At 41.8% G+C, this 576716-nt stretch overlaps 1 protein-coding gene and 2 long non-coding RNA genes across 3 annotated transcripts; 1 reads left to right on the top strand and 2 right to left on the bottom strand.

Moving 5' to 3' along the window:
* Positions 1-106358: 106358 nt before the first annotated feature.
* LOC131818435 (uncharacterized) lies at positions 106359-556621 on the bottom strand. Its single transcript, XR_009348818.1, has 6 exons — positions 556486-556621; positions 546664-546826; positions 330215-330331; positions 268790-268876; positions 181375-181437; positions 106359-106415 (listed from the first exon to the last, which is right to left on the bottom strand). It is a non-coding gene; the product is annotated as an uncharacterized LOC131818435 (long non-coding RNA).
* Positions 556622-556689: 68 nt separating this feature from the next.
* DYNLRB2 (dynein light chain roadblock-type 2) lies at positions 556690-565775 on the top strand. Its single transcript, XM_059152907.1, has 4 exons — positions 556690-556822; positions 558957-559032; positions 564477-564644; positions 565534-565775. Exons 1-4 carry the CDS (start codon positions 556820-556822, stop codon positions 565575-565577), a joined length of 291 nt encoding a protein of 96 aa, XP_059008890.1. The 5' UTR covers positions 556690-556819; the 3' UTR covers positions 565578-565775.
* Positions 565776-568963: 3188 nt separating this feature from the next.
* Positions 568964-573330, bottom strand: LOC131818767 (uncharacterized). The gene is made up of 3 exons (XR_009348932.1): positions 573217-573330; positions 570346-570429; positions 568964-569174 (listed from the first exon to the last, which is right to left on the bottom strand). It is a non-coding gene; the product is annotated as an uncharacterized LOC131818767 (long non-coding RNA).
* Between the last annotated feature and the right edge of the window lie 3386 nt (positions 573331-576716).

Here is a 576716-nt window from a genome sequence, read left to right as displayed (position 1 = left end):
GGGGACCATTCACACATGCAAATACTGGAAGCTTCTCTGCACCACCTGACCATCTGTAGGGGCAGACCTCTCGCCTAACTGGAGAGGTCACAGCTGTGCTCAGGTGCAGAGGGTGACTAAGAGTTACCTAGGTAGGGAAGGGAAGAGAGTCCTGCAAGCAAAGAAAATGGTTTTTCCGAAGGAACCAAAGGCCAGAAGGCATGAAGAGTCTGGGGGTCACCAGCAGTCAGGGATGACCAGAAGTCAGTAGTGTGGACGGAGGGGGGTGGAGAAGAGAAGCAGGTGGAAGCAGGACTCTGCAGGGCTCTGTGGAGAAGTCGGAGCTTTTCCCAAAGGCCCTGGGGGGACGTTAAAGGGTGTGAAGCAAGGGAGTGACTCATTCGCCCCAGAAGAAGAGATGATTCTGGAATCTACTTCCAGGACTTTACGTCCTCCTGTAGCCCATGCTGGAGAGGAGAATGATTTTTTGTTGCCTAAAGAAAGCCCATTTGCTCCCAACCTTCCTCTGGGGCTGGCCTTAGCAGGCAACCCCGGTGCTCCGCTGGCTGCTTTCCAACTCACTGCTGCTTGCCTTTCACGGGGCTCCCCAGCCCCGCACAGAGGGCTCACAGCGGCTGCAGCAAAGGCGGCTGGCTTTCTCATTACCTTGTGATCTGTGGGCGAGGGCTGCAACCTTCTGGAAGCAGCTCACAATCAGGGCACCCTGCCAGGGAATGATGTGGCCTCCATGCTCTTCCTTGGTTTTTGGATACCCTGGGCTCTGACCTCTATCTGGGGAGCTCAGGCTCCAACATGGAGTTCTTCAATGTCCACAATAGCCAAACTATGGAAAGAACCTAGATGTCCATCAACAGAGGAATGGATAAAGAAGACGTGGTATGTATATATATACAACGGAATACTATGCGGCCATCAACCGCCCCCCCCTCAAAATTTTGCCATTTGCAATGACACGGATGGAACTAGAGCGTATCATGCTAAAGAGAAATAAGTCAATCAGAGAAAGACAATCGTATGATCTCCCCGGTTTGAGGAATTTGAGAGGCAGGGCAGAGGTTTCTGGGGGGAGGGGAGGGAAAATGGAACAAGATGGGACCAGGGAAGGAGACGAACCATAAGAGACTCTTATTCTCAGAAAACAAACGGAGGGCTGCTGGTGGTGGGGGGAGTGGGTGATGGACACTGGGGAGGGTACGTGCTGCGGTGAGTGCTGTGAAGTGTGTAAACCTGGCGATTCACAGACCTGTACCCCTGGGGATAAAAATATATGTTTATAAAAAATTAAAAATTAAAAAAAAATGTACATGGTGGAGAGCAAAAAAAAAAAAAAAAAAAAAAAAAATGGAGCTCTTACTTACAATATAGGGAGCCATGGGTTTGAAAATCTCCTGGCCCGTGTCTATCAGGACCGGGATCCTCAGGGGACCAGTTTGCGTCTGAAGGACTGGATCCGTGGCTTGGTCCGCGGGGACCCAGCCCTTAGTTCTGTTCTCAGGCAAGCGCCCCCGAGGTAGAGAGTATGGAAAATGGAACTCTGGGTAGGCCCTGCGCCGCCCAAGGGAAGAGGGCCGGCCTCCACAGTTCCCCAGATCCGTGTGGGCAGCTACAAAGGAGCTTTTGAGGATAAACAAATACAGAATTGAGAAAATAAGGAAGGCGCTGGCATGTGAAGAATGTGAATATTTTGAAAATGCTGGGGGGGTGGGGGAGGTGGGGGTGCAGACAGAGCAGGCCGTTCTGTTGTAGGTTACATGTCTGACGGCCCGGGACAGCGGAGCCGCCAAAAAGGGGGAAAAAGAAAAAAAAAAGGAGGAGAGAAAAACATCTTGGTGGAGACAAGGTTCCTCCGGGGTGGGTTGTTTCCCACAGGCAAAAATGATGTGAAAGCAAATGACTTTGAGGGAACAGCGTGGAGGCCGCACCGTTTCACATCCCGGTCAGCGCAGTGGCAGGAAGACGCCACCGTCCACGGCTCTCACGGCATCCGGGTTAATTTCAATTGTTTATTATTGCGACTCTTGTTATTATTGTTTTTATTGTTTATTTCTTGGCAGAGAGATTCGAGGGGGCTGGAACCCGTCCGTTTCTGGAGAAAGCCAGCATGGTAGCACAGAGATGCTGGCTGAACATTCCAGAGACGCATTAGTGGGGAAACTCAGGGGGGACATCAAAGAAGGGCCGGGTCATCGCACTTCCAGCTCCTGCAGAGAATGGCGAACGGCGAGGAGCTAATTGTTTCTGCACTCAGCCTTAAACTGGCAAGTAGCCCGATCCTTCGCTGGAACGTGTCTTAGGCCCCCTTTCTTGCATCTGGCCTCAAACCACTTTCTTCTTTTATCTACTTATGCATTCAACAAACACCTTCGTACACCTAAGAATCAGTAAGCTTTACTGTTGTGGCCCGGTTTTCTTCCATGAAATTTTCAGGTGCTATCTCATTAGTTTTCATTTTGTAAGATAGATGCGGTCAACACTACCCTCATTTTAAAGATGGTAAAATGGACAGGATGCCAGCTTTCTAATGGCATGATAGTAAATTACCATGGACTTGGTTTAAAGCAGCACAGATTTCTTATCTTGTGGTTCTGGAGGTCAGAAGTCCAACATGGGTCTCACTGGGCTAAAATGAAGGTATGGACAGGACATTTTGGGGGAGAATCTATTTTCTTGATTGTTCCAGCCTCTAGACTTCTGTCTCCCTCATCCTCAAAGCCTGCAACAGCAGGTTCAAATCTTCATCATGGAGCATCGCTGTCACACTGACTTCTTTTCTTCCTCTCATTTCTAATTGTAAGGACCCTTGTGATGGTGGTACTGAGCCCACCTGGAGAATCTAGGATAAATCCTAATGTAAAGTCAGCCAGTTAGCAACCTTAATTCATTCTGCAACCTGGATCCCCTTATGCAATTTATTTTGTTATTGTTTAAAGATTTTATTTATTTATTTGGCAGACAGAGATCACAAGTAGGCAGAGAGACAGGCAGAGAGAGAGGAAGGGAAGCAGGGTCCCGGCCAAGCAGAGAACCGGATGTAGGACTCGATCCCAGGACCCTGGGATCATGACCTGAGCCGAAGGCAGAGGCTTTAACCTCCTGAGCCACCCAGGCACCCCCCTCTTGCAATTTAAAGTAACCTATTTGCAGGTTCTGGGGATTGGGTTGTGGCCACAATTTAAGGGGATCATTCATGGTCCCAGGGTGAGTGAGTGGCAGGCCTTGCTCTGCAGCCTTGGCGGTATGGCTCAGTCTGCTTTTTACCTCTCCTCACTTCTTGTGTGCCAGTGACTCTGCTGGGGCTGGGGACACATCACTATAAACTATTCTCACTTTCTGACCTCGTGGCTCTTGTGTTCCTTTGGTTTTCTTGGAGCCGAGTCTCATGCACTGTGGACAAGAAAAGTCTGAGGCACTAAAGGATGGAGATAAGCTATGAGCTACAGGGACCCTAGGAAGAAGTCAGACTGAGCAAACTGAGTGAACACTTGGAGATACAAGAGGGGTGGGTGAGGAGGTGGGCCCTGAAGGCAGATTGGAAAAAAGAATTGAAGACATAATTAGACATAATTAGGCACTGGGGACTCCTCCAGGGCCAGTCCCTCTCCCTTACTTTGATTATGCGTTGACCTGTGCAGTTTGATTTGTGGCATTCTTGTTTTTACGCACTCTGTCCATGTCCACCTTTACCCACACGTGTTTGAGCTGCCGTGGGCCATGTGGCATTGCAGACACACATGTTCCCAGGGCTCTGGATATGTCCAGGCCTGAGTGGCTGCCTGACCAACCACTTGACTGCTGCTATCTGGCACACTTTACCTGGGGATACTGGGGGCTCCATTACCATGCTGGTAACAGGCCGAAGGGGAAGAGATGAAGTTGGCCTCTGAAGCCTCTCCTGACCAGCACCCATCACTAACGCACCTTTTGGAATTACAGGACCTGAACTGGAGCCCGATCTCTGCCAAGCATCAATCAAATGACCTCGCCCTCCCTGAGCACGGGTTTCCACAAATGTGAAAATGGGTCTCATAATAATACCTCTAAGGAGCTGTTGCAGAGATGAGTTAAGATGAACATGAATGCACTTGGTGACTGTAAGACATATGTGAGCAGGTAGCAAGTGGCCTTCTTAAATCCACGCTCGCCAGTGCGGTAAGGGGCTCTCCCGGGCACCTGTGAGAGGTCCAGCTAATCTACGGAGATTGGACTCCAGGAACAAGAGGAACTACGTTTTAACAAACCATTCTGAGGTCACTTATTTAAATGAAATTTGTCGACTTGGGACACCAAACCTGTATTTGAGCATAATTGAAAAGTCTTCATTTAATTTGTCTTTGGAACCTGTGATATAATATCTGGAAGTTCTCAGTCAGGACAAATCTCCATCGTGGAAAGGAGATTTCTTGATATTTTTCTTTAAACAACAACAACAACAAAAAAAAGCTAAAAGACATCCACTGCCAAGTCTTGTTAATAAGGAGGAGATAATAGTTTGGGGCCAAATGTCAGATTTTTCCTGAATGCTGTGAACTGGCCGAGGGAGACATTCCCAAGGAATAGCTTTTAGATCATTTGTGCACAGGCAACATTGCTGGAATCACAGGAGAGCTTTTGGAGAGAAAACATGCAGCTGGAAATGTCAGACGTGGCCAGGTTGCAGGTCGGCTAATTATGCTCACTCATCATGGCAGAATTTTTGCACAAAGGCTCCCCCTCCCCCTACTCAAACTCAAGAAAATGCAGAGCCTTCTATATCTTATATTCTGAGTCTAGGCCATAATCTAGCTTTTGTGTGTAAGAATGAGGTGTTGAGAATCCGCCTCCTGATTTCTAACCTAGCTCCAAAACCTTTTAGCTGGATGACCCTGGATGTTCCTGAACTTCATTACTTCATTTGATTCATTTACCCAGCTGTTCTCAAGTGGAAGTGATTTTGACACCCCCCCCCCCCTCATCAGACAATGCCTGGGGACATTGCTGGCTGTTACATTTTAGGTGGGAGACGTGGAAGGTGCTCCTGGCATGTGGCCGGTAGAGGCCAGGGATACGGCTACAAATCTTACAATGCACCAGGAAGCATCCATGACAGAGAATTATCTGACCCCTAATGTCCACAGCGTCTAAACTGAAACACCAGGTACTAAATAAACGCAATAGTCCTGAACTCCCAGGGCTGCTATGAAGACTGAACGAGGTGAAGTATGGAAAATATTTACCATGTTGCCTGGTGTGAGTTGGGATGCAATCAATGCTAATAATATTCACGAATGGAAGCGGTATATTGACCAGCATCTTCAACCTGTTGGAATGCCCACCTTCCTCCTCCTGTGTTCTTTGCACCCTTACCCTGACTCGGAAAAGCACTACTTTGATGGCCACATCTGGTGTGCATTTTCACAGACGCCTTGGGAGATAGAAAAGTGGTCATTTGTGCAGGTCAGGGGATGGAAGGATTCTCTATGTCCTTGAAAACTCATTCCTGTCCCACCACTCAAATTCTCCATTCCGGGATGAAGGCCAAACACCATTAGGAGTATTACTACCTCAATTAAAACAATAGTTACCATGTAGCTGGCACTTTATATACATTATTTTAATTTAATATTTCTTATAACCCAGAAATGGTATTACTATTGTCCAGATGGCTGAGGCTCAGAAAATATTAAGTAACTTGGCCAAAATTAAATGGCTAAAAAGAGGCACCGGCCAGATTTAATCCCACATTCATTTCACTCGTGTCGAACACGCTGTGATTCCCTCAGCCTGGGAAGAGACACACTGAGGAAACTGTGGCACTTTGGTCACTGGACAAGCATTCTGAGCTAAAAGTACCTGCTCCTTTCCTGAAGAAATTCTCTGTGCATCTCTCTAGCTCTCTACCATTAAGGAGAGCTGTTAGCTGCCTAATTAAACATATTTGTTTCGGGCATGAAGATGGTCTTAGAGAGTGAAAACCTCTAAGTATTTGTAATGTGTCTTTCAAATGGTATTAAACATTCATTTTCTAGAACACTGATAGATCTCTGTTTTCCCTCTTCCCAAGCAACAGAATCTATGTTTTCACAATCCATAATTCAAACCCAATCTTGGAAGAAATGTTAAAATGATAAACATGTTACTTGTGATGTGTGGCTGTTTAATGATGATGTTATTGAGCAAGGAAATTAGACCCATGTCAGATGTGGTTTTGAAGGAGAGGCTGGCAGGGGGGAGAGACTTGCAAAGAGATTTTTCTTCCCGGGAAGAGCGTGCTGCTTGTGTACCTCTCTTCCTGAAGTTTCTTAAAAACACATTGGCCTTTTAGCCTCCTCTCTGACTCATGTTTCATGTTGATCTGTTTGTTTTAAGATTTCTCTTGCTAAATGGAATCATAATGGGTTATTCCTTGAATTTAAGCTTTTGTTATCATCGTTAACTTTCCATTGTGTTTATGACGGAAGTGTTGGTGGGGGGGAAAGGGGGTTGGTTTTCTTAATATCTGCTTTCTGAACATTCTCTCAGATCTCATATTCTAAAAGGCAATATGAATGAATCAGAAAAGGAATAGATGAATGGCTGGCCTAAATTTGTCCTTGTGTCCATAAAAATAAATTCACGGACTCATCTTCATACCAACAGCTAGGCTTCCCAGATTTGCCCTTCAGTATTTTATTTTTGTCTTTAAGTGTAGTCAGCAGACCAACATCATCAGCATTACCTGGGAGCTACTCAGATAGGCAGAATCTATGCTCCACCCCAAACTAGTGGATCAGGACTCTGGGAAGAGCTGCTGGTGATTCATGCACATGAGCACTGAAAGAGCACAGAGTACAGTCCCTTGTTCAAGGATATGTCACCAGTCGCAGTATCAGCCTTAGACTTCCTCCCTGTTGAAAAGGGCGTAGGGCAGTAAGGTTCATTCAAGTCCTAAGATTATTGACTGAAATAACCACCGACTACCTTTTCTGTACCAGGATCCATACAAGGCATTTAGGAGAATCCTTCATGCACCGTCCCTGTCCCTAGGTGCTCTTCCATACACAGGAGACAGACAGGGAGCAGTGCTCCTGAGTACGATGGTCGACAATGTTCTATAGCTATATACCGCAACCACTAGCCACACTGGAAATGTGGCTGGTGCAATCAAGGAGCTGCATTTTAATTTTACTCCATTTTCATTAATTTACATTTAACTAAGCATGTGTGGCTCATGGCTGCGTGTCGGATAATGCAGCTATAGAAGATGCCAGTGTGCTAATGGGAGTGGGAAGAGAATCTGTGGGAGCCGTGAGGTGAGGGATTTCCCAGCCTGGGAGGGAGAAAGGGCACTTGGAGGAAGACGGCCCAAAGCCGTCCTGGCATATATTGGTTCATGTTGGATTGGCCCCTAAATTTGAGATGACACAGAGAAGACTCAGGGACCAGTCTTTTGGGTGGTTTAAAGCCCATCATATTCCTCCCACCTGCCTTCTGCCTGGCTTCCAGCCCATCCTTACTCAGAGTTGGGAGTCATCTCTGCTTTGCATCACCCAAGCTTCCTAAAATCCTGTCTTCTTCTTCTGCCGAATTCCTTTTCATCCTTTAAGAGAACAGTCAAAGCCCATCCAGAGATTCCTGGCCAACGGCACATCTAGGGGGCTCCCTGCTCCCACCCGACCTTCTTGAACCCAACCTGGGAAGGAGGGAGGAGGCCCAAGAGGCCTGGCTCCGGTCAGTGTCCTGCAGAGCTGGGCTGCAATCCCAGTTTAGCTTTGTAACCTTGGGCAAGTACTCTAACTTCTCTAAACTTCTGTTTCTATATCTGTTCTACAGAGGTAAAAAGAAAAAAGAAAGCTTAAGTTCCCAAGGTGATTGTGGTTTAAAGGACTGTCTACATGTAATTCTCTTGGCACAGTGCCGGGTATGCTGTGAGCCTTCAAAAAATATTTGCTATTGGTACTAGGTTTTTATCAGTATATCCTTGATATTGCTCTATCAATAATGCCTAGTTACAAAACTGTGTGGTATAACGCCCCCCAAAAATCTTTTCATGACTCCTTTCTATGCAACAAAGTGCCTGGCCCCATGTAGCTGTTTCGAGAACACTCACTGAATGCACGTGTCAACTAATGAGGGAATGGGCACGTGGACGCATGGATGGTGAGGGGGACGAATGCCTGGCTGGCCCATGCACATGTCCAATGACAATAGAGATTTCCCTCAAGGCCAAGAGCATTTGACTGTGACCATTACTAGAGGAGGTGGTCCCAGGCTTACTCTTCTTCATTCGAAAGCCCCACACTAAAATGCCTTCCCCTTGCCTGAGACCTGATGAGAAGTAGTTCCAAGAATAAATACTTCTTCATTCTGGAGAATGAGATAATGTCAGGGGAAAACATGACAGAACGATTTTCAAGGAACATAACTCCACAATCCACACAGAGCTACCGTTGCTGGAGTACTTCCTTCCAGGATTTTTTTCTGTATACATTTTTTACTAATCTGTGATTACAATGTATTTTTAATGTTGGCTCCATGTTTTTAACATTAAAAAAAAAAAAAAAAAAGTCTGACACACAACACCCGGCTGGCAACTATCTGAAGCACTTTGGAGCCATCACACACTGCTAGGAGAAGTAGAAATTGGAACAATCACATAGAAAATTGCTCAGTGGTCTCTGTAAAAGCTGGGTAAATGCATCTCCAATGGTCCAAGCTACTTCTCGGTACATACCCAACAGAAATGTGTACATATGATCACTGAAAGAAGCCTTTTCAAGAATAATCATAGCCACACCTATCCATAATGGATAAAATTGGAAACACCCCAAAAGGTCATCAGCAGTGGAATGAACAAGTAAGAAGTATAGTGACACAACGGAATGGGGGCCAGGAAACTACAAGTCTGCACAACAATGTGGATGAAGGCTACAAACAAAACAGGAAAGAAAAGGACAAACAAAGAAACTACTTCTCCGTTTATTGAGTTTAAAGACAGGCAAAACTGAGTGAAAGTCTTAGAAGGCATTACCCTGGCGGGGGAGCAGTAATGACAGGAACGGGTTACAGGCAGGGCTTCTGGAGTGCCAGGATGTCTTTTTCTCCACCCAGGTACACGTTATATGGGTGTGTTCATTTTGTGAAAATTCAGTGAACTATATGGTTGTGATTCGTGCACTTGTCTGTGTATTTGTTATACTTCGATACAGCTTACTTTTAAAAAATCTGCCATAGTTGGGCGCCTGGGTGGCTCAGTGGGTTAAGCCGCTGCCTTCGGCTCAGGTGATGATCTCAGGGTCCTGGGATCGAGTCCCGCATCGGGCTCTCTGCTCAGCAGGGAGCCTGCTTCCTCCTCTCTCTCTGCCTGCCTCTCTGCCTACTTGTGATCTCTCTCTGTCAAATAAATAAATAAAATCTTTAAAAAAAAAAAAAAATCTGCCATAGTATTTTTTTGTCAACTCCTTTTGTAAACTCATGTTAATGGCTGCCAAATATTCCATCTAGTGGGGGCGCCTGGGTGGCTCAGTGGGTTAAGCCGCTGCCTTCGGCTCAGGTCATGATCTCAGGGTCCTGGGATCGAGTCCCATATCGGGTTCTCTGCTCAGCGGGGAGCCTGCTTCCCTCTCTCTCTCTCTCTGTCTGCCTTTCCATCTACTTGTGATTTCTCTCTGTCAAATAAATAAATAAAATCTTTAAAAAAAAATATTCCATCTAGTGGATGTACTGTGATTTCTCTCTTCTCCAGATTGTCACCCTGTTTGGTAATGCTTTGATGACTATCTTTGTATGTGCTCGGGAATGCGGGTGAAGGCTTATGTCCTCAGGCCCGATCCCAGTAAGTGAGAGGAGAGGGTTTTGAGGCTCTCGATGCTATTCCACATCGCACACAGAGGGTAGCTTTGGTTGTCAATCTCGTTGCTGGTTGATTTGTTTGCATGAAATAAGTTCACACCGTCAGGGCTCTGAGCAATTTGGACTTTCGAAGTATTGGCTGGGCATGAAGATTTGATCATATCCCCACTAACTAACTGTGGGCTTTCTCAAGGGAAAAAAAAAAAATATTTTTTCAAGGAAAAACGTTCGAAGTGAGAATTCATGGTTCTCACTTTGAATTCTGTTTCCTCGGGGATGGCTTTTCCAGCATCGGGTAAGAAGACGCCTATTCTCCGGGACCCAATTTCCCAACCCAAGGAAAAGCCAAACGCAGCCTGCTACGTGCGCAGGGTGCTGAGAAGCAGAGATTCCCGCGCAGAACACAGGCAATTTCATGCACAGAATGGGTATTTTGCTCCGTTTGCTGAGCTGAAATCAAGGTGCACGCCGGAGACCTGACAGCTCTTTGCTCTCACAGCACAAACGTGCTGTTACAAGACTTGAAAACTGTTTTGAAAGATCTGCTTAGTTTTCCAAAAAGAATTGTCAGCTCCCAGCTAGTGGAAGGCTGGCTGCTGAGGTGGGGAAGTAACCAAAGAGATAAGTAAGCATCCAAATCCAAATCCACTCTTCACGTTAATGCCAGGCTGATCCAGGCGCGTGGGGCCGGAGCAACACCGCGGCTGCAATGCGCCGAGAGCCAATCTGACAAGGCGAGGCCTAAAACCAGAAATAGCAGGAACTGATTTAAGACACTCCCTCTCACATCCCGCTCACCCTAAGATGAGCTTGGGACCCTAATGATCAGTGCTGGAGGATGGAGACAAATGTCTCAATCATTCTTCTTAAACGGAGAGAAAATCTGAGCAAAAATCTTTGGGATTCTCGAGGCAACTGGATTTCACTTCTGGTCTTAGGAAGGAGACAAAGATTCTTTCTGAGCACCTCTGAGGTTTTGCAAGAGGTGGAAGAGGGGAACTTCTCTTGGAGTGACTTCCCTAGGTAAATGTGGTTAATGTCTGACCTGCATCGCACATCCATGTGCACAGGGTGCTGTCCATAAAGTCAATATGGACTCCTGGGCTGTGGCACTTATAGCAAAGAACAGTGAATCGCGCTAAAATATGTTTTTGTTATTGTTATAAATCAGTTCTTACTGTGAAGAAGAGGGTAGAGCTAACTCTCAAAAGAGCTGATTCAAAAGACAGAGCTAGGGGCATCTGGGTGGCTCAGTGGGTTAAGGCCTCTGCCTTCGGCTCGGGTCATGATCCCAGGGTCCTGGGATTGAGCCCCGCGTTGGGCTCTCTGCTCAGCGGGGAGCCTGCTTCCTCCTCTCTCTTTCTCTGCCTGTCTCTCTGCCTACTTGTGATTTCTGTCTGTCAAATAAATAAATAAAATCTTAAAAAAAAACAAAAAAGACAAAAGACAGAGCTAGTGATCTGGCTATTGCCTGGCTGGTCTAGCTAGATAAAAAGGCAGGGGTCTGCAGGAGGCATGCTGGAGTCTGGGGTGGGGGTGTGTGGCAGGGGAAGCAGTCCCGGGACCCAGAGGGTGGTGTGGCAATCCCTTTCCTGGAGGAGATCTTCAGGGTCTGGTGAAACTCCCTCCCTCTTTCCCCCATGTGTGGAAAGGACACACCATTCAACATCTCTCAGTGGTTTCTCCCATAAGTCAAGTTCAGTGTTGGCATTTAATCTCATTTAAATCAATTTACAGAAAGCAAGTGTACAAAAATATACATGTAAATAGAATGTAAGTGCAGTTTTGCATCTGCAGTAACTAAAGCTAGCAGGACGCAAGCCACAGGCCCATCAGCGGGGGGACGGAGGACTGGGTGCTAGCGCTTCCCCGTGACACGGCTGCTGAGGCCGACAGAAAGAACGAAGGAGTCTCTCACACTCTAACACAAGACGACCCCCACAATCTGTTACTGAGGACGACAGGCAAGTGCCAGACCCAGATTACACGGACATGCTAAAAGTCTCTCCTGCACAGGAGAGCAGAAACTTTCTGTTTTACACATTTAGTGCCATCTTCATTTTTTTAAAAAAATCAAGTCAATATTTTTCCAAAGAAAGAAAAACATGTAAAGAAAGTAATCTCTTGGATTGTTGTGAGGAGTTTATTTTTCTAATATGAAAGTAGCTATTTTGGTGAGAAATTTAGAATGGATACCTTTCGTATTAACCTGTGGCCCTAAACTCCCAGGGGAGGAGGTGCTGAGTCCTCTTCAGAAGCAGGGCTTTTGTTTGCTTTCTGTGGGTCTACCAATATATGGACAACTACAGTTAAGATTATCCTTTTCCTACATTTGCTCACAGAGAGAACATTTGCAGCTCTGCCTAGAAGGCCCACAGGGGTCTTGCCCAAGATCACATTACTGGACGTAGCAGAACCAATCCTCCAGTTAATACTGTCTGACCTTAAATCCCAAGACTGGCAATTGCCCAGAGTTAGTCCCATCCATTTATATGTCCAAAATGGAGGTTATAGAATCTTACTCTGATTTGTTAGAAAAATTGGTTAACTGTTCATTTTGTCTTAGGAGTGCAAGTTGCCAAATCATACTTTGTGATTTTAAACTGCTCCCTAGCTGTTCAACTTTGTAAAAGTTGCTCAACATCTCTGTGCTTCAGTTTTCTCAACTATAAAATAGGGATAACAATCACGTTCACCACTCAGTGTTATTGTGGAATTAAATGAACTAATATTTGAAACGTGATAGAGGCAGTTTCTGGTACATGGTAAGAACCTAGTAAATGCTAACTGCGTTTATCAATAATAAGCTCATTTTATAACCTTTGGCAAATCAGATACCTCAGTTTTCTCATCTATAAAATGGGGGTGATAACATTAATTTTTGTTTCTTTTTAAGATTTTATTAATTTATTTGAGAGAGAGAGAGAAAACACAAGCAGTAGGGAGGGACAGAGGAAGAGGGAGAGGGAGAAGGAGATCCCCCACTCAGCAGGGAGTAGAGTGCGGGGCTCAATCCCAGGACTCTGGGATCATGACCTGAGCTGAAGGCAGATGCTAAACCAGCTAAGACATCCAGGCACCCCAGTACCATCAGTTTCTCAGGGTTCTCATGACAGTCAAATGAGATGGTATACATAAAGTGCTTGACATCAGGTAGAAGATTAAAACATGTCAGGTGATTTTCCTCTCTGATTTAACTTAGTGGACGACCCTCATCATGGAGGAGTAATGACACTTCTGTGAACTAGTTGTTGGCATTTATGAGGAAAGGATGCTCACATTGGCTAAGGGTGACCCGGAGAATTATTTATGAGTCTGATAAACAGAGCAGCAAGGAAAAAGGCCCAACATTCCTACAGCCAAATAGTCCTGTGCCCTGAAGCATAAAGGATGAAGTGGAATAGGGCATTCAGAGAGCATTCTGGAAGCCCCTGGGAGAGCGTGAGGGCAGACAGATGGGGGGAAGCAAGTCCGCATGTCACAGCCTGAAGAAAATCCTCCCAGACCAGGGGGAAGAAACTTTGCTAATCCAAAATATAACCACACAGAAAATCCAGACACGTTGTATTGTAGGAGACAACGAACACAGGTCCTTCACTGCTAGGGATGGCGTTCTTGGGTAAGAAATACAGAAGGGAAAATTAAAAGTTCCTTAACCATAACTATAAAAAGTTCAGCTTTCAGCATGTACTTCCCTGGGCGTTTTATATCTCAGGGAAGGAAATAATAACAGTGTATGTGAAAGGGTCAAAATGTATTCAACTCCCACGTAAAAATACCATCTGGGGTGATTGTTTCTCATTTAAGCCATATTTTCATTGACTGGTGTAAGGAAAAACAGTGATATTTTGATATTTCTAGAATTCTTGATTTCATTGTTCTCTGCTGTCTCACTTTTTGCCCTCCACCCTTCTGGCATTTTTCGACATACCATATAAATTCATATTTTAGGGGACATACACTTAGCCATGCTGAACTCTATCTTTTCTTCTTGGAAAGGCAATATAGCATAGATAGCATACAGCAGTTGCGAGTGTAGGGCTAGTGCTGTCCTTGGCTGGGCTTGATCCCCGGCCCGATCATGGAGTAGCTGCGTAACCCTGGACAGGTTGTTGGCCCTCTCTGTGCTTTTTTCTCACCTGGAAAATGAAGATAATAATAGTATATCCCTCCTGGGTTTGTTGTGAGGATCAAGTAGGATAATGTCTGAAATGTGCTCGGCACACTACTTGATATACTGCATCTGCTCAAGATGTGATAATTATTATTTTTGTCACTGTGATTGGATCATTATTATATGACCCTAACAATCCTCTTGTGATGAAGTGGGGGGCGGAGTATCTTACCTGTGATATCAGCTCTGCAATTAATTTGGCTATTTCTTGGCTGCCTGGTTATGGGTCTTAGTGAGATGTTGTTACTCTTTCAGTTCCCCAGCTGTAAAATAGAGATGATAACACCTTGCAAGTGTCTCAAGGGGATTAAATGAGATCATGTCTGTGGAATGCCTGGCCCAGAGTAAGTACTCAGCAAATGATAGTGTTGTTATGGCTTCTTTCTAAGATACTCAGCATTTTACTCCCAGGTAAGAACATCCAATTTAGAAGTGCTTTTATTTTAGTTTGTTTTTATTTACTTTATAACTAGTGAATTCAAAAAAACTTGATTGCTTCAATGCTGCAAAAAGCATGTTGGGTGATCAAGATGAATTCTGAAGCAAACGTACATCCTGATGCCTTCCTCTGTAACGCATGTCTACGGGTACTTAACGTTTTTATTATTTAAAATAGTATTTGCCTCATTTTACTTATAAGCTCAAATTTGTCTCTAGTATAGCTACTTGAAAGTAAGAAAATAAACACACACACACACACACACACACACACAAGCAAGCCTTTAGTATACCTGTTTCTCACTGCTAAAACTGCAGCACTCAACTGTGCTTTATATATATTAGATGCACAATGAAAGTCTGTTGAATAAACAAAATAACCTATGAAAGTCCCTTGTATTATATCAAGTTTTTCTGTCTCTCCACTCTTCTGGCCTTCGTAGCTCCATGCTATTGAGGAGTGGTGAATTTCTTGCTACTGTCTGGAGGGGACGCAGATGGAGCCAAGTGTGTTTTATCTCTACCAAGGGCATGAGGCCCACAGTCCACAACTGGGGGGCGTAGTGATAGCCCTGCTGTGTGACCTTGGGCAAGTCACATTCCCTCTCTGAACTTCTGCCTCCTTGTCTGAAAAATGAAGGACTGGATTCAATGAACTCCTTGGACCTCCTCCTTTTTCTGCTGATGGAGAACAGGCGGCTTGACATGATGGGGACTCAGAGGCAGCCTTCATTTTGGAATTTGGGGATGCTGGGAGGGTCAGACAGACCTATGTATGAAATCTGCTTTTGCAATTAGTTACCAGCTGTGCAAATGCAGACAAACTTCCTAACATTTTCAAGCCTCAGTTGTCCTCATCTGTAGAACAGGAATAATCAGACTGTCTTCCAAGAGCTGCTGCTAGGATGAAGGGAGACAGCGGCCCTCAGGAACTTAGCTCAGGACCTTGCATGGACAGAGCACTCAATAAATGGTGTCCATCATTATGTGGGTCTGCTTTTCTCCTGGCCAGATCCTTCTGTATTGAAGCTAACAGTCCCAGTTCTTTTCTTCAATCCTCTCCTGGACTAATTAAGAGCAACCTCCAGGAGGGACAATGCTGATGAAGCCAATAATATGAATTCGGTGTTTTTGGAATGTGCAATTAGGTCACTCGCTGCACACTGGCCCTTCTTCCCGTGCTGCGGAGATAGGGCATTTGATACCGGCCTGAAGATCAGTTCCTTCCTCTCTCAAAGCTGCTTTTATTGATCCCCTGATTCTAATGGGGGCAGGGGAGGAAGGAGCAGTGGGGAAATGTTAGCAAAGGAGGCGGCTGGGTCCACTTGTCTTCGCCCATTGAAGCAGTGGCTGCAAAAAAGATGGGAAGGAATCCAGGATTAACTGGAGCTCCTGGCGTTTTGATCCCTCTCTTCCAATCAGTCCTAGCAGGTAGCGATTGTTTATTCTCCTCTTATCTTCCTTGATCAGAGGTCAGGCCTGTTTGCAGGGCAAAGATTAGAGAAGTGGCAGATAAGTGGCTGATATAGCTGGTAATAAATGAATATGAGCTTCAGACCTGGTATAATTAAAAATGTATAAACTCACATTGTATTCTCCCTTAAAAGTTTACAATCAGCCATTGGAATCCTTCTTGAACTGCCATCCAACTTGCTTTTTAGTCATCTCTGCTGATAAGAAAAGGGAAGGAAACTTATGATCCAACAGAAGACACCGGGATCCCCATGAAATCAAACTGCCTGTTTCAGGGAGGGCAGCCTGTAACGATTTCCTTGGCGTCTGCAGGGCCTCCAGGAAGAAGAAGACGGCAAAGTCAACTTCGTATCTACCTCTGCAGTTCCCAAGCTGTGAATCAGGGTCCTGCTAACTCCAACATCGCAGGCCTCATGCAGGAAGTAGGTTAAACCCACGAAACAAGTCCAGGCAGCTTCAAATGGGGAGTTATCAGTGCCTGGGCCAGGCTGCCATCAGTGGTGTGGAACCAGCATTTGCCCCGGTGCCAGAGGAGGTTGGGCTCAGCTGGGGACTTTCAGCACACTGGCCTGCAAATGCCACCCCTGTGTGCTCTTTGGGGTCTGAACTCTGCCACACAAGGAGATACGCTGAGTGTGGCCAGGTCTTCCCCAAACTGAAGGACTGTCAGAAATCCAGCAAAGGGAAAGCTTCTAATTCCAGGGGTAGGGCAGGGGTGGGTAGATCATGAAGACAGTGCTACCCTGGATGCCTTGTTGAGCTCAAGCTTTGCGGCCATGCTGTGGCCAAGACTATGGGGTCATTTTCTGGACGAAGAACAAATGGAGTCATTTTCTGGATGCAAAAACTGAGGCTCCTGGAAGTGTCTGGCTCTAGGTGTTGCTCGTAACTGGAGGAGCCCAGCCCCGCTCCGGCTTCTGCTCAGCCTCCACCCCCGCTCCCCTTGCAAGCAGTGGAGCAGGGGCAAGTGGGCTGGGGCTGCTGCCGGGGTTGCCTGGTCTGAGCCAGCTGAACAACTCTCCTCATGGCAGAGTTTCCCAAGGAGATGACAATCTTGGGCCGTGGCTCTGGCCTCACAAGGAAATCCCCTGCCTCGCCTTTCCAAGAAATTATATTGGAAAGAGTGATAAAGTAGCTTCTTCCTGGTGGTAAGAGTGCTCGGCACTGAAGTGGTTACCAACCATTTTGTTCAACCAGACTATTTACAAGTAGTAACAGAGTATCTGTTTCCTGTCATCTCCATCATATATCTTAAAGCGGAGAGATTGGAAGCCCATTACGGTCTGATATCTAATCAATACACACCGTATTCCTACAGCAGGAAGTAAAAGAATAGGCCCTTGGGAACCAGAGTTCAAATTACTCTACTGTCGATTCCAGATAGCAGCTAATGATAGGCTGTGTTGGGGATGGGGGATGGGCAGGGTGGGGGAGAAGTGGCCATAGTTCAACGGGACAGTTAATTCGAAGATCACGTACATATTCACATTTGCCTCAGAAGAAGGAACGACGGGCATGTTGGTGTCATGTGCTTCCTTTCCGGCTTCAAAAGCATTTGCTTTCCTTTGTGCAGTGCTAAAATATATTTTAGACACAGCCAGGCATTGCACATAAGTTAGATATGTTTGGGTATCAAATTATACATCTGGCTACCCGTTCCTATTATACTAAAGGAAGGCTAACCTGCATGCAACTTCCATCAAGTTCTCCACAGCGCTGACTTCACAGGCTTCCTCATCATGAGGAAGATGTCACTGTTCGGTCGGTGTTCCAGGTAGGTAAGCATGGCCACAGAGAGTGTAGAGGGAGTTGCCATTTAGTGAGTGGGAAAGAAGGTTGGAGTCACTGAGTTCTGCGTCTTCCACCTACTAGCTCTGTGACCCTTTGGGAGTTGCATAAACTCTCTGAGCTTCAAATACTCCACTTGCAAAATGGAAATACTACTCATCTCCCGGGTTATTGTAAAAATAAAATACAGTGAGAATGTGAATGTTTTCATCTCAGCACAGAGCCTAGAGTCATTCCTCAAAAAAGGCCAGCTGCCTTTCGATTTCTTGAAGCCAGGGAGCACCCACATGCTGTGCCAGCCTTTGTGAGACCCTGAAAAGGAATCTGGTTATGAGGCTGCCTGTGTCAAGTTACAAACCCCTTCCCTACTGCCTGCTCTGTGAGGCTGGGGCTGGGTGCTGGGCAGTTCCTCCTGAAGCCGGTTCCACACTGGGACTTGCCAACAGGGGGCGCTGGAGGCAGCCTGCCGTGAGGAGAAGGGGTCTGCTACCTTCTCTTGGTTGGCGGTTCCTTGCAGCCTGGTTTCACCTTGGCAGTGGGACTTCACCCCTGTAGCCACTGTTGACTCTGGCACTTTGAGAACTCCCACAATCCCACAGGCAGCCTCACTGAGCCCCTTTGGAGGGATGGACACCAAGAGACTTCTGGAGCTTGGCTCTGAGGTCCCTCGCCTGAGCTACATTTGGGAATCAGCTGCTCCTCCACTAGGCCAGACATCCCTGACATCTACCATTTGCTCCCCAGCCCTGGGTGTGGTCACCACCTCCCGCAGGCTTTACTGCTGTGTGACCTCAGCGTGCCTGTTTCCGCCTGTTGAGTTTTCCAATGCCCATGCAACCAAGCTGTTTCTTCAGCTGAAACAGTGCAGTTGGTGTTTTCCTGACTGGACCTCTCCTGATTCAAGGGGGTGAGGGCCAAAGGTGGTCATTTCCTTTCAAAGGAACTTCATGGTTTCTCTTACTCAGTCTGAGAGCAGCTTGCTTCTTCCCCAAGGACTTGAACACAAAAGCAAACATACACACACACACACAAACACAAACCCGCAACATGTCTGTCTCAGGCTCTCGGTCTTCTAACCACAGGCTTTCAAACTCAGATTAGAAACTTCGTCCAGTCTGCTGCCTTCGTTGCCATTTCAATAAATCCAAACTCCTAGTTAGAGTAACTGACAAAACAAAATGTCTGTGTATAATTGTGGGCCCAGGTCAGGTACCTTTCTATTAGAAATTCCAAGCCTTAGCTCTGCTGCCCCAGAATGCCTTGTCACAGTAAAACAGGATAAAATAATGAAAACTAGATTTGAACTCACAACTATTCCTTCCTGTATGTGAGCTTTTGCACTGTCTTTAAAATGGAACAAAATGCCTTAACACATATGAGAGAGGTTGGTGCCTCGCACGCCCTAAAGTATGAAACTTCATGTAGCCCTATTAAAGCCTCAGGGTGTTGGGTATTGTGTTTCTTTACTTAATTCCTTTGATTTAGCCAAGATAGGATTGGGACTGAGAGCTTGCGGGCTTATTGTCAGTGCTTCCACACCATGACATTTAGGACTCCTGTGTGACTTGAATGGAATGATCGCTCATTGAAGAGTCAGTGTGTTTATTTCCATACCCATTCCACTCCTCCACAGGCAAACTCAGCACCTAACCTTCCCAAGCCATCTACAATGCCCTCATCTCCCTCTCTACATTACTCTGTGTTGTGCATTTCCCCTAGAATGCCTTTCCCTCCCCAGTGCTTATCCATACTCACCCATCCATTAAGACCCAAAGGTCACCCTTTAACTGGAATCTTTCAGGCTTTGACTTTAAGTTAAGATCAATCATACGCTGTCTTGTTTCAGTCTCAAATGATTCCAGGTTTATATACGTGTCTTCCATACTCTCTGGGAACCCAGTCCCATTAAGGAAAGGGTCTATGCCTGGCATTCTCTTTTGTCCTAAAAAAGCTGAGCACAACATTTCTATCCATGGAGGGTTTCTTTGTTCTAATTTATGTGAAAATGTTCTTTCAGAAATAAGAAGTGGAATATAGAAAATTGAAAAGGTAATCTCTAGACAAAACCACTTTTTTAAATTCTGAGAGTCCAAATCCTACTGTTTCCTTCTTTGTTTTGGCTGCCAGTAAGCTCCCAGAGAAGTTTTGTGCTCAGTTTCTAAAGCAATCCCCAGTCCAAACCTTAGCAGGTTTGCTACTAAAATTACAAGTGCCTCCTTTCTATTCCACACCCACCATTCTCCACTCAACCCATATATTGTGCACTCATTTCATTTCCTGTATCTTGAACTTTACCTCCATTTGACACTTTTATTATTTTATTGTATCTATATTTATTATAAGCCTAATTATATTTTGAAAATGAGGGAAATATGAGGGCAAAATGCCAAGCCCAGGATAGGATATATAAGATAATCTGCATGTGCATATTAATTCATGTACATAAAACTTTTGTGTAGATAAGACCTTTCTACTCTAGCATTACTTCCTCAGTGTGTAACTACTTAAGTATTTTTAAAACAAAGGTTATTTTTTTCAACATAAAATCAATTTCTCAATTTTTATTAAATAGGAAAATCCAAGAAAGAGTGAGAAGAAAGAAAAAAATATGTTGTATAGTCTTACCATTTAAAGACATCCACAGTGAGGACCCAGAATATCTTTTCATGCTATTCTTGTACAGATGGCATAAAAAAAGTATGTAATGTGCATGTGTATATATATTCTTTTTGTCCCTATTAAAACATACATTCCTATATTTTTGTAAAACATTCACAATTTATCATTAAATTATTAATTGTCAGAAAATACCAGAATAAAATGTAACTCCAGATTTCCATTTCTGACTGTTAATTAACAAATATCAGATTTATCCTCTTAACTTAAACAATTAGAAATATGTGTGTATGCATGTGTCTGTGTGTTATGTATACGATAGCTTTTAGACACTGGAAATAGGCACTATAGGACTATGATTCCTGAAAAAAAGTAAATGGATAAAGTAAACTCTATGATTTTAATAAGTTACAGACAAGTTAGTTATCAGGACAGAACACAGAGAACAATATCCTAACAGACTCAACTCAGTCCTGCTGATTAAGGAGATAGAAGTCAGAGTTCAGGAAACCCTAGGTAACTAGAATTTGTGGGACAGAGTAAGATGACAAGAAAGGTGCACAGAGAAATAACTTGAGAAATCTGCATCAGGATGCCCTGTAGTCTTTGGCTGAGTATTAATTTGTACATAAGTGAGAGCAAGTTACCTATGAGAGTAGTAGACAGAAAAATTCCTGGAGCTTACATAGAACCGAGAATAGTTTGTCTTCCCACCAGCCAGAGAGAAAAGATCATAATAAAATACAAGATATTAAGTAGAATTCTCAGAAGGCAATTGCCTTAGTAGTAGGGATAATTTAGACTAAATGCTAATCATCATACAAAGCTTAAAAGTAAGCCTCAAAAAGATCCAACTAATTCTAAACAACTGAGAGTCAAAAATACAACAAAATTCAGCAATCAACAAAATATTACAATGCTTTACATTCAATAAAAATTGTCCAGACATACAAAAAAGCTGAAAATAGGACCAAAAATCAGAAGGAAAAAAAAATCAGTCAATAGAATCAGAACTAGAAATAACAGTTATTCTAAGACACTTCTAGATACATCCTACATGTTCAAGAAGATAAAGGGAAATAAGAGCATGATGAGTAGAGAAATGATACATATTTTTATGAGACCCAAATGGAACTTGTAAACATGAAAAAATACAATATCTGAAATGATAAAAACTACATTAAGTAGGATTAGAAGATTGACACTATAGAAGATAAAATCAATGATCTTACAGATAGAATGATAGAAAGTTAAAAAAAAAAAGACAATGAGAAAAAACACTGAGGAAATAAACAGAAGGTCAGTAGTGTCTGGTAAAAATAGAAAGTACTCTAACATACAAGTAATTGGATTCTAAGAAGGATGTGGAAGAAGCAGAAAAAAAATTGATACAATAAGGTTTGAAAACCCTACAAATCTGATGAAAACTAGAAGCTGACAGACTAAAGGAGCAAAATGAGCCACAAACAGAATAAATCCAAAGAAAATCTCACCAAGCACATCAAAATCACACTGGTGAAATTCAAAGATAAAAAGAAAATCTCAAGAACATCCAGAGAAATATTACATATTATGTACAGAAGAACAAGGATAAAAATGACAGACGAATCCTATTGATAATTATGTAAAATAAAATAGGAGATAATAATTTGGATTTAAACAGATCAACGAAGAGTGATGGAAACAGTAAACATACAAGTAAACATAAATTACTTTTTTCTTTTGTTTCAAAATTCTTTAAGATATAATTGACTACTTAAAGCAAAATAACAATTTATTGTGGGATTGAGTATCTCTAAAAAGGTAAAATATATGACACAAATATCAAAAATGTTAGGAGGGGGGGATAGATGTATACTGCTGTAAGGGTCTTCTATTATATACAAAGTAATACACTATTTGGAGACAGGCTGTAATATTTACATATATATGTTACATATATATATAACTTATATAAACTGAACTATGCACACACACACACACACACACACACACACACACACACAGAACAATTTTTTTTAAAAAGAGCTAGAACAGTAAGCCATAACAAAGATAAAATAACATTTTAAAATACTCAATTGGTCCAAAAGAAGGATGAAAAAGAAGGGAAAAAAGAAGAAAGAACAGAATTATTAAATATAAAATAAATAACAAGATGATAGATTAAAACTCAAACATATCAATTATTACATTAAATGTAAATGGTCTAAACACTTCCAGTTAAAGTCAGAGATTGTCATATTGTATCAAAACAAACAAACAAAAAAGACCAGGGGTACCTGGATGGCTCAGTGGGTTAAAGCCTCTGCCTTCGGCTTGGGTCATGATCTCAGGGTCCTGAGATCGAGCCCTGCATCAGGTTCTCTGCTAAGTGGGGAGCCTGCTTCCCTCTCTCTCTCTGTCTGCCTACTTGTGATATCTGCCTACTTGTGATTTCTGTCTGTCAAATAAATAAATAAAATCTGGAAAAAAAAAAAAGACCAATGTATTAACCAGGGTTCTTCAGAGAAACAGAACCAATAGTGTATATATATAGAGAGATTTACTTTAAAGAATTGACTCATATGAGTATGGGGCTGGCAAGTCTAAAATCTTCAGGGCAGGCCGAAATTCTGGAGAGACAAGGAGAAAATGATGTTGCAATCCTGAGTCTGAAGGCAAGATGGAAGCAGAATTACTTTGCCCCAGGGAGCCTCAGTCTATTAAGGCCTTCAGCTGCTTAATTGAGGCTCACTCACATTAGATAAATAAATCTGCTTTACACATAGTCTACTGATTTAAATGTTAATCTCAACTAAAAATTACCTCTACAGGGGCACATGAGTGGTGAGCCAATTAAGCATTTGACTCTTTGTTTTGGCTCTGGTCATGATCTCAGGGTCATGAGATAGAGCCCTTTGTTGGGCTCAGTGCTCAGCAGGGAATCTGTTTCTCTCCTTCTCCCTCTGCCCTCCCAGTCCATGCTCTTTTTCTCTCTCTAATAAATAATAAATATTTTCTAAAAATAAAAAATAGGGGTACCTGGGTGGCTCAGTGGGTTAAAGCCTCTGTCTTTGGCTCAGGTCGTGATCCCAGGGTCCTGGGATCAAGCCCCTCATCAGGCTCTCTGCTCAGCAGGGACCCTGCTTCCCTTCCTCCCTCTCTGCCTGCCTCTCTGCCTACCTGTGATCTCTGTCTGTCAAATAAATAAATAAAATCTAAATGAAAAAAAAAATAAAAAATAAATAAAAGTTACTTTTAAACAACATCTAGACTAGTGTTTGACCAAACAACTTACACCTTAGCCTAGTTTAGAAGACATATAAAATTAACCACCATGCTCAATTTTATGCCTCTGTAAGAATCCTGCTCTAAACGTGAAAACATAGATAGGTTTAAGTGAAAATATGGTAAAAGATATTCCAAGCAAACACCAATCAAAAGAACACAGAAAAGATTATACTGATATCAAAACAAGTAATATTATCAGGTATAAAGAAGGATGTTTCATATGCTCAAGGGGTCAATTCATCAAAAGGAATAATAATCCTAAATGCATGTGTACCTAATAGAGAGCTTCACATCCCATGAAGCAAAATATGATAAGACTGAAATGAGGAACTGACAAAACCACAATTATATTTGGAGACTTCAAGACTCCTCTTTCAGTAAACGATAGAGTTGACAGAAAATCAGTAGGAATGTGGAAGACTCAAACAATGCTATCAGCTAATCTGACCTACTGAACACTCCATCTATTAACAGCATAATATACATTCTTTTTCAGTGCATGTGGAATAGTCAACAAGATAAATTATATTCTGGACCATGAAACAGAATTCAGTTAATTTACCATAGTTGAAATCATGTAAAATATATTCTTTGTAACAATGGAATTAAATTACTAATTGATAACAGAAGCATATGTGGAAAAATCCCAAGACATTTGAAAATTAAACTAAAAACTATTAAATAATTCATTGGCCAAAGAAGAAATCACATGAGAAATTAGGTAATATTTTGAAATGAATGAAAATGAAAACACAGATGTCAAAATCTGTGAGATGCAGCTTAAGCAGCACCTAGAGGGAAAATTATACTGTTAAATAATTACATCAGATGAAAAGAAAGGTCTCAAATCATTGATCTTAGCTTCCACTGTAATAAAGTAGAAGAAAAGTGAATTAAAACAAAGGAAGCTGAAGCAAGGAAATAATTAAGAAAAGAGCAATCATCAACGAAAACGGATCAAGAAGATAAATGAAACAAGAAGCAGGCTCTTCGAAAGAGGTATGGGTTGGTAAGTCTTCAGACGGACCACACACAAACGTGCACACACATACACACAAGAGACAGAAGAGTGGGGAGAAAAAGGACACACATGACTAATACCAAGTATTAAAAAAAAAGATCACAATAGATTTTGCAGACATTTAAAGGACAATGAGGGAATATTATGAACAACTTCATTTCAATACATTTGATTACAGATAAAATTTGCAAATTACTTGAAAGAGAGCAAAACAACCAAGGTTCCTTCAAGATGAAACAGATAACCAATATGGTTTATATCTATTAAAGAAAATTAATTCATAGTTAAGAATATCAAAATCATGAAAATATAAGGAATATAGTGATAAACTGAATTTTTTGAGAAGATTTTATTTATTTATTTAACAGAAAGAGAGCATGTGAGAGCGCACAAACAGGAGGAGCGCTGGCAGAGGGAGATGGAAAAGCAGGTGTGGGGAGCCAGATGTGTGTTTCAATCCCAGGACTTTGGGGCCATGACCTGAGCCAAACGCAGACATTTAACTGACAGAGCCACACAGGTGCCCTGATAAATTGAATTTTATCAAAGTTAAGACTTTTGCTATTAAAAAAAAAACTACTAAGACTGGGAGAAAATATTTGTAAAACATCTTATAAAAGAATTATATTCAGAATATCAAACTAAGTCTTGCAATTCAACAATAGAAAACCAAACAACTCTGTAAAAAATTCACTTCCACAAAGAAGAGAGGCACTTGGCAAATATGCACATAAAAATTTACTCAATATCATGTTACTACAGAAATGCAAATTAAAACCACAAGAGCTACAACTGTACACACACTAGAATGGCTGAAACTTAAAAGCCAAATTATACCAAATATTGGTGAGAATGTGGAGCAGGTGGGGGTCTCCCACGTTTCTGGTGGGAATGAGAAATGGTAAAGATACTTTGGAAAACCATAAAGCAGTTTTTTTTTTTTTAAATAATTAAATACGCACTTGTCATACCACCCTGGAACTCTAGTCCTCGGTATTTACCAAAGTTAGGTATTTACCAAATGAAAGCTTGTTTGCACAAAGATAGTACTCTAATGCTCATAAGAGCTTTATTTATTATAGCCCGTAACTAGGCACAACTCATGATTGTCTACATGAATAGATTGTGATCAATTCAGACAATGGAATATTACTCAGCAATAAAAAAAAACCAGATTACTGTTACATTCAGTAACATGGTTAGAGCTCCTAAGCATGCTAAGTCAAGGAGGTAGGGCTAAAGTCTGCTCACAGTGGGATTCCATTTATATCAATTCCAGACACCGCACAAGTAAAGGCATGGAAAGTAAAGCATGGTTTTCAGGGGCTGGGATAGGAGGACGGAACTGACTGCAAAGGTGCATGAGATAATTTTGGAGGATGCTGGAAAGGTACTATACCTTGATTGTAAAGGTGGTTCTATACCTTGGATACATTTATCAAGACTCATTAATTACATTCTCAAAATTGGTGGATTTTTACTGTATGTAAATTTTGCCTCAAGAAAGCTGATTATAAAAATAATAGTTGTCTTTGACACAGAAATAAGTAAAGAAGAAAAATTAAGTCCCATTATCTGCAAATATTTAATCATTAGAGAATATGTACAATGTACAATTAATGTCTCTATCCCATGCCTAGTTATGGGTTTTCTAGCAAAAATAGCATATTTTATATATGTGTACACATATATATTGTGCATCTGTACACATAGTCACATGTGCATAAAATAAGTGATGATTTAATATTTCATCAAGTTTATGGGCCACATTTTGTTTAATTGTATCCCAGTTATGGGAAATTTAAGTTGCCTACCATATTTCTCCATCGTAAAAGATGTGATACACAGATTTGCACATAAAAGACTTTTTTTTTTTTTTTGATATATCAGGACTTCAATTTATTTTAACATTAGCCAAAAGAGAAATAAGTCTTTAGAGGAGTTTGGATAAAATAACCCCTTTTTCTTTCCAGAAGGATAATTGTCCAAACTATGTGGTTGCCTGAAACACAGAACTGATCAGTAACAGATTAGGGAAACAGTTGAAGTTTCCCTCTCATTTACGGGCGGTCTCCTGTCATCTATATGAAAACGAGACCAGCTAACAGTTGGGAAGTACTTGTGTGTGTCAGAAACACTTCTAATTAAATCTCTATATTAATTCACTTGGTGTTTACATCAGCCTATGAGGCAGGTACCTTCATTTTGCCTGTTTTGTAGATGAGGCAACTGACACAAAGAGGCTAAGTGTCTTGTTCCAGGTAGCAGAGCTACTGATTGACAGAGCTGGGATTTGGGCCCATTCTAAGAAGCTTCCACTAAACTGCCTCTTGAAATATGCTAGTAGTTCCACTAAGAAAACTTCCACATGGTGGCATTTTTAGAGGAAAATTATCCTCCTACCAAATTTTTCCTTCTTGTTTTTCTTTCCCTCTTACTGGGCACTGAAGAAAGTTTCCACATTACCCGGAAGACTTCGTGACAATGGGTTAAAATATAACAAGAGCTTAAATAATTAAAAGAATAATGAGCTACAGTCAAAAGTTTAAGAAAGAAAAGAATGATCAAGCACCAGCATCTAATAAATCCCTTCTGTCCTGGATTTTAAAAACGGGGAGTGTTGGAGTGAAGACATAAATCCTTTGTGGGTTGAATACTGACACTGTCTTCCATTGTGACGCATCGGGATACGAATAGTGTAAATCCTCTGTTTGGAATTGGTGCCCTGTTTTGTGTGCACAGCTTACTTTTTGAGTTCTGCTCTATGATACTCAAAACTTGTTTCAGAGACCTCCTCCCCAGGCAGGATATCTAACCAATTGCTATGCTTTGAAAAGAACAGAGATGTTCTCAAGTGGCTGTGTGTTCATAAATCTTTTCCCCTTACCTCTCTCTCTGGAGCTAATCTCATCCTTTCTGTGGCTTTCCATATTTTATCTCCCAAATCTCCAGCCCACGTCCTCCCTGAGATGGTCAGACCTATACATCTTCTACCTTTTCATATCTCCTGATGGAAGCCTAGAATCATCTTAAATTTTATGTAAGTCAGAAAGACCTCTTCATTTCCTTTTTATGCCCTATCCTGGGTCCCTCCTATCATTTCTATCTCCTCTGTGTCACTTTGGCTCAGGCAACACGGAAAAAAGTGTAGTTGGACCTGGCGTTTCCCCCTCCTCACATCCAAACGTAAACCGCACTGACTATGCCTACCTCTATCTTCCTTGGCTTTCATCACCCTCCCCTCTTGCCTGGACCTCTGCAATAGCCAACTGACTGACAGGCCACATCCATTGTCGGCTCTCTACAAATCCATTCTCCCCTGGCAGCCCAGGAGATCTTTTCGAAACACAAACCTGACCCTGCCATTCCATGGCTGGAACATGTCAATGGACTCCCGTTGTTTGGAGGATAAAGTAAAAATCCATGGCATAGCCTGCATGAGCCTATTTGCTCTGGCTTCTAACCTGCCTGGTAGCCTCACCTCACTCCCCTCTGCAGCCACAGTGACCCATCTCCGCTTCTGTGGACACTCCAAATTCCTTTCTTTTCCAGGGGACATGTTTTCCTTGTCTCTCCAATTTCCCAATCCATACTCACCTTTTTGTGTGCTCAGTTGAAATGCCCTTTCTTCAAAGGAGTTTCCCCCTACCCACCCACATCCAGGCTAAGTGTCTCCATTCTCTCGTGCCTTCCTATACTCGGCATATCGGCACCTGCCACACCGGCAATAGAAAAGTCATTTCCCTACCTTCTTACTGAATGCCTAACTCTGTCAGTAGAATGTAAGGTTCACGGGGGAAGGATCTATGTCTTACTTGCTCATTACTATGTGTCCCGAGCTAAACCAGAGCCTGGCCACACAGAATGGTGGTCAGAAAATGCACATGGAATCAACAAAATCATAAAAGCCTTTCTCTATACAGACAGAAGTTAGAAATGGCCCTAAAACTCGTAGCACAGAAGTCAGCATGGCCTTGTCAAATCCATGCAGGACAGGACATCAGTTCACCATTATCGGCAGAGTCACCTCCTTCAAAGACCCTGACAGCCTGCTGATGACATGCTCCCATGCCCACCTTAGTTTCAACTCCCTCAGTGCCTGAGGGAGCTGGGCAAGAGTCCTTGAGCCCACCCCTCCTGGAAAAACTTAATCCAGAAAGAAAAAAAAAAAAAAAAAATAAAGAGAAACCAGAACAAGAAGCCTGCCTTTATTACAGCTAAAACTGTTGGCTTAACTTCCCAAAATACCGTTGAATTTTCTTTCTGCATACAGCTGTGTTTATAGAAGGCAATATCATGTATGTAAATAAATTCAGATGCCGCTTGAGTTATTTTAAAACAATCAGTCTAACACTAATCAGCTTACTCAGAGACGTAATCTTACCCTAAAAAAGTGACAAATCAGTACACAGTGTGCAGAGTAAAATACACGGGGAATAAGTGGAATATAAATGTTCGGATGACGCCAGGGTCAGAACGTGGGGCTGGTCCTTCCAGATGCATCAAAGGAACAGCCTTCAGTTTCATCAACCTCAGCCCAGCTTCCTGGAGGTAGAAGGTAGGCTTTGACATTATTGCTAATTTTGTTCCCAAGTCTCTAGGAAAGCCACATCTTTCCTACCTCCATGTTTATGCTTGTTTCCTTTGCTGGGAATTTGTGGGACCTCTTAGCCTTCCAGAAAAATAGCCTCTGCTTCAAGGCCCACCTCAAGTGGCCTCTCTTCTACAGATTATCTTGTTTTGCCTCATACTTGTTTTTAGACCACCTCTCATGATATAGATCATCCTGCTAATTCCTAAAAATTATTGTGCATTCACTGTGTACCAGAAACTCCTCAACACACCATCTGTGTTCTCACTCAGTGAGTCCCAGCCCTGTGAGAGCCGATCACTGTCACCTCATTCGACAGGTAGGGAAACTGAAGCTCACACAGCAGGTAAACGGCTAAGCCAGGGACCCAACACTTCCTCCTCCGCCCATCGCCGCTACCTGTCACTTGCCAAGCACCATGTTACATGTACGCTTCAGTATTTCTAAGAGTCTAAATTCAAAGAGAGAAATTTGGTTGTTTGAGAAATGTGAAAATTGAGGCTCGGGAAGACAAGGTAATTTGCTTTTCTTCTATTTCTCAGTTAAGAAGGAATGCGGCTGGATCTAAACTCCCTCTGTCTGCTTTCTTTCTAGCCAAAAATCCGGCAAAGCACTAGTTCAGTTTCCCTCTGGTCATTTGTACAAATAACTCTGTCTTGAGGGCAATTGCCAGCACATGATAATTGAGCAACAAAGTGGTTCTTTCTGTTTTTATTGTTGTTGTTGTTTAATGGGCACCATGTGTGATGCAAAGAACCTCCTCGGGTTTCTCTTGAAGACTTTACAATCTAGCTGAGGACAGATTCATGCCCAGCGTCAGCAAGGGAACAAGTGAACGCCGAGCCTTTTGTGCTTCATAACCCAATATGGCCTTCGGAATAGGGAGACAGGAGGGCTTGAGGAGGCGGGTCGCTCCCTGGTGAGACAAAAAGACTTGGATCGCAATCCCAGCTCTCCTCAGACCAGCTGTGTGACCTTGACCAAGTTTCTACACACCCCTGAGCCTTTGTTCCCTCATTTATAACATGAGAACAACCTTCCCCTTAACGTTCTGCACAGGAGTAAACGGGCTGAGGGAATGGCTGGTGCTCAGTGGACACAAATCAGTGCCAGGCCCTCCTTTTTCTTTCACTAAGCTTTTCACTGCTGCCAAGGGTAAGGGATGAAATAGGGCGTTCACCGTCTCTCACATGTGTTCCCTGTGTGTCTGGCAGGAAGCCCACCACTGCCTCCATGGTAGACTTCGGCATTATCTCCTAGAACCTCTTGAAAGTCACTTCATTTTTTTTTAATAGGACACATTCATCTGTTTTTCTGAACTTTACAACATATCGAGGATTCTTCGAAATGAAGAATACTTAGTACAGTACTTAGTACAAATCAATCCAGGGAGTTCTGAAAGCATGGGCTCGGGAGAACGGGAAGAACATTTATCAAAATGATTCTTCTATTACTGTTACTATTATTGCTGTTATTATGATTATTGTTAAAGCTAGTATCTGAGACCATTGTGATTTCTGAAAGTACTACTATGTCTCTTCCTGTCACGGCTAATACTATGACTCCTACCAACCCCACCATCACATCTGGGAATCTGGGACTCTGCTGGCACCCCTCACTGCTCCTAGAACGGCCACCACTGCAGCTCTGTTAAAACTCCATCTTACTACAATTATCATCAATGCTGCCCTATTACACGTCCCCCACCGCTGCTTACTATGTATAGTACAACTCCCACCTCTACTCTTTCACAGCTCCCCCTCCTCCCACTACTCTTACCACCACTCCACCACTACCCTGCTAGTAATGCTACGGCAAGAAGCTATTCATTTTTTCCTATTGCGTACTAGGTAGCAAGCATTGTGCTAAACACCTTGTATGTATGTATTTTTCACTTAGCCATCATAGAAGTTCTGTATTGGAGGTATATCTGTTGTTCTCATCTGACAGATGAGTAAATCGAGGCTTGGAGATTAAATGAGTATCCCATAGCCCCACCTCTGTACATGGCAGGACTCAGACTCGTGCTATGTCTCTCTGATCCTCCGTCATGAGCTCTTTCTATGTCTCCATGTTGCTTGTAAGTATCTCATCTTGGACAATATGTTTTTGATTTTTCCCTTTTTCCATGTTCTTGTGCAGGGAGATGGGAAGTCCACCCAGTAGGGAGGGACAATGACTGGACACAGAACTTCAAGGTAAACAGGAAGCTCACACAAAGCAGCCAGCCAGCCGGGCAGCTTGTCTGCTGACCTTGGACTTTGTCATCCTCCCCACATCCCTCTGAATGAGCAGTTCCATACCTGAGATGATATTTGCAATGACATTTCCAGGTAGGTTTTTGCTGCCACTTGGATGACCAGCAAGAGAACCACAGGTAGGCTCACACAGACACATAGATCAAAGATGGTGGATAATAAACATCTCATATTCACACAAAATCTTTGCTGGCTAGGTCCTCTTTGTCTGCTTTCACTCCCACCCATGTCCTGTAGTTGAATAGCATATCCTGTTCATCCATGAAAAAAAATGGACATTACTGACCACCCCTAATTCTGTGGTACTTTATAAAAGCATGGGAGGGGCAAAGCTACTGGAGGATGCATCCATTCACGTGTCCAGTTAAACAATCATTCCCTCAATAAATATCTAGAAAGGGCATAATTCATACCAAGACAGCAATGCCAAAGAAGATGGAGCTTTTGCTTCTCTTAAAGCTACCCTTGCTTTGGGAGACTGCTTTCTAGTGGGTAGATGATGAGAAAAATAGAAAAAAACCCATCATACACTGTGGTAAAAGTTAAATACGAAGGAAACAAACAATGACTGCAGAAAGAAAAAGGATGGTCAGACCAACTATAGATACAGTGGTAGGAAAGGCCTCAGAAAGGATTAACCATTTAAAATGAGATTCACAGTATGGTAAAGGAACCAGCTAGAATACATTTTCAGTACCATATTGGGGAAAGCATGTTGCAAAGCCTTCAAATTGGGAAAGAGGTTGCTAAATTCAGGAGCTGAGAAAATCCAGGATTCTAAAGCATAGAAAATGAGGGGACAGTGGTATAAGATGGGGTGGTAAGGTGAAATATGTTTGTATGCTGGGAGGCATGGTCAAGAAAGAATACACAATGATGCAGGAAAGAGAAAGGATATGTCGATGAAGATGAATCATGGTGACTTTCTGGCCTCTGCATCAGATTCTTATCTCCTTGTTTGGAAACTACTTCTGCTGCTCCATGAGCTTTGAATGATGAAACCTGGAGATAGCACTGGCTAAATAAGGAACTATCTGACTTGGAAGTCAATGATGCTACAGCTCCTCAAAGACCTTCTTTTAAAGTTGGCCAACAGACAAGCATATGCTAAGTGAGATTCTCAAGACTTTTTTCTTCACTTTGCCGGTAATCAAACTCAAGACTTTGATGTAGAAAAATCCAGTGAACCTCCTGGCACACAACAGATGCATAGTTGATATTTGTAAATGAATACTGAATAAGTAAACAAATGAATAAAGGTAGCCCCATCTGGAAGGGAGACTCAGGATGGGTATCATCGTTCTAAATGGTAGGGAGTTTTTGATATAAAGATATAAAAGTTTGGGATAGGCTCTTTGAAGAGAGGTGGGTTAGAGACCATGCCCTAATGGTCAGCTAAGTCAAGAAGGGTCAAAGAGGTACCAAGTCATATACAAAAGTTCTAGAATGTTGCATCATTCTAGGAGCTAGGATCTAGGAGATCCCTAAGATGTTGTTGGTCATTTCATAATGAGCCTTTCAACCTCACTGTCCAATATGAGCTCACCAGGACCTGAAGTCAGAAGAGAGTCAGAGTTGGCCTGTGATAGAGATGGGGAGCCATCTATGCCCTTGGATCACATCTGTAACACTAGCCAAACCAAGACTTGTACTTTTGCAAGGCAAAGAGCCCCCTCCATAATAAGGGTTCTCTTTGCCTTCATCTCGAGTCAGTATCACAGCTCCCTAGACATGTTGGGGCGGAGCCCTCTATATGCCTGAAAAACTCCCCCTTCCACATTCTATTTATGTCCTCATTGCCCACCTGTTCCTTGTTCAAAACACTTAAGGATAAGATTATTATTCTCCTTCTCTCTATAGCTACCACATATCCTAGTTGAGAAACAGAAAAAACAAAAACAAAAAACTTCAACAAATGTGGAATATTTAATTCTGTAGGAAAAACCCTGTAAATTAATTTGGATTAATGGAAAATTATGTTGATATTAGATGAAGTGAGTAAGGGCTTAGAGGGCTGGGGGAAAAGTTTTCTAAGAACTCAAAAGTTAAAAGTCTGACAACTCCTTCCATACGGTTTCTTATTCTGAAGGAGGGTAGGTATGAATAAGTGGAAGCTAATGTCTTAGAGAGATAGGAGTGGGTTCTGGCCACAGTAGTGCGCTGAGGTCCCTGGGTGGGAAAGGTATTCAGGAATCAGTTATGGATTCTTCCAGGAATAAACCATGACTGTCACCATAGACAACAGGCATCTCTCAACCAATGAGATATCCTATCATGTGATTTTTCCTTCAAGCCAAAAAAGATGCCCTTCAGTGGCTCAGTTTAGGGTGCCATCGCTTCACACAGCTAATGGTCAAAGTATGGGAGTTGGCCTAACCCTGGTCCATCCCTCCTACACTTTCTCCTTTCCTTATTCCTTCCCTCTTTCCCTTTCTTCCTCACTTCTTTCTTTTAATTGAGGTGGTACCTGTTAGGATACCAAACAATGTGTACCCCAGTCCTAACAGCCCTGGATCCATGTGGTATGTAATTCTTGTCTTTTCAATTTAAGGGGTCATGCAGAATGCTGGCTCACTCCATGAGGAGTCCAGCATAATGATGAGGAGTGTCACCGTAGGTCCTGGAGCCAAGTGTTAATCCTGGCTCTGCAACCTCAAGCCTATCATTCCACCTCTTTGAGCCACCATCTCTTTACCTAAAGCACATCAAAAATTGTTGCTTCATGTGCACCTGGGTGACTCAGTTGGTTAAGCATCTCTCTTCAGCTCAGGTCATGATCCCAGGTTCCTGGGATCCCTGCTCATTGGGGAGTCTACTTCTCCATCTCTCTCTGCCTCTCCCCCCAACTCATGCTGTCTTGCTCTTTCTCCCAAACAAATAAATAAAATCTTGAAAAAATTACTGCATCTACTTTGCAGGATTGTGAGGGGGATGATTAGACAACAATCCCATAAAGCATCAGAATAGTGTCAGGCTCACCATATTAATGCTGATGAAGCTTAAGCTTTGAGGCCTTTCTCTCCCATAGGCCCCTCCTGAGACCCTGGAAATATTTAATGTTCATAGTATTTGAAAGCTTGTTAAAATTTATAATTTGTAACCTCTTTCTAAATAAATATGCAGTTTCATACTAAATTTTGTATTTATAATATTGTATTATTTTTTTATATAAATAAGCTTCTTTTTTTTAAATTTTTTATTTTTTATAAACATATATTTTTATCCCCAGGGGTACAGGTCTGTGAATCGCCAGATTTACACACTTAACAGTACTCACCAAAGCACATACCCTCCCCAATGTCCATAACCCCACCCTCTTCTCCCAATGTATTATTATTTTTAAAGATTTTATTTACTTGAGAGAGAGAGTGAGAGAGAGAGCATGAAAGGGGAGAGGGTCAGAGGGAGAAGCAGACTCCTTGCTGAGTAGGGAGCTGGATGCGGGACTCAATCCTGGGACTCCAGGATCATGACCTGAGTCGAAGGCAGTCACCCAACCAACTGAGCCACCCAGGAGTCCCTGTATTATTTTTCTTAAGGAGAGTCCCCAAATTACATAAGCCTCAGGCCCCACAGCACCCATGCAGTGTCCAGAGCTCCCCAGCTGGCATTTAGGCAGCATTCACTAAATGGTAGATGGCAGATGTTCCATTTAATTTCTTTAGAGCTTTTTAAGATTTTTCATATTGTGGGTCCTGGGTGGCTCAGTCAGTTAAGCCTCTGACTCCTGATTTCAGTTCAGGTCATGATCTCAGGGTCCTGAGGTAGAACCCTGAGCTGAGCTCTGCACTCAGCAGAAAGTCTGCTTGAGAGTCTCTCTCTCCCTCTGCCCCTTCTGCTTGTGTTCTCCATCCCTCTCTCTCTCTAAAAAATAAATCTTAAAAAAAGAATTTTTGTATTAATAAGTTATAAATCATGGTGGCAATTAAAATGAAAAAACATATCCTGATAATGAGGGTGGTGAACAGTGATGGTATTTATAAATACGCTCACGACTTCTACAGGAAGCTAAATAACTGGTATAATTTTCATGTCAGGCTCTCTCCAGTGCCTTATGGCTAGAGTCACAGAATTTCTCCAAAGCCCCTAAAATAAAGATAGATAATTCATGAATTGGCAGAGGGAGCAAGAGAAAGGCTTCCTAACCATCCATGTCCAGTGAGTTATTTTTCCATAGATCAATCTATCTGGACTTTTCCATTAATAATACATGGCCTTTGACCACAGTTTCCTAGGGGCCCCAGAGCACCCCTCACCCACGCAGAGAACAGTCAGCTACTTGCGATCTCTCCATTGTTTTCCACAACTGGAGTCTGAGAGGCTGTCATCTGTCCCACTCTCCTCTATACTGTGGTCTCATTTTTCTGCAGTGTCCAACTCTGGAGATAACATTGGTAAAAAATGTGAATACTTCAGTGCACATTAGAATGCTCTTTGTTTGAATTCACTCCCACCCCATTTCTGTGCAACGAGCCGGGTGAGGAGGAAGGCATGAGCAAAGGGAATGGCCAAGTTGCATATTTAAAATGCCATCAGTTTGATTTCTCTAATGCAATATGGTCATTTTTAATCTCGCCCTGTTTGATAAATACCTGCATTTCAAGTAATTGTTCAGATTGTGTCTGTTTTTATTAGAACTTATTTGTCATTATTTGACAGTCGTTTCTAATCACATTTGTCATGTGTTCAGTCTCCTTTCTGAATACTGATTGCTTCTGGAAAAGAAGTTTAGGAAGCACCATTCATTCCCCGAACACACACAGTGTGCCCACCACCCGGGATGCCATTTTCTCATCATTCAAAAACGAGGAAATGGATAGCACAAATGAGTGGGAGCTTTATCTTTAGACACAGCAACTAGAATAGTCTGCAAGGTTTTGGAATCTCGAGGACAGATTTCTAGGCAGTCAGTTCCATCCATTGTGTAGTGGGGGAGTTTAGGTATTTGAGCAGTTTGAACACAACACATTGACAAGCTTAGATGCAAAGTTGTCTACTGTATTGGTGCAGCCTGAATTCCTAGCACTGTGGGAAACTTGACATAGCCAAGTCATGTCATTCAACAAATAACCATCCGTCTGTTCATTCAGCAAATATTTAGTTATTTACAGTATCCATTCACTCAGATATTTATTCATTCAATAGATGTCTATTCAGCCATTTATTTAACAAATAATTGTGTTTTCAATGGACATTTGTTAAACTTCTGCAGTATGTAAGACACAGGAATAGCCCATGTTGGCAGCTGCATTGTTCTCACCATGAGCCAACAAATCCCAGGAAAGGCCTCCTGTCTTCATGTCACCATCACAGAAAGGCCACAATCTTTGTAGCTTATGCCACAAGGTCTGGCAGCCTCTGTGAGGTGGAAGAATGGGTATTTGCTGTAGACTATGATCAGTCCCTCTGTCACTTGTTTTGTCTTCCACTGAAGACGCAACAAGGGTCTTCTACGTATACAAAGCTGGATACTAGGTGCTCAAATTTAAAAGACAAAGAAGATGTCAGCTCTATAAAATCTTGTAGTCCAGAGCATACAGGACCATTTGGGAACCCAAACTTGAATGTAGGAGCGAGGTGGATATGGACACGAATGAAGCTGAGTCTTGGGAACAGACCTCTGTGCCTGCTCCGGGAAGTAACACAAGCAGAAAAGAACTCCAAGAACAAGTCGAATCAGCAAGCAGCCCACTCTGGCTACAGATATTCTATCCCCCGCCCCTCAACACGCACACAATATAGAACTAAATTATCAAAAAAAGTGAGGTGAGCACTTTCCAAACCTTCCTGTAAGTAGCCTGGGTTGAGTTTGGACTCGTGGAAGCCCCCCCTATCATCCCTGCAAGGCCTGGCTGGCCGCATGTCAGACCCTGGGTCGGGAGGAGAGCACCATGTCCATCTGATGCTGGAGTGTCTGAAGCAAAGAGAGACGACTGCTGGGTTGGGCTGTGTTTCACAGGCATCAATTATAATAGACCCAGACCGCTTCACACACTTTCCCTCTCCCAAGCAGCTTATAATTAGGGAAGGATAATCATGAGCTTAGCAACTCCCAAAAGAGCACCTTCACAAAGTGCTCATGCCCAGCAACATCTGTTAACCCTTTCAGATGGAGCGTCAGGATGTGGTCTGTTCTCACTGGTTGCTTTTAAGGTGAGCAGTAATAAAACCAGAAGATAGACTTAAAGGCCTGCAACTGAATTTCCCATGCTACATGAGGAACAACAGTAGGACATAGCAGAACGTATGTGGTTGGCTGGGGGCGGGGGGTTGAAGTCAGAGAGTAAAGACAAGATCTTCAGTCTCAGTTTTGCCATCAATAACTATAAAGCCTCAGCAACTTCCTCAAGATCTTCAACTCTCAGTTTCGTCACCTATAGAATGGGGAGGGGGGATCAAAACTACCTGGTGAGGTTATTAAAAAGTTTGTGTAATGCTTATAATGTATGAGGGGTGGTGTCCACACATAGCAAATAAAAAATGACAATTATTATCACTTATATTAATAAAATACACTATCACTTCACAAAAAAAGACAAATTCTAAAATCTGTATTGTTGCAAAATTAGCCTGGCCTCTACAATTATCCAGTTCTTGATGAAACCTCTTATTTTACTCTAAGGTTTCTTAACACTAAAGTAAAAAAGGACATAGGAACTCTGGTTTGGAAGAAAACTCTTCATTAAGATAATTTAGCATTTCAAAAGAACATAAAATCATTTTCCACTTTGATTTGGAGTTTAGCATCAGTTAATTTCTCTTTGTTCTTCTCCTCTGGTTGTGCTAATGTACCCTTTGTCTGCATACATTTGTCCAATGCAATCTAAGAAACAATCACCTTAATTGATCGGGCGTTAACCTCTAACAGCTTAAGACATGGGCTCTTTATCTATCGCTCAATCCTCGCTGCAGATGTAATTCCCTATAGTGCTTACATCTTTGTCACTATCACCAGTTGTTCCTTCTCAGAAAAGCATTTCAGTAAATAAATGCTACTGCAAACAAAACAGACCACTTGCTGGAGAGGCCCCGCCATCACAGAAAAGCCTAGTTATGGTCTTGTGCTGTGCCTGGTGGTGTATATAATGATAAATTTCATACAGGTGTCACCCTTTTCAAGACCTCGGCAAGGATGGATGGTTTACAGTAGGCTGATCCATCATCGGGGCAGGTGGCACCCTATTGGAATTTCAGAAATCTGTTCCCAATCACATTCACTGTTGGGTGACTCAGTAACGACCCTATTTGCGGTGCGTTACTGAAAATCAATGTGCCGCATTCAAGGTCAATGTACTGTTGGAAAACTCTTTAAGCACTGATGGATGGATTGTCCTCATTCAGAATAAATGTGAGAAAAAAGTGACAGCTGAGCATCCCACAGTCACGCCAACTTTCAAAGACAGACTTCCTTCTTTAGCAGGCAGTGGGATTCCCAGAGGGGTGACCTCACACATTCCCTCTTATTCTCTGTTTTGGGGGATGTGTCTGCGTTTGTTAGTGTGCCTTTTCTCACAAAATTAAAGCACCAACATCTCAAATCTCTGTGGATATTTTATCATCCCAATGCTTTAAAATCCTTAGGTCGATTTGGAATCAAAGGACTCAGTAGGAGCAAAAACTAAGCCCAGCCCAATGTGGACTACTTAAAACATGTATCTTTGGAGAAATAATGTGGAAAATAATCGAAAGGTAAGAAATTCACTCATACGGGCGCCTGGGTGGCTCAGTTGGTTAAGCAACTGCCTTCGGCTCATGTCATGATCCTGGAGTCCTGGGATCAAGTCCCACCTCAGGCACCCTGTGCAGCTGGGAGTCGGTTTCTCCCTCTGACCTGTCCACTCCCATGCTCTCATTCACTCTCTATCTCAAATAAATAAACAAATAAATCTTAAATTAAAAAAAAGAAATTCACTCATTCAGTTTATCTCACAAACATGTAATCCTTAAAATGTGCCCTCCAATGAACCTGGACTCACGAATGTAAAGACGAACGGCCCTACTCTCTCTACTCCACAGGTTTACAGCCAAAGAAGAGACATAGATGCACAACCAAATTATTAAATGCAATGCAATGTATGCCTCCTGCACAGCTGAGCGGGGTGAGAGGTGAGTGCACAGTGATATGTACAAATTGAGTACACAGGAGGACACTGCCAATTCTCCCCAGGACCATTACCAATCTGAATAGTTGTGATTAACATTTAGGAAAGTGGAAAAACAAGTAAGCTGGTGTTTGTTCAGTGAATTCTGGTCTCCAGTATATTTAAATGTTTTTTAAAAAGATGTCTCCAAAGTGGCAAAGTAACTTTCGGCAGTAATAGACACTAAGGTTATAAAACAGATCACATTTTATCACCATCATGCTTTCCTCCTTATGACCTATTTATCAACCAAGCAGAGATAATCCTCGACTAAGCTTCTCAATGTTTCCCAATGGCAAGTTAGAAGACTTTCCTGGGAACACTGGGTGTGGTGCCTAAACAATGAATTTTGGAACACTGAAAAAAAATTAAATTAAATTAAATTAAATTAAAAAACAAAAAAAAGAAGACTTCCCTGGGAAAAATGAGAAAAAATATATTTTGTAGATAGAGACTTTCACTTAAATTTTCTCTTTTTTATTTTTGCTTATTATAATTATTAGCTTCCAAGAGAAAAGGAAATATGATTTATTGCCTACATAATACATATAGGCAAGAACTTGACAACTACTAAAATAATACAATTGACTTAGGAATTATTTAGAAATTTCATATCAACAACATGGTGATACCAAAGACACCAAAACTAGTTGAAATGGTAGAGACATTTCCTGGTTCTCAATAATCAAGTTGGATACACCTAATGATACATTTGCAGGTTTTTCTTCCCTTTACAGGCAGTGACTAAGTCACCTGTGATCTCCAGCACATAGAGTTATAGCTCAATAAAGAGCTGTGAATGAATGAATGAATGGATGACTGAATGTATGAATTAGATGAATAGCCATGGGGGAGAAAACTATATCTTTCTATTGCATGGAAATTGCCTTAAATGTTAATTTACTTAAAAGGTCTTTTTTTATATGCTCAAAGATTTCTTTATCCAACACTCTAACCTGCATCAATAATTATTCTGTCTAGTTATACCGTTTTCCTGGAATGTTCCAAAAATCCCATCTCTTGGTTGGGTTGATCATGTAAGAGTTGATAATAGTTTTGCTGTCTCAACAAACTGCAGGTTCCTAGATTCCCTTCTTTATATGACAATCTAATTTTCCTGCATTCCAAGTCACATTTATTCCAGAATGTACTCATGCATCCATTATTTAAGCATTTATTAGCACACAGGGCATGCCAGGAGGTATGCCAGGCACTTGGGAGTTAAAGAATAGGTGAGACACCTCCAAGGACACTATTCACAGTCTAGAGCTCATAGACTTTGTGAGGTAGGTCAACAGACATGTAAATGTATCATTTGAATACAACATGATAAGAAATATAGAACGGAACTGAACAACACAGGAGATGGAATATGAGAGTAGCGAGAGCAATTTGGGATGATTTCTTGCTAATATAACATCACAGCTGAACTGGTTTCTGCTAAGAAGAGGCAGTCCACGTGGGGAAGAAAAATGGTATATTCCAGGTAAGAAAACCACATGTAAAGACTCAAGAAGACAGAAAACAGTATGGTGCCCTTGACAAAAAGGGGCTAGTTCAGTTGGATAAGTTTGGGCAGGAAGGGAAAGGAGGAAGGCTGAAGGGGTGGATTAGAACTTGATCCTAAGAGTTTCAATCTTCATTCACAAGGCCTTAGGGTGAAACTTGCATACAACAGAAAGCCGCTAACCATCTTATCTTTCTGCAATATGGTATAGCATACATACAGAAAAATGAACAGAGAAACAAGGACACCAATGTTACAACTCCTAGATCCAAAGGCGGACCAGGACCTTTGCTCCCAGAAGCCCCTCCTCCAAGCCCATTTCCAGTTATTTCATCACGAAGAGTAACACGACCCTTTTTTCTAACAGCACACATTAGCTTTCTTGGTTTTTACTTCATGTAAATACAGTTATTATATTGTGTGTGTTTTTACTCAATATTATGCTGGTTAGATTCATCATGTTGCTCTGGAGAGCTGCTATCAGAGCTATGACAAACAGTGCTGCTGCGAACATTCTAATGCATGTCTTTTGGTGAATATATGTACAGATTTCAGTTGGGCACATACTCAAGAGTGTTTAGTTTTAGTGGATACTATCAAATTGTTAAGTGTGTTTGTTCTAACATACCCTTCCAGTTGTTCCAACATCCTCAACCCAGCTACATTTTTTTGTCTGTTTATCCAATTAATGTTTATCTTTCCAACTAGACTGTAAATTTTATGAGGATGAGAGAACCACAGGCACCTCTTCTTTTTTTAACCATTGCATCTCTTGTGGTGAGTACGATGCTTGGTGCATTGTAGGAGATACATTCAGAATCAATGAAATAATCTATATTTTGAACTACTGACTCTATCATGGATGAAAATGAAGACCTAACAGGTGAGATAATATATTAATCTCCATGTTGCACCAAACTACTCAGTGAATCTGGCAAGTCAATCCAAAAGCAGTTAATGTGATAAGGAAGAAGCTGTTGGTTTTTTTTTTTTTTTTTTAATTCCAGAAACTTGTTAGTAGAAAACGATTCTTTGTGTTCATCTCCTTTAGAGATATTTTTGCATTGTCTTAAATAGAACCTATGTCTGCTCTTGTGAATTAGTGGTAGGTAAAATATCAGAGGAAAAATGTAAAAGCAATGCAGCTATGTGCCTTACCAGGACTTTATCCCAAGTTCATATTCGCCGTCATCAATTAAAGAGCTGGTTCTCTCTCCACTGATTAATTTCTACTTGGCCATTGTTAATAATGAGGTTAGAAAAATGTGTTTACACAGGGCAAAATGAAATGAAAGCCACAATGTACATACATAAGTCATCATTTAAAGAGCATCAGAGGTGAGAAGGTGGCTATATTAAGCCTAAGACCCTGCTTCCTCCCTCAACCCTGCTTGCCCATAGAGGGACCTTCAGTCGCATTAGGTTAGTCATAATGAATGATGACAATGCAAGTGCAGACTTGGAATTAGAAGTGGCTTAGTGATGTATCAGTTTGCATCTTCCCCGTTGTGTAAATCAGATTAGTCATCTGTTATGGTGCAGAAGATCACCCTAAAAGTTAGCAGCTTAAAAACACAACACTCATTATCTCTTATGGTTTCTATTGGTTGGGAATTCAGGTGTGGTTAGGCACTTTTGGTTTGGGGTCTCCCAGCAGTTGTGAGAGGGTGCTGCTGACTCGGGTTGGAATAATCTCAAAGGCTTCTTGATTCTCATGTCTGGTGCTGGGCTGGGAAGACCTGATCAGAGGAGGCCTGGAGCAGATGGGGCTCCCTGGGCACCTCTCTCCATCTCCATGTGGCATCTCCATGCATGGTGAGTTCGAGGTAGCTGGACTTAACATGTTGGCTCAGGGCTCCCAAGGTTCATGTCCCATGAGAGAGACCCAGGCAGGGCTATTTTGTTTTTCATTACCTATTTTTAAAAGTCATGCAAATCAGGGGCACCTGGCTGGCTCAGTGGGTTAAAGCCTCTACCTTTGGCTCAGGTCATGATCCCAGGGTCCTGGGATTGAGTCCCGCATTGGGCTCTCTGCTCAGTAAGCAGCCTGCTTTCCTTCCTCTCTCTCTGCCTGCCTCTCTGACTACTTGTGATCTCTCTCTGTCGAATAAATAAATAAAATCTTAAAAAAAAAAAGTCATGCAGATCAAATCAATGCCCTCAGCACCACTGATATCTTACAATGCTAGAGCAGCCATTGTTTTGTCCAGGAGTAGTTGGCAGACTCTGGCAGAATAAAAACTCGGCTATCACTTTCCTGCCTTTGAAATTCCATTTATTATAAAATAGTCTACTAAAGTTGCCTATGCTCTGTTTCTTATTACCTTTCATGAAACCTCAATTGTCCTTAAATGTACCAGTGTTTTTATTATTATACTCTGTAGCCTTTATAATCATTATGTGAAATCTTTACTGGTATACCCATTATACAGATATAGAAACTGAGGACAGAAGAGTTTAGGAGAGACATGCACCTAATGATAATGCCTGAAAATGCATCTAAAATGACATGCAGCACTTTTCATTTGTCTTGTGTAGTTTTCAAGGTCTACATAAGGACAGCACTGTGGCCTTTCCCTGAGCAAGCAAGTAAGGTCAGAGGGGCCTTTTAATGCTTCCCTGATTGCATTTCCTTACCTTTTCTTCGCATCATTTAAACACATTTATGTGCACATTTGTTATATAAATTCTGATCATAAAAATAATGCATGCCTATTTTCCATAATTTAGAAGGTGTAAATAAGTTTAAATCTAAAAATAAAAACCATTATCCCACCAACATAAAATGATAGCTTAGATATTCCTTTTTTCTTTCATATATATATTCACACACACACACACTCACACACACTCACATGCACAAATGTTTTACACACATAATATATGCCTATATTTCAATATCATAAAACATTCTCCATAAAGTTGATTTTTAATGGTTGCTAAATAATTCCACTGTGTATATGTACCCAATTTATGCAACAATTAACCTTCTTTTTTAAAAGGACAGAAGATCACAATGTAATTCTCATGATATCATTAATTACAGTTTCTTGCTAAAACACTCATTCCATTTCTTGGTAAAAACCAACTAATTCCGTCAGCTTAGAATATGATCTCTTAGCCTAATGAGGTTATCTATACTCTATCCAAAGGCCATAGGACGTTGTAGCTAGAAGGGCTTGTGGAAATTATGAACCGCAACCTCTTATCACATATGCAGAGAATTAAGGCCTAGAGAGAAGAAAGGGGTCTTGACAAGGTCAACAGCAAAATCTGAGACCTCTAGAGCACAGATCATTACTACAGACTTCTAGAAGGAGGTATCTTTGCCATTCCTTCAGATCTTCAACAAACATTTATCACATGCCCCATAGGACCAGGCACTACATATAAGGCAAGGAATGACACAGATGTGCCTCCTGCCCAGGGAACCTTGTCACCACATCCCTTTCTTACACTGCAGAGGTCTCCACAGTTTTCTGGGCACATGGCCTCCATCCCTCTGCCTGAGGCCATTTTCCAGCTTCAGGAATGTGGTGAACCTTCTTGCTGTACAGGCTAATGTGTCTGAGAATTAACATTCCAGAACTGACGCTCAGTCAAGGATAGTATGAGTTGGTGAATGGATGCCCCAGCTTTCTTACATCCCCTACAGGCAGTGGGGTCATTGTGAGGCATGTTCCACACAGTCTCTAGTGGGTCCCCAGTGGGATGGAGCCTCAGTGGCCCCCAAAGAACCTAAGCTTGTCTTGCTCACAGGGCCTCCTGGGATCAACTCCCCAGATGATGACAGAAACAAGGCAAATGGAACTACAAACTGCTCTGCTCTTAAGTTATTCTAACAGATTTACACTGAAACCTTTATTGGATGCAGAAAAGGAAATACAGACTTAATTTAGGAAGTAATATATTTTTCTTTGACCTAGGAGCCACTTGCACTGAAATCCTTATAAGGCTCTGCTTCTGAGGGAAATCCAAATCCAGACAAGCTCATTATATATATAATACATATATATATAATGATAGCATCAAATAGTAGAGCAGGGAAATTCTTCCAGTTATCTGTTGCTATATAACAAACAAAATTTAGTGTCTAATAATCATAATTATTATCACCTCTTAAGGGTCTAGGGTGGATGGACTCAGCTGGGGGGGTTCTCTCTTAGAGTACTTCTGTAGATACAGTGAGATGGTAGCTGAGATTGAAGTCACTTCTTTACTCAACTCTCTGGCATGGGAACAAGTGTCTAAATGGAACTTTTCCACATGGCTAGTTTGGGCTCCCTCCCAGCATGGATGTTTCTGGCCAGTTGGACTTTTTGCATGGTAGACACCTTCTCATAGCACCTAATCCAAGAGGCCCCAATGTAAGTGGTCAATATTAAAGGCTGAGCCTAGATACTGCCACAAGTCTCCTTTCCACCGTATCCTATTGAGAAAGCAGTCACTAAGAGTACCCAGATTCAAGGGAGTGGGCACAGACCCCACCTTCCAATGGAAGGAGTGTGAAATAATTTTATCATCACGGGTTAGTGGTAGGAGGGTGTGGCCGCATCTTCCTGCCTAGGAGATACCGTAGGTGAGCCTTGAAGAATGTAGGAGAAAACCAGGCTGATGCGTTATGGAAGAGCATTCCAGAGACAGAGAAGTATACAGAAATTCAACATTTTAAGGACTTGAAAGACAGCCAGGATGGCTGATGGTGGCAAGCCCGGAGGACTAGCAGAGGGCCTGCTGAGGCTGGGCCATATAAGGGATTATTATTATTTAGTTTGTATTTTAAGAGAAATCAGAATTGAGGGGAGGGGAGTTGTGATATGATCTATATATTTTTTTAAATCTCTCTAGTTCAGTGACACTCAAAATGTGAGCCTCAGATCAGTGCCAGACTGCAAAGTCTGTTTCCAGACCATGAGATGAGCACAAAAACGAAGCATAGGCATTTAAAAACTTCCATGACATTTGATTGCCACAATATCTGAGCACGTTTTTATTGTATTTTTGTGGAATTTGCAAGAATGTTGGTCCATAATACAGTGTGGGGGGTAATACCTGTCTTTTATCACAGATGGTTTGTACAACTTCTCTGGCTACTGTGCAGAAGGCCACTGGCAGACGGGAGATGAGTGAGGACACTATTATGTTGGGGACAGTGATGTGGGCAACTGTCGTGGAGGGGCGGAAAAGGGACAGACTTAAATGAAGTTTTGATGATGAAACCAACAGACTTGGCAAAGAAAGAGAGGTGGGTTTCCAGGATGGCTCCCTGGTCTGTGCTTAGAGACACGTTTATGCAAGGTGCCATGCAGTGAGAGCTGAGTGACAGGGGAAAGAGAAGAGAACTCAGCTCTGAGTTGCTGTGCCTCGGCCATCACAACTTTTTTATGGTAACTTCTAATGGTCATTGAAAAGAAAGTACGTTCTTAAGGCTAAGACACATTATCTCTTATTTTAATTAGAAGCCACCTACGATACTGAAACAAATCAACATAATTCACTTTTTTAATCAAAGAGAATTCTTTGAGAGCAGAAGAGATATAGCATCCAAATAAATGAGTTGTAATTTTCTTAATGAACTAAGTCATCATGAATCATTGTGTGGAATCACCCCTGTGCTGTAAAGCCTGTGACATTTCCAACAATGCGACACTATTTGGTAAATATTAAAGACTGTTAGAGAAAGAGGGGGAGAAATGACCTTTCAATCTATATGGAGCATGTTAATTACTAAAAAGGCAGCAATCAGTTGTAAAGAGTTGTCCTGCTGTCGTCACCACTGGAGCACGCACCCGCCTTTTGGTTATGAATTATCCTTACAAGAAATACGAACACATGACATTTACATTTGCAGTGTCGTTTAGCATAAGTATGCATTCTTATTAAGGCCTTTGGGTCCTACACAGTCTTCAATATGGGTATGTTTCTAAGCTCAAATGTATTTTCAAGCTTTCTCTGGGAATCCACCAAAGAGGCAGATAATGCTGTAGGAAGAAAACTGAAGTGGAGTCCTATGTGTCTTATCTTGAATCTTGAAGTGCCACTTACCATCACTGTGATGTAATTGAATTGTACCTAACTCAAACCCAGAATGTCCCACACTTATTTGATCAAAGAGGAATTTTTTATTGCATTACACCTCTTGATGTTCCAGTTTTGTGGAATTCATGGGTGCGGGGGTTCATAGAATACCAATTTGGAGTCTTGAGCCTGCTCCACCATTTACTAAATATAGACATGGAACCTCTGTGACCATCACTTGCTTTCTTTACTAGGTGGGAATGAAACCCTTTACTTAGCAGGCTTGTTGCTGAAAAGAATAAAGACAGTGAGGAAAAGGCACGCAGAGTAGTTGGCACGGAACTAGGCAAATAGTACATCTTAGTAGATAGCAACCATGTTTTAGTTTTTTGTACCCTCTGTGCCTGGCACATAACAAATGCTCATGGCCTGTCCAACTACTTCTAGGAAGACAGTACGGATGTTAAGGACCCAAGATCATGGCCAAAAAGAACCCTAGTCTCCTGAGGCCCCTTTCTGAGGTCCTTTCATTCTAGAGCATGATTTCTCCAGGCTGGAAGAGTCTCCTGTGTGGTTTAAAGAGGTAAAAGGAGAATGGAGTAAAATGAATATTAAAGCAAAACCAAGGTAGTAAAACTAAAGAAGACAAGAGAAGGAGAGAAAGAAGGGAAAGGAGGAGAGGGATTAATGACAGAAAGAGAGCGAGAAAGAAGGGAGGAAGGATGGAGAGGGGGAAGGAGGAAGAGTGAAGGAAGGTAGGGAAGGGTCCCATGTAGGTAGGAATCATGTCTCCAAGGTAAAGTCCAAGACATAGGAAACTGCCCTTAGACTCACAACAACTGAAACATAATTTAGCAGCTTGGAACTGTTCCCTGTGGAACTGGATTTGCTCAATCTTGACTCTAGCCCTTATGTATGAGGTGCCCACAGATGTGTTTATCTAAATTTCATAAGCCTCAGTGTCCTTATTTAAAAAGGGGGAAATAATTCTTTTCTTTTAGAGTAGTTACAATGAGGAAACAAAACAACACACATAAAACACTTAGTCATGTGCTTCTTGGCCCATGATAACATGTCATTGATAAGGGTCAATCCATGAATCTCATAGCCAGGCTATAATCTTTGGTACTTCTAGAACCGAAAATCTTGGGGTCAACTCAGTACCAAGAAATTTAAGACTGTGTAGAGGGGTGAATGAATGAGGGAACTAAATTCTTGTGGAGTGGGAACTGGTTTATGAATATGGAAACCTAGAATGAACACCTAGAATGAGAGATTTTACAAAGTGTGTGGATTACTTGGGTACAGTAAAATAGGATAGTATTCGGTGTGTTTCCTAACAGCAAATTGTATAAAGATTGGAGGGAAAAATAAACACATCATTAAACCACTATCTAAGACCAAGTACATAGGCCAGAAGCAGGTGTAATTTAATAGACCTATTAGCCATCTGAAATGCATTTAAAAAAAAAATGAACGTGGATCTCTATGCAAGAAAAACTAGAGGGTGTAGCCTGCAGAGGGAGAGAGGCTCCCCTTGGCAATCAACTCAATGAACAAAGTCAAAAATGATTTCTCAAGATTTGAAAATGTGACAGAAATGAGCAAACTCCTGTGTATGAACTCAGGAATTTCAGATAAAGGGTGATTAGGGAAGAAACTCTGCTTACCTTTAAAATTTTCAGGAGTGTTGGGACAAGCTAAATATGTGCAGAAAAATGTTCATAGGTGGGTTTCAGGAAAAAGTATGGGTTTAATCATGAAAAAGAAGATGGTACATGGTATGAAGGGGAACAAGCTGGAAAACAGAAAAGAGATGTGAGAACCTTCTGGAAATAGTGTATATCCATAGTAAGCAGCAGCATTCCAACCAAAGGTGGCAATACTGGTAAAAAAGATGCAAGTTACAATGATTTTTAGTGATGAAATGAGCCCACTTTGAGAGGTAGCGAGCTCTGCATCACTTGAGCTATCAAAAGAGATGATCTCTCAGGAGTGTTGAAGAGGGAATGACTTTGCTGAACAGAAGTGTTAGATTCAATCACCATGCCCCATTGTGCCCATCAAAATATTGTTACAGGATATTCATAGTTATTAGAGGAAAAAGTAAAAAGAGGACAATTTGCTGGTTAGGTAATTAGGGGAACCACTAAATTAACCTAAGTTAAACGTGTCACACATCTTTAGCCCTGATCATCTCCAAGAAGGATGTGAGAATACACCGCTTCTGATAGTACAGTAGAAACCTTCCAAGAGGACGGATATCATGCTGGAGCAGAGGGAGAGAAGAGTGATGAAATGACCTTTACATAATCTCCAAATTATTTTCACTTTAAGATTCCATGAGTCCATATGAGAAATCACATTAATGTTCCTAGCTGCGGTCAAATTTAAAGAAAAACCAAGAGTACAAATGTCGTAGCAAAGTTAAGGACCACTGTCTTCGAGATGAGAGGTAAGAATGAGGGGAAATAAAGGTACTGACCTTGTAGGGATGTCTCTGAGTAACTGAGAAGCAAACAGAGTGGTGGGCACAAGATTTAAGGTCCGATAACAGTTAACTTATATGTGGCTAATAGAAACACACACACACACACACACACACACACACACACACACACAACTGGACAATGGCAGAATTAAACAAAAACGAGAGCCAGAAATAATGGGAAGGACATGAAGTAGTGGTGGATGTGGGTGTGTCTTTTATTTTTAAGGATGAGATGTACCTGGCCTGAGGCCAGACCAATGTGGATATAGTCAACTTCCTTCCCGATGGGAAGAGCTCCTCAGGAAATCCATCCAGAAGGCTTTACAGGAAACATGGACTCAGACAGAGACTGTCTCTAGCACATGGGCCTCATGAAGTTGCTGCCCTCTCCCCTCATGCGGGTATGGCTATTTGGAGAACTGAGATCAGTATACGTCTCCCTGGACTAAAACACTTGTGAAGAGCACATTTGGTCTTGACGTCTCTGTTCCCTCAGTCTTGGGAAAAGTCAGGACACTTTCCTAATGTCAAGTACCACTTCCTAATCCCCCCACCCCCTCCTGGGGGTCATAAGCTCCCTTTGCTAGGAGTTGCCCTGTTACTGCATTTCCAACTGTGAACCAATATCCCTAGAATTTGAGCTCCAGCAGCCCTTTCTCAGCCACATCCCACTCAAATCTTGCCTTCTTCCTCTTCTGAGTTTTGAGTTCTCAGGGCAGCTTTCCAGCTAGTCCCTGATGAGCAGAAAGTCTGCTCCTGCCCTTGGTTTTAGAAGCTGCAAAGTGAAATGTGAAGGAGTATAGCAGAGATGTGGCTCTTTTCAATGAGATATACCTATCCCCTCCTGTTGCGACCCCGCCAGATGCCTGCTCAGCCACCTCTCAACAGCCTTCATCTAGAACAGCCTCATATTTCTCACCAAATCCACAGCATAAGAAGTCACTTTATAGCCCTTCAGCATATCTGGAAAGATTAGAGCCTATTAAAAAAAAAAAAAAAAAAAAAAGAAAAGAAAAAAAAAAGCCTTGGGCACAAGCAATTTAAAGCTCAAAGCTCTAATCTGGAATTGGTATATTTATCCTAGTCTTTAATTATTAATGTTGCTTTATTGATCTGATACCTAAAATGCAAACAACAAAAACTGTTCAAACTAATTATTGTGGACTTTCTACTTTTTGGAGCTTTTCTTCTAGTCTTCGAATCTAAACCTTTTCTTCCACCAATCAATGGGGTTTAATTCATTAACAAGTTCTAGTGCTTTGTTTAGATGGCTTAGCAATCCCCCCTCCTCACCCCTGAGGAGCAGGAAGTGCACTATATCTCATCCCTGGCAGTAGTTACATGGCCTATATAAATGTATTTCCTCTGGAATTTTAAAAACACATTTATCAAGCACACTTTCTGGTATTCTGTGCCCAGCAGCCACCCTATACTTCACAAAAAGTCTGCACATTTCTTGATCTTGTTACAAAGACATGATGTTATTAATGAATTTTATATACTGGAGCCCGGCTGGATTGTCATGGAGACATGAGGTCACTGTGCCATCTGCTTATACCTTTCCACTGGGTCAGCCAACCATGTCAGTTTGGTAGAGATGTACTCTAGGTAATACTAACGGATGGGGAACCTGATGGTTTAAAGCAGGGTGCTACTTGTGAGGGTCATTTCCTTTTGGAGAACTGGCCTGACTTCCGATTCATGAACATGGCTCTAGACCCTGCCCAAGGCAGCTAACCCCTTGCCATCTTGTGCTCTTGGCTAAAAAGGAAGGAGGAGATGAAAGTATGCCAAGGTCTTCACCACCACTAGAAAAACAACTCTAACTCCTTTGAATGGATTCTAGGAAATAAAGAAGTTAGGTAGGCATTTATTTACTTAGATCAGTGCAAGACACAGCAAGTACTTCATAAATATGTGTTGAATGAATAAATGAATGCTAACTGTCAGATTCTTTGCAATTGAGAAACTTGAAACCCAATAGGGATGCAAACAAAGATACTAATAACCCATCCTTCCTCTTGCATATGTGATCCCGAAGGATAATATATGACATTACCTGGCTCCATACATTCCTCCAAACTCTTTCGAATATAATTCTGTGTTCTGTTTGTATCATCTTTTGTGTAACAAGGACCATTTGTTAAAATTCTCAGTGGAAAGGAGAAGGACTAACATTTATTCTGTTGGTTAAATTATCTGCATGCCCTGAGGAAATCATTCATTTAACATACTCAAGGTGCTACATGCAGGTCCACACTAACAGGGTAGAGACAGATCTTTCTTTGGCTTCAGGATCTTACCAGGAGTTCAGAAAAACAAGGCAAGCTGATACGAACCACATGTAAAATATGATACAGCTTTTAATTTAACATGATCCTACTCTTTGGACATAGTACACACAAAATCCATAATTCTTCAATGCCCACATTTCTAATGACACTATTCAGATTGTCTGAAATTACACTTTAGTGATTTTCAAAAAATACTTCTAACTCTCTGGTCAATTGTATCACCCTCCTTTCAACAATTCAGTTTGGATCTGAAGAGTGAAGGCTGTGGTTATAAAGCAACAAAATGCTAACAGAGGACTGAAAAATTCAGCTATTTTCCTAAGTATATATACCAAGGGAACATCCAGAAGACTGGCAGACTTTTAGATGTCTGGCATGATGAGGTAAAGGCAGAAGTTGACAATATTATTTATATGTTTGATATTGTGCTTATACATATATTTAAAAAGTCTTCCAAATATTAAAATCTTCTAAAATGACACAAGGAAACATGACTAAAATTGATTATGTGTCAGTTTTAATCAGGAAAAAACAATACTTTAAAATTTACACATTTATATGAAAGAGATAATATTCTTTAAATATTGTTCTGTAATTATTTTGCAATTATAAACACATAGTAATGTTTCAGAGGATATACTTCCTTTGTGGTGCCTGGCAAACTAAACAGAATTTTACATGGTTATATGGGGAATGGCTAAGTCTTTCCTTCAAGATATACGACAGCCATAAAAAAATCCCAGGAGCCCAGATGATGTCATATATAAGACTAATTAACACACCTACAGGATAATGTATGTTATATGGTCTTTAAATTTTTATTAAGGTCACTGTGAAGTATAGCTTAAAACTAATGATGGCAAAGACTTTGGGCTCAAACACCACCTGTGGGAGTGACGAATAGCAGTGGAATGGCTTTGTGAAAGTGAAGGGATATCCCTCAACTCTTTGTCACAAAAGTTCATCATCCCTGAAAAAAGCGTCCTCTGAGGGAATGAGACATCAGAACCATGGGAGGATGTCAGGTGGATGAGTAGAGAGATGGAGTCCAGTCATAAGGAAGAGCATGTCAAAGGCACGGATGTGTGATAGTTCATGACACACCTGGAGAATTATCAGTATTTCAAAGCAGAGGGTGGCAAATGGTGGGAGATAAGGCAGCAGGGAGATAGCAAAATAGAAGCCACGGTGTTTGGATTCAGATCGTGAAGAAGGTTGTGGCAGAGAGAGTGGCCATCGCTTCTGGTTTTATGAACTCCCCCTTATTTCTACACTCTTGCATTTAGGGGCAGCCCTGTTATCAGATCTGGCCAGTAGGCTATGGGCAGATGTGATAGCTGTCACTCCCAGGCTGAAATTAACAATAGGTGGACCTGAATCCCCTCTCTCCCTTCCTTGTCTACCTCTCCCTTCCCAGTAAAGACCCACAGAGCCTCTTCTAGTAGAGAGGGCAAAGCCGTGAACACCCAGTAACCACAGGGAAGTAAATTATCCTGGAGAGTTGGCTGCACCCACAGCTGACTTAATAATACTTGAGTAATAAATAAACCTCTGTTAGGTCAAGTCACCAGGGTTTTCGTACACTCTAGCCTACTTCATCCTGACTAACACAGGGAGACTCTTAAACATTACAAAATAGGATTGACAAGGTTAGAAAGTCTTATTAGGAAGATGTTGTGGCTGACTTGAAACAATTGAATTATTCCGAGGAGCTGTCAACCTAATTTTTACTGGCATTTTCAGGGGACCAGTTCTTTATGAGGATAGATTTTTCTCATTTGATCCTCATAACACTTTGAGTTTGGTGGTACTGTTCTTACTGCCATAATTTGCACAAGATCAAGAGATCATGGTGGCACTGAAATTCAAACTCAATAACCCTTCAGTATAACCAGAGTTGATTTCCTATCAGACTTGGCTGTCACTGATGTCCCAGAATGCCTTATGGTCACGCATGTCAGAATGAGAACATAGGCTCTCCTCAGTTGGCGCAGTCCTTGAGAATAGATACAGCATCACACACACACACACACACACACACACACACACACACACACACACTCCAGGAGACCTTCTTTGGAGTGATGGCCTTGTCTCATCCTCCCGCATGCCCAAATGACTCATGCCAAAGCCACTCATGGTGGATTGGGTGCAGCTGCCACACACTATGCATCTTCTTTCACAAGGACTAAGGGGATTGGTACAAATAAGTCAGAGTGTCAGGCACAAAGGAGGAGACAGAGGAGGCTGAACCCTGAGGGACTGTTTTAATGACCCCACTGAAGTTTCAATGTTACCAAAATTTGCTAGCAAGGCACGGGCTACCGATCTTTTCACTGGAATATACCGATAGGCATCTATTAGGACAGTTGATTTGACTCAACCCTCAACAATTTTTCAGTTTTCCTATGGCTCAATGTCACATGGAGTCTACATGGACAGACTCCTCATTCTCTCTGGGTTCTGTGTCCCATCCAAGGACCCTTCCTCCTGTTCTGCCTGCCTGCATCTCCGCTGTGTCTTCCAATCATCCTAAAGTTCTATAAAATCAAAGGGGGCACAATTTCACCAGCTGTCTCCCCATCCTCCATGGTTGAATCATTACGATAAGTGGTTATTCTGATGAAGCATAAGACTTACCTAGGAACTTCATTAAAAGGAACGTTCCAGTCCTCTCCAATCCCTAGAGATTCCAATTCATAGGTCTAGGGTGAGAGTCACAAATCAGCAGGTTTTGGTTTTTTTTGTGTGTGTGTTTTTTTTAAAGATTTTATTTGTTTGTTAGTTTGTTTGTTTATTTAGAGAGACTATGAGCAGGGGAAGGGGACAGAAGGAGAGGCAGGAGAGAATCTTAAGCAGACTCTGCCCTGAGTCTGAAGCCTTATTTGTGGCTCCATCTCATGACCATGATGAGATCATGACCTGAGCTGAAATCAAGAGTCAGACACTTAACCAACTGAGCCACCCTGGTGCCCTTACAAATCAGTGTTTTTAAGATGAAACAAGTAAATTCCACGTGGATAGATCATCCTTTGTGGTATAAATTACCGTGTGTCAGACCCCTATGCTGGAGACTAGCAGTATCCTATGTACCTGGCCTCAGAAAGTTTATCATCTCCTGGGAATATAGACACGAGATCCAATAAATTGCAACACAGCAATAGTTGATATTTAATAAAAGTACCCCCTACCAATTCATTCTACTGTCCGCCAGATTAAGAATCACTAACAGTAGAAGCTCATCCTTGCTCCTCTTTAGCTAGCACTGTGGATAGAGAAGAGATCTCTGGCATCTGAAGAAGTAGGTTTTATCCCATATTATTATCTCTAAGCTGTGACTCAAAACAGCCACTCTCACCTAATGTCACCAGGCAAAGAGTTTGTCCTTCCCGAAGCCTGTATATTATGAGGTCAACCTCTAGTGGCAGCCCTCAGAATCCCATGGCTCACCTCCCTCTGCATAATGCAAACTCCTTGGGATGGGTGATGCTTTTCAAAGTAACCATCTTTGAGGAAGAAGCAAAGTACTGTTGGATGAGAATAAAACTAATGAACAAATCATACAAAGTAACAAGGAAGGACTAAAATTGAAGATTGTCAAGGGGTTGCCAACCCCAGTGGCTTATGGCCCTTGGGGGGCAATGGGAAGAAAGATAAGGCATTTGAATCCATATTTTTGTCCTTACACTTTAATTTTCTTCAGGCAACTACTAATCCCTCCCCAGCTCAGGAGGCACCTCCTCTGGGGAGCATTCTTTTATCCCACCCACTTTCCAGACTAGGTTTCAGAGCTTCCTTGGGCCATTGTTGTATCTCCACTCACTGTCCTCTAATTCCCTGTCCTTTTGATGTCATGTTTGCTTAACTGTCTCGCTTCCCTGATTGTCTCTGAATCACGAGAGGGCAGGGGCTGCATCTATGTCGTTGCAGGTTCTCAATTTGGGTCTGTTGTTTGAATCAATGGATTTCTGGAGACAATGAGGTTAAAATAGAATTTTTGCATAGAGTTTTATTTATTATTTTTTTAATATACTCACAATGGTGGGATAGATATTTTGCCCACTTGACTTATCTGAATGCTAAAGCTCAGAAGTTTGAAGGGGTTTTCATGAAGTCACCTTACTAAATAAAGACAGGCTTGAAATCAGATTGGTCTTACTTCAAAGTCCACGATCATCCTGCCCTGCCCCTCTATCCCAGGTAGTAGACTCTGTCTCCAGGGGCCTGGGGGATCCACAATGGCCCACTTCTGAGCAAGCTTGGTTAAGTAAATGATGCAAAAGACAACCCATGACCTGAAGAAGGAAAATCAAGTACTGTGACAATAACCCAGCTCCAGGCAAAAATAAATTGATGTCACCTGTAGGAGCTCATTGGGCTTCGAATTTGTTTTAACCACATTCTTAGATTATTAGATTTGTCTCTGAAAGTTTCCATTCATACTATGGTAGTGTGCTAAATAAGGTATTTTCCTTTACTACTTCCTTGAAGATGTTCAAGAAGAATGGCTTCTCTGAAGATACCAATGGTCACTTGGAATTGGAATTCTGATTTAACTCAGTAGGTTCCTCAGCCATTTGTCTAGTGTAAAGTCTTCTTTCAATTCCTCTTTTAACATGTGTTTTTGGTTATGTATAACTTTTGAACTTTTCATATGAGAAGTGCTTAGCAATCTATAGGTTTTCTATTTTACCCCAGTTCCATTACTACCATTGTCCTTTAGGGACAAATTCTGTGAAACACCATCATGTTGGCTTGGCATTCCCACCTGCCTAAGTGGCAGGTTTGGTCAGCCCTTTGAACCTCCAAGTTAAGGTCATCACATGTCACTAGGTCAGGGTCTATAGGAAGAATCAATAGGCATGAGAATGCTGTGTGATGGCGAAGGAGCATGAGCAGACTCTAAGAAGTGTAGAAAACCCTCATCTTCTACACAAGTGAGTACAGAGAACACTGCGGGTAAAATGAGGTTGGCAACAGTACTAGGTAGGGAATTGGTGCCAAGAAGATACTTAGGAGTTCATATTAGGCCTCCTGCCCAAATGGCCAATGGATCTGAAATTGCGCACATAAAGCAAGAACTTGGCACAGGATTTGAGGTGATGAGTGTGCATGATGCCTCGGTTTGTACGAGGGAGGGAGGCTGATGGGAAAAGTTTCAAGTCATAGATCTAGACGATGTCTGGGTAAGTCTCATGGAGCCAGAGAGTGTTCCAGCCTAGGACTGCAGTGGTTTTCTTGCAGAGAGTAAATAAATATGCTGCCAATATTGTATTGAGAGAGAGGGATAGAGATCCATATGAAAGAAAAGCACTTAGAAACATCTCACAGTTGGCTAGACCAATGTTCTAGGGCTTTGGAGGGTTGATGAGTTGTACACAGCATTGATAAGTACTTGATGAGTGGAAGGCACATTTTGGTCTATCCCTCATCTTACCCCATCTTGGGAAGACTGATTAAAGACATCAAAGATGGGAAGTTAGGGGAGAGAAATATCTTAAGTGGGTATAAGTCACTATGTAAGATTCTTTAATTGAATTATCAAAATGTATTTTCATAACAGACTTATCATGTAATGTGATTAGGCCAATTAGAGCCAGGGCTAGGAGGAATGAGGGAGGCACCTAGCTTCAGGTACAAAATTTAAGGGGGCACCTCACATTTGTACAACTCAGTCTCTCACCCTGTCCTAACCCTGATCCTGTCAGATCCTGTCTTTATGTAAAATTTTGATTTTTTTTTTCATCATGGATTTTCTGCATTAATTTTGAGTTTTAGAAATAACTGCATTAAGGCATTTTTTATCTTGATTACAGACTTTTTGATGCCCCCTTAAATTTTGCACCTGAAGGGAATGCCTCACTCACCTCACTATAATCTTGGCCCTGAGGTCTATTCTGCAAATCAGGAAAGTAAGGCTCAGGTATTATTTGACCTTTGCCCAAGACCCTGTGCCTATTCAACACAAGAGATTCCAAACTCAGAAAGCCCTAACTCTGAAGCCCCACTCTTTCAACCCTTTGTTGTCTCTGCCAAATAAGCTTATCTACTACCACCTGGGCAGGTGGGAGCACCAGGCAACACAATGGTATTGCCAACAGAGATGTCCCTAAAGGACAATGCTAGTAATGGAGATGAGGAGAAAAAGAAGACAGATGGATTGCTAAACCCTTTTCAATGGTTATAATATAATAAAGATCTAATGTTAAAATAGGAATTGATCCCACCCCCTTCTCCCCAACCCCCTCCCCCCGGCAACCCTCAGTTTGTTTTGTGAGATTAAGAGTGGGATTATGGACATTGGGGAGGGTATGTGATTTGGTGAGTGCTGTGAAGTGTGTAAACCTGGTGATTCACAGACCTGGGGATAAAAATATATGTATATAAAAAATATATGTTTATAAAAAATAAAAAATTAAAAAAAAAAAAAGAATTGTTAAAATAGGAATTGAAATAAGATGTTTTGGACAGATGGCTGAAGAACCTACTAAGTTAAATGAGAATTTCAGAATGCAAGAGTTCATTGGCATTGTCAGAGAAGCCATTTTTCTTGAAGTTAAGGAAGTAGGGAGGGAAAACATTGTGGTTAGGACTGTAGCGTGGTATGAATGGGAACTTCCAGGGACAACATCTAACAAATGATATGTAACAGTGATTAATGACAATTAGGCATGTAGTTAAAATAAATTCCAAGACCAAGGAGCTCCTTGCAGACGGCATTATTAATTTTTATAGAGTATAACCATTCACTGCCTTAGTGGGAAAGAGTTATGTTAAGAGGTTGGACTTTACCACCTGCAAATGTAATGCTCAAACAGCATTAGGCTGCCAAATATCTATTGTGCTAGTTAAACGATTAAACTTTTTAAAAATGTTTCTGTCTCCTCTATTGGCTATAAACTCAATGAGGGCAGATGTTATGTCGACTTTCTTTACTCTTTTATCTTTCACACACAGTAAAATGCTTAATAAATATTTTTGAATGAATAATGAAATCCCATGAGATGTTTCTATTAGAAGTTAGGCTGGATATTAGACCCAGCCTCCTTAATTCACATTCACATTTACACTCTCTGAGCTCAAGCACGCAGGCTTTTATATGGTCTTGGAAGAATGCACAGTTAACTCCTGTCTCATATTACTGGAATATCCTCTACTTTCTGTAATTTCTGATTTTCTTGTGTCTGGCTTGTTACAGCTCTCTAGACTTAACTGTAGTGTCACTTCCTAAGAGACCTTCTCTGACCAACCAGTTTGAGGAAGGGTTTTTTCAGCCTCTTCTCCTCACTACTGATTATCCAATTCCATTTCTTCACATTTCTTCCTTTCTGAAAATATTCCATTCTTCTATCTGCATTTTTGTTTATTTTCTGATTTTCCCACTAGAGAATCTTATCTCCTTGAAGGTACAAAAATCATTGGTCTTTCTCAGAGCTGACAAGGTGTGATGGCTTTAGAAGCACTTGATAAATATTTGTTGAATGATTAAATGAGTTGATGGCTGAATGAAAATTATGCAGTCTTACTACTGTGTCTTACTAAAGAATGAGGGAGAGCTGCATGTGTGAACATGAACAAATCTCCAAGACACATTAGGCAAACAAAAAGAAGAAGATACATAGAATAACCCAACTTATTTTCAAGTTTGATGATATATGTATTTATCTATACAGAATCACATTCTTGAGCTGACCTGGACAAGTTCATACAGAAAGCAGTATAGAACAGATGATTACGCTTAATGGAAACACACATTTTTATTGGATCAGGCCAACAAGTGACTCTTCCCAAACTAGGGAAGGGAATGAAATGTAGATCATGGTATAGAGTCTAGAGATGGAGCTATCTTCTCTTTTAGCAAGTCTAGCACAGTGCTGCACACATAGGAGACACTCAGTATTTGTTCATGGATGAGCAAAACAAGCAAATCAGAAACAAGTGGTGAAGAATTATATGCATCACATTGGAAAGAAGCACTGTCTCTGAGAAATCATATGATGGAGCTTATATGGGATGTGAAGTTTGGGCATTTGCATCTCTAAAGAATAAAAATTTCCACCAGTAGTAATAAAAGGTCACTATTGGAGGTCAGTGGGAAGCAGATTCTGAAACAGAAATTTATGTGCAGAAACCTTATTAGGGAAAGCTCTCAGGATCAACACATACATTGGGAATGAAGGAAGCAGGGCCAGACAAAGGGAGAAGTGGAGCTGAGATGCAATAGTATTGGAGGCGTCAACCAGCTTCTCAGGATCCAGGATTACTTTTTAGAGTTGTCTTGAATTGGGACAAGTGAACCAGACTTTTATAACAATGCATCTACAAGTTATTGGATGTGAGTTGTCTGTAGGCAGGAGTTGTGGCCTTGGACAAGGCAAACCTTATCAGCCAAGGGCAATTCCCAAAGAGGCAATGTTCCTGGCAAGTAGACAAATGAATGCCTGCATGCTTCAGTACTGAAAGTGGGTCTAATGGTACACCACAGTGTTAAATATCCCACCAATCCCAATGCATAAAACATATATAATAATTATCCCACAAATATGGATGTTAATAGAAGTTATTATAGGAGCTTTCAGGTTAATGCTTGAGTTTAATAACTCTGAACTAAGTATTATATTGCTACCATAAAGTGCCATCAATGTAATAACAATAATATTCATTAACCCATTCAATATTTATTGAGTCTCTACTAAGTGCTAGGCATTGTTCTAGATGTTGCAGATAGAGCAGTGGAAAAAAAACAAAAACAAAAACAAAACAACAGATGGACATGTCTGCCCTATTTAAACTTATATCCTAGAAGGAAGATACAAGATGAATATAGCTAGCTAGAGGGATGGATGGATGAATACTAGATAGTATGATGGATGGATGGATGGATGGAAGGAAGGAAGGATAGATGGATGGATAAAGGATGAATAGATAGATGATGGATGGATGGATAGACACAATTAATCTGAGATTGCAAACAGCACCATAGGGAAAAATATAGCAGAGAAAAGAGTGAAGAAACACTGGAACAAGGGTGAAATTTCAGTGTTTTATGAGTGAGGATAAAAGACCTCCCTTAGGGATGCCTGGGTGGCTCAGTTGGTTAAGCAGCTGCCTTCGGCTCAGGTCACAATTCCCCCGTCCTGGGATAGAGTCCCACATCAGACTCCTTGCTCGGCAGGGTGCCTGCTTCTTCCTCTGCCTCTGTCTGCCATTCTGTCTGCCTGTGCTCGCTCTCTCTCCCTCTCTCTCTGATAAATATATAAAATCTTTAAAAAAAAAAAAAAAAGACCTCCTTCAAAAAATACCTTTTGACAAAAGGAAGGAAGTGATCAGCCATGTGTATACCTGGGGGAAGATATTCCCAGCCAAGAGAACAATAATAGCTAGCAGAACAACAACAATAACAACAAACAACAACAATAGCTTTATTGAAAGCTCACCATGTAAAGTATTTACAAATTATATCTTATTTAATTCTCCAACAGGTAGTATTAGTTATCTTTGAGAAAACTGAGAACTACAGAGATTAAGGGATTTTTACCCCACCCCCACCCCCGCCAAAGCCACTCAGCAAGGAAATGTAGGTGCCAGGATTCAAATCCAGCGTGAAACTGTGAAACTTTAAAGCCTTGAAAGTCTCCTTCAGAGGAAGAAGAGAGAAGGGGAAACCAGTAAACTTGATCATAGAAATGCATCCCATCACTGTTTCTATGAAGCCCATTGTGAATGGCCACATCCAGACCCAGTAGAGGAGGAGCAGAAATGTTGACCTGGTCAGCCTGATTCCGCAGCCTGAGTGGTTAACCACTCTGCTACACAGCCTCCCAAAGCGTCCAGAATGGATTTTAATATCCCGACAGGCAGGCTGGGTCAAGGCAAGCCCTTTATGCAGGGCTGTCTTAACCAGGTTTCCTGTGTCCAATTTCACAAAATAACTAATCAACTAGCCAACCAACAACAACAAACCAAAGGAAAAAATAAAAAAGGAAGACTCCAGGGCCTGGTGAGGAAAAGCCACAGAACAAGCAGGGCAGGTGATAGTTTAGCTGTCCTTGTTCTGAGGGAGGCCTGAGGTTGGCTCTGTGCCCTCAGGCCCCATTGTATCTCCTCAAACCCCTGACAGAATTATTGGCTTCTTTGGCACCTGTCCCCCCAGGCATCCTCCCCAGTCCCCAGGCCATCATACCCACAGGATGCAGCCTCGGTGAAGAAGGACGGATGGATTTGACTGTGGACCATTTGGCCCTCACCCAATGCCTCACATTTGCCTTTTCCCACACAAATCAAGCTGATTCTGAACCTTCAGCTTTTCTAGAAGATCCTGAACTGACAGATATTGAAAAAGAGGCTAAAAATTGTTGCTGCTTTACCTAAGTTAGGTGTCACCACAGCCTTATTTCTCCCAACAGGCTTATCAGGTAGGTCTGATATTTCCATTTTGTATAAAAGGAATCTAAGGCCAAGAGAAGGGAACAATAGGTTAAAGCTATTCCTTTTGGTGCCCATTCCACAGACATCCAGGTCCAAGAATTTATGGAACTATGAGCAAGGCTCTAAGGGAGATAGCCAGGTGATCACTTCTTGTCTTTCAGGCAGTGTGTTAAGTCCTGGAGTTATGGGGATTTAGATTAGAAACAGAAAAACCCTGTCCTCAAGGAATTCAGGATTTAAAAGTGTGCTCTCAAGTCCTGTTACTTGCACATTACTCCTAGAAAAAACCAGGTCAAACTCTCAGAGATGCTATTGAGAGACACGATCATTGTTAATAACGTCCTGAATACTGCCCCCAACTGATCCCTTCTTAGAGCTCAGAGTTGGAAATGGCCCTGTCTTAACTCTCTCTCCTTTTCTATTCTGACTGTAAAGTTTCATTTGGGTCAATTTCATGTGCATTTCCCTACCTACCCTCAACTGGTGGTTCATTTGTTTTTACCTAATGATTGACAGTTTGAGCTTTCTGGACTTTGGGGAAAATTCACAATTGAAACTTTCCTTTTTTAAGGGGGGGTGTGTGTGATTTATTTATTTATTTACTTATTTAAATTTTATTTTTTCAGTGTTCCAAGATTCACACAATTGAAACTTCCAAAAGGTACAAGCTACTAAGATATTCCTATTTTTGCACATTTCAAGCCTTCTCTTTTCTGTCTTTTTAGACTTCTTCTTCATTTTTATTTCTTCCCCACCCCACCCCTTAGCCACTCCTAAATGAATGCATGAGGCATAATACAGTTTGGGGGGCTGTTGAGGGAGTAGGGAGAAGTGCAGTCAGGGATGAATCAAATTAGTAGGAGATACAAACCTCCCCAGATAGGGGCTTCTGGCTCCTGACTTATTAAATTGCCTTTGATGCCTCCCTGATATTTCCCTGCTTCCCATGTACTTGAAAGCATCCAAATCACCTCATCACTAATCTCCATTTTGCTTCTCTGACTTTGAATTGTTTAATCCTTTTTTAAAGTCTCTTATCTGACTCAGCAATCTTTAAAATATTTTGAGGAAGATGTTTTCCTTCCTACTGGAAAGTAGCCATTAAGTATAACCACAGGCCATATGTTAATTAGACTTCTAATCTGCCACTTCCCAAGGGGGGACCTGATAATAGTTTTGTAGAAGTTAAATTTGAGATATCTCTTCCAGAAGACTTTGGTTGTCTTCTTTCTCTGGCCTTTCCCTGGAAGTGTGTTCTCCTGAGTCTTCTATCTCAGCATTCGTAATATACCTGATGCAAAACTTTTTGAAGTAAAAATTTAAAAATAAGGCTGTTTGCTACAAATTAGGAGGGGGAAAGAAAAGAACTCAGGTAATTAGATATTTTTCTTTTATTTTTCTTCAATTATATCTCCTCTCTCGAAAGTTAAAATTTCTTCATATTTTTGGATCTCATCCTACCATCACCACAGATCTGCCTATGTTCAAATCCCATCCGTTTCCTGCCTAAGCCAGATGTTTCCTGGCCATCACTATGACACTCACCCAATGTCTTCTGGTGCGTCCTCTGGCCAGGACGAAAGCTATTTCCAGTCACCATTTTCTCACACAGAATGAGTACCTTCAATGTGGCCTTCCTCAACCTTCCTTTCCTTTCTCACCATGGCTGCCAAGAGGGACTCTGGGCACCTCCACCCATTCCAAAGCAGGGACTTATTCCACAGTGAGTTCTCTAGAGCCCAACCAGGTCAGTAGCATCCATGAAACAGCCTCACTTACTATCCCCACTCTTTCATTTCTCTTTCTCCCTGAGTGGATTATCCTTTGGGTGCCATGCTGTGAACCCTGAATTTCTTCCCAAGTTTCTTGATATGAAGCATCAGTAAAATATCCTATAGGCTATCTCTCACCCACCGTAAAATAACCTCACTCATGGGACTCTATGATGTCACAGACTACATTTCCTTTCCACAGAGCATTAATGTGTTCTACTCAGCACTCCATTTAAAATATGTGATCAAGCCATTAAAAATGGTGTTACTTATCCTAGACAGTGGAAAAGAAGAGAAGGCAGCAAAATAAGCATAACTAATTCTTTGGTCATGAATGTCCCATATTCCAACACAAAGAGCTAAGCCCCCAAAGGGTCAGTAATTGAATTGATATACTTTATTTGAATCAAGTTGATGGTGTTGAAATGGAGACTAGTATCTCTATTAATTTTATCAACAAAAAAGTCTCCTTTCCTATCATTTATATGTATTTGCATTCACATCACTCATATGTACACACCCCTGGTCCATAGTATGAAGGCTAATACACTTCAGACTAAAACAATAGACAATAAAAACGCTCAAAAATTCAATAATGCAGGCATTTCCTAATAAGAGGTTTTAAATAACAAATCTAGCCAACCAGAAGAATGATAAATGTTATCAAGCAAAGTAAACAATCCATTTGTAATTGTTATTAAAGACAGATTTATATGAAACTCTCAAAATGGCAGACTCCTAGAGTGAGATTCAGTGGGCTAGAGAAAGAATGCAGAACTATGTTATGAGTGTAACTCTAATATGGTATTGGCAATTCTGCAAAGGAATGGAAATACCAATTTGAGAATTCTTACGAAGAGTTATTGCCTACTTGCTATGTTTTTTTAGACTACTTCCTAAATTGGAATGTGGTAAGAAAGAAAGAAATCACTTGATTTTTCTTGGATACCCACATTCCAGCCATCTTTTAAGCCCCTTCCCAATTCCACCGTCTTCCATGCAGATTTCTTTGTTGCCCAGAGTTCATTTCTCCATTATTTCCATCGATTCCAGTTGGGCTTCTTGCCAGGATATATGGCTTGGGACAGTCTTGAGCAAGTCACCATTATTATTCAACTAGACTACAGAAGAGTCTCCACTGGTCATCCTGTGTCCGTTACTGTCCCCAACCCTGTTCTCCCTGGGGCATACAGCTGGTGCAATCCTTTGAAAATATGAATGCATTCATATCACTTCCCTTACTTTAAACCTTTCTTTTGTTTTAATAAGTGGAATGAAGTCCAGACATCTTCCACAGCTCATCAGATCCTGTGTGACATGTAGTGGGCACCTCCCTGACCTCCCTTTGTCCTCTTTGCGCCAGCACCACTGAACACCTCTTTGCCTCATGACTAAGCTAAGTTCTTTCCTGCCTTAGAATCTCTTATGTGCTATTCCAGATGCACAAAGAGCTCTTCTCTCAGCACTGTGATATTTTAACAATTTCTCCAGGTGATTTTTTTTCCTGAGCACTAATATGTTTCAGAACAGAAAGCAGCAAGCTTGTTCTATAAAGAGCCAAATAATAAATATTTTTGGTTTTGTGGGCCAGACGGTGTCTGTTAGGACTGCTCAACTCTGCCCATTGTAGCTTAAAAGCAGCCAAAGATAATACCTAAATAAGTAGGCATGGTTATGGGCCAATAAAACTTTATTTATAAAAGCAGAGTTGAGAAAAAAAGAGAGAAAAGAAAAAAAGAAGAAACCGTATTTGACCTACTGGCCATCATTTGCCAACCTACTTATATAAAAAGTTCTTAAGTAAGGCCATTTTTAACAGAACAGGTATCTGGACTTCTAAAGGTATGCATATTTGCATGTTTTGAAAAGTTCCATGAATATTTCTGAAAGGCATTGCCGAGTGGAAAGAAGTTAGAAATATACACACACATATACACACATTTACTTATATACTATATATGTAAATTTATGTATTAAAATGAAGAAGAATTTTTGGGGTGCCTCAGTGGGTTAAAACCTCTGCCTTTGGTTCAGGTCATGATCCCAGGGTTCTGGGATCAAGCCCTGCATTGGGCTCTCTGCTCAGTGGGGAGCCTGCTTCCTCCTCTCTCTCTCTCTCTCTGCCTCTCTGCCTACTTGTGATGTCTGTCAAATAAATAAATAAAATTTAAAAAAAAAATAAAATTAAGAAGAATTTTTAAAGTTCCTTCCATCATCCAGTAAATTATCTTGGGTTACCTTGAGAAGTAGTGAGCTTCCTGTTCCCAGAATATTTAAAGAGAAAATCATTGAGTCTCTGAAAGAATCAATGTATAGGAATTCCTTTGAAAGCTGAATGAATGAAATAATGCTATTGTTTCCAGAACACTCTATGGCTTGATGGTGTAATAGAGCTTGAACTTTTGTATCAAATATAACTGAGTTCAATCCTAGCTTTCCCACTTCTAGGTATTTAATTCTGAGAAAACTTCTTAACTTCTCTGACATCTGTTTTTTTTTTTTTTTTTTTTTTTATCTTTAAAATGGAGAGACTAATTAATACTTGATTGGCATGGTGTCAGTTGGGATACATGATACATACATAAAGTAGCTGGCACTAGCCCTGACCCTAAGATAGGTTCTTAATAAATTGTATGCGTTTTTAGTGTTAATATTGGTATTTACTTAGTCCTACATCTCCCTACTTTGCTCCTATATGAGAAATTCTAAGTTGTAGTCTAGAATATCTAAAAACATGTTGCATCAACACTGGGCTCACACTTCCCCATCTAGTCCTTTTTCAGTCCTTTGATAAACTAAGAAATTTTTCCAATATCATAATCACTGGTGAATCTCCATTTTCTTCAACCTCATTTTTGTGGCACCCCACATGTCATTCAAAGGGCCCTGTCTATTTAGTTCATGGAAGGTCTGTACGGAGCACTAAAGCTGTCCTTACAGAAGGTTCTAGATAGAGCTTCCTTATCTAGATGACTGCCCCCAGAAACTCACAGGCCATAAACAAAACTTTGGCCAGATGCCTATGGCTAAATGTTTACATTTTGTGCTCTTTTTGTGCTAGACCGTGAGCTCCACCTTCCCTGAATTTCCCCTAACTGTAGGGACCATGTGAATCTCTGAGCTAAGAAATTGCCTTTTCTGACTCTGGGACGTGCTGTCCCTGCTCATTCTCAGCCGAGGCCAACAGTCCAGAAACTACCCTACAAAACATTTTGCAATACTGGCCTGGTTACAAGAAGTTATCAGTGTGAGCTTCCTACATATCCAAATGATACTTCTCAGTATTCCACTTTTGGAGGAAACACTGGCCCAAATCATTAGTTTCCAGAGCACAGATGGTACAGATAAATCTCCAATCAATATGTGCACTGATAAGTTCTTATCAGGGGGAATGGATCCTAGGAAGTATTCTTCAGTTGATGTTATCACACTAAGTAAGCCACTAATAACCCTGCCTTCTGTGTAATTCTGCATCCTAGAGACTCAATCCCATACCTTAAAACCCATACTGGGCCTGCACACTGCAAATTTCACACATGTCAGTGTTAGAGTATAGGGGGAGATAAATATGTCTGGTGTTTGGACTCTTCTTTTCTGATCCTATTATACACTATCATCCTTTGTTATGGAGAAAGCTTTGCAACAGCAGCAATTGAGACAAGGGTTTCAGTTGAAGAGTGCTCTCCATGCCCATCATGAGGAACATGCTGAATCACCCAGCAGTTTGCTGATTCATCAGGACAGTTCAGGAGCCATGATGGCAATGAGCCAGCTCTCATCAAATTACATCCCCCAGGTTAATTACAGCTGAAAATAAAATTTTCTTAGAAAATAAAATTTAAGTCCATTTACTATGAGGAGAATCTACTCTCAAACCTTAGGTTTTCAAAGAAGTAAAGACATGGGCTAATATCCCATATATGGGTGGAATGCCTATCTGTCACATGAGCGCCACTATTCCCATGGGGTGATCAATGATTTCCTAGGGCTAGGCTTATTCACCTCATTTCTTGGAGAATTTTAAAAGACTCTATATCTACATATATGGCTAAAATATAAAGCATGACTTCTGGCAGAATTAACTGGTGCAAAGTGAGTATCACAGTAGAATTTTAAATGTTCAGTGATAATTGTAGATTATACCCATATGTATGTGTGAATTCTATATGTTTGTTAGGTATATTTTTGGTGTCAAGTTCACTACCAGCCAGAAGGAATATAGCAATGAAAAAGACAGACACATACTAGGCCCACAGAAAATAGAAGTGTGTGTGTGGGGGGGGGATATCATATAAGTAATTAACTGATTGAATAAAAATAGGATCTGGTATTAGTCATAATTCTCTAGAGAAACAGAATCAATTGTGTGTGTGTGTGTGTGTGTGTGTGTGTGTGTGGAGAGAGAGAGAGAGAGAGAGAGATTGATTTACTTTAAGGAATTGGCTCTCAAGATGTGGGGCTGGCAAATCCAACACCAGTGGGGCAAGCTGACAGGCTGGAGACTCAGGAAAGAGCTGATGTTGTAGTTGGAGTGCAAAGGCCCTCTGGAAGCCAAATTCCCTCTTCCTTGGGGGACCTCAGCCTTTTTTCTCTAAGATCTTCCAATGGTTGCAAAAGGTTCACTTACATTATAGAAGGTTATATGCTTTACTTGAAGTCTTCTGACTTGAATAATCATCTCGTCTAAACAAACTTTCACAGTGACATTTAGATTGGTGTTTGCCCAAATATCTAAGCCCTATGGTTTAGTCAAGTTGATGCATAAAATTAATCATCACAGGGTTTACAGTCATTAAGTATGGCATGCTATAAGAACATATAGGAAAGAGGGCTAACCTACTCTGCGGACACAGTAGGCAGAATTCCCATATGGCCTTCAAGGATCCCTGCCTCTGACATTCACACTTTTCTCTGCTTGCATGTGGACTGAACCAACAAAATAAGATAGGTGATGAGATGTCACTCCTGTGATTCCATTACAGAAGTCTGTAACTTCCATCTTGCTGGCAGACACTCTATTGATGAAGCAAGCTGCCATGTGGGAGAGGCCCACAGGACAAGCAACAGAGTATGAACTATAGTCAACAATCAGAGGAGAACTGAGGTCCTCAGCCCAACCACCCACGAGAAACTGAATGCTGCCAACAGTCAGCAAAGAAGCTTTAAATCAGATACTTGCCTAACTGAGTCTTCAGATGAGCCTACACACCCTTGACTAACATCTTGATTATAGCCAGGTGAGACACGAGTTAGAGGGCTCCACTAAGCTATCTGCAGATTCCTATTCCAAACGAACTCTGAAATAATATGTGCTATTTTAAGATGAGAAGTTTTGGGGCAATTTGTTATGCAGTAATAATTACTAATACAATGAACTGATGGGAGCTTCACCAAAGCAGTGATGATTAATACGTGACACAAAAGATGTGTGCATGTGAGAGTATGTGTGTCTGTATCTTGAGAACACAGCAGTAGGCAGGAACTTCAGGTATTGGTCAGATGGTGTATGCAGAGGCCTAAGAGCAGAGAAAATGCTTCGCTTCCTATAAAGAACAGAATACCAGAAAGAGGGCAGCTGAGTTTCTGGTCACATTTCAGACATCAGAGAACTTGCCTAGATCTAAACCTTATGGGATTTGGAGCAGATTCTGAGTGTCTTCATCACTGTATTTTAGGTGCCAGCGCATAGTAGGCACAATAAGTACTTACTAATTAATTAATCATTGAATAAAGAGAATCCGTAATTGATCCAAGTTGAGTATATATAAGTATATTTAGAGAAGGTGAAGATTTTCAGGGGAAGCACTGTCCCGGTTGTCTGGAGACATCCACTCTACCTTGGGCTAGTGAGGAGTCTGGAACATGCTGAGGTCTTGACCATGATGAATGATAACACAGGCCAGTCACAAGTCAGGGATGTCCCAACCTAACTCCTCTGTGAAGAGCGACTGAGTCAGCATTTTAAATCAGGAGTTACTGTTGTGAAGAGGAATGAGGACGGGATAAAGAAGCTCCCAGCTGGGCAGGTCACTTGACAATAAGCTAGTCTGGTGCCAGGTCTTTCCTGCTGATGTGGAATTCTGCAATTTCAAAGGGCCCCTGGATGGGAATGTGTTGCTGCTGCATGACCCGCATGCTTCTGGAATCTCCAGCGGGCTCCATCTCTCCAATGGCTCTGGAAATGCAGAGTGAAAACCACCCAGCCACAGAGTTCTGAACCCCAAAGCTGTGGACCCCAGCACATCAGCATCACCTGGTAGAAATGCAAATCCTCAGGCCCCACTCCTAACCCACACCATCAGAAAATGGGAAGGGACAGAGAGGCAGCCATCTGTTTTAAAAGTCCTGGGGGAATTCTGATGCATGCTCAAGTTTTGGTTTATAGTGAGAGGAAACTACAATAGAGGGCCCTTCAACACTCAAGAGGGGAACACTGAGGATATAAGCCATGGAGGGGGCAGTAAGAATGGAGGTGATGATCTTTAAAAGTTAGCATTATTGGATTTGGTGATTGATCAGGTGCAGAAAGCAGATGCAAATGAAGCCTCCAGGCTGGCTAAGGATTCTGGCATGGGCGTTATGTTGGATGGATTTAGTAGGGACAGCAGCAGAGGTTTCCCAGGATGCAGGACTTTAAGTGTGACACCAGGAACACCCTGGGAAAGCAAGACAGTTGTTCACCCCAGCAGCAGAGTTTTGGAAATGGGTAATGATGATGCTGGTTGCTCTGAGCTCAACTCTGTCCCCCCAGAATGCATGTTAAATCCTGAACCCCCAGTGTGACTGCCTGGAGATAGGGCCTTTAGGAAGCAATTAAGGTTAAGTGAGGTCAGAGGGTTGGGGTATAATTCTACAGGGCTGTGGTCTTTTAAGAAGAGAAAGGAAAAGTAATCTCCACCATGTGAGGACATCTGTACGCCAGGAAGAGAGCTCTGACCAGAACCCAACTGTGATCTTGGACTCCCAGCCTCTAGGACTGTGAGAAAATAAATTTCTGTTGTTTAAGCCACCAGTCTGTGGTATTTTGTTATGATAGTCCGAGCTGACTAAGATAATGATAGTTGTATTTATGGAGCATTTATTATGTGCTTAACACGGTGAAGAACTTCACATAAATCATCTCATATAATCCTTGTAACACTCTCTGAAATAGGCAGGATGATCAGAGCCAATTTAAAGATTAGTAGACTGAGGCTTAGTCAAGTTAAACTACTCACCAAGATTACACAACTAGTAAGTGGCAGGGCACTGGTTCTCCATTTTGACTATATAGTTGAATCTCTTCAGAGCTTTAAAAAATACTTGTGTTTGGGGCGCCTGGGTGGCTCAGTGGGTTAAAGCCTCTGCTTTCGGCTCAGGTCATGATCCCAGGGTCCTGGGATGGAGCCCCACATCGGGCTCTCTGCTCAGCGGGGAGCCTGCTTCCTCTTCTCTCTCTGCCTGCCTCTCTGCCTACTTGTGATCTCTGTCTGTCAAATAAATAAAAATATTTTAAAAAAATATTTGTGTTTGAATCACTACCACAGGTTCTGAGATATTTAAAATAGGAAAAGGTGTCATCTAGGAAACATGTAAAGAAACATGTCCAGCCTCATCCTAAACTAATTAAATCAACAACTGAGGTGCTCTCATTTGCAACCACAGTTGTAAACATCCAGGCTAGATTTGAAACCCAGACCCACCTGTTTCCAGATAACAGAAAAGCTACTTCTTCTTAATTTTAAATTTTAAATGCTTAAAGAATATACAAGAGGAGTTATTGAGGACATGTATCCTGACATCCAGATCTTTATAGCAGGTTGAAAGTGGGACTAGAAATAAAGACCTAAAATGATCAGCATGAGGATGGAAATTGAAATCATGATTCTATGAGAACTAACCAAGGTAGTTAGCGTGGAAATGGAAAATTCTAAGGAACATGATTGACTTTTAGATGTTGAAATATTTTGCTTCTTTGTTATGAAACAGTCTTATTTACAATACACTTTAGTTAGGATCTTGCCCAGGGCGTAAAGATCGACCTCATGGTCTTCTTTGGCATATACAGCCCAATGGAACCAGAGACTATATATATCAAAGCTCAATCTGTTGAAGAACGAGAAAGTAGTTCAGGCTTGGGACTTGCTGTTCTCCACAACAGGTCTGAGATGTCATGTAGACCTTGTGTTTTAACACCATTGACTCAAAAGAGTTAAGCCAATTAAGAAGTGTGATGTGGATATAACATCATGGAGGAAACCTCTAGACTGAAGTAAAACAAATAAAAATTCTCTGCTTTTAGGGGCGCCTGGGTGGCTCAGTGGATTAAAGCCTCTGCCTTCGGCTCAGGTCATAATCCCAGGGTCCTGGGATCGAGCCCCACATCAGGCTCTCTGCTCAGTAGTGAGCCTGCTTCCCCCTCTCACTCTCTGCCTGCCTCTCTGCTTACTTGTGATCTCTGTCTGTCAAATAAATAAATAAAATCTTTAAAAAAAATTATCTGCTTTTATTATACAGGTTTATTTCTATGTTGTGAAAATAACAAGTAAAAAGTAGGAGAGTCAGAAATTTATCTTTCCATTATTTTATTTTAATTTTAATTGCTCTCTATTGTGCTCAAGTCTAGGTGGAGAATTACATTGAGTGGTACAATATGTTGTCCATTTTTGTAGCCTTCAGTTCCATTTCGGTTCTTGGAACGTTGTAAATGCTCAATAGTGTTTGCTAGATGAATTGTCTTTCTAAGTTAAAGGATCATAGGACAAGTGTGCTGATGAAATGATTCACATTGGTCAAAATTACTCAAGGAAATCCTCCAGAAGCGATGTTTTGGCTCCATTTTGGATAAGATAAAAGGACCCAGATCTGACCACATTTCCAATCTTCTTCATGTATTTAACCTTCTGGGAGGGTACACATTGCTGGCTCATTCACTTGCAGCCATGAGATATGATAATGTGCAAGAAAGAGGGACCATAAAAGGAAGTTACTTGCTAGTGGTGGACAATGTGGGGAAGGGAAAGGAAAGAACTCTGAAACAGAGTTAGTCTTCTTTGTTATGCCAAGAATCAGAGATCCCCAAATGTGATGTTTTCTCTCTATGCTCAGTGGTATCTATCTACTTACCTGTCTATTTATCTAACTACCTACCTACCTATCTACCTACCTAGCTATCCTCTATCAATCTACTGCCTATTTATCAATCATCTACTGCTTTCTAATAATGAGAGAATATATTCTATATATTCTATATGCTCTTTCATAAATGTTCAAGATATACTTATAAAACATTCTGATCAAAGTGCTTAGAAAAATTCTCTTCAGAGAACTGGGATCAGGGGATAAGAAATCTAAACTGTTTGACAAATGGTTTCCATGTAGTAATTATCTAGGTGAAAATGGCTCTAGATTTTCTTCATGCTCATAGTCAAATTTTGTTAAGTGTCAAAAGTTTCTTTTCTATCAAAATCAATAAACTGGCAAGAAACTTCTGCAAGCCTGCCAGCCTTTAGGGGGCTTTTCTCAGACTGGCAAAAGAACTCAACTGAAGAAACCACTTATTTGATGAAATTGGAGAATCCCCAAATTCATAAATCAATTTCCAAATTGCAGGAAAAAATATTACTTTTTAAATGCCTGTAATTGTTATTCATTACTCTAGGTCTGTGAAACTTCACCAGAGTGGTTTATTGATGAGGCAGACTTCAAAGAACATTATTCAGGCACAGAGGAGTGAAATGCTTCAAACCACACCAAAATTATTGATTGCTAGATAGGGCCCCTGATTTGATGTTGTGTGCTTTGGGCTAAGTAGAAAAATATAAAGTTGGGTGGGTTTTCTTTCTCTTGCATTTTTTTCTTTGCGTTTCTTTTCTTTTCTAAGCCAGAAGAAAAAGAAAATTATAGAGGGGTGGGTGGGAATTAAGGCAAGCTGTTAGAAAAAACACAGGCATCAAGTCAGATTTTTCTCCTAAAAGCCATCTATGTGAGCCACTGTTTGTATCTGTGAACTAAAAACTGGAACCTCAGGTCTGATAACTATGACAGGATTTCTCAGAACCTGGCCTGCTACGCAAGGAAAGTACCAGGCCTCCCTGGGAAGTACTTTCATAGATCCACCTGGATCATCCAGGAAACACCTGGACATATCCCCAGTCCTGAAAGGAAAATTTAATGGCTGTTTTTCCATGAGGGCATTTGAGAAATGAACCGTGTCTTAGATAAGCGAATGCCAAACAATTAATTCATTGTGTGGAGGCTGTGAGGCTAGAAGACTGTTTGTCCGGCGTACACAGCTTCAGGCACCTAGTTTTGGGCTTCACCTAAAGGCTTCAACAGTTGGCTCACGCATTCATTTATTCATTCGCTCATTCACTTACTCATTCATTCATTCATTCATTCACTCATGGCCCATCTTAAACACAACGATAAAAGACCTTCCACGATGCCCTTGAGCCACAGCCAAATCTCTCTACCCCTTTGAACATTAAAACTCCTCCAGAGTCACCCATTCTCTTGCTCTCCACTTCCTCAACATTCTCTCCATGACACCTCAGTAGCTGCTAGGAAGATCACCATCTTGGGAAGCTCAGTGGTCAATTATCCGAATTCCTTTCGGTCAATGGCTCAGCTTCCCTTGACGTGGTTGACTGCTCACTTTTGAAATCACTCCAGCTTTCAGATGCAGTCTGTGTACTGATGCTTCTCTCAGTTATGTCTCCAACCCTGTCTTCTCCTATGAGCTCCACAAGTGGCAACCTAACTTCTCTCCTAACTTCTTCCCACGGACATCTGCCAGGAAACTCCAACACAGTGTGTCCAAAACAGAACTCTTAATCCCCCCCAACTTCAAATCATTCCTCTGATAAACTTCTATCTGTGTCCATGACATCTATCACCCTGTTGCCAGACCCCAAATCCTAAAAGTCACTCTTGATTTCCATATTTCCTTTCATTGCCCCACTATGATGGTTCTATGTCCAGAATATACCTGGTGCACAGTTTTCTGTAACATCTTCCCTCCCTGACTCTAGTTCACCTCCTCTCAGCCTCCTGGATTCCTTCCTGCAATAGTGTCTGCTCTTAGTCCCTCCCTATTATTTCTGCAGACAGGATATTTTAAAAGTGTAAATCAAATCTGATTACCCAAGACACTACACCAATGACTTCTCACTGTAATCAAAATAAAACTCAGATTCCTTAACTTGACCTCCTGTGAACTTGCCTGTGCTCAGTTCTGACCTCTGACCTCCGACCTCTGGTACTGACCTCCATCATTCTTACTGCTCTCATTGCCGTCTAGCTTCTCAGTCCTGGAGGCATCATAAATTTTAACTGAACGTTAGAATCGAATGAAGAATTAAATATAAAATGCCTGGGATTCTACCCAGACCAATTTTAACTGAACGTTAGAATCGAATGAAGAATTAAATATAAAATGCCTGGGATTCTACCCAGACCAGTTAAACCGGAATCTCTGTGGGAGTACACTGAGGATATGTCTCTTAAAGCTCCTCACATGTAAAGGTTAGCATGCAGCACAGAAAACACTTGGCCCGAAATCTATACAAGGTTGTTCCCTTCTCATCATCCAAACCTCACATACTGTCATCCTGTCATCTTTCCAGAGATGGTCTCTCTGGTCCTCTTGGCTAAGGGTTCCCCCTGTTCTCTGCCACCCTCTTGACTTGTAACCCATCACTGTGTGTTTCCTTACAGCACGTATCATTACGTGAGATTAACTTACCTGTCTCCTTGCTTATTGACTATCTTCCCTTACAGAAGAAGAAGGTCTACCTTCTGTTTCCTGCTCTATTCCCGATGCTTACCACTTTGTCCATTAGCCAGAACTCCAATGCATGGCCCACCAAATTCCTAGGGAGCCTGGGAGACTTAGGCTAGCTGTGATCCTAGGAGAAGACAACACAGCTGGGGGGCCTTCTAGCATCTTTGCCACAGAGCATGGGAAGGAGATGGTTTTTCAAACAGCCAAAGAAAGAGTTTCTGATCCTGATTCCCCAGTGGAAGTATCATCTAAGGAGAGACCTTCAAAGCAGGTAACAGGTACGTGAAGGAGAAGATGAGGGGGGGATGAAATCTCCAAGTAGAAGCGCCACCATGGTGGACACAGCATTTGAGGATTTGGTATGACAGCATGGCCATTTTCCAAAAATTGGAAATAATTTCAGTTTGACCGGGTCTCTGGGGGAATGGAGTTTGAGAAGTGGCACTGAGAGATGAGGCTGGAGAGAAATAAGGACACAGACTCTGGGGTGCCTTGCAACCCACAAGAAAAACTCTGCCCTCCCTCTGGAGATCATTTCAGAGAAAGGGAGAGCTGCCTGCTCTGATTTGCATATTAAAACATTCATTTGGTTAACATATGGATGCAGGAGGTGGGGGAGGGTAGGTGGGTAAGATCTGATGCCCGGGAGACCAGCTACAAATTACAATAATCCAGGAGAGAAATCTTGAATATAATTTTTAAATGCCAAAAAGAGAGAATCATACACTGTGCCCATCCATTTGACAGATTATTCTGTGTAATTAATTTTTGAATCTTGGATTAGCCGGTTGATAGTTCCTTAGAACACCAGCCAAAGGCCCTATAGCCCTGAGTGGGTCTGCCTTGAGCTCATGGAACTTGTTGTTCTGCTCTACAAAGCTTTCTGTGGAACCTGGCATTGTATGAGGATCCTTTAGGTGGTAATTAAGGAAAACCCCAAATTCAACTAGCTTAAGCAAAGAGGGAAGTTTATTATTTCTTATAAGCAAACTCAGGATAGACAAAGCTGAGTTAAACTGTCCTCAGAGCTGTCTCTCTTTTTTGCATTCTGGCTTTGCAGATGGGCTTCCTAGATATGACATCTCCTGCTTCTCTTCCCATTGCTATCTCTGGCTCTGGCTCTGTCTCAGGACCAGCTGTCCCTAGTGCCTGGGAGTTCACAGCAGAGCCAAGGGCACCCACGGTTTCCTGCCGTTGGACATGTTGGACCCGGAGCCTGCAAGGTCTGCCCTCTTTTCTGCCTGATTCATTCCCATGAGAACTTTCCTGCTCTGGCAATGATCACATCACCTGCTCTGAGGAGTGCTTCCTTCTGAGAAGATCAGTACCTTCTGTGGTGTTCCTCAGCATCTCGTGCACCCCCCCATCATGTCTGATTAAAATTTTTGCTTGTTTTTATTGTTAGCCTGTGACCTCTCTTAACCTTCTGACATTTCTTTATACCCGTCACTAGAGACTGGGTTTGGCAAACGCTGGGTGCTTAGGAAGGCCGACCTAACTCCGTGGATTTTTGCTCTATGTAACATTTGACTCTGAGAAGAAAATGTAAGCCAGGCAACATCGTATGTTCCACCATCTTTCCTATGAATTAAATAGTCCTACTGATTGGATGACAGTGTATGTACGTCATGTTGAGCACACACGAGGAGCCATACTACGGTCTTCGTGGACTTCTGTCAGAAGGGTATGACTGTTTTCCCATTTTAGAGACAAGCAAAGTAATGCTTGGGAACTTGTAGCAACTTATTTATTGGCACACGGATAAGAAGTGAATGACGGAACTAGAATTCAGACTGAGGGACATGTGTCAAGCAGAGTCCAGTGGGACAGTTCACCCCTCAGCTGCCTTGGCCCCACCCCCCTGCAATCTCACCTCCCTCATTCCCTACTCATTAACACACTGAAACCTCAGTCCCCCTCCCTCCATGCCTTGAGCAGCCAGACTCACAGAGATTCCCCTCCCCCTAATGCTCTCCCTAGGACTCACTGGCTCAGGATGCTTCTCATCCCTGGGGCCTGAGGTCAAAGTCACCTCTACTAGGAGGGCTTCTGGGGCTCCAAATGACATAGGCCGTCCCCGCTGTGAGTCTCCTCCCAACCCACGCTTGCTTTCTCAACACTGGCTGTCATCTGTCCTCGAGTGCATGATCTCTCTCACTGTAGAATGTCTGCTCCAAGAGGGCAAGGCAATTACACCTTTTAAAAGGGTAAATTATGGGCTGATCTTAAACACACCCAATTATAGTTTTACAACCAGTAAGGCCAGTAAAGCTGTTTGTTTAAAATGGATATACTTTTAGGATTGGGGGAATGTTGTGGAGTTTTGCAAACTTGCTTCCTCCAAGTAGGACATAAATGTAGCAGCCTCTGACATTTTCTCACATTCCAGAGTTACCGCCTTCTAACTTTCTTGACCTTTAGCCAAAAAATAGCATGGGTTAAGAAACTGAGGTCTAGTCTATGCTCCATATCCTGAACAAGAACGTGAATAAAAAGAAAGAGAAAATTTTTAATGAGTATTAAATGGACGTTAAATAAAATAGCTAATTTTATACAAAAATGAAGGCATCATAACAATCATTTTGTTAGAAGCCCACTTTAATCAGAAGTAGCACCAAAATGCATCTAATTCAAATCTTATTTATTTCATGCAGAATTCAGGTTGTTCCCCATACGGCCTGATTGAACACAGTATGCCAAAGTTAGTTGTTCTGTGACTTTTTGTGAGGGGAAAAAAATTTTTTTAATGTCTATTTGACTCTTTAGAAGAGAAAAAAAAATGTAAATCAGAAAATAATAGATCAAATCAATCAACACCATCATTTAAAAAATGAGAGAGAGAGAATGGGCAGGGACTTAGCCAGCACCTGTCTGCGCTCTCGTGTCATTCAGAAGATGCATGACCAATATTTGTCAAATGAATAAGCAAGCGCTGTTTGTCCCTGGAAGCTCAGCTGTCCCTCAGAAATTCAGCATCGGGGATTTGGGCAGACCCGGAGACCCATCTCACCACAGACGCACAGGGGCCTGAGACTGGCCACCCACCCGCCGACCCCTGTCGAACGGTGGAGAGAAGCCAGGGGACGCGATATATTTTCGTGCACAGAAGGGAGACGGGTACAATCAGCTTGCACCTCCACCTCTTTAATATCCATCCGAGTTTAGCACAATCGCGTGGGGGCGCGTCTAAGGAACTAAGGCACAACAGGCCTCTCCATTACCACACGGGGCCTAGAAGGGGGCTGCGAGGGCCTCTCTCTCGCTCCTTTTCTCTTCTTCCACAAGTTTCTGAGCAATCTAAACAGAACTAATTCTAACGTGCCAGTTTTCACTGCCCGGCAAACAAAAGCAGCATTGGAGCCCGGCGATGTGGTCATGCCACCCCGCTCCCCCTCTGCTGGGCTCTGTGCTGGGGCCGCCACCATCAATAGCCTCCTTGTTGGCCGTCGCGGCCCCCGTGGGGTTACCAGGGGACTCTCTCATCTCAATGGACTCCCTCTCTGCCATTGTCTTCTCCTATCAGTTTATAGTCTCGAGGATATAGACTGCATTACAATTAGTCATCATATCCAGAAGCCCCTGAAACTTATTGGCCACACAGAGTTTATTGGCCTTTGTGACAGGGACAAAGGGAGGCTTGTTGGAACCCGGACACAAAAGGCAAACACAATGTATGGATTTCTGAATAATACAAAGGCGGGGGAATAATAGCAGCCACACAGATGACTACGTTATTAAGCAGAGAGAGGGCCCTTCCCCCGAGTCTTTCCAGCTTTTCAGTGAATTTGTCTGACCCGGTTCTTCAAGATTTTTCTAGGAGGAAGGAATCAACCTGAAGTAGGCAGGTGGGCTGACGGCCAACAGGAATCCTTCCGTGAGAGACCAGTGGGTTGTGTTCGTGGGGAAAGTCGTGCCAGTTCTGTGTGGGGCTGCAAAATGAGTCCTGCGGTTTGAGAATAAATAGCCTGTTTAGATGTGCACGTGTGTGTATCTAAGTGTGTCTGGGTGTGAGCATGTGTGTGTGACTTTGTATGTATCACTGTAAGTGTGTGACCACGTGTGAGCATGGGCGTGTGCGTAAGGGTGTGTGGAAGTGAGTGTGCCTGTGTGTGAGTGTGTGGGAGTGCATATGTGAGTGTGCATGTGTGTTGTGCATGTGAGCATGTGTCAATCTATGTGAGTATATGGAGTGAGTGTGTCCATGTATGGGAGTATGTCAGAGTGGGTGCCGTGTGTGTGAGCGTGTGTGAACGTGCGTGAGCTCACAATAACTGAGAGGTCAGCATCAATGCTGTGACAAGCTACAGGTCCTCTCCCCACCCTGACAGCCCAGTTGCCTGACCCACAGTCCCAGGGACCACAGATATACCCCCAGCAGGATCACAGGGAGTCACAATACCTTCGGTGACTGCAAAGGGTTCTGATCTCTAACATGACCGAGTACATTCTCTTTCATATGTAACTGCCATTTCAGCTCCCAAGAACATTTCTTCAGATTTTCCAGAATCTTCTATCTCCTTCTAGCTCAGCACTATAGAAGTTCTATATAAATTTCATAAGTACATTCCCTTTTTGACAAGAAAACCAAGATGAAAAAAGTCTCAGAAATCAGACATTTCTCTGGCTGCTTCCATATTTTTATTGGTATACCTATCCACCAGCTCAAATCAACAATTCTTCCTTCCTCCCTGTCTCTCCCTCCCCTTTCTCCTTCCTTTCTTCCCTCTTCTACTCCTTTCCCCTCTGAATACTCAACTCAGACAGAACTTCCTGCAGACAGCCTTACTAAGCCTGTTCCTCTGCCACACCAACAAACCACCACTGTGCCCTTGCACTAATCCTAACAGCAAATATTTATGAAGTGCTTCTTACATGGGTTGCTTTGCTTAAACTACATTAAGAAAACATGATGTGGTTTAGAAAATACCATTGCTTTGTCTTGATCATGGGACTAAGTACTTCGCTTTGCAGTCAGATATGTCCATGAGAGTAGAAATCGGGCTTCCATAAGTTGTGTACTCTTTTTTTTCACAGAGCTCACTATAAATCCAGAGATGCCCACCGTCCTCTTCATTTCCCATTCACTCCCGACTTCCAGTAATTCTGCACACTTCCTTCCATGTTCTTAGCAGGAGCTAAGGGTTGTTAATGAGATGTGGACACTTGGCCACCCCTGTGCCCGTATCTATTCATTGCGCACAGTGGGAAAACTCACTTCTCCATCCATTCATTTATTCACTCTTGAACTCACTCAGCATTTCACAATTATTTTAAGTATCTACTTATGAACCAGGCGCTATTCTAAATTCTGGGAATGCAGCAGCAACCCAGAAGAAAATCCTTTCCCTGTGAAGCTTGCATTCTCAAGAAGAGAGATGATGGTCAACAAGATGAGGAATAAATACAAGTTAATTAAAGAGTGCTAAATAAATTTCTTAACCTCTCTGAGCCTTGGTTTCCTACCTGCAAAACTTGCCTCCAGGCCGCCATTTTGCAAACGATACAGAGAGGCTCTTGGCATAGACCCCTGCAAAGAAGAGGTGTCCAAGCATACTGACTGCCACCAAGTTTATATAAGGTGTCCCTTACCATTGCAAGGTCTTGTGAGTTAAATTTCCATAGAGTTAAAACAAAACAAAATAAAACAAAACAACAACACCTAAAAAGCACTCAGTTACTTTCTATGATGAGTGGGTTGGTTGTATCTTTGTCAATTTATAGTTTTAATTCTGATTCCTGTCTCTGCCATTATCAGCTGTACAGGATGGACATTTCCTCTTAATTTCTGATTTTCTCAATTACATTGGGATAATGAGTTACAATATAGAAAGTACTGAGCCCAGGACCAGGTCAAGAACAGTTAAGATCCTCACGTGTTGAGGTAGAATAAGAACAGGCTCTGGGATGTAGAGAAAGGGGAACCCTCTTACACTGTTGGTGGGAATGCAAGTTGGTGCAGCCACTTTGGAAAACAGTGTGGAGATTCCTTAAGAAATTAAAAATAGAGCTTCCTTATGACCCTGCAATTGCACTACTAGGTATTTACCCCAAAGATACAGATGTAGTGAAAAGAAGGGCCTTCTGTACCCCAATGTTCATAGCAGCAATGGCCACGGTCGCCAAACTGTGGAAAGAACCAAGATGCCCTTCAACAGACGAATGGATAAGGAAGATGTGGTCCATATACACTATGGAGTATGATGCCTCCATCAGAAAGGACGAATACCCAACTTTTGTAGCAACATGGACGGGACTGGAAGAGTTACGCTGAATGAAATAAGTCAAGCAGAGAGAGTCAATTATCATATGGTTTAACTTATTTGTGGAGCATAAGAAATAACACGAGGACATGGGGAGATGGAGAGGAGAAGGGGGTTGACAGAAATTGGAGGGGGAGATGAACCACGAGAGACTATGGACTCTGAAAAACAATCTGAGGGTTTTGAAGGGGCGGGGGGTGGGAAGTTGGGTGAGCCTGGTGGTGGGTATTATGGAGGGCACGTGTTGCATGGAGCACTGTTTATGTGGTGCATAAACAATGAATTCTGAAAAGAAATTTAAAAAATAAAAAATTTTAAAAAAAGAAAAAGAAAATAATAATAATAAAAAAAAGAACAGGCCCCAGGAGCCTAAAGGCCTGCACTCAGCTCCAGGCACCCGTTGTCATTCTTGGTGCTGTCAGGTGAGACACTTTGCCCTTTCTGTATCAGGTGCCTCAGTTTTGAAACTGAAATCATGCTTGCCTTGTAGGGAGATGAGATGCAAGGATGACCTGTCCCCTAACCCGCTAACACTGATTGATCAAATGCTAATTCCCTCCCTCCACTTGTCACTTAATCAGGGCCATGCATAGGAAGAACAGACAGAAGAATGAATGAGCTATAAAATGGAATGGTACACATTTTTAATGGCTGTGAGAAAAAAATTCACCTGAATCTATTTTCCATTTTTCTAACACCCTCAGAATTTCTACATCTTTGTTTATCGTCTGTGTCGGGGTCCACAAACTTTGGCCTGCAGACCCCACAGAACCCACCACACACTTCCGTGTAACTCCTGAGCAGACAATGGCTTCGTAATTTTTAAATGGTTAGGAAAAACTGAACAAAAGAATGATATTTTGTGATGTGAAAATTGCGAACACTTCAGTGTTCACAAATACAATTTTATTGGAATACAGCCACACTCATCCAATTATGTGTGGTCTATGGGTACATTCAAGATACAAGGGCAGAGCTGAACAGTTGTGACAGAGGCTTTGTGACCCACAGAAGGGAAAATATTTACTCCCCAGCCCTTTAAGAAAAAGTTTGCCAGCCCTTGCTCTAGTTGGCCAGTTTGACCTCTAATTGTGTTTTTTTCTGCCAGTCATCCCCTTAATGAACTGCAATTTTTATTTTCAAGAACTCAAATTTTTAACAACTGAGTTGTCCTTGTATTAATGTTATGATGTCCTGCTGAATCAGCCAAGGGATATTAGATAAGTTTCAACTTATCTGTTTCCTCTGTTAAATCTACTTCCTTGTACATTACCTTTTCCATTTGAATTTTTTTCTCCTTTCCAAAGGCCAGTTCCCTTTCAATGTTGTTATTTCTTGATTTTCTAAGCCTATGTGTGGTTGGGATATTTGGGAGTCAAGACTAAACAGTGTTTCCCACAGGCCGAATGAGCATCCCTGACCATCTGTTGATGGAGGCATGTCCGGAATATAAGAACTTCCTCCCTCGCACGAAGAGAAAGGGCTGGGCTGAGTCTGAAATTAACTTATCTTCCTACAGGGGAAGATATCTGCTTATCACTCCTAGGGCTCCTAAGTCATCTGAGATCATCTGCTTCTCCATTTCCTGTACCCAGCTCTGGAAATCTCCTTAGTCCAGCCCTCTGAGCCATGGGTCCTTAACTGAAGAGACACTGATGGCCAACATAGGATTCTGGATACATCTAGACTCTCCTGCAAAATGTATGTCATTTTCTGGAAGAGACTGCATGGCCTGTATCAGCTCCCTAAAACAATCTATGTCTGCCCCCACCCCACCTCCCAAAAAAGGTTAAGAATCACTATACTCACTGTGGAAACGAAGAGTGATCATGAATTGAGAGTATCTCATTCAGTTGCAGATGGTGAGTAGCTTGGGGGGTCAAGAACAAGGAATGCCCTCCTTATTTCTGAATCATAAGAGCCAATTTAGTTACATCAAAGGAAACTGAACAAATAGACAGGAGTTGTTCTCCTAATATTATGAAAGTCAGCAGTGTACCAGAAATGGTTCAGGTCCTTCAGAATACTTGGTCTCATTTCCTCCATATAAAGCCATAAAAATAGTGACGTTCAAATGTTACAGATGAAGAAATCGAGTCTCAGAAGAGTTGGGTGCATGTCCCATCCCCGGCAGGCAATCCTGAGACAAATCGGGTAAGAAGCCTCCGACTGTAGGACTTGTTTATCCAATGGAACTTCAAGCACTTATAACTGCTTTATTTCCCCTGGTTTAAAAACCAGGGGAAATTGAACCCAGAGGGAATGAGCTTCCTGCCATAGTTCAAGCGGCAGCAGGGACAGCCAATCAGACCAGGACACTCTGGTCCCGGACCTGCATTTTAATCCCCAAATGCTACTCTTTCCCCATTACTAGAGTCACCTTCCCCTTAATTAAAATTCTGTTACAAATGTAGACATTCTACTTTTACTAATAATTACTTGGAGAGGATTTTTAGCCATCAGCACTGCATAAATATCTGTACCTCCTCTAAGACCGTAAGAATTGCAACGCTCTCCCTTCCCCTAGTTTATTATTTATATACTGCCGCAGATAGACATAGCTCTTTGTGGCAATTAAGATGGGCCTTCCAGTCTCCTCTTGCGGAATGAGGCTGGAGACGATCATTACCACTTCGATCACAATTACTATTAATTGGAGAGCTCTCCCTTCTCTATAAAATATGTACTACTCCAAAGTGCGATAAACCGCCCAAGGAATATGAACTACATGTATTGTGAGGGCTCCGGATTTAACAAGTCATTTACCCTGTAATTAGTGGGGGGGAATCCTCTTAATGGGGCAGAGGTTGACATGCTCCCATCAGCCGGGGCTCGGGCTCCAAGCTGAAGTCACTTCCCCATGATAGTTACCCTGATAAAAGAAACCATGGGGCTGACAGCAAATGACTCCACAGATCACACTGGTGTTTTTGTTTTTAATACAGTCAGAGGAGCAGCAGGTAATCCTTGGTTCATGAAATCCCTAGGCCTAGCTCGAAGAACCAAACTTCCCATTGATTTATCATTTATTCTTTTTTTTTTTTTTTTTTTAAGTCATGGGCCTACTATATGCCAGACTTAGTTCTTGAATCCAGACCCTGGGATACCAAGAGGAATATGACATAGTTCCAGCACTAGAGAAGTTGACTCATTTGTGGGGGTGATGCCAGGTCAATAGACCTTTGGGTTACAGTCATTCCGAAGGTGACTTGTTGGCCATGAAAAAAACAAAAACAAAATCAGGATTCCGCCCTCTGCCTGCAGACGTTAAAACTTAGACTCCCGCAAGGGAAGTAACAGTTGCTCAAGAGAAATGGTCAGTGGGGAGATGGCATTCTCAAAGGCTGGGGAATCAAAGCATATTAAGAATTTTGAGAGGGCAATGTCCACGTGCATGGACAGGGTGCTTACTTGGTGTGCAGAAAGTGTGACTCAGTGGGCTGGTCCTCTCAAACCCCCCAACTAAGAGGACTGGCTTCTCTCATTCTTGCTGATTATCATCACCTCTATTCTGCGGTTCTATGCAATTAAGAAGCTGGCCTCTGCATCAGAATTTTCAGAGCTGAATATGAGGGAACTTAGTTAGCTGCTCTCCCCATGACCAATGTCACTGGCCCCTGGGTTAAGAAATTTGTGACACGATGTCACCTTAGAGAAATTCATCATCTGCTTTACCATCAGGCAGTAACAGAACTCAGATGGTCCTGACCAGAATTGTGCCTGAGCCACCCTAAGAGGAACCAGCAGAACAATGGGAGCCAACCTCTCCGCAGAAGGCTTGGTATGCAGACAGAGGCTCAAGTTTTTTTTTTTTTTAAAGATTTTATTTATTTTATTTGACAGACAGAGATTACAAGTAGGCAGAGAGGCAGGCAGAGAGAGAGAGAGGAGGAAGCAGGCTCCCTGCTGAGCAGAGAGCCTGATGTGGGGCTCGATCCCAGGACCCTGAGATCATGACCTGAGCCAAAGGCAGAGGCTTTAACCCACTGAGCCACCCAGGCGCCCCAGAGGCTCAAATTTTAACTTCACTGCTTTCTAATGGTGTGAATTTGGGCAACATTTTTCATTTATCTGAGACTTGTTTCCATATCTGAGAAATGGAGAGAATGCTAATTATCTCACCATCACTTTGCAAAGCCGCATAAGCCTTGGAAAATTCTAGAATCCTTTCTGCCAGCTGCACCCTCAAGACAGTAAGAATTACCATTATGGGTCTTTGATCAAGTTTTTTTTCCAGACAAGTGTTTCTCAACTTGGCTGCCTACTGGAATCACTTCAGGGTCATCAGAAAACACATGTGCCTGGCCCCACTCCAGGAACTGTGGTTTATCAGTTCTGGGTGCAGTGAACTGGACACAGAGAAGGCTGAAAACCACAGCTTTCAGAAGAGCACTGTAAGCATAGATGTTGATTATTTCAACTGAAATCTCACTTTTTCCTCAAGAAACCTCCACTGACGCATACTTTTTTTTTTTTAAATTAAGAGGGGTTTCCTTTAAATACATTGTTATAAAATCTTCCTTCTTTGAATGTAATAAGTGATGGCATTCTCTTAAAATAGAACCTAAAGTCCATCCCCAAAACCAACCATATAGCAAAACCAACCTGCACTATGTGGAGAACAAAACCTGGAAACCAAATCCATAGAGATGCTTCCCGGAGAAAAATCTTACTACTTAGGGAGTCCATGGAAGTCCATAAAAAAATTCTGAATTACCTGGGAGAGAAGCTCATCCCAGTGATCAAAGGTATCAGCCTTCTTGATAAAGTAAGAGAAGGCCAGTCATCAAATGACTCTGCCAAGCTCTGTGTTTACTGAGGGACGGAGCTCCCGTCCACATTACATTCCTCGTTAGGGTTCTCAGCAGCTCTGTGAGACAGCTGCTATTATCCTATGTTACATGTGAGCAAACTGAGGTGCTGAGCTTCCGGGGAATCTGCCCAGGGCCATAGAGCTGGGGTGTATTAAAATCCAGCATTTCTTACTCCTGGGCCCTGCCACAGAGCCACTGAATTAGACGTCAACGCATTTGCTCCAAGCTGTGAGGATATGAGTGAGAGGAGAAGATAGTCTCAGAGAGTGGACTTCATTTAAAAGAGCTTCCTGCCAGGGTCAATGATGCTATCTTCACAGATCCTTCAGCATCCCCTTTAACTCTGTTGTGAACAACCCCCAGGGTTACTAAGACTGGATGGGATTTTCTGAAATCACAAATGAAGTCCAGTATCTCAGCATAGCACAAGTCAAGTTTGCATACAACGTCTAATGGGGACCGGGGGCTCCCCTCTGTTGTGTTCCTGTGCTGTGGAGCACATGTGGCAGGAAAAAGGAGATTGTAACAGAGATTTGGAAGGGCTGGGCCTGGCAGCCTACCTGTCAGGGGTCCTGGGGGGAACCGGTGGAGCACACACAGTCGGGGTCCTGGGGGGCAACCGGTGGAGCACACACAGTCAGGGGTCCTGGGGGCAACTGGTGGAGCACACACAGCATTCCATCTTAGCAGCTGTGCTAGGTCTTTCGCACCCTTGTGTCCCATATGTCTCAAACTTTTATGTCTTATATCCTCTGGTCTGTGTATCCCAAACCAAACCAAACCAAACCAACCAAGAGAAATAGCGCCAGTACTCACACATGGACAGGATCAAGGATGTCACCACAGGAGCGTCCTAGGGCTGCTACAACTAAGGACCACACACTGGAGGGCTTAAAGTGGAAATGTGTTTGCTCCCCGTTCTGAAGGCACAAGTGCCAGATCAATCTGTGTGTGGGCAGGGCCCTGGACCCCGAGCTGCTGGGTGGGATCCTGCCGTGAGTCTTCCCAGCTCCTGGTGGTGACCCTCAATCCTTGCTGTTCCCTGGCCTGCGCTGCGTTTCCTCCCATCTGTGCTTCCTGTTCCACGGCTGTCCTCACGGGCCTTCTCCTCTGGTGTGTCTGTCCAGATTGCCCCTTTTCAAAAGGACATACTGGATTAAGGCCCACCCTAAGGACCTCAACTTAACTTGGTTAAATCTATAAAGACCCTGTTTCCAAATAAAATCACATTCTAGGTCCTGGGGGGTGAGGACTCCAACACGTCTGGTAGGGGGAAAGGGTCTGATTCAATGCACAACAGCAACTTTTTTTAAGATCGGTGTCTGTGGGTGTCAAGCATGTTAGTTATCACTGAGTGTGACCGTAAAACCACAACAGTCCCAGTGGTGTCGGGGAATGACCTACATGTGATCAATTCCATGGCCTCATTGTCAGCTGTGGGCCTCAGACCTCCTCCATCTCTAGACTGATCTTACTATACGAGCAGGAGAATGCACTGAAGGAAATATGGGGTACATTTGTGGGAAGTAAAATAAACAATCTGAAACTCCCTTCTGTATACATTCTGGCATTTCTACAATAGAAAAGCACTGTTTGCGAATTTAAAAATCACTACCTGTCATTTGCCTGCACCAAACTATTTCCCATACCCGACATTCACACGACTGACGTTTGCAGATCGAATCTGGTTTTTGGCCCTCTACTCTCTTGACTCATCGTCCGTTATGGATGGCCATTCCATGTCACCCGGCAGTTGGCCACAGTTTACAAGATTAATCTGTTACTGGATATTTTTGCCTGTCACCTTTAGGCTCTCTGTTCTCCTTGAGTTACTCAAGGAGTGGCCTTAGGCATGTCACTGGACCCCGAGTTCAGTGTCTTTCTGGGTAAAACAAAAAGGCTTTTCACGCTCCAGACCCACTGCAAACATTCCAGAGCTGCTTTTGGATCGCTTGATGCTATAAGAGAGGTTGTGCGTTTCTAATTCGGATGGGGACTTTTGAGAAATATGAAGCTTTTATAAAGATTTAAACAAGATGAACAGGGACGGGGGACAGAAACAAGGGTATAACACTGTAAGGGCCTATTCAGCCAGAGCGGCCCCACCCCGGTTGAACTGCCATTTTGTTGTAAAAACTGAAATTGACTCCCTCCCACCCCCCAGGGGAACTTACTTAAAACCAAGTCAGGGAAACCAGTCCCAGGTAACAAAGTCCAAATACAAGGGTGGGTCAGGCCAGGTGGAGGTATTCAATCAGTGGGGGCGCATACTGTCTCTGAGCTACCAAGGAGTATGGGCCCCGCCCTTTGGGCACCTTTTGGGCGCTAATTCTGAACGAGGTGATAGGCTGGTTCAAATGTCTACTAGGGTAAATTGTAATTCAACTGGTCGCCTAGCATCACTGTGGAGTTTCCTGTGTGTGTTATAATCTCATTGGCCACCTGTGTGTGGCCAGGCCCAACCACATGGCCTTTGCTCTATAAAAGTTAGTCTGGAAAACCGGGAGGGGTCGTCCTCTCTGGAGGGGCAGCCCCTACCGGTCTGCTTGACGGTGGGTCTGATTCCTGATGCCTGGTGCGAAATAAAGCTTTGCTTGACCTTTGCTTTGTAACAGTCTTGCTCCTTTAATCATAGACCCATTATTGGGGTACCCAGTTTGGGGGGGGGACCCAACAAGATGTATACATTTACTAGTATCATTGAGGGCACCGCTAATACCATTAACCTGCAAATCTGCATACAATAAAGTGAAACAAAACAAAACAAAACAAACTCTGAGAGTAACTCACTTCCTGACAGCAAAGAACCAGAGCTAACTCAAGTTTCTGTGCTCTGAACCAGGGGCTGGAAGCAGTGATGGGAGCTTCCAGAAAGCCCGCTTCGCTTTGAACTGTCAATGGTTTGTGTTTATAAGACAAACAGCAGCTTCTCCACCTTGTCAGCAGCCTTCAAGGCATCCCCACCTTTAATAGGATTGAACAGGCCATTCTACGGTCCCACCTCCTACCTGGAGAGTTCCAGTCTCAGGGGACGCCGCCCAAGGCCGGGGTAACACAAAATGCCCCTTGGCACTCTCCTTGGACAACGTTGGAGTTACCCTGACAGTAAAATTTGCATACATCACCAGGCTGCTCCAGCCACACCCACACCTGCCTCTGGGCCCTGCAGTCTGCAGTGGGCTCCTGCAGCCTGGGAGTTACCCGGCTTACAAAGACTGCCTGCTGGCTGGGAGGTGATTGTGTCAAGTGCCTGAGATTAAAAATGACAGGGTGCATTTAAATGTAAATTTACCAGTGCAGAGCAAGTCTTTACTGGTGGAAGTTTACCTCCTAATCTGCAGCTCTCTGCAGCACTGCTTGGGGGAAGTCCAGAATCCCCACCCAAGCCAACACAAGCCTCTACTTACTGCACTCTTGTTTCAGAGTGGACAAGGCCGGAGGGAGCTGGGGCCGGGGCCTGGCAACCTCAGGAAACCTCTCACTGTACTAATATTGGCCCTATTAGGACCTTGATGCTTTTTCTGGGTTCGGAGAGAAACCTACATACACAGTACACACATACACGGACATTCTAATGTGATCAGACAAAATCAGATACCCACGGCTCCTACCTACCTGTTTGCACGCAAGCTCCTAAACACATCCAATTCCATGCATTCATCCACACACACGTGTATATTCACAATTGTGAGTGTGCTTACACACTTGTAGCAGTAAGAAGCAGTGTTGAGTGTGTATGGACACCTGGAGTGGGGCTCCTAGGGCTCTAGACCTGGTATGGATCTTGGGTGAGATACTCCATGCCACAAAATGAGAATAAAGTCCTTCAGGCCCGTGTTACACAAATGAAATTAGCCAAACACCGAAGACAAATTCTGTATGGTCTCCTTTGTATGTGGGATTTAAAACTGTCAAATTCACAGAAGCAAAGAGCAGAATGGCAGGTACCAGTGAACAGGGGAAGGTTATTATGTAAGTTTATACAATGTAAATCATTTCTGGAAATCTGCTGCACAGCACAGGGCTACAGTCAGCAATACTGTGGTACATAGGAAACATTATCTAAGAAGGCAGATCTTAGGTTAAGTGCTCATATCATACAGTAATAACAATAATAATAACAATAATGAGAGTTGGAAGAAGCTTTGATAGGTGGGTCTGTCCAGGGCCTTCATGGAGGTATTGGGATCACAGGTGAATACTTACTCACAAAGTCAAAGAACTGTAAACATTAAATATGGACACATTTTGTATGTTGATAATACCGCAATAAAGTGTTGTTTCTTTTAAAAGAAAGGAAAAATGAGAATAATAATCATACCTACCCTCTGTTTTTCTTCTGTGGTATAGGCAGGAAAAGAAATGGAAGTTCTTAGCACAGGAGAGACACCAAGTTTCCCATATCATCATCATCATCACCACCCAGAACATCATCACCATCATCATCCCTGTATTTCCATCTGAGGACACCAGTGAGTGAGCAAATCTCTGAGCTATTCCTTCCTTCCTAGAAAGCTCTCCAACTGGAACTGCACATCACCTCTGACATACAGACAAACAGCTCAGACAGGTGGAATGGCCGAAGAATCACAGTGAGGCTTCTGTTTGTACGTCTGGCTTAAGTTCACAACAACAACACCATAACTATACAAGGAGAAAGGACTCAGCCCGTATCTGCAAGTAACCTTACTGAGGCCAAAGCTGCTTTGCCAGCCCCAGAGGTCAGAAGAAAGGCTCTTACCACTTAGACGTTACAAAGTCATCTGATGTGCAGAACATAGCAGATAAAGAAGTGAGAAGATCTAGTCCCTGCCTTCCTGTGGGCATGCTAGCGAGGGGGCAGGTCTACATACAGACCGGGTGCCTGGGACAGGGTCAGTGGTTGCAGGAAGGAAACACATGGAATCACGAGGACCCAAGAAAGAGGGCATGTACACAGTGAGTGATCAGAGCAGGTGGGTGGGGGGGGGTCTCTGAGGAGGGCTGTACAGAGCGGTGAGATGCTGACTGGGTTTGAGGAGTTAGATGGTCCCACCATGAGCGAGGTGGGGAGGGTTTCCCCGGCACACTTAGGTGTGGCTGCAGCTCAGGGCCTGCAGATGGGGGCCTCAACACAAAACAGGGAGGCAGACAAGAGAGAGCCTTGTCCTTTCAACTGCTCATGCTGGGTGATCGGGGGCTACATGCAGGTCAAACTATCCCTAGTGTCTTTATCATGACCACGGCCACACTATTTTCTTTTTCTTTAACTTTTTTTTTTTAGATTTTATTTATTTACTTATTTGACAGAGATCACAAGTAGGCAGACAGGCAGGCAGAGAGAGAGGGGGAAGCAGACTCCCGCAGAGCAGAGAGCCCGATGTGGGGCTCGATTCCAGGACCCTGAGATCATGACTTGAGCTGAAGGCAGAGGCTTTAACCCATTGAGCCACCCAGGTGCCCCAGCCACACTATTTTCAAAGCTCACCTCTTCCAAGAAGCTTTCCCTGACTCCCTGCTATGGTGACTTTGTGCTATGACTTTCTGCAAATTCATGTCCATGTGCCTTGACACAGCTGTGGAACACGGGACTCATAGTCCCAAGGTGCTATCCAGAGAACACTGTTCAATTTCAAGAAATATGCATTGAATGGAAAGAATCAGGTCATTTCCAAAAGTGGTGGGGGAAGATATCTCATTGCCGTTTCTTAGTTATAAACATCCAAAAGTGCGGCTCAACCCAGAGCTGCTAAGCACCTTGGGGGTCAGGAGTAATTCAGCCCTCCTCTCCTGCTGCTAGGGCACCTGGGTAGGAGCACAGCAGCCTGCTATCCTCCCACCATGGAGCAGGAGGACAGGCCTTCTACAATCGTGGCCTTCACAATTGTGAATTCAAATAACCCAGTTACATAACATGGCATTTGTGACGGCCCATTGTTCTGGCCAGCCCTCTCGGCTTTTGTCCCTTGCTCTCTGCGCCAGACCCTGAATGCACACCCATGCAAGGACCACGCGGCACTCTGCATTCTTCTTCTCCCCTCAGCTGAAACAGATCTTTGCATCCACCAGTTATTTACACATATTCCAGTTTCCTCCTCCACAGCATGCCATGATGTTGTCCAACTTGCTAAAATTAGAGAAGAGTGATCTAGGGGAAGAAAGGTAGAAAGAGGCACTTGCTCCAGAGCTCTGCAAATAATAGATAACATGTGTGTGTGTGTGGGGGGGGGGGCTTGCAAGGGAGACTCTAGTCACTGTCTGAGTGTGGATGGAACCACCTCTCTCCCCCTACATGGCTGATCTGATGATCTCATCTTGTACCCAGCTCTAATGAAAAGATCTGGTTGCCACTGTGTGCCAGGGTACCCTTTGATCTTGAATATTTCTGTATTCAGTTTTCAGTGACAAATTATTTTCTGTTAAGAGACATATTTCCCTGAAAAAGCACAGTGGAATTTAAAAAAAAAAAAGGCTATAAATGTATTGGCCAAAATATATGTCCTTTGGAAAAATTTAAAAGAAAGGACTAATATGCACTCGATTAAAATAGGATCATGTTCATAGATTTCTACATTTGGCTCCTTGGCAAGCCTTGAAATGAACAGATGCTGGGAACAAGGCTATTGTTAAGTCTGGCTTTGTCTACCTAGAGCTGCTGGCTCAACTGTTTGGATTGAAGAGATAGTCTTGTTCCTCAGCAGGCCCTTGCAAGCGGCCTGCACCGAGTCAGCAATATGGATGACCGAATTGGCGGTACTTCGGACACCTGCGGAAACATCCCAGCTGAGCCCCATGGTCCTCCCAGTTTCCAAGCAGAGTCTCCAGCTGGGTTGTCCAGCCATTTCCTTCAGGATATGGTTCTGCATTACAGGATCTTTGGTGGGAGTCACCCATCAGGTGCCCAGAGCCAGGAATGTGTTGACCTGATCTAGTACACAATGTGGCCTGAGCAGCAAAACCCGAGAGCTGTGTTCATGTGATGACATCTTAGCTCCTTCGTGTTGGAGTTCATTCATTCATTAACCCACCCAGGTGAAGATCCTGTGTACCGGGAATACTTACTGAGTGATACTGTGTGCCAGCCAGTGAATTCAATGTTTTATGAGTATTATATCACTCAATCCTCCCTACAGCTCCATTATTATCCCAACTTTATGGATAAACACAGTGAAGCCTGGAGAGGCTTATTGAAAAACTTAAGACCAAACAACTACCAAGGGAGGAAGTTGGATATTGAACCTGGGAAGCCTGATGCCAGGGCTCCACAGTCAAAAGGAGACAAAACCTATGTCTCATCCAGTCTTTCCTTCAGGAGACATATTTTGGGCACTTGCATGTTTACTTGTTTGATGGAAAAGTAAAACAATGTCCTTTGTTTTCACAGCTAAAAAAGTGGATCAGCAAAACCCCGACAGTGTAAGGTCCTGTGATGGTTTCACAGAGATTGTTTTAGTTTACTATTGCCATGTGACAAATTACCAGAACACGTCAGAAGTCCAGATGGGATTAGCAAGGCTCTCTGCCTAGGGTCTCACAAGGCCAAACTCAAGGTGTCATCCAGGTAGGACTCTGTTATGAGGTTCTAGGAAGGAATCTGCTTCCAAACTCAGTCAGGTTGTAGGCGAAATCTAGCTCCTTGCTGTTGTAGGACTGCGGTGTTAACTTCCTTCCCAGCTGTCAGTGGGGTCACTCTCAGTTTCTCAAGTCCCCTCTGCGGTCCTCATCACGTGGCTTCCTCCAATTTCAAAGCCAGCAATGGCATATCAACTCCTCCTGCCGCTTTAAATCTCTGAATTCCCATTTGCCACCAGCTGAAGAATATTCTCTGCTTTGTAAGGGCTTATCTGATGGGGCCAGGCCCAACTGGATAATTCTGGATAATTTCCTTCTGTAATGGGGACTTGGGACTCTACTTACATCTGCAAAACCCCTTCACAGAACCTAGATTCTCATGTGATAAAATAATCACGGGATAAGACTCTTGGTGGAGGGCACTTTAGACTTTCACTTACTATAAAGATAAAATGGGCACTGAAGGATGGACATTTGAGTTGTGGATGGAGAGGAGTTGGGGAGGGGCTGTGCCTTTGGTGGGCCTCTCCTATGTATGCCTTTGTTGCCTCCTGCCTATGCCTCCAACATAGGATTTAGCGTCAACAGATGTATTTCTTGCCTGTCTGCAGAGACTCAATTTTCCTATATGTGGAAAGGAGGGTAAAATCACTCAAAACCTGTGAGGATTTGAGAAAGTTAAGTTTTGATAATGCTTGTAAAAGGTTTTACTTGGTACCTGCAGGTAACAGATGTTCAATAAACACTGGCTATTATTGTTGGTATTATCTATAATTAATTGCTTACTTAGATATAATGCTGCTAATGCTAAAAAAAAGTCAGAATAAATAAATGGATGATTTTAAGAGGCAGTGATTCTTTGGTTCCTTTTTAAAGACAATTTGGGAAGTATTTTAGAAAGTGCTAGGTGTTTGCAACTGCCCAGGCACTTGCACTTTTCCTATCTTTTACACCAATTGCTCGTTCCTCAAGGGGGACAATGTGTCCCCCACACCTAGTCCTCACAGCAGCTATGTCATAGAAATCATCCTGATGACAGCCAGTATACTTTGGACTTGCTCTCTGCCAAGTACTTGGCTGTGCACTTTAAATATATTGACTCTTAATCTTTGCTACAACCTGTGAGACAGATATCAATCTTATTTCCCTTTTACAGAACAGGAAACTGAGGCTAGGTAAGATCTTACAGCTAGTAAAATGCAGGGGTGCACCTCCTCTAGACCAGCTTCTTGGATTTCTCTCCCCCTTTATCCTCTCCGGTTCTGGTTTATTGCTCACTTTTCTTCAATGTGCTGGTGTCTTGCACACAGCCTGACCACTTCTGGGATTGCCAGTTCCCAATTTCCATTTTCTTTTCTATTGGTCTCTTCTCAAATGGCCCAGAGACCAGGTTCACATGAACACTTGGATTCACGGAGTCTGAGGTGGGGCCTGACACTTCAGGGACACTGCTCCATGGACTGCATTTTCAGTAGACACACGCAGGTGCATCATGGGTTCCATGAGGATAGAGATTATGACTATTATTTCTATAGTTCTGACGCCTGATAGCCTGCTGGTGAGCTCCTCATGGCAAACCACAAGTAAGTACAGAGTGAATGGGTGAAGGAATAAGTAAAGGTATCCCATTCCTCTAACTGGACCTTCTTTGTGGTCAATTTTAAATGAATGACTGACTCCATCCTCGAAGTCGGAGAAAACTTGATTGAAATCATATTTCCACTCAAGACCCACGTGGCCTTAAACAACTTAACAGCTGAGTCCCAGTTTTCTCTTCTATAACAAGGGCATAGTAGCATAGAATCTTACCCACAGTTGGCTTTGAACAAATGGCAGAAAATGAGATCCCTGAATTCTCATCCCAAACTCAAGTTCAATAACATCTCCACTGAAACCAGAGTGGCCACTGGAGTCCCATCAGTGGTTGGTGGATTGGTCCAAGGGTATGGACATTCGTGTTCCTCACCAGTCCATTTTCAGTTGATCCATTCACCTTTCATATAGCGAGGTTTTGTGCCAAAGATGGCAGTGGTAATGAGTCAGGAAAGGATCTGGGGCAGGCAAGAATAGGTGTTGAAGGCTCTGGGTGTTGTTTAGGAGGTGAGGGTTCAGCTGGGGTTATAGTTACCCTGGCGGGCATCAAGGTAAATACCTTGATTGGAGGCCAAGAACATCAATTTCAGTAATAGTCTGCACTGACAGAATGAGTCTCCTCTTCTACCCTCCTCTTCCAAACCCACCTATGATTTCTCCAGGGAAATAATCTTGGCTTTAGTGTGTGTGCATGCACACACACACACACACACACACACACACACACACAATGTAAGAAATAAGTAGAACAAACCACTGGATCTCCAAGTCTAATACAAAGTCTTCAGTATATCTCTTTGTTGTATATCCCATCTGAGAAACAACATATTATTCAAGATTGGCTGTAGTACCTGTTAGGCAGCTTAGTTTCTCGTATTTCCAGGTTTACTATGAAAGTTTATTCCCCCCTTTGGAAATTTTTCTTTCTTCCATCCTTTCTTCTTCCCTCCCTTCCTTCCTTCCTCCCAAGCTTGCTTGCTTGCTTGCTTGCTTGCTTCCTTCCTTCCTTCCTTCCTTCCTCTCTCTCTTTATTATCATTCCCAGGGCTTCCCAAAGAACAGGAGGAGAAAACAAGGAAAAGAAATTGCCTTTCCCAGACAAAAATCCAAAGTGTCCAACAGTACAGATGGTATAACTTATGGTAAGTTTTTATACTATCTCCTCAATAAAAATATATTTTTGTAAGTTTTCCTCATATGGAGAAAAAATAAAGAGGAAAATAGCTTAAAACATAGACTGAGATACTAAGTGAGAAGCCCATTCAAGCACAGGAAAATATTGAAATGATAATGGTTGACATGGGTTTAGGGGAGAGAGCCCCTGGCCCTAGAGGATGTAAAGTGAGAGCCAGTTGGGAGCCCCCTGATGTGACTTCCACACACACTCTCCTTGAAGAGTGAGTATCCGGTTAAAAACCATGACTGTCAGCCAATGGATTGCCAACAATCTCCCCAGCCCCCTTCCCCTGCCCTGGTCAAGAACATGATGTTCTGGTGGCTTTGCTCTGGGCATGACTGAAGTGTCCCCACCTCTGACTGGCTTCGTATTCTTCTCTGGCAACCCATGGACCTTTCCTTACCCCCACTGCACTCATTTGGGCCCTTTCATGATTCCTAACTAGTGGTTATTCAGTCATGATTGAGGCAGGAATCACTTCAGAGCCTTATAATCAGAGCCGGCCAGTTATCATGGGGCTCAGCAAGTTGATTCAATGCCACAGGGAAAATATATCATTCTGGGGTTTGGTTTAGACATTTGTCTTCCCTGATTTCTTTCTTCTTCCAACTTAGGCCATTACCCAAAATTCTGCAGGGCTCTGAGGTAAAGCAGACCTATGTCTGAACCCAGCATCCACTGGTTTTAGACTGGAGAGACTTGGGCAACTTTTTTGAGATCAGAATGTCATCATTGTTATAAAAAAGGGAAGATTGAAAATACCAAATCCTAGGTTTGTAAGAAATAAGGGAAATAGGACCCTACTATCTACCTGAAAAGGGCAAACATCTTGGTACATAGGTGGTAATCACTCAGTTGTTTGTGAGTCTTTTTATTGTTTTGGTTCCAATTACTTTTAGAAAGAGTAAGACATTAGAGTAAGGAGCCCAAATTCAGTGGGTTCCATTTTGACATGAAATAAGTCATTTTGGATAGACACATTCAAATCAGAGTGCTTATATAACATAAAATACACATAATTTTTGCACTTCAGAATGGTGACCATTGTCAGGACTGAATCAGGCTGACTGTGACCAAGCGGGATGCTGCTGTGAGCCCCCCAGGCACATAGCTACCCTCCACTCCTCCATTCCAACACACAATTTTGTTCATTTCTTCAGATTACATGCTTTCTGCCTCAGGATCTTTGCATGTGCCATTTCTTTTACTTAGAATACTTTTCCTTCACTCAGTAATTTTCAATGCCCACTAATGTATCCCCTTTTCTAGGGGATACATTGGTGGCCAAGACTATGATCTTATGAGGTCTATGTTTCATGGGTATGTGAGGCTAATTGTGGGAAGGTTGAAGAAAATAATCTAATAAAGGCATAATTTTGGAGTGATAAGTACTATGAAAATAATTAAATACAATCATGGAAAAGAAAGTGACTGGATACCAAGGTCAAAGTTCATGAAAACCTCCTTGAGAAAGATCTTTTGAATCAAGGAGATATTCTGAACTGAGATCTAATTGGTGCGGGTCATGTGACTCTTTCAGGGAGGATCATTCCAGGCTGAACAGCAAGAGCAAAAGCCACATGGAGTAACTTGTTTCTCAGCTGACTGCCCATGAGTTCCTCACTCCATGCAGGGGAGTGAAGGTGTGCCTTCCCACCACTGAGAAGTGGAATCTGTTTCTCCCTTATTCTTGAATCTGAGCTGGCATTGGCAGCTCACTTGACAATTAGAATAGGAAAGACATGATATTCTGGGATTGCTGAGGCTAGGTTGTAAGAGATCCTATAGGATATACTTTGGCCCACTGGAGCATGCTCATGGGGTTCTCCCCCTCAAATCCTGGTTGCCATGCTGTCAGAAGCCCAAGATCCACAGAGAGGCCATATACAGATGCCCCATTGGCAGACCAGGCTGAACTCCTAGCCCACAGTCAGCATCGACTGTCACACAGGGGAGCCATCTTGGGAGTCCAATCTAGTGGAGTCCCAGTCAACAAGTGACCGAAACGCCAAGCAAAAATCACTGAACTGAGTGCAGTCAACCACAGAACTAGGAGATGTATTGTTAAAAGTCACCAAGTTTTGTCAAAAGTGTTGTTAAAAGTCACCATGTTTGGGAGTGATTCAATATCTTACAGGAGATAACCAGAATATCCTATGACTTTTCCCTATCTGCCTCCAGACCCTTCAGCCTTGTTAATTCCTTCTTATTTTTCAACTCCAGCATTGTTCTTACAGAGGGACCTTCCTATAACCCTCACCTCAGATGCACAGGCAGCTTCCTCAACATCCTCATAAGACCTTGTGTTTTACCTTCATAACACTTACAATAATCTATAATTCACACATATTTTTATGATTATTTGTAATTGCCCCCCCCACACTAGATTCTATGTTCTGTGATAGTTCTTTGTGTGTTTTGCTGACCATAACATCCTCAACACTTAGCAAAGAGCTTGGCATGTAGAAGGCTATTGATAAATACTTTTTGGATAAAGTAATAAAGAAACAATGGGATGAATGCATTGGCTTCAGAAAAGATAGCTAGTTGTCAAAGTTAGCATACTTGATAAAAGACATTGTCTCCAAACACTAATTCATGTCTGGTGGCCATATCTGGTTTGACTTTTTATCAAAGAAAGCTTATGAATTAAAATATTAAGTGTCCAGGACATGTGGAGCCCAGAAGAATTGATGAAAAGATGGTCCTGTGGTGTTTCAGAGGATGAGGTGTCCCTTCGTGGGCATATATACTAACAGAATATGAGTGGGATCCTTGGATCATCTGGTTCTCAAGCTACTCCCATAAATGTCAGCAACTTGAAGCTCCTCTAATATCCCCAGCATCTCAGGTACTCTGCCCAGTGCATTAGATGTATTATCTTATTTAATCCTCTCAGAAGCTGATGAGGTAGAGCATCTCCCAATTACAGATGAGTAAATTAAGGCACAAAGAGGTTAAGAAATTTGCCCAAAACCATGGAGCTAACAAGAAGCAGACCTGGGTCTCAAAAACAAAATAAACAACAAAGACTCAAGCAAACCAACGAAAAAAGATTCCAGTATTTCCAAAACACAGGTTTTTATCCATTCGGTTTCAATGTCTCATAAGAGAACACATTCTCCTGATTTTGCCCCATCCTGTCTTAGAAATCTGGCTGGAAAACTAGTTGATGTGGCTCTGAGTTGGACACACCATTAGGAGGTGGCCCATATGATTATTACCAAGTTTTAAACTGTGAAACTTCTGACACTGAGGTCGGATGCCCCTTCCCCACCAGGGCACTCCAGCCTGGAAACACATCTGGATGGAGCGCTCAGCCAGCAGCCAGTAGCAGGCCGGCAGAGCAGATCACCGCACGGTATTCTCAGGACCCAGGAGACAGGAGCTGCGTACACTGTCAAGCGGACAGCTGGGGAAGGAGCTTGGATCTCAGGAGAATCTCCCGAATAACACAGCCAAAGTGAAGCATCAGGTGCGTCGCAGCTTTATTCTGGGTGGGCCAGTTTTGAAACTCAAAACTGATAAACATGTCTGGGAATCTGAAAGACTGACTCAGAAATCCCCAGGCCCTTGGCTGTACCATTACGTTAAGGCTATAGAGCCCACAAGTGAGCTTGCTCTAATCTTTGCGCTTCCCTGACTCTCCCCTCCTCCCCATCCCCACCCTGTGTGATAGCTGCCTCATCAAGTGTGAATCATGAAACCACATAAACTGCAGCAAGGCCATCCTCCTGCCGACTTCTGGGAACATAAACAATAATAATGTAAATTCAACATACTAAAGGCTTAAGCAAAGCGCTTAAAGGAAATCTATATTTTTTATGTAAACAGTCTTCTGTTTACCAATGTGGTAACAGTTGTTCTGCTCAACTCTGGAAGATCTGAAACCAGCTTGCCATGGAAGCAAAGGGTATAACCTATGACCAGGAGATTGCAAAGGAAAGAGAAGGCAAAAACCTCATTTTTAAATGTCCCTTCCCCCTTCTGCGGTCCTGGCTGGTGATACTCTTGTTGGGTGATTAGATACCCACATTTTTCCTTTGTGTGGCTCTGAAAGAACCCTGTGTAGGGCAAAAGGTGTGTGTGTGTGTGTGTGTGTGTGTGTGTGTGTGTGTGTGCAGATGAACGAAAGAGAAAGAGAGGGACAAAGAGAGTTGAAGGTGTTAAGGAGTTGAAACTCAGACACTGCACAAACCATGAAAAACTTTCCCACAATCTATGTCTCCCTTTGTCTCAGAGCTGAATATTGATCCTAGGTGGTGATCTACATGGCTAGAAAATGTCAGATGACTTGAAAATTCCTTATTGTTGCTAACCACAAATATTCGGGATTTGTGTTATCTAGGTTATAATGAGAACCTGCCAGGGAAAAATTCAGACACACAAATCTTTGTGTAAACTACCTTAAGAGCCTTAAGCTGACAAAAGCCAGAGCAAAGTCTGAAATTTTGTCCTCATAGTACCCATAATTGAGCCTCCAGCTCTTCATATATTGTAACAGGATTCCAGCAGAGCTTGGGTTTTCCATGTATGCCATTCTACGTTTGGGCCAGAAAAGTCTTACTTTGTTCTGTGACCTCCCTCGTCTAAATATCAGGGAACAGTAAGGGTTACTGGGTAAGATGGATTTCAAGGCTTCTGGGCACTGACGGGGGAAGGGGTAAGAACAGTCTTAACACGACCTTCCTCTTTGTTGCTGGTGTTCTTGTCTGTCCAGAGTCCAACCCCTTCTTCTAAGAGCTTAGGCCAATCACACCTTCACTTCCAGAAATTTAAACGTTAAATTAGTCAAAGAACAATGGCGGCTAACACTAGCTCTCTATCTCACAGAAGCCAATCACATGAATGATAAGAGGATGGCTGGCGGTAATAGGAGAAAAAGTAGAACCAGTGCTGTTTGCCCCTGCCTCTCATCCTGGAAAGCAAACCTGCCATAGAATAACTTAACCGTATGCTGAGATTAACTGGTTGAGTTAGGCTGTCTGACCCCATGGGTTTAGGTACATCTTTGCAGCTCACAGGCACAAATCTTTTTCATCTGTTTCTTCTTCTTTTGAGGGTGTTTTCTGGGCAATATATATTTTTTTAAATCTTTGTTATCTTTTTAAATTTTATTTTATTCAAATTTAATTAATTAGCATATAGTGTATTATCGGTTTCAGACATAGAGTTCAGGGATTCATTGTATTATATAATACTCAGTGCTCATTCCATCGGGTGCCTCCTTAATGCCCATCACCCAACTACACTACCCCCCACTCCCGCCCCCTCCAGCAACCATCAATTTGTTTCTTATAGTTAAGAGTCTCTTATGGTTTGTCTCCCTGTCTGGTTATATCTTATTTTTCCCCCTTCATTCCCCTATGATCCTGTGTTTTGTTTCTTAAATTCCACATATGAGTGAGACTATATGATCATTGTCTTTCTCTGATCAATTATTTCGCTTAGCATAATACCCTGTAGTTCTATCCATGTCATTGCAAATGGTAAGATTTCATTTTTTGATGGCTCAGTAATATTCAATTATATATATATATATACCACATCTTCTTTGCCCATTCAACTATCGATAGACATCTGGGCTCTTTCCATTGTGGACATTGTGGACATTGCTTCTATAAACGTTGGGGTGCAGGTGCCCCTTCAGATCACTACATTTGTATGCTACGCAGAGCAATCTACACATTCAATGCAATCCCTATCAAGATACCATCAATGTCTTTCACAGAGCTGGAACAAGGAATCTTAAAATTTATATGGAACAAGAAAAGACCCTGAATAGCCATGTATCACTTTAATTTAAAATATATGTAACAGAATTTACCATTCTAATCATTTTTAATAATTAAATTAAGTATACAATTTGGTGTCCTAAAGTACATTCACTGTATTGTGAAGCCATCACCACTATCAATTGCCAAAACTTATTCATCAGCCCAAACAGAAGTTCCCATTAAATAGTAACTGCCCATCCTCCTCCCTCAAGCCCTTGGTAATCTCTGACCTACATTCTGTCTCTGAATATGAATGGTCACACAACATGAATGGATCATACAGTAACTGTCCTTCAGTGTCTGGCTCATTTCATTTAGCATAATGTTCATCTATATTATAGCACATGTCAGAATTCAATTACAATTACTACGTTGAAGAATATTTCATTATATAGATACATCAGATTTTGTTTATCCATTCATCTGCTGATGGACATTTGAGTTGTTTCCACCTTTTTTGGTATTCTGAACAATGGTGCTATAAAACATTGGTGTAAAAGCATCTGTTTGAGTCCCTGCTTTCAGTTCTTTTGGAGAAGGACCTGGGAGTGGATGTGATCATATGCCAGTGATGGGGTGATGGACCATATGTGGTTTTAAGCATGACTACACTGTTTTCCTAAAGTCTTCAGTGGACCAAGTGAATGGGCCCATTTGATACCTAAGCCATATCCTCATATGGTCTGATGCACCTTAGCTAGAGAGGGAGATTAAGGAATTAACAAAACAAAGAAGAATTATTAACTTATATAAGACACTTAGTAGGTACCAATCAGGTAATGATTCTTTCACATTATTTCTTTTAATTCTTACATTAACCAAATGAAGCAAGTGTTTTTAATTTTATATACTCTCCTCATTATCTTTAGCAGATAAAGCAGAATTTTAAAGTATAGGAAACTTCCCAACGTCACCAGACAATAAGTCTGTTTGGATCCAAGCCCCATGCTCATTTCACTCTCCACCACAGCTCCTTTTAGTTAATCAGAACACATATGAGGTAAATGATCCTAAGCAGGGAAATCAGCCAGCCAGCTCAGCTAGAAGTCTAAACTGGTCTCCTAGGTGAAGTTCCAAATTTCAAGGCAAAGCATGGGTCAGTTCCCAGAAGGCTCTGCCTTCTGGCCCTAGGTCATCCCTGCCTGGGCCAGAGTAGTGAGAAAGAAACAAGGAAGGAAGTTGCGGGGGGGGGGGGGGGGGGAGGAAAGAAAGAAAGAAAGAGGAAAAGCAGAAAATAGCAAGGTCATCTGGTCAACAGTGGGTCTATAACTTCCAGCAGTCATGCACTCTGTGCTCACTAGACTTTCACATGAAGCTGTATCTGCTGAGGTTATGTCCCTCCTCTCTGTGGCCTCAAGGAACCCAAGAAACACACTCATTGCTTCTTTGGTTATTTTATAAACAGTGCTTGGTAACCACGAGTCATTATCACTCTTCTGGCCAGCCAGTCAGACTTTCCATGCCCTTGTGTGCCATGCCCTTAATCTTCTCAAAGCCAGCAGCATCATTCCCTTAAACCAAGAGGATTGTTTACTTTGGCCATAATCAGGGCAGAGTTTAAGTATCAGCCTGTCTTCTCTCAGTGCCCAACAAGCTTTAGGGCTACAATCCAAACATTCATCCGACCATCCATTCTTTTATTCACACAATCATCCACTCACTCCTAAATCCTCTAAGTTTTACCCAGGCAACTACACACCCTTATAACTACCTATCCATTCATCTATTCATCCATTTACCCACCCACCCATTCATCTGCTGATGCAAGTATCCACCCATATACTCCCTTTTAATCATTCATCTACTTACCATTTTTTTCATTTATCGACCCACTTACCCAATAACCAATAGAGTAATTTATCTACTTATTCATGCATAGATGTACTCATCCATTCATCACCTACTCAATTACTTAGCACTTCTTCACTCAGTCACCCAATCACTTACGTATTCAATCACCTAACCACCTATTCACTAAATCTGTAATCACCTATTATGAGCCAGGCACTGGTGCTAATAACGTTAGAGGAACAAATGTGAACAGTATGGTCACCCATTCCCCCATCTACCCACAATCTTCCATTGATTAGCATCTATTCATTTATCTACCCTTGTAGACTTCCACCTCTGTGGGCACAGAAATGGTCACTGGGAGGCTTCCAATGAGGTTCAAAGAGAGAAGTAGAGATAAACTCTGATTCAAGTCCACACAGCAAGTGTAACCAAAATGTAGATGAGAACTGGCTAAGAGACAAAAACTAGTCAAGAGACAAAAGACTTAGAACTCCAGTTATCAATAAAAAGAAAGAAAATTTGCAGTAGTGCATATTAATATGGAATCTGAAGAGATTCATTCGGGTACCACCATTAGTCATAGAGATATTAATAAGTCATTCTGAGCCTTCCTGAAGGTCAGAAGGAAGCTCAAAAAGGCACTAAGATAATGAAGACACTTCTGTTCATCCATCTGCCCATCAAGTCACTCATTTACCCACCTGTCCACATGTCCGTGCATTTACCCCTCTAAGCCTCTGCATTTGTATTGTTCAACAACTGCAGCAGCAGAAGCTCTTAGCCAGGGTTCCCTGAATAGGTACATTCACACAATGTAGTCCATCCTTGTGCTTCTAGTGTCTTCCATTGCAGTGGACACACAGAAGTGCAAATTAAATATTTGTTAAATAAATTAATGAGTACTCTCAGTTATGACTAGATAAACCCAAACCAGAAAGGTGGCATCTTGATCAGATAATCTGGCTGGCTCTAAAGCTGATTTGAATAAGTTTACTTTTTATATGATTGCTTAATGGAAACATGCAGATTCATCCTATCTGCATTTGAGAAATGAATATGCTCAGACAAGGCCTTGACTAGTTTAGGCATGCCTCAAAGACTGGGCTTTAGTTGTTTGACAAAGTGAATTCATCTCCTTCAGATTCTAACACACCACTGGAAAGGGCTAAGGTCAGATTCATGCATTAGGAGCTAATCAGCTAGATCTCAAGATTCAGTAGATCCAATTATTTTTGCTTAACACCACTTCACAAGGTCACCACAGAGACCCTTAATCAAACTGACTGTTTGGGATAACTACATTTATGTAAACAGAACTCAGACTTGCTCAATTGAGGAAGACCATCATGGATTTGGCCAGTATAGTCAAGCTATCTGGGCAACTCAGATTGAAATCTCACTTTATTTTTTAAATTTCTAAAATGCAAAACAAATTAAGCCCTTTCAGTTCAAACCTGGAGACAACATAGCATATCACCAGCAGCATAGCAGATATGGAAGATAGAACCAGAGAAAGGTAGATTTTCATCTGGCATCACTTACCAGATCTGTCATCTTCAGCAAGTTACACTGAGTGTTGCTAAACCTCAGTTTCCCCATCTGCAAAATGTGGGAAAAAATCCTTTACTTCACCAAAGTGAATTCTAGTCGATACCCTATAGGCAGTATCTATAATCTCAATGCCTGATACAAAGGAGGCACTCAATAAATAGTAGCTCCCAGTACCCTGGTTCTCTAAATAGTTGCTCTGTCTGCATAGCTCACCTTTCTTGAGACAATTTATTTAAAATAAAACAAACAAATGTCTTCTAAGGTCCATTTGGACCACTGGAACTCTGGAAAAGGCTTCTCTGTCTCTTGCCTCATTTACATTTCATTGTCACCATCATTGCCATTATACCTCAAATTAGAAATGTTTCCATTCTACAGATAAGAACATTGAGGACCAAGTTGAATGAGTAACTTACCCACTTTATGTCAGACTCAGAACTTAAACCTATCATTTTCAAGCCCTGAGCCCAGTTCTCTTGGTAGCAGCAGGATTATAAATAAAAGATACAAGAAAATGAGCAGGATAAAGGAGACAAAAGGCCATCAAATCCCCTGAGACCCATCCAGCGTGGCCTTGCTTAAGTAACAAGCATGTACGTTGCTAAGAAGACCCAAACTGACATAGGCACTCGTGGGTCTGGGCTTCTCTCACATGCAAGCAGCATCATTAAGTATCACTGTGACCTTCTGATTGGCCTCCAACATATATAGATGATCTTATAACCTGAAAAGCTGTCCTATTTGCCTAGATTCCTACAAGGAGTCTGTGTTTTATTTCACTATTTTCTTTGGTGTGCTTCTATTTTCTTATTTATTTATTTGAACCACTAAATTATCTAATTAGTGACATATACCGTTGACACATGGGCCACTATGAATATTTACTGCACACTTGTTCACACATTTATCTAAATAGGTGGCATGCCAGAGCTATGTAATAAGGAATAATGATTCTTTAGAAGAGTTACAGGAAATTATAGAAGGGGGAAAAAGTTTTGCACAGTGGGTTGCAGCTTCCAACCACATCTATCAATTCTTCCTGAGATAGAGCAATTGCATAGTAATGACAAAAAATTTATAGTAATGAATAAATCAATACTCAGCTCTGCGGCAGTTTCAGATGTTACTTTTATAGGTCTTCCCGCGTCTATTATATATCCCTTAGCTCTGGAGCTGAGAGAGTGTGGTGAATGCCAACAGCTAGAGGAGAAAGGGAATAGCTTAGACTCCTGAGAACATGGTGATCCATCACCATCCCCTTTCAGAGAGACCCATTTATATCTCTGAGCCCTAAAACGGAGCAGCTTACAGTGATCAACTACTCGTTAGACATGTGTTTGTTTTAAGAATGGAGCTGTCATTTCATGTTGAGCAAAATGGAAATGCAAAAACAAACAAACAAACAGACAGACATGGGTAGGATGGAGTAGAAAGAAGGAGGTGCTGGTGGAGAGGGAAGACAGAGAGCAGTGTCTCCCAGGGCTTTATTCATTCAACAAATATCAGCACATAGTAGGCCGAGTACCTACTATGTACCAAGTGTAATTCTAGGCAACGGTCAGCAAAGATTTTCTGTTAAGGACAAAATCATAAATATTTTAGGTTTTGTGAGCTAAATGGTCTCTGCTTTCCCAAAGCAACTGCGTCTGTGGTGCAAAAGCAGCCATACATGATATGTAAAAGAATGGGTGTGGCTATGTTCTCCCCAAATTAATTAACAAAGCAGGTGATGGGCTAGTTTTGGCCCATGGCATACAGATCACCCACCTAGCCCATAAAGCCACACTTCCCAAAGGATGGGCTTTGCACCAGTGGATTGTGGGATGATTTGATAGGGACATGGACATGGTATAAATGACTTAGAGTCACACAAAGGGGTTTAATTCCAAATATAAATCTCTTAACAATCCTCTGATTGCACCCAAGGAGAGAGTTTCTATCCTCTACTATCTAACATTTTGCCAATCTCTTTTCAACAACAACAAAAAAAGAGCTCCTGAGACTCCCAGTCTGGCAAGCAACAGCTTCTAGAGATTCTTCAGTGTTGTTCATTTCCCCCCCTGAATTCCCATTAATGGCAAGCAATACTTGTATCTGTTTACCATTTAGAAAGTCAGAAACAGGGTTTCTTAACCTTGGCACTATGGACAGTTGTGCTGAATCATTCTCTGATTGAGATGGGAGGCTGTGCTGTGTACTGTAGGATGTTTGGTGGCATCTCTGGTCTCTACTCACCCCTCTCAGTTGCCAATAGCACAACCATGCCTCAACCACCTACTTCTTTGGTGACATCAAGCAACGATTTAATCTCCCCTACCTCATGTTTCTCATCTTTCCAATGGGGGATTATGATGACAATAGCTCTAACCTGACTGAATTGCTGTGAGGAATAAATCAATTCATTCATGCAAAGCAACTAGAAGAGAGTTCACCTGGGGAAAGCATTCAGTATTCATTCCAGTAACAAAATGTTTCTGCTTTAAATATATTTCTTTGTCTAGTAACTTATTCAAGTGATTCAGTTTAAAGAAAATATTATTAAATATGGAATATTTCAGACAGCATAAAGATATGTCAATTTATGGAGCTGTTTCATAAGTGCATTGAAGTTCTGAAATTAATGTATTTAAAGAGTGGGATTTGGGTGTGTTTTAATCTGTGGTCTATTATTTGTTAGATAAAATCAGATGATTTTGGACCAGTTACTGAGCTTCTTTGACTTCCAGTCTTCTCCCTGGGAATAAAATGATGCCTCCTTGGAGAAGTGTTGTAAAGCCAAATCAAGATAATTTTCTCAGGAATTGCTTAACACAATGTAGGTACTCAATAAATGTTACTTCTTTATCTCCCTATCCTGGTTGTTAGTAACTCTTACTGGTTGCATCAACTATCTATTGTTTAAAAAATAACCCCAAAACTTAGTGGTGTAAAGCTACAGTCACTCATTAGCTCACAGTTCCATAGGTTTGTAATTTGGGCTTAGTTCAGCAGGTTGGTTCTTCTGCTGTTCTTAATTAGGGTCATGTATATGGCAGCAGTCAGCTAGTGACTTAATAGGGGCTGGCCTCATTCACATGTGTGTCTGCAGGGTCTCCTGCTGCTATAGCTCTCATCCCCCAAAAGGCTGACCTGGACCTCTTTGTGGAGGCAGCTCTGTTCCAGAAAAGCAAGAGCAGAAGCATAAGGCCTCTTGTGGCCTAGCTTCAGAAATCACACCAAGTCACTTCTACCACCACATTTCATTAGTCATAACAAGCCACTAGGTCATCTCAGATCAAAGCATGGAGAAATATACTCCACTTCTGGATGAAAGGAGGAACAAAGCCACCTTGTGGGGAGTGTGATTTACTGAGGTCATTTCTATAACAGTTGCCCTAGTTTCTGCCTAGAGCTTCAGTACACATCTTCCTCCCCTATTTTTCCATAAAGACATCAGATGCCATTCATGTGACTTATATGGGGGTGTCATGATACTTGTGGGGGTACCCAGATGTTCACAAAACCTTCCAAATTACATGGAAAGTACAAGACAGCACAAAAAATCATGATCACTGCAACTAAGAATGGTACATTAGTTCAAGGTCACTCACTGCAGTTTACATTATTGCCCAGAGAGGCTGTGGCATCCACAGCATTTCTCACTCTATTCTAAATCTAGTTCTTCTCTTACATTCAAGAAAAAATGGTCAGTGTAACCATACACTGTGCGATTACTACAAAGATTAAACTTAAGTCTGTCTCCCTAAAAAAAAAGTCATTTATATCAAATGTTAACACCAAAATATTAGGAACAAATTGCATTAGCAGGTCTTAAAACTGCTTTTGGAAGGATTCATTAGTCCACATAACTTATTAAACTTAGGAACTCATTCCCACCCACTTTTTTTCAGTAGCCACAATCTAAAAATAATGTCCATGTTTTCTCATTACATTTCTTCTCTCTGGAAAGTGATTTTATGGTGATTTTCCTCCAGTACACATCACCTCTCCTCTTCCAAAGATATACTTTAAATCTGTATATTATTAATAGCTGGACCACCTCCTATATGTAGGTCTCAAACATCAGAGTTTTTGGCCACAAACAGATGACTTTTAATCTACACACTCCAACAAACAGTGCTCATACCCATCAGAGACTCCAGGCCTGGCTTCAAATGCTGTCACCATCTTTTTCCAATTTGGGTTCCATCACTATAACAACCTTGTCACCTCAGTTCTTTCTCTCCCTCCCTCACCGCTGTGATAAACCTTATCTCTGCTTAAACTCATCTCTCTTCTTACTCTGTGCCTGGATCTGAGAACCAGAATGTGGTGAGAGAAAAATTCACAACAATGCTTACTAAACTCACATTAGAGTCCTGGCCACATATCTCAAGTGGGCCTTTGGCACCAGGTGAAAAGCCAACCACAATTCCCCAGTCAAAACCTCCTCCTGCTTATCCAGTTAACTACTGATACCATCTCACTTGTCCACCATCCAACACTCACTGTCAATAGATGACCCTGATTTTTATTTTATTGAGAAAATAGGAGCAATCAGAAGAGTGCTTTCTCTTTTCCACCTGTGTCTCTGTTGTTCTGTCTCTTCTCTTCTGTTATGATGACCTCTTATCTCCCGTTATGATGATCAAACATCTCTACTGCTCTCTAAACCCATTGTCCTTCATCCATTCAGGAGTTTTCTCTTAAAGTTGCTCCTCCATCCTCTGCATCATCAATCTACCCAATTATTCCCATCAGCATTTGGACATGCCCAAAGATGGAGCATCTACAGATAAAGACCTCAAAACTCTTATTAGTAACTCAGAACACTTTCAGAATATGTCAAAGCTTCCTCTGTATGATTCCATTAAGACATCTCTTATTAAATTCCCCAGTGGTCTTCATTTCCTTCGATCCAGTTCCCATATTTTCGACTGCATTGTCCTTGAATTCTCTGGGAGACTGGCTACAGGTCATTCCTATTAAAACTACCCCTTGCCTTAGCTTCCAGTCACCATACTCCCCTGGTCTTCCTCCCTCATCACTGGCCAATCCAATTCCTTTGTTTTTTTTCCCCAGTCTTCAATGTTGGTTCACCCAAGTACTTTGGCATTCCTCCTCTTCTCTTCTATAGCTACAACTCATTGTCAAGTTGACCTCACTTGAACTCTTGGCTTTAAATATCATCTCTTTGTTGATGACTTCCAAATTTATACCTTGATATATCTAGCTCTGATATCTCCCTGGAATGCCATTTTTCCATTCAACCCATCAGCAAGTCCTATTTCACTCTATCCTTAAGATATATCAAAATTTGACTCTTCCAACTACCTGGATGCTCACCACAATTTCTAACTCAGAAGTGTTAAATATTGTACCTGGTTTCCCAGTTTCCAGTCTTGTCTTCTCAGTTGATTCTTCCCACACAACAGCCAGAGTGGGCTTATTCAAGATACATATAAATCAGATCATCTCACTCCTCTTTTCACAAAACTCCAATGACTCTGTATCACATATTGAATACAATCCAGATTCTGTACCTTGGCCTTCATGATTTTACCTCTGCCTACCTCTCTGGGCTTGCCTCCTATACTCTGACTCACTCACTCAGCTCCATTATGTTTACCTTAGAGCTTATAGACACACAGGATTCATTCCCACATCAGAACCCCTGCCTGTATCTCTCTCCCCCCAAACCTTTCAATGATTCACTCATTCACTTTGTTCATTTCTTGGCCCAAATATTACCTATTCAGAAAAGTATCTATGACTACTTTCCCTCAAGCAAATCTGTCAATCATCTTCCTCATTCTTTGCTTTTTCTTTGAAAGTCTTATTACCTGAAATACATGTATTTTATTCCTCACTCATTGTCCATGTCTCCACAAAAATATAATTTCCAACAATCAAAGACCTTGTCCATCTCATTAACTGTTTAATGCACAGCACACTGGAGACACTAAATAAATATTTTTAAAATAAATGGTTGATAGTATTGGCAGAAATAACAATTGTGAAATGTTCTTAGAATTTTTACTTCATGCATTCATATTAGACATGATCACTTGGCTTAAGCAAGAAAGGAAGCAAGAGAAAACATAAGCTTGTCTTGGCATATAGATTTTATTTAAATTCTTTACCCACTGCTTCATATTCTCCAGATTTAGATGAAGTTTGTGAAAATGGAGGGGTAGAACTATTTAATGTAAAAAAAAAAAAACAATTTAAAGTCACAATACATACTAAATCATTAGCTTTGTCTTCTTCTTGTATCCTGGTATTGCCTATAAACTATACTCCTATAAGACACATGAGAATTTGTAAGAACTCATTAACATCATCATTTACACAGAGACATGTAAACTACCTATAAGAAGATTTAACTGATTTGATATGAACATCAGATGTCATCAATTTATAGTATGCAACTCATCCCAGTAACTGATATCTAGCCAAATCAAGATTTCAGAATGTTTATTTGGTTTTCATAATTCAGAGAGGGATTCTGGAATGGTATTTTGACAAGTTTCCCTACAGAATAATCACTGACTTTCACAGAGGATTATTTGGATGCAATGTCAAGTTATTCTCAATTATTCAAGAAGGACTTCTCTCTGGGCCAAGGCCCACTTGGGGCAAAAGACCAAGGGAAAGATATGATTTAGCTATAGGGAGAGATGCTGGAAAGCAAACTCCCCTTGCCAACGGGAGTCTAGCCTCTTGTCACAATAGCAGCACTCAGTAATAGAATCGCACTAAGATGTGGCCTCATGATTTCTTTGGTTTTTAGAGTTTGATTTGTTCAGCCTCTTGCCCTATTGAATTAGCCTTCCATGAAGTTATGCGTTTGGTGGAGCCATGTCTAATGGTCCAGAGGTAACCAAGCATTCCTCTTCAATATGTGGAAAAGCCGAGAACATCAGTGGTGCAATCATCAAACATTTCTTGTGCTGCGTCTTCCAGGCACATAGTAAGACTTTATTTTCCCACCTTATTCTAAGGTAGCTATAGCCATGTGACAGTTTGGCCAATGAAATATCAGCAAAGGTATCGCTTGCCAGTTCTTGGTGGAAGCATTAATAACCAGTGCACAATGTGACATGTTTGCTCCCTAGGTTGAGGTGATTGTAGAAGCACATGTTGAAAGGATGCCCACTTCAGCCAGGTGCCTTGTGTGACTGTGATGAGCAAAGCCTTCTGATGACATCTCTTTGCGCTAGACATGTAGCTTGTCAGAGACAGACAGAAAGACAGACTCAGAGAGGAACTAATTATGTTAAGCCACTGAGACTTTTGGAGTGTTTTCCCAGCATGAACTTGTCCATCCTGACTTCTATCCCCTTCTGAGGGCTCAGGTTCTGGAGAAGAGCTGGCAGCTCTGCAATCTTTGATAGTAACAATTAAGTCATGGGAGACTTCTTGAGAAAACAGGGTCTGTGGTATGGTAGAGTGAACAGGTACTGACACAGTCAGTACAAGAAACCCCAGTAGAGACTGAGTCATCTCTAAAACACTTCAAGAATTTTGTCTGGCCTCCTCCTTCATTAGAAGCCAAGTCTTCGGGCGCCTGGGTGGCTCAGTGGGTTAAGCCGCTGCCTTCGGCTCAGGTCATGATCTCAGGGTCCTGGGATCGAGTCCCGCATCGGGCTCTCTGCTCAGCGGGGAGTCCGCTTCCTCCTCTCTCTCTCTCTCTGCCTGCCTCTCTGCCTACTTGTGATCTCTGTCTGTCAAATAAATAAAATCTTTCAAAAAAAAAAAAAAAAAAAAAAAAAAGAAGCCAAGTCTTCAGCTGCATGTCCCCTAGCTCCTTGCAATTCTAGCAAAGCAGACTACTGGGATACCTACAATCATACTGGCTTCAGGGCACAGAACACCAATGTCATTTCACAGAGTAGAAAAGCCCCAGTTAGGCTCACCCAGGCCACGGTGCCTTCAATGGCCCCATAAGCTCCCATACAGAGAGAATACAACTGCATGTCAATCATAGCCAGCTTTTATTTTATTTTAAAGATTTTATTCATTTATTTGACAGAGAGAGGCATAGTGAGAGAAGGAACACAGGCAGGGGGAGTGGGAGAGGCAGAAGCAGGCTTCCTACTGAGCAGGGAGCCCAATGAGAGGCTGAATCTCAGGACCCTGGGATTGTGACCTGATCCAAAGGCAGATGCTTAATGACTGAGCCACCCATGCGCCCCTATCACCACCAGATTTTGACAACAATTAGACAAGTCTGTGTCTTGGTTCCTCTAGTTGTGTGGCTTTGGGCAATTTGCATCACCTTCCTGAGTCTTCATTTCTTCAGCTATGGAATGAAGAACTTAATAGTACATACCTTAACTAGGAGGGGGACCCTTTGTGGGATAGTAAATATTAAGAGCTCTATACTGTCCCTGTAACATAGCCAAACCATAGGAAACCACCATTTTTACAGGGCAAATCATAAGCTTTTGGCAGTTTCATATGGTTTGACTTAGAAATGTCAATTAACAGAAGCTGGTTTCACTTCTGAAAAAGTTCTGATAATTCAGCAAAAGCTATTCATGTCTGTCATTTGTTCTCCCTCAGGATTCACAAACCAGGGAATGTTCAGATGCTTCCCATTCAGCCGGATTCTCCAAATGGACTACATATACTAGATTACCATTAGGCCAGCGCTGTCACTGCATCTGTAAACCACCTGTGCACAGGTGACTGGCCTTGGTCAATGGTCTTCTCTCCATACCAAATCATCAGTACCTATCCCTGGCTTTGCTTCCCTTACCTCCGCCCCACAGCATTAATTATTCCTCCCGACAGACTAAAATATATTGGCTATACAGAACCGAAGATCTGTCTCTGAAAAATTTGCACCAAGAATCCTAAAATTCATTGTCTTTCTTGCCTGGGATATAGAAACAGCACATGGAAGAATCACAAGAGCAAGATTCGAAGTTGTCTATACTGCCTATGGGACAACCCAATGGCATAGCCCTCTCCATTGTTATTTCTCCCCACTTCCAGATTCAGGTGACTGTGAGGTAATAATGGACACAGTGTAGCTGTGGAAAGCAGCAGGCTACTTCCTGTTTCTCTATGTTTGCTTTTGCTGTTCCCTCTGCCTGGAGCACCTTTCTTCCCCTCTGTTCTCCTCTTTTCACATCTCAAGTCATGCTTTACGTGCTTCATGAGAGAAGGGACCTTGTCTGCATTGTCCGTGACTCATACTCTTAAAAATACTTGCATTCAATAGATACTGATTGAATTAATGAGTAAATAAACAAATGAGCGAAAAGGCCTCCTTGAGCATCAAGTGCTTCAGAAAGGTTGGCCTGGACACACGTCTTGCTGGTGAGGATCCCCTCGGATGTTCTCCTGAGGCACCTCTGTACCTGGCTTAACCTTTACTTTCACAGCAATAAATGTGGGGCATTACTCTATGGCCCAAAGCCAAAGACTTCTTTTTTTCATGTTAGAGATTCCTTGAGTGAGACCTTAGGATCTGGCCTAGAAGGTCCTCATAAATGTATCTGACTCTTCCTTTCTTCGCTCTTCCTTGGCTCTTTGTGAAGAGCCTGGCTACCTCCAGCCTTAGGCTGGGGGAGTAGGGCTCTCAGCCCCTAATGTGAAGATAAGTTCAGTTTAGGGAGCTACCTAGTTGGGGAAAGTGGGGACAGGGGAGAGGAGGGACTTGTGCTTTTCACAGTCTCTGTAGAGGACTGAATTCTCCCCTTCTAAGCAAAACAGCAAAAGGGAAATATAGGTCTTCCAACAAGTGATTTATTCTGTATCAGAAACGCATTTACCTGGCCTATTTTGTTGAACAGAAAAACCTCAGGTTCACTTAGTAAAACTCAATCTGAATATTTCTATCCTTTATTTCCATACAGATTAGCTTCATATGGCCTCGAGTATAAACACCACAGATTGGCTTGCGGGTTCTACGGGGGGAAAGAGGGAGCGTGGAAGGGAGATCATCGCTATTTTAAGTTTCTTCATGGTTCAGTAGGCGGCTGCTAAGAGTTCTAAAGGAGCAAACAAAATAAGAAAAGTTTATTGATTAGTTTACAAATAACTGTTGTATAAGAAAAGGTACTGAATGGCAGGCTGGCTTACTGATGGCTTACTTTTGCGGCCCTTTTCATTCTGTGGCCTTGGGAGCAGCCTCCAGGGGGAAATAAAAGAAGCAAAGCAAATGTGTTGTCTGGATAAATACGAGTTTGCACCAGGTTAAAAAAATTAAATAAACAGGACCCTTTATTTGTTGCTGATTTGGAAGGAGACCAATGTATGCCTACTCTTCTTCATCTCTTCATGAAAAAAATCTTTTAAAATGTCTTTGTCCTCCTCTGGCCAACACAATAAAGCTTGAGATGCTGGACTCCAGGGCACAGGTGACAAACTTCGATATGGTCTTCTCTAGTCCCCAACCAGTCACTGAGTGATTTGAGAAAAAAAAGTGAAAGCAGCAAATCCATGCTTGTTCCTGGGGTTACAATGGAGAGATAGTGACCTAGAGAGAGAAGTCATTTCAGTGGCGGGGAGGAGGAGGGTTGTGGCCCTGGAAAAAAGAATAGGAAACAACACCAGGATTTCAACCTGCTCTACCCTGCTTCATCTTTGGGAGACCTTGGCAAGGTGTTGGCGGGTTGGGAGGATTAACTGAAATCAGGCGCTTGAAAGCCTTAGGCCCTGGAAGCTCTCAGGCAACGCAACAGTCAGTGCTGTGATGAGATTTCGTCCATGTGAAACTTCTAGTGAGATCTGGAAGTAGCTCACAAGAGATGTAGCTACCATGTAAGCCAGGTAGAGAGGCAGGGATCTTCTGGGTCCCACCAAGGAGGTTGGTTCTAGGTCCACAGACTGGTGTTGCCAAATGTGGACGTTGTATAATGTGTCAGATTCTCCACAAAACGCTGACCCAGCACTAAGGAAACCTGGGTCACAGAGACAGTGCTATTGCCATTTCAATCTCCCTTCAAACCTTCTGTTTATGCTACAAAGAAAGCCCCCATGATATTGGTTGATTGTCAACACTTACTAAGCATTTGTTAATTTCTCTTTTTTTTTTTACAGGAGTCCCAGGACCCGAGGTACAGCTCCTACACAGCCAGTTGTTACTGGTTATAATATAACTTTACTTTTTGTTGGCATTTATTTTCCAGATCACTTTCCTTTTTCTGGGCAGTGATTGTTTTCCATCATGTTAGTGATAAAAGAAGTCTTTGTAAATTTTTAGAAACGGAACTGCCTTAGGCACTCTCATACATTGCTGTTGGAAATGTGAATGGGTACAAACAAGTCTTGTAGAGAGTGATTTTATAGCATCTGACAAAATAACATTTGCAGCTAGCTTTTGACCCAGGAATTTCCCTTCTAGGAATTTACCCTGAAGATATAGCTCCAACAATAAGAAAATAATGTGCAAAAGTTTATTCATTGCGGCATTATTGGCAACTGCAAACACTGGAAATAACTTAAATGCTCACACACAGGAGATGGTTGAACCAAGCCCGGTACATCCACAGAGAGTTGAGGAAGATGTCACAGTAAAAAAATAATGAGGATAAGTTTTATTGACTGACAGGGAGTGATTTCCAGGAATTATTTTTAAGTGAAAAAACTTAAAGTACAAAGAATACCTATAATATGTCACCTTTGTGTAATAACCAAGGAAAAGAAAATGAGAAAATATACATGTATTCTCCTAAATACAGGAAGAATAAATCACCATCCAATGACCCTGGTTAAGTGCAGAGGTAGGTGGAAAAGGACCGGGAAGGATAGAAAGGTTAGACAGGTGGGATAAGGAAGGGGTATTTCTCTGAGGGCATCTTGTTGTAGAGGAGGAACACTTGTAAGCATGTTAATGCTTCACATAAAAAAAATCAATAGGGATAATGGAAAAACACTAAAATGGAATACAAACAGTAACAGGTGAACTAACTCTATATTGAGTGAATAACATGACAATACAGAAAGGAGAATAAAGAACGAATCCAAATAACTTAAATGCGCTATCTGGATAATATCCCACAGACTAAAGACAAAAAAAGCTGTACGCAAATATTGACATCTAGTTAGTAGGTTTATTCTTCACGGTAATATGGATTAGCAATTCTGAAACCACTCTTTTGCATTCTAAGGTTGATGAAATAAGTAAATATGTTGTGGATAATAGGATCGCAGTTTCTCATGGTCAAAAAAGAGAAAGAAATGTGGAAAGGGGCCAGATAAGCATCAATGCTGGATTTTAGATTGGAATTCAAGTATTAATGTGAACTCATGATCTATTATACAGATGGATAGATAGACATAAATGTATATAGATAATGAGCTATAGATGTGTAGGTTTATGAGTCTGTTTCTGTGGGTATACATACATACACATATCATACTTTTGTTTTGAAGCTCTCTTCACTGAAAGGGCCTAGAAGCTATGACATCCCCATAACAATGAGCTACTTGTTATCCAGATCTTAGTTTCCAAAGTTATTATCCTCCAAAAGAATCTAGTGTTCCTTGGAAAAAGGGCTGATTTCAGAGCTAGACCTGGAAAAGCTTAATTATGTGAGTACAGAATAGCCCATCAAGTCAGAAAGTAAGGATGTGCTAGAAGAAATATGGGTACATAGCAAAAGGACATAGGAGCCAGCGTGAAGGGGGTCTCCCTAGCCAAATCTGGGGCAATTTCATTATCAGAATAAATAGGGTTAGCAACACAGTGTAACTCAGTGAATGATACAGAAACATATGAATCCACACTGATATAAGTAAATACATAAATATATAAATAATATTTTGGAATGGATGGTAGAGTGGGTATAAAGGGAGAACTTGTAATTCCCTCTAAAAGAATGTCAGCTAACAAAGAAAGAAAAAAAAAATAAAGGAATTAGAAAATCACCATTTGTTAATCCTTATAGTAAAAATTGATTCAAGATTCATCAATCAGCTTGAAACTAGTAGATGAAACTTTGATAAGAAATTATATTTAATGAGTCACAAAGTACCTCCAACAGGATATTTACTAATGAAAGAGAACAAGGATAATTTTACAGTGGGGAAGCCCAGCAAACCCCACCTTAAATGGTGGTGAATTTAGCATCACCAGTAATGGGACCAATTATCATTGTATGCTTCTTGATATTATGTTCTGCCCAAAATGCATTAACTGAATCAACCCAAACTGAGGGACATTCTACAAAATAACTGGCCCAGACTCTAAACTATTTTAAGGTCAAGAATGACAAAGACCAAGGTATTGTTACAGATCGAAGATTAAAGAGACATGACAAGTAAAGGCAATATTGTATCTTAGACTGATCCTAAAGCAGAAAGTATGCATACAAAGATATACAGACACAACACATCAATAATACTAAATTCTTAATTTTGACACTTGCTGTGTGGTTATGTTAGAATTCCCTTAATTTTAAGAAACACAAACCTATGTCTACAATGTATTCGCAATATCTCAGAAAAGTATGCCTATACATATATACACATGCATACATACATGTGTATGTGCAAACAGATTAGAAATGAAATTTTATATAAGAAAATAATAAATGCAGCGAAATGCTAACATTCACAGTATCTATATGAAGTGTATATGAGAATTTCTGTAAACTTTTTGTAACTATTTCAAAATAACAAGTTAAAAAAAAAAGTGAGCCTATTAAGTAAGTAAAGCAAAACTCATAAAGAGATTGGTAACATGACCAAAGTCTGGAAAAGACTATGGCTGATGATGGACACCCAATAAAGGGCCCATGATCTACTTGGGCAGCAAGGCCACAATGATGTATGAAATCCCCACACTCATCCCTGCACCAAACATCTAATTCAAGAACCTAGTGAAGCTTGAGCAGTCATCTGAATATCATGAGAAAAGCAGGAGAAGCCCAGACTTCTTTTCTGAAGGGGTGGCCTCATGCCTCCCAGTTGGGAGGGTAGAGGATGGATAGGTGGTGTTTTAAGGCCTTCCGTAGGCAGTAGTTATATAGGAATGTTCCCGCACAAAAACCAGGTTCTTCAGCCCAAAGCCAGACACTGGCTTTAGGGGATTACAGGTAAACTTTAATTTGAGTTGTTCAGTAACACAAAGCAGCCAGGATCAGGGCACCCTGAGCAGAGCAGAACAGAGGACTCTGTTCTGTTCACATATGCAGTGATTTGTCCTATGTAGTTTAGCAGAAGAAAGCCGTAACGTTTGAATGAAGGGAACATAATGTAGTGGGATGTCAGAAAGTCCTGAATTCTAAATTCAGTTCTACTTAGTGGATTTTCCCTTCTTCCTGAACTTTTAATTCATTTTTAAAATGGTGATTTAAAAAAAAAATCCTGTTTCACAGGGTTGTTTTGATGACTAAAGGTCATTTACGTAATACATATTTATTGAGTGCTTATTATGTGCCAGAAACCATTCCAGGGAATATGATGTCACCAAGACCAGGTCCATACCTCTGTGAAGTTTATATACTAGGGCCATGTTGGAGCTCAATGTGAGAAAGAAGAGAAAGGCTGGGTGGTTGGACCCAAACGAGTATGTGGGGGAGTTGGAGAGTGCAGGCCATGTTGGCAGGGACTCCAGGCTTCAGGAGCAAGGTAGGGAGTATGGGTATTAGATAAGAGCTCTTATAAGCTATTGAAGGTGCTAAGCAAGTGAAAATCACACTTTGACAGGCACCTTGGCTGCTGTGAGCAGAAACAAATGTGGGGAGAGGTCAGAGTGGAATAGGGATACCAATAAGAAGCCTGGCAGTACTTCCATCAAGAAATAATAGCTGGGGTGATGAGGATAGAAACAGTCAGGAAATGCTTCCTTAAAGACCCAGAAAGTGAATATTTTAGGCAAAATCAAGGCCAAAATCCCTATTAAAATACCATCAACTTTTTTCAAGGAAATGGAACAAAAAATCCTAAAATTTATATGGGACCAGAAAAGACCCCGAATAGTCAGAGGAATGTTGAAAAAGAAAACCAAAGTTGGCAGCATCACAATTCCAGACTTCAAGCTCTATTACAAAGCTGTCATCATCAAGACAGCATGGTACCAGCACAAAAACAGACATATAGATCAATGGAACAGAATAGAGAGCTCAGAAATGGACCCTCAACTCTATGGTCAACTAATCTTTGACAAAGCAGGAAAGAATATCCAATGGTAAAAAGATAGTCTCTTCAACAAATGGTGTTGGGAAAACTGGAGAGCCACTAAAGAAGAATGAAACTGGACCATTTCCTTATACCACACACAAAAATAGGCTCAAAATGGATGAAAGACCTCAATGTGAGACAGGAATCCATCAAAATCCTTGAGGAGAACACAGGCAGCAACCTCTTTGACCTCAGCCACAGCAACTTCTTTCTGGAAACATCACCAAAGGGAAGCAAAGACAAAAATGAACTATTGGGACTTCATCAAGCTCAAAAGCTTTTGCACAGCAAAGAAAACAGTCAACAAAATCAAAAGACAACCAACTGAATGGGAGCAGATATTTGCAAACGACATATCAGATAAGTATCCAAAATCTATAAAGAACATATCAAACTCAACAACCAAAGAACAAATAATCCAATCAAGAAATGGGCAGAAGACATGAACAAACAGTTTGGCAAAGAAGACATCTAAATGGCCAACAGACACATGAAAAAGTGGTCCACATCACTCAGCATCAGGGCAATACAAATCTAAACCACAGAGAGATACCATCTCTTACCAGTCAGAATGGCTAAAGTTAACAAGTCAGGAAATGCCAGATGTTGGTGAAGATGTGAAGAAAGGGAAACCCTCCTACAATGTTGGTGGGAATGCAAGCTGGTGCAGCCACTCTGGAAATCAGTATGGAGGTTCCTCAAAAAGTTTAAAATAGAGCTACCCTATGACCCAGCAATAACACTACTGGGTATTTACTCTAAAGATTCAAATGTAGGGACCTGAAAGGGCACATGTGCTTGAATGTTTATAGCAGCAATGTCTACAATAGCCAAACTTTGGAAGAAACTTAGATGTCCATCAACAGATGGACACAATTATATATATAAATACACAATTGTGTATATGCTGTATGTATATATATATATATATATATATACATATATATATATATATACATATATACATATATATACATACAGCATATACACAATTGTGTATTTATATATATAATTGTGTCTATATATAATTGTGTGTATATATATATATATATACACAATTGTATGTATATGTGTGTGTGTGTGTGTGTGTGTGTGCGCGCGCGCGCGCGCGCCCTGGAATACTATGCAGCCATAAAAAACTGAAATCTTGTCATTTGCAACAACATGGATGGAATTAGAAGGCATTACACTAAGCGAAATTAGTCAATCAGAGAAAGACAATTATCTTAACTCTCTGATATGAGGAATTTGAGAGGCGGGGTGGGGGGTGGTAGGCATAGGGAAGGAAGAAATGAAACAAGTTGGGACTGGAGAGGGAGATAAACCATAAGAGACTCTTAATCTCAGGAAAGAAACTTAGCGTTGCTGGGGGTGGAGGGAGGGATAGGGTGGTGGGGTTATGGACATTGAGGATGGAATGTGCTATGGTGAGTTCTGTGAACTGTGTAAGACTGATGATTCACAGACCTGTACCCCTGAAGCAAATAATGCATTATATGTTAATTTAAAAAATAAACAAGGCAAAAAGGCAGACTTGAGAAAAATAGGCATGTATTTATATAAACATTTAAATCCATTGCGTTAAAATAAATAAGTAAAAGTCACTCTTAGCTCAAGGGCCATGAAACAAAACAAAGCAAAAACCAGGCAGCTAGCTGGACCTTCCAGACTTGGTTTGTAAAGCCCTGGTAGCCCACAATAGGGGAAAATACGGCCTTTAAGAGACCGTGATGACATGTGTGCTTGCACGGTGGGTCAGGGCTTGGGAAGAACTTCACGCCTCTCCAGTAGTGCGGAATGTGTTTACACGTCTCTGCTGCCTAGCCTGATCAGAGGAGGTCCTAGAGGGGTGTACCAGGATACACATATCTGGTTCAGCTCATTTTCTTCATTTCATAGAACGGATTTCTGGAGATTGCATGGGAGGTGAGAGGCTCTTTCTGTATTTTTGGGCTTAGGACCACAGCCCTATTGACATTCAGATAGATTTGGAGTTCCACTACTGTATTTACACTGGGGATGCCTGTGAACTTGCTCCCTGCCCCTGACATAGATATTCTATGGCCTAGAAAAACCCAACTTATTGACAATTATTAAAAGAGTGAGGGAAAGGATAAGTGGGGCCAACCCATTTGCCTCCTGATTTATCAATTGTGAAGCTGAAAGACCTGTAATTACAATAACTTAGAGATGGTCCCTGGCTCAGCCAGCAGTGGGAAGTCCACTGGAATTCTCCATACAGAAATATCTAATCCGCAGTGATTAATATAGCACATAATTCAAACCCATATAGCTTTCTTCTAAAGTCTCCTGGACTAAAGTTGAAAATAGGATACTTTTTGTCTGCTGGGCACTATTTGCACATAAATATAAAGGAGAATATGATAAAGAACAAGACTTGAGTAACTATAATGCACCAGATAAAAAGACTTCTTCCGTCCAGTTAAATCTTACAGTTACTGCATATTATATCACATATTATATGTGTTATATATACTATATACTGCTTTTATACTATATATTCATATATATTCTATGTAAACATATATTCATTCATTTGTATATATACACACATCCAGATTAATTACAGAAAGTTCTGAAAATTTACATTAAGAGGGAGAAATGTTCACTGAATCTTGATAATTACTAGTAACTTTTCAGTGTTTTATTTGAGTCTTTCAAATTTCGATTTTTTAAAAAATTTCAGAGTGGGACAACCTTCTGTGCTTATTAATGTACCTTCATCCTCAAAGGTTTAAAAAAAAGAAATCTTGTTTTCTCCTTATTGCTTTACCTAATATTTTAGCAGTAGCATTTTCCATGGTATTGAGGACTTTTCAAAAGATACCTGCAATGGCCAGTAGGTTTAATATTTATCAACAAAACCAAACTGCAAAGGTGGGTTGAAAAGGGGCTTTCAGCATTCTCTTATTGTATATAATGTTTCTCCTTGTGGTTTCCTACCATGTCTTTAGCATAAACCTAGAGAGTCAAATGTCCCAAGGCTTCCCAAGGCCAGCTACCCATCAGAAATCTCTGAATTTTGGCCTCACAGAGGGAGCCTGGGTGTTAGCTTTTCTCTACCTTCAGGGCTCCTGAATGTTCATATTCTGGGGAAGAGCTTTATTAAATTAATTGGTGTAAAAGCTTTATTCCTTTGCTAGATAAATGTATTCCCTTTACTGAGTTGTCTTTTAATTTAACTCTGAATTTTTTTTTTTTTTTTTACAGAGCTCTTCAGAAGGAGTTACTGCTTTTTCATATCCCCTGTCTTTGGGTACTTATTAATCTATCACTTTAAGTTATCTACAGCTCTTCACTTGTTCTGAAAAGTAACTTAGCTGTCTCTTTCAACAGTGATGATGTTGGTGACAGTGATGATATAGTCCTTGGGGGATATATGAAAGACAGAACCTCTCAGGAGTGGGGCCAAATTGTTCTGGAGATTCCAGGACGTGTCTCCAGGCATGTCTCCCCCTAACACCCCCCTCCCCAGTCTGTGGGGACAGATTTGGGCTTGTGTGGCATTTGAATGCTCTTGATCTGCCCTTATGTAATAAGTATGACTCATGGTACAGTATGAGTCACCCAAACCCGCACCTGGGGCACCTCCGCCAGGCCTGTGGAGCTTCCCACCTGCCTTGATCCCTGTCTGAATAGAGATAGCATGACTCAGCGTCAGGGAAGGGTGGTTCTCCACAACTGGCCAGTGTCCTCAGCTCCAGGAAGCTTTAGGCTGGTGACGTGGCGGCTGAGAGGAAGACTGTGCTCCCCACGTCAGCAGTGCCTCTCCAAGGGAACCCCACACAGGAAGGGACAGCCCTGGCCAGCTGGCCTGCACCAGCCCAGTATGGTGTGGAGAGGAAACACAAGGGCACGACGTCTGTCTGGATCTTTAGTGAGCTCTGCTTTTCCTCCTGGCCTCTGTGTGGTCAAGAAGGCACGGCTAATAATAAGATGCTAACGCTTTTTAAATCTTACTGTATGCCAGGCCAGTATCACACAAGGCATCTCACATCTGTTAACACATTGAATCTTCACAAGACAACCGTGAGGTAACTACCACCGATGTGGGAAACAAAGGCAGAAGGAAATGTAGATAAAATTAAACGTCCTTATAACCAGCATATATTGAAAAATACTTGAGATGGGCAGATTATAACATTCCTCCAGGATCCTGAGTCTTCTCTAGCATATGTAAGTCTTTTTAGAACTTTCCTTATCTTTACCTCCCCTAACCCCAAGGTATATAATCAGTTGTCCTTCACAATCCTGGGCCAGCAGCAAGTACCACAGAACAGAGAGCAGCAGCAGCTCTTTCTGCCCACGGGTCCTGTCTCCATGCTTTAATAAAACTTCTTTTTAGCACTGAAGATGTCTCAGGAATTCTTTCTTGGGGCTCCGGATGGCTCCGGGCCCAACCAACAAACCAACACTACTCTAAAAAACGTCATCACTACCCATGTGTCCATTTGACAAATGTGGGAACTAAGGCCCGGCAGGAAAAAGTGATTTGTTCATTCACACAGCTGGATAAGAGGTCAACCTGGAATCTGAATCCCCTCTCCAGAGCTTTCCCTCTTAACTACTAGACTGGTCTTCTTAACCTGTAAAGTGCACATGAATCACCCAGGGATCTTGTTAAAATGAAGGTTTTGATTCAGCAGCTTTGGGGTGGGGCCTGAGACCCAGCATTTCCAACAAGCTTGCAGGTGAGAGAGATATTGCTGATCCCTGGACCACATTTTGAGTAACAAGGCTATATATTATAGTATTTTCATTATGCCTTGAGCAATTCTCAATTGGAAAATATTTTCTTCTTCATGCCTTCATTTGTTTATGCATATATCGTACATCCATACATCCAGCCCACATCCACTGAATCCTTCCAGTGAATCCGGCACGGGAATATGAAGATGGACATAACTTCACGGCCAACATAGAGAAAATCAGTTCAACAGAGACGAATTATAATAGAACATGGTAAGGTCTAAAACAGAAGGATGATGTTCTGTAGCATGGAACACAAAAGAAGGACTAACTCTAACAGTGAGTCAGGAAAAGCACCCCAAAACATGTCATGAGGGAATCCAGGATGAGCCAGATGTGATGTGTTCAGGGGCTGGAAAGGACCAGGATTCTGAGGACGGCGAGCCATTGTCTGTATTTCCAGCCAATCACGAGTGGTAGGTAGAAAGGCAGAAGAGACCCAAAGAATGAATAGGCAACAAACAGATCTTCTCTTTGCCAGAAACCCATCCCTGTACCCCTTGGCTGTTTCTGTGTCTTTGTTTATCCCATCCTTTCCACCAAGACTGTTCTCATTCAAACAACTCATCTCAACAAGTGGTCATGTCAAGTTCTGGTCCAAATGTCACACCTCCATTCTTTCCCCATTGCTCATGACCTTCTTGTAAATGAGATAGAACTCTTCCTCATGGTAGCTCACTTAGCTCTTATTTTGGGCCAGACAACTTGGTAAGACCTTTGTGTGCAATATACCATTTAATTTCAAAACAACTGAAATACACAACAGTTATTTTATTTTGTAAATGAAGGAACTGGGGCTCTGAGTAGTTAAGTTCTACAAGATCATCCAGTTGCAAAGTACAATAGCTATATTAGAAAGCAGGCAGCTTCTTACCTGCTAGGCAGCAGGGCCCCATAGCGGCTAAACCTGTCTATCACCATTATGTTCATTCACCCTCTTGATGGTAAGACAGCTTTGCAGAATGCAAGCATTCCCCTAACTAAGTTGGAAGAGCCTTGCAGAAAATGCCCTAGAAAGACAGAACAGGTTTGTGAAACAGGAACTTTGTGGGGAAGGGAAATAAGAATGGAAAACTAGGCTCTAGTGGCAGGTGGGGCCAGGACAAGAGCAAAGATTCACAAGTTTCCTGTGACTGAACTTGAGACCTCTTCAGGAAAGGGCCTAATGGACCCAACACTGTGGCCGTGAGGGGTGCTAAAGAATTTATCATCAAAATGGCTCATAAACAGAGACCATCTGACTTGCTGCAAGCGGAAGCTGCCCACCTCTGGCAAAGCAACAGATAAGACCCTGAATGCATTCCAGGCCCAGGAGGCAGGTCTAGTCTCTTGATGATGGAAGTTACCAGAGAAGAGCCACTCCACTAGTAAAAGAAATCAAAGCCATGGGTCATTTTATCTACACCCTACACAACAGGGTCTCCCCAACACCAGAAAGAACCACTGAGATTAGCTTGCGTACCTGAGGGGAACAAATCATATTACTGTTTCCCTAAAATAATGCACTCTAGTGCACCTTTTCTGCATGTGTGACCCCTAAACACACAACATTAGCATCACCTGGGAATTTATTAAAATTTAAATTCTTGGGCCCTCCTCCAGACCTTCTGAGTCAGAAACTTGAGGGGTAGGGCTCAGCAATGTGTTTTAACAAGCCCTCCAGATGATTCTGATAGAGGCTCAAATTTGAGAAGCACTGTTTCCTTAATTAGGTAGGGGGGGCCTGGTGTCAGCCATCTGAGACTGCTGCTTAGTGGCTGTTACTTTGCTTCTTGCTACTTAGACTTTCTGAACCTGAGTTTCTACACCTGTATGAAGGAATAATACATAATAATAATCTCAAAGTTCTAGGGCAGTGACTGTAGTAACCCAGGTAAAGCATCTAGCATGATGCTTTGCATATTACAAGTGGTGAAAATTAGTGGTGGTTTTAATGGCAGTGGTTTTATAATAAGGTGGAGAGCTTTTGGGGGGGATGATTATTTTTACCTTTCTGTAATTTGGCAGTTTGGAAAACTTCTCAGGGATCTCTGCTGTACTTCTAATAGCTTGTAAATTCTTCTTCAAATTCTTTTGAAAATTACTATCTTAGGGGTGCCTGGGTGGCTCAGTCAATTAAGTGTCTGACTTTGGCTCAGGCCATGACCTCAGGGTCCTGATCTCCAAGTCTGGCTCCATGCTAAGTGGGAATTCTACTTCTTCCTCTCCGACTGCCTGTCCCCTACTCATTCTCTCTCTCGCAAATAAATAAATAAAATATTTTAAAAAATCACTATCCTGTGGTAGTGAAGATAATTTTTTAAAATTATTTTTTAAATAGTATTAGGCAAGAAATGCCATAAGCAAATATAACAGCATTTAAAAGGAACTATAATATGACAAGATGGGGAGTGCAAAGGGTAGATGGACCTTTGTACAATAACTTAGAAATTCTGATTTGTTCTGTAGGGGTGGGCATATTTTTTTTTCATGGTTGTGACTCCTTGTACATGCCTATTTTTTTTTTTTTTCATTATGGAACTACCCAAACACTCTGACACAGAATAATATAATGAACCACCACATATCCGTAACTCAGCTTTAACAAATACCAACATATGGCAAATCTCCTCGTCCCACTGAAACTCCTTACTGGGTTATTTTAAAGCAAATTTTAGATACTTGTCATTTTTTTTCAGTTTTACTGAAAAATAGTTGACATGCATCCCTGTTATAAGTTTAAGGCACATAGCATGATATTCAATTTACACATATTGTGCAACAGCTATCACAATAACCATCTTTTCACATAGATACAATTAAAAAAAGAAGGAAAGAAAGGGGAACAGAGTTTCCTTGTGAGGAAGAGGCATTCATCACTTAATCTCTAAATATTTCAGGGTGAATCTTTAGTGGATAAGGACTATATATTTTAAAACATTACTACAAACTATTACTTCATACAGTGTAACACTGATACTCTGGTCTAAAGCTTTAGGGTCTTTTTGGAAAACAGGCTTGAGGTGGAGAGACTGATAAGTAGGACATGATAAGGACCTGAGGATGTATCTCCTCAGAATTAGAAGTAAAGGAAGGCTCTCTAAACACTCTCTGCAGGATCACTAATTTTACCTGGTGAGTCCTCTCACATTTACAGTACAGAGTCCAAAGTAGCCCTGGGGAGTCTCTGCTTGCAGTGATAGCAGACTAACCTGTAGTAAACAGACCTCTCCCCAGGAACAACTAGAAAACCTAAATACCATTAAAGAGCTATCAAAGCTGCCAAAACAACTGGGGCCAAGGTCCAAAGAGAAGAAAAACTCACTGAAGCTAGCATAACACTCTATATACATGTTCATTTGGGACATTTACCAATTTGTAAGAATCCTGGGCAGAGAGTAAGAATCCAAATTCTAAGGAGCAAAGGTGCTGAACAAAGTTTTTGACAGTCTTATGGGGTGAGAGAGAGAGAAAGTGAAGATTAGATTTCTCAGGTAGCCAGCACTTGAGGGGCCAAGACTTAGAACAAGAAGCAGAAAGGAAAAGCCTAAAGGTCTGAGCTATGACTCCCCAGAAGTTTTTCACCAATTCTTAAATGAGAAAGGCCAAGAAACAGCAAGTAGTCAGCTGAAGAGACAGAGCTTTCAGGTAATTTGCAGTCCTGGGGAGATGAAATTTGGAGTTCAGCTTCCAACGAAGAGGCTGAGCAGAGGTAACTCACCACCAGGCTCTCTGTCAGGACTCTGAGGGAACTACACTCTATTAACACAAAGAGCACAGACTAGATCAGACCAGGCTGAATCCGAAGCTTGGAACAACTCAGTGCTACTCTAACTACCTACCAGAAGCTGAAGGTTCATCTAGACTTTCTACAAATTTTCATATAAAATGTCTGTATCTAATGCCCAATAAAAAATTATCAGTGTGAACAAGAGATAGGACTAAACAATGAGTCCAAAAAAATGAGCAAAAGGAACATAATAAAGAAGGAGTAAACACTGAAGTTGTCAGATTTTTAAGATGACCATGGCAAGAGAGAAAATTTCACAGAGCAAAAGATTTTAGAAAGAATACAATGGAAATGCTAAAACTAAACAATATGATTGCTGAAATTAAGAACTCAGGAAATAAGTTTATCAGTGGTTTAGACATGGAGGAAGAGAATAACTGGAAGAGAAATAACTGGTTTCTAAAAGAAACCAGAAGTTAGCTAAAACCATCTTGGCTGAAATGTGCAGAGTATAAAGGATGAAAACTCCCTAAAAAGCAAAAGAGAACTATGAGGCATGGGAAATAGGTCTAATATATGTGCAATTGGAGACCAAAAGGGAAGGGGAAGACAGAAAGAGGAAGAAGAAATATAGGAAAAGACAAGAGCTGTGACTTTTCCAAAAGTGAGGAAAGATTCAAGCCATAATTTAAAAATAATAAATAAATAAATAAATAAATAACCCAAGGAAGAGAAACACACACACACACACACACACACACACACATGATTCAACAAGGCATAATTAGCAAAACTACTTTAAAAATCCAAATATAAAGAGATCTCAACAAAATACTAAAATCAAATCCAGCAGCATATTAAAAGGATTATACACCATGACCAAGTGGGATTTATCCCAAGAATGCAAGGATGATTTGACAATGGAAATCAATGAAAGAAACACACTATATTTACAGAGTAAGGGGGGAAAAAAGCCCATGATCATCTCATTTGATACAGAAAAAGTATTTGACAAAATTGAATACCCATTCATTATAAAAACACTAAACAATCTAAGAAGAAAAAATGAATTCCTTCAACCTAAGAAAGGGGTCTATGACAAACTTACAGCTAGCATCATATGTAACAGTGAGAGACTGAAAGCTTCCCCTCTAAGACCAGGAAGAACACAAGGATGTCTGTGCTCACCACTTCTATTCAACATTGTACTAGAAGTTCTAACCAGGGAAAATAGGTAAGAAAAGAAAAAGGCAACCAAATTGGAAATAAAGAAGTAGGAGTAAAAAGAAATATCTCTATTTGTAGATGATATCATCTTATATATAGAAAATCCTAAAGAAGCCACAAAGAAACTATTAGAACAAACAAATCCAGCAAAATTATAGGATACAAGATCAATATAAAGAACTGGTAGTACTCTTATATGCTAGCAATAAGCAATCCAAAAATGAAATTAAGAGGAAAGTTTCATTTATGACATCAACAAAGAAAAAATTCTTAAAAGCTTGCAGAGCAAAAGAGACATTATCTTCACACCACAGTAAGTATCATGACTGATTTCTCAACTAAGAAGATAGAATCTGAAAGACAGTGAGATGACACTATTTAAAAAACAGCAAGAAGTGGAACCTGGATGACTCTGTTGGTGTAGTATCTGACTGTTGGTTTTGGATCAGATTATGATCTTGGGGTCATGGGATTGAGCCCCCCAATGAGCTCCATACTCAGGGTGGAGTCTGCTTGAGACTCTCCCCCTCCTTCTGCCCCTCCCTACCACTCTCTCTCTCAAATAAATAAATAAATAAATAAATCTTTTTTTTTTTTTAAATAGAAAGAAAATAATGACTAACTTCGACTCCTTTCCCAAGCAAGAATATTTTTAAAATATGAAGTAAAAAATAAAGACATTTCCCGAAAACACATACTGAGAAAATTCACCAGCAGCTAAACAGTTGCAAAAGTGTTTCAGGTAGAAGAAATATAAACCTAAATGGAAGATCAGAAATGCACATAGGAGTGAAAACCAATGGAAAGGGTAAGCACACAGATCATTCTCAAATAATATTAACCATATAAAATGACAGTAATATCTTGTGTCAATTAACATAAATGACAATAACACACCAAGTATGAGAGAATAAATGGAGTTAAGGTGTTCTAACTTCTTCATGCTCTCTTAGAATTGATACACTATACTTATTTATATTAGACTCCAATCACTAAATGATGTATGCTTTAATCTCCTGTGTAATGTCTAAAGTAAAAATAATGTATAATTTACAAGCCTATAGGAATAGATAATTAAGAAATGTCTGATGAATCCTAAAGAAGGGAAGAAAGAAAAAAGAGCATATAAAGGTGAGAAGAATGAAAAAACAATCACAAAAAAAAATAAAACTCAAATATACATGTAATTACATATCAATAATTCCATTAAATATAAGTGGAATGGACTTTCAAGCATCTAAATCAAAATATAAAGATTGTCAAGCCAGAAAAATATTTCATACTATTTATAAGAGATAGAAATATTGAAAGTAAAAGGATGAAAACTATGTTGGTAAAATATTAATTTTCCCCAAACAGACCTATAGATTCAATGTAATCCCAGTCAAAATCCCAACAGATCATGGAGATTGACAAGCTGACTCTGTAACTTATATGGAAGTAGAAAGGGTCCAGAACAGCCAGAATAATCCTAAAAAAGAACAAAGTTAAAAGATTTACTCTGTAAGACAGCAAGACTAATCCTAAATGTATAGAAATTAAAACTACATAGCTATTGATACAAAGGATAAGAAAATAGATCAATGAATTATAATAAGGAGTTAGAAACAGAGTCACATATATATGGTCATTTGATTTATTGTATAAATATTATGTTATATAAAATAATAGTGTAGTGGCACAAATTATAGTTTGTTAATAAATGGCACTGGATCAATTAATTGAAAAAAGTCTAATTTTGACTCGCACTTCACACCATATATAAATATTAATTCCAGGTGAATTGTCTGACTACATGTAAAAAAAAAACAGTCAAGTTTCTAAAATATAACAAAAAGACATATCTTTATGATCTTAAGACATTAGTAAACTGGATTCACATACCAATATCCTTAGAGAAAAAAATTGATAAACTGGCTTTCTTTAAATTAAAGAATGTCTGGGGCAGCTGGCTGGCTCAATCAGTAGAGCATGGGACTCTTGATGTCCGGGTTGTGAGTTCAAGCCCCACATTGGGCATGGAGCCTACTTAAGAAATAATAATAAAATTTAAAAATGTCTGTTCACCTAAAGACACCATTAACTTAATGAAAGGATAAGACATGGAGTAACATAATAGCAGATAGATAGACAAATGATAGATAGATGAAATAGGAGAAAGACATAGACAGATGATAGGTATATAGCCATCAAAAAGCTCTTATGCAGAATACATCATGAAATTCTATGAATCAAAAAACACTGACCATCACCCCCCAAAAAAAGTGGCCAAAAGGCATGAACAGGCATTTCACAAAGAGGATAACTAAATGGATAATATGCATATGAAAAGATGTTCAAGTCCATTAGTCATCAGAGAAATGCAAACTAAAATCACAATGATATATCACTACATGCCAACCAGAATGGTTAAAATGAAGAAAAAAAAAAAAAAGAAAGAAAGTAATGGACAGCATCAAAGTCTGCAAAGATGTCATGCTATTAGAACTCACTGCACTGTTCATGGAAAATTCAGCTAATAGAGCCACTTTGGGAAACTGGCAGCAGCTCTTCAAGATAAATACCTGTAACTATGATGGAGCAATTCTGTTCCCTTTATAAACCCAAGGGAATGTACATGTACCAAGAGACAGTGATGAGAGTGTCCATGGGATCATTACACAAAAGCTAACCCTGGGAAAAAATCCAAATACCCATTAAGAATAAAACAGAAAAATACATCATGGCATATACTTTCAAGTTAATCACAGATAATAGTGAAAAGAAACAAATTTCTGCTATGCCTATCAGCAGAGTTGAATTTCAAATATTTAGCAAAAAAAAAAAAAAAAAAAAAAAAAAAAGAAGGCAACTATGAAAATGTGCATCCCATATAATATCAGTTAGATAAATTTCAAAAACATGTGACACTAATCTATCATTATAGAAATCAGGACTTTGGTGCCCTTTGGGAGGAGGTCACTGACAGACATAAGGAGGCTTCTAGGGAGCTAACGACTATCTTTTTTTTTGATCTGGGTTATGAGCCACATGGTTATATTCTCTTGTTTAAAAGTCTTCAAGCTGTGCACATGCAATCTGTATACTTTTCCAGAATATATTCCAGAAAATAAAATGTAAAATATAAAATATGTTTTCCAGAATATAAAATATGTTTCAATAAAACATCTTTTCCATGGCTCTGAGGTACCAGTGATATGTATCTGGTGAACCTACATGAAAAAAAAAAAGGGGGTTTAAAAAATTGTTCTGATGTGTTCACAACAAGTGTCTGGTGAGCATAATGTGAATCCTAAAATCTTGCTCATTCCCTCTGTGTAGGAGGTGGTATGTGTCTGCTGCTAATGGATTACCAGTGCTGAGAGAGTGGTTAGGTCTGTGATGGGTCAGCAGCACCATACTCAAAGAGTTCTGAGGCTGAGGCATGGTCCATCATTGTCAAGAGTCCAGGGGTGTCATATGTTTACCCTGCCCTTTTGCTAAGTGACTCACAGTTTAGAAATGGAAACTCTCAGATGCAAGCTTAAGTCTGCACGAAAGGTTTTCACAGCTACAGGAAATTAAATTCACTTTTCCTCCCAAGTTTGGAGTTGGTAAAATATATCAAAAGGGTAACCAAGGTTCCCAAGGCAATGACCAGAAAGACAAGAAGAGGGGAGTGGAAATAGCCTTGTACAGAGAACTGGGGTCAACTGCAGTTATTCTGGGAGAGAATAAAAGTGATGTGATAGTTCTAACAACCAAACAACAAGAACATCTCCTGTTTATCACACCCCCACCTGTGGGATGGTACAGGCTAGTAAAACATCTCCATTTTCTTTTTTTTTTTAATTTTTAATTTTTAAATTAACATATAATGTATTATTAGCCCCAGGGGTACAGGTCTGTGAATTGCCAGGTTTACAGACTTCACAGCACTCACCATAGCATATACCTTCCCCAATGTCCATAACTCCAACACCCTCTCCATTATCCCCTTCCCCTCAGCAACCCTCAGTTTGTTTTGTGAAATTAAGAGCCTCTTATGGTTTGTCTCCTTCCTGATCCCATCTTGTTTCATTTATTCTTTTCTTACCCCCAAACCCCCAACGTTGCATCTCCACTTCCTCATATCAGGGAGATCATATGATAGTTGTCTTTCTCCGATTGACTTATTTCACTGAGCATAACACTCTTTAGTTCCCATCCATGTCAATGCAAATGGCAAGATTTAATTTCTTTTGATAGCATCTCCATTTTCTGACAGGATTCTCACACTGCCCCCTCTGAGGTAGTGTTATCACACCGAGAGAGGAAAAAAGATGGAGGCATGCCTGAGGAACTCTCATTTACATTATGTGGTTCTTCTATGCCAGCCAGAGTCAGAGAACTGAAAAGACATGTATTTGGTTTGAAGATATGCTATGGAATGTGTGAGTTACAGCCAGATTTTTAGGGAGACCTCAAAATTCCAGGAAGGATGTTGGTACCACACTAGAGCAAGGTTTCTCAACCTCAGCACTGATTTTGGGGGCCAGATAATCCTCTGTTGCAGGGCTGACCTGTGCATTTTAAGATATTCAGTGGCATCCCTAACCTCTACCCAACAGAGGCCACTAGCACATCCACTTCCCTTCCCCCAGTGGTGACTGGGGGAAACAAAAACGTCTCCAGACATTACCAAATGTGCCGTGAAGGGCAAAATCACCCTGGTTGCAAATTATTGTTCTACAGCAAGGGCAAAGACTAAGCTGGTGGATAGGTTTCAGGAAAAATGAAGTTTCACAACAAATGAGAAATTATGACTTGCAGCCAGCTAGGAAGCTATACACACGAAATGGGTTGGAATGTTTAGAGTGGAGAAATCTTTAAGATAAGGGTCTGGGTGCTGAGGCACTGAGAAAGAACATGAGTTGAGAATGGAAATCTGCAAAGCGTCTCTCCGTGTTTTGGCTGGAGGTAGAGGGCTTACAGCCTGACACTGAAGGCAGAATCTAGGCATCATACACAGAGAACTTTGTTTTCTAAATTTTCAAAGGGACCAGGAGAAAATCTGTCATCTCACACTGGCATGCTTGGAAATAAAGATGAATGGGGAAAGGAGATGGGAGCCACTTCTAAAGAGTCTTCATTTTCTCTATCCCAGTAACTTCATCACTATGCTGCACCTTCTGGTAATCCAGACTCAGTCACACACCAGTGATGTCCTCATGACTGAGGAAGGTGCTGGGTCAAGAGCAGGGCTTGGCACAAGAACAATGCTGAGCAGATACTTATAGAGACATCAGTTTTCTCCAACCCTTGGAGCAAGGGCTTGTAAAGGCCCACTGTGACCACTGCAGGTATCTACTAGAAATATCTGCTTCTCTGCTTGAAGCAGGGATAAGGGTCAAAATTGTCTAGTGATATCTATTATGGGCAAGTGAACAGATGTAGAAGCACTGTGCCTAGTATTCACCACCTAGATTTATGGCTCCTTAGACTATAAACAATTACAACTTTGACCGATTAAATGAATGAGTGAATGAATGAATGAATGAATTACAAACTCATAAGTTTATTTTTGCCAGCTAGGATATACTGAACTATTATTTCTGGTATACACAAATATAATTTCAATAATTTATTTTCAGAACTGTTTGTGGGTATATTCATTAATTCAATAATCCATTCATTTTTTTCCTTTTGTACCATTTGTAATGTGTTCGGGATAGGTCATAGGTAAATATATATTATGTGGAACTCATGGCTTTCTGGTAGAAGACACACAAGTATACATACAGATATATCAATAGGTAATTATGAAGTCTGGGACAAGCGCTCTGAAGAAATAGAATGGGACACTGTAAGAATGGATGATGAGAATGAAGAAGTAATAGGGATAGCCATGTGAAGAGTAAGAGGAGGAAAAGCAGCCCAGATGGTATCTCTGTGGTGGTCATGGCACAGAGGAAGGGTGAGCAGGAGTGAGCAGGGTATGCTCACCCAGGTTCCAGAACAAGCTCGTGCAGGGCTCTCTAGTTCCTGACTCGAGGCAGTGGGGGATGGACAGCATGTCCCCTGAGGTTAGGGATACAGTGCATTCTGTCAATTTCTCTGTCCCTCCAATGTAATATATTTTCTGGGACATAGTGGATACCCGGTACATATGGAATGAATGGAATTGAATGCATGAATGAGAAGAAGGAAGGTCCTTACATTTGCTGAATGCCTACTATACTGGATCCTTTTTAAATAACCTTACCTAAGTTTCCAGTTACCCTGTGAGAAAGATATTACATAAGAGAAGAAGCTGATGACCCAGAGAGATTAAGGAAATTTTCCAGAGTCAGCCAGTGAGTGGAAGAGCCAGGATTCAAATCCAGGCTCTGAGTCTGATTCTCTCCTCTTTGCCATTATGCACTATTATTTACTTGGAATTGAAGATCAGAGGAATCTGCCCCCACTACAGGGGATTTGACCCTTAGCATAATGTTTGTTTCCTTCACACCTCTGTAAAATAGGGATCATCCCTGCCCTGCCTATCTCACTGGATTAGCTTCAAGAACAAATAGAAAGAATTTGTGAGAAAGCTTCTTGACTTAATGGTAATCCTTAAAATTTGTTCAGGTTTTGTAGTTTGTCATAATCTCACTTAGGTCAGTTTTGTTTTCAGTGTGCCAGGAGGTGAACAAAATCTGAAATGGTTTTCCATCTCTTGGAAAGTGGTTCTTCTTTTACTTGAGTTTGTTGTTTTCTGTTTTTTGTTTTTTATTTATTTATTTATTTTTAATTGCTGTACTTTCTTGGCACTTTAGTTGACTTTTTATTTTATTTTTTATTATTTTTAAATTTTTAATTTAATTTAATTTTTTCAGTGTTCCAAGATTCATTGTTTATGCACCACACCCAGTGCTCCATGCAATGCGTGCCCTCCTTAATACCAACCACCAGGCTCACCCAAAGCCCCACCCCACACCCCTCCAAAACCCTCAGTTTGTTTCTCAGAGTCCACAGTCTCTTATGGTTTGTCTCCCCCTCTGATTTACTTGAGTTCTGAAAGTCTATGGTGACACCAAGTGTAGTGACTCACTTGGCAAGCTCTACTGTATTCAGGGAAGCTCCTAATTCAGACACAAAACCCAGCTCCAGACATCAGTTCAGACCCTGTCTTGGAGTCTCTGGCACGTCTCAGGTGACGACTGAAGATACTGCCTTCCACAAAGAACAAAAGAGGGGGGCTTTCCTCTGTGGTTGGAACCCATGACAAATCCCAGCCTAAGATTTGGAAGCAGGTTACTGGTGAGGAGGAGGTAGTGAATATTGATGCACGCAATCCCCAAACAGTTTCACCAGCTGCCGCCAGTGACTCATCCCTGTTCAGCCACCCAAACATTGGTGAGAACCTGGTCTCAGAGAGGTATGTGGTTTACTGGCTACATAAACAAGGAAAACAGATATATGGCCCAAACCAGCATATCTGAGACTAGTCACGTCCATTTGAAGAATGTCTCTTCTCATAGTGATAATTTTTCCTAGCTTCATTTAGCAGTTCTCATGACTGAAGAGAAAAGAAGAAATGAAAACTGCTTTCCAATAATGCAGTGAAGAGACTCACAGTAGAACTGAATGCCAAAACATGACATCATAGCCAAAGGAGAGGATTTCAGCCAGTTATTTTCAAACTTTAGTGGATATAGTATTACCTCGGAGCTTGTTCATGTGAACCTTTCTCAGTCCTGGCCCTTGAGTTTCTGATTTGCTAAGTAATTCTGCTTCAGGCAGTTGCAAAATCCAACTTGGAGAGACACTCTTTAAAAATACTTCCTAGTCATCACCTACTTACAGTTTGTTTCTCCTTTAGAATAGACTTATTCACTGTGTAAGCCCACTTCAAGAGACTCTGAGGAGTTTACAGAAGAAGACAAGGGTCTGACTAACACCTTCAGTCCAGCAAATCACTAAGATGCTAGTACAGTTGAAGCTCTTTTCTCCACATCGGCTTCCTCAATTCTTACCCTTTTGTCCCTTTGTTCTTATAAGTAGTTTGCTTTATTATCCTGTCCCAGAAGCACTATTGTGGGACATACTTTTTCTTCTTCTCATGCTTTAAATCTGACTGCAGTTGCAAAAATCTACTACTTCATAAAGGAATCATCTCTGTGAGGATCCCTTTCTACTAGGGCACCTGTTTCCTAGATCAGGAAACATGGTCAGTGTGGTCACTGGGACAGAAAGTCCATCTGTTTCAGGTATGCCTCCTTTGCAAGACATGTGGAGATTCTTTGAACTTGGGTATCTGAGAGCTCATCTGTCTACAGAAAAAAATTAATTTTGGGATTTTCATGGCATAACTTCACAAAGATCTCCAATGCAGGTCAGCGAGCAGCTCTGTTCCACATTGTCACTCAAGGATCCAGGCTAACAGAAATTCCATTATTTTGCAGCTGAGTCATCAGAAATTTATGGTTTCCAAGGCCACATCAGCAGGAGAAGAGAGCAAGGAAATGTACATATTGGCTTTCAACTGCTTTTATCCGGAAGTGACACATTGAACTCACCCGTATCCAGTTCTCTTCTTCCTCAGCACTGAAGATTACTTTTCAGCCCCTTGCAATTAGGTCACCACCATGTGACCTGTTTTGACCAATGAGTCATAAGCAACAGTAATCTCTCCAAGAAACCAAAGATGATCAGTTGGCCTACTTCATAGAATGAAACGCTGTACAGTTTACTAAGATGGAACATAGGTATCAATATGCCTCGTTTGGACACCCTGAGGGTTTTAACTGAAATGCCTCTACCATCATACTATTAAAGGATGACATTTAAAGGTTTTTGTGGGTTTTTTTTGTTGTTGTTTTAAGTAATCTCTACCCCTGATGTGGGGCTAGAACTCATGACCCTGAGATCAAGAGTCGCATACTCTACTGACTGAGACAGCCAGATGCCAACAATGTTGATTTTTGGTGGACAAGATCTGTCAGGTTAAAAAAGGTTTCTGTACTTCTTTTTTGAGGCAAACAAGTAATAGCTTTGCCATAAAAAATATACAACCAAAAAATTAAAGATAGTAAAACATTGCAACCTAGAAAAGTACAATGCAGCCCTGCTTTTAGCTACCGAAGCCTTCACTTGTTGGTTGAACATTTTGCCAAGGTGTGGCTAGAGATGTGTCTTCTCTCATCCACATGAGATCTTTTTTCACTTTCATCAGCAAGCTTCTGTGTCATGTAATGATATTTTTCTAGTGCTCACACTGATCCATTTTAGAATGGCCATTTCCTGGGGCACCTGCCTGGCTCAGTTGGTGGGGTGATCCCAGGGTCATGAGTCAGATCCCTATGCTGGGGGTAGAGCTTTTTAACAAAAAATACACTCTTATAATGGTCATTCCCTGGTCTCAGAGGTAATGTTCTAATTACAGAAAATGGCCAGCTTCCCCCAATTCCTATTCAGTCTGTAAAGACCAGACAACATCTGCCTCTACCTCTTCATGTTTCTCCTAACATACTGGTAATTGTGTCCTGCATGCATTTAAGTAATGCCAAAGGAAAGGATCAAGGTGTGACTTTTTTCTACTCTTAGTTGAGGATCTGTGGATCCCTTCTGCAAAATACCTACTACAACTGCAAGGAAAAGATGCTTTCTTCCCCTTATGTTGGAAGAGAAAAGTATTTCTCAGGTCAAGTTTTGTCTAGAATGCTCCCCATAAAGTCCCGTTCACCTTGTTTCTCCAGCTGCAGGAGTTGGGGCTGAAAGCCCAGGGTTTGCAGCAGACACACTGGCCTTGGGTGTGAACCACACAGCCACATGCAAACCAGGACAGCTGTTGCTGTGGTTCCCCATGTTCTGCTTGCCAGTGTTCTAACTCGTCTCCACCTTGGGGCTGGGCTGCCAGGTGCCATGCTTGGCCCTGACACAAGAGGGAACCTGGGTGAGTGGAGTTGAAGGAGAAAAGCAGGCTTCCTGGTACAGTGGGAAGAACACTGGATTCAAATCCAGACATGCATTTACTAGCTGGATGACACACAATAAGTGAATTAATCTTTCTGGGCCTCAGTCTCCTCCCATGTGCAAACTGGAATTAGGACTCTGCTGTGAGAATTAAATAAGGTATTGTGCAAAATTTCTAGGCCAGGGCCTGGCTCATCTGAGGACCTCAAGAATGGATGTTCCCTTATTGATTCAGCTGGTATACTGTACATTGTTTCCCAGCCCACCAGCTACAATGAAGGGGTTAGAGCAAGCAAAGAAGCAGCACGTCTAGTGATTAAATAATGAGCCAATAATGGGCAAGAAGAAATGTAAAGTTAGGACTTAGCTAAGGAAAAACAATAGATATGATGACATATATTTACCTTTTCAGATAAGCATCCCCCCCTTTCCCAATCGGCCCAGAAGGCTTTTTATTTGCTAATGGAGCAGCTCCAAAGCATGTGCCTTGGGAAATCACGATGTGCCTAATCATTTTAGCAATAATCTCTGAAAAATTGGCCATTACTGGAAGTGACCAACCATTTGGTTGTAACAGCCTGAAGCAAGATTATTAACAGCAAATGTGAAGATGATTATTTTAGCAAATTGGTAAATTCAGAACACAAAGGCCTCATGCCTGGCTGGAGTCTCCAGGAAATCATTTTATGGCCATAATAAATGTCTACTGCTCGAGATATAGAAGCCATTTAAGTCAGTTTTCTCCGTGTTTGGGGCAGGGAAGGGCCTAGTTGTGAGCAGGGATGGGTAGAGATATGTAGGGGGGGGTGAGGTGAGGGGCTCTAATTTGGGAAGCCCATTTCTCCTATTTGCTGAATCCAAAAAGAAGCCCTATGAATTATAAGAGTCAACATAGGCATAACATGGTAATGACCCTCAGCAAAATCTTCTATCCATAAATTAGATATTTTTTGTTTGCAAGAGATAGGAGGTCCAACTCAAATTTATTAAAATAAAAAAGGAATATCTGAGCTAATTCAGATGAAAATTCCTGGAATACAATTAGCTTCAGGCCTAGCTTGACCAAGGGGATCACATAGTGACTTCCAGACTCAATTCTTATTTGTCAATTTCCTTACTTTCCTTCTTTTGCCTAGAACCACTGTGGAACAAGGTTGGGTAAATCTGCCCCCTCCAGAGTCACGGGTGGCCAGCAATGGCCCAGAGGTCTATAATTTGGATCCTGTTCTCACCCCCAAACAAATCACAATGACTGGGAAAAGCCAGGCCTTAGTTAGCCAGAACCACAGCACAGGGCCATTCCTGGAGCTAAAGACATATACAGAGAGTAGGGGAGAAACTAGATTCTCTGAAAGACATTGGAGTATGCTAACCAAAGGAACAGTTTAGAAGAGAGACAGATGATCCCTAAAAAAGAAAAGTCTGCCAAAGTATGAGAATTAAGAAATTTAATCAATCAATTAATTAATTAATTTAAGAATTTCAAGAAGAAAAAGACACTGACCCTGAAAAAAAACTAGAATCTTGAGGTGATGGACTGATGGCATGTGAGTGGGGATGAAATCTTCAGCAGAAAATGACATATCAGATAAAGGGTTAGTATCCAAAATCTATAAAGAACATATCAACTCAACACCCAAATAACAAATTATCCAATCAAGAAATGGGCAGAAGACAGGAACAGACATTTTGGCAAAGAAGACATCCAGATGTCCAACAGACACGTGAAAAAGTGCTCCACATCACTCGGCATCAGGGAAATACAAATCAAAACCACAATGAGATACCACGTCACGCCGGTCAGAATGGCTAAAATTAACAAGTCAGGAACCGAGAGATGTTGGCGAGGATGTGGAGAAAGGGGAACCCTCCTACACTGTTGGTGGGAATGCAAGCTGGTGCAGCCACTCTGGAAAACAGCATGGAGGTTCCTCCAAAAGTTGAAAATAGAGCTATCCTACAACCCAGCAATCGCACTACTGGGTATTTACCCTAAGGATACAAACGTAGTGATCCGAAGGGGCACATGCACGCAAATGTTTACAGCAGCAATGTCCACAATAGCCAAACTATGGAAAGAACCTAGATGTCCATTAACAGAAGAATGGATAAAGAAGATGTGGTGGGGCACCTGGGTGGCACAGTGGGTTAAAGCCTCTGCCTTCGGCTCAGGTCATGATCCCGGGGTCCTGGGTTCAAGCCCCGCATTGGGATCTCTGTTCAGCCTGGAGCCTGCTTCCTCCTCTCTCTCTGCCTACTTGTGGTCTCTGTCTGTCTGTCAAATAAATAAATAAAATCTTTAAAAAAAAAAGAAGTGGTATATATATATATATATATATATATATATATATATATATACACACACACACACACACACACACACAATGGAATACTTCGCAGCCACCAAAAGAAAAGAAAACTTGCCATTTGCGATGATGTGGATGGAACTAGAGGGTATTATGTTGAGTGAAATAAGTCAATCAGAGAAGGACAATTATCATATGATCTCCCTGATATGAGGAATTTCAGAGGCAATGTGGTGGGTTTGGGAGGTAGGGAAGGAAAAAATGAAACAAGGTGGGATTGAGAGGGAGACAAACCATAAGAGACTCTTGATCTCACAAAACAAACTGAGGGCTTGCCGAGGTGGGAGGGAAGGGGGTCTGGAGAGCGTGGTTGGGCTGTGGATATTGGGGAGGGTATGTACTATGGTGAGTGCTGTGAAGTGTGTAAACCTGGCGATTCACAGACCTTTACCCCTGGGGCTAATAATACATTATATGTTAATAAAAAATAAAAAATTAAAATTAAAATAAATAAGTTAAGGGATATCAGAAAATTAAAAAAAAAAAGAAGAAGAAAGAAAAAATCTTCAGTAAAAATTCCAGCAGTTGTTCTTAATGTCTTCAGTCACAAAAGGAGGCAAAATAGGAAAAAGTGACTTATCCAAAGAGCATTTTTATCAACACTGGCCCTCAGAGTTTCTGAGTTGCTGTTCAACCCTGTGCCACCTTACTACTCCTTACTCTGAGAGTCACAGTGTAGTCCCATACACGGTCCCGGTCTCCCTTTGGCAGGCTTCCTCACAGAAATGGATTCAAGTACAGACACGCAGAGAAGGAGCACCAAGGGCCAAGAAGCAAATACCACATTCGCTCCTCTTCCCTCCCTTGGGCACACAGACAGCACTGCACACTCTGTCCAGATGTCACTCTTATGGGTCTCAAACTCACCCTCCAGGAAGCTTCCAGGGAGCCCCACTGATCACTCACAGATGACCCCTGAGGCAAAACCCATTTGCCACTTCTCTAGTGGGTTCCTCTATCCCACTGCCACCCTGTCCCAGTGAAACCCTTCACGAGCAGTCTCCACAGCATGGCACCACATGAAGGTGTAGGTTGCTCAGTCAGATTGATCTCTGTGCAACTGTCAGAGGCAGTCCCTGAGACAAGGATTTGGTGCAAGTACTGGGGGTAATCTCTGGACAGGCTGGAAGGAGACTGGGCAGGGAAGGAAAGGGAGCATGTAAAGTAATACAGATCAGTTGTCAAGGGAGGGCCCACTGGAGGTAACTGGAGGTCACCCTCCCGGGGACCCTGGGAGCTTGTGCAGAACAGAAAGCAGCATTGGCGTTCTCCTGCCCGGAGTCTGAGGCAAAGGAGCCTCCCCTGTAGGCGCTGGTTGAGGGAGGCTGGTGCCAGCAGCTGATGGTCAGGTTAGTGCACATTCAGAACGTACAGGGGCAGAGCCCTGAGGGCCTCTGTCATTCCCCACAATACTCTGGGGTTGTGAAATGAGCCCTATATCTCTGAGCTTCCTTATTCCTACTTACCAGACGAGGAAAGCAACACCTGTCCCGTAGGGTTACTGTACAGCTTCGCTGGCTAATGGTCGCGAGCATTGGCATTTGGGAGACACCTAGACAGCGCTAGTTATCTCCCCCTTGCCACGTACTTTGGCGAGTCCAGAGGAGAAACTGGATTTACAGGACCCCTAACGGAGAGGCAGAACACATTCCCCAACCCAGGACAGAGGAGCCACGTAGGGTGAATTCACTGCTCGCGGTTTCCTCACTTCAAACACAAACACAAGCGGATGACGCTGTCTTGGTCAAAGTCAACACAAGGTGCTTCATTTATTTAATTGGATTTAATCTTTCTGTTTAATAAATACTAGAAGGAGACAATTAAGCAAAAATGGTGAAAGCATTTATCAAACTGAAGGAAGAACCAAGCTCAGGGCTGAAGCCGGATTCTGGAGCTGTGGGGAAGGGGACAGGTGAGGTGAGAGCCAAGAAGAATAATCACGTTTGCTGCCCCTGGCCACTGAGAGCTGTCAGCATCTCTTCACAGTGTCCTCTATCATCCCTGTCGCTTCTCACACTTCCATAATGCCGTACAATCATTTCCCTCTGCCTCAAGTTCCTTCTACTTTTCTACATGCCAAACTTCAGCCAGTCTTTCAAGGGGCAGACTTCTCTTCCTGCTACAGCCCTGTAGGTCTCCTGGGCTTCTCGAACCACAGCACCCTTGGCAGATCACTGTGAAAGAGAAGTCAACAGACAGTGGCAGTGCCATGTGATCACCCCGGTCTCCTCCCGTGCACTGGCCATGAGGAGGGACAGGAATTCACGAACACGGAGCACGGACCGAGCACCACCTACGGCGTGGGCTCGAGGAGCTGCCGAGGGGCTGATGTCTCTGTGGGTTCACGTTGCAAAGGCCATTTCTGGGAGACGATGGACTAGGGAGGGGACTTGAGAAGTATGTAGGGTCAGGCAGGCTGTGGATAGGAAGGAAGGTGAGCTGAGTGCCAGAGGTGGAAGCGGAGAGGCACGTGGAGGGAGCAGTTGCGGAGTGGGGGTTGGGGGGGTGCAGTAGGAAGTTAATGGGGAAAATGGGGCACACACAGTCCATGGACAAACAGTCAAGCTTTTCCCCCCACAGCAATGTTATCAAATGACCTGAAAAGGAGGGATTTTGGAGACATTAACCTTTCCAGGCTGTGCCAGGGTGACCTTATGAAGACAAATGAGCTGGAGCACCATTGCAGCGAATCACAGGTATGAGCTACAGGCATTTTTGGGCAGCAGAAGGCACCCGGGCATTGAAATCAAAGTGGCCCATGTGCATCCAGGAAGTTCTATCAGCTAGAACGCTATTCTGTGTTCTTCTCGTGTAATAACTCACTTAATCCTGGAAACAGCCCTATTAGATAACTTGATGACTACTACTGTAGTCTCCAGGTTTTTCGTTTGTTTGTTTGTTTTACAGATGAAAGAAAGGAGATGATGAGAGCTGAAGTCCTTTGCTCAAGGTCACACCATCACTGCAGGGCAGCATCAGGATTCCAAAGTGGACAGTGTGTCCCCAAACCCAGGCCTCCACCACAACCCTGAGCCATAAAGACCTGGCTTCAAACCCCAGCCCTTCAGCACACCGGTTTTGTGAGTTTGGAGACTGACTTCTGAATCTTAGTGACCTTATCTGTCCAGTGGGGGCAATGCAACCTGTCTCATGCCAGTGGCATCTAAATGACATAATTCTGAGTGCAGAGCTAAGCACCTTAAGGCTTTAATCAATGCTAATTTCCCTTGTTTCAGTTGGTCACCCTTTTAACTGAAACCTATCATTAAGAAAGCAGAAGTCCTCTTACCCCTAGCCAGGGAGGAGGGTGTCAAATCAGGGCAGAGCAGTCTTCTCTCCTGTGTTCACCCTGCAGCCCCTCCCTCCAAGCCCACCCACTTCTGAGATAGGGCTGATTTCTCCCTTAACTCAGTTCATTTCAGGTCTCCACCCATGGAAGAAACACAGGAATCTGTGGCAGTGAACTCAGCAACATTTGTTCCCCAGCCCAAGAATAAACAGAGAAAGCAAGCTCCTGCATCTTCAGAAGTGCATTTACTGTACTCGAAACAGATGAATTCTCTCTGTTTGCATTAATCGCATGACTATTTGGTCCAATTATTCTTACCACTTCAGCAATCATGGTGTGCTTGTTCAAGAAGAAAGAAATAACAACAGCTTATCTTGTTGAGAGCAAAGAACAAACAGTGAAAAATCAGGGTCCGCTCCTAAATGCTACACTTGCTGTCATCGTGCTAAAGAGATGATTCATGTTCTCATAGCAACTAGGGTGAACAAAAAAAAAAAAAAAAAAAAAAAGTGGGGGGGATGGTTCTGAAAAGGATTCAGTTGCAATGGTTAAAAACCTTTTCAAAATCAGTCCAAATGCAGATAAAACTCTATTTTTATCACCCTGCTCCACTCTGCTCACCCCCTCCCCAATCACGTCTTCCTACTTTGACCAGTTCACACAGGCTTAAGTAATTCTTTCAAATAACGCATTTCATTAAAATAGGGTCCCCTGTCTATAGAACCCCTGGGGACTGATCCTGTTTTCCGGGGACAAACAGGTTGGTGCAGAAAGAACTGTAGAAAAGGAAGTGCAAGGCTGCTGAAGGTAACGGATGGTGGACACTGCCCTTCCCATCACAGGCAATCAGAGGGGCCTGTGTGTGCAGACAGTGTCCCTCGCATCCTGCACTGTGCCTTTTTCCTCTATGAACTTTCCTCCAGTAAGCTCCAGCAACCAGTAAGTACCTAAGGGAAATGATTATTTTTTCACAGTTGTCGTCTTGAACCAACATGGACTCCATTTCCTGACCTATTACTGGAATCCTTGGCTCTTGACTTCCTCCATCACCTCTTGGTGAACCTCTGAGACAATCAGTGTTTGTCTTGGAACCAACCCTTGTTCTTCTTCTTTGGAACCAACCAGAGCAGAGCTGTGTCTGCTACTGACATCTTTAGTAACATAAAGCTTAATGCAGTCTGGTTGCTAAGAGTGTACCCTGGTACCAGCCAACGAAATTTGGCTGTGGTGCCACAACCCAGAATAATAAGTCAAGGGGTTTACTCTCAATGAACCATCATTGTCTGTTGGGACCAGGGCAGGAGAACAATGGTATCCACATCTATAAAGGAGTAGGAGGGTCTAGCCCTCTTCTACCTTGTCAATACAAGTAGGTTGCAGAATAACTTGAATGGGTATCTTTTTTTTTTTTCAGATTTTATTTATTTATTTGACAGAGATTACAAGTAGTCAGAGAAGCAGACAGAGAGAGAGGAGGAAGCAGGTTCCTTGCTGAGCAGAGAGCCCGATGTGGAGCTCGATCCCAAGACCCTGAGACCATGACCTGAGCTGAAGGCAGAGGCTTTAACCCACTGAGCCACCTGGGAGCCCCTTGAATGGGTATCTTATTTGCAGGCAAACAGAGAAAGAAATTTGGACTCCCAACACATGTGCACTGAGAGAGAATAAGAAGTAATTGGGTGACAGTTGGTAAGTTGTGTGGACAAATCTCGAAGAATCATTGAGAATTTGTAAAAAGAACTAAATTAACTTTAGCAAGTCAGGGGTTTAACAGATAGAGTTTTGTTTTTTTGTTGTTGTGTTTTGTTATTTTTTTTTTTAATGGCACTGTAGGACTTTAAGATTCACAAGGTCTCTGTTCTGCAAAAGATTCAGCTCACCAAAATAAGCATTTTTTGATGTACTCCAAACTAAACCTTCTGGTTAGAAGTATGGTGAATAAGACAGTTTCTTCCCACCATTGATGTATATTTAAAAGTGAATACAGAAGGGCATATACTAAATTATAACAAAATCAACAACAGACATAGATACAAAGCATAGATATGACATAAAATATGGATATCATGCTGTTGGGCAGGAAGTGACATCCCAAGAAGACATCTCTGAGGAGATGATGCCTAAGAAGGGTTTTGAAGGATGAAGAGGAGTTTGCCAAATGTGCAAGGGGAGTGGAAGTATAGTCTAGGTAGAGGAAACGAGATCTTCAAAGGAGACAAATTCTGTAAACATATACACGTGACCTGGCAGATTTGGATGAGCCTGTTGACCATGGTGAGAGGACTGGCCTTCTCCCTGCCTCAGTCTGCCAACGGGAGGAATGAGGGCAAAAGAGTAGTTGGTTGCTGATTTTTCTAATCCCTCTTCCCCCACCAGACTGAGAGGACTTTGAGAAAAGACCTCCGATCTTTATGAAGAAAAGAAAGAGGGAAAGAGAAGTGGAGAGAGAAAGAGAAAAAAAAAAAAAAAGGAAGAGAGAGGGAGACAGGGACAGAGCAACACAGAAGGACACGGAAAGAGAGAGGAAAATCATTTTTAGAAAAGAAAGAAAAGGAGAATGAGAAAAAGAGAGAGTAAAAAGGGAGGGAGGGAGAGAGGAAAGAAGGAGAAAAAGAAGGGAGGGCAGGCAGGCAGGCAGGCAGGGAAAGAGAAGGAACACACTGCTGGGGACCTGAGCGAGGAGACAAAGCGTGGTGGGGGCAGCAGAACCCAGGCCGTCCCCCTTACCCCTGCACAGCCTCTCCTGCTGCCTCTAAGCCTGGCCCTCATCCTGCCTTCCACCCAGTCTCTCACAGGGCCCAAAGGCCCTCACGGCAGTCTCAGGGAGAGGTTCCCCTTTTTCTGGAGCCTTGGCGTGGAGCCTCCGTGAACAAGCTCAGAACCCACAGGCAACAAGCTGGGGCCTGCCAAAAGGCTCAGCTTCCTCGTCTGCGTGGCTTTGTTGTCAAAGGAGGCTTTCCTGGGACTTCAGAGAGCGTGTGCTGTTCCACGGCCCTGCACACACCCACCGGCGTTAAATCCAGGCACTGTCTTAGGGACAAGGGGGCTAAGGTCAGGGCTGGTGTGCACATTAGCATTTGACAGAGGAGGGAGAAAGACCAGAGAAGGCCATGGGCATTGCTTACCCCACCATAAAGATTCAGGATTTGGTAGAGTGTATGGATAAGGCTCTAAGAGTGCCTGCAGTGAATCCTGACCCTAGCTTTTGAGAGCGGGAACAGTCTTATGCAAGTTACTGAACCACCTGTGCCTCCGTTTCCCCATCCAACAAATGGGAGATACTTAACAGTACTAACTAATTTTGGTTCTTTTGAGGATTAAATGAAACTGCTTACCCATTTAACGTATATTAATTGAATATCTACTATGACCTCAGGACACTTCTCTTGGAGCTGACTCAGGGGGAAGAGTAACCATAAACGTAATAGTAAAAGCAGCATGTATGTTGTTGAGCACAGTGCCTGGCACACACCGCTGTGAGAAATGTGTGCTGTGACTAACTGGGTGCGGATCTGTCACAGAACTTCACTTCTATTCCCACCACTTTGAAGCTTCAAGACAGGATCACCCAGTAGGTAATGCTCTTGTCCTTTTACAAATGAAGACACTGAACTCAGAGGGTCGAGGTGGGCTTATCTCAGGTAAAATAATCCGCAAATAAGGGAGCCAAGTCTGAACACAGAGCCGTCAGACTAAACCCCACGCTCTCGCTACGGTGTCGCTGCGTCGACACAACTATCGGGGACACAGAGCCGTCAGACTAAACCCCACGCTCTCGCTACGGTGTCGCTGCGTCGACACAACTATCGGGGACACAGAGCCGTCAGACTAAACCCCACGCTCTCGCTACGGTGTCGCTGCGTCGACACAACTATCGGGGACACAGAGCCGTCAGACTAAACCCCACGCTCTCGCTACGGTGTCGCTGCGTCGACACAACTATCGGGGACACAGAGCCGTCAGACTAAAACCCACGCTCTCGCTACGGTGTCGCTGCGTCGACACAACTGTCTATCGGGGGTAATGCTGGCTTCAGTGGAGCACAGGAAGCCCTTGTTGCTCGGGCTCAGACTTCTGGTAGAGTCACGGGCTGGGATGTTAGTTATCTTTTCCCCTCAGAGCTCCCAAGACATCCCTTGCAGTATTGAAGAAAAACACCTGTTTCTCTCTTTGACCAGGAAATATCATGGGCCAAGATCCATCAGAGAGAGAGAGAAAGGTAAGAGGAGAGGAAGGAAAATCCAGATTCTAACTACCTGAATTTCTATGCGAGGCATTCAGTGCTCCTTTCACAAAGAAGTAAAGAAACACAATGTGATGGATACTGAGAGGGAGTGGGGCTCAATTTACAGCGAGTGTGTCAGGCCCCATATACTGGAGGTTACCTGGAGCCATGCTTGGCTCGAGCCTATTGAGAGGAAGCTGGTTGGAGCCGACAGGTGGGGGCACTGGATGTGGAGGAGAGGGAGACATGAGGTATCTGCAGAACACACCAGTTGGAGCTGGCGTCTCCGGGGTGTCGCTGAAATCCCAAATCAGCTCATGTCCGATCTGGGCATAAACGACACTATATAAAATAGTTATCACTAAATTAGCATTTATTAAAAGCCTGTAATCCATATCCTTGCTCAGGAAGAGTGTGTGTCTGTATGTGTGTGTGTGTGTCCTGTAAGCCCTTTTTCTAAACACCCTCCTAATTTATTTTTGATCAGACTGAACATGGGCCAAACCTCTTTAGCTAATATTGACATTGGCTGGGTGTCAGAGGTCCAGGATTTGGAGAAACCGGAAGCGCTTGCTGTTGTTTAGTTTCTTTCTTTCTCCTCCTCCTCCTCTTCCTCCTTCTCCTTTTTCTTTTTTTTTTTTTTAATTTAACGTAACTATGTTTGAAGCACCCCCACAGTTAAAACCTGACTTTTGAACTCTCCCCTTCCTTTATCCTTTCTCTCAATTCTGAGTATGGTGTCCTGTTCTAACTTGCTTATTTCTTCAAATGATTTCGCTGACACCAAATGTGCTTCTAATCCTTGTCCCTGGTGGATCTGAGACAGTTTCAAAAAAGTGGGTAAAGCACAAAATAATAAAATAAATAAAGAAATTGGTTAAAATGAGGAAACAAGGGTAGAGGCATACATAAATCAATAAAATTGACATACAAATAGTTACTCCTATGATCCTGTGCAATTTCCAGAAGTGAGGTACAAATATGACTGAGTTATCTAGCTCTCAAGGCAAGAGATACATCTTCGCGACAAAGTTTGCACTGCCCCTAAGATACACCAAACTAAGCAAAGCACAGCATTTCCTTATACTGAGACCAAAGGAAATTTCTACTATGATAGACTGAAAATCATCTTCAGCAGTACCGGTTCAGTCAATGCAAAGTTTTCCATGTGATCATATTACAGCCCCCAAATCAAGCCTCGGGGGCCTCTGCTCCATAAGCCTGGTGGCGGCCTTCCTGTTCCCTTCAGCCTGGGATGGGCACCTGCTGGTACTCCACAGTAACACTTACCACCCTTACAAAATCACCGAGGACCCTGACTTCCCGCTGCACATTTTCCTCCCTGTTTATCATTAGACTGTAAGGTCCAGAAGGGTGGGCACATGGCCCTAGTGTTCATGTCCTATCTCCAGACTTTCCCATGGCCCCCCACAATACCACAGCAATTACTCAATAAACAACATGTTGAATGAATGCATGAAAAGACAAACAGAAGAAAGAACTAATGCAAGAGAACTATTTTGGAGGAGAATCAACATGTAATAATGGCTAACCTTTTGGGCAGCAAATATTTGTATTGTGAAGGTTATGCTTCTGATATAGACCCCACCCCTCCCCAAAATGGTCTGATCCAACTCAGCTTCTCTCCTATTTGGCATCTCATCCAATCTCCAGTCAACATCCCATTTTTATCTCTATTTTCCCATGAACAAGTAACACGGGTGCGTTTTCGCTGCCGTGCTCCCACCCTAGTGTACCAAGAGGTACCTGCCTTCTTGGTGGAAATCTTTTTCTTAAAAACATTTGATGTGAAAACATTGACTTTAATCCTTTACGTAGCAGATCTCTGGCCAAGAGTTGTTGAAAATAACCATCAGCTGGCAACTTGCTTCCTTCAAGGCCTTTGAGGCTTCCAGGAAAACTCAACACCAAGCATAAGTTGGAAGAAGGAGCCCAGCCTGCATTTCTAGCCTCACTTCCAAGCTACCAGCATTTTTAATGAGAAATGAAGCCAGTGTCAGACAAGGAGGAGAAGAAGGGGACATTTTGAAACTGAGAAGAGATATATATAAACCAGCAGCCTGACCGCATTATCTAAACTGCTATTTTATAGCCATATTATGCACTCAATTAAAAAAAATGTTGAATGTAAAAATTTATAAAGATAAGGCACTGGTAAGGGGGTGAAACTCCAGAGGGGCTTTTCTTTCCCCCTCCTATTAGATACTTTCCTTGATTCTAAGACTGAAAACGCTACAGTCAGCACCAACTTAATTCCACATTGCAATTAGGGTCATGCATTAAACCAGGCCTCTGAACACGACTACCCAAAGGAACTCAGAGACTAAATGAAAACCAGACGTGTGGCCAGAGTAGTTGGCACCAGCCGGGATCCCAATATATAGTAACAGTATAGATTTAAAATGAAAATTAAAAGCAGTCATTACAGTTAAATTGATGTCATATTCGCCAGCTGTTTATTCAAAAGGAAAAGAAAGGGAGTGATGTGGGCATTCTGAAAGCTGCTTCGCCAACTGTGCCTCTAGTTTAAAGAAGGCATGTGAGCTATTTGTTTAGTAGAGAGAGAGCTTCACAGCACACCTTTTATTTCTGGCTCAAGCTCGTGCTTTTTAAAGTCGAGCTTGGGGCTTCTTAATCTGGAACTTAGATCGGAATCACCCCACTTTCTTTCAACGCCTGCATGCGGATTGCCTAGACCCACACTGCAGATTCTGCTCCTCCAGGTGGGAGGTGGGACTCGGGAATCTGGATCGTGAGAGCTCTCTGCGGATGCTTCTAAAACTACTCTGGGCTGAAGACAGTTGAGGTCCCAACTTCGGTCTCAGGGTAGCTGGCCCGACCCGTGAACTTGGGGTTCGCTCCTGCTAAAACCCCTTTCCCTTTCTCTTCACACCTTATCAGCAATTTAACCCATTGGAATACAAATGCTTAGGAGGCCAGGACCTTGTCTGCTGCGTTCAGACAGCATCCACAGCCGGGTCCTCACTTTGCATGCTGTTGGCCCTCGAGAGACGAATTTAAGAATGAACAGCTAGGTCGTGTAACACACCCTGTCTTTAGGAGGCAACAGGAGAAAAACTCTGCGGGCAGCCAGTGCTCAGATTTGGGGTACTTGAGCAACTGCCAGGCAGAAGAATCTTCTAAGTTGTGTGATCCCACTACTCACAAATGTAGTCTTCTAACACGGATGCCTTATTCTAAGAGCACCCAGGGAGAGGTGAAAATGTGCCAGTCTCAGAGCCCCATTCCCAGAAACTGTTTCAGTGAACTGACCTGGGCTGGGTGTCAGGCATCAGTACTGCTTAGAAGCCTCTAGGGAAGTTTTCATTTATAGCAAATCTGAGAATCAGTCCTCTGCTCTTTGTATAAAACTCTAAGGTTGAGGTGCTTTGGGGGAAAGCAGAAAACAGACACCTTAGAGCTCTCACTCCTCAACCACCAGACCAACAGAAGAGCCACTTGTGAGCAGTGCAGATGCTCAGCCCTCTCCCCGGGGCCTTGGCATGAACATGCACTATGATGAGGTCCTAGGTGACGGGTGCGGGTCCTGAGGTTCCCGGAGAGCTGATCTCAGAGGTGAGCTAGCTAACACGCTCACGTAGCAGCTGTGCCTTGAGACCCAGTCACCGGCTATCTTGAGTTGGACGGGCCACAGTCAGGAACACAATAGCACATGCCCAGACACATCTTTCTTCTATCTGGCTAAAGCAAAGTTCATCTTCGGAGCTCCCAGCCTCCCAGCTGTGTGTGGGTCCCCCTTTCTTGGCAGAGGCCCTCAGAGGCTTTTTTCCGTCAGTTACTCTGAAGAGCTTTCTTTCACACTAAAGTGAACATCACTGCCAGAAGCACAGGGAGTTTCCACTTTGGGCAATGAGGGTTTGAGCCTCGGCCTTGCCACGCACTGGCTGTGAAAACTTGAGCAAGTCACTGAAGCTCGACCTGATCCTCAGCTTCCTTGTCCATAAAAAAAGAACAATGGTCCCTGCAAGGCCCATCCTGCAGGGCTGCTTCCAGGATCAAATCAGGTAATTTACATAAACAAAGGGAGGTGTAATTATCATCACTGCATTTGTATGACTCACAGCGTTCCAAGTCCATAAAAGCCTTGTTTGGGGAGGACGGAGAGGTGCAGGTGTATGTGCAATCTCAAGATTGCACCGTGAAATTGTCCTTTGAGAATTCAGGGCCAGGAGAAAGCTTTCCTTTTCCAACGAACTTATATGAATCCTCGACATTTTAAAAAAGACCCATATGATCCAAATATGTGTTCTTTTTCTGCCTTAACGACCAGGGAACTTGGAGTTAAATTAAGTAGTTTATGGCAATCACTAGCTCTTTTCGATTCTTCCATAGCAAACCACCTAAAGTATTTTTTCTAAAGTAGGTTAAGTATAAATCAATGATAATAATAGTATTAACACCAGGAACACATATTTACATAATGTTTTGGTCAGCGTTCATCTGTTTAAACAGCACTGTCCAATAAAGTTATAATGTAAGTCTTTTGTGTAATGTTAAATATTCTAGTAGTCACAATGAAAAAAGTAAAAAGGAGCAGGTGGGATTTATTTTAGTATATGTAAGCCAATACAGGCAAAATATTATCACTGCAAAATGTAATCAATATAAAACATCACTGATGTATTTTACATTATTTTTTGTACTTTGTCTTCAAAGTACAAAAACTGATACGTTGGATTTACAGTCCTTCTCCACTGGGACCGGGCATGTTTCAAGAGCTCTACATCCACATGTGACAGCGACTGCCATATTGGACAGCAAAGGCTCTGGACAGTAATCTTCAGGCAAGAGAGCTGTAATCACATCTATTTCTCACACGCATGTTTTGTGCTTCATAAACATTGTTAATTACCTTAAGAATACTTTGAGTTAGAGACCACCTTTCCTTTACAGATGAGAAAACAGTTATTCTGAGAAAGTAGGACAATACGTCCAAAATTGAAAGGCAGAGCTGGAACCCAAACCCAGACCGCCAAACCAGGACCCATAATCACCATTCTCCAGTGTCTTCTGATGTACAGATCTAAGAGCATAACTGATATCAGGGGACTTTAAGATGTAGCCCCAGTGGGGTCTAGCTCTCTGCCTGAGCTCAACCCTACCTCCCTCCATATGATCCAGCGACTCTCTGGGAAGACGGGAACGAGGCCTCCACCCAGCCTAACAGTAGGCATCTTTCCACCCAACTACTGACTTCAACCTGTACTGCTCAGATGAGAAGTTTGGAAGAAGCAATTATGATTTTACTGCACCCACTGTGCTGACGATTAATGCTGAGTGCGGGTGGAAAATGCACCCTCTCATTTGCTAACACGCACTATAATTATGCATGCCTCTCCAGGTACTATAATTTAGGACTTAAAAAAGCCCCATTTCGAACAAGTAGTGCTGCACTTGTAAAACATTACAGATGTGTTATCATATAAATGAGATAGCTGTGACATGATAGTGCGATAATAAATCCCCAACTTAGATTTGGAGACAAGATATGTCAAAAGCAAATCCACACTGCCACTTAATCTTCTACATAAACTGTTTATTTTTTCTGAGTCCTACAATAATACATGTCAGACGGCTTTGATAGTTTCCAGATTAATGTGTTTTTCCCCTTCAGGTCATCACAAGACTACTCATTTCATTAAATTAACTCTGCTAGTTGCAGGGTGGAAACGTGCTTCAAAACGTAACTGTTCACACCAAATTGGGAGCTGGCAAGATGGAATTAATAAATAAAACTGATTTCCCCCCATTTCCGGGGACAGTTGGAAATGTCATCTTGAGCCGCATCTTGATTTCCCCAGCTCCCATTGGGAGCAATGAGCCCCACGATTATGTGTGTGCTGGCTGCAGGATGCGCTCACCCAAAGCCATTTGTTTGATGTCTGATGGATTCCGCCCCTTCCCGTGATGTCTCTGGGGTGGAGCTGGGCCTCACCAGCCCACACCCTAATTAAAAAGAACGGCACCTGCAAAAGCAAAAGGCCTCTCCATTAAAGCTTCCCTCCAGTTTCCTCCCCAAGGTGAAAGCTACCGCGGACAGAAGTTCTTTCACACCTGCGTGAGCTCCGGGAGCTTCAGGCAAGGCGTGCGCCTGACCCCACGCCCTGCCCAGAGTCCAATTTTCAACTTGGAAAACCCTCAAAACTACCTCATCCCTCCCAATAATTTACAAAGTAGCCACACCGAGGCTATGTCAGTCCAGGAAGTCGATTTGACAGAGTGAGAATGTGTTACTGTCAGCCTCCAGTCTCTAGACTCAATAGACCCTTTCAAGGGTTGGCAACCTTTCTTCTGGAAAAGGCCAGAGAGGAACCATTTTAGACTTTGTAGGCCATAGAAATCTCTATCTCAACCAGTCAACTCTGCCACGGCCTCTGCAAGTGCAGCCACAGACAATATGTAAATGGAGGGCATGGCTGGTTGAGTTCCAGTAAAACTTCTACATGGACACAGGAATTCGAATTGAATTTAACTTTTCATTATCTGTTGTTTTCATTATATTTTTTTCATGTGTCATTAATTTTCTTCTTTTGAATTGTCTTCTACCATTGCAAATGTAAAAACCATTCTTAGCATGTGAGTTGTACAAAAATGGATGGTGGACCCAATTTAGCCCATAGGCTCTAGTTTGCTGACGCGGGTATAGAGGGCACTGGGTTGAGGAGGCTCGAATGCATCTCCCAGCACCAAAATCTGAGGATGCTCCAGTGAACCCAGAACTGCTGTTTGATGTTGTAGTAGGCATTAAGTCCTGCTTCTCTCCTATGCACCTTCTTCCTGGGCCACTAAGGCTCTGAGAAGACAACAAGAAATTCCCACAGGAGACTCCTGGCTTGAATCCCAAGGTGCCTCAGAGAGAAGCCCAAGACACGTGAAGACATTTTCATCATGCAGGTAGAGTAGAAACTACAAGGGCTCAGAGAAGGCAAGCAAGTCCCCATCAGAACAGGGCTGGCAGTAAGTAGCAATGCCAAGTGGCACTTTCTCTCACAGTGTTACGACAAAGCCTCAGAATCTTTCTCAACCCACTGAGTTACACAGTCACTAGTAACAGCATGATGCAAGCACACAAACCAGTTTGCCATCATCTAAATGTTTCATAATTTTTTTTCTACATAGAGGAACACAGGACATTTGGCTGGAGGCACCTGACTAGCTCCCATGCAGATGCTTATTCTGAGGGGCAGCTATAGTTAAGGGGGTTAGGGGTGGCAAACAGAAAACAGGAAAGTGAGAGGAGATATTTTTCTCAGTTTTTATTCTGCAGGACTTCCTCCCAGTGAAGGTATCACTACGGCCACTTCTTAATCTGACTCTAGAACATCAGATCAAACAAGGAAAGAAACTGATCTTTAAAAATACGTCATCAGGAATCAGGTTGTCTAGTGAGCCAGATGGGTTGCTTTTGGTCTGTTCTCTACTCCATAGGAGGTCAAGGATCTAATTCTATTTCTATTCTCTTGTGACCACCTAGAAGTTGTAGTAACCACCTAGAAGTAACTCTGAACTGGTCATTGTAGACCAGGTTAACTGTTGTAACACACAGTAAATACCACAGCAGCTCAACCAGAGAAGGAGTTACTACTTCCCAGTCAGCTTGCTTTCTTGAGTGGCTCTCCTCCCAGTGGTGACTCGGCGATCCAAGCCCTGGAATTTGGGATGAAATCTTGAACGACAATGCTTCTCAGTTTTTGTGTACAAAATATTCACATGGACAGTGACTCACCACCAGAGATTCTGATTCACTTGGGGCAAGGTGGAGCCATGAGTCTGCATTTTGAGTACACTTCCAGGCGATGCTGATGCTGTTAGCCCACAGACTGAGATTTGAGAAAATCTGAGAAAGCAATAGCTTTCTACGTGGACATCTGGGCATATTGTCAAGAAATAAAATGTGAGTTGAACGTTGGTATGGGCAGTATGATACAGTTTATGTAAGCATTCACTTGCACTGCACACAGACACGCACAGAAGGACCCTTACTACTTCCCAGAACAACAGCCTCAGAGATTCACACCAAGCTAATACCCACGGTTACAGCGGGCTTGGGGATGGAGGTAGGGTGGCTTAGGGGTCTTCCAGGGGTCTTCTTATCTCTAAACTTCTCATTTTTTATATGTGGTATTTAATTGTTATGTTATCTGAATGACCAATATTTAATAATTTTTTAAGAAGCCCTCATGCTCTCAAGTGCTATGTCTCCCTGGCGGAATCCACTCCTTCGTCATCGATATGCTTCTGATGACTTTGAATGTTCCGTCTTGCAGTTATCTGTTTGACCATGAGCTCCCTGAGAGGTGAGGCATTTCATGCACAGTTGCTTCATGCACGGAAGGCACTTTAGCACATGTGAACGATGCAGAGAGGCTCATCAGGAACTTTCTGGGTGGACTGGTGATTCTGCTATAACACCTGGGGTTAACCCCCTCTCCATACAGTTGTCTATCCCAGTCTGCAGAGGGCTGGCACGAAGTGGTCCAGCTGGTAAACAGCCCATGGTTGTCGCACAGTCTGGGTGTCCCTGTGCAGCCGTTCCAGTTGCTATAATATGGAAACAGTTCAGTGCCACCCTGTGTGCTCATCCTCCCCCAACATAGCTTTCTCATTTAGGCCTTCAATCCAGCAACTAAAGGGTTAAAGCCTGACCAGGCAGGAAGGAGTCCACAACCTTGCTTCAGAGCTAAGCTGGTGCTGACTAGTTATCATATATTGTGAGGGTCACTCCTGAGCGTTCCTAATATGCAACAGGGCTAAGTCCTCTTATCTATGTGTCATTCTCATGGAACCCTCAGCATGACCCTCTACTCTGAAGGCTGAGGCCCCAAGTGCTTGTCTGGACCAGAGTCCTTGGGGACAGAGCTGGGACTTAATCACTCTTCTGTCTAACAAAGAGCCCCTATCTTTCCCACAAGCTCTGCTGCCATTGGTAAAGACCACTGGCTCAGCACACCAGCTAGAACCTCCAGTGGACCACATAAGCACTCAAACTCCAGTCCTGCAAAAAAATAGTCCTCACCAGGTCACCTGGGTGTCCTGGCTTCATGGGGCGACATGCTCTCTTCCCATCGGACTTTGAGCCCTGCCTGGCCCACCTGACTCCGGGAGGCCCTGCATTTTCTGCAGAGCTGTTCCTTCCCCTTCCAGAAGTCCGTCATGTCTCATGTGCACAAGGAGACTGCTGGTTGAATGAACGGTTCACCGTATCAAGTTAAACAAAAACCTCTCTAGGATTGTGCAAGAGGCTCTGGAGTACCAAATGAGATGCCACATCTGCCCACTCCAGGGACTTGCAAGTTCAGGTGCTTCTCCTTTCCTGCTGCTCAGTTTACACAACACAGGAATGAAAGGAATATAGATAAATGTTATTTATCCACAAGACACTCTAATCAAATTCTCCAAATAGGGGGGAAAAAAAAGTTTATTAATGTAGTCAGCATCCCAGAAATGACAAGTGACGCTTGTAATTGAACCTAAATGCTTCAGGCTCCTGGGTGCGCTGGAGGAGGAGGCGTGGAGGTGACGGGCACTGGCTGTGACAATGCAGCACGACCGGCTGGGAGAGCAGATTTCTGCTCTCGCAGCAGCCCAGACAGGAGGAGCCTCCAGCTCCCCTTAATCAGAAATCAAGCTGAGTGACATCTGAAATGGTAATAATTTCCCCATGACTTGCAGCTGCCCCTCTGCATTTCAGAGCCCATTCCCAATCCGAGTGCCTTACCCACTGCAAGCAGCAGCGGAACTTCATGCAAAAGTCATCAGCAACAGGGCTGCAATTAATCCAGGAGGGAAATGAGTAGTCCTCTGTTGAAGAATGTATTTAAAAAAAAAAAAAAGAAAAATATAGCATGGAGGATACACTTTTTTTTTAAATGAAGATATTAGTCCTAAATCCCTATAGAAACACATTCATACATTTCTCTGCCAGATAATCCAGAACAGGGGAAGGCAGAGTTTTCTCTCTAAACCAACCTGCACCCCAGCGCCTCGGTTTACCCTAGGGCACTATTCTCAATAGCAATGACTTAAAAATATCAAAAGCTGAGTCCCAATGCGGTCTCTCAAATGGGGAAGGGCGGTGTGGACATTGCTCTGGGCAGGTCTGTATCTCTAAATGGCTCCAATGCTAACACTAGAAACAAGAGTCTTGTCCCCAGCCTAGCGACTTGAGTGTGTCATTTGGTAGCAAGGAAGGCAAGCCTCCATAAGCATGGAAGGCATCTTGACAGTGTCTCCCCAAATCTCATAGCAATGTCAGGCATTTACACCTTTGATGGGGATCTCAGGCATGCAATGTGTGCTGGGAGAGAAAACCCCGTCCTTTAACTCACGTGTGAGGTTTGCCTGCCTGTATTAGAACTTTGTTCTGTAGTTTTGCAGTTTTGAGTATTTGTTTGCTTTTGTTTTGTTTCACCATGTCTACATACAAACTCCTCCTTTAGAGGTAAAACTTGAGGTTGTTTGTAGCCACTTAGGCTCTGAAAAAGCTAGAATGACAGGAATAACAGAAGGACAAGGGGGCATTAAAGCATCACAGGACAGAGAAAGAGAAAGGAGAACAGAACTTGTCAGGTGGCAGAAGGGAGGTCTATAGATGGAGCAGGAAATAAATGTGGAAGTGACTGTGCCCACTGTGTGATGTGTACAGAACGCCCAGCACGTGCCACTGCAAGCGCGCTCTGAGGACCATCAGCAGCAAGTGGGAGCTTCTTAGGAACTCAGAGTCTTGGGCCCCGGCCCAGCCCTTTGGAGTGAATTTGCATTTGCAATCTGTAATCTGCACCTTAATATGGTCTCCAGGTGATGCGTGTGCATGGGAAGTCTGAGAAGCACTGCACAGGCCTTCAGTAACAGGCAGAGCGTGTTCTGGGACCAGGGTTAACGCCTGGTCTCTCCCTTTCTCTTTCTTTCCCTGGCAGCCGATCACAAACACACAACCAGCTTCTGACTCATTCCAAATGGGCACAGAAACTGCTTGGTTTTCTCAAGCCCAGGATGATTTGGGAACATAAATACGTAATTTGTGAAAATAATTATTTCAGAAGAGAAAAGAATCTGAGTCCTTTCAACTGTTTGCTACGATCCACCATTACTCCATGCATTGGGGTTTTTTCGTTTTGTTCTGTTTTTTCAGCACGTGTTGGTCGAGCCCATGAACAGACATACCATCATGGTGCAGAGGATGGGTTTTTGTGTCAGAAGCCGAAGGCCAAGTGCCTTAAAAGGAGTTCTCAGTTATGTATAAATCACTGATGGCCTTAATTACAATTCCACGAAAACCCATCACACAGGGCACAAGAATTGAGAAAAGAACTAATATATATTCATGCCTTCCTTCTGTGTCCCAAATGTCTTTACAGACATTTACTTGAATCTTCAAATAACAATGGATGTAGATTCAATCACCCCCATTTTACAAACAAGGAAACATAGGATCAGAGACATTGGGTGACCTCGACAAGGTCACAGAGAGAGTGAGCAGCAAGTCAGGGTCTGACGCGGGTGACCTACGGTCTTTTTACCCCTTCCTACCACATTGATCAACCTCTGTCATTAAAAAAAAAAAAAAAAAAGGAACAAAAAATTAGCCTTCCGAATACACAAAAAGGCAGTGTTATTTCAGCAGCAAAGAAAGCATGTGAATGTTAATAAGACCTTTATCCTCTTTGTTAATAGATTATTAAACAAGGTTAATATTACTGTGATGGAGGGGGAGAAAACATCCATCAAAATGCCCACAGAGGCCATTGTGTTTACAGTGCCAAAATACGGGGATAAAAGGAGAGAATGATGCTGGCGTCTACCTGTGCGGCTCACCTGATGCCGGATAGGGTGATGGGTGTGCCGCACTAACTGAGTGGCAAACCGTTCCCAAAACCAAGTGTGTCGACAGTCTCCACTGGAACAGGGCTTGGCCAAACCACTAAAGCAGGACCTGGAGTTCCTGTTCTTTCAAGACGCACTGGGCATGATAACTTGTGATCGCATGTGAAGCCTCTTGCGTAGCTCACTGCTTATCATGGCAGGGTAGACAGCTCAGCAGCCAACTGGGGACGTCGCTGAAGAGAGGCAGAGGGAAAGACTGGAGAGTGAGCTACGTACCAGTAGCAGGTAGCCAGGCAACAGGGGAGGGCGTGAGGAAGTAAGGCAGGCTCCCAGCTTGTGTAAAGAGCGTGGAACTTGAGTCAGAAGCCTCCGACGAGCATCCTACTCCACCACCTTCCAGTCCTGTGCTCCTGAGCAAGGGCCGCACTTGCCTGCGTTTTAATACATGACTCCGCAAGTCTGGAGTCAAGACTTTTTTGTTTGTTTATGGTTGCATTTGTTTCGCTTTGATGGGTGGTAGGAGTTAACTGGTGAAATTACCTCTCTAGGCCTGTTTCTACATCTATAAAGTGGGGATAATATCGTCTACCTCTTTCTTACAAGTACTGAAGATAGGAGTAAGTAATTAGCATTGAATGAGGTGCAAAATATGGGATCCAAAATAGATAGTACAATAGATATTGTACTATTTTTCAATAAAAACAACTACTTAGCACTGAATTTGAAGACTGTATAATTTAAGGAATATCAACACCCACCATGGAAGGTACTGATAATAAGCCTTTAATGAAAGACGCAGAAATGGAACATCATGGTCCTTTTTTGTTGTTTACTGATGCCCCTTCCCATAACAGCCAAGAAAAAGCCTACTACTTTCATGTATCTGCGAAGGCATTTTGACCAGAAGCTATACTAACAGGGTCCTGATATGTCCCTGATATGTTCCCCCTGATATGGGGGAGATTCCTTAGATCTGCCCAAACAAAGAAACAAAGCACAGAGTATCTAAATGACTCTTTTGAGAGTGGGGTCTGTGAGACACAGTTATCAGAGTGGTAACTGGAGTCCTGGGGAAAAAATGCAGACTTCCATCCTAATGAGTCATGCTTTAAAGGGAGCCTAGAAATCTCAGTCTGTAAGAAGCCATCCAGGTGGTTCCCCAGCACACAAAAGTTTAGAAATACCCATCTAAATCACGGTCTTCAAAAAGATAGTGACCCAAGACAGTATACAAGGAAAATATTAAAGTTTCTGTTAATAGTTATTTTTATTTCTCTACTTTTCAGATCAATTGCTCACATGTTTTATAATGTCCACAATAGATAAGAATAATATTATAAAAGTATTATTTATAAAAAAATTGGTGTGTACATGTAAAATGTCTATGTATCTATACACACACACACACACACACACACACACACACATACACACACACATATAGTTTGAAGGCTACCAATCTATACTCCTGAATCCTTGGGGATACACCTCTCTGGACTATCTCCCAGGAAATTCTGGCAGAAGAACAACATCACATCCTTCATGGGGAGGGCTCCAGCAAGTGCCTCAACTCTGGGTTTTCCATGGGGTTGCTGGAAGGGGAGCTACACACTGGTGGTGCCGGGAGCAGGGGATCCAGCCGAAGCTATCAGTTTCATTTTCAGAGGCTGATGTATATTCTCTGTCACAGAGCAAACCACATTCCCTTTGCCTAAAGATGTGCTATGTGAAGTGAGGGCCAAAACTTCTCCAACACCTCCTATTCTTTACAGATTCATACATTTAAGCAAGCTGATAAATTCATTAATCCCATTATTCAACAAATATTTATGGAGTGTTTACTGGATGTGTTATTGTTCTGGACACCCGGGCTGAGCAGTAAGCAAAGCTGATGAGGTCCCACCACTCATGCCTTACTTTCTTACGGGGACGACGAAAAGTAAAGTAGGCTGAGAAGTATGAAAATCGTCAGTTCACACAAAGGCTAGGCAGAGGAGTAAAAAAGGCGATGCTCTAGGGAGAAACCGGGGTAAGATTACTTAAATGGTACTCGTAGGGAAGTCTTCTCTAACCAGGTGAGTTCCCAAAGTTCTAATTCCCATGAACTCCTCCTTTGGAAGTTACTAGAAGATATGGTCTATAAAACATGGGGAGGAACCAGAGGAGGGAATAGGACTCAGGTAATGGGGACTCAGTGTGTGAGAGAGGGGAAGGCTACCGGGATGGCAGTGGGAAGAAACCCCAAGAGCACAGCTGTCAGTGGCCAAGGGAGCCACCAAACCAGGCTGGAGCAGTTCAGAGGGCACAGAGAGTTCTAGAAGATGGTACTGACAGAATGTCCTCGTTGGAGAAGATTTGCACAAATGGTAAGCAGGACTGAGGGCAGAATGAATACTTTGTCAGGAACTCTGCAAACAGTGATGATAATAATAATAGCAACAAAGGAATCTATCAAAGAGAAAAGGCATCATACAATATACTACATGTCTCAGCTGTGAAGAGTATTTACATAATCCTTACAACATAAACACCAAATACCTAGCTTAGTGAAATCACCAAATAAGCAGCACATCGAGAGGAGGGGGTCCAGGACACATGAATACATGTATGTAGTAGGGCTTGGAGGTTGGGCAGGATTGTGTGGTTGCTATGAACAAAAGCACGATTCTCATCTTACATAGCTGGAAGAAGAGAAACTAGTTAATGCTTGACCCTGAACATGTGGTGCCCAGAACCGAACTTCTGAAGTGACTTGGCGGTGGAACCAAGACCCCTCTGTTCTGAACATAGTCATTAAAGCACTCATTAGTGGGTAAAAGTTGAATCACTGTTTTATTTCCATGTCCCTATATTCCATGCTTATAGGGATGGCTACTTCCTGATTGAGCTGTGTTTTAAAAAAAAAATAGACAAGACCACGATATATCCAATAAGAAGCTTGAAGACACAGTAGCAGGACCATATTTGGCAAAGAAAATTAAATGCCCCACTTAGCTTCCCACTTATTCACCCTCCACTCCCACCCCAAAGAGAGGAGAGCGACTTGCAGAAAAACCCGTCGTGGCTTAGACAGAAATGCTCAGATCACAAACGTTTTCACACTAGCCGGGCCCATCTTTTAATTACATGGTTTGGCTGTGCAAATGTTCTCAGACATTTTTTTAGTAAGGCGCTGGACTTTTATTTAAATGTGCGATATAAAGAGCTCTATTGCGTTGCTGATCAGCGCTTCTTTCTTATTTATTGCCTTCCTTTCTCTCTTGCTCGGGCCTTGCCCCAACAATAAAATCCCACTTAGCACTTGCTTTTTCCAAAAAAACATCATTTTTCACCATCTTAGGAGTAAAGCAAAGAGGAGGTGGAAAAAAAATTGTCTTTTCTTTCCTTCTTTCTTTTTTTATTTTCTTCTTCTTTTTTTTCCTCTTTTCTTTCATTTTCTTTAAGAGACTAAATATTCTTCTCTGCTCCCAAATATTTAATCATAATTATATTAAGAAACATTTATAAAAAGTTAAGTAATAAAATTAAATAGGTTGGAGAAAAACAGAGAAGCAGACAGCAAGGATTAAGTGTAGTAATATAAAGAATAGATTATATTTAATGAAAATTTCTTCAGTGTTCAACATTTTTATTATACTTAATAGTGCTGGGCTTCATTTTTGTCTCTAGTAATTGTGTGTCCGTAATGAATGGCCATTCTTATTCCCCCATTGAGCCCTGACAGAAATTAATAAACCTAATTCTGTAGGTTTAAGTTTAATTTTGTTGAAATATATAAAGTAGTTACATAATCACTTAGCAGCCAACTGAAACGCAGTGGCCTTAAGCTTCTCGGCAACTTTGTAGCAAGCAAATTGTTTTCTGGATCTTTCTCCCGCACTTCCTGCTCCTTTCCTTTCTGATTTTAGCCAGGATCCTCATTTCTGAGGCTTCCAGCTACAGAGGACATGCACGGCCATGGAGGTGGAACAGTGGCCAGGGTGAACATTGTAAAGTGTACAATTATGTGATCTAGTCTTTTTCCAAGAACAGCTGTTAATGATTGCTCAGCATTCTCTTGCTGGTTTACAGTTTGATCAAGAAAGTATGTAATAAAAGAATGGGGGATGGGCATTGTACAAGCCAGCAGTCCTCTGGCAATAAATAATGTGTGCGGTCTGGTTGCCAGAGCTCAGAGAGAATGGAATCTCCCCTCTGGGCTTCAAGCACCAGAGGGGGGCTTCCATGAGGATTCAGCCTTGGGGAATTAGGAGGAATTCAAAGGGGCCATATTGACTAGAGATCACATCTGACTGGTCCACCCATTAGGAACCGACTATAAATGTCTTCTCAGAGAAAAGAAGAAAAGATGATCTGGGGATCATCCTCCCCCCCTCTTTCATTCTCCCTTCTTCAGTCTCTCCCCCACATACTTCCTCACCCCTTCCTTCTTAATATCCTATCATTCATTCATTCAGCAAATGTTTGACTTTATCACACATTCTCAGCATAGGGAAACAACAGAAAGCATAGACTAACAAGATCCCAAACCTCATGGAGTTTATCATTATGGGTTTTTTAAAAAGGGGAACCCACAAATAAAAGTATGATCTCAAGAGTTATGTGGGAGAGAAGACATACAACAGACAGTGACATGCACACAAGGATCAAAATGCTTTCCTGAGGAAATTACAAAAGGGATGAGATCAGAGATGAGAAACTGGGCAGGAAGAGGAGTGGGTGGGGCTCCAGGTACAGTGTCCCTGCAGAGGAGACCGCGTGACAAATCTGAAGACCCGAGGAAGGGATGGGGAGGAAAAGGGATAGAGATGAGGTCTCTTGGAAGACACCCCACAGGCTACTACTCTAAGAAGTCCAGGTTTTATCACAGCAACAATGGAAACCATCCAAGGGGACTATCAAAAGGCCCAAGAGAGGCAGGAGACTTTTTCAGATCTGCTCGTACGGGTATCTTGTGGAAAAGCACTACAGGAAACCTTGTTCACCTCATCTTCGTCTGTTTTCAAAATGAGGAAACTGACAACCAGGAAGTGTGGTCAATCCTTGAGCACAAACCAAGAATTCTGCCTTTGGATGTCTTTTCTCTATGCCTTACCAGCCACCTTCCCTGGATTCCCTATCAGCCCTATTGACCAAACTTGATAATGAGAGCTGAAAGTACATTCCCATGAACTCCCTTATGGAGTGATAGGTCATTGCTTATGTTTTACATCTATCAAATGCTTTCTCTAAAGTCTTCAAAATATTCTGCCCATAGATGAAAAGGAAGAAGTACTGAGGACTGGTGTGAACATGGCATACCAAAACAATCCCATTCTACAGATCAGCTGTGTAAAGGCAGAGGTCAGACACTCATGTCCTCATATCCCCCATCCCATTCGCCTTTGTGACTTCCTTCTGGGACCTGACTATCCACAGTAATGGGACTGACGTCACAGGAGACTCAAAGTGTCCCCAAAACAGCCGCCCTGACAGTGATTCAAGAAACTACACATCTAGTCCCAGCAGTCGCCTCGAACTGTGGGATCCTGAACAAGACCTGGCCTCTCACGGGTCTCAGGCGCCAGGCAGTAAGTTCTAAAGTCTGGCAGTTCCACTGCCATTCAGAATTCCATGCCATTCTGGGTTTCAGAATAAAGACATGGCCCAGGAAGGAGGCCTTAGCTGGTGCTTAAGTGTGAGGTGCTGTCCTGATGACCAGTAGAGCCTCACTGAGCCAAGCTAATGGGCTGCCTGATCATAGCAGGGATGAAACTGAAGGCAGCCTGCAGGAGTCACATCTACATCTACTGTGCTTCCATTCCAGGTGCTGTGTGACCTTCAGCACACTCATGAACTTGGCTGGGCCTCAGATTCCTCAGCTATTACACAGAGGGCAACAAGCCAGCCTTGTCAGATTGCTGGGGATATTAGAGAAAATATATGTCTCCGTCTCTGACTTAAGTAGATACTCAATAAACATATACCAACCCTTCCTCTCCTTCTACACATTCTGTTTACTCACCCTCCTCCCCTTCCTCCTTCCACGCTTTCCATTTATCCTGTCTCTTCTTCCTTTACAGAATAATTGCAGTAGCACTTGGTGGGTCACCCCCATACCCTACTTTGTTGAAGAATCTGTTAACTTAAGATACGAACTTCATTTCTTTGGCCAAGTAGAAATGGGAGCTTCACATGGCAGGTGTAAGTCTCAGTGCTGGTACAGCTGAGAGCTTTCTCAGTTCTTAACACCTCCACAGGTCTGTGTTTATCTGTTTCGAGAATGTGTTTAGAAGGGGGAGTGGAATGGGCATGAAGAGAGCCCCCTGATGAGATCTGCAAGGAGGAAGAGCATGACAGGAGTAAAAGGACATCAGAAGGAGACAGTGTGGCCTCTGAGACCCACTCCAAGTTTGACCTCTGGTCAAGCCAATTCAAGAACCAGAACCAGAATCTGCTTCCCTTGGGGCCCAACAGATTGAAGCTGCTGTTCTGCTTTCCAAGGTTATAGGTTCAAGTACATTAAGTATGTGTGTTGGGGAAACGTGCCGTTGATAAGAACGGGAGATTATCTTGAGAGCATTCCACTGGCCCTGCCCTTCCTCACGTCTCTCTGAACCCTGATCTCCCCACTGGGACCCTGTCACAGCCAAGCCACAGACTCCAGCATTGCTCTGCCTTCTGAACCAACCACCCCCCGATACACACTGCAATGAAAGACTACCTTCTGATAAGCAGAGCAATTAGCAGCCTGGCTATTGGACCCCCTCCTTCCTATCAACACCAAAAAAAAAAAAAAAAAAAAAAAAAAAAAAAGTGGGAGGGGAGTCTAAGATTTCAGAAATCATAAGCAGCCCCTTTTCCTGAGCAGAGAGCAGCTTGTGATAATGAGTGACAGAGTTAGGCATCTACTCTTACCAAACAGATTTTTTTTTTTTTTTTCCTTCCTGGAAGCTTGTGAAGATGGAGAAGTCTTTGGAAATGCTTGTGTTTATTTGTGGATGTCAGCCCTTATCTGCTTGGGCAGGGCCAGCCTTTGGAGCTGCTTCTACATCTCTCAGGATGGCAAAGTCATGGACTTAATGGTAAGCAGGAGGACAGTGTTCCTGAAAGCCCCAGTGTGTACACATGTGATACAGAATGTTATAAATGAAGATTAACTAAAGTTGACTATCAATATATCAAATGACCCATCCAGTTCACCCAGCCATCCGTCCATCCACTCATCCGTCCATCCATCCATCCGTCCATCCGTCCATCCGTCCCTTCCCCCTCCCTCCTCCCACTCACCAGTCCACTGACCCATTCATCAATACAGCCATCAACAGGTGCCTATTGAGTGCTGTAGCATTTTAGACTCTCTGTTAATACCTGGGACTCCACAGGGAACTAAACAGACACATTTCCTGGCACATCAAGTCCTCAGCTGAGGAAAGATACATGACAAACAATCTGCAAAGATACATGACAAACAATCTGCATTAAGACAACTTAACACAATGTGTTAAGTACTAAGAAAGAGTTCAAGGTGCAGGGAAAGAACACATAGCTCAAGTTTGAAGTCACCCTCACAGCTTCTCTAGGAAACCTCCTGAGCAGAAAGAATCAGCCTGTAAGAGAACTGTGTCTAGCTGGGCAGCTGGAGAGAGTAGCGAGAAGTAAAAATGGGCTCTACCATTTATTGGCTGTGTTCTGTGTACCAGACACCGGGCTTGGCATTCATAGGTATTTCTTTGCTAAGTCTTCGGAGTAACTAGACAAAATGGGGTCTCTAAGCAGTTGCCTGCCCAAGAGCTAAGATTAAATACCAGACTTCACAAATGACCTGGTTTTCTCTTGCTCCCATGATGTTAGTCTCTGGCTTCCCCAGTGAGCTCTCCTCCCCAGCACCTCTTTTAGGTATGATCAGGAAGGCAGAGAACCAGAGGCTTTGAATATTCTCCAGCCAAGATGGATTTAGAGTCTGGGCTCCGGATTTAAAGGAACTAGATTTAAATTCCTCCCTGATGTCTACCAGCAGTATGGCTTTGGGCAATTTACCTAACCTCCTCTGCCCCAATGCCCTCACCTGTAAAATGGAAATTATAATAGCATCTAGGTCAGAGCTTTTTAAGAAATTAAATATGCAAAATGCTAAGTTCAGTGCGTGTATTTGTATTGTTATTTTGTACAGAAACAATACAAAAGCAGTCTCTGTGGAAGTAGCCTTGAGTTGTAGGAAGGGGGAGATACAAGAGATGTAAAAACTTCTCAACATTCGAGGTGAAAGTTACACAACAAGGCCTTTGTGTGTTCTTGTGGTTCAGCCAAAGGATAACATAGAGAAACAGCCAGTCCACTGGTGGTTCAGAGGGTGTCACGGGCCCCCACACTGGATCCCACCTGCACTGTGACAAACATCTCACCCTATTTTTCCAGGCTTGACTTCCTGAGGCACAGACATCCGTGACTCTAGGGCAGTCTCTGGGAGCAGCTCTGGGTTCTAAGCCTCTCCCAGCCTCTTGGGTCCCTCAGACCAGGAAAGTGATGTCTGCGAGTTCCCCATCCTCCAGAACTACTCAGTCTTGAGGATTAAAGTCCCTGGGAGCACTGGAAGCCCTTGTGCTGGGGGGTCCTGCCATCCCTGAGCTCCCTCTCCCACTGCCCCCTTGGGAATGTCTGGAGTCAGGGTGCAGGCACAGTGGAAGGCACTTTGGGCAGACCTGCAGGGGGCTTTCCCTGAGGCCGTCTCCTTGCTGGGCCTCTTTTCACACTATTTGTACCCATGTAAATGTGCTTCTCAGATTCCTGCCAACACACTTGGTTTTGTAATGTTGTTTAATAGCTTGAACCACCTTAATGAAATATTCATGTTCCCTTCTCTGTTGGAGCAGTCACCCAGGTTCCCAGAAATTTCTCTTTCTGTTATTTTCAAGGACAGCCCCGCAGGAGGAGGACCCTCCCTGCTTGAGTCATGGGACCCCCCGGGTGCACCCAGCAGAGGGGTTGTGGGAGTGGTCCCACAGGGACTGAAGGACACCAGTCCTGGGCTCCTCCTGGGATCCCAGAAGCCCCAAGTAGAATGACCTGGAGCAGAGTATGTGAGCTGGGACTCGGAGTATAGCAGACCTAATCCGCGGATGGAGAGACCTGCCCCTGGAGATTAGCGTCCTGGCTAACACTGCGGGATACAAGCTGCCCCGCTGCGCCAGGAACTCGCCGAGGCTGAGGGAAGACTGCCACCTGTTGAATGCTCTGGATAGCTTTCTCCTTCCCAGAGATCAGGCGCCTACTTCCAGCACAGTGCTTTGCTCCGTCCAAGCTCAGGGCTGGGGAAATCCAGGCAGTGCCCATTGAATGGACTCTCTGGGATCATCTGGAAAATGAGGTTATTGCCCTGAGTGACCACTCAGAGAGGGGAGGTGACTTGCTGCAGTCACAGAGCCAGTCTGGAGCCCCTGCCCTCTAGCTGGAAATCCCTCAGGAACACTTCCCACCCTACCCTACCACTCTCTTTTGATACTCTTTGAACGTGTGTGTGTTTGTGTGTGTGTGTGTGTATAAAAATCATATATATTAATAAATTCAATAGTTAATTTAATAAATTAAATAAATTAAATAATTTAATAATTTAAATTATATATATATATGATTTAATTTTTTATTTGACACAGAGAGAGATTACAAGTAGGCAGAGAGGCAGGCAGAGACAGAGAGGGGGAAGCAGGCTCCCTGCTGAGCAGTACTTTTAGCCATAAAGGACCCAAATTCATGAGTGTACAGGTGAACAAAGTGCCACAGGTGAACATGCCCGTGGGATCAGCACTCAGATCCAGACCCAGGACACAACCAAACCCTTGGAAGCATCCTCCTGCTCTCTCCCAGTCACCCCCGTACCAAGGGCAACCAGCATCCTGACAGAATTCTGACTTCCCAGGTTACTGTTTTTGAACTGCATGTACACAGAACACGGCTTCTCTCACTCTGTTCCAGATGTGTAATTCAACCTGCCTCTGTGTTACAAGGAAACTTATTTTTTTTTAAGTGGGAAGTAGAATCATGTGTGAGAATGGAGAGATTATGGAAATCACTGAATTTAGCCTCACCATGGTTTAGTGGGAGAAGGAGCCCCAGAGGGAGGAAGGGACTGGCCCACCGTCACACAGCTTGCTCAGAGGTCTCTCCCCTGAGATAAAGGCTCACACACTAATCACCCCGGAGAGTGGAGGACTTGGCGCCAGGCTGAGACTAGGGACTCTGGTTCCCCCCCACACCTCCGTCCCCGCCTCACACACTGCAGAGCCCAGGAACCCATTATGGCTTCCATTCCAGGAGCATCCCTGCGCACGGACACCCCCAGCCCCAGCACAGCATCTGGCACATTGAGCTCGTTCCACAGATGCTCCGGTACTGGTTGAGAGAACGGAGGGACCGATCTCAGTAACTCGACGCTGCCATTCAGAAAACGGAGATCATGCTGGGGTCCTGCTTCTCTCCCAGATGCAACAAGGACAGGTGAGACACCAGGAGGGGAGGCACAGTGCTCCTGGTCACAAAGGAAGACCCATGCGGTGGAAAGTGTCCACTGCTTACACTCACAGACTCTGGAGCTGCACTGGCCTGGAACCAGTTACGCCTCTACCGCTTAGGCATCGCCTTGGGGGAGCTCGCCAAGCCTCAGTTTTCCAATCAGTAAGAACCTCAGTTTATAATAGGATGATAGGGCTCTGGAAGGTGTGGATGGGACCAGGCAGGTAAAGTGCTAGGCAAGTGCTCGGGACTTGGCAGTTACAATCATGCCACCAAGGAGCCACTGGTTCAGTCTAGCTCACTTCCCACAAAGAGGCCTCAACATTTAGATAAGACACCAGTGGGTGGCAGATCTTCAAGAAAGGGTTTACTGATTAAAGAGCTAGAAAAGACAAGTGGTTTCAGGTGAAGCTTCCTTCCTCTTACGCATCTAAACCTTTATACACTTCGAGGGCCAGCTTGGGTCCTGCCCTCTGTAAGAAGCTTTTCCCTTACTCTGGCCATGCTGATCTCTCCCCCTAGAACTCTTACAGCATCTGTGAAGATGATGCAGGCTCACTCTTACTGTGTGCAGTTAGTTGTGGGATACTGGCCCACCCACCTGCCCACAGAGGCTTATCTCTCAGCTCTACTGTGAACCCCAGAGGCACGGCACAGTGTCCCTCAGCTTGAGGAAGCATGTCACGAACAAGGCAGCTTTGAAGAGGCTTGATCTGCTGTTTTCTGCATTGGGGCGCAAGAACCCAATCGCCCCCCTTTCTTCCCTGCTTGGAATAAATACAGAAAAGAAAACCTCCTCTCCCCGCAAATAACAATTTTAAACTTTCAAAACACCTGCCTTCTCACCTTCCAGCTAAAGCACCTTTTGTAACAGAGTTCAGTTTCTCTTTTAGAGCCCCTTTTTATTTCTAGACTTTGTTCACTTGATGCTACATTTTTTGCATTTTCCCCAACTATTCAATCCGTTCTTTAATAACAATCTGAATATGTTACCTAATGGAATCAGAGAGACATATCAAAGTTTATTTCACAATTCCTCTTGATTCAGATTTTTTTCTACTGTTTTGATATAAACAATTCTGCTTTATGAGGATAGACTCCCCGAATTGGAATCAGTTGTTTAAAGAGCTTTTAATTTTTTTCTCTGAGTTATAATTGACATTATACCATTCCATCAGTTCTGAGTACAACATAATGTTTCAATATCTATATATGTTGCAAAATGATCACCACGGTAAGTCTAGTTAACACCTGTCACCATACGGTTATAAAATGTTTTCCTTATGATGAGAACTTTTAAGATTTCCTCTCCTAGCAACTTTGAAATATGCATTACACTATCAATTACAGTTAATTATTTTAATTTACATTTCTTAAAAAAACAATAGCTATGTTCCTATTGTAAACAGGTTTAATCCAAATTTTGAAAAAAGAAAAGTAATCATTTTTTCAAGCTCAAGCTCACTCTTCCCCTCTCATCTTCCCATTTTTGTCTCTGACCACACACACACACACACACACACACACACACCCTCATGACGCAGTCATGCTAAAATATTTGCAGCTATCTCAATATGCATGGATATTCATGTCAAGGCTTTTGCACATATTTCTCTGACCAGAGGGATATGTTTTCCCTCTCCTGAACACGGCCACATTCTTATCTTTTCAAGACAAGTATTACCTTCTCTCTGTGAGCTTCCTCTGAGCTTCCGGGCAAAATGAGCCAGTACCCCCCTCCACTACCACCCCAGTCTAACACACATACTCCTCGATGTTCCCACTGCAACCTGCCTGTTTAATAATAATAATTATATCGATCATAATAGTAATCAAGATGTATTGAGCCCTTATCATGTGCTCAGACAGTATTCTAAGCACTTTTCATGGATTATCCCAGCATTCACTGTTTTGTGGCTTAATGATCAGTTAGTATGTACATCTGTTCCCCCGCCCAGACCATGAGTGATTTCAGGGAGGGGGCAGCCCCGTCTTCTTCTTTGTACTCCCAGTAGCTAGCACAATGCCTGGCACGGCAAATATTTTAGAAATGAATATGCGAACCCACCCTCTTCTTATGACTCAGCCAATTTAGGGCTGTGTTAAAAATGACGGCAGAGCTAGAAAAGACTGGCTATATGCAAATCCCATGGTGCATTTCCCCCTGGGTATCACATCCCTGGAGAAAAGCAGGAAGGTAAAAACCATCCAAGAAGTCTTGATGATCATCACAGTGCAAATAGCCCCTCCCTGTCCTCCAGAGCCCTCCTGTTTATACCCAGGTTTTCATAAACATCATTTACTTTATTCCTCTGTTTTGCATCTTGGGAGCCTCCAGAAGATACCACTCTTCCCTTGCAGATTGCTTGAAATAGAAGAAAACAGATACTCAACAACAGATTCTGCCTTTAAGAAACTCAGGACATTACTCCTGAGTACATATTTAGCTCCAAATTTGATTTTCTGAGCCCATGAACCCCAGACATGGACTAACTTAGTTCTTGTTGAGGAACATGAAGCTTGAACTCAAGTTCACACCAAAAGTTCAAGCCAAGGAGGCAGGAGATTAGGGAAGGGATGTCACGTTATTGGACTCCTCAAATTTCTCTGATCTTCTCACATCCTCACTTCACACACGTAACCTTGCAGAAAGCAAGCAACCTGCCTGCGTGCCCTGCAAAGACAGCCCCTCTTTCACAATTACACCTGCCTCTGGCCTGGGAGAATTCAGGCCACTATGTATTGAGGGTCTGTTAGGTGCCTGGTGTTTTACAGACCTTAGCTCCGGAATTTGGGTCTGGGGTGTTTGACCAGAGTCCCAGCTCTTTCTGCCGCAGTACAACTCAGACTGATCTTCTGCAGCATGTGGTTCTGCAGAATGCACACACTGTGACGCCCAAAATGTGTTCCGTGCTCAAAGGAGTTAGTTCCACAAAACTAAATGTCTTTATTAACTGCAATACTTGCCAGAGCTTTAAATATGCCAATGCCCATTACACATTTCCAAGAGCGGGTAGAGTATGCTACCATGAAGTTGCAAAACTATTTGATTGCAAATCCTTGGTTTTGGAAAGCATCATATGGGACTAGAAGGTAGATGAAAACATTTAGAGAAAGGCTTTATCACACTTGGATTCTCATTCCTCAGAATTTAACTCCAGTCTTGTTACCTCTTTCTTCCTTTTTCTAGTTTCTGTGGACTGTGATTTCAATCCCGACCCAAAGTTATTCATCTTCCCTTAAAAGAACTGTGAACAGTGAGCCCTTCATCTTCCTACTTGGTCCTCTTATGATCACACTGCATGAATCTGTCTCTTCCCTTGCTCTCTCTGCCCACGTGCACTAGAAGATGAACTCAGACCATCCCAGGGCCAGCTGATACCACTCCTGCTCTTAAATCAACTTTCTGAATATGAGGCCCAGCACAAATGGCTTAGAATAACCCCTACCACAAACAGAACCATTGCCCTGCATCTACCCAAATTCTCTCTCCTGGTTTGTAGATTGCAGAAACATACATCCTAATGGAAACAGCACCTCAAAACCCTGGCCCCAAACTTTTGCTTGATTTACAAGCATCCAGAGTATTCTACCCACAAAATGACGGCCTAGGTCCATTAATATGCTCAGAGGAAGCTAGGTTTAAAAAGGAGAGAGGGTGGGGGAAGAGAGGGGGAGAGAAAGCACGAAAATTTAATCTAAGCCATTGCTTATTTAAAAATTGATAGGAACTAATTAAATTAATAAAATTTTATTGAACTGTAAAACAAAAATCAATTCTTTAAAAATCCCCCTTTCAGTGAATCCAAGACCAATGAAATTCTTTCTTAAATTAAATGGGTGTTAGTAATTTTACTCCTTTGGGATTTGAAATATAAGTTCTAAGTTGAGATATTTCTATAGCTTCAAGTACATTAATCATGTTTGCCTATTTAAAGAAAAAAATCTTATATGTAATATAGTTTCTTTGCCTTTTAATGAAGCTGTTTAAAGTTTCATTCTATTTTCTGTCCAGTGATGTCCTAGTAGATATTTAGTAACTAGCCTTGACCCAGCGGAGGGCATACATACTGACTTGTGACTTCTGCCAGTTTCCGTGATGTAAATACTCCAGCATGGCCCATGATTCTACGTTACTAAAGTGAAGCATGACAAGGAATGAAGAGTTAGGAAGACATTGCACAATCTGCTCTCATGAGCTGGTTTGAGCTGGGTCAGGCACACCACTGAGCCTTCCTCTGTAAGTCTGAATCTGCAAGTATTGTCCATCTAGAATGTTACCAACAAAATGGCAACCACAGGCACCTAATTCCAAGCTGGGCTGCAGGCATACTGAGATATAACAAGTGCTTCTTGACAATGACAGTGGTGATCACTGTATTGAACCAAACAATATACTTAGGTATAGAGTATTATTAGATTAAAAACAAAACAAAACAAAACCCCAAACCTCTAACTTCCAGTTTATCAAGGTCTATTAAAATATGTATTTATTTGGCTATATGTGGAATCAATCCACCCACTTTTCCTTTATGTTTTTCTTTGTTTTCAAAATCAAATGAGTGCTTACAATTGCTACTAGTCAAATGAAGTGAGCTCCTTTTCCTCCCTTCCACTACCTTCCCCACTCATAATTACTAAATAACTCAAAATACCTTCCACGTTTACTTAATCCCATGAGAAGATGGTGGAACTTCAGTGAGTCTCCCTTTATGCATTTTACGTCATTTCTAGACAAAATCCTCATGCATGATCTTAGCTCTCTATGCCAGGCCAGAGTTTGGAACGGAAGGATGGATATAAGCAACAGCAAGAGTGGAAGTGACTCGTATTTTCAGAGACCTCTGTGGCTGCCACTATACTAGGGGTATTGCCTATGTGATTTCACTTAATCCTCAAAAATGCTCTTTGGTAGCTATTCTTATCTTTAATTTTTTAATGGACAGACTGAGGCGTGACTTCATCACAGGTCCACCAGCGCACAGCTAATGGAGGCTGGAGGTTAAGATTCAATTGCAGTTTTTTCATACTGCCCTGCTGCTGATTTCTCTATGATGCCACACTGACCTGGGAAAGTAATATAGAGAATATTTCATCCAAGTTGGTGAGTTTCCCCCTAGAAATTCCATCTCTGGAGCTCCTGTTTTCTAGTATCTGTGACCTACTTCATTCTTTTGTCTTTTCCCCAGTCTCTGAGAGGACAGAAAGTAGGCGCAGTGTCTCCCTTCACTCACCTTATCCAAAGACTCCATCTACCTCTGTGTAGGGAGTAGGAAACCTCTCCAAAGCAAGAGGGGAAGAACTTATGAGTCAAGACACATTCCAACAGATCTTCCCTCGATGGAGCAGCTGTCTCTCTGGACAGTCTGGGTCCACACAGGAAGCCACCAGCCTGAGAAAACTGTCTCTTCTCCCTTCCCTGGCACGTGCAGATGCCTGTGTGTATGGAACTGCTGAGGCTCTTAGGCAAATCTGCCCAGGTCTGGGAACTGGACAGGACCACACCAAAATCCAAAGGATCCTAACATTTAATGATATTCTCTAATTTGCTAGCACTCAAATTTCATAGGGTCACAGATATATATGCAGTTACCCATGTGTTTTAGTCCTGGGACAAAATCATACCTGTGGTATCAAAGCCCACATAAAAATGTAAGGTAAAATAAGAAGGCAAAATACATCCCATGTCAGGTCAAGTCACCATTCTGCTCAAATCCCTATAGTAAAAGAGCAACTCCAGGAAGCAGAACATGGTCTATGTGGCAGATTTCATTTTCTAACGAGGCCACAAAAACATTTCTTGCCCCACATGCTCTTCTGGAACCTTGCTGTGTCTCCTCTTGAAACTGGTGGCACTTTATGACTACCTGGGTCAACACGGTGTGGTCCCAGCAACACTGTGTGATGTTGGAGCTAGGTCATAACAAACACCATGCACTTCTACCCTGTAGAAGACCCTTTCTCTGGGGGCCCAGTTGCCACTCCAGAAGAGAGTCCAAGCTGTGCAAAGGGAGGCATATACTTTTGTTGAGCTCTCAGCCAACACCCAGCACCAACTTAGCTGCCATGTATCAGAGTCACCTTGAAATTTCCCGGCACCCTGTCCAGCCACTCCAGCTGATACAACATGGAGGAGAGACGAGCTATCCTTGCTGAGTCCTGCCCAAACTGCAGATCTACAAGCAACTGAATGTTGTTTTAAGTTACAAAGTGTGGGGTGGTTTGTTACACAGCAGATGATAACTAAGACTACACAGGTGTACATGAGCTGGTCTCCCGTTTCTTCTGTGATTCCCTCCTGGTCACTCAACTCCCAGGACACTATGTACTCTGTACTTCCACAAACATGGAAAGCATGGGGACGGGGGGTTGGAGGGAAGACCACATTCTTTAATTTCCTTCAGTGATGTTTTACACTTTGTTGAGTAGAAGTCTTGTACATCTTTTGTTAGATTCCCCCCCCCTAATATTTAATGTATGTGATGCTATTGCAAGTGCATTCTGGTGCATTCTAGAAAATCTGGAAATCTAGAAAATTCTGGTGCATTTTGGTGCATTCTAGAAAATCCTCATTTTCTAATATTTGTTGCTGGTATGTAGAAGCACAACCAGTTTTTGCATATTGGCTTTATATTTGGCAACTTTGTTTAATTCACTTATTAGCTCCTATAGTTTGTTTGTAGACTCTTTTAGATTTTTACTTTCCAATAAGTTGTCTGCTAATGATAGTTGTATTCTTCCTTTCTTATCCTTATATTTTAAGGATATAAGGAACTTTTCCTTTCCTTTTTTTTTTCCTTATTGAACTGGTTGGGACATGTAACGTGATGGTAAAAGATCTGACAATAGTAGGTATTCTTGTTTGGTTCTCAGTCTCAAGGGAAAGCTTTAAATATTTCACCACTAATTGTGATATTTGATGTAGATTATTTTTATAAGATATTCTGTATCCAAATAAAGAAGGGTCTTCCTCAGGTCAACTTAACAAACATTTGCTGATAACCTATTATGTCTTAGTCACTATCCTAGGCAAAAGGAGAATTTTAAATTCTCATTTTGAATGAGACACTATCCTTGCTTTGAAAAATTCACCATGTAGGATATAAAATAGGTCAATACCATACAGAGTGGAGGCAGTAGGCAGGGGTGGGGAGAATCAGAAAAACAACTCATTCTGTCCAGGGGAGCTAGTGAAGGCTCTCAGAACACAGAACATTACAGGAAGGGCTCAACAGAGGAGATAAGCAAGATAGTTAGTAAGAATGATGTACAAGGGCTACTCCCTTACAAACTCTCTTTTGGGTATCTATCTATACATGTGGACTTCCTTTCATGGAGCCAAAAGATTACCCTAAATTACTGTGTACATGACATTTAGATAAATCTAATATTATTAAGTATTCTTTTTTTTAAGGAAGTTATAATTGCGGAATATAGATCTCATTGTAAATATTTTTAGGGACAATTCCTGAGTTCTATGTACATAGGTTTTCTAAGAATGTTCCATGAGGCAATATGCTGAAAATGGATTATGCTTTCTATCCCACAAACCCATTGTTACCTCTCTGTCCATCTCTTTACTGGCTGTATTTGCAAATAATACCACAGACAAAGAAGAAAAATTGACTTAGAGCAAGTTACACAGTATGTGGTTTACAAGTACTTACCTTATGTCATCATGATACACATTAAGTGTTAAACAAACAAATGTTGATTTGGCTTGGCCTGGCTATGTGAGTAGCCTACCAAAGAAAATAGTCTGGCCAGAATTATACTACCTTGGGCCACAGGCTGGCCAAAAAGACCAGCTACAGTGGAATCTTTTGAGTTTTAAAGTTTTAATTTTTTTTTTCTTTTTAAAAGAAAGAAAGGTATCTGAGAACAAAAACAGGTAACATTACAGAATTACTTTTATAAGAAGGCTCATAAAACTAATATAATATATCATTTGGCTATTTTATATGAAATGTCTCTAACACCTGGAGTTTTGCAAATAGACTGAAAAGTCATGTACATGTCTGCTGGTGACTTACATTCTCCAGAAGAAAAGCAAGGCGAAGGCTCATCAAGATCATGTCCAAATATCTGGAATTGTTCTGAAAGCAGAGAAAAGAAGAAAGGTGGAACCAGCTCTGGAATGGCAAAAATTGAGGTCTTTTGGCTTGGTAAGGACTGGAAGTATATAGTTGGTGCCCTATACATATCCCTGTGGGATCTATCTTTGCAGTGTCTGCTGGCCACAATTCTAAGCTAACATTTACCCCTCTTTGTTCGATGGCTTTCCCTGCAAGTTGGAGCTCAATCTGTCCCAAGTGCTGAAGAGTTAATGCTCTTAGTTAAGGTGCTGAACAATGACTGTTAGGAGTCTGTGTATCTAACCTCAGATGGGAATTCTAAGCAGAGTTCTAATTGGTTCTCAGTTTTGCCCTGTAGGACTAAGCTCGTTACCCGCAGAGGTAATTTGTAGTCTTATTTTCCAACCCCTCTACCAATGGTTCCTGGAATCACTTCTAGGATAAACCATTTCATTTGGGTTCTTGTCTCGGGGACAGCTTCTGGGCAAATCCCAACTAACACAAATTATGTTTGATTTAAACAAAGGAGATCAGTATCCTTTCCCCACTTTTTCATAAGAAGTTGGTGGCTCTTTCCTCTGCAAATCACACACTCTCTAAAGGAGCTCACACATTCTGTTGGAGGGTCATGGAGGACTTGAAGCAATTATCAGGACAAGTCAAGTCAAAGCAACTGTCAACTAAAATTGTGGCTCATTGGAGCACGAGCATCATTTTTTTGCTTGACTTAATTGCATAATTGCCTTGGTTCTCAGCTTAGAATGTGCAGACCTGGAGAAGAACAATTAATGATCTAATGTGAGGGGGGACCCATCTCTGTGGCTTCTGGCCAAGAGGGAGATGCATCAATGTCAAAGGCATCTAGCCTCAGAGACCCTCTCAGGGAGAGAAATTTCTCTTTCAATTATGACCACCTAAATATCATCATGAAAATTGCTTTTTATGAAATCAATCCATGGAAATTAAACTTTTGGAAATCTCAGCCTTGGATCCCTCCATCTGCTACATTGGAAATTTTTCCAGACCATGTCAGACATAGCTACTGGATTCCATAACAGGTTTGCTTTTGACATTTCAGTATACTCAGTGAACATTTCTATGGATGAGCCAGTGGCATGGCTTTCAGAAGAGAGTTGTGTTTAAATTCCATATTTTTTCCTGTTATAGAGGAATCATTGTAATAAATGAGACTTTTAGTCTTAAGCTTTTGTTCAAATGAGAATATTAGGCAGAAAAAAATCCCAAATAATTATAGTGAATATAAGTTTCAGCATAATCCCTTAATCCAGGAGCAGAGTAGCTTGCCCCTAAGGATGAGATTCAAGCACATCACAGGAAGAGTAAGAGACCAACAAATAGCCAAATGGAAAGTCAGCATTGCATTGAGTTTGTTTCTTTTTGAAAGTAATTGCTGGACCTCTTTGACAAGCTGAAGAATGAACTTAATGCCTTTATTTTCTCTACTTTAAAGCATATCTAACTGGACTTCACAGGAAAACAAAAACAAAAACACCTTTCCCTCATAGTCACCATAAATCTATCTGAATATGACTGAGATCAATCAATATACATTGAGGATTGTGGCTTAATTCTAATGACACCAATATTAATTCTAGTAAATTCTCTTCACTGAAAGACATAGGCAAACATAATGCTCCTCAGAACCAGAACATGATGGTATCAGATGGCTAGCATTAAGAATATCTGGGTTTTTAAAATTTGTTTGGTTTTGTTTTGTTCTAAGCATGAGCCAGAACAATGAATTAGCACCTCTTCCTGTGTGTAAGAGGTTTTAGCTCAATACATGGGGCTCAAAAGCCCCAGTAAAGACTTTATTTTGGGGATGACCAGGGAGGTGGTCTTACCCAGTGTGAGGTCAGGTTCAGAAAATGTCCAAACTTGGGAGGAAGGAGCAGATGGCAGAAGAGTACCTAAGGTCCCAGGAGTTCAGCTAGATATCAAACCATTATGAATACCTACAAACTCAACAGAAGAGAAGATAGAAGAATTCTAGGAAAAGAAAATTGACCACTTTCTGGAAGGTAGGGTGTGCAGAGAAGTGAATCTGAGTCAACAAATGGGAAGAAAGACTGTGGGGAGAGGGGCCAGCTTCCTCAAGTGATAGAGCAGTGGAGCACAAAATCAGAACTTTTAGAAGTCTGCTTCACTGAGGGACGTCACTCTAGAGGCTAAGTGAGGGATGGAGCCCTTGTGGAGTCAGTGTGGTCTCAGGACCCGTGGGCTCACAAAAAAGCCAGGGGTGTCTGATGTGGCAGAGGTCCCAGGTATCAGACTAGGGAAGCCAACTGTGGAGACAGAACCAAGGACCAGCTCTCAGCTTGGGGTTACCTTAAACTATGATCCAAGGCACATTCAGGCCCCTGTTCTTTGAGCAGGGACCCTACAAGCGGTAGATCCAGGGAAACTCAACTTCCTCCTCTGGGAGAAGCAGCGTGGGAGTGTAGGGAATCTGCTAGGTTTGGGCACAGCCCAAACAGGGTTGTGCACCAGAGATAGAAACACTTGATCACAGGCTGGGTGAGCTCTGAGGGGGGCCAGAGACCAAGGAGATGGGAGGTATTTACTGCTTTTCTCTGAGGGTGGACTGAGGAGTGGGCCCCAAGCTCTCAGCCTCTCTGGGTGAGAGACTGGGAGGCTATCATTTTCATTCCCATCCTCCAAGCTGTACAGAAATGGTTCAGGGAACAAAAGCTCCCAAGAGGGAACCTGAGCAGATTACTTAGCCTGGCCCCTGGCAAGGATGGGGCAATTCTGCCTCAGGCAAAGACATTTGAGAATCCCAGCAACAGGCTTCTTCCCCCAGAAGATCAGCAAGAACATCCAGACAAGACCAAGTTCATCGATTACTGAGAAATGTGGAACTCCAGAGCTGGGTGAAAGCAACACATAGAATTCATGGCTTTTTTCCCATGATCCTTTAGTCTTTCAAAGTTAAATGTTTTAAATTTTTTTCCTTATTCTATTTAAAAATTTTTTTCCACTTTCTTATGTTAATTTTATAAAAACTATTTTATCTTATCAATGCCTTTTCTAAAATCTTTTAAAATTTTCATTGTTATAGTCATATTGTGCCTCCTCATTGTATTTAACCTTATTTTTTGTAAAAATATTTTTTTTCTTTAAAATTTTGGGGTCCTGTTTCTTCTAATACATCAAAATATAGCCAAACTAGAGCACATGGCTTTGTTCTAGTCTCCAGCCTGATCACATTCTTTCTTTCTTTTTTTTTCTTTTTTCAACCAGCTTCTTATCAATTCCTTTTTAAGGATCTTTTAAAATTCATTTTTACAGTCATATTCCATACTTTCATCATTTTTACCCTTACTTTTACAAACCGAAATACATCCCAAAATCAAGTGTGTGGCTCTGTTCTGTTCATCAATTGAATATATATATTTCTTTTTTTCCCTCTTTCTTCTCCCCCTGGTTCTGGGTCTCTTATGATTTAGTTAGTGTATATTTTTCTGGGGTTGCTGCTACCCTTTTAATATTTTATTCTCTCATTAATCTATTCTTATCTGGATAAAATGACAAGGCAGAAAAACTAACCACAAAAAAAAAAAAAAAAGAACAAGGGGCAGTACTGATGAGTACTGATGGCTAGGGACCTAATCAATATGGACACTAGTAAATGTCAGAACTAGAGTTCGTAATGACAATCAAGGTGCTAGCTGGGCTTGAAAAAAGCATGGAAGATACTAGGGAATTGCTTTCTGGAGAAATAAGAGAACTAAAACCTAACCAAGTTGAAATAAAAAAAGCTATTAATGAGGTGCAATCAAAAATAGAGGCTCTTACTGCTAGGATAAATGAGGCAGAAGAAAGAATTAATGATATAGAGGACCAAATAATGGAGAATATAGAAGTTGAGCAAAAGAGAGACAAACAAGTACTGGACAACAAGGAGAGAATTCGAGAGAAGGTGCAACCATAAGATGAAACAATATTAGAATAATTGGGATCCCAGAAGAAGAAGAGGGGAAGGGGGCAGAAAGTGTATTGGAGCAAATTATAGCAGTGAATTTCCCCAATTTGGCAAAGGGAACAAGCATCAAAATCCAGGAGGCACAGAGAACCCTGCTCAAAATCAATAAAAATAGGCCCGTACCCCATCATCTAATAGTAAAACTTACAAGTCTCAGTGACAAAGAAAAAATCCTGAAAGCAGCTAGGGATGAGAGGTCTGTAACATAAAATGGTACAAATATTAGATTGGCAGCAGAACTTATCCACAGGGATCTGGCAGGCCAGAAAGGACTGGCATGATATATTCAGAGCACTAATGAGAAAAATATGGAGTCAAGAATAAAATATCCAGCTAGGGTGTCACTGAAAATAGAAGGAGAGATAAAAAGCTTCCAGGATAAACAAAAACTAAAAGAATTTGCAAACAACAAACGAGCTCTACAGGAAATATTGAAAGGGGTCCTCTAAGCAAAGAGGAAACATAAAAGTAACAGACCAGAAAGGAACAGAGACAGTATACAGTAACAGTCATCTTACAGGCAATACAATGGCATTAAATTCATATCTTTCAATAGTTACTCTGAATGTAAATGGTCTAAATGTCCCAGTCAAAAGACACAGGGTAGCAGAATGGATAAAAAACAAAAACAAAAACAAGCAAACAAAATTTATTATATAAAAAAAATTATAATAACAAAATCAAAGAAACACATCAACAATAATACAATAATAGTAGGGGACTTTAACCCCCCCCTCACTGAAATGGACAGATCATCTAGCAAAAGATCAACAAGGAAATAAAAGCTTTAAATGACACACTGGACGAGATGGACATCACAGATACATTCAGAACATTCCATCACAAAACAACAGAATACACTAGTGTACTCCCATTCCCATCCCATCACAAAATAACAGAATACACTAGAATACTATAGTGCACATGGAACATTCTCCAGAATAGATCGCATCCTGGGTCACAAATCAGGTCTCAACCATTACCAAAAGACTGGGACAATTCCCTGCATATTTTCAGACCATAATGCTTTGAAACTGGAACTCAATCACAACAGGAAACTTGGAAAGAACTCATATGCATGGAGGCTAAGGAGCATCTTCCTAAAGAATGAACAGGTCAACCAGGAACTTAAAGAAGTATTGAAAAAATTCATGGAAATAAATGAAAATGAAAACACAACTATTCAAAATCTTTGGGACAAAGCAAAGAGGTGCTGAGAGGCAAGTATATAGAAGCCTTTCTCAAGAAACAAGAAAGAGCTCAAGTACACAACCTAACCCTACACTTAAAGGAGCTGGAGAAAGAACAGCAAAGAAAGCCTAAACCCAGCAGGAGAAGAGAAATAGTAAAGATGAGAGAAGAAATCAATGAAACAGAAACCAAAGGAACAGTAGAATAAATCAATGAAAGTAGGAGCTGGTTCTTTGAAAGAATTAATAAGATTGATTAAACCCCTGGCCAGACTTATCAAAAAGAAAAGAGAAAGGACCCCAATTAATAAAATCATGAATGAAAGAGGAGAGATCACAACCAACATCAAAGAAATATAAACAATCATAAGAACATATTATGAGCAAATTTGACAATCTGGAAAAAATGGATGCATTCCTAGAGACATATAAGCTACCAAAACTGAACCAGGAAGAAATAGAAAACCTGAACAGACACATAACCAGTAAGGAGATTGAAGCAGTCATCAAAAATCTCTCAAAAGACAAGAGCCCAGGGCCAGATGGCTTCCCAGGGGAATTCTACAAAACATTTAAAGAAGAATTAATACCTATTCTCAGAAACTGTTTCAAAAAATAGAGATGGAAGGAAAACTTCCAAACTCATTTTATGAGGCCAGCATTACCTTGATCCCAAAACCAGACAAAGACTCTATCAAAAAGGAGAACTACAGACCAACATCCTTGATGAACACAGATGTGAAAATTCTCACCAAAACACTAGCCAATAGGATCCAAAAGTACATTAAAAGGATTATTCACTATGACCAAGTGGGATTTATTCCTGGGCTGCAAGGTTGGTTCAACGTCTGCAAATCAATCAATGTAATGCAATACATTAATAAAAGAAGAAACATATGATACTCACAATAGATGCTGAAAAAGCATTTGACAAAGTACAGCATCTTTTCTTAATCAAAACTCTTCACACGGTAGAGATAGAGGGTATAAACCTCAATATCATAAAAGCCATCTATGAAAAACCCACTGTAAATATCACTCTCAATGGGGAAAAACTGAGAGCTTTCCCCGTAAGATCAGGAACATGGCAGGGATGTTCACTATCACCACAGCTATTCAACATAGTACTACAAGTCCTAGCCTCAGCAATCAGACAACAAAAGGAAATAAAAGGCACCTGAATTGGCAATGAAGAAGTCAAACTCTCACTCTTTGCAGATGATATGATACTTTATGTTCAAAAGAATCCACTCCAAAACTGCTAGAACTCATACAGGAATTCAGTAAAGTGTGAGGATATAAAATCAATGCACAGAAATCAGTTGCATTTCTATATACCAACAGTAAGACAGAAGAAAGAGAAATTAAGGAGTATATCCCATTTACAATTGTACCCAAAACTGTAAGATACCTAGGAATAAACCTAACCAAAGAGGCAGAGAATCTGTACTCAGAAAACTATAAAGTACTCATGAAAGAAATTGAAGAAGACACAATGAAATGGAAATACATTCTATGCTCATGGATTGGAAGAACAAATATTATGAAAATGTCTATGCTACTAAACCAATCTACACATTTAATGCAATCCCTATCAAAATACCATCCATTTTTTTCAAAGAAATGGAACAAATAATCCTAAAATTTATATGGAACCAGAAAACACCCCGAATAGCCAGAGGAAGGTTTAAAAGGAAACCAAAGTTGGTGGCATCACAATTCCAGACTTCAAGCTCTATTACAAAGCTGTAATCATCAAGACAGTATAGTACTGACACAAAAACAGACACACAGATCAATGGAACAGAATAGAGAGACCCGACATGGACCCTCAACTCTATGGTCAACTAATCTTTGACAAAGCAGGAAAGAATGTCCAATGGAAAAAAAGTCTCTTCAACAAATAGTGTTGAGAAAATGGTCAGCCACATAAAGAAGAATGAAACTGGACCATTTCCTTACACCACACACAAAAATAGACTCAAAATAGATGAAAGACCTCAATGTGAGACAGGAATCCATCAAAATCCTTGAGGAGAACAAAGGCAGCAACCTCTTCAACCTCAGCAACAGCTACATATTCCTAGAAATACTGCCAAAGGCAAGAAAGCAAGGGCAAAAATGAACTATTGGGATGTCATTAAGATCAAAAGCTTTTGCACAGCAAAGGAAACAAAGGAAACAAAACCAAAAGACAACTGACAGAATGGGAGAAAATATTCGAAAATGACATATCAGATAAAGTGCTAGTATCCAAAATCTATAAAGAACTTATCAAATGCAACACCCAAAAAACAAATAACCCAATCAAGAAATGGGCAGAAGACATGAACAGACATTTCTGCAAAGAAGACATCCAGATGGCCGGCAGACATATGAAAAAGTGCTCAACACCACTCAGCATCAGGGAAATAGAAATCAAAACCACAGTGAAATACCATCTCACACCAGTCAGAATGGCTAAAATTAACAAGTCAGGAAAGGCCAGATGTTGACGAGGATGCAGAGAAAGGGGAACCCTCCTACACTGTTGGTGGGAATGTAAGCTGATGCAGCCACTCTGGAAAACAGCAGGGAGGTTCCTCAAAAAGTTGAAAATAGAGCTACCCCATGACCCAGCAATCACACTACTGGGTATTTACCCTAAAGATACAAATCTAGGGGTCCTAAAGGGCACATGCACCTGAATGTTTATAACAGCAGTGTCCACAATAGTTGAACTATTGAAAGAACCTACATGTCCACTAACAGATGAATGAATAAAGAGGATGTGGTATATATACACAATGGAATACTATGCAGCCATCAAAAACAAAATCTTGCCATTTTCAATGACATGAATGGAACTAAGGGGTATTATCCTAAGTGAAATCAGAGAAAGACAATTATCATATGAACTCTCTGATATGAAGAATTTGAGAGGCAGGGCGGGGGGTCCTGGTGGGCAGGGAGGGAAAAAAAAATGAAACAAGATAGGATTGGGAGGGAGATAAACCATGAGAGACTCTTAATCTCACAAAACAGAGGGTTGTTGGAAGGTGCGGGGGAGAGGGATAGGGTGGTTGGGTTATGGACCCTGGGGAGAGTATGCGCTATGGTGAGTGTTGTGAAATGTGTAATGATTCACAGACCTGTACTCCTGGGGCAAAATAATATATGTTAATAAAAATTTATTGCTATGCAAAAATAAATAAATAAAATGTGCAAAGTGGACAATCCACATTGAATTTCTTATAGTTTATTAGTAGCTTCATGCCCTTGCTGGCTTTGGGTTTTGTATCTGTTCTACTCCTTGCCTGTAACATTCACTGGCCCACAGTCCCCCAACATCCCTACCACCCCTCCAAACACTCATTTTCATTCTGCTGAAATTGGCATTTCAGGTTTTTAGAAATGGAGTTTTCTGGAGGGAGATACAGTTTATGTGCTTTTTGAACCTTTGCTACATAATTCTTCACCCCACTTCTCGTTGGTTTTCTGCCCATCAGCTCAGGGCTTGAGCTCCTGCCTCCTGCCTGGTGCATAGTGAACTCCTCTTCAGCTGGCCTTGGACAGTCTCTGCTAATCACCAAAGGGCAGCTTCTACGTCCACAGCTTGCTGCTCGGGGCCTCTGCCTATACTGGTTCCTTGGCTCCACTTGTCTTTCTGGTGCAGCGTGTTCTAGATGTTCCCAGTGCCCCTTCGAGCTCAGAGGATCAGGGAAGTGGGAGTCCTATGATTGCTCTGCATACATTTGCTGTGTAATCATGGGGAATTAACTTCCCCTGCCTGGGTGTTATTTCACTCATTTACAACAAAATAAAACAAAACAAAAACCCTAAAAGGATGAGCAAACTTATTCTTAAAGGGCCAGGGAGTCAATATTTTAGACATTGCAGAGCCACATGGTCCCTGTCATAACTACTGAACTTTGCCATTGTAGCACAAATGTTGTCATAAATACATAAGTAATTGGGACTGTCTTTGTTCCACTAAAAGTTCATTTACAAAAGCAAGTGGCAAGCTGCAGGTGGCCTATGAGCTCTAGTTTACTGGTCCCTGATCCAGATGATTTGCATGATTCCTCCTCCAAAATGCCCTGAAGTCATCTTGCTCCTACCAGTATAACTGAATAGTTTCTTCTTAGCCCCTTGTTCTTTTCCTCCCACAGTTGAAGCAAATACAAAAGTAAACAAACATCTTTCCCAGCGGACTATAAATCCCAAGTGCATGGTGATGATGGTTTTTTTTTTTTTCCACCAGAGTATACCAAGACTGTTGCAATGTGTGCTGCACAGAGTCATCTCTGAAAACAAACAAAAACTAAATAAATGAATGTGAAGACCTGCTCAACCATTATGAAAACAACCAACTTTCTCTGAGAGAGGAGGACCAGAGGTACCCCCCCCACACACACACCCCTAAATACATGTTCCCTGTGACTCTCTCCTGATACATAGTATTTTTCCGTCTTTTTCCTGGAGGTTGGAATAGATTTGTACTGAAGGATTCACAACTGGATTCTCCTGGGCCCTGGGTGGGAAGGACTTCGTGGCAGTGCTTCTCAAGTTGCAATGAGTGCACCAAACACCTGGGACCTTGTTCAAGTGCAGGTTTTGGTTCCAGGTGAGTCAGGGGAAGTCCTGAGACTCTTCATTTTTACCAGGCTCCCCAGTGAGGTGGATGCTGCTGGTTCGTGGACCATAGTTTGAGTTGTAAGGTTTTAGGGAACTTCTGCCCTGAGCAATTTTCCTTTGTACCTAATAAGGAGAATTTCGGTCTTGCTGCAGAGAGCCTTCCCAGACTAGTTTATTCTGCTTTTCTTTATAAAACCTGAAAATGGCTGTTTAAGTTTTCTCTGCCTATGGCACAGAGATTAAAGGCACCGTAAGAAGTGGAAGTTACTTTCTATGCAGGAAGGTTAAGGGTCACTCTCCGGGTGTATCTTGTTCACAGGGAATAAAAGTAAAAGGAAGGGAAGGTGTCAGAGCACACTCAGCTTTCATATTTGTTCCAAATGGATCCCTGGACACTACTGGGAACCAAGGAAGGATGGATGGGCAGATGGCACATCACAGCACAAAAGACAATGCCCTTCTCCTGTCGAAGAGTCCAGGAAAAGGGACAGGCTTGTAACAGAATTATGTTTATTTTGAGAAGAAATGCTTTTTCTTAATTCACAATATTTCCTTCCACTTGGAATGAATTTGGTTAACATATCACTTATTCCTCTTTCTGCTCCAGACAAGAAGAGAGTGGCTTATAAGATGCTAAAGTTGGGGAGAATAACCTGAGTAGGGTGACCCCACTCCTTTTTGTTCCTCTTGGGCTCAGGGTCCTTCTGGAAGCAGGAGATCTGCTTCACGTCTTCATCCCTGGCAAGTCCCACAAGTGGGAAGCCATCTCCCTTAGCACAGCCTGTACCTGAATGAATGTCATTCTTGGTGCAGTCTTCAGATCCACCTGGCTTTCAAACCAGACACTAGAATAAAGGTGCATTGGTGGTTCTTATCTGCTACTCCATCTTCTTTTTCAATTTGTTAAGACTCAGTCTCAGGAATACAAATCAATCCTTCATTAGGGTTCTTCCAAACCAAGTGTAACACTTTGGCTGGTTCGAATTTTTTTTTGTGGAGAAATGCTTATAGACTTGTTCTGTAGCACTGACAGTCTTCTCATGGGCAGCCATTTCTAGGCCAATGCAAGAGGCTCATCATACACAAACCCAAATGTGAGTGTGTGGAACAGAGATGTGCAGGTACATGCAGAAGAACCACACTCACTGAATATTCTGAAAAATGTCAAGGAGTGTGGAAGACAGGGAGGGTCCACGGAGCTGGGCTCTCTCAGCTTTTGTCTTGGCTCTGCTACTTACCAGTTCTGTGACCCTGAGAAAGTCACTTCACCTCTCTGAACCAGTTACTTCTTCCATGAGATATGGAGAGCAATGCTCACAGGGTAATTAAAGCAAAGAGTTTCATACCCATGAAAGATCTTTGGGTACCATGAAACTATGAAGGACAATTGTCACATTAATGAGTATAAAAAATGATTTTGACTCTCAGATGTTCACATACAGAGTTCAGTATCCATTCGAGAATTTGACTGCAGGTATGCATCTGGGGAGTCATGCATACCACACAGTGTTAGCCGGTCTTCAAGAACTCTGCCAGTTCTAATCCAAACCCCAATTTTATAAGTAAAAGAAGAGAAGTGGGATGCCTGGGTGGCTCAGTGGGTTAAAGCCTCTGCCTTCGGCTCAGGTCATGATCCCAGGGTCCTGGGATCGAGCCTCACATCAGGCTCTCTGCTCAGCAGGGAGCGTGCTTCCCTTCCTCTCCCTCTGCCTTCCTCTCTGCCTACTTATGATCTCTGTCTGTCAAATAAATAAATAAAATCTTAAAAAAAAATAAAAGAAGAGAAGCAACTAGCCCAACGTCACATGCAAGTTAGTGGCAGATACATGAGTACCTCCTGACCAGCAGATGAGGGCTCTGTGTGTCCATTCCACTATATCTGGTATGGTTTTAGGGATTCAACCTATTATGTAAGACTAGCCCAACCTCAGAGAATGGTATGGGGCTCAAACTTCCTTCATTTTAACATGAATACTAGTTGGGACTTATTTTTAGTTGCACATTGTAGAAGCCAAATTTAAAGCAATTAAAGCAAAATTAAAGGGGGTTCATGTAACAGAAAAATTTCAATGTAGTTCTGGCTTCTTGTATAACTAGAGATCATGGTTTTCTGTTCCTTCTCCATCTATCAGTTTTGTTTTCCTCTGTGATTACTTCATTCCCAGGTAGACTTTCTCCAGCTACCAGGAAAGAAGCTCGCCTAGTCTTACTGACTCGTGAGTTCTTAAGTCTTTCCGATAATTTTTGTTTGCCCTACTTTTGTCATAAACTTACTCCTGACCCTATCAGCATCACCAGGAGGGTGGAATCCTGTTGTTAGCAAGACTTGTATCTAGTACTTACTTCTGGGGTGGAGTAGAGGCATGCAGCAAATTTTTAAAAAACCATACAGACTAGCCAGGATTATTATGGAAAGGGTGAGTGTTAGTTTACTAATGTGGTAATGCTATAAAAACACTATTATATGCCCTCCTTAATACTTCTCATTAAATTATTAGCCATCTTGATGCTTTGCTAACTAACATAGTCTTCTATTGCTGTGTAATGAATGACTAGAATCATAGCTGCTTAAACAAAATACATCTAGTAGCTCACAGTTCTGAAGGTCAGAGGTCCAGTATGGCACAGCTAGGGTATCTACTCAGAATCTCACAAGGCTGAAATTGAAGCATGAGCCAGGCTGAATTCTTATCTAGAGGCTCTAGGGTAGAACATGCTTCTGGGCTCATTCAGGTTGCTGGCAGAATTTAGTTCCTTGTGGTTGTTGGTCTGAAGCTCCCATTTCCTTGCTGGTTGCCAGCAGAGGTTGCTTACAGCCTCTAGTGGTTGTTCTTCTGTCTTGCCTCCATCTTCAAAGCCAGAGACAGTGCAGCAAACCTTCTTGTGCCTTGAATCTTTCTCACTTCCTTACTGCCACCAGCTGAAGAAAATGGCTAATCTCCCTACTTTAAGGCCAACTGATTAGTAACCCTAATTACATCTTAATTATAAAATCCCTCTGCCATGTAATGTAACATAGTCATAGCAGTAACATTATGTTCACTTTCCTGGGATTAGGCAATTGGGAGGAGTAGGGAAAATATTCTTTTATAATTTTGCCTGCTACACTTTCATTGGGCTCTGTGCACCAATTCTTGACTTTAACCTGATCCTTTAGACCTAAGGTTATTTGTCTGGCTCTGGAAATGCCCTCCTCCAGTGTCTGTGGCTGGAAGCTATCTGTTGACTACTTGCCCCTAACTTGGTGAAGAAGCAAACATCCGCACACCCTACCTGCAATACCCTACATTCTGCTCTCTTCCTCAGGCTTTATTTATGAGAAGGAAAGAAGTGGCAAGACTGGAAGTGATCTTTCAGTCCATTTCTACTTTTATGGCACTCTCCAAGTGCTAAGGTATAATCTGAGTCTTCTCTTCCAAACTGGCACCCACCCCTGTCTTCTAGAATATGAAGGATATCTCCCCTGCTGTAGCTTCCCCAGTTTTTCTCAGGACCTTAGGGGAAACGTACACCTGCTAGGACTTCTCAATACCACCATGACCCTTCCTTCAGGTTAAGGTGATCTTCAAGGCATCCCAGCTTAATCTCAGCTTCAACAATGCCTCAGAAAAATAAACCACAAGTCAAAATGAGTTTCCTTTGCCATGAGTCACATGAGGCAAGAGTGGAAACCCCATGGATAGAAAACCAGTCTAACTTGTTTTACAATTAGTGGTGACTTGGGCTTTACACATCATTGCTCCTAGAAAGAGAAACAGCTCATTGGAGTGGAGAAGAATCCCTGTCCTCATGCCTGAATAGAGGGATATTTTCAAAGAGGCTGAGAGAGGATCTGGGCTTAGCCACATTAGTCTAGCCAGAAGACAGAAGGCCACAATGGTGACCAAATAGAAATCAGGCAGAGAAGAACTTCAGAGCTAGGCATTTTATCAAGGGGCAATAGTCTATAAGTCAATTCATAAAAATGTGTCGGAAGGGGAATCAAATACCTTTGGGGAAAAAAAATGAGGTAAAGAAATTAACTAAATTTTCCAAATGCAGAATTTTTCAGACTTTTGAATTTATAATGAGCATTCAGAATCTCCAGTATTGGATCAGAGCAGGAACCAACAAACTTCTTCTATATGGGCCAGATAGAAAATATTTTAGGCATCGTGGGCCACTTGGTTTCTATTGTGCAACAACTCAACTCTGAGGTTGTAGCAGCAAAGCAGGCATGGATAATATGCAAGTGAATGGATGTGGCCATGTTCCAATAAAACTTTATTTACAAAAACAAGCAAGTATTTGGCCTTTGAGCCATAGTTTGCCAATCCTGAGATAGGATTAACAAATTTACTGGACCACAGAATCCTTCATTCACTTTTCAACATGTTGGTTATAATTATGGGACAAAACTAAGAGTCTTGCATGAAGGACGCTCTGGTTCACTACTACTTCCCTGACGTCCATAAGGCAGCCAAAACTTGTTGAATAGGAAATATTGAATTAAATGGTAAAATAAAACAATCATTCCAGGACAAAGAGGGCTTCCCAAGGAACAGACTGATGACAGCTGAACTATTTAAAATAATTTTTTAAAGCAATAAGAAGCAACTGTGTTTTGGAATAGAAGCAAAGAGGGGAGTGGTAGGCTGAGGGTGAAGAGGAAGAGGAGGAGATAGAGAACAGGAAAAAACAAAATATAATAAGACGGTGAAGGAGAGGGAAAGGAAGAGGTGGGGTATCAAAAGATCTGTTTTCACCCACAAGAAAATGGCTTTCTGTGCCCCTGGCTGTGCACAAGTGTTGGTGTCCTGAAAGGGAAAACCTTTAATGAGGTGCTGAAAAACCCACTTTGGCATTAATTAACAAGATCACTAGGCTGTCATAATTGCAGAGAGAAAGATAAATCATCAAGAGACATTTCCTAACAGAAATGCAGGTCATTACAAAATATTATTTAAAGTCACATTTACATATAAAAAGGATCAAATGGATGTTGTCCCACTTGGCCCCTGCCCCCCCCCTTCTGCCTGATGCAATGTACAGGAATCTTTACAGGGCTCTGGGTAAGCAAGGAGATTTGGAATCTTTGCAAAGCATGTTTCCAGAGGGGCTCAATGGATGCAGAACTGTGAGAACTGAAGGGAAACTTTACAGACAAAATCTCCAGTGGTGACATGGTATTGCCACCTGATTCAGTGTCACTTATGCTACTAAATGCCTGAATTCCTCACTTAACTGGGGTCTTCATGAGATCAGTAATCTTATCTGGGGTTTTCTCACCTCCATTCTGTTCTCAACATCCAGCCTGTACTAGGACACTCACTAGATGCATTTAAAAATATTGATAAATTCTTCAGGACTCAGCTAAAGAGCTGCCTATTTTGAAAAGTTTTCCCACATAGTCCAACCTAAATGAAGGTGCTCTACTCAAAGATACTAAGCATACCATGCTCCTTTGTTTGGTACACTTAGAGAAGTAAACCAACAATGGCAAAGTAGAATAAGGGCCAAGCCCCCTCCTTCACCATTCAAAAAAAGAGCTCTCAGAAACAGGACCCTGTTACATTAATTTCCATATCCTTATCTTTAGCACAGACCTAGGTATACAGTGCATGCTCTCAGAAAGTGTTTCTTGGATGGACATTAGTAACTCAACTATGACCCAGAAAGGCAGTGGCAGAGTGCTCAAAAGACAAAACTATGTGGATATCTCAGAGGAACACAGAAACCAACTGAAATAGCTCCCAATAACTACAGATGGAACAATTTGAACAAGAAAAAATAAGTAACATAGTTTTGGGTTCAAACCTATATTATAACATAAATATCTTGGGCAATCTCTGGAGTGGCTGCTTATGGGAGCTAAACCATGAACTGGAAGGACAGACCAAGAAAAGAAACATAGCCCAGGGCACTCACTGTGTCCCCAGGGCAGTAGTCCTAGAAAGGAGTTTCTTCAAGCCAGAGTGCCCCAAAGTATGCTGCAGGTAACAGACATTGCTTTGGTGGTAAAAGAACATTACATAAAGACAAGGCCCCTGTTAAGGTTCAGGTTAATTCTGAAACTAATATATATCCAACTGAGGTTAAACAAATAAATAAATTGGTGGCAGATGGTGAAAGCCAAGTGTCTCACTATTGGTTAGCAAGGGGGTAAGGCCAGAATAATCCCCATGGTAATGGATTAGAATTAAAGACATCAGTATGAACTCATGTTTAGTTTCATACAGACATAAATAGATGTTAACTGTAGGTATATAGTTATGGATATATAGATACAGACACAGGTACATATATAGATGGAGGTAGGTATGTATACAGAGATATATTAACATACATGTATCTATTTCCTAGTTTTGTCTAGTTCTGGGAGGGCCTAGAAGCAATAATACCCCAATAGTAATGAGCACATACAACATCCAGATCTTGGTTTCTAAATACCATTCTCTGATAAAAGAGACCAAGGCTCCTTGGAGAAATGGCTGATTCTAGGATTGGGACAGGGAATATACAAGATTAACCTTGAGCATCTTCTAGTGCCAGAAGTTAAGGAAGTTCTTAAAAGACAAAACTTTGTGCATATGTGTTCCAGAGGAGCCCAGAAACCAACTTTCAGGGCTCCCAATAACTACACCTGGAACAACTTGAGTGAGAAAAATAATGTAGTATTCAGGGTTAAAACGCACAGTATAACATAAGTATCCATAAGTTTATACTGACATAATAAATGTTTAAGTAAATCCATGAATGAGTGAGTAAATGAATTAATAAGGGAGAATATACAAATCTCCCATATCAAGGACTGGAAATAATTTATGTGTATACTCATGCTCAAGGAAGTGGAGAATATTTCCCACTGCTTAAGTCTGGGCTGCACACGGTGACCTCCTTCTAAAGGGTACAGTGTGGGAAGGGAGGGAGAAAGTAAATTTACACTGGGAAGCCTCACAGACATACTCAGCCAGGTAATCGGGGTCAACATCAACAAGGATAAGACCTATTGATACCATATACTTTTCATAGGATGTGACGTGATGAAAGTAGTGCTTTACTTCTGGCTCCTTCCCCCCCAAAACCCACAGTTTAATACAGTGCAATCATGAGAAAAAACATTAGTCAAATCCCAGTTGAGGGTCATGCGACAAAATATTTGAAGGACATACCTCCAAACCTTCGAGGTCATAAAAAACAGAATCTGAAAAACTGTAACAGCCAGGAGGAGCCTAAAGAGACATGATGATCAAGTGTAATGTGGAATTCTGGATGGGAACAGGAGATTAAGTAGAAAACTATAGAAATTAGGTTCAAATGTGGAAATTAGTGAATAATAATGCATCAGTATTGGTTCGGGAATTGTGACCAATACCCAGGTAGTACCACACTAACTTAAGATGTTACTACTAGGGGAAACTAGGTGTGAGGTACACAGAGACTCCCCGTACTCTCTTCGTGGGACTCTTCCAAAGTTAAAATCATTCTGAAGCTAAAGGTTTAATACAGTCAACAAATGAAGCCATGAAGAAAATAACAACAGTAAACACACAACAAAGACTCCCATGTACCCTGCCAGGCAAGACCACTGTTACAATGACAGTTTGCCTTTGCAGTCTTGCAAACACACCTCCACATGCTACCCCACCTCTGTAGCTCTAAGCCAGCTCTCAATGCAGACCCTGGATATGCCCCTCACTGATATTTTCCAGGTTTGTTATCTGCACCATTGATGCTGACATTTATTTCATGATCATCCATGAATGATGCCTGATGCTTTCAGGGGTAAGTGGCAAGTTAACACTTGGAAACCTCAAAATACTCAAGAATCACCAGGGGAGGGATGCCCGGGTGGCTCAGTTGGTTAACCATCTGCCTTTGGCTCTGGTCATGATTCCAGAGTCTTTGGGAGTGAGTCCCGAGTCGGGCTGCCTACTCTGCAGGGAGCCTGCTTCTCCCACTACCTGCTTCTCCCTCTGCCTGCCTGCTGCTCCCCCTGCTTGTGTTCTATCTTGCTGACAGTAAATAAATAAGATCTTTAAAAAAGAAAGAAAGAAAGAAAGAGAATCTCCTGGGGAAGCATGAAAGAATGCAGATTCCTGGGCTCTATCATCTTAGTAATTCTGATTTACTGTGTGTGAGGTGAGTCCAATTAATCTGCATTTTAAATAACCTGAGGTTTTTCTGGTTCACAGATTCACATCAGCCCTGAGCTAGAGGGCAAAGACTAAGCACCATTTTGGCTAAGTGTCATTCTTCTGCTTCTCCTTCCATATCCAGCACCACGATGCTTCCTAGTACTACAAGCTTGGCAGAGAGTTGACACTGAATAAATATTTAATAAAAGACTAAATGCAGGGGTGCCTGGGTGGCTTGGTGGGTTAAAGCCTCTGCCTTCGGCTCAGGTCATGATCCCAGGGTCCTGGGATCAAGCCCCACATCAGGCTCTCTGCTCGGCGGGGACCCTGCTTCCTCCTCTCTCTCTGCCTACTTGTAATCTCTGTCTGTCAAATAAATAAATAAAAATCTTAAAAAAAAAAAAAAGACTAAATGTATGGTTGAACTGTGAAGATCAACATTTAAAAAATAATCTTTTTCTGTTTAAGAACTTTGACATTGGGCATCATGCCAAGGGATCCGTCACTGTAAGGGGGCCACAAGCTATGAGAAATTAGACAAAAAACAGCATCCACTGATATTCAAGGCCATTCACTGTGCAGAACATGACTAATGTCCAACATGGCAAAAAAGATTTTCCTTCTCAAATGCAAGATGGATTCTTGCTATTTGTTGTTCTGAGCTACTACCATTTTCAGAGGGTTGGGTTTTTTTTGTTTTGTTTTGTTTTTCTGTTTTGCAGGCTCAATTAGATGGGCCTGGCTTCTGAATCAGCAGCTCAATAATTAGTTTAGTTGCATTTGCAGGTAGGAAACTGGAGTAACTTTTCCCCCCATAGGCGGAAAGACGCATGTGCAATTAACTAATTGCAGACTGGTGCTCATCTGGTATAAATGCTAGAAACACTGTCACAGACACACACACCCCCACCCCTTGATACCCAAAATACAGTCTCTGACCTGGGGACAGGAGAGAGACACAGAGAGAATGATGTGCTCTGAAGAGATGAGGCCTTTGGGTAGAGAACACCTCCCCTTTCCACAGAGGCTTCTGCACAGGCCACTCTTCTGGTGCCCCCAGGAGCAGAAGGACACGTGGGAAGGTGGGATGTTCCCTGTTCCCAGAATTCTGTGAGAATGGCTGTCATTGTTCGAGTTAGAATATTGCCAGTTAATTGTTGGCTCCAAAAGAAAAATTATGAGCAGGGGAAAGGGTTCTGCATGGATTTAGTGTATTTGAATAATTTAGACCCCCGCAGTTCATTTGACAGGATTGTTTTTCTCTCGCAGGAGCCTGCTGTTACAAGAATTAAAACTGTCGGGAGTACCAGGGGCTGTGCGAGAGCTTAGTAATGAGGTTTATCAGTCAATAAATGATTTTATACAGCAAATTAAACTGTAAATTTCATTTGGGTGGTAAATATTTAGAGAATAAAGATATCTGGTTAATGAGGAGGGCTGGATGCTTACAAAAAAAAGGAGAGAAAGAAAAAAGGAATGTCAACCTTTTAAATCTTGAATGTGGCTGGGACTTGACAATTTGCTCACTTACAGGTCTCTCTCTCTCTCTCTTTTTGTAAATAACAGAGGACGGCTTCATTGTTTATGTATTTAAGGAGTGCAATGGAAAATCCTCCCATCGTTGACTTGTGCCGACTGCCTGAATGTGGTAATACCTCCTGCACGGGCTTCTTAGGAACACATAAAGGGAAAAAATATGCAAACTGCTTATACAGTATCTAGCCCAAGGTTCATCCCTTCTGCCACGATTTATTTTTAAGTGCAGACACCCTAGAGTTTTGCTGTCCAATATGGCAGCCACTCACCACATGTGGCTATTCAAATTTAAGCTTATATCCATTTAATTAATTCACTAAACAAACTAAAAATTCAGTTTCATAGTCACATTTACTACACATCAAGTACTCGGTTGTCACGTGACTACTGCCTGCTGTACTGCATAGCACCGACATAGATGGTCCCATCATCGGCACTATTCCAGAATCTGTCAGACATTTCATGTTTCCTGAGCTGGGGAACCATAGATCTGGTGGTCCCTGGGATGGTTTAACTGGCATATGATTTTTTGACTATCATGATTAGGCATCCATGTGTATGTATAAAAAGAATATTACAACTCTGGTCAAATCTGCAGTTTTGCACATGTCAATGCCTAGGACAAGGCAGTTACAGTTAAAAAAAAAGAGTGAGTCAGTTTAAGAAAATACTGAATAAATCAATATCGGCTGTGATTATTTGCCAAAAATCTTGAAGTAGCATACAAAGAGATGACTGGTGTTTGAAAAATACTGAGCCAATAGACCCCAAGGTTTAGGAAGTTTGAGAAGTGAAAGATGAGAAAAAAGAAAAAAAAAAAAAAAACAGTGGAAGGAAGATGTAAGAATGTCTGAGTCGAATTTCTCTAACCTTTCAGTTTTGCTCTGGGCTGACTCAGACCATATCACATGGCCACCCACCTGAGTCATAGAATCAAAACATGCTCCATAGCTCTATCAGCTTAGTTTTCATAGTGTTTCTGGAAAGTTCATTCAAAATGAACACCCCTTATATGTGGAATCTTTGGAACTGGGTTCTAGAAACAGTATGTGTATCCTAAAAAGGCCCAATACGAGTGTGATTTACAGATGACCTTGTAGGTCACAAGTCAAGAGGGAAGATTAGGACATTCTGACCTGCACTCCTGGCTTTCCACATCAACAGTCAAAACCAAGTCACTATCAGCTGGGAGGGTCTCTCTTCCTGCCTCATGTGCCTCATCCCTTAAACCAACTCCTTTCACCTTCCTGCCCTAGTCCACCAGTCACACCATTACTCTCTGATCACTGGACACTCTCCATACTGGAATCTGGTAGTCCATGATCTTACTAAACTTGTTCCATAACCGGGTCAAAGAAAATCATGGGAGACACAGAAGCACTGTGGTATCAGAGTCCCTAAAGAAAAAGGTACCACAGTCAACCTGGATCAATGGCAGAGAATTTAATAAAGACTCCTGGTAAATGGTATGGGCAAGTATAAGTAAACCATCAAGTTTAGAATTGTGGGGCTAGTAGCAAGAGGGAACCATGGCTACTGCTCGACCTGACTGGACAAGGGAGAAATGGAGAGGTACGGTAGCTGGAAGGAGAGGACCACCTGACAGGAACTGTGATCTCAGGTTGAAGGACACTGCCACACCTCCAGATGACCTACAGGGAGGAAGCAGGGTATAGAAGTCTTGCAGTGTGTACACTGTCTTGCAGGGGCCAAGGGAAGCAACCAGAACAATGGTTCTGCCTGTCCAGGTTGACTAAGCCTCCTCTTCTCCTTCTAGTGTTGCTGGAGAGGTGTGGAAGGCCAGGAGGCAATGTGTATTTGACCCACAGTCCCACTCCTGGAGCTGATCCTCTTAAATGTTCTTCCACCTCTAAGACATCACTGACAGTTCAACTTTTTGGAAATATTTTCATATCCCATCTCGGAGAGGTGGCCTGCCCAGCTCCTTCAGAGCTTGGCCACCAGACTTGGGAGATTAAGGCTTTCTCGTCTCATTCTGGTCTAAACAGCCACCCCTCAGAGTACCTCCTTCCCTACACTCTCTGGAAGTAAGATTTCAGAGCCATGTACAAGTTTAAATTATTTCAATAGCAAGTAAGAGGAAACCTCATCTTAAATTTGCTTGAACACTAAAGATATCCAGTAGGTCACATAACTAGAAACACAGAGATCCTTTGAACCGCATGTTCCGGCTCTGTCCTCACTCTGACCCTTTCCCTGTGTTGACTATACCTATAAGCTACATGGCTATAACACTTCCTGGCCCATCTGCATATAACAATGTCCAGAAGACTAAAGGCAGTCACTTTAAAGTAGCTCTTTCCAGTAGAAAGCAAGCCATATTTCTAATTTAAAATTGTCTAATGGTCACATTAAAAACATAAAAAGATCCAGTAATTCCACCTACTAGGTATTTACCTAACGGAAACAAAAACACTAATTTGAAAAGATATATGCACCTCTATGTTTATTGCAGCATTATTTACAAAAGCCAAGATACAGAAGCAGCCTGAGTATCCATTGGGTGATGAAAGGATAAAGAAGATGTGATACACACACACACACACACACAATGGAATATTACTTAGTGATAAAAAGAATGAAATCTTGTCATTTGCAACAACATGGATGGATCTAGAGGGTATAATGCTGAGTGAAATAAGTCAGTCAGAGAAAGTCAAATACCATATGATTTCACTCATGAGTGAAATTTAAGATATAAAACAAATGAACAAAGAGAAAAGGGACAAACACACACAAAAAGAACAGACTCTTAACTCTAGAGAACACACTAATGGTTGCCAGAGGGGAGGTGGGTGGGGGGATGGAGGAAATCAGGGAGGGGAATTAAAGAGTGCACTTATCATGATGATCGCTGAGTAAAGTATAGAATTGTTGAATCATTATATTGTACACCAGAAAGTAATATAACACTATATTAATTATACTTGAATTTAAAAAATGCATTTTTAGCAGCAATGGCCACAGTCGCCAAACTGTGGAAAGAACCAAGATGCCCTTCAACAGACGAATGGATAAGGAAGATGTGGTCCATATACACTACGGAGTATTATGCCTCCATCAGAAAGGACAAATACCCAACTTCTGTAGCAACATGGACGGGACTGGAAGAGATTTTGCTGAGTGAAATAAGTCGAGCAGAGAGAGTCAATTATCATATGGTTTCACTTATTTGTGGAGCATAACAAATAGCATGGAGGATAAGGGGTGTTAGAGAGGAGAAGGAAGTTGGGGGAAATTGGAAGGGGAGGTGAACCATGAGAGACTATGGACTCTGAAAAACAATCTGAGGGTTTTGAAGGGGCGGGGGGTAGAAGGTCGGGGTACCAGGTGGTGGGTATTATAGAGGGCACGGATTGCATGGAGCAGTGGGTGTGGTGCAAAAATAATGAATACTGTTATGCTGAAAATAAATAAAAAATAAATTTTAAAAAACCCAACTTTACAACCTAAATATTTTTCAAATAAAATATTTTATATTTTAAAAAATGCATTTTAAAAAAAGAGTAAAAAGAAACAGGTGAAATTAAATTTATCAAAATATATTTTCTTTAACCCAATATATGTAAAATATCAGCTTTCAATGTGAAGTCAATAGTAAAAATATCAATAAGAGATTTTGCATTCTTTTTTTCATACTAAGTCTTAGAGATCTGATATCTATTTGGACTCAGCTTATGTCAGGTTCTCAGTAACCACATGTGGCTGGTGGCTATCATATTGCACATCATAGTTACAGAAATTTCTCCTAGAAGAGTGAGGAATCTTCCAGAAAACTGCTTCTTGTATCCATTGGCCCAGTGGGATACTACACCCTTCATGGAACAATCACTGACAGAGGAGATAATTTCCTTCAGCTAACCCAGCTCATATCTGATGCTGTGGATGGAGTAACTTCCCTCTGAGGCACATGGCCCAATTAACAAAGATGACAAATATAAAACATAAATTAAAAAATCTAAAAAAAAAAATAAGTTTCCTATTGGCAGGAGGTATATTGGATCCTGGATAATTCACCAAGAATGTCTACAACAGACTGGCTCCTCTGCTGGGGTGCTTCCCTGACCCCTGGCTTGAGGGTCCATTCCATCCTTGACTTAAACTCCTTTCCTCTGAAGAGAGAGATCTGGGAGGACTGGGGGAAGGTTTTCCCCTTGGTGGGTGCTAGGAAGCTGGCAGGGATGTAACAGATCTTGCCATCCAACTCCATAGAGATCAATTTAAGAGTCGTTTGCTTCATGGGACTGACTGGGCCTTTCTGGGTGGAAAACTATTTTGTTAAATAAATCTTAATCACTGTTTAATCAAGTTCTGTGCCCTTCGTATGCAAAGGATACTCCAAATGGAAACTCAAGTGCTTTCTTCTGGGAATGAGAGAGGCTGAAAAGTACTAAGAGTCTAAGCACGAGGTCATAATAGTGACGGTTACCAATAATTAAACACGCCCTAGATACTTTGTGTGTGTCACTTCATTTAATTTCCTAAAGAAAGTAAGGAGTAAAGAATAAAAATGGGTTTGTGTTGTTCATCAGATCAATTAAGCCACTAAATTTCATTTTCTTACTTTCACCTCCATGAGACAGAGTCACGGCAGCAGGTCGTGGAGTTTGGGATGGTTCCCTAAGTACAGCTCGGGCAAGGACTTCAGGCTCATGAAATAGGAATTAGGCATCAACTCTCTGAGCCTAAGTCCAGGGCAGTGCTGAGTTTCAGTTAAAATCATGAACCTGAAATCCTATGATTCCTAAGGTGGAGACTGTCCTTCTGTGTTCCCTGGGTCTAACCAAGGAAGAACAGGCACAAATTAAATATGTCTTGAGTGGAACTGAAGCTCAGGTTCTCATCCTGTGCATTTTAAATGCAAGACATCTACTTGCAGCAAGACTGGATTCCAGTTAGCGCTCCACCACTTTCTGATTATGCGACCTTGGACAAAGGGCACAGTGTCTCTAGACCTCAGGGTTCTCATCTGCAGAATGTGGATAATGGCTATCTGATGATGTCAGGGTTTGGAGTAAGAGAGGCATGTTGGTCAAGCTGTCATCTAGCAACAGCTCAATAACCATCTACTATTACCAAAAGTGATCTCCACCATTGTTGCCCTAAGAACAATGGCAATGAAGCAACAGCCATTGCACTGGATACAAAATTCTTTACTCCAAAACCAACATGTGTGCCATGAACCATTCATTCCTTTGCTGAACATGGCATCTGTTAAACAGCTTTGAATATTTTTTTTAAATCATATTTTGTCTAAGAACATCTGTGTCCATCTGGACGTGCTCCTCTCCAGCATTTCACTTTTAAGTCTAAAGTAACTATCAGATGTTCTTTCACAGATTCTAGGACAGATCTGAATATTATTGAACAGACATCAATTCTACTGATGGCATGAGGCTTGTCAATCTCAGCAGGAAAAGTGACAGCTTCCTTATCACGAAACCAGCAAGCTTCCTGATTAATTTGCTGGTATTGTCAATAACAATTCATGGCAGACTTGGATATGAGCATATTGTTCCCAATTCATTCTTCCCTGTTGAGTCTCTTCCCCCTCAAAAGGACTGAATCCCTGCCCTTTCGACAGCAATTCCCCACATTTTAGGTGTTATTTGTCCTATGTGCCCCAATAGATATATTCTTCCTGTAAGCCTGACTTCAGGCAGAGGGCTGCCTCTTTGCTGGAGCTTGTGCAGTGTTTATGTTTATTCAGGAAAAATTGAACTCAGAATGTCTCGCCTTTTTAGCAGGTCCTGGGAAACTGCTTTAGGGATTATGTGCAAATGGATAAGTATTCAAGACCAGGCTTTCTATAGGTAGTTGAGTAGAGAGAGCCTATATTAACCTGCTTGCTAGGATGTGTTATGTCTTTTTCTGTTGCTTTTAAATGGTTTGGTTATAGCTTTTGACACAATCCCATCTTCTCTCTGCTTCAGGGTTTCCTGTTACATTTTTTTTTTTTTTGAAAATGGGTTAGATCCATGATAAATCTCTATTCCATGTTCCCACACAATTAGAGTATTGGTTTTGCTTTGTTTTGTTTTGGTTTTTTCTTGGTTTTTCTTTCTTTTTGTTTTACAATAGACACTATTTAAGTTTCTCATTGAAGATTTAAGTTATTTGATAGACTTAGGTGAACTAGAATGGGCTCTGTCATACGTTTTCTAAATGAAGTAAAACTTTAAAAACCACCCTGTGACACATTATTGTTTAAACCAAGAACGACTCTTTTGGCTCTTGATAATGAAACTCTCCTTTGCCAGTAATTTCAGGTCTACTACCTATTCAAAAGCTATCAATCACCTATTCAAAAAAAAAAAAAATTACTTTTTTTCCCAGTGACTCTATCCTTACAGATTTCTGCTCACAAAACTGGAGGTTAACCATATCCCCTCCAGCATTTTTAGGGAGTGCCTTTTCTTTTGTTACATACTAGACATGCCATTGACCTGTCAACCCGAAGTAAATAGGCTATGGTCTGTGTCATAATGATGGTCCCCTCTGTGATTAAGAAAGAAAGGCACGCATGCGTGCACATGCAGACATACACACACCACACACACACACACACACACACACACACAAAGAAAGAAAAGGAAAAAAGACAGTCAGAAAGGCTGGTATTTGGAGCTGACCAGATTATTCCAAACTTGGGCTGAAGGAGTTACTACGTGTGGTCCACAAAGATAGCCTCCCTGTTAAATGACAAAGAGTCTGTCTCTCCAAAAACTAAGTTTCCGAAATTCCATTTTCTTGTCTACAAGATAAGAATTATGTCTTAATAAGCATTATCAGATCTCTTCCCAACTACCTCCCAAGACGTTATCTGAGAACATCTCCCCCACAACATACATGACAGAGCTTCTAAAACCACTGGGTAGAAAGTGAAGTCCCCACTCCCCAACACAGTAGCCATGTCTGTTTGAACCAAAAGTGATCACTTTTCTCAGAAATGCTTGGCTGGTGGGATCAATCAGATTCCCCCCCTTGACATAAAAACACCGGGTCTTCAGATGTGCCTGTGGAGAGCATGAAGGTCACTTGGGGTGGCTAGTTTGGACCGCACACAGATATGAAGAAACCTGGTTTGCAGTAAGTGAAAGAGAGGGCGAGAGCAAGGCAAGAAACTGTATAGAATCAGTCACAAAAGCTAATAGGACCGGAGAAGGGACTTCTTATTTCTGTGGACAATGTTCCCATTGCTAGTGAGGTTTGCTTACACTTCCTCTCCTTGGCTTCCACAAGACCCCACTCTGTATCTTGTTGCTTTTTTTTTTTTTCATTTTTAACTGTCTTCACTTTTGCTTAAGCTGTTCTTCATCGCCAAATATCTTAAGACATAAGAGTAAAGGAGATAGGCATCTAACCTGCCTAGTACAGTGAATGACTCAAATTTAACCAAAACTATGTTTGCCTTTCCATGACAGGCTGACACGTGACATGCATATGACAGATAGTGTTTATCTTCTGAAAAATATTATGGCAATATGACTTTATGTGCTGTGATATTATCAATAGGTTTCCAGGTTTCAGTGCAGTTTAGACAGGAAAAAATAAGTTCTGACTCAGCTTCTGTCATTTTAACTTCAGTGTGTGTGTGTGTGTGTGTGTGTGTGTGTGTGCTGACACATTAAAAACCATGTTTTTATAATCTATGCCCATCCAGCCGTTGGCTCAAACTGTTGGGCTTTCCCTCTGTGATTCATACAAATAAATCTTCTTCCTCCTCTTTTCTCTCCTCCTCCTCCTCCACCTCTGGAGGAGCTCCTTTCCACGGTCCTATAAGAGCTCAGGGGAAATAATGACTCATTCTGGCTCTGCTAGCTACAGACGGTAGGGGACCACTGGGGCTGGATCATCCAGGATAGCTAGAGGATCACATGGGGATGAGGAAATTGAAGAAAATAAGCGCTTCACAGACATAATTTCATATATTGGGAAAGCGTGGTGAATTGTCACCTGACAAACTGAGGCTAGACTGTGTGAGGCCTTGAGAGTTAAACTAAAGGGTGTAGGTTTTAATTCAAAAGCAAAAAGTCACTTTTGACGTGATAAAATAGAAAATCCTTCTCACAGGAGCAAATTCTTTCATCTGGATTATAGCGAGTGCTCTTGTGATAGCCAGACTCCAAAGACAGCCTCCAGTGAAGCTTGCCTCCCATGCTGAATTTGGACTACTCCTATCTCTCTCCTTCACCAATAGAATGTGGCGGGAGTGGCTCTCTGCTTGGCAGCTTTCACTTTGGGGCTTTTGCGAGCTCCAAGCCACCATGTAAGATCAGGGTATGAAAGGACTTCGTGAACAGAAGTATGGTTAAATTGGGATTTGTTTGGGTCTGTGAACTGCAACATTAAAGTGACAGCATTGCTTGAGTCAAGAGATGGCTAGGGACACGTGTGCCTGGACTGGTGCCCCTATGCCCTACAGAGGGAGCTGGTGGCACAAACATGGCCTGTCATCTGATTGGTTGTGACTGAGGCCCTGGAACTATGTGGAAAGGGATTGTGAGGTGCAGCTGGTTGAGTGTTAAAGCACTGAGATTGATTAGTGATGTCTGCCACAGGCAGAGAATGAGAAGTTTCTGTTCCTATGTGACTTGTCATCTCAGAGATAAGGGTACTTCTACTGGGCCTCCTTGACCTATAAAAGGCAAACTATGGGGGGTGGGGAGAAGAGTTCTGATGGACCAGCTGACATTACCTCAACCGAGCGAATTGCTAAGTGAGAAGAGTGAGCAGCCATCTGAAAGTTTAAGGACTGTACCTCAATCTCAACACAAGGGAGCCCAGTGCTCCCAACAGCCAACTGGCTCTGGTCCATAAGGTGTGAGAGATGTTCACGCTGCATTTTGTCCCCCAAACAGCTCTGTCAAGTGTGATATTAAAGGGCTGACAATGAGCCAGCCCAGAAACTGATCAGCCCCCATAGCTCAGGAAACTCCCCCAACTGCCTCAGCCCCTTTGGAGACACTGGAGCTGCCACAGCTAACAAGATGTGACACAAAGTGGCCAGCCCAGCCATTCACTGCAAACAGCACAGGCTCTTTCCTGGGGCTCATTGGCCCTTCCTGCCCACCATTTGCTTTCCAACACCAAGATGAAAAATGCATGCACGTGGCTCCAGAAGAGCTCAAATGATCCAACGCGTGTACATGGCTCCAGGTGAAGAGCTCAAATGATCCAACACATGCGCTAAACACATTGGCCTGAGCAGTTTTTTGTTATTTGGTTTGGTTTTGTTGTTTTGCATTTTCTTCACAAAGCCTTCAACAAGGTGTAAAACAAGACATTTGTAAAGCAACCAAACCCGAGTGGCACGGCTGTCTGCCTTCATTATTTCAACTCTGAGATTGACAGTAAAAGGCAGAACGTTTCAATAAAATAAAAGTACTGTCAGCAAAAAAAAAAAAAAAGAAAAAGAAAAAAAAGTATGATGACATACCAAGAAAGCAGCGCTATGATAAACTAGTTAAAAAAAAAAAAATGACGAAAAGCAGAAACACATAAGACTGCAATTTAATTTTTTTATTTGAAATATAAATATTGTTACTATCAAGCTTGACAGTATAGAAAATGTGTGCCCTGCAGCCTTCTGACAAAACAAAATTTATATTTAAAACTTCCTGAAATAATACCTTTCATCCATAGGGTTTTGTCACATTGCAATGGCTCTGAGCCTATTGTATGGCCCTGCACCTTTAATTATTTTATGCCTAGAAGACACATTTTAAATAGAAGAGGCGGGTTACAAGAGTTTTGACAGCTGAAGCTGATTAAAATACTGACAACATGCGCTCTATAGAATTCCCTGAGGTTTTTGTCAAAGACCCACAGGAAAGTTAAAGACGAGAATCTAAAAAAAAAAAAAAGGTATTTTTACCCACCAGCGTGAAACATTCAGGCCAGGCTAGTGTCATTTGCTGCCTGGCCCTTGCCAGAGAAACTTTTAACAAAAATTCCCCTTTTTAAACTGTTGCAAGGCCACAGACTGAAAAAAACGGACAGCCGATTGAGTCGGCTAATCTGTTTCCAGTTAACAAAGCACAGGGCCTCTTTCCAAGGCCAGCTGCTTCATTTCATTTGCTGAGGAGAAGAAAAGCTGGATGGCTAGCTTATTTATTTATCAGTCTTTTTTACAAGGGTGTTACCAACTGGGCTGGTTTCCTGGATCTAGTCCCCACGTTGTTTCTCATTAGGGAATGTGACTTTTACAACCCCAATCCAATCACTCCTGTTGCTAGCTGTCTGGGGTAGAGAGCCAGAAGCCACTGCAGTGAAGGAGTCATCAGTCTAGAGATGGTCTCTAAAAGCAAAAAGTTTCTTGGTATCTGAAGTCTGAATTTTAAGGCTGGATCTTCATGAGCTGGTTGAGCCCAAAACCCATTCATTTATTCATTGCACTAACCCAGATGGAGTACCTATTCAGGGCAAGAATCTTGTTATCATTACCCTTGAGGAGGGGACCCATTTAAAAACGATGGCCAAATAATATAGACCTGGCAAAATCATCCTTCACAAGTGATGGAGAAATAAAAGACATTCCCAGACAAACAAAAACTGGAGTTCATCACCACTAGACTTGCCTTATAAGAAATGCTAAAGGAGGGGCGCCTGGGTGGCTCAGTGGGTTAAGCCTCTGCCGTCGGCTAGGGTCATGATCCCAGGGTCCTGGAATCGAGCCCCACATTGGGTTCTCTGCTCTGCAGGGAGCCTGCTTTTTCCTCTCTCTCTGCCTGCCTCTCTGCCTACTTGTGATCTCTATCTGTCAAATAAATAAATAAAATCTTAAAAAAAGAAAGAAATGCTAAAGGGATGAAAGGACACCAAGTGACAACATGAAAACATATCAAAGTATAAAACTCACTGGTAAAGGCAGACATACAGCCAAATTAAAAAAAAAAAAAAACCTGAAGACTCTAATGGTAATATATAAATCACTTTTATCTCTAGTACAAAAGTTTATAAATAATTAGAGTCACAAAAATTTGTTAATGGATGCACAATACAAAAAAGATGTAAAGTGTGACACCAATAGTGTAAAATGTGGGCGAAAGAGAAGCTAAAGTGTTTTTGTATCCAAAGGTAAGCTATTATTGGTCCAACATAGACTATTACAGCTATAAAATGTTTTATGTATGTCTCATAGAAACCACAAAACAAAAACCTACAGTACATACACAAAAGATAAAGGAAAAGAAATTAAAATATACTCTTACAGAAAATAAATCACAGAAGAGGAAGGGAAAAATGACTAAAAAAAGTGACAAAACAAATAACAAAATGTCAATGGTAAGGCCTTACCTGTCAGTAATTATTTTAACCATAAATGGACTAAATTCCCCAAATGAAAAACACAGGGTGGCTGAATGCATAAAGGAAAAACAAAAGGAAACAAGATCCAACAATGTGCTGCCTATAAGAGACCCACTTTAACTTCAAAAACATACCTAGTTTGAAAGATATGAAAAAAGGAGTATTCCATGCAAATGGTAACCAGAAGAGAGCAAGCATGGCTACGGTTATATTGCATAAAATAGTCAAAATGAGACACAAGAGACAAAAGATGTCTCTACAGAGTGATAAAGGGGTCAGTTTGCCAAGAGGGCATAATAATTGCAAATATATATGCACCCAGCATTGGAAGAACTAAATATTCAACACAAGCATGAAGAAGTCTCAAAGGAGAAACAGAGAACAATACAGTAATATTTAGGAACTTCGATACTGCACCTTCTAAATTGGATAATCCAGATAGAAAACTAATAAGGAAACAACAGACCCAGATAACACTATAGGAAAAAGTGAACCTAATAGACATATAGAATATTCTATATTCAACAGCACCAGAATGTACAGAATGTACAACAGCACCAGAAGAATCTACATTCTTCTCAAGCACTCTCAAAACATTCCTCAGGATAGAACACATATTGGGCCACAAAGCCAGCCTTCACAAATTTAAGAAGATTTAAATCATATCAAGTATCTTTTCTCACTACATTATATGAAACCAGAAACCCAAAAACAGGATGAAAAAGGAAAAATTCACCAATATGTGGAAATTAAACAAGTCCACCAACAACCAATGGGTCAAAGAAATCAAAAGGGGAATCAGAAAATATCTTGAGGCAAATGAAAATGAAAACACGAGGACATGGGGAGATGGAGGGGAGAAGGGAGTTGAGTGAAATTGGAAGGGGAGATGAATCACGAGAGGCTATGGACTCTGAAAAACAATCTGACGGTTTTGAAGGGGTAGGGAGTGGGAGGTTTGGGGAGCCAGGTGGTGGGTTTTATGGAGGGCACGTATTGCATGGAGCACTGGGTGTGGTGCATAAACAATGAATTCTGTTACACTGATTAAATAAAAAAATAAATTAAATTAAATTTTAAAAAAATAAAATGAAAACACGACATGCAAGAACTTATTGGTGTGCTACAAGAGAGGGTCAAGAGAAAAGTTGATTGCAGTAAGTGCCTTCATTAAGGGAAAATAAATTACTCAAATAAATAACCTAGCTTTATATCTCAACGAATTAGAAAAATAACTAGTCAAGCCAAAACTTAGCAGAAAGTTCAAAATAATAAAGATTACAGCAGAAATAAATGAAATAGATCTATAAAAGCAATAGAAAAAAAACAAGAGTTGTTGTTTTGAAAAGAGAAATGGAACCAAAAAACCACTAGCTAAACTAACCAAGAAAAACAAGAGGACTCAAATAAAATTATAAATGACAGGGGAGACACTACAACTGACACCACAGTAATACAAAGGATCAAAAAGGTTACTATGAACAATTATATGCCAACAAACTGGATAATCTCTAAAAAATGGACAAATTCCTACAAACATACAACCCACCAAGACTGTACAACCTATCAAGACTGAAGCAAAAAGAAACAGAACATCTGAACAAAAAAGTGTAAAGGCTGAACAGATTGCATAAAACTTCCCGACAAAGAAAAGCTGGGACAAGATGGCTTTACTGGTGAATTCTACCAGACATTTAAAGAGGAATTAATGCCCATCATCCCAAACTCATTTTATGAGGCCAGCATGAATCACCCTGATGTCAAAGCCATCTATAGATTCAAGACGATCCCTATCAAGATTCCAATGGCATTTTTCACAGAAATAGAAAAACAACCTACAATTTGTATGGAATCACAAAGACCCCCAATACCCAAAGCAATCTTGATAAAGAACAAAGGTGGAGGTATCATATGTACTAATTTCAAACAACATGACAAAGCTGTAGTAACCAAAATAGTATGGTACTGGCCAAAACAGACACATAGACCAATAGAACAGAACCAAGAGCCTAGAAATAAACCCAAGCACAGATGGTCAACTAATATTTGACAAGGGAGCCAAGAATATACAGTGAGAAAAGAATAGTCTTTTCAATAAATGGTGCTGGGAAAACGGAATATCCACATGCAAGAGAATGAAATTGGACTTCTGTTTTATACCATTCACAAAAACTAACTCAAAGTAGATTAAAGACTTGAATGTAAGGCCTGAAACTATAAAGCTTCTGGAAGAAAACAGGGAAAATGCTCCTTGATACTGGTCTTGGCAAAGATTATTTGAGATATGAAACTAAAAGTACAACCAATAAAAGCAAGAAGAGACAAGTGGGACCACATCAAACTTAAAAGCTTCTCTACAGCAAAAGAAATGTCAACAAAATGAAGGGGCAGCCTATGGAGTTGCAGAAAATATACACAAGCTATATATCAGGCAAGGATTTCATATCCAAAATATATAGGGAACTCATATAACTCAATAGCAATAAAACAAATATCATGATTAACCAATAGGCAGAAGATTGGAATAGACATTTTCCTAAAGAAGACATATATACGTTCAAATGGCGCATGAGGAGATGCTGAATATCACTAACCATCAGTGAAATGCAAATCAAGACCACAATGAGATACCACCTTATACCTGTTAGAATGGCTACTATCCGAAAGATAAGAGATAAGTGTTGGCCAGAGTGTGAAGAGAAGGGAACCCCTGTGCACTGCTGGTAGGAAAGTAAATTGGTACAGCCACTATGAAAAACAGTACGGAGATTCCTCAAAAAATTTAAAATAGAATTACCATATGATCTAAAAATCCCATCTCTGGGTATATACCCAACGGAAATGAAATCAGTTTCTTGATGTCTGCAACCAGTCATTGCAGCATTACTCACAATAGCCAAGATATACATGGAAACAACTTAAGTGTCCATCAAACAGACGAATAAAGAAAATGTGACACACTCTCTCTCTCTCTCTCTCTCTCTCTCTCTCTCACACACACACACACACACACACACACACACACACAATGGAATGTTATTCAGACATTAAAAAAAAACCAACAACAACAACAAAGAAGAAGGAAATCCTGCCATTTGCCAAACATGAATGGACCACAACGGCATGATTTCATTTACATGTGGAACCTAAAATAGCTGAACTCAAAGAAACAAAGTAGAATGGCAGCTTCCAGGGACTAAGGGGTGGGGGAAATGAGTAAAAGGCTACCCAGGGCCAGTTATGAGATGAGTAAGTTCTGGGCATCAAATGTACAGCATGGTGACTATAGATAACAACACTGCACTATATAATTGAAAGTTGCTCAGAGAACAGATCTGAAATGTTGTCAATGCACAAAAATAAATTGTATTCATGTGATGTGATGAAGGTGTTAACTAACTTTATTGTGATAATCAGTTTGCAATATATGTGGATATCAAATCATCACATTATACTAAACCTTAAAATTACAGTGTTGTATGTCAATCATATCTCAATAAAGCTGGGGAGAAAGAATGAGTGTGAATGTTTCTAAAAGGAAGACCCTGTGGAAAGGGGAATCTGGGTGGAATGAATCACAGGAGGGAATAGCTAGAGGCAGGAAGGAATCGCTGATCCAGGAGAGCTAGGAAAAAAACCCTTGGAGGTGAAACCTGGAGGAAAGATAAGGCTAGAAAGGGGTCAGCAAAATAAATTTTCTGTAGAGGACAAGAGGGTAAATACTTTAGGGCTTGTTAGCTATACTGTCTATGTCCCAAATCCTCCACTGCTACAGAAGTACAAAAGCAGCCATATATAATACATAAACAGATGAACACTGCCCGTTTCTAATAAAACTTTCTTTACAAAAACAGATGGCAGGTCAACTTTGGCCAGCAGGCCATAGCTGGCCAATGGCTGATCTAGTGGAGAAAAAAAATTAACAAATCATGTTGGGATCGAAATGGCTTAATAAATCATTAATTCTATAAGCATTGGGGAGCCATTGAAAATACGAAGGGAACAGATATTCATCATTTTACATTTTGAGGCAATACCAAGAAGCAAGATGTTTTCATTATATCCTGTTCTTCTCTTTTAAAAGCTAATAAAAAGCAATTATCAGTACTTATCAAATGGTTACTTGATGCCCAGGCCTTCCTTTACAACATCTCATTGAATGCAGCAGCCCCAGAGCAAGATCTAATATTTACCCTCCATTGTATTCTCCATGGGCTTGGTGTGGAAAAATCAGCCTTTCCTATTTCTTGCACAACCAGAGTTGGCTTCGGCAGTGCACCAGTTGATCAATGGCTCAAAGGCTTGTGAATATCAGGCTTCCTAATAGTCACAAGGCATTTGGGTAGATGCAACGAGCACCCACGAACACCCTAGGAATGGTGCAACTGGAGAGGACATGGCAATTCGTTGGAAATCACCTGAAATGAGGCAAGGGAAGGGAGATACACTGAGCACTGGTTCACCACTTGCCTGAGCCCTCCAGTGGCATAGTCTACTGTTGATGGCACTCATGTAGTTTCTAGATTTGGGCTATTACAAAAAGTACCCCAATGAGCACTGTACTCTATGTCTCTCAGTGTGTTCACTGAGAGAAACACTGAAGTGTTTCTTCATATTTGTTTTATCCCAGAAAGTCTGCATGTCTATGCCAGACACTTGCCCAGTTATTAATAAAATAGATATATTATGTTTCATCTGGCTGTATACATCCTTAAACAGAACTCTTGAGGGCACAAGTAGTGAATCATGGACCCAAATGTCAATGAGGCAGAAGTAGAGGGGAAGTTCAGAATGGCACAGCCTTGCACATTAATAAGGAAGTGGGCAAGATTTAGGGAAAATTTACCTCTGACCTGGGTCAGAACCAACTCATTATTACTTTATTGTGCTTTGATTAACACTTAATATCATTCTGAATCACTCCCATTAAGCTATTCTTCTATGTTTCCCCTGCATAATGCCTTAAGTAGAAATAAATTGCAACATTAGTTAACAGCATTACATCATGTGAATTTTAAACACCACAACTTGGGGGAAATAAAGCTTTATTAGGAGTGGAGTTATAAATCTACATTAGACAAAGCTGCAGATATTTTTGGAAAGAATTGGCTATTTGAGCTACTGAAAGCAAATTGGTTTCTTTGAATTCCCCTAATGCTGCTGTGGCTTTCCCTGATGCTACTGCCAATATTTCAGGGCATTTTCTATGACATAAAGCAAGGGCACTGTTGAACTTGGCTCCTGAAGGTAGGAAGAGGGGAGATGGTGGGAGCAGGAGGTGGTTTTGGAGCTTGATTAAGTTGAATTTCAAGTAAACCACAACATTCAGAAGTAAAGAGAATCTTGATCAAAGGCAATCAGAGCTGAATTTGGAGAAAGCAGCTAAATGTATTTTGTTCCATCCATTCTTTAAAATCTTCAGTATTACAGTCTGGATCACTGAATATTCTCAGTGTAAGGACAGCAAGAGTTTTATTCATTTACCACTAAGTAGTTTCTTTATTTTTAATTAATTAATTTATTTTCAGCATAACAGTATTCATTATTTTTTGCACCACACCCAGTGCTCCATGCAATCCGTGCCCTCTATAATACCTACCACCTGGTACCCCAACCTCCCACACCCCCGCCACTTCAAACCCCTCCATGCTATTTGTTATGCTCCACAAATAAGTGAAACCATATAATAATTGAGCTGTGTCTTCCAGAGGTTTCATTTACACAAAGTCACTCTATAAACCTGTGGTGGCCCTAACACTGAGCCTCAGTTTCCCCACCTCTAAAATAGAGACAAGATATTGAACTTCACAGAATTACTGTAGGAATTTTTCAAAATATCACAAGAGTGAACAGTGCAGCACACTGCCTGTTCACACACACACACACACACACACACACACACACACACACTTTGGATAGTTTTTGCCTTCCTGTGTAAGTACCTATTGTATGCAGTTCTTATCCTGAGTTCCAGGACATAGAGTAGAAGACAAAGGAAGGGGGGGGTAATTATGTAGGAAGCTTTTCTCTTTACAGATCCATTCATAAACATTCATAACATTCTTGGGTTGTTGTTTTCGTTATAAAATCAATACAGTGGCTATCACAGGAATTTTAGGAACTAGAAAAGTATCACTCAGCACACTGCCCATTATTATTATTATCTGTGGATGTGATGATTTCTGTCATATGACAATACTTAACAGAAAATTCATGTAAATCAGGACACAGATGATCACGGAAAGTGGTCTTGTGATCCTACTGAGAAAGATAATGCTTAAAAATAAGAACTGAGTCTGGCTCTCACCAAAAGATGAAATTGACTGTTTTAGGTCAATTTCTATTCAATGGATTGGGTCCTAAATATTCAATCTGATCCCATTATGATCACTGAACCATTACAACCACTGATGATGAAACAACCATTTCAGCTCAACTATTCAAGCTACTAATCTATTTTTTGCCACTTGACAATTGGACTAACTAATGTGATTAAAATATGGTTGAGTTAGTGGCAGCATAGAGATACCATCTATGATGGAGCAAAGAGGAAAAACAATCTAGAATGTGGATATGCCAGACAGGACAAAAATGGACTGTGCCTGAGGCTTGAGTCTAGGCGGAAGCTTTGCTTTATATTAGCACAGGAAAAAACTGTGTAGGGGAGCAATTCACTAACCAATAAGGGAGTCCCCAAAGGTCCATCAAAAAGGTGCCCTTACTGGTTCAGTCTGGAATGGCCCCCATACTAAAACAAGAGAGATGGTCAGGACCTGGAAAATGGAGCTCAGATCTGAAACCAGAAATATGGGAACTCTGTGCATTTAGTCACAGATACTAGGTGAAAGATGTCATGAAGACTAGCTTAGACACAAAGACCAAGAGAAAGCACAGGGGACTAGCATATCAGCAAGGAGTGATTTGTTTCTATTGTAAGTCTGCATCTGTTGAGTGTCTGTTCATAACATCTGCCCTAAGATTGATTTTGTGATCACCCATGATTGATGGGGGAAAGTTTAGATGAGAAGGTTTAAAGGGAATGAAATAAGCCATTTAAAATGAGTAACATAACACAACACAGACAGAATTGAGGTGTGAGTGAGTATAGTAGATGGGAATAGAAAATAATTTATAAATAAGCTCAGTGAACACAGACACATGTTTGTGTGTCACACAATGTCATAACAATGGCATTATCACCTACTTTACACCAAGATTTTCCACATATTTAAATGTGTGGGGATTTAAATGATTCAAACTTGTTTAATTTCACTCATTTTATAATTAAAGAGTTGAGCTTTTCAGATAAAATTCCAACATTAGAAACCATTACTTCTTTAGAAGAACACATATGAACTGATAAACAAGGTTCCCCTCTGGGGGAGAAAAGTGAGATTGGCAGTTTTATCAAGGTGGCAAAGGAACTCTACCTGCCATCTTTAGTATTTTCATTTTTGCAATGAGAATTTATTCAGGAAATACATTTCTAATAACAATTAAAAAAAAACTGTTGTATTTGTTTCTAAAATTCTTTTATATTAACATATAGTAAAATTGTATGTGTGTGTTTGTGTGTTTGCATGCATGTGTGTAATTCTATCATTTTTAACCCATGTATAGATTCACATAACTCCTACTACAATCAAGATATAGAACAGGTCCATCATCCCTCAAAATACTTCTTGTGCTCTCACTTTGTAGCCACCCCCATCCTTAATACCTGCCAACCACTATAGTTTTGTCTTTTTGGAAATGAAATATGAATGAGCTATACTATAACCTTTTAGGCTGGCTTTTTGACCTAGTACAATGTCTTTGAGATTCATCTAAATTATTGTATGTATTAATAATTCATTCTTTTTTACTGATGAGAATATGGTTTTGGGTGGATGGGTGGATGCCCCACACTGAGTTTATGCATTCATCCCCTGAAAACCATGTACACTGTTTCCCATATTTCCCAGTTATGCTCATAAGTATTCATGAGCATGTTTCTGTGTGAACATAAGTTTTCACTTCTCTAGAGTAAATACCCAGGAGTAGGATTGCTGTATCATATGATAAGTGTGTATTAACTTTATGAACAACTACCAAATTGTTTTCCAAAGAGGATGTGCCACATAGACTCCTACCAACAACACAAGAGCGTTCCAGTTGCTCCACATCCTCACCATCACTTGCTATTGTTGGTATCTTTTTTTTGACACTCTAATAAGTATGTAACAGTATCTCAACATAGTTTAGTTTGCATTTAATTAATGGTTAATCATTGAACATCTTTTCATGTGCTAATTTGCTTTCTCTTTAGTGAAATATCTATTTAAATCTTTGGACTTTTCTAAACAAAAATTAGGTTATTTGCTTTATTACTAGTGAGTACAGAGTTCCTTATATACACCATGGATGTAGGTCCTCTGTTGGAAATGCAATTTACAAATAACCTTCCCTAGACTGTACCTTATCTATTTCTTTTTTAACAGTGTCTCCCACAGAGCAAACATTTAAAATTTTGATTTTATTAAATAACTAACTTTTTTTAGTGAACTATGCTTTTGAAATATCGAAGAGCTCTTTTCATAGTCCCAGGTGATAAATATTTTCTCCTAAGAATTACTGTTTCATACTTTACATGTATTATATGAGTTAATTTTTTATACAGTGTTAAGTTTAGGTTGATGTTCTTTTATATACATACATAAAAGTCCATTTTTCCAGTACCACTTATTATAAAGAATATTCTTGTTCCATTGAATTCTTTTTTCCTCTTTCAAAACTCAAATCTCCATGTTGCTGTAGGTCCACTTCCCAAATCTCCCTTTGGTTCCTTCAGGTCTGGATGCCTCTCTATTAAACTAACACCACATGCCTTGAAGACTGCAGAAACAGTAACTCATACTATTGGGTAGAGTGATTTCTCCACCTTTATTTTTCTTTGATAAAACCATTTTGTTTATTCCAGTTCATTTGTCTTTCAATACAATTTTTAGAATATGTTTTTCTGGATATTAAAAAAATGAATACTGTTATGCTGAAAATAAATGAAAAATAAATTTTTAAAAAATGAGATGTTGATGGGAACTGCATTAAATCTATTGATCAATTTGGGGAGCATGGACATTTTACCACATTGAGTCTCCCCATGTGTGATCATGGCATATCACTCCATTTATTTAGGTCTTCTTTTATTTCTTATATAGCGTATTGTCCTATAGGTGACTTTTAGGTATATGTCTAAGTATTTCTTCTTTGGATCTGTTACAGAAGGTATTTTGTTTTTGTTTTTGTTTCAAGTCTTCATCACCAGTATACAGAAATACAACTGATTTTGTTTTGTGAACTCTGTATCCCTTAATTTTCCTAAACTAACTCATCAGTACTACAATTGTTGTTGCTGTTAATTGTAGATTCATTAAGATTTTCAAAAAATTTAATCCTAGTTTCAGTGAATTAGGACAGTTTTATTTCTTCCTTTCTACCCCATGTAAATTCTATTTCCTTTGCTTGCCTTATTATCCTTGCTAGAACTCCCACAAAAATGTTAAATAACAGTGCTAAGAGTATATTTCTTTTCCTTATTCCAAATCTCAGGGGGAGGACATTCAGCCTTTCATCATTGTGATGCTATTAGACAGCATGAAACTTCACTAGACTATAGAATACTTCTGCTTTCAACCATTAAGCACATTTTCAAAACTTAGAGGGGAAGGAGTCACGATTTTATTTACTCAGCTATTTATCATTTTAATTTCCCTTTCTTTGTTTCTTGGATGATCCAGCTTTCTGCCTGGTATTGCTTTCCTCTGACCAGAGCAGTTACTTTAAGCCACTCTTTGAGAGCAGGTGTTAACAGCAATAAATTCTGATTTTCTTTAATCTCGGAATGTGCGGGTGGCCAACTGTCCTTGTTTGCCTGGTTTTAGCACTAGAAGTCCTACATACTGAGAAGCCCCTCAGTCCTAGAGAAACCAGGATTCTTTTTTTCCCCCTGAGGTATCTAAATTTTACCTTTAATCCTAGAGGACATCTTCATTGGCTATAGAATTCAGAGGAGACACTTCATTTTTTTCAATGCTTGAAAAGCACTGTACCATTTCTTCTGGCCTCTCTGATTTCTAGACAGAAAACCACATCATTCAAATTGCTATTTGTCTCTAAATAATGTGCTGTTTTCAAGATTTTGTTCTTTGTCTCTAGATTTAAATAGTTTGATCATAATGCATCTGAGAGTCTTTCACTTGGCTTATTCTGTCTGAAATTCACTGAGATTCATGAATTACAGATTGATGTCTTCTCCCAAGTTTGGGAAGTTTTCAGTTGTATTGCTTATAATATATATATATATATATATATATATATATATATATGTATATTATATGGTATATAATATATAAAATATATATAAATATTTTGCAATTTTATATTTCATATATATATATATATATCCCCCCCCACGCAGCACACTATATCCTCTCCTCTGGGACTCTCTAACACAAATATTAAACCTTTTGGTATTGTCCTTATAGGTGCCTCAGGCTTCTCCCAATTTCTTTCCTTCTTTCTCTGTCCATTGTTCAGGTTGAATAATTTCTATTGATCTATCTTCAGGTTCATCTAGTGAATCTTTCCTCTTTTTAATCTCCAATCTGTTATGGACGACATTCAGTGAGGAGTTGTTTGGTTTGTTTTGCCACTCATTTATGTTTCCAAAATTTCCACTTTTTATATCTCTTCTCTGTACTTGGTGCACTGTCCTATTATTCTATTCTTTTCAAAAGTGTAAACTTTTGCTTCTTGGATCATGTTAATAACAGCTGTTTTAAAGACTTCATCAGATGAGTCCAATATCTGTGTCATTTTGGCACTGATATTTTACTGATCATTTTTTTCCCTCGTAAGTTGATATTTTCCTGGTTCTTTGTATGCCAGGTAATGTTGGATTGTGTCCTGAATATTTTGAGTCTTAGGTTAGGAGACACTGGATCTTATTTAAATGTTATGGGGGAATATTCACTTTTTTTTAAAAAGGCAATCAACCCTGTGGGGTCAGGGTGCAAATTCTCCCCAGCCTTTTGTGGCTGTGGTTTTAATTTCAGTCCCATTTTCAAAGCCCTGCAGGTCTCTGTGGATTTCTCCTACATGGGTCCCACCCTGTAGGCTGTCTGAAATCCAGGTGGTGGTCTGTTAGCTCAGTTCTTGTCTGGTATGCTCTTTGGGAACAAAAACACACATGCTCAGTGTGGAAGGAGCTCAGGTCATACACAGCTTAGTGAGTTTACTTTAGAGGGCCAACCTCCTCTCTCTCCATAATCTCCCTGATACTTTCCACTTTCCTGAGGTTTCCTATTCTGCACCCCCTCCCACCAGAAAGCTAGGTTCTCTGTTACTCTGCTCAGCTGCAGCTTTCCCACACCTGCACGTTCATCTGGAGTCAAGTGGTGGGAAGACAGCAGCAGAGAATAGTGGTAGGGATATACCACACCCTCATGTGATCAATTAAAGAGGAGGGTTCACCTTCCCCAAAGAGTTAGTGCCCCTGGTCCATTTTCATCATTAACACTACACTGTCACCAATATGCAATGATTACCTGGGTATTGGGGCTCGGGATAGTTGAGATATTTTTCAAAACAGAGAATCTCCCCACTCTCTATGAGCTTTGGGAGTCTGCCCCTGCTCCTCAAGCCACAGATAGGTGGCTTCTATTGGAGCACTTTTTGCATGTACTGATCCCCACTTGTCTGTTCTGAGCTGACTTGAGTTCAGCTTGGAGTAGAGGAAGAAAAAATAGTAATAAACTCACCACAGGTTCAGTAACACTTTGAATTTTGATTTCTGTCCCATGTCTGCCAGCTACTGTTACTTTGAGAGTCTTCAAATAGCTTCTCCATGCAATTCTACTGAGCTTCTGTAGCTTCATTCAGTGGAGGAGACAGGATGGAGTATGTATGTATCGTTTTACCTGGAATTGAAACCTACTGCACCTGTGCTTTCAGGTTTAGTCTTGGAGAGGGTTATTGTCATGGACAGAACTTGAGTACTGAAGTCTGATTGGAGTCAGAATTTTTCTCTGATGCTTACTACTAGATGTGTGAACTTTGACCTGTCATTTGGGTTCCATAAGCCTCAAGTCCCCTCCTTGGTAAGCAAGGAGATGAATGCATGCCACTAAGGGGGTTGTCTCACTCAGACAGGGAATGTGCAAAGTGCCTGACACAGAGCAGGGGCTTAATTACTATTCATATATTACTTCCTTTACCCTGTCTGCCTCCCTGATTCTGCTCTCCTGGAGCAAGGTTGGAAGTGGTATTTGGAGTGTAAGAAGCCATGTTCAAACTAATTTTGCAACACCCTGTGACTTGCAACACACCGTGTGTGTGTGTGTGTGTGTGTGTGTGTGTGTGTGTGTGTGTGTGTGTTTTCCATAAGTGGTAGGGAGAGGAGAGGAAAGGTTAGGGACTGCTTAAGATTTAGGCGACTTTGAACACGAGAACCTGAGAACCAGGTACAAAGAGTTTTAAAATCAGCACAGAAGTATCAAGGGAGAATGGCAGGATGCTTGTGTTCTGTTAATATATCATTAGGAAGATTCCTATTAATATACAACCATAGCTATCGACATTTTATTATAAATGCTGAAGATATGACAGCAAGAAATTGCAATATACATATTTAAATGCCCAGTCTTATATTTTTAGCATTGGAAATAAAGTGGAATATAGTAGGAACTGATCAATCATTGAGTTGACGTAGAAAAAGCAACTGCTTTTGGGGTGGGGAGCACAGGGAGTGGCATATACAGTAACAAATGAAAATGTCCAAGTCCTGAAAATAGATTCGGCAGGGTTGAGAGGGAGTGCTAACCACTGGCAAGGCCTCCTCGGTTCAAGACCATTCAGGAAGCAATGCTATGGACACTCCTGTGTCTCCTGTTGAGGTAAACATCCAGCATTTTGTAAGGGGTCCTTACTTTGAGAGTCAAAGGAGGGATTTGCTCTCTGCTTTCAAAAACAGCCAGGGCTGGACAACTCACTGGCCATTTACTTTCATTTTATAGCCTCCATAAATCAAGTGCCCTTTTTGTGTTGGCTCCCAGAGCACTCAGATACAAATTGGTGGCCCACCTCTATCCAGGAGATGAGGACACATGACAGGTACTTATAGACTTTGTGCACCATGTGTGTGTGTGTGTGTGTGTGTGTGTTTTCCATAAGCATACTTGTCACTCATCCTATTTGAGAGGAAAGACTTTGGAAAGAACTAATGTCCTGACCTCTGGTTTCACTGCTCTGCGATCATTGCTCCTCTCAGCTGCCGAGATGGCTATGCTACAAAATCTGTCTGAGGCTGTCTTGCTTCTGCTTGGAAAGTTTTCATTATCTCCCTGCTGTTCAAGGCACTGGGAGACAGTAGGGTGTAGCAACTTTGAGTGTGGAAGATGCCTCCCCCAAGCTTCCAGTTCCAGAACACTGCTGTAAGCCTCAGAGAAGGGACTCAACCTCCCTGTGTCCCTTCCCTGTCTTTAAGTGAGTAGGAGCCAGTACCAACAAGCTTCTCACTTCTTCCTCCACGTGCCCTTCTAGCTCATGTCTCCCTGTGACAGTTCTCCACCACAGCCCAGCTACTCCTATTTTCCTGCGTCTCCTTCCCAACTTTGTTCGAACCATTTCTCCCACCAGAAACTCCTCTTCCACTCTACTCAAAACAATTCCACACATTCTTCAGTCTGAAATGATCTCCGAGTCTGAAATTCTTCCTTCCTCATTTTTCCTGTAGTATTTATCTTATTTATTGGATAAATAGTTGGTTAGTACCTACTATATACATAAGACTTTGAGTAAACTTTTGGAGAAATATTAAAAAATGAACACAGAAAGTTTCCTTGCTCCTAATACAGTTTATAGTCCAGGGGGAAAAAGACACAAAACTGTTTAAGGTTTAGAGACCGTGAAAGAGCTGAAGTGCCATAATGACGTACAGAGTGCTGTAGGAGCACAGGATGGCTCTTCTCATGCTTCTTATGAACTAGTTGACATTCCTAAATTCCTTGTTATTGTGTGTGTTTCTTATTTCCTTTGAAGAAGATGGGGGGTGGGGGATGATCTTGATGATAGTACATTTAGTGGCACTTTGTGCTTTAAAGCTGGTATTCTCCACCTTAGTGCATATTAGAAACACTTGTGGGAGCCTTTAAACATCCTAGTCCTCACCCCAACCAACTAAAGCAGAATCTCTTGGCAGAGCCCAGGCATCTGTATTTTTAAAGCTCCTCAACTAACGACAATATGCAACTAAGGTGAGAACCACTGCCTCCCATGCATCAGATCAATGTTTCCCTGATTATTCTGTTGGCAACCATCACCAGCAAAGACATTGACAACATAAATTAAGGTCCTGGGCTCCAAAGACACTGCATCAGAATTTCCCAGGGAGAGGCACGGAAAGCTGCATTTTTAGTAAGCATCCCAGGTAAACTTTATCATTAAGAAGCTTGGAGAAAAAAAAAAAAAACTGGGATGTGTCACTTTATTTCTATAGCAGTGTTTTATTTATGGACTACTATGTACTAATACTCTCACTGCTTTATAGGTGAGGAAAGTCAGGGGCAGAAAAGTTAAGGCACTAGCCCAAGATCCTACAGAGCCAGGACTCGAACGCAGGCAGTCAGGTATCGCAATCCACATCCTTCTGGATTGGGCTGGGATACGCTGAGAAGGGTAGAGTTCAAGTGGAAAGGATTGGCACCTTTCAGGAGCAGGAGCCACCTCTTCTGCATTCCAGCCTTCCTCATGCCTAACAGAGCATCTGAGACTTATTTAATGTTGGCTGAATAAACTAAAGAAGAAGTTAGTGAAGTATGAGCCAGTGAACCTTTTCTGGAAATACTGACCCAGCTGCAGGTCAAATCATTTATCATTTGGACAGAAGGACATGGTATATGGTTTCTCCATTCAGGCCTCTGAAGCGTCCATCATCTTGCTGTGTGACTTGAGGCCACCATTTAGCTTGTCTCAGCCTGGAATCTATAGAATCGGAGAAATGCCATTCATCCATTTCTTTGGGTAACATTTTGGAAATCTCGAGTTGTATGCAGACACCAAACAATGACACAAATGTGTGCCAAAGGCAGGCTGTGCTTCAGACTCCCCCACACATGTGCACCACTCATTGCTAAATGGCTCATTAGGAGCATTGTTGCAAAACCAGCGCGGCTCTCCCACCCTATGATTTCCGCAAGTTCTAGAGAACATCTTGTAACCGATCATTGAGTTTCATTTGCCGTCTATCTGCACCGTCTGGGAGGCTTCTTGGGAGGAGGTGCAGATGAGCAGAACTTTGAAATGTGCTGAGAAGCAAAGGTCCAGAGATTCAGACTCAAATCTCCAGTGGGTTAATGTTGGGCGGGCACTTCCTCTCACAGATCTGAGGGTGTTCATCTGTAAAATCCAGAGGCCAGTGATCTCCTGAGTTTCTGTGAGAATCGAATATGATGATATTTGTAAAGCACCTAACAATGCTGATGGATAGTAAAAGTGAGATAAGCAGTCACCATTGTCATGTATCAGGACCACTTTATTGTTGATACAAAAAGAATCTGGACCATCTGGATTTTTCTCAGGGAAATCAATATTTTCTGTGTTGCTGGGAGAGGACCTTCTACCAATTCTAGACCACCACCACCACCACCACTACCACATCTTTTCACACAGAACTCAAAAGAACGGGACTTCCCAGCTTCTGTGTATGTGGGATTGTGGTTGTGTTGGGTGGGACAATGGTTGTGTTGAGTGACTGTCAGCAAAAAAATAACCCAAGAATGAAATACAAGGAATGGAAGCTATTTCCATCTTCCATGTTTCAAACTCTTCAGTGGTATTCCACCACACGCAGAGTAAAATTTGAACCTAAAGTGCCCCACCATTTAGCTCCTGCCTGCCTTTCTCCCCTTGACTCATCAGGATATGAGGTATATGGGGCTTCCTCATGTTTTTCATTCCTACTCTCACTCCCATCACAGATCGTGTTTTTGTTCCTCTCTCTTCCATCCACACAAATGATGGACTTTTTCACATCCTCCAACTTTTCTGAAAGTTTCTGTAAGCTACAGCTGTTAATCACTATCCCAAAGTTTTATCTTACCTTTCTCCTGGTTTGACCAAACACTCTAACTTGAAGCTTTGTTCTTCACAACACATATTGTTTTATACTATTATCTTCTGTGGATGAGTTTACAATTTTCTCCTCTTACTAGAATATAATGACTATGAGGCAGGAACTACTCATGGCTTATTTACTATGATATCTCCAGAACACAGTGGGCTTTCTAGCCTTTCATAAGTACTCAATAATATTTTCTCAATGAATGAATAAGTGTTAATGCCTCTGGCACACATGACATATGTTTTCCCAATCTTTTTAAAAAATAAATACTTGCTTCAGATAGGCACAATTAAAGAAATAGAAAGCCCCATTCATTACTCATTTATTGCATTTTCACTAGCAGCCACATTAATATCATAGCATCTCAGGAGCATAGTGATGGAGACACCACCAGTCCTTCCCTCAGATACTCATAGAATAGAGGAGGAGGCAGGTACGAATCAGTGTTACTGAACCTATGTCTCAGGCAGTGCCCTGAATGGCTTACATGGATTAACTCTGTAAAGTATTTCAAATAGCCTATGAAAAGAGTACCATATAATCTTCATTTTGCTAAGGGTAACACTACAGCTCAAAGACATTTAGCAATTTGATGGAGATGTGACAGTGAGCCAGCAGAACAGCCAGCTTTAGAATCCAGCAATCCAACCTTAAATCCCTCCCTCTGAAACTCTCCACACTGTACTGCTGCTCAATCAGAGGGGTGCACAGGCTACTGGGAGAGTAGGGATGACTCCTCAAGTGAATCAATAAAAGCATCAGAGAGTTCCTGATGCTGGGTGTGCAGGTGTCCATAAAGATGGCCCCTTAAGGGCTCCTCCCAAACCCATGAACACATCCACTGTTTACATCAAGGGGTAGATGTGTCTCCCCTTCCCTAGAATCTGGGCTGGCCAGCATCTTGCTGTGATCAATGCAGTGTGATAGAGTGATGTGTGAATTTTGGAATCTAGTCCTCAAGAAGCCTGGGAGTTTCCATGATCCTTTTCTTAGGATCCAGCTGCCACATAAAAAAGCTCACACTTAGACTCCCAGATAACTCCCAGATGAGTAAGTCTCATGATAGCAACATCAGCAACATCAACAAAGATCAGCCACCCAACCCAACCTTGCTGAAACTACACAAGCATGAGCCAAGGCATGGGCTTGTATCAAGTCACTGTATTTTAGGATGGTTTATTATATGGGAACAGGTAACTGAAACTTTGAGAAAGTTTCTGACTCACCCAAACTCTGTTAAAACTGAGACCTTAGAGGGGTGCTAGGGTGGCTCAGTTGATTTTGCATCTGTCTTTGGCTCAGGTCATGATCTCAGGTTCCTGGGATCAGCCTAGTGTCAGGCTCTCCTCCCTCTTCACTTGTGCTCTCTCTCTCTCTCTCTCTTTCTCCCTCTCTCTCAAATAAACAAACAAAATCTTAAAAAAAAAAAAAAAGAAAAGAAAAGAAAAGAGAACAGAGACCTTGTGCTTTGGAATAAGGGTTGGTAATGCAACTATGGAATGTAACATCTGGTACCTACATTTCACTGGAGATTGTCTTGGAGGCAAGAGTTGTCTTAGAGGTGAGTGTAGTCTAGAGTGTGGTTCTTTTTTTTTTTCCCCCCTTTTTAAGCTCCTCTCCTTCCTCCCACATGCATGTTACTTGGACGGGTTTGTGCTGAGGAATATAGCCATGCTGGTCTATGAAATTGAATAATGTTCATACAGAACTGGTTGTGCCCATAGAACTAGTGATGGTTGGTTGGACCAACCAAGGTGATTAAGAGGCTTTTAGAACGAAGACATATTCTTTCTTTCTTTTAGATTATGTAACTCTCAGATCAAATTCTGATCATTCTCCAGGTAAGGAAAAACAGCTGATACCCTAGTTATACAGTCACTGTACTATACTATATGATAACTAATATATAATGCACATTACTGTGAGGACTATATTAATGCTCATTTCAGGGAGGAATAGAATGTACATTAGACTTCTCAACCAGAAGTAGAGCTCCTAGTATTTACAAGACTTTAAATATCAGCCCTAACAGCTGCCTCACTTAATCTTCCTATAAAAACCAAATGGTTCAAAAATTGTGCTAAATTATCCTTATTGGTTAAACTAATTCAGAATTATAAACCAGAATTTGGAAATCTTTAGCATGTGGATTTGGCAAATTCATATCAAGTTCAGTGTAATCTCCATTACACAGAAATACCAATCGGGTAAACTGAAATTTACATTTAATTCATATATGAAACTACATCCATAGCCTCCCCTCTCCCTGGTTACTTCCCAGTTCAGGTGGCTAAGTGATACTTCTGATCAATGAAACGAAAGTGGAAAAATCTGCAGGATGGGACTTCAGAGGAGCTGTGATTTTGGTGATACCAAGGACACACTCTGGGAGTGTGACTCTCACTGCTTTGCCCTTCACTTTTTTTTTTTTTTTTTTTTCCATTCTGGAAAATTTACAGGATCCTAGTGAGGAGAGAGAGAAAGGGTGCTAAGTAGTTCTTGGCACATTCTACCCTGAAAGGCTTACCACTAGACTTCTGTTATGTTGGACAGATAAACTTGTCATCATTTCAAGTCCAGAAAGAATGTTTTCTAATGATATACATGCTTTCTTTCTTTTTTTTTTTTTTAAACTTCTTTTCAGTGTAACAGTATTCATTGTTTTTGCACCACACCCAGTGCTCCATGCGATATGTTCCCTCCCCAATACCCACCACCTGGTTCCCCCAACCTCCCATGCTTTCTTGATTTCCTAACCTGCAAAATGGTAATGGAGGGTCCTGCTCCACAGAGATTTTTGTGATGCCTGAATGTGATGATAGCAAAAAAAAAAAAATAAATAGCTAAAAGAAATGCAGGCTGTTGGCATTATGCTCCTAGATAGAATATTAAGGACTGCTCTCATTTTTATGTTTTGTTTCAGCCCCTTGTTATTCTGACTACCTTCCCAAATATTTGGCACTTATTTCAACTTAATTCAGAGAAGGAGTGTAGAAAGCATGTTTTGATGAAGAAAGGGAAGAAAAGATCTGTTATCAATTTTTTAAATCTAATGTGACTTCTGATTTTTCCAATATTTTGTTAATACCTAGCTTTTATTGTTGATATGTGTTTGTGTACACACATATGTATATTTGCACATATAGGCATATATGTGTGTATATTTATATTTACATACACACTGTGAGGAAACAGCACGTATTATGTAGCTCGAGTCACCAACAGCAATTCTAAAATGTGTGCTCTTTCAGCTTCTTTGGGAATGGACTGAAGCCTGTTGTCAAATTCACATTCTATGGTCACTTCATTGAACGTCAGTAATAATCTTTATTTCTAAAACATTATAAGTAACTGAAGTCCTACGGCTTGGGTGTCTGAAGCACAGTTTGACAGTATGTGAACTGAGTGATGAGCTGACCAAAGAAGACATTTGTTTGTTTTATTTTTAACAGCAAATGGGAAATCAGCTTATGCCATAAACTTGGCTTTAGGGAGATTATTTCATTAGATTTCAGGGTAACGTTATTAGCAGGCAGAAAATTCCTTTCTGCTTCTGAACAGTCTTAATCCAACTCTGGGACTGTAATACATTCCTAAGGTATTTTTCATTGTTCTCAATACACTGAGAACGTTGACTTCAGCTTGTAAAGCCATAAAATATTTGCAGTTATTTTCAAGTAACAATACCAGAAAGCCTGCATCATGCTGGGTTAATTCTTGTTTTATTTTATTTGGTTTCATTTTATTTTTCCCAGAAAGTGGAGATAAATCCAACCTTCAGCTCCAGGAGATGATACACAACATGCCCTCATATTCATTTAGCACTGTATGTGGAAGATTCAAGGGAGGTCTTCTGAGAAATCGAGCCACACGCCCTTCAAGGACCCAGTAAAACATCCAACAGAGCAGTCTACAAGCCAGCTGCCTCCCTGGAGATCATTAGCCTCAACCATTTCCAAGGGAAACCAAGAGCCCAGTGTCACTTGGACAAGTTCCCTGTCCCTGAATTCAATTACTGCCCTGGCCAACCAGAAAGACAATTATTGGTCACATTTTGTATTCCCAGAGTTCAAGGCATTTTGATAATTCTCAAAGGAAAAATCAGACTTTTTTTTTTTTTCAAAATACAAATATCCTTGGTGGAATTTCTGAGACCAACTGTATTTTGGGTCACAATGTCAGAATGCCCCCTTGGACCCACTGTTATCGTTTTCTTTTGGTTTCCTATTCCCAGAAGCCTGCTCCCTAGATTGTTTTGATTAAGCCCAGTTTGGGGAACCAGATTCTTAGCACATTTTCCGCCATATTTTATGATAAATCTCGTTCAATTTCCCATGTAGGGTAGCAAGCTTTATTGCTTAACAAACATTGCATCTACTCGGCCATAATTTATATCTGAATGGGTTTATTATAGGCGTTGCATTTCATTCATTGTGCAGCTAATTCCATAACATGCTGCCTGCTCTCTGTATGGCTGTTTGGCCATTATCAGCTTCCAAGACAATTGAATCTTTCCCTTGCAGTTTCACGAAATGGTTTATGAATATGTAATACAAACTGTGTTAACAAGGCAAATATACTTCATTTCTTTTATGGCTATTTCCAGGCTGTGGCTGGGAAGAAGAGGCATAACAATGTGTCTCACTTAGAGGATGTTGTGCCCTTAATATAGAAATGCACTCCCCTTAGCGGTTCTCTTTGAAGGCCTGTATCGTCTTTGAGCGAGCCATGTGCTGTTGTGCGGTTCTGTGTGAAATGAGCCCCAGTCGACCTCCCATGGATTCAATTATCTTCTCTACACGGATGGCACGCTCTTCTCCTTGCTTCCCCCAAGCTCGCTCTCCTAGTGTGGTCCTACGTGGTATTCTGACTACAAAATAGCTCCATTTGGGCGCCCTGCCGTCATGGTGGGAACAGAATGGCTCATTTTATGCATATGGCTCTTTCCTTTCTGTACCTTTCCCCTTGACCTTCACACCCAAGGACAGCTCTAGAGGAAGAGCTTGTCCATCTGAATGGAAGATACTCTGATCAGGCTCCACTCAAGAGAGAGATAGCTCACCTGGCCAGCAGGTGTTTATAGTTCCAAAGTGACTCTACCTGGATCGTAACAACATCCAAAGACCATTTCAATTTGGAAATTTATAAAAGGTATGACATGTACCCTCTATTGAACACTCACTATGCCAGACATGATATGTTACAATATCCCTTTTGTAGTAGGTATGACTCCTACTCACAGAAGTGAGGAATCTGAAGCTCCATGAATTTAAGCAACTTATTTAGGTTATGCTTCTAATGAAGGGTCAAAATGAGGTAGAAACTTCCCAATATCTGAGTTCTAAAATCCATGGTTACATCCTATATAGACGTCCAATCTGTCCATCCATGCCCATGTCCACTGCCGCCATCTTTAGATGAACTACCATCAAATCCCACCCAGAAAACTGGGAAGTTTCTTCCTACCTGCTCCCTCACCTATACTCTTGCCTCCCTCCCTATTTCAAGCGCTCCTCTGCAGTTGTGGTGTTTCTTCTAAGCAGCACTGTCCAACAGAACTTTTTGCAATGTTGGAAGTGTTCTAGATCTATTCTGTCTGATCTGGTAGCTACCAGCCACATGTGGCTACTGAGTACTTACAATGTTCCAGTGTGGCATAGAAACTGAATTTCAAAAATTATGTTTTATTTATTTAAATTCACATAACCATACATAGCTAGTGGCTACTGAACTAGACAGGCCAGATCTAAAATATAAATCTAAAAAAAAAATAAATTAAAAAAAAAAGAAAATAAAAAAAAAATAAATAAAATATAAATCTGACCAAATCTCCCACAACTTAACACCATTTAAAACAATCCCATTTGCCTTAGCTTAAGAACCCAAAACCCAGACTCAGTTTACAAAGACTCACATAGCTCAGCTCCTATAGAAGGTTTCCACCCTGAGTTTGCATCATTTCCAACTCGTGCTCTGTATAGCAGGCCTAGAGCTGTAGAGCTCTGTAGAGCTGCCTAAAGTCAAGGTGTCAGCAGGATCACATTCCTTCCTGGAAGTTCCAGGGAAGAGTCTAACTTCTAGAGCCCACCTGTATCCTTTGCCTCATGGCCCCTTTTTCCACCTTCAAAGCCTTCTGATTCATCTGCCTCCCTCCTCCATATGAAGGACATTTATGATTACACTGGGCCCACCTAGATAATCCAGGCTAATTTCATCTCAAGACCCTTCACATCTACTAAGTCCCTTCTGCCATGTGAGGTATTCATAGGTTCCAGGAATAGGACGTGGACGTCTTTGGGAGTGGGCACTTTTCTGTCCACCACCCTCCCCAACTAGATTGTAAGCTCTGTGAATAGCAAGGAGTGCTCATCATTGTCAAGAACAGTATTGGTGGAGTACGTGTGTGTGTGTGTGTGTGTGTGTGTTGAATGAGCAAATAATGTAATTCCTCTATCAGAAAAAAGTTATCTTGTAGAAAAATCTGTGAGACACTTATTAAGTATTTGTTCAGACTGTATATTTTTGGAAACCACAGTTGTGACTCATGTCACACCAGGTAGAAGCAGGGATGGAACTGCTGATACCACCTAGCCTTCCTGCTTCTTTAGGTATTGTCAATGTGTCTGTCCTGCTTGTGGCCTGTCTTCTCCCATTCCACCAGGCTTGTTAGGCATCACCTCCTGCCCCCTATGACCGATAGCTTTTCATGCTGACCTGATTGTCTCCTTGAATTAGAGAAGAGATGTCAATTGAACAGAAATCCAGGTAAATCAAGACAAACATGTTGACAGAACCTACAGTATTTGCTCTGATTCCAGAGCAGCACTGTCAGCAAGCTGCTTACTTTTTCCCTGAAGAGTTGAGTGGGGACGACACTCTAAAAGGCAGCCATGAGCCACAGCTGCCATTGGTCAACTCATGGGCTTGCATACACTGAATGTGCGCGCACACACACACACACACACACCCTTCTGTGTAATCTATTTTTAAGGTATACAACAAAAATCTCATATTGCTAGTTGGGGCCTCAGTCACTGAATTTAAAATACATGTTTTTCCACAAATTGTACATAAATCCAGAATATTTTTGAAGCTAGAGGGGTACCGAAATCACTGAATCCATTTTGCAAATGTCTCCGGCCCTTCACTGAAGATGAGGAAACTGAGGTTCAGAGCTGGGAATTGATTTGTCTCAGGCCTGCCAGTGCCTTGACACCTAGTTTAATGCTTTTAACAATCACACTTTCTAGAAACATTTATTAAGATTTTTTCCCTATCGTTTCTTATATCCTCACCTTGCTGTGAATTTGGATCTGGAGTCCAAAAAAAATCTGAATTAAAATCCTGGCTCTGTCCACTTCCTATGGATGTGATGCCTCTTCATGTGTGGAAGAGGAAAAAGGACAGGCGCTTCCTCACATGGTTGTTGTAGAGATCAAACAGAAAATGTTTGTAAAAGAACCTTTCATGGTACTTGCCATCATAGTGACCAGAGCACTCTGTTTCCCCTCCCTCCCACTCCCCCTTTTATGTCTACTTTATGGAGGTGTGTTGTTCTTCAGTGAAGTTTCTACTGATTTGACTGGTACTTATCAAGTACTGCCATGAGCCAAATGCTGTACCAGGGCCTGGGAGAGAAGGGTGACTCAGGAGGCACAGAGGAGGGAGCGCCACACCAGAGTGAAAGCCAGCAGGTGAACAGCATGGCACCCAGGAGAGCCGCAGAGGCTAACTGGCTGACTCTCTGTGCAGGGTGTAGCTGAGGGGTGAGATGGGAGAAGGGGTCAAGAGAATAGGAGGACTCCAGAGGGCCAGGCCTGGAAAAGGGAAGGGTGTCCTTTAAGGCTTATTCACTCACACACCTTGAACCAGGTTGGGCCTTGAGGATCCAACAGGGGACAGACCAGACCAGTTCCCTGCTTCCACAGTCTTGTGCTCTAGCAGGGAGCTAGGTATGAAGCATGGGCAGGCACAGAGGGTCTACAGAGCTCTGAGCAGATAAGAGTCACCAGACAATGAAGTGTGGGGCTCTGGGCCTGTGAATGCTCAGAGACATCACAGATTTCCAGCTGAGTCCAGCCCACCAGGCCACTCTGGGACTTTACAAGGGTTTTCTCGATCCGGCCTCACTGAGCCCTTACATCAGTGCTCACGAAGTCAGGAATGTAAGGTTTTCAATAAAAGTGCAGGCAATGGGCCCAGAGGGAGCCCAGCTCAAATGAGCTTTTATATTTTTATGTGGAATGTAATCACGTTTGGTCATGATCGAGGTTGCCCCGTTACTGCTATTAGAGCATTTATGGTTCTAAGGGGGATACGCGTCTTTGGCGATACATGCTTACAACTAAAAGCAACAGGGTATGCTGATTCTAGAAGTCACTGCAAAGTCCTAGGGAAAGGGCTTACGAGCATTGCCTCTGGGAGCTTGGTTGAGAGGGCTGGTATCGTCCACAGGCCCAAGAGTGGCCAGACCTCTGGAGGGACAATCCGGCCTGGCAATTTCACAGCCAGTGGCCCTGGCATGGCATCATGGAAGTTAGAACCGCCTGCCAACAGGTGTAGGTTCTACACATGCTCTGTCAGTGTCAAAATTCTACCAGGTGGTTTTTTCACCACCAGCCCCACTTTCCAGGTGTGTAAGCAAAGCTCTGAGAGGTTACTGGCTCCCCAGGAGCACACGGTCTGTAAGTGAATGAACTTTCCGGGGCCCCATAGCAGATCACCCAGGACTGGTAGCTGAAAACAACAGAAATGTATTCACTCATCGTTCAGGTGGCCAGAAGTCTCAGATCAAAGTGTAGGCAGAGCTGGCCTTTCCGGAGGCTCTGAGGGAGACATGGCCTCATGACATTGTCCTCGCTTCTGGTGGCCACTGGAAGTGTGGGATGTTCCACAGCTTGGAGCGACTACATTTGTTCCTATCTCTGCCTCCACCTCCACAGGGCCTCTTCTTCAGGTGTCTTGTGCCCTTGCCCCTCCTGAAAAAGATACCTGCCATCGGGTTTAAAGCCCACCCTAAAGCCAGGGTGATATCGTCTCAAGATCCTCAACTATTTACATCTGGACTCTCTTTCCAAAAAAGACCACATTTTGAGTTTTTGTGTGGACATAAACGTTTTGAGAATACCGTTCGGCCCAGCAATGTATGTAGTGGGGACAGTGGGGACAGGAACTGAACCAAGCCTCTCTGAGCGCAAAGCCACTCCCGCAAAAGATGTGAGGCTGTGTGTGCTCGTTCGCTCACATCACCTCTGGCTTCCTGGCTTCCCACTGAGTTCTCTTCAGCTTTGGTTCTTTCCTTACTTTTCACAAGTGTAGACCAGGCCTGTGTAAAACTCTCCTTAACAAGGAACACAGAAAACCCGTGAAGAATCACAGAGGACCAAAGACTCTGGAGGGAAACACGAGGATGCTGGAAAGGAGAGAAACAGGCTTCTCTGGGAATGAGACGTGACACAGTCTTATCCCTGCTGCTCCTAAGATGCTGGTCTTAAGTAAGTTGTTTTATCTCTCTGAATCTCAATTTCCCTAGCGGTAAAGTGGGCAGGAGATCCCTCAGGTTTAAAATAATGGAGTCAACGGGCACAAAGTTTCTAAAGGTTCCTGGCAGAGAGTAGTCGATTAACACATGTTTGTTTAATCTGAATCTGCTGGCGTATCCTCAGTGATAGAGAAGGACAGCCAGACCCTAAAAGAAGAAAGGTGATTCTAACCCGATCAAGTAGAAGGGAAATGGGGGTAAATGCAGATATAACTGAACACATATGAGGTACCAACACATGCATACCCAGAGCTGTGGCTGTGACCACTCATCTGTGGGAATGTCCACACCTCTCTGTCCGTCCACCTGCCCATCGTCTCTTTTGTTTGCTGCCGATACTGTGTGCAGGTCCCGTCTGAATGCTGGCATACGTCTTCCACCTTCACACCACATCTGTGAGGTCTCCACTGTTACTGCCCTCATCATACGGAGGAATAAACACAACCTGCCATGAGTATCCATGACCTGAGGGACAGAGCTGACACTCAAACCACGTCTGGGTGGTTTCGTGTGACCACGAAGCCGGTCTCTTTACTACTTGCAAAACTACCCATGATGGTGGCCCTAGGGATAACCCCTCCAGGCCGGGTCAGGAAAGGGTTGGCACAGAGGTAGCATCTGGGTGCGGCTACACCGCGCACGGATCACCAGGGGCTCGCAGTGTGATGACGAGCACGTGGACCCTGGAGCCCCACAAATCCAAGTTCAGCTGCTCACTGGCTCTGTGACCTTGAGGAATAGAGAGCATCTTTCTGAGTCTCTGTTTCCTCATCTGCCAAAGGGGATGAAATCTCTACATCAAAAGGTTGACATGAGAACTCAAAGGATAAACATACAGAAAAGGTGTGAGGGATAGAAAGCTGTTCGGTAGGAGCTGACAGAAACGTGTGTGCAGATGTGTGACGACACGGCTACTGGGACATGGAGTGCAGCACTATTCACGATAACCTCAAACCACCCAAACCTCCCTCCTCAATAAGGCCGCCAGACGGCTCTCTATTCGCATACGGAACTACGAGGTTCATGTGCAAGAACAGATGCGGGCAACCATGGAACGGGGTCTCCCAGAGGATAACACTGAGCCAAAGAAGCCCAGACCCACGTGGGTCTGTTTACAAAAGGTTCAAACACAGGCAAACACTGGACTATGGGGTTAGAATCTGGGCTGCTAGTTACCCTTGGCGGGGGTAGGGGACAGCAGAAGGGGCTCTGAGGATATCCCTTGAGTACTGGCTACATTCTTTCCTGATCTGGTGCCGTTCACAAGGAGTTCAGTTTACAAAATCCATCAACCTGTATACTTAACAATCTGTGAACTTCAATACGAATCTATACTTTGATACAAAGTTTTTTTAATTACATGGAACAGCACATGGCATACAGAACATTTTCAGTAAGTGCTAGTTTTCTGTCCTCATATGATTTGGTCGTGACCTGTGCAGGAAAAGAAAAACCTCTATGTGTAAATGATGTCCTTAACGACATCAACCCACTGGGGTGACAATAATATGGGGAAAGCGTATAGAGGGAGAGTCAGAACGTTGGATAAAGGTGGTGAGAGGACATATTTGTTTAAAGCCTCTGTGGATTCCCTGAGCAAAGACTCCTGATCCATGCTAAAGTGGGCATTGATTTATGGCCCCAGCCGTTTCTTCCAAAGCTTTGACCCATCAAATGGGACTCTCAATCAGGTCCTCCAAATCCCTGCTGATCTAGCCACTGCCTACCACCCAGCTCCGCCCCCTTTGTCTCACCCACTGACAACCCGCCACACTGACCAGTTTCTGCCTTCTGTATCCCTGATTCTCAGCTTACATGGCAACCCTTCAGCCTGAAGTAGCTTCCTCCTAAATGGCTCTTTTTCATTAAAAAAAAAAACTGTTTTTCTGTGACATTACGGTTCTGTCAGATTAATTTCATTAACATTAACTTGGTTCTTTGCTTATTTATTTTCTCTCTTCTTGTCACCAAATTTATGTCCCGACTTTTATCGCCAGTTAAATGCCAGCATATGCTTTTCACATAGTAGGTTTTCAAAATAAAGTTACTGAGTAAGTTGAGTCAAAACATCTTCGGTGTGTTAGTAGAAGGATACTAGATTTTTCTCACTAAGGTATTTCCTCAGCAACAGCACTTTTACTCAGATCATTCCAGAGATCACATGAATCCTCAGAATCCTGTCATTCATGTAGAAGAGTGTTTGCAACACAGGGATTTCAAAGTATAACACCGAGGACAGAACACGTATGAATGAGCGACAGGGGCCAGATGGCACTCATAGGGAGTGGTGGGGACTGGCAAACTGAAAGGCCAGTCTATGACCAAGCAACATGTGGTAATGTGCTAACTACCAACCAGCCCTACCCACCTGCTGCCAGTTTAGAATGCAAAGCTTGTTGCCTAGTTCCCCTGCTCTCTAGAAGAGGCCAAAGGTGCACATGTGTGTAGGTGAACACTGGCAGTATTTTAGTACTGGCAATAAATTTAACGTGTCCTAAAAGTGGGTAGCCAGGGTGCAGAAAACTCTCTCTACAGTTGCCTGCAGCTGGCCTCCTCCATGCTGACCTTCACCTGCTATTTTATAAGAGGGGATTGGAGCTGCAGAGAAAGATGACTCGTTACAGATCTCATGGTTAGTATGTGGCCAGGTGTGGTCTGGGGCCTATTGCCCTTCCGTTCATGAGGAGAAAGACCTCTGTGCACACCTCTGGCTTAACTGAGATAAACCAGCCATCATAAAAGTAAATTATGTCTTGGATTAAGCATACTGTGTTGAGGTCTGGTGTGACTCTCCTCATGAGCTTTAAACGAAAGCCCACAGCCCAGTTGTGAGGGCTCATCACAGCAATCTTAAGAAAGGGGCACTAGGCTGTTTTAATGTTTGATATTAATTTAGAGCCAGCCTGGAGTCAGAGATCCACACGAGGTGCCGTGTGTGAAAATTCCTTCTTTGTGAAGACCTGAGACTTCTCTCTCATAGCAGCCCCTTTTTAATTCTGTCTCAGCAGCGTGGGCCTAACCCTGTTATAGAAAGAGTAATCGTAAATCTGCATGAAGTTTCTGATGATTAGTTTTCCTTGGAATCAGGCCAAAGAGTCAGACTTTCGCCAATTCCATATGTACGTGTAAGTTCTTTCAAGAAAGAATGCATTAATCCTTCCCACTGGGCTGGCGATGAGGAGTTTAGGGGCCCACGGAGAAGAGAGCCTCCCGACCTCAGTTATACGTGGAAAGGCTGTGCCAGGACCACTTACAAGGGCACTTTAATAAGTGCACTCACTTTACCCATGGCGGCACCGAGAGGCACAGATGATGAATTTTTTAGACAGATGAGAAAACTGAGACTCATTTTAAGTAACTTGCCCTAGGGAATATAGCTAATAAAATGTCAGCTAGCGTGGGACCCTGTCTGGTGATGGCAGAAGCCCTGCTGTGTGGACACACAACCCACACAGCTCACTCCACCCCAAGGGATGCCTTTAGCCAATGGGCTGGTGGAGGACAATCCATGTCCTTGGTTATCCATCTCTCTGGCTTCCTTTCTCCTTCTTCTTAAAACTCAGTGATATGGGGGGTGTGATAGGAGTTGTCGCAGAAAGGAAAGGGGAACAAATTAGAGATTTGAGAGGACACTAGCCGATGGTAAAAGTGCTTACTGTAATATTTAAAAAGAAAGAAGAAAATGGCAGCATAAGAGCTCAACACCCTGGGTATAAAGAAGACTTTAATCCATTTAATTATTCAGTGCTCAGTCCTGGCAAAGAAGAGTTGGTTTTTGATAGGTTGTAATGACCATGGTAATTTGAAGGTAGTAAGAAAGCAAAATGCTAAAAAGAAGAAGAAGAAGAAGAAGAAGAAGAAGAAGAAAGCAAGCAGAATGCTGAAGTCAGAGGGTCAGAGGTCAAGAGACTTGGTGGCAGGCAATCTGCATTTATACCTCTTCTCATGTCTCACTAGAAGGGCGCCACTGAGGAAGTTAACGTGTGTGTGTCTCTCTCTCGGCCTCGGGTTCTGTGCCCATGACAAGGATAGCACTGTCTAGGACCAGACTAATTTCCTGGTCCGGCCTCCAGCAGGAACACAGAAGCCAGCAGAAGAGAATCTCCACATGCTGGAAGTCAACCCCGATATGTGTGTCAGTTGCCACGTACTCCACTCCGTCCTGTTAGCCGGGCTCTGAACACATCTGTCTGAACACATCTGACCCCCCAGGCACAGGGGTGGGAACTGGAAGAGATGACTGTATTGTGGTACGGATTTTGCCGTGGCAAAAGGGAGAGCACTTGCCATTCTGAAGCTGAGACAGCCGGGATTTCAGGGCATTTGAGTTCCCTTCTGCCAGGCGGGAGCCCCAGAGCTGGCACCTCTGAGAGGAGGTGTGTGCACGTGTGTGCACGCATGTATGTGTGCATGTGTGTGTGTGTTTCTCTGTGTTTGCCTGCGCACGTGCATGTGTGTGTGTGTGTGTGTGTGTGTGTGTTGGAATCTTAAGCAGGGAAGACTCTTGTTTGAAATCATCTCCTGCATAAGTCCATTTGGGTGACAATAATTTAAAAGATAGTGTCAGACAACAAAACATTCAGACTTGATTCTGACTTACACTACAAGGGCGAAGGCAGGGTGCATGGAGGCAACCACAGGTGGGAAAGCAGACGTAAAGCCTGTGGAAACTCTCTCCCCCTGGCTTGTGTTTTATCACTCAAGACTGGAATGAGAAATTAAATTGTGGCCAGAGCCGGAATGGGGGAGAAGGGAGGCGAGTGGTTTCAGAGCACAGAGTTGTTCTTTCCAAGGTATTGTGTCCCTACCCAGGGAAAAACAGAGAAGTGACTGTCATTAAGCAGTTTTATAAACCAGTATTTGGAAAGTTATATAGATTAAAGTAGCTGCTTTCCACGAGGGGCTATCCGGGGCTAATCTGATCCTCAGAAAAGACTTGGCGATATTTGGAAACATTTTGGTTGTCACAACTGTTAGGGAGGGAGTAAATACTGCTGCCAGTGTCTGGTGAATAGGATACGAGGATGCTGCTAAACAGCCTACAACACAGAAGACAGCCCCACAGTAAAGAAGATCCAGCCCCAAATGTCAAGCGTTTTCAGGCTGGGAACCCTGAAGATAAGGTAAGATTTGACTTCTACAGAACCGTATTACCCTCTCAAAATAGCCTGGGCTTGTGGTCCACTAAAAATCCTTGAATGGCCTCCGCCTCTAATTGTGTTCTCCACACCTCTCAGAAAATGAACTTCTCTGGACCTCGGTATGTGAATTATATTTCATCTGATTAAGGTTAGCCTCTTGGTTCCTATTTTGGAGAGTTAAGTAACTAATATTTGGAAACACTTGGGTATAATAATTTCTGGAGAGAGGTTTGTGGTTGAATCAGGAAACAACAAAAGTCGATTTCCAACGGAGAGAACCCCTAAAAAAAAAAAGAAGCTAACAGAAAAAATTGGATATTCAAGGGTGTGTTATGAGTTTAAATGAACTGTGAGCTAAAATAAACTAACTTGATCACCCAACACAAATGGCAATTGTGGGTTGAATATGCTTTAGGTATACTGCAGTTGTAGGTAAATACACTGCATGCTAATGGTTTTATAATGGTCTTATTAATTCACCCTTCGTAGTTAATGTTTAAGATAAACTCTGTGTCTTTAGAGTAATTTATGCATTCCACTTTTAGAGAATTCCAATTGAATGAATATGAACATAATCATTTTACACAAATGTTCTCTGAGGAGGAAGCAGGAAGTATGAAGCGGGGCAGAGACTCCCCACTGCTTTATTCATAATGGATCAGCCGATTCATTCCTTATTAATTTAATGGAGTACAAGTAAGCAGCGTAACAGCTTGAGTTTAGGAGTGTTTCACAAATGGGGCTTTTTGTCTGTAATCGCTTAATCCTGCCGGCTAGGCCTCATAAATTGAATAAAAGAGGGAACTGGGTTTTAATTAAGTCCAAGGAATGAGGCTGCGTCAAAGACACAAACACCCTGACAAACACGGGGGTGAAGTGTGTTTGGTTAATATCCCAGGCTAACAGCATCCTGGCCCAGGGAGCCCCTGACTGGAACCTTTTGATGTCAGACTGGACAGGAAATCCTTTTTTCTCAATTGCCTTGTTTCTCAAAGGGCAGTGAGAAGAGAGCTGATGACTCCGAGCTCTTGCCAGCCCAGACCTCCCCAGTGGAGCTGCTGTTCCAACACAGAAGGTAGCACTGCCCCCTCATTTTGCAGCTGTCCACATCTGGCTGGGAAACAGAGATTGCTGACCAGTAGCTCAGTCCATGGAAAAAGTAAGGAATTCTTTTGCAGGAACTGGTAGGTCTTATGGGAAAAAACTGGGTCTTTAAGGTCAGACTACATGAATTCAAATCTCAGCTGCACAGTACAATAGCTACAGGGCCTTGAACAGAATGGAGATGATGCTTTGCTGGGTTATTATAAAGACTAAATAAGTTTCTGTGGTCAGGCACTTTGCAAAATGAGTGACTCCTTGAGGACATTCCGTCAAGGGCAATTAGCATCATGATTACCACCTTCTACCTAAAATGGAAATGTTCTTTTGTGAAAAGTGTGATAATAAACCCAAGCAGAAAACTGTTTCTCCATGTTTCCTTGTAAATATGCCCAGAAAGCCCCCTTTGCCAAAGCCTTTGGTAGATCACTCTGCATTTCTGTAAATCGCCACTCAAGGTCCCTTGGGGGAGATCTTGTCTTTTCCATGGAATGTGTGGCAGACAGAAAAAATGGCCCCCAAAGATGGCTGCATATCCATTCCTGGAATGGGGAGTATGTTACCTGACATGGCAGAAAGGATCTTGTGAATGTGACTGAGTTAAGAACCTTGAGATAGGAAGATTATCCTGGATGGTCTGAGATGGCCTAATATCAACACATAGGTCCCCATCAATGAGGAGGGGAGACAGGTTCAGAGTCAGATTTGAAGATAATGTACTCCTGGCTTTTTGAGTTGGAGCACGAGGCCAGGAGCCAAGGAATGCAGGTGGCTTCCAAGAACTAGAAAAGACAAGGAAATAGAATCTCCCCAAGAGCCTCTAGAAGGAGTGCAGCCCAGCTGCCACCTTGATTTTAGTGCAATAAGACCCCTATCAGACTTCAGCCTCTAGAACTATAAAATAATGCATGTGCCTAGTTTTAAGCCAGCAAGTCTGTGGTCATTTTTTATAGCAGCAGAGTAACTACTAGAGTAGCCAGGCTGGACATGTGAATGCCCTTCAAACATGTTCCTTACTGTTTCTTTGAACAAAGACACAGTCTGATGAGTTCGGTCTGGTTCTTTGACAACGCACTCGGTGTGAGTTCTTGTTCCCTAATTGAGGATCATGACCTTCTTCATGCCAGCACAGGGAGTGGTACCAATCTCTGTTCAGAGAAGGGTACAGCACTTGTTTAATAAGTGTTGTTGACTAGAGAGATGGATTAAGCTACAAATTTTCTGGGACCTTGTATTCCTTAAAAAACAAAATGTGTAGAGGTAGAAGGCATTCTGCTCTTAAGACAAACAACAGAAACCACAACAGCAACCCTGAGGGTGACGAGAACAGGACCGTCATTTACTGCTTACACAGACCACACGTTCCCATCATTTATTTCTAATTCACACAAGAGCCTCACAGACTAGGTGATCCAAATGCCTATTTTTCTAGTGAGTACACTCATATATTAGCAATTTGCTGAACCAAGATTCAAACCCAGTGTCTCTTGGTTACAAAGCTCCAGATCTTTGTATTGCCCAGAAAAAATGTGAAAATCAATTCTAGTTTTGCAAGCAGTTACGATTTAACTTGTTTTTATGTGGTTATGCCATTCTCATTGTTCGAATTTAAGGAAAGATTTTAAGAAAAACAGAAAATGAACATGACTTTAAATTCTGCCTAAGACAGAAAGACACCAAAGACAACACCCTCATTTCCTTCCATCCTTCTTTCTTTAGTTTTTTCCTCCGACTGGTATTTATTCCTGCTACTCAACGGTCAAGCCATCGAAGACTGAATGGCTAATGGGCTGGTCTTGGCAGTCAAGGGGCTTCTAGAGCATTGGGAACATAGACCCAGGAAGGGTAGATGCCACGCAGTGCTATGAGGGAGATGTACATAGTGAGGCCTAGCCTGGAGATTAGGATTTGGACTCTGGAACCAGACCTCTTGAATTTTAACCTCAGCTCTGCCACCTCAGAGGCATACTTTCTCTCTCATTTTCACCATCTTCACGGATTAGATGAGAGGGTGCACATGAAGTGATTAGCAGCGTCTGGCATGCAGAATGGCTAGGCTATGAGACCACAATGCCAATACAAGAGATGATAGGGGCGGGGTGAAGAGAAAATTCTCTCCTATGCCACACTGGTTGAATTTTTGCCTCTTGCACACCTGGTGAGTCAGTCTTCAACTATTAGTAATAGTATTTATTACACATGCATTATTTGTCATGCACAGTACTAGATCTTTTGCATCTGATTTAATCCTCAGATCATCACCATGATGGGTCTCAAAGAGGGAAATGAAAGTTCGGAGAGGCCAAGTTATTTTCCTGAGGCCATACAGCTATGAAGGGGTGGGTTTTTGGTAGGACCCAGGTAGGGGACTCGCGTCTCCATGGTGAGCCATGTCACTGAATGTGGCATCATAGATGAATGAGCTGGAGAGGTAGGACTCTGGCCTGGCAAATTTGAAGGTCAAGGGAGTTAAAGAGAATCGCCCTCACCCAGTGCAGACCCAGGCCGTGCCACCCCAGATGGAATGAAGAAGGCTTCTCTCCTGGTCATGCCAGCAGGAAAGCGAGGGCAAGCAGTGCCTGGTGACAATGTAGCATGCCTTCATCTTCTCTAGCCACATACTGCTGCGGAATTCGCAAAGACAGCTAGCTGTCCTTATGGTGTTCCCACAGACTGGTATCTGGGAACCTCATGCTCTTCCCAGACTTTCTTAGGCTGTGCCTGCTCTGGAGGCTTGGTACTCATGCCCCCACTCAACCCTGGGCGCTAGACAGAATAATCTCTTCTACTTTCATGTGTCCCCCACCATGGCCCCTGCCGGTGCTTTCAGGACTGAGGCTTCGAGTGGTTCTCCAGGACAGGGAGAGTGGAGAGTGACTTAGAAGACACAGAACCAGAAAAACCATGAGACCTAATTCCAGGAGCAGTGCTCGGTTGGTAATTAAATGTGCTCTGTTTATACCCTTGGTTGTCTAATCGGAGCTCTTTTATTACAGTTTATGTAATGCTTCCTAGTCATTAAAGCAGCATTTGGTAAATGGGCTTACATTGGAGGCTCAGACACCCAGAGGCATTGAGGCACCTGTCTGGGGTAGAGACAGCTGAGGCATTATTTACAGATTTATGTATTAAGCAAACAAACCTAACATTCCTTTCCTATTTAACAAAGCAACCCTTTTTATTCATCAGCTTGGGAGAGGGACCACTTTTGTGCATAAAATTACAGCGCCGTGATCACTCTAGGAAAGAAGGAAGGAATGATGGGAAAGAAGCTTTATTTGATGCATTCCATGGGCCCCTTGCACTGCTGAGCTTCAAGTCCCTGAAACAAAACAGGCAAGAATCATCTGTGATGGGCTTCCTACTAACACAGATGACGGCACTAATACCAGTACCGACCAACACTGAACAATTACCCAGCATTCCGCATGCCAGATGCTGCTCATCATTTCACACGCATACCCTCATCTAATCCTGACAACATCCCTGAGGGGTGTGAAACCCTTTCTAGACGAGGAGACTGAGGGACAGAGAAGTCAAGGGAACTGTCCAAGGCTATACAGGGCTCATTTTGTACTTGAGTAGCCTGTCTTCCAGAGCCCATGTGTTTAACTGTGATACCTGCTTCCCATTACTCAGGCAGATTAGTTGAGATAATACAGTAAAAAGGCACAGTGCTGCCTTCGCATTCCAAAGCAGTACAGTAAGTGGAGACTAAAAGTTCATCTAACTGGCAAGGGCAAGGAAGGCTTCCCGGAGGAGATGACTCCTCCAGTATTTTGCTTGCTTTGCCAGCATCCCTATAAGCCCTGCTCCAGGTGGGCATATATGGGACAGACAGAAAAGATGATTCTGTCTCCTTCAGTGAAGAGAGCAGAATGATTCCAGGTAACAAACATACACCAGCAAGTCCAAAGCTTCAAGTTTTCAGCATCTCCAGGCTGAGCTCAAAGCACCGGGGAGATCCAAGAGCACACCATTAGAGGCTGTGGCTAGAGAACGGTGGACCTCTTACAGTCTCTTTTAGAGCCAGTCTGAGAAGATGGCAATGGTCTAGTCAAAATGGTTTTCACACAGTGATATCCCAGAGGCAGGTCTCTGTATCCATGAGGGCCAAGGAGTTTAGGTCTCCCAGATGATATGTCACAGGGAGCTGTTTCACGGCCTATCAGTAGGAGGTGTATGTTGGAAAATACCAGGTCTGAGAATGTATCTCTTTCTAATAACTGTTGAAAAAGCCCCTTTCTTTAATAGCAAATCCCTTTTTCCCTGCCCTACCCCCCCATCACAATCATAATCATAAATTAAAAAGAAAACAAGGAAACCTGTTAGCTTCATTCAAAAGCAATTAAAAAAAAAAAAAAAAAAACTAGGCCACCTTTCTTATCCAACTACTGACTTTCAGACAGATTACTGGACCTTGTATGAAATTAAGCAAAAGATTAGGAGAATGGGGGCGCACTCTGAAAACATGCATGGCCTCTTTAATATCTCAGGTTTTCTTTAAACATAAAATTATAGCACAATGCACGGACAGACGACGGCATTATCCTTTATCACAATACCCAGCCAACTTTAACTCGTCTCAAGTGTTATTATAAGAAATAGAATTTACTGCTATGGACTTCTCTTCAATACTACTCCTTCCCTGTTTAATGAAATGTCATTATTCCAATACAAACCCTTTCTTTTTGCAGCCGGCTCCCCCCCCCCACCCAGCCACTATATTTCATTTCCTGCAGTTACGTGATATTATTGCCTTTTTTCCACAGCTATTGATTTAGGTGTGTATGGTTATTACAATGCAAAATAAAACAGCTCCCCCATCCATTCTACCTTGTACCATTGAACATTAACTTAATTTGTTTCAAATCTGCATTTGATTTGGCAAGGAAACCATTTATCTTTATGAAGAAAGCCCTCATAAAGTAGAGAGTTTAGGAGATCACGGCTTTAAAAATTTAATAGCCTTGTGTCTTATACACTAGAAAAATGAATTAAACCTTCAAATAGTATATGTCTCAATGTAACCTTTTTGCATTTCATACTATGTTTAATTTATTATATTCTTTCTGGAGGAGGAAAAAAAAAAATCAGAGGACAGATCGCAGGATGTGGCTTGCTCTTGCGATGCATGAATAAATCCAGGGTCTGTGGCTCATGAGCCGTGTGCTTCGCTGCAAAACCCCATCCAGCTCACACTGAAATCAGCCTTGCCATTTCAAGGGGTGGCAAGCGCAAGTTTCGTCCAGAGCTCTCTGCAGCAGGACATGGGGCTCCATGCCTGGGGCACCTGGCCTGAAGCCTGCGGGAGAGCAGAGGAGTGGGAAGAGAGCTATTGGAGGTCTGACGGCACTTTCAAAAGATTAAAAAAACAAGCAAATGCTTTCCCTCAAAGGTAACAGGGCACCTTCTAGAGGGTGTGAAACAATGCCTGAGCTCAGGTCTCAGCCAGGACCGGAAGACACTGATACCAATGCTACAAATCCTTTGTTATAAAAGGGAGGGCTGACACGTCAACCTTCGCTCTCTCTCTCTCTCTCTCTTTATCATGAATCTCCTGCTTTCATTTCTTGCCACCTCAGCCTGTGCGTGGGGGGACAACACAGAACCCCCAGTCAGTGGAAGAGAACACCTAAAGGGTAGAAAATGATCAACTTCCCTATCCTCAGATGGATGAAAATATATGGAACATGAAGGCTTGGGGAAAATAACAATAATCATGCAATAATAATAATCAATTGGTTAACTGCTATATGCCAGACACCGTTCTAAGCTTTGATACCCAACATCTTAGCCAATCTTCACATTCGCCTTATGAAACAGGTCCCATCTTTATCTCACACTTACAGATGAGGACATGAGGCATGGAGCAGTACTCTTCCCAAGATCACACAGCTAATAAGATATCCAAAACCCAGAAATTTAATTCTGGGCATTTCACAGGTAGTTATTATATATATTGTCAGCTTGGGATATGGAGTGTGAGATCTTTTCCTTTGAATATTTGAAGGGCTGCCAAACAGAGGAGGTTGAGAACTGTTCTATGTGGCTTCAAGGGCACTGAGACAACCCTTCACATTTGCATAATACACTCCCATAATTCACACATTTTATCATCAAAACAACCCCAGGTGGCTGCCATAGAGACAGGAATCTATGACTCGGAGAGGAGAATTGCCTTGCCCAATCCACAGGGTTCAGAAGCAACGTGGGCAAACTTCAAACCCAATTCTCTACTGAATGTCCTGGGCTCAGTCCATTATGCTCAATTACTGATAGTGTTAATCCAACCCAATTTGACTCTGCCTATGCTATAAATCTGGCACTCTGCAAAGCTTTGTGTCTCAAAGATAAAGCTAAAACAAATCTGCTTTCAAGAAGTTTATAGCCTAATAGAAGACATATTAAATAGAAGACATATAAAATCTGACATCACAGGAACCATAGAAATCATGTGCAAGAGAAGACAGCATGGGAGAGCAGACATATGTCTGTCATGAGAAGTCCACAGGAGGTGATTTCTGACACAGAGAACACAGGGAAGGACAGGCACCATAGGGAGAGAATTTTGGCTCAGTGTAAGAAAGAACTTCCCACCAAATTTGCCAAAGATAGAAAACTCATTTATTCTGACATCATCCTAGAAGGATTTCAATGGCTTATTTTTAGACCACATGGTCAGAAAAATTCTAAATATTGGATAAAAGGTTAAATTTGATGGCTCTTTAACCCTCTCATAGCCCAAAACATGTATGAGATCTTGGCTTTTCCCCGAACTATTTGGTTATTCACACAATTCTATTCCACAGTATTTGGTGGCCACCAGCCAGCTTCAGGCCCCGAAGGCTGTATCCCCGTGTTTGACAATTTCTCAGCCCAAGGGAAGAGAGGCACATGAACCACCACAATATTATCTTATAAGTGAGTCCCAGGAGATACATGCTCACTGCTATGTGCTGCTCTTCTGCTGGTTACAAAGAATTTTCTCCAAGGCATCCCTTGTCTTTAGAAATGATCCTGGAAGGTAGGCTGATGCCTTTTCGACACTGCTTTACTCAGCATTCCACAAATACTTACTGAATGCCAAATCCTCTCTTCGTTGCTGAGAGAATCTTCTTCAACCCAACAACATGCCCTAGTAACTCCAAACATAAGTGAGATAAATCACCATTAACTGAGGCCTAAATGGACATGGTTGGTGTCTAGCCTCCTTGGACCACTGCCATGGAGGCAAAAAACAAATCTAGAAGTTGTCTGTCACTTGTTAGGAGAGCCTTCGACAGAAGCTTTCAAACAGGTAATAAAAAGAAGTGTTAGTACTAAGTCAGGTGGGTTTTATTACATAACATAAACTTGTGGGAGACAGAATAATGGCACTTCCAAAGATGTCCATGTTACATGGCCAAAGGGCACTTTGCAAATGTGATTAGGCCAAGGATTTTGATACAGATTTTCCTGGACTACCTGGTGGACCCCATGTAATACAAGGGTCCTCAAAACAGGGAGGCAGGGATGGCAGATGCAGAGGCAGATACAGCTGACTTTGGAGATGGAGGAAGGGGTCATGAGCCAGGGAGTGTAAGCAGCTTCCAGAAGATGGAAAAGGCAAGGAACAGATTCACCCTAGAGCTTCTAGGCAAAGTGCAACCTCTGACATGTTGATTTTAGGACTTCTGACTTTTGGGACAGTGAGATAATAAATCTGTGTTTGTTTTAAGCCATGAAGTTTGTGATAATTTATTAGAGTTTCAATAGCAAACTAATACAATACTATTTGTTGAGTCATGCATAAGATCAAGTAATTTACATCTATTTGTTCAAAAAAAAAAAAAAAAAAGATATTCACTGAGTAAATACGATGCTCCAGGAATTGTGCCAGGCTCTCAGGACAAAGCAGTGGCCTGAAGAGTCAGGAACTTACTTATAGGCCAGAGAGTAATGAATGAGAAAAAAAGGTTGGTATTGCTACACCAATTCCAAAGGTTAGTATTGCTACACCCATTCAAATGATAAGAAACGGAAAGCACTAAGGAGTAAAGTAACTTCTCCAAGGTCTTTTGAGTTAAAAATGGCCCACCCAGGATCCAAAATCACCTGTCTCACAAATAAACAGATGCCTTTTTCGCTATCTTCCATAGGGACAGCTTGGTGATACAGATCTAAAATTCCTTCATATGCGTAACTCTCCCATTTTCCTCTAAATTCCCAGAAGCTACACATATCCCTTCCTCACATGGGACAGTGGCCATTTCCAATGCTGCTTTCAACCATGGTACGCCTCAACTTTCTTCTCTTTGGGATCACATATATGATCTTGTTAGATGCAGCCCCTAATATTTTGATTATTTTGATGCAAATCCATCGCCCATAATAAATTCCTCTGCTTTCCAAATGCAATCGATTTTAGAAGCATGAAAGCAAAAACAAAGTAAGCTCTGACAGTCTTTGAGAGTGTCCGTGACAGGAGAGGCCTAAGTGGCTGAAAGCTATTTTCCTCACCGTCAATCTGCCAGATGATTTTCCTTGCACAAACACATACCCCTACGGTCTGGCTAATGCTTGCCTTTTTGGACATATGTGAGCAAATAAATGTAATTACGAGCGAGATGTAATCACAATTGCCTTGCTATTAAAGCTGTTGTACGCTCTTGTGGCTTGGTTAACGATATACGCAGAAGGGTGGAACTGCTTGCTCCTCTCCCAGAAAGAAAAACATTCCAGAAGTATGGCCTCTTTAAAATTATATCTGCGAAAATACAACATTTAAATGCAGAATTTGACTTTATAAGAATCGCACCAGAAAACCTTTTAACAGAAACAGCAGGGAGAGAAAGCTTTTTAAATCAAGATACTCCATGAAGGATTATGAAAATGGGGGTCATCGCATGAGACAGAATTGCAAATACAATGAGGAAAATCTTCTCCTCTGTGTAAATACACGAGGACAATTTATTCTCCTCTGTTGAGATATCAGGGGATATTTTCAGCTTCTGGAAAAAGGAAAGGAAAGAAGCCACCATGTCCAAATGAATCTGTTCAGAGTGATGTGCTGGGCTGGTACCTTATAGTAATGGTCAGCTTCTCACATACTCAACCAAGCTGCCTGAGAAGAGCTGCCCTAAGACTTTCTCATTGGTTGTTAAGCAGCAGACATATAAAAGCTCACTGAAGATTCTCACTTGCATTCAGTCCTTGAGAGAAGAGTAAGAAAGGACAGATCCACCCATGTCAGAATGCCCAAACGCCAGCATCCCTAGTCAGTGATGCATTCAATATGCCCTGGCATTGACTATCTCCCTGCTCATCCTCATCTCTCAGAAACAGCCAACCTGACCAGTGAGGTTATTCAGGCAACACTGAGTGCTGCTCTCTGGTGAGCTTTTCAGGACCAAAGAGGTTACTCAACAATATATCTGATTTCTAAGTTATAATAAAAGCTCTGTAAAAATAGTATCTTTATGTTGCCATCTGCATGTGAGTTTCTACCTGTGTGGTACGCACCTGGTTAGTATAGATATGATAAGCTTTCTTTAGGAACTTTGAAAGATAGATAGATAGATATGGAAAGAGATTTTTGTTCACTTGACATTTCTTGGTTACTCACAATGAAATAGATAACTAACTCAACACTGAGAATACAAAGGGTAATAAGACATGCCAGTGTTCTACCCTCAAGTGTACTGTTATCTAGTTAGGAGAGACAAATGAATGAACACACTCACCAATAAAAGATAGTAAGTGTTCTGTGAGATTAGGTGAAAGAGGGCTGCTTCTTGGGTTTGCCTGCATGAGCTCTCAAGATCTGGACTCAGACTATGAAGTTTTGTTTAACAGGATTTTGCAATAAAATATTAAACATTTTAAGTGAATGATCAATACACAAAACAAACTACATGGTATTTCCTATATAATAAACTTCAATGATGCTCTATTTCTTCAATGTTAAAGGTCAGGGTTTTTCACATTTGAGCATGGCTAAGAATAGGATGTGTCCTCTATCAGTGGAATCTCTAAATTACAATTGATAGCATTTTTTTCTTTCTTAGATTATACATAAAATTATGTTGTGTCTTACTCTTAGATGCAAGGAATTATAACCCACATGAATATATTAATATATCAATAATATTATACACCCACTACTGATTATGCAGTGGTGTGCTGATAAGTGCTAATTACATAGTGGTGGACTGATACACGTTTAACAACCAGGTCTCGAGGGGAAAAAAAATCATGGTTTGTAACAACTGCCAAATTTTCATGGTGTAAATACTCCTACCATGGTCAATTCCAAGCTACCAAGGAGACATCATTGAATGTAATTTGGGAAGAATTGAGCAAAATTGGCTAAGAGAACCTATACGAGCTGGCCCCAGTACGCCACTGTACCAGAGTCAATTCGGAGCTATTTTCAAACTCCTTCCCATACAGTATGTTTCTGGCCTCAGACCAACACTGGCTGTAACAACCTGTAAAGCCTCATCAGTGTTTTTACTCAATGTCACACAGACAATACCAAGTTATAAATCATCTAAAGTGTAGTTCTTATGTCAACATGCAATTCCTTCTCATCAGGCTCCTAGCCTCGGTTTGTGAGAGGAATATTTCTGTCCTTACCCTATTTAAATGCTGTTTTCACCTGGTTTACTGTCAGCTGCTGATTCTAATTTTTCTGTAATGATATTCCATATTCTACAGCAATCTTCATTAGAACTGGGCAAATGTACACATTTGGGGCTTTATAAAAATTACAGAGTACAGTTGGTCTCTGCATATGTTCTGAGTTCATACTTGAAGGCTAAATATTTTCCCTCTATGATCAAGGAAAAGACAAAAGATATCGACTCTTACTACCTGTATTCAGTGTTGCACTGGATGTTCTAGGCAGTGCAATAAGGCAAGTAAAAATGAATAAATAAATAAAAGTGGTCCCAAATGGAAAGAAGTAATTAAAATTATTCTTACCCATATATAATATGATCTTCTATGGAGAAGACCTGGTGGAATCCCCAAAAATGATAGCAGAACTTATAAGTGAGTTTAATAAGGCTGTAGTATACAAAGTCAATACACAAAAATCAGTTCAATTTCTATGTACTACCAACAACTGGAAATCAAAACTTTAAAAATATCATTTATAATATCTTTAAAAATATGAACCAAAGATGTGAAAGACCTGTACTTTGAAATCTATAAAACATTGCTAGAGAAATTAAAGACCTAAATAAATGGAGACTATACCATGTTAAGGGATCAAAAGGCTCAGTATGGTTAAGATGTCAATTCTCACTAATCAATATCCTACCAGGCTTCTTATGGCAGAAACTTATCATATTCCAAAAGTCATATGGAAATGCAAAGAAATTGAAAGAACTAAAGCAGCCTAAACAACTTAAAAAAAATTAAGGATGGACAGATAACACAGATTTCAAGATTTCTAATAAAGCTCCAATGATAAATGTACAGACAGCTGCTTTTCTACATGGCACAAAGGCAATTCTGTGGATGAAGGGTAGCCTTTACAAGTAGTGCTGGAATAGATGAGTATCCATATAAAAATATTACCTTTGATCCATAAATTGCTAATATATAATATTAACTCAAAATGGATTGTAGCCCTAAATATAAAACCTGAAACTTCAGAACTTCAAGAAGAAAATATAGGAAAAAACCTTTTGACATTGGTCTAGGCAATGATTTCTCAAACATGACATCAAAAGCACAATCCATAAAGGAACAAATTGATAAATTGGACTTCATAAAAATTTAAAATGTCTACTCTTCAAAAGACACAGTTAAGAGAACAAAAAGACAAGGCACAGACTGAGAGTATATATTCACAAGTCATATACTTGGCAAAGAATTCCTACTGAAAATATATAAAGAACTCTTGAAAGTCAATAATGAGCAGACAACCCAGTAAATAAAAAGATAGATGGATAGCAAGTAAGTACATGAAAATTTCCCCAATATCATTAGTAATTAGGGAAATTAAGATTAAAACTATGAGATACCACTTTATACCTATTCAAATGGTTAAAGTTAAAATGGCTGATCTCACCAAGACTTGGAAAGGATGAGAAAGGACTAGAATTCTCTCCTGTACACTGTAGGAAAGGAAAATGGTACCACTACTTTAGGAAGCAGCTTGGCAGTTTCTCAAAATGTTAAAACATCCACCTGTGATCCAACCATTCCACTCCTAGGTATCTGCACAAAAGAAATGAAATATTTGTGTATACGTTCTTTTACATGAATGTTCATAGAAGCCTCGTCTGTGATGGCTAGAAACTGAACACTCCCCAAATAGGAATGGCTAAATAGAGGTATATTCTTTCAATGGGGTAGTTCTCAGCAGAAAAAAGAATAAACTTCTGATATATACCCCAATAGGGATTAGCCTCAAAACAACTGTGATAAGTGAAAGAAGCCAAAATAACAATGAGAATGCACTATAAAATTCCATTGGTATGAAATTCTAGAAAATACAAACTAATGCACAGTGACAAAAAGTAGATCCGTGGTTGCCTAATGGGAAGTGGTTACGAAGGGATGCAAGGAAACTTGTCTACCTATATCATACCAGTGTTTACATATATCAAAAGTTATCAAACTGTGCATTTTAAGTAGGTGTAGTTTATTCTAAGTCAATTTTACATCAATAGAGCTTTTTTTAAAAAATAGCAAATACTGGAATGATTTTAGTATCAGAATTCTTAAAATATGCTTGTGCATATTTTAGACAAAGTAGATTGATGATTCAGAATAAAGAGGTAGATTTACAAAATTTAACAAGCATTTCCAGTACCGTTTATTTGTTCTGAGTCGTAGAGTTTGAGTGCAGAGGTTTAAACACTTTCTTTCCTTTTCAATTAGTTGTTACGGCTTATGCGTATTCATTCATCATTCACTCCTTCAGTAAGCAATGACTGAGCACGGATTATCAAAACCAGCACTCTTCTAATATGGTGTTTTCTTTTTTAAAAAAATGGAGTCTCTATCTAACAGATTTTGCAATCTAGTGAGGAAGACAGACAATTAAAATGCAACATTAAAAGGGGCTCCTGGCTTGCTCAGTTGGAAGAGGGTGTGACTCTTGATCTCAGGGTTGTGAGTTCAAGCCCCATGCTGGGTGTAGTGATTACTTAAACCATTTTTTAAAAATTAAACAATAAAATAAACTGCAACACTAATGGGCTGATAGCTTTTATTAGAAATTTTCTTGTGTACCTACTCTGTGCCAGATAATTAATTGTAGAAGTGAGCAAGCAACTAGATTTCTTATCCCCTAGGAATGCATAAAGTCCACGTTAAGAGATGAATATCTAAGGAGAGACCATGACAAAGTGGATGCCATGAGGCTGCATTCTGGGGAAGCGACACAGAGACGGGTCAGCCCAGATTCCCAGAGAAAACGATGTTGATTGTGTGATTTTATTTCTAACTATTCCATGCCTGAGTAGCTGATTTGCAGCTTTGTTTCCTACATTTTAAGAGCTGCATTCTAGGAAAGGCATCTGCATGGCCTGATGTGATCAACATCATAACCTTTTCAGAAGGAGCAAAATGGAAGATACGGGTAATACAGAAATAATCAGGTCCCAACAATATAGGAGATAATCCGCTGTGGCCAAGAGATGGTCCAACTGTAAATGGGGCACATTTCAGTTAGCCCTAAATAGATATCTATTCCCTAAAACTTTCCATTGTCATATCTTTGGAACAGTTCCACGTGTGGCTATTTTGAGCTACATCACCATAGTAAAGACCAGTCAGCTGAGGTATTAAATACTGAGTCATGCCAATGTCTACTTAATATGAAAGAACACATTCTTTAAATATGGCAAAAATAGAACATATAGTATTTACTTCAGTGGTGCTGAACAGGGGGGGTAATTCCCAAAGGTGCTTAAGTTCCAAATCAGATCACCTTCCAGAAGCCAGCAAGAAACATTTATTCAATATCAGATTTTCTGTGCTCAGATCGTCTTTCTTCGAGTCCTTACTCAAGAAAAAACATGAAGTTTTGTTTGTTTGTTTTTTTAACATGAACAGTGCATCAATAGTGTTTCATGAGATAACATAAAAGAATAAAGCAATTTTTTTCTACAGTTTAAAGTGGTCTTACAGGAAATTTGCTGTCAGTAGCGTCCTCTGAGACCAAGTGTTCACCAGAGAAGTCAAGTAAAGCCAGCGACAGCAGCAAATAAACATTCTTCTCACTACCCGGCTTCTGGGATCAGAGTGATTTTAATGGGGCCAGGGTAGTGATGAGGGTGTCTTCTCTCAGAAATCTTTTTTCCCTTGTCCTTCGACCGTGTAAGGTACCAAACCAGATTTCTCTATATTTAGCACACCATGCCATTGGTCAGTATAAGCCTCAAAATAGGTAGGTGTCAGGGAACTATAAATCATTTAAGGTGGAAAGAAATCCAAAGCGTCCAGCCCAACCTTCTCATTTTACAGATGAGAAGACCATGAAGTCAGGGTTTTCTTCAGTGTCATTTTTCCATTCATTCAATGAATATCTGTATATGCTATGCATATGTCATTAAAGCAAAGCCCCACAACATCTTAGGTTGCAGGAGCTATGCTAAACTCTTAGATGAAAAAGAAAAATGGCACTACAATGTCCCGTAAATTGTCTAAGTTTTAAGTGACATAACTGGACCTCAAATCTGTATCCGGGGACTCCAAATCCAGTGTGTCTTCAAAATAATGCTGGTGGTATCAGAATGCTACAACTCATAACCCAGGCTCTTAAATTTCTTCTATCAATAAAGCAGAAGGACCTGACAATAAAGCCACTTAAATCACTTTGCCAAGGCAAATCCAAAGTTGTCCCCTGCCTATGAGTGGCCTCTGGTGAGGGTCTTGGGCCATGAGTGTTTATGCTCTTGTCATGCCTTTAACTCTTCCTCTGAACCCCATTAAATGGGTTCCTTCTGCAACTCTATTCTGTTACATGCAGAAATAGAATAAACGGAATACAGAGGGTGTCCTTGGCGGGGGAGGGGTGATCAAAATCAAAGGGGGAGGCTGGTTAGAGGTTACTGCTGTGGAGAGGGATGATACATATGAGATCTTATCAGGCTTAAGAATACATCAGACTGGGGCACCTGGGTTAAGTCTCTGCCTTTGGCTCAGGTCATGATCCCAGGGTCCCGGGATGGAGCGCCACATCGGGCTCTCTGCTCGGCGGGGAGCCTGCTTCCCTCCTCTCTCTCTCTGCCTGCCTCTCTGTCTACTTGTGATCTCTGTCTGTCAAATAAATAAATAAAATCTTAAAAAAAAAAAAAAAAAAAGAATGCATCAGACACCCCCCCCCCCCAAGAACCAGTCATCTACTGTGGGTAAATGTTTCTCAATGGTACATCTGCTCACATTTCTCCTCTCTACTCCTTTGCCCTCGGGATAAAGTACATGCTCATTAGTAGGCTGACAAAGTTCCCTGTGATACAATCTCCGTCTTCTTCCTCCTGCATCTCTTCTTGACCACCTGACCCACTGCTCTGCTCTCTTCATACATGCATACCTACTTTCCATCCTCACCATCCCTGAACTTCCGTCACCACTGGACCCTTGTACAAACTGTTCTTTCAGCCAGTGACACTCTTCTCAACCTTTAGGATCAGCTCTGATGTAATTCTTTATGAGGAGACTTGCCTGTGCCCTCGACCCTGTAATAAATGTACCCAGGTTGGGCCTCCTATTCTCTCCATTTTATGACTGTTACTGCATTTCAGTGAAATCTGTTTAATTTTTGTCCATCTACCACTATACTGTAAGCTTCCAACTCACTATTTTATCTACGCCAGGCTCAATGTCTTACACATAGTTGATACACAATAGTTATATCAAATGAATGAATGAATGAATGAACGAATGAGGGTATGAATGGATTAATAATGCTATGACTTGTTCTATAAGGAGTTATACTAGGTTGCTTCCATTGAAGGCAACACAGAGTGACTAGCAGTTTAGACCGGTCTTTCCAAGTGATTTTTTTTTTTTTTTTTTTTTTTTTTGGAGAGTTCATGGGGTCAGCCCAGCACAGTGATCTGTGTTGAAAAGACTGCCCAGGGGGCATACAGAATGCATATTTGCTACATACGTCTGAGAGGATCCAGGAGAATACAGCCTGCTCCAAAAAAATCATCGGCCAACAAAGGAGGTGACTCTAAAAGCAAACACGTGATGTCTTTAGTGCTACAGAATTTATTCCTCCTTGATACTTAAATGGAACCTGAGACAGACAGAAGCTTAATGAACAAAGACTCTAGAAGGGGCAACCTGTCTATGGGTAAAATGAAATCACTCCCGATTACCTCCAATGGACAGCAGTTATGAGCTCCTGTACACAATTTAAAGGTAATCTTGTAATTTAAAAAGGGAAAAACAAATGCCAATTGAACCTAATGGTAAGTGACATTCTGGCTCAGCTGTTATTAGAATCAAGCAACTTTCTTCTGGTGCTTTAGTGGCAGTGGCTTCCCTGGGTTCAGAGAGGGTTAATTCTATGATCCTTGGGGATGCCTTAATGGCCCTGGTTATCCAAAGCTTGATTCAGAGCAGAGACTGCAGATTATGTTTTCTCTGCACATCCACAGACATATTAGGACATGAAGTGAAGATGACAGGAGGAGAATATCTCCTTTCTCTTCGGAAATGCCCCAGGAGAGTTTCCTACTGCGACCTCCTCAGACCCTGGCTTTGCATTATAGTTATTGTCCTGAGAGCAGATTCAGTTAGAGCCTCTGATTCATTTCTTATAGTGCTCTCTTGTTTATTCTTGGTGGCAGCTAACTTGTAAAATTTTATTATGATTTTTTTCTTGGTTTGTGTCATGGAAGGGATAAAACACACACACACACACACACACACACACACACACACACACACAATGATTCTATCATCAGTCCTAAATGTAGTTGTATAAATCCACACCAAGGCCATGTGTCTACAGGGGAAATGCAGGATAACAGGTTGTTCTATTCCTAGTGGCCGTTCTCTGGGCTTAGATTTCATGTTTCTAATGGCACAGAAGACTGAGGGAGGAAAGAATAAGGCTTGTGGGTAACATTGGTATAGTGGTCACGCTAAGTTGGATTTCACATTTCATCCTCTCACCATACTGGTATTGGGGTGATCCTTATTGAGGATACTATGATCAAATCACCACCAGCAGCAATTGGTGATTCACCAAAATTACCACATTGCTCTGTAATTGCAAGACTGAGCACTTCCCAGATTCCACAGCCCCCAGTTTCAAGATGTCTACTCCAATTACACTAAAACAAAGTATCCATTGTAGGGCTACTGTTTTATGACTCTGTGCCCACTTATGCCATCCCTTCTCTTAGAACATCTTCTACTTTCTACCTCCCTGCTTTTTCCTCTAACTGCTACTCATTTGCCCAGAATTAACTCCCAGGCATCATCTCCATCAAGCTGGGCCTCAAACACCATGTTCAACTTCATTAATCTATCGAAAGAGTCCATTTGATTATCTTTATCCCTTGTCAACTACCACTCTACCTCCTTATTCAAGCCAGGCTCTAAACATCCTCAGATTTTCAAAGCCGAGCAGAGTGATTGGTATGGGGGGTGGAGCATCTAATATAGCTTCACTGCACTCATCATGTTTCAGCCATGTCATGACCTCCAAGAAGTGATCTTATTCCTCAAGGATTGGTGGCCATGTCTCCTATTTGCTCTTATAGTACACTATTTAGTCCCATTGGTACTTCTTAAAATTTCTCCCATTTGTCTATTTTCCCTCTGATTAGGAGCTTCTCAAGGGCAGGAAGCACATCTTCTCTGTCCATTAGTTCATGCCCAGAGCCATGCATAGCACCAAAAACAAAACGGGTGCTTAGTAAAAAAAAAAAAAAAAAAAAAAAAAAAAAAGAGTGCCAAATAAATGAATAAGCAAAACATGCAGATAAAGAGTTCCATTGACTAAGAATCTAACAGGTCTTTAGAGGGAGCTCTGGTGACTCCCACTAGATCTCTGAAAACCATGATCCCACAAGCACCACTTCTAAGATAGAAACAGATGGGACAGAAGTCCTTCCCAGTAGGAGTATCATACTTATGCCCTGAACCTTCTGAAAAGCCTAGAACACCATGCTGTTATAACATGATGACAGATGAAAACTGCAAAATTAAATTCAAGCTCATCTTGCAAGTTTGTGTTTCGCCTTCTGTTGCCAACCTAGGAGGTGCTTATAAAACAGCTTGAGGATTTACCGCTAATACCTTTCCTAAGACAACATTGTCTTTTGGCGGTCAGGGCTCCACCAAATTGCTGTTTTGGTGTTGGGTGTGGGGGAGGGGGAGGGAAGGGGCAGAGAACAGCATGGGATTAATCTTTCAGCTGTCAGTTCATGTCAGTTGGGCAGGAAAAACGGTTTTTGAGTTTTGTGAGTTTCATTTTCCAAATGAAATGGACAGAAACATCTCTAGCCACAATATATATTACTGTATTTTCTTGCTTTGGGGTTCATTTTAATATAGGTTTCATTCTCTCCTCTATACTTGACTATATTCTTTATGCTAGCATAAGAAGAAAGCAGATTCCATTGTCTTTCCCTTCATCCTCTGGAAACCCCAGGTTTACATGTGATTTCAGGGAAGAAAACTATCTTACTGAAGTCAATGTTGGAGTGAATTGTAGTTGACTTTGACAATTCTCTCAAATTTGCCGCAGGTTTCTATCTAAAACATTATCCTAAGGAACTGTTTAATGGAGGGGCTGTCTGTGTCAATGGAGTAGAAATAAAGCTGAACTGTTTAAGGGTAGAAGTGAACTTTGTTTTAATGTGGTTGGAGAAGAAATGAATGCTACATGATAACAGACAGGGCTCTAGACTCAGTTTGATTTGAATCTATGATTTATACTTTTGCAAGTTATCTTTTTCCAAGCAGACTTAGATTAAAGCATAACACATGCAGAGCAATATGCAAAGGTATAATTGTGTAGATATATGAATTTCCAAACTAAACAGACCCATGTCACTAGCATCCAGATAAATGAACATTACAAGAAAAACAGAAGCTCTACGCATGTACCTTCTTTATGACTACCAAATTCCAAGGTCATCATTATCCTGACTTCTATCACTGTAGATTAATTTCATTTGCTTTTGAGTAATATGGAATGGAATCATACAGTATGAATTCTTTTTTTATCTGACTTCTTTCATTCGATGAGATATTTGTGAGATTTATCCATGTTTGCATGAAATTACCATTTATTGGTTCTCAATACTGTATAATATTCCATTGCGTTTATATATCACAATGTATCCTACTGATCGTGAATGGTGGTTTGTTTCCACTTTGGGGCTATTAGGAAGAATGCTCATGCAAACATGCTACAAACATGTCTTTTGGTGAAAATATGTGTATATTTCTGGAAAACTACTTAAAAGTAGAACTTCTGGGCCACAGAGTATTTTATGTTCAGCCTTAGCTTGACCTAAACCAATTTGTGGTTGAGTTACATAAGTCACTTAAGACTTCTGAGTCTGTTCTCCATCGGCAAACGGGGAGAATTTACATTGTTAAGTTGTTTTAAAGATAAAATCAGGCAGTGTGAAGTATCTGGCATAGTTCTGACATTTAAGCAATATTTTCCTCAAAACTGTTCAGCGCTCTGTATATTTTCCATGTGCTCCCCCATTTTCCAATTTTGTTGTAGGTTCATTGGAACTACTCGATTTAAGTTCTGTCCAATAGGGTGTGAGTGGAAGCGAGATGTGCTGCTTCTGGGCCCCAGGGCCACCTGCCAGCACTCTCTCCCCTAGCTGGAAAACCCTGGGAAGAATGAGTGGTGGGATCACAAGAGGATAGAGCTCCCTAGGGTCTCTGAGAGACAGCCGGGTGTATAAACACCACTGACTGACACCAGACACTCAGCATGAGCAAGAAAGAAAATTCTGCAGTGTTAAGTCACTGGTGTTTCTAAGGTATGTTGTCACTGCAGCCTGCTGTAAGTAATCGGATAAATACAGAACTCAAATGATGGAATACGGCTCCACCCCAATGAAACCATCAGAATTACCCTTGGTAGAGTTATATGACTCAGTCTCAACAGAGATATTACATATTTCTTCACTTTTCAATGGCAAGGAAATCTTTTCTTGCTGTGACTAAAGAGAGAAAATTGAAAGTGATCTTTTGCTGGAATATGTTAATTGAAGAATCTCTCTTCTAGGCTGAGAACCAGATTGTAATTCCAAAATTGTGTCTGATGTACCCCAAACACAGCATTGCCTTCACAAAGAGAAGGCCCTTGGTGATTATTAGTTTAAAAACATAAAACCCTCTCCCACCAGGTTCAAAGCCAACCTCATTCTTTTGTTCCTATAAAGACTTTCTTTCTTCGTGTTCCCTGGTGTCTACATGGCCTATGAGCTTTCTCCTAATGATTAAACTCCTAAAAATACTACAAAGAATGCTTAATAAGGCTTTTGTGTTTTACTGGTTGCTATAGAGACTGTTTAGTGTAGGATTTTAAGTACGTGTAAATATGTATTTTGGACAGTGTTTAAAAACACGTATAATTTACCCAGCCATAACAGCTACTTCAGAGCACTAGCAGTTCAGTGCGATAAGGCATATGTAAAGCATTTTATAGTGTGTTATTTATAGTTATTTACTTAATAGCCTATAACCGTTCCTTCTATTGTGTAAAGGAAATAGGCATTTACCCTGTTTTAACAATGAATATCATTTACTCCATTGTAGCAATTGATAGTCTTGAGGCCCGTGCAGGCTAGTGAATATGCAATTGGTATAATGTTGATGCCAGAGCGGAAACCATGTTGACAGAGAGTTAGTAGGAAAACAAAAGGTCCTGCTGATGGAGTCTTGAGCTCATTAGGGAAGTTGTTGACTGAGCTACTCTGGCACGATAGGAAACCCCTGGAAAGAGGCCACTATCTGCTTTGAAGTTACCCCCAGGGATGTACCCAAGGGCGAAATAGCACAGATAATAATAGCAACAACAACTAATAGTTATTGAGCAAATGCGACATGGCCACAGGCGTGGTATAAGTGTTGTACATTTGTGGTCTAATTTCATCTTCACAACACAATGACCCTATGAGACAGATATGGTTATTTGTTTCTCAGACAAGGAAACTGAGAGAGAGAGGTTTATACAACTTGACCAAATTTATCACACAGCCAGTAGATGGTGGATCCAGGAGTCAAATCTAGGTCTGTCTCACTCCAAAGTGTGTCCTCTATTGTTGTTGTTGATCTATATTTCTCTGTTGTTGTAATATTACTCGGGGTCTGCCAGGGAGTTCTAGAGCCAGGCAGAGGTTAGTTCTTTCTCAGCAATATATCCCTGTCCTATAGCACATGGATGTGCAAGTGCACACACACATAAACACACACACACACACACACTTTCCAAGCACATGAAGTTCTCGGCAATGATCCATTCCATTATCCAAGGAAAAAGGTACGATCATAGCCATTGAGCTTCTCCACTTTCAGGTCCTTTACCCACGTCCTCTTTTAAGCCTCACCTCAATGCCAGGTTCTACATTTCATTACCTACTTTGTGTAGATGAGGAAGCTGCCTCGCAGGCCAGGCCTGTCCGATGGCACATAGACGGTATGCAGCAGAACCAACACTTAATACCAGATTAGGTACAACTCAAAAAACCCTGTCATTATAGAAAAGCACAAATGCATGTATACAGTGTTTCTCAACTGTGGGACAGTTTTTCTCCTAAGGGACACCTGGTAATTGCTTTGAGACACTGGGATGATTGCAACTGGCATCTAGCAGGTAGAAGTCACAAACACTGCTAAATAACCTAGGATGTACAGAACAGCCACTCACAGCAAAGGATCAGCTGGCCCCCAATGTCAATAGTGCCAAGGTTGAGAAAACCTGACTTAATGTAACTAAAGACAGTCCAAGATGGGCTGGGCAACACTATGTCAGTTGAATTTAAACTCAAATAATGATGGTTGCTCATTTATCAGCTTAGTTTAAAAAATGGATTTCAAGATTTATGAATTAATCTGCCTAGTTGTTTTAGAAAGGCACCTTAAAAGTTCTCACACTCCAAAATATGTTCAATAAAGCCTGTGATCAGGATGGACCTTCTAGCATCTGAGATAATATAGTAAGAGGCTCTGAGTTCATTCAGATATAGGGATAATCAGGAAAGAATGTTTAGTTGAATAGTGAGTATGATGAAGGCAGGAATTAATCTGTCTTGTTTACTGTAATTTTTGACTTTCCAATTTTAACAGCTAGCACATGGTCAAAGTTCAAACCACTCTCATTCTTTAGTTGACTGTGAAATGCATGTTCTTGGCCATCCCATAATTGAGTGAGTGGCTCCCAGGAAAAACTGGAACGGGTCTTTGTGAATCCACCAAAATCCATCTCTTCTTTCCCATCTTTTTTTTTTTTTTTAAACCTCACAAGTATATATTCATTGATTCAGTTAGGAGACAAGTATCTGCTGTGCATACATTCCTTCTGGGACCTCTTTGCTAGAGTCTTTGCTAGGCTGGGACTCTTCCTAGTCACCATCTTGCTTCCTGACTAAGTGAAAAATCTATACCACTTTTGCAAAATACATTTAACCTCTGCAAGGATAGCACATTGCTCTGGCTTGTTTAGCACTGTATCCCTGGATAGGCCCTATCCTAGGATAGTGCTAAATATCTGTTGATTAACTAAATTACCATGTTCTATGATGTTGAAAAATCTTAGAAGACAAATAAAACTCAAGGTAATCCAGCCTGCTTAGAAAATACAAACATCAGAAAGAAGGCAATTCTGGGTAAGTGTTGGGTAGCATACATAGGTACAAGCTATACTCACAGCAAGGAGACTAGAAAGGCAGTAGAGAAGAGGAAAGATTGTAGGGGAGCCCTAGGAGTTGAGGCACCTGAAAGCTACTCTGCCGGTAGACGTATGCCCCACTTACTCTCACCAAAGGGGCTCTGCATGGCACGCCAGTCCTGTGTTGTCACTAATTTAGCTATTTATACCTTGTTCCTGACTGTATCCAAACTGCTCTCTTCCGTGATGAGCTGTTAAAGAAATGAGCCAAGATTCACTGGAACCTTCCTCTTAGGGAAGGTTCCTAGACTTTACGATTCATTGTTTAGAAGTAAAAATGAAAAGAACTATCCTTTATGGAGCACTTGCCATGTGTCAGATCTTGAGCTAAGCAATTTATGATATCACAACTTAATCTTAATTAAAACTCCATAGGAGGGTGCAGCTACTCCCATTTTGCAGTTGAGGAAGCTGAGGATTAGGTAGTTTGCATAATGGTTAATTGCTTTTGGCTTTTTTATAAATGGATCCTGAGGAGAGAGTGCCAAGTTTCTGGGTGGGAACTCAAGCTAAGAGCCTGGTGATCATCTTTTATTTCAAAGTTAGTCCTTCATGTCATCGCTGGCTTAGCTCCAGCTCCAACCATGCAGCTTTGCTGGGATTTCCAAGTAAGGAAGCAGGAAGGTGCTAAAAGATCTGGGGAAAATTAACCAAGGCAGAAGAGCTGTAATAGGAAGAAGTCAACAGTGTCAATCAGCGAGTCTAAGATGATGTAAGGAGCTCCAGTGAAATATTCTGCTAGAATCAATATCTAACTGGTCTGTCTGTGGACATAGAAGCAGTAAGACAGGCAGTGGAAGGACTGCCTCAGATCAGACATGTGCTCTAGCAATAGAATGAGCTTTCTTCGAATCTATGAGAAAGATGAAGGTCACATGGCCCAGCCATGAGCCACCAGGCTGTCTTGAACTAAGTGATGGATCAAGACAGTGGCCCGAGATAGATGCAGATCCAGGCTGCATTCACAGGATCAAATGAAAGCATCAGGTAAACCTCCACGCATACCTACCCATGAGAAAAGAGGGGGACCAGGAGGCATTTATTTGACAAATATTTATTGAGATTTTTCTATGTGCCTGGCCCTGGATATAGAGTTGCAGGCAAGAAAAAGGTGCGATCTCCACTGAGTTTATAGCCTAGAAAGATAGACTGTTGAGACACAGCTAAGCCTCTGTTTAGCCCTGCTATAATATCCACCAGTGCAGAAAGTACTGCTGATCTTTTTACAGTCTTCCTACTGAAAATGTGGTCCACAGACCAGTAGCAGTAGCAGCAGCAGCAGCAGTTGGGAACTTGTTAGAAAAACAGAATCTCCAACTTCAACCCAGAACTCCTGGATCAGAATCTGCACTTTGACAAGATTCCCAGGGGATGCATATGCTCATTAAAATTTGAGAAGCCGTGGTCTGCAAACCTTCCTTGCAGACCAGGGTCTTTGGTGTATCCCACCAGGCACACAGGGGCTATCACTTCCTGCCACAGACATCCTCACAGATATGAAGGTTACACCAGAATCAGCAGAGATCAGGCAAAGTGTATTCTCAGGAGCTCCTGGAAATAATTACCGTTCTCTTAATAATAAATGAATAGGCTGCAGTCCCAGAACACATTGAGAACAAAGCAAAACATGTCAATATAAAATCCAGCAAATAAAACAATCAATTTAAAATAGATTTCTCTAAATGGTTTGCCTGCTTGGGCTAAGTGCCCTGCCTCTGGACTCCCATGGTATGCTGTGCTTATTCCTACCTCAGTCTTTATTCTTTGATCTTGAAATTTTCTATTTCTGTGTCTGCCTCTTATTCTAGACTGTAAGTTCTTTGAGGATCCTCTTTTCTGAAAAGACAAAAGGGGCAAAACAGAAGGATTAGAGGCAGTTGTGAAACACTGGGGGAAAACAAACAAACAAACAAACAAAAACAGTTCTCTGTGTGAAATACTTTTAACAGAAGAATAACAATACATACAATTCTAAATTCTTCCCTGAGGATGCACTGGTAAGTCTCTTGCCCCTTCCATCCCTCTGTAAAGTTCTCCATTTTTGGTGTCTCACGTCAGCAATGATCATTTGTTAGCCCAGTGAGGAGAGGATTCTCTTCTAAGACTTGCCAGATATTCACTAAAGACAACAGAAGATACTCAGGTGTCTACACCCTTCAGTGACATCTACCCACACTGACTCTGGGCTTGGCCACCTAACTTACTTCAGCGGATGGAACAGAAGAAAACTTAATATAAGCAGATGCTTAAAGAGTCCTTTCCATTTATTCTCTCTCATTTCTGTTGTCTTTAGCATGGAACAAGTCTGGACTTGTCTACTGGGAGATAAGAAGACACATAGAAGCAGAGTCCAGAACATGTAGGAAAAGTCCATCAAGTTCAGCAAAGCTGCCTAACCAGCTCACACCTGACCTTGCAGAAATCAGTGAGCTCTATCAAGCCCAGCTCAAGCCAGTAGAATCACATAACCAAATGCAAAGTCAGAGCTAAATAAATGCTCCTCACATTGAGTTAGTCGGCTTGGGGTTGTTGGTTACACAGCAATAGCTAACTGCTACAAGTCACCAAGTAGAAGAACTTCCACTCAGAGAGCATCTAATTCCTTTCACACAGGAACCCTCTTTGTATTTGAATTCCTTGCTCACACTGAGTGTACTTTAAATTTGGTTCAAGCAAAATAAATAAATAAATAAATAAATAAAGATCCATACAAACACACCCTGCCTTTAAACATGCTCACATTTTGGTGATAACCTGGATAGTTACTTGGAAGTTGCTTTGAGTCAAGAAATGATCCCCAGAGGCTACTAACAGCAGGAACATTTTTAGGAGCAGTCTTGTTTATCATTGTCAATAGAGAATAACTGTGTAAATTATAGCCTGTGTGGGTAGGAGGAGTAGAAAACAAAGGCACCTACAATTAAAAGGGAGAATTTCTTAAAGACGCATTTATCAGAACCCTCTAGTTGTCAAGGGCAGAAACCAAATTCAGACCAATGTAAGCCAAACATTAAGCTTGTGTTGGCTCCCTTGACAGAGACAGCTTCTATGGATGTTGAGACACACTGATGCTGGGGCTCTAACGTTGTCTGTTGTTTGTAGTTTTGCCATGAGCAGACATCCCCTTCGAGCATCTGGGGAAGAGGTCCACAAGCAGCAATGCCTCATCTCATCCCTGTGTAACCTGGAGGCCCTGAGAAAGAATAGTTTTCCCAGCAAGGCCCAGGGAGGTCTCTGATCTGCTGGATTTGGCCCTGTTGAACCACAAGTCAAGCACAGTTGAACTAATCATGCTGGATGGAAAGGTGCTGCAGTCTGATTGGCCAGATGTGGTCATGAGGTCAAGTGACAAGGTCAGCCCTTCCTGAATGACATGGAGTGGGAGAGGAGTGGTTTTCCAAGTAGGGGTTCTGGGTAAACTAAACAGCCTGATGACTGATGTAGGTGGGGGAATATCACAGGATTCAAGGAGTAGGTGGATAGGCAGGCTCATGTTTGCAGTGGATACCACGGCAGACCTGAAGCCAGCAGCCCCAGAGGGATGCTGTGGGCATACCCTGGCTCCTAGAGCCCAGGCTGTGAGTCTCTGGTTTCAAATTTTTAAATATTCCTTGAAAGGAAACCTGGTGATCTACTCCAGGTCAGATAATGCACTCCCGATTCCACCTTCTGTCATATGGTGGGGATTGGAAACATTGTGCAGACACCCAAAAAGCTACTGTCAAAGGTCTCTGCCTTCTTTTTTCTCTTCCTTCCTGTCACTTCTTCTTCTTCCCTGCTGTTCCTGAGGATCCATTCCTTATACCCAGGAGTAGGTGAAAATATTTGCAAACTGAAGATTTGTTTTTTAAAAAAAATCATGGTACCCCTGAAATTTATTTTTCCTCTTATATCTGTTTTGCTTTCAAATCAATACACTTATCTTGTGGAATGAGTGGGAGGGAAAGACAGGCGGAATGGAAATACCCACAGAGAGACAGAGAGACAGCGAATAAACCAGAACTTCTGTTCCTGACCAGCCAGGGGAGTGTCTCAAAATGATTTGACTTCTCAGAGCATTGTTTTTCTCAGCTCTTGAACCATCAGCAGAGGTTGTAAAGTCTACCTCAGATAGTTGTGCAGGAATCTGCACAGCTTTCTATAACAGCATGTTCTAGTTCCACCATGACAATGATTACTACCTCTATTGTTACTACCCAAAAACCCCAGCAACAGACAAGGGGGCTCGGCTTTCGAGGCTCACTGTGGTGGGCAATTGAACATATTGTGAAAGCCAAGTGTCTTTCAGTGAATCTGAACCCAGGTCAGTGGTCTGAAGACTGAGAAGCTGGCTGTGCCCTCCCACTTTTGTCTTAGTGCTTCTTTGAGTGCATGTGCACAGCTCTGATTTCTGACTTTCTCTCTGCCTCTCTCTGTATCTCTTTGTTGTGTTGTCTGTGTTTTATTGTCTCTTCATTTCCTCTCCCAGATCATTTCCTTGGGTCCCCTGCCCTACTCCCTTCCCTTAGTGGCCTTGGCATTCCCCAAATAGCACCCCTCCCCTCTTGCTTCTACACACAAGCTGGTCCATCCTATGCTTCCTTTCCCTGTCACAAACAGCTGTTTCCTGTCTTGACAGCTTAAACAAACACATTTTAAAAGGTGGCTTGTGCCAACCTCTGGATACTCGAATGAATGTAGCTGGCTGATACTCTGCAAGAGTGAGGGGTCACCCAGCTTGCTAAACCTGAGGCCCCTATGTGGGCACGAAGGCCCCAAAGGGGCCACCTGGCTGCTGTCATGCAGCCAGAGGTCTTGTCCACACCTGCCCTGGGAAACATGGGGAGCAGCTGGGCCAAAGTAGGCACCCTGCTAGTTGTTCGCAGTGGGCCTTCAGGGAGTTTCCAAGATCAGCTTTGATGAAACTGAAAAGGTTGAATCATTAAATGTTTGGAGAATGTGAAGCTGGCACCCGGCCCTGTGTTTTCTGTAATATCAATTATTCCCGGAGCCCGCTGCTGCTCCCTGGGCTGGGAGGTGCTCGGAAGGAGGGCATTATCACCAGCTTACCTTTAAGCCGCAGGAGTAACACCCTGGGTGAGGGACTGTGTGGGTGGTCTGAAGACAGACTCGAAGGGCACCGGAGGGGCCACCCAGCCAGGAGGGGCCGAAGTGGGAAGAAGAGAGATGGAGAGTGAGCAGGTAACCCCCATCATTGCCGCTAGTTGTTCCTCTGCAACTGGTTATACAGACATCCAACAGGTACCCATTATGTGGATGGTGCTTGCAAATAAATGATGGGCCTCTGCTCACATGTCTGGGGGGAGGGCATAATTACTACTTCTGTCCCAGGAAATTTCATCCCTGGGTACACTCTCAATTTCTATCTGCATATATAGCTCCCAGCCGTGGTCAGACTTCAAATTCCAGAATTCTACCTCTGACCGTGTTCTTGTTATCTCCTCTGGGATGTATTAAATGGACCCGGACTCAGTGTGTGTGAGGTTACACCCAAGTTCTCCCTGCCACACACCTGTCCCTGGTCTTTCTCAGGAACTGACTCCACCCGCCTGTTGCACAAACCAGTTCCTCGACAGAATCCTCACCCCCTCTGTTTCACTTACCTCCATACTCATTCCCTCCTAGGACAGATCAGTTCACCTCTTAACAACATCACCAACACAACCTATGACTTCTTTGTCTTAGCTACCCCCAGTTCTGATGCAACTCGCTGGGCTCTCAAAGGCAGACTCTCCTCCTGGATCTCTTTCCAACCAGCCTGCCATGTGCCCAGAGTAATCCTTCTGAGATGCAGGTGTGATTGAAACACCTCCCCCCCCAGCCTACTCAGAACCCTTCTGAGGATAATGAGCCAGAAATCTTCAGAAAGTCCCAGAAGCCATGCTCTAGCCCCTCTGTCCTCTCTGTTCTGGCCTTTCTCCTTCTCTCAGTTCCGTGAAAGCACCAGGCTCCTGTTTGCCTGTGTCAGAAAGGAGTACCTTTCTCCACACTTCTGCCACAATTTTTGTATAGGTAATACCATTGATCTGTAAAGCAAAAGGCTAAAAGTTTATACAGAATTCTCCAACCCACTCTGTCCCTGTCTATCCAGTTCCTCCCCATACTCAATCCCCACCTCCAAATGCTTTAAGAGATTTTTAAAGCATAGCCAAGCACATTCACATATGTATTATATTCTTTCCAGTTTTACACAAAGGGGAGCATAATTTATACGCAGATCTGTCTTGCTTCCTCTTTTCACTAAACAATTTACCTTAGAGATAATTCCATCTCAGTGTACAAGCTGATGTCTCTTTTTCATAGCTGCATAGTATTCTACTCTATAGCTGTTCCATAATTTATGTAAACCATGCCCCCATTCCCAAAGCTATATGTCATCTCTTTTTTTTTCTACTTTAAATAACATAGCAGCAAATAATAATGTGCATATAGCACTAGGAGGAAAGTTTAGCTAAGAATTAAAATCCTACAAGAGGAACAGTGGGATCTAAAAGATCATGCACTCACAATTCAGATAAATGTAGCTAAATTGCCCTCCATGGGGGTCTTAAATGACATTCTCACTCATAAGAGCCTGTTTTCCACAACTTTGTTAGAAAAATTTTTTTTTGGGGGGGGATATCACTCTGGTAGACAAAAATAGATTCTCCAATTTCTTCTTTAATGCCATAAAGACTGAACAATTAACCAGTACGACCTTTGCACATATGGTATCTGAGCAGGACCCCAGAGTATATAAATGAAGCTGCTCACAGTCTGAAGCAACTAGACTCAGGACACCTGGACCCAGGGACCCGGTAGCCTAGGGCATCAATTTCTCAGCAATCTATATGTAACACCAGTTGGAAACTATGATATTAAAAAAAAAAAAAAGAAGAATGTTATTGGTCCACTTTTATCAGCAAAGGACCCGTTATCATTAATTGGGTCTTTCGTCCAATTAACACACAGGTAGGTGTATTTGGGGGCAGATGAATTAGCTGGAGTAACCAAGGAACTAAGGATGGAAAAGAGGAAGATGGAAAGGATACATAGCGAAGGCTCATTAACAAACAAACAAACAAACAAACAAAAAACCTTTCCCATCCGTGCATGCTCAAGTACAACCTAAGACTCATGTGCTTTACAAAACAACAGCATAGGTACCAGACCAGATAGGCTCGCTTGAGGGTTTGGAAGGTCACAGTGAGTAAGAGCACAGACTAAGGATCAATGGTCTTGGCACAAATCCTACCTCCAGCACTGGTTGTGTTGCCTTACAGAACATCCTTGGCCTCTCTCTGTGCTCAGTTGCTTCATTTGTCATATAGGGATTAATAATTTCATAGGACCATTAGGATTAAATCAGACAAGCTATATAGAGAGTATAGCATTGTGCCTGGCACCCTAGATAAAGCATATCAATTCTTCCATCATGACAATGATGGTAGTTCTTATTTGTGGCAGTAAAGTGTGACTACAGCTTGCCCATCAGTGTGAGCTATGTAGGCCTGGGGTCAGATGGACCAGTGCTCTTCCCAGGATCTGGCTTCACTAGTTCCCTATCATGGTTAATTTCAACTGTCAGTTTCCTCCCCTTTCAAATGGGGGTGATAAGAGGAAACCCAAAGGGCTTTTATCAGGATGGCAGGAGGGAATATAAATTGAGTGCTGAGCCCCTAAGAGACTGCTCAGGAGGCAGGAGCACCTTCCAAAACTTCAGCATCCAGTGGACAGCCAGGCACAAAGGAAGTGCTAGGAAATGTTTGTAGGGCTTTGTTTGCTCAAATGTTTCCTTGCTATGAGAATTTGATCTGCTTTTCTCCGCAGCTTGGATACAAGAGCACACCCCTCCCAAAAAATAAGACCTGCATCTTTGTCCTTTCCAACAGGTCGATGCTCTGGGCCAGATGGAGTCCATGATTGTGGGCACCCAGCCCTTCCCATCCAGCTCCAGAAGTCAAGGCTCTAATTCACTCTGAAAGGGCTTCAGCACCACCCCTGTGAGGTCCTTAAATGTTTTATGAGCTCCCTGAAATGCTCAGATAATTAAAAACACTTTCTTAATTTAATAGCTTGGCTTAATGAAACCAGGACTTTATGTTTTATTTGGAAAGCGGTGAACATCCCAGTCACACTTATTAATATTTTTAAGAGTATGCCCAATTGTGTCCAGGGATTGAGGGAAATCATTGCTTCAAGGGGGAAAATGGGCTTTCCTGAGTCTGTGACAAGTCTTGTGCTTATTAGAGCTCATTACATCCAGGAAGCCTGAAAACCTAAATTAGCAATCATCACATATGACGTGGCAGGCTATTATTAAGGAGGCCGCTTATTATAGAAACATGGAATTATCAATTAAAAAGTAGTCCACCCAGTCCCCAAAGGTCCAATAGGATTACCTGTGCCATCTAGGCAGTCATTTCAAAGGTTAACGTGGAGAAAATAAGCCTCTGAGAACAAATGTTCTGTCAAGCCAAATAAGCACGATACCCGCAGGAGGAAAATACCATCATTCAAACAGGTCGACTATAAACCCAACTGGTTTGAGGAGACAGAGGTAACAGAAAGGGCCAGTGATCACAGAGTGTGGTCTGGGACAGTGGGGATTCTTCAGAGGGGTCTTCTTGCTTTTTCTCAGGAGTGGCCATGTGATACAGTGGGCTGGGCTGGGACCTCAAGGTCAGATGCAGTGGTTTGCTGGCAACTGCACAGCTTGGAGGAGGAAACTGTATGCATCTCTTTCCAACTCCAACGTCTATGACATCATGTTGGTCACTTGAAATCAGCCACAGTGGGAGTATTTGGCGGACATGGCAAGCCAGCGTTTTATCTTTTCTTCAGAAAGCCAATTGTTAGATACTAACAGCACCACGCTGGATATAGGTTCAAATCCTGGCTGGTCCATTGTGAATATGATCATGGGCAGTTTATTTAAATTCCTGAGCCTCTGTTTCCCTGACTATTAAAAATGGTGATCAAACACTTTCCATGTAATGTGGCTCCCATTTTTTTTTTCTCCGTGGCAATTATCACTACATGACATCGCAAATCTGTATCTGTTTCTATTGTTGTTGTTGTGAGGTTGTTGTTATATCTTTCTTCATAAAGCTCCTTGCTTCAGCCAACAACATTTATCAAGCACCTGCTATATCCAAGCATTATCCCAGCCACTGGGATGCTGCAGGGAACCAGAACAGACAAAAGCCTGTACCTCTGTGGAATATACAAACAAGAAACAAATGTGTAAAGGGTATGTGCCTGAGATGGTGATAAACACTAAGGGGGAAATAAGGTGGCGCGCAGGGCAAGGTGAGATTAGAGGTGGCATTGCAATGTTAACCAAGGCAGCCACAAGGGCATCACTGAGAAGGTGACATACGAGGAAAGAATTGCAAGAGGTAAGGGAATGATCCAGGTAGCCATGGTGGGGGGAGAGCATGCCAGACAGAGGAAAGAGCGGGAAGATAGACAAGACTGGGTCTAGAGTATGGGAAAACAACATGGAGGGCACGGGGGATGGAGCACAGGGACTGAAAGCAAGAGCAAGAGAAGAGAAGAGAAGCAAAGCAAAGAGACGCCAGATTGCACAGGGTATTACATGCCCAGTGGTACTTTCTGCAGGGACAGAAATGTTCTCCACTGGCGCAGGCCACTAGAGGAGCCCCTGGCCACATGTGCCTGTGGAGCACTGGAAATCTGGCTTGTTCCCTGTGCAGTATAGATTTTTAATTTTATTTAATTTTAAATCATTTTAATTTAAAAAGCCACATGTGGCCAGTGACTGGATTCAGGATAGCTCAGTTACAGATCACTGTACATGATTTTGGCTATTTCTCTGCATGAGGTGAAAAACCATTGGGGAACCAAACGAAGCAGTGCTATGATCTGCCCGAGCTTGTAAAGGTTCACTCTGGCTTCTCTACAGAGAATAAATCGTAGGAAAGGCCAGGAAGAAAGGAGCTGCAGTCACCCAGGAAGACATGTGGATGGCTTCACAATGGAAGGAACTGTGTTTTGCTCTCTCCTGCTCCCAGCACCAAAAATATTAACTAGAATCTAATAGGTGCTTAATGATTAGGGTGCTGGGAGGAGGTGAGATCAAACTGAATTAAAATAAGCTCGGTATTGGCTCACCTAATGCCAAAATAGTTAAGAAAACTTAACTATTAAATCTGTTAACATTCAAGCATTAGTCTTCAAGTTGGTAATAGAGTGGGCTCTGGAAAATTCTAAGGCACAGGATGTGAAAATGGAAACAGGATCTCTCAGATGTCAAAGTGGTAATGTGTTGGTCATTGAAACTCTCTTGATTGTAGATTTGTGTGTCTGACTCTCCAGGATGGTGCAACTAACCTCCAAGTCTCCATACAAATGTGAGTCATTTTAATGAAGGAAAACCTAAAGATCCCCCCTGGCATCATTTCTGTGATGCTCCAGTCCACACTACAAGAAGGTGTGTTTCCTCCAAGCTACTAATCATTTCTATGTTTCTTAATGTCCCCAAGAACCGGCCCATATTTAGAAAAAATAGTGTCTAGGATTCTATAACAGACTACATGTAAATGTTGCTCATATCATAAGTTTATCTTCTCTCGTGGCTTCACATGATTTCAAGAAGAATGCATGTTCCAAGAGAGAAGCCATCAAGCACTTCTGTCGTTTGAGTGTTGCAGAAAACAATGCTTAGCAAGAAACCACTCTGGGAAGATGAGATTGAAGAGACCAATTTGTATGGGACAATGGGACATAGGCAGCAAAATAATCATTAAGTCATAATCAGTTTCTTTAGAGCAACTGACAAGTCAAAACAAGAAGCATCACTGGTTGCTCTACCAGAGCTCTCAGCATAGACCCATACTGGTGAAATTCAAATCTTTTTCTTTTATTCTTGAGAGATTCCTTTAGCCAGATATTATCCCATAACCTAGTCTTGTGCATTGTCATTTGCAACCAAACAAAATATAGCCCAAACATAAATATTTACTTTGTTGGGGCCAACTGGTGACCACATCAATGCTTATCACCACTGCTTACTCACAACCCCCTTCCCCCCATCATTTCCTACAAATGTAATCAGTTCTGCTACTTCACTGTCCTCTAAGGCTTGAGTATCAATTCAAAAATTCTAATGCTCTTCCACTGTACCGCATGTTCTATAAGTCCTTATGCCCAACCAAGAGTCCAAAAAAAAAAAAAAAATTTATCGAGCAGATACTCTATGCAAGTCAATCCCTCAGAGACGCAAAGATACGAGGCAAGGTTCATGATTTCAAGAAGCTCAGTATATTAAATCACATATATCCTCCATTGACTCAACTGGAGAATAAATGTCTTATTAAATGATTTGAAAACAGAGTTGAATTCACTGAATACCCATTTCCACTGTGATGCCTCAGGATGATGAGTATCTTCCACTTCTCCTTTTCCACTTGTCCAATTCCCCGTCACCTTTCAAGAAGGGGCTCACATGTCAGGGTGCCTGGGTGGCTCAGTGGGTTAAGCCTCGGCCTTCACCTCAGGTCATGAACTCAGGGTCCTGGGATTGAGCCCCTCATTGGGCTCCCTGCTCAGCGGGGAGCCTGCTTCCCCTCCCTCTCTGCCTGTCTCTCTGCCTACTTGTGAACTCTCTCTCTGTCAAATAAATAAAATATTTTAAAAAAAAAAGAAAAAGAAGGAGCTCACATGTTTTACTCAGCTTGGGTAAGTCAGGAAAGTCTTACTTAAATATTAACTCCCTCTTTTATGTCACTGCCTTGCTGAGTATGTGTTTCTCTTATGGCCTTAATCACTCCATAGTAAATTGTATTATTGATGTTTCAGCCTTCTTCAGGAGATTCAGGCTCCACAAGTGATAGCCCTTGACTTTTTCATTTCTACACTTGGCATCTACTTCAGTTCCTGGCCCAGCACATGCTTGTCACCTGAGTATGATGAACATGTGAGATTGTTTTTATACTATGTTTATGCTCCTCTGCATGGAAACATACATTTAGTCTGTTTTCTGATTCAATCTCCACTCTCTATTCAAGTCCAGCTTAAAACACACCGTTTAGACGATACCTTGACCCAACTCACTTATTTTGGTATTTACCCAGAATTCCCGTGAGATACAAAGGAAGACAGCACATAAGCCAAAGCATTCCATTTAGGTTTAAAAGTCTGCATGTGTCTGGAGTTGGCACATAGATCTACCCTATCTCTACAAAACAGTATTCACCTCACTACATGACAAAACATTCCCATAGTTATTATCATCCTTCTGGCCAAGGAACCCATATTTTAAACTTTCCTTTGTTTGTTTGTTTGGCTTGTTTGAATCTCAGACTGCATTAATAAGACTTCCTTTACCTTGCTAGAATTCTAATCAGCATGGATAACCAGAATTGCTGTTCTTGGTTAATAAAATTCCAGCCCAAACCAAGAAAATTAAGATACTTTCTTAGACTCTGCCACCATTTCACTGGGAAATGCATAAATAATTTATGTGTTTGAAATATGAAAACTGATTTTAGGAACCAGGAATACTTTCATGGGTTTCCAGAAGTATACAGACCATGGATACCCAAACACAGCATGGGACAAGATTAGTAATCATGAGTAGCCTGATTGTAAACAACATGCCAGACACTCCTTGCTTGGGGTCTGCCACTTACTACAGAACCTTGGAAAAGTCATATGATCTCTCCAAGCTTCAGATTCCTCTATATATAAAACAGGGAGATTTGGAATAAGTCAACCGGGTAGACAGCAGCTTCTTCTCCCAAAGGCTTCCATAAACCTGGATTGGTGGAGTATTAATTTGTTGGCTTTTTAAATTTCTCCTTTTCTTTCCCAGTGTGAGCTCTCCTCCCTTTCAAGGGGGGGCTGGATTACAGAGATCTGTAGGATTTAACAACATAATGAACATGCTTCTTACTAAAGTCTCCACTGCAATTTTTTGGAACATGGTACTGCCCACTAGGTAGTAAGAAACTATTACTATTTTTCACACTTCCTTTCGCCCATTCTTTTTTCCAACTTTTTTTGCACACAACAACCCAGGCTACTTCAGAGTAGGGAGCACTAGATTTTAAGGAAGAAATTTAATAGGATTGTGTGGGCAGGAGAAGGAAGAATTAAGGCAAGTGAGCTTGTGGGTTTCCATAAATCATGTAGAATTTAATTGGAAGTGGCGGTGTTTTCTATGGCTGGAAGACAAGAGAACGGAGGCCGTTCATTACATTGATATGTCAGTCCCCATCAGGAGAGATTGAGAACTGGAGAGAAGGCCAGCGGAGACTGATCATTCATTACTTCAACTTAAGCAAATCAATTAGTTGTTGATGAAGGCTCATGAGGAATCTACACTGTGCTATGTTCATAAGCAGTATTATTGGTTGAAGTAGAGCTACTAAGATGGGTTTGGAGTGATTTTCCCTGTGAAATGTGATATTCCAACTCCCTCTTGGGCTCACACTGGAAGAGAAAAGAAGAAATTTAAAAAGTCAACAAATTAATACTCCACCAATCCAGGTTTATGGAAGCCTTTGGGAGAAGAAGCTGCTGTCTACCCGGTTGACTTATTCCAAGTCTCCCGGTTCCATCATAAACAGAGTTCATAGTTGGCTCTAAGAAGTGATGAAACCCCATCCCTTCTGATTTTCACCTTCACAATACTGTAGTTGCTTCTCACTAGCCTTTTCCAGCCTTCTGCCTTACTCCTTCTAGGAGATAGGGAGGTGCCGATCACTGTTTTAGCACTCTGTATTGGATCGTTTTCAATCATCTCATGGTCTGTGAATTGCCCAGGTGAAAAGCTGTAGGCTACACTGGTCAACAGTTTATGAAAGGAGCAAAGACTTGAGAAAAACCTTTCCTCATGCACTATTTGTTGGAACTTTATTTTTTTTTTAAGATTTTATTTATTTATTTGACAGAGAGAGATCACAAGTAGACAGAGAGGCAGGCAGAGAGAGAGAGAGGGAAGCAGGCTCCCTGCTGAGCAGAGAGCCCGATGCGGGACTTGATCCCAGGATTCTGAGGTCATGACCTGAGCGGAAGGCAGCGTAACCCACTGAGCCACCCAGGTGCCCTTGTTGGAACTTTAGACCATGATCTTTGCATGATTCTAAAATGAGAATGTGATATAATGACATGTCAATATGCACATTTACTCATTACTGAGAACTATGAATCTCCTGGGGTGATCCACCCCATTGAGAATAAAGATTTCTGTCCCGAGCTGCTTTGTCATTAGATTGCTAAGCTGCAACACTTCAAAATTTTGAGTTGGCTTTAATTCCATTTTGTGAGAATACAGTCAGAACCTCTAGTATATTAAATATCTTATTAATTATTAATGTAATAAAATCCTTAGTAATGTTTTAACATGCAGCTTATTGCAACCACATCTGAATCCTTAGGAGTCACTGCTTACAAGTTATCCCACAGGTCTGAGAACACAGAAGCTTTTTTTTTTTTAAAGCCATACATCTTCATAGCAGACATGTATTATACTCATATAATAAAGTGGTTGTCTGACTAGCTATGTAACAACTCAGGTGTTTTTAAATAAGTAGAAAAGATGTAACATGGAAACTTAATTCTGCTCCTGGAACAGGTTGATAAATCTAGCCAAACATCTTTATTTTTTTAAAGTACATTAAGGGAACATTTTTATTTAGTAGAGTCATACATCTTCACATTATTGGGAAGTGTGTTCTTATATTGTGTTTTTGTCTTCAGAATTGCCTTAGGAAGACATCCTTTCACTGGGAGTCCTATTGATGTTATTCTGGGGAGGAAACTGCTCAAACTTGATTTGAATTAATTGGGCACTGCAGAATGGTGTCTTTATGCCCCTCACCACCAAAGGCTTTGTCTACAGAAGAGTTTTGCTTTTAAAAGAATGGACAAGATTTTTGAAACTGGATGATGAATACATAGTTTGCCAAACGATTCTCTCAACTTCTGTGTACTTTGAAAATTTCCATAATAAGTAGTTCTTTAAAAGGAACTGGCAATAAAAGGGGAAAGAGATATCTATGAGAAAACTATTAAAATTCACTTCCCATAGAGACATTAACACTCTGAGCTAGGGATAGTCCTAGACTCTGAGCTGAGGGATAGTGTGGAAACAAGACAGTCCTCAAGGGAACTCATTCCCTGGTTGAAGTGAGAGATACTTGCTATGGACTGAATGTGTCCCTCTCAAAATTCATATGTTGAAATCTAAATCCTAATGTGACCGTTTTGGAAGTGAAGCTTTTGGGAGATAATTAGGTCAAGAGGGTGGAGCCCTTATGAATTGGATTAGTGTCCTTATAAAAAAAAAAAAAAAGAGGAAGTGAGAAAGATGATCTTTCTCTCTTTTGCTATATCAGATGAAAATGCAATGAAAAACTGGCCACCTGCAAACGAGGAAGAGAGCTCTCATGAGACACCAAATCTGCTGGCATCCTGACCTTGGACTTCCTAGGCTCCAGAACTGTGTGGAAGGAGTATTTGTTGCTTAGGCTCCTCAGTCAATGGTATTGTGAAAGCTGCCTGACCTGACTGAGACACCACTCTTAAGTATAGCTCTGGAAACCACACAAAAGCTATGATGGGCTGAACGGTACCACAGTCAAACTGCCCTGGGAGCAAAGTGGAAGGGAAATTTATTTTAACTGTAGGACTCCAGGAAAATTTCCTAGAGAAGGTGATAAAAGAAGGTGATCATGACTTCAAAATTCCAAGGACGGTATACATAAAAGAGCGCAAATACAGATTAAGAAGGATGAAGAGACAGGCAGTGTTCCATGTTCCCTGTCCCTGAGAAAGGATCAAGGGGGATGTCAGAGTTGGTGTTAGTAAGATTCAGAGGGAAATGAGGCTATAAAGCGGAGTTAAAGGTACATTATATTCAGAGCATTAAATCTCAGGATGAAGCATGTGAAATTTAACTGGGGGAATTAGAAGCTCATTCAAGGGATGGGATAAAGGAGTATAATGCTCCCGATTTGCTTATAAAAAAATAATGTTGGTAGCAATGTGAAGGATTTCAGGGTTGAAACTGAATTTTAGCCAGAAGTTAGCTCATTAGCCAGAGTGCCTTCAGCAATTTCAGAGCAAAGCAGCGAGCCTGCATGAGGTTGGGCGGCAGTGGATGAGAGAGGGTTAGCTGTATGCAGGACGCAGGGAAAGGTTTAGACAAAACTCAGCACACTAATTGGGTGCGATGATGCAGAGCATGCTGCTACATCACTAGTTGCCGGACTCCCAAACTGTACCCACCCACCTATGATTTAGAAGGGTTTTCTTGTTCTAATCAATCCCAGCTGGAAACGGGCACCTCGCTCAACTGGAAGATCAAAGAAGGGGCAGAAAAAGTCAGACAGAAAGAGAGAGAGAAACAGAAAGAGAGAATGAATGGACCATGTGGGATGAGGAGAGGAAGATTCCAGAGAAAAGGAACCACTGATGGACAACACAAGGACAGTCCATTCAAGACCTTTGTCAGGGAATACGCACAGCTGAAGAGACCAGATAGATCTTGTTGCCATAGCAACACAGCCTCTTTCCGGCTGGCTTTCTCATTTAGGTACCATGACTCCTGCAAGCTGAGAGTCACCCACGGTCTGGAACTTCTTCCTGGGCCTCACTTGGACCTGTTTCACTGCCTATTAACTAATGATTGAGGAAGAAGTCAAGGCTAGAACATGAATCAAAGAGAATCACTAACACCCAAATGGTGCCTCTAAGTGAAGTAGAAGCTTTCAGAGCCACTGGTTATTTATTCTTATCAACATCCCTAAGATTTTTCTCACATTTATAAACGATGGAATTGGGGTACAAAGAGGTTACATTTTGTGTTTCGTTTTGTTCGATTTTGTGTTTTTGTTTCGTTTGATTTTGTGTTTTTGTTTCTCCCCAAGGGTGCCGTGGGAGCTGGAATTTGACTCAGGTGTGCAATCTTCAATGCGGTACTTAAGGGGATACTGTGACACTGCCCCACAGGCATAGGCCTTGAATCCCAAGCCCCAGTGTCTTCCATTCATTCACTCGGTAATCATATGTTGAATGTCAACTAAATGTCAGGCACTGTGCTAGGCACTGGATAAATGGTGTCTATATGTAGAAGAAATTACTGCTCTCACAGAAATTACAGTCTGGTGAGACAGAGAAACCTTTCTCAAATAATAATACCAAAGAAAGAAAGCTAAGACCAGCACTCTAGGGAGAGAAGCACTGTCTGATTACCATTTACAGTGATCTAGGGATATTTACTAAGCACCTATTCCAAGAAAAACCCTCTTCTAAAACCTGAAGATACAGAGAGAATGTGGTGTGTCCTCCAGGAACTCGCCGTCCAGAACAAGAAGGAGCATGTAGACAGAGCAAAGCAGTGTGATGGGTGTCAATAACATGAGGCCCAGCAGAGTAATTTGCCATTTGGAGACACAGACCTAGGACCAGAGAAAGGTTCTCAGAGGCTTTTACCTTTGAAATGGCTGACAAAGAAAGAATAGAGGTTCCTTAGGCCCATGTAGAAAAATGCCTTCGATATGGTGCACAGAGTGAGTGTTTGAATGGCAGATCTTATAAATAAAGAGGGTCTCTGAGTTTACAGCCCTACTGCAGCATGTTGGTGGAAACTTTGGTTTTTTGTTTTTGTTTTATTGTGGCTGAGGGCTATTTTCATTGCCACAGACCAGCTGTGTATATCTAAACCAATGAGTATCAATCTCTCCTTAAATTAAAAAAAAAAAAAAAAAAAACATAAATGCTGTAATTAAGGAAAAGTGAATTGGGGGAAATTGGAGGGGGAGACAAACCATGAGAGACTGTGGACTCTGAGAAACAAACTGAGGGTTTTGGAGGGGAAGACGTGGGGGGTTAGGTGAGCCTGGTGGTGGGTATTCAGGAGGGCATGGACCGCATGGAGCACTGGGTGCCATGCATTAACAATGAATTTTGGAACACTGAAAAAATAAAATAATTTTTTTAAATGCTGTAATTAAAGAAAGTCTCAGTTTTGACCAGGAAAGTGTATTCAAATTTGAGAACTGAACCTCTGTCTTGATCCATGAGGGGAGAAACTCAGCACCATCTCCCTCACTGTCTCCTGGTGGCCAACAGGAAGCACTAAGTCTGACTATAGATGACAGAGGACCTCAGATTTGCAGCCAGGACACTCAGTCACGTTGTGTGGTGAGGATCAAGTTCAAGAACTCCTCCATGGCTGGAAAGAGTTTATTTTAACCAAAGAAGCTAGGGGTCGATGGCCTCTCAAATGAAACAGATAAGGCAAACAGAGGGTTCTTGTCAGAAACAAATGTTATGTCTCTCACTCCCGAAAAGCTTACAGATATTATCAGTAGGAGTCTAGTTGGGCCTAAAATGAGTCCCTGAGAAGTAATATTAACCAGACGCTTGGCAGATCGTTTATTTATCTCCCCCTAAATTCAATAAAGAGACCCATATATAAATAAGGGAAAATAATGCAACTGTTAGTAATTTATCACTGGATAGAAGGCCATTGTTGCCCTTATCTCTTCAATGATGTTCTATTTCCACTGGTAATGAATTACAGGGTTGCCACATCCTTCCCTTGTGACAGTGGAGACAAGCTAGGTGCTACAGCTCAGACCCTGTGTTCCAGAGACCTAGGGACAGTCATCTTGGGCCCATGTCCTCTGCCCTTGGGTCAGAACTAGAATGCTCCACCCACTCTGCTTAGGAAAAAAAGACATTATTTCTAAAAAAAGAAAAAAAAATATATATATATATAGATAAATAGACAGATAGATAGATATAGATATATCTATATATATATTTATTTTTTTAGGTGCCTCTGAGGAAGGCATGGTTAAGGGCTCATTAATGAGGCAGCATTTTATTCATTATACCCAGAGTTCCCAGCTTCCTTTTGGCCATACTAAAAGAATATATTCAACTTGGATTCAGAAAAATGAGTGAGAGAGCAGCATTTGGAATTTATGAGAGCTAGAGGTCTAGGAATCAAAGGGTGGCTTATTTGTTTGACCAAGCTGTTAATTTCATTGGCGACGCTAATGATGACGATCATAGGTAGTATTTACTACATCCTTATCATATTTCAGGCATAATTTAAAGCACTTTATGTGGGCTTTTTCATTTAATTCTTCCCACAAACTTATGGGTATTATATTTAATTTTTATTTTAAAAAGCAGGAAACTAAGTACTTCATCCTCTGTTTCAGAGCCAGTTAGCTGTGAGGAAGAACCTGAATCCAGCAGTCTGACTCTATCACCCTTCCTGTTAGCTGAGTTTGAGGATTTACCTTCTGGTTGATGTACATGATGAGGAAGTGAGGCCAAAACCACTGGTTCATATCTTATAGAGAAAACCAAATAGACTTCTTAGGGCTACTAGAGCGTCAACATTTTCAAGACAAATGGTGACATAGCCAGGCTTGAATTTTAGGAATCCCAACCTCTGAAAGCACTGTAGGAAACAGAGAAGAGTGATAATAGAGAGTCTGTGAGGTGGGAATCTAAACAGTTAGGCCACTGGGTAGTTGAAGTAGAAGAAGGTGAGGACTTCAAAGAAGGTAATGACCATGAGGATGGACAGAAGGGCATATTCCAAGGGACTAACCGATGGAATGTTCTTACACTATGCATGAATTGTTCATGTCAGAAGGCCACCTCCAAGCCCCCTATCTTAGTAGCATCTTTCATTAGTCTCTTAAGAAGTGTATCCTAGATATTTTGTTTGGCTACTTTAGATCCTTTCTCAATCCTTTCTGACATTCCTAGGGAAGAGAAGGACCATCTTGAAGCATTAGTATTGCAGAAGAAAAAGCCACCAATTGGGCTATATGCTTAGTATCTCTGTTGGGAGTTGTCCTACCCCATATACTATCTATTTGGCAACGGAATTGGGTCCCTGGCTAAGATGGACTAAAATACATAAGGCATATGACCCAAAAGGGTTAAAGTCTCTTTCCTGGGAGTAGAGAATGGATACAAAGAAACCCCAGCTTCGGTTTGCCTGGTCTCCAGACTGAACATGTAGGTGGGCATTTCCAGTAAAGTGAACTATAAAAGAAAGGCTACAGCATGAAAGAGGGGAAGACTAGATTCGTAGAGAGAAGCCAAGATGAGACATGGGAGAGTCCTGATAACATGTTTGGATTCAAACCCAAGCCCAATGGTGGTTCCTTCCCTGCCCTAGAAGATCATGTTCTACCCCCAAAGTCTTATAATACAAACTTCTCCCTCCTGAGTTCTAGGTAAAGCTGATTTCAGTTGTTTGGAACCAAAAGACTCCTAACTGAGAAGACCCCAGTGTCTAACTTGTTCTACAATGCCATCGAGATGTTTATGATTTCCTTTTTCTCAGCTTCTTCCTCGGGGCCTCACCAATTAATCATCATCTTGGAAAGGGAATGAGAGAAATAACAGAAAATTCCCTCTGGGGCAGTAGTATGTCCTGTGGGTAAAGTTCAAGGGGTTGCTCAATTACTGAGCTCCTCCTACATTTAGGTACAGTACTACACATAGATAAGTCTGAGTTACATGCCTGATGGGCTTTAAGAAGGATAATGAGAAAGCATAAGAGAGTTACTTGTACGTTTGTGCACCCATCTGTGAATGTGCATCCCTCTCAGTAAATGTATGACTGCATTAAGTCCAGACCATCAAAGGAAAATTCCTCATGCCCTCTCTCTGGGCCATGCCATTGTAGCTGCACATACTGTTTACTGCAGGCTGAACTGATGACCCTCCTCACACCAGATGAGTAGAATCCAGCATGTCTCAGTGACCCTGAGGCTGCCAGGACACAACACACTCCCACCTTCAATGGCATGTTCTTCATTCCCCTGCCCAGAATGCTGAGAATGTAGCTCTCACTCATCGCTGAGCCACAGACCCTCTTCTTTACAGCCCTCTTTCTGGTGAGAGCTGTAACAACTTTGCTTTGGTTTCTGGATATCCACTGAGTCCTTTTGTTTTTTCAAAGAGGCCTACTCAGAGACAAGGTACCTGCTCATAATTCCATTTTCAGAGTCCGCAAAAATGTCATTACACAGATATAAACAAAGAATACTCTACAAATAGCACACCCCCTGCCCCTGCAAGGGCAAGGAAGCCAACTGAGAACACTCAGCCTCTGGTTTGATACTGGGCTTTCCCCCACAGATGTTACTTATCTTCATGTTTAACACCACATGATTTCAAGAGACTGTGTCACAGACCCCACGAAAATAATAAGGAAGAATAGAGTGTGATTTATCCTGACCCAGAGTTGAGGACATGAGAAATGTTCATTATTCAGTTGTCACTTGGGCTAAGTAGGATGACCTTGGTGTTGTTCTGGGTTCCAAGAAGCATGTGCTTCAGCATCTAATTAACACTGGGAACACAAAGAGTATGGTGTTGAAGAGTTGAGGCATCTCTGTGACTCTGAAGTCCTAAGCACTATTTCCTCTATCCCATAGTGGGATGCTATTTAACATCTGAAGATGGTCCCTCTTCAGAAAGCATATCATAGCTAACATCTCTTGAGTACTTACTGTATGCTCTGCCACTGTGCCACGCATGTTACATAGATTATGTTGCAACAACCTTATGGGTTAAATCAGTATTTTGCATATAAAGGAACTAAAGCACTGAGAAATTAAATAAAACGTGTTCAGATTACTCAGGGAGTGTGTAACTTCAATCCAAATGGCCCAATTCCACAATCTATGCCCTAATCACTACTTCCTAAAGTTTTGTACACCAGCCTGGAGATAGCAACATTTGTGCCTGGATAAAGAAGATGAGGAAAGGGAACAGATAGCTGAGTACCAGTGATGTGACAGACACCATACTATGTGCTAGCCACTTTATGTTATTATTTTGTGCAATAAGTAAAATAATCCTGTGAAGCTCTGAGGTAGAATGTCTTGTTCAGGCTACTAAAAGAGGAGCCCATCCTTAAACCCTTGTCTGCCTGGCTCCAAAGCAGGGTTCTTTGTACTACTCAGCACTGTTTCCCCATTCTTTTCAAACAATTCACTATTATATACATCCTATAAAGGAAGAAAAAAAATGGGTTAAAAGAAAAAAAAAAAAAAAAGGAAGGAATAAAGTAACAAAATCCAGGCTCTTATTTGAAAAGTTAGTTAAAGTTGTCTGGGTGGCTCAGTCAGTTAAGTGTCTGCCTTCACCTCAGGTCATGATCTCAGGATCCTGGGATGGAGTCCTGTGTCAGGCTCCCTGCTCAGTGGGGAGTCTGCCTCTTGCTTTCCCTCTGCCTACCTCTCTCTCTCTCTCTCTCTCTCTCTGTGTCAAATAAATAAATAAAATCTTAAAAAAAAAAAAAACCTGAAAGATTAGGGAAGAAATTTAACACAACTAATGAATTATTGAACACTACATCAAAAACTAATGATACACTTTATGCTGGCTGACTGAACATAATTAAAAAAAAAAAAGAAGAAATTTAAAATAACTTGGGACAGATACACTTAACTCTGGGTACTCCTCAAACCTGTGCCCCCACCCCCACTGAAAAGTCTTTGCCTACCTCAAAGTCATGAAGATACTCTCCTGTGTTTCATTCAAGGTTTCGATTTCACACTTAAGTCTAAGACTCATCTCGAATTCATTTTTAACTATGGAGTGAGGTAGGGGTCAAGAGTTAATTTTTCTATATGTTTCCTTATGTTCCACAAAAACCAGCTGACTGAATATATGTGAATCTATTTCTGCACATCATTTTGTTCCATCAAGTCAGTTGCCTATTCCATATCACAAAGTCAAGAGGAAAATAAAGGGACCCCTCATCATATCATAAAAGGATTGCCTACCATTCAGTGACTATTGCCAATATTTTGGTCTACTTTCTTTTGTGCATACACACACACACATTTTTAACATAAATCTTATGATACTATATACATAAATATTTATGTTGCTCTCTTTTTTTAACTTAACGTTCTAAGACACAAATTTTCCATGTCATTAAATATCTTTTGAAAACATTATTTTGTTATGGCTGCATATGTCCCATCATTTCTATTTAACATAATTTATTTAACTATTTGGCATGCATTCCATTCCCACATTTTTGCTATTTATAAATAATGTTGCAATGAACATATTTGTGTATAAATATTCATATGCATTTCTGACTTTTCCCCAAGAAGAAAAATGACTGTGTCAAAGAGCATGACCTTTGCTTAGGCTCTCTCTACATCCTGCCAAATTATTTTTCCCTCTAGCACTTTATATAAATGCTTATCTTTCTGCATTCTTGCCAAACCTGAATATTACCATTTGTAAATCTTTGCTAATTTTATAGCTAACAAGGCTCTTTATTCATATCCTAATTTGCTTTAACTTACTTTCCAGGGAAACGGAATATTTTGCATTTTTTAGTTACTTACATTTCTTTTTCTGTGTTTTGTCTTGCTTCTACCTTTAGCCCAAGGTACTGCTATTAAAGATTTAATGGGTTTTTTCTTAATGATTCCTATGTATAAGACCTCTTAAAAATTAACTTTTAAAAACCACCTGTCAGTTAAAGAGTTCTGATATTTCTTCAGTAAGTTTTTTATATACATCTATAATGCTCTTCTTCTCAGGGAGCTCACAGTGAAACAGGACAGCAGACTCTGCCTGCTAAAACTACAGTAACCACAAAAAATAAATGAGGGCCTACAGATGAAGTGCTATGGATATTCAGATAAGGGAGAGGACATGGCCAGCTAAGAGGAGAAGAAAGGATGCTGCTAGGTAGCTGTGACTCACTGTATGAATTGTAAGAAAGGATCTGAAATTTAAAGGCCCATCAGAATCACTTGAAGAGCTTATCAACACCAAGACTGCTAATCTGAGGTGGGGCCTGAGAATCTGCATGTATAACCTGCCCCCAACTCAATCAGATCTACACTTAGAGGACTACTGAACTAAGAAAAGTTGGGAAGAAAGTATAAGTAACCAAAGAGGAAAAAAATCCCAAATGAGATAATAGTCTGAACAAAAGTTTGAATCTCTACTCTTAGGAGTCTAGTCTCATCGAGTCTTGAGATAACCAAAAAAAAAAGGGGGGGGAGCAATTTGTGGTTTTTTTTTTTTTTTTTTTTTTTTTTTTCAGAATTCACAGAGAGTGCTGGGATTCCTCAAATTTGCACCAAGTATTGTATTTTATCCAAGATTTACATACAATATAATTTTAACTACAGTGAAAGGTAGCAGCAAGTTCCTTTTGGACCATCCTTAGTCATTCTGGTTCACACTCAAATTCACTCTATACTAACATGTTTTAATCTATTTCTGCTTTCATTTTTACTTAAATTTCTTTTAAGATTAACTTTAAATGATCTACTGTAAATACATAACTGGAGTTATTTTTCCTAAGTTAAAAGGTACATGTAAAAGTACATGTAAAAATAAATATTGTGAAAAACAATCTTATTAAATTTTAGTTAGACATCATTGCCAGGCACAGTTTTCAAGCCTGAATTCTTTGCTTAAAAGGGGCTATTAGTATAAATCAGAAAGAGCTGAAATTACCTGATTAAAATACAGGATATATTGAATGGCAGATAAACAATAGGTATATTCTTTGTATAAATATGTCTCATGCAGTATTTGGGACATACTTATACTAAAAATATATTTGTTGTTTTGACATTTAAATTTTACTAGGTGTCCTACATTTTTATATATATTTGCTAAAATTGGCAAGCCTAGAAAGGGACTATCAATTTATACCAGCACCACAATGACCTTTTCTCTGAGACATCTTCAGAAATACTGAAAGAAAATTAAAAAGGAAATAATTGTCTTACAATGTGTGATGGCATTATTTAATGCCTTGTCTACCATGGACCAGCTAAAACAAAGTTACCAAAGTGATAAGGGTCCTTCCAGGAATAAGGGTCCCTAACTTTGTAAATTGCTCCCTTAAAACAGATGAAAACAATGAGAAGAGAGATTTTCAGACCATCTTGGGCTCTCGGTAGCCAAGACTGGCATCTGTGTTTTTGAAGATATCAACTGATCTAACATTTGCATACCAGCAGAGCATCTAAATCCTTGTGAGGATCATAAAGGGGGCTTTGGGCAAGAAGAAAATGATGGATTAGTGGACAAACCCAGGAGGAATTAGCATGACTAACGGGGAACGTTTACACACGGATGGCTCGGCTTTTCCAAAAAGTTCTCCTTAAGAAAACCATCAAATCCCTAGATGTCAATTGAAGTTAATAAAAAATTCTGAGGCATTTCTGCTTGCCTGCAAAACATACTCCTTTCTGGGTAAAAATTAATTCCTTATAATCTTAATGCCTGCTAATACATACTTTCCCATAAACGAGATACAATCAGAGAGAGTCATAAGATTTTGCTCCATTTTACATCAGATGTTGTTAGATCTGAGTGGTGGTGCCTCTCTAAGTAGATACTAAGGTTTTCTCTTAGATTTGTGTGGGTTTTCCCCCACAAAATGGGACTGAAGGAATGCACAACACCTACTAAACTGGACAGCAGCAGTGGAGAACGCAAGGTATCTTCTGAGTCGCTAGGTACGCAGAATGTTGACTCTTCCTAGAGACAATAATCCAAGTTTGGGTATCTTTACCTCTTCTCCTGGAATATCCCATCATCCAACCTCCCCAACAGATCTGAGAAGTCCGAGTGGGACTTAGGATCAGGAACCAAATGGGGCAGTCATGGACACAGACTCTCGGCAACGACTTTTAGTTGAAGGCTGAGGACCATTTTAATGGGGCAGAAGAGCCCCTGATCAAAGCCTGAACTTAGAGTAACCTAACAGGTCACACTACTATGTGTAAACAACAACAACAAAAGAAAGAAAGAAATGAAGAAAATGGTGTTGGCAACAGCAATGTAGCATGCCAGGTGGCTTACATAGGCCAGCTTATGTGGCTACGCCATCATTCCCACTGTACAGATGGTAAAACTGAGGCAAGGAAAACACAAGGGACCTCCCAGGTCTACTTTCTCCAAATCTTGCAACACTGGAAGCAGGAAAGACAGGAAAGAACATGTCTTCAACACATAGACTTCCTGGCCACCCTCTCCTCAGGCAGAAATGAAAGGCTAAGTTGCGGGCACCAGCAGATTCCATGGCTCACTTGCTTTTTTCTCGTGGCACAGTCACCAAGCAATCTTCTGATTGCTATTTGGCTTCTCCTGCAACTCCTCAAAGGCTAGAAATTGGGCCAGTTGTGCCAACATGAACCTTTCCATTGGCAAAGTGTTGCCAATTCTGGGATTGCAAAAAGGAAGTCAGACGTTGAATCTTGATGATTTTACCAAAACATTACCAGTGGGTGGCTGGTGGGCCAGTGTCTCCTCCCCGCTGCTGGCTTTGCAAACATGTGGGAGCTCTGACTTTCCTCTCTCACTCTCTTTTCTCCTCCTCTCTCTGAGCAGATTAGGAAGCTCAGGGAGTAGATCTGTGAGTGGGACAAAGCCTTACTCTGTGCGGGCACACCAAGGTCTACTTTTGTCTTCACTATTGTCCATTCCCTCGGGAAGGCAAGCAATTTGGAATAGGATCTAAACGTTCCTCACAGATTCCTTTCAGATTCTGGAATATGCCATTCCTGTGGGTATGGGGGGGGGGGCGGGTAGGGGGTAGCATAGGCCACTGATATTCTGTGTCTTTCTGAAAACTTTATTCAGAAGAGGTCAGAACAGCTCTTTCCTTTTCATAATTCAAAGCAAGTGCCCCAAATGTTACATGTGAATTTTTGAAGCAACCAAATCTAGATGGTTTAACCACTTAGCATTTCAGAGTTCTTTATTTTTTTCTATTACTTTATAAGAGAATTGGAGGTGAATTAAGAATATCATGTTATATCTTATGTTTATGGAAGGTAGGATTTGTTATTTTTTTTTTATTTTAGCTTATTCATATTTTCTAAACTGGCTTCAATCACCAAGTATTGCACTTATAATGTTCTGAAGTATTTTAAAACATAAATAAGAATAAAAAGAAGCCCCAGGCAGCTTCTTGCATTACATCTGGACAACTGCTGACATTCTAGGATCAAAAATTGAAACCAATATGTCTACTTAGTCCGGTGAGAGACAAGGCAGCCTTCATTCTGACAGGAAAGGGGAGTTTACTCTTGGTCTGAACAGACCACTCTGAGATCAAATTGATCCCCAGCCGGCTCCACGTTGAGACTGCTGAGTGTGAGGGCAAGGGAGTCAACCTTAAGGTCAGTCTAGGTGGTGACAAACAAGTGAGCTGCTCTGGGGACATAAAACAAATACATGTTCCTCCCCACAACCCAGGGGCCCTGGCCAGACTTTTGCTGGGGCCCAGAAGGCCTGTTCCGGAGGGCCAGGGCACTCCAAACTTGGGTCTCTCTCCCCTTCTCCCCACCTTCACCACCTCCCTTCATCTCCCTCCCTGTCTCTCTTCCTCTCCCTTTCTCCCTCTGTCTCTCTCCTTCTCTCCTTTTCTCTCTCCCCCTCTTTCCCCCCCCCCCCAAATCTCTCTATCTCTCTCTTTCTCTCTCTCTCTCTCTTGGGTTAAAGTTTGTGGGATCCCAGCCAGGAAGAAATCCCTGACTGGGTTTAGGGCTTATCACAGGACTAACCTTGGGGACAGACAGGCTCCAGGCTTTGAGGGATTTTCCTGTAAATCACCATGATAACAAACTCACAAAAACATCCAGCTTTGGGCTGAGATAATAATAACAACACATTTTTACCCCTGCTTTGTCACAAATTTTGCTAGAAGGGCTGTGTGTGCTAGCTTATTAAATGTGTATGATGATGTCTTGAGCGAATATTATAAAGGCCATTTTACAGGAGGGTAGACAAAGTCTTAGGCTGAATGGCTTACCAGGGTCATGAAGCTAGAATTTGACAGAGTGAGGAGTTGCTTTAGACAGGACCCCACAAAGTCCCTTCTGCTCTCGTGCTCTGTGATCCTGAAGATGCATCCCACATGGGTGTGAGGGGCAGCAGCTCACCATACAGAATGGTCACATCCTTGTGTGTTGACTTCGGTTTCAGTTCTTTATCTCCTTCCAGTCCTTTCTTTCATTCCAAGTGTGATCTGTGTGATCGTGGGGAAGTCTCTTAACTGGTTAGAGTTTTCCCTCCCGTATCAACACAACCACAATCAGTATCTGTGTCACAGGAATTTAAAGAAGAAATGCCCATGCCCAGTCACAAGAGGCTGCCTCACTTGTGTTGTTAAGAATTTGGCCCCTGGGGGCAGACTGGCCACACTAGAATCCCATCTCTGTGACTCTGGGCAAGTGTCTTAATTCTGCTCCTCAGTGGGGAATTGCATGGAGCACTGGGTGTGGTGAAAAAATAATGAATACTGTTATGCTGAAAATAAATAAATTTAATTAAAAACAAAAAACAAAGGTATGCCCTTCAACAGAAAAAAAAAAAAAAAAGAACACATACCTCGTGGAAGTGTTCCATGTTTTTAGTGAGTGACTGTACACAAAGGGTTTTGAAACAGTACCTCATATGCTCCTCTTGTGCTGAGGTGCTATGATTATGGTTTAAATAAAACTACTTTAGCATAATAAAAGACACATAGTAAAAGCTTAATAATGGAGGATCCCTAAGCCCTTTATTTGCAAGAAAAGTAGACCGCTGGTTTCATAGGCTGTATATGCATCTGAATCCCATACCAAACACCACAGCCTGACTTTGAGAAGCCAAATGCAACAGCAACTCTGGATGGTATTTCAGTGTCTTGCAGTAATCCCTCCCATCCTGCCCCGAGCCTCTGAGGGAAGCTCAGGGGACCTGTAGGCAGAGGCAGCCATGACCCGAAGCAGTAGGAAATGCCTGTGTAACCCAGGGGAGGCACCGCCAGGGATTCCATGAGTCAGCCTGAGCTTCTCGAGAAGCCACTTTCTCCCTCCCCGGCAATCCCCGGCAAACGTAAAGAAACTTTACACCAACAAAAGCAATTTACTTAGCCAGTCATTTTTTCTAGATTTGCTCAGCAATTATTTCAGCTATTTGTGTTTAAATGAGTGTTTTCTCTGTCCCTGTCCGGTATCTTTCTGCTTCATCAGGTAGGGAAGCCTCGGCAGCATTTTCCCTCCCCATAGCTGAGCCTTCACAGGCACAGAGGCTGGGGGATGTGACAGTTGGAGCAGGGAGAGTGGCTTAGAGAAAGCAAAAGTTGCAGGTCCAGAAAGTTTCTGAGGTGTTCAGGCAGTGATTTCAAAATGCAGACCACAGAGCAGAGCCACCGGATGGCATGCACTCAAAGCATGGATATTTGGGTCCTTTTAGAATTTTTCCTCATGAGGGTTGGGGTAGGGGCAGTTGGTGTACTGGTAATTTTGCAACCAGCTTTGCTGATGAAAAAAAAGAGAAAGAAAGAAAAGTAAACAAAGAAAGCACTGCTTGGTGGCATTTGCTGATTCCTGGTAAAAATATTCTCTCTGTGGCAAATTTCAGCTACATATGTGATTTCACTGAACAGAACTGGGAAAAGATGTGCCCAACAAGCTCTTGTGAGCTGGTAAGAGCCGGTTCCAGGAGACCATGGGGACAAGGCCAGCCCGGAATCTGCATGTGTATTAGATTCTCCTCAATGATTCTGACATAGTGGACACTGTAGTAGGCTTTTCAGGAGGAGCAGAAATAAAAAAGCACCACCTTTCTGAATGTGGAACCAAGATTAATTGGTTTTTTTTTTTGGAAGTCAACACTCCAATCTATAAATATTCATGTACCACCATCATCATTTTTGCCATATCCACTTACATTCTGTACTATTTGTTAGTTATTTTTAATCTACTACTTTATTCTTTCCCTTAATCATTTTATAGAAGAAGCTTTAATCACCACTTTATGTGTAAAAACTACTACTATTTGCTATACATAAAAAGGAAACATAAAGAAATGAAAATAAGAGCCATAGTGTTAAATTCTAGTTATACAGCAACCCCATCTACAGTTCTGAGCCTAAGGCCTGCTTTCTCTTTGTAACTAGCATTAGAGAGGCATTAAAGCCCTATTAGCACCTAATGGTGACACTCTCCTTCAGATAATTAGGATTGAAAAATAGTTAAAAAGGAAGTGACTTCCTCTCTCTGAGAAGTAATATGTGAAGCAGAGTGTCAGCAGAACATAAAATCATTTTCCATACCATATAACACTAAGCCTCACCTCACTGAGCCTTCTAGAAAATGACATAATCAAAGCGTCTAGTAGCAATGATGATGGTGGTGGTAATGACAGTGATGACCATGAAGATCTCTTCCTACATAACAGACTTTAGGTCAAGGGCTCCGCTTTCATCACCTCTTACTGCAGGGGAGGAAACAGAAGCTTGGTGAACTAGTGTACTTGACCTTAAGCACATATTGATCATGGAGCCATGATCTGACCCTAAATCATGCTAATTCCAGAGCCCTTATTAAGAACATACTTGTCAAATGCTGCAGTTAGTTTCTTTCTTTTCCTTGTAGCTTTGTGGAAGGATTAAGTCACAAATTGCTTGTGCAAAGCCCTGACCCATGGCCAGCCCACAGTAGGCTTGTGCAAGATGTTGGCTTCCATATTTCATACCATGATGTGTTTGTGACATGTTCCAGCCCTCTATATTCCCTGGACAGAGCCCATTGGTGATTCTTCTCTTCACATTCCCAAAGCAGAGACCTCTTTAGCTGCAAAACAAAGTAAGCCTCCTCTGTGACATGCCACGTGCTGTATACTAAGGCTTTATCATTACTCATGTACCCCTTAATCCTCTGATCACCCATCTACAGCTAAAATAAATGGAGAAATATTAACTTGGTTTCCAGCTGATAAGATGTTGTTTGCCTTCTCATTGACCTCCTCAAGATAACAGTTTTGAACTTTGATAAGGCATTTCTTCACAGCCAGCCAGAGGAAGTTCTACAATAAGAGTTAACAAGAAGTCATTGGAATCAAATTCTAAAATTAGAAAAGTAGTCAGAGAATACCTAAAGGCATTTGGGGTTTTCAGCACAACTCATTTTACCATGGGAAAGTAAGACAGAAAGAGCATGCCAAACCCCACAGACCCATGGCCTACAACTAAAAGTACTGCCTGACAATGTCTAACTCCCTCTATCTCCCTCACATGCCTCATTATAAGACTGGCACAGACTACAGAGATGAGGCTGGATGGTGAGACAACCATCTAACAGCACCAGAGGTCATGAAAGCTGTTCCTAGTCATGCGAAACTCAGTCTTAGGGAGTCTACTATGGGAGAGAGAGACAGACATATTTCCCTACTTGTCAAGTTAGTGCAATGGTGGTACTAGTAATAACATCTGTATTAATAGTAACCACACAAGTTTTTAAATGAAATGAACTATATCTGAAAAATGTCTTTATAATCTCTAAATAATTCTATAAATGTTTGCAATTAATGTTACCCAACCCAGGGGGACTGTTACAGAGAGGCTGAAACAAGGAATGGCTGTCCACCCATAGCCAATGCACACAAAGTGCCTGCTATATGCACATTTCACATCATCTCACCCCCCAACATACTGCCAGCTAAGTGTGGCTTTTAACTCTCATTCTGAAAATAAGGAGACTGAGGCTCAGGAACATTATACATCTTACTTAAAGTCATATGACCAATAGGTAAAAAAGCAAGCACCCAAACCCAAGTGATATGGACTAAATTGTGCCTCTCTCATTCCAAATTCATATGTTGAAGACCTAACCCAAGTACCTCAGAAGGTGACTGTATTTGGAGATGGGGTCTGTGAGAGGTGATTAGGGCAAGGTAAGGTCATTAGAGGGGTATAAATAAATCAATACGACTGGTGTCCTTATAAGAAGAGATTAGGACACAGAGACCATCTCAGACCAAAGCGGGGCTATCTGCAAGCCAAGAAGAGAAGACTCAGAAGATACCAACATTGCCAACACCTTGATCTCAGACTCCCAGCCTCCAGGACTGTGAGAAAATAAATATCTATTATTTAAACCATCCAGTCTGTGGTATGTTGTCATGGCTGCCCTAGCACACCAAGTCTCTCATTTCGTGCCTAATGTATATTTCACTATGCCACCCTATCATGATGTATGTGTGTGGGGTTAGAGTCAAATATAAAATCCATTTCAACTACCATACTTCATAGTTTCTCTGAATCCAAAGAGTACACACATTCCCAATTTCACTGACTTAAACTGTGGGTAAATCTTACACTCCCTGAGCTTTGCTCCCAACATTCATAGCTGTAATTTACTGAAACTTTTGCAGGCACTTTCCAGAGCTGATGGTTCTTTTTGAGTTCAGTAGCTCAATGAGTCATGTATAGTTTGCATCAGAACCAGTGGTCACTGGTTGAGGCCCGGCCTCCGGCCACAGGGAGCACAAAGTGTAGCACTAACTACTCCTAGCTATGTCAAACATCACACATCACTAGTAACACTCTTTCCCTCTGACCCCATCGCTAGCATCAGGACTCTTCTCAATTCTAGACTGCAGGAACCTGCTACAGGATGACTGATGTGCACAACACTGAGCCCACATCCCCTTTTAGTACAGGGTAGAACTCTCTTGGCCAGGCCTGCCTCATTCATCTCTCTGACCTCATAATCATATAGATTTGTCCAGTAAAACCCAGCAAAGATGCAACTCCAAAGTTGAAGCACCTGAGCCTCAACATCTCTGCTTTTGCATTGTCGAAAGCCAGTTGGAAGCTAACAAAAATATCCAGGTAGAACACCAAATTGGGAAATTAGTTAATCCCCCTGTCTGGACCATAAGAAATGAAGAGGTAGGTGAAGATCAGGTGGCAAAGAAATTGTAAACAGGTAGCACAGAGCACTCTAGTCCTTTTCCTTCTGATTCAGTGCACTGATCCTTCTCAGTAGTACCTGATAGTCCTAAGAACTCTGATCTCTGTCCATTGAGTGTTCTAGTCACCTATTGCCACATACCAAAGTACCTCAACACTTCAAATAAAATTTCTCACAAATTTGTGGGTGAAAACTTCAGGATGGATTTAGCTGGGTGGCTCATCTCTTATCTGGAGTGGTACCTGCGAGGGCTGGTGGGTCTGTTCCAAGGCAGTCCCTTTCCTCACAGCATGGAGCCTGGGCTGGGAAGGCTGGCTGTTGATGCTAGCTGCTGACCTGGGGGCTGTTAAACAGAACACCTGCATATGCTCTCTCCTTAGGACTTGGTACCTGAGTTACCAGAGGATGTACATATCCCTAGAGCGAGTATTTGAAGAGGTCCAGGCTGAAGCTGCAAGGCTTTTTTATGACCTGGCCTTTGGTGTCTCTGAATGTCACTTCTGTTGCTTTCTATTGGTTAAGCAAGTCATAAGGCCACTCACATTAACAGAGATGGGAACAGGATTCCAGCTCTTCACGGGAGGAATAGCAAAACAAACGTAGTCATCGTTAACCTACCTACCACACACCCAAGTGTGCTTAGGAAAAAGGCTGCCAAATCAAAGGAGTGAAGGACATGACCCCAAAGTCCCATGAACCAGATCCAATGTGAGTTTTAAAGTTTCTAATCAGCATATAAACACTTGGTCAGTTGCTTTAGCAACTGCACAGAGCCACGACTGGAAGGTTTATTCAGAAAGTTTCCGGAGGATTAAATCCAAGAGATAGGAAGGCCCCCAGACATCCTGGGTTATTTGAAGGCAGAATCTCACCCCAAACAACCATAGGATTGTCTTTTATTCCTCTGCCCCAACCCAATTCCTTAGTTGGAGGAAAAGGGATGGTTCTGATGATAACCTGTCCAGGTTACCAAACCTGGACACTCACCAAAGAGAGGCACAGAAGATTGGGCTTTGTAGGAGCCATTAGTAGACAGAAAACTAGAAGATTCTGGGCACAATATGGGCCTTGAACCCAGAGCACATGTTCACACTTGTCTGAAATCCCTAAGATTTGAAGATTAAGAGCTCTTGGTAAAAAAAACAAAAAACAAAAACACCAAAAGACCTTGCCATGTGGCTAAGCGTTACAAAGCTCTGAGAGATGTCTCTAAAATGCTGTCTGAGGAAATAAGACATAAGGGCAATATGTTCAAAAGTCCTAATAGTACTGAGCGTGGCGAATGGAAATACCTGGGGCCTTCCAGGTTCTCTGCGGCATCTGTAGATAACAGGCCCATTAGCCATGCTCAGCAACTCTGTTGATTGTCCTCAAATCCTCAAAGAACTTACTGTTGAGTAAACACACACCACTGACAGTTACCACACCCAGGCCCTTGCCTCCTTCTGGCAGTTCAGGAAGGGGGAGCATGCTGGAATTGTTAAGCAGCCCCTGTTTGTGGACTTGGCACAGGACCCTCTCTGACATGAGTGAGGCCTCAGGGCCCAGGAGCTCTGACCTCACCCCGTCACCCTGGCAGGGGAAGGGATGGATTCTGGGTCAGCACAGAAGCAGAAGAGAAGGGGGAGGGGGCTAATAAGCCATGCCCTGGAAACATAAAGTCAGATTCGAGGTGACATGTGGGCCACAGGGAGAGCTCCAGGCCTTGGCAGAAGCGTGGCACCAAGCTGACAGGTTGAAAGACTGAATAATGTTGACACTTGGTGAGTCTCCTCTTCTCCCTTGACCTACACACCCTCCCCTCCCTCCCTGCAACCACATCCAGAGGCTTGAAGTAAAATTAACAACATCAACCAAACACTTGCCAACAGTTCGCAACCCTACCTCAGTATCCTATGGCATCAAATGACAAGACAAAGAAGTGATTTTTCTTCTCTTTTTTCATTAACCTGAATCCTAATTCTCCCCAGTGTCTTCTACCACTAATCGTTAAAGGAAAAGGCGAATCCAATAATTCAATGATCAACTCTAGAAACTTAAGTCTTTTTTCTTTCTTTCTCTTTCCTTCCCTCCCCGCCCCGCCCTCCTTCTAAGAAAGTTCTCATTACGATCTTCTGATCTGTGCCCATTGATTTATTCATAGCCCTTCTCAGCCATTAACCCAGACCTAGTTCTAAGAAGAAGCTGCTTTCAGGCATCGGCAACACCTTGATGCTGCCGCAAAACCTGAAGCTGAACGTGCCGTGTAACGGGACCCGTGGCTCTCCCCGCCATCACCACTCCTGGAGCAAAGGCGCTGCCAGGGGTATGGAAAAGAGAGCATTTCTCAGGAAAGGCAAAATCCTAACAATAGACACAAAGGGAGGGGGAGCAAAAGAAACCCAACACCCAGAATGCCCATGATTCCAAGAAGGAAGTGTATCTCTGTGTAACTTTGGGGAGGTTTTGCTTGGCTTAACAAATATGACAGAAAAGCATAGGTTCCAGAGTCATGTGGAACTGTGTTCAAATCCTGTATTTGTCACTTAAAAGCATGAACCGAAGCCAGTTATTTAACCTCTAAAATGGAGACCATAGCGCCTAATATAGTGCTTGACATACAGTTGGGTCTCAAGAAACACTGGTTTCCATGACCAGCAATTTACACCAATTTCCTAATCTACAACCATCTCCCTCTCCAAAAATGGTACCAACAGGCAGCAAGCTCCCCATTCTGCTGTTCCTGCAACTTCATTTTTTCATTCATCCCACCTTGCCAGCACCCCTCCTTCCCTTCATTTGTCAGCACTTAACCGAACACATTCCCCACACCAAGTCTACTGGGAGAGGCCAATAGAGATCTCAGTGAGAACAAATGCTTGTTTTGTTCTCCAGGAATCTCCATCTTCTAAAACGAGTAGCTGAAACGTGAGTGAGTTTTCCTATGACCTCATTCTTCCTTTATTATCATTGGCAGCATTTGCTATGTTTTAATCATTACCTAACGGAGTTCTATAGTGTTTCACAGCCCATAATCTACTTTCACATTTCATAAAAGCACGGTAAGCCAGAGATTAAAGGGCTAACAAAGGGTATATCACAAGCTCATCTTGCTTTGTTTCTGACCAGTGACCTGCACCAGGGGCAGCACAATAGGGGCACCAGGGGGAGTTGGTAGAGGCATTCTTTTTGCTGAGAGCAGGGTGGAGCTTGGTCTATTTTCTGAAAAGTGCATCTGGGACTATTTTGAAAACCAAGTTTCAGACTCTGCAGCCTTTCCCAGCCAGGCCCATTGATTTAGCCATGCAGGTTACACGCTGCACCACTCCAGGGTGGGGATGTAAATGGTGATCCTTGACATTGTATGGTGCACAGCCTACACAACTGTACATGGCATTTGTTCCACCTCTGTTCTCAGTAGATATGAATACAGTTTGTTTGACTCTAAAACTGCTGGGCCATATTGCCTCTCGCTGAATAGAAGAAGTGTCAGACACTGGTTGGTCTGGTTTTTCTTGCAGCAGTTAAGCTATCCACGACTCAAATTCTTCATCTATAAAGTGGTAAATAAATCCTGAGGGCTTCTGGAGGAATTACTAGAGAATGCAAACAAGGAGCTCGACATGGTGCCTAGGACACAGTGAGCATGCACTACCTGCTGTCTTGAAGTCTCAGCTGAGCAGAGGCACATCAAGAAAAAAAAAATAATCTACTCTTTGGGATTGAAACCTGGCTCTACCCTTCTGCACTGGGTAACCTGTGTGTCCTGGTTTTTTCTTCTATAAAATGTCTCCAATCACACTTCCTCAAAGGGTTTTTGTGAGGCCTCAGTATGCACATATTTAGGACACAGATCCCTGTGGTCAATCAGTTTCTTCTTATCCTTCCCCTCCCCAACAGCAGAAGTTAGGGCTTAGTGTAGGTGCTTGAATCACATTCGAACCTCAGGACAGTATAACCAGTATTCATGGAGGCTCTGCTGTGTTTTCATTTTGTAATGGATTCTGTGGATAGAGAAAGTTCTATCCATTAAAACCTGCACTTTTTCAAATCACCTGATGAAAAACCCAGTTTCCTTTTTTCCTTCTCTCCTCAATTCGCTGTACTTCCAATTAATAAAAATCAATTACTAGAAAGTGATATAACTAAAACAGTGAAATAAAAGCTAGAATTCTAAATTTGTATGTCTGTTACTATTAGATTCCACAGACGTAAGCTGACAGTGTCGAATTGCTATCAATGTAATCAAACTCCCATTCTCGATTTCTGTACTTTCCTTACCATAGGTGGTAAGTAACCGGCAGTTTGCAGACTGGCAAAGCAGACAACCGACCACACTTTGAGTAAAATATGATCTAAACCAAGGAGCTGGCAAGTGTCTGTTGTGTATGCCCATGTGCAGAAGTGGATGTAACTTCTATCAAAGCCTGCTGCATACTTTAAAATTTCCACCACTTCTCTCCCAGGTTCTAGGTGTCTTGGCAGAGACTGCCTGTACCATCCCTGGCCCAGGAGAAGCTCTTACTAGGTAGCTGCCAGTAAACACCCTGAATTTCTGGGTATAACGTGGGAATTTCAGAAACTCCTCCCCAAGCCCAGGCCCTCCATGCTCTCACACTGCAGGGTTAACTCCCTGTGAATGACGAGCGCTGAATCCCTCAAAATTATCAAATGCCCACCTCCAATTCTATATACTCCCAATCCTACACACACTTTCACAGCAGAGTGTAACTTTGCTACTCCTAAAAGTTCAAGTTCACCATAGGGGAGCAGCTAAACATCAGGGAGTTCAGAGCAAAGGCTGGCTCATGAAAACCAATCCTAATGTCACCGACCCTCCACCCCAGTTAGGAGTGTTTCTTTTAAAAAGAAATAATTGCACTCTTCTGACTAAGATGATTAAAAAAAATATCTACCTCCTTCTGAAAGGAAGCCAGTCACTGCTTTTAATAAACTCTTTGGCTACAAAGATGAAACAGGCAGACAACAACAACAAAGAAGATATTATTAACGTAATTTTATGTAATTGGATAGAAGGGTAATATTTATTTTAATATTACAGAGGAAACATCCCACAATGCAGACCTTGGATTAATTCTTTATATCTTTGGACTGTACTTATCAAATAAAATTGTACTTATGGAAAAAGCAAACACATAAATCTTGCCCCATTGTCAGCTGGCAACTCCCAGCAAGGGCTAATTGTATTATATATCTTCTGCAGCCATGCCTAGTGGTTGTCAGGCCCAAATGCATTATTATTTATTACATGAACAAATGCAATTTCCTTCTTGGAATCTGAGTTTGGAATTCCATGAAGGCCTACAATGTGCCCCTCTTCTATTCAGGTGGGAAAAGTAAGATCCCAATGAGTATAATCTGTTGTAGAATTCTCCCGTGAAGATAAAATCTAAGTTTCCCTTGAGAGATATCAAATCAAATCTACAAGGAGTGGCCTCTGAAGGGCCATTAGGATGGAGGTGAACTTCTAATGCTCCTCTTTGAAATGCTTCTCTCTCCCAAGAGGAAAATTTGCTATGGATTTGCCAGAACTGGAACCAATGTTTGACTCAGCCCTATTGGTTTGTACCCAGGGTCACCGTGCACTCAAGTGCCAAATTATAGGTTTGGTTCCCTCTCATTCTTACTTTGGCTCTCCCTCGTCCTCTCTCTATCCTCTTGGGGGACCAGGGTAGTCCCCATGCTGGAGGCTGCCGGTGGCCCCTTGCCTGTCTGATTCACTTGTCAACCATAGCCAAGGCTACTCATCAACAGCAGGCTGGAGCAGTGAGATTCTTTCTTGTTCTTGGTTTTCCTTCTCCCAGGACTAGTGGGTATGTTACACTGGCCTGGAACATGTTAGCAAGGTATATTTCTGCTTGCTCTACCCCACTATATTCACCTGCATTGAGGTTTGGGCACAAATACCAGTTATAGTAATTTGGAGTTTCTTTGTCACAATCTTTTATGTATACATATGTGTGTATGCATATATATACATATGTATATATATATATGTGTGTGTGTATATAGGTGTATGTATATACATGAGTGTGTGTGTGTGTGTGTGTGTGTGTGTGTATCACAGAACACAGAACATATAGATAGGCAAATGATGAAGCAGATTTTGAACAACCCAGTTTCCTGCCAAAGGGACATTTAGTAACAATAGAAACACTAATACAGAGCTATTCCTCTGCTCTGGTCCAGCTAAATACAATATGAGTAACTTATACACACCATATTCTGGAACCACCACAGCCACTATCATACATAAAATTCACCCACCCCTTCTTAAATGTGGGGAGGATGAGTGGAAGTTTGACAATGACTCACACAGCTGGGACTGAAACCTGATGTCCTACTTCCCTTTCCAAGGCTCCTTCCTTCCCCAGTCTAACCCTTCAGTTTCCTAGAAAGGGTGGTGCTGACCGGTTAGGATAGACAGTCCAGGCTAGCACGGTTATTTATTTAAAAAAAATGAAATTTTACATTCATTTTTCCACCAAACCAAGAACTGGACAAAAGAAACAAAGAAATAAAAACAATCCTGTCCAGAATTCTACAGACGAAATAGGAATTCTGTAGTGAGGCATTCTGCTGGAGAGAGACCACTTCTCTTCCCTTCATGAATTCAGTTATAATCTCAGCACACACAAAAGAAAGTCAAAGCAGAGTCAGAGGGAGAGAGATCTTGGGTTATGCCTCCAGGACAGAGAGTCCGCTAGTCAATTCTTTCCTCCACCCTGTCTGCCCATTCTTAAATGTACCCAACAGGCCAGAACGCCACGTGGGTCACGCTTCTCAAAGAAAGTGTAACTTACCTTCTCCAGTTCTAGAAAAAATGTCCTCACCAGCACCTGGAGTTAGGGACTTCTCTAGAAGAACAAATTTATAACAGAATGACATGTGTTTGGAACAGCAGGCTGTGGGGGGGGGGGGCTTGTTGTTTGTTTCCAGTAGGCAATGGAGACCCAACTCAAGGCCTGAGACAAAGATTCAGCAGAGGTGAGAGGAGAACACGTTCTCTTGGCTTCCCGAACATAGCACATCGCATGAGAAGCAATGGTACATTCTTTGGTTGGAATCCAGAGATCATTTCTGCAAAGTTTTGGAGAACTCTGCAGAAGTCCTGGGAGAAAGAACAACCAAAAAACAGCTACTGTTTGCATAAGGAAAGTAGGACATGGGACTCCCTGTCACACCTGAAGTGATGTGACCTTCCAGGATCCCAGGGCCACAGAATTCATAGAGCTTCCCAGATAAGCCATGACTGATTTCCACAGTACTGCTAAGTACCTTGGACCTTGCTCCCTTCCATTCATAAAAACATTACTATCAGTGAACGACCTCACCACCCAATATAATTGTAAATTCCTTGGCAGTTAAGCCAAATCACTGTTGAACTCAATTTTCCCCTTTGAACCCTGGGCAATGTTAACGTGTTGTTCCAGGCCCAGGGAGGTACATAGATGTCCCTAGCCCTCCCAAGATGAAGAGGATAGAAACTCCCACTTATTGGTGAACAACATTGACTGAATTGATGATATACAAAGAGGAATGGTCAGAATCCTGCACAGACCATCACAACTAGCTTCATTATTGTGGTACCCAGTGAAAAAAATCAAAACATGGAAACTCTTGTTCAAAGACTATTAAGAATTTTTAAGATAGCAACAGCAGAGCATTCAACCAAGTGTGGGGCCCCTCTGAGCATGGGGACCAGGTCACAGGTCCATAGACCTTGTCCTACTGCAAATAACCCATTATCATGGGTGCCTGAGAATGATCTAAAGAGAGGACGTATCGAGAAAAATGTATGTTCTTTGTGATCAGATGGCCTTCGGGGTGGGGGGGGGGGCTTCCTAATGTGGAAGGGCCACTAGGATGGTTTTTATCCCTTTGGCCTAATGAGCAAACTAAAGCAGATCTCCACAGGCACCACATCTTGGCCCTGGAAGTCTTTCTCTTCTGAGGTTATAAGGAAAAAGTACTGATGAGTATAAAGCAATTGATAGAACAAAAGCAAGAGGAAATATATTGCTGAGGCTTGGAAGGAACTGGCATGACCACCCCCCCAACCCCACCCCGATTCAGCAGGGTGAGTGGGCAGTGAGTAGGGCAGACAAAACATTAACCATTCTATCCTAGAGATACTAGAGAGGAGCAGTACAAAGAGAATGATTTTTTTAAAGAGGACAAGACACAGAATTAAAAATATCTAGGACATCCGCAAGTCACACTATGCATGGAAGCAGTGCAATTTAGCCAGCACAGGGCTGTAGCAGGGATCAAACTCTTAAGGAAAAAAATAAAAAGTATGAGAGAACTCCTAATACTGAGACCCTTAAGTCTATTTTTACTCTGCGCATTTGGAAATGACAACCGTTCTTCTAGTTGAGGAGCAGATATATATCAGGCTGAAGAATCAAGAGTATTAGCCTATTTATATTTTTGTGGCGTATATTTTTAGTACATATATTTTTACATGAGTGCATGGTAGACTTTATTCAATAAAAATGCTCATTGTAAAAAGGATCCACTATCTCTGAACCTTTAGCACCCAAACAAATAGAACCAGAACATATACATATGGACACATCAAAGAGTTAAAAAAAAAAAAATCCAGACACAAATATAAGGGGAAAATATCAAAATATTAGGGAAACAAAAAGATGGGGGTTCAAATCAATGAGCCAATAGCTAAGTCGAAGTCCTTCTTTCTTCTTTAGAGGCCAGGTGGTAAAGGCAATATTTTTCCAGTGGGTTTTCTCAACTATCCCTTAGCTTTAGCTCTAAACTCAGATGTGCTGACATATTACTGTCTCTTCTCCCAAGAGGGACATTTAACTAAGGTATCGTCCATTCAATTTTAAGCAGACGCTGAATATGATCGCCTCTGCATTTGTTTGAGAATAACATCTCACCCCTTGATATTTAAAAGGTTTGGGGGTGGAAGTTGTTTTGCAGGAACTTCTTTTTTACCCCCCAAAAAATGTATACTTTGACATTTAACCAAATTAACAAACATTAATTGCACATAAAAGCCACTTTGCTGAATTGCAATGAGCCATTTAACCCTATGGACCAACCCACCCGAGAGTTTAGGAGGAGAAGCAAAGTTGGCAATTCTCAAACATTAAGATACTTAGCTGCCTACACCCTCGCGCCTTCGAGGTCACAGAAAGCTATGTTGCAGAAAAAGAACCTAAGTCCCAATTAGCAATTTGGCAGCATTCTTCAAAAAGAAAAATGTAACCTCAGGACTTTCCCAGTGCTCTCGGTTGAGTCTGCCAGGGTGTGTGGACGGATTGTAGTCTTATTTGTACCCAGGGCAAAGGAAGTCACTCCCCACAAAGTCCCCCTTCCTTATCATATATATAAAAATTAAGGAACTTTTTTTTCCATATTCAATTTTCTTGAGGGGGGGCCAAGTCTCTTTCCAACTAATTGCTGATTTTCTCTTAGCCCAAGGCTATGACACTTTCTGTCACATCACTTTCCTCCCCAGCAGTTCATCACAAAAATCACCTCTCCATACTGTCTTCTCCAAAATGCAAGGGAGTCATAGCAGCCCGCGTCTCCCTCCTCTCCCTACCAAGATGTGATTCTTGGAAACAGGTGACCTCTACCCACAGCGTTACTTGTTTTATCTTGCAGAGGAACAAGCTTTCCATCCCGTGAGGGAGTGCCTGGGCCATGTCTGCTTTATTCATCTTTATGTTTTCAGGGCTCATCTCCCTCCCAGAGCCACAGGAGCTGCTCAATCAAAGTTGGTTGAATGAATAATGAGTGGCACGATGGCATGACTTGTTCTTATTGTTTTTCTCCCCAAAACAGAGTGGATTCCAAAGAAATCACATATGGCCGCCAGACTCCGCGTGCGCACAGATATTACCAGTACGTTATGTGTTTGTCCTGATAGGGAAGTTTTGGCGGCACACACCCCAAAGTGCTGAAGAGGAATGCTAGTCTATGGAATCCAGGGCGTGGGAACCCAGGCTGTAGAAGAGTAGCCTTTGGGATCCCCCATCTCACCAACAGCTTCTTCCAAAAGAATGTGGCAGCAAACGAGCAATCCGTCTTATAAAACCTGGAAATGATCTTTGAGTTTTGTCCTGTTCTCCTCTATTAGAAAGTTTCGGACCTTCTCACATTGCCTCCTCTATGCACCTGCATGTAACATGCACGTGCACACACGCGCACAGACTGTGGCGAAATGTTAGCAGAAGGTACCACGGCTGCACCTCCAGGAGGGAAGGCAGGTATGCAGGAAGCAACGAGAACGCAGTGGGAAATAAAGGGAGAAAATTAATGTTAGGTAGACAAGGTAGGATTTTCAAAAATGCACTAAAGAGTACTGGCAATAGTCTCATTCTAGATAGACAGAAATTATCTAAATTTAATATAATACTCATGCAGCTCTGTGGACAAAATAATAGACTCAAAACATAAAACCAAAATTATCATAAAACAAAGTTAACCCAAAAAAATGGGGAGATATGAACCGACTACTATCGGTATTGTCTGCAACTGTAAATGCCTCCTTGATGGAGACTTGGAGACACTAACCAACTTAGGGTCTAAGTAAGCTTAACTTACAGTCAGCTAACTGAAACAAGATAGAGCAACACTCTCTGGAAGTTTGGAGGGACGAAAATTTAAGTAAGATTCTCTATATAATAATTTTATACCTTACTTACCCAGAGTACTTTTTTATTTTCCCCAAATATCTTTGGCATATCTACACAAATTGATCATCTAAAGTTCTAAAACCATAAGCCCTGAAAACACCATGGTCTAAACAGAAAGCTCTAAGATGAGAAATGTGAAGCAAAAAATTAATAGAGGAATTGCAATTATTTTGAGTAAGCACACCTTTAAATAACTCATGGGTCAGAAAAAAAAATCAAAATTAAAATTTGTACCTATACTTATAAATAAATAAAGATCACATAATATATATAAAATGCCAATACCTGACAAATAAATCCATATGAGATATGTTAAATGCCACAGTCAGAAACAGATTCAGAATGTAAATGTTTATATATTTATACATATATATGGAACAAGTTTAAATCCCAGATATGTGAAAAATATTTTAAACTCTGAATGTTATATGTGTATATTACATGTTAGGTCATGTGTGTATGATGTACATGCATATATGTTAACTTTTTTCACTAAGGTTGAAAAATAAAGGGAAATCTGTAATCATGATCACTTAGTAAAGTAAGAAACGGAAAAAGCAGGTAGCTAACCACAATGTCTATGAGTTGATACATTGGTGTGGCAGGGAAGAAAATAAAATGAACTCTGAGAAGTCAAGTAATGGGGGGGAAAGAGAGGAAACAGAAAAGTACAATGTTTCCACAAGAAGCAAGGCAGGGTATTCTATGCAATCATGAGTCACTAATTTCTAGCCCTGAAACCAATTTAAAAATATGTGAAAAAAAGAATCAAGGCAAGAGTTTTCGAAACAGAGCAGTATATGATATTCTACTAATTAATTAGAAAAAATCACACTTAAATATTAAAACATTTTCTAGGAAGCGAACAAACTGGATCCATTTATTTAGATCAAAATATATTTGAACACAAATGAAAAAAGAAGTTTCCTACTATCACTTACTTAAAATAGCTTTGGGTCCTAAACTAACAGACAAAATACTTCAAAGATTAACTGATTTTTCCAATATGGAATCTTATCCAGAACGTACAAAAAAATCAGACAATTCCCCTATTTTTTAGGTTAGAATGACTCTGTAAGTTGAAATACCCCAAAGAGCAAACTGTACATTTGCCCCCATTTAGGAATATGGTTGTAAAACGTCTAAATAATATATTTTCAAACTGAATCGAGCAACATGTTTAAATACTACTACCTACTACATGCATTTAACCAGTACCTAGCTCTGAGCTAAAGAGAACTTGATACCATCATTAAAGTATAATTTAATAAGGAGTCATTAATAGGTTGATCCTCTTCAATCTTACCAAAGAGGAAAGATTTCTTTACATCAAAGATAGCCAAAAATATTTTATAAAATTAAGCACCAAATGCTGATAGCATTTTATCAAAATACTTCTTAAATTCCATAAACAATATCCATCTATAATGAGCTGAATAATATCTCCCAAAAAGTTTATGTCCATCAGAACATCATAATGTGACCTTATTTGGAGATAGGGTGTTTCCGTAGATGTAACTAAGGGCAAGATCAAGATGAGATCACAATGGATTAGGGTAGGGTCTAAATCCAAGGAGAGTGTCCTCATAAGACACAGCAACGAACACACAGAGGCACAGGGAAGATGATGGACAAACATGCAGAAGCTGGAGTGACACAGCAACAGGACAAGGAACCCCAAGATTTGCTGACAGCCACCAGAAGCTGGAAGAGGGCATGGGACAGTGTCTCTCTCACATACCCCAAATCAACCCTGCCAACACCTTGATTTCAGACTTCGGACCTCCAGAATTAGGACAGAATGAATTTCTGTTGTTTTAAGCCACCCAGCTTGTGGTAATTTGTTACAGCGGCCGTAGGAAATAAAACACACAATCTTGAACCACAAGCCAACATCATACTTAACTGTGAAACATCAAAGCCATTCCCTTTCAATTGAGCAACAAGACAGTAATTCTTGAGGAGTACTAGCAACTGAAAGTGGGGACCTGCTGAAGAGAAGGGCCCTCTCCCTCTTGCACAGGACAACCTTGATTCCATCTACCCAGCACCTGCAGAGCCTGAGCTGATGCTCTGCAAACCAGGAGAGAAGGAGCCCTACTCCTGAAGTAGCCTAAGTCTCTCACTGGTTTGCTCCTATATTGGCTCCTGCAGGAGGCAAACATAAGCTTGAGCTTCTGAACCCTGCTATTCACACTTCTTGAATCATCCTGCAAGAAGTGCTTCATTTCTCTAAGCTACATGCCAAAGATGATAATATTTTTGCTACAGGAAAGATCAAGATGAAAGGAGCATGGATCAAAAAGACACTTGGCTCAATATCTGGCACACAGTAGGTGCTCAATAAAAGTGGGTTTCTTTCCTTTCTGAAGTATTGACATAGCATGGGTGAACCTCAGAGATGAGAATTATATTTGGTCAATTACGTTATTCATATTCTCCCAACTGCGGTTAAAATTATAGATTTAAGAATTTCTCTGTAGATCAATTTCTCTGAGTCTATTGAATCACAGAGAGGCAAATCATATACGGAAGCAAGAGGGAAGAACAAATGTGGTGGGTGGGAGTTTTTTTAATTGGCCCACGAGGAAAAATCATTGAGATACAGGTAATGTTTTATCACCACTTTCTCTCTGTTCACAAAGACAGTGGTGGCCAAATGGTCTAAACCCATACACACCAACTGGGGAAATTGAGCTTCATGTACCAAGAGTGGTTGATTTTGCAGGTTGTTTAATGCACAGTTTTTAATTTAATATTTTCCCAGAGGCCTTTAAAAGTATTGGGTGCATTTAGAAAAGTCCAATAAATATTTGTCATTTTATATAGGGCCATCATTTTTGGTTTGTTTGTGGTTTTTCCCCCCTCTCAAACACAAATCAAGTGAAATATTTAAGGTCTGAGCCAAGCGCCTAGGAGCTTATTAAAAATGAACCCAAATGAATTTGTTGGCAAATGCTGGAAGTATGGAAATGAGGAAACATTTAAGAATCCCTGAGTGGGCTGGAAAGGAATGCAATGCATGATGCCCTTTGGGGTAAGCCAGGACTAGAAACCTGAGTAGCTGAGAATTAGCCCAGAGAGAGGTGTAGGGCAAGAAAGGGCCAGAAGACAGGCACCTCAAAGGTCAAAGGGCAGGGAACATAGAAGAGCTAGTGTATGGAAATCATGAGGGAAGGACTCCTGCACCCCCAAGCTCTCCCCCACAACACACATGCACACTCACATGTGCTCTAAGTCAGTTATCTGATAGCTGAAGGATGTCCAGTTAAAACTCACCTCTGAGCAGTTTACCCCATGTTGCCTAACCAGCTGCAGCACATTTATCTGTGCACATCACCCAGCTCCACCAACCTTAATTTTTTTTTTTTAACATCACAACAACTACTTCTGTCACTTATTCAGCAGGTATAGGATCACTGAATGCCCGCCGACCCTTTATAGGGTCTGGGGTAAATGTTGAGCAGAAATTGATGTGGTCACTCCCTCATTCACTGTCGTGTTTGATAGGGAGCTCTGCCTCTCCATCTGGGTTTTTGCGGCCTTAACTCAGAACACGAGTGTTCCTCTTGTGAATCATTTCCATCTGGCCGCTTTCACGATGCCTTCTTCTCTTTTACCTTTCACACTCCAGCCTCCAGAGACGTAAACCTGATCACATCACTCAACTTGGAAATCCACTATGGCTCCCTGGTGCCTACAGAACAAGGCCCCAACTCCTTAGTAGGATATAGGAGAGACTGATACAGATTTTCATTTTTCCCTTCAGTCTCATCTTGGTGTTTGGGTCCTACTTGAATTTTATGTTCCAGCAACTCCAACACATTGTTACTGCCCCAAGACACTACGTTGGAGCGGACCCCCTTGCCTTGGCATTTCCACACAAACTTTTAAATTAGGCTGGATATTTGAAATCTCCCCAAATTTCTACCTGCCCTCTGTCTGGTTGGTCCTAATATTGGACAGTCAACAAATTATCTTGTAATGGATTGCCCCATCTTGGAAATATTTAAAATGCAATCTACACATTACAAAGTGTATCCTTCAGTTTAGATGAACACTTGCTGAAATCCAGGCTGTGCCAGACTCAGCTCAGTGTGGGGGTTACAGAGGTGAGTAAGACACGACCCTTTTCCCCAAGGATCTCACCATCTAGTTGGGATATAAATATCCCATTTTATGGGCATTGCAGCATGTTGTATTCAATAATACAATATCATATGGAAAAACTAAAATTATGTGTTTCATATGAATGAGCACTTGTTTCCAGCTGCTTTTGACCCAAGAGTAAAAGAAGGCCTCATAGAATAGCTCATTCCTAGACAAGGCTTCAACAGAATGTGGTAGATAATCTATGAACTTCCTAGAACCTGTGAATATGTTTACCCTGCTTGGAAAAAGATATTTTTATGATGCAGTTAAGGATTTGGAGATGGGGAGAGTATTCTGGAATACCCAGACAGGCATAAGATAATGACAAGGGTTCACATAAGAGGGAAGCAGGATGGTCAGAGTCAGAGAGATAGATCTGAAGATGTTATACTGCTGGCTTTGAAAATGAAAGAAAAGGCCACAAGCCAAGGAATACAGGCAGCATCTAGAAACTAGGAAAGGTAAGGAAACAGATTCTTTCCTAAAAAATCCAGGAGGAATGCTGCTGTGCCAACCCCTTGATTTTGACCCAGTGAAACCCATTTTTGGTTCCTGATCTCCAAAACTGTAAGAACATAAATCTGTGTTTTCAGCCACTAAGTTTGCGGCCATTTCTTATAGGAACCATAGGGAACTAATACACAGATATACAGGAGTTTAGTGGGAATTCCTTAGGAAAATAACATGTATAAACCAAGAATCCTATATGACTTTGCAATCTAAGAAAAGTTCTACAGGATCATCGGGAATCTTCAAGCCAAAGTTACCAGTCAAAGGAGTCCTAAGTCTCTAGACTGGGCCGCTCTACTCAGACATTGGCTGGAAGTGGACCACAGGAAGAGCTCCCCTTAGCACAAACACAGCAAAGGACTCAGAGCACAGCAGGTGGGGCTTGGAACATTTCCCTCCCTGGAGTTGGGAAGCTTTGGAACAGTCCCGTGGCCACCACAGTAACTGTCCCCTGCTGCCACTGCAGCTGATAGAAACTGCACTTCCGGGCTACCTCCCACCCACTCAAGGTAGACCAGCCCTTGGGGCTGTTCTCAGGGCTGGGATGAGACAGAATCCACCCTCCTTCTTTGTCAATACTCCTGGGAGGGAGAGAATGGCGCCCTTATTCTCTGAAGGAGTCAAAACTCTCCTTTCCCTCCCTGTCTTGCTTTGGTTCTATTCACACTTGGCAGGTGTGTCCATGTTCTCTCTGTTAAGTTGCATTCAGTTTGAGGAAAAGAATCATTTTAGTGCTCTAAAAAATCTAGGAAATTAGTCTTTAATTAGATTAAAAGTTTTTATTTTGTGGTTCCTCTCTATCTTTCTAGTTCTTTGAAGTTGGAGCTCCTGATGCTACTACCCGTCCTTCCTGCCCTTGGAGCAGAGATTAACCAATACTGGGGGACTTGGGGCTCAATCACCAAAGTGACATCTATTGCTTCTGGCCGCTCCACATTAATCTCTTCACTTTTGGTAACTAAACACGTCTTTCCTGCAAGGAACCCATTATATAGGGTCAAAGTGGATGGAATTGAGTCATGACCCTACCCCCCACCCCCACAAAAGACAGGATTAAGCAATTGACCCAGACTGCCAATCATTTTACTCCACTCTCTTAACAGAAGTGAGGGGCTTATGGTGGTCCAAAAATGAAACCTTGATCAATCCAATGTTCCAGTCACGCATTAAAATAAGTTATATTTTAAAATACAGCACAAAGTAACTGTTCTCCAGGTATAATTTCCCTCTCGTCTATCTTCTTTACAATGTAGTCAGATCCCCTGATATAGACGCCCATCCAACCTGACTTGGGGATTTACTTGCTGCCCTCTAGATTTAGTTCCTGGGCAAAACTCACCCTAAATTTCCCCCATCATTTGTGCACAGCACTCCGGTCTGCTTGACCGAACTTTCTCAGGCCAATTACAAGACCATCCAATCCCTTCCCAACATCAACCCTGTCCTAGCCTCCTTCTTCTCCTCCCTGGATCTCCCAAAAGGTCTTCGCAAGCCCACTGCTCTCACCCACAATGAGACTGTTCGTACCATAGAATACTAAATGCAGAATCCACTCAGCACTCTGAGCATCATTTATCTAGGAAAAACAGCAAAGACAGCCTTGAGGCAGAATCTGTCATTCAAACTGTGTTAAGGAAATTCTACCTTTGTGGCCTCCCTGCAAAGAGCACATGACCAGCCCCCTCCCCACATGGTAAGCAAAACCCAAAGGCTTTAGGAGACAAGGGTATTATGTGTGGAAAAGTAAAAATTGTTGAAATTAGTCATGAAAGAGCCAAACATCTCCTGTTGTTGAATGTGAGGCATGTATATGTGCAGTGGGAATAAAGTTATTAAAAACATTTTTTCACTATTTATGTATGTCCTATCATCTTGCTTGGCTCTTGGAGAAATGGAAAGATAAGCCAATCAGGTCCTTATGGGAGGGAAGCAGACAAAGAAAATGGCCATGAGTTAAACATCTGCTGGTGACCCCAAAGAACCCTGGGCTGGAGACCTCAAGTTACATCTGATGTGCGCATGGGTTAAGTCTCTCTTTACCAGTAAGAGGTCTGCAAGTTTCCTTGAGAGGAACTTAGTAGCAGCATGGAAATACAACCTCTAAGTGATCTGTTTATCAAGAAGTTATTTTTTTTCCCTAATAAAATTGCATCATCCCATCAGTTTCTGGTAGATGGGATACTGATAGAGTGCAAGTTCATCAGACCTGGAATTGAGTCTCTATTCTGTCATGAACTAGCTATGTGATCTGGGGCAATTTTCCTAATTTCTCCGAGTCCAGGAATCCTCAACTTTAAAGTGAAAACCGTAAGTGTGGCTGTGAGGATTAGATGAGATATTGCATGTAAAACGCTCATGGTCAACATGACACTGGATCATGGTGGGGGCTCTGTGAATGTCTGCAATGATGGTGACAGAAGTGAAGAAAGTGGTAACCATTCTTCACTCTGTTTATACAGGAGAACTTTAATAAAAGTGTCTCTGGTTAGGCTTTTTCGATAAAGGCTACCTAGACCCAAGAAGAGGCATCAGAAGGGCTCTTCGGTGGCAGAGCAGATCATAAGAAAAAATCAATTTCCCAGGAAATGGTGACAAATGGTAACATGTGACCCTCTCAAGAGTCAGTGGCTCTCTTTAGTTCGATGAGCAGGCAAAAAGTTCAGCCAGTGACAGCAAGTCCTGCAAATGTTCCTCTCTCTCGGGACTGCAGACTCAGACAGAAATCTCTGGAGATAAGGCTCTCAGGAGAGCTCAGGTTCTTCCTATTTTGGGTGAGGCCAGAAATACCCCAGGTAGGGCTGACTTCTAAGGGAACATCCCCACAGCTAATCACATGGTGATGAGGAAGGGAAAGCAGAAGCAAGTAAGACCAATGGGGAGAATTTTGGTGAACTCCTTTAAAGTTCAAACATTTAATTTTGGTCCAATTTTGTTCAAGACCAAGGGGCAAAGTCACTTCTTATTTTATCCAAATGAGCTCAGCATCCTCTAGAGAGAAGAAAAGGGTGCTGCTACAGTATTTCCAAAGCCCTCGAAAGAATGTCTTTACTCTGCCGTGAGACACCACAAATGCCACTGGAAGGGATAACCTTACATGGCTGAAAACAAGAGTGTTAGCCCATGTTCGGCAATAAACACATGGGATGTGAGATTTCAGTATTGTGTAATGCACATGTCAGTTAGTCTCTTTTTAGTTGTTCTATGGGAAGACTGGGTTTGATTTATTGTAAAAGTTTCCATGGGACCTAGGACTCAAGCCAAGAGCAATTTCAACAGAAAGGGTCCAGGTCAAAAGACTGCTTCAAGGTTGTGCGTACATCACCCAAGTCTCTGTATCCTGCTCAAGGGTTCTCATTGGTAGTCATAGCCAAAATTTCTCTGTGGGTACTCTCATGAAACAATGTAAAAGACTGGATATGCCTCTCAAGCTCTCAGAAGGCTTTTCATCTGGGACAAAGGTCCAGTGGAAGCTTCTGAGGAAGTGACATTTGAAAGGAGATGTAAGTATAAGTGGGCATTAATGAGGCAGAGGGGTGAAGAGCATATCTGGGAACCCAAGAGGAGGCCTGGTGGGGGGCTGCCAACCAAACTATACCAGTTCGCAAGAGCCAACTGTATGCAACTCATACCAACTTTGTGTTCAATAACATCACATTTGTAGGTTGAAATTGGCTATGGTGGAAGTATTTACACCAGGGACATGGGCAGATGTTACACATAAGGGCTCTTCCCCCCACATCTCTTAGGTTAAGGACCTCATCTTGTTTCCTATATTCTTGTTGCTAGCAGTCTGCATGTAGATTATAGATGCTCATTTAATATGAATTTTCTGGAAAGCAAGTTGGAGAGAGTTACAGAATTCAGTCACTGACTTTCCCAACTGTCTAACCTATACAGTAGTCGAAAATCAACAAGGAGGAATGGGGAAAAACTGGAATGACAGCCCAAACATCCCCTGACTAATCTCAGAAAGAAGGTTCCCATCTACCTTGAGAAGTAACTCTTTATCTCATTGAGAAAATGGACAACAAAACTTTTAAGTCTCACTTATTTTCATAGCTTTGACAGTTGTCCTCAGTTATAATTTTCTACTGAAAGTACTGGGATTGTTTGTGTTGCTCTTTTTCTTGTCCTGATGCTATCTAGGGACTCAGAGAGACTCAATAAGTCATTGCTGTGCCATCTGCATTAGAGAAAAAGGATGGAATGGATGTCCAGCCTTTTCTACAAAAGTGATAACATACGTGGATATGTATTGTTAACAAGGGCTTAATTTTAAGAGTGTTAAGAGTGCCTGGGGTGCCTGGGTGGCTCAGTGGGTTAAAGCCTCTGTCTTTGGCTCAGATCATGCATGGTCCCAGGGTCCTGGGATCAAGCCCCCATTGGGCTCTCTGCTTGGCAGGGAGCCTGCTTCCCCCGCACCCGACCCCCCGCCTGCCTTTCTGCGTACTTGTGATCTCTGTCAAGTAAAAAAATAAAATCTTTAAAAGAGTGGGAGTTCTGGAGACAGTGATATTTAGATTCAAATATTGACTTGCTAGTTTTTTTTTAACAGGGAGAGTTTATTTATCTTCTCTGTGCCTAGGTGTCCTTATCTATAAGGATTTGATAGGACTTACCTCCTAAAGTTGTGATGAAGATTTAATGAGATAATGTAAGTATAATCTTTGGCATAGAGCCTACTATGTAATAAGTTGCCCATAAACAGCAGTCAAAGGTTTTGAAAAACTAAAATTATAGACATGCAGAGGATCTAGAGATTACTTAGTCAAACAGCTCTCATTGTAGAGCTACCACTTACTGGGAACTCCTATGTGCCAACTTGCTTTCTGGGTGTTTATAATTTATTATTTTTAATTCTTAAAGAGCCCTACTCACCACATATCATTATCTTCATTTTCCTAATGAAGGACCTGAGGGTAAGTGAGGTTAAGTGACTTCCTAAGGCCACAGTTAACAGCTGGCTGAACCAGAATTTTAATCGAGATTTGCTGTCTTCAAATCTATGCTATTTTTCCACATTGCACTCTCTCAACAGGTAAGAAAGTCCAGAGAGAAGACTTTTCAAAATTTTAATGTGCCCAAGATAAAAAATAATACTAATAGCCCAAGTACAATCCTAGTCTTTGAATCCTATGCTGGTATAGTTTGCATCAACACTTGGTGTCTTATCCAGCACTACACAAATGATTTAAAGCAACTTTATTCAGGACATTTGCATGTCCAAATAAACTACATGTTATGCATTATGCATTGGTCAATAATGGAATTTGAAAACTCCTGTTTGTAAGTGGAAACAGGGGACACTAAGTACCTTTTGATTACCCAATGATATGAATTACAACTTTTTTTTTGCCCTCAATGTTAAAAAAAGAGACAAGAAGCCAAAAATGGAGTCATCTGACGCCAAAACAGCAAACCAAGAGTGAATTACAGTTTTAGCCTTTCCCAGAAATGCAACTATTTGACTAACAGTCCATCTGAAATTTCCTATCAGCACTCGGGAGGTAATCAACATGACAAAAATCCTATAGGTCCCTTCCTGCAAAAAGATGTCCTGACCTGAAGCAATCCTTTCTTTTCCTCTGCTAACCACTTCCATGCCCTTCCCTCCTTCCCATATAAACCTTCCATTTTGTACGACCCTAAGAGCATCCCTTTACTTGCTAGAAGGGATGCTGTCCAATTCATGAATTGCTTAATAAAGACAATGAGATCTTCAAATTTACTCAGTTGAATTTTGTTTTTTAACCCCATTGACCCCTTACTCTAAGCATAAAATAACACTTCATAATGCAGTTGTGAGAATTAAGTGATCTGAAAGCACAGGTCTAATTCTGTGTAGACAACGGGTGCCCAACCACATGTAGTTTCCTTTCCTCCCTGAGAAACAGCCCTGTCATATAGCTGTGTCCTAACCTCAGCACTGGGGAGGACATGATATTCTATAGGATATGCCCTGAACTGTGCATAACCCCAGCCTCTGTTTACACCAAGAAAGATTCTTCTATCAGGACTCGCTTTCAATGATGGGTGGTGGTGATGAGGAATCAAAGTGCAGTCTTGGGACATTCAGCAAACATTAACCACTTCATTAGTGATTATTTCACACTGAGCTCTATTGTATGCCAATTAATCACTGGCACAGGATCTTGAGTACAGACAAACTAGTCACAAGTGATGAATGAGCACCACACTCAGGTGACTGCAGAAATAAGGCACACAGAGGAGGCAGGAGAACCAGATCTGGTTCTCACTGCTCTTGAGAAAATGGGATTTGGAGCATAAGGACCACATGTAAGCCTTGCTCTTCTGGTAACCAGCTGTGGACCTGAGTGAGTTGCTACACAAGTCATATTTATAAAGAAAGAGAGTGGACGTGGTCAGAAAAACCTGATTTTGGATTCCAGGACCTATACTTCCTAGCTGTGTTGCCTTGACCTCACTGGCTGGCTTCCCAATCTGTTGCTACTCTGAATGTTTATAGTCCTCTGCAGGAGAGCTATTTGAATATTTATGATGATGCTGTGCAGTTGGGCTTTTTGTTTTGTTTTTTTGTTTGTTTGTTTTGCCATTGACAATTATTCAATTTGACCCTTTGTGTTAGTTTCCTATAGCTGCTATAACAAATTATCACAAACTCAGGAGCTTAAAACAACTCAAGGTCAGTGAATTTAAACCCAGTGCCTTATAGTTCTTGAGGTGAGAAGTCCAAAATGGGTCTAACTGGACTATAAGCACAATAACATCAGAACAGGATGCATTCTCAAAGTTCTAGAGGAGAATTAATCTCCTTGCCTTTCCAGCTGCTATGGGCTGCTTGTATCCCTTGGCACTGACCTCTTTCTTATTCCTCCTTTAAAATATACCACTCCAGCCTTTGCTTTGTCATCATCTCTCCTTCTCTGCCTTTTGGATTACACTGGACCTTTCTGATTACACTGGGCCCATCCACATATTTAGGATAATCTTTCCACCTCAAGGGCCTTGCCTCAATCATATAGGCAAAGCCCTTTTACCATGTCAGGTAACATATCTGTAGGTCCTGAAATAGAATGTGGACATCTTTGGGGGAGGGCAGGGATGTGTTCTGTCTACTACACTACCACACAGTCAATCCTATTAAAAATACATGACAGTCATCTAGGAGAAAGACTTAAACCTCTAATGGCAAACCACTTTGATAATAACAAGGAAATGGAAGGGCAAAAGAAGGTGTAACAAAAGAGATGATCATTTAACTGGGCTAACTGGAGCAAATTGCCCCAAATGGTGCACAATTTCCAACTGTGAAGGGAGGATTATAATACTACCAAACACACAGATGTGTTTACGTGGGATAATATCGACAGAGCACTTGGCACAGTGCCCAGCACATTGTGGAAATACTGAGAGTTCCAACCTTGTTGCCCTATCTTCTTTGCAACTATGACATCATTCCCACAAGAAGAGCTGGTTGTTGAGTGTTCAAGGATAAGTGCCATCTCCAGTTAACTCTCTCAGAGAAGACCTCACAGACTTCTTTTTGTCAGACTTAATTATACTCTTGTAGATTTTGAAAGTAGTAAGTAACACAGAAGGCATTTTAGAGTCTACAGGGCATTCTCTCCCTTCATATTCACCACAGCTCTTTTCCCAGAAGTGTTAATTCTCTCCACCCAGAGGAAGCAAACAAGGGTCAGAGTGGCTAAGCCCAAAGCTACATCACAGAGAAATGGAAAGCCAGGCTCTGGTCCCACTTTTCCAACTTCACACCCCATGCTGTCTGTGTATTTTCTCATGTTTGTATCACATTCATGTATTACAGCTGGGAAAACAAGGATAAAAGACTCAAACAGAAATTAACAGGTGAGCCAACTTCAAAACAGTTGGGAACCATATAAATGAGATGACTGATCATTATTTTTATTGCAACATTTTCCTTTGAGTATGTTCCTTGGGCTCAAAATACTGGCGGTGGAGTGACATGGCCTTGAATCCTGGTCCTGACATTTAGAATTTAGCAACATTCTGCAAGTCACTTACCCACTCTGCGTCTCAGTGACAGCTCCTGCTCCAGTAAAGCCCTCTCTTACTGCCATTGGATGTAAATGTAAGAGAGAAGGTAATTGTTGTGTGACAGATTAGTGGGGTCAGACTGTACTTATGGAACTGTTCCAAGGAAGGTTTGATTGAATTAATGCTTCTAGAACCCTCACAATTAAGTAGATACAATGATAAAGGTTAACTGACAGGCTTGGCCCAGGTGAGCCACTTTTCCTGCCATCGGTCTTGTCCATATTTTCTAGGGGCACTTGTTTGGAGAGATAAATATTTAGGTTTCAAGAAATCATGCTGTTTTCGCTGGGGCCTTCTCGCTTCAGCTGGGTATGAAGAGAGCTACAATTTGGAAGGCGCACCATAAATCCAGTGACGGCTATTCTGGAACTGATTGGAGACACTTTCAAACCTAATTAAAGTGGTTTCCCTTTTTGAATTTGCTCCAGGTATGCATTTATTGCCTGGGCTAGAAACAAATTTGTAGCTGGGTTTGGGATCCAGGCCCTTATACTGGGAGGTTTGTTATATGTAATTAAGCTAAACTATTTAGTTTAAATACCAGAGAAGTAATTTGAAATAAAAGAAATTGCATTCCATATTCAAGAAATAAAATACCCTTCTAAGTATAAACAGAATTAAATTGCATAAAAATATTTTTTTCTGAAACCAAGTACCTGTTTCAGGAGCTTTCTAAAGGTGCTCAGAAATATCTGCCTCAGAATTATTTCTTCAACCACAATCCCAGTTCCCTCATACAGAAACTCAGTGCCTTTTTTCCCCATTGCCTTCTTTTTTTTTTTTTTTTTTTTTAATTTCCTTTCAGCGTAACAGTATTCATTGTTTTTGTACCACACCCAGTGCTCCATGCAATCCGTGCCCTCTCTAATACCCACTACCTGGTTCCCCCAACCTCCCACTGCCCCGCCCCTTCAAAGCCCTCAGGTTGTTTTTCAGAGTCCATAGTCTCTCATGGTTCACCTCCCCTTCTAATTTCCCTCAACTCCCTTCTCCTCTCTATCTCCCCTTGTCCTCCATGTTATTTGTTATGCTCCACAAATAAGTGAAACCATACGATAATTGACTCTCTCTGCTTGACTTATTTCACTCAGCATAATCTCTTCCAGTCCCATCCATGTTGCTACAAAAGTTGGGTATTCATCCTTTCTGATGGAGGCATCATACTCCATAGTGTATATGGACCACATCTTTCTTATCCATTTGTCCGTTGAAGGGCATCTTGGTTCTTTCCACAGTTTGGCGACTATGGCCATTGCTGCTATGAACATTGGGGTACAGAAGGCCCTTCTTTTCACTACATCTGTATCTTTTGGGTAAATACCCAGTAATGCAATTGCAGGGCATAGGGAAGCTCTATTTTTAATTTCTTGAGGAATCTCCACACTGTTCTCCAAAGTGGCTGCACCAACTTGCATTCCCACCAAAAGTGTAAGAGGGTTCCCCTTTCTCCACATCCCCTCCAACACATGTTGTTTCCTGTCTTGCTAATTTTGGCCATTCTAACTGGTGTAAGGTGGTATCTCAATGTGGTTTTAATTTGAATCTCCCTGATGGCTAGTGATGATGAACATTTTTTCATGTGTCTGATAGCCATTTGTATGTCTTCATTGGAGAAGTGTCTGTTTATGTCTTCTGCCCATTTTTTGACATGATTATCTGTTCTGTGTGTGTTGAGTTTGATGAGTTCTTTATAAATCCTGGATATCAACCTTTTGTCTGTACTGTCATTTGCAAATATCTTCTCCCATTCCATGGGTTGCCTCTTTGTTTTGTTAAATGTTTCCTTTGCTGTGCAGAAGCTTTTGATCTTGATGAAGTCCCAAAAGTTGATTTTCGCTTTTGTTTCCTTTGCCTTTGGAGACATATCTTGAAAGAAGTTGCTGTGGGATATATCCCATTGCTTTCTTTATCTTCTCCCTCTTTCTAATCTCATGCTGACCCCCTTCCATTGCAGTGTCGTCACGAGGAATGAATAAGATGTGGTAAATTTTTTAGCACAGTACCTAGCACACAGAAGGCACTCACCAAATCCTAGCTTACTTCAACATCTTCAGCATCATCTTCACCATTATCTGTCTAGAGACCACTCTTCTAGAGTGTGAGTGATGGTGGAAGATTACAAGTGGAAACCAGAGACTCACTAATCGAGGGAATTTATCTGTGACTGACACTGGCTTGCACTGAGCCCCCAAACCACTCTAACTCTGTATCGCACAGGAAGAAGAGAGGCACAGATACATTCACACTATTGCTCACAGTCAAATATCCACATAATAAACATTTACCTTGTACCTTTCAGCCCTGTCACTGCCTCCTCAGGGAAACCATCCTTAAACCCCTGGGTAAAGTCTGGTCTCACTGGTATGCAATCTCAGAGCATCGTGCACTGCCCCCACCTTGTAATTCTTCACAAAATTGCATGTTGTTTTATTTATATTATCCTACAATTACAGTTTTTCTCTGTGAAAACATCATAAGCTTCTTGTGTGATTTTCTCATTGTTTTGCCATAGTCTCTAGCAGACATAGGTACCCAGTAACTAACTGTTGAGAAAATAAATGAAAGAATAAATGAATGTATCAAAAAGACCAACAATAACAAGTCTTGGTGAAATCTGGAGAAATTGGAACCCTTATATATTGCTGGTAAAATAATAACATGGCCCAGCCACTTTGAAAAACAGCTTGGCAGTTCCTCAAAATGTTAAACATACAGCCACATGATCCACCAATTTCACTCCTAGGCATATTTCCATGAGAATTTCCAAGAGAAATATGTGTCCATACAGAAACCTTTACATACATGTTCACAGTATCATTACTTTTAATAACCAAAAAAATGGAAGACAGTCCAAATGTCTACCAACCAATGAATGAATGAACAAAACATGTGACACTGCCATAGAATATATGTGACAATCCCAAAGAATAAAGAACTGACACATGCTACAACATGACAAGTCTTGAAAACATTAAACTAAGTAAAAGAAGCCAGTCATATAAAGCCATATATTACATGTTTCCATTTACATGAAATATCCAGAACAGGAAAATCCACAGAGACAGAAAGATTAGTGACTGCCAGGGGCTCATGGAGGAGGGTTGGAGAGTGGCTGCTGAGGGCTAAGGAGTATCTATTTAGAGGCTATGATAATATTCTGGAATTAGATGGTGGTGATGGTTGCATAAGCATATTCATATACTAAAAAAACACTGAATTCTATACTTTAAAATGGTGAATTTGAGCACAGAGCACAGCTCAAATGGTGAATTTGAGCACATGATACTATTAGGGTAGACATATGTCATTATTCATTTGTCTAAGCACATAGAATGTACATCAAGAGTGAACCCTAGTGTGGACTATTATCGGCTTTGGGTGATAACAACGTGTCAGTGCAGGTTCATGAAAGATAGCTAATGTACCACTCTGGAGCATGACACTGCTAGTGGAGGAGTCTCTGCATGTGTGGGAGCAGGGGACATATGGGAAATCTCTGTACCTTCCACCTAATTTTACTGTGTCCCTAAAACTGCTCTCAAATATAACATCCAGTTACAGATATAGTGAAAATAAGGACCATATGTATCCCAATGTTCATAGCAGCAATATCTACAATCATCAAACTGTGGAAAGAGCTGAGATGCCCTTCAACAGACGAATGGGTAAGGATGATGTGGTCCATATACACAATGGAATATTATGCAGCCATCAGAAAGGATGAGTACCCAACTTTTGTATCAACATGGACAGGACTGGAGGAAATTATGCTGAGTGAAATAAGTCAAGCAGAGAAAGTCAACTTTCTCTTTTCACTTACTTTGGAGCATAAGGAATAACATGGAGGACATTAGGAGAAGGAAAGGAAAAGTGAATTGGGAGAAATCAGAGGAGGAGATGAAGCATGAGAGACTGTGAACTCTGAGAAACAAACTGAGGGTTTGGGAAAGGAATGGGGTGGGGGGATGGGTGAGCCTGGTGGTGAGTATTAAGGAGGGCACGTATTGCATGGAGTACTGGGTGTGGTGCATAAACAATTAATCTTAGAACACTGGAAATAAATGAAATTAAGATGTTAAAAAATGGTAAATTTTATGGTATGTGAGTAATATTTCAACAAAGCTATTATTTAAGAGAAGAAATGCACAATGTGCAGGAGCTTCTCTCTGACTCTAATACCAGCCTTCCTCCCCACACGAGGCTGCCTCTCTTGGACAATGGGACCTTCTTGGGGCCTGTCAGCCCTTGCCTCTCACCCAAGTCTCCTCTCCAGGAGCTGAGAAATTGATGAAGGACCAAATACCCTCCACCAATTCCTGCCACAAATTCATCAGAAAGGTTTCATCATTGGAAGTTCGCTCTGAATGCCTGAGTCATGAATTGGTATGGGCTCTGGCCCCAGAAATAATAAGAATGCACTTTCAGCCAAATCTGTTTTGCAGCTTGAGTTGCTCCAATCCATAGCTGCTGTGTAGTATATACTTTTTAAAATAATAAAACCAAACATGGTCCAAACTCATCTTTGATTACTTCTTGTCTAGACCAAAACTCACAGTTTTCCCATTATAAAAATGCATCACAAACTTGATCCAAGTGCCACCTCCTTCACCTGCCATTCCCATTCAGTTTTGTCAACATGTTGGCACACTTAGAATATCTATCAGTTATAAGAGAGGGACACGTGGATACTGCACAGGATACCTGCACAAGATCCTATCAGAGAAGAAGAAACCAGTGTTTGTTGAGAACTTAAGGGGAGTTTTTACAGCCACATTTTTATGTAATCTATAAAAATGTGGGTTCCCTCATGTCTCTTTCTGTAGAATTTGCCACTGGAAAAAGCCACAAATCTGACCTGAAAGCTTGTATAAATAAACTAGCAATCACCTAGATTTTTTTAAGTGGAAGACAGATTTTTTTTTCCACAAACACTTCATTTTAAAAAAATTGTTTAGATGTTTCTACTCTTCCTCCCCAAACGTTCATAGCGGTTAAAATATTCTTGGGCCCATCTCTTCACAATTACATGCTTGCTCAAGTCTCCCACTCCACCCAAACTCAACCCCTGGAGACTTGGTCGTCTCTTTCCCGAACCTCCTCAGGGCTCAGTTCTCATTCTGTATATTCATTCTTTCATCTACACAAAAGCTTTCTAATGCACATATTACTACACTTGGATTTTACTGATTAGGGAACTAAGGCTCAAGGTAGTAAAGTGAGATGCTGAAGGTTAACAGGCAGTAAGAGGTGAAGGGGCTGTAAATGTTGTTGGATGGATCTCTAACATGTCTTTGGGCAACTATATGTTTCCTTCTCACCAATTTCCTTTGAATTGAGTTCCTTGTTTTACAGTTTGGGATAATGGATGCTTGTTCAGATTGCCGAGATTAGAACCCAGAGTATAGTCCTCATCTATAACACATCATCCTGCTACCTCCATCGAGGTGAGATGGATCCAAAACAATAAACACCTTCCCTGTAACAAATTATAAGTAAGAGACCTGGCAACCTTACTTCTATTGGGTGGACCCTCCCCCCCAAAAAAGACCCAAAAATGTCTGTTAAAATGACTAGAAAACACAAAATGATCTTTAGCCAAATATTAAAAGATTTCAGAGGGAAATTATATGAAACAGGTAGCCAGAAAACACTTTCCGGAGAAAGGCTGCTAATCTGAGTCCTGGATAATGTATAATAATTTATAATAATATATAATAATATTATATATATATAATATAATATAATTATAAAGTATAATAATACTTGGGATAGTATGTTACCAAGGGATAAACCAAACATTATAGCCCTGAACTCTACCATGTGCATTTTCTTCTTCCTTATCTGAACTGTGGTGGAAAGAGATTGACTTTTTGCTTTTCTTCACAGGAAATTAGAAAGAGGGGTTGTCCCAGAGAGCAGTGTGCAGCAAGAATCTCAGACCCTGGGTCCATTCCTTTTCCAAATTGTTCACCATCAGAAGAGGACTTTCTAAGCTGGTTGTCCAGAGATAGAGGATATTCACTGGTATATGTGTAACTAATTTCTGTTTCTCAAATGCAGAAGCCAGGCCACTCTTGCAGGGACCCCAGAGCAGTGGTTCTCAGGTTAAGGGATGGGAGACATATTTGGCAATGTCTATAGGCAATTTTTATTGTTGTCACTTAGAGAAAGAAGGGTCCTACTAGTATCTACTGGGTTAAGATCAGAGTTGCTCCTAAACATCCTATACCATAGAGGACGGCCCCGCCACAGCAAAGAATGATACAGCCCAAAATGTCAATAGTGTTGAGACTGAGAAACATTGTCCAGAAGGACATATTCTTTGTTCTTTTTCCTGTACTATCTCTCATATGGGAGGGGAATAAGCCTTCTCATCTCCATTTTACCTTCCCCCTTCTCCAATTATTGACCAAGTTACTTGGACCATCAAGGATTGGGCTGCCCATGTGAGTAACCTGCTAGTATCTGAGGCCAACTGTGTCTAGTTACCCTATTTGAACAGTTGATTTGGCTTTTTCTTGAATTATAGTCATGATATCCTCTTATTTGCAGGTAAAACAAACAGAGATTCAAGAAGGAGAAGTAGATAGCTTTCCTGAAGTCTTGGCTTAATCCCTGCTTATCACAGGAATCCCACATTTCTTGGTTCATCAGTTTCTGTTCAAGCCTTTTGTGGTTTCCATTTAGCTTTTGCCCTTGTTCACACAGCTCCTTTGAGTAGGGAGACTAGAGATCAAGAGGGTGAATGGCCAAATTTAGACACTACAATCAGACACAGAACTCCAAAGTGCTAGCATCACATTTAAGTCTGTCTTTCCAGAAAACCCATCACCTGTGAAGTGGGAACTGGGTGTCAGAGGAAATAGGCCAGAGACATTTCACTTGCAGTGGAAATTCCATATCATCCCAAACCCAATGGCAAGACACATTTTCAAGAGGAACAGATGGGTGCCTATGAGCTTACGGGCTTCAGACATTCAGAAAAAGAAGATGTTTTAGCCAAACCTCCTGAGGGAATCCATCTGGTCCAGGCCAAGACAACTTACCCCATGAGGAGGCTAGATGAGGCCTGAAAATGCCTGTAGCTCTGCGGAGACGGGCTTATGGAAGGGCTGACATTCTCATTGGCTACCGGTCCATTTGGGCCAACTTATGGGTCATCTCTGAGAAAGAAGAAGAGGCAACACTGAAAAAGCAACCCCCAGAATCCCATCCACCATGACAAATGCCCTTTCAAGGAATAATCTACACATGGCCCAGCCTGGCTCCCGCTTAATGGAGAGATCATAGTTATAGGTCTACAAGTTCGAGGTGAAAGATTGACACATCCAAGGACAACTCTCTGTGGGCATTCGATTCCCACCAGCTGTTTGGTATTATTTTTCACAGCATGGCTTTCCATGCTGCAGGTCATTAAGCCTCCGAACTCCCAAACTCCTTAGCCTTGTGAAACTGCAGCCGATAATGTAACGTGATCACTCTCTGAAATGCAATGATCTCTGGGGTTTTAACATTTACAGGTTAAAAACAAGAGGAGCACATCACTCTGAGCACACAGATCAAAGAGGTGACAGTGCTGAAGGTCTAAGATGACAATACTCAAACTCTTGGTCCCAGGGACCTATTTACACAGTGACAATCTATTAAGGTCCCCAAAGAGTTTTTGTTTATATGAGTTGTGTCTATTGATATTCAAGCTGATGACATTTAAAAATATTCATTCATTTAAAATAACAATACTAAATCGATTACATGTCAACATAAATAATAATGTTTATTTTAAAGAACCATAGTTTTCAGGGAAAAAAACAATTTAGGGAGAAGAGTGGCATTGTTTAACTTTTTTTTTTTTTTTTTTTGAAAATCCCTTAATAAAAGAGAGCTTGATTGTTATAATTTACTTTTTGGTTGAAGTAGATGAAGTAAATCCAGACTACATAGATATATAGTTAGGAAAGAGAAGAATGTTTTAACAGTCTTTTCAGATAATTGTGGGTAGTCTTATTTGATACTACACCAAAGCTCAACAAGGAGTATTTCTTGAAGGTTAGTTTCAATGTAGAATCTGAAACAATATCAATATTTTTTTGTAATCTGTCCAATTAAAATTCATCAATTATCTTGCACTTTGAAAAACTGATAATGCATGATGACTCATTTAGAAAATATGGATGCCCCAAGATATGCAGATCTTTCTCAAATATTTTCACATTTCATTTATATGATACTAAAAAAAAAAAAAAAAACCTAAACCCACCTTTGTTAACACCACCAACCATTCAGACGTATTTAAGTACTGGGAAGTTGTCAAGCTCACAGTTTTCCAAAATTCTAATTTTCACTTGAAAGCCTGAATTTTAACATTGGCAACAAATACTATCATTGTTTTTCTTGAAGTGACAAGCTCACATCATCCCGTTGTCAAGGAAATGTCTCCCAATTACCAACTTCGAATAATTATAATTTGTCTGCCAGTTATTCTTCCATGTAATGGTGTTGCATGGAAAAAGGAGCTAGTTGAGCTCGCAACTCAATCACACAAGGGCTTTTCCTTGGGCAGCCACCACAGTTTGCCAGGCAACAGCAGTGTTTTCCGTGTACTCCTCATTTCATCATACAAAGTTCTAAAAGATGTCGAGCCAAAGCTTGAGATTTCATGAAACTAACAATATTTACTGCTTTATCAAGGACATTCTTAAGAAAAATTAGCTTTATTTATTTCCTTGCTGTTACTGTGTGTGTGTGTGTGTGTGTGTGTGTGTGTGTGTGTACATGTGTTTTAATGTGAGAGCCTGGTAGTAAAGAAGACCATGCCAGCCTGTATATGTTGAATTGCGTAACTGCCTCTTTGACTCCTACAAGGCACCAACATTATCATCCGCTACAGCTTTTGTACCAGCAGGCCCACTGTCCACAGTGAAAAAGACAAATAGTGTCTCAATGTTATGAAAATAGTTCTGACCTCTCAAACCTCCTGCAAGTCTTGGGGACCTACCAGGGTCCATGGATCATGCTCAGAGGACCATGGATCCTAGGAAGTTTAACTGACCACAGCAATGAAGGGCATTAGACAACTTCCCCCACGCTCAAGAGATCAGATGTTCTTCTGAGAAACCTCCTATCGGCCCCAGTATGGAGATGGTCTGGGGGGAAGGCTGACAGAGTAAACTCAGAAAAACCACTGAGGAACCCACTGCATTCATCTGGATGAAAAATCATGAGGGTGTAAGTATGGCAGGGGATTTGGGGTGGAGGAAAAACTCTGGAGAGCTGTGCAAGGGTCGTTGCGTTATGAATCCTACATCCAGATCTCAACTCCATCACCAGGCAGGTCATTAAAGCTATAAATTACAAATTAATCTTTAAAAAAAAAAAAGTAAAGGAGGAAAGAGTGGCACTTGAATTCTTCTTCTGCCCTCTCTGTGTGTATTTGATGACTCCGGGTTTCCTCTGCAAAAGTCAATGAAACAATTAAGTCTCTGCCCATTTTTCCTCATCCTGATCTCAAACAGTGTTAAAAAGGCTTGCGCTACACTTTTCACACCCAGCCCTGTTAATAATTCATGCCTTTGCCTTCTTCAGTTCTTTTTTGTATTTGCTACTTAAATCCGGCAGATACATGCACATTCTCCCTTGGTTTCTGAATGCCCAGTCCTTACAGACATTCAAACAGCTACTTCTTTAACATCAGTAATTCAGGGCTGGTGAAATCCTCCCCACCTTCCACCAAAACCCCCAACAATGGACAAAGACTGGCCTTTCCTAATTTTCGTCAGCTCACCTTGAGATAAATTCTCAGTTTCACTTATATAGCTTAGCCCAGAGTCACTGTGGCTAAGCCAGAGGAGACTCTGTTGCCATTCGGGATGTGGACTGTGGACCAGCAGCATCAGCTTCACTGGGAAAAGGATTTCTCAACCTCAGTAGTATTGATATTGGAGGCCAGAAAATTCTTGCATTGTAGGATGTTTAGCAGCTTCCCTGGCCTACACCCACTAGATGGTAATAGCACCCTCAACTCCCAATTGTGACAACCAAACACATCTCTGACTTTGCCAAATGTCCACTGGGGACAAAATCACCCCACCTGAGAACGACCACCCAAGCCTCATTAGAAGTGTAAATACACTAGCCCCATCCCAGAGCTAATGAGTCAGAATCTGCATATTCCAAGATTCCAGGTGACTCATAGGCACATTAAAGTATGAGAAGCACTGGACTAGAGGGCTGGTTCCCAAACTGGACTGCACATTGGAATCACCTAAGAATCTCTCAGAAAATTTTAGTGTCTGGGTCCTACCCTGGGGACCCTGACTGCACTGGTGTGGGTACAATCTGGTCACTGGGACTTCTAAGATTTGCCCAGGGGATTCTGGTGCAGCAAAGTTAAAAACCACCATTTCTTGAGTGGTTGAGCCCTAAATCCTTGCATTTTGAAAATGAGGAAACTGAGGCATAGAAGGGTCCAGAAACTTCCACATGTGATAATCAATAAAGCCAAGGTTTGAACTGTAAACTTCCATTGCAGGGAGGGAGCCCTGGTGATGCTCTACGGGTTCTCTAGCTCCTCCGAATATTGTGGCCATTACTCCTCTACTTCTTTATTTACTTTCTCTCTTACTGATTATATGGCAAGGATGGATCAATCATGGGTGTCTGGCTCACCATGTGTCTCCCTGGGGCTGAGAACATCCTTGTGCACAACAGGGACGCAGTGCTGGAGTGAGAGAAGAGGTGAACAAAATGAGCAGACAACAGAAGAGAGCCAAATCTGCATCTGTTTGGTGCCAAAGGCTTCTTCTCTACTGAAAGAGTCAGGAAAAACTACCAGTGTTCTGTCTGTAGCTGAGTGCAGCTAGATGCCCCTTCTGCCTGCTCAGTGACCAGCCTTTCAGGCTCCATGTGTGCCAACTGAGGCCAGAGGGGGCGAAATCCAACAGCCACAGCATCAGCATCTCCAAGGAAGCCTTGATCACATGGAAACCGTCAACAATGGCGCTTTACCTCCAATCCTCCCTCTTTGTGTGTAGTAAGGTCTTCTTAGAGAAAGACAATAAGGTCCAGAGTAGTAGTGACTTGCTCATAAGTACTGGGGAAGCTAGAACTCAGAGGAGCTTGTGATTCCAGCTGTCCCAACACTTCCGCACAGAGGTGACTCTCTCTGGGTCCCCTGGGGTCAGGGAGACATTTGAGAGGCCGGGCTCAGCTACTTTCTCCAGCCTCGTTTCTCACTTTTTTCCTCCCTCCCTATTCTTCCCAACCCAGCAGAGCTCTCCATCCACTCCAGCCACCACACTGATCCCCCTTTCACTTCTTTGAATGCACCACACGGTCACTCACCTCCAAGCCTTTGCACAGGCCGTTCTACTGTCCTGTAAAATTCCCTCCACAGGTCATTCTCCATTCTTCAGGTTTCATCCCACAGGTTAACACCTACAGAAGCCTTCCCAAACTACTCCTCACCAGGGAGATGCCTGTTTTTTGTTCCTATACACACTCTGATTTCTACCATTGAACTCACAACACGGTCTGATGGTAATTCCTTATTTGTCATCCCCACCAAGTGGTAATCTTGGGGAGGCCTGTGAACATGTTCATGGGCTTCCCCTCTTACTCCAAGACCTAGCATTATTCCTGGCACAGAGTATGTACCAAATAAACATTTATTCAAGGAATCAATAAGCCAAACACTGTCCGTGGGATCTCAGCCAAGACATGGGCCTGTATATTCCCTTTCAGGAGGGTCTAAGATAAAATCCTAATAAAGGGATGGATGGGAGGAGGGAAGAGTTTGGTGTCTGTTTGGATGCTTGGAAAGTCACATCATCTGTCAAGTGATCACAAAAGCATCAACGGTCAGTTTCCTGCCTCTCTGCAGGTCTCCTTCCTTATCAGCCTTCCTGGATACAACCTGAATGACAGGAGGAAAAGGAGACTGCACAGCAGCCACCAACCTCTGGGCCATGTACAAGAAGCAGGTCATCCCAGGGCAGGGAGTCGGAGGCTGGATCAGCCACACTCACCACATATGGCATTTAAAAGGAATGCCCCACCCAACACTGGCATTATAACTAGAGAGTAAAGTTTGGTAGGACATGTTAATGCAAATATTTGCATGGTTAAAATTTAGCGAACCAGGATGTGACTTTTCCTGAGCCAATTTGGGGATGCATGGCTGCATGCGTGGCTGTGAATTTCTGTTGGATGCTCAGTAGCCAGGGCAAGGCAAAGATCTGGGGGCCTCTGCCTCTCTCTCCCAATGGTCACCTGAGACAGTTTGAGTCTGAGAAACCTTTGGAAAAATAGCCACAGTCTTCTCAGACCTTCCCTGCGGGGAACTGTGCTAGAGATTCTGCAGGTAGCCTGACTTTGAGGAAAGGAAGGGAGTTGTAGGCAGAGAACTGTCTACCTCGGGTCTGGAGGCAAGGATACATGGGACATGCTCAGGGGTGGTGAAACTGACCTAACACATGGCTTGAAAGTAACGAGTCACAGCATTAGGCCATACTGAAGAGGACTGTAAAAAATGGTGATGATGGTGATAATAACAGTACACCAAACATATACAGGGCCTTAGATTGAATGTAATCTTCTATGATTTGAGAAAATTCAAATGATGTCCTTAGTCCAGAGTCTGCCAGGGCAAATGCTCAGTCACTCTCAGCCACAATAACCTCACTTGATTCTCCCCAAGCCCCATGATGGACTGTTATTACCCTCATGTAACAAAAGGAAAACACAAAGGAAAAATAAAATGAGCCTGTGTAAATTAACACACTCACAGGGGGTGGCCAAGATGAAACCCTAGTCAATGTCTGAATCAGGATGCCCTAGAGCTTCTGAATCCAGACCCATGGTCCTTTTCAGGGTAGTGAACTAGAACTCTCTACCAAGAGTAAGGGAGCCAGAACAGATATGGGGCCCAGCAGAATGCGACTGTGCCAGAGGTGTGCTGTGGAGATTTCTCCAGCCCAGGACTGGGGGAAGCCTGGAAGTGCAGAAAGTGGAGGTAGGGAGAAAGGACATCTCCTGCTCTGGGGAAGTGAAGGACCCAGACGAAGGGGGTAATAGCAAGACAAGAGAGGAACAGCTGGATTTTGGAATTATGGGAGGAAATCAGTGGCATGGGGTGGCAAGACGGAGAGAGCAAATATAAGCAGAAGGATTAATACAGCCACCGACATACAGGACAGTTCTACCCAGGGGATGGCTGAAGATGGCTCTTAGAATCCCACAAAGCATACCCTTCAAGGGCCATGTCCTTCTTCCTCCTCTTCTTCCTCGAACTCCTCCTCCTATCTCTTTTTAGAGTAATTTACTGAGGCAAAGTTCATAAAGCATAAAACTACCCGTTTTTAAATCAACAATTCAGTGGTATTTAGTACCTTCACAATATTGTACAACTACCACCTCTACCTAGTTCCAAAATATCTCCATAGTGTCAAATTAAACCCCAGCCCCATTAAGCGCTCACTCCCCAGTCACAACTCCCTCTAGGCTTGGCGGACGCTAACCTGATCTTTGTCTCTGTGGATTTGTCTATTCTGGACATTTCATATAAGTGGAATCCTATAATCTGTGGTCTTTTGTGACTTTTTTCTTTCACATAGTATAGTGTTTTTGAGGAGTATCCACCCTGTAGCACGATCTGTCCAATTCTCTCCCTCCCCAAAGCTCTTATCACCCCTCACAACATTCTTAGTCCCCACAACTGCCCAGCACTGGAAGAGCTCTACATTGAGGGCAGTGCTTATGACAAACAATTGCCTAAGTTCTTCCGGATGGAAGAAAAAATTGAAGGTAACACTTCCAATAGCTATCTCATTTCCAGATGTGGTCCCTGTGCCCTGATGGGGCAGATGAAGAGAGTGTTCCCGGGGGAGCAGATCTGAGGGCACGTGCTGCACTTTATTTCTTGATGCTCCCAGCATCATAGACAAAGGTAACACACTGGTACAGAGAGTGAGTAGCTAGATCTTATTGCCTCCTAATTTTGTCCTGATGCAGAACTGTCAAGACCTCACATTTCAAAGGCAATGGTTGTTTTGAACACCAACCCTAAGTTCTTGCTCTTTGACTCAGTCTGTGAACCCTACAGGGTTTTTGTTTGTTTGTTTGTTTGTTTGTTTTTCCTACAGGGGTTTAGATTATTTTTTTCAATTTTTGGGTTTAGATCTTTTTAAAGCCAGCACTGCACAAAGCAGAAGCGTGCGAGTAAATTCCCCTGATCAGAGCTCTGCACACTGCCAGGGATGAGCCTGAGAGGGGCTGATCTGACGATATCTGTGTGGGACCCAGCAGCTCATGGTCAAGTGCAGACTATAACTGCCAGGGGTGTTCTCTTTGCACTTCTACCAGGAGCAGAGTTGAGTGTGCTGAGAAGTTGAGCAAGCAGGAAAGGTAGGCATCTGAAAATTTGTGCTCTCCTCTCCACCCCGTCCGGGTTCAATCTTACCATCCCACCTTTGGGGGCCATTGCTACAAAGGTTTCCCCACCACAGTCCCAAGCTTTGCACACCACAGCACAACCAGAGTCATTGCCCCCAAAGGGGGACTGATAGCTTTACTGTCACCCTTAATATCCTCCAGTGGCTCTCAAACCTCTCCAACAAGGGTTAATCCTAGGTTTAGGCACCCATAGGCCCTCACAGTTCTCTAAACTTGAGAAAACAGTTTTCTTCTGTGAAGGGCCCAAGGGTACATCTGAGGCTTTGTAGGCCCATCACACTCTCTACTTCAACCATGCAACTCAACCCTTGGGTAAGAAAAGCAGCTGCAGATGATATGCAAATGAGTGATTTGGCTGTGTTCCAATAAAACTTTACTGACAAACATGCCACTGGCCAGATTTAACCAAAGGGCTGTAGTTTCATCACTCTTGTTCTAACCTTCGAATCTATATGCTACATGATGTGCGATTGTGCATTTCTGTGGGGAGCAGATCATAGCTTTCAGCAGACCCTGAACAGGTCAACGGCCGTCCAAACGCAAACGCTCTCAGATGGTCTCACCCCAGCCTCTGACTGTGCACTGGCCATGCTGTGAACATACCAGGCTCTCTCCTCATCTCTGTCTTCGCATATGTAGAGCCTGACTACCTGTTCCTGTCCAGCACATTTCTTTATTCAATAAACACTTGAAGGCCCGCTATGTGCAAGCCACTGTACAGCTTGTGTACTCATGATATCTACTGCCTAATGGGGGGAAATAGATACAAGAAAATGAAGGGGATAAAGAAACTACACACCTTGTAACTAACCACTGTACTCAGATGTGCTAAGGTCAGTGAGAGGAAAGGGGAGGGTGCCATGGCGGTCAGGGGACCAACCTTCCAGGTGGGTTCCCAGGAACTGAAACTTTCAGTGCTCAAACCAGAATTTCCTGATGAAACAGCCATGTCACCCTATGTGAGAGTATACTTGGGAGACTCTAACCACAGTGGGGCTCAGGGAGGTCTCCTGGAGGGTGCGGCACTTCAGTGAAGACATCTCATTCTGTGACCATTGTTCCCTTCCTTCTAGCATCCTCCCAGCTCACCACAAGGCTGTTCCATCCCTTTCCCGCACCCTCTCCACCACCCCCCCTACATTCCTTCTGTAGACATGCTATCAGCAAATCCCACTCTTTCTTCCCCAAAAGACAGAATGACTTCCTTTTCACATCAATATTTTTGTTCTGCCATATTTAAATTGTTTTTTGAAGAGGTTTCTTTCATTTGTGATGATTTGACTTGTCTTCTTACACAAAGTAATATAAGACAGAGGACAGTTAGACAGTATATGGAAGTGGGGGAGAGCAGAGAGAAAATAAAATAGACTCAGCTTCATCTCACTGGCAGTCCCTAAGAAGCCCTCATGTATCCTCAGGTTCAACCCTCTTGTATCGGCTGAGATCAAGCACCTATTGTGACTCTTGCTGCAGTTAAATTCTTTACATAGAAATCGTCTTAGTTTTTGTAGTTGTAGCAGTAAAGATCTTTTTGAAATGCAGCTACCTGAGTAACATAAGAGTACTTCACCGAAGAAGTACCATCCCTATTTGTGGAAAGACAGTGGGTTCATGGTCGGGTGCAGAAAAGAGAGGTCACGACAGATGTTTAGCAAGGAGTAATGACCACGCCTACTGGGAATGCTGTCACTTCCTGGTACTGCACCATTTGTGCTAGAATACTGACACCAGAGGAGTTCTTCAATAATTGTATTTGCCTGACCCCAAACCGAGTAAAATAACCTGGCAAGGGGCTATTTTATGTACTGATTGAAGCACAAGGAATTGACATTTTTGTAGCACAAAATACCATCAAGTATTGTCATTTCATATAGTCCAACCTATTTCTGCCCTGTGTTGCTAGGTTTTAAAACTATTTATTTCTGGTATACATTTTTCTTGAAAGAAAACTCACGTGCAGGCATTAAATGTCCGAGTTCCAATCCGGGCTCTAGTACTGTGAAGCAGAGAGTGTGAGTCAGCTCTTCCCAGCCCCCGCAGTGAAACATGGATGTCAGCACCTACAGCACTGAGCTACCGAGTGCCTGATGGGAGGATGTGCAGGCAAAGTGCCCCCTCCAGTGCATGGTACAGAAAGAGGTGTCTCTTCAAAGAAGCTCACGTGATAACAGACTCGGGCTGAGAACCCTCAGTCACATGACCGCACACTTGGGATGACTGATCACAACTCTTACCGGCCCCTCACCCTGCTCAGGAATGCGGTAAATGGCCCACACTGACTCGCATTGAGAGGTAAGAGGGCCTGAGACCCAAGACATGAAGTTCCTTCCCCATCATCAAGGTAACTGGTGTCTTTGTTTGCAGGTGTGCCATGCTTTACCTTATGTGGAAATGTGTGCCTCACATTGTACAGACACTGTTGCCAGGCCTAAGATGTGGGTTTCCAGTCATAGAAGCCAGTGGATGTGAATTTACAGCCCAGGGAAGAGGATGGTTCTTCAACAGCAAGAGGAGTTAGCACACTTGGACCCTGTGAAGCCACATATCCGCGCTGATGATAAAGATCTGAGGTGCAGGTACTCAGCGTTATTTTTTAAATGAAGTTTTCATTCACAGCAGAAAAGCCATTGAATATGCCTTCTGGGAGTCTCAGGACATGTGCAAAGACACGTGCAATGATATGTTCCACCAAGTTGGATTAAAAATAGATATTGAAAGTTAAAATGCTCTCTACCAGCATCACCAGTTACTTCTAAATGGGTGAATCCTTCCCCCCTGACATAATAGATAGGTTTCTGCTGCCTCAGCCTTTTGGGAAAATAAGCACCCCAGAAGCCCCTGTGCAGATTTTATTGTGAATCAGGTGTAAAAATCAGATGGCTCTCTCCGTACTGCCTCCTGAAAACCTGCTGATTTATGGAAGCTGGGAGAGATTGCATTGCAAGGTTGAAATCAGTACTCTCCCTTTCTTCTGTTCCCCATAACACTTTGCAGAACTCAGAGGAAGGTCCTGGAGCTAAAAATGGGAAAATAAGTAGCATGAGAGGGTGTTTGAGAAAAACTAGCCATTTTCTCAACTGTGAAGACAATAGAAGAGTTGAGAATAAGAGAGGCAGAAAGTAAGAGAACAAATAATAGTAAAAGTTAAGTCTCAGCCCTACCCATCTTTTTTAAGTTATATGGTCATGGGCAAGTAAAGTAGGCACACTGGGACTGAGGCAAGGTTGCTAGATAATTGCTAATATCCATAGCCTCTTTTTCCCTTAGCAAATGCCACTTAACTGTTTTCCCAGACTCTCGAAGCTAGGTGTAGACATACAACAATGAGCTACGTACAATATGGCAGAAAATTGTCCTTTAAGGAGAAGACCTTCCATTTCTACTTTCTTGTGGCCCGGAATGTAATATAATAGTTAGAGCATGAGCAGCCATTTTGGACCATGAGGCAGCATGCTAAAAGTAGCAGAGCAGCAAGGCAGAAGGGACCCAACCATGTCCCTTAATGATTTCATGAAGCTGCCATGCCAGCCTTGGATTGCCTAGTTCCACTTACTCGTTCACATGTGAAAATAGAGCTTGTATATTTAAACCACTGTTTAATGGAGATTTTTCCATTATGTGAAACCAAATTTAATCATAATGACTCAAGTACCAACTCCATAAGGTTTCTGTGTAACTTACAAAGCCAAGGTGAGTGCAAAGTGCCTGGAAGAAATACAAGATTCTCTCTCTTGTGGAATAGGTGATGGGGATTAGGGAGTGCAGTTGTCATAATGAGCACTGGATGATGTATGGAAGTGTTGAGTCACTATATTATACACCTGAAACTAATATAACTGTATTAAACTAATACAACTGTAATATAACTGTATGTTAACTAACTTGAATTAAAATAAAAACTTTAAAAAAACAAAGTTTACCCATCTCTCTCCCACTTTCTCTCTCTTACCCTACTTCAAGGTGAAAGAGTTCATCAAAAGTTCGTTGGAGGTATAGGAGTAAAATGCAGAATTTTGTCATAGTCTGGCCAAAGACTCAAAGAACAAAGATTATTATTACACAAGTGAGGATTTGGATCATGTCAAGCTAAAGTCATTTTGACTAGTTTGAGTATTAAATTTTGACCTTTAAACTCTAAGAATAGCAAATAGTGTAGAATAGTATATAGAACTCCCCATATGACTTCTCCACTGATGTCTATAAACCAAGACTAAAACAAAACTCTTGATGGGACGCCTGGGTGGCTCAGTTGGTTGGACGACTGCCTTCGGCTCAGGTCATGATCCTGGAGTCCCGGGATCGAGTCCCGCATCGGGCTCCCAGCTCCATGGGGAGTCGGCTTCTCTCTCTGACCTTCTCCTCGTTCATGCTCTCTCTCTCACTGTCTCTCTCTCAAGTAAATAAATTAAAAAAAAAATCTTTAAAACAAAACTCTTGATTAATTTTTTAAGCCAACTTCTCTCTGAGTGATCTTGATTCCAGAAAATGACACCACCCTGTCATTCTTATTTCCTCTTCTTCCCTCCTATTATCTGATTCATCAGCAAGTCCTGTTGACTTACATGCAAAACCCCTCCCAAATCCATTCACCACTCCCTCCATATTCCCTACTGCCTAATGCCAGACACCAGTGCTCCCCATCAGCTGCCACAACTCCTTTGCTGGTGCTCCTGCTTCTGGTCTTGCTCTCCTAAAGAAGCCAGAATGATCTTTTAAAAAATGAGTACCTAATCATGTCATGGGTCTGATGCAAACCATTGAGGGTTTCCCAACACAATATGGTAAAAATTCACCCTGCCTACCACCTCAACATCGCCTTCTGTTTCTCTCCTCTTCAATCACGTGCCTTGATTTATGTTCTTGAAATGCACTAAGTTTACTCCTGCCTTGGGGCATTCAAATCTATACTTCCCCTTTACTGATAAGCTCTTCTTTCACATCTTTGCATGGTGTCATCCTTGACATTCAGATCTCAGCCAAAGGTCACCTCCTCAGGATGCCTTCCCTGAGCGCCCTGAGGATCCCAGGCCCCCGGTGTCTATAACTTCACTGGGTTTTAGCTCATCAAAACACGTGTGCATATCCAGTGTGTGGGGATTTATTTGTTTGTAGGAAACCCCCCCTAGACTGAAGCTCCATGGGATTACAGACCTTCTATGTTGTGGTCAAGACTATATTAGCTGTGTTTAGCAAATGGTGTAGGTGCTCAACAATTCTTAAATGAGTGAGTTGATAGGGCATGTCAATCAAAATATTAAAATCAGCTGGGCTGATTCAACTACTAAAGTAATATTATTAATATCAAATTCAAAGTGAATTCAAACACAATTGCTAATATAACTCCAGCAAGTATTCCAGACTTCAATGGACTCCTCACCTCCCCCACCACTCCACCCCTCATTTCATCACTCCAGTCAAAGTCTTGCCTTGGAGCAAGTGGCCATTTCTTTAGCTAAACAAGCTAAGAAGGAACTAAATTGCTTATCAATAGTAGGTAGGGGTTTAGAGAGTAATAAACATATTCCTCTGTTTACACTCACACCTCTTCCTTCTCTTTCTATTGGCAAATGATAAGGGTTGTTAAGAGATTATTGAACTGTTTTAACTATCTACAGTTGATGGGCAAAGCTTTTCTCTAATTAAGCAAATCCTAGAGAAACAAGTCAGCTGAGGGAAGATTTTCATTTCTAATGTTAGGCAGCCAGAACTGAGATAAGCATTTTCCAACCTCTTATGGTCTCCAGGAAGACCTCGAGTACAGAGTACAGTCAACCACCACCACTGTAGGGTATACACTGCCCACATGCACACACCCAGTTATTGAGCTTTCTAGGCATGAAAAATGAAAGTAGATCAGAGACTCAGGATGCCTGGGTGGCTCAGTCACTAAAGTGTCCAACTCTTGATTTCAGATCAGGTCTTGATCTCAGGGTCATGGGGTCAGGCTTCTTGCTCAGGAGGAAGTCTACTGGTGATTCTCTCTCTCCCTATACCACTTCCACTCATGCTGGCTCTTTCTCTTTAAAACAAATACATAACTCTTTTTGTTTTTTTAGTAGATTACAGACTCAAAGCTTGATAAGATAGCATGATCAAAATGTGGTAATAATATTTCTGGAGAGGAGGCAAGATGGTGCAGGAGGAGTAGACTGAAATACTAGGTCCCAGGAGTTCAGCTAGGTAGTTATCAAATGATTCCAAACACCTACAAACTCAACAAGAGATAGAAGAGAAGGAGAAGAGCAATTCTAGGAACACAAAATCGACCACTTTCTGGAAGGTAGGATGTGCACAGAAGTGAATCTGGGAAGATAGACTGTGGGGGGAGAAGTAGAGAATTTCCCTAACATGGCAAAGGGAACAAGCATCAAAATCCAGGAGACACAGAGAATCCCCCTCAAAATCTATAAAAATAGTCCACACCCTATCATCTAAAAGTAAAACTTACAAGTCTTAGTGACAAAGAGAAAATCCTGAAAGCAGCTGAGGACACAAAGTCTGTAACATAGAATGGTAGAAATATTAGACTGGCAGCAGACTTATCCACTGAGACCTGGCAGACCAGAAAGAACTGGCATGATATATTCAGAGCACTAATAAGAAAAATATGCAGCCAAGAATACTATATCCACCTAGGCTATCACTGAAAATAGAAGGAGAGATAAAAAGCTTCCAGGACAAACAAAAATTAAAAGAATTTGCAAACACCAAACCAGCCCTATAGGAAATATCAAAAGGGGTCGCCTAAGCAAAGAGAGAATGTAAAAGTAGTAGAACAGAAAGGAACAGAGACAATATACAGTAACAGTCACCTTACAGGCAATACAATGGCACTAAATTCAAATTTTTTGATAGTTATCCTGAATGTAAGTTGTCTAAATGCCCCAATAAAAAGACACAGGGTATCAGAATGGATAAAAAACAAGACCTATTGATATGCTGTCTACAAAGAACTCATTTTAGACCCAAAGATATCCCTAGATTTAAATTGAGGGGATGAAAACAATGTACCATGCTAATGGACATCAGAAGAAAGCTGGGGTGGCAATCCTTATATCTGATAAATTATTTTTTAAGCCAAAGACTATAATAAGAGATAAGGAAGGACACTATATCATTCTTAAAAGGTTTGTCCAACAAGATCTAACAATTTTAAATATTTATAACCCGAACATGGGAGCAGCCAATTATATAAACCAATTAATAACAAAATCAAAGAAACACATCAACAGTAATATAATAATAGTAAGGGACTTTAACACCCTCATCACTGAAATGGACAGATCATCTAAGCAAAAGATCAACAAGGAAATAAAGGCTTTAAATGACACATAGGACCAGATGGACATCACAGCTATATTTCGAACATTCCATCCCAAAGCAGCAGAATACACACTCTTCTCTAGTGCTCATGGAACATTCTCCAAAATAGACCACATCCTGGGTCACAAGTCAGGTCTCAACCAGTACCAAAAGATTAGGATCATTCCCTGCATATCTTCAAACCACAATGCTCTGAAGCTAGAACTAAATGACAAGAGGAAAGTTGGAAAGAATGCAAATACATGGAGGCTAAAGAGCATCCTACTAAAGAATAAATAGGTCAACCAAGAAATTAAAGAATTGAGAAAATTCATGGAAACAAATGAAAATGAAAACACAACTGTTCAAAATCTTTGGGATGCAGCAAATGCGGTTCTGAGAGGAAAGTATATAGTGATACAAGCCTTTCTCAAAGAAGAAGAAAGATCTCAAGTACACAACCTAACCCTACACCTAAAGGAGCTAGAGAAAGAACAACAAAGAAAGCCTAAACCCAGAAGGAGAAGAGAAATAATAAAGATCAGAGCAGAAATCAATAAAATAGAAACCAAAAGAACAGCAAAACAAATCAACAAAACTAGGAGCTGGTTCTTTGAAAGAATTAATAAGATTGATAAACCCCTGGCCAGACTTATCAAAAAGAAAAGAGAAAGGACCCAAATTAATAATATCATGAATGAAAGAGGAGCGATCACAACCAACACCAAAGAAATACAAACAATCATAAGAACATATTATGAGCAACTATATGCCAGCAAATTTGACAATCTGGAAGAAATGGATGCATTCCTAGAGACACATAAGCTACCAAAACTGAATCAGGAAAAAATAGAAAACCTGAACAGGCCCATAACCAGTAAGGAGATTGAAGCAGTCATCAAAAATCTCCCAACAAATAAGAGCCCAGGGCCAGACAGCTTCCCAGGGGAATTCTACCAAACATTTAAAGAAGAGTTAATACCTATTCTCCTGAAATTGTTCCAAAAAAATAGAAATGGAAAGAAAACTTCCAAACTCATTTTATGAGGCCAGCATTACCTTGATCCCAAAACCAGACAAAGACCCCATCAAAAAGGGAATTACAGACCAACATCCTTGATGAACACAGATGTGAAAATTCTCATGAAAATACTAGCCAATAGGATCCAACAGTACATTAAAAGGATTATTTATGGGGTGCGTGGGTAGCTCAGTGGGTTAAAGCCTCTGCCTTCAGCCCAGGTCATGATCCCAGTGTCCTGGGATCAAGCCCCGCACTGGGCTCACTGCTCAGCAGGGAGCCTGCTCCCTCCTCTCTCTCTGCCTGCCTCTCTGCCTACTTGAGCTCCATCTGTCAAATGAATAAATGGAATCTTAAAAAAAAAAAAAAAAAGGATTATTCATCACAACCAAGTGGGATTCATTCCTGGGCTGCAAGGTTGGTACAACATCTGCAAATCAATCAATGGGATACAATACATTAATAAAAGAAAGAACAAGAACCATATGATACTCTCAATAGATGCTGAGAAAACATTAGACAAAGTACATCTTTTCTTGACCAAAACTCTTCACACTGTAAGGATAGAGGGTATATACCTCAATATCATAAAAGCCATCTACGAAAAACCCACAGCAAATATCATTGTCAATGGGGAAAAACTGAGAGCTTTTCCCCTAAGGTCATGAACATGGCAGGGATGTCCACTATCACCACTGCTATTCAACATAGTACTACAAGTCCTAGCCTCAGCAATTGGACAACAAAAGGAAATAAAAGGCATCCAAATAGACATAGAAAAAGTCAAATTCTCACTCTTTGCAGATGATATGATACTTTATGTTCAAAAGACTCCACTCCAAAACTGCTAAAACTCTTACAGGAATTCAGTCAAGTGTCAGGATATAAAATCAATGCACAGAAATCAGTTGCATTTCTATATACCAACAGCAAGGCAGGAGAAAGAGAAATTATGGAGTCAATCCCATTTACAATTGCACCCAAAACCATAAGATACCTAGAAATAAACCTAACCAAAGAGGCAAAGAATCTATACTCAGAAAACTATAAAGTAATCATGAAGGAAACAGGAAGACACAAAGAAATGGAAACACGTTCCATGAAAGAAAGAACAAATATGAAAATGTCTATGCTACCTAAACCAATCTACACATTTAATGCAGTCCATATCAAAATACCATCCATTTTTTTCAAAGAAATGGAACAAATAATCCTAAAATTTATATGGAACCAGAAAAGACCCCAAATAGCCAGAGGAATGTTGAATAAGAAAACCAAAGTTGGTGGCATCACAATTCCAGACTTCAAGCTCTATTACAAAGCTGTAATTATGAAGACAGTATGGTACTACCACAAAAACAGACACATAGGTCAATGGAAGAGAATAGAGAGACCAGACATAGACCCTCAACTCTATGGTCAACTAATCTTTGATAAAGCAGGAAAGAATGTCCAGTGGAAAAAAGACAGTTCTCTTCAACAAATGGTATTTGGAAAATTGGACAGTCACATGAATAAGAATGAAACTGAACCATTTCCTTACACCACACATAAAAATAGACTCAAAATGGATGAAAGACCTCAATGTGAGACAGGAATCTATCAAAATCCTTGGGGAGAACACGGGCAACAACCTCTTCGACCTCAGCCACAGCAACTTCTTCCTACAAACATCACCAAAAGCAAGGGAAGCAAGGGCAAAAATGGACTATTGGGCCTTCATCAAGATCAAAAGCTTTTGCACAGCAGAGGAAACAGTCAACAAAACCAAAAGACAATTGACAGAATGGGGGAAGATATTAGCAAATGACATAACAGATAAAGGCCTAGTACCCAAAATCTATAAAAAGCTTATCAAATAACACCCAAATAATCTAATCAAGAAATGGGCAGAAGACATGAACAGACATTTTGTCAAAGAAGACATACAGATGGCCAACAAACACATGATAAAGTGCTCAACATCACTCAACATCAGGGAAATACAAATCAAAACCACAATGAGATACCACCTCACATTAGTCAGAATGGCTAAAATTAACAAGTCAGGAAATCCCAGATTTTGGCAAGGATGTGGAGAAAGGGAAAGCCTCCTACAGCATTGATTGGAATGCAAGCTGGTGCAGCTACTCTGGAAAACAGGATGGAGGTTCCTCAAAAAGTTGAGAGTAAAGCTATCCTATGACCAGCAATCACACTACAGGTACTCACCCTAAAGATACAAATGTAGTGATCCAAAGGGGCACGTGCACCTGAACATTTATAGCAGCAATGTCCACAATAGTCAAACTATGGAAAGAAGCAAGATGTCCATCAACAGATGAATGAATAAAGAAAATGTGGTGTATATATACAATGGAATACTATGCAGCCATCAAAAGAAACGAAATCTTGCCATTTGCAATGACATGGATTGAACTAGAGGGTCTTATGTTGAGCGAAATTAGTCAATCAGAGAAAGACAATTATCATATGATCTCTCTGATATGAGGAATTGCAGAGGCAGTGTTGGGGGGTCATGTGGGGTAGGAAAGGAAAAAATGAAACAAGATGGGATCAGGAAAGAAACAAACACAAAAGACTCTTAATCTCATAAAACAAACTGAGGGTTGTTAGGGGGTAGGGATAGGATGGCTGGGTTATGGACATTGGGGAGGGTATGTGCTATGAGGAGGGTAGCATTTCTGTGAAATGTGTAAGCCTGATGATTCACAGACCTGTACCCCTGGGGCAAATAATACATTATATGTTAACAATAATGATTTTTTTAAAATGTGGTAATACTTTCACCAAATAGGAAACATGCGAGTTAAATAGCAAATGGGTAAAAATATCATTATTTACTTCACTGAATCAAAAGATCTCATACTACTTTTCTTATTGGAAACTCCCTGACTATTAATTATTTTAAACAGTTATTTCTGATAAAGCAAGTATGGCAGTCTTTTAATAATTGGTATACTATTTGTTCAGGACCTGGAGAGATCTGGGTTCAGATCTCACTTAGCTTTGGGTAAGTTACCCAAACTCCCTGATTTTCAGTTTCTCATGGAGTGGACAGGGATGAGACACAACTAGCACCAACTTCACAGGTTGCTGAAAGCATTAAAGTGAGATGTAACCAGGCACAAAGCACTCTGCCTTAAGAAAGTTCACAGCAAATACTACTTGCTTTTCTTTTACCCCCATCTTTATTATGGTTTAGCCCTGAATCCAGCCTTTATCAGCAATGGTGATCATTTGGTCTAATATTTTTTTCAGGTGTCAGGTTTGCTTTAAGAGCTCCAGTTTTTTCACATTTTCTTACGTACTTGTTCTCCCTTAAAATAAAATATCTTAACATAGCCCATCGTGGCTGGACAATTTGGGCATTACCTGTGTTTTCTGATTTGATTCTTCTATTAATCCCCATCATTCTCTTGTGCTCAAGGCTACAAACTCAGCAAACTCCCTGATATTCCTTGAACACCTCAATGCTGCTCTAGTCTTTGTATGTCTGGCTCCTTCTCATCCACCAGGCTTCAGGTCACCAGCTCACAGGAGGACAGTTCATGATTGTGCTTTGGTAATATTCTCCCCTCATTCTCCCATTACCCTGTTCATTTCCAGCAGGACACTCTGGTACAATCCAAAACTATCCTTTCTATGTCTTTTTGTCTGTTTGATATCTATCTTCTCACCAGGGCCTATGCTCCTCCAGTGAGAGATCTTACCTAGTTCCCAGCTACCTGCCCTGAACAGGCTCCTGACAAGTGTTTAATGAATAAGCAAGTGAACTAATTTGTAGGTATAATGATTGCTTTGATTTGGATTTCCCCAAAATGACAAGACCAGGGTGTGGGTATAGGTAGTTCAACTTCAGGAAAAACCAGGAAGGAAGTAGATGAATGAGACAGAGAAGGGACAGAAACTGGGAAAAAGTTAGATTTTCATGCCTGTTACCACTATGAGCAATGGGGGCTCTCACTAGGGAACACTAGACACAGAGTAGAATAGCCATGAGGCCATCCATACCCCACCCTGGTTAAAGTAGGTTTCCATCTCCCACCAAATCACATGAGTTGTTTACTGAGGGCTATTAATTCCTCAACATTTCCAGCTTAATTCAAAACAGGCAGACTGGGCTACAGAGGCCAGTGAAAGCATTCCAAAAAAATCACAGGGACTGGCAGGGGGAAATTAGGCAGGGTGTGCCCCAAAGTGCCAAGTTCCAAGGACACATACGATGGGGCCCTTAATTGTTAAAACAAAATTCAAGGCACACAATCCAGCACTGAAAATCACAGCTACTCCCTCAGGTCTATGAACCATGCCGCCAACACACACGGACACCTATATGATACAGAGGGGAGCATATACACGTATATGTATATGTATATGTATATGTATATGTATATGTATATACATATACAGCAACAGCAGCTAACTCTTCTGCTTCCTTCCCAAAGGCATCTTGAACAAAGCATGGTCAAATTCAATAAAGCCATCGTGGTCACCACTAACAAGTGAGAGGCATAGCAATGCGTGGTTAAATGCAGCTCCTAGGATATCCATTCAAATATACTGGGGCACCGCAATGTTGTCTAGCAACAGGCTCTGGCCTGGCTTCCTGATTCTGAAATAACCAATATCACATTAACAAGGTTTATGCTGCAAATTACTCTGTACAAAATGCTATTAAAAGTCAGTGATGAGTGAAAATAGCCTTCAAAATTCCACGTCAACATTCAAATCCTAGATTGGGTTTCTCCTCTCCAGTTTCATTCAAATAATTATCTTCCCTGGCTTAAATTATATTTTTAAATTTGATTGCATCCCATAGCCATACGTTTATTTTATTTGGATGAGGGAGAAAGGTATCTTAATTTCTCATAATAAGAGCTCTCATGAAAACTGGAACTTCAGTGACATGACAGTAATCAAAACTGAATTCTATACAAGAGGTAAATTATATTGCCTTCGAAATTAATTTGCAAATGGTCACAATATTAATAAAATGCAGGCAAGACTGAGATTTCCCTATTGCAGAAGTCTAGGTCCTCGATAACCAGAAGCCAATCCACTGAGGAGCACAGTTACCAGCAGCAGGTCACATGTTAGAAAGCCTGCAGTTAGCCCCAGATGTGCAGTGCAAAGTGTAGAGACTAAAGCATGACATATTTGGAGGAATAGTGCCTCTGATTCTTGTCTTCAGCCTCCTTACGCTCTGTGGCAGCCCTGGAAGATGTCAGGATCCAGCCCCAGAAACCAGAATGTAAATAGTACCTCCTCTAGGACACTGCGGTATGGTAAGCCCTCTAGCCCTTCTTCAGGAAGGCCTCTGAGGTGGATTCCTTCCCCAGTAAACTGCTTGGTTTTATTCTTAATAAAATGCAGCTTAGATTTTCCTTTGAGATCTACTTCAGTTGATGGCTGAGTCTCTTATGAGACTGAACAGCTTGAGGCAAGGACTTGGTGGGTGTTTCCTATGGCTGCTGTAACAAATTACCCACACTTAGTATCTTAAAGCAACACAAATTTATCCTCTTGCATTTGTGAAGGTCAGAGAAGAACCCACTGCTTTGTATTTTTTTTACCTTTAGAGGCAGCCTGCATTTCCTGGCTCATGGGGCCCAACACTCCAACCTCTGCTTCTATCCTCCTGTCTCTTTCTTTTTCTTTGACCTCCTTGGTCCATCTCGTAAGTATCTTGTCCTCAGGCCCATCTGGATAATCCAGAACCATCTTCTCATTTCAAGATCCTTAATCAGATCTGCAAAGACCCTTTGGCCATGGAAGGTCACATAGTCACAGTTCTGGGAATTAGGATGAGGACATCTTGGGGGGACCACTATCCTGACCACCACAGAGGTAATCATCCTGGTATTTTAAGTGTCTGGCCTAGAAAAGCCACGCCCAGGTAATGTGGAATTACAGTGAAATGCCAACAAAGTGAGGGAATTCAGAGCTTGTGCTTTGAGAGTGAAATCAGACAGGCTTGGTCATGAATCCTTGCTCTGCTGTGTTAGCCAGACCAGCTTCTTGAACTTCTCTGAACCTTGGCTTCTTCACTTGTATAATAACTACTATGTATGGAAAACCCAAAAGACTCCACCCCCGAATTACTAGAAATCATACAGCAATTCACCAATGTGACAGGATACAAAACCAATGCACAGAAATAAGTTGCTTTTCTAGATGCTAACAATGTAACTGTAGAAAGAGAATTTAAGGTATTGATTCCATGCACAAAAGCAACAAAAATCATAAGATACCTAGGAATAAACCTAACCAAAGAGATCAAAGATCTGTACTCTAAAAACTACAGAACACTTACAAAAGAAATTAAGGAAGACGCAAAAAGATGGGAAAACATTCCATGCTCATGGATCAGAAGAATAAACATTGTTAAAAATGTCTATCCCAGGGGCGCCTGGTTGGCTCAGTGGGTTAAAGCCTCTGCCTTCGGCTCAGGTCATGATACCAGAGTCCTGGGATCAAGCCCCTAATAGTGCTCTCTGCTCGGCAGGGAGCCTGCTTCTTCCTCTCTCTCTGCCTGCTTCTCTGCCTACTTGTAATCTCTGTCTGTCAAATAAATAAATAAAATCTTTAAAAAAAACAAAAAAAAAAGATAAATAGGGCACCTGGGTGGCTCAGTGTGTTAAAACCTCTGCCTTTGGCTCAGGTGATGATTCCAGGGTCCTGGGATCGAGCCCCACATGGGGCTCTCTGCTCAGCAGGAAGCCTGCTTCCTCCTCTCTCTCTGCCGGCTTCTCTGCCTACTTGTAAACTCTGTCTATCAAATAAATAAATAAAATCTTAAAAAAAAAAAAAAACTCTATCCTGCCCAGAGCAATTTACACTTTCAATGCTATCCCTATTAAAATACCATCAGCATTTTTCAAAGAGCTTAACAAACAATCCTAAAATTTGTATGGAACCAGAAAAGACCCAGAATTTCCAAGGGAATGTTGAAAAAGAAAATGAAAAAGAAAAAAAAAAAGCTGGGGGTATAACCATGCCTGACTTCAAGCTGTATTACAAAACTGTGATCACCAAGACAGTATGGTATTAACACAAAAACAGACACCTAGACCAAGGAACAGAATAGTGACTCCAGAAATGGTCCCTCAATTCTATGGTCAACTAATCTTTGACAAATCAGGAAAAAAGATCCAATAGAAAAAAGACAGTCTCTTCAATAAACGGTGGGAAATTGGACAGCTATATATAGAAGAATGAAGCTGGACTATTTTCTTATACCATACACAAAGATAAACTCAAAATGGATGAAAGACCTCAATATGAGACAGGAATCCATCAAAATCCTAGAGGAGAACATAGGCAGTAACCTCTTCAACGTCGGAAACAGTAACTTTTTTCAAGTCACATCTTCAAAGGCAAGTGAAACAAAAGCAAAAATGAACTCCTGGGGCTTCATCAAGATAAAAAGCTCCTGCACAGCAAAGGAAACAGTCAACAAATCTAAGAGGCAGCCCACGGAATGGGAGAAGATATTTATGAACGACACTACAGATAAAGGGCTGATACCTAAGATCTATAAAGAACTTCTCAAACTCAACACTAAAAACCAAACAAACAAAAACAACAACAACAACAAATAATCTAGTAAAAAAAAAAAAAAAATGGGTGGAAGATATGAACAGACACTCCTCTAAAGAAGACATACAAATGACTAACAGACACATGAAAAAATGCCCCACATCACTTGCCATCAGGGAAGCACACATAAAAACCAGTGAAATACTACCTTATACCAGTTAGAATGGCAAAAATTAACAAGTCAGGAAACAACAAATGTTGGTGAGGATGTGGAGAAAGCGGAACCCTCTTACACTGTTGGTGGGAATGCAAGCTGGTAGAGCCACTCTGGGAAGCGATATGGAGGTTCCTCAAGATGTTAAATATAGAGTTACGCTATGACCCAGCAATCACACTACTAAGTATTTATCCCAAAGATACAGATGCAGTGAAAAGAAGGGGCATATGGACCCCAATGTTCCTAGCAGCAATGTTCACAATAGCCAAACTGTGGAAGGAGCTGAGATGCCTTTCAACAGATGAATGGATAAAGAAGATGTGGCCCATATATACCATGGAATATTACTCAGCAACTAGAAAGGATGAATACCCACCACTTTCATCAACATGGATGGAACTGGAGGGGATTATGCTAAGTGGAGTAAGTCAAGCAGAGAAAGACAATTATCATATGGTTTCACTCATGTGTGGAACATAAGCAATAGCACGGAGGACCAGGGGGGACAGGAGGGAAAGCTGAAGGGGGAGAAATCACATGGGGAGATGAACCATGAGAGACTATGGACGCTGGGAAACAAATGGAGGGTTTCAGAGGGGAGGGGGATGGGAGAAGGGCATAACAGCGTGATGGGTATTAAGGAGAGCACAGGTTGTGATGAGCACTGGGTGTTATATGTAACTAATGAATCACTGAACACTACATCAAAAACTAATGATGTACTATACAGTGGTTAACTGAACACAAGAAAAAAATTAAAAATAAAAATAATGAAGCAATCCACTAAAATATAAGTACTTCCTAGTACCCACTTTGGGTAGTTAGGAGAAACTAGATAATGCCTGTTGAGAGTTCTGCCAGTGCCAGTTACACTCAGAGCTCAATACACTCTCACTGAGACACAGAAGGAAACCAGGAATCAGCAAATGTTTTCTATAAAGGGCCACACAGTACATGTTTTCAGCTTTGAAGGCCATATGGCCTCTGTCACCACTCTGGCCTTAGAGCACAAAAAGCACCCATAGATGATATATAAATGAATGAGACTGTATTTCAATAAAACTTCACTTATGGGCATTTCAAATTTGAACTTCAACTAGCTTTCTCAAGTCACAAAATACTTTTCTATTTTCTTCCAGCCACATACACATGTAAAAGCATCCCTAGCTTGTGAGCCATTCAGATACAGGTAGCAGCTGGATTCAGCCTATAGGTTGCTAAACCCTCAACAAGATGATCTCCAAATCCCTTCCATCTAAAAGTGCATGCTCTGATTAACCATAAAATAGTGTTGAGGGGAAAGACAGAGACCGTCAAACCCAGGTTCAAATCCAAATTGCACTTAGATAGCTGGTTACCTCCAGTAACTGATTTAACTCCTCAGGTTAAGTTTTCTCATCCAAATGAGAAACATCCACAGAAATTGGGAAGATTAAGGTAAGCAAATCATACAATACAGTGTCCAGCTTGGCCTCTCTCACATAGTAGGTGCCCACTAAATACGAGTTTTCATCCACTTGAAGGAATGATGTTTCTTCATTGGAAGAACCTGGATTTAAGCCAATCTGCTTTTTAAAAGGCAATTTCTAATAACAAGATGGAAATGCCAGAGAAGACTCTTAAGACTCTCCCCTCTTAATAGCATGTCAGGCCCAGTGATTTACCCAAAGTCATGATGAATAAGGAATAGCAGTGACTCTAGAGGATTCTGCACACGGCAATTGCCGGGCCAACACCGGGCTTGATGCGGGGATGACACACATGCTGCCGAATCCTTCAGATGCAGCCCTTCCAACTCAAGGCTGGGGTTTAGAGAAAAGTCCTTGGGCTGAGTCCAAGGTTAACTTCATTTGGAATTTCTCAACTCCGTGAGAGTGAAAGCACGAAGAAGGCAAATGTGTTGTACCCAGTGCATCCTCTTCAATCTCCCCATCCCCACACAGCCAAACCCTCTCCCGGCAGCATCCAGCACGGCTAACGGAAGCACACAGTGATAAAACACCAGCTAAGCGCTTACATCATTTTACAATCAAACATCTCCAAATCTGTTTATCTGATCAGCCCCAAATTCTGTCAGAGCGTTGACATGTGCATTTCTAAATAATTTCAGGATGTCAACCTGAATAGACCCGCAGAATCGGAAAGTTAATTATCTTTGACAACTTTGCCAGCTAATTTCCTATTTATATGTACCAAACCGGGGGCCTCTTTCATCCCCTCTTGTCACAAAGGATTTATCAATCAAATCAAGGCCTAAAATTGTCTGCCAAGGCATTCCGGCTTCCCAAAGGGGCATTTATCTGTTTGAAATCTCGCCGACTATCCAATGACAGCGAGGTTGACATGAAACAGAAGAGGAGCTGCTTCCCTTCTGGGTGAGGCCCCAGTTGCAGAGGGCCCCCTGGCCAGTCCCTGCACCCCAGGGCAGCACCCCACCCTCGCTTCCCCCTTCTGTCTTTATCTGGCGGCACTTGTCATGCCCCAATTTCCAAAGTGATGCTAGTTTCGCCTCTGGATTTCAGTAGACTCGCCCCACCAAACACAGGGGCCTGCCTGTCTCAGCCATTGCGCTGACCATCAGAAAGGTGCGCCTGGGAAAACCCAACCGGCCGGCGCTGACAGGCAGTTTGATGGTGGCCAACGGGGCTCCTGTTGTCACTCCTTCCCTCTGACAGGCAGTCATGTTTAACTTTAATAGCCACTTCCGCTGCCACCTTCCCTGAAACAGGGCTGCTGCTTTACAAGCTCGTAGCAGGCTGTCACAGCTGGCCGTGGGGTGGGTGTGGGGTGGAGAAAGGCCTGCCTGTAATTCTGTTATTGGTTCCTCATGTGAAAGTCCCCCTGCCCAGGAGGCAGCTGCAATTGTGCCAGGATAATAAGTCTGGCCTGGACCCACCAGGTTCCTGCACCACCACCACCCCCAGCCCCAGCAGAGTCCCTGACCGGGAGAAGGTGTTTCCATCTTCCATTCATTCAGTCTGTCCATTTTCCCCTAACATGTTCCCTGAGCTGATCACCATGTGCAGGGAGACCTGCCCTTCAGGAACTTCCCCTTTAACAGATGACATTCATTCATTTCTCCTATTTAACAAATCTATGTCAAGTACCTTCTATGTGCAAGGTACTGTTCTGAGCACCAAGAAGATGACAGTGAAAAAAATAAAAAGAAAAAAAGACCTGTTCTCATGAAGTTTATATTCCATTTCAGGGGTCAGCAAAATGTGGCTAGTAGACAAAACACACACACACACACACAACACAATCCCATTTTTATAAATAAAGTTTTATTAGAACACAGACACACCCATCTGTTTGCATATTGTCTCTGGTTCCTTTTGTGCTACAACAGCAGAACTGAATAGTTGGAATAAAGGCTATATGTCCCTCAAAGTCTAAAAAGCATTTACTGTCTGACCCTTTACAGAAAACATCTGCTGGCAAATAAAAGTAATTTTAACACAAGAGATGTGTAAGTAGAAATACAGAGTCCAGAGGGAGCCTGCATTACAGTTAGCTTATGAGATCTGTTTTGTTCACTATTGATACAATGCCTAGAACATAGCTTGGCACAGAACAGGTCCTCACTGGAAAGTTATCATTGGCCAGATAATGGGAAGAATAGATGGTTAGATGGGTAGAGAACTGGGAAGATGGAAAAGTTCCGGAAGGTTTGATGATGAGATAATAAGCTGGATTTTGAAGAATAGGAAGTATTCACCATGAGAGCAGGAGGAAAGAAGGTTTTCTGAGAAATGGAAATTCACTTGTAGTATCTGCTATCCAGGCACAGGACAGGAAATTGCATTGAGAGAACAAAGAGCTGGTGGAACACAGTAACTCAAGAGGTGGGTCAAAAAGAAGAACATCAGGAGATTAGGGAGAAGTGATACCATGTGAAGACTTGTATTCATAATCTTTTTTAAAAAATTATTTATTTATTTATTCGAGAAACCAGGCATGTAGGAATAGAGGGTAAGGGAGAAGCAAACTCTGGGCTGAGCACGGAGCCTGATGCAGAGCTTTATCTTAGAACCCTGAGATCATGACCTGAGCCAAAACCAAGAGTCTGACACAACCAACTGAGGCACTCCAGCACCCCTGTATTCATGATTTTACTGACGACAGACAGTATGTCTTCACACTCAGACTAGTGGGGCTCCCTATCCTGGCTCCACACCTTAAGGATCCCATGCTTTGGAATATCTTCCTGGAGACATTGGTTCCATTCTTCCCTTTTAGGGTATCCTTTGGCCTTTTGGCCCATATGTGGAGTTAAACATGTCCCCTAAAGCTCCAGAATTCAAACCATGGGGTCATCCTAAGGCCCCATGGCCCAGTTCTAGTCCCTGGAGTATGGCCTGGCCAGGTCATGCTGGGAGAGACAGAGATCTTCTTTGCAGAAGTGAACTACTCTCATTTCTCCATTCCTGGGCCGTTTGCCTGTCCTCCTGTATGCATCCCACTGGGTGGAAGGTAGGGTACCATCAACATCAACAGAGATCACATGCCAGGCACACAGTAATTATGTCACAAGATTTCTGAAGAAGACACTGCTGAAGTGTGTGTTATTCTATGTGGACACAAAAATATTTCTGAATGGTAGATTAACATGACCAAAAACTGAATCATCATTCCCATTTTCCAGCACATTCTTTGTAAGACTGCATTTGTGGTCACCATCAACAAAGCATAACCTCGGAGAGAATCAACAGAAACTAGTAATAGTCACAGGCAACATGAAGGTTTGTGCAGCATTGTGAGGATAGAACTAGTGCTAAATAAATGCTATTGGGACCTGAAAACAGAAAAATACCTGTATTGTTTGAATATAAACAAGTTATGAAAAGCCATGGCATTATGAGCTATATGATAGTGTTGCTACTTTTTGCTCAGGGTAGAAGATACGGAATTAGCCAGGAATGGCATACTAACAATAAATAACACATAGAAGTGGTCCCCAGACCTAAATTAATGGTACCCAGACTTTCACATGCACCAACTGGTCAATAAATAAATTTATGTTCTCTGCCCTCTGTTCTGTATCTTCTTCAGTAAATCACTATCCTATAGGCCCATAAATTTTGAATACAATTTATAATCAAATTGCTTTTTTAGACAAGGGCCCCCCAAAATATACCCAGGGTCCCACACATGCCATAAGAGGTCCTGAAGGCACAATGCATCCATTTCTGTCTCAGGGAAGTAATATGTTTAAAAAAAGAAGAAGCCAACAATAAAAGAGCCAACAAATGACTTGGAGGACTCCTACTCTTCATTCATTTCCCTTGAAGGACACCTTGCATGGCCCAAGAGTCTTGAGTCCCCTCATTTTACTCCTAGTTTTCACCTCCCCTATTCTCCAGATGCTTCCATCTAACAAAACGCCCACCAAATCCACCTCTCCCTTCCTGGCCTGCTCAGTTTTTACTTTCTCTCCTCCTGGCTGTGTTAGGTATCCAAGGAGCTCAGGGTGACTTTCTCCTCCAGGTCTTACACCATCCAGTCACCTATACTTGAATCATTACCTGATTCTGCACGTCAAAATGCTAAAAATGGTCTAGCAGAGACAACCTCTCCCTACTTCCAACCACAGCTTCCTCCACAGTGCACTTTGGGGGAGAGAAGCCTATGAGCACACTCATCTCACTAAGGCCATACTTAACCTACTACTTTGTCAGACCAAGTTTTTGGATTTTTCCCAAAAGGCAGAAGAGCAGACTAAGAATCAAAATATATACCATGGTGCTGGCTTCCGGATGAAATAAAGATTTGAGTAGCTAGATAAAAATCATACAAAAGGCTATGTCGTGGAGATCTTGAAATTGCACAAGAGGCTGAGTTTCCTCCATCAAAGCTAAGGTTGAATGTGGCAGAAATGATCCCCCAGGATTCAGGCAGGACATTATGTAATTTGTTACTGGTTCTACCCTGACTCATTGGTACCTAACCTTCTGCATATAAAAATGTGCCTAAGGAATTAATATGGGTAAAACCTCTTGCTGTGGGTCCTTCAAATAGTGGGTGGAGTGATGCAAGCAAAAACTCCTTCTCATACCCCCTTTTATAGCCAACTCCATATAAAGTACTTAATTGTGTGGGGTGTGCATGTGTGTGTGTGAGAGAGAGAGACAGAGAGACAGAGATGTTGATAGTAATCCTGGAAAGGAAGTGCAAATCTCCAGAAAATAAGGAAATGGGTTTTTTGTATTTAGATTTTTTTTTAATTTATAGACTTTATTTTTCAGAGTACTCTAAGGTTTGCAGAAAAAGAGAGGAGAAAGTGGAGTGAGTTCGATACAGTCTGCCTCCATTCCTCCCCCACCCCATCTTGCCCAGTACTAATACCATGCATCACTGTGGCCTTTGTCACAACTGATGTAGCAATGCACACACTATTATTAACCAAAGTCCACATTCACATCAGGGTTTACACTCTTTCTATGGGTGTGAGTTGTTTTGTTTTAGATTGCTTGATTCCTACACTTTTCTGCACGTAAGGACTTACTAAAATTTTAAGGCATGAAAACAGCCATATTTATAAACAATAACTAGGCTCTCTAATTAATTATCAAAGGATCTATCACTACAAGGATATGTAACACCAATCAACTCAATCCAATTACACATACATTATGGGGTGCTTTACTGTGTTTCAGGAACCAGGCCAGGCACTGAGAACAGAATGGTGAAAAAGAGCGAAACAATGTTTTCCTTCATAAAATCTAGAGTTTAATAGAAAAGATAACAATTCAGTAAGTAATTACAAGCAGGAACCCCTTCTGAAGAGGAGGTAGAGAAGCTGCAGTAATCTGCGTGAAGGGGACAGAAAGTTGGCTCTGACTGCATGGACTTTAGAGAAGCAGAGTCCTGCTTTTCTGCTTCACTTGAGGCCATGTCTTGATGGGGCTAACTGGCGATTCCCAGGAGACCTGGTCTAAGCTAGAAGCTGACTCACATCTCTGCTCCTAGTTGCCTGGATCCCAAGTATCCCAGAGTCACAGACCAGGAGGCCCCACGCAGGTCCTGCACAACTTGGCCCATGGCTCCCAGGGCTGCCTCCTGTCACATCCCTGTCTTTGTGGAGTGAAAAATTCGCTGTCTTGCCTCTCTGACCCTTTGTCTGGCAATGCTGAATTGGCCAGTTCATGCCAGGTTTATTTCAGGGGTGAACTTCCTGAGCTTTGAGGACAGGCTGAAGGATCTGGAGCATTCTGAGACCATTTGCCTTGTGTCTGGCTTCCCGACACTGCTGGAACAAAGGACCACAAACCGGGTACCTTAAGGCAACAGAAATTTATTCTCAGTTTGGAGACTACAAGTCTGCAAGACCACACTTCCTCTAAAGATTCTAGGAGAGAATCTGCCTCATGCCCTTGTCACGGCTGCTGGCAGTCCTTGGCATTCCTTGGCCCATAGACACATCACCCCAATCTCTGCCTGCATCTCTCTGCGTGACTTCCTATCTCTCTGTCCAAATTTCCTCTTACCACAAAGACACTAGTCATTGGATGTAGGGCCCATCTTAAACCAGTATGACTTCACCTTAACTTGTTCACATCTACCAAGACCCATTTCTCCAAATAAGGCCACATTCACAGGTACCAGAGCTTAAGATCTGAATGTAACTTTTAGGGGAACATGATTCAAACCAGAACATTTTGAATTCCCAAAGTTGGTTCAGAACTGATGTCGCCCCGAATGAAGCTAAGTGGAAGCAAAGCTGAGGCCAGGAGAAGAAACAGACTCACATGTCCAATGAGGCCTCCTGCCTTCAGAAATTTAAATTAAACATTTACCATCCCATGTTCATTCCAAAACTTATTTTCGAAGTGCCTACCGTGCCCGTACTGTTCCAGGCACTAGAGATAGGACCGTGGGGTAGAAGCACCTTAACATGGAAGCTCATATTCCAGTAAAAGGAGACCAGCAATAAAATAAGAACAAAGATGACGGTGCAGTGGGCACAGAGTGAAAGGGGAGTGCCTCAGTGAGGTGAGTGAGGCCACTCTTGGAAGGTGGCCCTTGCTGGGAACACCAGAGACCAGGAATACAGAACGGGGAACAAAGCAAATAAGGTTTCTCTGACATGGAACTGGCTGGCCTGTGGTCAGGTACAGAGATGAAGATTTGTTGGAGAATGGTTAAAATGCAGGAAAAAGAGGGCACTGCTGCTGGCTGGAGGCCTTGGGGGCTGGGGCAGAGGAGGTGATGGCTGGCACTGAGGGAGACCGGGGCCGGGGCGGGAGAGAAGAATGGAGAAGAGCACTGGCGGACATAGCAGAGGGTGGGAAAACACTCAGTCCTCTTTGCAAAATCCAAGCCAGCTCACTGTCTTCCGGCTTGGGGGGGGGGGGGAGGGGTAGGGTCTGGGGCATCATGAAGTTCTACAACTATATGAGTGGAAATGAATTGGGGACTTTACAGAGAGAAGGGGACGAGGTCGGGGGGCAGAGCCAGCCTGGAGGAGGCATCAGTGAAACATGGAATGCCTTACAAAATGCTGGTTTCCTGTCAAGAAGGCAGGCTCTGGACCTAGCCTCCAGGTGTATCATCCTGGCTCCAACACTCCAGGCTCTGGCACCTTGGGCAGGTCACTCAAACGCTGTGGGCTTCAGTCTCCTACTGTTGGCTGCTGTGAGGACCCAGTGACTGATTACATGGAAAGTACTTAGAACAGTGCCTGCTACATAATAAGACTTACTAAATATCCCTGATAACAGAGGGTCCTGTCCCCCCTGTTAGTTGGGTTACTCCTACAAATTCTGGCATGTACTACACACACCAGGCATTATTCCAGTTGTTGCTAAAATGTGACACGGTCCGTGCCCTCAAAGACACCATGGTCAACGTGGAGAGACTGGCATATGCCAGTTCTGCTCAGAGACAGAACCTTTGGGCATTTCTGAGGTGAAGGAAACGTGAAAGATACTCACTAATGAAAGGCCTCATGCCCATCCCTGGAAAGGTTCTCAGCCTCACTTTTAGCTGGACTAGCTAGAAAAAGGACATCACTTCCAGGAAGCAAAAGGTGCCCGGACAACCTTCTGTTGTTTCCACATCCTGTTCCAGGCCTGAATGCATGGAGCTCTGTGTCTGACAGCTCTGTGCTGTCAGGACCCACTGTGGCCACCCCCGTCACTGCCTCTGCCCATCCGAGGGTCGTCTCTGAAGGCTGCAGGCATCAGGCAAATGCCCCCCATGACAGATGCTGGGACTGGGTTAACAAGACGTCTGGATGCTCTGAGGAAGACACCCTCTGACAATGTCCACCAAAAATGCCTCCTCCTGCACTGGTTTGTGGGGATACCTGGTGTGGAGGGACGCTTCTGTGACACCTGCCTGACTCTGCAGGTCTTGTTAACTTTTCCCGCTTCAGAAGAGTGTCTCCCAGATCCACCGTTCTCTCGGATGAACACGTTTAGCACTGACTGTGTTTTACGGCAATTACCTGATACAAATGCACGGGGGCAATGAAACTTCACCTGAGCTTCTACTCCCCGGAAATGTGGTGGGGAGCACTGGCTGTATCAAGTCTGGCACAAGCATCTCTACCACTTCCCAGCACTGTGAATTGGTGCTAATTCTCTGCTTACCTGCCTGAAAGGTACAGTGAACGCTCCACATCTCTTTTGGCAAAACTAAAGGACACAGTGAGAAAATGCTTCTGGGAAGACTGTCAACTTAGCAGTTTTGTCAAAAGCTATTGGGAGACTCTAAAGTGCTGAACAACGATGGGAAAACCAAATGCTCATCAGAGGGTCAGCTGTCTAAAATCCCTTCTAGAACAAGGCAGAAAATTCATGCAATCATGAAGAGTCTTCAAACTTGCAAGTGTAAAGACCTTTAGAGACAATGGAATGAAATGCTCTCATTTTACAGGTAAAGAAAACCAGCTCCAAGGCCACACCACAGAACAAAGATTCTAACCCCGGTCATTGGTCTCCAGGTCACTGCCCTTCTCCTCTCCACAGCATAGCCAAATCCTGCCAGTCTGGGGGATGGCCTTGCTGTTGCCAGGTCCGTTGCAAAAACTCCAGGGTCTGTCACAGTGGGATTCACATACCAGAACTAGAAACTTAGATCCTGTGTCACCTGCTCTTACTTGGAGACCTAAGTTCTTAGCTAGGCTCTGCTGACTTTCTCTGTGACTCTGCTTCCTCTCACTGACAACCTCTCTGTGGTTGTGCCATTCACCTCCACTCATCTTCACGAACACCCCATTGTGCCCAAGTGGGAGCCTTACAGCAACTCCAAATGGTCTCACTAGACAAGGGCTTCCCACTCGGCACAGAATTTTTTGTGGTGGACGAGGCTGTCCTATGCTCCGTGGGATATTCAGCAGCAGCCCTGGCCTCCACCCACTAGATGCCAGTAGCATCTCCTTTCCAGGTTTGATGACCAACGATGGGTCCAAGCATTGCCATATGTCCCCTAAGGATCAAAGTCTCCCCTTGTTAAAACCTGCTACTAGACTGTAGGTCAGAACACAAGATAAAGGGCTCTTCCAAGCAAAGTCACCTTCTCTGGAGCCCACTCTGCCCAGACTGTCCCTCCTTAGGACAGGGGTCCAGACACAAGGTCTGACCACAATAGAATCTTGGTCCCAGCCCAGCTTCTGTTCTTTAAACCCTCACCCACTACTGCCTTCCAGAGTTGACCTTTCTGGCTTCAAACAAAAAATAAACTAGCCTGAATGGGGCTCTGAAAAGGAAATGATTATATGCTCTTCTTCATAAAAGCACCATTCCCGTCTGCAATATACACAATGGATTTCTTTTTTTTCTTCTGACTCATCAAAAAAAGTTAATCAAAGTCCAGAATATTTTCTGGTATCTTCTCTGAACAATTTTAAAGTCATTATTCTATCTTTGAACATTCTTCAGTGGAAAAACTGATTGTTTTTAAGATAGGAGTATGGGGGATGAGAAAAGTATATCAAATAACATTAAATAATGATTGATTAGAAATATTCCTAATTATTACTGTCATTAGCACCATCATTTCATTTTTTTAGCTTCATCAAGAATGACAATTCTCAAAAGCAAAAATTGCATCTAATGAGATATAACCAGGATGCGGACATCTTCCTGGGATTTCATTTTTTACCGTCAATCCAGTTCAAACTCCAAGATACCACTGAATGAAGGATCCTCAACTCAACACTGAAGAGTGAATCAAGATTTCCATTAAAAAAAGAAAAAAAAAACATGTTCCCGGCTTTTATTCATTTGTATACCTATAAGAAGCAGCTGCAACTTTGCATACAAGTGATTTCTTTTTACATAAATAAAATGTTTTTGCCATTTTTAGTCACTGAAGCATTAAAAAAATAAAGTGGAAGCAGTTGAAAGGGCCTGCTTTAAAAAATAACTTTGTTGGCTTACTGAATGATTAGTTCTTGAATTTTTTTTTAAAGTTTGTCGTACATCCTATTCCCAATTCAATTTACACGTCCCCCCATAGACCTCTATGCCTTTTAAGTGCTCCTCTGATTTTCCCCCCAGTTTTATTGAGAAATATTGCTACTCTGATTTTTGATGCAAATATTTCTTTCTCCCCAAGATGTACTACTGCCTGAGATAAATGATTTTCAGGGATTTTGAAAGTACTTTTAAACATGGTATTAAGAAATCTAAACATGAAGACTACGAACATCAAAGGCCAAAGTGTCAGCAAGTAGCCTGCCTTAGAAAGAGATTTGTCAATCCACAGATTACCCAGACGGGACAAAAACATAGGAAGACGCACCATCCTCTGACTCATTCCCAAGCTGGGCTCAGTATTCCATATATGGACTGTTGAGTTAGTTTAAGAAGGGCCACCAAAGAAATTCAGTCATTTCAGTGTCTGTATGCCCCCCAGGCTAGCATCTTTCTCTCCACCACCCAATCTGCTTCCCCCCATCTCATGGTCCTGACATAACAGGGCTATGATGTGCCTTATGGAGGAAATGCTGGTGTTAGATAAGCTCCATTTAGGCAGGAGCTATAGTCCTACTCACCATGAGTACTAGGTTAATGAATCAACACCACATATTAAATAAGGTGTTTTTATTTTATCTAAAAGATTTCTTTATTTATTTGAAAAAGAGCATGCATGTGTGTGCAGTCAGAGGGAGGGTGGTGAAGGGGCAGAGGGAGAGACAGTCTCAAGCAGATTCCATGCTGAGCACAGAGCCCAACTAGTGGCTTGATCTCACAACCCTGAGATCACAACCTGAGCCAAAACAAAGAGTCAGACACTTAACTAACTACGCTACTCAGGGGCCCCTAAATAAGGTGTTTTCAAAAAGAAACTCACATAAAACAAGATTATGTTGATCAGCATTTGATGACAATGCTGTGACCAGAGGCTGAGTGTTTCAGTGATGGCTACTTCAGTGTTCCCTGTAATGTTCTGTAACATAACTACCATGGATAATAAGAATCAACTATGTCTGATGAGTTTAATGAGCTTGGCACTTTTTTGTGCCACTTCTTTGTGCCAAGCACTATACCTAGAGTTGGATATTTAATGAGCTCCCTGCTTTCAAGGACCTGAAGGTCTAGCCATACATGAATCAGTGATATTAATGAATATTACAGTTTTAGGTACATCAGGGAAGGTGCTGTAAAGTGTGAGCCAAGACCTGAAGGATGAATAGGAACATTGCAGTTCAGGTCCCCAGGAAAGAAACTGACAAGCAGATCAGCAGGGAATCTGCTGGGGAAAACTCTCAGGAACAATGAATACAAGGACGTGGGGAAGCTACATCAAGCAGAGGGAAGAGTAGCAATGCTAACTTCAGCCAAGCCCACAGAAAGCTCAGGAGCTGAGAAGATTATCAGGAATGTCCCTAGTTGAGGCAAGAGGTCTGGACTTTGTAAACCACCCCCTCCAACCACTTTGGAGAAGGCAACTCCCTTCAATTGAGGATAATACCTGGGGCAAAACTCAGCTGCCAGCCAATGACGATCCTGGTAGTTGAGGGGGTGAATGCTTACATAGGAATGGTAAGCGAAGTACCCCATCTTCCATATCCCTAAAAGGATCTAGAGACCAATGAGAAAGGGAACTATACCAAATAGTGGGAACGTATATGTTGGAAAGAGCATGATCAATGCTGGGTAGGTTCCTATAGGGCTGGGGCATGGAAAACAAGTATGGATGTGGAATGAGATGAAGCTGGAGAGCAGGCCAGGATGAGATCATGCGGGGCTTTGTGGGCCATGGGAAGTTTCAGTCCTCATTCTAAGAGTAAGGTGAAGCCATGAAGGTTTTTATGCAAAGGAAGCAATCTGCTACCGTGAAGAGAAAAGAACTGAGCAGAGAGGGAAAGAGTTGAGGTGGATTTGGTGTGGCAAGATCAGCTGGTGGGAGCTCAGGAGATGGTGAGAGTTTATGGGGTCCAGAGAAGTTGGCTGCTTCACAGATGTTCTTTGGTCCCTGGTTTGCCTGAATGAACAAAGAGAGGTACCAGTGCCGGGACTAAGAACAAAGGGGTCAGAACCAACCATCCTGTACGTCTCTGTACCTGGCACTATGGTTTGGGATGAAGATTTCAACTCAGGAGCCATGGCAGAGAGGCTCATTACGGAGCCCCTGTGAGGTTGAGACTGTCCAGGGTACATAGAGGAGGAGAAGACCTAAAACCAAGTCTTAGGAATGGCCCACATTCAAAGCCAGGTGGGAAGAGACAGAGGCAATGAAGGACCTCAAAGAGCAGCTAGAGTAGTGAAAGGTAATGGGGGAAGACAAGGTCACGGACCCCAAAGGAAGACACTGTTTCAAAGAGAGAGTGATCCAGGGTAAAGTGCTGCTGTGGGTCCAGTAGGATGAAAACAAAATTTTCACTGGATTCAGGACAGACAAGAGAGCTGAGTTCTCAGAGCAGACGTGAGAAAAGAAATAATAAAGTAGATTTTTTTTCTCCCATTTGGAGAAAGACAACCCTGGATTATCACATAACCAGACAATGCAGTCCCTATTTTTTGTTGTTTTGTTCATGGAAGGAGAAGTTATAGGAGTTCTTAGCACTTAGAGAAATAACAGTGTATGCCTTGAAGCCAAGTAAACACTGCCTTTGATGAGCTCGGGAATGGCCAGGTATCTTTTGCTAGAAAGATCAAAAGCTTGGAGAGAAATCAAGAACATGAAAATTAAGCAAATATGAGATACTTTCTCAAACCTAAATTTTACAAACTGTAACACCAAATCCTATTGAGCTTTTAGCCAGCCCTATAATCATTCATTCATTCACTGGAATGGACACAGCCATGTTGGACAGCATTATGAAAGCACAGAACAAGATTCAGGAAAACAGGCCTATTTTTTTTTATTATTTTTTAAATTTTTTATTTTTTATAAGCATATAATATATTTTTAATCCCCAGGGGTACAGGTCTGTGAATCACCAGGTTTACACACTTCACGGCACTCAGCATAGCACATACCCTCCCCAATGTCCATAACCCCACTCCCCTCTCCCAAACCCTCTCCCCCGGTGTGGATGGGACTAGAGGGTATCATGCTTAGCGAAATAAGTCAATCGGAGAAAGACAACTATCATATGATCTCCCTGATGAGGAACTGGAGAGGCAACATGGGGGGTTAAGGGGGTAGGAGAAGAATAAATGAAACAAGATGGGACTGGGAGGGAGACAAACCACAAGTGACTCTTAATCTCACAGGCCTATTTCTTAAGGTACAATCCTACTTCCACGGATTTTACCCAAGGTTGTAATTCAGCAGAAACAGAGGAAATAAAATAATATGCATGCAGATACTTAATGCAGATTTCCTCTGAAAGTTAATCTTTGAAAACAATAGAAGTGTTCAATATTGATGGACAACTTTAATAAATATTTGTAAAGCAACAAGATGGAATACTAAAAGATCATTAAAATGAGTTTGTGGAACCACAGAGGAAAATGTTGAAGTGCAAATAAAACACGCAAGAGTCGGTTTTGTGTTATCTCTGTAAATTACATAGGAATATGAAGATAAACAAAAATGAAATCATGATGAATTGGAGGGATCACAGATTTCCCATTTTTAAAGTCATTAATATGTCTGTGTTGCTTACTTATTTAAAATATGCAGGAGTAATATCTGGGAAAGAAACACCAAAGGAAGGAAACGGTCTTCTGAAAGAGCTTTGATGTAAAACTGAACACGCAACTGTGCTCAGAATAAGACTATCTTCACTCCACACTGAAGTAATCAAGATGATTTAAAAGGGAATGTATTACTTCACTGTTTACTTCAGCCCCCACTGATAGAAAAAAAAAAAAAATGAACTCTCTGATTGCCTAAGTGTTTGATGATTTCAAAACTGAGTTCCATTTCTCGTATCATCCCCACAAAAGGAATCATTTGGGGTTAGTAGAGAATCCTACATAATGAAGAGGCAGAACTTACTTCTCAGGTAATTATACCTGGAGGGATCTGAAGGTCCCACTTATGAGAACAATAAAAAAGGTTACAACTTGTAGGCTGTCTGATAGACCTACTCCCCAGCTGAGAGTGCTAGATCTGGATGTATTCAACAGCATCCCAAGCACCTGGCCACACTGCCCTGTGGCCAAGAGACGTATGGGGACAAACCCATACTTAAGTGGCTTCTTGGCCTTCTGATCCCTGGTCCCTGCTGAAGAAGCAAGAGCTGGGTTGCAGATGCCTCCCTAGCCAAGAGGGTCTGGCTCTCCTATCCTTTGAAAGGGGACAGAGCTGGCATTCACTGGAGTGGAGATTGAGTGCTTGGATTCCCAGCAGCCACAAGGCACTCGTCCACTAAAATTAAAATGTCTCCCTTCGTTCATACCTCACTGAATCATGGGCTCATTCTAGCTGCTGTAGCTGTCTTCTTGAGAAACAGGTGATCATTAAGCCCTGGCACAGACACTCCATCTTAGCTCTGGGTGTCTAGAAAAGAATAGCACCTTTTCTGTTCAGGGAAGGAAAGGTTTTGCTGTTGGTCATGAAATAAGAGGAGGAAAGACATCCCATGAAGTGATAACTAGGGGCCACTTCTGATTGTTGATCACTGCTCCCAGGCATAGCAAATATCCATTATATTTAAGACAGTGCTTGCAATGGACATCCACAGGGGATACAGAAAGAAAACTTGCACCAGACAGTGCCACAATGTCATTAATACTCTCTGCCTCTTGCAGAGAAATGATCTGATACATAAGACTTCCCATGTACAACACAAATGACCAACGGCCCTCAGAGATTCTTACTTTTGAGGTTAAAGAATGTACTTCAAGGATCCAGAGTTCTTTGAGAAGACCAGGGTGCCTATCAACTATCATTTTCAGAGCATCTTGAAATTATCTTCTTCCCAAGCCATTAAGCCTCACCCCTTCCCCAATGATGAACCTATTTCCCAACAGTGGGTGGCAACATCGGCATCTTAAATCATGGTGGCAGACCAGCCAAGAGAAGCAGAGTTTGTTTGCCAAAGTGTAGGCCTTGTTAAATAAATCCTTCCTTGACAGCAGAGAAAGGCCTGGCTCAGAAAATGGCTTCTTAAACATTTTAATTTAATTCAACAAGGATTTATTGTGCATCTGCTATCAGGAGCCAAACTCTGGCAGCTGAAACTTTCAAAGACAGAGAAAGGTGGATTCTCACGCATTTGGCTGGGGAAGGGGTGGCAGATTCTGGACCCTCCAAAAGCAAGTTAGCACAATCCAGGAATTCTCTTGATGACTTACTTCTTTATCCTACCCTGTTCCTAAAACTTGTCCCTTTCCTCTCATGGGCACAGATTTTGGTCTCCCATCAGCTCTACCTCTTGCAGATGAGTTTGACCTTCCTTGATTATGTCTCCAGTGTCTCACCCTTCCCATAGCCCAGTGCACCCCTTCTCTCTGACCCCCTGCCTTACTCACCCCCTCAAAGACTACTGATTCTCTAGTACTCCACTGATTTTCTAATTTGAATGCCTACTCTACCCCAACCAGTTCACAGCAGACCTGCCTCTCCACACCCGTAAGAACAGGCCCATAATATGGGCAGTGTGAGGCTCTGGGCCTATGGAGGTTGCCCAGGCAGGAAATGTCCAGCTCATGCACTCTGGGAGCTTATGGTCTATCCAGATAGAATCACACCATAAAGGATAGCATAAGGCAGGAAGAGTTGAATGAAAGCCCAAGCACACTGTTGGTCCAGGGCATGAGTTCTATCATCCCGGGTTCTACTACCTGGGTCTGATTGTTGGCTCTGTTGTCAGATGCCTGATCTCAAGCACACTGCTCATCCTTCACACATCCTTCATATGCCTCTTCTGTGAGACAGGACATGAATCATATCTGAGTCAGAGGGTTTTCATAAAGATACAATGACATAAGTACCTAAAGTGTTTACTATCTAGGCATCCCACAAAAACAGAGTTAGCTAACTCTGTGAAATTTATAATAATAACAGGATTCCTTTTCCCCACCCACCTGCAAATATTCATACAATTTCAGAAAATCTGTGGCATTTAGCACAGCTTACCTTTCTAAAATTTGCTCTGTAATCTGATACACAAAGTCCCTCTGTGTCACTCCTTACAGCCCATGATTGGATGTGTCTAATAACTCAGAATTCAGAGGCTTTTAGAGGTTCGACTTCCAGGCCTAACTGAATAGAGTAACTCTCAATCAAAAAGATTCCTCTTGCAGAAAACAACTGAAAATGCCAAACAAAATATTTAAAACAACCTGTGGGCATTTGGAGAATGGTCCCGTGCAGACAGAATCTGGAGGGACATTAGAACTTGGAAGATGGCAGTACAGAGGGTCTGCATGACAAGACATAGGCTAAAGGGAAATGAGAGTAGATGGAAAATCTGGATTTTCATGAAGAAATGAAGAGTTCATATGTGGAATATCTGGGAATCTACAAAAGACTTTTCTCCTCTTCTTATTTCCTTTATAATATGCATTATTCATTGAAGCAGGGCTCAGCAAACTTTTTCTGGACAGGGCTGCAAGATATTTTAGGCTTTGTAGCTTATCAGGTCTCTGCTACAGCTACATGCAGTCACAGACAATATGTAAACAGTTTGGCATGGCTGTGTTCCAATAAAACTTTATTTACAAAAGTAGGTGCTAGGTCAGTTTTGGCCAGCATGTCATAGCTTGACAACCCCAGGTTTAAAACAAATATTAGAAAATTATATTTTGAGGTTTGAAACATTGGTGGAAGTAATGGACCCACACAATACTGACTCTCGGTAGACTGAACATACTTAAGAATATATATGCAAGTACCTATAGAAACTACTAAAAACAGGCTTACCTAAAAAGCTGATAAATTCCTATGGAATCCTAACATGTATTCTAATCCAACACAAAAAGAAAGCAGGAAAGGGGAGAATTGAAGAATGAAAATAAAAGCAGGACAAATAGTAAACCAGCTGAAATCCAATCACATGAATAATTACACTAAATACTGATGGAATAAACACTCTAATTCAAAAGGCAGAAATTGTCAGAATAGATTTAAAAAAAAAAAAAAAAGACCCAACCACATGTTGTCTACAAGAGATGTGTCTTAAATATAAAGACACAGATACATTGAAAGTAAGTTAGATACAAAAAAGGAGAGGAGGCAGTTAGCAAACTCCATAGCGAAAGTAATACTGGCAAAGGAGACCTGAAGACAAAACGTGTTACTAGAGATGGAGCTGAGAAGACAGCCAGGGCATTGGGTGGGGAGGAGAAGGCCACTGAGAAAACACTCTGTCCGTCTGAAACACCTGGATGGGACCTACACTGGCAGTTGTCCTTTGATTCCCAGTTCCACTCTCTTCAGAGAAGAGAGTGAAATGCATATTCTAATACATATTCTTGTTGAGAGTTGTGGAATATCAATGCTTCTAAATCCCCTGACTCTAGGAAGCATGAGGAGAGTCCAGGAGGTAGAGACCGGGGTTTTGGGGAGAGGCTGCAGAGGGTGAGTGGCCCAGGCCAGACATGGTGTCACAGAATGGGATAGGGGAAGATGACGGTGTCACCCCAAGCAATACCCGAGTCTGCAGCTGGCAGCAAAGCAGTCAGGGCAGTGTTTTGAGATATGTCTTTGTGCATTTGGCGTGCTCCATGCAACCTGGGGCATCCCAGCTGACAAAGGTCACAGGACTGAAGAGCTGCCAGGAAAGACAGGAAAGCAAATTCAGACAGGAGTCTTTTCTGCCTATCTGGGGTTTTGTTTCTGGACACAACGCAGTGTTGAGGAGAACCATCACCCAATCTGGAGGAGGAAATAGGGAATAATCATTATATAAGAGGATAAAGGGGGTCATACTCACAGAACAAAGGAAGCCCTAGGCAAATGTCCCTGAACAGGCACCCAATTATGCCCTGGACTCTCATTCTACAATCTTTTTTTTTTTTTCTTAAGATTTTATTTATTTATTTGACAGAGAGAGATCACATGTAGGCAGATTGGCAGGCAGAGAGAGAAAGAGAGGAGGAAGCAGGCTCCCTGCTGAGCAGAGAGCCCGATGCGGGACTCGATCCCAGGACCCTGAGACCATGACCTGAGCTGAAGGCAGAGGCTTTAACCCACTGAGCCACCCAGGCGCCCCTCATTCTACAGTCTTAAGCGATCTTAGACGGCATTCCCCCAAGATCATGAGACACAGGGGTACTTGGTCCCCCAGACTCCTATAGACGGGGTGGAGAGGAGAGGGCACAAGAAGAAAGAGAGAAGAATACAGATTGCAAAATGCCTGTAAGCAGGAAAATCCCAGAGCTTATTCATTTATTCATGGAGTTAGACCCGTAGTCGTGAAGTATTTTTCTGTACCAAGCAGCGGATAAGGAACATGCTGGGTACTCTGGTCTATTATTTCCTTGGCCTTCTTTGAAAACAGAACCCTTTCCTTTTGGAATGTAAAACAACTATTAGGGAAAACATCATGCGGACGGTCCCCTTCTTTTAAACTTTAGACCAGAGTAGACTCCTTATGAAGCAAGAGCCTTGCAGTTCCTACAATGAGCCCTTCCCCAAGAACGAGCAATCCTGCCCCATCCCCTTCTCAACACCTGATGCTACCCCTGTCCCGTCACCCAGCTCCCTTGGTGCTTTTCCTTCATGCTTTAAAAAAAAAAGACAATAAAAGACAACAAATTATCCATTATGTCATCATACGGCATCACACAACATGCTCAATCCTGGGTGCACCTCGGTGAACTTAATCCTCGTAACACCCTGATGAGACATGTGCCATAGCGGCCGTATTTACCAGAGGAAGCACCCACTGCTCAGAGAGGGCAAAGGGCTGGCGAAGTGGTAATAAATCCAGCTCCAGATGTAGATACACCACTCTACAGTGACAAAACCAATCAACCAGGAGTGTCTATTGCTTGCCATAGCTTCAAGAAGGGTCCACACATATCCCTGCCAGGGTTTCTTATCTTAAAAGGGAAGAAAGCCTTCCATGGAGCTTTGATGACAAAACCCTGAGCCTCAGTAGTTTGTAGAATATTTCAAGAAAGGGGGTTCCCCAGTATAACAGGAAATGGAGAGTGTTGCTTCATAAATATCCATTGAACATCCCTCGCTCTCAGCTTGCATGCCTGTAAAATGGGGTGATAAAAATCCACACATCCTGTAATGATGAGGCAATTCAATGAGATGTCCCTGTGATACAGGGTACCCTCAGCACTTATTTTTAGAGACCCACGCCAACAGGGACAAGGAATCATTCACTACATAGAATTATTCATGGCACAGCATTTGTTGTAACCAAATCAATAAGCTAGTGATCCCGATGGTCTGCCTACCACGAAGAACCTCCCTGTGTCTGTTTCCTTCTGTCCTGTGATTTTTAGCTGAAGCTGTAAAGACAGCACGGTCAGCTGTGCTGAGTGGAGGGTCCCAGCCAAAGGAATCACTAGCCGCTCTCTCAGAAAAGTGGCCTACCAGCCAAAAGTTCTGGGACATAAATGTTCCATGTAGCCTTGGTGCCTCTGTTGATGGTTGCAGCTGATGGGGTGATGTGGGAAGGATGATCTCCCTGGTGGCACCTCTAAAACTTCCTGAAAGCCCATCTGAGCACCCCAAAAATCTTGATCCTCATTACCATCACCATGTAGAAGTCAAGTGCTGACAGTGGTCAGGCACGGGGCTAAATACTTTACTCACAGGACCTCACAGAGGCCTCACTTCAGTCTATCAAATCCAAACTACTAATGGGGAAACTGAGTCAGGGCTTCGCTGTTCTGTCCAAGGTCATCGACTTGGAAGTGGCAAAGCCTGGATTGGCAAATATGTTGAGCCCACGCTCTTAATACCACTACCTATTCTCTCGCCTTCCCGAGGTCCTCCTGAGTTTCAGGTGCTGAGGTCCCCCTTTGTCGGCACCGACCAACTCATCCTGCAACCTCTGATCCTGGCTGGGAGCGTCCACTCTCAGGAAGGGCCAGAGAGAAGCCCAGGGACCAATAGAAAGAATAGCCCCCTTCCTGGTGGCTTCAAGTTTTTCCCCCCATCATAATATTTGTAATTTTGCAGTGAGTGAGTATGTGTATGTGTGTGTGTGTGTGTGTGTGACTTTCGAGTCTGAACAGAGGTAAATAAGAAAAAGTTGAAATTCACAGTAAAATCCTCCAGAAGTGGGTCACCTTAAGGTGGGTAGCCAAACCAGCTCCTTGCAAAGCACTGTCATCACCTTTTGCAGATCAGCAACAGAGCCTGCACATGTTCCTCCAATCTGTTCCAATCTCTGTGTTTTTAAATAAACTCTCTAAGTCAGGCCTTTTATGCCCTTCCTCTCCCAAATGCTTCCTCTTCACGAGCTCACAGGTGTTTGGCAGCTTCTACTCATTTTCATTTCTCTTGCCTCTGCCAACGGCAGCGCTGGAAATTATCATCACACCGGCTCCCATTAGGGCTGTTTACCATGTACTAAGCACCGAGCTAAGGGCTTTACATGGACTACCCCATGAATATCTCCCACTGCTGCATAAGTTAAGTGTTATTCCTCTCATTTTACAGATTAAAAAAATGAGTTTAGAGAAGCTAAATAACTTGCCCAAAACCACAGAGCTACTGAAATGGTAAAGCTGGAACTCTGAACCTTTACCTGTCCAAATGCAAAGCCCATATCCCCCTTCCTCTGCAAACACAAGAAGACTTAAGAATTAAATGTCACTGTCCCTTCTTGTGTGCAGAGATAAGAACCTCAAAGAACCAGACTTCACTCACCCCCTTAACACAGGAGTCCAACTAGTTAAATACCTCCAACTTTTCTCTGGAAAGAAATAATCCTAATACGAAGGCTCTTCAATTACTCTGTGCAATTAAGTCTTGAGTGCTTGTTTGAACAATTAACCGAAATAATTATAAATGTATCTCTGTTACTACAATTGCATATTAACAAAGGCTCAGGGCCAATTAATCATTACTCCATCAATATCTAATTTGCATAAACCTATTCTCTTTAAAGACTCCATGTTTGGGGTGACAGGGCTCCCTCATCGATTATGGAAATATCCCCATCAAACTTCCCTGAGGCCGTCAAAAGGAATAAAAGGGGTTGTCTGTTGCAGGCTGCTTAGCACCCCTGCCCAGTTCTCCCAGGGACAGGCAAGGAGAGAGAACAAAAGAGAAGAGATGCAGTGAATGTGTGGTTCTCCACAAGAAGAAAAGACTGACAGGGCCCAGGTCACAGAGGTGATGGGAAGAGAGGGACATCTGGCCGAGGTCAGGGGCAAACGCGCATTTGAGTCTCCTTTGGGGTTATACATTCATTCATTCAACAGATACATCCACAAATCTTCTCTGCTGTGCCATAGGTCCTGGAGAGACAATAGTGAACGACTCTCCCTGTCCTCAGTGAAGCAGGTAGGTAGATAATCAACTAGATGTCATAGGGTGAGTTTTCCAGAAGCAGAGTGAGATGGAATTTGATGTGCAGGTGTTTATTAGGGTTCAACATCTATAAAAGGAGGGAAAGGAGCAGGCCTGGGCAAATGCAGAGTGTGGGCTGGGTGGCAGGGCTGGGTGGCAGGGCTGGGAGGGCCTCGGCTCACTGAATATGGACTTGGGGGCAGGAATCACTCGATGGGATTGTCCTGAGCCAGGACTAGATGGCCCGCTCCTTACCTCCCCACCTTGCTCAGTCACTGGACAGGAGCTGTACCAGCTAACACAGACCCCTACATCTGAGGGCAAGCCTTAAACAGCCCAACATTGGGCCATCTAGACTTCCCGATGCTGGACACCCAGTCCTTCCTCACGGAGGAGCTAGGCGGAGCACCTCCACATCCACCATGCGGAAAATTGCTGCAGAGGATAATAACACACTGAGGGAAGGGAGGAACGGATGTCATGGTAATACAGAGAAGAGGCCCCTCGTGCTATCCCAAGGGGCAGCGAGGCCAGAACTGTCTGGCTGAAGGAGGTAACATAGAAACTGAGATATGAAAAATCAGCGGACCTTACTCAGGCAAAGGGAAGAAGTGAACAGTGCTTCAGGGAGAAGGATGTGCTAAAACTTAGGAGGAAAAGGGTAGTTCAAGAAAAAAGAAAAAAAAAAGAAAAAATTGGACTACAGACAGCACACAGGTGATTATTCAGTACGGACTATGGGACTATTACTGGAACCTCTCTTCTCTTTCTTCTTGATCATGTTTCTGCTCAAATGGGTTCCTCCATTTCTCCAGAGGAAGGCAGGGTATGCATTGTCACCAAGGAGACCTGTGTGGGGTAAGGCTCTGATGTATTTACCAACCTGTTTTCTGGACAGAAGAGCAAGTCATACCACTTAGTTGCTTGCATCTAACTATAAATGGATAACACACAAACAATCCCATTAAAAATATATAGACAGATCTATCTATATATTTTTATATTTGAATACTGATGTAAGTGTCAAAAAAGTTGTAAAACACCATAGATCAAATGTTCACATTGGTTCCCTAATGTAGAGGCTGGAGAAAGGTGGGGAGGGGAGTGATCATTAATGTTTTAATGGGGGGGTGGTCCTGGGTGGCTCAGTCGTTAAGCATCTGCCTTCGGCTCAGGTCCTAATCCCGGGGTCCCGGGATCGAGCCCTGCATCGGGCTCCCTGCTTGGCAGAAAGCCTGCTTCTCCCTCTCCCACTCCCCATGCTTGTGATTGCTCTCTTGCTGCATCTCTCTCTGTGTCAAATAAATAAAATTTTTTTAAGTTTTTTTTTTTTTTACCTGTTAAAACAAGCATTTTATAATTTTTTAGACATTAGAAATTATATTCCACATGTTTTCAAAAACAAACCATTAGAATTTTGGTTTTTAGTGTTTTACTTTGCTATGCATTAATGGCTATGTCTTCAAAAATCTGGAGCCTAACATTTCATTCAGCAAGCAACCACCAAGCTCTCCTGGGTGCTGCAAAAAATGGGGGAGACAGACTCCTGATTTCAGAGTCTAACAGTCTTACTTTAAGGGAGAGAATATTACATGATAAAAGCTGAATTACTGATATTAGTCAGAAAATACTTAGAGTTTAAAGGGAGCTGATAAGAGAAGAAAGTGACCAATGCAGAAAAAGCTGGTGGCCAGAAATTTACAAAGCCACATTTTCCCTTTTCATCAGTTGTCAAGCAGCAGTGCATGCCTGCATTGTTATGAGTGAAGAGAAAGAGGAATGGGAAAGTCACCCCAATGTATCCAGTTAATGCTACAAGGTAGCCGCATGGAGACAGCAATCTTCATCCCTGCAAAGAGAACCACTACCATAGCAAGGCCTCATCTTAAACAGCCCCGACATCTCAAACACAAGGATAAAAATAGAAGCCCCAGAAGGATTTAGTGAAAATAAAATGAAAGGTGAGAGCCCCAGAGGCAACCCTGAATTTGCTAGAGAGGCAAAGTGAAGTGCACGCTGATGGACCCCAAGGTCAAGGGCAGGAAGCTTTATTGGAGGGGAGAGCTTAGGAAGGGGGCAGCTTGACCTGGCCCCAGGGTGGACAGGAGGATATGAGAACCAGATGACAATATAGACTGTAACAAGGATCTGGCTTCACTTACAGATGCTTCAAAAAAATGTGTCTTGCAAAACAAGACAAACCTGCCTGACTCAGGAAAGGCAGAGGGAATGTTTTGCACAAAATACTACTCCAGCTCTACTGCCAAGAAATACCTTCAAATGATTCCTTACGATCATGCCCTGCTGCAGACATGGCAAGCAGTCTTCAAAAAGCCTGGTTCCACACAAATACTTCTGAACAAGCATTACGGGAGGCCTGCTGTATACACAGCTTCAGTACTATTCAACTCAATTTTACTACTACTCCATTCTAGGCACACAAGAATTTCTGTCATTGGAAAAATTCATGAACTAGTTGGCAAAGACCACAATCTAAACCAATGATTCTTGAACCTGGTTGTTCATGTGAATTAGCTGGGGATCAATCCCAGGGCCCCATCCCCAGGTCCCCAAACTTATTGACTCTGACTCTCTGGGGGGAGGAGACTATGAATCGTTTAAGAGAAAGTTCTCCAGGTGGTGTTATTGATTGGCTGGTTTTAGGAGAAAATGCGGTATTTTTCCAGACAGAACATCTCCCCAGTTAATATTTTTCTAGCAGAACACCTTCAGTTTTTAATACTCAAACTTCAAGAATGCAACTATTTCTCAATATTATTCCACCAGTGTTTATCAAGGAAAAGGTATTTTTACATCCCCAATACTCTGCGCAATATATTTTTTTTAAAAAAACAATGTGCAAATAAAGAATTGAATGACCTTCCAAATAAGAACGGTAGAACGTCAGAATGACACCTAGATATTTTAAAGAGCTGGTGGAGAGCCAACAAACAGGACACATGTCTCAGATGTGGGTGGCATTAAACACATCACAGCCTCACTGTAGACAACTGATCACATCTCTATGATTGGCTGGTGTGCAAATGCAAAATTTTAAGCATTCTACACTCTCACATGATAGCTTATTACATATGTAGGTGTTTTACTGAGTCTTAGCTATGATTCAAGAAATTTGGTTAAGAGTGTGGGGTTGATATACAATGTCTTGTAGTTTTTCCTGTTGAAAAATCACAGGATACAGATCCCTGGTGAATGTGTTGAGAGTGTCTAAGGCTTGGGTATGGATTATGGCTGTGAAATGGAAGGTGATTCTCACTCAAATCGAGGGTGGGTGGGGCTCGCAGCCATTAGGAGCCACAGGCAGCCCAGGGAGAGGTAAAACTCGCTGTGGGCACCTGGGAAGCCACCACAAAGTTCATGACAATGGTGCTAGGCCTTGAGACGTGGAGGTGTTTTTGAGGCTGAGAAAGGGAAATAAGGAAGAAGACAAAACTCCAGGAGGAGGGAGCATACCATGAGAAAGCAGAGATTTTTGAAAAGGTTTGGCGTAATCCAGGGAACAGGATTCTATCTGGAGCCTGCAGTGTATGTGGAGGACTGGAGTGGGAAGGTGTGCTGTGGACCGGTCCACGCGTTCACACAGGCATGGAGCTCCGGTCTGATGAGCACCTACTACATGCTAGGCACAGAAAATAGAGAAGGGAGGAAAGCAGGCTGGCAAAAAAAAAAAGCCAAAATAATCATGATTTCATCCCTAAAATAATTTATGTCCAATGGAGGAGAAAGACATTGAATAAACACATGTGTATTTAATCACAGTGGAGATCCAGACTACAAGTACATGTTTTGAAGGATGTGGCAGGCAGAGAGACCCAAACTGGTGGAAGTCGAGGGGGAGCCACAGGTGAGTTCTGTGAAAATTTAGTTTTCTTTTTTTAAAATATTTTATTTATTTATTTGAGAGAGAGAGAGAATGAGAGCATGAGAAGGGAGAGATCAGAGGGAGAAGCAGACTTCCCGCCGAGCAGGGAGCCCGATGTGGGACTTGATCCCAAGACTCCAGGATCATGACCCAAGCCAAAGGCAGTTGCTTAACCAACTGAGCCACCCAGGTGCCCCGAAAATTTAATTTTCAAGCTGGAGGGATAGGTCCCAGCTTTTTTTTTTTTTTTAATAGGATATGGAAATAGAACAATTAAAATAAATTATGGTTTGGGTGGGCATGAAATAGGAAATACCTCCTAGTTATCTATTTTGGCAGGTTTTACAGCCCAGAAGTTAAGAGTGGATTGCCAAGGAACACAGGGATGTGCTTAAGACAGAGTAGAGAGTGGGTGAGAGGCATGGGCAGGGGGCACTGTTAATGCAAAACCAGACACACAAAGAGGCAGTTTCTGCATCGGCTGTGGCTCAGCCCACTTAGATTACTGCTCTCTGGCCATCGCCAGCAAAGTCCTCCAGCAGCAAGAGGTCTGGATTCAGGGATGCGTAATATGGAATACTATATGCTGGTGATAAATATTCTCTCCGGAGATAATGAAGATCACATCTTAGCAGCTCAAAGCAGTGCAGTCTGCTCCGCCTCCTGGAAAGCACAGGTGGTTTCGATTTGACCTTGGAGATTAGAAACACACCAAGTAGGTGGCACTTGCACACCTTGGTGCCTCAGAAAGTCCACTTTAGATTCTGCCGACTCCAGAAAGATAGTAGGACTGCCTTGTTCACTCAAGCATTTATCCCGCAGCTATGTTGTGAATTCTTCCACGTGCGAGGGACTGCTGGGAAAGGGTGGCAGGAAAGATGCAGGAGGAAGCGAATATCACACGTGAAAAGGGCCTGAGGCTGCAGAGAGTACAGCAAGTAGGAGGCCTAAAGAAGGCCCTTGTGGCTCAAGGGCAGACAGCCAAGGAGAGTGAGCCCTGAGGAGAGGGGAGAACGAAAAGGGGCAGGCCTGGTAGACTATCCCACAAAAGATTATAATGAAAGGTTTTTAGCAGTAACAAGCTCAGTGAGTTTTGTTTCTGAAAGATCATTCTAGCTATGCCATGAACAGATCACAAGTAAACTGAGTAGGTATAGTATAACCAGTGAGTTAAGAGACAAATTTACCCATCACTCTATGAGATGACTGACGTTAGACTGAGGCAGAACTACTCGTGTAAAGCCTGGCTTTTGGCCAGCAGCACCCCACACCTCGGAGCTCTGGAAATGCAGGTTCCCAGGCCTGGCCTATTCCTACTGAACCCGAATTGTTGGGCGTGGAGCCCAGGAATCTGCATTTTTATCAGCTCTCCAGGTGATTCTTCTATGCTTTCAAGTTTGAGAGGCACGGGATCCGGATAGCAGTGACAGGGAGAGAGAAGGACACAGGAAAATATATTTTGGGAAGTAAATGAATGGATCAATAGGGGATGGTGAATACATTTTGATAAATCCATATTATAGAACATTGTGGAACAATTCTTCTGAATTAGATGATGCATACACATAAAGAAAGGTACTTTGGATGTACTATTAAATAAAAAGGCAAAGGGCTGAGTAGAGAGGATAATATCCCTTAAATAAGTATAGATATACGTGGTGATCATTTATGTATTTGTATGCTAATATAATTAAAAAAAAAACTAGAAAATACCATACATGAAATGTTAACTAAGTTCCTTAGTGAACAGAGACCCAAGCAGGGCAGGGAGTGATTACATTTTAACATATACATTTTATTTACTTGGTTAAAACAAGCACTTTCATAAATGCTTATACAACTTAAAAAGAAAAGGAAGTCTTACCATCACACCAGCATGCAAAATGCTCCCTGAGAATTCTAATGACACTCATGTAGCATCTGTGCGCAAACCAGGGTGAGGCGCACAGAGCCCCGGGGACCCAACCCATCCCTCATCACCATCGGGACTCTACTTCTCAAGGTCTTCAGGTGCATGCTTCCTAGGCTTAGAGAGATATCACCACACCAAGCCCATTTATTTGTTCAGGCCCTCTATTCTAATTAAATGTAAAAATTTCTATTAAGCTTTTTCAGTTATCAGAATTGACCCCGAGTCCCCCTTTTTGGGTTTCAAAGAACAGGAGGATATCTAGGTCCTTCTCAGCTGACCAAACGTCTGGTTGTGACACTGAGATTTTTCTTAGAACTTTCCATGAGGAGCAAAGCCACTGGCGACAGGGGAGATGGACCATTGCCGGGCCCCGGGCTCTGTGCTCACTGGGGCATGACCAATATGACAAAGGCCCACAGAGGCCCTTAGCTGTCCCCGAAGCATCACTGTCGGGGTTGAGGGGGTTTGAGTACAGGCAGCATTCTCAGCTCAAAAGAGCCAACTGTGCTGATTCAAAAAAAAAAAAAAAAAAAAAAATTTTTTTTTTTTTTTTCCAAAAACGCCTGTGGGTAAATTTGAGCTGCCCACAGCTCCCCAGGGGCATCTCGAACTTGCTGTCGAGCCATTTCTGTGGATTTCAGTCAAATTCTAATTTTAGTGTTCATTAAACACGGGTAATTCCCCAGCCGGTCCCTGCCTCACCTCATATACAGAGTGCGTTGGCAATATAGGTCACCAAGGCTTCGAAAACACTCCGACATCAAAGACAAACCTTTTCATTATGAGTATTAATTTTATAAATAATGATGAACTTGAAAAGTTTTCCAAAGCTGCAGGGTGGGTGTGAAGAGAGCTGGCATCTTCCTTGTGAACATTTTCATGAGTGTGTCTTGTTATGGGGATGACCGTTCATAAGGTTTTGTGTTCGGGGAAGTGGTACGGGATGGAGGTATTTGGACTGACATTTATTGAGACCAATAATGCAAGGACACAATTGGAGCATGTAATATTGGAAAATACACTCTAGTGCATACTCATGTACACACACACACACACATACACATCCATCATGGGCACGACGTGACTAAGGAAAACCGACTTACACAACCTGTTAGGTCTTCCCACTGTCATAAAGTAAAGGCCAAATTTCTTATGATAGCTGTATGAGTTAATACCTTTCAAGCTGAAATTAACAACAACAAAACAGGATGGCTTAGATCCTAAGGATATTTTAATACCTTAAAAAACATCCCAAAAGAGCTGGCTTCAATCCTCAGGCCCACAGCCTCAGGATCACAAGATGGCTGCTGCAGTGCCAAACATCACTTCTCACACACAAGTACCCATTTGATTGACAAGTTTTAATCCTATAATCACCTGTCACATTGGGCAATATTCAGAAATGTTTTCTCCCTTGTTTGTACCTTTGCATACACTGTTCCTTACACCTGAACAGTCTATATTTTCCTCTGCACAGATAAACCCCGTCTATCTCAGGACACAGTGCAGGGTCAGCTCCTAAGATACTACCCTGCAATAGGCTACCTGTCTCTCCCACATTTTTTTGCTACTATCAAAGCATATTTCCATCTTTGATGTAATTGCCCATTTATCTATATTCTCTCCACGAGAATTTGAGCTCAATGAGGCAGTAACTGTGGCAGTTAACTTGTCTCTGGTTTCCCTATATTTTGCACAGGGCCTGGCTTATCTATATCTGTTGATGGAATGGACAAGAAGCAAAAGAAAATTGTCCAGTGCCTTTCTGATCTCAGAAAATCAGCTCACTCTCTGTAAAGGGCACTTAAGGGGTAACTTAAGGGATGTGCCTTTACCAAGGCACCATCCAGAAAAGCTGATCCTACAGACCTTCAGTCTAGTTACCTTGTCTGCAGTCTACAGAATGACCCCAAGAGATTAGCACACCCCTTATTCCCCAGAGGATAATGATGGGACTTCAGAGGAGCTGTTAAAAGAACATAGGGATTTTTGCCCTAAACTCTGGCATTATGGCAGGGGGCACATAGCAATCAAGGTGGATACAGCAAGAGGTTTAAGCTCTTTCTCCACTGGCATCTCCCTATCAGTTTCCAAAAAGGGGCCTGGTTGTGCTACTAGGAGCAGGGCAAATCTGTAGGGGGTGGCAGGCCCAGGTGGCTGGTTCTGAGCCTGGTGGCTCTGAGCAGAAGAGGAGGACCAAGAGAGGGAGGTGTTTCTCCCTTCTCACTCCTGGCCTCAGGATGCTGCCAGGGCCAACGCCAGGCAAACAGACAGATTTCGGCTCTCTGCCAGTGCACAGGGCTAGTGTGAGAGAAGGCAGAAGTCCCTGGAGTATGAGAAATGTGGCTTCTAACCTGGAGCAGAGATGGGCAAGAGTGGGGACACCACAGAATGATCAAATCTCTCAACCCTCAGTCCAACTGGGAAAATTACAGTCACTGCCACACAGGACTGTTATGAAGATCAACTGAATTAGTACCTTTAAGTGCTTAAAAGAATGCCTGGCACACTGTACATGCTAGAGAAATAAAATGTAACAGTGAAGCAAGAGAGCCCCAGGGAGAAGAAAAGCACAGATGTCCAGTTTACCCGGCCTTTGGGTGTTAGGCTCTGTCCACACAGCACAAGGTGAAGGGGAGAGCTCAAAGTCATTCCTAACAAACTTGGTTAATTAAACCAGGCAAGGGATGCTAAAAGAAACAGCAAGCAGGCCAAGTTAGTATCTAATCCTTGTTACCTTTCCCACTCTCAAAAGTCATTTGAAATAAATTAATCTAGATTTTTTTGCATGAGCTGGATATCCAAGTGTTTGCTATTTGAATTTTATTTAATGGGCAAGGTAGAAGGGAATCGGAATTCTAGTGTAAAGAGTCATAGGATCAAGACTATGAGCTCAATCAAACCTGAGACCATCAGTGGGGAGGCTCTAGATACAGTGTCCAGAGGCCTCCTGGATATCTGCACGTGTTCAGGGCTAACCTCGGGAGAGAAGACACATCTCCAAGATGAGATACGTGGAAATAGAGGAAAGAACATGGTCCTCCCCTCAACATATAAAACTAAACCATTACCATCCTGATCTTTTGATCAGCATCTGTTACTAATACAGAAAACACATTTCACCTTGGGGGTTGGTCCAGCATTCAAGTGCACATTGCTCCAATATTCTCCTACCCTGTGTATTCTAGGAGTCCTGGAGTTAATATTGTTTATGGGCTGCTGGTTTCCTTTGATTATTTTTATTGACATTCAGTGCTTATGAATCAGCAGACTGAAGGCACCTCTGGAGCCAGAAGAGCTGCCAGCAGCGACTGACCCGCTTCCCCTTCTCTGCTGAGAGGACCCAGATCTCAACCCAGTGCACCTGGAGCAAGCCCACAGGTGCCTCAGTGGAGAAGCATAGAGGCCAGGTGTTCTGGGAAGAACCTGGAGAGCACGGGCGGGTAGAGGAGAAGCACCTGCCCAGCCACACCTGTCCTAATCCTCTGTCCATACATAGCGCTGCTGCAGCTGCTACCTGTGCCCCCTCAGACCTACCCTGCACTCCTCTGCGTCCCTCCCATGGCAGTGCACATGCTGTTCCCACTGCCTAGGGCAGCCATATCCCATCTCTCCCTAGGTAATTAAATAAATAAATAATTAATTTAAAAAAAAGAAAACAGTTTTAAGACTCTGCTCCAGTTGCATCTTGACCTCTTCTGAGCCCTCCCTCTCTACTCATGAAGGATCTCAGCCTGTCTCTATTCTAACCCACAGTCAAAGCCTTCTAATTTTCCATGCTCTTGCTCCCAGCTCCGAGGTCTGTCCTGGCAGGAGCTGGTCTTTATCCCTGCCTGTCCTTCCTACTAGCGTTCTTTGAATGAAAAATGAATAAACAATTTCTAAATGCCTAAAGCACACATAGGGCTGTGCAAATCACTTACCATTACAAAGTGTATCAGTTTCCTATGGCTAGTGTAACAAATTACTACAAACTTAATAACTTAAAGTGAGGTAAATGTATTGAGTTTACAGTTCTAGAAGCTGGAAGTCTGAAATTACAGGGCTAAAATAATCAAGGTGGCAGCAGACGTGCATTCCTTTGGGAGGTTCCTTGGGGAGAAGGCTTTTCTTCCCTTTTCTAGTTTCTAGAAACCCCAGAACTCCTTGGCTCAGGGCCCCTTCAGCCATTGCAAAGCCAGCAACACAACTGCTTCAAACCTCTCTCCCTGTCATGGTCTCCTCTCTTACTCCCCCATCTCCCTGCATTGGCAGTTCCCCACCTGCTTCCCGATCAGATCTTCTCTGACTCTGTCCCTCTTGCCCCATCCCTCACAATGACCCTTAGGATTCAATTAGGCCCATGCAAATAATCCAGGCTAATCTTACTCCATCTAAAATACTTCATCACATCTGCAACCTTCCTTTTGCCATTAAGATAACATTCACATGTCCAGGGCATTAGGAAGTGGGCCTCTTTGGGCACCACTGTCTGACTGCCACACAAAGTGAGCAAGAGCCTGTGATACAGCATTGGAACAGAAGTCAGGGAGCTCTGGTTCTGTGGCTTCCCTCTGTGTGACCTTGGATAAATTGCCTAACCTCTCTAAGCATACTTCTTCATCCAGGAAACCTCACAAAGCTACACCTGGAAAAAGATCCACATTTAAGAAGAAAGTTTTTAAACATCGAAACACAAAACAATACAAAGTCTTGTTGCTTCAGTTTTTTGTTTGTTCCTGTCTGGCAACTGGGCAACTCTTTAAAATGGTCTTGGGTTGGGGCGCCTGGGTGGCTCAGTTGGTTGGGCGACTGCCTTCATTCAACTCAGGTCATGGTCCCGGAGTCCCGGGATCAAGTTCCGCATCGGGCTCCCAGGTCCATAGGGAGTCTGCTTCTCCCTCTGACCTTCTTCCCTCTCATGCTCTCTCTCACTGTCACTCTGTTAAATAAATAAATAAAATCTTTAAGAAAAAATAAATAAATAAAATAAAATAAAATGGTCTTGGGTTGCCTGAATAGTTTAGTCAGTTATGAATCCAACTCTTGGTTTGGGTTCAGGTCATGGTCTCAGAGTCATGGGATCAAGCTTCGGACTCTGCACTCAGCATGAAATCTGCTTGTCCCTCTCCCTCTGCTCCTTCACTGCTGGTGCTCATGCTCCCTCTCTCACACCCTCTCTCCCTCTCCCCACCCTCCTTAAATAAATAGTCTTTAAAAAAACTTAAAATTAAAAAATGGTCTGAAGTGAGGTAAGGAACATACACACACACACACACACACACACACATCACATTATTTAAAAGTTTGCAAAAAAATACATCAAAAAATTAAGAGATATGGCCACCATAAAATATGTCATTAGTTTTTGATGTGGTGTTCCAAGATTCATTGTTTATGTACAACAAACATCCAGTTCTCCATGCAATGCATGCCCTCAATAATACCCATCACAGGGCTCCCCCACCTAACACAATAAAAAAATTAAAAAATGTTTTAAATCTAAATAATAAAAGATATGGCCAAAGCCACAATCAAAGGTAAAGCCACAGCTAATTTTTTTTTAAATAAAGACTTGTATATTTGAGTACTTATTAGATACCAGGCAAATCATATTTGGCCCTGAAAGCTACCCTATAATGATGCTTAATTTATCCAGGAGGAAATGAAGTCTTCGAGATGTGAGACACAGCCAAGAAGCAGCAGAAGTGAGCTGAATTTAAAGTGTACTTATATCCTCGTCATCCGGGCTTTATCGGGACCAGTTTTGTTGATTTTCTTCTTATCTGATGTGGCCAAAAGTAACACTCTTCCCATAGTGCCTCAAACCTCCTTGCACACAAGTCTCATTTACAAGGGCCAGTACCTGCATCCTTTTTGGCGGTCTGCCTTCCAGCTGCCTGAACTCAATCTGCCTGTAGGCATATTGAGCTGTGGTCCCTGGGAACTTAACATCCCCCTGCAGATAGCCCTTAAGCCTGGCTAGCAAGCGTGAGGTATAAATACCCCAGATTCCTCACACGGGGGGCATAATTTGGGAGCACACATTTCATACCATCTCCCAGAGCTTCCATTTGAGATTTGGTTTTAGTTGCTTCTGTGTCAGCTAGCTGAATATCTTACCCCTTACTAGTTCCCATCTCTTAAATGTACATGCATTTCTGCTTTCTGGGTGGGAAACTCAAGTAAGACAGATAAATAAGGGAAGCTAGAGATAGAACGGTTCCTGACATATGTAAAGGAAACCAAAACAACCCCATAACTGATTAAAGAAAGCAGCATTAAAAACTATGACAACTCAAATCGATATTGGCGGGGGGAAGGTGGAGAACAAGGATAGTGTGCTTTTCACTTTCCACAGAACACCAAGTAAAAGAGCAAACAGAAGTGGAGAAAGAAGTTGAGAGGTAAGAAAAGCAAATGGCTAAGTTCTTTATAGATTCTGGACACTAGTCCTTTATCTGATATGTCGTTTGCAAATATCTTCTCCCATTCTGTCAGTTGTCTTTTGATTTTGTTAACTGTTTCCTTTGCTGTGCAAAAGCTTTTGATCTTGATGAAATCCCAGTAGTTCATTTTTTCCCTTGCTTCCCTTGCCTTTTGCGTTGTTCCTAGGAAGATGTTGCAGCGGCAGAGGTCGAAGAGGTTGCTGCCCGTGTTCTCCTCAAGGATTTTGATGGATTCCTTTCGTACATTGAGGTCCTTCATCCATTTTGAGTCTATTTTTGTGTGTGGTGTAAGGAAATGGTCCAATTTCATTTTTCTGCATGTGGCTGTCCAATTTTCCCAGCACCATTTATTGAAAAGGCTGTCTTTTTTCCATTGGACATTCTTTCCTGCTTTGTCGAAGATTAGTTGACCATAGAGTTGAGGGTCTATTTCTGGGCTCTCTATTCTGTTCCATTGATCTATGTGTCTGTTTTTGTGCCAGTACCATGCTGTCTTGATGATGACAGCTTTGTAATAGAGCTTGAAGTCCGGAATTGTGATGCCACCAACGTTGGCTTTCTTTTTCAATATCCCTTTGGCTATTCGAGGTCTTTTCTGGTTCCAGAATCTATAAAGAACTTAGCAAACTCAACACCCAAAGAACAAATAATCCAATCAAGAAATGGGCAGAAGACATGAACAGACATTTCTGCAAAGAAGACATCCAGATGGCCAACAGACACATGAAAAAGTGCTCCATATCACTTGGCATCAGGGAAATACAAATCAAAACCACAATGAGATATCACCTCACACCAGTCAGAATGGCTAAAATCAACAAGTCAGGAAATGACAGATGCTGGCGAGGATGCGGAGAAAGGGGAACCCTCCTACACTGTTGGTGGGAATGCAAGCTGGTGCAGCCACTCTGGAAAACAGCATGGAGGTTCCTCAAAATGTTGAAAATAGAACTGCCCTATGACCCAGCAATTGCACTATTGGGTATTTACCCTAAAGATACAAATGTAGTGATCCAAAGGGACACATGCACCCGAATGTTTATAGCAGCAATGTCCACAATAGCCAAACTATGGAAAGAACCTAGATGTCCATCAACAGATGAATGGATCAAGAAGATGTGGTATATATACACAATGGAATACTATGCAGCCATCAAAAGAAATGAAATCTTGCCATTTGCAACAACATGGATGGAACTAGAGCGTATCATGCTTAGCGAAATAAGTCAAGCAGAGAAAGACAACTATCATATGATCTCCCTGATATGAGGAAGTGGTGATGCAACATGGAGGCTTAAGTGGGTAGAAGAATAAATGAAACAAGATGGGATTGGGAGGGAGACAAACCATAAGTGACTCTTAATCTCACAAAACAAACTGAGGGTTGCCGGGGGGAGGGGGTTGGGGAGAAGGGGGTGGGATTATGGACATTGGGGAGGGTATGTGATTTGGTGAGTGCTGTGAAGTGTGTAAACCTGGTGATTCACAGACCTGGGGATAAAAATATATGTATATAAAAAATATATGTTTATAAAAAATAAAAAAAAAATAAAAAAAAAAAAAGAAAAGCAAATGGCAAAGCTCCAGCTCCAACATATGGATAATCAATGTTGCAGAAAACCAAAACAAAGGAAACAGAAGTAAAATGCAAAGCTACAATGAAACTGAATAAGTTAATATGTAAGTGAGAAGGCAGACAAAATCAACATAAAGGAACCAATAGCTAGACAAAACCAATTTTCCGGTGGTTGCTTGTTTGTTTTGTCTTTTAAATTCAAGAATAGAAGACAATTGAGAGAACTCAAGTAGAAATTCTGGTTAACTATAAAGGAAGAAAAACCATGCTGGCCTTCCAAAAGTATGCCAGAAGAAAACTGAACAGGCCCATGAAAACAGTATTTTGAATTGGGGAAAACAGGTAACCTGGGAGTATTATACCCAGCCAAACAGACAGGGGTACCTGAAGATAATTACATGACATTTTCAGATAAGTAGTGACACATAAATTTTAACTTTCATTTATGATTTTAGGGAATAAAATTATAAAACACCAGGAAAATAGAAAACTATAACTTCCACATTTTGCATTTAGCCTTGATTAAAATCATATATAAAAATGAGGTCCCAGATAAAACCTTAAGATTATGAAATTTTGATTATTAATATAAAGCTACAAGAATAGGATACACAGCACAAACCACTACATCCTGCAATATAAAGGTCAAAGTTGGAGAAGAATCAGATGCTTTAAATATACTTAGAAAACAAATACTGTGAGTGTGGAAATGAGTTTGGAACCAAAGTCCTTTCTTGTTAGAATGATGTTTTTATCATAAAGAAAACTGAATTCTTGCTAGTTTGTTTGTTTGAAGGTCTGAGGTAAGATTCTACTTCACTTAAACTTGAGAGAATCAGGATTTTTTTTAGATAGGGAATTTTTATTTACCCTTTGTGTTGTTTTAGGGAAATGAATTTTAGTTTATTCATCAAATATAAAAACTATGAATGTTCTGAAGTTGTTGTAATGATCTCATCTGATATAAAAGCAGTCCCTCTTCTCCTGGAGTTATGAAACAAATGAAACAAACCAAAAGAAAACTTCTCTCTTTCTTGTACAAATTCTGGAAGAAGTGATAATAAATGGTAACTAAAACAGAAACATTTTAAAATAGTGCTGCATCTTCACTTTTTCCTCATCAGCATGCAGAAAAACAGAACAAGAAATAAATCAAAACAAAGAACTCAAACATTAGCACGTTGTATAAAATGATTGGTGGTGAATATTGCAAACTTCCATATTGTTATAGGATATAAATAAAATTAAAATAACCATGAAAAAATATAATACATATAGAATCACAATCATCCACATAGTAAATGAAATTCCCAACTCTACATGACCTTGTTTCCTTTAAAAAAAAAAAAAGTGTTGTTACATAACAATGATTCCAATATGTAGTGGTTTTAAAACAACCACTGTGTATGGGGCGCCTGGGTGGCTCAGTGGGTTAAGCCCCTGCCTTTGGCTCAGGTCATGATCTCAGGGTCCTGGGATCAAGTCTTGCAGTAGGCTCTCTGCTCAGTGGGGAGCCTGCTTCCCCCTCTCTCTCTGCCTATTTGTGGTCTCTGCCTGTCAAATAAATAAATAAAATCTTAAAAAAAAAAAAAAACCACTATGTATGATTATTAACAATTTCAGGAAATAGCTGGATGGCTCTTCTTCCGGACTGTCTGGGATGATCTTGACCTGATTGATTCATGGATCTTTGGTTAGCTGGCAGGTCATCTAGGTCTGGTGGTCAATGACAACCTCATTTGCCAAGCTGGCAGTGGGCTTCTTCTCTGCTAAGGTAATAACATGACTGGGCCATATCTCTCATCATCCAGCTGGCCAACCTCAGGCTTATTAACACGACGGTGGCATAATTCCAAGACAGAGAGCATGTCATGGCACACTATCACTTCCACCCCATTTGGTTAGCCCATGAAAGTCTCAGAGGCAAGCATGCATTCAAGAATCCATCTCTACCTCTTGTTCTTTTTTTTTGTGGTGAATTTTTACGTCTTGTCATTTTGTCCAGATAAGAGTAAATGAAGGGGCAAGTAAAATACTAAAAGGGTGGCAACAACCCCAGGAAAATATGCTTTAGCCAAATTAGAAGAGATCCAAAATCGTGAGTGGGGAGAAAGGGGATAAAAAGAGGTTCAAAAAGGAAGAAAGAAAAAAGAAAAAAAAAAAAAAAAAAAAAAAAAGAAAAGAATTTTTTTTTAAAAAAGAAAACACCTAAGAAAAATGTAAAAATATATATATATATATTAGATAAACTAGTAAAAAATCGTTAAAAAAGAAAAAGGTAACAGTTAAAAAAAAAAAAATTTTACCCGAAGGCGAGAAAAAAAAAAAAAATGAAAAAGAAAAAATTAAATTAACTGCAAGACTAAAAAAAATCACAGGAAAAAAGCCATGAGTTCCGTGCTTGGCTTTCTCCTCCTCTTGCCATTTGCAACAACATGGATGGAACTAGAGCGTATCATGCTTAGCGAAATAAGTCAAGCAGAGAAAGACAACTATCATATGATCTCCCTGATATGAGGAAGTGGTGATGCAACATGGAGGCTTAAGTGGGTAGAAGAATAAATGAAACAAGATGGGATTGGGAGGGAGACAAACCATAAGTGACTCTTAATCTCACAAAACAAACTGAGGGTTGCCGGGGGGAGGGGGTTGGGGAGAAGGGGGTGGGATTATGGACATTGGGGAGGGTATGTGATTTGGTGAGTGCTGTGAAGTGTGTAAACCTGGTGATTCACAGACCTGGGGATAAAAATATATGTATATAAAAAATATATGTTTATAAAAAATAAAAAATAAAAATAAAAAAAAAAAAAAAAAAAAGAATCCATCTCTAGATGGGAGGCACTGCAAAGTCATGTTGCAGAGGGCACAGATAAGAGGAAGAGTGGAGAAGTAGGAACTTTCTGGTTGATTTTTACAATAAATCTACCATAGTGGGGGAAGAATAATGGGATCAGATAAAATGAGGCCATCTTCTTAATATTAGTATAAAAATTTACTATTTACATGGAATTATATTCACTACATGGTCTAAATTGAGAAAGACAGGTCGCAGGTTGCAGGGAGCACTGGATAATATATGCAAACAATGAATCATGGAACACTACATCAAAAACTAATGCTGTACTGTATGGTGATTAAAATAACATAATAAATTAATAAATTAATTAATTAAGAAAGGCACACTATGAGATATAGTAGTCTTATATCTGTAAATATATAAAGAACCCCCAAGTCTAATACAACACTGTGTGTTAGCTATAGTGGAATTAAAATATAATTTAAAAACCCTTAAGTAAATATGAAAAAGATCAATACTTATTTAAAAATTGGGCAAGTGACATGATGAAGCCACTCATAAAAGAAGAAATGTAATTACCTGAACTGAAAAATGTCTAATTTTATTAGTAACTACATAATTGCAACTTAAAATTTCATATATATATATATATATATATACATGCATACACATATCCAAGTATATATATATATGCACATACACATATACTTGCATTTTACTTCTTAAGAAAATATGTAAAATTATGAATATATTCTAAATATATTGAAAGGATACAATTTTGCCTCCAAAAGTTGCAGGGATTTTCTTAAAACGGTAATACCTGCTGTTCTAAAGGTAAAGTTACTCTTTTTTTTAAATAAAGATTTTATTTATTTATTTGACAGAGATAGAGAGAAAAGCACATGCACAAGCAGGGGGAGTGGGAAAGGGAGAAGCAGGCTCCCCACTGAGAAAGGGGATCAATGTGGGGCTCCATCCCAGACCTTGGGATCATGACCAGAGCCAAAGGCAGGCGCTTAATGGACTGAGCCACCCAGGCGCCCCATAAAGTTACTCTTTTATACCACCAATGAAAATGTAAATTGGAATAAGTTTTCTGGAGGCCATTTTGTCAACAGGTATCAAAAGTCAGTAATCAGCATGCTCTCTCACAAAGCATGCTAGGAAATGAGTAAGACATACATAACAATTTAGCTCTGGGTTTTTTTTTTTTTTTTTTTTCAGAATAGGCAATATAAAAACATAGAACCAAACAAAGCAATGAACCCAAGTGGCCAAAGGAAGTAAATAATATAAATTACAGTATATCCATAAAATAGAATGCTTTTCAATCATTAAGATTCTGATGAAGATGAAATAACCATGAGAGGTTCATGATATAATCACTGAAAAAATGCTTTATGCCAGGCAAGCTTTTTGTGTAAATATGTTTATATATTTATTCAGACCAAGAAAAGCACAAATACTAAAATTTAAATGAAATTGTACTTTTATGTTTTTTCTATCGTGGTAATATTTCCATCTTTCCTAAATGATTTTGTATTCCTATTATAAGAAAATAAAAATAAAATATAAAAATATTTATATATTTATTTATTTATATATTTAAAAATATTTATAAAAGTATAAAAATTTAAAAATTCCTATTATAAGAAAATAAAAGAAAACAAAAGCAAGGGTAATTCACTCAGTTAAGCATCTGACTCTTGATTTTAGCCCAGGTCATGAGATTGAGTCCTGGTCCAGTTCTGCGTTGAGCACAGAGCCTGGCCTGCTTAAGATTTTTCTCTCTCCCTCTCCTGCCCCTCCCCCACTCACACTTTCTCACTAAAAAAGGGAAAGAGGAAGGAAGAAAAGAAAGAAGTCATTTAATACCCAAACAACATACTGGTGAAGTATTTGCAGTAAATATGATAAACAAAAGCTTGGTATCTTGTGTGTAGAGACTTCATAAGAAGTACTTTGCAAATCACATAAACTCATAAAACAAGATAAACAACTAATTATGAAACACCTTTAACGAAGGGAAAATATATGTGAATTTTAACACTAGCTTAAGATGTGATTAAAAATACTAATACTTTTCTCGTGGAATAATAAATGTGTATAATTCTTCTAGAAAGCAATTTCACATGAGTCAGGAGCCGTTACATGTAAGCCACAGAGCTGTAAAAATACTAGAGGAAAATATAAGGGAATTTGATATGATATCAGGATGGAAAAAGTCTCTCTAAACAAGATAAAAAAACACAGAATATTGACACATGTCACACTAAAATTAAAATTTTCATATGACAATAGACCTCACAGCTAAGGTGAAAGCAATCAAGAGACTGAGAAGAAGGGTGAGCCTTCCAGCTATGGCTGAATTAGGAGTCTGGCAAATCATTACCCCAAAAACAACTCTAAATCTGGGGAAAAAAAATTGACAAAAACAACCATTTCAGTGCCCTGGAAATCACCAAAGGCACACAACAATGTGAAAAGTTTTTATTCTTGTAAAACTGTTGGACTTTAGACAAGAACAGAGGAACTCTGCAGTATTCTGGCCTTGGACTATAACCATAACTCACCACTACCACCATCACAACCGCTATCACCAGCACCACCACAACCAGGACAACCATCATCACCATCATCATCACCACCACTTGCCTCATCACCAAAGGGTTACTGCCCCAATGCCAGCTAGGCTGGCAGAGATTCTGCCAGGGTGGACAGCTTTTAGGAGTGACAGCTTCAAACCCACCCTGAGGCAACACCCAAACCTAGGGGTGTTATCAGTGAATATGACTATCTTGGAGGGAAGGGAGGGCCAATGGTTCTACTTGTTTGAAGTTGTATCTTGGCTGGGGATGGCATATTCCTGGCTGGGGATGCACAAACACAACCAGCATCGACTGGATAGGACACAAACATGGCATATCCCTCCAATGGAATACCATCCAACAAGAGAAAGAAATTAAATCCTGACACATGATAAAACATGGACAAATCTAAAAACCACCGTGCTAAGTGAAAGAAGTCAGATGGAAGAGACTATATATTTCATGTTCCCATTTAGTCTAGAAAAGACAAATTTATTGAGACAGAAAACAGACCAGCAGTTGCCTAGGGCTGGGAGATGGGAGCATGGATTAACTGCACATAGGCACCAGGGAAATTTCTGGGTTGACAGAAGTCTAGGAGCATATCATGGTGATGGTTGCACAACTCTATAAATGTAACTTGTAGAGTTGCAATGGTTGAATTGTATGGTATGTGAATTATTTGTCAATACAGCTGTTTGAAAAAAAGAGATGGGGAGACAATATTTGCACAATATCTGACAAAAAGATGAATATCCATAACACACAGTTCAACAACTCAAAAGAAAACTAAACTAAGCAGGTAAACAGGAAGTTTAGAACTAGCAATAGCCACAAAAGGTGCTCAATTCACCCAGAAATCAGGAAAAAGCAATTTAAAACAAGACACTCTGACTTCTTTTCATCTTTTCAACAAAAAGTCTTGTTCCCATTTACGGATTAGAAAGAGGAAGTCGGATGATATGATAATTTATGTGGAAAACCCAAAAGACTCCACCCCCAAATTACTAGAATTGATATAGCAATTCAGCCATGTGGCAGGATACAAAACCAATGCACAGAAATCAGTTGCTTTCCTATACACTAACAATGTAACTGTAAAAAGAAAGAGAAATTTCTAAAGAGAAAATAAAGAATTGATTCCATTTACAACAGCACCAAAAACCGTAAGATACCTTGGAATAAACATAACCAAAGAGGTAAAAGATCTGTACTCTAAAAACTACAGAACACTTATGAAAGAAATTCAGGAAGACACAAAAAAATGTAAAAACTTTCCATGCTCATGGATTGGAAGAATAAATATTGTAAAAATATCTATGCTGTGTATATGTATATAGATATGTATATATCTATACTTTCAATGCCATCCTGATCAAAATACTGATGGCATTTTTCAAAGTGCTAGAACAAAAAATCCTAAAATTTGGAATCAGAAAAATTGCCAAGGGAATTTTGAAAAAGAAAAAAACTAGGGCATCATGTTGCTTAACTTCAAGCTATGTTACAAAGCTGTGATCACCAAGACAGCATGGTACTTGCACAGAAACAGACACATAGGTCAATGAAACAGAATAAAGATCCCAGCAACTCAATAATCAATTCATTGATCAATTCAACTCAAATGATCAACTCAACTCTATGATCAATTAATCTTTGGCAAATCAGGAAAAAAATATCCAATGGAAAAAAGACAGTCTCTTCAATAAATGGTGCTGGAAAAATTGGACAGCTATATACAGAAGAATGAAACTCAGCCATTCCCTTTGACCATATACGAAGATAAACTCAAAATGAATGAGTCCTCAATGTGAGACCTGAATCCATCAGAATCCTAGAGAACATAGGACGTAACCTCATTGACAACCAACTACAGCAACTTCTTTCAAGACATGCCTCCAAAAGCAAGGGAAACAAAAGCAAAAATGGACTTCTGGGACCTCATCAAGATAAAAAGCTTCTGCAAGGCCAAGGAAATAAAGGGGCAACCCACAGAATGGGAGAGGATATTTACAAATGACACTACAGACAACGGGCTGGTATCCAAGATCTATAAAGAACTTCTCAAACTCAACACTCAAAAAACAAATAAACAATGAATTCTGGTACACTGAAAAGAAATTTAAAAAATATTTTTTTTAAAAAGTGCTACAAAAAAAGAAAACAAATAAGTCAAAAAATGGGCAGATGATATGAACAGACACTTCTACAAAGATATCATATAAATGGTAACAGACACATGAAAAAATGTTCAGCATCATTAGCCACAGGGAAATTCAAATCAAAACCACATTGAGTACCACCTTACATCAGTTAGTATGGCAAAAATCGACAAAGCAAGAAACAACAAATGTTGGAGAGGATGTGGAGAAAGGGGAACCCTCTTACACTGTTGGTGGGAATGCAAGCTGGTAGAGCCACTTTGGAAAACTGTGTGGAGATTCCCCAAAAAGTTAAAAATAGAGCTACTCTATGACCTAGCAATTGCACTACTGGGTATTTACAACGAAGATACAGATGTAGTGAAAAGAAAGGCCACATGCACCCCAATGTTTATAGCAGCAATGTCCACAACAGCCAAACTGTGGAAGGAGCCAAGATGCCCTTCAACAGACAAATGGATAAAGATATGGCCAATATATACAATGGAATATTACTCAGCCATCAGAAAGGATGAATATTTAACATTTGCATCAACATGGATGGAACTGGAGATTATGCTGAGTGAAATAAGTCAAGCAGAGAAAGACAATTATCATATGGTTTCACTTATTTGTGGAACCTAAGGAATAGTATGGAGGACATTAGGAGAAGGAAGGGGGGAAATGAATGAGTTGGAAATCAGAGGGAAAGATGAACCATGAGAGACTGTGGACTCTGGGAAACAAACCGAGGGGCTTGGAGTGAGGGGGGTTGGGGGGATGGGTGAGCCCGGTGATGGATATTAAGGAGGGCACGTAGTGCATAGAGCATTGGCTGTTATACACAAACAATGAAACATGGAACACTACGTCAAAAACTAATAATGTACAGTATGGTGACTAATGCAACATAATAAAAAAAAAATTTTAACCTTAGAAAAAGAAGGTCAGAGAATTTCAACACCTTGTCCAAACCCATCATCCCTTCAGTTGGTGAGTGAGAGTTCTCCACCATTAACTTCCATGTCCACACCCATGCAATCTTGGTCCTCATCATCCCCAATTCAATATATATGTATACATTGAAGATATTGAGACATTACAGATTGTGAGGGGCTGGGTAAGGATCCCTGAGCTAGGGAACACACTCCGCCGGGCATTTATATTATTGCTATTAACATCTAATGGTCCATCAGGGCCCAGTATGGATTTTTGTTTTTCTCTTTGTGGGAAGATTATTGAGATTTTATTAATGCCAATTTACCACCAGAGCCCTAAGTCTAGCTATTGTCGCAATGGTTTGTGGTAGAAGCTGCAATTGGTAATGCTGTTTTGGAGATCTCCCCAACCCACCTTCAGCTCCAGATGTCAAGGCCCCTTAGCTGTCATGGGAGCCAGCGCGCAGAGGTTGGCAAGCCTCGTCAAACACCACCTGGGAGACAGAAGTCCTTGGTTCTTGCCCCAGCTCCTTGAACCCCTACTAGCCCCTTTTCTTCTCCTGTGCTTCAGTTTCCTTTTTTGTAAAAAGTGCCCCTCCAATCTTGCTGAACTTGGGAAGAACCAGAAGAGAGGCTGGGTGTGAACAGGCTTAGGAAAATGTAATACAGAAACAGGTCTCATTAGAGACAGGATCTTCCTTAACCATGTAGAACAGAAATCAGCCTCAGGCTCTAAAAGTTTTATGAAACCACATCTTATCTGGGTTTCAAAAAACAGACCCAACCCAAAAGCCACCTAGAGCAAAAATACTGTATTCAAAATAAAAAGCAAAGATCTCCTTAACAGAAGCCTCTATTCCCAGGGTTTTGTACTGAGAATGCTGGGTGCCTCCAGATCTTGCCATAGGAGATTGCAGAATTTGGGAGGGATGAGGAAGCTGGAGTATTTAGGACTCAGGAAAAGTGACCAACCTAATGCCTCTCCCCGACTGCAGGTGTGAAAGAGCTGAGAATGAAGCCCAAGGCATGATTCTGAATCAGAGTCACCCAAGTATCAGCTCATTGGACATGAAATGCTCCTCCAGTTCCTTCTAAGTGCAGGGACCACTTGAGGACTAAAGTGTCCTCAAGTACAGGGACCACTGCTAAATGTGTATCAAAATCACCTGGAAAGCTACTAACACCCCAAGCCCAGGATCCTTGAAATAGGACACCACCTAGGCCTTTGTATTTTTGCCAGACTCTTCCAAGTGATCCTGCCATGAGTTTGGAAACCAGTGGCTTAGCAGATCGGCCATGTCTGGTGGGTCAAGTAATCCAACCATCTGGCAAAGGAGCCCCTTTGAGCTAAATGGCAGACAGTGCATTACCTGTGCAGTGCCTGCCTGGCATGTAGCAGGTGTGAAGTACATGGTAAGTGCATCTTATTTACCTGGTATAAGGTACAAGAGAAGAGGGTGCTGGCCATTTAGAACTTCAGGAAAGAGCCACAGATACTCTCTCAACGCATCTGGTTTGTAAACTCTCATTAGTCCCCTCTATCTTGCCTCAGCCCCACACAAGAAAAAACCACGGACAACAATTTAGCAATGTACAGTATGAAAACAGTTATGCTAGCGGTGGGGGAAGGGGAAAGATGGGCTATTCCCCAGGAAATCTCCCCCTTGCAAAACTCTCTGTACAGTTCCTGTCTCAAGGTGTTTGTGATGAAATCTTCAGAAGCCAGGGATGAGTCAAAAAGGGTTTGTGTTAACAGAGATGAAAGCTTCCCTGTCACACTAAGGGTTTCTCCAACATGGCATGCACTAATTATTCAAGGATAAAATGGAATGGGGTGACATAAAATCATTCATTCACTCACTCATTCACTCATTCATCCATTCCTTCATTCATTCACTGAGGGCAGGATGTTTAAAGATCTGGATTCCTGGAGCAGGCTATCTGGTTCTGCTACTTCTGGCTATGTGTTTGCATTGTTTTATATCTTTGTGTCTCAGCCGTCTCTCCCATAAAGTAGGACTAATAACAGTATCTACCTCCTGGGGCACTTGGGGAAGTCTTCATGCATTCTGTAAGCATCAGGACACTTCCAAACACATAGTAAGCACCATATAAGTGCTGGCTATTATAATTCACTTAGCTTCTTGTGAAGAAAGGCCCTGTGCAGCATTCTAGGGATGCAGACATAAAAATCCCAGCCCTGGAGTACCTGGGTGGTTCAGTGGGTTAAAGCCTCTGCCTTTGGCTCAGGTCACGATCCCAGAGTCCCAGGATTGAGCCGTGCATCAGGCTCTCTGCTCAGCAGGGAGCCCGCTTCCTCCTCTCTCTCTGCCTGCCTCTCTGCCTACTTGTGATCTGTCAAATAAATAAATTTTTTAAAAATCTTAAAAAAAAATCCTAGCCCTGCACTCTAGGACCCTCCAGAGAGGTAAAGGAGATGGGCAGGTGAACCAGTTACCACAGTCTAGTGTGTCTGGACTACAGAACAGTGATGGCAAATAATGACGGAGGGAATGTGAAGGGGCCAGCATTTAGGCCAAACTGTTCAAGAGAGTTATTTAGTGGACAAAGTGGGGGAATCTCAGAAGCTCTCCTGGATGGTTGGGGCCCCCAGACCTGAGCTAACCCAAGAATTTGAGGGTTAATTTTCAAAATGCACATTCCCTGGATCCATCTCTGGAGACTCATCTCTGGAGTCCCTAATTTTTGTGAAGGGTCCCAGGCTGCACATTTGTAATCTCCCTAGTAGGTGTCTGTCTTTAGCCAGTCTGGATAAGCACTGGCCTAGGAGTGAGAGAAGGAGCTCCTGGGTGAAGAGAGGAGCAGACAAATGTTGGGGACCCTACAACATGGCCTGGTCAGACTTCAGCTTGAACCCCAATCTAAGTCAGAACCCTATACCCCTACTAAGCCTTATACCCCTAAGTGGCCTGGATACCCTCACTTCCAGTCTGAGTCAGAGACCTACACCCCTGCTGCCAGTCTCCCACTTCTCTGCACTCTTCCTTCAGAGATACCCCCAACCTGGGAAATGGATTGTTAGTGAGTTGGGTTGTTATCTTGCCCATTAGACATTAACCTCCATAGGACTAGACATAAGTGCCATTTTCTATTTCTACATCACTGGGTGGCAAGCACTTAGCACAATGACTAGCACATGGGAGTGGCTCAGTAAATTTGCTACATAATAAATGAATTGATCCTCTGCACTAGCTGAGTGTGGACAGGCCAGACACTTCTGAATGTGTTTATTTACAGTCACGGACTTCTGCTCCCAATCATTGTCAAGCTCGGGCTTCATATTTCTTTGCCTCCTTAAGACTTTTTCACCATTTTTTATTTCCCTGAGGCTGGTGTTTCTTCAAAATAAATTCTCTGTGTGTCTAGAAAGATCTTACATGCTTGATCTTAGGCAAGCCCACTGGAGGACTCCAACTTCCAAGATGGCACTAGGGGTACAGTTCAAATTTAAGTTTGATTAGCTAATTCTTCTGCAACATTTGAGGCAAGAACACACAGGTCTCCTGTATACAAATTTCATTTCCTAGATCATGAAAAATGTAGACTATACATGAAAAACCTCAGGAAAAAAACCATAAATTGATATAGGGCCTCAAGATACTCATTTCCAAACCCAATGAGATCCATATTTCAACTGGACTATGAATAATCCCAAGAGTATGTTAAATATTGCCATGAACTCAGAGCCTTGACAGAAAATTGGGGAATCAGAATGTGGAATGTTACAAGGAATTCCAGGCCAGGAACTGTGGGCCCAGATGTTACTGTCATTTGCCTTAAATAGGAAGGACAGGTAAAAATAATTACGATGAAAACAGAGCAGTATTACTAAACTCTAACCAAGTACTATCACCTACCAAAGACAGAAAGCATCTCTCCCATTCACCCATTCAAAAAAATTTTAATGAGCATTTTCTATGAGCCAGGCACATTCTAAATCCTGGGAGTATGGCAGTGAACCAAATTGACAAAAGAAATCCTGTATTTATGTAGCTTACCTGCTCGTGGAAGAGACACACAATAAAGAAATAAGTTCCTCTATAACGTGATGAGTAGCGAAAAGCGGAAAAGCACTCTGAAAATAAAACAAAGCAGAGCCAGGAGAGAGAGAGAATGCCAGAGATGGGGTTCCATTTGGAACAGGGTGGACAGAGCTAGCTTCACAGAAAGCCCAGCAATTGGTCAAAGATCATAGGAGGTAAGGGACTGAGTCACGTGGATTTCTGGGGACAAACATTCCAGAAAAGAAGAAACAAGGGTTGCTAAGTTTCCCAGGTGGGACCGTGTTTGGCGTGCAAACACAAGGTACCTGGAGCAGCATGAAGAGGAGGAGGGAAAGGCGGGGATGAGAAAGGTAGTGAGCAGGGAGGCAGAGGATGGCAGGAGGTAGAGAACCTGAGTCTCGAGTGCTCTGTGAAACAGAAAAGTTAACAAGAGTTTGGGAAGCTAAAGACAAAGACCAAACTGAAACCTGCATCTCATATAGCCAGGAAGATGGTTTGAAGATGGCTAATGAATGAGCGGGGTACTAAACGCCCCCAGACACAATTTAATGCCACTTAAGTTATTCAGTCTACTAGCAAGGGTGCCCCCAAACTTTGGAAATATGGTACCACTTTCTCCCTTGAATTCAGAAACGGTTACTAGTCCACTGGAGACTATACTTCACCAGAAATGAGAGAAATTGACATTTCCAGATATTAAATGGGTTCCTTGCTATTTTTAGGGCTTGGACAGCTGAAGCCACTGAACTCAAATGTGCTCCCTTGATCAAAGAGGCCTAAAAGGATTCCCCAGCCCTGAGAGCTGTGTCTCTAATAGGATTATGCCTGAATTAAAAGACAGAACCATTTATAACTTAGGGCACTCTCTGGCTTTGAAGTTTGCTTCAACAAATGATCCATTTTTATATAAACCAGAGCTGGAGAATAACAAGGAAACCTGCAACTATTCCCAAATGGAGAGCTTTGTACAGATAATCAAGGGAGAAGCAACATCTGAACTAACACTCTGGATCTGCTTTTGAGCAAATGATGGCATAAAGAGATTTTTTTTTTCTCTCCTGAAGCACTTGACAAGGCTGAGGTCATTTTTTTATTCAAAAGCAAAATTATCCAACATCTTCCAATCATGTGGGGGGGGGGGGTGTCCATGCCTGAGCACATAGGTTTACATGAGATCAGTGCAAACCCCCTCATAGAGTTTGGTAAGTCAACATGTTATCAGGTAACTATAAGACGGTCAAGCAGAGAGAGGTGAATTAAAAAAACATGGGGTTTTCCCCCTCAAATTACTCAAGAGAGAAGAAGAAGGAGACATAGAAGGAGAAGGGGAAGAGGAGGAAGAGGGAGTGAGGGGAAACGAGGAAGGATGGAGGAACAAAGCCCCCTACTTCTTCTGTGGCTTGGCCATACAATTTGCTTTGCCCGGTGAAATGTGAGCAGGAGTGACAAAAGGCTTGCCAAGGACCTGAGTGTTTGGGCTCCCCAGCTTGCCCCTCTGCCATCACCATGAGAAGAGCACGCTTCAGCTAGCCTGCAGTTCCAAGGAGCATGAGGGACATGTGGAGCTGAGCCACCCCCTACCCTCCAGTCCCAGCTGACCCTCTGGCATATAGCCACGTCCAGCCAAGTTGACAGAGCCACCCAATTAAGTGCAGAGGACTTTATCTGGTACACAAGTGCTTAAGAAATTTTTTTTTTTTAATGGTTGTTTTAAGCCCCTGAATTTTGGGAGGTTTTTGTATAGCAATGGTCGAACAACACAAGCATCGTCTCCATTTCATGGATGCAGAAACAGAGGCTAGAGGAGGCAAACAATTTGTTCAAGGTCATACAGCCATTCTGTGGTAGGATTAACAAACAAATCTGTCTGTACTCTAAAGCCACTCTCTTAACTGTTATGAAATTCTGTTACTGAATCGATTCTTAAATGTTAAGTCATTCTCTCTACAGCTTCAGCTTATTTCCTTTACATTAGAGAGTGACATCCTAGTGACTAACAGATTCACAGCAAAAGTCAATAGGACCTTTCTGACTAGGAAAATAGATATACATAAAACAGTGTCACATAGCTCAAGTCCCTCTGACAAAGCCCTGTGGGTCTGACAGAGCAAACACAGAAAAGATTTAAATTTTAATTTAAATGTAAGGGTTTCTTTTGGCCTTGGAACAACTCATCTCTCTTTAATTTATCAGGAGCCCCAGTAATAAAATAAGATCAAACTCTTCCCAAGTATCAGATGTATCTATTCTCAGAAGGTTTGCAAATTGCATATTAGTTTGCACTGATTTTTTTTTTCCTGGTTAGATTGCCTTTTAGCCACACCAGAGCTAGACGGACGGGATGCCAGAACCACCCGACAATTTCTTGAAGAAACCCATCAGCCCAAAGGCAAAGCCTGTCCACTCCCTCACTCCACAGCTCCTAGAGCTCTGTGGGAAGAGATGTTGACTGAGCTCCAGCAACCAAGCAAAGTGGGTGTTTTTACGGAGTGGTTGAGGCTGCGCTTCCCTGGGGAGGTCAGAGGAGACTGACCTGGCTGAGCAGTGCACCTGCTGTATGGCATACCGGCTGGACTTGCACTTGTTTGTGGATCTTATCTAATTTTCACAGGACTTCTGTGAAATACTGGACAATATGCATTGAAGTTACTCAACTAGAAAGGAAGTTACTCAACTAGAAAGGAAGAGAACCAATATTCGAGAACTTTTCCAGCCCTGTATCTTTCATGGTGTTTCATTAAAACAAATTCCTATGTGTAGAAAAAAATCACAATTTATGAGTCAAAAAACAAGTTTCTGTTGAAGTTTTGAGTTGGTGAATAAGAGATTATATAGGATATTTTCAGCTTCATGTAGGAAAAATCAATTACGGATGGCTTAAATTATGTGTTTATCTTAACATAACAGAGAGCCTCAAGGTATGGGGACTCAGAACCAGGGAGTGAACACAGCATAGGTACCATCACTCTTGTACTCTTGGCAGACATTACCCATCAACCACAATATTCTTCCTGTGGAGGCCAGACATCCTCAGAATCTTTCTTAACTTGGGACTCCAAGAAGCGATTATCAGTCAGTCAACTGGAGTTGGCAAGTCATATAAAACTTACTCTTCTCTGAATCTGACTCTTTCTTGACCAGTTAATAAATAATGTTAAAGGACCTGCCATGTCCCCAGCAATCCTGACAACCAAAGTACCAGGAAATAGAAGAGAAACAGAACAAAGCGTGCTTGCCCTCAACAGTCTGAAATTTTGCTGAAGAGACAAAATACAGGTAACATGAAACAATGAAGGAACTTATTTTAAAGCTGCATTCGTGCAGGTAGTAAAGAAGGAACTGTCTTCATCATTGGTAAAGAAGATACTCTGTAAAGGGGTAACTTGAGGAGTTCTCTGGTTTTTCCTTTTGACCTGGGTCTTGCAACATTCTTACTAGCAGAACCTCTACATCAATCAGAATAATGGATTGATTTCACTTTTTTAAAAACTTCATTTTATTCAACTTGTTTAAAATAATTCCTGCTCCCTCCTTTCAGGTGCTTCATAACTTCAATAAAACCTTATTCACCATATTGATTTCAGATTTTAGGTTTTGTATGTTGCATCAAATTTCATTAAAGAAAGAACTTCTTATTTTGGAATTTGCTGAAATTCCAACTGTGCCGCATTATTGTAAAATGAGGTTTGCATCCATTGGTGTTTAACAAGAAAAAAAATCTCACTGAAGGATAACTGGGAATGACAATCACATCTTTGCGTATCTGGGACAGCCCATTTTCAGCCAAGGGGCCCAGACAGAACTCCAGCAACAATTAGAGATGGGACAGATTACCAGGAAAAAGGAGGACTGAATCTGGAATTATGCACAGATTGGGCAAAAATCTAAACTTAAGACTCAGTGAAAATTTGTCAGGTAACAAATTCTTAGACTTGATTGGCCACAGATCACTTCAGTGGCCACAACACAGCCTTGTATAGACAGTGCCTGCACCTGCCAACACTGAAAAAGGATTATTTCCATTTCTAGCTATTGCTACCCTGCTCTGTGCCCCCACCTCTGCTTCACACCAGCACTGCTCCCCTCCCGGTGATACCTGGTTTCAGTTTATAATATAATCCAGAAAATACGCATGTATGTTCCTTAGCCGGGAACCTGCTTCTCCCTCTCCATCTGCCCTTCTCCTCTGTGGTGCTCTCTCTCTCAAATAAAAATTTTTAAAATAAATAAATAAACAAATAAATAAATTTATTTCTTTGGAGATTTTGTTTCCCAAATCTAATTTTCTTCTGATAGTATTCTGCCTTAATTTGGCCAATAAGGGCTAGTAACAAATCATATCAAGGGCTTTAGGAAATCTTGATAAAATTATATTACAATAAATAAAATAGGGCAGGTCTTAATTAAATTTTAAAAAGGTTGTATTTCTTATTCAAGACAAAGACATTCTCATTACAATACATTCAGACACTTTCCAAAAGTATAAGAAAGAATTGAAGTCACATTCCATCTCCTGGAATAATCATGGTTTGGATGTTGGGGTGTATCAATAAAGACTCACTCTCACATGCCCATACCCAAGTTGTGCACATTTTCCATAAAATGGGATCCTGCACACTTGGTTGCCTGCTTTTTTTCACTCAATAATACATTGTAGGCATTTTCCCCAAGTCAATAAACATAGATTTTAATAATCATATTAAATGTTGCAGAGGAGTCCACCTACTGACATACCAAAATGCATTTTGCTAACCCTATGTTGCTGATCACAGAGGGCAATTCCTGTATTTCAACGTTGTAAACCACCTTGCTCTGAGCATGCACCAGCATCCTTCCCCAATGATAACCTCGCTGATTTCTGTAAAACAGAATAATGGTCCTGCTATTCTGCAGCTTCCAAACGTTTTGTGCTCTACATCCTCTGCAAATATCACAGAGGAGAGGACCCAGAGCCTGTGAATGCAGGGCCAGTGACTAAACAGGGGTCCCCACAGACCTTCTGCCAAGAACAGGAGGACAGAGATCTCTACAGACCTCTGTACACGTTTGCACAAGCTATTCTCTGGGCTCCAGAAGGAAATGTGAGACTCAAAGGTGGATAGCTGGAAAGCTTAACCAGTGCAGAGAGGGACAGCTCAGGGAGAGACGATTACCATTCCTGCTACTGGGGCTGGACGCTGAGTGCCAGGAAGGAAACCTGTGTTATTAGAAGAACAAATGAACAGTCATGGTAGGAAGGTGCCACCACCATCAGGGCTAGTATCTCTTCAGTTCTCCCCAGAAACAAAACAGACGATGAAGTCTCAGCAGCTTCACTCTCAGAAGTCAGCCCGGAGACTCTGGGGAGAACCTTCACTGACCCCAAACAATTCCCAGGACTGCAGTTCTGGAGACACCAGACCAGGAAAGGCCAGGGCCGGGAGTAGTTTTATCCATTATCCAATGCTGCCTCCTTCAGCCGGCCTCCTGCAGGTGTACCTTGCCCCCCCAAGGAACAGAGTTGCGAACTTTCATTTTTTTTGTAGCCGGGCTTTAAGAGTGTGTTGCAGGAGGCTCAGCAGCCCCTGACCACTCCTTGTTAGACAACTTCGAAGTCTCGTTGCAGATTCTTTCCCTTGTGACGAAAGGGCAACATGGCAGTATGTTTTCTTATGCCTCTGCCACCATAAACGGTTCATAATTGCCAGAATCTCTCTGAAATCAGTTGTTTCAACAATTAATGACTGATTTCACAGGGCATTAACCATCACCGGTAACAGTTCATTAACTGCTGGCAAATGGGAATAGGCCGCTATTCAAAGGTACTTATGCTGCCTTCAGAAGACCTGTACCCACAGGGAAATAACAAGGAAGATGGCCTTTCTGGGCACCTGGTGCCACACTGCAGAGGGGAAGACCTCCACAAGACACTTTTCGTGTCTCAGCTCCAGCCTCCAGATGCACGAGAATGGAGCCGGGACCACACTAGGAACCAACCCCGGCCCATTACAGGGATGGGTATTCCAGTCCATTGCAAATGGTCTAGAGTCTGGCCTATCTGCAAGCTCCTGTGACTAGTGAGGGCAGATGGTAACAACCCACGGAGGGTGAGAGCAGGAGGCGTGGACAATGGGCAAAGGAGAAAGTGAGAACCGCTGGTGGAAGGTCCAAGGTCTTGCCCGCCCCCACACACTGGACTGGAAGCTTCTCTAGAGCAGGGAGCACACCAGCACAATATCCCCAGTGCCTAGCCCAGTACCTGGCACATAATAAGTGCTCAATAAATAACTTACTGAGAAAATGAACAAACTAGAGACAGAGAGGAGTTCCAGGCCAAAGCAAGACTTGCTAAGTTCAGAATGGAGATCTAGATCTGCAGGGAAAGAGAAGTAAACCCTTACACATGGACTATGCCAAATGGGGATTTACACTGGACTTGACAGGTATGCTCTCCAGACTCTGTTCCAGGCTGGCATTGAGCTGAGTTTCATTACACACTACAAGCACCTGTCTTTGAGAGTCAATTTTCTAATGGTCCTGCCTTGGCAGGGTTGGTGTGGTAACTAGACAAGCTTGGGGAGCCCACAGGCAAAGGTCCATACCACTGCACCTCCAGGAGCAAGTGGCAAGGAAGGTAAATCTTCCCCAAATAGGGTGTACCCTACTATGGCCAACAAGACCTCCATTTTGGCCTTCTTCAGCCTCATCCCGAACTCTCCTCTTTCCTCCGTTCTCTACGACACTGGCTTTCTCTTGGTTCCTCCCACATGTCAAGCCGTATTTTTTTCTCCACTTTTGGGCCTCTGAACACACTATTGCCTCTGAATCTAATGTGTTCCCTTTACTCTGGTTTGATGTATCCATGGGTATCTCCTGATTTGAGTGCTCGACGTCTCCAGCAAGAGAAATCTCCACTGGAAAGGCTCCCAGTATTAAGTATCCCTGTGTAGCAATGTGCTATAATTTGTCAGTGCTGTGTCACTGTGTAGCTAATGTTGTTATCCCAACTCAAATCCAAACTCCAGAGAACCTATATGCATTGCGTTAAGTACCATTCCCGCAGTGCCTAGCACCATCCCTGGAATGCAGAGGTTTTTGAAACATTTTTGCTAAATGAATGAAGGCACATGAATGGGGTCCTTTATTTTCCAGTGGGTGACAAGATTGGAATAAATGAACCGGAGGAAATCTGCCAAGTGCTTCAGCAATGGGCTGTCTTCACAACATACACTTTTGACCATCTTAGGGAATATAAGGATTTTACCGGAAAAAAAATCATTAAAAGACAAAGCAGATCAGGGCCAGAAAGGTTTGTTTTCATCCTGTGTGTTGTCCTTTGCCTATTCAGTCTAAAACAGCACATTTCCTGGGAGGCTGGGTATCTATCTTTACAGATGAATTCACCACTTTTAAGCATTTGACAAAGGTTGACTTGTTCCCATCTAAGTTGACACCCTTTGCTGGGTCTCATGGGTCTCTGGCCTGACAAATACATCAAAAACATCTCAAACCCTTAGTAAAATTAAATTGGAATCCATTAACTTCATCCTTTGGTGAGCACTGCAAATCCTTAAGATAAGTGCATTTTGGGTTTTGTTTTTATTTGTGTTTGTGCCTCTTAAAAATGGAAACCAGAAGAAATATGCCCCAGGGGAGGCCCATGGCTGGCTGGGACTGTTGGAGTTTTGTCATCTGAAGCTCCACTGAGGGCAGAAGGGGCCAGGATTAGGGGGAAACCCAGCAAATGAGCTCAGAAAGGCAGGAACAAAAGCTGAAAGAGATGACCTCACCTCACAGAGCCAAAGGAACAAAGCTCCCACCCAGCCCTCTGCCACGTTGCTTCAGCTTGGTCCCAGTCTTTGTAACCACAGCTTAACAGTTTACGTGGGTGACGTGCACAGTGCTTTCATGTTCATTAACTCATTTGATCCTCACAACCCTGGGGAGGAGACCAGGGCAGAACTTTGTCGCCTCCTTTTGCCAAAGAAGAAAAACAGAAACTCAGCTTGCAAGTGACAGTGAGCTAGCCAGGACTTGACACCCACACTTTTAACCCCCTCAATCAGTTTTCATTGTTCTATGTAAATTGTCCTCCAAACTTGAAAACATAATTATCAAGTTAATACTTATTGAGAGTTTGCTACACAACACCAAGGACTATGCACAATGTTTTACATGCATTATCCCATTTAATCCTCTCAGTAATACCATGAAAGTGTTTATTAGTTTCATGTGGCCACTGGGACACATCACCACAAATTTCTTTAAAGAACACCAATGTATTTTCTCATACCTCTGGAAACTGGAAGTCCAAAATCAATCTGCTGGCTAAAATCGAAGTGTCAGTAGGGCTGGTTCCTTTTGGAGGTTTCCTTTGGCTGTTGACATTCCTTGGCTTTTGGCCGCATCATTCCAATTTCCAATGCCAATGCATTCAAATATTTCTCTCTCTTCCATCTCCATCTTCATATTTCTTTCTCTGCTGTGCCTCTGTGAAGTCTACCCCTGCCTCCATGAGGATCCTTATGATGGCATTAATGACCCACCCAGATCATCCAGGATCATCTCCCCCTCTCAAGATCCTTAATGTAATCACATCTGCAAAGTCTCTTTTTCCAAATAAGCTAAAACTTGCAGGTTCCAGGGATTAGGACATGGATAACTTTGGAGGGTCCTTTTTCAGCCTGTCACAGGCAGGTAATGTTATTCTCACCGTGCAGGCAGAGCAAACTGAGGTATGAGAGATGGAATCACATGCGTAAGGTCAGGTAACTAGTACAAGTAAAACGAAGGCTTGATCCAGTTGTTCTGTCATGGGAGCCTGCTAAGCCATATTGCTTTCCCAACTTGCCCACCACTTGGTTAATCTTCTTAAAGAAACAAAATAAAAGACAACTCCAAAGAGAATCTGATGATTTTCCCCCAGGCATTAAGTCTGAGGTTAGCAGCATCTATGGCCCAGTGAAGCACGGTGTCCAGGAAATGGGCCTCAATCCCTGGACATGCTCCCCTTCCACAGGCACTCACAAAGGATGACTCATCCTACTCAGTGAAGAAGTTAGTTGCTTCAGAGAGCTTCTCATCTTGAGAATCACATCGTGTTTTCCATAAAAGACTACTAGGATATAGCTCCCTCACCCAACCTTATCCTCCCACACCAGCTGTCCTCTAGAAGAGGTTTAGGGAACAGTTTCCATTCTGGTGGAACAAACCCCAGAAAAGACCAGGGGATTTGTGATTTCTGGGTAAAGGGAAGTAAGTTTCTTTTGGAGTCACTTTCCTACAGAAATGTATTACTGAGTATAATAAGGTCTCCACACTTTCTAATAAAATTATTACCATTTTAGGTCCAAGCTGGTAAAGAGAATCCATGGGTGATCCAATTTTACAATAGCTTCCAGAACTCTGTATCATACTAGCAATTATATATGTGCGGATAGAGGTGAGAACACACACATACACACACACACACACACACACACACACACACACACCACACTGTATTAGCCTCAGACTGCTATCTTTGGAACTATCTAAGAAAATAGGTCCCCTTGCCACTTCTCCATCACAGAAGCACAACAGGCACAGAAGAGACAGGCCCTGAGAAAAATGGAATGAACACACACACATTGACTCAACCTTGGGGCCTCAAAGATCCCACAGGACTGAACTCAACTGGCAACAACTCTTCTTGGGTTTCCAAGTACACAGCCCAGCCATCGCAAGCCCGGCCTGCATGCCATGGTACAGCATTTGAGAAGGGTGACCAGAGAACAGAAACACGGGGTGAGAACAAGAAATAAGGCCACATACAAGGAAGAGCTCAAAAACAAGTCATGGGAAAATGTGATTAAGAGGAGAAAAGGGGATGTCAGAGCACTTCTCTCTGTGTGGACAGAGAGGAGAGGACTGATGGTTGAAATGACTATGATACCACCCAGGAATCAAAACAGCTAACTTCCAAAGTCTTAAGGAGCCTCTTTGAGGCCATATAGAGTTACTACAGGTGACTTCAAAGGATAAAACTAAATGGTGGCAAAACACTTAACTCTGCCATTTGATCACCAAAGGGCAGGATCTCCAGCTGATAACTTTTGAGAGTTCGAACATGTGTCAAGCCAGGGGGAGGACCCCACATGCCACCCTGTAGGACAGAAGGCAGTGTCTTGCTGTGGGTGCAATCACAGAGCCACCTCAGAGCTATCGGGACCCAAACCATACATTTGCTTCAATATACAAACGTGTCCTCTGACACCAAAACTCCCTAATGAAGCCTTTCGGGCAAGGCACCCGATCACATTTTTACCTCGGGATTTGAGATCAGAGTTCATTCAAATCCCTAGAGGGCCTAGGCCAGACCCTGAGAGCCACCCCATAATTCCTGGCGAACCACACTAGCTAAAATCAGTCACCGGCCACCTCAAGTCCCGGATCTCTCTGACTTTGTCCTCTCACCTGTGTAATGGGCTTAAGACTCTCTGCCCCTGCCCATCAGGAAGTTCCTGTGAAGAATCACAGATGAGAACGCTAGGTAAACTCCAATGCACTTAGGCTGAGAACAGAATTAGAGATTTTTCACTGAGGGAAGAGTAGTAAAAAAAATTATTTTGTAAAGCGACTTCACATGTCATTCATAAAAACTGCTTAATGTTATTCAACTAGATTTCTACTGCAGATGAATAAGAGGATCTTTTAAAATTAAGGCTTTCCAGATGGCGAACAGACACATGAAAAAGTGCTCCATATCACTCGGCATCAGGGAAATACAAATCAAAACCACAATGAGATATCACCTCACACCAGTCAGAATGGCTAAAATCAACAAGTCAGGAAATGACAGATGCTGGCGAGGATGCGGAGAAAGGGGAACCCTCCTACACTGTTGGTGGGAATGCAAGCTGGTGCAGCCACTCTGGAAAACAGCATGGAGGTTCCTCAAAATGTTGAAAATAGAACTGCCCTATGACCCAGCAATTGCACTATTGGGTATTTACCCTAAAGATACAAATGTAGTGATCCAAAGGGACACATGCACCCGAATGTTTATAGCAGCAATGTCCACAATAGCCAAACTATGGAAAGAACCTAGATGTCCATCAACAGATGAATGGATCAAGAAGATGTGGTATATATACACAATGGAATACTATGCAGCCATCAAAAGAAATGAAATCTTGCCATTTGCAACAACGTGGATGGAACTAGAGCATATCATGCTTAGCGAAATAAGTCAAGCAGAGAAAGACAACTATCATATGATCTCCCTGATATGAGGAAGTGGTGATGCAACATGGAGGCTTAAGTGGGTAGAAGAATAAATGAAACAAGATGGGATTGGGAGGGAGACAAACCATAAGTGACTCTTAATCTCACAAAACAAACTGAGGGTTGCCGGGGGGAGGGGGTTGGGGAGAAGGGAGTGGGATTATGGACATTGGGGAGGGTATGTGATTTGGTGAGTGCTGTGAAGTGTGTAAACCTGGTGATTCACAGACCTGGGGATAAAAATATATGTTTATAAAAAATATATGTTTATAAAAAATAAAAAATTAAAAAAAAAAATAAATAGAAGAAAATCTCAAAAAAAAATAAAATAAAATAAAATTAAGGCTTAGGGTTGCCCCACCCTTAGGAGGATAGCTCTATTTAGGAAAGCAGAACACCCTCCTCAGCTAGAAACTGATCTCCGGGACAGGATTCATCTTACAAGTGTTCAATTTGCCCCTGACCGATACTGTCCTAAAGAAGACGTCTCCAGGGTAATGACTTGCAATCGCATCCATTTTTGCCAACCCAGAGCAGGGCCTGCACGACTTGCTCTCGTCAGCCTCGCTCCTGCCAGGCACAGACAGCAGCCTCTCTGCCAAAGAACCTTTGGGCTGCTTGTCTAGATAGGCCAGTAAGGCAAAGTCAGCTCCACAGCAAAGACAAGATAGGAAGAAATTGCTTCTCTCCCGCCCTACAAGGAGTTCTGCCCCTTCCTTGAGGGATGCAACAAGCCAGGTCCCATGATTTCACAAGATAGTGAATAATACACAAGATATTTCTGAGAATTAGGAAAAGAGCTTCTGTCTGGATGGAACAATTTTTTTTTTTTTTAGGATTTTATTTCTTTTTTTTTTAAGATTTTTATTTATTTGACAGATCACAAGTAGGCAGAGAGGCAGGCAGAGAGAGAGGAGGAGGCAGGCGCCCTGCTGAGCAGAGAGCCCGATGTGGGGCTCGATCCCAGGACCCCAGGACCATGACCTGAGCCAAAGGCAGAGGCTATAACCACTAAGCCACCCAGGTGCTCCAAGATTTTATTTCTTTATTTGACAGAGATCACAAGTAGACAGAGAGACAGCCAGAGAGAGAGAGAGAGAGAGGAGGAAACAGGCTTCCTGCCCAGCAGAGAGCCCGATGCAGGGCTCCATCCCACGTCCTGGGATCTTGACCAGAGGCTTTACCCACTGAGCCACCCAGGTGCCCCAGGTGGAACAATTTTTAAAACATTCTTCTTTCTCTGAGTGGCATGGTCCTGGAACCAGAGTCTCCAGCTTGATGAAGATCCAAAGTGTTTTCCTTTGTCTACAAGGTTCTTGCCTGTCACATAACCATGTCCCTGGGGAAACCACTCATGGGGTTTCTGCCTATTCCTTACTCATGGAGGTCCATGCTACTTGCAAACATTTGTCCTTGACTTCTCTGCCAGGAATGTGCACTCTACAATCTACATCTACTTTTTTTTTTTTTTTTAACCTAGAAAACTCCTATTCATCCTTTGAGATCCAACAAATTAAAATATTCATCCTTTGAGATCCAACAAATTAAGCCCCTTCAGTGGAGGCTTCTCCACACTCTCGCCCTTGCTTCATCCTTGATCCCCCGGGGCTAGCCCAAAGCCTAGCACATAGTGGGTGCCTGTACCTGCTGCATGAATGAACGAATCCGTTTTTTAAGCACCCCCCAGCAGCGTGTGTCTATTTTGATAAGGCTCCCAATGCCCCAAGTTTGAGTGTCTATCACTCTGTACTATAAATGTGAGTTCTTGAAGGGGAGAATCTGTGCCTTTCCAGTTCTGCAACCCCCAAATCCAGCAGAGAGTGCTCAAAACATGCTTCTTAAACTAAAAGTATCCAAATCGAGGATCTGTAAGAGCAATCTGCTTCAAAATGTTTATTTCTGGCAAACTGTTCCCTGTCCAGCTCTCCAGAGTGAGACTCGTGAGATGAAAATTCTGTGCCACTCACTAGGGCTGATGGCCTTCCTTAGGAGAAGAGCCTACTCAGAAGGTCTGCATTAGCCTGCTCGGAGCTGTGCCATTGACCTTACTCTGAAGGATAGACAAGGCAGGCCGTAGGACACAGAAGGCACTGCAGACAGGATTAGATTTCCTAACTTCCCTGTCTTTAAACTTTGTTGACTGTAGCTTTAAATATTTATAACTCAAGCAGGAAGTTTGGCTGGAATGGAGAAAGGGGGGTGGTGGAGGGATCCCTTTCCCTCTGCCTCCATGATGCTGGCCCAGTGCGCCCTCAGCACTGTTCTGCCAGAGCCTGGGCGCTGGCTCCCAAATGTCAGCCCCTCCACGGTGGGTGGGGGCGACTGTGGGGATTTTAAATGATGGTTTTGTTTCCATCCACAGTTATTTTTCCGAGTCTCAGGGATGTACTGTTGACCCAGTCACAGAGCACAGACACAATGCAGAAAATTGTCACCCGACCCATCCGGGTGCAGAGGGGCTGGGCCATTATGTAAAAAGGCACAAAAGCTTCGATTGGGGCCAAAAATTCCAACTCAGTGCTGAGTGGGCTGGGAAGTTAGAAGTGGGATGCCTCTGAGAGATGATGGGTTTTCTTTTTCCTTTTTCTGGTTTTTTTTTTTTTTTTTTTTTTTTTTTTTTTTTTTTTTTTTAGGAGCGAGATAGAATCTTCCAGATAGGGTCTGCTCAATAGTTCTTAGCAGAAGTAAATACTGCAAGAAAGATAAGTCCTGACAATCACCACTGTTTATGTAGAATCTCTGGCAAACAGCTTCCAACTCAGCGAGTTTTCAAATACGCATCACCCTGCCACAATATTCTCTCTCCACACTATTTCCAGCCAGAGGATTTTGTTTAGGACCGTCTTCATGATTTGCACTCGTTTTGTAAGCAACATGAGGACCAACTCCGAAAGAAAAGCTAATCAGGGCTCTACCCAGAGACCCTGCAATCGAAATCAGATGTGCTGAAGGAAAAATTAATGGAAACACAGAAAGGGAAGGGCGCGATGCTGATTTCATAGCAGAGAGGAGGAGCTGACAGGAGGGAATCTTCGCTGAGCAGAGGGTCTGCGGGAATTCCAGCTGTGCAATCGCGCATTGTGTTTATCATGCATGAGGCAACATCTGTATAAAACATTCAGCATTCCTGGGCTGCAACATCAGGGGTGAAGAAAGGGTGTGTGGGGAAGGGGGTGAAGAGCAGAATGGTTTGCACGGCCGACAAATATCTGTAACTACTCAAACGGGTGAAAGGCGACCCTTGCGCTCAGCTTTGTGTCTTTCAAGCAGTTCCGTGGAGCGTAGCAGGTTTAGTGAGAACCAGCGAAGTCATGTGGTCGTGAAAACAAAACAACACATGCCAGGCAGGGCCATCGGACTATCCCCCTGGAGGTCACCTTCAGTTCTGGCTCAGATTGTGAGGTACCATGTAGGTGAAAGTGTGACTTGGAATATAAATTAATCAGAGTCTCGTGAGTTATAAAATCATGGAAGAAACAAGATCTCCTACAACCGTTCAGGTTGTGCTCGCAACACAAATGAATGGAAAGAGCCAACACGTCTTTGAGCTCACGATGGCACCAGTCTACTTATCAAGATGATATACTTGATACTAATATCAAGATGATAGTAGTTCTACTTATTCATTCTAACTATTAGAAAGGAGTTTTTTAATCCTAAAAAAAAAAAATGGAGAAACTCCATTCAAGCCCACCCATAAATTATGTGATTGTAGCAGTGTCAAGTTAAACATTCTCTCATTACAGATAAAAATGGGGCACCTGGGTGGCTCAGCGGTTAAGCCTCTGCCTTCAGCTCAGGTCATGATCCCAGGGTCCTGGGATTGAGCCCTACCTCAGGCTCTGTGTCCAGCAGGGAGCCTGCTTCCCCCCACTTCTCTCTCTCTACCTGCCTCTCTGCCTACTTGTGATCTCTCTCTGTCAAATAAATAAATATTTTTTTTAAAAAAAAGATAAAAATGCCTTCAAAGGCATCAATGCCTAAACCATCCGCCAATGAAAGTTCTGATATTGGTGATCTTTCCCCCCCTGATTTTTTGGGTAATCTCTTTCCATTTCAGGACCAGTTAAAATGGCACATTTACTGATCAGAAAGTCTCAAGAGGTTAGCACTGGCCTTCCCCTGGCTTTACCTTACATCTCTTTTCATGTTTCTACATGTACTCTTTTGATGTTTAAGGACACAGATGGGTGTGTGGATAAAATGCACATTATGGCCCGCGTACAGACATACGACAGTTATCATATCCACTCACCCAAATCAGACTAGAGAGAATTAGCACACTTAGCAGTTTTCATTCAAAGGAACAAGATGCCTCATAAAGGTGGCCTAATAAAGAATTCATTTGGGGCGCCTGGGTGGCTCAGTGGGTTAAGCCTCTGCCTTTGGCTCAGGTCATGGTCTCAGGGTCCTGGGATTGAGCCCTGCATCGGGCTCTCTGCTCAGCAGGGAGCCTGCTTCCCTTCCGCTCTCTCTCTCTCTCTGCCTGCCTCTCTGCCTACTTGTGATCTCTGTCAAATAAATAAATAAAATCTTTAAAAAAAAATAAATTAAAAAAAAAAAGAATTCATTTAAAAACAATCTCCAACAACGTACACATGGACTGTATCATCAGCTAAAGGTCTCTTGCTTTATCCCATCCCTCTGCCTTCCACCTTTAAAAATATAAATAGAAAGCTGTTCGATTTAAAAATTCAATGTATAAAGTGCTCCGCTATGCTCTGCAACCACCATTAATAAATGATAATTGACTTTACTGTTCTGTGGCCACCTTTGTTTCACTCGGGATACATAGTCAATTACCTAGCAATAATGGCGGCCGTAGGCTCTTACTGCTTGATTTCACAGGCCTGGGGACGTTTCTGGATAGAGAGAACACAGACAAAATGGCAAGTTTCTCCCTTTACTTCACAGAGCTCGCTAGTCCCATCCGAGGGGTGGGAGGTGGTCAGAGAAGGGGGCTGTTCCTGCGTGCACGCATCCTTCCGCAGGAGGCACTGCGGGGATGGCAGCTAGGAGCAACCTGCCCGAACGACATTCACCCCCAGCAGAACAGAACCTGTTCAGTGATAGCGCAGCAGCATCCTTTATCCCGCGCTTGTAAACCGGCCTCCCTGACCTCTGCCGACAAGGGAAATCAGACGTTGGCTCTGCGCGGGGAGAACTTCTGAGACTCTGTTTTATGTAGAATTCCAATCCCGCCCCCAGGAGCTGCTTTTTCATTTCACCAATGCCCTCCTCTCGTCACCCCGACCTGCCTCTGCGCTCCCCCACCAGGCCGCTTTTATCTTCCCTACCAAGGGCAGAGCCTGCCTCTTCCAGTTCTGCTCTAAAGGAGGATTTCTCCTAAAGGCTCTTAGGAGATGTGGTGGCTGCGTCCTCACTGAGTGTGGCTCTGCGGCACATATTGAAATGTTTGCTAGAGGAGATGGTGCAAACCTGAGAGAGTCCCGAGGTCACTGACCCCAGATTTTTTTCCTCCAACCTGACTTATCATCGGCCATTTCAGGACGTGCCAGGGACAGAACTGTGAGCACCGTCCCTCCCTCAGATTCGTATGCTGAAGCCCCACTGCCCAGGGTGATGGTATTTGGAGACGAGGCCCTTGGGAGGTGAGCAGGTTTTGATGAGGTCATGGTATGTCTCCCTGATGGGATTACTGCTCTTAAAAGAGGAGACACCAGAGGGTTTGTATGCTCTCTCCACCTGTGAGTGCTCGGCTGGAAAGTGGCCATCTGCAAGCCAGGAAGAGGTTCTCACCAAAACCGGGTCATGCTTAGCACCCTGATCTCTGACCTCCAGCCTCTAGAACTGTAAGAAATAAGGATCTATTATTTGAGCCACCCAGTCTGGGGTGATTTGTTGTAGCAGCCCAAGCAGACTAAGTCAGGAGGTTAAAAACAAAAGCTCAAAATAAAAATTCAGTGAAACATGTCAGACATCTGTGTACTCTACCAAGTCAGAATTCCCAATACATCCCGTACTTACGCTGTTACCTCGGCAAGTGACTACATCTCTGGATCTCAGTTTCCTCATCTGTTAAACACAAATGGCTCCCCAACTGGTGTCTCCACCAACAGAGGGTTGTAATGAGAAATCAGAGATCATCAAAACAAGGCATATCAATACTTAGGACAGTGCTGGGTACAGACTAAACTTGATAAATAAAATCAAGATCCCCAATAAGCTTGGAAATAAGAGTGTCTCAAGAAAAAACACAGTCAGAAGCAGCACCTTGAGAAAAAATAAACCACCTGGAAATGGTAGGGACGTGCGCCTCTCTGCAGTTCATCTCTACCCCCAAGCGCAGCATCTGCTCTCCACCAAACAGCGGTCAGAGACAGACGCCACAGCCCATACCTGTAGATGAAGTCCCTTTGGCTCTCTTAAGTCCAAGTCCAAGCTCATCGCCTTTCTGACCTCATACCCCCAAACCCTGCTATCCACCTGTGACTCTGTTTTCATATCAGTATCAACATCTGGTGCCTCTAATTCTATCAACACCCAAACATATGGAAGGAACAACAAGACCCAGCAACGTGAACCATTATTTTTAAAAAACAAACCGGGTCCTAAATACCAATTGATTGCTAAAAGGGCACTTATGGAGTTTTATTAAGTATATAGAACATAAATCTGTTTGGCATGTAATTAATTCAAAATTACAGGAACACTAAATGTGTAATTAAATCTACACGGAATGTTTAGGCCTTTAGCTGGCATTTACAAAGGAAGCTACGGAAAATTTATTAGCTAGCAATTTATTGTTCAAAATACTGGCAAATCATGAGTATGTTGACTGAAATCTAGCTTGCTGCCACTCTGCTGTTCTAAGCCATTGAGAGGTTTGATGCCTCGCAAACCAGTCGCCAAACAAAAGTCTGTGGCTCAGAATGCTAAAGGATAGCATTTGACTGTTATGGCTAAGTTTGTTCTTTCTATGCAACATCAACAGGTGTCTTTATTTCCCTATATGGAAAGCACACCACGCAGCATTCTTTCAATGGACTTAAGTACTTAACTAATACATTCAAATGCTACACACAGGAGATCTGGGTGAGATAAATACAATGTTATATTTGGAACCCTTGTCCACTGACAAACTTCATTGTGTTTAGCCAGAACAAGAGATTTTCTCTAGTTTGCTTGAAGTCAAAAGTGTATTATGAGAAATGTATAAAGTGAGGGACTCCAAAGTCATTCCAGAACCTTCTCTGCTCATTTCCAGGCTTCACAGCAGGCTGGGATACGAGAAGACTGCCCAGTGCCCAGAGCTGGCTTGGCCCTCAGTTGATGGTGTGTTGTACAGGTCTCATTGGTCGGCGTGGGTTCAGATGCTCTGGGGCAGCCCTCAGGAAACAACCCCAGTGATACCACCTGGAAGACCTAGTAGAGCACCACACTCCACACCTGGGGAGGACTGCATTCCAGTGCTTCCAGTGAGCCCAGCCTCTAATTCTTTATTTGACAATCTGGTAAGAAATTTTACCTTCAGCTGCTGGCTGGAGGTCCTAAGCACTAAGCTCTGGAGAAGAATCCCCTTACCTTTGATTAGGAGGATTGGAGTTTCTACTCATTTCATCTGTATCATTAGGATTGCAACTGACTGCAAGAAATATAAAATCCAACCACAATATCTGCAAAACCAAGCATGTACTTTTTCCTCACACAAGAAGAAACCTGGAGAATGTGGTCCAGTGCTGTGTAGAGACCACAGAGCATTATGCTCCACCTTTCCCTATCATCTGCTCTATCTTTGCAGTATGCTCACTCATCACCTCATGGCCACAAAATGGCTACTGCAGCGCCACCCATCATACCTGTACTCCAGTAGAGATGAAAAAGAGTGACACCTTATCATCTGGCATAAAAGGTCTTTGTGACTACAACAGTATTAGAAAAGCAGAAAAACAAAAACAAAACCTCCAGGAACTCCACAGAAGACTTATACCTAGATTTCCCAATGGCCACTGTATCCTGTTGCTACCTCTGGCTAGCAGGTGTCACTTGAGAGGGTTTTGTACTAGAGACTGAGCTAATCAATTAACACTGACTACCAGACCATCCCTTTTTCATTCAGTCCCAGTGAAGAAACATTCAGTGTTTGCTGTGGAATGGGAACTCCATATATGTCAAGCGAGTCTCTGAAAAACTCCAGAAACCACTTTCCCAGTTTATTCAACCAAACACTATGTCAGACACAGACAATGCAAAGGTGAACAGGTCAAATACTTAATGTTTTAAACCAAGAACAACACAAACCAAAAACCTGCTTTTTGGATGATGACAGAACTCCAGATTTGAAAGAGATAACACACTAGACTATGCTTCCAATAGAACTATTTATGATGACGGACGAGTTTTCTACACTGTCCATCACAGTAGCCACCAGCCATGGTGGTGCTTAAAACAAGGCTTGTGTGACTGAGGAAATGAATTTATTTTAATTTAAATTTATATTTAAATAGTCAAATGTGGCTACTGTCTACCATATTAGATACTTCAGCTCTAGACCTCATGCACATATACACTAAAAAATCAGAGAATCTCATTTTAATAGAGGGATGTCCACATGTTATGAAATCCTAGAAGTAGAAGTCAATTTCTAGTCATAGTGAGTGGAAAAATAAAAAGATGGATTACTTAATCTGGGTTTTGTAAGATGTATAGGAGTTAGCCAAAACTGATGAAAGAAAGCTAAGGGAAAGCACTATAAGCAGAAATAAAACTATGTACAAAGAAAAGGGAAGGAAGATGAAGATCAGGAGAGACTCTGATGCACAACCACCTAGTTAAGTCACTCCCAAATTGCTGACCACCAGACTAAGATAAAAAGTTTGCTATTTGAAGTCACTATATTCTGGGGTAATTTCTGATACAATAGGTAACAAATGCAGGATGAAACACCATATTGTGTGTGCACTGACTTCATCCTGTGCACAGCGATCGGGAATCAGAAAACATGAAAGGTGATGCTGTGACTCAGAAGATAAGGGAGAAAGCCCTGTGAACAAGTACAAAGCCAAGGGGACCTCTCCACCACACCAGCATTGGCTTCTAGGAAAGCCCCAAAGGCTCTAAACAGCTGGGGCTTCTGAGCCCTCTCAGCACTGACTAGCCCATGGCCTTCTGTACCTGGAAGACCATTTAACTTCCAAAGCAACATTTTAAAGGACATAAAGTTAGCCTCCCTAACTGTGGTCCCTGCAAACAATTGCCTTTTCTGCTGGATAATAATGCCAACAAGAATTTTAAGGGCAGAACTCATATTTTTAACTTCCATATGCCAAGCTGAGAAAAGGGCTTTATGCAAATATAGCAAAAAAGTATATATACCCCCCAAAAGTCATCATCATTAGGCTTATTTCAAAATCAGATCTAATATTAATTCCCAGGCAATAACACCATTTGGAATGAAAAGATTTGATTACTCTATAGGAATTCTAATGAATAGCACCGCCACTCCTCTACCCACACCCACCCCCATGCTTCTAAGCATTTTGAAGAATTTTTCTTTTTTTAAAATAACATTAGATACAGTTCAGAAACACTAGTTAGAAAACATTCTGGCTTTGGAATTGGAAGATCACAAGCATCAGGAGGCCTGGTGACAGGAGCCAGAGAGGATTGTGGGAAGAGTAGAATGAGTTAATGCTTGTCTGCGGACTTGGGGCCAGTACCCGTCCCACCATAAGCAGGGTCTCTAGAGCAAATATATCCACATGGGTCACAAAGACCAGTCCAGGTCCAAACAGTGGGGAGGCAGAAAGCCTGAAATAGCTCTTTGAATTCAGGGTTGTTGTGTTTTTTTAATGCTTTTTAAATTTTTAACATTTTTAAATGTTTTTAAAACATTTTTAAATGTTGTTTCTTGAAATGAAACAAATATTTAAGCCAAAAACTGGTATAAACAGATACAACCAGCAAGTGTCAGCAGTACCATCTTGGTATCCAGGGGCTCGAAGACTCTCCTGCACCTCTTCTCTGTTAACTTCTCATTAAGTTGCATAAAACTGTAGGATATCAGAACCCAAGGTTCCCAGCAGGGACAGGGAGCAACCCTCCCTCTTGCAAATAAGGAAATCAAGGTTGAGGGACAGGGACTCACCCCAAGCTGCATGCACGTTGACCCAGGCGGGGCAAAAGCTCAGTCTTTTCCAGTGATTTAGAAGAGTAAACCCAGGGACGCCTGGGTGGCTCAGTGGGTTAGGCCTCTGCCTTCAGATCGGGTCATGATCTCAGGGTCCTGGGATCAAGTCCCGCATCGGGCTCTCTGCTCGGAAGCAGGGAGCCTGCTTTCCCCTCTGTCTCTCTGCCTGCCTCTCTGCCTACTTGTCATCCCTCTCTCTCTGTGTCAAATAAATAAAAAAAAAAAAAGATCTTAAAAAAAAAAAAGAAGAGTAAACCCAGTGCTCCCTCGATCCAGCTACAGAGGGACGGTAACACAACGATGGATTACTACTCATGCAAGCTGCCTGTGAACTGCTCCTTTCTTCTGATTAACAACACTTTAGAAGAGATGCTTCTCGGTTCTCACTGACTGGACCCTTTTAGGAAATCCACTTTCTTCTACCCCAAACTACTCTGGTTCTAGGAGCAAAAGAGATGCATACAAATTTCATTCACATGAAGCTCTGTCAACCCTCCTGTGGGACAACACAATCCTGGGAAACCAGCAATGAGGTGTTTCTACCAATTACAAGATGTGACAAGGTATGGGATCTTTGAGAAAAGGTTTGGAAGGACTCAGGCTGCAGGATCATGGATGTGACCCTCCCCACTGCCGCCAGGCATGCAGCCTGCTCTCCTGGACAGGCTTCTCTGTGCCTCACTACAGAGGACAGATTTCTTTCTCTGCTCTTCCCTTTCTTTGACTGAAAAATTAATGTGCACATACGGGAAAAAAAACAGAAGCATTCCAACAGCCTATACAAAGAAGTTAAATCTCCTTCAAACTCCCAAACCCAGGCCCTGCCTTTAAACGCAAGCATTATTCACCCTATAGTATTTCTTGCCTGTGTATATATGTCCTTTTTTCCCCAGCAAGGGGAGCAAGCCAAACTCATACTGCCTTTGGTATTTTTCACTCAACAAAAGAGCTTTGAGATCTTTCCCTGTAACTGTATAGACATATGCTTTATTCTTTTTTCATGAGTTCATAATATCCCATTGTTTGTACCATCATTTATTTACCATTCTCTTATTAACGCACATCCTGGTTCTTTGTAATCTTTTGTTTCTCAAATCTATGCCAAGGGCACAGAGTCAGTACAGGTCTGTAGGACAAGTCCCTGGTAGTACATGGCAGGTTTGCGCATGGTGGACATTTTTAAATCAGGGACAGGATGTTAGGGCAGCCCAGAAATCGCAGTTCCTCTGTACAGAACTGGTAGAAACCTTCTGTCCCAGTTTCCAGCTCAGTCTGGCTCCTTGTGCCTTCTTCCTCCTCCCCCGGCCCACATCCCTCCTGCCCTCGGAGCATTCATGTACTGTCTGTCTCCTCCAGGAGGGCCAAAAGCTCCACTGAGGACCAAACCCCCACACCACTCAGAGGCCCACTGTATGAACCTTCTTTCCTTTGCAGAGAAAAGCAATTCACTAAACCTCTCCTAAAGAATCCACGAATGCCCGAACAATTGGAGTGACTAGCAAGCACTTAACAAGGGTCTCACAGTTTTCAGTGGGTTTTACTCTCAACCCTTCTAATAGGAGATACAAGATCTCTCCTTTCTTGAGTGTGGAGGAAGATGTCTTCACTCAGGTCACACCAGTGTTCTTCAAGGTGACCCCACAGAAGGGGCAGAAGGACCAAACAGCCCACCTGGACCCTCCCAGGCCAGGGGCCGTGGTATGTGTGTGTGCACGTGCCCATGTGCATGCATGGGTACCTGAGCACAAAGCAGGCCATTCCATCAACAACAAAAACAACAAAAGCAGACTGCCTGTGACCTTCAGAAGACCCGGCGTCCCCCCAGCAAAGGCTGTCGGCAGGACTGCCTGGTGCTCTTTTGTTTGGGGCTGATTGGAGCTGTCACGGACAAAGTGCATCTCCCAGTGGCAGCTTGCTGTAAGCCAGGCAAGCTCAGTATAGATGCCCTGCCTGGAATTCACTCTGGCAAGGAACTGGGGTCTTATTCCTCCAACAAGGGAGAGTATACAAGAGATAAGGAATCACAGCAGCTGAAAACCGCAACCGCTCATGCTGATGACTAATTAAGTGCCAGGCATGCTTTGTATACAATAGCACACCTGTATGTAATAGATTGCCACCCAGTGCTGTCAGCACTGCCATTATCCCATTTACAGAGCAGGAAACCAAGGCACAGAGGTTTAGTTCCTTGTTCAGAGTCCCACAGCCAATAAGTGGTAGATGCAGAGTAGAATTTAGGCCCATGGCTATTTCCCACTAGGCTGGGAGTTGGAGGTAGTGGTTAGGGGGTAGGTCTGTCCACACTGTGGGCACTGCTTTGAGTAATCCAAACATATCTTAGGCAGTCTTTCCAGCAGCCCCGAGAAGCAGGAACCATGAATAACTCCATTTGCCAAGAAGGACACGGGAGGTCATCTCAATAAGCCTGTGGAAGATCCCGCTGCTAATAATTAAACTCGAGAACCCAGATTCCTTGAGGTCCAGAGCTCGTGCTCAGAACCACTGCGCTGCGTCACTTCTGATCCCACCGGCACCCCACCTGCAACAGCTGCCCTCGTGTTTTGCATTTAAACCACAAGTGGCATCTTGTACCTGATCTTGGGACTTTAGAAAACAATAGCCACCCTTGAAGTTGTGAAACCTTTTGGTTTTAAAAATATTCAATGTCTAACACTGAGATAGAGACAAACAGGCAATCAGAAACACAATAAACTTGGAAATAGAACAGAAGCCACCAACTCGCTCCCAGTTCCAGGGAGATAATATTAATAGGTATCACTTTATGAGTGCTTATTGCCAGATACTGTTCTAGATCTTTGACCTGTTAAAAATCATTTAATTCTGGGATGCCTGGGTGGCTCAGTGGGTTAAGCCTCTGCCTTTGGCTCAAGTCATAGTCTCAGGGTCCTGGAATCAAGCCCCGCAATGGGCTATCTGCTCTGCCTGCCTTTCTGCCTACTTGTGATTTCTCTCCCTGTATCAAATAAATAAATAAAATCTTTTTTAAAAAAATCATTTAATTCTCCCAACAAATTTCTAAAGTCTGTAGCAATGTCTTCATTTTATAGGGGAGACAAGGCATAGAGAGGTTTGATAAGCTGCCCAGAGTCACACAACTTAAAAGAGCAGGACCAGGATTCAAGGCCAGGCAGTCTGGCTCTGGAGTTGGGTTGCCTGACTTAGCAAATTAACAAAAACACATAAATGACAAGTAATTGTGTTAGCCCAAGAATGTCATATGTAATATCCCTGCTCCTCCACAGCCTACATAAGTCACACACAGTGTGCTTCCCTGTAAGTGGGATCAGTGCAGTGTCTCAGTGTCTGACAGACCCACATTTCCTGAGGATTCTAAGTGGGAGAGATGTCCACAGCCTGTCCCAACCCTTCTGACACTCTCTCCCCCGCCCTCCCCCATTTTCCCATCTGCCAGCACAAGGTACAAACACATGTTACTGTCCCCACATAGAGTACCCTCCCAGCCCCCATGTAGCTTGTGATGCTAAAGAGAGGGCTCTTTATTCACCTCTGGACCACGGAGCTGGTCTACGCAGTCAGCAGCGTCTTTCTACTGAGGTTTGGAATAGAGCTGTAGCCATTTTGTTTCACGTGTTTGCGAAGCAGGTGAGGCGGCCGCTCCCCTTGAGCTTGGAAATGAGTGAGAAGCACTAAAGGGCCCTCCTGCCCCGCTACAGGGCGTCCTGACCTCAGCCGGGCTTCCGTCTGGGGTGTGGACACCGAAACAGGTGAGGCTCCTCTGAAAGCAACGAAATCAAAAGGGCCTGTGGGGCTGTGCACCAGGGAGAGGGCCGGCAGAGGTTTGGGGCCAGAGGCGGAGCATGGATAAACCTCAAAAGAAGTGAAAGCCAAAGTTAAAAGTAAAGAGCAGCTCAGAAACCGGGCCAACTCTCTGGATATTTACAAGGCCTGCTGTAGCATGTGTGCATGAATCCAGATGTGCATTTCAAGATTGCCATTTCGGGTGCTTCTTGGGGCTAAGAACCATGAAGACACATGTCCCCCCTGCGGTTTTATGACCACGTTTAGCAATGAGTGATGCTGAACGGAAGGGAGCCATTCTGCAGCTCTGCCCCAGCCTCACAGACGCTGCCTCCCCCCTCCCCAGAGCTGCGGGGCTGGCTGAGGCACAGACCTCCTCTCTGCCCCCTAAAGCTTTCTGTTTCCACAAAAGGGATTCTCAGCAAAACAGCATCCTGGCCACAGGTAATCACAGGCCTCTTTCTCTTTAAATAGCTTCTTTGTAACCACAAACATGTATGTTTTTCATAAAGCTCTGAAAATTGTACTAGGCCCTGGGGAGGTACCAAGTGGAAACGCGGGTGCCGGGAGATTAGAACTCGGCTACTCCAGAGGTACACTGTGCTGTTTGTAACAATTATAATAATACACCTGTACCACCATTGTCAGTGTGGACCAGCCACACGGGGGCTCATTAGTATTGTATTAGGGCTGCATGGGGAAACAGATAATGGCCCATAATGAAAAATGCCAAATTTTCTATATAATAAAAATGAACTTGATTAATGAAAATCACTTTCAGGGAAAGAGTTACAGCGTTGTTAGAAATAAAAAATGATGTATTAATCCGACATTCTTACAGATGGTCCCAACCTCCTGACAACTGCTATTCATTTGAGATGCTATTAGCATGCATAATTATGCTAATTAAGTTGTAATTAAGCACCAATTCTTCAGAGGGCTTTTTTTGTCTATCATTTAATACAACTCAGTTGCAAAGAGTGCTTAAAGCTTTGTACAGTGTTTCATTCAAAAGGGGTTCCCAAATTTCTTAGCAAAGATTTAGCAGCTGAGCCATGGATAGGAGCTATAATCCTTGTTTTGGTTAAAGAAAAGTCAGTAAATACCAGCGGGGTCTGCCAGTTGTTGATAAAATAATGAACGCTTTCTGCTAAAATAAGCACAGTTCAAACCAGGGCAATTACAATGAGAACAAAATGTATAATTATCAGTAGTGATAGAACCATTGTCCTATTACATGGTCGGTTTTATTCTTTTTATTTGAAAAAAGGGGACTTAAGGAGTACATTCAATAAGAAATAATTAGAAAAAATGGCATTCAATATTTTATTAAAAGTAAAATAAATCACAAAGCTGAGATATCTCCTGGGGAAGGGGATATGCGTAGAGAAGGAATTGGTGATTTTGTTTCCAGTTCCAAGGCTATCGGAGATAAACATTTTAAAAAGAACATCATAAAATGATAAAGTGCACGTAAATGGTTTTTTCAACTCCACTGTCTACAGAGGCAAAAGCAGGTTTTTTAGCAGAGAAGTTAGTTAAACTGGCAATTTTAAAGAAACATGTTTACCTGCCAATTTGACTGAATTCTACCACTTTTGTTCCCAAATATTTATTGTGTATGAGTATGCAGGATGCTGATTTAAGTTTTGTCCGTTTTCTCACTAGTTCAGCTGTGACAAAGCCAGAAACAGCCAAGAGCTTAGAACAAAGGAGGATAAAGGGCTTGAGACCAGTGTTTGAAGGAGGGGCTGGCAGGGTCTGTTTTCCTGGGACACCAGCACCCTGTTACCTTCCTTCCAAAGCAGAGAAAGAAATCTGTTTCCCATGAGCTGTTTTGTCATCTTTATTCTTCCCTGAGCTAAAGGGGCAGAGTCAATAAACAGACCTTCAGGAGCCCTGATTCTCCCTGAATTTAAGTTTAAGTGAGTGATTTAAAAGAAAACCAAGAGTCTACACAATTGCAGCCCCATCTCCCAGTAGCTACATAACAAATGACCAGAATTTACAAAAAAAAAAAAAAAAAAAAAGCTCCAGGAGGGAACATGTAAAATACCACTGTGCCCAATCTTGGCAAATCATCTCCCTCCTACTTCTAACTGTGGCATTACAAAAATAAATATATACTCTTTATTTGAAGTGAGCTTTGCCTTTCTTTTTTGTTGCAATCTCTTTTTGGACATAGTCTTTGCATTTGATTTTACTTTGAGCCTCTGGAAAATTTACTCCTTGGGTAGTATGCTCTGCAGAAGCCACTCATTTTGTCTAGTCTCCACTTTCTATGCCTGCAGTCCGGAGCACAAGGGACGGAACTTACAGAAAACCACTGCACTGGAAGATGGGAGCAGCTGGTGGCCTGCTTCAGTCACAGTGTAACATTCAACAAAGGGTTCAGCAAAGTGTCTTCATCTGTGAAATGAAATGCTCATTAGCTGCTCTGAACAACTCACTTGTGAGGATCAGACAAGGCAGTGAGTGAACAGAATGGACAGTTACATCCAATGTGTGGGATTTCCACTCAAGAAAGATGTCAAGTATTACTGAGATCCTCTGATGCTGAATGTCCAGGTGCCTCCATGTCATAGACACAACTACACTTTTCATTTGTTCATTCAACAGATATTTACTATATATCTAAAATGTGCTCTGTGTAGTTGCAGATACTGGGAATATGGTCCAGAACAGGTCGACATATTTAAATAAGATGCCAGATATAAGTGTTATGAAGAAAATAAAACTAAGACCCATGTTAGAGTTATTGGACAGGGAGTTGCTTATGATAATATGGTCAGGAAAGTCTTCTCTGAGATACTGACATTTAAGCAAAACAGAATAACACAGAGTTGGCAACAAAAGTATACTACATGAAATTAAAGAATAAGATTCCATAAACTAAAAAGCTTTTCCATAGTAAAGGATACCATCAACAAAACAAAAAGGCAGCCTAGTGAATGGGAAAAGATATTTGTAAATGACAATACAGGGTTAATACCCAAAATATATGAAGAACTCCAAAAAATCTTAATTAAAAATGGACAGAAGCCCTGAATAGTCATATTTCCAAAGAAGACATACAGATGACCAACAGACACATGAAAAGATGCTCAACATTACTGATCTTCAAAAAAATGCAAATCAAAAACACAACTGAGATACCACCTCACACCTGTCAGAAAGGCCATTATTAAAAAGACAAGAAATAACAAGTGTTGGTGAGGCTATCGAGAAAAGGGTGCCCCCATGCACTGTTGGTGGGAATGTAAATGGGTGCAGCCACTGTGGAAAACAGTATGGAGTTGCTTCATTTAAAACAATGAACTACCATATGATCCAGCAATTCCACCTTTGTATATTTAACAGAAGGAAATGGAAACACTAATTTAAAAATATATATATGTGCCCCTATGTCCACTGCAGCATTATTTACAATAGCCAAGATAGGGAAGCAGCCCAAGTGTCACTGACAGATAAATGGATGAAGAAGATGTAGTACACACACACACACACACACACACACACACACACACACCCTGGAACATTACTCAGCCATAAAAAAGAATGGAATCTTACCATAAGCAACACCATGAATGGACCTACAGAGTATCATGCTAAATAAAATTAAATCAGATAGAGGAAGACAAATACCATATGATCTCAGTTACATATAGAATCTAAAAAACAAATATACAAACAAAACAGAAATAGGCTCACAGATGTAGAAAACATACTGGTTTTTGTGTCGGGGATGACCAGACTAGGTGAAGGGGATTCAGAGGTACAAACTTCCAGTTATAAAATAAGTAAGTCACTAGGGTATAAAATATGACATAGGGAATATAGTCAATAATATTGTAGTAACTTAGTATGGTGACAGATGGTAACTAGACTTCTGCCATCACTTCATAGTGTTTACAAATATCAGATCACCGTGTTATACACCTGCAACTAATATGGTATATTTTTAAACTGAAGTATTAAAAAAGAAAGAGAGTATGTTCCATGATGACCAATCTCAGCAGAGTGAACTGCTGGTGCAAAGGCCCCAAAGCAGGAATGCATGTGGCTGGTGTGAGGGATGAGAGGAAGGACAGGATGACAGGAGACACCAAACAAGTTGGAGATTAGAAGCCCCTGGGCTCAGAGAAGAGATCAGATCATACGAATCCTTGCAGATGCAATAAGGAGTCTGGGTATCTTTCTAAGTGCAACGAGAAGACACTCAGTCATTTCCAATCAGGCAGTGAGAGATTCAAATGAGCTTCTGGAGAAGACTGGGTGGCAGCTGAGTGAGAGGAAAACAGAGTTAAAAAACCTCTTGCTGGAACACAGATAGGAGGCAGTAGCCTGGACAGAGGAGGTGGCACAGCAGTGGGGAAAAGCAATCAGAGAGGGAACATATTTTGGATACAGAACTAATGCGACTAGCCACGTATACACAGAACATATGGACTTGGTCACTCCTTGCAAAATATCCCCAAGAATATTTGCTTTCTGTTTTACTATTTTTATTACTTACATGTCCCAGTATTAAAACTGAAGGCAAATTTGGACAATCAGCTGGCAAAATTGGACAATCAGATTAAGCACAATATCTAAGATGTGGAGGAAACTTTGGATGATGGGACCATCAGATCTCCTGGCAACAGCCTCCAAGGAAGGCATGCGGGCATTCACAACTTATGTAAGCTACTTGTGACTCACATAAGAAATATCAAGGCCTGGCAGCTGGTGGGCAGAGTTCCACGGGAGTCTGAGAACTGGTGGAAAGTTAAAGGCTTCAAATAAGGAAACCAGCAACTTGCTTGCTGGAAAGAATCACAGGCATTGAAGAAGAAATGAATTGGTTGCCCTTAAAGAGTAGAAAAAACAATGGCCAGAAAAGGAAAATCTAAAATTCTGACACCCAAATTGCAGAAAAGAGGCTTATTCACTTTCATTAATCAAACGAGGCCAACTAAATGCACGGGTCCGTTACATCTGCTACCACTTTACCTGACGATGTCACCTATGAAGGAAGTACAACAGTCTCAAGAATGGTAAGGTCAGTCTGGATGTGACAAAGCTGGATTCAAACCTGTAACTTCAGGATTCTTGAAGCACTGTTCTTTCCACACCCAGACAATTCCTGTGACTTGGATTCTCCAGAGCACCCTCCCAAATAGTCATGAGAAAGTAGGTTTGTTCCTGGACCTGCAGACCTTCATCACAAAGAGCCCCTCTCCTGAAGGCAACCACAGCTCTCGGAAAGGATGGACATTTCTTTGCTTTTTCTAGAATTCAGCATTTAAAATATATCCCTTTGCTGGAAATTGTTGAGGTCAGAAGGGTGGAATAAGAGAATGATTATGGGAATAATTTTAGAACAGGTGGCAAAATATTTTTTTCAATGTGTGAAAAAAAAAGCAAAAGGGAAAAATGTTTTCAACCTATATCACAATAATGTCAACAAACCCAATATATTAAAAGTTTCTGTGAATAGAGAAAGAAAGCCCCACAATCCTATATCAAAACAAAACAAAAAGATAAAGGAGTCAAAGAAAAAGAAACACAACAACTCAAATGTGTGAAAAAGTGCTCACTCTTACTAATAAAAGAAAAATGAAAAGTAAAACCACAGCTAAATAGAATTTCACACCTTCACAAGATGATTGCATACATATATACACACACTAACATGTGTGTGCACACACACACACACACAGTGTTGGTGAGGGGAAAAATGGGGGCTTTACTATTTATTGGTAGAATTTTTAGATGGTACAACCCCTATGGCAAGGAATTTTAAACTGTCTAGCAAAGTTATACACGCATTTAACCTTTACTCAGAAATCCCAAAGACATGCTGGCAAAAAAATAAGGTGATAGAAAACAACTAGCAAAAAACTACAAATACAAATGTCTACCAATAGATGACTAGTTGGATAAACTACCAGGCATTATACAAAGGAATAAAAGAGATCTACATATAGCTATGGAGTGATCATCAGAAAATGTCATTAATTTTAAAAATGCAAGGAACAGAAAAGCATGTAGAGTACATTTCCTCTTATTTACGGAAGAATAAGTGTGTATAAGTGAACCTGCTTCTAATTTTAAAAACGCAGGAACAGAAGTGCCTGTATTTTTTTTTAAGGTGCCACATAGGGATAAGTGAAAGAATAGGGTGGAGAGTTGGGGGTAAAAGCTAGATTTCTCTGAATATCTCTTGCTTTTCAGACACGCCTCTAGAGCTACATAAATAGTTTACCAAGCAGTATTGAAAAAACCAAATCAGAATAAGAAAAAGTACTTCAAAATTGAAAACCAAAGGAAACAAAGAACCTAACTATGTATGCCATGATCAAAAGACATTATTCCAAGTGACTTTAAAATATAATTTGACCATGAGTCTCAAATGGGTGTATCCTAAGGTCAAAAAGAACTGCAAAGAAATATTAGTTTTGAGCATTTGTACTGTCAGTATTAACTCAATGTAGTTATTCATAAAAATGTGTTTTTCTTAGAGCCGTCTGCAGAAAAGTCCTGTGCATAATGACAAACCGAATACAAAGAGCCCAGTGTCCAGACTCTGGTCTCAAAATACCTTTTCTCACTGATAGAAAGTATTTGCTCCTTGAAGAAATGGTTGATTGCAGATCTAAGCACAGGAAATGAGCAAGATGAGCCAGAGACAAAGAGGAAAGCATGAGTCACCAAGACTTTTGGGATCACATCAAAGGACACAGAAGCCAACTTGAAGGAAATTCCATTGGCCAATGATGGGGCAATTTGAGCATAAAAAGAATACTACCTGTCATTGATTTAAACATATCAATCGTGTTAAAATTCATGTGTCATTTTAAAATTTGTCATTCCAGGGTTTAAACATTTATATCCAACCTACAATTCATATATTGAAATAATGCTCAATCTGATAGAGTTTGAAGGTGGAGTCTTTGGGAGGTACTTATATCATGAGAACAAACACCCTCATGAATGGGATTGGTGTTCTCATGAAAGAGACCCCACAGAGCTCCCTAGTCCCTTCCACCACATGAAGATATAACAAGAAGTCTGAGACCCAGTAGATGGCCTTCAGATGACCATGCTGGCACCCTGATCTCAGATTTCTAGCCTCCCAAGCTATGAGGAATAAATTTCTGTTGTTTATAAGGCACCCAGTCCATGGTATTTTGTTTCAACAGCTGGAATGGACAAAGACAGTCACTGCTAGAGGATGCTGGAAAACTAAACTCATTGTTTTGAAAACTGGAAAATAAAAAGGAGAAAAATCAACTATTTGCTCCCCTTCTTTCCTAGATGAATTCTCCCTCAGTTTAAAATAAGAAGGAGGGAGCCTGGGTGGGTCAGATGGTTAAGCAACTGCCTTCAGCCCAGGTCATGATTCCAGGGTCCTGGGATCGAGTTCCACATTGGGCTCCCTACTCAGTGGCGAGTCTGCTCCTCCCTCTGCCAGCCATTCCCGCTGCTTGTGCACACACTCTCTCTCTGACAAATAAATAAATAAAATCTTCTTTAAAAAATTAAAGATAAAAGAGGGCGCCTGGGTGGCTCAGTGGGTTAAAGCCTCTGCCTTCAGCTGAGGTCATGTTTCCAGGGTCCTGGGGGTCCTGGGATCGAGCCCCACATCGGGCTTTCTGCTCAGCAGGGAGACTGCTTCCCTTTTTCTCTCCCTGTGGGCCTCTCTGCCTACTTGTGATCTCTGTCTGTCAAATAAATTAATAAAATCTTTTTTAAAAATTAAAAATAAAAGAATAAGAAAGAGAGAAAGGAAAATAAAAGTTCTTCTTTCCTGAAGATTTCCAAGTTAAAAAATGAAACAAAGATAGACTTAGAACATCACCACTTTACAACATTTAATAAAATTATAGATCTGGGCAATGATCATCAATGGCTAATTAAGCTATCAGGTGGGAAGATGGTGGAGAATTTTATAAAAGGATAGAGTGAGTTGACCATACCTGAACCAATGATAAATTTTAACATCAAAAAGAGCTACAAGCAGACATTCTGTACCTCCTGATGGGAGCACTCAACACTCTCTATGAGATGTATATTTAAAGGGAGAATCAAAAAAATTTCAGAAAGCCAGGGGTGATTGGATCATCAAATGTTATCTATATACCAGCTAATCCAGAGATTATAAATAGACTTCCAATCCTCTGATGGCTTTCATGACCCTGTACAAAGGAAAAAGAAGCCAATGATAATGCAGATTTTTATCCTAGAAATGCAAGGATGGCTCAAGAGTAGAAAATAATCATTTTAAACAATATTGGTAAAACATTTTATAAAATTTAAATACTCACTCATGACAAAATCTTAGGAAACTAGGAACAGAAGGAAAAATTTTTAACCTGATACAAAGTGATTTCTAAAAACCTACTATAAAATCCATGCTTAATTGTAAAATATTAGAAACATTGTTTTTAAAGTCAGGAAATGGACATATATGCTACAATCACTTTTATCTCATTGTTCTGGAGGCCTTAGTTCATGGAGTAGGCCAAGAAATAGAAATAAGAGTTAAAGATTAGAAATAAAAAGAAAAAATAGATTTTATATAAAAATTATATATCATCTTATGGATTATACAGTAAAACAAAACTACTACAACTAAAAGGATAATTTAGCAAGATTTCTGGATAAGATGTCTAAATAAAAATAAATAACATTGTGATGTGATTTCTGCCCAGTGCTCTGAATGTCAAAGTGAAAAATAAATAACATTCCCATAAACCAGCACTAACCAGTTAGAAAATATTATAGAAAAAAAAAATCAAGATACTTAATTAACATAAGGAAATAAGGCTATTAAAATATACATAAAAGCTATTAAAATGTGGAGGAAATACCAAAAAAAATCATTGAAAGATATAAAGACTTATAAACTTATACTATATTTATAAATGAGAAAATTAATACCATTAAAAATTCAAGTCTCTCCAAATTAATCTATAAATTCAATACAGTTACAATTAAAATTCCAACAGGGTTTTTCATGGAGTTGACAAAGAGGTCCTAAAATTCATATTGAAGAGAAAGATCCAAGAATTGCACAGACAACTGAAGTAGAATAAGAAGGTGAAACTCTTCCAATATATATTGTTGTATAATAAACCTGCTCAATTCTAAATTGCTCAAAACAATAATTTATTTTGTTCACAGATCTACAGTTTGGGCAGATCTTGGTGGAAACCTCTCATCTCTACACTGAAAGGCAGCAGCAGAAGTTGAAAGTACTGCTCAGGGCTGCTACCATCTAAAAGTTCATTAACTCACCTATAATGGCCATTGAGGCTGACTGATGGCTGGGACCTAGACTGGGCTATTGGCTACAACACTCATACCTGGCCCCTCCACAGGGCTGCTTGGCTTCCTCACAACATGGTGGCTCGATCCTGAGACAGCCATATGGAAGCTGTATCACATTTTATGATCCAGCCTTAAAAGTCACACAACATCCTTTCTGATTGAAATAGTCAGGTAGGCCTTTCCAGAATTGAGGAGCAGGGAACTAGACCTCTTGATGGGAAAAGTGTCAAAGAATTTACAAACAAGTTCTGAAACCACTTCAGGTATGTTCCCATAAGATAGGATAATGTTTTTAAAAGATCTTATTTATTCATTTGAGAGAGAGAACGAACAGAGGAAGAGGCAGAGGGAGAGGGAGAAGCAGGCTCCCCACTGAGCCAGGTGCCCAAAGTGGGGCTCAATCCCTGGACCCCAGGATCATGACCTGAGCTGAAGGCAGACTTTCAACCATCTGAGCCACCCAGGTGTCCTTAGATAGCATATTTAAACTATAGCAATTAAGCATGACCCAGGGATACAGAAACATAGAACGGAATGGGATAGCATGATTTGGGAAGGGATAGGATTAGATGGAGAACTAAGAAACAGAGTCACATGTACACAGATACTTGATAACAGCAAGGGCTGACGTTACCAATCAGTGAGGAAACGATGGACTATTTATTAAAATGTGCTGCTACAAATGGTATTCATTTAGGAAAGAAATAAAATAAGTCCTTACAGAAAAATAAGTTCTAGTTGAAATAAATGTATAAAATTGGAAATAAAAAATCAAAATTTTAATAAAAATTAAATGTAAAATTATATAGATATAACTCACTGATAATAAATTATTCTTTTAAATAAGACATCAAAAAGAACCAATCATAAAGAGACAGAATGTGAATTCTGACTAAAATTAAATTTTCAGTTTCTATATAACTAAAGGTGCCATTAAAATACAAAAGACAAGCCACAGCCCAGGAGAATGACTTCAACTGACAGTTGATAAGTATCAGAATATATAAAGAACATTTAATACTCAGTAAAGAAAAGACAAATAGCTCAATATAAAAATTAGCAAAACCTACATGCATTTAGTTCATAAAAAAGCAAACATGATTTAAAAAAAAACATGAAAAGTTCCACAACTTTCCCATTTATAAAGGAGATATAGTTAAACAACTATAAAATACCATTTTTTACCCAAAAACTTTGTACATTTTTGATGACAATATCAAATGTTGGAAGAATCATGTGTACACTACTGATAAATGGATATTTGGGCAAAATGACAGCATCTAGTAATGTTATCTAAGTCTTGCCAACCCGTAACATCACTTAAGTATGTACTTAAGAGAAATGCTCTCTCTCTCTCACACACACACACACACACACACAAATTAACAAACATGTTAATGGTTTGTGAGAGCAAAATAAACAAATATATAAATAAATGAGAGAAAACACTTAAGTGTTCATCAGGAGAGAAAGAGATAAAGTATGTTACATTCAAATAATGAAAAATTCAACACTTAAGTGAAAGAACTTGATTTATAAGTATGTTGAATTTTAAAAGCAAGTTACAGAAGGATAAGCATTGCATAATATACCACTAATGCATTCTCATACCATATATTACCTATTGATACATACTGATGTAGCAAATGAATAAAAATTATGGAAGTGAAGGATATTTGCCAAGACAGTAGCTTTCTTTGGGAAGCAGAGAAGAGCAATGTAGCTGGTGGGGGTACAAAGGAGGCTTTACTGATATGTCACATTTTACATCATAATAATAATTATCATTATAAAAATCTGAAGCAAAAATACAAAATGTTGAATTTTATTATTCCTAATTAATGGACAGAGGTATTTGTTGTATAACTTTTGTAATTATCTCTTTTATATTAAACATGTTAAGTGCCAATAAATTTAGTTATGGACTCTTGATGGCAAGTGTAAGGAACTCAAGTTACCCAGATCAGATAAAAATGGAATATTCTGACTCACAGAACCCTACAACAGTTTGAAACACCAATCCTGAGAAGAAAAAGTTTTCAGCAGATCTTAGAAACAAAGTTGAACCAAGAAACATGAATGCCACCCAGATTCTCTTGCCTACTCTGCTGTCTGCATCTTTCTGCATGTAATATTGCCATCCTTACTAGAATTTCTAGTGCTACTGCCACTGCTGCTAACAGCAATCAGCACTAATGGAGTGATTACTGTGTATGCAGCAATGATCTAAGTGCTTTACCTTTAGTAACTAATGTAATCCTCAGAACAATGTCACTTTATGGATGGAGAAACTGAGGCTAAGAAAGGTGAAATATCTTGCCCAAGCCACCCAGCTGGTAAAGAGTTAAAAAGGCATTAAACCCAGACAGCCATTATTATTCCTGATCACCAGAAATGGATTTTTACCAACCTGTAGAAATAAAAGTATTGAGTATTTTATATATATATATATATTTTTTTCCTGCCCCCCCCCCCCCGATCTCATACTTTCTTCTACTGGAAGAAGACAGATGCTCTTTCTGGCCTCACATTTAAAAATCCAAGGGAAGGGCTGTGATTAGCTGATACCGGGTCAGGTGCTCCTTTTGGACCAATCACCTGTGATCCATAGAGGGCAGCACAAGGGGTATAAGGAAGCATAGAACACAATGGAAGTTTCCGTGGAAACTATGAAGTTCGAGCAGAAAAAGAGATTACCAGAAAATTATTCAGAAAATGAAGACTCAGTTTCCTAAGGCAGGAGGGGAAAGTAAGCATGAGAGGCTGTGTGGATAAATAACAGATGTCTACTACATTGTAGTATTTAGTATGAAGCATGGTGCTTGTTGTTTTTATACTTTTCTGCTTTATCTAAAATGTGTACAATGAGCATATATTGTCTTATAGCTTTAAAAAATTAAAGTTTTTTCAGCAGCTGCCCCTCCTTTGAATTCTTCTCCTCTTCTCTTTTCTCCCCCCGGAAACAGATTCTGGCACTTTGTGTTGGTGAATGAATGGAGTCAATGTCTCCTACACAGTCTCTGAATTCCTCCTGAAAAGTCTAAAATGTTCTCTGTAAACATCCCAGAGTGAAGAAATCAGGAAAGTTATTTAAAGGTCATGTCTAAAAGCTGTTTTAAATGATTAATTGTTTTATTTTCTTTATTTTGGGAATCAGGGTGATCAGACAGAAATACTGTGTTACGGACCCAGAGACGTTAGGCTCAAATCTGGGCTCTGACACTAACTGGGAAACAACTGTGAACATGTCTTAACCTTCCTTAAGTTCATCATTTTAAAAATGGGGAAAATGATAACAGCCTCACAGGATCAGGGGTGGCAGATGGTATCTGGAAGGGAGAAAATCAGAGTGGTAAGAGTTTGGTCCAGGTGGTAAAGTAACCATAGACTTGTAGAAGAATATGTCACTTGTCCAGAAGAGCATCAGCTGTCTCCCAGAAATTTATCATGTAAATGGAAATGCATTTCTAGGCATTTTTCTCTTTATTCTAAGGGAGGGGTTAAAACCCCTCAGCTGTGTGCTCTGGCAGGAAGTATGGCCCCCAGACAAGGAACCTGTCCATGGTGCCTTGCCTAGTATCCTTGCTAGAAAATAACTGTTTTTACAGCATGTTTCTGCTAAAGAACATTCTCCTACATGTCTGAAACTGGAGCCCTACAAAGAGTTTCCTGTTCCCCTTTCTCAGCCAGGATTCAGTCCAAAGACATTAATAATGAGCTGTCTTGGACACTAATTTCTCTCTGCTACATTGGAGAGGCAGACAAGATAGAAAGCTGTGTCTTAAGAGAGTATTCAGGAAGAGCATCTTAGGTTCTGGGGTCTAGTATGAATCGTTCATATATGTGGTTGCCAAGAAGAAAAGAAGGAAGAGCATTCCCGGGAGGGAAACAGATTGCAAACTGGAAGGGTCTGGATCCATGATCAGCAAGAGAGGCAAGATGAGAACCCAAGTTGAATGTTTGACTCATCTGCTGGACATTAATCTTTCAGACAGAGGGAGAAACAGTTCATTTCAAAGACTTACCAGAAGTTCGTGGTTGGCCTTAATTTCAGAGTGGCGTGGTGGACCAATGAGAGTGAAGGAAGATGAGATTTAGAAGGTGATACGGTTGTGGGGGTGACGGAAGTCTAAACGTGGAGAGTGCAGGTGAGCACGGATGGAAGAGAGCCAACTCAGGAGACATCTGGAAGTCGGAATTTGTGGGGCTTGTGATTATTTGGATGTATGGCGTGAGGAAGAGAAACACATCAAAAATGAGTCCTCGAGGATAGGCTGAGCAGCTGGAAAAGTAAGGGTGCATTTCTTGAAAAGGGGCATCTGGTCATAGTGGCACACTGCAGGAAGTGAGGAGCCCCAGAGAGAGCTCTAAATACCTAGTGCAAGTACTCCTGTCCCCACAGCAATGGAACTCCCACAGTAAATAAATGCATAATCTCTCATGTATAAAATGGTCTCTTGTGAATTTGGTCAACGTAAGACATCCCCACAAACTCCAGGTAAATTCATAAAATTGAGGATGGAGGACAGAGTAGCTAGAATTACAGAAACTCACTCTTGTGCCACTCCCTTCCCAGATTTGACAATGCTGCCAGCACATCTTCCTCTCTATCTCTGTGTTTAATGTCAATAGGAAGCTGAGAGTTTAAGTCTCATAAATTACCACAAGAAGGGTGAAAGTAAAATGCAAGGGGATTTCAAAGAAAGGAAAAGTTATCTTCATTGGGGAGGACAAGGCACATGACGCGGGGGTCAAAAGCAGGATTTGGGTTTTCAGAGAAGAGTGGCCCTACTTGATTTTAGAAGAAGATGGGAAAGGGTATCAGGATGAAAAGCTGAAATAAGAATGAGAATGTCTAAGAACACAGTACCTAGCATGCAGTAGGCACTCATTAAATGAGTCTTTGATCTGGGTCTAAATCTTAGCATCTTTGAAGTCACAAATATCCCTTTGTTTATTTATGTCCCCAAACTTTGAGCCCGTACTTTTATAGTTAACAAGGTCCTGTTCTCTCAGTGCTATTTGTCTCATATAAGGAACAACTTTTCCCTCTAATCCAATAGCTCTTACTTGGGAAGAAGGACTTAACAGACCACTGTGCATTGGGAGGAAAGGCTAAAGCTGCTCCTGAGCCAGGTGGACTGGGCCCAGAACAGGGCAAAGAAGTCGGACAAAAGGACAAAAGAACAAAAGTTAGCACATCTAAGGGCCACTTGATTCTCTCCTAGGGAAAAATCCCTCTGGTATGTAATGAATAAATACTTGGTAAATTACCACGGAATGAATGAGTAAGGGAAGGAATGAAGAGTCACTCATTTTAATAATAATAGCTCTTATTTGTAAACCTGTCATCGTCACTGCGTGTAGTGATTTATACTCATCCCTTCCTCTGGTTTTCCTCTTTCTATAAATACACAGTCAGGGAAACTTTTTCCTAATATCACACAGCTAATAAGAGATGAAACCAGGACACAAACCCATGACTGCATTTATTGTAATCCCACTAATCCTGTTCCTATATCATGTTTTGTCCCCCAATACTCACTCAACAGATACTTGTTGAGCACTTATTGTGTGCCAGTCATCTACTAGATATTGGGGATAGACAGGCAAACCAGACACACATGGTTCCCTTTATGGATCTTGGAGTGGAGAAAACAAAATTAAGCAGGCAATGAGATGATAGTCACATCTGTAGCCCAGTACTTCAACTTCCGCTGTTGATAGTTGCTATGAGAGGAAAACCAGGTGGTATGATCAGGAGGGATGGGGTGCAGGACTACTTGTGAGAGATGGTGGTTAGGAAGGGCATTTTGGAAATGATGACATTTAGATAAGATCTGAAAGTTAGAAGCCTGTCCTGCAAAGAAGCACCAAGAGGAGAAGTCATTTTTTTAAAAATCCCTAGAGGAAAAACAATAAGTTAGTAAGCATTTCTTTGGTAATTTTTATTCTCAAGCATTTCTGTGTGCATTATTTCATTTCCCCCTCACTGGGATGAGACTTTGGAAGTCATTCCACTTCAGGGCCCTTTCCACAGAATACTGCTGGCTATTTGTCAACTTTCCCCATCACCATTTCGTTCCATTAGTTAATAACTGCAGGGCATCAGTAGGGCTGGTGTAAGGGGCAACTACCTCTGAGAGAAAGAAAATCCCCTATTTAGTCAAGAATCATCGAGGAGAAAAGAAAAAGGTTGCTGACCATTGTCCAAAAAAGCAACTAGTTGCTCTTTAGGGAAAGCCAAACATGGCCTGCCTAATGAGCCTTGAAACTCTGAGCAAACAAATTCAGAGTCCACAGGAGAGGCAAACACAGGGCAACAAAGAGGGGATCATTAAACACACAGACTGGCTAGGACCCTCCCTTCCAAAGGGGAGGAACTCAGCAGCTCTGGGGGAACCATCCTGGGGACATGCAGTCAGGCTGGGCTGGGACAGAGCAACTCCCTAGAAAAAACATGCCCAAACCTCCCAGCTCATTCTTCCACTGTTCAATTCTTGAATCCCTCCTTCTTCAGTCCACACTAGACAACCAGGAAAGTTTCACTGAGAAAACTCAGAGATTATCAGCATATGACATGTGGCTTGCCACTGTGACTAGGGCAGCAACTGCTAATCCATCCTGGCACCCCTTCTTCCAAGCCTGCAGGCAACCTCAGATCCCTCTCAAAAAAAAAAAAAAAAAAAAAAAAACACAAGGAACTACTATTTCACAATAAGATTTGGAACACAATAAGAAATCTATGTGGCATTCCTGCATTCTAAACCATTTTAATATCACCCTCTCTAATGCTGAATCCCCCATAGTCCTCCATGGGGACTGATGCCTTTGAGATTACCTGTTATGGTGTCATGAACACCTACAGTACACCAAAGTATTCTATTAATTCTCTCCAGTCCCTCTACTAACTCACTCCCACTGCAACCCCAGGAGGTAGCAGATAATACTAGCCCCATTTTATAGAGAAGGAAACCAAAGCTCAAAGAAGTAACTAACAAAGGCATGAAGCTGGTAAGTGACTGAGCCCAAACACAAATTAGATTTTGACTTATTCCAAACCCAGGGCAATTTAGACTACTCTACAGGATGGTTAATTTTTTTAAAGGATAATATAGAGCACTTAAGAGTGAAAATTCTTCCAGATTCTACTAAGCATAAACCAAATACCAATAGCCAGCCCTCCGTTAGACACTTTCTCCTTTCTCAACTCAAAGCAGCAACAGCAAGATCTGCAAACTGCCAAGCGGATGGCCTTCCCTGTTGAACACCTTCTGAGAAGTAAAGCCACTTGGAAAAAGACCAGACCCAGGCCTTCTAAGCCCGAGTTAGGTGTTCATGGGACCCTGACGTACAGCTGAATGTAATCCATCCCTCCTTTATTCAAACCGCAACCAGACCCTGGCTGCCCTCTGTGTACTCACTTCCCTGCTGAGCAGTTCCTGCATGTTCACGGAGCCTCTCACCTAACAGAGGGCACAGACATTAGACAGACAAGAACATGGAAAATCGCATGTTTATAGCTGCCAGCTCTCAGGGCCCTGTGAGAATAAAACAACGGACGGTTCAGTTTTGAATGGAAGGAGGGCGGGGTCAGACAATTCTTCATATGGGCCTGAATGGACAGGTCCAGGGAAGCATCTTCAGAGGACTCCAGGGCAAGCAAGGTTCATGTGAGTTAATGTGGCACAAATTGCTGCAAAAAAAGAAAGAAAGGATAAAAAGAAAGGAGACAGAGACTTCCTTGGCCCCCAGTTTGGCCAGGAACTTGCGCTGGAACCCAGCACAGGGGAGTGGTGGCTGTTGAAGCACCCACTCCTCACGTCCCACTTGGCTGACTCCCGAGCAAGGGAAGGCACGTCCTTCAGGATGACTAACGCAGAGACAGTTGTGGACACCCAGCCTTGGCTTTTTTTCTGTGCCCTGTGCATTAACGTAAATCCATTCACCACCAGATTTTCCCAGAATACCAGAGAGATGCCTTTCACCTGCTGCAACAGATAAACTGAAAACAAGTAGAAACTAGCAAAACATAAAACTTGAGCCAAACAATAGCATTTTTATTTTTTTTAAAGATTTAATTTATTTATTTGACAGACAAAGATCACAAGTAGGCAGAGAGGCAGAGAGAGATGGGGGGAAGCAGACTCCCCACTGAGCAGGGAGCCCGATGAGGGACTCGATCCCAGGACGCTGAGATCATGACCTGAACCGAAGGCAGAGGCTTTAACCACTGAGCCACCCAGGCGCCCCCAAACAACAGCATTTTTAGTAGAGTCCATGTGTTAAGTCCTAAGAAACACTCTCCTGGAAAAAACAACAACAACAACAACAACAAATATTAACCCTTTCCAAATACTTTATTTTCTACCCTGAGATGGGATGCTTACAGCACTGACATGCTTGCAGGCTCCCTTTTGCCAGAGTCGGGCCTCAAAACTGGTTCCTCAATGGATATGCCTCAGATTTACTTCAACAGTCTCATTTCCTTCCCTACATTAAATGAACTTAATATATAAAATGTAAAACTACACATATTTTTTAAATTACATTGATGAGGGTAATTTCTACTCTTGTCCAGGTTGGAGGAACTAGTACTGGACAGTCTATATAACCATCAACAACAAGAAGATCAGATGAGATACATGAAATGATGGTTTTCAGACAAAGAATAAGCATCACAGGACTTTAAAAATTTTGAGAGACAAGAAATAGATGAGATAAGCAGTATCATTACTCCGAGCTTCTACCTGGAAGCACCTTCTGGACTACAGAATAGGACAGGAAACTGTGATAAAGCATAGCAGTATCACTCAGAAGATGAGGGAGATCAGAGTTCAGGAAAGTGAAGAAATTTCAAGGCAGAGTATAAGAGCATACTCGTGATCATGGCCATGTAGCCTTCTTAAGTTTATGTTTCTTCCTCCCTAGAACTGGAATATTTCTATTTAACCCACTGTGTTATTGGAAGGATTGTAAGATATCAGCAATAGCTATCATTTATAAAAAAAACTTACTACGTACCAGCTACTGTTCAAAACCTTTGTTTACTTTGAAAAACAACCCCCAAGGTAGACATTAATGCTACCTCATTTGACAGCTGAAGAATTAGAAGACTGATGTGGTAGGTGACCCCTAAGAAGGCAACCGTGACCCTGACTCCTGATCATCACCCTTGTATAACTTTCCCATCGACTGTGGGCCAGACTTAACATCACTTCTGAAATTAGTTTATAAAAACACTCTGGTTTCCATCTTGGATGTCCATCTCACTCCCTCTGAGATGCCCTACAAAGTCTCATGTGGCAAGGAACTAAGGGAGGCCTTTAACCAACAGCCAGTAAGGAACTGAGGTGTTCATTCTGATAGCCCATGAGGAAATGAATCCTGCCAATAACCACATGAATGAACAAAATTGGAAATAGATTTTTCCCCAGTCGGGGCCTCAGATGAGACCATAGGCCTAGGGGTGACTGAAACAGAAGACCCAGCTAATCCATTCATGCTCAGATTCCTGACCCACAGAAATCATGGGGGTAATTAGTTATACAGCAATAGATAACCAAGACAAGTGATATTAATTTTTTTCCCAAAGCCATAACAGCATAAATGAGCTAGCTCATATAAAACAGCAGCCAATGCCAAACAGGTTCTCAGTAAAGTGTAATAATTGTGATTGTGATGATGATGATGATGATGATAATGGCAACTGGTGATCTAAATAGCCCAAAAAATGTTGAATCAAAACTATAGCCAAGATGGCTTTCTGGATGAATTCTTCAAGATGTGTCCTCTTCTTAAGAAAAAGAAAGTAAGACAAGTCTGCTTTCTCTAGGTTCCTCTGGACACTAAGAAGTTCAGCACAAAGAGCATCATGCCTACTCCTTCCAGACAGGGTGGAACTGCACAACAGTGTCCAGATCGCACCAGAGAAGGTTCTGGTGTTGGGATGAAATAAATATGCACACCAGAGGGAATCCAAACTCCAATCACTGGGCTTTTTAAAAGCTTGTATTTGTATATTTGATGTGCAACCTAATTAGACCAGAGCATCTTTAATTAAGTGTGTCAGCCCCAGTGGAAGCCACAGAGTTCAATGCTAATAAAGCTGATAAAGGTTTTTGTTTCCCAGACTTCTTTTATTTAATGCCTCAACCATGTTAAGCCAATCTGTAACATATGGGCAGTTCTCCCACTATGGATTTATCATTTGGGTGTTTCTTTCTGTGAATTAATGCAATCAAACTCCTGCCAGTGTTAATTATTTTTCTCCAAGAAGCAAATCCCAGAATTTAGCAATAACCAGCTGCGATTTACTGCCGGCAGTGCAGCAGAAATGATGGACTCATGCTGTCTGCCACCGCCCCAGGCAGACGGAGAGAGGCTTCTGGGCTCTGGGGCTGACCTCAGCTTTCAGTGCTTCCAGACACAGGCAGCATTCTTGGCATTTGCCAGGCTTACCACCCTTCCAGGTGCATAAATCTCAGGGTTTGCAATAATCTGTCCTTCTAGAAGTTTGGCTGGTCACTAGGAGATATCTGCCCTGCAGACTCCCTCAGTAGAATACACTGCCTGGACTCCTTTGTCAGGTCTTTGTCAGTTCTTGAACAGAACTCCTCAAGATAAAAGGCCTAACTCTAGGCCTTTCTAGTGCTCTTCCCTGTAGCTGGAATGCTTTTCCCCACATCGGCCCATACTGGCTAATCATTCATCCTCCAGTTCTTGGCTTAAATGTCATTTCTCTCTGTCCACCCCATTTAACAGAGTTCTCAGCCACACTGAAATCTCTCAAAATCTCCCTATTCCCTTGAAGCCCTAAGCACTGGATCACAATTACCCACTTTATTTATTTGTTTACTTATTTATCATGTGCTCTCCTGTCACAGAATATGAGTTCCCTGAGATGGGGTCATATAACCTTGTTTAGTGCTACATTCCCACATCCCAGAACATGCAGGAGACAGAGTAGGTGCTTGGTCAATCACCATGTCATGAATGGATAATAAGATCTCAAATGGACAACTGTGCGTCTCTTATCCCTAAGTCCTGCTCTGCATCAGAAATACTATAGGTTCCAAATAACTTCAAGGATTATTTTGATGACTGGTTGAGAGAGTTACGCTGTAGCCAATAATAGAACAAATGAAAGTTAACAGCAAGACAGAATATGTAGCCATCATTTACCCTCTCTGAATTTTTGTTTTCTTATCCATAAGAATGAATACAAACATCACCAAAAAGGTATGAAGGCATAATTGGTAACTGGTATTGTTTAACAAATGTTCTTTGGATCTGAGCTGGAGGAAAATAAACCTCGGGACAGGAAATGGTATTGTCCTTGAAGATATCCTCATATAAGAAGATAAATAAACATCCAGCAACATGATTAAATTGTGGTGGAGGCCCACATGAATGTAGAGAGTCCAAGGACCAATTCTCAACATTCTATGTTTGGCTGAAGACACTTCACCATAGCTGCATATGCCATCATGTAAATGAAGTTTCTAGTTCTGGGATACCTATTTAAGAAGGAAAAGGACAAGATATCCCTCAAATTTACCTTCAGATCTTTTTTCACTCACTCCACCACTGCTCAGTTTCCCAGAATGGCTTAGCTACTCATGGACACTGGCCTTGAAGTGCCGAGAGAACAGTGGTATGGATACCACAGGCCCTTTAGGGTGACCAGTGAGTCTGGCAAGCTGCAACCTAAAGACTGCATTTTCCTACCTGTCAACTTCAGAGAGAGAGGAAGCACCAGGGCTGCCAGGAAGTGGTAAACTCAAAGGAGAAGGAAACTGTCATTCATTGAATATCTACTTGAGGCTTCAACTGAGCTGGGTACCTTACAAACATTATTTGTCAATGTTTGTCTCCTAGAAAAAGAGAATAAAGAGGTAGAGAGTCAGAATAGCACAAGGAGGAAATTCCAAAGCCAATAATGTTTTCCATTTATCAAACCGTTCATCCCTTTAATAATCTCCGTGCAAAGCGGAGATTTCCCATCTGTTTTGTGGGCCCTCTAACACATAATGGGGAAGGGTTATGCTCCTCTCTGTGAATGGAGCTGGGAAAGGAAGGTTCTAGAAAAATAGCCTATTTAGGAAACTCAAGACCTCAAGTCTGCTTTCTATTAGCTGAGAGGCCCAGGAAAAGAACTGACCCCTATACTATGATCCCATGTTATCCTGTTCTCTCCACTCTGATCTCTCCATGCAAGGCAGTCTAGCCTTCCACCAAACTGTAAGCACCGAGAGGCCAAGCTCATGCTGTCGGTAGCCCAGTGAGTCCTCAAAGCATAGCACACCATTGTCCATGCCATTTGTGGTCAATAAATATCTGCTGAGTAAATCTTTTCACGAGTTTCTCGACGTGATCAGTCTTGCTTTTCAAAGCAGTTCCATCCTCTTCCACGCAGATAGAAACAGTCCACCATGATAGGTGGGTCAGGTTCTCTAATCACCCAGGGTCCAGGTGCCAGACAACTAGACAGCCCCCACAACTCAGAGCCCACTGGAATCATCCGAAGGAGCCAATCCTAAGGCTCTTAACCCTGCCTCACTTCTTCCTTCCCACAGAAACCACAACAAAGGCTCTTGTCTGCATTTTCTCCCCACTCTCCCTGCCTCCTGGCTGGCCCTGGGACTTCCCTGTATGGCCTTTGTGCATTGTATGCATGCCTCTCTTTCTGTGGATCTGTGAGTGTATACTTCCCCCTCATGACAGTCAATTCCAAGTCTGTGCATCTTACCATATCTGATTAAAGCAAATCCAGGCTCCCCTATTCACAGTCCCCCTAAAAATTCAGAGCAAAGAAATACACAGAGGAGGCCCTTGGAAACGTGGTTGTCTGATCAGAGTTTGTGATCCTCATTAATGAGGACGGTCTCTCTCTTGTGGGCAGCAGAGCTTCTAAACCAGAAAGCAGCATGATCAGATTGACATTATAGCAAATAAAAGCTCTTCAGAACCAGGAAACACCTATCTCAGCTTTCTGTCTCAGGAATAGAAGTTCCAAATATTTGGGGTCATCATGCTTTATATTTTGAGCTTTTCTGTGTTGAGAAAAGAGGGTCAATGAGGTCCACATTGAGCAGGGTTTAATCTCTGTCTGATGATGTTAAACAGTTACTCAGAAACTTGCCCTCCCTGAATAAAATCATTAATAAGAACATTCATGTGTCCCATCAGAATGTAGGGTAGATAAACCGTTTTTTATAACAGGCTCAGACACCAGCTCTGAAGGGTTTACAAGCATTACCATGATCCTTTCATAGGCTGCTGGGTTCCAAAGGGAGCCTGATAAACAGCCACAGACAGCAAAGTAACACCAACCCTAATTAGGTTGACCTCATCACACTTACCCAAAACTGGGAAAATAACCAAATCCCCTCTAAAAGCAGGCAGACTTAGAGTGAATGAGAAAGACGAATATGTTCTAATTTCTCTATTATTCTCCTGATGTAAACAAAGCTGATTTTATGACCATTCTATCTCCTAATAATTTCCTTGTATTCTTTCCCCTTTCCCCTCAGTTTTGAAATTCTTAAACTCAAAACAAAGTGACATTTACTAAGCATTGAGCACCTACCAAAACCTAAAAGACCCCAAATAGCCAGAGCAATGTTGAAAAAGAAAAACAAAGCTAAAGGCATCACAATTCTGGACTTGAAGCTATATTACAAAGCTGTAGTCATCAAAAGAGTATGGTACTGTCACAAAAACAGATACAAAGATCAATGGAACAAAATAGAGAACACAGAAATGGACCCTCAACTCTACGGCCAACTAATCTTTGACAAAGCAGAAAAGAATATCCGATGGAAAAAAGACAGTCTCTTCAACAAATTGTGTTGAAAAAATTGAACAGCCCCATGCAGAAGAATGAAACTGTACCACTTTCTAACACCATACACAAAAATAAACTCAAAATGGATGCAAGACTAAATGTGAGACAGGAATCCATCAAAATCTTGGAGGAGAACACAGGTAGCAACCTCTTCAACCTCAGCCACAGCAACTTCTTGCTAGACACATTTCCAAAGGCAAGGAAAACAAAAGCAAAAATGAACCATTAGGATTTCATCGGGATAAAAAGCTTTTGCACAGCAAAGGAAAAAATCAACAGAACTAACAATCCTATGGAATGGGAGAATATATTCACAAATGACATATCCAATAAAGGGCTAATATCCAAAATCTATACAAAACTTATCAAACTCAACACCCAAAAAACAAAAATTCAGTCAAGAAGTGGGCAGAAGAGATGAACAGACATTTCTCCAAAGAAAGCATACAAATGTCTAATAAACGCATGAAAAAAATGTTCAACATCACTCAGCATCAGGGAAATACAAATTAAAACCACAATGAGATACCACCTCACACCAGTCAGAATAACCAAAATTAACAACTCAGGAAACAACAGATATTGGCAAAGATGCAGAGAAAGGGGAACCCTCCTAAGCTGTTGATAGGAATGTAAATTGGTGCAGCCACTCTGGAAAACAATACGGCAGGTCCTCAAAAAGTTGGAAATAGAACTATCCTATGACCCAGCAATTGCAATACTAGGTATTTACCCAAAGGACACAAAAATAGTGATTCAAAGTGGCACAAGCACTCCAGTGTTTATAGGAGCAATGTCCACAATAGCCAAAATACAGAAAGAGCCCAGATATTCATGAACAGATGAATGGATAAAGAAAATGTTATATATAGATATATGTATATATTTACATATATATAAATTATAATAAATTATATAAATTATATGTATTTATATAAATATATATTCAAAAAGAATGAAATCTTGCCATTGCAATAATGTGGATAGAACTAGAGGGTATTATGCTAAGCAAAAAAAGTCAGAGAAAGAAAAATACTATATGATTTCAGTCATATGTGGAATTTAAGAAATAAAACAGATGAACATTGGGGAAGGGGAGAAAAATAAAATAATATGAAATAAGAGAGGGAGGCAAACCATAAGGGACTCTTAATTATAGGAAACAGAGGGTTGCTGGAGGGCCGGGGGTGGGGGGAAGGAGTAACTGAGTAATGGGCATTAAGAAGGGCACTTGCTGTAATGAGCCCTGGGTGTTATATGCAACTGATCAATCACTAAATTCTACCCCTGAAACTAATAATATACTATATGTCAACTAAACTGAATTTAAATTTAAAAATTTATAATTTTTTAACTTCAAGGTAGGAATAAAACATTAAACATTTTTAGAAATATATCTGTTGATATACTATATTAATGTTATATATAGTATAAACATAGGATAGCTTCTCTCAAAGTACTTGCATTCTAATGCAGAAACGAATCTGATGAATACAATTAGTGGAACATTCTTAGAACAAGGAACAAACTACTCCATGGAAATATCAGATATACCCAACAGGGTGTGTGACTGGGGCACTGGCAAAGGGGTCCACTTCTTTGAAGACCTAAAGGCGCTCTTTGGACTGAAGTTGACTTGTCCCACGGACATTAACTGTAGGTCCAAGGGCAATGTGTAGGTCTAGAAAAATACATCTTCCTGGGGCAGGATACACCCGAAAGTCATAAATGTAGTCTGAGAACAAAGTTGAGGAAAGGGAAGTGAGAGGACAGCTAGTTACGGGAAACCTGCAGTTACTTGGGGACCCGTTCTGGGATCCTGGAGAGAGAGAAGGGGATACAAAAAGCATCTAGTTAAATGGAAGAGCTAAGAAAATAAAGTTCCTGGGGTGCCTGGGTAGCTCAGTCGGCTAAACATCCAATTCTTAATTTCGGCTCAGGTCGTGATTTCAGGGTTGTGCCCTGCATCGGGCTCTGTGCTGGGCAGGGAGCCTGCTTAAGATTCTCTTCCTCCCTCTGTCTAGAAAGAAAGGAGCAGGATTCCCACTGGGGGAAAGAATAGACACAAGGTTGCCAAAACACTGGAACAGCAGCCCTTAAAATAAGCCAGGAGACTGTGAGAGAGGGATGCCTTATGGGGCTATGTATGGAAATGTGCTTAGAAACAGCCTGATCCATTTGAGAATGGTTTGGAGACATTAACTGTGGATTCAGACAGTGACATTTCTCAAACTATTTCCCCTGTGTCACCAATGAAAATGGACACTGAGGGAATCCAGAGACAGACCCTATCTTCATGTTCCTACCCTGCCATGAATGAGCTATATAACCATGGGTAGTTCAAGTCTCCTCTCTGAGCTTTGGCTTGCTCATCTATAAATGGAGAATGTGGAATGAAAGGAATAGCTATTCTATTAGAACAGCACCTAATGAGCACCTGTAAGTGTCAAGCCCTATACAGGATATGGAGACATACATTGAGAGAGAGAGATGAATGCAGGTATAAATGCTGTATGTATATATTCACAATGTGTATTCACATTATTATTCCACATAGAGTTCATATGTGTCTATTTCATGTATATTTACATATGTATTTCACATGTACTTAAATTATATATATATACATATGCATACACATGCACATATATATTACATATATTATTTATATATATATATATATCTCCTGTGATAACTTCATGAGGTATGAAAATGTCATTTTTACCAGAAGGATTAAGAATCTTTCTCTAGGTCACAAACCTTTAAGTGGTATTAGTGAGACCCAAAGTGAAGGCATCCAAAGATCATACCCTTGAACCTTCAAACCACATAATATTATCATGAGGGCCCGAAAATAAATAAAATAAAAGAACTATGCATACAAAACCCTGATGTACCCTTCTACAATTCTAGAATTCTTGTAGAGAATTCTAGAATTCTAGAACTCTACAAATTCTAGAATATTATCTTTTTTAAATAATAGAAAAATAAACAGGGCTGTTCTATTGCAATTTTATACGACCGCAGTTTTTCTTCTCCTAGGTTCTTCCATTCTGCATTCTGGCAATATTCATCTAACGTTCAAAGTTAAAAAAGAAAGATCCATCCTCTGCTCAAACGCACTTGTGATTATTTTTCTATTATTCCATACACTGCGCTCTCATAAAGCCATCTCCAATACATCTTCCCTCAGCATCTGTGTCCTGGTTTATCTTCTCACACCCTGTCTGCTCTGAGCCTTATAATGAAACCAAAGGTTAAATGTTTGTAGACTCACTCAACACCCACAACATTAAAACAATTGGATGGGAAATAATCTCATCTCAACATGCTGGGGGAGATGTGCGAGACACCCATTAGAGTTAATGGAAGTTACAGCCAAAATCAAGGTGAAGGCTCCGCTCCCAAGGGCACAATGGCAAAGAGAAGAACAGGGAAAGTTTAAATTGGAAAAACTCCACAGCTACATAAAGACTCGAGGAATCTGAATACTAGATTTCATGAAAATCGCCTATCTCTGAGACCTGGTCTCTACCCTCGGCCTCAGACAAAGGTGGGACTAGCTCTTCCATTTAGTAGCTATGAAACTTTGAAAAAGGTATTAACCCCGACTGGAATTCAGTTTATTCATCATTAGAAAGGGCATAAGAGAGGTATATAATTAACCTGTATGTGATAGATTATATGGGAGGCTAAACAATATTACACATGCAGAATGTAAATAATCTGTAAGTAAGCTACGGCTATCCTTACTATCTTTATTATCATCACCATCACAACAAACAGCACCTTGATGACTTTCACAGAACAGACAATGTATTAGATACTAAACTTTTTCTCCAGTCAAATGGCTTCCAAGAGCATTAGCATCACAAATCACTAGGACCACCACGGCTATACCTAAATCAGACCCACAGGTAGTCACAGGGTCCTCTTACACCCAGTCTCAGTCCATCCCCACGATGGCTCTGAAACACAGACATTATCCCTATTTCACAGTTGGTAGAAAATGAGGCTCGGAAAGATTGAGCTGTATTAAATAGGACATCATGTGTCATATCTGATAAACAAGGGTCAAGGTCAAGATTTTTACAAGCCTTTACACAGGAAAATCTATGACCACATACTCATGCTTTCACAGCTGTTCTCTCTTTTGTCCCTGCACCATCACCACAATTCCCACATTCAGTCATAAGTAGAGCAGATCATAAGAAGGGGGCCATGAATCTACAAATGTGGTTTTTACACCCAGGCTGTCCAGAGGGTATTTGTCCTGTGCGCTTTTACATGGGATATTGAGGGCCCTTGACAAGTACCAGCCAATCAGCATTGGAGACCCCCGAGTGGATCCATGCTTCTTGAGTAGCATCAAAGACATTCCTCTGAACCATGAGCACAACATCAACATATAAGGTCCACATAGGAAAGGAAATAAGGTCCAACTCCTTTTGAAGATACCCCAATCATAATAGGAAAATTACAAAGGGCACCCAGATATATCTAAAAATGGAGAGGTGGCTTTGAAAGTGATAGAGAGGGTGGTATGGGGCAGGCACAGGTACGCTCAGCACTGAAATGCCTACTGACCTTAGACCCTACCTTTTAGTGTGGATCCCTAAAAAGCCTCACCTAATTCTGTTTAAATATTTCCTTGCTAAGCTTCCTTAGGACAAACACCCAAAACCTGAGGGCAAACCCTCCCTCAGTTTATAGAGGACTTGAAATTTTGTCATCTTGGTCCCCTTATGGGTCTCCTACGTGAATTCCTCTTCAGAGGAGAATTCCTCATCTCTGGAGAGGCAGATATAAGACAGAAGCAGAAAGTAAGCCCGGGAGTTTAAAATAAAAAGGAAAACAAAGTCCAAACAACAACAACAAAGCCCAGCAGCCCCAGTCCTCTGGACAAATCCAAGTATGAACAGACATCATGTGGACAGAAGGGTCTGTCCACCTACAGTCCAGGCCAGCTTCCAATCTCTCTGCTACCTGACTCCCTCTCTCAACCCCAGTGTTCATGGGTGGGTTGCCTTTGGTTTGAAAAGTGTTCCAAAACACAGAACATTTCACTTGAGTCGGACATGGATAAACAGAAACCTCAGTTGTCAATGAAGAGCCCAGGGAACATCTGAAATGAGATCTATGACACTTCGGGTCAGACAGTCTCTTACCGAGTCAGTTTGAGGCTCAGATTTCAACTCCATCTTTTAAGCAAAGTCCCATTCACAGGTTATTTCACTTAATCTTCGTGATAATACTTTGGGGTGCGTATCATCATTCCCAGTGCAGAGATGAGGAGACTGAGGCAGGAGGAATTAAACTGAAATGCTCAAGGCCAGAAAACGTTTAAATAGCAGAGTTGGGATTCAAATCCAGGTCTCCTAATTTCAAATCCAAGGCTCTTTGTATGACAGCACCATATCCTCCACCCTGTACTTTCCTGCCTAGATGCATCCTGTCCCAGTATTAGGACAAGTTGTCATTTTTCTGTGTGTGAGTCTCATTGGTTGGCTCCACTCTGCTTTATCTAAGCCACTCTTTCTTCCCTACTTCTACCCCAGAAACAGTCAACCTAAAAATGAAGGAAGCATCCCCTTAAATTCTCCAGTGGAAAGGGGGGGGAAATGGTTTTCCGTTCCTTTCTTGGATTTACAGATAACAGCAGAGACACAACCCAGCCCCAGATTTCTGCTGCTATTGTCCTTTGTATGCTTTATTCTTCCACATACACCTCAATTTGCCCCAGAAAGAAACGGATATCTGATATGACAAGTGTATGGGTTTTTTTTTCCTGGAGATCTGACTGTTCATTTTTTCCTTGGAAGGGCCAGAGTGTCTTTCAAAAGTTTCAGCCCTGGGTTTTTGAGAAACTTATCCGTGTGGCATGTCTGTCACTTTTCACAGTCCTCAAGTGAATCTTGGCAATTTTCACATAATGGCATTTGTTGACAGGTTGTTAGGGCTGACAGTGAATATGTTTGAAAAACTGTCAAGCTGGTGAAAAAAAATTAAAGAGAGAGCCTCCTTACATTTGAAACAGCATGTTAAACTGTAAGAACGTCCTCAAAATGCAGAGACCTCCACTTCTCATCAGGTTACATGCTCAAGAGTGACAGTCTGAGAAGGGAGAATCCCTAAAAATTAATGTCATCTTGTCACTTCAAAGGTCATACAGCACATTACCACTAAACTCTATTTATCTGCATAAAATTGAGTTTGCCTTTAATGCTCAATAACAGGTGAATGGAGAGAGGAGGCTCTGCCAATGTAGTCAATGTGATGCAAGGTGTTTAATTGGGCAAGCAGAACTGCCCAAGGAGTTGGCAGGGAGCCCTAAGATGTGGCATTGCAACTTAGTCAGTCACTTGGGCCACCGTTGTGGTTTACCTTTAATCAATAGGTTTTCCAGGAAGGAGTTAGCTGATGAGCAGTGACTGAGACAATGAATGGACAGAGTGGAACTGAACATCAGTTCCCCACCAGTCTGACATAAGAAAACCCACCATGTCCCAAAGGGTCACATTTATTGGGCATATCAGAGGTCACAGAGAATGACCAAGGGCCAACTACATGGCATTTTCTTATGGCCACTGAGATGTGGTAATGACCAAATCTGACCTCCAAATGCTCATGGTAGGGAGTGGAGGGGGATTTTTAAGTGCAGTCCTGGCCTAGACGCCATGTAACAACACATCTTCACCCTAGAAAGCTTGCCACCTGGCAGGAACTCAAGATAAGTACCTGAGTCATGAAATCAGAGTATGACAGAATAATGAAACGTCTAGAAATTAAGAGAAGTAATGATGTAGATCTCATTGTTGCCTCCTCTTGACTTGTTCAACTTTTGTTTGCTGAGATCTCTTCACAGCTGCTAGATGTATCCCTGAACTTCTGCAGAGACAATTCTGGCATTAGTTTCATCAGTTCTCCGAATATGAAACTCATTGTATTTGTTTGCTTGGTGATCATCAGCTGTTGCCAACAAACAGGTATATCAAAAAATCAGCTATTCCTAAATTACTTTAATAGTTGTATGTCCATAGGAAATGTTAGCTCTCTGAGACTCAGTTTCCTTGTCTGGAGTATGGACCAATGTTACCTGGATGGACTACTGCTATTTGCAATGATATTTGTATAAGTATCACATCAAGTCTGACACATTCTAGGTGCCAAAACATTTTCACATGGAAGACGTGGGTCCCTGGGCAGATGGAGGATCGAGGTCATAGAAATTTCTACCAACTTTGCTTTGTGCTTCAGATGGCTTTCTTTGCTTTTTCTCTAAAGCTAACCAATCTCCTTCCTAAAAACAGGATCTATCTTTAGCCATCAGTTTAGTTTCTACCAGGACCTCCAGATAATCTTGTGTCCAAGTGCATAGTAAACAACCCCTTTAATTCTTTAGTTCTCATTGGGAGCATTTCCACCAGGGCCTCCCTCCACTGGCTTTCATCTAAACAATATCCTGGACTTTGCAAGCTCTGCAAGATATAGAGTTTAATCAACCAAGAGGTCTGAGGGGCTGGCAGGGCATCACGCCTGAGGGGTAGGGCTGCTCTCTCCTCCCCGCTGAGGGGAGAGTTTGTCGTTCCGGAGAGTCAAGTCCGATTTTACAGTGCTGTCTCTGAGATTACTCAGTGGGGTGGGCAGAAAGCTGACAACGGAGAGATCCAAAAGCACTGGGACTCGCCTTCACAGCACAAGGCTCCGGCTGGAGCAGAGGGCACAAAGATGAGAGAAAAAACCAAACACTTCTAGAGACAGCTAATAATAATAAAGAGAAATAAAATTTTTATTAACTGTAAAAAACACGCAGAAAAGTACACAAACCACAAATGTACCTCAAAGAAGTTTTATAAAGCACCTACATACTCTTATAACCAGATTAAGAAATGATTACAACCATGTAGAATGTGACCAGCTGCCTGGTACCTCTTGCTACCCCCCAGTCACAAGCCACTTCCTCCCCACTTCTACCACATAGACTCTGTTTGCTTGCCTTTGGACTTTACACAAATGGAATCATACCATATGTACTCCTTTACAACTGGCTTCTAACACTTAATGTGATTCTTGTGAGATTCAACCAAATTGTTACATACAGCAATAGTTGATTTTTTTTTTTTTCACAGATGGACTATCGACAGACATTTGAGTTGTTTGGGGGTTTTGACAAATGTGAATAGTGTTTCCGTGACCACTTCGGCACATGTCCTTTGGGCTACATATGTATGCACTTCTATGGGGTGTATACCTAGGATGAAATTACTAATTGCAGGGTCTGCAGATGTTTAGCTTTAATGGAGAGTGCCAAAGAGTTTACCAAGGTGGCTGTGCCAGTTTATACCCCGACCAGCGGCAAATGAGTGCTCAGTCGCTTCACACTCTCCCCCGCATTTGGTGTCATTGGGCAAAACATGTTGGTCATTCCCCTGCTTATGAATAATAGCAACTTCTTACTGAGGTTTTATCATATACCAACTCAGAGTTAAGAAGTTTACATATTTAATGGGTCTAAATCTTTCAGAAGCAATATCCCCATAGCTTCTGATTAGGAAATTGATATTCAAAGAAATAAGTCTATTTGTTTAATGTCACCTAATTCCTATATGAGAACTAGGTAGGATACAATCCCAGCCCTGTGTGACCTCAAAGTCTCTATTATTTCACATGATGCTATGTTCTTCTCAATCGACTCTTGATTAATTTAAAAGATTTTTTTTTCTTCCTGCAAAGATTTAAAAACTGACAGTCATGATGAAGTATCTTAGTGAGTTCAAGTTGCCATAATGAATTCCCACTAATGGGTTTGCTTAGACAACAGACATTTATTTTTCACAGTTCTGGAGATGTGGAAGTCCCAAGATCAAGAACACCAGCCTAGCTGTTTCCTGGTAAAGCTCCACTTTGTAGTTTGCAGATGCCTGTTGTCTCATTATATCCTCACATGAGAGAGAGAAAGAAAGAGGAAAGAGAGAGAAAGAAGAAAAAGTATCCCTTTTTATCAGGATACTAATCCCATCATGAGGGTTCTACTTCCGTCTCCAAGTGCCATCATATTAGGGGTTAGGGATTCAATATATGAATTTTGAGGGGACACAAATATTCAGTCAATAGTGTAGTGTAATTGACCAAGCCACAAACTATTACTTATAAGGCAATGTGAAACTAAGCCATTAAAAAGGTGAAAATCACTGGGAAAAAGCATTCCACAATGTATGCAAGGGTGAACATGTTAATGGTTGGAAACTTCACTACGGTGTTTCAATGAAACAAGCTTTCTCTGAACCCTCTGAACTAGCTGGACCTGTGCTTTTGTATTTCTTTAACTGCAAACACAGAGCAGGACATGCTCAAGGACTGCAAGCTGGTTTTCTGGTACGAAGAAGAGACCTGAGTCGAGAAACAAAGGAATGCTGGTCCCACTGAGGTACTACGGGTGATTTAAAAGGGACATTTATTAACCTAGCAAGCCTCTTCTCATACCACCTTACACCAGTTAGAATGGCAAAAATTAATAATGCAGGAAACAACCAATGTTGGAGAGGATGTAAGGAAAGGGGAACCCCCTTACACTGTTGGTGGGAATATAAAGCCACTTTGGAAAACAGTGTGAAGGTTCCTCAAAAAGTTAAAAATAGAGCTACCCTATGATCCAACAATTGCACTACCGGGTATTTACCCCAAAGATACAGATGTAGTGAGAAGAAGGGGCACATGCACCCCAATGTTCATAGTAGCAATGTCCACAATAGCCAAACTGTGGAAGGAGCCAAGATGTCCTTCAACAAATGAATTGATAAAGAAGATGTGGCTCATATATACAATAGAATATTATTTAGCCATCAGAAAGGATGCATGCCCACCATTTGCATCGACATGGATGGAACTGGAGGAGATTATGCTGAGTGAAATAAGTCAAGCAGAGAAAGACAATTGTCATATGGTTTCACTCATGTGTAGAACATAAGGAATAGCATGGAGGACATTAGGGGAATGAAGGGAAAACTGAAGTGGGGAGAGAGGGAGAGATGAATCATGAGAGACTATGGACTCTGGGAAACAATCTGAGGGTTTCAGAGAGGACGGGGTGGGGGGATGGTGTAGCATGGTGGTGGGTATTAAAGAAGGCAGGTATTGTAATGAGCACTGGGTGTTCATATGCAAATAAGGAATCATGTGACACTACACCAGAAACTAATGATGTATTGTATGGTAACTAACATAACATAATAATAATTTTTAAAAAAAGAACGTATTTCTCAAGATACAAATTAACCATAAAACCTTAGTACCCTCTCTTCCTAGCATTCCAGACTCCAGCACTGCCTAAAGCTCAAGTCTGAGCTTCTCCCCATTTGTGGACGTAGGGTCTTCAATGAAAACCAAAGAGTACTTATCTGTGGCTTCTTCTCTTTGTCTCAAGGCTATTTAATAAAGTTTTCTTCTGTAGCTCTGCTGTCTACCATACCTCTCTCTTCTCTCTTCATCCCCAACCCACTCTTTTACTCTAAAATCTCATCATGTAAGGGAGTCATAGATCTGTGAAACACGTCTTTAATGTAGCCCACGCTATTCTGAAAGCCCCTGAAAACCAAGTTTCTGTTGAAGATCTTAGATCTGGGTGTGAAGATGAACTAGAATTTAATAAATGATTTATAGCATCACCCTTAGAAGCATACACACACAGAAGCGTTCATAGAAGCATCTATGCCTTTGAAAATAGAGTAAATAAAATCAAAGGAATACTGCAAGGACTAATAGAGTGATTTTGTGTATTTTTGTTTTATGAATCAAAAAATAAAATATGAGTCAAAAGAACAAGGTTGGAGGTGCCTGGTAGCTCAGTGGGTTAAGCCTCTGCCTTTGGCTCATGTCATGATCTCAGGGTCCTGCGATCCGGCTCTCTGCTCCGAAAGAAGCCAGCTTCACCCTCTATCTCTGCCTGCCTCTCTGTCTACTTGTGATAGCTTTCTCTGTCAAATAAATATATGAAATCTTAAAAAAAAAAGGGGGGGGCAAGGTTAGTACCTACAGATTCAAAAGTAACAGAAATACAAGGAAATTATTTTCTCTTACCCACAGTTGCTGAGAATCCTTAGTTTCTGAGTTTAGCAACTTTAGATGTCACACAACATACCAAGAGTAAAACAAGACCTATTCAGTCTCCCCCACTGAATTCCAACCGAGGATTTGCATCTAAGATGTGAACCTGGGCAAGTAACCCATAATAACAGCTGCAAACCCTCAGGACTCTTTGAAGAACTAAATTCAGAATTACATACTAAACACTTAGAAGGCCTCTGGGCACTGAGTAAGTCCTCAATAGCTATCAGCCATCAATGATCATTAAGATCATTTTGATGATTATGATGGTGTCTCCATGCCGAGAGAGGAAGTCAACAAAGTGGAGATGACACCAATCCTAAAAGTAGAAAGAAAATGCACTTTTAGAAAAAAAAAAAAAAAAATGTTAAATTCTTCCCTTTTCACTCTGGGTTAACTGTCAATTTCCCTATATGCAAAAAACACAAGAACTTGGTGTTAATTGTTTGGATAGGCACAAGTAAGTAAAGAGGAATTTGAATCGTATGTACAGGGCAAAACTTGAAATGTTAAATCAACTAACAATGAAAGGTTTTGTTCGAAGCAACTGAGAGACAAACTAGGTGAGTCTGTCTGGCACCATCCTTGAAGAGAGGTAAAAGGGTCCCCAGTAGCTGTCGCTCACATGAAAGTCTGTCTCAGTCTGCTAAGGCATCATAACTATTTGGCTGCAGCTTTGTAAGGCCACTCCCAGGCTTTTAGGTCATCTTAAAAGAAGAGATAGGAAGCATGTCTGCCACCTTAACACCCCTTTCAATGGGGCTTAGGATTAAGTTATGCCTCTGACAAGAGCTTGGTGGGTAGATGGCTTTCCTAACCAGGCAATGTCTGAATCACCCAACCCCTACACTGGATTCCTTATACCCAAATTTTGTAATCTCCCAGTGGATCACCAAAGAATTCATGCCACTTAGCTCTTGTCTACCACCTTAGTTCAGTTCAAGATATCAGATCTAAGAATTTGACATTCCTTCTAATATTGTAGACTCTTTTTAAATATGAACGAATAACCTGGGACAAACTTTCAAGGAAAATGTCATTCATAAGTGACATATTCACTTTCTTTCCTCCTCTCCCCCTGGAACTTTCTCTCCTTTGCCTCTAGGTCCCAAGTACCTATGCACCACCTGTTACCTGCCAATGAACCTCAAATCTGATAGTCCTATTCATCTGATGCTTCTTCCTGTATGAGGACCTATTACAAAAATAGTGATCCTTTAACAAAATACCCAGTGAGCCATTCTTTAGATTCATAAAGCCCTTCTAACACTCAGCTCTTCTGACAAGAGTTCTTTTATGTCAGCAAGCAATGTCAATGAGATAAATTTACACTAAAGTCCTAGACTATATTACTGATCTGAGAGTATCTGCATTTTAAAAGGATACATGTTAAGGCAACCAAATCTTTCTTCCTGGAAAGAAAGGCAATATGACTATAGCCCTTCCAGGCTCCACAGAGGGATCATATTTATGGTGGAAACACCATTCTAGCATGTCAGATCACACACAGACTCCATCTGTCTTAGAAGTGCAACTAGGGTTTAGGCAGGTCATTGCGGCTGATTTCCTAGTTTCCTGCCACAGCAGAGTGCACGGTCTCCAAAGAGACCTTGTGGAAATGAGGAGAAGGACAGTACTTACAGAACCCCTGCATGGTACCAAGATGTACCATGTTGGTTAGATGTTATAATGTTGGGCGCCTGGGTGGCTCAGTGGGTTAAGCCGCTGCCTTCGGCTCAGGTCATGATCCCAGGGTCCCGGGATCGAGTCCCACATCGGGCTCTCTGCTCAGCGGGGAGCCTGCTTCCCTCTCTCTCTCTGCCTGCCTCTCTGCCTGCTTGTGATCTGTCTGTCAAAGAAAAAAAAAAAAAAAGATGTTATAATGTTGGTTAGATGTTTAAGGGTGCAAAGAAGACAGTCTCTGTTCTGGAACTTGTAAGGTTAACCCTGCCATCATGCCCTTACAAGGCTGGGAAGTCCATTTCTAGAATCTCCTTTCCCACACAGATTCAGGTTAGACTCTGCCAATGATGGGAATTTGCATGACATTTAGAAGTTGGCAGAGAAGCAGATGCCATTGTTTTAGGAACACTCTGGCAGCCTGATGTGACAGCTTCATAGACCTCTCTGTGACCTTCCACTGTGCAGGATGGCACTAGATACAGTGGTTCCTCTTCATTCCCAGGGGCTGTGACTTCTCCATTTGCCCCACTGTGTCAAGCCTTGGTTACTAGTGACTGTATTTCTGATCTTCTGGTTTCCAAATCATGAAAACTGGACTTCTCCCACATTCATGGATGCTAGGTTCAAATAGTATACTTTCTTTTCCCATAATACTTGTGGTGGTTCTGTTTTCCTGACTGATCCCAAACTAATACTATAGCTTTTCTTTTTCTTTTTTTTTTTCCATTTTATGGAAAATGAAACATGGCAGTATTTGCTAACTCCTCCCAGTAAAATAAATTTAATCCTCCACATTTTCAATCTGGGCTACTCTTATGGGAGCAGGTTCAGCTGGATCCAGCAGAAGCAGCAGTGAGCTCCACAAGACAGACTAGATATGAGTCACATGAACTCAAAGACTAAGTGCTCACCTGAATATGGAGGTTATTACTATGTATGAGTTATTGTATATAAGCTGAAGAAGTCCATGTAAATTAAGCATACATTTTATTTTTTTTTAAAGATTTTATTTATTTATTTGACAGAGAGAGATCACAAGTAGGCAGAGAGGCAGGCAGAGAGAGAGGAAGGGAAGCAGGCTCCCTGCTGAGCAGAGAGCCCGATGCAGGACTCAATCCCACGATCCTGAGATCATGACCTGAGCCGAAGGCAGTGGCTTAACCCACTGAGCCACCCAGGCGCCCCATTTTATTTTTTTAAAAAAGATTTTATTGCCTTATTTGAGAGAGAGAGAGCACAAGCAGGGGGCTGGGAGAGGGAGAAGCAGGGTCCCCACTGAGGAGGGAGCCCGACCCAGGGCTGGATCCCAGGACCCCAGGATCATGACCTGAGTGAAAGGCAACACTTAACTGATTGAGCCACCCAGATACCCCCAAGCATAAATTTTAGAGAGATATGTTTGTCATTATTATGAATTCCAATACAATGTACATCCATAACATTGACTAATTATTAACATTAAAATAGTAAATTGATATGTTTACTATCAGAAATAGACTAGAACTTGGGGAAGGCTATGTGTTCTCAGAGATATAAGGATTTCACTAAGCTGTGAAGAAGATGTACTAAAGCAACACTATGTCCTGATTTCATGACCCTAAGTGGGTTTATCATTCTAAGCAAGATGCTCAGAAAGGAAATGTTAAACAGCTTGTGAGCCTGTTGTGAGCTTCTTGATTACTACAAAATCCTAAGTAGAAACCAAAAAATCAGGTGCACCAAGGAAATAATCTCTAAGCCTCCTCTATGGGATCAGAAATTTAAAAAAAGAAAGAAAGAAAGAGAGAGAGAAAGAAAGAAAAAAAGAAAAAGAAAAGAAAAGAGAAGATAGACATACAGACATTAAGGATATGGCCAGAATTTCTGAGTGATGATTATTCCTACAGCCCTAAAGTTAGAAAATGAAAGTATATTTGGAGACAGGAAATGGGAGAGGCAATTAATCTCTCACAGAATCTAGAAGGTTTATACAAGTCAGTAGGCCCTACTGACTTTGAATTCCATGCAGACAGTAATCTCTATAGGAAAAAACTCAAAAAATAGGAGTACTGCTGTTTATAGTTGATTCCATGACTTCAAAAGAAAATCGAATCCAGATCAGTTAAGATGAGGCAAGAGATACAGGAGAATGCTAGGGGGAGAAAAAGACTTAAAAAAAAAAAATTGCATACCCTTTAAATCTGTAATTTCACACGTGATAATATATCTTAAGCAAACAAGAAGGACAAAATATACATGTACACATACCAAGATACCTAGTGCAACATTATTTACTAATTAATAAGTTTTAAGGAGTTGAATGATGAAGAGGTTTGGAGTTTAGGGGTTCCTGGATGGCTCAGTCACTTAACTGTCTGACGCTTGATTTCAGCTCAGGTCATGACTGGCTCAGGTGGTAGGATGGAGCCCAAGGCCAGGTTCAGTGCTCCACAGAGAATCTCCTTGAGAATCTCTCTCTCCCTCTCCTTTCCCTTCCCCCTGACCCCTGTGCATAAGCTCCTATACTCTCTCCCTTAAAATAAATAAATCTTTTTTTAAAAAAGAGATTATGACCTTATAAAACACTGATAGAAGACAACACAAAACAATTAAATTAGAAATTAAACAAGAAAAAATGTTTATAAAATACACAATTTTTTTTAAATACACAACATGTTTCTAAATAATCCATACTTCAAAGAAAAAAAAACTATTAGGGAAACGAGGAAATATTTCTACCTGAATATTAATGAAAAACACAATGTATCAAAATGTGCATGTTGCACCTAAAGCAGTGTTTAGAGGGAAATTTGTAGCTTTAAAAGCTTGTATTAAAATATAAAATGATCTAAGATCAATGATACATTGCTAGTAAGACATTAGAAAATGAGAGCAAATTTAAATCAGGTAAATAAAAGGAGGAAAAGATAAAGACAGGAAATCAGTGAAATAAAAATCAATAATGAAAAATCAACAAAGCCAAAAGTTGAGTCTTCTAAAAAGATCAATAAAGTTGAGCATTACTAACAAATGTGATCAAGAAAAAAAAGAAAGAAAACTATAAATTACCAATGTTGATAATGAGAGATGATGGAACTACAGACATTACAATGGCAGTAAGGGACTCTTACGAACAAATATATGGAATTTATTCAACAACACAAATGAAGTAGAAAAATTCCTTGAAAGACACAAATTACCAGAATTTAAGAAAGTAATAGAAACCTGAATCGTACTATTTCTATTGAAAAAAATGAATTCATAATTAAAAACATTACCACAAAGAAAATTCCAGGCCTTTTTGAATTCAATAATTAGTCTTACACAAATTCTTTCAGGAAATACAGGAGGGGGGGGATACTTCCCATCTCATTTTATGAGGCTAATATAACCCTGATACAAAAAACACAAAAAGACAAAAAGGAAAGAAAATAAATTCAGTCCAAGTACCTTACTGAACAAGATAGAAAAACTCTAGTCAAAATATTTACAAAACATGGGTGTCTGGATGGCAGTTCAGCATAACTTCAGCTCAGATCATGATTCCAGCATCCTGGGATCAAGCCCCGCATCAGGCTCCCTACTTGGCGGGAAGCCTGTTTCTCCCTCTCCCACTCCCCCTGCTTGTGTTCCCTCTCTAGCTGTGTATCTCTGTCAAATACATAAAATCTTTTTAAAAAATTTACAAAGCAAATCCAGTAACTTATTAAAAGGTAATACATTATGATCAAATAGTCTCTATCATAAATATGTTAAAATTGTCTTAATATTAGAAAGTAAATGAATATAACTGACCACACCCACTGTAAAAAGGAAAATTTGCTATAGTTAGTGATCACAATGGATTCAAAAAAGAATGTGACAAAGTTCAACGCCCATTCATACTTTAAAAAAAAAAAAAAAACCCTCAGTACTAGGAACAAAGAAAAATCTCTCAATTGGATAAAAAATATCTATTATAAAAATAAAACTTACAAATAACATATAACATTAAAATAACATTATATGTAATAGTGAAAAGTGGCATTTTCCCCTAAGATGAGGAGTAGGGAAGGATTTTGGCGCTCAATACTTCTATTCAACAAGAAGTCCTAGCCAGAGCAATAATGCAGGAATAATAAAAGGTATACAAATTTGAAAGAAAAAAAGTTAAAATGTCTTTATTTTCAGATTACAATAATTGTGTAATAGAAAATCTTAAGTAATCTAGTTATTAGGTTTTAGAACTACTAAGGGAATACACAAAAATACATTCTAATGTACTAGCAATAAACAATTACAAAATGAAATTCTAAAATTATACCAATCTACAACAGCAACAAAAATACTTACATGTAAATTTACAACATAGATGAAGTACACAATATGCAAAACTCATGAGGACTCTCATCCTTGAGAACTACAACACTGCTGAGAGAAACTAAGGAGACTCCCCAATAAATGGAGATAGATCACATTCATGGATTTGAGGATTCAGTACTTAGAGATACCAATTCTCTTCCAAACTGAACTCCATAGCTAACATAGCACCAATCAAAATCCCAGAAGGCGTTATTTTTAACAACTTAAAATCTAATTCTGAAGTTTATATAGCAATGCAAAGGACATAGATCTGTGCGGTATTGGTACTGAATGCACAGACAGATCAACGGAAGAGAACAAAGTCCAGAAATAGATAGATATGGTAGTAGGATTTTTTTTTTTTTTTAAATAAACTTACCACAGCAATTCAGTGGAGAAAGGAGGCTTTTCAACAAATGGAGCTAAAACAACCTAGTATCCACATGGTAAAAAATGAACCACAGCTTTTACTTTACTCCAAATATGAAAACCAATTTAAGACAACTCACAGACCTAACTGTGAAAACCAAACTACAAAAACTACTAGGAAACGACACAGGCAAATATCTTCATAGCCTTGAAGTATATCGAATGATGAAAGTTATAATTATAAAAGAATAAGTTAGACTTACACAAAAAGAAAGGCCACTGAAAAATATGTGCAACATTTTATTTATCAGATGCACCTCAATGAAGTGGTTTACCAAAAAAGGGAGGAAATGTATAGATAAACCTCAAACTGAAAGAAAACATTTATAAAATATTTATCTTACAGTGGACTTAGATCCAGAATATATAAAAAAAACTCTTACAAATAAATAAAATACAATGAACAGCTCAGTTTTGTATAACAGAAGGCTGGCAAAGGATTTGAGTAGATACTTTATGAAGGAAGACATTTGTATGCTCAATAAGCACATAGGAAAAGTATCCAGCATCAATAGCCACTAGGGAAATAACAAATTAAAACAAAAACTAAACACAAATTAAAACAAACCCAACTACTAGAATGGCTCAGATTTAAAAGTTTGACAGCTGCAGGTTTTGGCAAGCATGAAGCAACCATAACTCGCACATACTGTCGGTGAGTACATAAAATAGCACCACCACTTTGGTTAACAGTTTGGCAGTTTCTTATGTTAAACATATGCCTACCTTATGACCAAGAAATCCCAATCCTAGCTATTTACTCAAGAGAAATGAAAACAAACATCTGCACAAAGACCTGCAAAACAACACTCATAGCAGCTTTATCCATAATCGGCCATAACTGGAAAAAATGTGAAAATCCATTAGCAGGTGAATTAATAAATAAAATCGTGACATATCCATGCAATAAATGCTCTCGGCAATAAAGAGAAATGAATTATTGACACACATGCCACCATGGAAGAACCTGAAAAGCAACACGCTGAATAATAGAAAGCCATAAATTTAAGAGTATATACCATAAAACTGCATTAATAGGAAGTCCTAGAACAAGAGAAAAAGTAATCAATGATGAAGAAGTCAAGACAGTGGGTGCCTGTAGGTGACAGGGATTAGCTAGAAAGGTCATGCTTTCACGCCTTCACTTTCTGCAGTGCTGTTAATATTTTTACATCTCGATTGGGATGACAATTAGACAGGTGTACGCATTTGTCAAAACCCATTGAAGATAACTCACTTAAGATATATGTTGATGTATATGTTACCTCCAAAATTTCTGAAAAAGGTCTGGCAGTGAGTGTCCCAACATCAAAGATTTCACAGGAATGTACAGAGATTGTGTGCAATTGATCTAACAGCCTTTAGCTGCAGAGTGGAAGGAGTTTGAGCCTCAATTCCCGCACTTGGAAAATAGTAATTCATATCTTAAAAGATTAAATGTTATAATTCATATAAAGTGTATAGTATAATGGCTAACACGAAGTATGCATTCAATAAACATTTATTTCTTTCTCTTCCCTCGTGTGGCTTTATCTTTAAGCCCACCTTATAAATGTGGGTTGTAGATTGTATCTGTCTTTAGAACAAAATTATTCTTGTTGTCACTGGACTAAAGGAATAAAACAATTGCCAGCATACTTGATGTAAAAACAATATAGCTCTTGTATTTAAACATTTTCCCATCAGTAGGACTCAAACAAAATATACATTAAAATAAAGATCATAACCAGCTACAATCGTAAATGAGCTAACAATTTTTGTTAAAAAAAAAATGTGTCCCCCTTAATTCATTCATTCAGGAAAATAAGCTGTACAAAAGTCAAAGGAAAGAAGGAAAGAAGCCTTTTCATTCAGTAAAGAAGCCACACAAAAGCCAAAGGAGTCAAAGCACTGGGAAACAGAAATTTCTTCATACCCCAGGAACAAAAATTAATTTTAGCATCAGCGAGCTCCTCGGACCACAGATCTCCTTAGCTGCTCTACTGTGGTGGTCAAACCCCCACTGAGAAGATACTGTTACAGGGCACAGTGGAGTACTGAAAAGATCACAGGTTCTGAAGTCACACAAACGATGAGTTCAGTGTCATTTACAGACTGTAGACCATGTACAAGCTGTGCAACAATTGTGTTTGTTTTCTCATCCATGTACTATTCCCTCAAACAATTAATCCCAATAATGTATGCTGACTAAATGAAAAAAATAAACAGATGGAGATATAAAGTAGGCTCTTCATGGCAGTAGCAGGGTTACATGAAATAATGCGTGTTTAAACACCCTAAAAGTCCTCCGCCTTGGGAGTGTCACATACCACTCTTTCTTACTTATTTCCCTGTCCAAATGGGTACGTCAGTGGGAATGCTTCAGAGATCTACTAACATGCTGATACAAATCCCTGGCTCGTGACACCGTGTTTAAGCTGCTTGGGAAGTAACCGACACATACACAAACACATCTGGAATTATCTCAAAAAACCAAACTACATCCTAAAGAGAGCTGGAGGACAAAAGCAACTTGGGATTCACCAGTCAGTCTGCCTCCCTCTCAGTAAGCTGCTGCTTTCTGTTACAGGAAGTGTGTCTCACGAATGACAAGTGTTGGCTCCCCAAAATGTGCCCAATGCCTGGTTAGCATGACTCACATGGAGCACACGGCAGAATAATCACTGACGAGCGCTCCAAGATTTGCTCATAAAATCAGTAATTTTTTTGTCATTCATTGCCATTAACAAGTAACTTGTGACCTAATAAATGTCACTATCCATTTTCTTTAATTAAAATAATAAATATTATGCAGTGACACAGATTGGCATTTATGCCTTCATTTCTGTGACGTGGGATTTATAACCAAGGCTTTTTTTGAGGGATTCCACAAATAAAGGTTATTAAGCTGCCACAAGATGAACACAAGCTCAGGTTAATGAACTTGGACAAGGAAGGGCAGTGATGGATGAAGCCCTCATGCACAAAGAGAAGGGAATTCCCACCCAAAGTAAGAAGCATTATTGGGCTGACAAAAATGTATGTTCCATCCTTCCCAGAAGAATCTCTTCTTGCCTCTGGCATTCTGCTCTTGCTCAGAGTTGACACATGAATCCAATGCTCCTAGCCTGAGATCCAGCCTGGCCCAGCTCCGTCTCCAACTGGTCTGATCCTGGAAATCCAGCTCAGGGAAATGGACCCAAACTACCCTTATGGGCAAATATTCCAAATGTTAACCGTTCAAAGCCTCCACAAAGCACTAAATGAAATGGAATTGCACCTCTGCATCTGAGATTTACCTCTGTGGATTTAAACCCACCTCAGGATGGTAGACACCTCAACTCATGTTCCACCACAGCAGTGCAGAGCCGTGAGAGGAGCCAGGCCAGCTGAGTGCTCACCTCAGTTAGAGCACCAGGCTCCCCGTCCGCCTTAGCCTCTAGGTCCCAGCTGTCATTCGAGGTTGTGGCCAAAGAGCTTTTGTCTAGTTGAGACTAAGTTAGAAATCAGATTTCTCAACAGCTGGGTATTTCAAAGAAAGGCAAAGAAACACAGCGATCTCACCTGGAGGAGTGAGACTTTGGAAGTGGTCCTAGTTCAGTTCAAGTTTTGGCTCTATCACATATGGGAGAAAATTGACACATAGCAACTCAACAAAAATTAGTTCCCAACACAGGGAGAAAGCTTTGCCTTCCCATCCCTTCAGTGCCTCAGGTGAGCTAAAATAGTGTATATAATAGTGTATTTAATTTGTACATGTGTCAATTACATATTGTTAGACAGATATAATATATAATCATATATTTTTAAAAGCATACACACATAAGTTCTTGATTTCACCTATGCACACATTACAGTTTATGTATTCTTAATGTAGTTTTTCACTTATGGTACAAACAAGATGGATTTACAAGCCCAAATTGATGCCTACTTAAGCATCAGCAAGGAGGAGTTCCCAAAGTAGAAAACCTTCCCCCACTAAAGGGCTAGCTAGCGTAACCAGGATATAGCAATGCTCTGGGACACATAGACAAGAATCCTTCCCTTCTGAATAATGCTTTGGCCATCCTTGCCCTCCGAGACTCTGCTTCTCTGTCTTCCTGCTTCCATAGTCTAAGAGGTGACTACCCTCCAGCTCTAGAGACTCATCTCTTCTTTGGATATTGAATATTTTAAACCAGATTTCAGATCAGATCTGTATTAGATAATAATACAAACCCCACAGGTTCCTCTTGGGGATTTACAAAATGATGAGCAGATAACAGATGATGATGGATGGATGGGGGGTGGGGAGGTGGATGGACGAACAGACGGATGGATGGAAGGATGAGCAAGAGGCTCCCCAAAGTGCCTGTCACATAACAGGCACTTGGTAATTTTAGCTCTTATTTTTATTATGATTAAGGCAACAACAAATTTACACTTTTCTGTTCCGGTCCATGACATATTGATTTCATGGTTAACTCTCCAGAGTAATCTACTCTTATATCTCAATGCTCCTGGCAGTGTCTGAGACTTATCACATGCAGGGGTAGCATCAGGGAGATGTAGATTGTAAGGTAGACCTCTTAGGTCACTAAAAACACTGAAATTTCATGACTTATGACAGAAAGCTGACCCTCGTGAGGCAGCTGTTACTGTTCTAAAGAACTTCCAAAGCCCCAATTTTTTCTTCCAATGATTTTGAGCCCATATACCAAGATAATGCCAATCCCATTTTCCACTGACAACCTTTTGGACGCTTGAAGCACTTGCCACAGCACTGAAGGCTGAGTCTAGTACATGGAAGGTTTATTCATCCCTGAGATGAAGGGGCACTAGCCTGTTAAACACTTCCTCTTGTCTTAGTGTCGAACTTCCAGCCAACACGTTTCTATCACAGATGTAAGCCACGTTGAAACCAACATCCCTCTCCTAAGATTCTCCTAAATTTCTGCTTTCTGGCTCTGAATCATTCCTTTCCTTTATCTTTTTTTTTTTATTTAATTTTAATTTTTTTTTTCAGTGTTCCAAAATTCATTCCTTTCTTAGGTATCTCCAGTTTTGCTTCCTTGCTGTTACCTAAATTAGCACTTGGTTTCCTTTTCTTGTCAGTGTTTATAAGTAAAGAACATAGCCAGTGTCGCTGTGTCCATGAAAACAAAGCGTAAGCAGGCAGGTGAAAGGGCAATGCTCCCTCTCTGGTCTCAGCTCTGAACAAGGGCTTCAAATTCATCCTTAGGCAAAACTGAAAGTTACTGCAAATCACGAAAGCCAAGGATTGATGTCATGGCCAAAACTATGGATATGAAATACATAAAAGGCTAAGGAACTAGCCTTTAATTATACCACTATTAGCCTAAGGAGCTAATAGTGGTATAATTCAGAGAGATGTAAACCAGAAACATTATATTTTTTTTTTCTCCAGTCACTGCCCTGGACTACAGTTTATTTTCTAACTGTATTCTTTTAGTAAACTTTGGACTAGATTCCAAAATCTCATGGTAATTTTCGGTATTCTAAGTCCAGGCAACCTTGTGACTCCAAACTCACATCCACTTTGAAATGCCCTCCAATTTGTTATCACCAGCTTGGTCTTGTAACTCTTAGGGAACTAGGAGGGGAAGTGTTTTCATTTTTACTCCTCCCCTCCTAGCACTTTGAAGGGAGGGAAATCCAAATGCTAGTTTAAAGGTATCTCCTCCCTGGAATCGAGAACTTGGAGGAAAATGGTCACCTGCCTGGTGGCTATGAAGTTACTGTCACTCTGTCATTGTCTGAGGATTCTGTTGGCTACCAACGGTCTTTACAATATGGTGATCTCCTTCCAGAGGAGTCCTGGTCTTCTGGGATGGTAGACAACTTCACCCTGACCCTGTCAATCACCAAGGACCCTAAAGATGGGAAGTTTTGTTCCCATTCAATCACACTCATGATCACGTCCCTACTCAACCCATCTAAGAAGAACAGCACCACAAAGCCTGCTTCTCTAAATCCATCCTCATTCACATGGAGTCAAAGAACTGCTGAGTCTCCTTCTGTGCTCTCTGAGGGTCACAAGGGCCTGGAAAGGGGTAGTTTTCTCATCTCTTTCCCAGGCATGTCCTGACTTCAGAAATCTCTAGGGAAGAAGCATCAGTCCCTTAGTCCCTGTGTTCAGACACACTCCCAAATTCCAGGGACCATATGTCAATAACCCCAAGAGTCCCCTCACCATGCTCCACTCTGACAAAATGGTACCACCGGGCTGGGCCTGAAGGTTCCCAATACAGTCATCATTCAATGGCTATGACATGCCAATTTCCACTTCTTTAAAGCATCCCCAGTCTACAGAAGTGATGTCCCTGAAGACATTCCCTTACTTGGCTTTGTGGGGAGCAGAAGGAAAAAAATAAAAAATTCTTCAACTTTAAGCCAACAACTCATGACTCCGGTACTCCCCCACACTGACCTCCATCCCCAGACTTCTGCTACTTTAGACTAGTGGAAGAGACAGTTCTACAAACTCTCAGAAAGCAGGGGTGGAGTCAGGGTCCAAAAGTGAGTGTCTAGCCCCAAATCCTGACAGCTCTCTGGAATGGACAGTTTCCTTAGCATCCGTGTTTCTAGCTCCAAGGCAAAAGGGAAACCCTCCCTTACCACATCTTGCAAGAGGAGTGTGTCCAGCCCTTCTCACAGTTAACATGCATACAAATTACCTGGGGACCATGTCACAGTGCATCCGCTCATTCAGCAGGTGCAGGGTAGATCCTGAAGTTCTGCACATCTCACCAGCTGCTTGGCACTTATGCTGCTGCCCTGAGTCTACAAGTCACGCTTCAGCACATGGGTTTCATTTTCTTTGCTGTTTTTAAGGCCTGGCAAATCCCTTTATTCTCAAAGTCTCAAACTCTCTGGTACCTAATGTTGACCAAGTGTTTCATGTAGGGCAAAGACTGTGCTAAGTCCATCACATACCTGAATTCTCTCAAAAACTTCCTGAAACACCTAGAAATCTTCATATCAATTTTAAAGATGGGGAACCTGGTCCTTAGAGGGGCTGGGCCGCTAGATTTGTGCTTTAAGGCTAGCAGATGGTGTAGCTGTATGCTCCTGAACACCGGTCAGAAGAAGGCAGGCTAAAAAGAAAGAAAGAGAATATAGCAAAGACATTGCAATGAGCAACTGGAGGGTACAAGGAAACTTCATTAAGTGATGTTTACATCGGAAGAGGATGTCCCTGAGCTGATCATCCCTCATAGGAAAATTGCAATATTGAGCTCCTGAAATAGCCTGAGACATGTTTAAGCATGGATTTACATCATGAACTCCATCACTTTCCTCTTCCCTCATTTACGGCTGCCAAGTTCAAGCAACCTCTTCTATGTCGAGGGGGACCCCATGAATAATAGATAGGTCATTTTTAACTGTCAACAACATACCTTGTAAATGGTGTATGCAGGCTTTTAAATAACCCAGCAAACCATTCTTCTGGCATCATTTTTATACCACACTTTGCAACAAAACTAAAAATTATCTGAAAAGAAAGCACGTGGTTTAAACTACAGAATCACACTCACCCACACGTTCTTGTCTGCATTGAATATTTCATTGGGTTTTGCTTCCCCCTCCTCTACCCTGATAACAACCGTCTGCTATAGAGACAACACAATTAAACTATTTCAGCATTTTCCCTCAGTTAAATAGGCTCATTTTTCCATGTGACAGTTAGTTTATGGAGTCAGAAAGGGACCGCTGCCATTCATTCCTACTTGTAAGTGACATCGGGATGATTAAGAAAAACAAACTGTTTCCTTCCAACAAGACCCTGGCTGGTTGTGGGTTTTCACTGCTCCTGGTTTGGACAAGGTGACATGAATTTCCCATTCTCTTGTGATGAAAGGGCATTTATCCTGAGACAAAATCTTGTCACAAGTGCTCATGCCTCCACACGAAGTAAATCTTTAAGCCTATTTGTCAGGTGATACAAGAGTGTCAAATCACTGAAAAACCAACTCTGTGGCTACCCCACAATCCATCAAAAAAATCCATCAACTCCTCAAATGCCAGGCACACCAAAACTGAAATATAATTCCTAACATAAGGAAATGAAATATTCTTGATTACCTTCTCTTGAAATGCTTTTATTTTGGAAAATTTCGGACATATGCAAAAGTACACAGAATACTGTAATGACTTCCAATCCTATCCCCTTTGATAATTGATCAACTCAGAGAAATAATGTTTATACTAGGCTCACTTCCTCCCCACCTGTGGATCTTTGTGAAATACATGTTGGACAGTCTATCATTCTAAGCTTTCATGTAAATTATCTTTAAATATGATTCTAATACGGTCTCTCATCTCCATCCCAACTACCCTGTTTTTATTCACACTTTCCTGTTTTAAGCCACCAAGTTTGTGGCATACTATCACAGCAGCCATGGGAAATAAATACACCTACCCTGGACAATTACCGCCTCCATGTCTTCTACAAATCAGGACTCTGCACCCCGCTGACTGCTCTGAAGATGAGGACCATAAATCTGCCTATGGAGCCTCTTCATCTGACCCCTTCAACAGCTCCCACTGTTGTCAGGATATCACTTGGACCTCCTCGGTGGTCTGCTCCGGGCCTGCCTTTCTAGCCACATTTCACGCCTCTTCCCACCCCTCAGATTTGAAGTCTTCACACTCCAACTGAGTCAACCAGTTTTCTGCCCTCACTCACGCCTGCCTCTGTCCCTCTGCTATTTCTTTTGCCTGGAGCAGCACTGTGCAACAGAAACATAACTAAAACAAGGCACGAATTAGGAGAGTCACACGTGTGATTTTAAATTTTGTGGGGCCCCGAGTCATGATCCCAGGGTCATGAGATTGAGCCCTAAGTCAGGCTCTACACTGAGTGTGGAGCCTGCTTAATAAAATAAAAATGTACAATTTTTTTAAATGAACAAAGAAAATCCACTTTAATAATATATTTCAGTTAACCCCAAATATCCAAAATGTTATCATTTCCACATACAATCAATATAAAAATGTTATTAAGGAGATACTTAAAGAGTCTTTTATGGGGAGAGGTACTAAGTCTTCAAAATCTAGTATATCTTATACTTACAGCACATCTCAATTCAGATGACTAGTGTTACTATATTTGACCGTGCAGAATGCCCTTAATCCTTCTTTTTTCCAACTTTGTGAAATACTATCCGTCCTTAAAAATCCAGCTGAAATATTATCTTCCATGGGAAACCTTCCCTGACTATGTCCTATTTCCTACCAATTAAATCAATTAGTCCTTCCTCAACCCTGGACCTTGGATATATTACTATTTATGTGCTTTGTTTATTTAAAACAAATACACTTTGTTGTATTTAATTGTGGCATGTGTGTCTCTTCTAGACTAAGAGCTCCTCACAAACAAAAACTTACTCGCCAGAGTCCCTAGTCACCCAATCTTTGCTCTTTCCCCTCATATCAGCCTTCTAAAGTCTGATTGGTGGGACTTTGATTATAATACAGAAAGCCTACTGGTTTCACCAGGGAAAAAGAAAAAATGCTCTCGTCCAGCAAGAGGGAATGGTGGGCCCTCAAAAGTAGGAAGGGGAAGTACTAAGAATGGAGGATGCATGAAGAGAGCCAATCTGACAGCACTCAGAAGAGTACATAACACCAAGAAACAATATGGGTGAACACACCAAGACATATTTCTGACTCTGCTGAAAGAGAACGGGTGGAAACACAAGATGGGCACCAGAGGTTGTCAGCTGGATAAGCTAAAGGAACATCAGTGGAAGGAGAGATGCATAGAGCCAGCTTTCTATTCCTTTATTTTGGGCCCGGCCAGTGTGGATGGGCTCTGTTCCCATGTGTTGAGGAGCTGATGACCAGACCATAAAATGTCGTCAACTTCAACGCTAATATTGTCCAATCCTTTAACACATCAGTAGGACCCTGTTACAAATGGGGAACCTGGTCATGGCATTCGACCTCCCTAAAATAGGCACAATTATTGATAATCTCTGTTGTGCAGATGAGAAAACCGAGGTACAAAAACATCAAGTTTCCTATAAAGGCCACATCTCTCAGAAGCATTAAGACAAAGGCTCATAGCCAGACAGTCTGGCTCCAAAACCCACTTGCTCCACCCTCTCTACATAGAAAATGGAGCTGAGCATTTCTAAGACAGAGAACTTGCTTCTCAGTGCCACCCTTACTAGTTGCCAGCCTTAGGCATCACATAAACTCTCCAACCCTCAAACTTTCTTATGCCTAACCTGGGATACAAGGAGTGCCCACCCCAGAGGTCACTGTGAGGAAAAACGGACTCATGGCACACATAGCAGGCACTCAAAATTGTACTTATTTGTATGGATCAAGAATCTGTCTCTGGAGAAACCAATTTAAATCCGCTAAAAGGAAAACAGGAATTCATTGGTTTGTGTAATGGAAAGTCTAGGGTATAAGGCCCATCACAGACAGCTGAATTAGAAGCTCAAATAATTTCATTAGAACTGGGATGTCTCTTTCTCTCTATTTCTCAGCTCTTCTATTCTCTGAGGTACCTTGTTTCACATCGTGATTCCCAGAAATTCCAAGCTTACGGCTATAGCTTGGAAACAGCAGGGAGAAAGAGCATCTCTTTCTTAACAACTATGGCAAAAGGCACAGAACCAAGTCTCATTGGCTTGTCTTGGGTCACCAACACTTCCCTGAGCCAATCCCTGTGATGAAGGGAATGGACGTGTTGATTGGCTAACCCCTGGAACCAGTAGGCCAGGGTTGGCTCCAACCAAATGAGAATAGGTAAGCATGGGGTGTCTTGCTAAAGGAGAAATGAGGTGCTGTGACCAGGAGAAGGAAGAATGGATTCTGGGCAGGCAAAACAACAGATGTCCATGCACCATGCATATTTTCAGTGTTCTCATGTTCTAAACAGACAGGTTTCCCTGGCCTATTGCCCAGCAAAGATGGGTTCCTCCAGCCTGCATCCATATCCAGGCTGTTTTACAGACTTCGTCAAGCCCTAAGAGTGCATGGGTCCCATGCTTCCTCTCAGCTACTGCAAAGCTCAAATTAGTCACTCCATGGGCCTCTTCCGAGGCATATCAGAGACCAGCTGTGCAAGGACCTGTCACCTTCTTGTCAGAGAAAGTTTTCTGTCCAAAGAACTTTCGTCATCGCTCCTTTCTCAAGTAGCTGGATGTCACTTGAAGAGACAGCTGAAGTCACTCACAATGGCTGGTCTCAAATCAGCGCTCACTGGCCTTGTCAGTGAAAGCCTCACCCCGCAGCGAAAACTGTCACTGATCATGTTTAGATATGTACGCAGAGGTATTAGATTAGAAGAGAGAATGCTCAAGATAGGAGTTTAAAAGAGGCCAAGTTGCAAGGGAAATCTTAATAGGAAGAAGCGAGGGCTTACGGTGGGAGGTAGTGGGGAGTATCTTTTTCCAAAACCCAATTTATACTGCCCTACAAAACCAGCAAGTGTGCATGTGCGTACACACACACACACACACAACAATACCTACAATGTATATACAATGGAGGATACATGCTCCACTGACAAACATGCTTTATAAACACCTGAACCTTCACAGGACACCAGTTAGCCGTCACTTTATCCAGATTATTATGGGTAATTTTCATCTGCATATCAAAACACAGCTAAAATAATATTGGAAAATAAATATTCATTCAAGAATTTGATTATCTTTTGGAGAAATAAAGGAGAAAGAATCCACATATTAATCCAGTTACATTTGTTGCCTTTCACTCCCTGTGTTCTTTATTTAGGGCAGGGTTTCTCAACTCAGCATCGCTGACATTCTGAGCTGGATACTTCTTTGTTTGGGTGCAGGTGAGGGCTGCTTGTGCTTGGTAGAATGTTTAACAGCCTCCCTGGTGTCTACCCAGTAGATGCCAGGAGCACTCCCCCAGTCATTGCCAAATATCCCCTTGGGGTAACATTGCCCCTCGTTGAGAACCACTAATTTAAGAACTCTAATAAATGCTACCTTTGATATCACTATGGTGGAATAATTGACTAATTATTAATTAATATGCATTGGTTGGGGATAAATGCTGTGCTTCATTCTTGGAGAGCTTTATTTTGGAGTTCTGTTTCTGCTAACAAGGTATTTGTGATTAAAACACTGATTTCATCCATAGTATTTAGGTGGCTGACAATCATTTCTATAATTGTTCTGCCTGGACCCTGGGAAAGAGCAGCATCAGAACATGGGGCTTTCAAAGCCAGCAGACTGGATGTGAATTCCAACATGCTACTACTGATTGACTGCACAATTTGGGGCTAGTTTCTTAGCTTTTCTATATTGGAGTTTTTGCCACTAAAAAATGGAAATTTTAGTTGTTATCCCAAAGGCAAGTTGAGCATTTTATAAAAGGTGATTATGTTCAAAAAGGTACTAACACACAATGGATGCTCAATAAATGTTGCTTTACCCAAAGAATGTGCTTTGCTTTCAAAGTGTCTTGCCCTACATTTAAAAACAAGTCCAGGCTTCCTATGTGAGGGTGATTAATCTAGCTGAGTAAAGGGGAATGATAATACTGCTCTGTTTATATAACTTTCTGCTTTTCATGGAGGTTTTTTGTTTGGGTTTTTTTTTTTTTTCAAGATTTTATTTGTTTATTTATTTGTCGGAGAGAGAGAGCGCACACACAAGCAGGCAGAACCGTAGGCAGAGGTGGAGAGAGTAGCAGGATCCCTGCTGAGCAGAGAGCCCGATGTGGGACTCGATCCCAGGACCCTGGGATCCTGACCTGAGCCGAAGGCAGCAGTTTAACTGACTGAGCCACCCAGGAGTCCCTTTCATGGAGTTTTTAATTGTCTTTTTATTCTCCAATGATCTGTCTTTATCAAATCCTTAAATGTTTCTGGTGTCTCAAGAAAGGATCAAAGACTTTCTCCTCCAAATATCTCTTTTCCGGAGACTTCCACCCTTCTGTTTTTCTCTCAACAAATGCCGTGGTGGAAACAAACTCTTTCTTTTTTTAGTTAAATTTTTTTTTTTTCAGGTTCCAAAGTTCATTGTTTATGCACCACACCCAGTGCTCCATGCAATGCATGCCCTCTGTAACACCCACCACCAGGCTTCATAACTCTTTTAAGTTGGAGTCATTGTTCCTTAGATTCCTTGTACCCCTAGGCCCAATTTACTGGTGTGTATCCTGTGGGAGAAGCTAGAATTTTAATGCATATACAACTGTGAGAATTGTAAAGATAAATCAAGCTGTATAAAATATAAGTACACAGTCCTGAAGCCGAATTTTTAACAAATGGATCCAAAAAATCACACATACAAGTAGTGCTCACTATAAAATCATCACCATAGGAGGCCACACTATTTAAAAGGGTGCTTCCATGGCTGAAACCGCATTTATCCTTTCCTTGGAATATTCTTTCCAAGTTGCATACTTTAGAAACCTTCACAAAGGAAGAACAATCTGATGTGAGAAACAACCAAAAGTTCCAAAAACCAAGTGTGATGAAGAATGAAGGTGTAAGCCTGGAACCTTCCTCTGTGATGGGGAACTAGTAAGGTTACATCCCAAATTTCCTCCTACAGTCCTCCTCAACTGCGGGACACATCCCTCCACTCTTTAAACAAATTAAAAAGATGAAAGGAGTCACATAAAAAGCATAAATTTTCTTTTAAAATTTGTGTTTGCTTTAAAAAAAATTATTTGCATGCTATTCCATAATTTTAATATCAACATTTTTTTCTGACTTTTTTGAATCACATGTGAAGTCAGAAAAGATACAAAGTATACAGTATCATATAACCTTTCCTGTAATTCTTGGCAGGAGTCATAACCCAGATTAAAAAACCCAGGGCTAGTAAGCCAAGGGAAAAGCAAAAGAATAATAGAAGTCTGTGCACAGAGTCCAGCTGATATCAGAGCACGGGAATTTGTAGAGGAGCTGGTCGTTCTCTACCCGGACTCACGCCCTTGGGATATCATACACTGTAATGGCTTTAAAAATGCCATCTACTTCCTGGGAACTCCCGACTTTGTGTTTCGGCTCTAGCTACTCAACACGTCCAGCTGGAATCCTAATTAGACAGCCCACATACAACATGTCCAGAAGCAACACCCAGCCCGCCACCCCAAGGCCTGCCCTGCTCAGAACCTTCCCCACCTCAGTTGATGGCAGCCTATCCCACCAGTTGCTCACGCCAAAAACCTTGGAGTTGTCTTTTTCCTTCTCTTTCTCTAATACCTGAAACCCATTCTAGCAGTCAGTCTAGTTGGTCCTACCTTCAAAATGTATTTGGAATCTCCTTGCATTTCCCGACTTCCTTTGCTGCCGCCCTGAACCAGCCCATCACCCTGTCATCCTCTCTACGCTAGCCCTGCCACTGTTGCCTAACTTCGACCTTTGTCCCTCTGCAGAAGCTCCTCGTTATAGCAACCCGAGTGGGCCATCCAAGACCCGAGTCAGACTTAAGTTCCTCCTCAATGTAAAACGCTTTGCTTGTGCTCTGTTCGCCCATGCCCCTCAGGGTAAATAAAATCTACACTCCTTGGAGGACCTTTTCGCTGGCCTAACTGCTCTTGGCCTCTCCTGCCTCGTCCCCTCTCATCTCCGCCATCACTGCTCCCTCCAGCCACTGCCCTCCTTCCTGTTCTTGGGACACACCAGCTACACTCTTGCCCTAGGACCCTAGGCCCCTTGGGGGCTGTTCTCTTTACCCCAGTGCTCTTCCTCCAGGTGATGCATGTCCATCCCCCTCACCGATTTCCTGTCTTTGCTCAAGTCTTCCCTTTTTTTTTTGGAGGCCAAGCTGACCATGCCGTTGAAAATTACAACTGCCTCCCACCTCTGATCTCCGCTCTGCTTTTTCTTTCTCCACAGCACTGATGCCTAATTTACTTAGTTTACTGATCACTGGATGTCTCCCCCATAGAATGCAAACTCTATGAGGGTAGTGGTCTTTCTTTATGGGCATATCCCAAACATTTAGAACGGTACATCAAACACAGCCAATGCTCAATGCATATGGGGAAAAAAAAAAAAAAAAACCACTGAATGGTTCCACTTTTGAGATTGTCTCTAGAAGTGCCCCCATACCTAAACACGAGATGGGCGTGTTGAAGATTTGGGATGAAGATTTGGGATGGGTCAGATAAAAACAATGGAAGGTCAAGGAAGCCAGGCTAACAAAGCTGATGCTGAAGTGACTACACACAGAGTCACCACTGAGCAATACCCCTACCAAAATTGATAGAGGGCTTAGCAGTTCCCACAGAAAATGTGGAGCACAGGAAAAGAGGGCTGACATGAGGAAATGAAGATCACAAGAATGACTATAAGTGCACTCAGAGGGGAGTGAAGTGTGGAGTAGAGATGGGGTTATACTTAGAAAAGCCATTTCCAACCAATTAAAAAAAACACCAACAAATTACAGTGGTAGACCGAAATAAAACATAATCATAGATACATCAAGGGAAGTCCTAAAAGTATTCTGAATTCTCAGTGAAAGGATGTATAATTGGAATTGAGTATTTTCAGAGCATAAAACATAAATACTCATATAAAAAATTCACCTTAAATAGTGATCAAAACATGCTGATTGAAACAAAAATATAATAGGAAAGCCTGGGTGGCTCAGTCAGTTAAGTATCCAACTCTGGATTTCAGCTCAGGTCATAATCTCAGAATCCTGGGAACAAACCCAGCTTTGGGATCTTCCCTCAGTGAGGAATTTTCTTAAGGATTCTCTATCTCCCTCTGCCACTTCCCGGCCCTCTCTCTCCCTCTAAAACAAATTAAATCCTAAAAAAAAAAAAAAACCAACCATATTTACATATCATCATATGAAAAACTTAGAACAGTATACAGTGGTTTGGAGAGTATAGTAAGGCAGATATCTTCATCTCAAGGTAAAATAGAAATTAGACTAGCCTTTCTAAAGACATTGATAAAATGAGTTGAGACCTTTAAATCATTAAAATGCTTTGGTCAGGAATTCTACTTTTAGGAATCCATGCCAAGAAAAAATCAGAAATGTAGATAGAGATTTATATATAAATCTAGTATAGATTTAGTATAATGTAACACTTTTCTGATAAACCTAAATATTATAATGATTATAGAAATTATGGCCTTTCTATAGAGCAGAATGTTATGCAACCATCAGTAATTACATTTATGTTGAATGTTGAAGATATGGGAAATGCTCATGATATAAGTTCAAATGAACTGAAACAAGGATAATGCAGGATATGGTATCAACTAATATTACATGAATTCATTTCAAACTAATTCAAGAGTGGATTTTTTCATTTAGTCTCCATTTCATTGGGGTTACCAAAAAAACTTCTTAGATTTTTTTAAAGAAAAGCAAAAACACCCATCTTTTTTAAAATGCAGGGATAAAGAAATGATACATTAGAATTATATAACTTAGAACAATTATGCACATAGACCCTAAATGGTTAATGTTTCATCATACAGCTTTGCATAAAACCATTTTCTATTTTAATGCACACCCCACTAGTCTGATCTCAGTTTCCTTGTTTTTCAAATGAAACATAGCCCATCTAAATTAAAGGTAAACAGACCTTTTCTTGAAAAGTCAGGTAGTAAATATTTAGGTTTTGTGGGTCAAATGGTCTCTTCTACAACTATACAAAACCAGTGTTAGAGCATGTACGTACCACATAGCTATGGGCCACATTCCAATAAAACTTTATTTATAAATCCAGGCAACAGGCCAGATTTGGCCCATGGACCAGTTTTCACACCCCTAGACCAGATCATTAATAGTCTTTGATTAACTGACAGCTCAAACCCTGATGCAGCAAAATACCCACAGGCACCTGAGAAGACACACTGTGTGCCAATGTAGAAATCCCACGGGCTTTTGAGTTGGGCAAATCTGAGTTAAAGATTTAACTCGGTTCCTGGTTGTATCTCTTGTTACAAGATACTTCCACAACTATGAGTTTTGGTGTTCTCTTTTATAAAATGGATTCAGTGAGATACTTGAAATCAAAGCCCAAGACTCAGAATTAGTAAACGAGGAGTTCTCAATGACTGGCTGAGTCTTATTAGAATAGCTCTGAAAAAGTGGGCAATACAGAATCCTCCAGTGCTGAGTGATTCAGAGCCCACAGTATAGACAGGAAGGAGAGCTGATTCTGCAGCAGTAAATAGTCAGGGATAAGCTAGATCATGATACAGGGCAAATCACCCCCAAGTCTCAACGGCTTAAAACAATGAAGTTTATTTCTAGCTCATGCTACCTGTCCATGGCTGGTCAGCTGGGAGTTCTGCTCTATACTGCTGCCCCTCTAGGAGGACCCAGACTAAAAGAGCAGCCACCATCTGGAGCTTTGTTTGTTGCAGGGGCAAAAGTAAAAAGAAGGCATCTGAGTAATGCACTGGCTCTTAAAGCTTCCATCCAAGGTGATACGCATCAGTTCCATTCCCATCTCATTGACAAGAACCAGTTCTATAACCATATCTAACTCGGGGATGGGGGCTGGTGGGTGGGGTGGTTAAATGCACTAATAACTGTCATAGCAAATAGAAGAATAGTAGTTAACACTCATATGCATTTGGCATAACTTAACACAGTGCCAACTGCTTTACCTTCAACTCGGGGAAACCAAGTCATGAAGATAAAAAACAGAGCCAGAGTGAATGGAGCAGGATTATTTGGCCTTGGTTTCTCTACAGCAAAGCAAAATCAGGGAAACAATGTTTCAAACAAGATTTGCTTTTCCTATATACTTTCACCAACTCTTTCCCGATCATCTTCCCTTTTGTGGCTGGGCCTTACCACCCTTATGAAGGCTGTGATCAGAATCCATAACCTAAAAATCATGTCTGATTCCTGAACTCCTGACACGAATATTGTTGTAACTGAATATCTCCCAAATGTATATGTTGAAGCCCTAGCCCCGTGTAATTATACTGGAGACAGGGCCTTTCAGGAGGTGACTAAGGTTGAATGGGGTCATAAGGGTAGGTTCCTGATCCCACAGGATGGATGTCCTTAAAGGAAGAGGAAGAGACACCAGAGCATCCTCTCTTCCATATGAGGACGCAGCAAGAAGAGTGCAGTCAGCCTCCCAGGAAGAAACCAAACCCTGCCAGAAACTTGATCTTGGACTTCCAGCCTCCAGAACTATGAGGAGAAAAAAATCTATTGCTTAAGTTACCCAACCTGTGATATTTTGGTATAGTAGTCGGAGATGATTAATACCAAGATCTAAAGTGGCCTTTTCTCAGAATTCGATTTTCCAGTGTGAACTAAGCCTATTCAAATCTACATTATGACATTCAAACACAGGTCCTTGGAAACCCAAAGCTAAGGTTAGGTTGCTAAGGGAAAGACATGGCCCTTGAAATCACGAAGACCTAAGCTCAAAACCCAACCCCACTTAACGTGAAGCTTTGAGGAAGTTGTATAAGCTCTCTAGGCCCCACCTTCCTTATCTGTAATAGGGGTAATCCTCTCTCTCTCGTGGGACATGAAGTATGGGGGCAGGTTTAGTTTTCCCTCCTTCCCTTCCTCCCTCATCCTGGTCTTTGGTGTCACAATTGAAGGGTGAGAGAAAAAAAGTTCTTTGGACACAAGAACTCCCACCCATTAAACATGCTAGGGAGAGGATCATCTGGGCACACTTCTCCCATGTTGCCTACCTAAGAGCCAATTGATGGCTTATGACCCATGCCAGGGGCTAAGCCAAATTGGTGGGGCTGAGGACCTATCCCAGGGGCTAAGCTGAATTTGGGGACAGGGGGAGGTGAACAAGGAAGGTAAGGCATGTGGGGAATCCAAAGTTTGTCTGAACTTGGGCAGATGGATGAACTGAAGTGATTCAGCAGTCACTCATAACTCTACCACCTTGGATTTGGTTGGAGTTGGAATAGGGGACAAGGCCTGTTTCCACATCCTCCTGGACAACATGCAAGAACATGAATGCTCTGACCTAAGAGCCTTCAAGGAAAGATTCTACTACTCTTCCCTTCTGTGAAGAATATCCTGGGGTTAATTACAAGACAGTTCTAGAACCACATGGCCTTGTACACATAAATGCTCAACAAATATTCCCCTTTCTCTCTTTCCCTGTCTTACTATACCCCCAAGATTTCAGTGAACTTAATGAAGGTGACAAATCTACAGCTAAGGAGGAGGACGAAGAGGAAGAGGTGAAACAGCCGATGTATAGTAAGCAAGCTCAATGGGACCAACCGTTTCCCATATTCTCTCATTCACATTTCACAAATATCCCATGAGGAAGGCTCAATGCACAAATGAGGTAACCGAGATGTTAGAAAAAGAAGTGACTTGGCCGCAGCTCCCCAGTTGTAGGTGACTGGGATGATGTTCACAATGTGACAAAGTCTGCCCTAGCTCAGAACCCCAAGCTCCCTCACCCAGCATCTTGCAAATGTGCCAGGGACCTAATGTCTGGTCTGGCTTGTTGTGTTCCGTGTGATTCCCTCTCACAAAAATTAGCCAGAAAAGGACAAAATCCCAGGCGATTTGGACCCCACATACCCACTCACTGGGTTTAGACCTAGAAGGAAAACATTTGCAGGAGTGATACAGGGACACCCAGAGGAGGGATGGGTGGCAATGGACTCGGCGATGGAGGTGTGGAATCTGTCTGGCATAGCATCTGCTAGCAATGTTCTCTGAGACGATGATCAAGTACCTGGACCTTAGTAACCCCTTCCATGAGAGGGTGGCTGAATGAGGGACACACAAGCCCCCACCTCCAGCATTTTATCACTAGCTCAGTCTTCCAGACACACTTAGCTGAAACCTTTGGAGCCTGCATTTTCCAGGAGATTGGCTCAATTCACAACTTTGTTTGCTGGTCCACACAGCCAAAACAACAGGAGCTATGGGCTTTCTTTAAGAAAGCTGAATGGAGACCAGGCCAAATACAGGCCCCCATAAAGAGAACCACTCCAGCCAAATGGAAAATCACATTCCGCAAGTTCCTGGAGGGGGAGGAGAGGGGAGGAAGCCGATGCTTCCAATAAGGACTTCATTCCAGAAATCCCACATAATGGCCTCACAAGCACCCTGGTGTGATAAAGAGATGACTATTTCCGGTGAGAGAATCGAGTCCTCCTCAGAGAGTGGTGGGTGGAGGATGAGGCAACTGTTCTTTCCAAGACAAGTTGAGTTCAACTCTTTAAACAGGAATATTGACTCTTCCGTTTCCAGTGTAATGATTTTAACCTGGTGAATACTTGGCCCCTGCCAAAAACCTGTCAGCATTCAGCATATTTTCAATTGGAAAATGGCAGGAAAACAGGGGAGCAGATCTTTATTAGAGCCTGGAGTTCACACTAGTATCTGGTCTGTCAGTGTCCCTGCTGCCAACACAAGGGAGCATTAGCTCTGCCTCAGAAACTCAGAATTTGGAATGAGAGGACAGCAGGGCTAACTGTTTTCTCAGTAAATTTCCAGATTTTTTTTTTAAACTGTCCTTTCATTTTCAATTTTTTAAAAAAATGTAAGCAATTTCCCTGTGTTCTGCATTACTCCCTCTCCTAAGGCTCCCCCCCCCACTCAGCACCCTTCCCCCTCCATGTCCCCTGGTTGGGCAGAGTTGAATGGTACTTCCACATTGTGCCCTTCTAGTGTGGCACATAATCCCATGGCATCACCAGGTCTTCATGGGTCTATTTCCTCCTTAGAAGCCCCTCTGACCTTCCTTCTTTCTTCCTTCTCTCTGTTAACCACTGGGGAAACTATGACATGATAGGAACACCATGACTCTGAAGTCAGGCTGAGCTGGGCTAACCTCAGACACATCATCTATCACCCTGGGCTACCCGGTTTTACATCTCAGTGACTTTCCCAATCTGTCAAATAGAGTATGAAGGACTTCATCACGGGCCCCATCTATGGACTAAATGAGAAAATGCACTGGAGGAGCCTCACATCATGATCTGCTCTTCTCTTCTCCTTAGAGGCATAGAACTAGAGGTGCCCCTGCCCTATTAGAAGATGAACTAATCAGTCTAAAAAGGAACCATTTGGTTTGCTTAAAGTCTTCCATATTCATTACTTTGATCAAAAATAGCAATACATAGTGGCACCCGGCGGTGGCTCAGTCAGTATGGAGTCCAGCTCTTGAGCTCAGCGCAGGTCTTAATCTGTGCCATGAGTTCAAGCCCTGCTTTGGACTCCATGCTGGGTATGGAGCCTCCTAAAAAAATTAAAGATAAAAAAGATAACAATACATAAAGAGAAAACAAAGAAAGGGTGCACAGAAAAGGGGGACAGATGGAAGAAAAAGAATTGCATGTAAGTATTCATATATGCACATGTATATATATAAACTTATTTTATTGTTTTCTTTTGTTTTCATGTGAAAAAGATAACATAATTGCTCCTTCTCCATGAATCAGGGCAGCTGCAAGCACGTGCTCACGTATCGAGCAGCACACCATGAGTCCCTGACACAAGGGCACTTCCCCTGCTCAGTCCCGACAGGACTTTTCCATAAACCATGCAGTAAAAATTGGACAACACAAGAAGAAAGGATTGTGTCATTGTTGCTGCAAAACTAGTACACAGTAATTGCAGAAAGACTCACACACACACACACACACACACACACACACAATGAGAGAGATTAAATAAAATTCCGCCTCCCAGATGATTGCTGTTCCCATGCTTGGTGTACAACCTGTAAGAACCCCCCCTCCCCCCACACCTGGTGCACAGCTCTACATCTCTCTCACACAAACACACACACACACACAGACACGTGTGCATTCACATTCATGTTCATATGTACTATTCCTGAGAGGTAGCTGTCTCCAAACTTGAAGGCCCCAGGGTCAGAGCTGATACCCATGACATGTCTACAACAGAGACCAGCAAAGTTGTTTTGTAAAAGAGGGAAGAATAAATGTTTTAGGCTCTGTGAGCCCAAAGGTGTCTGTTGCAACTACTTAGCTCTGTCAGTGTAACATGAAAAGTAGCCGTAGACCCTGTATAAAACAAACACTCCAACAAAGCTTTATTTACAAACCAGGAGGCAGGCTGTAATTTGCCCAACCCCTGACTTAGAACATGCCACGAAATGAAGGGCCCCAGAAGGGTGAGGGATTAAAGCCCACCCCCCACTGGAAGGCAAACTTTCACTTTCAGGGGTCCAATGTTACTCTATTTTAACAAATGTTTCTGCTTTAATGTGAATCCCCCAATAAAATAATGACTACAGATCATTCTCCCCAGATAAGCATTAGGAGATCGCCGATTCCGCCTGTCCTCTGGCTCCCATTTCAGAGAGAGATCCAGAACAAAAGTCACACAGACATGTCAAAGCAAGGCACTGAAGTAGGGATAGGGTGGTGCTCCATTCGTGTAAACTAACCTGGATCACACGCAATCAGCAAATGATTTATTAAAGGCTACAAGATAAATCCCGATAAAGTCTTCAAATAGAGAGGCGCATGACATATGCACAGGAGGAGAAAATCGGAATGATTAATAGGAAAGCAGACAGGCGGCAAATACAGAAAACCTTCTCCACCTATGGGGAGGATCCTGGAGAAAGAATTTCCAGTCTCCAAACAGCCTTCCAAACTACGGTCATAAAATACACTTCTAATAACAAAAGCCGTTTCACACCACTTTTTCCCACAGGTTTTGAGACATAATTCATGAGTCCTTCTGCCATCCAGATCTGCGCTTGTACAGTCTATTCTCGGTAGGCATCTTCAAGACAGAGAGACTCTGCTTCTCCCCGCTGAATCTTAATGACCAAGCGAATCTTAACGCGCAGCCACGGGGCTGGGAGGTTTTGCTGACATGAGGCACATCCTGTCCCCTCCGGTCGCCCTTTCTCCCGGGCTGAGCTGGGTCTTTCAGGGATCAGCGCCTGCACTTAACTCAGTGTTCTGCTCAGCTGCGCGCTCCAACCTTGCCCTTTCTTACAGCTTCTGTGGAGATCCAAGACGTCTTCTGGGAATTTTAGCAACGTGGGGAGGTCACACTCCAATTACGCCTTCCTCTTGTGGTTTTTTTTCACTCTACACCCTGCCTCGTCCTTCTTCCCACTCACACCAGCGAGCACACACGCAACCACACCTGTTTGCTGGGCGGCGACTTAAGGAAACACACCCCTTGTGTGCCTGGCTTCGTGCTGGACCCTGGAGATAAAAATAAGACGCAGTGGGTGCCCTTTAATAGCATGTAGCCTGTCGGGTGGGGCAGATATGGAAACAAGCTATTCAATACAACGCAATAAATGCTGTTATCAGGGACATAAGAGAGTGCTAAAGATAAGCACGCACAAGCGCACAAGCACACAAGCACAAACCATAGCGAAAAGCCTGGAAGGACCCACTTCAAAGAGCTAACATTGAATGCCCTGCCCCACCTCATTCCAAAAATGGATGTGGGGAGTCAGGATTGGGTGAGGAAGGCTGTCAGAGAATCTGAGCCTTGGATTTAACGTCTGATTATTATTACTATTAATTTTACAAAAAGGTAGGGGTACCATTTCTCTTACAAAATAATTTAATGTAATGTTTAAATGTTCTAAGTGCAGGAGGCCAGAAGGGGACGAAATGAATGAGGGGCCAGGGCACACAACTCAGGAGGCATCACCCCAGAGTCACAGAGTCACAGGAGTGGACTGGGGGGGGGGGAGGGGTACAGGAGAGCAGCAGGCTGTGGGAGCAGAGGCTTGGGAAAGACCTCCGGACTGAGTGACACCAAGGGATGCCCTGCAGAGGTGGGGGGCTTTCCCCGCGAGAGAAGAGAGCACCAGGCCAGCAGGAACGCCAGTGCGTTGGAAATAACGGTCACAAACATCCAGAACGCGGCATGAGGATGGGAAGGAGGAAGAGGAGATCATGTGTGACTGTGCGCACACACGCCTTAGAGCCAGGAGAGTCTTTTCATTACAGGCTCAGGGTCCATGCCCCACCAGCAGTATTAAGATCAGACTGAGTGACCGGCAGCCTGCAGCCCCTGCCTCGTGGTTCCAGTCCAGATGCCCTCATGAAGCTCACTACCATTGACTTACTCCATTACTCTCAATGGTGTCTATTTCCATGGTCCTGAGATCCAGTCCAGGATCTGAGGTGCCACTCAGACTTCCTGTCTCTTCTTCCTCCCAACGCTTTCTTGAGTTTCTTCCTTCCAGGGACATTGTGACAAGGCTAAGCCATGTCATAAAGTTCTCTACTAAGTATACACACACTGTTCCAAGTGCCTCACATATACTAACGCATTTGCATTTCCCGACAAACTGACATGTAGGTAATTGCTATTATTCCCGTTTTACAGATGAAGCAACTTCAGATCAGAGTGACTGAGTGACTTAACCCAAACACAAAGGAAGTAAGTGCTGATCCCAAGACTCAAACCCATGGGCAATGCCTGATTTTATGTTAACTAACTGTGCTGCCTGCTGGTGTAAATTACCTGGAGACGTGGAGGTAAATATAGTAGAAAAGAGGTAAAAGGCTCGGTTTGGGGTATCTGAACAAACCGAGATATGACAAGCACAGATGTATGTGAACAGCTCAGAAAAATGAGTGGCTACAGAGGGAAACTGAAGCCCAACGTCGGCGTCATATAAGCTGTAGGGAAACTACCTCCAACGTGGCTCATGTCCTTTCTTAGTATCAAATCAGAGGATTTTACCTGCAGTATATTTCTGCTCTCAGGCAATTCACAGTTTACTAGGAACTCCTTATACCTCAAATAGTGTGGGAAGTGGTTTTACACTCTTTTTATGGAGGCTAATTGTTGGGGTTTTGTTTATCAAAAATGGAGCATTTAGATAAGGAAGAGAGAAATGAAAACCAACCAAAGCCACAGAATCAACTGTTGGGCCCCTGTGAGCCACTGGACAAAGTTCTTCAAAATCAGATCAAAGTTGTTAGCAATGTCTTGGCCATCTAGAAAAGGGCCAACGCTGAGTAAGCTCTGTGCCTACAGGGGCCTGAGATTTCTACTGAGAGAAGGCAGAGTTGTCCTGACCAGCTCCCAAAGATGAACCAGAGGGACATCAGGACAGTCAGCGGGGAGACCTGGCACTGCGAGCAGGAAACAGGCGCTAAAACCTGGGAGAGTCACAGGGCCTCGGGCAGGATGATGGGGAAACACCACCATCTGGTGGCTGCATGACGGATGAACTCCATTCCTGTCCATTGTTTCAGGAAGGGACAAAGTTAACTTCAGCAGGAAAAAAGTCATTGGGAGCATTTGGAAAACAAGGGTAAATCATGCCTTTGTTGACAGCATGGGAGATAAGACCAGGCCCAGGCTGTCTGACTGGTGACTATGAGAAAGAGAGAGAGAGAGATGAGTCAATGGGTGTAGTGAAAGCATCCTCGGTGAATGTCCTCCCACCACATGTGGGCACCCCTGGGGACAGCCATGCATTCCTCAGTTAGTATGATAAAGGGTGTGCCAGGAGCAAGCTTAGAAGACCAAAAGGGGACAAGATCCCAACTGCATGATCATGTGGAGGCCAGAGAAAGTAACCTGATGATGCTGGTGATGGCGGCTGCAAATAAAAAGCATCTAAGATCTGCCATTAATGAATAATTAATAATAAGTTAATACTTAATAATAACAAATAATTAAACAAGCTTTTAAAACTGACTCTCGCGGAAACCCTGTGAAAGACAATGTGTTATTACCATCTCCATTTTACAGATGAACAAACTGCATCCCTCAGAGACAGAGACGATGGAGAATAATCTAGTCTCCATCACCCAGGTAGCAAGGACTAACGCCAGAACTTGTGGCCTCACATTCCTAAGAATTACCGCTGGAGTTTCTCACATGATGGTCCAGAGGCCACCTGCTCTTCACACTCCTGGATATTAAAACACAGAATCTGTGACCTCACTCCAGACATAATGGAGAGGATGTGAGTTGGTATTTTAACAAATTTCCCAGGTGATAGGATAACAGCAGACTAGGTGCTATGAAATGAATTGTATTCTCCCCTGATATTAATATGGTGAAGGCCAACCCGCCCCCGCCCTCCACCCCCAATGGGATGGTATTTGGAAATGGGGCCTTTGGGAGGTAAGTGAGTTTGGGTGATGGTAGAGCACTTATGATAGGATTAGTGCCCTTGTAAGAGAAGGAAGAGACACCAGAGCTTCCTGTCTGTGCCATGTAAGGATACAGCCTGTCAGGAAGATTTCTCACCGGAACCCACCATGCTGGTAGATTGATCTTGGATGTTCAGCCTCCAGAACGATGGGCAAATAACTTTGTTTTCTAAGCTACCCTGTCTATGGTATTTTGTTATGGCAGCCTGAGCTGATTAAGATACTACCCTATCCCCCTACAACATCTCATGCAAGATGCTTGATAGATGCTTGTTAATGAATGGCTAGGATACTCCACTGCTCTGCCCCTCAGAAAGATTTGTTTAGGATGCACATATACAATTTCCATGATTTATCCTCTTTTCCAACCTCCAGGTGATGCTTACTGGAGTCTGTCTTCTTCCAAAACTAAGAACAGGCATTCTTCCCATATCACTAAGGATTTGGGGGGGGGGGGGGTGGATGGCAGGCTTCCGAAAACAGGTGTGCTGACATGGTGTGAGTGTGGGGAAATGAGAATACTAATAGCAGCTTTACTTTATAATTTACAAAGCTCTTTGGCATTCATTATTTCTTCAGATGGTTGGAATTGCCCTGTGAGGTCCAGAAGCCAGAAAATTATGGTATCAGTTTAACAGATGAAAAAGCCAAACCTGATGGAATCAAGGGGCCCTGCCCATGGCCATTTCACCAATAATGTGGGAACTTGGCCCAACCAGAATTCAGAAGAAGAATTACCAGAAAATATTGAGGTCACCAAGAAATGAAAACAGAACAGCTGACATAGCATGGAAAGGGGGTTTATATGTGAGGGTATGACTAGCAAGGACATTCAACCCATGTCGTTGAAATGATAAGGAAAAGGCCTTTATGAAAAGATGACATACAAGGTATAGGCAAGGACAAGGGACCAAGCACAGAATGGTGATGTCCCTTGGGATCAGCAATAGGGTGAAACCACTCCCACTCTTGAGACTAATAAAACAAGAGGAGGAGGAGGCGGTGTTCCAGACTAAGGCGGGGGCAGGAAGTACAATAAACACCAAGAACACTGAACATAGAGGCTGTCTTTGGAGAACCACTTCTGGCCTCAGCCACTTCTAAGAATTCACCTTGTGGCCTTACAGGAGAACTTCCAAGGAGGCCTGATTTTCAGCCTCGGTCACCCTGGGAGTGGGCACTAGAAGCCCATTGTCTAGGGGTACCTGGGTGGCTCAGTGGGTTAAAACCTTTGCCTCTGGCTCAGGTCATGATCCCAGGGTCCTGGGATCGAGCCCCACATCGGGCTCTCTGCTCACTGGGGAGCCTGCTTCCTCCTCTCTCTCTGCCTACCTCTCTGCCTATTTGTGATCTCTCTGTGTCAAATAAATAAATAAAATCTTTAAAAAAAAAAAAAAAAAGCCCACTGTCTAGTGACCAGGACAGATACAGGGCCTAATATGCTTGTCTTCCTTGAGCCCAGACCATCCCATGCAAAGTAGAGTTCAATGGCTAGAGTTAAGATATTATATTTCTTTTCAGATGAAATGGATTCTTTTTTTAACAGGGGGTAGGGGGTGGGAGAGTGATCCCTACTACTGAATTTGTCCACCTCTGATGAACTCTCCTTGATATATTCTTTCTAGTTATGCAGAGTTTTTTTTTTTTTTTAATATTTTATTTATTTATTAGAGAGAGAGAGCACACAGGTAGGGAGAGCAGCAGAGGGAAGAGAAGCAGACTAGCCGCTGAGCAGGAAGCCTGACACGGGACTTGATTTCAGGATCCTGGGATCATGACCTGAGCCAAAGGCAGACACTTAAGCAACTTAGCCACCTAAGCAATCCTATGCAGTGCTTTTAAAGACAAGGAAAAAAAAATAAAAATAAAGACAAGGACACACTTTTCTTTTTTTTTTTTTTAAAGTAACCTCTAAGGCAAGGCTTATCACTCTTGGCACCATTGGCATCTGGAGCCAGATGGTTCTTCCTTGTGGGGGCTGCCCTGTGCAGTGCAGGATGTTCAGCAGGATCCCTGGCCTCTACCACCAGATGCCTGCTGCCAGACACTGCCAACTGCCCCCTGCAGGGGGCAGGGGGGTAGGGGGCACAAAGTCAGTCTCTCCCCACTTTAGAACTCCTGTTCTGAGTGATTATACTTTGCTGAGCTAAATGCCCCCAGTTGGCAATGGGAGAAACAGGACTGGGATAAAGTGAGTAGACAAAGACCTTGTCTGTATTTCAATTTTGACATTTTGATCATCAAGGATTTTTTTATATTAATTTTAATTTTTTAAACTGCATTGCATAATTATCCCCCTCATTGAGTGTTTTGGTACTCCCCTAAATTTTGCATCTGAGGTACATGCCTCATTCGTTACCCCTTAGTCCCAGCCCTGAACAACGTTCCACTGGAGCCATCAACGTAAAGAAGGAGAAAGTTGTTCCCTTTCTTCAACTATCACTCATGCATTCATTCATCCAGTATTCCTAAATCCCCTCATATATGACCAGCTCATTGTTAGCAATGGCTACATAATATCTCAAAGTATGGGTCATCAAGATTTACATTAGCATTTCCTACACAGTGGGAAAGAGGTACGAACAGAGCTGCATTGGGAATTATGGAGAGAGCATAACCTAAGAGAACTACTAAGAGCCAAGGGACCAGTTACAAGGGCAAAGCAATAGCCCTGGGCAGAGAAGACTGTGGTTTCAATTTGTGGTTCTGGCTGGGGACATGAAAAGGACTGGAAACAGGAAGGAGACAGAATCAACAGGTATCGGTGATTAATCAAAAGGAGACGATGAGGATGGACTGTCCCAGCTTTGTAACGTGAGTAAGTGGGTGTAGGCCATGAGAGTTGATGAGGCAGGGAAGCATGGAGGGCCATCTGGGAGGCGCTATGCACCAGGAAGGCAAGATGGGTATGGGGTAGTTAGGTCAGGTGACCCTGAATACAGCCACCCAGAATCCTCCCAAGAGGAAACCCAGCCTGGAGGTGCGGCCGCAGGAGCTGGTGGTATTTAGATGTAACTGAAGCTCCTGAGTGTATGAGATGTGCGAGGTAGGATGTGGAGAATGACAAAGGGGCCTAGAGCCAACCCCTAAAGAATTCCCAAGTTTAAAAGGCGGGTGGAGAATCAGTAATGGGTGCTGAAATTGGTGGGCTGAAAGAATTATGCAAAAACAGGATATTTGCATAATCTCAAAGACTCCCTTCAAGATAATTATTAATTACAAAGGGTAAAAGAATCATTTTAAAGTGAAGAGATCTGGTAGATGCTACTTTAACCAAATAATCAAAACTAACCTCACAGTAATGAGACAAACCCACATCACGTGCCTGCTGGGATGATGTACCAAGAAGGAGCCAGCCTCACCTCCACCATTTCTTGCCAAAAATGCATAACCTCAGTGTAACGGGGAGCAAACACCAGGGAAACCCATACTGAAGGACGGTCCACAAAATGACTGGTTGCTGATCTTCAGATGTGCCAAGGTCACAAAAAATATTATCTCTAGAACCAAAAGGTTTTGGTGTCCCAGGAGAAGGGAGGCTTAGGTTATGGTCCCCCAGAGAACAAACTGGATTTGCGTTCTCGTAAAGTGAAACCAGCATCTTTTCAGAGCCTTGTCCCCTGATTCCAGAAAAGGCAAAGAACCCTGAGCAGCCAACAAGAAAAATATGTAGTGAACAGATCCATTTATTACTTCCAGCTTACTTAGCAAAGGTCATCAGGTGGCCTTTGAAAGATACACAAAAATGCTGTTAGATCTTGCCAGAGGTGAGTCTATCGGACAGCCAGTTAAGGCCTATAAAATGTTGCTAGCCAGTTTCTTTCATTCTGAGGGGGAAAGAAAATAAGAATTCTGGATTTAAAAACTACTTGTATGTTTGTTCTTTCCTGTATGACATAAAGGAGTCCTTTTCTTGCACAGAGAGACATCTGTAGTCAGACCACAGGAGTGAAAGTAAAAGTCAAAGAGTGAAAATTGCCAAGTCCCAATTATCCATTCATGCCTTCATACCAGATTTCAAAGGATGGTCAAGGAGTGGGGTAACTATGGATATAGCCTATTCACAAAAGGGCATGCCTACAGTGGCAACCATTTTCCAAAGCTCTACTCATGTCACATACACTAGAAACTCTAGCCAAAACAAAGTGCATGGCCAAACCCAAATTCAAGAAGCAGGAAAGTACATTTCACCCACCATGAGGTCTTGGCAAGGATATGGTTATAAAATACTAGGGCAGAGTACAGAAGAATTGGGACCAGATGTATAATATACCACACTGAGGTAGAATAGTGGATATCACTATGAAAAGAAGAACAAAAAAGCCCTGACTATTAATCAGTAGTAGTTAACACGGCAAGACAAAAGTACACTTTATATTTGGGGGTAGGGTTCAGGGTTTATATGTACGAAGCCAAACACTAGCATTTGGACTTGTGGTTTCTCCTGCGTGAGTGAGGTTAGGGTTGATGATGGAGGTTTCAAGGCCTACATCATGAGAAATGTTCAAAGGGAGAAAAGAATCTTAGATAAATACATTTTCCAAATTCCACTCAGATACGAAATTAGAGATCTAAACTAGAAGGTTCTCTGGAATCTGTTCCAACTCTACTTGGCATGGTTCCCAGTGTGTGCCAGACATTAGACTGCCTCCTGATCATAACGGTCACAGTGCACTGACCAACAGCTGGTACCCTCGGTGGCAGGCATGGTGCAGCAGAAAGAGCCCAGGGCTTAGAATCAAGCAAGACGGGTTCATAATTCAGCTGGACTTATGACTGCTGGGTGAGTACTTTGCCTGTCTGGCCCTCATTTTATCATCACTGAAATGAGATAGGTGGACCAGATCATGTTTCTGTCCCTTCTGGTTCTGAGAACTTATGATTTTATGACAGCAAGCCTGCATAGAGGGATCTGTAATGCTCTGGAGGCAGAAGGGACCTAGGTAAGAAGCACAGTCCTTGGGAAGCAGTGGAAACTGCGTTAGTGAATTGCAGTGACATGTGGTTGGGCCACAGGACTTCCAAATGATCCCCTTATCGACCATCCAGAGGCCTATGTCTTCCCCTAGACTCCATCCCTGGGGTTCAGACATGGTCTTGCAGTGAGATGGGTCCTGGCAGAGCTTCCAGCTTTCAACCTCACTCTTTCCCAAATCTCACAGTGCCTAAAAGATCTGGGTTTCCACATCTCTCTCCCCTCACAAATGAGACCACAGGGCCACTTTTTCTAGCAGCCCAGTCGATAGGAAAAAAATAATAATACATGCAGTAGGAGGAAATTTTACATAGAAATGTATTTTGAGGCTAAGATGTAAAGTCCTTTTAGCAGGAGCCACAATTCTCTTAAATAATCATTCCCATAATTGGCTACTTGTGGGGACAACTAATTGTGCATGTAATCATTTGCCTGTACAACTCAGCACCAACTAGTAATTAAAGACAGAGCTGTCCTTGCTAAATTTGGCTCCAGAAATAATAGTAATATTTCCAAGTGTCCAATGTCTCCCTGCCAAGGCACTCTAAGCCCCGTTCAAACAAGTTTGCTATTTTTTAAAACATCTTGGAAAGGGAAGACCTGCATCCTTGCCCAAAGCCAACACACACTCAGAGAAGAATGCTTCTGGAATAATCTTCTGCTTGTGCTTACTCTACCAGCAAATGCGGATGGTACATTGAGCATCTTCTATGTACTGGGTCAGACCCTTCCCTGAAATAGTATCTTCTCACTCTTCTCAGCCCTTCTCTTTGCACACACTCCCAGAGGACGCCAGTAAAAATCACCCAAATTTGGAAAAGACCCACTTTATGTAACTTCCTTCAGGCCACAAATGGGTTCCAATGAAGCAACGCCCACCCACAGCAGCACCCTAACCGCTGCCTATCACAGGGCCACCACACTTGGGCCTCCCTGTCACCTCCCATCTGGAAGCTCCCAGCAGACTCTTCACTCCAATTCCATGCTTGTGCCTCTTCGGCCCTATCTCCTGTCCCAAGAAGTGGGCAGAAGTCTTAAATTCAAAAGTAGATCAAGTTGTCTCTTGTATGGGGCAGTTGAACTGTGTTCCACAAGAAGATATGTCCATGTCCTAATCCTCAGTACCTGTGAATGGAACATTTTTGGAAATAAAGGTCTTTGCAGATATAACTAAGGATCTTGAGATGAGATCATCTCGGATATCAGATAGGCTGTAATCCAGCGACCGCTGGCTTCATTAGAGAAGCAGCAGGGAGATGACACACAGACTCAGAGAAGACAGCTATGTGAAGACACAGGACCTAGGGAATACTGAGACCCAAGCCAAGGAACACATGGAGACACCAGACTGGGAGAGAAAAGGGAGCATCCCCCTCTATAGAGCCTTCAGAGAAAGCAGAGACCTGCTGGCACCTTGATTTAGGACTCTGGTCTCCAGAACTGTGAGAGGATACATTTCTGTTGTCTTAAGCTATGAAGTCTGTGATGATTTGGTGGCGGGGGTGGAGAGGGCAGCCCCAGGAAAGGAATATACCCAACTTAGAATCTTTTCATGGGTTCCCTTCCCACTTAGAATAAATTCCAAACTTCTTGTTTGGTCCCTGACAACAGCCCAGACTCAATCTCTGCCTCACTACCACCCATCCCCTTGCCACACCACCCATGACTCTGGCTTTCTTTCTTTTTTGGAACACAGCAAGCTCTCCTGCCTCAGGGCATTTGCATGTGCTGCCCTCCAGCCCATAACACCAAGAGCATCAACAACCCTCTTCTCTGAGTTGCTCTACCTCATCCTTCAGGCTTTAGCTCATATGCTCCTCCAGCAAGAGGAGTCCACCTTACCTTGGGAGTTATCCTGAGTTAGCCAGTCAGTCAGGTAGATAGACAGACAGACAAACAGATATACAATCTCCTTCTGGAGATTGTATATCTGCTGCTGTTTCTCTGTTTCTCTGGAGGAAGCTCCTCTCCACCTGAGACACCGTCAAGATTTAATGAGATAATTCACATGGACTAGAGGGTTACATGAAGGCAAAGAGGCCACATTTCCTCTCTCCTTTCTATTTCTGTTTCCTCAGGGATAGTGTGTGGAATGAAGGATTCATCAACATATTCTCTATCCATAACCAAAAGCCCTCTAGGAACAAAAATCATGTCTGAGTGATATGAACAGAGAACAGAGGACCCCATGTTTCCAGACATGAGTTGTTTCTATGCCTCCAGAGCTGACAATACTAACAGAAGTGAGAGGGGGAAGGAGTGCTGACTGTAGAGACCAAGCACTACATCTTACTGACTAGGAGTACCCAACTCCAGGGAGGTGGGATACAAGATTTCATCTTGGAAACCCCCTCTCCTCTAGGTTCCCATGGCTAAGCAGGAGACACTAAACACCAGGCCCTTTGAGGTTATGATGCTAAACAAGAAAATGACCCTACCCTGGAAAAGCTAAGTTGATTTGTGGACAATATAGGATCAGAGATCATTACAAGTCAATATAGAGATGTTCTCTTATAGAGGATGAAGGATTCTAAGGAGGAGCGCTGCTAACCCTACTAGTGCTCCCTGTCTCCATGCTCCCCTTCCCCATCACCCTCCAAACTCCTCTTCCCAAGCCCAAACAAGCCTACTCTGAATCCCACATAAGGCTCGGGGTTTTATCATAGAAAGCTGTGAAGTCCTTGAAGAGTTTTAACCTGAGGGAAGGAGGACCTGACTGGACTTTTCACTATGAAATTATTATAATGGCCTTTACAGCCCTTGATAATATGCCTAACCTCTGGCCTTTAAACACAACCTGTTCCCCCTCACCCTCCTTTTAAGCCATTTAGACCTTCCCTCCACCCCTTGAAAGAGCTATGTTTCCTTTGGCCACAGGACCTTTGCATGCTCCACTTCCTCTCTCTCATCCAAATTAATTTTCCCTGGGCTTTTTTTCCCAGATAAATGCCAGGAACATGGTTTATAGGCCATTAAAGCCACAGAACCTCATATCTGAAAATATTTAATTTACATTCTTACAATAAATACTGTCTATGTAGTGCTGTATTGAATTTAAATTTCATCAAAACCCTCAACATTTGGTAAAAGGACATAATGTTTTAAAACCAGAGCTGGTAAACATTTTGTGTGTGTGTGTGTGTGTGTGTGTGTGTGAAAGGAGTCAAATAGTGCATATTTTCAGCTTTGAGGTGATATTTTTTCTACAGTTACTACTCAACTCTGCTTTTGTAGTGTGAAATGGTCATGGGCAACATAGACCTAATTGGGCATGGCTATGTTCCAATAAATCTTTATAAAAACGGGCAACCGGCCTGATTTAGCAAGTGGCCCAGAGTCTTCTGAGCCTTGTTTCTTTTTTTTTTTAAGATTTTATTTATTTATTTGACAGAGAGATAGGAGAGCACAAGTAGGCAGAGTGGCAGGCAGAGGGAACAGGAGAAGCAGGCTCCCCGCCAAGCAGGAGGTCCGATGCAGGACTTGATCTCAGGACCCTGGGATCATGACCTGAGCCAAGGCAGACACCCAACCTATTGAGCCACCCAGGTACCCCCTGACCCCTGTTATAGAAGAAAAATGTTTAAATACCTAATGGTAGTTGATCTTAGTTTTGGTTTATAATTCAAGCTAGCCATCAAGTCAGTGAATTAGCAAACAGTTCCAGGATGAGAGTGCAGATGCATATCAGCAACCATGGTCTGAATTGAGAGCTCTAAGAAGAAAGTTTTGAAAGCAAAAACTTGCAAGAAAAAGGCTTTTCTTCACATTAAAAGTTAATATTTTAAATGGCTTTCCCCTTAAATAAATAGGTCATCTTTTGAACCAGCTAATCCTTAACAAATTAGAATCTTTACACCAAACGGAACTGAGCGAGCATCTGTGTTCCTACAGCCATGCGCCTTCACCCTGAACCTCTTTAAAGATCCATTGATTACTGCCAAGCCTCCATTGGTGGGATTAATTAATTTATGAAGTTGTCATTACAATTCATTGATTAAAATGTCCCTTCCTAAAGATTTAATTATGCCCAAAGATAAAAGATCTGCTAATTATTGTCCTTTATCTAATTGAAGTTTTGTATTACAAATAAAGTTCAAAGGTTTAAGACAGTTGCCCTTTCAAACGGTTGGACAAAGATGAGAATTTAATTAGAGGCAAGACACCATTTTCTCTGATCTATTCTAATGGGAGAAAGACATCAGTCTGACCAACATGTCTGGTCAGGGTGGGAAGACCTGGAAAATCTGTCAACCTTCTTGGTCACTTAATGGTTTGCAGCAAACAGTCCCAGTCACATGAGCTGTGGAAACACTTTGGGTTGCTGGCACAAGCAGAGATCTCCATTGTATCAAGAGTAGGATTTCTGCCAACCAGAACTATTCTATGTATATAATTTTTCTTAAAAATACTGATGCATGAAAAAGTCTCCAATGATTTTTTTTTCTTCCTAAGATATTCTGTAAAGGAAATCAAACTTGTTCAGTAAACAAACCACTGAGAGGCAAGGAAGCTGCTGAAAGCACCCTCAACGCAGATGTGTCTGGGTTCACATCCAGGGGGAGGATGAGTAGAGGGCCCTCCTTTCCCTCTTGCTCTGCCCACACAGTCACTTGGATTGGTGGGGGCTCATTGTCCTTGTTGGTGACCGGGTAGAGTCAATCTGCTGAGAGGTGGCAAGCTTTGGAAATTCATATTCTCTTCTCTTTAATCCTGAATCTTCCCTTGAGTGGGTGCTCCCCAAATCTTAATTCATGAAGAAGAGAAGGTGTCTACAAGCCCTGTTGGGCTGTAAGTCTACAACCACATTTTTCTTTCAGCTTTAAAGAAGCAAAAGCAGTACTTTATCTGTTTGACTCTCGGGTCTATCAATTAGTTCTGAATTTGTGAGAACAAGAAAATACTGTGATTTGTTGACCTGCTAAAAATTCCCAAACTTATTAGCTGTGTTACTCTGGGTATTTTGCTTGATCTCTGAATTCTAGGTTCCTCAACTGTTAAAGTGGCAATTGTAGAATACTTCTTTCATAGGGTTGTTGGAAGAATTACAAGGCATTTTAGCCACCAATAGAGTAGCAGGTGCCTAATAAGCGCTCAACACACAATTACTATTTTTTTTCCCACAATTACTATTAATAGCATGTTCCTCACAAACTAGGAGAACAAAACAGAACAGTGGAAGGTCCCTGATCTCAGTAAGTTCACAGAGTTATTTCCACATGCAGAATGTTTTCGTACGGATAATTCCACCAAAGTTTGTCCCTTAAGGGCAAGGGATATTGAAGATATACACAGCTCACATCTCACATCTCCTTCATCTGTGCAGTGGGGACCTTCCACCCCTTTTCCTGAGGCTGGAATGGGGTGGAGGTTCGGGAGGGGGACATTCCTCTGCGCTCAACCGAGAACTCAACTGGGCATCAAGTCACAAAGGTAGGTTTTTGTCTGGGGAAGTTCTGGGGGGAGCCTAAGAGGCTGAAGAGAAGAGCTAAAACCCATTCAAAATAGATAAAAATCTTAGTCTATTCAGGAGAGAGTGAGCTGGATGGGGTGAAGGGGCATGAGTAGCTATCCTATGAAGTCACTCCTAAAAGAAAAAAAAAAGAGAGAGAAGACTGGGACAGGGGATCTGACATAGGCAGCAGCTTAATACTGCCACAGGACGTCAGTGGCAGGGACAAGTAATTCTGTTCTAATAATGTGCAGACATTATCGTAATTGGAGCTGACTTTTAGTGAGGTCTTACTATGCACTCCACATTCCTTGTCTAGTTTAATATTTTTAACAACTGTCTGAGGCATGTTCTCTTTTACTGTAGATGTTTTACACGAGGAAATTAAGGACCAGAGTGGTTAAGCCTTTTGCCCAAGGTCACAAAGCCAGTAGGTAGAGAGGCCAGGGCTCTACAGTCAGTCTATGTGACTCCCAGACCCCTTGTTCTAAAGCATATTTTGGATCATTTTGTGGAAAATATTTTATGATTTAATTGGCTCATCAGTGGCTTTCTAACAGTGAATTCCTAGTCACTGCCCAGTACAGAGGCTGGACCACCCAGTGGGTGAGGTGGTTACAAAAGGCCCAAATAAAGTGAGGTTGGGGTTTTCCAGAACCTCAACCAAGTTCTCTTCCCACCCTGAAAGGCCATGACTCTAAGAGCATTCCTCACTTTTTTCTCCCCAGAAAACCACAGGACTTCACTGATAGAGTATAGTACGGGGAATATAATCCCTACAAAGGAAAATATTAGCAAGAGCATCCTGTCAGTCGTTAGGCAAGAAGACTAAAAACTCTCACACAGTGGAACATTAGTCAGCCGTCACAGAAAATGCTGTAGACCCATGGAAAGCTACCGTCAATATTAAGGGAGAATTTATGATACAAAACAGAGTATTATATACATATGTATTTTATACACATTTACATACTCACACACATACAGGAGGGGTGATGAACAATGAGAAGGAAGGGAGGAAGAGAGAAGACAACTCTATCGAATTTATCATAGTGATTTATCTCTACAGAACAGAGTACTGGAGGGTTGCCTATCTATGTTTTCTTTACTTTTATCACCTACATTTTCTGATTTTCTGTAATTACCATGGATTTATTTACTAAGAAGGGTGGAGGGGGGGAATCCTTAGGTCTCAAGCTAGGCAATTTCTTATTCCAAGGACACAAAACAATCCAGATTTGGACTCTATCTTACTTAGTTTGACCACTTAGCCACCATACCTTCCGCCATGTGATTTATTCTCACACTTTGAGGACCAGGCTGGGGACACTTTGCTGGTGACCAACGCCCAGGACCTTCTCTGGCAGCCAGCCTGACCATGATGCCACACCTTGCCTTGTACTTGCACACGTGGTGCCCACCTCCCTGACAACAGCTGCCCAGATGGACTCACCTGGCGATTTCTGTCCCAGGAGCCTCCAGGGTGGGCACTGCTCCAATCCCCCCTCTCCAAAGATGACAGGAGTCAGGGCTCAGATACCCCTTCACAAATGCAGTCCTCTGCATGTGGGGCCCTTTCCCTCAGATCCTCCAGAATCCTGCTGTCTGTAAGCTGCCTCCCAGGGCAGCCTGGGAGCATCTTCGGCCTTTCTGCTTTCTGCTTTTCCCTGTTAGGAGAAACCCCTGCCCCCTCCCTCTTTGTTTTTGTCCCAATCTTACCTTTTGTTTGCACCTGTTTGCTTGGGTTTCAACAGTTCTTAACTCTGAACCTAACCCTACACCACCTGATAGATATGGAAATGCTTTTGCTGTTTACCTACAATGGGATATTTGAGAAGAAAAATACAACTAAGTCCAGAAGGAGAACCCTAGGCAATGTTAAGGATTAGGATGGCATTGTGTGACAAGCTGGAGAGAGATCCCTCCAGAGGCAATATGGTGCCAACCATGTAGGCTGACTCTGCGTGAACTTGCTCCAGCTGTCTGGGTTGGTGGTCAGAGTGGGGACATGGTGTCCCCAGATTGTATTGTCACTTCCTGGGCTGCTCCGCTGGGGCACCAGCACTGAATTATCAAGAATCTTCTAACCAGAGAGCATCCCTGGACCCAACTGTGAAAGGCTACAGAAGCATCAGAGGAAGCCTGTCTACCAGCATCTGTTCACAAAGCTCTCCTTCCCTTATTCCAACATGGTGCTGCCTCTGTCACACCTCCACACTGGCCAGGAAGAAGCCCCCCACGGCAGGACAGGACCACCCCTACCCCCTTGGCAACAGGCAAAGACAACCTGGGAGAGCAGTGTCTGTACAGCCCTTTGCCTTGCCCTGCAGTCTGTCCTTATGGAAACTTCTTGACTTCAAAAAAGATCAATGCCCAGAAAATCTTTCCCATTGGCAGCCCACAACTTCTGGAAGTACAGCAGATGTGCCTGGGCTGTTTCACGTCACTAAGTTGTCACATGTGTTGGGTCTATTTTTTTTTTAACTCACAAGCAAACAACTTGATAGTTATTATGAGTTTAAGAAACAGCCTTATTAATGACATCAAGCTATTGAGCGGCACTCACCAACTGTCGATTTACACTATGTAACGGAATGTGAAGCTCGATTTCCTTGTGTCACGTGTATAACGATTAAATTATCAGCAGATGGAAAGTCGTTCTGAGCTATAACAAGGTCCTATAAGGTGCTAATTAACTTGGCACCTTTCTAAAAAAAAAAAGAACTCCCTCACTCTTTGATAGGAAATGTTGCCACTTGGGGATACTTATTGGTTCTCAGCACACTTAGGACTTATCTGGGAGATTCTTTTTCCTTATTGTTAATTCCTAAGAGGTATAATTTTTTTTAAATACTTTATTTATTTATTTGACAGACAGAGATCACAAGTAGGCAGAGAGGCAGGCAGAGAGGGACCCTGGGATCATGACCTGAGCTGAAAGCAGAGGCTTTAACCCACTGAGCCACCCAGGTGCCCCCTAAGAGGTATAATAATATCATAAATATATTGATTCTCCCAGTTGAGTCCAACATCCATACTGCAGCAAACCCTTTCGATTCTCAAATAGAAGAAATCATCTTCTACCCACAACACAGCGATTACTAGCAACTGCAAGAGAGTCAAAAACTGCAGCCCAGCAAACACAACAAGAAGTCTCCAGAAACTTTTAGCTCCCTGTAAACTTGCAGGGTGGGGATTCAGGAATACTATGTGGTCACTTCACAGACTTTACTTCTCTCCTTTTAATGATTTTAGAATTTGCCAAATTCTTTTAATCTGCAGATTAGGGTAGAGGCCAAGATCACGAAGTGCTCAGGCTTTGCCAGTCATAATTTCTCAGGCTGCAATGGGCCAGTAGTGAATCTCTTATTACCAGTCTGTTCTTCCTCCCCATTCAAAATAATTGGTATACTAAAATTAACAAGACAGGAAACAACATGTGTTGGAGAGGATGTGGAGAAAGGGGAACCCTCTTACACTGTTGGTGGGAATGCAAGTTGGTGCAGCCTCTTTGGAGAGCAGTGGAGATTCCTCAAGAAATTAAAAATAGAACTTCCCTATGACCCTACAATTGCACTCCTGGGTATTTACCCCAAAGATACAGATGTCGTGAAAAGAAGGGCCATCTGTACCCCAATGTTTATAGCAGCAATGGCCACAGTCACCAAACTATGGAAAGAACCAAGATGCCCTTCAACGGCCAAATGGATAAGGAAGATGTGGTCCATATACACTATGGAGTATTAAGCCTCCATCAGAAAGGATGAATACCCAACTTTTGTAGCAACATGGATGGGACTGGAAGAGATTATGCTGAGTGAAATAAGTCAAGCAGAGAGAGTCAATTATCATATGGTTTCACTTATTTGTGGAGCAAAACAAATAGCATGGAGGACAAGGGGTGTTGGAGAGGAGAAGGGAGTTGGGGTAAATTGGAAGGGGAGGTGAACCATGAGAGACTATGGACTTTGAAAAACAATCTGAGGGGTTTGAAGTGGCGGGGGGGTGGGAGGTTGGGGTACCAGGTGGTGGGTATTATAGAGGGCACAGATTGCATGGAGCCCTGGGTGTGCTGAAAAAATAATGAATACTGTTATGCTGAAAATAAATAAATTAATAAAAATAAAAAATAAAAAAATAATAATTGGCATACTTTAAAAATGTGATTATTGCATTGTAATTATATTTTTGCCAAGTATCTTCACTATGAAATATACATAGTGAAATATTCATAGATAAAATGACAAGAGGTCTTGGAGTTGCACCTGAATAATCTAACAGTAAGGAGAAAATAGACAATACAGATCAAATAAGATGGTCCGTAAACTGGCAATTATTGAAGCAGAGTGTGGAGTACATGAGACTTCAAAATATACTATTATTTCTTTTTCTGTTTGAATTTTTCCATAATGAAAGGTTAAAATAAATTTATCAACTCAAAAAAAAAAAGAGGGGGGGGAGGGGATCAAGAATTTGATTGGACCAGGGAGGGAGACAAACCATTCGAGACTCTTTATCTCAGGAAACAAACTGAGGGCGGCTGAAGGTGGGGGAGGCATAGGGTGGCTGGGTGATGGACATCGGGGAGGGTATGTGCTATGGTGAATACTGTGAATTGTGTAAGACTGATGATTCACAGACCTATACCCCTGAAACAAATAATACATTATATGTTAAAAAAATAATAATAAAATAAAATAATTTGATTGTGATGTTTTGGGTAAAAATTAATAGAAAAAATTTAGGGTAATTTCTTTTATAGTCAAGATTGTTCCAAGGTATATATCAGAAAACAATATTCAGCATATGAGACTCAATTTGGGGCGATCTTGATGCATTTGAGCAAAGTAGCCCAAGAGCTTATCTCGGGTGATGACTGGCCAAAAATATTCTGAAATAGTCAAATGGTACCTACTCTTTGTGTATATCATATGCTCAGACAAAGCAGAAATAGGGCAGTGTGCTAAACTGAACAGTCACTGTAGACTGGAATGGGAACATGTGTCACCTACAGAGGAAAGCAAATGACATTAACAACAGAAGGTCCCAGGGTCATAAGCTGCCTTTGGATCATCTTGCATCTTGAGCTTGCAAAGAGGAGGAAGAGAGAGAAAGGTCACAACTTCCTGATGAAGTAGGTGTATACTAACATTCTAATTTTGTGGACGGGGATACTGGGGTTCAGGAAAGTGAAATTTTTTTCCCAAACCCACAAAATTAGTAAGAAATAGATCTCCGTTTGTTCCTCACCCCACCCTTTCTACATCACAGCTCCTGGAGCTGCCAATTCTAAGGATGAAAGGAAGAAGTGAACAGTCTTTCCAGGCATTTCCAAAAACAGGGAGAGAAACCACTGTTCATGAAATCAGTTTAAAAGCCCAACTCTTACACACCATAAACAGAAGTTGAGGTAGGTGTGGTGAATTACTGTGTTTAGAACTATTCCTACATTTGAATATGATTGAAAGGGTTCAGCAGAAAAAAAATAGTTAGCCTCCGTCTGATTAAGGTTTGAGAGAAGACAAATCCATCTGGTAAGTGATGGATGTTATAAAATTCAGCATCTAGTGAAATAATCTCTTTCAATGTTAATTGCTGACTCATCCTAAATGAGAAGTAAGAACTAGAAGACCATGGCACACATCTCATTGTGTCTTGGGTCAAGCCAAGATTGTTTCTTACTGTAAAATGAGAAGCTTGAGATAATCTGCCTCCCAAGTGAAACAGATATCTGGGAAGAAAAGATGTTTCTGAAGTCCTTTATCAAGCAACAACAGAAGAGTAACCTCTTGAAAACCAGGAAGTCCAGTATTCCTGAATAAATTCTATGGAAAATAGGTCAAATAAGATGGTATATGAATCTATACACTAAATCCTCTCTTGGAAGAATAACAGAAGCATATTAAAGGCTCTGATAAGTCCTGTACTACATTTATTGAATTTAGAGTATTTCATCAATGCATGAAATACCCAAATATATTTTGTCATAGAGCTATTCATAACACTGATTAGTAGCCCATGAAACTACAATTCCTGAAGACATCCTTCATAAAAGGCAGGGTACATTGACGGGACTCGTACAGAGTCTACTTATAAACCACCCCCCCCCAAAAAAGTTAGAAATGGATATTAAAGCTCCTTAAGCCCAGATACTCTATCCAAGTAGACCTCTAACCCAAAATCAAGTTATAATTCAAGTTAATTTCATAAAGAGACAGTAAGTAGTACGGAGACCAAGAGATAAACTTAGACATGTATTCAGAAGAGGATGGGCTTGATTCTATTGTAGGACTCAGAAACAACTAATTGAAAGAAATAGAATCTGAAATTGGGTGTTAAAGGATAAGTCAATCTAGGTAGTAGGGGAGAGGAGGAGGAGAAAAGGACTCATTTTAAGCAAGGGAACAATATGCTCAAATTATTTATGGCTTTACTTTCACTGAGCAGGCCATGTAGTAATAATTTTAATTATCAACTGTATGAAGTCTGGTAATTTTGTAAAATGGAAGAATTCAGGTAAAAACAATTCTGTTACTCATAAGCAGTTAGAGAGAAACATCTTATTTTTCAGCCATTCAAAATGAAGAAGAGCATACAGTAAATGTGACTGATTTCCCCCTCAACTTCTGCGAGTATGTGCTAATAGATTACATTGAACTTCTGAGTTATTTTCTTCTGCCACTTCTTCTGTGTCTATCACACTTATAACTTCATCCCAGAATGCTGTTAAGTGATTCTTATGAGCTAGAATTTTCCCAACTCATTATTGCTTTGTGGCTTTTACTCAGACGGCCACAGTCTTGTGGATGTTGTTTCCAAATTAATTTTGGCCACTCCAGAGCAGTATTTTTCCAAGAGAAGAGCCTGGGCCAGTCACAATGCCCAGTGTATAGTTATTTTGCAGAGGTATTTTCCCTTAGAAATTGTCTTCACAAGGCTTTGTTTATGTGTTCCTTCTGCTGGAAAATCTTACCCACCTCAGCTGCCATCCCCATTTTACCTGATGAATTCCTATTCATCCATATGACTCAGCTCAGGCATTGTATATTCTAGAAAGCCTTTGTACTTGCAGACAGTAGAAATCTATCTTCAACTAACTTATAGGGGAAAAGGTGGAGGAGGGAAGCAATTCAATTGGGTCATATAACAAGATGGACAGGCCTAATTCTTAGCTTCAGGGATGGTTGGATCCAGGAGCTTTGATGATATTAGGCTTTGTCATTCCCTCCTTCTCCTAGGTCTGCTTTCCTCAGTTCTCTTATTTCATTCTTAGGCAGATACCCCCACAGTTCCAGACAGTGTCTTTACTGGAACACAGCAGGAACACTCTAAAATTTAAGAGTGTATTTTCTGATTTTAATAAAATCTTTGGCACCAAATTTCAATTACCTTAGATTGGATGAGGGACAGGGGGCATACCTCTTCAGCTGTCTTAATATATGTTGCATTCACCAGCAAACTTTCTCCATATGGTAGGAAAGATGACCAGTGGCCACTCCAAATTTATATCCCAACAGATTAGCAATCCTGACAAAATGAATTTCTACCAATGGCTATGTGAGAAAATTCCTAGGGGAGACATTTATTTGTCTGGGTTACATGCCAGGGGTTGCTGAGTCAGTCCCACTTGGAACAGGACTTATTTCTTACTCGAAAGAAGGCTGTTACCTGTAGGGAGAGACACAAACAAAAGCTGTCCTTGATGCCTGTCCTGAGCCACCTCGCCTGGTACACAGCCTCTCTCCCCAGCTCTCACACAATCCTACACAGACCTCCCCTGGTGCAGCTAACACAAGACATTGCTGTTGCCTGTGTATATCCAGCACTAAATGGTTGTGTAGCACATAGTCAGAATGAATGCAGGAATGAATAAATCCCACTTCACAAAGTACCTGCCAAGCAGAGGTATCAGTAACTTCAGTGAAAGAGGGCGACTGTTCCACCATAACAAGATGTGAGTCTCACAAAGAGATGGAGAGAAGATGCTGTTGCTGGATGTGTTGAGTGTGAGAATGAAGGCATCTCCACTGTACAAACCTTCTCTTCACGGCAACCTACACACAGATGACTCCACAGCATGCGAGCCACTTGCCTTACCTTATCCAAATCACGTCATAAATATGCTTTCATACTTTTCCCCCAGGTTTAAAAATAGAACTACCTTACCACCAGCAATCTCACTAGTGGGTATTTACCCAAAGAATACAAAAACACTAATTCAAAGGAATACATGCACCCCAATGTTTATAGCAGCATTATCAACTATAGCCAAACAATGGAAGCAGACCAAGTGTCCATCAACCGATGAAGAGATAAAGAGGTGGTGTATATATATTCCACCACCATATCACATTGTATATGGAATATTACTCAGCCATAAAAAAGAATGAAATCTTGCCATTTGCAACACCATGGACGTAGCTAGAGAGTATAATGCTGAGTGAAATAAGTCAGTGAGAGCAAGACAAATACCATATGATCTCACTCAGATGTGGAATTTAAGAAACAAAACAAATGAGCAAAGGGGAAAAAGAGAGAGAGAAACAAACCAAGAAACAGACTCTTAACTATAGAGAACAAATTGATGGTTACCAGAGGGGAGGCAGGTGGGGAGAATGGGTGAGATAGGTGATAGGGATTATGGAGTACATGTATCATAATAAGAAAAATAAAATAATTTAAAAGATGCTTGACTACCATCCCTGAAACTGCACTAATACATATCTGACCATGTATATAAATTCAAAGTTTAGAAAACACCATCCCCATAGCATAGGTCCTTCACTTTTGCCAGCAGGCAGTATGCCCATACCTCACTCTCCACACAACCACTGTGTGACGTCTTAGCACTTCCTTTCACAGACACACAAATTATTAGGAGTATGTGACACCTTAAATTTCCTTCAGCATAGGCAGGCCCATCTTACAGATAAGGAAATGGACTCAGAAAGTTCAATCTGGCCATGCTTACACAGTGGCTTTCCTTTAGAAGCCTGTTCCTGTTCCTTGTCCCTATAAGTCACCATGATCATTACTACAGTGACGTAACCATCAAATATAATTGAAGATTACCCATGTAAAAAAGTGGGGCTGTGCAGAAATGTGACAGGGAGCACACATTTGACAGCTGTATCCTGCGTCTTAAAAGGTTCTTTACTCCATGAGCTCTAGGTTTTGTTTACTTGGTTCATTTTAAATGTATATGGCATAATAACATTTAACTAGAAGGTAGATGTCATAAAGGCAAGAGTTTTTGCCTATTTTTTTCACTGAGATGCCCCTGGAGCTTAAAATAGTACTTGCCACACAGTAGGTCCTCAAAAAACTACCTGTTGAATGAATACTTACTGAGCACTGCTTTAAGTACTTAACATGGATGTGCTAGTCCTTACAAACTGCCTTTTTAGATAAATGTCAGTATCCTAATCATATAGATTTTTAAAATGAGGCAAAGAGGGGTGCCTGGGTGGCTCAGTGGGTTAAAGCCTCTGCCTTCGGCTCGGGTCATGGTCCCAGGGTCCTGGGATCGAGCCCCGCATCGGGCTGTCCGCTCCGCGGGGAGCCTGCTTCCTCCTCTCTCTCTCTCTGCCTGCCTCTCTGCCTACTTGTGATCTCTGTCTGTCAAATAAATAAATAAAATCTTTAAAAAAAAAAATGAGGCAAAGAGAATTAAAATAGTTTACCAGAGACCACACAGTTAGTAAGCCTTGGTGGCAGGATTCAAACCCAAGCAGTCTGGATCCAGAATGTACGCTTATAACTAGAGAAGAACCACAGATGACAGATGTACAAGTTACCCACTGCCGCATAACCAAGCATTCCAAAAGTTAATGGTTTAAAACGACCATTTGATTTTGCTCACAGTTCTGCTGTCCAGGAATTCAGAAAGGGCTCACTCAGTCAGTTTGTCTCAGATTCACAAGGGCTTATGTGGGACAATTAAGGCTGAAGGGATCTGCTTCCAAGATGGCTTCTTCTTTCCCACATCTGGTGTCATGGCAGGAATGACTGGAAAGTGGGGCACCAATAGAGGCCCCTCTCTCCACATAGTTTTTGCTAGTCCACATAAAGGTTAAGGATCCCAGAATAAGATGTGAAGAAACAGGAAATGGAAACTGTCTTAGCCTGGGTCTGGAAGCTGGCACAGTGTCACTTCCACCATATTCTATCAGTCTAAGCAGATATAGAGCCCATCCTCTCAATTGGACCCTACCTCTCCCTGGGAACTGTGACAAGAATCTGTGGCCATTTCTAATCCATCAAAATAGAAGTACAACCTAGTTCGGAGATAGTGCCCACTAACTTCATGCAATGGTATTGACACCTCATAGCTTGGAATCAAAGTGTTACAAGAATGCCCTTCAACAATGAAGCATCAGTGGTATCCATGTGTTAGAACAATGTTTTGTGATAAGACTTCACCAATACAGAATCTAAAGAAGAATTTTCTGATCTTAACACAAATCCTTGCAACCAAACTTTAATTACTTTGATTGAGAAGAGGGGGGGTCTTTTCAGTCATTTTAATGTGTGTTTTATGTTTCCAGATGCTCTATCCTAGTTTTAGAAGGAAATGTTTCTCATTATCATAAAATTTACATGCTCATACATTTCATTGAAAGACTTATTCTTTCTAGGTGATAATAAACAATTCAGTAATTTGGAGGAAAAACATCACAGAAATAATTGGGTAAAGGTACTACAGAAGACTCCAGAAGAGAAGCAGCATGGTTAAGTAGAAAAGACAAAATTCAGTTCTGCTCCTAATTCATCCATCTGAGGAAGTTCACACAGACTCTGGGAACCTAAGGTGAGCTATATGTAAAAAAAAAAAGACTTTTGTGGACAGAATCCTCCCTTGTGGCACAAAACTCCTATCTTGCTTTTAGTCTTAATTCTGTCAATAGATCATTCTGTAAACCTAAACAAAAGGTATTCACCTCTTTGGATTTGATGATGATGATATTGGCAAAGAGAACTGTGTTTACCACCGGGGTGGGGGGGCCATATTTCCCAAGCTCTCCTTCAGTTAGGATACAGCCATGTAATTATTTCCGCCCAGCAGACCATGAGTAGAGGTAACAGTAGCACTTCCAGACCAAGGCAGAGGAGAAGTCACACCTATGTAAATTCAAAGCCCAAATTTTTAACTTTTTTCCACTACAGTTCCCTTCATTTCTTTATCTAGATAATTAGGAGTTTGTTTCAATGGATCTATAAGGCCTTATCAAGGCCTAAAATATTTTGTTGACTATTATAAGTTTTCTGAACAAATCTGAAATTCTGAAATTGGAATGCCATGTGTCAGAGGTTTATACTGACAATAAGTATAAGAGCAATTAGATTTATATTGGCTAAAAAGAAATTACACATCATTTTTTTCCCCAACACATCCATGTTCACTGAGCTTGGGATTTTTCTTTGCTGCTTTTTTGGTTATTTAATTGATGATTATTAAGCACTCTTATGTTCTTTTTTTTTTTTTTTTTTTTTATTTTTTATAAACATATATTTTTTATATACATATATTTTTATCCCCAGGTCTGTGAATCACCAGGTTTACACACTTCACAGCACTCACCAAATCACATACCCTCCCCAATGTCCATAATCCCACCCCCTTCTCCCCAACCCCCTCCCCCCGGCAACCCTCAGTTTGTTTTGTGAGATTAAGAGTCACTTATGGTTTGTCTCCCTCCCAATCCCATCTTGTTTCATTTATTCTTCTACCCACTTAAGCCTCCATGTTGCATCACCACTTCCTCATATCAGGGAGATCATATGATAGTTGTCTTTCTCTGCTTGACTTATTTCGCTAAGCATGATACGCTCTAGTTCCATCCATGTTGTTGCAAATGGCAAGATTTCATTTCTTTTGATGGCTGCATAGTATTCCATTGTGTATATATACCACATCTTCTTGATCCATTCATCTGTTGATGGACATCTAGGTTCTTTCCATAGTTTGGCTATTGTGGACATTGCTGCTATAAACATTCGGGTGCATGTGTCCCTTTGGATCACTACATTTGTATCTTTAGGGTAAATACCCAATAGTGCAATTGCTGGGTCATAGGGCAGTTCTATTTTCAACATTTTGAGGAACCTCCATGCTGTTTTCCAGAGTGGCTGCACCAGCTTGCATTCCCACCAACAGTGTAGGAGGGTTCCCCTTTCTCCGCATCCTCGCCAGCATCTGTCATTTCCTGACTTGTTGATTTTAGCCATTCTGACTGGTGTGAGGTGATATCTCATTGTGGTTTTGATTTGTATTTCCCTGATGCCAAGTGATATGGAGCACTTTTTCATGTGTCTGTTGGCCATCTGGATGTCTTCTTTGCAGAAATGTCTGTTCATGTCTTCTGCCCATTTCTTGATTGGATTATTTGTTCTTTGGGTGTTGAGTTTGCTAAGTTCTTTATAGATTCTGGACACTAGTCCTTTATCTGATATGTCGTTTGCAAATATCTTCTCCCATTCTGTCAGTTGTCTTTTGATTTTGTTAACTGTTTCCTTTGCTGTGCAAAAGCTTTTGATCTTGATGAAATCCCAGTAGTTCATTTTTTCCCTTGCTTCCCTTGCCTTTTGCGTTGTTCCTAGGAAGATGTTGCTGCGGCAGAGGTCGAAGAGGTTGCTGCCCGTGTTCTCCTCAAGGATTTTGATGGATTCCTTTCGTACATTGAGGTCCTTCATCCATTTTGAGTCTATTTTTGTGTGTGGTGTAAGGAAATGGTCCAATTTCATTTTTCTGCATGTGGCTGTCCAATTTTCCCAGCACCATTTATTGAAAAGGCTGTCTTTTTTCCATTGGACATTCTTTCCTGCTTTGTCGAAGATTAGTTGACCATAGAGTTGAGGGTCTATTTCTGGGCTCTCTATTCTGTTCCATTGATCTATGTGTCTGTTTTTGTGCCAGTACCATGCTGTCTTGATGATGACAGCTTTGTAATAGAGCTTGAAGTCCGGAATTGTGATGCCACCAACGTTGGCTTTCTTTTTCAATATCCCTTTGGCTATTCGAGGTCTTTTCTGGTTCCATATAAATTTTAGAATTATTTGTTCCATTTCTTTGAAAAAGATGGATGGTACTTTGATAGGAATTGCATTAAATGTGTAGATTGCTTTAGGTAGCATAGACATTTTCACAATATTTATTCTTCCAATCCAGGAGCATGGAACATTTTTCCATTTCTTTGTGTCTTCCTCAATTTCTTTCATGAGTACTTTATAGTTTTCTGAGTATAGATTCTGTGTCTCTTTGGTTAGGTTTATTCCTAGGTATCTTATGGTTTTGGATGCAATTGTAAATGGGATTGACTCCTTAATATCTCTTTCTTCTGTCTTGCTGTTGGTGTAGAGAAATGCAACTGATTTCTGTGCATTGATTTTATATCCTGACACTTTACTGAATTCCTGTATAAGTTCTAGCAGTTTTGGAGTGGAGTCTTTTGGGTTTTCCACATATAGTATCATATCATCTGCGAAGAGTGATAATTTGACTTCTTCTTTGCCGATTTGGATGCCTTTAATTTCCTTTTGTTGTCTGATTGCTGAGGCTAGGACCTCTAGTACGATGTTGAATAGCAGTGGTGATAATGGACATCCCTGCCGTGTTCCTGACCTTAGCGGAAAAGCTTTCAGTTTTTCTCCATTGAGAATGATATTTGCGGTGGGTTTTTCATAGATGGCTTTGATGATATTGAGGTATGTGCCCTCTATCCCTACACTTTGAAGAGTTTTGATCAGGAAGGGATGTTGTACTTTGTCAAATGCTTTTTCAGCATCTATTGAGAGTATCATATGGTTCTTGTTCTTACTTTTATTGATGTGTTGTATCACATTGACTGATTTGCGGATGTTGAACCAACCTTGCAGCCCTGGAATAAATCCCACTTGGTCGTGGTGAATAATCTTTTTAATGTACTGTTGAATCCGATTGGCTAGTATTTTGTTGAGTATTTTCGCATCTGTGTTCATCAAGGATATCGGTCTATAGCTCTCTTTTTTGGTGGGATCCTTGTCTGGTTTTGGGATCAAGGTGATGCTGGCCTCATAAAATGAGTTTGGAAGTTTTCCTTCCATTTCTATTTTTTGGAACAGTTTCAGGAGAATAGGAATTAGTTCTTCTTTAAATGTTTGGTAGAATTCCCCCGGGAAGCCGTCTGGCCCTGGGCTTTTGTTTGTTTGGAGATTTTTAATGACTGTTTCAATCTCCTTACTGGTTATGGGTCTGTTCAGGCTTTCTATTTCTTCATGGTTCAGTTGTGGTAGTTTATATGTTTCTAGGAATGCATCCATTTCTTCCAGATTGTCAAATTTGTTGGAGTAGAGTTGCTCATAGTATGTTCTTATAATAGTTTGTATTTCCTTGGTGTTAGTTGTGATCTCTCCTCTTTCATTCATTATTTTATTTATTTGGGTCCTTTCTCTTTTCTTTTTGATAAGTCGGGCCAGGGGTTTATCAATTTTATTAATTCTTTCAAAGAACCAGCTCCTAGTTTCGTTGATTTGTTCTATTGTTTTTTTGGTTTCTATTTCATTGATTTCTGCTCTGATCTTTATGATTTCTCTTCTCCTGCTGGGCTTAGGGTTTCTTTCTTGTTCCTTCTCCAGCTCCTTTAGGTGTAGGGTTAGGTTGTGTACCTGAGACCTTTCTTGTTTCTTGAGAAAGGCTTGTACCGCTATATATTTTCCTCTCAGGACTGCCTTTGTTGTGTCCCACAGATTTTGAACCGTTGTATTTTCATTATCATTTGTTTCCATGATTTTTTTCAATTCTTCTTTAATTTCCCGGTTGACCCATTCATTCTTTAGAAGGATACTGTTTAGTCTCCATGTATTTGGGTTCTTTCCAAACTTCCTTTTGTGGTTGAGTTCTAGCTTTAGAGCATTGTGGTCTGAAAATATGCAGGGAATGATCCCAATCTTTTGATACCGGTTGAGTCCTGATTTAGGACCGAGGATGTGATCTATTCTGGAGAATGTACCATGTGCACTAGAGAAGAATGTGTATTCTGTTGCTTTGGGATGAAATATTCTGAATATATCTGTGATGTCCATCTGGTCCAGTGTGTCATTTAAGGCCTTTATTTCCTTGCTGATCTTTTGCTTGGATGACCTGTCCATTTCAGTGAGGGGAATATTAAAGTCCCCTACTATTATTGTATTGTTGTTTATGTGTTTCTTTGATTTTGTTATTAATTGGTTTATATAGTTGGCTGCTCCCACGTTGGGGGCATAGATATTTAAAATTGTTAAATCTTCTTGTTGGACAGACCCTTTGAGTATGATATAGTGTCCTTCCTCATCTCTTATTACAGTCTTTGGCTTAAAATCTAATTGATCTGATATAAGGATTGCCACTCCTGCTTTCTTCTGATGTCCATTAGCATGGTAAATTCTTTTCCACCCCCTCACTTTAAATCTGGAGGTGTCTTCGGGCTTAAAATGTGTTTCTTGGAGGCAACATATAGATGGGTTTTGTTTTTTTATCCATTCTGATACCCTGTGTCTTTTGACAGGGGCATTTAGCCCATTCACATTCAGGGTAACTATTGAGAGATATGAATTTAGTGCCATTGTATTGCCTGTAAGGTGACTGTTACTGTATATGGTCTCTGTTCCTTTCTGATCTACCACTTGTAGGCTCTCTCTTTGCTTAGAGGACCCCTTTCAATATTTCCTGTAGAGCTGGTTTGGTATTTGCAAATTCTTTCAGTTGTTGTTTGTCCTGGAAGCTTTTAATCTCTCCTTCTATTTTCAATGATAGCCTAGCTGGATATAGTATTCTTGGCTGCATGTTTTTCTCGTTTAGTGCTCTGAAAATATCATGCCAGCTCTTTCTGGCCTGCCAGGTCTCTGTGGATAAGTCAGCTGCCAATCTAATATTTTTACCATTGTATGTTACAGACTTCTTTTCCCGGGCTGCTTTCAGGATTTTCTCTTTGTCATTGAGACTTGTAAATTTTACTATTATGTGACGGGGTGTGGGCCTATTCTTATTTATTTTGAGGGGCATTCTCTGAACCTCCTGAATTTTGATGCTTGTTCCCTTTGCCATATTGGGGAAATTCTCCCCAATAATTCTCTCCAGTATACCTTCTGCTCCCCTCTCACTTTCTTCTTCTTCTGGAATCCCAATTATTCTAATGTTGTTTCGTCTTATGGTGTCACTTATTTCTCGAATTCTCCCCTCGTGGTCCAGTAGCTGTTTGTCCCTCTTTTGATCAGCTTCTTTATTCTCTGTCATTTGGTCTTCTATATCACTAATTCTTTCTTCTGCCTCATTTATCCTAGCAGTGAGAGCCTCCATTTTTGATTGCACCTCATTAATAGCTTTTTTGATTTCAACTTGGTTAGATTTTAGTTCTTTTATTTCTCCAGAAAGGGCTTTTATATCTCTCGAGAGGGTTTCTCTAATATCTTCCATGCCTTTTTCGAGCCCGGCTAGAACCTTGAGAATTGTCATTCTGAACTCTAGATCTGACATATTACCGATGTCTGTATTGATTAGGTCCCTAGCCTTCGGTACTGCCTCTTGTTCTTTTTTTTGTGGTGAATTTTTACGTCTTGTCATTTTGTCCAGAGAAGAGTAAATGAAGGGGCAAGTAAAATACTAAAAGGGTGGCAACAACCCCAGGAAAATATGCTTTAGCCAAATTAGAAGAGATCCAAAATCGTGAGTGGGGAGAAAGGGGATAAAAAGAGGTTCAAAAAGGAAGAAAGAAAAAAGAAAAAAAAAAAAAAAAAAAAAAAAAAGAATTTTTTTTTAAAAAAGAAAACACCTAAGAAAAATGTAAAAATATATATATATATATTAGATAAACTAGTAAAAAATCGTTAAAAAAGAAAAAGGTAACAGTTAAAAAAAAAAAAAATTTTACCCGAAGGCGAGAAAAAAAAAAAAATGAAAAAGAAAAAATTAAATTAACTGCAAGACTAAAAAAAATCACAGGAAAAAAGCCATGAGTTCCGTGCTTGGCTTTCTCCTCCTCTGGAATTCTGCTGCTCTCCTTGGTATTGAAACCGCACTCCTTGGTAGGTGAGCTTGGTCTCGGCTGGATTTCTTGTTGATCTTCTGGGGGAGGGGCCTGTTGTAGTGATTCTCAAGTGTCTTTGCCCCAGGCGGAATTACACCGCCCTTACCCGGGGCCGGGGTGAGTAATCCGCTCGGGTTTGCTTTCAGGAGCTTTTGTTCCCTGAGCGCTTTCCGTAGAGTTCCAGAGGACGGGAATACAAATGGCGGCCTCCTGGTCTCCGGCCCGGAGGAGCCGAGAGCCCAGGGCCCCACTCCTCAGTGCGCCCTCAGAGAACAGCGCCCAGTTACTCCCGTCTGCCTGACCTCCGGCCGCGCTCCGAGCTCACCGAGCCTGCGACCGGTTCAAGGTAACACGGAGCTGCGAGCTTACTGTCGGCTCTGTCTCTGTAGCCGGCTTTCCCGTTCCAATACCCGCAAGCTCTGCGACACTCAGACACCCCCGATCCTTCTGTGACCCTGCGGGACCTGAGGCCACGCTGACCCCGCGTGGGCTTCGCTCCGGTTTAGCCTCTGGAGCGATGTCCCTCCGCGGAACAGACTTTTAAAAGTCCTGATTTTGTGCGCGGTTGCTCCGCCGCTTGCCGGGAGCCGGCCCCTCCCCCCGGGGTCTATCTTCCCGTCGCTTTGGATTCACTTCTCCGCCGGTCCTACCTTTCAGAAAGTGGTTGTTTTTCTGTTTCCAGAATTGCTGTTCTTCTTCTCTTCGATCTGCCGATGGATTTTCAGGTGTTTGCAATCTTTAGATAAGCTATCTAGCTGATCTCCGGCTAGCTGAAGCAGTCTCAGCTTGCTACTTCTCCGCCATCTTGACTCCTCCCCAAGCACTCTTATGTTCTATAGATTCCAAGGCAGTAAGTTTGAATTGAAGGAATCAGATGCAAATGATTCAGATTTGCCTCATCTTTGATCAAAATTCACTGTTCTCTATAGACACAGTTTCTACAGATTCAAACCCAAAATTCAAGTGAATGAGGTAAGGGTGCCCCAACTCTTGGTTACTATTAAAGTACCCACATTTGTTCTCTAGTATGTGTTGTGTTAACCAGCTTGTTCGTATTTCAGATTATTGAGTTAGCATGTGAGTATCTCTTAGAAATATTCTGAGTTTTGACCACTCTATTTCAAAAAGAGAGAACACCAGTGAGTTTTAGAACTCATAAACATCAGGCCATAAATGAGGATAGGAAGGAAGAAAGTAGAATTAATTGAAGTTCTACACATGCAGTAGTTGACTCCCCTCCCTCATGTTCAGAACATGCCAAAGGTGAGGGTTTACCTGCAATGAAAACAGCCATACACACACACACACACACACAGAGAGAGAGAGAGAGAGAGAGAGGAGAGAGAGAGAGAGCAATAACAGCCCCAAGTACTCTTTCTCTAAAATTACTGCATAAACAGAGAAAAAACCAGGGCAGCTAGGAGGAGTGTGGTTGTGGACAGCACTCTAAAAGTAAGCATTAGGAGGTCCAAAGCAGGATGTCCAGATTTTTGCCTACTGTCTCGAAAGAAAAACCTGACAGTCAATCATCCCGCCCATCCCAGAGTTCCCACTCTGCCCTCCTGGAGCCTCATTCTTACGTATGAAAGGATGAGAACCACTATGCCTATACATTGCCTGAAAAAAATTAAGATAAATAAAAGAAATGTGATAACAGAGAAAATAAAGATAGTGCCCCCTCCCCCCACAAAGAAAAACCCTGAACACTATTTTCAAAGACATTGGGAAAATATTTATATCCATAAAACAGGAATGGGATGTTCCACAAAAGAAATATCCCAAGAACAAAAAAAGTAACAAGTAGAGAAAATCTAGTAGGGAAGCATCTACTGGTATCTATGCCTACAAGTAAAGAGGCAAATATCTTGAAAGATAACCCATCTGAGAGTGAATTACGTACCTGTGGAGAGAGGGACTGAATGAATTACCTATTTCATCATTTATTTTTCAAGCAAACAGGCATTTATTTGGGCAATTCCAATTGGGAGACACAGATTCTGAAAGAAACCTGAACTGTCTTCCAAGGGAGACAAAGAATGAGCAGAGTGATGACGGTGAGACGTCATTAGAGCGGTTCTCAGTTAAGTTCTCCATGTAAAACAGGGATTGAGCCTAGGTTAACTAGGATTTGCTCAGTTAAGAAGCAAATGAGGGATTGAAACGTGTCAAACAGAGTTGGCTCCATTAAAAAATTTTCAAAACAGGAAAAAATATACAGTGGAAAAAAGTCTCTTCAATAAATGGTGCTGGGAAAACTGGACAGCTATATGTAGAATAATTAAACTCTATCATTCTCTTACACCGTACACAAAGATAAACTCAAAATGGATAAAAGACCTCAGCATGAGACAGGAATCCATCAGAATCCTAGAGGAGAACATAGGCAGTAACCTCTTCGCTACCAGCCACAGCAACCTCTTCCAAGATATGTCTCCAAAGGCAAAGGAAACAAAAGCGAAAATGAACTTTTGGGACTTCATCAAGATCAAAAGCTTCTGCACAGCAAAGGAAACAGTCAACAAAACAAAGAGGCAACCCATGGAATGGGAGAAGATATTTGCAAATGACACTACAGACAAAAGGTTGATAATCCAGGATCTATAAAGAACTCCTCAAACTCAACACACACAAAACAGACAATCATATAAAAAATGGGCAGAATATATGAACAGACACTTCTCCAATCAAGACATACAAATGGCTAGCAGACACATGAAAAAATGTTCATCATCACTAGCCATCAGGGAGATTCAAATTAAAACCAAATTGAGATACCACCTTACACCAGTTAAAATGGCCAAAATTAACAAGACAGGAAACAACATGTGTTGGAGGGGATGTGGAGAAAGGGGAACCCTCTTACACTGTTGGTGGGAATGCAAGTTGGTGCAGCCACTTTGGAGAACAGTGTGGAGATTGCTCAGAAATTAAAAATAGAACTTCCCTATGACCCTGCAATTGCACTCCTGGGTATTTACCCCAAAGATACAGATGTCGTGAAAAGAAGGGCCATTCATACCCCAATGTTCATAGCAGCAATGGCCACGGTCGCCAAACTATGGAAAGAACCAAGATGCCCTTCAATGGACGAATGGATAAAGAAGATGTGGTTCATATACACTATGGAGTATTATGCCTCCATCAGAAAGGATGAATACCCAACTTTTGTAGCAACATGGATGGGACTAGAAGAGATTATGCTGAGTGAAATAAGTCAAGCAGAGAGAGTCAATTATCATATGGTTTCACTTATTTGTGGAGCATAACAAATAACATGGAGGACAAGGGGAGTTAGAGAGGAGAAGGGAGTTGAGGGAAATTGGAAGGGGAGGTGAACCATGAGAGATTATGGATTCTGAAAAACAATCTGAGGGTTTTGAAGGGGCGGGGGGTGGGAGGTTGGGGGAACCAGGTAGTGGGTATTAGGGAGGGCATGGATTACATGGAGCACTGGGTGTGGTGCAAAAACAATGAATACTGTTACGCTGAAAAGAAATAAAAAATAAAAAATAAAAAATGTTAAGTATAGTTGACACACAATGTTACATTAGTTTCACGTAAGGGTACTTCATCTTTTGTTATACATTTCTGTGCTATTCTTATAAGCAGTTATTAACCTGAATTGAAAATAAAATCCTTGTGGCACCTGGGTGGCTCAGACCGTTAAGCGTCTGCCTTCAGCTCAGGTCATGATCCTGGGATCCTGGGATTGAGTCCCACATCAGGCTCTGTTCAACGGGGAGCCTGCTTCTCCCCCTCCCTCTGCCTCACTCTGCTTGTGCTCTCTCTCTGTCTTTGTCGAATAAATAAACAAAATCTTTTTTAAAATAAAATAAATAAAAATAAATTTTTAAAAGCTTTTATTTATTCATCTAAGAGAGTGAGAGAGAGAGATCACAAGTAGGCAGAGAGGCAGGTAGAGAGAGAGGGGGAAGCAGGCTCCCCACTGAGCAGAGAGCGCCATGCGGGGCTTGATCCCAGGACCCTGAGATCATAAGCAGAGCTGAAGGCAGAGGCTTAACCCACTGAGCCACCCAGGCGCCCCCCCCAAAAAAATTTTTTAATTAAAAAAATATATATATAAATATATAAAATCCTTGCATTAATCTCTCATCAAACAATTTTTAAGAAATCATTGCCACACAGACCTCTCAACAAAGCACAGAATACGGTAACCTCATAGAATAGACTCCTATTTCTGTTTATCGGTTGGTCTTTCTAAGGACTTTATTAGACTGAATAAGTGTGTCAGATAAGAGCTTCTCAAAATAGGTTTGTTGTTATTTTTCAGATTTTATTTATTTATTTGAGAAAGAGAAAAAGAGAGAGAGCCGGAGTGGGGGAGAAGGAGAGGGAGAAGGAGACTCCCTGTTGAGGAGGGAGCCAGAGTCAGGGCCGGATCCCAGAACCCTGAGACCATGAACTGGGCTGAAGGCAGATGCTCAACCGAGACCCTGGAGACTGCATTTTAACAAGCCTCTCAGGTGACTCTGTGCAGCAAAGTTATGCAAACCACTGCGTCAGAGTCCAGCTCCATCTGAGACAATTGCCAATACTATGCCAACAAGACACTGCTGTCTTCAGGAAGACAGCAGTCTCCCTGGTCAACATCTGTTGGATCTTTAGGTGGAAGTTCTGATGTACCGAACAAATTAATGATTGCTTGGCAGTATCACCAAATCTAGAATTGCAAACCTTGAGCTCTAACTCTATTGGGGGAATGAGGGATACTCAAACATGCACCCAATTTACATTTTCCAGATGAAGAGTGTGGAGAAAGCATATGTATGATGTTCTGAGACAGTTCTAACTCTAGGCGACCCAAGGTCCTCACTTTGTGGCTGGACAGCTAAACCACGAACTTCCCTTCTCAAGGTCAGCACCATCACCTGACATTCTAACAGAAACAAAACAGGCTCCCCCAGCCAACGTAGCCTGGAATCCAAGCTCTTTAGATGTTGAGCTTTTGTTTACTCCTGAATAAATTCAATAAAGTGCAGTAACCATTATAATAAATGTAGATGTCACTAATTACAACACTAGATTTTAAGTGCAACACTAGTGTCTCAAGTGGCCTGTAAAACTGAGCAAAATCACAGCCAATTCAAATTTAATTAAAACTATCAGTTTAATTTAGTTTGCTTTTACAATAAAAACTACACTAACCCATTAACTGCATTCCGAATCTCCCATTACGCAGAACAACCAGCAGCTTGAGGGCCTCCACTTTGGTGAATGGTGCAATGCATTCATTTACCTTGTTATCCAGCAAAGTTTCAGTTGTTCTAGATCCAATAAACGACCAATTTTTGTCTTTGAAAATGAGGATCTTAGATTCATCCAGGTAATTCACCATGTGGTTGAAACAGGATTTTGTCCGGCTTCTTGTGCTTTTGAAAATTCACCCCCAAGGAACCTTCTGAGGACATGATCAAGGTATCCCATCTTGAGGTGAACTTATAGTGGCCAAGAAGGGGTTCTTGGAAACTGAATGAAAGAACATGGAGAACCCAGGCAATCATGACCTGACCCTAGTCCTATTTCTTTTTTTTTTTTTTTAAGATTTGATTTGATTGATTGATTGATTGATTGATTTGTCAGGGAGAGAGAGAGGGAGAACACAAGCAGGTAAAGCAGCAGGCAGAGACAGAGAGAAGAAGGCTCCCTGCTGAGCAAGGAGCCCAGGACCCTGAGATCATGACCTGAGCTGAAGGCAGAAGCTTAACCAACTGAGCCACCCAGGCATCCCCCTAGTTCTATTTCTAAGAGCTGAGTTACCTTAGACAAACTTCCTCCCTTTCCAGAGCCTCCACTTCCTCTTGCTAGAGCAGATCAAAGCAGATTGGTGCTTTCAAAGATACTACTTTCATGATCTTTGTCACATCCAGGTTTTGCCTGTTAACACCTGCAATTCATGTATACTGAGTACAATAGGTTTCCAAGGTACCATCTGCTTCAGCCTCATCCTGAACAGTAATATTTATGAACTCATGCAGTTTCGTGCACCATTTCTGCATTTTTTTCTACAGAATTAAAGTAAACATATAACAACTAAAATTACTTAAAATGTTTAGCTAACATCATCCTACACACCCCAGGGGATTATGCATCACATCTGGAGAATATTAGCCTCCCTGACCTCTGAGATCTCTTCTTGCTCTGAGGATTTGCAAGTCTATGAAAAAGAATTTTATCACTTGACTCAGGTGAGCAAATGAACATGCACAAAAATGAGCTGCCTACAGGGCTTGTTTCTTCAAAGCAGAGAAGGTAGTTTCTGTCAAGAGAGAAGCACTGATCAGAAACCGAATTCAGAAGGTCATACATTTTATTTTAGGAGGAGAGAAAGGCTTCTAGTAGTTTAGCAAATTCATGACAAACTGTACAGTTTGGCTGAATGTTGAGGAGAGAAAGATAAACCCTTAGGAAGGAAGAACTAAAGTACAGAGAAAAAGTAGGCCTGTAAAAGGCTTTGCAATTTTTAACCACACAGAAGAGAGAAGCCTGGGGCTCGGAGGAGCCTGAGCACATCTGTTTGGACCTGAATAGAAATTTCCCCAGGTACTCTCCACTCTGGGTCATCCCAGCTCAAGGATGCCTCTTATGGTGATGAAAGTATAATGAGAAAAACCACATGCAAATGAGGTAAGGAATCACGGGAGAAGAATCCACACGTGACCTGTTTGGGTCTACCTCATGGGGAGATCTGGGAAGGAAGAACAGGAAATTATGCTGCCAAGAATGAGGTCATTAAGAGGAGAACTTGAGATTTATGCAGAAACATTGACTTAAGGCTAAATTTTATGAGGAATGCAGAGACCTGGGCTGTGGCTTCTCCCGGCTACAGTGATAAAGTCAGTGTTGTGATAATCAGGTCCTATGGGTCCATTCTGAGCCACGGCATGGCTGCACACATAGAAAGTGAAATGCTCTCTGTCATGGTAGCCTGTGTGTGGTCGTGCGGAGAGAAGTAGAACATCATCCAGGACGTGGCTGAGCTAGGACAGACAGTCAACAGTAACCTATGGAGACTAAATACCCAAATGACCAATAGCCGGGCTATACACCACTACAGAACCCCCACCCACAAGGTCTGCAGCAGTCAGCCCAGGAAGCCAAACCACAAACTGCAGCTTTCAATCCAAAACATACAGGGCTTGGTCAATAACATCCAGCTTTCCTAATTTTTGTCTACTAGTTGACTCAGGACCAACCAGCGAAAGCCAAATATGCTCCGGAAACCAGTCATATAGGCTGCCCTGCTTTTAGCTCACCTCCAGCTTCCCCAGGGGAACATCCTCCAGTAAAGGCATACTTGAAACCCTCTCTCATTTTCACTGTACAACCATCCTTCTCCAGTGCCTTCTTGGGAGCCTCTGCCTATCATCAGTTTGGGTTTCTGTTTGTTCTCGTTTGGATGGTCAATGTTTTTTTTCAATGGCCACCTGAAACTGCCTAAAATTTTGACAGGGGGCCACATCCATCTCAAAGTTCACTGGTTTAAGTAGGAGATAGATTACTTGCCTTTGGTAATCTATCCACACATAATTTTTAGGTTGTCCTTTCACTCATGACATACCGTATAACACAAACACTTGTGCATGTGCACACACACTACTGGAATTGGCTTAAATCATTTATGTATTCAATTGAATTATTTATGTCCTCATTTCAAGCATGTTGAAGGCTTCCACCCAAATTTACCCTGGTGTGTGCGAAGCCTATATTTGGGCATTTGCTTCAGTTTATGTGATACTGAGGGCAGAAAACAAGCGAAGGCAGGCCCTTACCAAAAACATGTAAGGACAATGCTGCTGTTGCCTGCTGCTACCCAGAAACCAAATGACTGTATTTACGCAGGACTCAACATACAAATGATTTTCTGAGACCTAGGATCAGTGAACTGACTATATATTTGTCCCATTCCCTGTTTTGTAAATAAAGCTTTATTGGCACACAGCCACACCTACTCATTTACTTATTATCTATGGATGCTTTTATCCTACAATGGTAGAGGTGAGTACTTGCAACAAAGATGATACGTCCCATGACCAGATCCATTTTTTCTGCCCTACTTTGTGCCTAGGAGTCCCAGCAGACCACATCTCCCAGAGTCCCTTGCCTGCTAGCATTGGGTGGGTTTGATCAATGGCAAGTAACTGCAGGAAATCAGGGATTAGAGGAGCGAGAGGCCAGAGTATTTCTTCCCTGCTCTGCTAAATCTACAATGGTATCTGTGCCTTTCCATGAACACAGTTTCTTCAAGATGGCTTCCCCACTATATTGCTACATTGTTAGTTTTCATCAGGTTCTCATAATTTTATGTACATCTTAGAGGCTAAGAGATCTTCTTAGTATTGCTAGTCAGTAGGGAACTCGCTCACTATCCCTCATCCATTTTTGCAACCTTGCCCATAGCTCAGTCCTTTTTGTCCCTCCATTTGAAGCATCTGGAAGCAACCTTGCCCATATCTTGGTCAATAAAGTCCCATCCTTGAAACTTCTGAACTCCATTTGAATCATGTATCTTTCTGGGACCCTGACCAATATACCCCTTTTCTATATTTCAATAACTCAGTTAATCAACTAGCCTAACCCACTCAGGACATAAGGTCAAAACACATTCACCCAACACATGCATGAACACACAACATTATATCAGAGGAGAGGCATTTAAAGCCTGATATTTATATTCATAAAAATATCTTTTAATCAGCCTTGCTCACTCCAATTCTGGTAGTTTACTTTAAGGAGAAGCAGCTCTTTCCATGAGCAATCAGAGTTTATGTAAGGCCGTCCATCCATATGAGCAGATGAACATCATTATAAACCCGCTCTCGAGATTGCAGTGTTCCCAAACATTATTGCTACGCAGTCAACAGTTATAATGAGTCAGGAGCTCACTGCTCACCAATAAGTGGCACTGGCCTTTTTGTTCTCTTCTGAGTCAATCTCTTTATTGTTTCACTCCTTTGGTAGAGATTGTTTTAATATGTCCCATTTCTGAGCAAATTCTCTCAGCTCATCTTCAAAATTCTGAAATTCCACTTGGGTTCCCACTGGGCTATGTTTGTTTATAAGGTCATGAAAGGTTTCTTTAAGCTAAATCAAGCTGGGTAGCATTGCTGTGCCTTAAGTTTTCTGTAAGCAATATCTGTAGCAAGACAAAATGGGTTTTAAATCATTTGTAAGAGATTGAGCTCCTTGTCCACACCGACCCTGAGGACATTTCTTGCCTGTTTATTTTTATTTTTATTATTATTTTTTTTAATGCTGAATGACATAATGGATGTGAAAGTTCTTTGTGAACCATAAAGACCTTTCTAATGTAGGGGATTATGACGATGATCTCAGAGTTTGGGAACATCCTGTCTCCTCGGGTTTATTTTATTCCCCATTTTTCAGGGGTCATCACATTCTAAAGGAGACCAGAACTTTTTTCCAAGATTTCCTTTTATATTTGGGATAGAGTAGAACATAATTAATAATACAATTATTCACTTATTTATTTACAAAATATTTACTGGATGCCTTGGATGTGCTAAACATTGGCCAGGGTGCTGGGGGTAAAATAGAGTAAATAACACAGTTCCTGTCCTTCAGGACTTTAATCATTCATTTGGCTCTCATTCTGTGCCAGACACAGTGCTAAATACTTCACTCATGTTATCTCAGTATTTATAACCATACTAAGTTAATTACATTATCCACATTTTACAAATAACATGTACTAACAAAAACAATGATGTCAATGATGAACATTTATTGAGTGTTTACTATGCTACATAGTGACCTAAATGCTTTACAAGCATCTCAGTTAATACTCAAAATCCCCCTAAGAGTTATTATATTTTCCCTATTTCCCAACTAACAACAAATATTTGTTGGCCACTTAATATTGGTAAATATGATCCTAAGCACTTTACATGATTATCTCATTTAATTCTTTCGAGAACATCATGAAGGAGATACCACTACAATCCAAGTGCTTAAGGAACATGCCCAAGTTCATAGAGTTGGAGTTGGTAGAAGTGACATTCTAACTCAGCTCTTTAAAAAGCCCATGACCTTAACCATGACACTAAATTGGCTCTCAAGAACACATTATTCCCAGAATAACTGACTTTCAGGAGAAAAACAAACAAAAAGATGTCAAGGTACACTTCACAGCAACACTGAAAGAGGATGGTTGAGAAATAAATCTGAAAGCAGATATTGTATTTACCTTACAGTCTTTTCTTGTTATATGATAGCTCCCAACTTGCAAAAAGACTTCAATTTATCTTAATTTAATACAGGATTTGCACTGTTAGTAAATACAGTCTCTGAAAAATCACTAGCAGAGAAACACAAAGGGCTTAAAACCTTGAATTCTCCTTAACTCATTGTTAGTACCAATACTTTCCAGGTATATTTTTATTCTGTAATATTTCAGATTAATCTGAGATTTCCTCCTGCGTATTCCTAGAGAAGGGTGCAGGAAATATGGAATTTATGTCAAGCGTAATGGTATTTTGAAAACTACTCCTCAAAAGACACGTGTGTGCAATTGCCCCCCAACACACACATACACACACACACACACACACACACACACACGCATGCAAGAATTTTTTTGGTAACATTTAGCAAAAACCCTTGCATCAAACAAGACTCAACACATGGCTGTAGAACAGAATGGAGTGAGATAGAAAGTAATAGAGCAGAATAATACAGAAAAAAAAAGTCATCAGTTTAAATGGAATGAAATAGCATAGGCTAGAATGTCTAGTAATTAAATACAATAACTTAGACTAGAATAGAAGAGAAAGGAGGAGAGGTGAAGGGAAGAAACTGATGCCTGACATCGGATTGTTTGAGTATATTATCATCTCTGTATACTTGTGGAATCCACAGGGAGGGCTTGACTCTAGTGCAGGCCCCTGAAAACCACCGCAGCTCATGCTGGGCTGTAGATCAAAATAGGGCTACTCAAATTGGAGGATTCTCTCCTCCTTCTCAGAGCCTCTGTTCATATCATCCAACAGCAGGAATCTTCTTTTTCTTCCAGGTAGGAGAGAAGCTGGGAAATCCTAAATCACACCTAGTTCTCTTTTTTTCTGCCTTCCTTGGAGGTGAAGGGTCCTTCCTGAGGCTGGGCACGAGACACATCCAGAACAAACAGATTTTGAGGTAAAATCACATGGAAAGAGTTTTGGCTTTGGGTAGTCTGTCTACAGCCTTCAGAAATCCTATTTTGAAGGACTTATATATTTGCTAAGAGGTTATGTAAATGTGTCTTAGTTGTCTAATACCCTCAGAGAAGGCACAAGCACTTACAAAGAGCATTGCTCTAACAGCTACCCCGGGGTCAGCTTTGGTGCCAGGACTGTTATTCTCCCAAGAAGGGCTCTATCCTGCATCACCAAGGCATCCTTGGAGATCATGTCCTTAAACGGTAGGTTGTGAGCCTGGATATCAAGAAGGAAGACTGAGCCCAAGAAGGCAAATCTATTTAAAGGTGCTTGTGGGAATAGGAAGTCTCTGGTGAATTAAGAGAGTCAAAGAGTCTCCATGACTAGACCACAGACATCTCACCAGCTCCCCTCATATAGATGTGTATTATCATTTCTGTTTCTCTGGAGAAGCTTGACTAATATACCATTGCTTCGGCCTTCCCTCTATTAATATATATTATCATATAATATATATTAATGTTCAACCTATTAATATATGTGTATGTATGTGTATATGCATATTTTTAGAAAGTTTGTATAAACATAGGAAAAATTCTGGAAAGATACACAGCAGATACAGTGGTTTCCTCCCCCTCCCTTCCCTAACCCCTCAGGGAGTAGGGGGAGTATTACAGTTTAGTGGAGAAGTTTGCTTTGTTTTGCTTTTTATATTATCACTGAAACACACTGAATGCTTGCTAAATGCTCAGAAACATGCTCGTGTGCTACATATACAATGTCAATTAATGCATGACAACCCTGCATGTATGCTCACTCTATTTTGCAGGAGCTCAAACCAAGGCCTTGGGAGGGTAAATAATTATCCCAAATATGTAAGACTTGAATGCTACAGAACTACGATTCAATCTCAGGTCTCTCTGATCCAAAACTGTGTTTTGTCCACGATGTACTTTCTCCACAAAGAGATAATTTTAATGTAAATAATATATATATATATATATATATACACACACCTATACACATATCTAAACAATTATGCATGTATGTATAAAACACATACATGTGTATATAATATATACATGTATATATACATATACATAAAATTTAAAACATACATATACATATGTGCATAGATACAGAAAATATTTTTTCAGTGTACCTATATTACTCCTACATTCTTTAAAGAATAGATTTTAGTATTTACTCCAAAACAATAAAAATGAGTAAGAATCTGAGGAAGGGAAAGAGAATCAATTCAGTGAGGAACAGTATTTTCTGTTTTACTATTTTAGTTTGTATTTCCTCAAAAAGCAGAGCCTGAGACAAGGACTTGGGTACACACTGTTTGTGAGGTGATCCTGGGAAATAGGAAAAGCCAAGAAAAGGAAGTACGTTGGGGGTCACTATTGCAGACAACACGGTTCAGTTCTGCCAGGATCTCTGAGAAGCAGATAAAGCACCTCTCAGAACTGCCCACCTGAAAAAGGAGAAGCTGGGCCATTTTCCACAGGCTTCTGCCCCCCTTCATGGAGGGTGGTCCCCAGGGGTGTTACCTCCGGGCCTGGAGAGAAAGCTTGAGGTGGGATCTGCCACTTGAGGCGTGTCTCACCTAAGGCTCACACTGGAGTAAATACTAAAATCTATACAGGCAGGCAATGGGACAGGAATAGCATACCAAAGGAATCAGTTATAGGCACATGTGAAAATAAAGGGCACCTGGGTGGCTCAGCGGGTTAAGCCTCTGCCTTCAGCTCAGGTCCTGATCTCAGGGTCCTGGGATCGAGCCCCGAGCCCCACATCGGGCTCCCTCCTCAGCAGGGAGCCTGCTTCCCCCACCTCCTCTGTCTGCCTCTCTGACTACTTGTGATCTGTCTGTCAAATAAATAAATAAAATCTTTAAAAAAAAAGTCCAATTAAAAAAAAGAAGAAGAAGAAAATTACCTCAAAGGGGGATCTTTTTGTTTTGTTTAGATCATTTTCTGTTGCTTTTTCCTAAGGAAAAATACAGGAAGGAGCACAGACTATTCATCTGAGCCAACCCTGACCGGCTGGCACACAATTCTGAATGGACATGGCTAGGGGAGATGAGGCGCCCGCGCAGCAGACAAAGACACAGGGGAAAGGTGCTCCAAAAGACAGCAGCCTTTCAGACTCTCATGATGAACCTCACAAGCTCCCTCTCTCTGCAGTGAGGCTCAGAGAAAGGAACAACCAGCAGGGAGAGTTTCACGTCAAATTGCATCTGAACTTTCAACTACATTCCTCCTAACAGCTGCCTTGGGTAAGGATCCTGGCAAGTGCTTTTAGATTTTTATTCATGTGCAGACAGGAGAGGAGGTGAGGAAACAATTTGGAGATGAAGAACTCCAAATTATGAGAAGAATGCCAACTGTCAATAATCAAAATAATTCTTCTCTGCATAATCAACACCACATTGGCACAGCTGCCGACGAAGAAACAATAAACTCCATGTAAAAATAAAAACCTCTCTTTTTTTCATGCTACCTTACAAGGAAAATCTGTACTGGAGCAAGGCTTTGTGAAGTAGTTCCTAAAGCACGCAATCAACATTTTCTTGAAATTACAGCTGGCATCTTGCATCTAGCAAATGTCTTTCTTTTCACGTTATTATTTATTTATACCTTGTAGAGATGCTTTAACACTCCATTGCTAAGCCATTTGCTTGACAATTGATTGTGTACTACCCGATACCACACCTCACGCTAGAATGTTGAGATTATGTTTTTACCTGTATGTCGATACTGTATGTAATTTGAATTGTGTGACACTTGGCCAGCGCTAGTTTTCAGGAGTCTCAACCTTGCTAAACGTTTCATAGCATGGTATCAATTGTTTTGTGGAGAGGAACAAACTCAGGTTTCATGAATTGAAAGTCAGGGAATCCAGAGTCATCAGGGTGTAAAGTGTTGGCTCTGAACTCAGAGAGCTTGGGTTTGAATTACACTCTGCCATTTACTAGCATGTAACCTTGAGAGCATCACTCGACCTCTCACGGCCTCAATGTACTCACCTCTAGAATGGGAATAAGAATACTCCCTCAGATGTTTGGGTAGAGAATTAAGTAAGTAATGCATAGCCTACATTAAGTACACAGTCAACGTCAGCTGTTATACCTTCTTGGGAGTTGAGCAATATTTCATCCTTCTATCTCGAATTTCCTTCCATAAAACAGTAATGGCCTACTCTCTTCTTGTTCATGGAAGGATTTCTAATTCCTAGGATTTCTAAGTTCTGATTTCCCCCAGTTATTCCCTGGGTATTCAGTTGGTAATGAATTGCCAAAACAACTATTAAAATCTGGGTTCTTCAGGGCTCATGGGCAGAGACACAAGAGGTGAAGAGAGCCTTAGGACAACGAACACACATCTCCCAGGTCAAAGAGTGAGCTTGCGCAGGCTGATTCATTCCCTCTTTTCTCAACACATTCTCTGCAACTGCCTCCCATATGATGCAGGGGACTTCAGTGTTGTACGGAACAGGGCTGAAATTCAGAGATGATGGAGCGCTATTCCCCAGGGAAGAGGTTCTCTTGAACTCTATCAGTCTTGGTCCTTCTTACCACTCATCTCCCCAAAACAGGTCAGAACAATGCTTACATATTGTAAAGTGCTCCTCCTTCTTCAAAAATGCATTAACGGCATCCCACTGCCCTCAGAAAAAGCCTGATTTCATAAATACAGACTAGCTTCCATGGCATACACTATTCTGTGAGGGCACACAACACTCAAAGAAGCAGAATTAGGGTAGAGTGGAGACAGGTGTGAGCCCACAAAATTAACTGAAAAGCTCGTCCCTGGTATAAAAATCCCACACACCCCTGAGAAGAGCAGGCCACTCAGAAAGTGAAAAAGAAAAGCCACATCACATCCCAGTCATGACCCCTCCATTTCAGCCACATGCTCCAGTGGTATCACGGGGAATTGGTAAAAGAACTTGCTCTTTCTAATGTCATGTGCATCAAGGGGACACATAGTCCCCTAGCATCCCTTGGGCTATTTAAGATCCTAGGTTCTCAGGCTTCCTAGGCTCTGAGGCTGGTCAGTCCTGGCATGGATCTCAGCTCCTTAGGCAAGTTCACTTATCTCCACAAGCCTCTGTTGCTCCTCTGTACGACAGAGATACAAATAGCACATGCTTCACGGGGTTTAGTGAAAATTTAAGAAGACAACAGACAAAACAGTACTTAGTTCAGAGCGTCCATAAAGATTAGTAGTAATTCATACAAATATCATTTATACATGATCACTCATAAATTTATCATATCCCAGAAGTGTTAAAAACCATACTACATGCCCAGAACCAAGCACAGAACCTCAAACCACACACAGAGAAATGAGGTGAGAGATGGAAGAGGAAACCAGGTTCAGGCACTGAGGTTTAAATGCTTTATTCTCAGACAAGCACCTCGGCCTCGGTCACGGCTTATCGGTTCTTATTGTATGTGTTATTCCAACAGGCTTAATGACCTGGCTTCCAGTTCCAGGACCGATTCAAGGCAGCTACATCAATGGGAGTAGAGAACTGCTACAGGCAGGCAAACCATCTGGAGACACCTCAGATGCTCCATCCCTATCCCCATCCTCTGCTTCTCGTGGGTCTGCACCTCCATTCCCTTCAACATCTTCCATACCATATGATTTCAGTTCTCTTCGTCACCTTAGCTCTCTTTTAAACCTACTCCATTTTTTATACTGCCTTAAATCAAAGTTAAATGCAAGTGGCTCAACCAAAAATTGCTGGAGTCCAGGTTTGATAAGGAGGTCACAAAAGCAAACACCTTCAGAGGCAGTGAGAGAGAGAGAGTAAATGACTGAAGAAAGCAAGATTAGGATAAGAAATGGCGTCTCTTCTGTGAGCAGGTGAAGAGGAAATGCCCAGCCAGAGGCATTCCAGCATCCATCACAAGAATAGCCAATAGTCTGACCCAGGTGATTTGTGTAAGCCAACTGGGACTTGGCATTTGGGCCCAATAAGACTGAAAGAAAGAAGGGATATTTCAAGTTTGTGGGACAGGTGTCTTCATCCCTCTTCCAGACACAGACAAGGAAACATGAGCTACAGACAAGGAAACCTGAGCCATCTTGCTCCTGGACCCCATCTTAGGACCGTGAGAGGCACGGCCCACAAGGAAAAAGTCAGGATGGAAGGATGGAAAGAACCTCCATCTCTGGTGAAGGCATTAACTGCTAAACTACCGACTCTAGAGCATAGGCTACATCTTGACTTAAGTCAGAGAATAAATGTTCCTACTATTTAAGGTGGTGTGAGTTGAGGTTTCTCAGTTTGCCCTTAATAGTGTCCTAGAAAATACAGAACTAATATTTTAACTTGTAAGTACCATGATAACCCAACAGGATTGGGAGCTCCTTGGCTGGGAGCAATACAGAACTCTTGAACACTTGAAAAGTGAGATGTGCTCTAAGTACAAAATTAGAAAGACTTGGTACAAAAAATAGGTGTAAAGTATCTGATTAACAGACTTCATATTGTTTACATTTTGAAAAAACACTAGTTTGGGTGGGTTGGGTTGAACAGTTTTAATCATAAAGTTAATTTTATATATTTCTTTTTACCTTTTTTAAAATGTGGCTACCAGAAAATGTGATATTACATCTGTACTCATGTTGTATTTCCATCAGACAACGCTGATGCAGTTGTTGTACTTCCTGCAATCAGCCTAAGGATATTAGGTCATACAACACTATTTACTCATATTTCACCTACTGTCAGCAAAAATGTCTGAACTTTTCCTACCCTTCCTAGTGCTAAATCATTTTTCTCCATTCTTTCCTCTGTACAGTTATTTTCTTGGCCCAAGTAAGGAACTCCCATTGATCCTACTTATAGCTTATCTGAAGTGCACTGCAATAGCCCAGTAGTTCACCAGGGGGCACGACGGAAATTTGTGGTGGTCAGTTTGGATTGTCACATGATGGGGAAGGGTGTTACGGTTATTTAGTGGGCAGGGGCCTGCATGTCTCTTAGTAGATAAGAAAACTGTCCACTTTCCCCATGCCATGATGAAAAATGTGTTTACATATAACTGGCCAGAATCAAATTCCATTTTAGTTATAAATATGGGGAGAAGGTAGTTTGCATGGGGTTAATTTAAATGAATTTTCTAGGAAAGCAACTATTGTGTAAATCAAGACAGAGGTCTACTTTGTTTTGTTCAGAACTTTGGAAGTTATTCACCATTTTAGAAAATCACATCATTTATAATAATGCCATTAATGGTGTCTGAGTCACCAGCATGGCTCATCTGCACGGGTCCACTTCTGAGCTACTACAGTATGGCAATTCTATGCATATGGATTAACGTACTTCTTTCTTTCACTCTTATTTCAAAATGCCCCATAGAAGGAAAAAAAAAAATCAATCCTATTCAGTTGAAAATTGTTTTACTTCTCTTAAATCCCAACTAATTTGTTAGATCAGAGGCAAGCATCTAAGTACGGTCGGTTCTGACATAACACACTCTATGCATTCCTAAAATGCCAGCCCACTCCACAGAATCACACAACCAAAACCACAGCGTCTTTGGAGAAGGTGGAGCGAGGGCACAACACTCAGAAACTTGGAGAATGACATAAAGAAAGAACGTAGTAAAAGTGGTTGCATGTTAAACGGTTAAGAAATACACAAGTACTACCTAAAAAGTGACACCTCACCTTGAAAAAGACCTGAAGTTTGCTTGTAGAAGTAAGAGCAATGGAACGGCTGTGCCGTGTGGGTTGCTGTGAGATAGGGGAAGCAGGGCTGTTTGAATCAGAGGGAAAGGTGTCCACCAGCTGTGGATGAGTATAGCTCACCATACTGGTGACCTGAGGCAGCTGGTTGATATCTGGGCTGTGCACATATGGAAGTTTTGTGTTTTTTATAAGCATATTTAGATATCTTTTTTCCTAATCTCTGCACCAACAGGGAAATTTATAAACTGTATATCTGTTTGTATGCTGTATGTATATCTGTGCTCTATGCATTCACAGAATACTATTTTTTGTCCCCCAAGAAAGAAACTTTGCTCCCTTGGGGACAATACTGCCCCACCCACCCACTGGGAATGCATAGGATCAAGGTATACAGAGAGGATGATGGGAGCACAGAGAAGGGCGTGACTCACTGCCTGGGACAGTCAGGGAGGGCAGAAGAGGAAATGACATTTGAACCAGGTTTTGCAGGATGAGTAAGACTTGCCATCTGGGAAAAGGGAGGGAAGTGATTCTAGAAGGAACAGCTTCCAGGCATGTTTGCTGACTGTTTGCATAGCACGGTATGCTCTGAGGGCTACACATCCACAGAAAGAGTGGGGAATTTAAAAATACAAATTTTAGTACAATTTTAGATACAAACTGACTCTTATGAGGTTATCAAATCCTAGAAACCTTTTGGGGGCAGGAGTGTATAAGGAGCAGAAACTGGGAAGAACATTGAGTTATTAAAGGTAGGTATTAGGTTTCTTTAATTTCAGTCTATGTCTCAGATGGAAAGACTCCTGAGTAATAAATAATAGAGCACACTTTGGGCATAGTTCATTCACCACACTCCCAGACACATTTCGAATACCATTCAAAGCGAGTCGTGAAAGCTCTGATTAATATACAACACAGAGCTCTCTATATATACTCTCAAGGGTAAAAAATACTGCTGAAAAGCCAGTTCTTTTAAAAGCTGAGCATCTAACACCACCTTGTGAATGATAATAAATGGCAGGCTAAGCCAGAAGGTATACTGGCCCTCTGTCTGGGTCTGCAAGTTTTATATGCACAAAACTAACTACAGACCTGTTCTTTGGCCTACAGAACAGGATCGTCTTCCAGTGAGATAATATTTCCTATGAGACTCCTGGTATTTCCCAATTCTAATGTGGTCAAAAATAGCAACCCCAGCTCCCATGGGTTGTTTTCTTTTTCTCTTTTTTTTCCCTCATATTCCCTGCTCAAGCTCCATGAGGAATGTGCATCCATTTGCTATTAAAATAATACGGCAGTCATTTTCCCTAAGGCTAAAGAAGTTTAAGATTTTTCCATAACATCGAGTCCCTCCCTGGCCTCATGGAGCTCGTCATCCACTCAGAGACAGGCACAAAGCCACACAACTAATTTCAAATGTGATCGAGGGGCTCCTAGGTGGCTCAGTGGGTTAAAGCCTCTGCCTTCGGCTCAGGTCATGATCCCAGCATCCTGGGATCGAGCCCCACGTCGGGCTCTCTGCTCAGTGGGGAGCCTGCTTCCCCCTCTCACTCTCTGCCTGCCTCTCTGCTTACTTGTGATCTCTGTCTGTCAAATAAATAAGTAAAATCTTTCCCAAAAGATGTGATCGAAACAAGGGAGGATTAAGTAGGATTGGACACATGTGACAAATGTAACTTACAACCATAACTTCATGTGCAAATACTACATGCTGTGCAGGGCACCGTGACAAATATAAATGTTATATTATGGGTGAGGAAAAAGAAAGAGCATGGCATCCTCATGAAAGAGATATGACCACCTTTACCCTCTCTAATTCCTGTAAGTAGAACACCAGCCATTTGAGTGAGCACTGTCCAGAAGCAGGTTTACTTTTTATTGGTCATCATGGACCCAAGGAGAACTATGCAGGGACATTACAGCACTGTTTGTAGAAGAAAAAGTAATAATCTAAGTACCCATCAAAAGGGGACGAGTTATGTACATGGAGCACTCTATGTAGTATTTAAAAGAATGGATGACAGCCACATACAGCAACTGGAAACTACAACCAGAAAATATTGTTGGGTTAAAAAAAAAAAAAAAAGGCAAAATGTGAAATTTAAGGAGAGACACACAGGTTCAAGTAAATTTCCACATACACAAACTATCTCCAGAAGAGTACAGAAAACATGATGACGGTGGTCACCTCTGGAGGGGAAGTGGGTGTATAAAGGTCAGAAGGGCTGAAAAGACAAGTCACTCATTATATCTACTTTACTATTATTGGAAATTTGCCACATCTGGTTAGAGAAAAATGATCTCAAACAGTATATGGAGAGAGGAAGTGTTAACCAACAATAGAAACAATTCATTTTATAATCTGCCTTCCATTCCATGTGTTGGCTTAACAGAATTCTCTAAATGTTTAGAAATAAGGTCAGAACAATTAGACAGATAGAGACTAAGGTTCAAATGCGATGGGGGGTAATCATAAGAGTCAAACAAGAGGATAAAACTTCACATAAGCAACAGACAGACAGACATGGGCTAGTGATCACAAAAGCTAAAGGATGCAGCTGGGCTGGGAAACAGGATCTTAGGTAATAAATAGACTCTGTTGGAGAAAATTGATTCACATAATGAGAAAATTATTCCCTTTTCCAATCTTTTTTTATTGCTCGGATATAATCAAAGAGAAAATCTGAGTTTGGTACAACTACGCCTTTATGACCCCTGGACACGTTCTTCAAGTTAAAATTTGATAATGTGTTTGGATTTGACTATATTTCTTTTCACTCATTTCCTTCTAAGAGAAAGTAACTCTAGTTTTCCATTTATGACTTTGAAACAAAGCCTCCTGTTAAAACAAGCACATTTAATTTTGATGTTTTAAAATGAGCCACTTTAGGAGCGCCTGGGTGGCTCAGCCGTTAAGCATCTGCCTTCGGCTCAGGTCATGATCCCAGCACCCTGGGATCGAGCCCTACATGGGGCTCCCTGCTTGGCAGGAAGCCTGCTTCTCCCTCTCCTGCTTCCCCTGCTTGTGTTTCCTTGCTCACAGTCTCTCTCTCTGTGTCAAATAAATAAATAAAATCTTAAAATAAAATAAAATGAGCCATTTTAAAGGAACACATTAAGTAACACAAGAGGTGCAGGGAGATGGCAAAATTCGTCAATGTGCTACACGAATGACAGAAGTTGAGCAAGCAGTGCCCCGAGAGAAAAATCCTTCTCGGTCTATGGCAGAGAAGCTGTGTAGTTGTATGGTTGTGATTTGTTGTTGATTTTTACTTTCATCCTACTGAGCAAGCGCTGAATAAAAATGCAGGAGATTGTTCAGGAAGCTGTAGTTTTGTTCTCATTGCCGAGGGTACTTAACAAGAATACCATTAGTTTCTGAGAGCTGATTCCTTGGATGACTAAGAATCCGAGAACCAAAAACACAGGCACAACTCTGAAGGCCTAATTAAAAGTGTGATTTTTGCCCCGGTGTGTAACGAGAGCCCTTTGGTTAGGATCCCAGGAGAGAAGAAACACCTCAATTGAAATCATATTTTCCCCCTTTCTCCCTCTCCAGTTCTACCATTTTTTCATTAGCTAATCCCAATTACAGACCTTTTTTACTAAAGCCATAAATCTCTGCCGTTCCCAATAAGCATAAATTATATGGTAAATAACTGCATTCTGTGTCTCTCCAGAAAAATACCCCTGCCTTTTTTTGGCAGGTCATGAGACTGAGCTGCTAAGTCAACATTCATGCTTTTTGATTTGGGATTTCGCCCCGCTTCTCATCCATCATTCATCTATAAAAGCCACACTTCTTTTAGGGAGAAAACTATTACCAATGCACTTCTCTAAAATTCATCATAATAAAAGTATGCTTTTTCTTCCTATTTCTGAGTGACTCCAAGTAGTGCGAAAAGCTTGATCATTGTGTTAAAATCTACCTCTGCCATTCCCTGGCCAAATGGCCCAAGATACTCATGCTGACTCAAATCCAAGTCTGGATCATCACTGAGGAGACAGGTGTCACAGAATTTTGTCCCAAGATAAATGAAGAAACTTAAGAGACAGTGTTTAGCACTGTGCCTGGCATAGAAAACATGCTCATTAATATGAGTTGTTCATATTGTACAAAACAAAGTGGTGATTTTGTTGTTGTTGTTCCTTCCATGGTCAGCAATTGCTTAACCCAACATTTTCTGTGTTAAACTAATTAACAGAAACATACCTTATCCATGATTGATTTTCATATTCATTTATTACTCGTTTCTCTATGGTTTAATTTAATTAAATTGAGCAGCATATCAAATATTGATTTTAATAAAATCTTGATTAAGACTCGAGCAATTATCAAACACAGTTCTCATACCATTCCTGCATTTCAATGGAACCAACCTGAAAACCAATTTGCTTTTAAAATAAAGAAGTGACTTCATATACATATACACACACACACACAGCCCTCACGCCATTTTCAGAAATAAAGGAAAAATGGCCTCCCACTCTTTTCATTAGCAAAGATAAGCAGCAATATCTGACTAGGGTTCTACAAAGCTGAATCCAGATAGTCGTCTCATCTCCAATTGGTAGTGGAAGGGAAAAAACCAACTAGAGCCAATTCCTCTGAAAAACATTTATTTAGCAACTGCTAGGTACAAGCCACTGTCCTACACTGTCCAACACAAGTAGAGGTAACGAAGAGCTAATCATACAGCCTGTTTTAATGTGTGTGGAAAAATCCATCAACACACACAAGTCTTCAATTTTATTGAATGATAACCAGAGAAGTACGTGTATTTCAATTCTTGAAATGACTCTGCTGTGTGATTTATGTGTATAGACTCATTCTTAAGAGAATATAATGAAAATGTGATGGCATAAATTATCAATAGTATCATATTAGCAATTAACCATCAGTATAAAACATTTAATAAGTTAAATATTTGGTTTGATAGTTAAGTGCTAAAGGAAAATATCTGGCCAATAGCATCACAGCAGCACCACCTAGAGGATTCTGAAAAGTAGCACAGGGTCAATCCCCCCACTTGCCATTCTTCCTATTTAAGTGAAAAGAAAGGTAACTACTGACTTTCGCCATCTTATGTCACTTAAAGCATTTCAATTCTATCCACATCATTTAGCATCTTCTTAAATCTTGAAATTTTTATGGAATGGCTAAATGAAATTGAATGTTCTCAAAATTACAATGCAATTGGACAAAGGATCCCAACTGTCCTCCTGGGGAGGCAGTACTGGGTGTGTGGGGCGCCCCCAGGGTCAGGAATGCTGTGACCTGAGCCATGGCTCTCCCCTCCCTCCAACATACATACACACCTCCTCATTATTCTGTCTTGATCCCAGACATATTCGCACCAAAGACTGGACATTTGGTAACATTTCAAAATCATATTCCTGAGCTACTGGCCAGTGTTTATTTAGAGGAGGTAAGAAAAAATTAACTTTATATTGTTAAAACTGTTTACAGTAGCACACTCAGCTACTGATTTCCTTCCACTGGCCAAAGGTGAACCAATGTCCTGGGGTGGATTGAAAGAAAAATAATGAAATATCTCCTTTTTCTATATACAGTTTTCATTCTCCTGTTATATTTGTAATTTTTCTGAACAAGGGAGCTACTTTGGAGTCCTGTTAAAAGGCCTACAACTGAGATAATAAAACATGTCTGCTTTTCATAGGAACTAGCACTCTTCTTACGTTATTTGGTTTCTGAACCTCAGCCAACTGTGCAGACCCTCAGCTGACCGCAGCCTCACAGAAGAGTGAAAATGCACATGTAGTGTGGCTGGGGTCTGGGAGGCAAAGGAGGAGCACTCACCTTCGTTTCCACTGGAGGGCACTGTCCACCTCAGTCAGAGGGGACTGACTCAAGCAGTTTGCCAGGCATAGTAGACGGAAATCAGAGTTAACCTGCACTCTGAAGTCAGGGTTCTGAAATGAGCACACTATTAAAGGGCAGAGGGGGGCAGTGGCTCGTTCATAGTGATTCTCTGAATTTCAGGTACATGCTCCTGGGCCCAATTTACCAAAGGAATATGAGGTTTTGCCTAGAGAAAGCTTTTCCTCCTTCTGTATGCTAAAGCCATTGCTAAAAATCGTACCAAGCTGCAATAATTTTAGTTCTTTCAAATGTCTTCATTTTCTTGCACATACTTTTCCCTCTATTCTACCTCCACACCTATTCACCTTGAAAGTGTCTGATTCTCCTTTACGAGCTTAGATATCACTACCTCCAGGAACCCTTCCAGGACTCCCTTACGTTGGGTCAAGATCCCCTCCAATGTGTCTCATTTGCAACCCCTGCTTCCCCCAAGAGGAAGTTTGACCTAATTAATTATGTCTCCCATTAGACTATAAGTGCCACCAAAGCTGAGTATATCTCTGATCTTATTCCAAGTTATATTCCCTGCATCCCAACAGTTCTGGCTCAAACCCTCCATCAATATTGTTGAAGGAATGTTAGCCCTAAGTAAGTATGACTTACATTGGGAAGAACTCTGATGTTCTGCACACAACCTCCATTTCCTAGCCTTCCAAACATATGCCTCAATGCCCACTGTTTTGCTTCCTCACTTACCTTGTTCTCTTGATGCTTACAGTGGTCAGAAGAAAGGCCCAAGATTCTACAACTTAAGCTGCTTCTTGCCATCAAAGGTTGTGGCAATTCTGCTTGGACATCTCTTCACCATCTCCAGAACTTTTTCTATGATCCACAGACATCCCATCTCAATTTGAGTCAGCTGCAAGAGAAGCAGTCGACCAAAATATTTATAGTAGGGACCTTTCTGGGGTGCATGAATTTGGAGGGAGATGAGACCCCCTCTTCTTTACAAGCAGCTAACAAAGTCCTATTCTCTTGTATGCAGTTGACATAATAGCAGAGAAGGAAAACAGGGGAGTTCAACTTTGTTTCTGGCTCAGCTACTTATTGTGCCCATAGAAGGACTATGATATTTTAGAACTAGAAGAGCATAGAGCCACCTAGGTAACTTGAAGAGTACTGAATAGGTACCCAAATACAGAGTCAGAGCCATCTGGGGAAGTTCCATACTGGTATGAAATAAGATTCACCATTCTGGATCCTTATTCTGTCAGTTGACTTTTGTCTCAGAGTCTGCTCAGGAAGTAAACGTGCCAAGCTCAAGGAGTCACTGTGAGGGTGACTAAGACAGGGCATATCCATGTGCTTGGAAAACTATGACCAGACAACAAAAAGGGAGTGATTATTAATGTTAACAGAAAGACCACAGACTGCCCCATCAGCCCACAGCCATTATCCTCAGTTTTTAAAAGTCTCAGAGAGTATTTCATTGCTAACATCTTGACTTAGGTTTAATTGGAAAATAAAACTTACAGCCAAATTAGCCTAACATATATGTAATGATAAATCAGTGGATCCTGAGAGTAAGAACCACATAGAGATCATTTAGGGTTCAATAAAGGAAAAGTAGTATATATAGTTGTGTTGTTTTACCTCTTTACTTATAATTGTGTAGACAGGAATATATATACATGCTAAGTATCAGAAGTAAATATTTTTCAGCCAGTTCCCTTAGATAAAGTTGATAGTTTCTAATCGTTTTAAAAAAAAAAAAAGTTTTTTAAATAACTGGAAACTAGCAAAACATAGAATGAGAATTGTCCAAAATAGACAAAAGTTTTTAAGCCAGTTTCAAGACTCAAAATGAAACCCCTAGTGGGATAAATACAAAGAAAACCACACAAAATGAAACTTCAGTGTATGAGTGATCCAATTTCTCAACATCATCACTGACATTTGGTGTTGTCTTTATTTTGTATTTAAGTCATTTTGATAGATGTATAGTGCTATCTCACTGTGGTTTTAATTTGCATTTTCCTAATGGCCAATGATGTTGAACATCTTCTTTTGTGCTTGGTTGTCATCTTTATATCCTCTTTACTGAAATGTCTTTTGGCCATTTTCTAACTGGATCATCTGCTTTTTTTACTGTTGGGTTTTGAGAGTTCATTAATTCTTCATTTTTCATTAATTATTGTAGACACTAATTATCAGATACGTGGTGTACAAACATTTGCTCCCAGTCTGTGGATGGTCTTTCATTCCCTTAGCAGGGTCTTCCCATAGTTACTAACTTTGATTAAATCCATCAGTTTTTCCTTTTATATATTGCACTTTTGGTGCTAAGTCCACAAGCTCTTCGCCTAATTCTGAAGTATTAAGATTTCCTGTTGTTGTTTTTTTTTTCTGAAAGTTTTACAGTTTTACATTTAAGTCTATGATCCATTTTGAATTAATCTGTATGTAAGGCATGAGCCTTATGTCAAGGAGTTTGTTTTGGTTTAGTGTGGTTGCTTGTTTTGTTTATGAATGTTCAATTTCTCCAGCCCCATTTATTGAAAAATCTATCCTTCCTCCACTGAATGCTTTTGCACCCTTGTCAAAAAATCAGTTGGATGCATTTGTGTGGGACTATTTCAGAGCTCCCTATCCTATTATGTTGTCATGTGTGTTTATCCCTCCACCAATGCCACATGCTCTTGATCATTGCAACTACATAATGGGTCTTGAAATTGGGTACCAGGATTCCTCCAACTTTATTTTTTTTTCCAAAAACTGTTTCTCCATTATATTTCCTTTGCTTTTCAATATAAATATTAGAATGATTTTCTCTATATCTATAAAATACCTTGCTGAGATTTTGGCAGAAATGGTGTTAAACCTGTATATCAATTTGGAAAGAACAGAGGCACTCCCCCATTTATTTTGATCTTCATTTTCTTTAATCAGAAATGTGTAGTTTTCAGCATGCAAGTCTTACTCATGTTTAGTTAGCTTTATACATGAAAGTTTCATTTCTAGTTGTTTTCATAAGTTCCTCAGCATTTTCTACATAGTCGATTCATGTCATCTCCAAATGGGGACAGTTTTATTTCTTCATTTCCATCTGTTTGCCTTTTATTTCCTTTTCTTGCCTTATTGAACTGGCTAAAAGTTTCAGCCCTGTGTTAAACAAGAGTAGTGAGAGATTTGTTCCTGATTTTAGAAGGAAAGTACTCAGTCCTTCAACATTAAGTATGCCATCTCTAGCTTTTTTATGGATGCCCTTTATATAAATTTATAGATGCTCCCTTTTATTCCTAGTCTGCTGAGTGTTTTCTAAAAATCTTGAGTGTTAGTTTTTGTCAAATTCTTTAACTGACAAAATCATGTGATTTTTTTTTCTTCTTTAGCCTGTTAGTATAGTGTATTAGGGTGACTGAGTTATAAACGATGAGTTCACCTTGCATTCCCAGGATAAACTCCAGTTGGTAATGGTGTACAACTTTTTATACATTGCTAATGTTATTAGCTAATATTTTGTGAAGGATTTTGCGTGAACATTCATAGAGGGTACTGGTGCATAGTCTTCTTTGCTTTCCATTTATTTATTAATTTTTGTATACTGATACTGTCTTGTTTTAGAAAAAGGGTAATGCAAACCCCATAAAAGGAGCTGGGAAATTTTCCCCCTTCTGTTTTCTGAAAGATATTATGTATATATCACGTCAAACATTTCAGAGAATTGTCTAGTGAATCTCCAGTGAAGGTTTCTTTTGGGGAATTTTCAAATATGAATTCAATGTCTTTAATAGTATGGGGCTACTCAAATTACCTATTCTATTCTGGGTGAATTTTTGCAGTAGGTGGTTTTACGAAACTGGTCTACTACATCTAAGTCATCAACTATATGCATGTGGAGCTGTTTACAGAATTCCTTAACTTTTTTATATCTGGAGAGTATGTAGTGGCATCCCATGTTTCATTCCTGCTAATCTGTGCCTTCTCCCATTTTTATATTTTATCATCTTGTTAGAGGTTTGTCAATTTTATTGATCTTTAAAAAAATGTTTTTCTCTATTGTTTTTGTTTTAAATTTCATTTATCTCTGCTCTTATCTTTGATTTACACTCTTCTTTTTTTTTTTAAGATTTTATTTATTTACTTGAGAGAGAGACAGTGAGAGAGAGCATGAACGAGGAGAAGGTCAGAGAGAGAAGCAGACTCCCCATAGAGCTGGGAGTCCGATGCGGGACTTGATCCCAGAACTCCGGGATCATGACCTGAGCTGAAGGCAGTCGTCCAACCAACTGAGCCACCCAGGCGTCCCTGATTTACACTCTTCTGCTTACTTGGATTTTGCTTTTCTTTTCCAAGTCCTTCACGTGAGAGCTCACATTATTAAGATGTTTGATCTTTCTTAATATAAGCATTTACTGCTATAACCTTCACTCTCAACATTGCTTTAGTTGTATCCCACAATTTTGATATGCTGTATTCTCATTTTCATCTAGTTCATTGTTTGTTTGTTTTTTATTAAGATCTCCTCTGTGACTCATGGATTATTTAGAAAGTGTTGTTTATTTACCAAGTGTTTGGATATTTTCTTATTATCTTTGTTATTGATTTCTAGCCTGACTCCACCATAGCTGGAGAACATCCTCTATATGATCTCAATTTTTTTACATTTGTTCGGGTGTCTTATAGACCAGGATGTGGTCTATCTTGGTATATGTTCTGTGGGTACTTGAAAAGAATATGGATTCTGCTGATGTTGATTGTTCTATAAACGTCAACTAGATCTTATTGGTTGATGATGTTGACTTTTGTATCCCCGGTGATTTTCTGCTTCTTGTATCAATTGTTGAGAAAGAGGTGTTGAAATCTTCAAATATCACTGCAGATATGCCTACTTCTTTCAATTCTGTCACCTTTTGCTTTATACAGTTTACAGTTAGTTGTTTGGTGCTTACATTTTTAGATTTGCTGTCTTCTTAGTGAAGTGACCATGTTATCATTATTGGTCCTCTCTGTACCTGTAAATTTCTTTGGTCTAAAGTCTATTTATCCAATATTATTATAACTACTCATTCTTTCTTTGGATTGTTTACATTATACATCTTTTTCCACCCTTTTATTTTCTATATGCGTGTATTATTATATTTGAAGAAAGTTACTCATGGACAGCATATAGTTAGGCCATGTTTTTTAATCTACTCTGATGATCTATACCTTTTTATTGGTATATTTTGGTTGTTTATGTTTAATGTGATTATTCATATGCTACAAGAGAGATAGCAGTCCAGGCTCCCCAAAAGGACTCTACTGAAGCTGCTGCAAGGGGTGGAGAGGTGTCTAATTAATTAATACTAAGCAGGATGAAAGAACTCACTTCTTACTCTGCCTTCTCTGACATTATCTGGTACAAATGAAGGGAGTTATGGCAAATTGAGATTGGGAGTCTATACTCTCCACCTGATCTTTCTCATCCTTTTCTGTGGTGTTTGGCTAGAGAAGAATTGTTATTTTCTATGAGATTCCGTCTTGCTGGCTGGACCTTTCCTGGTCCCTTGGCTAGAGGATAAGCTTTTTTTTATTTTAATTTTTAAATTTAAAATTTAAAATTAATTTTAAAAGCATGTTCAATTTCCATGTCTGTCAGATTTTTGGGTTACCAGCTTCTTCAGCTTCAAGTCTAGGATATATGCGGCAAAAAGAAAACCCAGGTCACTTATGATCATGTCATTCCCTGGGTCCCAAATTCCCTTTTCAATTCAATTCTTTCCATATTCCAGAGTCTTCTTGTGTTGGTATAATTTCTAGGCATTTTAGTTATATTTAGTAGGAGGAATAGGGAAAAGCATATCTACTCCAAATTTCCAGAAAATGAAATCACTGATCATTTTTTAAAATTAATTCTAATAATCTTTTAATTGATGTGCTTACACTATTTACATTTAATGCAATCATTGATATATCAGGATTTAATTTTACAATTATATTGTTTTCTAATTGCTCCACTTGTTTCCTATTCCAGTTTGCCCTTTCCCCCTTTTAGATTATTTGAACAATTTTTAGTATTTCACTTTAATTTGTCTATTATGATGTTTTGCTATCTCTGTATGCTTTTTGTATTGGTTGATCTAGGGGTTATATACATCATTTTTCAGTCTATTTAGAATCAATACTTAAATACTTCAAGTGGAATGTAACATCCTTACTCTTTGGTAAATCTCTTTACCCTCCCCCAACTTTCTACTCTAATTATTTTACATACTATATTTATATACTTTTAAAACTCTGAATAATGTTATAATTTTTTGTTTTCAACCATCAAACATATTTTGAAAACTAAAGGGAAAAGGAACCAGCTATTACAGAGACTGGCAAATTTTTCACTAAAGGGCCAGATAAATATTTCAGGCTTTTGAGGCCATACACTGTGGAAGTAATGATTGGAATTGGCCATGTGGATGCTTCTGGAATATAGACAGTGTTCTATTTCTTCCAACTGGATGAGGAGTTCACTTTGTAGTAAATCACCACCCTAACTTTTGTTTTGTGCATCTAACTTTTCTTGTGTCATACTTACCAAATTTTACCCAATTTTGAAACTAAATAGATCAGAGAGTTTGAAAAAAAACAAAAACAAAAACAAAAAAAACAGGTTAAGGACCTTGAGAATGGATTATCAGAAAAAAAGAAGAGGTACATAAAGTATGTGCAATTTATTGCTCCTTTCAGTCCTTCCTTCTTTGAATAAAATTAACAGATGAGGAAATATTTAGTTTGCCCCCAACTCTGAGATACTGAGAATTTCCATAAGTGCAATTCACTGAGATGGGACCTGCTTACTGGAGCTAGAAGTTGAAAAATAGGACCTGGGGGGCACTTGGCTGGCTCAGTTGGTACAGCATGCAACTCTTGATCTTGGGGTTGTGAGTTCAAGTCCCATACTGAGTAAACAGATTACTTTAAAAAAAATAAAAAGATAAAAATAAAAATGGAGCTTGTGGGAAAATGAGATTAGAGGTCAATGAAGGACATGAGAAGAATATTCTATTTAAATAGCAGGAGAGGGGCACCTGGGTGGCTCAGTGGGTTAAAGCCTCTGCCTTTGGCTCACATCATGATCCCAGGGTCCTGGGATCAAGCCCCACATCGGGCTCTCTGCTTAGCAGGGAACCTGCTTCCTCCTCCTCCTCCTCTCTCTCTCTCTGCCTCTCTGCCTACTTGTGATCTGTTAAATAAATAAAAAAAATAATAAAATCTTAATAAATAAATAAATAGGAGGGGAAAGGAAGAAGAGAAGAAAGGGTAAGATGTCCTTTAGTAAGAAAGTTAACAAGATGAATTCTGGATATTTATCCTAGGGAAGGCTTGAAGGAAAAGGAAGTTGAAGAGAAGAGAAGGTGGTTAAGAAGAGAGGAAAGACGGTGCCTGGGTGGCTCAGTGGGTTAAGCCGCTGCCTTCAGCTCAGTTCATGATCTCAGGGTCCTGGGATCGAGTTCCGCATCGGGCTCTCTGCTCAGCGGGGAGCCTGCTTCCCCCTCTCTCTCTCTCTCTGCCTGCCTCTCTGCCTACTTGTGATCTCTGTCTGTCAAATAAATAAATAAAATCTTTAAAAAAAAAAAAAGAGAGGAAAGAAACAGGGGAGGGAAGGAGGGAGGAAGAGGCTAGAGAAAGAGATGAGATGGAGGGAGAGAGAAGAAAAAATGGATGAAAGAAAAGGATGGACTAAAGAAAGGAAAAGATCAAGAAAGAAACATGGCAATATGATCCATATGGGGCATCTGGTACCAACCAGGCATTTACCTGTATGATTTAAATCTCACATCAACTCCCTAAGGTAGATACTATATTTTCTCTTTTATAAATGAGGAAACGAAAACTTTGAGAATTTACTTTACTCAAGGAAACACACCTAGGAACATCACCCATGGATGCATGCAACTCCAAATTCTGCCCTCAAGGAAATCGTTTAATTCCAACAGGGAGAATTCCTTTACGGCAGGCAAACGCTTATATGACACTTGACTCTTGGAAAGAATTACCCTAGGGGGTGCCCTTTTCCAAATAAGTAGAAAATAGTTGATCTTCTGAAACCTTAAACCTATAATTCTGCAAATCTATGGCATCAGGTTGTATTATGTGCAATACTTAATTGAGATCATTAACATTCTCTAATTCTGCCTTACTACTAAGGGGCATTTTCAAAGAATCTAATAAAAGAATCTAACATTTCACTTTCTGGAGTGAAGTAAGTACTAGAAGTTCTGTTTAAGTTCTGCCTCATCTTATGAGAAGTTCTGCCCCATCTTATGAGAAAATGGGCAAAAAGTATATTCCGTGGCCCAGATTATAGTATTTGCCAACTAAACACCAATGCCAAAGATAGATAGATGTATAGGGTGGTATGAAAAAAAATCCTGAGAGAAGACACAAGATTATCAAATACCTGGATTTCTTCAAGCTAAGTAGAGAGCACTAGCAAACTACCAGTGGGAAAGAGAGACCTCAGGGAAAAAAATCACCTCATTTTGACAAAAGTATTTGACAAAATTATGTGAAGAATAGTGGACTCTGTCTCTGTATGTACCACAGATTTGGGGGTCACTTCGGAGTACTTGAAAAAATGCATTAATTCTTTCACTGAAGTTCAAAGTTATTTAGCACTTACTGTAGGTTAAAAGGAGGGGGTAAGGGGATGGCAGGAGGAGGAGAAGGGAAAGGGATAATTCTCAAAAAGGCATAAAAATTAAACCAAGCTACCTCCAAGGAATAATTAGAAGTGAAAATCAATAAGGAGAAAATGGTTCATATTCTCCTCATTGATTTTCTGTGCACAGTGAGTCAAACCTGACTGTTGGTTAGAAGTCAGTTTGGCTACTTCTTATTACTTTTTCAGCAGTTGGGTACTCCTGTCAGTGCCTTTCATGCTGGAGTCTTTCTTTGCTCTAATCACAGCCGTCAGCTATTGAACGAGTTCGACACCCTGACTCCAGAAACGAGGGGATTCACACTCCATGCATATGCAGTTGCTTCCTTCATTAAAGCTGACTGACATAACAGAGAGGGTGCATGGCCACTGATTTTTATGAGCAAAACAAATGACTACACAATCAAGTAAGAATATCCTCGATCAGAAACACCCAGGGAGCCCTAGCGTCAGTCTTTATAAAATTCAGCCATTTTTATTACCAAAACTACCTATATTTTCACTACTTAAAATGCTAGATATAGACAATCAGTCAAGAGCCAGATCCGTGCACACACAGCAGACTCCTCTCCTACAACCTTAGCTGTCCACTCCATATAATGCTGGCTGGAGTTCCAGGTGTGGGTCAAAAGGAGGATGATTTAGCTCTTGTGATCAGGATTTTGGGGAGGCATGAAGTTTCTTGGAGGAAAAAGGGCAGAATGACAGTGACCAGAATCTCCTCCCCTAACACCAAAAAAAGAAGAAGAAGAAAGCAAGCAAGCAGAACTAAAGCTTCTCACAGTATTGTCATGATGTCACCAAGTGACAGACTCTAAGCTGAAATGGACCGACTTCAAACCAGCGGGGAGCATCCCTGACGAGGGCCCACCCAGATCCTAGCCCACATCCTCAGCACTAGGCACGCCTCGGCCGGCTGGAGGCCGCTCGCCGGAAGCGGAAGCGCAAACAGCATCAGCAGCGCTGGGAGTCCTCCCGGCGTCGTCTCACGGGGACGAATCCCCGACCTTTACCTTGCGTCTAGCCACCAGGGTCTGCCCTCTTCACACCCCAGGGCTTTGACTCCAGCCACCGCGTGTTCCTGCTGTGCTTCTCGCAAGGGTTTAGTCTCCACCTCCCAGGCCACAGAGACATTATCAACGCCCTTCGGAAGGTCCAGTGACTGCTGACCGTCCCCAACTGACCTCTGTGTTTCCTCCAACAGTTCCTCAAACACCCGGTGACAGGCTCTTCTGCGGCCACCTGCAGCGCTACCACCTACGGCTCCTCAGCAACTCAGAACTGCTGACACATAATGACCCCCCACCCGACCACCAAAAAAAAAAAAAAAAAAAAAAAAAAAAAAAAAACCCAAAAAACAAAAAACCAAACAACAAACAAACAAACCCTAATGGAGTAAACACACTGGTGAGCTGAAACTCTTCGAAGGAAGAGCAGTAAGGGGACACCACCACCTGATGACCCACCACTTGATGTCGCTTACCCTAGTTTGGGGGCGGGGGTAAGGAAATACAAACCGACAAACACCTGGACACGTATATATGGTTGCACGATCCAATACTGCGATATATTTTAAGGGGTGGGGGGAGCCTGTGGGTGTGGGGCGGGAAACGGAGGACAGTGCGACAGGAAGGACGCTGCGCGTCGCGAGGCCGCTGACTGGGTCACCAAAGCTCTGAGGCGGCCCAAGCCCGGAGTCGGACGGACCCAGCCCTGCTTATTGGCTCCAGAGCACGCGTCGCACTAGGACAGGGTTGCTTCGTGTGTCGCCTCTGGTCTGTCTCCTCAGCTAGTGTGTACTCAGGCCCGCAGCGCCCGGCACGTGGCGGGGTCAGGACAACGTTCTTGCACGGGGAAGTGGCTGTTACATGAAGGCGTACCTCAGGAAATGAATGACTGAATGGTCGAAGGAATGACCAGGCCTATGCCCGCGCCGCTCCTCAGGCCCACCGCCCCGCGGGCCTAGGTGCGCGCAGGTGAGCGCCCGACAGCCTCCGGCCTCAACCTCTGCCTACGGCGGCCGGAAGGCGTCAAGACCACTTCAGGGCGGAAGAGCCGCCCCTTGCTGCCGCCGGACCTGCGTACGCGCAGGCGCAGGCCCCGACACTTCCGAGAGGTCACATCCTCCCCCCGTCTCCTAGCAACGGCTGGAAGCGTTGCTGACTTCCCGGGCTGCAGCGGTGCAGGACTGAGTCGAGTCTCGGCGTCCGCACGATGGTAAATCCGGAGACTCCGCCTGCGACCAGCCGCCCCAGGGGCGCCGACGTCGGGGGCCTTCTTCGCCGGGCCCCCGAGGCCGACCCTGGCCTGTCGGTCCCGGGGCCGCGGCGAGGGCTGGGGGCTCCAGAAGCTTCTTGGAGGGGGTGGCGGGGAGACCCTGGAGGAAGGAGAGGGCGACCTTGGAGGGGAGAAGACACCTAGATGCGAGGAAACTACCTTGAGGGATAGATACCGACCGAGTTGATTCCGGGGGCTGGAATTTGCGGGCATGTGGATGTCGAGAAAGAGAAGAGAGAGACTGAGGGGGTGAGAGACCTCGACAGCGAGAAAGTTTCCAAAGGGAAAGGCGAGGTGGAGAGGAGAGAAGTCGGATCCCGGGAAGGAAGAAAGAGGAGACAGGGAGAGCAGCAGAATGGGGGGAAGGAAAGAAAGGAAGATAAAGAGGAAGAGGAGGAGAGAGCAAAAAAAAAAAAAAAAAAAAAAGTTTTAAGAGGAATGAAAGGGGATTGCAGATGGGGATTAAGAGATTGTATTAAGGGGGTACAGAAATCACGAAAAAAAAAAAAAACAACTGGAAGAGGAGAGGGTAAGGCTGACAGCTAAGAGGCGTTTGGGAGCGAAGTAAAATAAATAAATAAGAGGGGGAGGGTCAGTGGTTGCAAGGAGCGCGAACATTGTCCTGAAGGCGGCAAAAATATAATATTTTGATCCCCTGTATAACTACTTCACTTTAGTGCAGTGTTTCCCAAAGTGATGTGCAAAATCTGCTTGCTACGTAAGACAGCTCAGAGGTACCAGCACAGCGAATCCCCTCTGAGGAGGTTATTTCTCTTTCCCCATCCGCATCCTATAGACTCTATCCAGGAGAAAGTCCCAACACGGTTAGGTCCTTAATACCACTGTCATTTGGTAATTTCCATTTTTCATCTGAATATCCGAGTTCAGGCTCAGGCCTTTTCCTGGGGTGGAATTCAATAATACGTTCTCTCTCCATTTTGTTTGCCTTTATGGTTATTTCTGTTTATGACAAAGAGTAGCAGATTTCCACTTAGTAGTGGTAGTGATGTGTCGTTCCCTTGTAAAATGTGTTTAAGCTCTGAGTAGTGAGATAATTTAGAGAGCATTCTCAGTCAACAGTAGAGATGGTATTCATAATGGCAAAAAGTGAGAGTCCAGCACATGAAATTTAGAAAGTGACTGCTGTAGTGGTGGAAAAGAGGACATAAGTGTCCCTGCCCACATGAAGTGCAAAAGAAAATTGTCTTTTGACTAAAGTAGCAAAATGTTCATCTCTGTGTGATGTTGGAAGGAAAAAATAAATCCCAAACCCTCATCAAGAAACTGCAGGATACTGTTTGAATTCAGAAAATCCAGTGATCACTCAGGAATAATATACAAGTTTGAAAAGGATTATTTGAGATTTTAGCATTGGTAGAGGGGAATAAAACTGGTACAATATAGTCTGTGCACAAGATTAATTCAGACAGCTGAGTTAATTAAAGGGGTTCCAACACAGTCATTCATGGCTGAATATTCAGCTTACACTGAGACCCAGACTGTTGTTACCAAGAGAATCCTGGAATCCGGGTTTACAGAATATCCTGAATTTAATTATCTGAACTCCCAAGGAGGTAACATTTAGGACATAAGAATCAGATTTCTCATGAAGGGATACTTTTAGCCAGAGGGAGGTAACCATATAGCTCTGTAGCTATTTAAAGGACTATAATACAGAGAAGGAGTTTCTCATATGAATACAAAAAGATAAATGAGCAAAGCATGAGTGGGAGAATATTTCTGTCCAATTTAAAGAATTCTTTTCCAGAAAATAGAGACATTAAAAGTTGAGTGAACTCTTGTGAGGCAGTAAGCTCTCCATCCCTAGAAGAGTTCAGGCCAAGAGATGTGTCAGGGTTGTATGTAAGAGTCTTATATAGGCTTGGATATAGAACTTGAACATTTTAAAGCTATCTTCCAGAGGTCTAAGATTATAGTATCCAGTACCTTAGGTTAAGGAGACTGGGGTGGGTGGGTTGAGGGAAGGGTAGATGTCTCTCTAAACATTAGTCACGTTAGGATTGGGGTTACCACAAAGACCCCCTTTGGTTAATTGCCTTCCCGATCTTTTCAGGCGGAGGTGGAGGAAACCCTAAAGAGGATCCAGAGCCATAAAGGGGTTATTGGAACTATGGTCGTAAATGCAGAAGGTAAATACATCACAGGATGCCTTTTTGACATGCACAGACCAACTAAGGATCTGTTTATTGTACCAAGCCTAGGACAAACATCTTAGACTTTGAAACAAAAAGTATATTTTCTGTGTTTTAGTTATACCATTTACTTCTCAAACATCTATTATCTATTACATACCAAACACTCTGCTGAGAATTAAAGATACAAATATGAATAGGACATGTCTAAAAATATCTATATATTCCTAAGAAACACTACACATTGTCTAATTTTTAAAGCTTTGGTAACTCTCCTAATATTTCAGAAGTACCAATAAAACTGTTGTATTGCAGATAGGGAGAATATCGTTGCTGGCGGTTTTTATTTTAACAGTATAAGGTATATAGAGTTTCAGTCTTCACTTAAAATGAAGCTGTTGCTTTACCATACTTAATAAAATCTTTGAGAATCAGTTTTACTCTCATGTATGGTAGAATCTATGTGGATATAGCATAAAAAGGACCAATGCATTTCCACCTACGAAATCTGTAGACTTACACCAGAAACTTGCTCTCATTCCACAGTCACTGTTAACAATCCACAGAGCATTTTCTCTGGCACTTTGCTACCTGCTCAGCTACAGTGGCAACCTCTCAGAGGCTCCTGCTAGTTTCATTGCTAATTCAGGCTCTTGCAAGGGCAAGAAGTACCACAATTCCCAGAGCATTTGTTGAAATAAGAGTAGCCACTTCACCTAATTCATGGTGCAACCATGAAATTGACACATTGCCATAGCACAGTGCTTGCAACAGAATCTCACAGCTAATCATTATTTTGGCACAAATCTATCAAATGTTTATTAAGCAACTGCAAACCACAGTCAAATTCAGACTTTGATCCCTCATCAACTAAAAATAGAATATAACGTACTCTATTGATAAATGAAATACTACTACTCAGGGGCCTGGCACAATACCCAACACTTTATGGTATTATAATCAGGTAGTTCTGAGAATGTGGAAGTTTTTCATTGATTTGGACAGATAAAACATTCAATGTATATATAGATAAAACATCAGCTGTGTTTTGCAAATGATAAAATAAAATTTAAACCACCACCAGATGAATATAATGAACTTACCCAGCTTGAGTGATCAGGAGGGAAAGGATTTAAGATCAGCCTTATAGGTAAGAAAGAGCTATGCCTAATATTTCCAGGAAGTGGTCCACCCCTGATACATTGTTCTGGTTGAAATGATTTTAATTCCTGGCATGTTCAGAAACTCTGCACACCCCCTGAGAAAGGCCATCTGTGTGGCTTCAGAAGGGTGATGGACTCATTTCCCTCAGCTGTCATAACAAGGTACCACACACGGTGGCTTACCAACTTAGAAAGTTATCACTGTTCTGGAGGCTAGGAGTCGAAACAAGGGTGTCAGTAGACAGGCTGTTCCAAGCCTCTACAGAATCCTTCCTCACTGCTCTCTCAGCTTGTGGTGGTTTCCAGTTTCTGGTCCTTGGCATACCTTGGCTTGTAGATGCATCAGTCCAGTCTCTGCCCCCATCCCCACATGGTGTCTACCCCTCTGTGTCTGTTTTCTCTCCATAGAAGGACCCCAGCCTTTGGATTTGGGCCCACCCTGATCTAGTATGACCTCATCTTACCTCATTACATCTGCAGAAGCCCTATTTCACATTATAAGGTAGACTTGAATTTGGGGATGGGGACACCATTCAACCCAGGACAACTCATCCAACAAGTTACATTGGATGATCTTGGTCAAAAGTGCATAATCCTGGCAATATGCATCATGTGTCTGAAAGTATCCATACCCTGTGATTTGTAATGTTACTCCTAGGAATTTATCCTAAGGAGTGAGGAAGAAAAGATTTAGATACAAAGGATACTCACTGAGGCATCATATACAATAGCAGTAAATAAACAGACAAATAAATAAATCTAAGCATCAGGGAAAATTTTAAATTAATTATGTAATATTTACTTGATGAACCATTACTCTGTTTAAAACGTTGAGGAATATTTAAAGTCATGGGAAACTAAATATTAGGGGGAAAAAAAGCAGGGAACAAAGTGGTAAGCCAAACACTTTCTAATCATAAATATAGCCAGTCACACATACACATTAAAAATACATACGGAAGAAAAGGCAGGGATGTGTTACGGTGATTATCTCTGAATGTTGGAATTACGATTGATTTTGGCTTTACTTTCCTGAAGTTTCTCAATATTTTTCATATACAAAGGCAACAAAATATTATTTTTAAGACCTTTAACTTCATCTAATTAACCCCTACTAGGATAAGATTATGTTAGGATTCATGGCACTTTTCTGAAAGCCAAATTAACTTTTTCTCCCAAAAATATGAACGAGAGGTTTATTTTTATGGTCAGATTATTAATAACCACAGCATACGACAAGCATGTTTATTAATAGCATACAGTATAAGTTGTGTGACCAGAATTAATAAAATACTCCATTTCAGCAGCCTACTCAACGTTAGATGGAAGTACCATTTATTACTGTGCAGCTTTGCTGCTTCCAGGACACCCATGAACCTTAATACTGAAAATATTTCACTAAGTTCATGTGTTCTTGTTTACTACTTGTGGTTTTAGTGTCATTTGCAGCAAATCATTTTAACATATTTTCAGGTTTTATTCGTGACTCGGTAGGCCTTCTACCAGGCTTATCCATCTGGATCGCCTCATATGATGTGTTAACCAGAGTCCTTTGGTTTCACCACTACTGAAACACAAGCTTCTTATCCGTGACAATAAAGTAGAATTATCGGTTTCACCCACTGCTGAGTGGTACAGGTTTTTATTAGAATAGATTCTTTGTTAACGTTGGTTTCTCATTTCTAAAACCATTCATTGTTTACAATATTGCAGCACTGATCATTGAATTAGATACTGGTGAATATACATATTTGTTTCTCAGACAGCACAACTATTATATATTCTTATGTATAGATAAGCCTGATCTCTGTAGGTTCTTAATTTTAAATGTTCTTGACATTTCTAACAATCCATTATTTGAATTTCACTAGATTTTATCAGCCATCCAGCCAATTCCTTATATTTTTGAAATACAATCAACCAAAATACAAAGACTAGTGGCTTACTGGGATCAGAGAGAGTCCTGGTTTAAAGTACTGCCATAAATTCAGCAATATCAAATTCATATTCTTTGTTCTGGAAGTTCCATCATAGGGATTTATCCTACCCATAGACACAAATATGAAATGGCATGCACACAGACATTTCCTATAGCCTTGCTTATAAAAGTCAAAGACTGGGAGCAGCCCAAATGCCTGTCAGGAGGATTTATTAGTTACGTGTTCACAAGGCAGCCATTCAACAATCATGTTCTGCAGTCACTAACCTGAGTGGCCCAGCCTTATGTATACTGAATGGAATAATTTTCCAAGTCTTAAAAATGAAAAAAAAAAAAAAAAAAGAAGTACAGAATAGAGAACAATACAGTTAAGGAAGGAAGAATACAAACGCAAACATAGTTGAACTATTTAGAATGTCTCTGCAAGGTTACCAAAGAAACCGGGAGCAGTGGCTACCTCTCAGAAGGAGATGTAGGTGAATTTCCTACTATGGGCTAAAACTGGTTCTTAACAAATTATTTTTTAATTACCGCACATGGTACCAAACAAGAACTTAATAAATATTTGTTGATTGATTTTTTTCAAGTGGTCAGTAGTGGAGATGAACAACTCCAAGAGTTTCCACAGCGTGCACTTATTATTCAGCAAGGCTAGCTGTTTTATTTATTGACTTGGATCATGAATAGACTAACTAAATAAGCCTGAGGTCTGGATTCATAATCTTGTCATCTACATTTTAAATAATTTATTCTGGTTGTATTTCTTGTTTTGACATTGAGCAATGCAGACTTTGTAGGTAGTCACTCTTCAGGAAGCAAAACCAGTCCACAGGAGGGGCTCTCAAAAGCTGGAGGGCTTGCTACATTTCAGCCTGCCGCTTGTTGAAGACACAGGCCTTGCGATGTTTCACCAGCTGGGAAAGATAGAACTGACTTTGGGGTACAGAGGCCAACAAATAATTATACAGAAGTGAACAACTTTGATAAAAGCTTTATTTATTGAACAGTTTCTCCTGTAAATACTGTTATCGTCTTGTTTGGGAAGACCCCATTCCAAAGGTAATGGTTTTCTTAAAAGAAAAGCAAGTAGTCTGTTTCATGGTCAGAATGGAGGTTCTCCAAGAATATGAAAAACTGGTAAAATCCTTAGTTTGTAATACTGTTGCACACCTGAAGTCCCCTCTTGTGTAATATTTTCTGGAATTGCATTCTCTGAGGGAAATCCCAGAGCTGTGTTCGCTCTTTCATTGCTTGGCCTTAATTCAGGTACTTGTGGAATCTGAGAAACCCCAAACTCACCTTTTATGGCCCCCTACATTAGAGGCACGTCGGCAAAACAAATCTTTGAGGTTTCCTGGCTGTCCGGTAGTTCTCAAAATCATCTGAAGACCCTCTGAGATTAGACACAACATATGCAAAGTCCCTAGTACACCGCCAGTTAAAAAATAAGCCCTGAGCACCAAGAGACCTGAATTGAGCTAGATTGATTTGAACGGAATTGAATTATACTTGCATATTTGTCTGGCTAGATTTTCCCAGTTAAATTAATAGGTTCGGATTTAAATGCGCATAATGGAACAATAGAGCACACAAGCAGCTAAATCTAATAATGCTTAAACCAAGAATGAGCGCAAACCAGGGAGTGCCCAGCAAAACCACAGTCCCTTTGCTGTTGTGGCCTCTACGATAAGCTTTAAGGTGTAAAAAGTATTGTATGAGGCGGTACAAAGGAAAGTTTAAAATCCCTTTTTGATACACTCTTCAACATGGGCTGCAGTATCCCATTCTATTTCTGGCCCTAGGGAAGGAAACAAGCAGCAGGTCATAGGCCAAGCATTTCGAAGCAAAATGACTAGATCAGCTGTTTGGAGGGGCATTTTGTAGAGTAATATGTTATGTATGGTTCTGAAATAATTCACAACTTCCAAAAAAGTTCACGCACAAAAATCTCATCACACCATTAGCTACAACAAAAACAGTTCCCAACCATCTAACAGTGGGGGATTGGTTATATTATGTTTACAAAATAGTGTACAGCCACTAAAAATAATTTTATGACATTATCCCTGATAAGAAGAGCTTATCAGGGATAATGCTATCATTTAAATGAAGAAAAAAAGAAATAGTCAAATTTCTGATCATTACCAACTATATCTTAAAACCCATGTAAAGACAAAAAAGATTGGCAGGGAGTAAGCTAGAATTGTTACCAGTGAATAGTATCAGCCATAACTCTTTTCTTCCACTTTAGAATCACCAGTATTTTCCAGTGTTTCCACCGTGTGAGTCTTCCTTTTATAATAAAAAAAATATTAACCCGAAAGTGAATCTCGTAACAGGTATTCCTATCCGAACAACGCTGGACAACTCGACGACAGTTCAATATGCAGGTCTTCTTCACCAGCTGACGATGAAAGCCAGGAGTACCGTCCGTGACATTGATCCCCAGAATGACCTCACTTTTCTTAGGATCAGATCAAAGAAACACGAAATCATGGTAGCCCCAGGTAATGTGGCACTTTGTTTCACATTTAAAACATCTTTCTGCTTTACTGGATAGAAGCTTTGTTTCAAAGAACTGGAAGTATAGATTTTAACATGCAGTATTGGCCCATAATGTTCTTCAATTACCAAATGAAGATGTTTGAATCTGAAAAATCCAACCTGGAAATTTTGTGAAATTAGTGACAAATTTAGTCTTGGAAGAAGATGTTTCGCCCATTTGCTAGGAAGTAAAAAAGTATTGATTTATTATCAATAATCACAATATCCAGGAGATGTAGGTCCTACATTAGGTCAACTTAGGACACTGAGATTTTCTGGAGAGTGGAGAAATGTCTCCTGTTCAGGAAGTAAAGTAGGGAGTGGATCCAAGAAAGGCCTGTAGGGTCTCAAACCTTCCCTGGGAGAGAACTCACTCACCTGGCCTATGGACAGATGGCAGCCATAGAAATTTTGTTTCCCCAAAGGAATTACATGCAGAGTATTAGCCAATGTCTGTGTAAAACAGGACTCATGCTCCAAAATCTAGTCTAGAACAAACTTCTCTATAGAACATCTATAAAATCAGAATGACCCACAAACTGAAGCTTTTCCTCCACCTGTGTTCTAACCCTGGCTGCACATTAAAAGCAGTTGGGGATCTTTACAAAAATTCCTGATACCTGAGGCCTCAACCCAGGTCAGTGAAATCAGGACCTCTGGAACCAGGCCCCAGGGCACCATAGCTTTTGAAAGCTGGACAGGTGATTCTGATGTGCAGCGAGGATGGGAAACCATTGGTCTACAGAAAGTCCAAGTGATGTTTTGAAGAGAAAAGCAGATTAGCTGAAGTATTCATTTATTAAATTTAATTTTTCAGGGGGGGGAATTAATTTTGTCCGCCTCTCTCCACAGATAAGGAATATCTTTTGATTGTCATTCAGAATCCGTGCGAATAGCCCTGCTGTGGCGCAGCCTGTCCTGTGACCCCAGACTAAAAATGCTTTACTCTTTATTACTAAGATTATATTCCAATCTAAATGACCTTTTGGACATTGTTTTCTATTTTTACATTTAAGCTACTGTGCACGTCTCATTTAGTCCCTTTCAAATGTATTGTAAAGTTGTGATTTAGCTATGTAATAAATGAATTCTGGTATGTGGGTCTCTTTTTCTTTCTATGACACAAAACTGAAGGATTCTCCTGAGAAGACAGGCTTCCTTGCGGCAGTCTTTGCAGTCTGGAGATACACCAAGAAGCAGCGGGGATGCGTCCTTTTGTGCATTTCCTTAGCCTATCAGGGAGATCCGGAGGAACACAGCAGGAGCGACCAGGGAAGCAGGAAGTCCTGACCCTCCCGGGGTGCAAGATGCTTTCCCGGGTTAAACAAAGGAAGTAAAAAAGTCAGAGGCCCGGGTCTGGGCAGGGTCAGCCCCGCAGGTGAGCGCCTCCTCCTGACTCCTCAGAACACATGGGACACGACATCAAAAACTAAAGATGTACTGGACGGTGACTAACATAACATAATAAAATTTTTTTTAATTAAAAAAAAAAAAACCAGCCTGCAGAACCAGCAGCATGTCCCGGGCCAGGTACATGCTTAGAGGACTGACTACAGAACTCCAGAGGGTGTATTTTTACTAGGCATTTCAAACATTCAGAAAATAATGAAACTAAGAATAATAGAACAAATACAACAGATTTCCAAGCCCCATTAGAACAGGTGTTACTATTTTGCCATATTTGCCTTCTGTCCTCTCTTTTCTCAGTCAAACCTTATATTTTGAGATAAATAGGGATTCACATGAAATTGTAAGAAATAACACAGAGATCCCGTGTACCCTTCACCCGGTTCCCTAAACTATAGCACGTATCTGACTTTCAAGTCATTTCCCCACACTTTTTATTTATTTATTTATTTTAAGATTTCATTTATTTATTTGACAGACAGAGATCATAAGTAGGCAGAGAGGCAGGCAGAGAGAGAGAGGAGGAAGCAGGCTCCCCGCTGAGCAGAGAGCCCGATGCAGGGCTCAATCCCAGGACCCAGGATCATGACCTGAGCTGAAGGCAGAGGCCTTAACCCACTGAGCCACCCAGGCGCCCCCCACACTTTTTATTTTAAAAGCCTTCAAACTTGCAGAAGAGTGGGAAGAATAGCACAGTCAACTCCCACATAAGCTTCACTCACATTCACCAACTCCTAATATTTTACATTTGGTTCATCTCTCTCTCTAGATCTACATGGGTCTGTATCACATCTATACATAACCAGAACCCCTAGTTTCATATTTAAGACATTTAATATTGATGGAGTATCACCTAATGCACAGTCATATTCAAATTTCCCCAATGGTCCCAATAATGTCCTTCACAGCTCTTTCTCTTAAATCCAGGACTCTATCAAGGGTCACGTGTTTCATTTGGTTGCTGTGTCTCTTAAATTTTTAGCTGTTTTTAGAACCCTTTGTTCTCTATTTTCTACCTCTAGGTGGTATCGTATTTGTATATCCTCTCCACAGAGTCTCCAGTGCCACCTGCTTCCCAACCTCCAACCCCTCCCAATTGGACCCAGATACAGCCTGTAAGTAGAGGAAATTGTGCTCAAGAGCAGGTCTCAGTCACAGGCTTTCCCTTCCTTCCACACCATGACTTGGAGACCAGATACACCCCAATGGACCCAAACTCATCCTTCAGCCCAGTGGGGTGTGGGTACCATAGCTCACTCACCCAGGGACAGCTTCAGCATCTGCTGGCAGTTCCAAACATAACCATGGCCTTGTTCTAATCCAGATGGCAACAAAATGCACTATTGCGGGAGGGGACCACAGAGGTGATCTATTCCACCGCTCGATTTTACAGGTGAGGACTTCACCTGAAACATGGGTCAGGTGTCTTTCAGAGTGCTTATGCTCTTGTGAGACCTGCTCCACACCTCCGCCCCAAAAATTGTTTTTAGGAAGTAAAAATTAGCTCACTGTTATAAAATGTACCAGAGGTAACATTTGATTCCAATACCTAAATCTGTCATCTCCCCATAGCTTCCCAGCCACCCCCTCCCCAAAAGCTCATCAGCAGATGCATGGATGAATGGTAAAGCCACTTCCTTCTGCCCCAGCCAGAAATTTCAAGCCCCATTTGAGATGCAGCCGTGGGAAATCTCTGGCAGGTGCAGACGGCACCACTGCACGTGCCAGGGCTTTGTGTGGGCTCTTCCTGGGAAGAAGACCCTTCCTTCCTATTGGGCAGGGAACTCTGGCTGCACTTCTGCTTCCAAAGGACACTGTTACCCTTTGTTGGAGACAGAGGCCACGGCAACAAAAAGTAGAACTTGCCAACACCAGTTGCAACAGAGGAGGATATGATCTTGGGGAATCTGTCCCACCCCTCTCTGCCTTCCAGCACATGGACGTTCACATTCCCTCCCTGGATTCGTAACAGCGTAGTTAATTGGCCCTATTTAAAAGATGCCTGAACTCATAGACTAAAGATCCACAGCCATGCAAAGCCGTTGCCAAAGCTTTCGTTTCCTTTAAGTACAAGCCTGGACACATTGGTGCCTCCCCTTAGTCCAACTTGCTATAAATTTTACCCGAACAATGGGAGAGCTATTTGCAGACTCTCTGGAGGAACATATCCTAACCATAAATATTAATGATAATGAACCTGGAAAGGCCATCTTAATAAAATAGCTGAAAATGCATTTACACATCATTAGCTTTACAAGCTCCCAAATCTTCATCACTGCGGAGCAGGACCCATCCCCATAGATAATGAGGTACTGCCTATCACGGTCCCTTTCGTTGGGTACATTCTGGCTTTTGAGCTAGATCGCCCACCATCTTCAAAAGCAAAAATTACCATAGACTAAGACTTGGATTCTCTCCCCTTTCTTAGTTTTTGACAAATTAACAATTATCCCTGCTATGTCTTTGACATGGAACAAAATATCCTGACTTTTCTGACATTGGAAAAGAATGCATGGCCTTTATATAGGACACTACAGCATGTTTAGGTGAAATGGCCAAAGATAGTCATTCACTCAACCAATATTTGGTCTTACATTCCATTTATTAAAAAAAAAAAAAAAGTAGATCATGTCTGGGTGCAAAACTGTGCTTTCAGAGTGGTGCTAACATCTCCCATCAGGAGCCTTACAAACGATAAACTGGTATCTGAAATTCTGGGTATGATGGGGTTAAAAGTGCTCCCATTACGGAAGTCGTCTCTAGTATTGGAAACTCGGGCATCTGCATGGCAATTCGGAATATTCTTAACATCTCGAACATTTAAGGTTAGTAACACGTGAATGTTTATTTCTCATGAAAATCTGGTATGAGAAGGTTGAGTTAGCCAGTGTACTCAGCCATTGCTTGAACATAGGAGAAAAGAAGACTGAACCCCTTCCTTCGTCCTCGGTTCTTTCTCTGGGAAACCTCCATGCTTCGTTTCCCTTCACCAGATGATCTCAGGACTGGCTGGCTGGATGCTGCCAACCTTAACCACCCCTGCTGCATGCAGAAATGATCTTAAAATTCTCCTCCTTTGGTCAGCCCTACAACACGAGGTACAATATGGTGCAGTTGAAATAGCATGAGGCCTAGAGTCTGACTTGACTACTTACTGGTTAGCAGGATCCACACCTCTCTGGGACCTGAGTTTGCTGGCCCACGAATGTGCCCACCCACTGTGGCCCAGTGCTCCAAACTAGAACACAGTATGGATGCCAGTTATTATTATGAAGAATAGCAATACCAGCAAAATAAACCAAGTTTACCAGAATACAAGCCATTTAATCCATCTCACTGTGGCCTCTTCCAATATGTAACCACATGCATAAATAGATTTAAAGAGCTGTAATGCTGTTAAGGACACAGTTCTGTCTAATTCCTTTACCAATTAATAAGGATTTCCATATTGCTACATAGGGGTTTCTCTTAATACCTCTATGCAATTCTATCAAGTTTGTCAGTGGTGACCTGGCCCAGAGGAGGCCAATGAGAGACTCTTCCTTGGTATTTTGATTTGGAAGAGAGTCAGAGAGGAAGTGCCCGTAGGGCTAGACTGATGCACAGGTGTTGGGGTGCCCCAATTTCCACTGGGGAGTAACAGAGAGCGCCAGTTCTCAGGAGAAAGGAATGCAGCGCCACACTTTGTAACCCAGATTCCCTGCGAATGTTCTGGGGCTCAACTACAGTTTCACCTTGGAGTTTATTGAGCCCCTCCAAAGCCTGCTAGTCAGTTCCCCTCTTTTGTGTATACTACCAGAGAAGGCTTCATGTGTTGCCTGAAATCAAAATGCCCTTACCTCGCCACTAAACTATCTGGGTCACCGCTGGCTGCTTTCACCAGTCCAGAAGCCCAGTGACTCCCTAGGAAGTACATATTCATCAGAGGCCCTGAACAGGTGGGTTGTGGTCACCCAGTCCCTTGCTTCAAAACACACCCGTGGGTATGGCTAGACAGGAGGAGAAGCCTTTGCTGGACTGTTCAGGAGGCAGAGCTGTGGTGGGAGAGAGGTCTGAGACATCCCTCTCACTGAGGTGCCTCTAATTCATTCCCACCTCGTGAGTGACCTCTGCCTCTGATGCTGGAAAGAGAAGTGGCCCCCCCGGATTCTGGACAGATGCATTCTCCAAGCACCACTCCAGGTGGCCCCAGGCATCTGCAGTGGTGGAGAGCCAGACGAGAGACGGAAGGAATAAAGAAATACAGCACAGACTCACCTGACAGCCAGCTCTGCCCTTGGGCCCAGAACTCAGCGTGGAGTCGAGGAAAGGGCATTGCTTCGTAACCAGACAGGCCCAGCCCTGCATCAATAATAATAATAATAGTAATAGTAAGAAGTTATGGTATTGTTATTTCTGGAAGAAGAGGAAGAGGAGAAGGAAGGGGAGGATGAGGAGGGGAAGAAGACCTAGAAGGAGAAGGACAGAAGCAGCAGCGGCTCCCATCGTGTCCTCACTGATTCCAAAACAGGCGTGACGGAGTTCAGCACAGTCTCATTTCGCACACGAACAGCAAGGCCGAGAGAGGGCTCACAGCTGGCCCCAGGTCAGCCGAGACTTTCAGCGTCAGAGGAGGCACTGTCAACCCAAATCTTGACGCGGGCCCACACTCCCAACCACTCCCTTCCATCTCTGACTCACCAGACCGGTGACAAGGAAATTAAAATCGCTGAGCCTTACGTGTATAGAATGGCTCATAAAGAAAAAATACTGGAAAGCACCTGACATCGAGTAGATGTCCCACAAGGGTCGAGGCAGTTATCGCCCGTCACCCTGTTCAATACCCCATCGTCATCACCCTCATCGGCACTACCTGGAGAAGTAGTGATTGCTGGGAGCTGCCCACCACCGCTGCTCTGATCGGTGTCACCGTGTGGACGTCTGACTGACCCGTGGAGGTCATCGGATAGAGTAGCTGCTCCTAATCCTTTCATCAACCATCCGTCTGGGTCTAGAGGATGTCAGACCACCATCCCCGCCATGGAATGTCATCATATGCAAACAGCTCAGGGGACTCATCTCCCCGTCAACAGTGCATCTCTTGTGTCTGTTCACCAAGCCTATGCTTTATGCCCCAACGCCCATCATTCTGTCTACACTTGTAACCAGTTTAAACCATTCCTTCCCTCCCCCTCCCCACTCGGCCCACACATACAACCAGCTTTTCTCTTTAGCCTGGATTGATAAGTCAATTCAGTACCTAAGGCTGGCCTGTATTCTTCTGGTCTGTATTCATGGGCTGCACTTCCTCAACAATCCACTCAGGAGAAGCTGTGCATCTGACAGTCTGTAGGGCTTAAGAACACGAACTCTGTCTCATTCTTACACTCCCCCAGCCCCTGACCTCGGTGCCTGGCAGAAAATCGGACACAGGGTCTGAGGGGTAAACAGTCAGTATCTCTATCCCTGCCCAGCCTTATCTCAGAAACACTGTTCCCTGGATCGCGGGGTTTGTTACAATGGGGTTCACCAAGTTAATGAGCACCTTTGAAGGGATATAATTAGCTACATCCCCCAAGAATACTCAAGATGGGATTCTAATTAGAAGCTTTAGAACGTCTCAATTCAGACTGCAAAATGAATTGAGGCAGGTCCTTGACTCTTATGGGCCTCCTTCTGCATCTGCTCCTGGACAACCTCCCGCTTCCTGACGAGCTCCAAGGAGCTCTCTCGGGCCTCCCCAGCAATGCCAGAGGAGCAGAAGCCCTGGCTCCTCGGAATATGTTCCAGCCCTCGAAGCTGCACCCTCTGTGGGGCAGGGATGGGAGGCCTGTCTGGGCAAGTCCCACACCTCTGGGGAATGGGTTAGTACCAGCATCACCACGTTACAACGGCCCAAAGGGTGCTGTCAGCCAGCTCCTTCATCCGACATGACCTTTAAGTTGTTCACAAACTCTGAACCTTTCAGTGGGCATTTGATCACATCTCAGTGACGTGGGGAGAAAGTGAATGTCTAGTGTCTCCCAGAAAAAGAGAAAAAAAAAAAGCACAACACCATCAGTGATGTCAGGAGGACGGGAAAGAGGATATTATCTGAGCCTGTTTACCGGCTCTTGCCAAGCCCAGCAATTTCCGGGAGATGCAAGCAGAGATTAATAACCATTTATGAAATCTCAAATTAATAAAAATCCAGGTTCTGTCTGAGAATTTCAAGAAGGTGTGCTTCATAATCAGAGAAGCATTAGCCGGTACCCATTCTGCAAGCCCTGAACAGGGAATGCCTTTATGCTGAGCACACTCTGTGCCCAGGAGCAGACATGGGGGATGTCATCCTGCTCCCCAAAAGCTGCTGGTATATAATGGAGATATGTGTGCAGAAGACATTTTCAATACAGTGAGATAATAGGAATCGGCAGAGCCCGGGTGAGGGACGGTGATAATGCAGTACAGATAAGGGGCTGATAAGGGCTTGTTGTCTAAGGGAGGCTGCGTTCAGGCAGACAGACCTGGGCTGGATGTTAAAGGCAGGGTAGGAGTTTACGATGTTATCAAGAGGGTAGGCACGATCTGAGCAGAAGGAACTGCAGAGCGAGGCGAATTCTAGGCCAGTGGTTTTCAAACCTTGCTTTAGGAATAGTGCCCATGGCTCCCACACTACCTGAATCAGAGGCGAGCAAAGCTGTTCCCTCTCCATAGAGCACGGCGGGCTCCTCTTCCATTCTGCCTCTTCTCCTGCTCTCCACCACCCCACACATATACATAGTGCCCCTTAGGGGACCGAGCCCCAACCTGCTGAATAAGGGTCTGCATTTAGGAAGATTCCCAGTGGACTCCTGTGCTCATTAAAGTTTGAGAAGGGCCTCCCGCACGGGGCAGAAATCTGTTCCCTCCAACAAGTGAGCTGGGGAGAGGGGCTATGACTGGGTGGGCTTTGAGACACTCCCACTCTCCTGCCTTTCTCTTCTTGAAATCCTCCCCCATTGCCAAGCCCAAGCCACCCAAGTCACTGCTAAGAACAACTAGGGGAAGAATTAAAAGGTGTCACCCTAGTCCTGAGTAAAAGAAAGAAACAGGAGTTGCTTTGTAAAATCCAACCAAAGCTGACTCCCCAGCCAGGTTTCCACCTCCAAGCCTTTGGGGATAGGTTACCTTGCGCTTCCAATAAGCCAGTCCAACTAGTTTCCACATGACATCTCCATGACCTTCACTTTCACCTGCTCCGACCCTCTTCCCTTGACACTGCCATGTCCACAGGACGATGGGGCTCCCACGGGAACCACTGTGTTCTGAACATCACAGATACCTCTGGGAGCTACCATGCTGGGGGGGCACTACTCCTTCACCTGCCACCACCATCTCCTGCCAGGCCAGGCACACTGCCCCACCCGCGGAGTCCACTCAGCAGTAGTGGAAGGAAACACCTCGCTCCCCTTTCTGGCGTCCTTCTGCTTGGGCTCTGCATGAAGTCACCCTCTCTGTTTAAGACCTTACCTGGGTCCAGACCCCATTCAATAATCAGATGGTTCTTCCAAACAGAGAAGTCTCCCCTGGCAGATTTTATTATCCCTATTTTCCTGATGAGAAAAATGAGGTTCCCATGAAGGCAGCATCTTGCCCAGAGTGACACTACTCAACTTAAAGCCCCATGAGGTCAGAACCCAAAGTTATTTATCACCACAAGCCCCAGGCATGAGTCAGAGTCAGCATTTAGTCTACACATGGCATTGAACACCTGGATGGAGAATACACAGACAGTGGGTGATGTAACGCACGCAGCCCGTCCGGAGGGGCACACGGGCCACACACTTCACATCCATAAGGCAGATTTATCATTGGATTCTCCACCTCCCAGATGCACGGAACATCTCCAGCCTCTCTCAGACCTCCTCCTTCCCAGAACACTGGTTCCCGATTTGGGGTTGCAATTCATTGTGTTGCTGTCAGTACCGAAAATGGGCTATATTCTACTCTCAAGAGGAGGACAGTCGTCTCCAGCACATCCAGAAATTCTGTCGTGTGTGTCTGTGTATGTATCACACACACGTAGAAAGACCTTGAGACAACACACCAGGCATTAACAAAAGTGAATTCTCAATGGGCGGGATTAAGGCTTTATTCTATTTTCTCCCTTTTGTCCTTCTTTATCTTCTGTTTCTTTCACTTTTTTCTGCAACTTCAATTTTTATGGAATCATATATGATATGCATATAAAAAGCACACATATCATAAGGACCTAGTTCGATGAACTTTCACGGACTGAACACACCCATTGAACCTGAAGCCCCCCCCCCCCACACACACCGCCAAAAAACCCCTAAATGCAACCATCCCTTCCTTCAGGTCTCTAACCCACCCCAAGAGGCACTAAAAGCCTGGCTCCTGTCACAGAGGTTAGTTTCTTCTCTTTGTGTACTTTCCATGCATGGGATCGGACTCTTTCTCAGCTTCTCTGGACCACCCCTGGTGAGACTCATCTGTGCCATGTGTAACTGATAAATCTTTCATTCTTATCATTGCTTGTTGCTTTTCTCAAGCATAGAAAAAATTACTTAAATACTTTTTTTTTCCCCCTTTGGTGGCAGGAGGGAGTCAAAAGGGTAGAGCCTGTTCTCTCCTCCTTATAGGAAGTAGGTCTGTGAAACCAGGGCTGGTGTATCTCAGGGAGATGGTAGAAAGAAGCAAGAAAGCTCAGTGCTTTCAGTCATGGGTTCCCAGGCGCCAAGAGATCCACCATCACTGTGCCAGAGAGAGAACATCCGCGTTGCAAGCCTACATTAAAATCCTGACCCAGGCAACAACCTATCTGGGAGAACCAGTTCACTCCTCGAGCCTCAGTTTTGTCATCTGTACAATGGGAGATATTAATTGTTCCCTGTAGCAGACACTGTTGGCCCCCACTCAGATCCCCTTGAATACTTTATTATCATTTCTATGTACTCTTCTGCTGGCCTGTGAGGTGCAGTTTGCTTCTGCCTGTCCTGGGGGTTACCAAAGCCACTCTGCAAGCGCACAGAGAGCCCACGGTGTCTGAGCATTTATCATGCTGACCCTGGAGCCCCTCAGCCGGTGAGTGCTGGGTGCAGGGGTGTGCAAGCCCAGCTCCTGTGGGCACCCACTTCCCCTGTGTGCACTTCAGCCTCCAAAGGCCCCTGCAATCCCACCTTTGCTGGGCAACTTCCCCTTCCCACTCAGCTCCCTTACTCCGAGCGGGTTCCCAGTGAGCTCTTCCTGAATTGATCCCATGCACAGGAATCCTGGCAGAGGGCCCACTGCTAGGGAACCTTCCTTCAGACACACTAAGGGATGTTGTGAGGTCCACATGGATAACTGTGTATGGACCATCTGGAACTCGAGAGTTGCCGGCACCTGTTAAATCTCTTCCTCATGTCAGACGCCGGCTGGCCTGGCTGTGTGGTCGCACACCTTGAATCCTAAAATCCCTGGAGTTAGAAGGAACCATAAACATCCAGGACTCCTAGAGTCCTGAATTACCTTGAAATCACTGCCATCTCTCCCTGAAAAGTATTACAGTAGCCTCTAAATGCAATAACCAGGGATGGCAGAACCACCCCCCTCCACAACGCCAGCTTTATTGTGCTACAATCAGCAATGGCCATCTTGAGTGGAGATAAAGCTGTAGAGAGCGGATATTAAAGCCCCCGGCAACGGAGCTTCCCAGATCGGAGGCCAGATTCCCCACCAACTGCTCGACAGTGTCTGCACCCCCTTGACCCTACGCGGGCTGGCAGGGAGGACTGCTCTGTCCTTGCCCAGTGGCGGGGACGGCCCTGTGTGCTCGCGTTCACTCCTCTGGAGAAGAGGGCCTTCCTGTACCATAAGCTAAGACGTGCAAAAGGATATTAAAAAGAGAGAGAGAGAACCCGGCGTGCATACAATTATCCTCTCTTTAGAAAAGAAAATTCGTTGCTTTTGAATATTCTGTGGCATTGATCTCTATTCGGGGAGCACTTTATAGTCACCACCCCCCCACCCCCAACGGGATGCGATCATGGGAGCCAGCAACTGACGAGGGGTAGGTGTTTCATGTCCACCGTGGCCGTTTCCCGGCCAGGCGCTCCTTTAAATGTAGAACTGACTTTGAACGAGGTGTGTTCACCTTGCATTTACAGATGAGGCAACAGAGATCCCCATTAGGGAAACGACCTATCCCGCTCCCCAGAACCAGTGGTGACAGAGCTGAGGAGCATCTGGCAGGGTTCTCAAGCAAAGCTATTGGCAGGGACTTAGGCACAAAGGAGGTTTTTGTTTCCTAGGGCTGTTGTCACTCAGTACCACAAACTGGCTGGCTTAAGACCACAGAAATTATTCTCTTGTAGCTCTGGAGGCTCAAGGCTCTGTCTCCTCCTAGCTTCTGCTGGTGGCTGGCCATCTTGGGCATTCCTGGAGCTGCGTCACTCCAATCTCTGCCTCAGCCACCATGCGGCCTTCTTCCCTGTGTGTGACTCTTTCCCTGCCTTCTTCTCTTCTTTAAAGGACATCTGTCATACTAGATGAAGGGTGCACGCTGCCCCAGCATGCCCTCCTCCTAACTAATTACATCTGCAATGACCCTTTGTCCAAGTAAGGTCATATTCCTCGGTACTGGGGTGAGTACTCCATTGTATCTTTGGGGGGAACACAATTCAACT

This window comes from Mustela lutreola, chromosome 16 (assembly GCF_030435805.1).
Source record: "Mustela lutreola isolate mMusLut2 chromosome 16, mMusLut2.pri, whole genome shotgun sequence".
Taxonomy (NCBI): domain Eukaryota; kingdom Metazoa; phylum Chordata; class Mammalia; order Carnivora; family Mustelidae; genus Mustela; species Mustela lutreola.
Note: the sequence above shows the minus strand (reverse complement) of the source record. Positions and strands in the feature narration are given on the sequence as shown.

Bases quoted from the DNA above. Each gene is read 5' to 3' on its own strand.
- DYNLRB2 (XM_059152907.1), top strand. The intron at 559,033-564,476 runs GTAAATACATCA...ATCTCGTAACAG, and splicing joins TATGGTCGTAAATGCAGAAG to GTATTCCTATCCGAACAACG. The intron at 564,645-565,533 runs GTAATGTGGCAC...CTCTCTCCACAG, and splicing joins CGAAATCATGGTAGCCCCAG to ATAAGGAATATCTTTTGATT.